This window comes from Pogona vitticeps, chromosome 2 (genome assembly GCF_051106095.1).
Source record: "Pogona vitticeps strain Pit_001003342236 chromosome 2, PviZW2.1, whole genome shotgun sequence".
In the NCBI taxonomy this organism is placed as follows: Eukaryota; Metazoa; Chordata; class Lepidosauria; order Squamata; family Agamidae; genus Pogona; species Pogona vitticeps.
This window is the reverse complement of record NC_135784.1, coordinates 150057127-150629399: the sequence shown is the minus strand read 5'-3', so window position 1 is coordinate 150629399 and position 572273 is coordinate 150057127. Positions and strand designations below refer to the sequence as shown.

Below are 572273 nucleotides of genomic sequence, written 5' to 3'. Positions count from 1 at the left end.
CCCCCCCTGTCTGTTCCTGGCCTAGGGCTGATTGCTGGGAAGCGTCTTAGCTTTTGGCCCATATCTTCCTTACTCCCAAACTTAAAAGTCCCACTTTCCTTTCTCTGCCCTCTTGTAGGACTCTGGGCCACGACCTCCTAGGGCCAAAGGCACCTGCTGACCCTGGGCTTGCACCCAATACCGTGTGCCTGACCCTCCCTTGGCTGAGCCGGCGCCAGCTTGGACTCTGCAAGCGCAGCCCAGAGGCCATGGCTTCGGCTCTGCAGGGCATCCACCTGGCCCTCCAGGAATGCCAGCATCAGCTGCAAGAGCGGCGTTGGGACTGCTCCGACTTGGGTGGGGGCGGCAGCTCCACACTGCTCAACAGCCCCATCCTGAAGAGAGGTGAGGAGATGCTGGGAGAGGAGGAGGAGGCAAGCAGCGGGAGTGTGGCTCTTGGGAGTGTTGCTGGCTTTGAACCACATTTCCCAGGGTCTCCTAACCAGACAGTCCTGGTTGGAGAATTCTGGGAGTTGTAGTCTTTAAAGATATATATCGGATTTTTAAAAATGCACAAGAGCTTGGAAAGGATATATATTCAAGCTCTTGTGCATTATATACAGTATATCCTTTCCAAGCTCTTGTGCATTTTTTTAAAATCAGAATTTGATTGATCTGATACTAACCTGATGATTGAGTGTTTGATTGATCTGTTTACATACTGTACTTCATTTATACGCTGCCCTTTCCCCCAGAACTGGGACCAAAGGAAGCTTACAGAACAGTTTAAAGCAATAGCACATTAAAATACAATAACGTGAGAGTCATTAAAAGAGGATAAAATTCAATTATAGAATTGAAATGCAAATTAAAATTTAAATCGCCTAACTAAAAATCATAATACTGTATTTTTTTACTGATCTTTCCTTCCTTGCCCTTTTTTAAAACTTCTGCTAGTAAGCAGCTCAGTCTCCCCTCACTCTCAAAGAATGAAACCTAAAAGGGCTACAGAGAAGCAAGGAGAGAAGTACATGTACTACAGTATATATGAACCAGGCTCATGTTGACCTTGAGGTTTGTACAAGTGCAAAAGATCTAAAGATAAAAAGCAAACAGGGATAAGCACACACATTATACACACACACACACACACACACACACAGCCCAACAGCTCAATGAGGTCTGAACATGTTTAACAGACACCAGGAGTCCTGGAGCTTTGAGTGTCAGGTGAGCAAGAAAAATGAGAAATCAAGAGAGGAAAGAAAGAGTGGGCCTCTTTCAGCTCCTGAGCTCATGGGTGTGTACATCTATACACACACACTGCCCCATAGTGCTAAAGGACTCTCGGGCAGCTTAGAACATAATTATGCAAACCACACTTTGTACCCCAATGAACTGGGTATTCAGTTTGCCCTCCTTCAGAAGGAGGGAAGGCTGAGTGAACCTTGAGCTGGCTACCTAACCCTGTTAGGATGGATCTGAGGTCATGGGCTTATGCTTGACTGCAGCACTGCAGTTTAACTACTGCAGATTACCTAGGGACCCAGAAAAGGGCCGAGCAGGGCTGGCTAGAAAGAGACTAGGATGGCATGCGTCAAGGTATCCTCTTTGCTGAAGACTACAAATGGCAGTGTGAGTGTGCTTTCCTTAGCCTGCCTTGCCTCGTAAGCATCTGCCTGTGAGGAATAGTGGTGGAAAATATTTTGTGAAGAGATGCCCACGTAAATTCCCCTCCCTTGCTTCAAACATGTGAATATAACTTTTCCTCACCTGAGGTCATCCCCCCCCCACAAAAAATCCCATTTCTAGATGCGGTTGCAATCATGATTTGGAGGAATGTCACTGCATAATTGTTTCCCACTGGGATGTCCTATGGAGATGGTTGATCTGCAGCTATCATAATTCGTAAGTCTGGGTTGGTGGTGGAAATGGTAGTCAAGCACCTCTGGAGAGTGCCTCTGAAGGCAGTGAAGTGATGCATTTCCTTGGATTCTAAGTCAGAGGCCAAGCTATTCCAAATAGGGTTCCCCAGATGTTGTCGTTGGACCAGTTTTCAGGATCCCTGACTAAGAAGGCTTTTATTGTGTTTACCTTGTATAACGTGGAACACTTGGATGTAATAGGGAAGTGTGCCTTTAGAGTCAGGCGTTGGCTACTATGCGGAAAAGCATGCTGGGTCTCTGAGGCTTGGAGAACCACAAGGGGTCAAATGAAACAAAATGTTTAGCATGCTTTTTTTTTAAAGAGAAACTGCCGCTCATCTAAATGACACCTATTTGTGGAAGACATCAATTTACGGGAACACATGATTTCACTCACCTGTTTATCTTGCACATAGTGTGCTTTGGTCAATGGCAGGTAAATAGGGCTTAATTTGCAAGTCTGGCAGCTGAGGCATCTATCAGTGATGAAATCTCCCGGGTAGAGAGGAATCATTCTTAGTTGCAGGGAACGTGCTTTTCCTTTAACGTCTAGTTTGACCTCAGTCAACAAAAATGACAAGAAGGATGAGGGTGTGGGATCTTTATTATGTACCAGGCCTGCCACAAAACTGAAGGATAGCAGTGAAAGGATTCTAGGAGTTTAGCTTTCATTTGTTTTTCATTCTCACAACCAAATATAGGAAGCAGAGAGATCTGATTCTCTAGCAGCAGCAGCACATAAGTAGTATATATACTACTCACATCCTTTTCCAGGAGTTAGTTTTGGCTAAACAGCCTGCTGTGGATTCTCCCCTCCCTACCTGTACGTGTACTTCCAAGATCAGGATTAGCACTGAGCACGTCTCGGAGGAAGAGCAGAAAGCCATGGTGGGGACTCAACCAGATTCACCAAGGCCTCTCTCATGCTGCCGAAGGGTGCCAGATTTACACACAAACTGCCCCAAATTCCAGCTCTATGTAACCGTTAGCATAATACACTGAGGGGTGGGACAGTGACAGGTGGCCTTTTAAACCTGCCATAGCTTAAGGTCCTAGCATGTCTGAGTCCTGTCAAGGCATCCAGGCCAAGATGTCTTCTGGCTGACTCCTGAACCTCCTGCAAGGGTCAGAAGGAGAAGCAGCTGCAGTCACCCTTCCTGCCCTGCTGGGCTCTCTTGCATCATGGATGGCCCAAGACCTCCAGGAAGGTTCGGCCTGATTCTGTAGGCCCACTCGCCTCGGCACTTGTGCTGTCACCTCTCGGGGTGGAGCTTTCCCACTCCACCGCTTGGCGGAGGTAGCGTGTGTGTTAGCTCCTGCCCATTATGGAAGCTGCATTCCAACTCTGGCTAATAAGGAGCCTCATGGGCCAGTGGTTACACTGCAGTGTTGGAGTGAAGACTCTACTCATGACGTGAGTTCAATCCTGACAGACTAAGGTCGCCGGCTGGAGGTTGACTCAACCTTCCATTCTTCTGAGGCCGGTGAACTAAGGAGTCAGCTCATGGGGGTGGGAGGGGGGGCAATGTGTAGCCTATATCATTGAATTTTAAACCACCCAGAGAGTGCTTTAAGCAGCACAGTTTCCTTTGCTTTGGTTGGAGAAGGCCAAAGGGAGGGTCTGGCATTGCCCTCTGCCTTTTGTTCGGTCATCCACTGCTGGAGTGGGTGGGCAGCTGGGCACAGTAAACACCAGGCGGGGCTGATCCCCAGCCTCGTTGCGTATATTCAGGAGGTAGAAAAGAAAGCCGTCTCCAGTTCAGTGGGGGAATCTGAGGACATCTTACTAAGCATCCCCCTTCCCCAGGACTTGGATGTTGCCCTGACCTTCCTGTCTTCCTTTGTACAGGCCAAGCTCTCCCTCTCTTTCCCCCCCCGCCCCCCCCGCCCTCACCTCCCAGTCCCTCCCAGTATCCTTCCCGCCTAGCCAACGCCTGACCCTAAAGGCAAGTTGGCAGAGAGCTCCTTTCTTTTGTTGTTCGGAACCCTTGTATTAATAAACTTTGGAGGAGTCAGGGCTAAATTTAAACCCCAGATCAAAGGTAGCCCCCCCAGGCGGGCAGGAGCAAGAGCAAGCCACAAGCCGCAAGGCCAGCACCTGGGTGCAGCCATTCCTTGATCTTCATTTCTTGATCTTGAGTATGGTGGGGTTTCCCTCAGCTCAAAGGGCAGCAGCAGAGGGAAGAGTCCAGTGGGATGATGGTATGATACTTAATTAATAACAAATTTAAAAGCAACACGGCAGTAACACATGACTCATAAAGCAAGAAGTAATAACTAACATGTTTCGATCCCTCCCTCTGTGTCTGCCTTAGTAGATTCTTTTTCTTTTTTAAAGATAATATTGGAAACTCTTTGTTAAAAACTCCTAACAGCTAAAATCATACTCCCCACAACCCATTTAATGTCGGCCCAGCCCAGTGAGCAACCCATGAATGATGGCCTGAAACTGTTCAAGGACTTTGGCACCGTACCCAGGGAAGGGCACTCCTTCGTTATGGGGTGACCGATGATGATCTAACTTGGCACAGGGGCGATCTGACTGCAGTGATTTTAAGCATGACCACATATACCCTATGTCATCATTGCACAGGCAGCAGGATTTGTTTCTGGGAGGGAAATCCTCTGTTGCTATTGTTTCTATCTCTCTTTAAAAAATAAAATAAAATCAGTATTAAACCTTCCAAAATGTGCAGGCTAAACCTGATGGAATGGTATAAACTGGGGGATGAGGGTGGGAGGCAGGGAGTTCTCATGGCTAAAGGAGGAGTAGAAGTGCCATGAGGAGTCTTTGCGGTGTGTTCTTTCCCATGATTGGCAGTCACTGAAGCAACATGCAAAAGCAAAGTATGCTGCTGATATACCGCCCCATGGCACTTATTCTCTGGGAAGTTTACAATTTACTTATACAGGCTATACATCAGCCCCACCCAGCAAGCTGGGTACTCAATTTACCAGCCTCAGAAGGATGGAAGGCTGAGTGAACCTTGAGCCGGCTACCTGGGATTGAACCTGGGTCATGAGCAGAATTTTGGCTGCAGTACTGCAATTTAACCACTGGGTTATAAAGAAGAAAATGTGAGAGGTCAGCAACTACATACATGAATATCTGATTTCATTTTTACCAGCAGCTACAGAAATCATATTTTTAAAAATAAAATAAAAAATCTGGATCGCCCCAACCCTAAATTGGGGGGTGGTGGTGATCAAAGCTTGCCAGTGTTACCTGGAGAATTGCCCCACCCTTTTTAAAAAGTGGTTTACTGGTGTTTGCTTTTTCATTACAGTGTTACTTTTTAATTGTTAAAAAAAATTGAAACAAAAAAGGCAAAAAGATTCCAAAATGACCTCCCCAGAAGTAATTCTCTGAAGAAATGGCTAAATGTTATGCATTGTATGCAGACATTTATCTTGTTATTGTTAATGCTTAAAAGTAATGAGTTTGGGCCTAGTTTTTTTTTTTAAGTAACAAGTAACGCTGTTACTTCTAACGTGTTATTTCCAAGCTCTGGGGTGGTGGTGATGGTTAGTTTAAAGGAGACACAGCTCTGATTTCAGGAATTGGAAGAGATCACAATGGATCAGATGAGATAAATCGGTCCATTGCACCAAGAATCCCAGGTTAGACACAATCTTGGACTGTTGTTTCCCTTTGCAAAGGTGACCTTGATTGGCTTGCAGGAGCCACTTTCAACTGTGCCTCCGACTCATCTGCTCTTTCTTTCCATATGTCTTCATAGGCTTCCGGGAAAGTGCTTTCGCACTCTCGTTGCTGGCAGCTGGTGTGACTCACGCTGTGGCCACCGCTTGTAGCCTTGGGGAGCTGCAGAGCTGCGGCTGTGCCAGGCAGGGCTCCAAGAATCAAAGGATGAAGCTCAGCCAGCTACAGAATCTAAGCCGGGGCAAGGGCCTGCCTCCTGTGCCATCATCACTATGGGGGGAACCTGGCCCCCAGGACACCTGGGAGTGGGGAGGCTGCAGCGCAGACTTTGACTATGCCCAGAGATTTGCTCGCCATTTCTTAGACCCTCGAGGAAAACCACGCGATGCTCATGCACGGATGCAACTGCACAGCCACCGTATAGGGAGGAAGGTAGGTGTTTCTGTGGAAGGGGTTTTTTTGGGGGTGGGGTAAGTGGCATCTTATAGTATCTGGCATAACAAACTGAAGGACTGAGGGCACGGTTACACTGGCAGTAAGAAACCAATGTTGAATCGAGTTTCGTGTTATCAAAAGTGATTTTAAAAATCCCGACTACATGATGTATGCCTAAACCCGCTGTTTTTTGGCTGCAAAGCAGGTTTTTGGGAAGTGGAGAGCGGAGACGTTTAAAAATACCACCCTTGTTAGTTCAATTCTTTTCAAATCGCTTTGGCCAATCTGGATGATGCTTACAGATTATTTTGTGCTTTTGTGGGCTTTAGATGGCAAAGGCACTTCCCTTCACTGTTTTTTTTTAATTATTATAAACTTTAGCACAGCATCAGTTCATCTATATGGAGATTATGTTAGATAACTGCAGCCATCAATGCAGCGATATGCCACTTAGTGGTTTTTTTTTTAAAAAAGATTAAACAGTCAAAAATTAGAGGAACAATGTGGTCTTCAAACCAAAACATAAATGAAGCAATTTCATACAGTGTAGTTTCCCAAATGGTGTAGAAATCCAAAATTATATTGAGTTAATTTACTTTAAAGTGAACATACATAACAATTTAAATCCCCCATGAATTTACATCGATATAGAATATGTCAGAACTGAATTAGATACAAATCAAAAGTGTGACCAAGCCCTAAGTTGTATCAAGGATAGGATTCTGGTTGGGTCACTATGCACACTCTTTATTAGCAGCAGTTAATATGGACAATCTCACATCTGTTGCAATATTTTATATTATCAGAATTCTTTATTCCAATTTGTAGCTCACACGATGGTAAAGAAAAGTTTGAACTCATGTCAGGTGAAAACAGGCTGAAATTCAGTACTTTGATCTAGCATTTCCAGATGGTGTTTCTGGACACTGTAGTACCTGAACAGATAGAAGATGGATGAAGATCTGGTGGCAGAAGTTTGATTGATTATCAGTAAATAAGCAACTGTTTTAACTCCCAGTTTTTCCGCATTAGCAGTACAGTGATGCCTCGATTTACAACCATAATCCGTTCCAGAAGATGGACGTAACTCAAATGGTTGTAAGTCAAAGCACCATTTCCCATTGGAATGCATTGGAACATGATTAATCTATTCCAGAAAAAAATACCCCCCCCCAAAAAATAAAATAAAAATAAAACACTGCAAGCCCCATAGGAACATGCTGGGGCTGCAAAAAACCAACCAACCAAACAAAAAAGCCCACCAAAAATAAACAGAGCAAGCCCTGAAGGCACTGGGACTTAAAAACAAAACAAAACCAAAAATAAACAACAGAGCAAGCCCAATCGGAAGGCACTAAGGCTGCAAAAATAAAATCACAAAAAACCCAACAACACAGCAGAGAAACATAACCCTCCTCTGTGACGAGTGAAAAAACACTGCTTGAGGAGCCACAGCTCCCTCCTTGCCTCCTTACCCTCAGTCCCCCCCCTCTGATCCTGCAGTCCTCCCCTCCCCCTTACCTTGCAAAAGGAAAACAGCCCTCTTCTTGCGAGAAGAGAGTTCGAGTGACACGTAGATATATAGCTCTGCAGGAGAATGTAGAGTAGTCCCATGCTGGAGAATATGGTGATTCCCTGCTCCCAATTTCAGCCGAACAACCTGGCTCCTTAAGAGGCCAGGCGCTTTTGCATTAAGTTTTATTTTTGCTGGAGACATTCAGAAGATTGACAGACTGTCCCCTCTGCTTAACTCCTGTACAAGGGCATCCAGCATGACCAAGAGGGGAATGCTCTGAAGATTCAGTGTGGAAGACTGCTTCTGTGTGGGTGGGTGGGTGTCACTAGGGTGGAGCAACTGGGGCTTTTCTCCAAGGCACCAAAACTTGGAGGACACCAAAATCTAGTGAAGACTGGGGGTTAGGAAGATAAATGGCAACATTGCCTTGACCCTACTCACTTTCCTTTCCTTTAATGCGGAAACGTCTTTCTTTTGGGGAGAACATGACCGTCTCTTCTTCCTTTTTCATGGGGGAAATCCTCCCTGTCCCTCATGTCAGAGGGAGCGGGACAATTCATCCCAGATTTCAACATTACTAGTTAGGGCTCTGAGGTGCAATTTTAAAGCCAAGGTGGGTTGGAAGAATTTGCTTTCACTGTTCTTCTGACAGGCACTTTGTAGACACTAGGGGGCTGTAGCGAGCAGGATCGTGACATAGATGTAAAATACAGTAAAGGTTAGGCTTTAACACACAGGGTGGGCTGCTTGTGATGTTACATTGAAAAATGCCACGGACGGTGGCTCATTATAGATGCAATTACATAATTCGTGATGTGGTGATTGTGCACCCCTTAACAAGTTGGGAGCTACCATTCCCATAATTCCTGAGTGCCCGGGGTTTCTGCCTATCTGTTTGAAAGCCATATATGTCAGGGATTTTTAATTAGAGTAACAACTATAAGGACTGGAATCCAAGAGTGTCTGCAGGCTTTTTTTTTCCAGTGGGGGCGGGGGTTGTATAATGGTATGTCAGCAGAGCCCCTTTGTGTTGTGGCCATCTGCATCACAAGGGGCATCTCGGTCTGCCTAGATTACCAATAATAAATATTTTGGAGACGTCCTGGTGGACGCTTGCCCTGGGATCCCTTGAATCTTGTTGACACTCATGGTGTGGCCAGCCGATGCCCAAGCAGCCATAGGGATGCTCTCTGCATTGTCTGCGATAGACTGCTTTGCTGTAAGGAAGCTTGTCTTTTCGATAGGTGATAAGAGTTGTACTCCTGGCTGGAGACTTCAGATGGATAGTCCCTTCACTTAGAGGAGCTAAAGAAACAGTATGTTTTTTTAATTCAATAGAATAGGCATGACAGTCCTGACTCTCCAGCACAGAATCTAAATATAGCACAAGGAAGAATGGAGGAGGAGGGAGGAGGAAAGAAGCAAGCAAGGAATAAAACCTCTGAACAAGAACCCATTGGCTTCTGCTCTACACTTTAGTCTTGACTGGGGCTGCTGGGGCTGGCACCTGAAAGAAGCAGTGGCCAAATCTGTGTTTCTGCCTCCAGAGCAGTCATCTGTTTGCATTTATGATGAAGCTGCAGAGTTCACTGGATCACCACATTAGAAAAACAAAACTTTTAAGAGTAAGAGAAATGGCTGAATGGCATGCTGTTTTGAAACACACACCTGATTTTCTACCTAAAAGCAGAGTGCTGACATGTTTTAAAACCTCGCCCATTTTGTTTATAGGCTCCTAAGAGGTTATCCTTGGAAGGTGAATTTAGCTTTCAAAAACATATCAGAGGAATACTATCTTAGAGTTCTGTGGGGAAAGATGGAGATTTCCACTCAACCCACCTCACAGTGGTTCTCGCCAGGTATTTCACCTATGAGAGTTTACTCCTGTGGGGGCTCTCTCAGCAAAAAAGAACAGGCAAGCTGTGGAAAGCCAGTTCCCTGTAGCAGGCAGTTCCAAAGTTTCCCCGTAGCTAACTAACCCTTTCCCCTCTTGGCAGGTTGTGTCAGAGCTGAGTCAGCGAAGGTGTAAATGCCACGGCCCCTCCGGGAGCTGCCAGTTTCGGACATGTTGGTTGGCGCCGCCTGACTTCCGTCACATGGGCTCTGACTTGAAGGAGCGCATGGACCACGCCATACTCCTGCGGCCGCACAACAGCAACTCCGGAGCCTTCCGGCCACGACTCCACAGAAACCGTCTGGCCAAAAACCTTATCTTCTACGAACCCTCGCCGGATTTTTGCGAGCCTGACCTGAGCCTGGGTTCATCGGGCACCCGCGGGCGCACTTGTGCCAAAGGCAGCGCAGGGCCGGACGGCTGTGGCAGCCTGTGCTGCGGCCGTGGCCACAACATGCTGCAGGAGAGGCGAGCCCAGCGGTGCCATTGCCGTTTCCACTGGTGCTGCCACGTGCAGTGTGAGGAGTGCCCTGCCACAGAGTGGATTAGCGTCTGCAAGTGAAGAGGGGCCAGCCATGGCTCCCCACAAACTGTGCTACAATGGGTTGAGTCTCGTAAGGGCTCCTACCTGTGGCTCTGTGGAGCGGGGCAGCTGCTACATCGGTCAGCATGTGCTGGGTGAAGCCATATCTCAGAGGGCACCTTGCCTGGACACTGCTCTCCGCCTGTGAACCACACTTCCTGGTTGTGCCACGGGTACGCCTGGCAACTCGGCCTCTCTCTGTGTCTGGTGCTCAGACTGGCTGGCTGTCATGTTTTAGGTGTCTGGTGCTACAAATGAGCAGCCACTGAATGAATGGGTATCCACGGAACGTCTTTTCCATGGTGGAATTGCCCTGCACAGGCGGTCACTTCTTGCTGTTGTTCTGTTTTCCAACAGGAACACACCTTGTCATAGACAGAGTAAAGGCTGGCGAGACGACAGTGGCCCTCTATATGTTTTTGACCTCCAGCACCCATCAGTCTTAGATGTCACAGAAAAATACTGCAAGATTATAGGAGATGTAGTTCATCAAAGTCCTCGATGTTCTGTTTGGTTTTACAGCGCCCAACAATCTGAGGACTGGGGTGGGAAGGCATTAAACTGGGGGTGGAAAACATACTGCCTGCAGGCTCTGTTGTGCATCCTACGTTTGAGTGGTGGTGGCTGTCCAAGATCTAGGGATTTCGCTCCAGATTTTGCTCACCCCTGCATTCAACATTAGAAGGGCTATGCATTCTTCTTCTTGGTCTTCGTGAATCACACATGTGTTTCATTGCTTTGCTCTTCCAATGTTTGTTGCAGGATGAATCACGGGAGAGGGAGAGCCCAGTGAAGAAAACTGGTGGCAAATATACTGGCTTAGGCTGGATTCCCCAAGACTCACTCTCTCTCTCTCTCTCTCTCTCTCTCTCTCTCTCTCTCTCTCTCTCTCTCTCTCTCTCTCTCTCTCTCTGTGTGTGTGTGTGTGTGTGAGAGAGAGAGAGAGCGAGCCCAATACATTCAGGAAAGAAGGACTTGGGGCCACCATTCCTTTAGGTGGAGAGCTTGTGGGTGGGTGGACATGTGTGCATGCACATGCATATCTGCAGCCCATCCCTCATCATGCATCCGGCAAAGCATTTAAGGCACCCCCTTTCTCGTGCATGCACATGTGCAAAAGAGTGTGTGAGCACATGTACAGCAATCAGGAGAAGCTCTGAGGAGGCAAAATGGAGGGGAGAGTTTGACAAGTGTTGCCACTGTTTGGAACAGCAAACAACCACATACAGTATCAGCGCACCAGCAAAGTGGCACTGGCAGTGTTCTACTCTAGAGTTAATTTATTGTTTTTATCCATCATTGATCTGTGTTTGTCATACCGGTTAATATTGCTAATGGAATAAAGATGTTATTTCTGCTCCTTAGATTCATTCAGGATGGCTGGATCTATTCAGTGGCTGGTGGCCATTTTTATCATAGGTTGGGCTATACGAGGCAGAAGGTGATGTTTGTACAGTATTTGGAAATGTCAACAATGGCTAGTTGAAGCTCTCATTTGCTTCCTTCAGGGGAAACTGATTTTGACTCTTCCAAAACTTTCCTGCATGTGGTTAAGTGCATGTAAGCGCTGATTCCAAAATAGGGTTTTGGGATGGAGGGTTTGCTTTCTGTTTTTTTTTAACCAGTCTCTTAACTTTGCACTCTCTTCAGCTGATTCCCTAGTAAAATGGAAAACACCCTTTTTTCAAAGAATGACCACCAGAGGCAGGACACACGGCAGCTCAAACAGAACAAAGCAAAGCAGGTGTCATGTGCATCATTCTGAGGATCACTGCTGGGCAACAGAACTGCTTGGTATTTAAATGGAGAATCCACGGGTGGCTTTCTCTTGAAAGAACTATTAAGAGCCATTAACTTTACAAACGACCTCCACCTCATTTGTTGATATGGTCCAGTCCAACTGCCTGCATTTTTTTCCCCTGTAGGAGGGATGGCTATGAAAATGGTCATGATGAGCTCCTGCACTTTCTAATTAACAGCACTTCACTGATAGAGAGTTCAGCAGGTCCACCAAGAATAGTATGAAAAAGTGGCAAAAAATTCCCTATACTAATGATTCACTAAGTTCATAAGGTGGAGGGGCGCCCATGTGCACATGCTCATTTAGGTATCTAATAAGAAGTGTGTGTCTTTCCATTCTTCCATTCAGATGCATGGGAACAGAGATGCAGGTGCGTTTTTCTCAGGCCTGCTGATGCTGCTTCGGGTTGTGGCCTGATTGAGTTCTCACCTATGGCTTCGTGTTGGAAGGACAGTGGTATACCTCCTGTGAATGTCTTGAATTTTTCTATAAAATACATTTTTTAGTATGTTTGAACCTGGAAATCCCCAGACCTGCCCATAAGCAGCAGCTGGAGGCGATGCAATGATGCATAAATTGTCAAGCACTCGACATTTGTGCAAGTCAGACATGTCTTATGACCCAGAACCCTATTCCCAAGTGTCAAATATGTGAGAGCCCAAGGTAGCAAAGAGTGGCAAAGGAAAAATTACTCTGCCAAGGATGAGAAGGTCTCTCTCTCTCTGTATTGATCTTTCTCAAACCTGAGTCCTAGCATTAAAGCCAAAAAGGTCAGGAGTGATTGCTAAACCCCTGGTGGTTTTCCAGCTGCTCTGAGGAGCCTCAGGTCTCCTTTGGGAAGCTGATTCAAGTTGAGACCAGAAAGGTAGCTTGCCGAACCACCTACTGGTCTTTCACTGCAATCCCTCACTGGCCAGAGAGGGTGGAGGCTCTCCCTTGGGCATGCACTCCCTTTTTTGCAGGGGTCCAGCAGAGCTGCCCAAGGCACTGCCTGGACATGGAGTCCACCCAGCAGAGCCTCTTTGGCATTCTAGGCAAGGTGCATAAAATCTTCCTTGGCCATCATGCATGTGTTGGGGAAAGTCCTGCGAGGCTCCGTTTGACAAGAACAGGCTTAAAATTAAGCCCAGAGTGGAAGGGAGCCAAAGTGTGGGTTTGTCTGTGTGCATGGGAGGGAAGGAGCTCCCGTGCACGTGGAGAGTGGCAGCCTCTTTCTGATACAAGAGGAGGACAGGTGGGCAGTTAATGTTCCAGGTAAACACCACAAAAATGTCTGGGCAGGATCTGTAAGTGTGTCAATCCAGATGCTAACGTGAGCATGGGTGTGCATGGAAGTAGTGGATGTGTTTCAGTTTGGTTACATATCAGCACAATCAGAGGGGCCCTCTCTGAACTTACGGGCACATGGCAGTGAATGCTCAGTAAATGTAGTTAGTGCGTGTGATCGTAGTGTATGCAAACAGTGTGGTGCCTATGTGCATGCAATTAACTTGGCGCGTATGTAATATGTCTCTGTGCCAGAAGATCTCCTTCCAGTCCAAGCCACAACCTCGGTAAATTCCTGTTGACTTGTGTCAGGCCCTGGCTCTAGTCTCAGGGAAAGGCTCTCTCCAGCTCTCTGGGGTGATTTACTACGTGGCCACTGCCGGGTTGGAGCTTCTGTCACTCCCAGGGATGCGGCTTTTCCCCCCAGATGGAACGGGGGTGCTCAGAGATTCCTCTGAGAAAGCTCCCTTAAAACATGCCACTCGACAAAAAAAGAAAGGAGGGTTGGAATGAAAAGGGTGTGTGAGGGAGAGGAGCTGCGTCTTCAGTCAAGCGGCCCGTCATGCTGACAAGGGAGGAAACGGTTGCTGGCGAGAGGAATGGGCGATTTGGGCCAGGCAGCCACAACAGGGCAGGGCGTCCTACGGATCACCTCCATGTGAAGGCTAGGAAAGGAGCAGGTGGATAAGGCTGGGCTGAGAGAGTTCCTGAAGCCAGCATCCCCTAGCTATTTTGCACTGCAACTCCCAGCAGCCCCTGCCCATAGGGATGGGGTGGTCGCCACCTTGGGGAGAAAGAGAAGATAAAAATATTTTTTTAAATTAATAAATAAATAATTTCTGCTTCCATTAAGGGGGGAGACAAGAATAGAATAGCTGAGCGGGGGGGGGGATAGTCCAAGCCTGAAGTAGGGCAGCACCCCACCTGCCCTGCCTAATGGATGAGTCACCAGTGGGCCCCAGGCTTCCCCTGCATCACTGAGCACTACAAAAATGCCACTTTTTCAAAATGGGAAAATCCAGTGTCTTCGGGGGCTTTTTTTTCCTGTCTGGATGTATCCAGGGGATGTAGTGGCGCTGCAGGCTAAACCGCAGAAGCCTTTGGGTGCTGCAGGGTCAGAAGACCAAGCAGTCGTAAGATCGAATCCACGCGACAGAGTGAGCTCCCGTCGCTTGTCCCAGCTCCCACCAACCTAGCGGTTCGAAAGCATGCAAATGCAAGTAAATAAATAGGTACCACTTCGGTGGGAAGGTAACAGCATTCCGTGTCTAAGTCGCACTGGCCATGTGACCACGGAAGATTGTCTTCGGACAAAACGCTGGCTCTATGGCTTGGAAACGGGGATGGCTTTCTCTTGAAAGAACTATTAAGAGCCATTAACTTTACAAACGACCTCCACCTCATTTGTTGATATGGTCCAGTCCAACTGCCTGCATTTTTTTCCCTGTAGGAGAGATGGTCATCAAAGCTACCAACATGAATTTGACCCAACTCCAGGAGGCAGTGGAACACAGGAGGGCCTGGCATGCTCTGGTCCATAGGGTCACGAAGGGTCAGACATGACTTAATGACTAAACAGCAACAAACAAATGGGGATCTAAATAAATTAGTGGATTGAAGCAGCTGAGAAAATTTGCTTTTGATACACTCAGATATTGAGGAAGGACGACTGTGCCAATGCCCTGGAAATGAAATGGCATGCTTCTGTCGCTTACTGTACACTATTTTGATAAAGACCAATGTCTTTTGCATGTGGGGATACCAACAAGAAGGGAAAAGTAAAAAGTGGCAGATAATGGAATGTGGTATGTGCAGTTTTTTACATTGCCTCGCACACATAAATGTACAAGTTTGACCAGATCTTGAGAACCAGTTGAGACTTGTCTGCAGCACAATGTACTGTGTTTTCATTTTATTTTTTATTATTATATTAAACATAATGGTTAAAGTCTTTCCTGCTAGCCCTTTCAAAACTGTGTATGATAAAAAGATAAAACGTCCTTTAAGAATAGTCTTAACCTAGATGAAATCAATTATCTTTGGGTGCAAATATATGGAAATGGAAGCTGTCCTAATTTGAGCTCATCAGGAAAAGGCAAGATTCTCTGAAAAGAAAAGAAAACACAAGAATACTGGGAAACGTGGAAGGCATCAGGAAAAGAGGAAGACCAAATATGAGGTGGACTGACTCCCTAAAGGAACCCACAGTCTTGAGTTTGCAAGAGCTTAGCAGTGCTGTTGAGAGGACAGGAGCTTTTGGAGATGGCTCATTCCTAGGGCTGCCATAAGACAGAGGCAACTTGATGGTACATAACAACAACAACAACAACAACAAACAGCAGTCTACATGCCAGTTTAAAGGCCATTCAGAATATTATAGTTTTGCCATCTGCTGGAAACTCAGAAAAGAAAGCGGAGCTGGCCTTGCTTGCCACAGGAGGCGTCTATTTCAATGTACAGGGGGCAGTGCAGAACACATGTCTGAATAAGGCAGCAACTATACCAGCAAGCTGAACTGGAGCGATTTGGCTTCGCTGCAACTTGATTTGCAGCGTATGTTATGGGTTAGTTGATCAGATGGAGACTGTGGATTGTTTCAGGGCATTGTTGACCCCCTCAGTTTGATGCTGTTTGATCTGTGCCAGGGCACCCTCCCTTTGATCCTGGCCTCTGCTGATCCTTGGCTCTCCTTTTAAGATTCATTGTAAAGCTGGTGGGCTATGCTATTTAAAATGTTGCATGGTGCTAGGGAAAAGGCATAGTTTTCGAAAGTTCTCCACAATATACAAACACATACAAGCTTCCACAATGTACACATACAAGCTTGCCCACTCACCCACCCTGTCCTTTTATAGTACAAAACAACTGATCACTTGGGGGGAAAATCCATTTGAATAGTTCAGCTTGCAAAAAGGTAGAAGCTCCCGAGGCAGAGAGAAAAGGGTCCAAACTGATTTGAATTGGCCTTTGTGTCATGTGATGGGGGGGGGGGGAAGAAAGCAAATGCACCCATTTTACACCTGCAGCAAATCCTGCGGTATTTGACTGAGTGTGAGAGTTTATTCCTCCATCCGCTCATGCTGAATAAAGGTAACAAGTGCAAAATAAGTACAGTACAGTACTGAGATTTGTGTTGCAGATCATCATTGAGTAGCTGAAGCCCTTTGCCTTCCCATGGAGGAAAATAATTTGCAGACAAGAATTCTGTAGTATTGGGCGCCATGGTGTTTGGCAGCCTCCCAGGGCACCACAAGGACCCGAAAGAAACCAGAGGTGGCGTCCCTTTCACAAGCTGCAGGAGGGCTTTCTAGGTTCCAAAGGCAATTCGCCAATGTCCTCATTCTGGTCCCAGCCCAAGAGGGACCCGCAGAATGTGAGTCAGGCTGGCTCAGGCCTCCTCACTGAACTCAGCTTGGTCTCCACCCACAGCCATGACTTCCCCTCCATGAAATTCTCTGTGCAGCTTAGCAGGGAGTGGCTGTGTTTGGAAAACTCTGCAAAGTGTGTGTGTGTGTGTGTGTGAGAGAGAGAGAGATTGCAGGCGGGAGGGAGGGAAGAAGTTGTATTAATGTGTAAGATACTGAGGAGTGGCTCATCTGACAGTGATGTCACTCACTGACCACAGGGGTGGGGGAAGACTGCATCCAATTTCATCCCTGTCAGCCTGTGGCAGAGTGAGTGTGTGCTCCCAAGAGTATGTCCACAGCACAAGCAGTTTGGCAAATTATCCCATACCACCAGCACTTGGAAAACTCACTTTTGAGCTATCCCCTCCAGTCAAACATGTTTTGCATGTTTTTGTATTATCTCCAACGTTTGTATGATCTTTGTACCACAGATAAAAGCTGGATAAACAACATGAACACCAATTCCTCTTCCGAACTACTTTTTATATTTTGGAGAAGAGCAAACAATTGCCTGCTTCCTTTACAGCAGGTATAAACTGCTTCCATTTTGCTTGCCTACCAACTTTTTGGACCACTTCACACTGAACAGCCAAAGCAAATTCCAGCAGGGTTATGGCACAGTCCATTCTTTACTGCAGATTTAATTTGTGTGACAATTATTTCATCCTTCCAGGGACTCTGGGTGGGAGGAGTTAATATCCAATAATAAATCACAACTAGAACACGCCCACTGAATCAGTAGGGATTTGCTGAGTCAACACCTATGTACGTTCCATTGATTCAATGGACCTACTTACAACTTGCTATTGGATCTCAGCCATAATTTTGGGGAGGAAGGCAGAGATGAAGTAAGTGACAGAGGTTTTAGTACCCCTGCAAATTACAGTTCCAAGAATTCCTGGGTGATAACTTTACATGTTACAATGTGGAAAACCAATATAAACTGATAATGCATTTATTGATTTTTTATTTGAGTTGTATACTGTCTCATTAGTGCCACACGTTACTCTGGGCAGTTTACAGAATAAAACACAAAACCTCCCAATCCCAGCCCCCTATATCAACATAATTAATATGATGATGCACCAACTCAAATGCAATTAGTGAAAAAAGACCTACATTTAAAATTGAATATTAACAGTATTTGGGAATACTGTACATTCTCAAAGGTTGTTTTAACTTAATTAATCTTTCTTAATTAATTTCCTAAATACTGTATTAGGAAAGACAGAGCCTGGTGTACCTCAACTGGAAGCCTGTTCCGTAGAATAAGAGCCACCACCACCAAGGCCCAGTTCCTTGTTGTCACCTTTTTAGCCTCCCTCAATTTGGCCACTTTTAACTGTGGATTGGGAAAACCATGTGAAATGGAGCTTGTGACAAACCCAGACCTACTGGGATATGCCACAGTTTCACTAAGCTGCCACCAACCATTCCCTGTAAGGAGTCACACAGACCAGGAATGGATTTTTAACAAACAAAGGAATAAGGTTCATTTAAATAACACACAGGGAAAATAAAATGATCAAGTGAATAGGATACAGTAACGTGGCTTAGTCTCAATCACACCTACACCAGTTTGGTTCACACAGAACACCTTTAAATAAAGCACAGACCCTGAACCTATCAGTTCTGGCTACCCATAAAGACACCTGAACCTATCAGGTTGGTACTGACTGACACACAGTAGTACCCTGTCTGACACACAGACTCCCACACCAGCTTCTTCTTCCCAGCTTCTTCTTCAGCTCTCCTTAACTTCTCCACACAAACCCCACATATATATACAGTACAGCCCCTCCTCCTGATGTCCCGCCTTCCACTCCCCATAGGATGGAACTTTCCCTCCAAACCCATGACAGACAGGTAACATCAGTGCTGTATGTAACACCTCCCCTCTTTATAAGTTGTTTTGTAGGGGGAAAGCTAAGGTGCTTTTCTCCAAAAAACAACCTGGATCTAAAACATACAAAAACAGTTATACATTAACATACAATACCATACTTACTCTAGGATAAACATATCAATTAGGCATTTAAACATTTACCATTTACAATACATCAAGTTACCTTTATTCATACAAACCAAACATGTGTAATAAACAAGTACATTTAACCTTTGGTCACCAAAATATATACATAGTCCATGTTTCTTTCGCCGTCTTCATTCTTCGGGTCTTCTTGACAAGGCGTCAGCAACACAGTTCACTGACCCTCTGACCACCTTCACTTCAAAGTCATAGTCCTGCAGGTTTAAAGCCCACCTCATAAGTTTGCTATTGTGGGTTTTCATTGTCTTTAACCATTGCAGTGGTGAATGGTCAGTGCACAGAATAAAATGTCTTCCCCAGATGTAAGGCTTGGCCTTCTGGATCGCGTAGACTATGGCCAGGCACTCCTTTTCCACGGTTGCCAAATGTCTCTCACCTTTCTGGAGTTTCCTACTCAGGTAGGACACTGGATGCTGGTCACCATTCTCATCCTCCTGGCAAAGAACTGCTCCTACCCCGCTGTTAGACGCATCGGTGTAGATGATGAACTCCCGGTCGAAGTCTGGAGCACGCAGCACTGGATAGTTGATGAGGGCCTCCTTCAACCTCTGGAACGCCTCCTCACAGTCGCTGGTCCACGGGATGCGGTCATCAGTCTTCTTCCGCGTCAGATCGGTCAGCGGAGCCGCAATCTCGCTAAACCTCGGGATGAACTTTCTGTAGTAGCCCACCAACCCAAGAAATGATTTGACTTTTTTCTTGGTGTTGGGTCTGGGCCAATCACGAACTGCTTCTATTTTGGCCTCTAGGGGTTTTATCACTCCTCCCCCTACTATGTGACCCAAGTATTTTATTTCTGGGCTACCCAGCTGCAGTTTGTTTTCTTTGCAGGGCCTAGGCCAAAGCACTTCCTCCCCTGGGTTAAAGCGCCTCTCCCTGCCTTCCTGGTCATCCCAAGCTTTCTTTCTGACCTTTTGAGCTTGCAGGGTCTCTGCTGCTAGCTCTAGGTTTCTCTTTAGGTCATTCCTTAAAGAGTCTATATATGTCACAACATCTTGTGGGTCATCCTGGGTGATCTGCTCCCAATTTTGTTTGATTAAATCAAGGGGCCCTTTCACCCTTCTCCCAAACAAGAGTTCAAACGGACTGAACCCGGTACTGGCTTGTGGCACTGATCGATAAGCAAACAAAAGGGATTGCAGCTTCTGGTCCCAATTGTTTGGATTCTCTGCCAAGTAAGCCCTAATCATGCGCATTAGAGTCCCATTGAACTTCTCCGTTAACCCATTACTTTCGGGGTGATAGGCAGTGGTTTCCTTGTGTTTAATTCCACAGATTTGCCATAACCGTTTCATGAGCTTCGATGTAAACGATGCGCCCAAATCTGTGATTATTTCTGAGGCAAATCCCATCCTGGACATATACCCCACCAAGGCATCTGCCACTGTGTTAGTTTCAATGTTAGTCAAGGGAATGGCTTCGGGGTACCTCGTGGCATGGTCCACAATGGTGAGAATGAACCGGTTCCCCCTCTTTGTGGCCTTGGGCAAAGGTCCCACAATATCCACCCCTATACATTTGAACGGAGTGTCAATCACAGGCAAAGGGCACAACTTTGCTTTGGTCCTGTCACGGTTATTCCCCTGCCTCTGACACACATCACATTGTTTACAGAACTCCTTGATCTGCTTCCCTATTTCAGGCCAGTAAAAATTCTGTGTAATTCTCTGTTGTGTTTTGTTCACCCCTAAGTGCGCAGCAAACATGTCAGAGTGCCCCCTTTGTAAGATCATGGGGCGATACTTTTCAGGTACCACCAGCTGACTTCTGATCCCATCTCCCCCTTTTGAGATATTCCTCAGGGTCTCTCTATATAAAATTCCCTTTTTCTCTCGAAATCTCACTGGGGTTTCAGGTGTCAGCTGAGCGTCTGTCACCTGTTCAAAACACTTTTGGAGAGTGGCGTCTGCCTTCTGCTCCTGGCCAAATCGGCTGTCTGTGGTTAAGGTTTCCACCACAGCTTCGGAACTCCCCTCTGCTTCCGTCTCGGGCTCTCCAATACCCCCTTGAACTGTCCCTGTGTTAGCTTGTGAGCGTGTAATCACTAGCACCCGTTTCACATGTTCAGCCAGGTCATTTCCCACGAGCACGGCTGCTGGCAGAGTCGATGAAATCGCTAGCCGCCAAACTCCCCTCCAGCCTTGAAAGTTCACAGGTACCTCAGCTACTGGCAGCGAGATCACCTGTCCCTCAATCCCTGCCACCTTTATGCTCTCATTTGGGATTATATACTCCCTAGGAATAATATCTGGATGGCACAGGGTCACCTGGGAACAAGTATCCCTCAGCCCCCTATACTGATGGTCAAGTATTCCTACGTCCACCCCTGCGGTTTCAAACAACTGCGAATCTGTTCTCACTAGCAAGCAGCGCTTGACCTCCACAAGAGGACCATTTTCCCCAGCCTGATCAGCAGATGTAACTGTTCCAGATTGAGTAGCCATGGCAACAGGCTCCCTCAGTGGCAAGGAGCTTTGCTCTTTCTGGACACAGAACACAGCTTTTGGCTTGGTTCCACTCAAATCATGAGGCACATTTCCTTTTAGCTGCTTTAATTTCTCACACTCTGAGATTAGATGGCCCTTTCCTTGACAGAAATAACCTTTTCTGCTGTACTTGGAGTCTTTCTCATCTGGTTTTGGTTTTCCCTCCAAAATCTGGTTCCTGGACTGGCTCTGCCCAGAAGTTTTATCAACAAAATGGCCGCCCATTTTTGGCGGGCTCTGAACTAACCCTTTGGAGTACTTAGGGTCCCATGTTTCCCTCATGTTTTCTTCAGAATAATTCAGGTTTTGATGTTGTGCCTTAACCTGTGTGCCTTCTTTTGGTTTCTTTTCTAGCTGCAATTCCTTCTCTTTTATTCTCAAATCCAGCTCCTTTTGCTTAGCCTCAAACTCAGCCCTGATCTGTAAAAGTTCTTCCTCAGCCCTAGCTTTTATCTCTTTTACTTTTTCTTCAGTCTTATCTCTGATTTCTTTTAATTTAATGTCTTTTTGCTGATTATATTTTTCAAGATCTTGCTCACTTTGTCTGACCTGAGCCTCATACTTTTCTCTTTCCGAAATTTCTTCAACTGATAAATTGTTAATAAACTTATTTAGGAAATCCAATTCTAATTGTACCATTCTAATTTGGTGTTTCAGTTCCATCTCTTTCATCCTCATGGCCATTCCCCTTTTCTTGGCATCTGCCTCTGCCTGACTGATTTCAGCTCTTTCTCTTAAGTCTAATTCCCTCATCCTCAGTTCATGCTGTTGGGCTAGGACCATTTTTCTGAGTTCTGGGTTCTGTTCTCCCGTGCTGTCCTCCTGCACTGAGCCAAATTCATCCTCAGAACCTTGGTCCACCTGTGGGTCTTTCACTTCACCCATTTCCGCCATTTGGCTTCGAGTCAAGGGCATAATCCCCCCCCCCAGAACAGGCTGCTTTCAAAAGTCAAGCCTCAAAATAAAGCGACCACTTTTTTTTTCTTTTTCCTCAGAAACAGCCTTCTATAGATTGCTGCTGTTCTTCAGCACTAACTTGCAACTGTTGCCAGCCAGAGTCCACCCCCCTCTGCTAGGCCTCTCAGCAGACAGGCTAGATCACTGCTACTTCACTCAGCTTTGCCTCAGCCTTTTCCCGCCAAAACAGGTTGCCTCAGAGCTCCCTAATCTAGTCCCACCAATCTGAGGTGGCACGTTCTTCCACTAGCATACCTCCCCGTGAGGTAAGCCTAGAAGATTACCTACGCGCTCTCAGATTTTCCCTGACTAGACCCCCCTTGCTCTGGGCACACTTGCCAAGGCTTTGCTGGACCACTGGACAACTGGACCAGTCGTATCCCACACGCTGGACACCAATCAATGTGACAAACCCAGACCTACTGGGATATGCCACAGTTTCACTAAGCTGCCACCAACCATTCCCTGTAAGGAGTCACACAGACCAGGAATGGATTTTTAACAAACAAAGGAATAAGGTTTATTTAAATAACACACAGGGAAAATAAAATGATCAAGTGAATAGGATACAGTAACGTGGCTTAGTCTCAATCACACCTACACCAGTTTGGTTCACACAGAACACCTTTAAATAAAGCACAGACCCTGAACCTATCAGTTCTGGCTACCCATAAAGACATCTGAACCTATCAGGTTGGTACTGACTGACACACAGTAGTACCCTGTCTGACACACAGACTCCCACACCAGCTTCTTCTTCCCAGCTTCTTCTTCAGCTCTCCTTAACTTCTCCACACAAACCCCACATATATATACAGTACAGCCCCTCCTCCTGATGTCCCGCCTTCCACTCCCCATAGGATGGAACTTTCCCTCCAAACCCATGACAGACAGGTAACATCAGTGCTGTATGTAACAGAGCTGTTTTCGGGAGAGACGTTCTGAAAAGAGCTGAGGTCCTAAGCTGTTAATTGAGCGTGGAAACTGACAAGGAGCCGGTTTAAGTTGACTAGAACTGAGGATATATGATTAAATTTGCTAGTCTCACAAATCAGTCTGGCCGCCACATTTCAGATCTACTGAAGTGTCTGTACGATTTTCAAGGGCAGCCCTACATAGAGAGTGTTGTATTGGTCTATTTTTGAGATTACTGATCCATGAGCCACTGTTATTAGGCATTTCATATCCAGGTAGGGGCACAACTGGGCTATCAGCCAAAGTTGACAGAAGGCACTCCTGGCCACAGCAGATATCTGAGCCTCCACAGAGAGTGCTGGTTCCAGGAGTGCCCCCCCAATCTGTGGACCCAATCTTTCAGGAGGAATGTAACCCCACCCAGGCCAGGTAAATTGCCAGTCTGGCAAACCACCTAATAGTAAGATCTCCACCTTCTCTGAAATTAGTTTCAATTTACTGGCCCTCATCCAGTTCATTGTTGATGTTAGGCAGCATTCAAGAACCTGAACAGCATCCTCTGCAAATACAGTAAAGGAGAGAGCGAGCTGCATATTATCAGCATACTGGTCACGTTGTCGTCGTCGTCGTTTAGTTGTGTCCGACTCTTCGTGACCCCATGGACCAGAGCACGCCAGGCCCTCCTATCTTCCACTGCCTCCCGGAGTTGGGTCAAATTCATTCTGGTAGCTTCGATGGTCCGATGGGACCAATACTGGTCACAGTGAATTCCAAATCTCTGAATGACTTCTCCTAGTGGTTTCATATAGATGGTAAAAAGCATTGGGGGGATAATTGACCCATGTGGAACCCTATAATGAAGGTCTCGAGGAGATTGAGACAGCACCCCAAGCTGCACCATCTGGAATCGGTCTTCAAGGAGCGACCAGAACCAGCAAAAGACAGAGCCCCCAATCCCTAAATTTGAGTGTTCCGAGAAGGATACCTTGGTTGACAGTATCAAGGCCGCAAAAAAAAATCCAGGAGCACCAAAAGGGTTACACTCCCCCTGTCAACTTCCCTTAGGAGATCCTCTTACAGAGTGACCAGTACTGTCTCCATTCCTTGATGTGGCCTAAAACCCAAATAAAACTGGTCTAAACTGTCAGTAGGCTATCTGAAACAATGTATTACTCCCCACCCATTGAATTTAGGATTTACATCTGAGTAGCTATGTTAGTAAGTGTGTTGTTTATCATTAAGTTCCTGCTGAACTTATTGTTCATATTCAGAACATCACTGATCGAGTGAATCAGTTAAAGATGCTCCCTAATAATTGGATTTGAGAGTTACTATTTCTGCTTATCCCTAAAGTGTTCTCTCCACTGGCAAAGAACCACAGGTCAGGTTGTGCACAAGGACTGTGCAATCAGTCACTTGTACATTACTTGTGTGTCACAAGAGCTTATGGCAGGCAGTGTGAACATCAACATCTTTGCTTCCAGAGATAGTTCCGGCTTGATTTTCTCTTGGACCCACTTGTTTGTCTTTCTGGCAGTCCAGGGTGTCCTCAAAGCTCTCCTCCAGCACCACATTTTGAATAATTTTTTTCCTGGTCAGCTTTCTTAACTGACCAGCGTTCACACCCATACATAGCAATTGAAATGCAATAGCATGGATGATTGTGGTCTGACAGAGCATTAACATAGGTGGAAAAAAAATCTCCTTTTAGAACCCTATCCTGTGCAAAGGGTTTCATATAAAGTGAACATTAAATTAGCTTAGCATTGGCAGTCATCATGAGATGAATTTACGTAAGTGATCAAAACAGAAAGGAAGTAATTAAGATGCAACAATTTAATGAAAAGAATGGTCTTGCTGGAATCAGACCAAGAGCCCAGCTAGTGCAGCATTTTCAACACCTACCAAGAGTACATTTCTGTTGTGGAGTTCTGAATTTCTAGTAAAATTTCCTTTTGTTATGCAATACAAATACAGAGAATAGCTACAAATTTCCCAGTCTGCTCCTTTCTCATTAATTGGCATGTGAAGCCTCAATAACTCTGAGACATTTGTAGGAGAATTTTAAAAATTCTTTACTTACAGCTGAATGGAAAGTACAGACTTATGTTGCTTTCTTTTGTACACAACTTAGCCAGCAATCAAAGAGATCAACAGCAGACAAACAACTGCCTCCAACAGACAAAAAAGAACACTCAGGAGAGAGGAGAGGCTCTTTCAATTCAAAGGCTGGAAGGAACGATTGGTTAGTGGTGTCCCTCCCAGTCATAAAAACTACAGATAGCATGCTCACAAACAAAATGCTAAAATGTCCTGAAAGACCAATTTAGGTACAATAATGCACTCTGGCATTCTCTTCAATGGGTGACTCTGGATGAATTATTGCAACAGAACTGTTCTCAGTCCTTACCTTAAACTAGGGGAAGTGTGGTACATCTGGTAGCCTTCCAGATGTGCATAACACATACTATGTGTTATTTATTTATTAGATTTATACCTTGCACCATCTGGCAGCCACGTCACTCTCAGTTAGGCTGGCTAAAGCTGATGGGAGTTGCAGTTTGAAATTTGGAGCATCCCATGTTCCCTGGTCCAGGTTTAAACTTTGCTATCATGGGGTCACCAAGAGTTGGACATGACTAAGCAACAGCAATCAACACAAAGCAGGTACACATACTGTACAAATGTGTGGGTGGGAGTGTTTAAAGTGTCCTTAAACTAGTGCTCTTTTAAATGTTTTTAAAATACTATGGTTTAAACAGTATCTGTTTTCTAGTCATTTATGGGCAGATTATATCCCTGGAGCAGAAAAAACAAAGTGGCACAGAAATGAAAATAAATGCCTACACTGACGCTGATACGATGACAAATCATTTATGAATCTCCCTTATTGTTCTTTTTATTGTTTAGTCATTAAGTCGTGTCGCATGGAACAGAGCACGCCAGGCCCTCCTGTCTTCCACTGCCTCCTGGGGTTGGGTCAAATTCATGTTGGTTGCTTTGATGACACTGTCCAATCATCTCATCCTCTGTCGTCCCCTTTTCCTCTTGCCTTCACACTTTCCCAACTTCAGGGTCTTTTCCAGGGAGTCTTCTCTTCTCAAAAGATGGCCAAAGTATTGGAGCCTGAGCTTCAGGATCTGTCCTTCCATGGTTGAGTTCCTTCAAAATGGATAGGTTTGTTCTCTTTGCAGTCCAGGGGACTCTCAAGAGCCTCCTCCAGCACCACAATTCAAAAGGATCAATTCTTCAGCGGTCAGCCTTCTTTATGACCCAGCTCTCACGTCCATACATCACTACAGGAAAAACCATAGCTTTGACTATGCGGACCTTTGTTGGCAAGGGGATGTCTCTGCTTTTTAAGATGCTGTCAGTAGTAATACTACCGCTAGGTTTGTCATTGCTTTCATCCCAAGAAGCAGGCGTGATCATGGAGCCCAAGAAAGTAAAATCTGTCACTGCCTCCATATCTTCCCCTTCTATTTGCCAGGAGGTGATGGGACCCGTGGCCATGATCTTAGTTGTTTTTTTTATGTTGAGCTTGATACCATTTTTTGCACTGTCCCCTTTCACCCTCATTAAGAAGTTCCTCAATTCCTCCTCACTTTCTGGCATCATCTGCATATCGGAGGTTGTTGATATTTCTTCCGGCAATCTTAATTCTGGCTTGGGCTTCCTCCAGTCCAGCCTTCCGCATGATGTATTCTGCATATAAGTTAAATAAGCCGGGGGACAATATACAGCCTTGCCGTACTCCTTTCCCAATTTTGAACCAATCAGTTGTTCCATATCCAGTTCTAACTGTTGCTTCCTGTCCCACGTATAGGTTTCTCAGGAGATAGATAAGGTGGTCAGGCACTACCATTTCTTTAAGGACTTGCCATAGTTCACTGTGGTCCACACAGTCAAAGGCTTTTGCGTAGTCAATGAAGCAGACGTTTTTTCTGGCTTTCTCCGTAATCTCGGTGCATGTTAGCAATTTGGTCTCTAGTTCCTCTGCCCCTTCGAAATGGGGATCAATGGGGATCTGGTGGGTCAGCTCCCCGTGAGTTCATTTGATTCAAACGGGCCTACTCTGGTGCAATTTGTTACACCTAGCAACAGGATTTGGACCATTGGCGCTTGGGGGCAGTTCTTCCCAGGCATCCTCGCCATCGCTTATTGGATCCAGAACACAGCAAGAAGAATGCAGTAGCTCATCTCTTTCCCCCGCGTTTAACAGCAAAACAGCTTTCCCTCCAAACAGCCCACACAATGCCTCCCAAGGATTTCCCCCCACACATACACACACACAGACGCACAAACACACGACCCACGAGCCCGTCTCCCCCTCGCCCTACGCATTGCTGCAGCCGCTACCATGGAGACGACGGCCCGGGAAAAATCTCGCGATACTCCCGCCCCCGCCTTGCTTTGCGAGGGGGGAGGCGTAGCTCTCGCGAGAGCGTCGTGTCCACGGGCCTGCCTGATTGCTCCTGCGGCTTCTTCCGGCTGCAAGGGGGACTTCGGAGTGCCGAGTCAGCTGGGCGGCAGGAGGAGGCGGCGGGCGGCGGCGCGCGCGCGCAGAGGAGGAGCAGGTGGGTGCCCGGGCCGGGCTCGCCCCTGCGGGGGTGGCCTAAGCGGAGGCAGGAGCGAGCGAGCGAGCGGTCGGGAAGGAGAGGGGGAGGGGGGAGCGAGGGGGAGATGATGGAGCGGCAGGGCAGTGGAGGTAGGTTGCTGGGCTGGCGGCCGGCCGGGCTGGCAGCGGGAAGAGAAGCAGGCCGGCAGGTGCCGCCGCCGCCGTCAGTAGGCAATGAAAGGGCGAAGGGGGAGCATTGCGGCACTGCCGGGCTCAGCCGAGTTGGTGGCTGTTGTTGTTGTGGGGCGGGCGGGCGGAGGGACGCTGGTTATTTTTAAACATCACTGCCATTGCAATGCAATTGGGGGGGGGGGGGTCGGGTTGCGAAGAGTTACCAGGGCAAGGCGGAAACAGGAAAGGTTTCGGGCACTGTGCTTTGCGCAGGGTTGGGAGCTGTGGAGGTGGGTCTCGGGGTGCCTTTTTTTAAAAAAAAGAAGAAACGGAACGATCCTGGTTTGTTTCGTCGTGGGGGAAAAATGAGGGACCTGTGGGGTAACATCCAGCCCTCCCAACTCGAGGAACAACGAGAGAGCTCTAAAGGAGCCGGGGGAGGGAGGGAGGGAGCGCGCCCGTGCGCGCCCCCGTCCCCGCTGGCGGGCGATGTGGGGGTGGCTGGGCTGGCTGGCTGGCTGGTTGCGCTGCACCGGAGCTGGAACACAACCGGCGCCGGGGTGAGCCCGCCCTCGGTGACAGTTGGGAGCCCCCGAGCTTTGCCTGGGGGGAGCGGGGGCGGGAGAGCTCTTCGTGGGGTGCGCGGAGTGGGCAGTGTGCGTGCGTTGCGAAGCGCGCGTGGGTGGGTGGCCACGACGGGGAACAGGCGTCGTGGTTTTGTGGAAAGCGGGCGGGGGGGGGAGAGAGAGAGAGAGAGGAGTGATCCGGAGAAGGATTCGAATCGGGAGCTCTGGGCCTGCCGCCGGCCCTGGCGTGGGAAAGGAATTGCAAAGCAGAAGCGAGCCTACACCTTCTCCGGGCCTGGAGATCTAAAATAACTAATTAAATAAATAAGATACAAAAGGAAGAAGGGGATGCTACCTGGTGAAGGTTATGGTAGGAGCCTGGCCTGTGAGCGGCCTTGAAAGCCTGCAGGGGAATCTAGAGTAGAAGATGGTTTCTTTGGGGTGGGTGGGGGTGGGGCCACCAGTACGAGGGGGGGTTCTTTGCAGCCCAGTACTTTTTCCTACAGTTAAAAAAGTGTGGACAGCAGGTGGTGCCTCCCAAGAGTTCTGGAAGGGAAGTAGAACCTAATTTGTTGGATCAAGGCTCCATCAGCTTTCTGATTCTGTTCCGTCATCTAAGATCTTGGGCATTCGTGAGCAAGGTGGAGAGAACCAGAGAGAATCCACAAATTCTTCCCGGAGCTGCCTCATCAGTTTTTGTTTGTTTGTTTTCTTTTTTGGCCTTCTGGATCTGGCTGAGCTCTTCACCATAATAAAACAGCTTTTTCCCAATCTGGCATCCTCCATATATATGTTCAACTGTGACTCCCGTTGTTCCCAGCCAACTCTGGGAATGATGGGAATTGTAGGCTAGTCCATAGGGAGAATACCAGGTTTGGGGAAAGCTAGAATAATGAATGCTGCCATATGAGACTTGCCAGGCAGTGCCAGGCACATGTCTCACTCCCTCTCCACCCCCACCCCCTCCCCACATGCTGCCTTTCAGTGTTGTTAAGCAAGAGAAAGCATCCCTTAGAGGTCACATGTGTTGACTGTGTGGTGTGCAACCCTGCCCCCCTGGGCCTTTCACTGTGTCTGTGAGCTAGGACGTTACTTCCAGTTCAGGCATGGATCTTGTCTAGATTTCTTCTTTCCCAAATGTAACTTTCTTAGGTTATGCCTAAGTAAAAAATGGAACAAGCAACTTACCAGGGTATAGAAGTCCTGGCCCATGTTAGGTACTATGTATCCTTTATGGACAGCCACTTCATTTGAGGTTCAAACACTTTTTTTTTCCATTTAACCAAATTACATGCCTGAACTATATGTCTGTTAAGACCTGCTGAGAGCTTTAGTACCCTTTCACAAACTACATAATAACACTCTAGCCTAACAAAGCTGGATTAAATCAGTTGTCACTCCTCTTTCTGACCTTGACTGACCTCCCAGCTAGCAGAAGGTCAAGGTGGGCTTCCTTCAGTTTTATCCTTGACCTTTATTGGCACTACACAGACAGCCTTTGTCTTTACCAGCGGTTCGATCCCCACGACAACTTCTGCAATCACCCTAGGGCTTGAGGGGACCAAATTAGGGACACAGATGCCATTGTCTTCTTCGGTTGACCTCCTGACTGCTTCCTAGGAATAAAAGAAATAATGCAGTTTGTGGAGCAAGGCACAAGGTGACTTCACTCACAGCAAGTTAATGGATTTCCTGCTAGTGTTGCCTAAGGGGGAGGGCTCATTCAGAAAGCAGCAGTGGGAACAACCAGACCCCTCTGTGAGTTGGATTTTAGCCTCATGGGCCTGAGACTGCCCCCCCCCACCCAGTTATTTTTTGGGCCCAAACCCTTAGCATTCACAAACCAGGATGGCTGGTGCAGGGGGGCTTTGGGGGAGTTTTAGCCAAAAAAGTAACATTTCCAAGTTATGTCCAGTTTTTTTTTTTTTTTTTAAATGAAACTGCAATCTTGCCAGTATGCCACCAGGGAAAGAGGAATCTGGGCCTTCTGGGAGCATGTTGGTGGACCAGCCATTGCAAAATATATAAATAAATAAAGTTTCTGTTTCTCTGTTTGCACTCTAGTTTCCAGACCCCTGGTCAGCAACAGGTTCGGCCAGAGGGTGCTCACCATATCCTTTATGAAATGGCTGCTAAGGTCACTTTTTTTAAAATTCCAGCAACTCCTGTTATCGCAGCTCTTATTTCCTGTTACCATGGCCTACTTTAGCTTTTAGATGAACTAATTGGAGACTAATTGTGGCCCAAAGGCTCCAGTTTCATTGTGCCATCTTATTTGCACTTTCTCATCTCTAAGCTTTAAGGTCCTGGCCCTCTTTAAATATATTTGAGAAAGGTGGGAGAGCTGGGAGAATTAGATATGGTCAGATATATGTGCTTATCTAAACTTTAAAGAAACTGGGATGTCAGTGTGATGAGATCCTTCAGAGAGAATTGCTTTTGTTCGCCTTCTGTTTTGATGGATCGTGGCTTAATATTTGTCCATGGTCTTTATCATTACAAGGCTGTCTATCTTGTAGAAGTGCTTTTATTTAGACATTTTCTGGTCCTGTGTGTTAATTGGGATCACATTAGGCATGTTGTTGTTTATGTTTGATTTAAGCAACTGTCTCTTACTTCCAAGTAGCAGACCTTTACATGACACATTTTTTGTGTGTGTTAGTCACTTGGAGGAAAAATTGAAACTGCCTCTTTGGCTGTTACATTAGTATCCACTTAATGATTAGTGACTAATTGCTTTTATGAAGCATTACATTTTTAGAAATAGAAGACTTTCCACATGACAGTGCTGATGGAGTACATTCGTTGTGGCACTTAGGAAATTTCAGTTCTCTTAAGCTCTTTTAAGACAAGGATAGAGCTACCTTTGTGATGAAATTAGAATAGTTTATGATAAGTATTGGACAGAGGGGTATGCAGGTGAAAGAATCTATAGAGACTTTATATCCCTGGTTCATACATGGAGCAAAGAAATATAACAAAAATGGGAAAGTTACTTGCTGAATATCTTAAATGGCTGATAAGTACAGGTAATGCTTAAATTAGATTACATATTCTGACCACAGTTGTTTAGAAGGTATTGATGAAAAGCTAGAAACATGAAAATATTAAGTAACTTATGAACTATAGTTGGTCTATATAATTAAGAGTGGCTTGAATATAAGATCAATACAGGTTTAAGTTTATATATTGACAATTTATGTATGTTAATCTTTGGGGTTTATGTAGTCAGAATTATATATCAAACAGATATGGCCTAAAGATGTTTAGTAGGGCAATATGGTTTATGCAGTTAGTATTATATGTTAGATGGATATATGGAAAATATTCTCCCCGATTATGTGTTCTGTGTTTGTTTTGTATGTTTGTTTGTGTTATTAATTAATTTAAAAAAGAGAAAAAAAAGGAACCTGTTCCTCCATATGTTGGGGCACAGTTCCCATCTTCCAGGACCATTGGCTCTTTTGGCCAGGGCAGATGATGGTCCCTATCAAAGAGCTGGAGGAGGACATAGAAATGCCTTGGTGACAAATGTTAGGTGAGGATAGTTCTCTATGATCATTGTAGGGAAGGTGGAGAAATAATGATGCCTGAAAATAACCCTTTGTCTTCTTGCTGTGGCTGGTAAGCATTGCCTCTAGGTGACCAGCCAGGGAAAACTTGATGAACTGGAAAAGAGAGAGTGTGAGTGTGTATCCTTCAGTCTGTTTTACTACAACTAATGAAAAAAGAAAACTATGTGGGTGGGCATGACAGTGTGAAAATGTTGCAGGCTAGTAATTTCTGTGGCTTTTATTTTCAAGGCTGGCTTGATTTGCAGAAAGTGTGCCTTTCAATGTAGGAAAATGCCTTCTGCTTGAAAAAGATGGTTCCATTGGAAAAAGTTTCCATGGGCTCTTAAATTCACACATCAAATATGTATGTGTGGATGAGCCGTCGCAGAAGCAATACCGTGAAGAGAATTTTTATATCCCTGTACAGTACTGTATATCACTTCACAGTACTCAAGACCATTATGTGACTGCATGTATAAACCCAAGTTGAGTCATTAGAAAGTTTAAAATCAGGAGGTTGAGTTAGAGGGAGGCATAATTCGTCATCTTTTACATATTTAAAGAATGTATGTCCCAGCTTCCTTCTGTGAATGGCACACAGACCAGACTAGAAAAATAAGACATGTACTCATAACAAAATTAAAGCATACTTTTTAAGAACACATCAATAGAAGGGAAACATGAGCTGCTCAATTAAAGGTGTTCTCCTGCATGTACGATCAGTTGCTGTAGGACTGCCTCAGTAAGAAAGACTTCGTATGTAGACCTGTAGGTGTGGGTGGGTGTTTTCTGGATCCAGTGTAACCTCCCTAGGTAGGGTGTTCCAGAACTGGGCAGGAAACTGAAACACTTGGCCCTCTAGATTTCATTGGCATCCCAGCCAACACACCCGTAGTCAGGGATGCTGGAGATAACTCAGCAGTATCCAAGGGGCGATAGGTTCCTATGTCAGCATCAAAAGACTGTGACTAACAAGTCTCCATGCGGGGAGTGAGGGGTGTTTTAGACTCCTCGGACAGGCTAGGATAAAAGGACTCGTTTTCCCTCAGTTCATGATGCTTTCCACTTTCATAGGACTTGTCCTTTGACACCAGCTGGAGAGAAGAAACCAGGTCCTGCACTGTTGAACCTGCGGTCATGGGGAACATTTTTGGCAACTTGCTGAAGAGCCTGATTGGCAAGAAGGAGATGCGCATCCTTATGGTGGGGCTGGATGCAGCTGGGAAGACCACCATCCTCTACAAACTCAAGCTGGGAGAGATTGTCACCACCATTCCCACTATTGGTATGCTTGCCGGCGTTCAGCATGGGGGAAGTGTGTGCTTTCTCCCTGTCTTTTCAAAAGTGGGGAATTGGAGTCATGATGGTTGCATGGTTGAAATTGGTCACATGACTGTCGCTTCAAGTCAGCAATTTAAGCAGGTGCTTTGCTCCCTTGCAGAAGATTTTATGCCCTGCCTTCCTTTATTGCACTTGGCATTTGATTTCAGTTCTTGGAAAGTGAAGTAGTGGAGGGGTGACTTGTATGCTGGAGCAGTTTCCTTATTGTTTTTTCCTGTCCTGACAGGGGTGCACAGTGGGCTAAATTAGTCTAATTTACAGAACTGGGAGCAGCTCGATGGAAGTGAAACTGAAACACACACACAGTGGACATGCACACCCTATTCCACCCATGATGCCAGGGAACTTGTCTGTACTTGATTTATTATTGACATCCTAAGGTTCATCTCCTACTTTGGAAGGGGATTGTGTAGGAGGACAGGGTCTGCCCAATAGCCAAGGTTGTATCCCAGGTTAGAAGTGGAACTGAGTGCTTTGGAAAGTGCTCAGCTTTAGCAATCCGAGCACATTCTGCTGCTCTTAGAGGCCCATTTGGAAGAGCCCTGCCAGTTCACACCCAATGATCTCTCTGGACCAGCCACTTGCTCCCAGGCACGAGCAGGGGGCAGAGATAACAGTCTTTCCCTGTTGTTTGCCTCCCAGTGTCAACTGCTCAAGGATACACTGCTTCTCAACATGGAAGTTCCATTTCAGCCATTATGGCTGCTTAGCTTCCATCTGTCATTGTAATCTCTGGATTACTGTAAGACTGGTAGATTTTTTTTTCTCTTTATTCGATTTATTTTTATTTTTTCCATCTTATAGAATCATTTAATTAATTGTTATAAATTTTTTTAGAACTTGTTATCCTTATGTTGTAAGCTGCCTAGAGTGGTCGAAATGACTAGATAGGCAGGGTATAAATACAATCAATCAATCAATCAATCAATCAATAAAAATAGAATAGTTTTTACCTTTGAAAAATAAACACAAGTGAATTTTGCAGGTGCAGGGGAAAATGTGGGGACTTAGCATTCTCCTGAGCTAAAGGCTCAAATTCCATTAGAAGAAAATCAGGAGTCCAAAGATGTTTATGTGTGAGTTGGCTCTCTACCCTTTGCTGTGCAATCCCCATGTGTCAGGGGTGCTTGCACGGGAATCCTGTGGAATGGAGCTCTTCATGTTACAGTAGTGCTTTAAGGATTGCATTTCTGGGCTTCTGTCCAGTTGTCCTGAATGGAATGATTCATGAGAATCCTTGTTCCTCTGGGCTATCGAGCTGCTTTCGACTTACGGCAACTCTGCAAATTAGTGGCCTCCAAAAAGTCCTATTGTTAGGTCTTGCAAAGGCTTTGGTTTCCTTTATTGAGTAAGTCCATCTCATGTTAGCTCTTTCTCATTTCCTGTTGCCTTCCACTTTCTGGTGGTCCATGGTATCCGTAAACCTCTTCCTTCAACATTATACTTTGAATTAATTGATATTTTTCCGTGTCAGCATTTTTATTGTCTAGCTTTCATGTGCAAGTCATGGGACTTCCGTAGTATGGAAGGCATTGGTTTTTGTCTCCAGCAACACATCCTTACATCTGAAGATTTTTTTCCTAATGCTTCCTAGCTGCCCTTCCAAGCCCAAGTCTTCTTTTAGTGTTTTGGCATTTTGCTTGAGGATAGAGGTGAGGTAAAAAAAATCTTTATCAATTACAATGTTTCAATTGTCGTTAAATTTATGTAACACCTTTGTTCTTGTTTTCATTTTCAATTGTAATCCTGCTTTGTACCTTCCTCTATAGTGGTTTCAAGTCATTGGTGTTTTCTGCTAGAAATATAATGCCATCTGTACATGTTAAATTATTGATGCCTCTTCCACCAGTTCCCATATGAATCTCATTCAGCTTTTCATATGATACGTTCTATGTATTGATCAAACAGGCAGGTAAGTAAAATGTCTACTTGCGTGACATCGTTGTCATTTGGGAACCATTTTGGTTCTCCTTAATTTGTCCTAACAGTAGCTTTTTGAACAGATTATAGATTATGCATCAGGACAATCAAATGTTGTGGCACAACCTTTTTTTTTCAAACGATCTGTAGCATTTCATGATCCACACAGTCAAAGACTCTACTGGCTCTACTGTAATCTCTAAGCACAGGCTATCTTCTGAAAGTTTTGGTTTACTTCTGATAATAATTGTGTTCCATCAGGTGGATCCTGACTTAGAACAGCCCTTCCCAGGATTTTCTAGATATAAAGTACTCAGAAGTGGTTTACCATTCTCCTCTTCTTAGGGCACTCTGGGGATGTGTGGTTTGCCCAAAGCCACATAGACTTGCTGTTGTCCTAAGATAATTGAACTGAGCTCTAGTTTCACAGCCAAGTGCTTGACTCACTGTGCTGCCCAAGTACCATAAATTTGCAATATGATCTGTAGTATCTCCAACTTTTCTGAATCCAGCTTGAATATCCAGCATTTTTGTTCCATATGTGGTGATTGTCTTTGCTGCAAAATCTTGAGCATCACTTCGCTTGTATTAATAATTAATGTGATGCCTGTTTAGTAATTATATTCTTTGCGGTCTCTTTTGGGAATTTGCATAGATATTGAATGGCTTCAGTCTGTGTGCCATTGACTGAAATTGTGTTTCAAAGTTACACCAGTGACATAACTTTTGGAAGCCAATTGCTGTTAAGCAATCTCTTTAGGCATCATCTGTTGCATACTGAGTCATGCAACTTGTTCTGCAACTGATGCATATGGAGATTTCTTAGCTTAACAATACTTTGCCCCAAAAGGTATGCTGTCCGTATAACTGCAGCAAGATTTCAGATGTTGTTTTGTTTTCCATATTTATTCACATATTCTCATTAGGATTTTAACATAATCTGTCTCAGTAGGTTGAAATAGCTTTGTTGGTATCCTATTCCTGGTGATTTCTTTCTTTCAGTTGTTTCGAAGGCAGTTTTCACACACTTTCTAATGTTGCTTGTTCATCACAAAACTTTTCTTTGGACAAATACACTATCTTTGCTTTTCTGCTGTGTAGTTATTCAATGAGTGTGTCAGAACTTGATTGTCCTGATGTATAACTTGTATTGTGGACAAGACAATACCACTAGGACAAAATGTGGAGAGACAGAATGGTTTTCTGTAAACAACGGTGTCAGACAAAGGTACATTTTATCCCGTTGTCTTTTTAATATGTACATAGAACGTATACAGACAGGCAACCTATATTCAGATGACAGTGAAAATTGGTGGAAGAAACATTAGTAATTTAAGATAGGCAGATGACACCATTTTACTGTCAGAAAGCAGCGATCACTTGAAACGACTTTCAGGGAAAGTGAAAGAAAATGGCAGAGTAGGGCTGCAGTTGAATGTAAAAGTTGTGTAGAAGAACTACACTACTTTAGCATTGACAATGAAGAAATTGAAATAGTGAAAGATTTTTTATACCTTGGTTCAATCATCAATTCAAATGGAGACTGCACCTAATAAATCAGAAATCTGAGACTAGAATGTGTGGCAATGAAGGAATTAGAAAAGGTCATCTAGTGTAAGGATGTGTCACTGGCGACGAAGATCATCCACACTCTTGCGTTTCTAGTCATTGGTGTGAAAGCTGAACAGTTAAGAAAGCTGACACTGGAAAAAATTGATTTGTTTGAAATGTGTGCTGGAGGGGATACTGGAGTGCCAGAAAGATGAACAAGAGTGTTCCTGATCAAATCAACCCTGAACTATTTCTGGAGGAAAAAATGTTGAAGCTGGGGCCGTCCTACTTTGGATGCATCATGAGAAGGTAGGATTGTCTGGAAAAGACAATAAATGCTGGGAAAGGTGGAAGGCAGTAGGAAAAGAGGAAGACCAAATAGGGGATGGATTGACTCCCTAAAGGAAGCCACAGGGTTCGGTTTCCAGAACGTGAACAGGGCTGTTGAGGGCAGGATATTTTGGAGAATTGCTCATTCATAAGTCGGTGGCCACTTGATGGCAAACAACAACAACCACCACCAAGTTATTCAATATATTGTTTCCATCTTTTTATTATATCCTGGTCACCAAATGTAGTTGTCTGTTGATCTTTCATCATGCCTAATCTTGGATTTAAATTTCTCTTTGATTTCTTGCATCTTGTGGGGGAGGACTTGTTTTTCTGCTTTATCATTCTGTTCTGTTTCTTAATAATGATCATCATAGATATTTTTGTTGCCTTCCTCAGTTGACCTTAGTAATGCAAATTTGTTCTTTATGTAGTCTTTAAATTTTTCAAGAATGTTAGTTCCTAGTCTCCCCCTCCCCCCCAAAAAAGAAAATGGAGCTTTTTCATCTTCTGCCTCCAGTTATAAAATCTGTTTGATTTCTCTGTTGGCCATTTGATGACATCCATGTGCACAGGCATCTGTTAGGTTGCCTAAGGATGTATTTGAAATAATGAAATTCTGTGAATTATTCCCCTTAATTTCTGTTTTCCAAGCAAAATTTTACAACAGTGTTTAGTTTTGCTTTGATCCCAAGTTTTGCCTTGAAGTCACCTATGATTATCAGCACATCCTGTTTGGGTCTGTGATCCTCCTGGACACTTGCATAAATAGTTTTTGATTTCTTGTAATTGGATCATGAATAATGGTTATGCTGATAGGATTTTCAAGAAGTCTGATATTATTTAGTCTGATTTTTTTATTAGAGCAGCCAGTTGCTTCTACTATGCCTTACCTCACCATTAGAGCCACACTGTTATCTTCTAACTTCATTGTTTTCTGAATAAACACTTTGATATTATCTGTTCAGACATGTTTTGTTCCATGTCCATTTTAATTCACTTACACCAAGTATTAAAATGTTTGAATGTTCATTTCTGGTTTTACGTTTTCAAACTTACCCTGATTCATATTTTTCATAATCCATGTTCCCATTATATGTATTCTGGAATATTGAACTTGTGTTTTGCCTCTACAGATCAGCAACTAGTCCTTGTGGCTAATTGAGTTACTTCATCAGCAGTGGCACTATCCTTTGCTCTTCCCCCATAGCTGAGTACTGTACATTCTGACTTGAGAGTCTTGGAGTCTTCCAGCACTATCTCCCATTTTATTGTGGGTTGTCTCATATGGAGGTCTTTGAGATATAAAATATTTAGCAGTGGCTTATTTTTGCCTTTTTCTATACACAGGATGGTTTTGATTTTAATCAAATTGATTTAAATCATGATTTAAATCTGTGCTAACATGAATTAACTTCGGTGTCACTACGGTTTCCTATGAGAGGTTCTCTGCCCCATCATCCTTGGAATTGTCAGTTCTCTTTTGCTAATGCAACCATTATTTCCTGAAGATGACGGATAGATCCTAGTTGGTGTCTCAGCTCTCATTGTTCCACCTTGGGGTGACTCTGCTTCATGACTAGACTTATAACGAAGTCTAGCTTCCTGATGTTTTTTTTTAGTTGTCTTGACACACTCAAAATCCCCTCTCTGTTAAGGTGTGGATCTAAGAGAGAATGAAAAATACTTAAGAATTAATACTAAAATGCATGGCTGTCTGAAAAATACTTTTAATCTATAGGTAAGGTCCTACTTGGAAGGCAGTGATTTTGGTCAGCACAGACTTAAACTTGTCCTTGGTAACCCATTCTCCAGTGTTAACTTCCTGCTCTTGGACACAGAAGCTAAGGAATAAAGTCACAGTTGCTAGGAGCCTTTAAATTCGATGCTGGAAGCTACTCAGATAGCATCAGAAGGCAAAACAGGTTTGACAACAATGTCTTGGGCTACTGTGGTGGGAGTCATAGATGATAAGTCACTATACTGGATATGCTCTCCTTGAGTGGTGTAAACTGGCTATGACCTGTGAAATGTCTAGCGCTAGTTTCTGCCCTTCAGTGTCCCCTTTATAAGGTATGGTTCTTGACCGTCATTGGTCTCCAGGGAGAGATGCGATCAGGGCTGTGCAGAGCTAATTTCTGACCTTGTTCTTTTCTTTCAGGATTCAATGTGGAGACAGTTGAGTACAAGAACATTAGCTTCACTGTGTGGGACGTTGGTGGCCAGGATAAGATACGACCTCTGTGGCGGCATTATTTCCAAAACACCCAGGGTAGGAGGAGAGAGAGAGAGAGAGAGAGAGAGAGAGAGAGAGAGAGAGAGAGAGAGAGAGAGAGAGAGAGAGAGAGAGAGAGAGAGAGAGAGAGAGAGAGAGAGAGAGAGAGAGAGAGAGTGTGTGTGTGTGTGTGTGTGTGTGTGTGTGTGTGTGTGTGTGTGTGTGTGTGTGTGTGTGTGTGTGTGTGTGTGTGTGTGTGTGTGTGTGTGTGTGTGTCTTTCTTGTCTACTTCTTACATGCTCACTGATTTCAGGACTTAACATGCATTTTGCTTTACCTTGAAGCAATATCTCCGTTTGTATCATTGTTGTCACCTGTCATAGCCAGCAGGGACGGCTGAGGGGCCTTATGCTGAGAGAGGCCCGGAAAGAAAGAACAAGAAACCGGGCCTTCTTGGCAGTGGCCCCTCAGCTCTGGAACAGCCTCCCAACAGAAATCCATCTGGCACCCTCGCTGGGTTTTTTAAAAGCCATTTAAAAACTTGGCTCTTTAGGCAGGCTTTCCCTCCAGTCAATCAACTGATCTCTATTCTTTCTCTTCTAAATTATTTCATCTTGGCAATGATTTAAAATAAGTGTGAAAATTATGGTGTTTTAAATGATTTTTATGATATTTGTTATATTGTGATGTTTTTATTATGTGTGTAAACCGCCCTGAGTAGACTTTGTCTAGGGGTGCGGGGTAAAAAATCTAATAAAAGTAATGTAAAATCTAGAGAGTATAGGTATAATTTTTGATTTGTGCATTTCAGAAGAAGCAGTCATTTAAACAATTCCCTTTGGTGTATGGATCTCTTGGTTCTTAATAAAAGCATAGAATGACTCTTATCAATGGCTCCTCCTCAAACTGAGAGGAGTATTACAAGGCTCGGTCCGGGTCCCTGTGCTTGTCAACATTTTCATTAATGACTTGGATGAGGAGCACAGGGAGCACTTAATGAATTTACACTTGGCATAAAACGGAGTGAAATAACAAATACCCTGGAAGACAGAAACAGTTTCAAAAATTTCAAATTCAAAAAGATCTTGATAGGCTCAAGTACTGGCCTGAAAACGAGAGAGTGGAATTCAGTAGAGATAAGTGTAAAGTTCTGCACCTAGGAAAAAGAAACCAAATGCAGAGTTACAAGAAGAAGGATATATGTAGATCACAAACTGAATATGAGCCAATAGTGCAATGCAGCTGCAGAAATGGCAAAGACTATTTAGGCTGCATTAACAAAAGTGTGATCTCCACACTATATGAAGAACTAAGTTCCCCTCTATTTGGCACTGGTTAGACCTCATCTTAGTCCTGTGTTCAGAGTGATGCTTTGAGGGTGATCATGAGTGGAAACCAAGCCCTATGAGAAAAGACTGGAAGAACTGAGCTATTTATCTTTGATAAAAGAAGGCTGGGGGGGGGGGGGGAGAGAGATGCAATAGCATTCTTTAGACGCCTGACAGGTTTTCATATAGAAGAGGGGCAGGATTTGTTCTCAGTCATTCCAGAGTGTAAGATAGGTAATAATGGTTTCAGGTTACAGGAAGTCAGTTGAATATCAGGAAAAACATCCTAACTGTTAAAGCGGCACAACAATACAGTAGAACCAATCACCTCAGGAGGTGGTGAATACTCCAACCCTGGAGAGATTTAGACAACCCTCTGTCAGATCTGCTTTGACTTGCATTTCTCTCTTGAGCAGGGAATTGGACTCGATGGCCTTATAGGCCCTTTCCAACACCACTGCTCTATGATTCTGTGATTGTGAGGAGGAAACAGGGTCACAAGGATGTGACTAAGAAGTTTGGGGTTCGGACTGGAATTATCGGATAGAAATATAATATAAACATTGAAGAAGTAGAGTAAATAGGAAGTAGATGTGGATTTTAGAAGCAAGACAAGGAACTGCTTGTCTATGACGAGTTAAGAATTGCCTCCAGGTGATTAAAAAGAAAGACATTCCTCCTTTGTTCTACCCAAAATTTTCCTTGGAAGAATAGGTGTTTAGCAGAACCAGGCAGTTAAAAAATGTCAAAATCATCCACTTTTTCACTTGTATTCTCTGTCTTGCAAGACTGATGTAAGATGACATCCTTGTGGAGGAGCTCTACGCAGAGTCACTTCCAGGCCTGTGGTGTTAGTATTTCCGGCACTGCAGAGTCAGTACTTAGTAACAATCCATCGGCCTTCAGTTTCTTGGGCCCAGCATACTGGCCAGTACCTCTTGCTGGAAAACGGAGGCAAACTGGCTGATTTGAAAACCTTAGTTAAATCGTGTTATATTATTGACTTGTTTACAGTCAGCTAATGTTCTTGGACAGTGGAGAGGGTTTGACATTTGGGTGCATTTTTATTCATTGGCACCTGCAGTTTGAGAACCAGGTCAGTCCGACTGATTGACTTTTGCAAAATAAGGAAGCAAGGAAAACACACTTGTTACTATCAGCTGAAAATCCCTCAAAACTAGTAAAGGCTGCTAATAAGGCAGTCACTTTTGTAGGCTTCTTGTTCCATTACAGGCAAACACAACTTCCACACTTTGCTTAGAAGAAGTCTGTCTCTAAAACAACTGCCCATACAAGCTTCTTCTATCCTAGGCTTGTGTTGATGCTTTCTCTTTTTCAGGTCTGATCTTTGTGGTGGACAGCAATGATCGGGAGCGAGTCAATGAGGCACGCGAGGAGTTAATGAGGATGCTGGCAGAGGATGAACTGCGCGATGCTGTTCTCCTTGTCTTTGCTAACAAGCAGGTTAGTCCGGAGTGTGAGAAGGAGCCTCGGAGATGAAAGGTAGTAACAAAATTAGACTCTCGGGGGACAGAGGCGCTCTCCCCAGTTGGCCTGACAGGTGTCTTGCTCAAGCCAGCATCTTCTTGGGGAACGGTTTGATTAGGACAGTAACCTGGATGGGATTACCCCAGTTGTTTGGTTCAGCTGGGATGGGCCATCCAGATGTTGCTGGACTGCTGTGCTAATGGGAATTGTAACGTTCAGCCCTGCCCTCACCTGTCCGTCACAGCTGAGCAGTGGAAAAGGAGCCAATGAGGGAACGGAAGGAGGTGCAAAAGGGGGAGGGGCTGGGATATAAAGGAGTGTATGGCGTATGTGAGGGGGAGTTCTGTGAGTCTGAGAGACAGGGTGCCAGAAAGTCAGTGAGAGTTAGGAGCTGTGTGTTAGTGAGTTCAGTGAGTGAGAGAAATTGATTATCAACTGGTGATTTTCTTATTATAGTTTACTGATCAAATAAACAAGTTTTAGTTTTAAAGTAACACTGGTCTCTCTGAGTAATCGATATTGAAATAGAAATAGTGGTGGCAGCTACTAGAAAAGAGGAGTGAGCATTCCTGGAGGCCTAAGACAATAGAGGCTCAAGCGTGCTCGTTACAATAAAATCAGTCCATCAGCATCCATAGGGCTCCCTGTTTTCTACCTTTGTGATAAAGGCTTAGGATAGAGGTTCTAAATGTGAGCATAGAGAAAAGAATGATAATTTTCTTGTCCAGCCCTGAAAACACCCACCCTGACCCCTGCTTGTGATCACCATGTAACCACTGTGCCTGTGGTTAACTTAAACCAAATCTAAGTTGAGTTCCTCAGCTCACGTCGTCTTTTCCATGCATGCAATAATATGTAACATATTTTCAGCATGAGGTGCACTGTGTGTGCAACAGACGTGGTAGGCTGTAGAGCACAAGCGTGTGTGCCCTTGCTCTGCAGAGAGGCACCCTACAACATCCGTGCCACACACCATGCTTCCTGGAAGGAAAACCTAGTTTTTTCCAAGCTGTACTTCATATCGGCTTCGTTCCCATATGAATGTGTGGTGTGAAAGGCATTTATCATATATAATACAATAATTAGAACTACAAAACTGGAAGGGACCCTATGGATCATGGAGTCCAGCCTCTGTTAAGAAGTCACAGTTGGGAATCAAACTCCCAACCTGTGTCTCTGACATGGGGTTGAAGAGACCCAAGATAGTGCAATGGTTTGAGTGTTGAACTGGAGGTTGGGTAATTCAGCTGTTAGTCCCCCCCCCCACTCAGTCATAAAACCTATCAAGTGGATTTCTGTCGTCCCTTGTTGGGTGATGAACAAAGAGATGAGGAGAGCTGTGTAGGCCTCCTTCGGTCCATGGATTGGAGATAGGGTGGGATACATAAATGTAAGATTTGGTGGTTGTCTTTAAAAGGCTGTGTACTGCAGGGACATGAGGTGGCATTGCACAGGTAAGGCTCATGTGTCCAGGCTGTTCCCATAAATAGAAGGAGCAAGATAAATTATTCAAAGTAGACACCTAGCTATTGTAGGAAGACCTGTCGCAAGGGAGCCTAGGGGGAATGAGGCAGGAAGGGATGGTAAGCTCACCAGGAAGGCCACAGCACCAGGGGCAAGAAGAACTAGTTTCCCCTTATATAGGTGCTTTGCTTTGTGTGGTGAGGTTGCCACAGTGAGCATGCAGCTTGTATCCAGAAATGCTTCAGAGCGGCCTTGATGGAACTAGTTTGGTTGCCTCAAGGGAAAAATCATGGATGCCGAAGGGCAGATCTCAAGGACACCTTCTCTCCCCCCCCCTCTCCCCCTCCCTGCAGTTTTCTTTCCTTCAGTTTGGTGTATCTGAAGAAGTAGTGCTTCTGTCCATAGGAGCTGAGGCCAGATAAAACTGACTTGTTTTTAACAAAATTCTTCTCTTGTGTTTCCTGTATCAGACTAACTAAACTATTTCATTGGAAACGAAGAAAACTCACCAAAGGCAGGGATGGTACCCAGTGTGTGTGTGTGTGGGGGGGGGGAGTCAGAAGTGGTTCCTCTCTTCTGCTGCGTCTCACTTCTCCTCCTCCTTCTCTTCTTCCCTTTTTTTTGTTTTTGTTTTTGTTGTTGTCTCTCCCGACTTCTCCAGGATCTCCCCAATGCCATGAACGCAGCAGAAATCACTGACAAGCTGGGCCTCCACTCGCTGCGCCATCGCAACTGGTACATCCAAGCCACCTGCGCCACCAGCGGGGACGGCCTCTATGAGGGCTTGGATTGGCTGGCCAACCAGCTGAAGAACAAGAAATGAGTGCAGGAAGGGGGTGGGCTAAGCCCCTCACTGTTGGTTCCAGTTTGGGTTGAAACCCCCCCTCCCCAGCCCCCCCCTCCCCACCTTTCTTTCCCCTGTTGGATTTGCTTTTCCTCGCCGGCACCGGTTGCTGAGGGGGTGGGGTGGGGTGAACTTTTGGTTTCTTCTCTCTCTCTTTTTCTCTCTTTTTCTCATGTCCTTGCTCAGCCAGGATATATAATTTTTTTTGCACGGTCTCTGTGTGTGCGCGTGCGTGTGTGATAAATATATATATAGAGATAATAAAATATATGGGTGTGGTGGGAGGGTTGGGGCAAGTAGGGGTTGGACGCTGATTCTGTGGCCTTTTCTCTCTTCTCCCCCCCCCCTTTTCCCTCTCTCTTTTCCTGCCCTCAATTTCTATTTTTGTTGGTCGGTTTTGTATTTCTTGGTGGTCTGTGAAACTTGGCTCTCTTGGACCAGAGGTGACCAAATACTCAGTGGCAGCTGCTTCTTCGTGCTTTTGTGTACTCTTGGTATGTGGGGGGGGGCAAGGGGAGAGAAGGGTCCTGGGCAGTGGGGAAGCAGCAGTGTGGGCAGAGAGGTGCAGAAACTGATGAATGCAAGGTGGAGGCATCCTTGGGGAGAGGGCTGCCGATGAGCCAGTGGTCCTTTTACCCCCTTGAGGAGCATGGGGGGGGGGCAGGCGTACTTCATTCCATCCCTCAAAGTCAAATGTAGTCCCTGCTGTGCTGTGCTTGTCCTGGGCAGCACCCCCTGCTGGCAACAAAGAGATTGCAGCTCTACTGAACATTCTGCTATTTTTCTTGCCTCCTCCCATCCATTCCTCGCCCTGTTACACCCTCCTCGGTGTCTCATGCAGTTTGAGACTCTTATGCTGCTGATAAACTGAACTGTATGCATTCCGACCCAATGGTGCTTGTAAGAGCCCGTATGCCTGTCTTGAGCCCCATGAATTCCTTTTGATGCTTTCCGTTTTCCCCCAAAAGCAGATCAGTATTGATGGGCACTGGTATAGGGTGCTGTGGGAGATAAAGGACCAACGCTGTCAAAAACTACCTTCGCAGATGCCCCATTTTCATGCTTGCCCAGTCCAGATTGCACTTTCCATTCCGAAGGATGTGTGCCTGCACGTGCCAGGTGAGGGTGGGGATCCCAGCTGCTAAATGTCTACCAACCTGCTTTCCATTTCCTTTGGAAAAGCTTCTCAAGGATGGCTTTTTTCACTGCATCCTACAGCATGGGTTTTATCCCATTGGACAGGTCACACCCTCCTTCCTCTCCTACTCACAGACATGAAGTCTGGCTCTTGAAAAGGTCATTTTCCTTGCTGGGAGAAGTAGGGGAGTCCCTTTTTCCCCCTTCTTAATTTGAGGGTGGAGGGGTGTGTGTGTCATGATTGTATTAGGGTCAAACCCAGGTCACTGCATGTAAACTTTCTGGTCACTCCTTGCCTCTGGACAGTGTTGGTACTGTGTATTTCTTTCCCCTACCCCCTTCTGGCAAATACGTATTTACTCCTCTTTTTTCTCTCCTCCAGCTACCCTCTCCCCATCCTGCTCCCTTTGCTTGGTGTAAAGTGGTTTTCTCCCTCCCCTCCCTTCGCCCTTTCTAATTTGTTCATTCTCCGGGCCATGGCTCCCTATACGTGTTTTTTCTTGGGGACCCCCCCTGAACATTTGGATGCACCACAACCTCTGTGCACCCCCATTGGATATTAAACTTGTTTTATGTACTTGCTGGCTGTGGTCTGGTGTTTGCAGGGAGAGGCAAAACTCTATTGCGCATTACAGGTTGTTTTTTGCTTTTGGGCCCCACCGTTCAGGAGTTGCAAAGGCTGAGAACAACAAAATAACATCAGGATACAAAATAATTACCCTTTGAAATGGAGTCTGTACACCTGTTCCTTCTTCTTACCCCAGTGCATTTTAAAGGTTTTGCAGTACATTTGCTAGTGTGAACTATGGTGTTGAGTAACAGGACTAAGATTTTGTAACCTGCCCCACTTTAACCCCCCCCCCCAAAGAAAAGAAAAGAAGCCCCTTATAGTCCCTTGAGTAGACTCTCTGTGTTCGTTAGTTATTTCTTTTAATGGCCTTTTCAGACCGCTTCCCTGCCTGCCCCCTCCCATAGTACAAGGTGCTTCCTTTTGGCTGGGGTTGCTGTGGCTAGCTTAGAAGGGGGTGATGGACATGTAGCCACTGACTTTAATTAGAAACAGCTTAACTGAGCTGTGGTTCTTTATGGGGAGGGGGCCGTCTTTGATCCAGTGGCATTTAGCACCCTCCCTTTTTGTGCTGAAGGGGGGATATTGGATGAGCAGCTAAATCCCATTAGTGGCTAATCCAAGAAGGGCCCTGCTCACCCTCATGACATCGGATTGGGCTCTCCGTTCCGCTCACTGCTCTGAAATGAGAACAGAAGACACCAGGGTCTAAAAAAAATACTTCCCATACCCCTCCTCATTCTACATAAGTACCTTGTCTTACCTTTTTGATGGATGGGAGAGAAGGCAGCCATTGAAAATGCTTGAAAAGGGGAAGGGAGCTGCATGTTTAATCTGTTGCGCTTAAAAGGCTAGACTCTGGGGCAATAAATTTTCCAATAACAGTTGCAACACATACATGGGAAAACTAAGACCCCTGTTTATCATCACCAGCCCATTAGCAGAAACCCATTTTATAGTTGCCTTATGCCAGCTCATACTACCTGTCTGGTACTGATTACCAGTGGCTCTCCAGGATCTTGGAGAAAAAGAGAGACTTTTCACGTTGCTTACTATTCAGAGAGGCAGAAACATGCAGCCTGCCCCACACAAAGTGTGCGTCTTGTCACAGAGCTATGGCACCTTTTTTCTGCATGCATTTTGGGGAATCTAGTGCCGGTGTCTGTGCTCTGTCCATGTGGAATCTTAGCCAGACACTCATGAGAGTGAGAAGTGAGCACAGGTGGAAACATGCAACTTGGTTCCTTGTGCCTACATCTTGCGGAAAGACCTGGAGTGATAGGCAAGCTGTCTTGAAGGAGACTTGTCATTGCTAATCTCATTGAGAGGCACCAGCTTGACAACCATTGAAGTAAGACATGCTCTTTCTCCACACCCTTTTCAGGGTTGGAACAGCCAAAGTCTGGCAGTCCTAAATTGTGAACTCATAGGTTCAGGTCAAAGCCTGTGGAGAAGATGCCAGGGAACTAAGGAAGTCTCCAATCCTGGCCATTCTCAGGTCATCCCAAGATGCAGTTGATCACTTTTCTAGGCATGATGCTTGCATCTCAAGATGTTGGTCACAAGACATAGTATGCTTTACATTTTTTTTTTTTGCTTTAAGAGTCAAGAATTGTGAGGGCTTTTATTTTTGCTATCTTGTAGGATGGGCATTGTAGGAACACTGAGATTCTGGAAACGATGTTGGCGATTCTAAGAAACAAAACATCTGCCTTAGAGCCTCCATCATGCTAACATCTGCTGCTCATGTAGAGAAGAGAGGCCTTTGTAACAGGACTCTGCATTGTGGCCAAAGTAGCTTCTGAATTTGCATTACAGATCTGATTCAGCTTAATTTCTGAAGCTGCCTGCAATGGCTGGAGTGTTGCAGCTCAAACAGAGTTCTGTGGCAAGAAGAAGCATGTATTGGGGATGCTGTCATTGTTTTCCCATCAAGAGGGCAACCAATTTTAATGACATCCAATCTCAACTTTTCAAATGGCCCATATAGAGGGCCTTAAACTTTATCACATGAGTACATCTAGAAGGACAGGTGTCTTAAACTGGGATTAGAGAACCTTTGAGATGGTTTAGACTGTCCCAGCAACCATGGCCAGTGGTAAGGACTAATCTGGAAAATCTGGATGGTCAAAATTCCCCCACTCCTCTTGGAAAGAAGACATTACAGATGTTAACATTTGATCTTGGTCTCAATAGCAACCGCCAACCCAAGTATACAAAGGAAATCTCTGTCTTTTTTCCCCCTTTTGACCCCCTTTCACACCTTGCTTTGTAATATTTAATACTGTAAATAGAAATACAGGATGATATGAGATGGCTCTAATAAGAGAAGAAGCTGCTGCCTGGGGAGCTGTTGCCTAGTATTCCACAGAATAAACGGTAGGATATAGAGGTAGCCATGGGGATCAGATTTGAAATCATAATGATGTGAGGTCGTCGGCACCAGCCGAACCATTATGCTCTTTTCTGGGACACTCCAGCCCTGCTCCATCCTCCCCAAACAGCCATCATTCTTGGCCCACAGAACACACTTCGTCCACACAGAGTAGTCGTGTTTGGTTCTCTACACACACACACACGTGATCCTCTGCAATAACTTTGTGTACTTATACGAAGCTTAACATTTCCCCCAAGCCTACAAATTTTGTCGTGTTCTGTAGGGATAATGCCACTTCACCTAAACACAGGAAACTGGAGAACCAAAATTGCTAATCATACGTACTACAAGCCTATTTAAGATTCTCTTCAGATGTTAACACATTTTAACTAGGCTTGGTGATTATGGGTGTGGTGGGCCTAGTGGGGAGACCAACAAGAGGCCTGAAGAAGAGAAGTTCTTATACCACTTTCCACAGGTCTGCCCTGAGACGTTTTGTTCCCTAAACCAAAGAACAAAATGGCACAAAAGCTAGTGGAGCTGGCAGCTGAGTTTTTGTTCTAGCAAATGAGAGCACCTGAAGGGACGAGCCTTGCTTAGGGGGTGGAGGGCAAGCTGTAGGGCACACCGTTTGCTGTTTCCTCTCAGCCTCTGATACTCAGGCAACTGACTCACTCTGCCTCATAGCAGGGCCGGCCTTGTCTCCCGCTGTGGGTTGAAAAAAACAGGTTTGTTGAAGCCTACAAGAATGGAGATTCTATTAGGAAATCATAATAAGATGGCCATATATCCTACATTACAGAAGATAGGCCTCTATTTGAGGGTGTGTTCATCTAGGCTTGCCCAGAACCAGTTTTAAAGAAAAAAGAATCACAAGAACAAGAGGAGGGGCCTTGAAGTGCCCCAATTATAGTGGGTATCTGGACACCAAGTCAGTCTTCCCCTTTGTAGGGAGTTGTATTGTATTTTTATTTCACTAATAAACATTGTTTTTAAGTTTGCATCAATGAAGGAGAATAAGCACAAGGGACATGGTGGCGCTGCGAGTTAATCCACAGAAGTCTCTGTGCTGCAAGGTCAGAAGACCTGTAGTCATAAGATCGAATCTATGTGACGGAGTGAGCTCCCGTCGCTTGTCCCAGCTCCTGCCAACCTAGCAGTTCGAAAGCATGTAAAAATGCAAGTAGATAAATAGGTACTACCACGGTGGGAAGGTAATGGCTTTCAGTGTCTAGTTGCGCTGGCTACGTGACCACAGAAGATTGTCCTCGGACAAACGCTAGATCTGTGGGTTGGAAACGGAGATGAGCACCACCGCCTAGAGTCGGACACAACTGGACAAATTGTCAAGGGGAACATTTACATTTCATATACGTCATGTGCCCTGTTCTGTTCTCTCTGCTCTGGCGATGTACAGGCACCTGCTCTAGAGAAAACATTACTGAAAATTTAAAAGTTAGCCCCATTATTAGAGGGTCTTAATGGTTGCCTAATATTATGATAAGCCACTCTGAGAGCTTTTCTGTGCTGTAAAGCATTATATGGATGTTTGAAATAAGTGTGAAATGCCCAAGTAGGGAAAGGCGGAGATTTCTTTCCTTAGTGCTAGAAAAAATGGTCTTGTGGTTACTTGCTTCTGAAGTTTTGTGTCCTTGGCCCTTTGGATTTGGCACTCCATTGAAAAGTGGCTGTTCTCTAATTAAATAACTGCTGGTAGCTGGTTGAAATGCCCTTTAAAATTAGGCATTTCCTTAGGTACTTACAGTGACAGTAAGTTTTAAAAATGAATGGCTTTATCCTAATGGCACTCTTCCTAGTGTGACTTTGGAACGTGGCCTGAACTAAATAATGCATGTAAGAAGGAAAGAAAGTGATAAGCTGCATTTGGCACTTCCATCAGTTACAGCTTGTCACGTCTTGTGGTTCCCATCTGTGCACTAAACTCATGTTGGCGTTTGCCCCAGTGGTGACCTAGGAGGGGCAGGGGTGAGCTTGTGTTTTATATACTGCTGTGCCAGTCCACCCTTCTTCGGTTGCCATGTGGCACAAAAATTGGGCGTGAAGGAGGAAACTTTACGAAGATGGATCTCAGCTGGCATTGAGCTGGCAGCAACACGGGGCTTTCTTGCTTGTTCAAAGAATTCATGACTTGGAAAAGTTACTCTTTGCAACAGCAATTCCTAGAAATCCCCAGGCAGCATGGCTAGTGCTGTTTAGATCAGCTGGGGAATTCTGGGAATAATAGTTTTAAAAGGTGACAAGAGGAAAATGTGCTGGAAGCAGAATTCCTGATGGAGGAGGAAGAAACAAGGGAATCTATTTGGTGTGCAGGAGCTGACCAGGAATAATAATTAAAAAAAACCCCTGCTCTCATGAGAAATCATATTTGCTGTTGCACCAACATGGACGTGACTCTGTAAGAAAGGGAGAGCAAGGGTGGTACAGTTTGGGGCAAGGAGAATTGTGCTGGGGCACATGCACGGTGAGTCACACAGCCAAGCTGGCATTGTTCATCATCCGAAGGGATTCTTGTGGTTTAGAGTAGGTGTCTCCTTCAGCCAAGGCTGCATTATTTCTGGAGTATGCTGCCTCCTGCAGGGAAAGTTTAAGGAGCTGCTGCTGTGTGGGTTTTTTTAATCCTAAGGAAATAACACGAGAAGGTGCACGGAGTCCTTATATATATATAGAAGAGAATGATCAGGGCAAGAGGACATGGCCCATGTAAGTGGCAGAGGCATTTTGCCTGCCAAAGGCCCCTACATCAGTCTCTGGCATTTCCAGAGCTCTGAAGAGATTTGTGTCTGCGGCCCTGGGGTGCTTCTTCTGGGAGTGGGGGGGCAACCGTTTTGAACTACATGGCCTCGTGGTCTGATTCATATGTTCCTCTTGGAAAGTGTGGGATTATAAACAAATCTGAGGCAAGGGAGTGTAAATGTCAGCAGAATGAGTCTTTCTCACAGGCAGACACATACCCATGTGCATGTGTGCCCACGCAACATGGAAAGAGTCCTTTCATGGTGCCACAAGTGAGTTGCAGAAGCTGACTGGAGATTACAAATCTAAGAAATGGGTACAGACACTGTGCCCCACCCTTGCTGAAATCCCATTGATGTGCCACGACAATGAGTTGACAGCTAGGAAAGCTATTTCCAGGCACATTAGCTCTGAGTTGCATATGCTCCTCCCAGGTACACTGCCACTGCCACATCTCCATCCTATGGAACCCGGGGAGTGTACTTTGCTGAGGAGGAAGTCCTTAGAATGTTCAGCTGAAAATCCCAGAATTCCATATGGGGCTATGGCAGCTGAAGCCACATCTCACAACACTCTCTGGTCTCCCAGGGTCAAGGCTGTTGATTCTTTAAGATGGCACAAGCAATGAGCTGGAAGGGGATGGGCCTAAGTTTGACTTTGCCTCTGCCTCTCTTGTAAGGGAGTCAGATCTCATTTTCAGCATTGTGAAAGCTTCTGAAGAAGGCCCTCCAAGTGTGTGTTGGAGGACAGAAATGTTTCTCCTGTCTTCTACTTAGGTTTCTTCGAAACAGACCATTAGTCTATGCAGTGGTTCTTAACCTTTGTTACTCGGATGTTTTTGAACTGCAACTCCCAGAAACCCCAGCCAGCAGAGTTGGTGGTGAAGGCTTCTGGGAGTTGCAGTCCAAAACTCCTGAGTAACCCAAGGTTAAGAACCAGTGGTCTATTGTGTTTCTTTTAATGGCTCCCCTTTCCCTTTGTGAGTTCTCAACTGCACTTGTCTCTTTGTACCACGAACAGCGGCTAAAGTCCTTGTTTTGCTTTTCTAGCCATTGCTACTTACCAGACTCCCTGATATTCCTGGGCCAGGTTTGTGCAGTACTGTACCTTCTCTTCCCACAGTCAACCCAACACCTCTGGATTTCTCTGAGGTGAACCATCTGAATGTCGACCACACTGTTTGTTATGTGCTTTCAAGAGGAGACTCACTTATAGCATCCTAATATGTAGGGCTTTCAAGGAAAAAAAAACAAAAGAAAAATAAAAAAAAAAAGACAAAAATGTTGCAGCAGCTTAAAGAAGAACTGTTGCATTTTAATGTGAGCTTTCATGGACAAGTCCACTTCTTCAGATACTGTATTAGAATGGGACCACAGGGCAAATATTTATACAATATTTATACACATGGCTCCAAAACAAAAAGGCTTTTCCCTCCTGAGAGCAAGTTGTTTATAATACAGCATTTCACCCCTGGCAATGACCTTTAAGAACCCTGTTAATCCTCAATTCTCCTCCCAGGAAGGATTGTTCTGTAAACAATGACAATGATTAGTGGCTGAATTAATCCTAGATTATAGATAAGGAGCAGGAACAACATGGTAATGAGTGTCTCTAATCACTAATGGGCCTTGTGAAGTGGCACTGGTTAATTAGTAAGAAAATATAGCAGGGAATTATTGCAGATTAAATGCAATATTTCACATTTGATAATGGCTTAAGAAGCCTTGGCTTATATTGAATCTATTGAGATGGGTTTGAAACATATGTATATATTTTATATTAGCCATCTCTCTCTGGATTCATATCCTGTGATTTTTCTTCTCCAGAATGGCAACTTTCAGATTCTTTGCTGAATGTCCAGTTAAATTAAAATTATTTGAAAAAGGTTCCTGTGTACTGCCATTCCTGATGTCCAATTTGTGTTCATTAATTCTTTTGCAGAGAGACTGTTCTGTTTGTCTTTTTGGAAAAAGATGGCATAGATAACATTGGCAGATGAATAGGTAAAAGTACCCTTGATGTTGTCTGTGATATTGTTAGGTCCTGTAATAATGTTGCCAGGACAAATGTGGGGGCACAGCTAGCATCAGGGTTTGTCATAGGGTTTAGTCCCCATCTCTGTGTTAAGTGTTGTGTAGTCCATTGTGTGTTAGTAGTTGCTTGAGATTGAAAGGGGGTGGACTGTAAGCAGTATAGAGCTTGGAAGAGTGAAGTATTCTTGGCAAGGATGGGTTGCAGATCATTTATGATGTGTGTGAGTGATCTCAGTTGTGGGCTGAAAGTAACAATGAGTGGGGTTAAATCATTTTCTCTTCTGGGTTTGTCCTGTAGTAGGGCTTTCAAGGTAAGTGAGATATTTAAGGGGTGGTTTTTTTTAGCAGTTCTACACCCCCAGTGAATTTCCATGGCTGAACAGGGATTCAAACCCAAGCCTCCTGAGTCCAGTTCATCACTATGTCTAGCACACCACACTGGATTTCTAATAACTGCACTGCTGCCCTTCTCTCCTCCCAGGAAGTCCTCTTGCACAGTCCCTGTGGAAATGTCTGATTGCTGTGTAAGGATATAATGAGACTTCCAGAGAAGAGCTTCTGCCCGCACAACTTCAGATCTCTTCCTCTCAGGACAGATTTTAGAGCTTCCTGCCTACCCTTTTCTTCAGCTTGGCCCCTCTGGGTATGGGACTACAGTTCCCATGAGGGGCAGACCACTGGCTGGGGTGGATGGGGCAGGCATAATCCAAAACACCCAGAAAACATTAGGATTTGCAGGAGGTGCTCTTCGCTGGGTCAAATCTCTCTCTCTCCAATTACTTCTGAACATGTCTCTGCTTCCTCTAGCTATAAATTAGGCTGGTGCCTTATGTGAATTTTTGGTTAATGAAATAAGTCTGCATCTGAGGAGAAAGTAGGAACAATGAAAACATGATTACTTTTGAACACTCTTTATGTATATCAGAGCAGGGGAAACTCTGACCCTCTCGATGCAATCAAAGAAAGAGGTCTAGCCCTAGCCAACCTGGAATTAGTAATTTGTGTATACATTGGATTTTAGAAAAGTCAGTTTTAAACTCAGTACAATTAAACAATGGATCTCAGGGTTCTTAAGAAAAGCAAAGGATGGCTGTCAGGTGGATACACAGTTGTTTTACAGAATCGTGCTGAGAGAGTGCTTATCAATGGCTCCTTCTCAAACTGGGAGGAGGTAACAAGTGGGGTACTACACGGCTGGATCCCAAGCCTCGTGCTCTTCTACATTTTTATTAATTACTTGATGAAGAGTTGCAGGGAATGCTTATCAAATCTGCAGATCACACAACATTGGGTGGAATGGCTAATATTGAAACAAGATTCAGAAAGATTCTCAATAGGTGTGAACACTGGGCTGAAAACAATAGAATGCAATTTAGCAGGAGTAAGTGCAGAGAATTCTCCATCTAGGAAAAATAGCCAAATGCACAGTTACAAGACGGGGTGTACATGGCTCGGCAATACTACAAGAGAGAAGGATCTTGGAACGGCTGTTAATCACTAGTTGAATATGAGCCAATAGTGCGATGCAGCTGCAAAAAAGGGCAAAGGCTATTTTAGGCTACATTAGCAGAAGTGTAATCTCCACATTAGTTGAAGCACTATTTGTCACTGGTTAGGGCCTCACCAGTTCACTGCAGTTTAAGCAGGATGCGGACAAACTGGAACAGGTTCAGGGGAAGGCAGAAAGGATAAGTCCAAGCCCAATGAGCAAAGACTGAAAGAACTGGACTCATTTAGCCTTCAGAAAAGAAGATGAAGGGAGATAAGATGGCACTTGTCAAATACTGGACAGGTTGTCATACAGAGGTAAGGCAGGATATGTTCTCAGTTATTCCACAATGAGCTCACTTCTCAGGAAGCCAGATTTTGATGGAGTATCAGCAAATATTTCCTAACTGTTAGAGCAGTGTGACAATGGAACTAATTACCTTCGAAGGTGGCGAGCGCTCCCATGGTTGAGGCTTGCAACGGAAAGGACAGCCACCTATCAGGTATACTTTAACGTAGAGTCCTGCACTGAGCAGAGGGCTGGACTTGATGGCCTCATAGGTCCCTTCCAACGCCAGGGTTCTGTGAATATAGAGTAGCCGTGTCTAGGGGTTGCCCTAAATTTGGATACGATTTATTTTATGTATTTGTTTTAGACACATCACCACAGCTATGGGCTACAACAGCCCCCAAAGCAGCTTTTCCATAATAGGTGGTCGCTGGTTGCAGAGATGGGGACTCAAGTCACGGAATTCACTATCAAGTCAGACTGAAGTCGCGGAATTCACTATCAAGTCAGACTGAAGTCGCGGAATTCACTATCAAGTCAGACTGAAGTCGCACAGGTGACTCGACTTGGGTTTTGTTTTTTTCAATGAGTTGAATTTGACTTGTGACTCAGAGCCCGCCCGTCCCGTCCCTCCCTTTCTTTCTGGGGGGAAAAATTTTTGTTCTTAATTGGGACTCGAACTTGGGACCTGGTACCAAAGACTCGAACCCAAAGACTCGCCAACATCCCTGGGTGGTTGTCTGGTGGTTTGTGATCCAAGTCTGTCTGACGGATCAGTTTGGCCTAATTTGGGAAAACATACTCCTTCTACTACCCTTCAAAAACAGTGTTCCCCTCCATTTTTCTTCCCATGTCCCTCTGGGTGGCTTTGCTGACCTGGTAGCCTAACTTACCATGAAGCAAGGTGAGGGAACCAACTCAGGCAGCAAACATTTGGGGGGGGGGAGGGGCAGAGACGACAGAACTAGCAAATTCTGTGCCATTTTTCCCAAGTCCCTTTCTGTAAGAGGACATCGGTGTGACCGACACCTATTCCAAGCCCCTTAGACTAGCCTCCCACCTCAGTTGTGGTAGAAGTTGCTGCTGCCCTATGGTGGCCATGGTTCAGTGAAATTCAGCTGCGCCAGACTGGCTAGTTTCTGTGCATGAAATGGGGTTGCAGGAGAGAGAGGGAGGGAGATTTGCCGTCTTGTCCTTTGCCTCAAGCAGCAAAATGTCTGGAGGTGGCCCTGGACTTCTGCCCGGAAGGAGGAGGCCAATGGCCAAGCCGTTGTCCTTCTTGGGGATAGTGGCTTTAAGACTATCTCATCCACGGACCATCCCTCTAAAACCTGGAGCAATCCTGAGTGGATCAGCCCCACACCGCTATGTTACCCTGATGCTAGGCGACATTCTTTCTCAGAGACGACCTGCCCATGCAAAGGAACCCAGCACCACCACCACTGTTTTCTGGCTACCCGGTCCTGTCCATATAGCTACCATACGGAGCTCCCCACTGGAGACCCAATCCTGCCACACTTCAAGAGAAGACGCTGCTCTTCGGCATCAGAGAGGAGAAGGGAACCAAGCTGTAGCTGACAGTATTAACCAGAGAGACAGGCACAACCCTTCTCCTCTCCCCACTGCCCCCACCGCCCCCAAATTCCACACCCCACCTCAGCCTGGGCCAGAGACAGCCTCTTGTTTCTCACCAGTTCTGGGCTCATCCATCTTGCATTGTCTCTGGGCAAGAGAGGGGGGAAGCGCCCATAATCCCATTAAAAGCCGCCACTCCGTCTTCGTCTCCTCACAGCAACCGAGGCTGGTATGTCGATACGGAGGGGGCCAGCCCCAGCCCTGGAATGACAATGGGGGCAGCAACGCAGCAGGGGAAATAGCTGGCGTGCCTGTCCCATCACCGGGGGCACCCAGCCTGGCCTTGCCGCCGGGGTTGTTCCAGCATCCTCTTCCGCTCTTCCAGCTCAGCATCCTCCCAGCCTCGGCTTGCCTGTCTTGCCATGTAGGCAGCAGCTTTTAGACAGCACTCCTCAGATGCTGGAAACTGGGTCTGCAGCATGTGGAGAACCTACGCGGATCCAGTAGGTTTTCTCCATGTGTGTTTTTGTTCATAGGCATATAATAGACTAAGGCGGACAACTTCCCTTTGGGCACTGTGGATACAGTGTTGACAGAACCTTTACGAGATGAGGTGATCTTATTTATCCACGTGCAATTTACATCTTCCGAGACAGGTTTCTCTATATCGCATTAGAGGTCCAAGGGCCTTGGCCCAGGTGGCTGCTTCTCTATCTATTTGGCAGCCCAAGTCTGACTGGGAGGAGGATATGTTGGAATGAAGGACCCTGGGATGCTTGGCAGGGCTACTGGGTCAGTGGGACGGCCTGAAATGTCTGTTATCTTGAGTGCCCGGTTTCTAGAATTCGGGGAGAAGAAGAGAGTGTATCTGATTTACATGACTGAGGGATATCAGATGGATTCAACATCAGGTGCTGTGGATCCTTCTTGTGGAATCCTGGAAAATGGGAGTGAGAGGACGGGCTTAGGATTCTGTTCCGGAAAGTTATACAGCTCTCCACTGAACTACATCCCAGAATGCTAACAATCTTGCCAAATGGTCCTTAGCAGGTCTGAAAATTAGGTAAATACAACCTCAGATGAAAAGCAATACATGACATATTACACCATGTCATGATTTATTTTACAAAAAAGGAAAAGGCCAAAATGGAGAGATCATATGTGAAAAACTAAGTACACTCTTACCGCTTCCATAGGAATTCAGAGGCCAAGTAGCAGCCAGTGCTGCTAACCAAATGCTCTTGAGTAACTGTAAATCAGCAAGTGTGACCACGTCTATAAAAGTTTTAACAGTTCACAGGTCTGGAGCATTCAGCTGTGTGTTAATACAATGCCAAGGAGTAAACACATCACCAATGATCATAGAGAAGCATTCTGAGAAGTTTTATAAGGCCATTTCCAAAAAAATTGAAGTCCATCATTCTACAGTCAGGAAGGTTATTCACAAATGGAAAACATTCGAAATAGTTGCCAGTCTTCCCAGGAGTGGATGTCCAAGCAATTTCTCTCCAAGATCAGACTGTGCAATGCTTAGAGAAATTGCAACAAACCCAAGAGTTACATCTCATACTCTACAGGCCTCAGTTAGAATGTGAAATTCCAAAGTTAATGACAATACAATTAGGACAAAAAATGAACAAGTATGCTTTGTTTGGAAGGGTTGCCAGGTGAAAACCTCGTCTCTCTAAAAGAAAATGGTAGTATGGCTTAGGTTTACAAAGTTGCAGCTGAACAAACCACAAAACTTCTGGAACAATGTCCTTTGGACAGATGAGACCAAACTGGAGATGTTTGTCCATAATTCATAGCGCCGTGTTTGGCAAAAACCAAACAGAGCATATCAGCACAAACACCTCATTTGTTGTTGTTCAGTCGTTAAGTCAGGTCCGACTCTTCGTGACCCCATGGACCAGAGCACACCAAGCCCTCCTGTCTTTCACTGCCTCCGGGAGTTGGGTCAAATTCATGTTGGTAGCTTCAATGACACTGGCCAACCATCTCATCCTCTGCCGTCCCCTTTTCCTCTTGCCTTCACACTTTCCAAACATCAGGTTCTTTTCCAGGGAGTCTTCTCTTCTCATGAGATGGCCAAAAGTATTGGAGCCTCAGCTTCAGGATCTGTCCTTCCAGTGAACACTCAGGGTTGATTTCCTTCAAAATTGATAGGTATGTTCTCTTTGCAGTCCAGGGGACTCTCAAGAGTCTCCTCCAGCACCACATTTGAAAAGCATCAATTCTTTGGTGCTCAGCCTTCTTTATGGTCCAGCTCTCACTTCCATACATCACTACTGGAAAAGCCATAGCTTTGACAATGCGGACCTTTCTCACAAAGGTGATGTCTCTGCTTTTTAAGATGTTGCCTAGGTTTGTCATCGCTTTCCTCCCAAGAAGCAGGTGTCTTTTAATTTCGTGGCTGCTATCTCCATCTGCAGTGATCATGGAGCTAAAGAAAGTAAAATCTGTCACTGCCTCCATATCTTCCCCTTCTATTTGCCAGGAGGTGATGGGACCAGTGGCCATGATCTTAGTTTTTTTGATGTTGAGATTCAGACCATTTTTTGCACTCTCCTCTTTCACCCTCATTAAGAGGTTCTTTAATTCCTCCTCACTTTCTGCCATCAGAGTGGTATCATCTGCATATCGGAGGTTGTTGATATTTCTTCCAGCAATCTTAATTCCGGCTTGGGATTCATCCAGTCCAAGCACGTCATACCAACTGTCAAGCATGGTTATGGAGGAGTGATTATTTGGGTTTGTTTTGCAGCCCCAGGACCTGGGCACCTTGCAGTCATTGAGTTGGCCATGAACTCTTCTGTATACCAAAGTATTCTAGAGTCAAATATGAGGCCAACTGCCCGACAGCTAAAGCTCCACCAAAACGGAGTCATGCAACAGGACAATTATCCCAAACACACTAGCCATTCTGTTATAAATGGCTGAAAAAGAAAATAATCAAGATGTTGTAATGGCCCAGTCAATATCCAGACCTCAATCCAATTTGAATGCTGTAGCGGGACCTTAAGGGAGCTATGGATGAACAAATTCCTGCCAAATCTCAATGAACTGAAGCAACATTGTAAAGAACAGTGGGCCAAAATTCCTCCACAACAATGTGACAAACTGTTAAAGTCACACAGAAAATGATTACTTCAAGTTTTCGCTGCTAAAGGTGGTTCTACAAGCTATTGAAACATAAGGTATACTTAGTTTTTCACACACGGCTTCTCCATTTTGGCTTTATTTCTGTTAAATAAATCACGACACAGTGTAATATATCATGTGTTCATCTGAGATCATATTTACCTAATTTTCAGACCTGCTAAGAACCAGATGATTGTTATTTATGTCATGATACATAAAACCATAGAATTCAAAGAGGGTATACTTTCTTCTTCACGTGACTGTATAACTGTGTAGTGTAGATACACTTGTTGTGGCTTTGACCAAAAGCCGCCCAAAAGAGTAGGCTTGGGTATTCTAGGAAAGAAAGATCCCTTTATGGATTACAGAACAGGTCGGTTCTACCGTGAACAAAGTGGGTATTGTTGGCTCTTAAGGTTTTGCCTTAGAACAGGTTGAGCCCAAGGCTTTTATCATGCCCAGATCGTACACAGAGTTGGAATCATGCTAATTCCTTCCTAAATGTGGGACCCTGCTAAGCATGATTGGGGGATGTAAGGATGTACATCATAGGAGTCCCTGCACTCACACCATTGCTGAATGCATTTCACCTACATTGACAGTTGTTGGTGATTTCAGCCTGTGGATTACCCAACCTGGACGGCCTTCCTACATCTTCCTGGGGAGAAAAATAGGGGGGAAAAGAATTGTTGATATTTTGCTGCCACATAGTGGTAAGAGTGCTGTACTGCATGTTATGGCTTAAAAGTTTCAGTCACAGCCCTTAAAACTTTCTTATGCCAAATAAAGTTCCTTCCTTGCTTGTTTGTTTAATAAATAATATTTTACCTCACTTTTCTCCTTAAAAAGGACCCAAGATGGTTTACATCATTAAAAGACAATGTTTAAAGCTAAAACAGTAAGTATACAAATACTAAAAAGGATCAAACAAACACTACACTAAAAACCTGTAAAAAGGCACAACCATCCATTTAAAAAATGCACTCAGGCAACCATTCCCTGAGGGAAAGCCTGTCTGAAGAGAAAGGCCTTTGTCTGCTTTCAGAAGGACAGCTTATTTGTCTCTCAGATGCCCCCGCCTTGTTTGTTTTCATTGCAAAACTTGGCTAGTCTTTTTGCAATGGTTATTTATGAATTCATTCCAAAATGGCATGGTTAAGAATTGGTGCCGCTGCAAGCAGGACTGTACAGCATGGCCTGGCTTGCCAGTGGCCTCCCTCTGTCTCATCGCAACAGGACCAGGTGGGGCATCGCTTCCAGCACCCTCCCTATTTGCTTTGAGGTAAAAGAGAAATGACCCCTAGCTGCCCCTGAGGTGAGCGGGGTGGATACCTTGCTCTCATGCGCTGTGCACCCACAAACAATTGCTGAAGAGGTTGTTGGTCTATGTATAACTGCCGGTGGCCTTCAAGTGGTGCAAATGGGCAGCATTTGGGTTTATCTTTAATTCCAACCCTGCTTCTGAATTAAAATTAGCAAACTGGTTTACAAGGGTAGAGACTTTCACTGGAGAACACCACCCAAAAGGTCCTGTTATTTCTCATTGTAAGGAATTGTCACAGAAAATTTTTGTGGGCTGACCCTGCAAACTCCCAAAACCTTTCCTGAGGGCAAACTTCATCAAGCAGGGATGGGCGGCTGTGGCTTTTCAGTTGTCCTCCATGCACCCCAGTGACATTTGCAAGGCCCTGCTTTCTCCCTCATTGCCTCGAAGGGACACCAGGGAGTGCAAACCCTACATTTCTTCCCCTCTGAATGTACCCTTACAAGATCTAAAGTTATAAAACGGAGTGGAGGTGTAGGGAGCCCAAGGATCCAGTGCATTCCTTGGGCTCAACCACAAACTGAAGCAGGAGCTCCAAAACTGCTCTAAGCAAGGCTTCGGGCAAACTTCCAGGCATCACAGAATAATAAGGCATTGCTTGGCCACCATCTGCCCCAAGAGTTGGTTTTGCTTATATTTTGTTTTAGCTCCAAAGGGTTCGAGACAGCATTCATGGTTCTCCCAATTCTGACCTCACAGTGCAGTAGGTCAGACCCCTAAGGAAGGATCGGCCCAGGATCACCCACTGAGCTTCATGGCTCAGTGAGGGCTTGAGCCTGCCTCTCCCAAATCTAAATCCAGTGCTCTAACCCCATGCACTGAACTGATTCTCTATATGTTTCTCTTTAGGTAACAGTGATTCTTGGGGGTGGGAGCAGAGTGTGTGAAGAGTTGAGTGTGGCTTTATAACATTAAAATAAATTTCCTGTGATCGATAAAACTGGTTCAGGCAGAAACCTACAGTGCAGATTGAGCTACAAGTCTCCCTCAGTAGACCTCCTCTTATTTGTTAGTTTACTTCAACTGGCACTTACAGTCTTAATAAATTCATTCAGAGACTCTAGTACTGAGAAGGAACACAATTATTTCTGTTTACTTGCAGTTCTTCATACAGTAGATAAAAACAAACATCATATTGTGGGAGAAATTGTTAACTTGTTACATCACTGAGCTTAACTGGTTAACTAGCTTCATTACTAATTGACTGCTTACATAACTGACAGAACACTTCACTTTATCTAACTGTCCTGACAGGCTCCGTTGCTAACACTGAAAGAATCGTGACTGGAAAAAGGTCTGTGTGAGGGGAATCTGCAGTAGAGATGCAACCGAGGCTGCGGTCACACCAGCAAAATGTTTCTGACTTACTTCTCGTGAATTTTGACCTCTTTTTAAAGGTTCAGATGAAACAAGGCCAGTATTGATTCTCCATGCTATCTCTGCATCAAATCTATCTGCTTGGAAGCTACTACTCAGTCTGTTCCACATTTCATCACACAGCACAACTGACATCCCGTTGAGTGTGTACTCCAAAACCAATTCATTTCCTATGCATCTGGCTTGCAGTCCTCTCTCCCTCACCCACTGTCATTCAACTCCCTTAAATTTTTTTTGTATAGTATTAATTTTCAGATGGGAATGTTGGCACGTTGGTATACTTCTGTCAAATACGAAGCATCAGTTCCTCTACTGTCATTTGATTGCCAGTGCAGTGTGCTGTGGGTTCTCCTCCACAGAGGGTAACAAAGCACAGAAATAGGAAGAAATGGCCCAGATTAGTACGTGGCTAGCAAGGGCATTTTGCTGACACAGCGATGTACTCACACATTTTTTAAAAAAGGAAGGGCGAACAGAGAAAGGCCCAAGAAAAGAAAGGGGATATGTCTTGCTCAAGAGGTGTAGACAAATGTACCACATTCACTCCCCAAAAAGCGGAACAGTTTAAAAACATACTATGGACCACTATCACAGGATATATGCCACGTGACTACAATGTGCGATTATACAGGAAGCAGAAGATGCAAGAAAGCAGGGGGAGCATTTCTCTTGTGTGTCGGCAGCCTGAGTTGACTAATATTCAACCCCAGTCCAGAAAAGTCCCTCTTAAAGCCCTTATTTGTAGGTTGTAATACATCCAACAGTGACATCCTCCAACTACCTAATGGCCCCATGGGTTTGTTTTGCCAGTGATGCAGCATTTAGTTTATTATTTTTTACAAAAACCAAAGGCTACCTATAGCAAGGAAATAATTCAGGCACATTAAATCCTTAGTGTGCACATTGATCTAATACTTGTACTGTACTTTATTTCAAATCTATAAATATGGAAGAGGAATGCAGAAGCTTATACAGGTTTTCCATGGTCACTGGTATACCAGCTCCATGTGTCCTCTTTAGTCTTTATTGCTGGGTTTATTTATGTTATTGACTTATTTAAAACATTTGTACCCCATCTTCCTCCTTGAAAAGGACCCAAGGCTGCTTACAGCAGTGAAAGAAAAAAAAAAACCAAAGTTGAAAACAATGAATACACAACGGTGATTAACATCTTTTCACTTCATCCTTTTTCTGAAGGAACTCAAGATTGTATGATGATGAGAAAGGAGGCTATGCTGTATAATAAAACTGTACAACTGAAGAATCATCGGCATCATTTATTTGTTCTTGGATCTGCAATCCGATGTGTTCGTACCCGTGAGGATGCCCCACTAAACACACACTATACAACTCTATTCCCATTTTGCTCCAAACCTGAATGGGTAAATTCCACAAGTTCAGCTTTGGAACCAAGCACCGGGGGAATCCACAGCATCAGGTCCCCTTTAAATTCTCGCTGATGAGCATCTGCTGCAACAGAAGGGATGGAGAGACAGTGGCCAAGTCTGCTCCTTAGAAAGGTGAGAAAGAGGCAAAGTTCAGAAAGGGACCAGGGTGTGTGTGTGTGTTATTTGTGTGGCTATTTTATTTATAGACTACCTTTCTCATGTCTTTCTCCCTCCCAGCCCTATTATTCTATGATACTGATGGGCTTTCCAAAGAAAAATCAGTCTAACAATAGGTGCAGGAAGGAAATCAGAGCATTAAAAGGCAAGAGACAAGCCTTTCCTGACAGCTATTCTCCAAGCTTTGACTATGCACACCTTTGTTGGCAAGGTGATGTCTCTGCTTTTTAAGATGCTGTCGAGGTTTGTAATCGCTTTCCTCCCAAGAAGTACGCTTCTTTTAATTTCATGGCTGCTGTCACCATCTGCAGTGATCATGGAGCCCAGAAAGGTAAAATCTGACACTGCCTCTATATCTTCCCCTTCTATTTGCCAGGAGGTGATGGGACCAGTGGCCATGATCTTAGCTTTTTTTATGTTGAGCTTCAGACTATTTTTTGCACTCTCCTCTTTCACCCTCATTAAGAGGTTCTTTAATTCCTTCTCACTTTCTGCCATCAGAGTGGTATCATCTGCATCTCTGAGGCTGCTGATATTTCTTCTGGCAATCTTAATTCCGTTTTGGGATTCCTCCAGTCCTGCCTTTTGCATGATGTATTCTGCATATAAGTTAAATAAGGAGGGAGACAATATACAGCCTTGTCGTACTCCTTTCCCAATTTTGAACAAATCAGTTGATCCGTATCCAGTTCTAACTGTTGCTTCCTGTCCCACGTATGGGATTATCAGGAGAATGATAAGGTGGTCAGGCACTCCCATTTCTTTAAGAACTTGCCATAGTTTGCTGTGGTCCACACAGTCAAAGGCTTTTGCGTAGTCAATGAAGTAGAAGCAGATGTTTTTCTGGAACTCTGTGGCTTTCTCTACAATCCAGCGCATGTTGGCAATTTGGGCTCAAGTTCCTCTGCCCCTTCGAAATCCAGCTTGTACTTCTGGGAGTTCTCGGTCCACATACTGCTAAAGCCTACCTTGCAGGATTTTGAGCATAACCTTGCTAGTGTGTGAAATAAATGCAATTGTATGGTGGTTGGAGCAATCTTTGGCACTGCCCTTCTTTGGGACTGGGATGTAGACTGATCTTTTCCAGTCCTCTGGCCACTGCTGAGTTTTCCAAACTTGCTGGCATATTGAATGTAGCACCTTAACAGCATCATCTTTTAAGATTTTAAATAGTTCAACTGGAATGCCATCACCTCCACTGGCCTTGTTGTTAGACAAGCTTTCTAAGGCCCACTTGATTTCACTCTCCAGGATGTCTGGCTCAGGGTCAGCAACCACACTATCTGAGTTGTTCGGGACATCCAGATCTTTCTGGTATGATTCCTCTGTGTATTCTTCTTTATGTCTTCTGTTTCTGATAGGTCCCTATCATTTTTGCCCTTTATAAGTCCATCTTTGCAAGAAATTTTCCTTAAAAAGCAGAGACATCACCTTGCCAACAAAGGTCCACAGAGTGATGTATGGAAGTGGAAGGTGGACCATCCATTCTGAAGGAAATCAACCCTGAGCGCTCACTGGCAGGACAGATCCTGAAGCTGAGGCTCAAATACTTCGGTCATATCATGAGAAGAGAAGACTCGGAAAAGGCCCTGATGTTAGGAAAGTTTGAGGGCAAGAGGAGAAGGGGATGACAGCGGACGAGATGGTTGGACAGTGTCATCGAAGCTACCAACATGGATTTGACCTGACTCCAGGAGGCAGTGGAAGACAGGAGGGCATGCTCTGGTTTATGTGGCCATGAAAAACACAGCTTAATGACTAAATAACAACAATTCTCCAAGCCTTCCCTGGTCCAGCTGGAGAGGTGGTAGAGGAGATGCTTGGAGGAAGGCAGGCCAAAAGAAACAATCATCTCCTCTGTATCAGGGAGGGGCGGGGAGCAACTCTTTAGAGTAGAATGAAGCATCAGAGGCTGGATACTCAGATACTTAAAACTGTTGGCACCTCAGAAATCAGGGACATATACAGGGTTGTGGCCACTGAAAAACATAAGGCATTAACAAGTTATTGCAAAAGCCATTTCCACTACCCTGGGTGGTTTTGAAATCAAGACAATTTATTTATTTACAAACATCTTTCTACAACTCTTAGAACCAAATTCAAAGAAGTTTGCATACAGATTACAGAATAAAACCATTTACAAAAAAATTATAAAACAACAATGAAACAACACCATGAGAAACTATGCATTAAAAACCAGGATCAACTGAAAATGTTAATACTTAGGAAAATAATCACTAAAATTTCTCCAGCAAACAAATTGGTCATTAATCAGTGGCAGAAACATGCAACACTGGGGCATTATTAAACGTAGAACACTTTTTTCCTAGGAATGTAAAGATTCACACAAAGAAGATTGAACAAAATCTTTGTTATGTTTAGACCAGTGTTTCTCAATGTTGGGTCCCCAGTTGTTCTTGGACTACAACTCCCAGAAATCCTGGCCAGCACAGCTAGTGGTGAAGGCTTCTGGGAATTTTGGTTCAAGAATATCTGGGGATCCAGGGTTGGCACCCGCTGGTTTAGACCATCCAAATGACCATCAGGATCAACATTCATTTCTTCATCCCTTGCAGTAATTCTGTATTCCTGGGACACAGCCCTCAAGGTGACAGGCTGGCAAGAGTCCCAGCAAGTAAGAAATCAGAATGTTTGCTTTCTGTGACAGCTTTAATAGTAGGTCAAGTGAAACTATGTGCAAAAGCACATGCCTGAGTTTCCAAGCTCTTTTTGTTCCATATGGCTGGAGAATATTATTAGTTTGTTTATTTATTTAATAAAAGTACTTAGTTTTATTAATATGCCACATTTCTCCCAACAAAGGACCAAAGTGGCTATAATATTGTAGTTGAGCGTGTGTTGCATTTCTGCACTCCAGTCAATCACGTAAGTGAAAGAATCTGTAATGCCAGCTGAGATCGCTGTCTGTGCTCAGAGGGAGTATACTTATTGTAGCCATATGTCTCTGAGAAAGAGAGTCTGTATGCAAAAATGTTGTTCTAGACCCATTTTCATATATTGCCAGATTCAGTCCTACCTTTAAACAGAGTGAGGTAGCCATCTATTAGAGCAGATTTTGAGTGTTGTGCAGGGATTGCAAATTGTCAGCTATTTACTGTGTTGTTACTGCATGTACGTGGAAGGAATTGTCACTCTCGAATTGGCCGTCTCAGGCACACTAGATACTGTTCCAAGTCTTCTATTCAGAGTACGTTATCATAGTCTCTCAACTATGCAATCCATCTTTGCACAAAAAGTTCCTTTAATATCTCCGATTTTCTTGAACAGATGTTTTTCCCTTTCTATTATTTTCCTCTATATCTTTGTACTGTTCATTTAAGGCCCTCTTGTCTCTCCTTGCTACTCTTTGGAAGTCTGCATTCCATTTTCTGTAACTTTCCCTATCTCCCTGGCATTTTGTTTCCCTTCTCTTCTCTGCTATTTGTAAGGCCTTGGTGGACAGCCACATTGCTTTCTTGCATTTCTTTTTCTTTGGGATGGGTTTTTGTTGCTGTCTTAGGTACAATGTTACAATCCATTGTTCTTCGGGCACTCTGTCTACCAAATCTAGTTCCTTAAATCTGTTCTTCACTTTCATTGTGTATTCATAAGGAATTTGGTTTAGATTATACCTGAGTAGCCCAGTGGTTTTTCCTACTTTCTTCAGTTTAAGCTTGACTTTTGTTATAAGAAGCTGATGATCAGAGACACAATCAGCTCCAGGTCTTGTTTTTGCTGACTTTATAGAGCTTCTCCATGTTGGCTGCAGAGAACATAATCAATCTGATTCCGGTATTGCCTATCTGGTGATGTCCATGTATAGAGTCGCCTCTTGTGTTGTTGGAAAAGAGTGTTTGTGATGACCAGCTTGTTCTCTTGATAAAACTCTATTAGCCTTTGCTCTTGCCCTGCTAATGTGAAGCTAATTGCCCATCAGATTAATCTACCTCCAAATACTTTGCATTACAACAGCCATATTTGCCAAAAATTTAGTTCCTGGAAAAATACACTGTTCTCCCAGCAATTAAATTTAGAATAAATAGGGAAGTCTGAAGTGGTGGCAAGTGATGTCAGAAATCTTTGTGCTGCTTTTCAATTCACAATAATTTTTGTGTTTATCTTTTTTTTAAATCAAGGATTTAAAATTTGGAGATTGAAATTGTTGGCAAAGGAGAGATGGGGCATATGTGGGTTTCTCAAAAATCAAAAGGAGAGTACAATGCCAAAAGATCTGAGAACCAGTTTAATTGTTGTTAAGTGCCATCAGCCTCTCTGAATTACTGACTTTCAAAAAGTTATGTAAACAATAATCCTGCTCAGCTCCTGTAAGTCAATCCAACTCTTATTTGGGCTTCCTCTTGTTGCCTTCAACTTTTCCCAGAATTATTTTCTGTTCTAATCTTCTCAGGATGCGGCCAAAGTATGACAGCCCCAGTTCCAATATATATATATACAGTATATGCTTCTGGAAAGAGTTCAGGCTTCATTTGATCAAAAATCCACTTACTGTATTTTTCTTTCTAAAGCTGAGACAGAAAGACAAGATGGCACCCTATTCCAATCTGCATCTAGAGGCTCATAGGACGGACAGCTGCAACTCCTCCATGGTATGGCCTCTTCTACCACCCGTGAATAAGCAGACTACTAAGTTGGCAAGGAAAGAAAAATGAGTAGATCATAAACCAAAGGACATATGTGTTGCTTTTGAGAAGAAATATGGAAGGAGAGAGTCATGATGACACCACTTACATCCTTAGGCAGACAATTCCACATACAAGGAGCAGCAAAAGAGGATAAGATACTTGTTTTTGGGCACAGCAGAATTTTAATAGATTTATAGGAGTGGTTCCCTACCTTAGGTAACCCAGATCTTCTTGGATCGCATTCCCAGATGCCTCCATTACTGGCTGTGCTGGCCAGGATTTCTGGGAGTTGTAGTCCAAGAACATCTGGAGGACCCAAGGTTGTGAATTACTGATTTAGAGGAAGAGGTGATGCAAGCAGGGACCAGAGAGAGCAAGCAAAAAATATTTGGTGCTAGTCTGTAGAGACGTTTTTAAAAGAGGGATTTACTAGGGGGTTGGGTGGGGCAAAGGGGATGGGAAACCGAGGAGAATGTGCAATGTCTGTGCAGCTGGGGATAATGTGGACTGTAATCTCAACACATCTGAACAGCAGTAGATCAAGGGAGGCTGCTCTAAGAGAATTGAGACGACCAGAGAGATAAACAATTTGAGGGCATCAGAAGATTGGATGGAGGAGAGAGGACCTGAGAGGCAGAGACAACAACTGTAGTCAAAGCAGGAAAAGATCAAAGTAGTAGGAAGCAATGCTCAGCAAAGAACAGTCTAAGTGTCTGCAGCACTGTCCAGGAGAAGTAGCAGGGTTTAGGAACTAAGCATGAGGAGCCCAGAAGAGCCAAAGAAATAAAGATGAAGCTGACAGATTAAGTGTCTGATCAACAAAGTAAATGATGATGTTATCAGTGTGGTGCTTGGCCTGCGCAAACAAGGCCAGGCTCCAATTTGGCACAATAAAAACACAGGGGTAAACATGTTGGTACATTTATAATGTGGTGATAACTTATTTGCCGGCCAACTAAAAAGGCACACAAGTCTTCCAAAAGCTTTCGCAGGTGTTTGTGCCTTTTTGGTTGGTCTGATACAGGCAATAAACCCAGTAATTACCTTAAATAGGTTAATAATGCAGTGTGAATATCTGGATTTCTTCATGTGCGCTGGTGCTGACTGGACAGGACAGTTTTAAAATGACTAGGTGGCGAGATGAAGTCAGGCCACTTAATTATAAAATAACACCTCTCAAACTGCATGGTGGATCTCCCAACCAGAAGACAAAATGAAAATAAGCAGAGGAGGCCAGAAGTTAAGGCAGGCTTTCATTTGCCATCAGACTTAACCCAGGGCCAAAATCTCCCACCATGTAAACCTCAGAGGGGCCCCCAGGTCTCTTCCGGGCGGTTGCCCCACTGTCAGGCTGCTGCCTCTCTGGACGGGGAGCCCTTCCTAAGAAGCCTTAGCACGCCCTGGCCACGCTAGCGAACATCTGCTACGGTGAGGAGACTTTCTCCCCTTCCCTTGGGCAGCTCTCCAGGCCGCCTGGAAAGCCGCTGGGCAGCCCGTTTTGAGGGCAGAGGTAGAGAGGGGTGTGTGTGGGTGTGTGTGTTAGGATCGCTCCCCCTTCTTCCCGTCTCAGCTGAAGGAAGAGCAGCTTGGGGTCCACACCTGCCCCTGGACCGACGGCCCTCTCCTAACTGAATTGAGGCTGTCCCGCCCATTGGCCCTGTAGAGACGGCCGGATGACCCTGCCCAGACATGGTCGGATCGCAAACACGTAACGCAGCTCAGATTATGATGGTGGTGGTGATGATGTTTCGTCGTAGGCTGCTCCACCATAACAAGAGAGTGCGGCCACCGGACTCCCCTCCCCGCCTTTTTTGTTATCTCACACAAATACCACCTTCAGCTACATTTCCTTGAGCAGCAGCAGCAGCAGCACTTGGGTCTTCTCCCGAAAAGAGTCACGCGTGTCCCGGCTGGGAATGGCCCGCCGCGGGAGGAGGAGGAGGAGGAGGACCCCGTGGCGGCCGCGTCTGCTCTGAGGCGGGCCACGCTGGCTCGCCCGCCGGTCCCCTCCTCTGGGGCGGGGAAGAGGGCGCCAGGGGGCGGCGCCAGGGGGTCCCGTCCCCCCCCGTCCCCCGGGGGCCTTAGGTGTCCGCCTGGCAGTTGCCGCGCGTACTTTGGACGACGCCGCCGCTGCCAACTGGCCGGGCGACCCCCTTCTCCCCTCGCCATGCTGTCCCGGCGCCGCGCCCACCGCTCGCATGTCCCCCTCGGCCTCTTCCTCTTCCTCCTCTCGAGCTGTGGGGCTGGGAGCCGGGCGCAGGAGGCGGGCGACGAGCCGGAGAGCCGAAGCGAAACTCCGCTCCGGACGCTGCAGCTGGAAACCCTGGTGAGCGCGGCGTGGCGTGGAGCGGGGCCGGGAGGGAGGGAGCCTCCCACCGGCCGAGATGACAGCGGAGGATGGGGCCGGAGGAAGAGGAGGAGGAAGACCTGCCTGCTCCAAAGTGGGCGCGGGGGTCCTCCCCTCCGTCTGTGCAGGCTCGCCAGGTGGGGGAGGCAAACTCAGCCGCCGCGTCTCGCCGTGCATCGGGCGCGTGCCTGCTGGGGACCCGGGGCGGCCTCGGCAGCGCATCTACGGTGGGGGGGGGGGGGAAGAGGGACCTGCAAAAGATTCCCCCTGCAGAGAGCGCTTGACAGATGGGGGAAGGAGGTGAGCGTCCGTCCGTCCCGTCGCCTTCCTCGCCCTCAGCTCGGGCCGTTTTCCCTTTGCAGGTGGCGCCCCCCGACGGCTGCACGGAGCGCTCGGCGACGGGCGACACGATTCGAATCCACTACACGGTAAGGCGAAGGGAAGGGGACGGGGACGGAGCGGGGTGCGCGGCTGCCGCGAGGCAGGAGAAAGCCGCACGAACCACGTCAGCACAACCTCCTCCGGCTGGCTTTGCCGGCGGCGCCCGCCTCCTTTCGGGGCGTGGCTTCCTGGAGCCCGCCCTCCGTGTTAGGTCGCGGGCGGGGGGGGGGAACGGAAGGCTCCGTCCTCAAAGGGGGGGGGGACGCGGGAACCCACTTGAGGGAGCGGGCCCATCCGCCCGCGATAGGCCGAGGCGGCCAGCAAGGGAGAGGGTTTGGAGCCCACACTCTTGCCCAGAGCGCGCGTCTGTGGCCGAGCCATCTGCTTCTTTGAGTTTGAACTACAACTCCCATAATCCTTCACCACGGGCTGTGAGGAGCTGGAGTTGATAAGCATCGCAGGCTGGGGAAAAAAACCACATTGGGGGGTGAGGGGGGAGGGAGTCACAGTTGTCCGCCTCACGCACACGCTGTAATGCCGAAGCGAAGCCCACGAGGCCCCTCGAATCAGGACACGTTCTTGCCGAAACGGGGCAGCTGAGCTTGTCTTTGGACGTGTGAGACCTCCAGATCTGACGAGACCCGTGTGTTTTTACCCCCAGACGCTTGCAATAAAACCGGCGGAGGCCGGGAGATATTGGCCATCCTTATTCCTGATAACAGGCTTTCCTCAAAAAACATGGCTATTGATCTCTTTGCTCTGGTCACTTCCAGATGTTGGAAGCAGGACTATACTACTTGAAAGCTGCCTCAAAAGCTTGAGTTGCCTCTCTCCCTTCCCCCTTTTCCCCCCCATGAGGAAAAATGAGTTGGACTGAGACAGAGGGCCTTGTGCCACTAGCTGGCAGTCTGTTTTGGCGCCTGATTCAAGGAGGCTGGTTGTAACTCACAGCATCCTATATAGAGAGCTTTAGGTGCCTGGCATCTGAAAGTCAGCATGTAGGTATCTGGAGGCAGTCCACAGCTCAAAATGGTGGCATGAGGTTTTCTCTTTCCATTTGGCCCATAAACAACCAGTGCTGACATCATGTTCACTGCCCGGTCTGAGGACCTTCACCTTCTGAAGCGGGGCAAACAAAACCTTTTTCTTGGTGGCAGTCATCCACACTCCTCAAAGTCACACTCTGGATACCAGCTCTTTTTTTGATGTCAAAGTTGTATTTATTTATCCAGGCTTTAAAACCTCTTAGTACCTATTGTTATAAGATAGTGATTTCCCCCTCCTTTCACCCGCTTCTTTTTATTTTTGTTTTGTTTTACATTGTCTTTCAATTGACCTGTTCACTGTTTTATTTTTGTAAACTGCCCTGTGAGTTCTTACTGAATTAAAGGGTTGGATGTTAAATTATATTTGTAAACAATTAAAGCAAATGCCCTGCAACATAAAGCCCATCCCCTCATGTCTCTGAGTTAAGGAATGAGGGCTGCAGGTAAAAAGAACTGTGAGGATGGAACGCAGCTTCTCATGGACAGAGACCCATAAAGACACGTAGAGGCACCAGTGCATGCAAAAAGGTGTGTGCACACCTGTGTTTGTGCATGCATAAATGTGTATGTTATCTTTGCTTAAGGTGGCAGCATAAATGTAACCATTCTATTGCTGCTTGTGATTGAAAAACCCCCACTCTCCATTGCAGAGTGAGGTGTTTTCAAAGTTTAAGCTTGCAACCCTATGCTGTAAATAGCTTACACATTTGCCTGGGACTAAGTCCTATGGCATTCAGTAGCATTTTACTTTATCCTTGGTCATAGCATTGCCATGATGTTTTCTTACACATGGAAAACAAAAGGAGGCTTAACTGTGTATTGACACCTGAGAACACTTGACACTTTGTCAACTTGATCATTTCATAATTCTGTGTTGTCAGATCAGTTCTGACTTATGGTGATCCACATAGAGATTTCTAGTTATAAAGTCTGGAGATGGGGCTTACAAGTCCCTCCTTCTGGTGGCTCCCAGGGACCATGCGGCTTGCCTAAGGCTATACAGGTGGCAGGGAATGTCATCCCACCAGCTATACCTGCTCTTGATGATCTTGGCCAGTCCCTCTCCAAGAAAGCATAATGAGGAGCTGGATTCCCAGCCCTGATCCTGCAGCCATGTGCTCTGACCCACTGAGCTATATCAGCTCCTTCGTCCTATTAATCCTAGTCAACTGATCAAATGAGTTCTTGCTGATTAAGGAATTTGAACATTTTTAGCATAAACATTTTTGCATAAAGCTAAAATAAGCAACTGTTTTTAGGTGATACACATGTATGCCAGAGCAGCCGCTATGAGGCATTTCATTCAGTGGGAGAGAGGGAAATGTATGCCTTTCTTAAGGCAATTACTGTATTTATTTTTAAAATAGTGTGGAATTATCCTATTCTGTACAAAATTGCCACTAATCAATTTTGTTGATATGATTCTCCACTTCTCTTTAACATTTCTTTTAGGCTTTTTAAAAAAGCCATTTAGGAATTGGGCAAGCCTGAGCTCTCAGTCTGGTTAGCATCCACTGAATTGCTAATATGGGCACTCTGCATGCATGGTGTGTTGTTTCTTAATAATTTGTGAGACACCTTGGGTCCCTACACTGGAGGTAAGGCGGAAAGTAAATAAAATAAACAAATGCATTTCTTTGCAGGGTACCCTTGAGGATGGCCGCATTATTGATACCTCCCTTACCCGTGACCCATTGCTAGTGGAACTGGGCAAAAGACAAGTCATCCCAGGTAACATCCCAGGACATTTGGGTAATGAGATTAGTTAGGGAATGCACCAAGGAAAATAGACAGGCATGGAAGAAGAAATTTTGTTTCCCCTACTGAACACACAGGTAGAGGATAGAGGAATGTCCGTCTAGACAGCAATGTGGGTGAAATGTTTTTCCGAAGTGTAGTTGATCATAATCTGAACAGGAGTTAGTGTGATGCCATTGCCAGCTACCAAAACACACACAAAAAGAACCAAAAACTGCTTTTGGCACAAACCTTTATAAATGTGCCATTGAATTTAGTGAGAGTGATTGCTGATTAATGGAATTTTAGACTGGTTATTAGAACCATACCTGTTTAGTGTCGATGGGAATAATAGTTCCTTTTTATTCCTCATTCGTCTGATCTTACAGTTTCTACGTCCAGTTCTAGATGCCATGTTTTTAGAATGTTTTAGATGAAGGGAAGAAGTTTAAAGGAAAACAGTACTACGTTAATTTATCAGGACATATTTAGGTCTTCAGTAAGCAGTGAAGTCAATATCCCTCCCCCTGAAAGGATCTTGAGTACACAGAGAGCCACAAAAATCCATCTCCCCAGATATTCTTCTCCACGTGTTTCTTCTTTTTTTCCCCTTCTCATCAGGCTTGGAACAGGGTCTACTGGACATGTGTGTGGGGTAAGTAACTTACAACATTTGTTTGCCTGTGGCTGGGTCACTGCCTAGAATCTAGAGAATTTGCTAAATTTGAAAGAGATAATGCCTTAGCAGGCATGTAGAATATTTAATACATAATTTTACTTTAACAATGCATAGCTGTACGTATTTACTCAGAAATAAGTCCAAATGGAGTCAATGGAGCTTCTCCAATGGTAAACGAGTAAGCAATCACAGCTTAAATTTGGAGCAGAGCTGAAGAGAAACACGTTCTGCCCTTGTCTACTGGTCAGAAGAATTAAGAGCCACTACGAAGTTGCATCCTCTGCTTCCTAAGAAGACTTAGACTGGCTCCCTGTACCTGTCAAAGCCACAGGGTGCTTTGCCTTCCCATTTCCTTGCCTGAAAGCTCAGCCTGAACTGCTCATTTCCGCAGACGTGCAGAGCTCACAGGGAAACCTGCTGCATGGCTTCCTCTATCAGCTAAAGGGCTAAGGGTAGTAAAGATCTAAGGGGGGGGGGTTGCAGCTCTTTTGTTTCATACTAAAACAATCTCTTGTTAGGGGTTGTGGGGATCATGGCTGAAATTTTCCCAGTGACTAGTAAGTCTTCAGATGAACAGGGCCAGACTGTTTCACCCAGCTCTGTGGCACGGATATATTCTACAGACTGAGGCAGTAGTCTTGTATTCACTTAACTCTTGAATACATTTCATTTGATTCATTGGGAACTGCTTTCCGGTGTACATGCCTAGGATTGCACTCTTGGACTGTACATCAATGGCCTTTTCCTGGGAACTGCACCATCTTGTGCAGGCGGAGTAAGCAACTTATGGCCAGAATAGAGAGCCCCTCCCCACACCTACTGTTCAGTTCACAAGCTGGCAGTGGAAACTGAGATAAAGGTTTTTGACAGTAAATCTTTATATTAGCAATCTGAACAATTCATAGGATTCTGAAGGGAATGCTATTACATGCAGGTTTGGTATATCACTAAACTTAACACACAAGTTTGGTGTAAATATGTTCTATATTTATTAGGGCAATTTCTGATGTTGAAGGTAAATGGAGAAATTTTCCACTTGGTAATATGTTAAGTTATTGCCGTAATGCTTTTCCTTATTTGAGATATCTTCGCTCAAACTCTCTTGCAGACTTTAATGCATGTCACAATTCTTTTGTTCCACTGCTGTGTCTAATCTCATGTTAAACTCAGAAATCCTTCATTTCTTAATTTGAGAACATTCACTATGATAAAGCTTAAGAGCTTTGGGTCCAGCCATACAAACCTATGAAGTCAGGAAAAACTGGTCTGACGTGTCTATCCAGATTTTCCTCTGAATCTGGCTCCCCACCAAAGATGACGGCATAGCTTATTTCACCGAAAGCTCCAGTTGATATATGCCCAACAGATCCCTTTTACAAAACCCACTGAATTCAAGCGAAGTGTGTGCAGATGTCCTGTCCTGCCCTGAGATACTGACATTGTCTTTCTTCTTTCTGACAGAGAGAAGCGGAGAGTCATCATTCCCCCTCACCTGGCGTATGGCAAACGAGGTTCCCCACCAGCTGTCCCAGGTAGGCTGGCAGTCCCTGAGCACCTTCTCACTGAGCATTCTGCAGGACCTCTTGGCTGATGGGGATGTTCTTACATGCCTATCAGCCTATGTTTTTACAGATTTACTTGTCCACTTGTCTCCCCAAGAGATGTTCATATGGAATCTTTGCTGTGATTTGGGGTTGAGGGTCAGAGATGGAGAGACATTGCAGATGCTGTTGGTCTCATCACACCTTACTGTTGCCTGTTCAGTACAATATTAAGAGGGCCAGGCATTTCCTGGAGCACTATCAGCATTCTTATGATGTGAAACAATTCCATGTGAACTGTCACTGGAGAACCTCCTAAGAAGGGATTTCTCTACAATAGTTGGGGAGGGCAGAAAGGAGAATTGGGCTTGTGAGGGAAGTTGAAGCACCAGAGATTGCCAGAGTGTAAATGAGTACACATGACTCTTGTGGAGAGGCTGTGATTCCAGACACAGTTGGCTCAGAATACTGTATTAGGTTAGGAATTAAGGTATCTTGCCTGCTGGGTGGTACCAGGACTGGGTCACAAGTGGATGGCATCTCCTGAAGGAGTCCTAGGTTGATCACCTATCACTAAGACCATTGTTTTCTGTTCTGTGGCTATCCCATGCGTTCTGCATGTAACCACATCTATGCTTCAAACCCACTTATCAACTTAGTTAATAAGCATATCTTGGAATCAACCAAGGGTTAGACTATAATTTCAATTAGTTAAGAAACCTTTGCTTCACTTGCTTATGCCTTGGCTGGCAGCCCTCAGCCACAGTAGCCTGGTACACTGTGTGGACAATCCAGTCATCACTTGGGACAATTTTTAAATCGTATCAGCCAGAGTACAAATATAGAGTTATGGGGACTGCTGCACTGGCATCTCCTGGTCAACTGTGCCATACCATGATACCCACATGAAGAGGGTAAATGCAGCTCTTTCAGTCTCCTGTGTAGAGTCAGAGAGTGACCCTACACCAGGGCTACAGTATTTGTGTCCTTCTGGCCATTCTTGAACCTCAGCTTTCATCAAATCTGCCTATCCAGTGGGGAGAACTGGTAGAAGCTGTAATTCCACAACCTGCAAATAGGCACAGTTTCCACAATGGGCCCTATGGTAATCTTGGAGAGGGGGCTGGAAAGAGATTTTGCCTAGTAAAAGGAAGATAGCACTAGGCGACTCTTGTTTCCCTTGTCTGATAGAGACCTACTCCTGTAGCTGCAGAAGCACAAACCATGTTTTTTTTCCTCAGCTGCTGAGGATGAATTACACGGGTGTGCCAGATTTCCTGTGTAATGATTCGCCTACTCAATCTCTGTCTTGCCTATAGGGTAGTTTTCCTATTTCCAGCCCCAAACCCCACCCCCAGCCATATCTCACTGAACTCCTTCCTCTCTCCAGCTGATGCAGTCCTGCAGTTTGAGGTGGAGCTAGTCGAGCTCTCCAGAGCCAGCTACTGGCAGAAGACGCTGAATGATGTGCTACCTCTGCTCAGCATTGTGCTTGTCCCAGCACTGCTGGGGCTCATTGGCTACTATCTCTACCACAAGGCCCAGGCACCCCGGGTATCGAAGAAGAAACTCAAGGAGGAAAAAAGAAACAAAGCCAAGAAGAAATAAAGTCACCCCACCTTTTTTATATATACATAAAAAATACAGCTTTGTGGCTATTTCTGTCTTGAGATGGAAAGTGCGCGTGCAGGGGTGGATTAGGGAACATAAATGCAAGTGGAACACCCTCCAGCCAAACGCCCAGAGGTTAGAATGGGAAGAACTGACCTCTTCAGCTGGGAGTATGAATTTCCTTTAACCAGGAAAGGCTGTCTAGGAACCATTACTGTGAATGCTTTTGACATGAAACCAGGTACATGAAACGGTTACTAGTAAAACACTGAAGGCCATCTAGGAATATATTTTGTGAGCAGCAGTTACTGGTTTAAAACATTCTGAACTCCCATTAGCTGTGTACATTCAGTGATACAGATTGTGCTGAAACAGAGGTCTGCATTGAGGGAGCTTTTCAGATCCTTGAGGTGCATGTACACTATGAGCTTCAACTAGTTTTAACAGTTATTTCATCTCCCTGTTATAGCATTTAAGAAATACTAATGAAGATCTCAGCACCCACACCAAACAACTGAGGGCGTGTTAGAGATGCTGGGAGCATCTGTGCTGGTTGAAGAGGCACAAAGCATACATAAGGTAGTAAATATGAATATAGCCTGAGAGCACACGTTAAATCCTGCTGCTGGACACAGCAGATCATTATGTATATTCCTACTTATGAGGTTGTCCACAGGATTGGGGAGTTGCAGTATAAATTATACCCTCGGGGACTATGTGCCTGAGCCTCACCCCATAGGCTTTATTTTAGAAACAAAGCCAAACTACTTCCCACATGGCCAGCTGCAAAACAAGTGTAAGCAAATTTGCCAAATTTGAGGTAACATTGTACAGTTTTTTCTGCATTGCTTCAAAATACGGGATTGGTGTTGTCTAGTGGGGTTAATGAAGGAAGACTTAAATAAAAATGCAACAAATTGGAAAGAGGAAGGCAAACTAACCATATGCACAAACAGGCCAGAGTATCAGCATGTTTCAAAACACCCATTTTCTGTCTTTGCGTCACACCAGATATCCCACAACAGGTTTGCTTTTTCCATGTTTTTGTTTATGCACTTGCTTTGCTTTGAGCAAGAGGTAGAGTTTTTAAAAGCTTATGCATAGGTGTGGCGCTGAGATCTTTCTGGATATAACATAAAAAGCCTTGCCCACGATTCTACTTGCAGAGCACAAAGATTCCTAGACACATCAGCTCAACTCTGTTTAATTCTTTCAAGGCAACTTCTCTTGGGAACAGACTTCTCCAAAAAGTCCCAATACAGGTCTCTGGTTCAGCTGGGACCCATCAACAAGACAGATGCAAATCCTTGGAAATCCCCAGGTGCTGTCTTACAGGATTCGTGAGACCTCCTGCGCGGCCTCTATAACATTATAGATAGGCCGCTTGACCCGGGCCTCTCCCACAGGCACAGCCTGGGGCAGGGATGGAAGAATACTCTGTTGGTTAACAATCATTAACGGATTGATCTGGCTCAGAACCTCATCATTCACTGAGATGCCATCTAGATATTGCTTGAGCAGCTGCCTTAACTTGAGGTTGTCTTGGAGCAGGGCTTCTTTATTCTGCTCTAGAGAGAGCTGTTCAAGCCTCACCTTGTTGTATCTTTGCCAGAAGCGCTCCAGACCCACATAGTCCTGCATCATCTGTTTTAAAAAAAGGCAGAAGCTCTGGCTAGTTGCATGTCATTATACTGCTACTCCTATCTTACTGTGTGCAGCAGGCAGGGTGGTGGCCAGACAGGTATGCCTGCTTGGAATTGGTAGTGGTGTTGCATGAAATACTCAGCTCCTGGGCAGTCTTAGATCTAAATAGGCTTTTTTGGGAATGTAACTGCCTTGGGACTAGTTGAAAACATAATTTCTTGTGGCTGGATGGCAGCAGCAGCGAAACAGCACCCAATCAATCAATCAATCAACCAACCAATCAATAAATCAATCAAATCAGCACTTTAGGCAGGTCTGTTTGAATAAAGGGGGTGGGCAGAAATGATGCATTCTGGGAATAGAGCCACAGACAGAACAAACATTGGAAGATCAAACTACACATGAAGCTAATCATGCCACCTGCTTCCCCTTACCATTCATGGCCGGGACATGGACTGGAGAAAGGATCTGATCAAAATTAGGACTTCCACCTTCCTCTCCTGCCAAAGTCTCAGTGAAAATGTCTCCCCATAACTGCTGCTCATCTCAGGGTCAAAGCCTCCCCTTGCCCGTGGTAGTTTTGCCTCAACTCTCCCATCTGGTCTGAAACAGAAGAGCAGTGAATGCCAACCTGACAAAGCCCTAAGGAAACAGGATAATCCTGAACTTCCAAAAGCGATTAATCCAGGCACTGAACTAAGAGGATAATGCCTTCTTTGTCAGTGAAGCAGATAGAGGTGCACCCCACCCATATCTACCTTCAAGCTATTTACCTCAGCTAGTGGCTCTGCCGGTTTCTCCAGGACCACCTTATCTGCAGCCCTCTGTTCATCCCAGCTCAGGGAGCTAGCATAAAATGGCAGCACCTTCTCCTCTTCGGACTCCAACCTCCGACACATTTCAGCCAGGCGAAGGATCAGTTCTCCCTGAGGTGAAAGGAAGCAATAAGAATTGGACATTGTTCTCCATTAGGTTTGGTAGGGGCAATGATCCACATGACTACAGTACAGTCTGTAGTTCCATTGAGGGCAGAAGTTAGGGATATCTAGCAGCAAATTTACAACACCTTACCTAACTATCATTCCAAGGCTTCTTTTGGCCCTTTAACTTAGAAAGCACCCTCCTGCATGGGTAGAGAGGAGACCACCTCTTTCCAGCTGGACATGAAAGGCTGAGGGTCAGAAGGCTACATGAGACTTGGTTCCAGTCAGGGAGTAGAACCCCACCAGAAATATGTGGCCAAAGTTAGCACATCTACAACTATTTTCTCCTCTAGACTTTGTTTTGGAGTCTGGAATCCTTAAGGCCCCCAGAGATCACTTAAAGTTAATACACTCCTCGCTACCATCTTTATTTTCCCACTTTCATTTTCCTCCCTGTATCTTTTTTTTTCAAGAGGGGGAAGAAGGTCAAGCCAGGAGTGCCCTGCGGCATCCATGGGACATTTCACCTTCGCCACCACATGTTCCAGCACTTTGAGTGCCCCGCTGCTCTCCATAGTCAGCTTGGCCAAATGGCTGCGGGCCCTGGCTCTTGCCCGGTTCATCTGGCACTTCAGCTTCTGCAGCTGTTTCAGCACCACCTCTTTCTCCTCACGGACACGCCGGTTTTGCTCCTCACTTTCTCGTGCATGAAGTGCAATCTTGTTCTTCAGGCTGATGATCATGTCCTGGGAAAAATCAGACCACAATCAGGAAGAGAGATTCAGGCTGCAGGAGGTTCTCTGCAGTAGCTGTATAGAGGAGAGGGGAAAGGCGAAGAGAGCTGTCCCTGCCCATTTTTGCTATAGTCACGCCTGCCTGGGCACCCGTGGTGTCCATACAGACTCAGCCCTCGCCTACCACCAGCACATTGCCCTCAAGTCACTTTCCCCCAGGTTATACAGCTGTCAACTCAGAAAGGTCTTCCTTGCCTCAGCTACAAACTGAAAATTTAGCAACAGGAGGAGGTGTAATTAAGTGGCTACAGTATTTTGCTCTCAAAGAACCAGATGGACAAAGCACAGCCCTATAGAATTCAACTCTCAGCATATTTTGCCCTTGGCTAGGCTGGCTACGGCTGATGGGAGACACAGTGTAACAATCTCTGGAAGTCCACACTCTGCCAGTATCTGCCCTTGGAAGAATCTTGCAAGGATTCAGTGGCACCTGCCTAAGTGACCCCCAGGGGACAGATCCACACAGGAGGGGTTCCCTGAAATTAGAATGCTTGGAAACTGTTCATGGAGTTGACAAAGATGTGTGGGCAAAGTGGATGCAAATGGCAGAAACCTTTGTCATTTGCACATGTTATTACAGCATACCCCTACTGCCTTTTTGTCTGAATGCAACAGCACCAACTTCGCTGGAAAGCAACCATAAAGCACTGAATTTGCATGTAGAGGATGGATAAGGATGGAAGAACAGCCATAGGACATCGCCTTGAAAGATAATTGTGCTACTTTTGTAACTTTAAATTAAAAACGAACTTAGTCAAATAGGCACTCCTATGCAGAATATGAAAACAACAATATGAAAATGGGTAAAACATTTCAGGAGATCATTATGCATTTAAAAACAAAATGAAAAAACAAATATATTATGGTGCCGGACTAACAAATATATTTCAGAGTGAGCATCCATCAGTAACAATCCACTTGCAGTACATTTTTAAAGTGTTTATTTTCTTGGAATCTTTTTTTTTTTTAAGTGAAAAGATTGCCTCCATGCTGAAACTGCAGTGCTTCTAATCTAAACTTATCTTAAAAATAAAATCAATGTATTTCAAAAATAAGCAAGAAGAAACATTCACAAAACAGGCCAGTAGAATTATGTCACTGACTGGCAATCTCCAAGTGATGAAACCTCCACAATATCATTAACCCTGAAATGTTGATGGCTGAAAAGATAATAAGTCATCATCCTCAGTGCACTCTTCAAGAGAAGAACTACATTTTCCAGCTTCAATGTTGCTGCTGTGAGTTCTAGAAGAGGGCATTCCTGCCACACCAAGCTACTATTATGAAGGATCATGTCCTTAATCCTGTGCAGGACAAGAGTAAAACTGACCCTCTGCCAGACAAAATGGTATGATTGTGTGGATAAGACCATTGTGACTTGGCAACAGCTCCCTCCTGAAATCCTGGGATATTTTCTGGACTTAGAACCAATTTTTCCAAGTTTGGTGGTGAAGTGGAGTGAAAAAGAAAGTTGATTTTCTGAACAGAAACCTGGGTTACAGCAGGGGCTTGGTGTATTTTTTGTCACTCCTAACTCCCTGAATTCATCTATGAGACACTGGAGGACGTTATTGTTCTCCCTTCTGGACTTATTTCTAGAAGCCCATGTGGCAACTTCCAAGCTTTTAATCTGCCCAGGATCTACCCACTATCCACACACTTCATATAACCTTAAGCGTTTATCTGTGGCCACACCAGCTCCAGAAGGGACAAAAATACTTTTTCAAGAAATTGCAGTGGTAATGGCCGTGAATGTAGGACTAACGTAAAAGCACTGCTCCCAACAAAAAAAAGTGCTTCCATATGCAAGCCCAGCCAAGCAAAGGGTTAAACCGCAGTCCCGCTTGCTCTTGAGGGAGTCATTTGCTTGTGGTCTGCCAAATGTATGAAGCAGGCTACAGATCAGATGATTAAACAGAGAGGCTGACTACCCGGGCTATTCAGCCCGTTGTTTGGAGTGCTGCAGGGGCTGGTTGCTGTACTCTTAGAGATGGCAATCAGGTGACGTCTTTGCTAGAGTGCACCAACTGTCCCCAGAGCTTTCCTACCTACAACTTTCTGGCTCCTGTCATGGGGCTTCTACTTTTCTGGTGTGGATAGGATCCATGGTGGTGGCTTTCGTGGCAGGCAGTTTTTCCACCAGCCCTTTAAGAGAAAGCAAAGAAAATGTTGTGGGTTGTTGTTTTTTTATTTATAGCTGATGCAGTGCATCAGCAATAGTCTATATGCAGTCAAAACAATTTTCCCTTCCTCTGTCCTTTGTAGAACAGTGGAAGTGATTAATTTTCCAATATCCTGAAGTGGCTCACTGATTAAGGCACTTCACAATGTTGGCAGGAGCCATTTCTAGGCTTGATTAAACTGTTCTAATTAAGCCCAGCAGTTCCCAAGGGGCCCACACCGGCTTGCTCCCTGATCTTTGTGTAGCCATGCCCCAAGAGATAAAGATGGCTGAACAAGGTCCCAGGGGATGTTTTTCACACTGTGATTTTGGAGAAACCCAGCTATGTTTCAGGAAGAGCTCAACAGTAGAAGAAATGATGCCTGACTGTCAGCAGTCCTCTTGGCCCAAACACCTTCCTGGATACGTCAAAAAGGGACACAACCCACCTGCATTTTTTGCAGCTTCCTCATCTGCCTCTCAATCTCCTTGGTGCTCTTCTCATCCCTGAGTTTGAGGGCTTCAAAGGCTATCTTACGGTCCTCTGTTGCCTCCGTATAGTTACGTAAGGCCTGCTGGAAGCGTTTCCACAGTTCCTCCACTTTGCCCTCCAACTGCATGCGCAGGTAATGCTTTTCCTCCAGGTTCTGGGTAGAAAGGAACATGGATCAGTCCTCCACCAATCCCATTTGTGCTTGCTCAAGAGGCACCCAATTCACTGGCTCCTTCTGGTCAGGAGCTTAGGAAAAAAAATACTTTTTTGGGCTCTCACTTCCAGATTTATCAGCCAGAAGCTGGCTGAGGTTCCAAGAATGTAATTTTTCCAAGCACTGGATCAATTTGGCCAGAAACTCCTTTCTCAAGCAAAAACAAACTTTCCTTGCAGCCACACTACAGGGATGTATGTCTGTCCCCCCCTTTCCCCACCACGAAGTTCGAGCTCCACCTACAAGAAATCCTGTCGCTAAAGAACTGTTGCAAACACTGGAAATAAGGACAGCCTGCATGTGATTGCAACCATGATCCTGGTTTCCCAGCTGCCAGGATCTGCTGTGTAGCTGTACTTTGAATCTTATCATGGAACTAATTTTACAAGGAATACAGAGCCAGCTGCTATTACTCCATGTTTCCTTTCTTCTCTCTTCCAGGTGACAGGCAGCATAACACAATGTGACATTATCAACAGGTGCATTTGGCCAGCTGCCAGCCAATTATATGGGAGGAGATCTGGAAACACACAATGCTAAGAAATAAGGTCATGAGTTGTATCGCTGGGGAGAAGAGAGAGAAAAAAAGAAAAGAAAGAAAGAGTAAAGGTGGCTGAATGTTTCCTTCAGTATCTAGGTCTGTCTTTAAGTGGGCTGTGAACCAATTAAGCCACAAAATAAAACTGCATGTATGAGAAGAATAGCAGGAGAAAGGAATAGCTTCAGTGTATTTTGCTTACATAGAATTATGATCCAGAGCCCCATGTCTGAAGACTACACAAATCCCTGGAAGAAATCCTGTCAGAGCATATAGGGGAAGTATTAACAGACAAAAAGCCAAAGGAATACACACAGGCTTACTGGAGAAGTAGTGGTAACATCAGGCACATGGTACATATGGGAATTTTTCATTTCAGAATGAAGTTCCACTTCGATGATAGCTCTACCAAGTAAATCCATATAGCTCTTGCCTGCACTTCATCTGGTTAACAAAACCAAAAATCTACCAAAGCATCACGGTTATGCTAGTTTATGTGATATATTAAAAGTCACTTGAAAGAAACTAAGCCTTGCAATTCTAAGATGATGATGAGTGCAAAATTAATAAAATGAAGAACACTGCTGCACAGGCAGTTATCAAATGAGATGCCAACTTACAATTAAATACTTGAAAAATTTAAAAATTACGTATTCAAGAAGATTTAAGGAGCACACTATTGCTAATATGTACCCACAGATATTTTGCTAATAACATTCTCTTGGAACATAACATTCTCAACTTGAGAATAACATTCTCAACTTGGAATAGAGAATGTTACTCCACCTACCTCCCATTCATTAGCCAAAGTAAAGTTTGCCACAACATGTCATTTCTCTCCCACATCTTAACTCACACCTTATTCTTAACATCATCTCTTGTACTCTGAAAGTCGAGTCTGGCCTCATACTCGCTGTCAGCAAAGTTTTGTTCCATCGCCAGCAGCACATCCTGGAGGTAGCGATTCTCCTGTTCGTGATGTTCTATGATCATCTTCCTGGTGGAAACAGGAGCGGCCTGTATGAGTTCCAATAGTCCCAAACAGCTAGTTGAATTGTAATCCTTTCTTCTTCTTTCCTACCTCTCCGTGTCAAATTCCTTCTGCAATGCTGCTAGCTCAGTCTGGTAATCCTCCTCTAAGTAGTTCAGGCGGCAGCGCTGTAGTTGTAGCAGTTTATCAATGTTGTGTAAGTGGCTGCGCAGGGCATGGGCATACTGAGCTTCTGCTTCAGAAAGATCCTTAGCAAGAGACTGAAAGGACAGAGAGGAATCATGTGGACGAAACCAGCAGTTGTGAAGCAACAAAATACTAGTACGAGGTACCAGTAAACTTCCAGGATGAATCCAGTGTTGTGATGAAAACAGGAGTACTGAATGCTCCACGGACAGACCAAACGTGGACCTCTAAGGCACTCGTTCGAACCTATGGACTCTTTCCCTCACCAGCCCCTCTGCACATTGCTGGTATTATTTGCTTTGTCCTATTCTGTGGCCCACCCACAGGGAAACTGGCATAAAATGGAGAGAGAGAATGTCTCGATCTAAATCTCTCCCTGCTTTGTGCATCACATACTGAAGAAAAGTAAGAGTCATGCCCACAGATCTTCCAACTTTGCCTCTGAGCCTGCCAATTACTAGGATATGTGGCCTGAGCAGATTCAATAAAAATAATGAAGAGCTTGACAAGAAAAAAAAAGGCTCCCTGCATTTAAGGTCTAACTGGGATTTATGCTGCAAATTCTGCCTCAGGGTTCTTGAGTGCTGGACATTAAGATCCACTAGGCTGATGGGCCACGAGGGCAAGGCTTTTATTCAGGATGGCACCAAAATAGATCCTATGGACTATCTCCATGTTTCTCCAAGACAGGTGTTTAGGCAAGCCTTGAACACCTTCCTTTTTCAATGCAGTCTTTAACTGAAATAATTTACTAAGTATCAAAGCAATTTTCCAAATGTTCTGTATGCTTACTAATCTGACTATTACATATTTTTATCTTGACTTATATTTTATTTGTATATGGCTTTGTAGCCCTAAAAAGTGACTGGGAGCACTTTAAGCAACCACAGTATGTGAAAACAACATATTCTTGGAATGTAGGAATGTTGTTATTTGGGTAGTGTGGACCTTTGGGTAGTGTGGGCGGCATATAAATTAAATAAATAAATAAATTAAATAAATTTTCCTTTAGCCTATTCTAGGGGGCACAATTTCATATGTCAGCAATAAATCTCAGAAGATGCCTCTGTCTCTGGGAGAGCTACTCCCTGTCTCAGAGAGTCCCCTTCTACTGGGCTTTCGGGGCCAGGGCTCACCTTAATTACACTGTCTTTGCAGTCCACCACACGTTCAAAGGTCTGGCTCAGAATCTCAATGTCTTTGCGCAGCTCCCTGGCCTTGACTTCACGGAGCACCGTGCGCCACTGCAGGTTGATCTTGTGTAAATTCACAGTGCTGTTGTGCTCCTCTTTGGCCAGCTTTTCCTGCATTGTAGACCACAATCTTACATTACCCCAGACATCACAAGATTATCCTTCAGCCCAAGAACAAGAGCCATAAACACAACCAACAAGGGTGAGGAGATATAAACACCATCAACAGCAAAGCAGAACTGGGGCCCTCCTTCTTTGACAGCCAAACACTACTACACTGGTCCTACAATAACCCATGTGAACTGAATCACCAAGCACATTCTCTTGGGATGAAACAACATAGTTGGCTGTGATGTTTAAGGCTGATGGGAAATCCAAAAGCACCTAGAGTGCCATGGCTGTTTATCCCTGCCTTAAATAATAATAATCATGTGCCGTCCTGTCAATTCTGACTTACGGCACCTTTTCCTGGGCTTTTCCAGGTCCAGAGTATTCAGAAGTGGTTGAGCAGTCCCTACTTCTGGGGGCGCAGTGGGACTGTGCAGCTTGCCAAAGGTCACACAGACTGGCCGTACTCACAGGAGGCACAGTGGGGAATCCAACTCCCAACTTCAGGCCCTGCAGTCAGATACCTAAACCACTGAGCTGTCTTGCCTTAAATAAGTATGAGGAAATGCCTCCTAACAGTGAAACAAATTAGACTAGGTCAGTATTAAAAAACAGTCCTTTCGAATATAGGTAATATCTTAGGAGGTATTAGGAAAGACACCATATGACATTTTATTAGTGTTTTTTTAAATTTAGGGAATATCCACCACTAACTGGAGGCCATCTTTCCTAATCTGTACCCTACAGATGGGCTGGAAAATATATATGCAAGCAGGACAACCGAAACTGCAGGTGCCTTTGGAGGCCAGCTGGCAAAAGCAATTGTATGTCAGAGTGACATACCATCTGGGTCCCAGTACAATGCTGACTCTACAGAGTCACTGCTGCTTCTCCATGGCACAAGTCGTGTCTACATGGCATCAGTGCAAAGAGCGGCAATTGGTTCTATTTAATAGCTGAAGTGTCAGTGAGAACAGCACTGGAAACTTATTTTTGGTCAGAATGCTTCTGAGACAAGAAAATCAGGGGACCGTGGAACACATGCTACTTCACTATAAACTCTAAGGCACGGGTGGCGAATCTCTGTTCCTCCAGATATTTTGGCCCACAGTTCCCATAAATCCCATTCAATATGGCCAATTGTAAATAAATTCTAGGAACTGCAGTCTAAAAAGTCTGGAGAGACAAAGATTCCTCACTTCAGCTCAAAGGCCTATTACAATTCTCCTGAAATAGCCTGAGCTATTTCATGCTTCTTGAAGTGTTAACCACTACTCTACTATGTCAGTCAGGCCGTGGCCTTCCTCCTACCTGTTTACCTTCCATGTCTGCCCTTCACCAATGTTAGAGGCAGGACCAACAGAACCAGAACAGCAGAAGGAAATGGATGAATCTCACAATGATTCAAAACAGCATTTAGGCAAACCCTCATGTCTCAAGGTGTTTTTTGCCCAAAGCTCTTCAAAGATTTTTTTTTAAAAAAAAAACTAGAATTGATTTTGCTTTCAAACATGACTTTCCAAAAGAGGGAGTTCTGAGCTCAAAGTATACTGAGACAAAATACAGCAACTTGCAGTATGTTCTGTCCTAGCCTGCCTTGCTTTGTGCATCTTTTCCCTTGAGCCTCAGCCTAGTTCTGATCTTTTGCCTCCACCTGGAGGAGCAAACAACACAACACTTCCATTTCATAGGGTCAGAGCACACACAGTAAACAAGCTGCTCTCCTACTTTCTATTCTGCGTGAATGATGTTTGCAAGTCAGACAATCTAGCCAAAATGGCATTCTTAGCATCACTCTTCAAAACTCTCCCAGAGTATTTTTAGATTAGTCTTTTATGATGCAATCACCCTGCCTCGTTTACAGATTTTTACAGATTGACAATATAATGCTCAATATGCAACTGCTTCTGTCCTTCATGTTATTAGTTTTCTTTAGATTTTGTAATGTTTTGCTATGTTTATAATATTTTGTTATGTTTTTATGTTTGTTATTAATAAAAAAAAGATTTTAATTGAATGTGCTTAGATCATTTCATCCGGAATCACTCGAAGATTAAATGATTCTGCTATTCTCCCTTAAATGAAAACAGAAGAAAACTCCTGTTATAATTATTTTTTATTTTCAGTAAGCCTACATAACTAATGTTACTTCTTTCTTATATTTGAACATCACTATGCAAATCACTTATAATACAGTGCTTACTGTTGACATGTCGTTCCCTTTCCTGTGGAACATTAGTCCCCGACCCCTAATTTTCCTGCCTCAGAGTAGTTCTATCCTCCTGAAGTCCAGGTGAAGGGATAATACCTTTAGGAACTGGGCCAGCATGTCTTCTTTCTTTTTATTCATTTCCTCTTCAGCTAGCTGCTTCTGCTGCATCATAAGCAACCGTTCTTCTTCAGTCAGCGCTGCCCGTTTTCTTCCCTTCTTCTTTGGCATGGTTGTGCTTAGAAAAACAGGGAGGACTGTGACAAAGAGAGAGGACCCACATGAGCTAAGGAACATGCATTTGATTTAAGCCAATCTTCCAAAATCTGCTATCCCGCATGCTCACTGGGAAGTTGTAGCCCAACACGTTTGGAAGATTGGGGAAAGCCAATTTAATCTAAAAGGGGACAGACCTGACTGTTAAATCCCATTTCTGTTACTGTACACACACCTCTCTGCTTAGAGTGCAGGCTCCTCTAATCCATTCCCCACATCAGCTCTATATGTATTACCCAATTCTTCTTCAACCAAGATGGTATACGTGGCTCCCCTCTTTTCTCCTCCCAGGGACACTGTGATGTGAATTAGGCTCAGATATTAATGGCTGGTCCTAAATCATCACATTTTAGAGAGCTAGGATTTATCTCCTTCCACCTTCCTTTCCCTCACCTTAACTTTTTTTAAATTGTAGTTCTTAGATCTCACGTCTGCCCTGATGCCTTAAATCCAGGTCAGTCTATGAACGAGCATCAATGGCTTTCCCACCACACTACCCGAGCTCTGAAGATTTGCAATGGATACATCAGATGAGACAGGGACTGCTGGGAACACCTGCTGGATGAGAGAACAGAAGAAGCCAGAGGGACAAAGAATAAGAGACCAAAACGTACCATAGTTTTGAGAGTAAACACACACACACACACACACACACACACACACACACACACACACACACACACACACACACACACACACACACACACACACACACACACACACACACACACACACACACACACACTTTCTACAGCCATGCAGAGAGTAGAAATCTATAGAATTGGCAAGTCACTGGTCATGTGCTGACCAATCATACAGAGGCACAGAGCATTTCTCCATCAAAAAAATTGGTGGTGCGATCTCTTTCCTCTTTGCTGGACAAGCACTATGTCTTCCCCAAGAACGAATCTGTCCTTGGATTTTGTCCTCCATTTACCACATGCTCTTCAGACCATTTGCTCCCAGTTTCTTCAGTCTGCAAAAGCGTAAGAGCCTGGCCAGATGTCTCTAAAGGACTAACTCCAGCAACCAGCATTGGGGGGGGGGGACTTTAAATTTTTAAAGTAACACTTCCCACTTCTAGCCATGACAGAAATACTCTTGTACCATCAGGAATACATTCATCTTATGATTCAGGATCCCTGAGAACCAGAGAAGAGGCTGCTCACGGTGTCTTCTGTGCTGACCTCACCCTCTTTCCTTTCAGGCTTTTCTAGACTGGCGACACTTTTATTAGGGCTCGACCTTGTGGGACCTCTTAGGATTATTCAAGCACCCCAAAGGCATGGCTCGCAGGGAAATTCTCTCTCTTCTTTCGGAGGAGGCTGCCTGAGGCCTCTCGGCCTGACTCCCTGTTCTGGGTTCCCATCTTTCCAGTCCGGGGATGCGCATGCAAAGATCAGCAGCTTATCCAGAAGGAAAGGGGGCAGGTGACGTGTGGTCACCCGTCTACGATGAGGCGGACTCTGCTGAAAAGCAAGCTTTTGGCCATTGGGAAGCCTTGAGGCGCCAATTGAGAGACGCGCCGTACGGACGCGCCCCTGCCTCGGATTTCCCCTCCAGGCGAGCGGCGCCCGTGTTTGCTCTTAAACTTCACATACCGCGGGAGGGCTCCCTCCGTCCCTCCGCGTCTCCCCTTCAGCCCCGGCCGCAGCCCACCGAGGCCCCAAGTCTCCCGCCTCGCCGCCCTCGCTGTGGCGGGCCCGAGTGGCTCCGTCTCCCAGCAACGGCCTCTTCCGGGCAAGACCGCGAAGGCGACTCAAAGCCAGAGCGCCCTCTTGCCGGGCTCCTCGGCATAAATAGGGGTTCTTGGGGTGTGTGATTTTAAAAAAAATATCAGCGGTAGCCCAATGCGGGGGTGGGAAGATTAAATCGGGATTAAACCCCAGGTGAGGCGCTTCGAGAGGGAGCAGCGGGAGCCTGGCGGAAATCCAAAGTCTCCTCTCCCCGCACTTCTCTCTTGCCTTTTACCGACGACAGCCAAATTGAGGCTCCCTAAGAGCCTAAGCAGACATTTACTGGTTCTGAATTGGAGGCTTTTTTTTGGTTCGGATGTTAATATTTGACGCTGAGCTTCCTTCGGGAGCTCCTTTAAGCTTTGCACAGGCGGGGTCGGGACCCTTTTAAAGAAAGAAAGAAAGCGAATCAAACAGGAGTCCGTATCATGCAGGGGGTCCGTCCACCGCGCCCCCAAATCGAACCTGAACCGAACCATTTTGCTCAAGGGCAAAGCTCTGATCTCCAGTTTAGGGGGTTTCCCTCCGATTACTCTGTGGTAGGAAGGAGAAGGCACCTGAACCTTGGCTCTGGAGGAAAGATCTGGAAGCTGGCGACGTTATAAGACATTTCTACCCCACCTACCCACCCTCCGCTTAGACACCAACAGCAACGTCCTGCTTCAGAGGCTTTTTTGGAAATAAAGAGGGCCGCAGTTACCATGACAACAAAACCTGTCTGATACCCAGCATTTGATATCCAAACGCACATCACCCCTCCTGAGGGAGCAGAACTCTAAATATAGCCAGGTGCCCTCCTGTCACTATGAGGTCCTCTTTAACTTGTTTCAATATAGCAGCCATTTACTTTCAACCAAATACAGTACAGTATACAGAAAAGATCCACCGGTGCTGTTTGTTAAAATGGGGAAGGAAGGAATCAAGATTAAGACCTACTGAGGCAATCTATTATATGTAACGATGTTACAATAATCTTACATATCCTGGGACAATGAGTTCCAGAGGCTGCCTGTGATGTAAGACAGAGCATGCATTTGTTTCATATACTGTATAAACTAAATTCATCCCAGTATGCCAATGTGACCAATAACTGCTAATTATAGAAAATACATATTCTACATATTTATTCCTGCCTCCATTCCCTTTCTCTTCCCTGTTGTGTCTCTTTATAAACTCTCTTGGGCACAAATCTTCCCTGTATGTGGATAATGCTGTCATTTCCCCTACTACAAGTTAGAGCCAACTCTACCATTAAGAAGTAAATGAAGCGGATGCTGTTAGTAAGGTGTTGCCGTTGTATGCCATGCAGAATAACCTTCCTCTGGAGAGTTGTGTGGTCCCCACGCTGGACACCTTTAAGAGACAACTAAAAACATGGATGTACACTCAGGCCTTCCCTCCTGTCAATACTTAATTTTCCTTTATTCTTTCTTTATTATTTGTTTTTAGTACAGTATTTGTTATGGGTTTTTATGTAAAATCTCTGTGTTTTTATTGTATATATGTTCAGTGGAAGCCACCCAGAGTGGTCGAATAGACCAGATGGGCAGGATATATATAAATAAATAAATAAATAAATAAATAAATAAATAAATAAATAAATAAATAAATAAATAAATAAATAAACAAACAAACAAACAAACAAACAAACAAACAAACAAACAAACAAGACTGCCCTGCGCTCCCTAAGGTAGTCTGGCTGCTGCCTATAGCTGCTAGTCAAGATGATGTTCTCTCCTGTGTGCTGAAGAAAGATGTATATGTCAATCCTGTCAGTTTTTGTATCTAGAACAGAACTGACTGCCATCCTGTTCTTCACATCAGGCAACTGAATGTCTTGGGCCAGCTCTGCCATGCTTTGCAATCCCCTTCTGTACTGTATTGCAGCATACTTTTGTAAGCTCAGGAGTTCATTGTGATAGTCCCCATAGCCACACACCATCAAGAAATGAGAACCAAGTCTTTTGTAAAGTTAACAGTTCTTAGCTGTCCATACAAGAGCCACTACACTCAAATACCTAGCACTACAATAGGAAGAGCTTGTACTGCTCCAAGAATACTCCATTTCTCTCCCATCTACTGTGAGATCTGCAGCAAGGGAACAGAGAACTTTGGGGGCGGGCAGCTGATATCATAGTCCCTACTATTCAGAAAGTCTAAGGACTTTGACCATGTGAGCTGTGGCTACATTACATGACTGATCCTTTAGGAAGCAGCTTGCACCCTTCCCTATCACTTGATGTGCTTATTTTATATCACTGCTCACAATATTTGAATATTCTTTCATATAGATAGGGAGATAGAGAAAGATGTTAGTGGATTTTATCTTTGATACATTCTCCCCTCTCTCTATATAGAATCATATACAGTATATACATGATTCAAATTTATTCATAGACAGACAGATCATTTTGTCCAGTGAAAGGAAATGTCAAAACAAAATACTGCCACACGATGGCATCACTGCTTAAGAGTTACTTTTTACTTGGTGAATGAGAACATTATACAGTAGCTTCTTTCCTATGCCATCAAATTATCCAAGTTCTTCTTCAACTTTTCAGGCCATCATTTTTACCAATTAAATCTCAGGCATCTGACTAGAGCTGTCACCTTTCATTTTCCATGAAGCTTATGGCTGAAAAATATGATGGACATAAAAATCAGAAAATATGGAGAAAACATTAGGAAAGCAGAAAGGCTGCAAACCAAAGACTTGCCCTAGATCTCCTGTACAATGTCTTGAACGAGGCAGTGTAATTGTGCACCGAAAGCCTCCTTTAGAAGCATCCTAGGTCTGGATCCAACTCATTGTATTTTGTGGTGAGCTGCCTTGAACTATTATAAGGAAAGGTGGTGTATAAGCATATATCTGAATAATTATTTAAGTGACCCTGCTAAGTAGGGCAATATCACTCTCCTAAAACCTCAAATAGATCTGAGAAAGACTTGCTTCCTTAAGGGCATGTAACAAATTGATAGTTGGAGTTATGATTTGAAACAAGGACTTCCTGATTAGCGGCTGAGTTTGCAACGACAAGATCAAATACTGTGAAATTTGATGTAGATATGATATGGATGGATTTGAATAATTTGGCAAAAGCCAATTCAAATGAGTCTGGCCCTTTTTATTCTCAATACAAACGTTTTCCCCCTCTGTTGTTGGGGGCTTCTAGTTGTTGTTTTTTTTTTAGGCCAGAAGGAATTTGGATGGATTTCATGTGATCAGTTCTTAAAGAACTGGGGCTTGTCTCTGGTTGATTTTGTAGTGACACAGGCAGCTGGGACATGATGTTTAGAGGCCATGGGAACTTGCAACCTGTCTCTGGAGTGTTCCCAATCTTTTTTACTAAATGAGTTTTAGCATTGAGTCATTGCATTGATATACTAGTTTAGTGCTAGATCCCCTCTGCACAGAAAAAAACAAACAATTTACTACAAAATAGAAACAACCCCAATGAAATACAAAAAAATTTACTTACATTTCTGTGGTATGTGTGTATATTTCTATGTACATCATTAAGAACTTTAGAAAACTGCCATCTTTTCCCTAACACTGTGCAACCCTTTAAAAACCAAGTGGCTTGACAGCAAGAGATGAGAAGAGAGGAAGAAAGAAAGAAAGGAGGGAGGGAAGGGGGCTGGGGGCTGAAATACGGACCTCAGTATATCAGTGTGTGGCCACTGGCTCCAAATCAATCTGCGGTCCCTGTGTGATCACTGAACGCAAGTGGAAGCAGAATTCTGAATGTGAAAGCACCAGTGGGCAGCTTGGGGGTGCTGCTGGATTCCTCCCCAAGTCTGGATGCCCAGTTTTCGGAGTTGCCAGGAGCGCCTTTGCACAGTTAAAACTAGTGCACCGGCTGTGCCAGATCCTTGAGAAGTCTGATCTGGTCATGATGACACACACCATATTTACATCCTGGTTGGATTACTGTATTCTATGTGGGGTTGCCTAAGGAAAGTGTCATGAAACTTCAGCAGGTCCAAAATGCTGCAGCCAGATTGCTAGCTGGGGCTGGACACAGGGATCATATTACCCCCGCTCTCCTGAGGGCAGGTCTACTGGTTGCCAGCCATTTCCAGACTGAATTAAAGGTGTTGGTTGTAACTTATTAAGATCTAAATGGCTCAGGCCCAAGCTGTCTCAAGGACCACATCTCCCTTTATGAGCCTGCTCAAGTGTTAAGATCATCAGGAGAGGACTTCCTCTAAGTCCCGCCATCTTCGCAGGTGTGTTTGGTGGGTACATGGGATGCCGATTCCAGAATTTGGAACTCTCTCCCACAGCAGGCTTTGGTGTCCTTCCACAAGCAGGTGAAGACCTTTCTCTTCAGGCAAGCTTTCCCTCAGTAACTGGCTGCTTGAGTGGGTTTTTTTAATTGATTGTTGTACTTCACTGCTTTGAATATGCTTTAATAATAATAACCTTTGAACTGCAGAGCTGGAAGGGACCCTATGGATCATCAAATCCAGCCCCTCTCACAGAGTGACAGTGGAGAATTGGACTCCTAAGTTGCTTATGGTTTGTTTGGGTTTTTTTGTGTGGTATTTGTTTGATCCTTTTTTGTATTTGTATACTCACGTATAGTATTGTTGTTAGCTTTAATATTATCTTTTAATGATGTAAGCTGCCTTGGGTCCTTTTAAGTAAATAAAGTATTTAAAATTGTTAAAGAAAGAAAGAAAGAAAGAAAGAAAGAAAGAAAGAAAGAAAGAAAGAAAGAAAGAAAGAAAGAAAGAAAGAAAGAAAGAAAGAAAGAAAGAAAGATAGATAGATAGATAGATAGATAGATAGATAGATAGATAGATAGATAGATAGATAGATAGATAGATAGATAGATAGATAGATAGATAGATAGATAGATAGATAGATAGATAGATAGATAGATAGATAGATAGATAGATAGATAGATAGATAGATAGATAGATAGATAGATAGATAGATAGATAGATAGATAGATAGATAGGGCTGTGAATCCAGCTACAGCAAAGTGTAGTTGCAGCTTCAGTACTGGTGACCACTCAGCTAACTCATAACGCAATGAAAAGTTATGCGAGATGACTAAAGAAAATATTTCAGCTAGGATTTCCCCTCCTGTCCTGCTTAGGCTGCCTCTGATCCATGCATTCCTTCTTGTCCACGTCAGGGCAACCATGGTGTTTTCTCCTCTTGCACATTTATATAGAAATCAAAGGCCAGGAAAGCATTTTCAGAAGACAAGAACATGTTATCTAGGTTCTTTTCCTGTTGACCCCCCACAGGATTACAGGATTCCATTTCACAGCCTCATCCACTCCTACCAAGCATGGTGGGAAGGAGCTTCCTCCCTGTATAAACTATATTCTGAACGTTGACTTGATCTTAACTATATGAATGTTGTTTATGGATAGGTTTTTAAAATATAACTAGTACTCTCAGTGTCATGTCTATTTTGGCCCCACTACGTTCTATATACAGTACAGTGTACAGTACTTATATACTGTACTCAGAAGTGAGTTTTGCTGAATTTAGTAAAGCTTGCTCCTAGACAGGGGACTTGCTACCAATTTTTTAAGCATTTTAAAGTAGATATTAATCTCTTCAATGTAATTAATATGCACATTTTAAATAATAACCATGTGACCTGTCTACCTGGCCCCAGGTTCTCTATGTACAATACAATCTCATATATGTCTACTCAGACATAATAATAAATAATTGTGGGCTGTCAAGTCAGTTCTGATGGCACACAATTCAGGGTTTTCTGGGTAAGGAGAAGTGGTTTACTATTCCCTCCTTCTGGGGGAGTCCTGGGATTGTGCAACATGCCCAAGGCCACATAGGCTGGCTCTTCTCTCAGGTGGCACAGTGGGGAATTGAACTTCCAAACTCTGGTAAGATTTGCAGGATTATTTATCATTCTCTCTTTTCCCCCCTCCTCCTATCTTTGCATTTTTTTCTTCTACTTTTGCATTTCTGAGCATTTGTTAGCTGTTGTATTTATATCACCTTCAAATGTGCTTATATATTATTTACTTAAAGCATTAGTCTGTCTGGCGCCCTGCAGTTTGCCAAAACTTCTGGGGTGGCTCATAACAAAATAAAACAATCTCAGTAAAACCAGATATAAAACTGACACAGCAAAAACAATAAAAGCAGAGTAACAAAACCATTGACTAAAATAACACCGTAGGTGGCATGCCGCAAGCATGATTTTTCAAGCCTATTGAATCTGTGCATTCCATACTGAAAAGTATGATCTGTTGCATTTTATTTTGGACAAATATACATGCTATGCTATCTTTTCTATACTAAAAATATAATGTATTCATCTGATTGGTCAACGGGCTGGATCCAGTTTTAACAATACATAGAGTAGATTTATTGAAATATATGTACAGTATATGACTTTCGATAGCCTTGAGAAACTTGTGCTATTCATTTCAAAGGATCTCTCTAAGCATGGGTGAACCATGGATCCAACTCATTCTCTTTTTATTTTCTCTCCTGACAATGAACTGCTTTAACTCAAACTATATTGGGACTATATCACTGATTGCATGGATGTAGGGCCACCCTCCAGCTGGCCAGCATCCTCCCATGCTGCTTTCTCCTTTCCTGCAACTGATTGGTCTCTCCTTGCTTCAGCAGTGAGGTAGAGACAGCAGTTCCAGGGGACGCCTGTTATGCACAAATAACACTGTATGCAATCTTCCAAGAGTTTATTGCCTTGAGACTGCAACAGGCAACCTCAGCCAATCTCAGTTTTGGCACTCTCTTGGGAGGCTCTCTTTCCTTCCACACCCTTGCCATTGTTTCCACTGGTAGAATCCAGTGCGAGTTGTTGAGACTAGAGTTCAAAGGTGGCATATTTTGATATGGATTGAAACTCACCACTAAAGGCAGAGCATTCAACTCATATAAGTGTATCCTTTGCCATTTTCCCTTTCAAATGTTATGATGGAGTAGATAATAATTTGTTTTTATCTCAGTCTAATGTGATTGTCCTTTGTCACTAACCTAACTAGTATTTTTCCCTACCTCTGGCATTTGAGGCAAGCCCCCACCTCTTCTTCCTGTTTGTTTGCTTCCATTGTTTTGTTGTTGATAGCTCCCTTCCTCCTCTGACTTTCCTTCAAGCAGCAAGCATGGAGGGTCTCTTCCATATGGTGGACTCCATTTCCCCCTTTTCTATTTCTTCTGACTGTAACTACAAATGGAAACTGTAAGTAAATACACTTTTTTCTACCTTAAATGTTTCTACAGTGATATTATCATGCAAAGTGCTAGTTTGCGTGCCAAAGAAACTGGGCTACTGAGACTCCAAAGTCAACCAGAGTCTACATTTCTGTGTTGCTGTTTTTTCTACCTAATACCCTGCTAACTAAAGGGAATAATCAAAACTCCCCAATAGTTTTAGCCTTCTCCAACTTAGTTCTTCTAGACATGTGGGAAATAAACAGCTATCACCCCCAACTAGTTTGGTGACTGGAATGACAGGAGTTTGCCCTACACACCTGAAGACCACCACAACTCAGAGAAGATCTTAATGGTGAGAAGAGAAGATGAGCTTTGTTAAGGTTGCAGAAGGCAACACAGGTGTGACAAAGGAGCCTTCCCTGTTCAACTTTAACTTCCTTAGTCACAGGTGCAAAGAGACATGGTACACCTATGCTAAACCTTTGCTGTTAAAAATAAATCATGATCTATAGCTAGCCCCTGCCTGCCTCCATCTTCTTCAGTTGTGTACTACTATTACTTTGGCCATATTTCTGTTCCTTCCTATACTACAACTGTCATATGACCTGCCCTTTGGCAGCCAGGAGTTTAAGGAGGAGTGTTCTCTCTGAGGGAAGTTCCTAGTGACTGGCTAAAATTTAACCCGAAAACTGCAGTGTACACAACTTTCTGAAGAATCCAGGATTACACTCTTCAGTGAAAAAAAAAAACCATGTAAAAGCCTGCCTGGAAATTATGTCAGCTTTAGAAATCTGCCCACCTAATTCCGGGTGTGTCAAGGGTAGATGTGCTTTCCCAGCTGTGATTTATTTTTATTTAAAGCAAGTAATCCTGCTCTTGAGCTGATAAAACTCCCAGAAATGCTTGTATTAAGTCAATAAGAAAGATAATACAGTAGTTAAAACAGTAAAACTAGATTATTTAAAAAGAAAACTACAGTATGACATTAGTACATTATTTCTTCCCCTCTGTCTCACAAGGCAATTGATTTTAATGGCCTGTATGACAGAGACAGCCTGCACCAGAGCTTGGAAAATTTATTATTAACTTTTAGTTTCCATAATTCCCTATTTGACCCAAGCTTCTGGGAACTGTAGCCAAAAAATAACATTTCTGTGCTCTGGAAATAACTATGTATATAAAACACTGTTACTGTAATTAATTAAGATGCTTATTAACTCAGTGGGTTGGAATGTCTGGCAAAAGAAAGGTGTCTTGTCTCACACTCCAGGAGCTTGTAACTTTTAGATGTGGGTCATTTCTTCAAAGAAACTTTAAAAAGTAACAATTTTAGTTACTTTTAACAAAGAGAAGGTAAACCATTTCAAAAACACAACCACAATGCTGGCTAATTAACAGCAGTTAATTACTTCCAGACTTCAAGGCAGACAGAGCTGATGGCGGCAGTATGTTTCACTAGTTTCTTCCTCCCTTGCTCAGAAAGAGTAGCTGTCTTGAATGATCCTAGTGTCAGGAGGAAGTACTTAGCCCCAGCTGGTGAAGCAGTTGCAGGTAGACTACGCACAAACAGTAATTTGCCTCAAGTGATAGAGGAGATGCCTTGTAGACTTTGAGGAACTGCACCAGTTTCCTGAAAAACTGTCATCCAGCACTCATAAAGGGCCTGTTTAGCAGAGTCTGGAATGTTTTTTTTAAGGAACTGATTACATTATTTGTTACATTTAAGCAGCTAGGTGATCCTTACTATTGCTTCTATTTCACAAATATCTGCAAAATCTTACCAGCAGGTCAGCAAAATACAGGGAAAGACTCTCTGGTTCCCTCTAATGGCCAGTTTTAATAGCACAGCTTGCAAATACCTACAAAAATAATCTTCATTGTCATATGCCATCAAGTCAGTTCTAACTTATGACAACCCTTTTCAGGGTTTTCCAGACAGAGTGGACTCAGAAGTGGTTTACCATTCCATTCTACTGGGTCGTGTTGTGAGACTGTGCAGCTTGCCCAAGGCCACACAGGCTGGCTGCTCTGCTCCATGAGAGACACTAGAGATATAGCAAATAAGTTTCTTTATCACTGCTCTCACCTGATTGCTTGTAAAACGGTAAAAAGGATACCGTTTTACATTTTCGAACCCATTTTCCTGATTGCCTCATGAAATGCCGATTCTTCACAAGCTCAAGGGCCTGAACACTATTGAGCAGGCACTTTTCATCCTTAAACAGATTTGCAACCCAGCCTCTGTTGCCGTTCATGATGGGAAGGCTGTGAATCAGCACCTACAATGGAAAGAGGAAGATCTCCCGTTTCCTTGAGTGGGGCTGCATGTGAGGACTAAGCTACTTCAAGTGGTACTTTCAATTATGAGGAGCTATTTTTGGAACTGTGCTTCCCCAGTCAGGTAATAGGGAAGAACCATTGGGAATTTCCCAGAATGCTAGCTGGCCAGAATTCTTAACACGGTCTGCTGCAGAAAAGTTGGCTGGCATTCACGGCTTTCTCAGTGCCCCTTTGACCAGATTCCGTCCCTGGAGAAATCCACCTCACTGGCCCACAGCGTTTTGTTTTTTCTTTTTGTAAATTGCGAAAGCTTTTCTTCTTCCTGCAGACTTGCCCGGGAGGGGGGGGGTGTCAGGGCTTAAAACCAGTGTATTTGGTTGTTGGTTTTACACTACTCTTTCTCTTGATTGTTTTGTCATTTGTTTTGCATCCAATATTTGAATACTGCTTATATGTTTTATTATTCTGCTACTAAAGATGATTTGAGAAGTGAACAGCAGGGCACAGATTAAAACAAAATATAAATATACATGTAGCAGTTACCATCGTCCCTTCTGTCATGAAGAATATGTCTTTGATTTCAAAGCAGAGGTTGGCCAGTAGATTCATACTGGTTTCATGCAGCACTCCCAGATGCTTACCCATCCGTTTGTCTTTCCCATCCTGAGATGACGCTTTTTATCTATCTGTCTGACTGACTGTCTGTTTGTAGCGTTTTCTACCTTGCTTCTCAGAATGCCTTACAAACATTCTCCACTTGCAGACACACAACCTAAAAAGACATAACATTAAAGGAAAATAGGAATGAGGAGGAAAGAGGAAAAAGGTAGTAGTCATTAACTGGCGAAGACATCCACCAAGAGTCCAGTCTTACCATTGGTGACTCAGACGTAACTCCAAATGAATATAGAAAGCTGCCTTATACCAGGCTAAGCCATTTGTTTATCTAGCCTGATGCTGCCTTTCATATTGCTTGTTCCCTTATCTTTTTAAGAGTAGATGCCAGGGCTGAACCTTGTCACACAAAACAACTCTTCTCTGGACTGTTCTTTTGTCCCTCCCTTCTACGTAATTATGCTCAATGAGATTTAAACCTTAGGAAGGAGGCTGAGGATAGGACTTCTGCTCATTTCAGTTTCACACAACCAAAGAGTAAGTCTAAGGCCAGCAACCACTCTTTCTGAGTGAAAAGGGATGGTCCCTGTATTACCCTTAACCCTGGTGAAGGACATTTCACCATGAAACCTCACCCTCCAGGACAATCAGCAGAGCTGTTGTTGACTTCCTGCCTCAAGGGCACACAGTGACAAAAACATGCTCAAAGGGAGTTGCCTCTTTCAACACAGATGCAAGAATCAGTAATCAAATAGAAACCAAGGGGCTTAAATCTGGCAGTGCAGGGTCCTGGAGGTGAGTAGCAGAATCATCATTCATCAACAAAAAGTTCCTTATACTGTATCATCGCCAAGCATTTGTTTGCCCATGGGCCAAAGCTCAATTCTAGAAAAGTTCCCAGTTTATTTTTTGAACTTCAGTTCCCGGAATCCTCCAGCTTCACAACCATGCCTAATTAGTAGGTTGTGGGTATTGTAGTCCAAACAAGGAACTTTTCCCAACTGTGTCCCAAACCTCCAGGCATTTTGTCTGAATAACATCCATCTGTTATTCTTCATGAGAGGCTGACCTTGTGATCTGGCCTTTAAAAGCTAGACTTTGGCCAGATTCAATTCCCCCCTCATCAGCAGGTACAGGATGGCCAGATGGTGTATAATGGTTTGCTGAAGAAGGGTGCATTCACACACAGAAATCTGTGGCAGAGGGAAATTGCAGGCCTTGTGTATAGAGGCTCCCTGATAAGGTAATAATGGTGTTGCGTACAGTAGCACAGACCTTGGCTTGAAGCCTGAAATAAATTCACTTAAGGAAGTTCATGGAAGGAAAATTTCCCCTTAATTAATTTTAGCGTGTTCCACCTTCTTGTTCTGAGACAGCAAAGCAAGCAGGGTGTCACGCTGCAACCCATAATCTGGCTTAGTATATCCAGCATGCTTTCTTCATTGTTGCTTTCTTAAATTAATGAAGGTAGTTTCTCAAGTTCTCTCTCTTGGGAGTGGCTCCCCACCCACCCACCGTCTGTGTTTCCAGAAAGTAGACTAAGAGGAAACTCCACTAGGCATACAGCAGTGTAGCTTTTGTTAGAGGTTATAGTTCCTTTTAGTTTTCATTTTGTAGAAACAGGTACAAGTACCCACCTTTGCTTATTAAAAGCACAAGCGTTCTAAGAAACTTTCCCAAACTGTAGCCCTGTTGAGTGGTACTGTGTAGAATCCTAAGGAGGACAGCTTTAAACTAAGGGCAGGCAGATTCTGGTCCTGAAAGGAATGGGATGCAGGTGACCCAGCAACCTCATAGTTTGTGGTGCAGAATTCTGGGGGGTTGACGTCCAAAAACATCTAGGGCTGCATCTTTTCTCCAGGCTGTGGAATCTGGGGCCGTCCAGAACATTCATATGCTCCTCAGATTCGTGCCCTGTTCCTGGATGAAAAGCAGGCTGTTGGGTAACCATCTGGATGGTGGAGAGGCCTCTCTTTGCCGCTGGCCTGCCTCAGCCAGCATTGTTGCTCATGGCACAGTGTGGAACTGAGCCTTGTGTATGTTCTTCCCAATGGCCCTGCAGGTAGGATGATGGCCTTCATTGACACTTGTGACTCTTTGCTGCCTTTAGAGCAGGGCACAGCCTCCACCTTTTGCCGTGTGCACCCATTGCCCAGGGAGGATCACAGCCTTGGCAATTTCGTTGCGCCTTGGAGGCACTCTTTGTGCAAGTGGCTGAGACATTGCTGCCTGGCCATGTCACCTCTGAAGGAACTGATATCGGTGCCGCTTGCAGCTGCGCCACAGAGACAAGGCCACTTTTCTCCAAAGGATCAGCAAATCAGACACAAATCTTCTTCTTCTATATGATCACATTTTGTCTTGCAAGTGCTGTGGTAGCAGTTGCGACCCTCTGTATTATTGGATGGCTACTCCACCTCTAGCCAGCAGAGCCAACAGATTGAGATTTATGGGTACAGCTGTCCAGAAACATCTGCAGACCTGCTATTACCCATCTTTTCTTCTCATAGGGAGAAAGCAGATTGTTTTATTTGGGCCCAAAACATATTGGTTCAACTCCACCCAGCTACAAAGCTTGGACCAGCCGGCTACTCGGTCTCAGAAACACCCTTTCCCTTACAGGAGTATGGTGAGAGTAATGTCTCTGTTGCATTAAGCTCTGTGGTGCAAGGACAAGGTGAAAATTAACCAGAAGCTCATCAGCAGGGAGTATGTGGCCCTTGGCCAGTTATGAATAGTACAGTCCAATGACGCAACCTTAGATTCATGCATAGCAATTTCCAGACTCAAGAATGCAAAAAACAGTAAAACCTCATGCATGTGTAAAGTAATGTGAACTTGTGCAATCAATTGAATGTGAGATTTTATTTCTGCTCTTCCTAGTGATGAGGGCCTCTCACTCACTAAAAGAGTGCATGTTCCATACACACATTGAATTTCTGCTACCTTTCGTCTGTATAGAAAGCTCTCTGCCAGTCATCTTGAACAGGCACTGCCAACAGAATAAATGATAATGGATTGGAGACCTGACTAACAATACTACTAATTAGACTAATAATAGCACTCCTTGTTGTTGTTTTGTTGCTGCCGCCACAGTTGTTTGAAAGCATCCAAGATATTCTGTTGCATACAAAGACTCTAAGACAGTCCCTGACCACCACTACTGTAACCTCATCAACATCCAGTAAATACCAAAGGAAAAATGAATGAAGAACCAAGCGCTGGAGCTACTAGTCCTTGTCTGGCTGATAGAGAAGGCAGTGCTGCTGCTGCTTATGAGTCTCCCTCTGGCCATGGCGTTCTTCCTAGGCAGCAGGGGAAACGATTTATCAGTGGCCTCAATTGCCCTTGGCCAAGGCAGACAGTTCCCAAGGGAGTTCTCCCTTTGGGAGCAACAAGCTGGTAGAGCTGAGTATTTCAGGCAGGCAGGAAGCGTCATAGTCCCCCAGCCTTGGAACCTAACAGGGCACAGCAGCCAATTCTGAGGAGGCCAAGACTCAGATCATCTCCTTGAGGAAAGAGCCATCGGAATCTTCCTTGACACCACTCTGGCACCATCCTCACCACTAGCAGACCATTCCCCATCAGAACCCCCCCCCCGACTCACCTCCTGTCTCACAGGTGCATGTGCAGTGATTCCCAGGACACCTCCTGTTGGGGCTGCATGACATCAAGGGGCAGCTCCCTCCCCTATAGCTCACCTAGTGACTTCAACACAGCAAGCTTAACTAGCCATTTCGGTTCCTAGGGCTTCACTGCCCCAGTGGTTCACCTTGAGTCATGTGAAATCAGCAAATGGACACAGAAACGGGAACGAACACTTGTGCCTGAGCATGTGATGGCCAAATCGCTTCCATATTGAGCCTGCTTCTTTTGAACTGAATCCTCTTGTTTAGCGTAGTAAATTACATAAGAGTAGGCCCACTGAATCAATGGGGATTTGGTGAGTCAATTCCCCTGTAAGATCAGCTGAATAAAATGGGCCTACTCTTGTGTAGTTTACTACACTAAACAACAGGATGTTGGCCATTGTGTTTGCTTCTGTCCATGAAGAGCACCTGGAAGTAGGTCCTCACTCAGAGTGGGGGCCCTTCCATCAGGCACGCTGTTTGTGCAGCAGGAAATCTTGAAGGGTGACAGCAATTTTTATAGTTTTAGAAGGGGTAGCTGCGTTAGTCTGTGCAAGCATTATAGGTAAAAACAATATAAATATAAATAATACAAATAAAAGAACAAATAAAAAAGACTGAAGTGTGGTAGCAACTTAAAGACTGTTATATTTTAATGTGTGCTTTTGTGGACCAGTCCACTTCCTCAGACAAAATTTTTTAGACTCTCTAAATGTCTTTGCCCTGGGTCAAAGCCCTGGCCACCCCTCATGATCACACATCCCCTTATCCCCCCTGTGTAGGGAGACGGACAATGTCAGTGGTCTGTACCTCTCTCAACAGAGCAAAAGAACTCTGGGATTATTTGCTCTGCCTGCACATTCCCTGTTTGGGACAGTGCCAGTTGTGTGAAGGGAATAAGGCACCTACGGGTTGGGGGAGCAATGCTTAAGTGCTCACAGAATGGGACCAGGGAAGTACAGTGGCGGGGGGGGGGGATATCTCTCTACAGCAAATGCTGTTTGTCTGGATGGTTGATGGGAGACCAGCTAGAGGCCTCCTTTCCGGGTATAAAAGCAGCTTCATGTCAACATCTCCTGTCAAAATCCAGCTGAGAAGTAGGTTACATGTGATTATTATAAACCAAAGCCTATGTCAAACCACAGTCCTGCAAGAAGGCTTGGTGGGGTGTGTGTATTTGTCATCAGATGCTTCAAATTACTCTGTAAACAAATCAAACAATGAGCCATTTAGGGCAAACATGTATCGGAAGAACCCAGTGATCTTCTGAAATTCCTTTCTGCCAGGAGATGGAAATGAAAAAAAATAATTCACAAGAAAAAAAATATGATAACTCTCTGCTAAGAGTACTTAGTCCTTTCCCAAACATGAAGCAAAGTAGGAAATTGACTCAGGCAACGTCTAAAGAGGAGTGGAATTAGGACACAAAAACTGTGTCAAAGTGATGTCTCTGGATCTCAGAAATTCCCCAGGTTCTAGTCACAGCTTGTGGTCTGAATGAGTGTCACCGAGCTGTGAGAAGGTGGCAGCAATCTTTTAAGAAATGTGCCAGGAAGACGTTGGGTGTGACCTGCCTCTGTGAGGCAGAAGCATATTCTGGGCCCCAGTCACTTCCATTGTCTGAAGACTTTCGTTCCTTGCCTGCCAAATTGTTATAGCACAGGGGCCAGCAGTGCTATGCCAGTTTATATGCCCCTCGTTTCTCCGCCGATCCTCCATCCCTCCTCTTCCCTCCTGGTCCTGAATTGCTGCAACCGTAACAAAAGGACAAATGAGCACACACACCCCACGCCATTGTCCAGCCCAATATAAATTAAAGCAAACAAGGCATATGTCTTGATTTCAAGGTGGGCATGGGGGAACCTTCTTTCAAATGGAAACAAGGCTATAATATAGCAACACTCTTGCCAAGGAATGAGAAATTGCTTCCAGACAAGATAAAATTTCAAAAGGCATAAAATAAAATTAAAAAAAACATTATGGCACCTTGAAGACTAACTGTTATATTTTAATGTGAGTTTTTGTACATCAAATTCACTTCCTTAGATTTTATACTTAATATACAGAAGCTCACCTTAAAATATAACAGTCTTAAAAACCAAAGTGTTTTTATTTTATTTTGTATGCCATACTTGCACAGAATAACAAGACCGATTCTTTGAAAGGTACTTCTAGACATGGAGTTTATTGTAAAATCACCTTAGAATTTTGTATCACACAAGAGTACTGTATACTTAAAACTATGGAATTCACTGCCATGGGATGTAAGGAAGATTGTCAACTTGGATGATGTTAGAAGAAAATTACATACAGTACATTCATATACAGTATTGCCACGTTTCATTTCCAGCATGAGACAATGGGTTGAGGAACACAAGATGGAGAGTATGTTTGCCTTCCTGTCTTCCTTCTGGGCCTCACAGAGGCATCTGATGGAGCCAGAGGCTGGACTAAAGAGCCCTTCTCTACAATGGCTCTCCCTATGTTCATATACATGAACACAGATATCATCCTTTTCCATTTGCAATCCTTCCCTATTTTTCCACTGCCTTTGCCACCCTCTTTTTTTTTTACCACAGAAAATCTGTCAAGAAAGGGAAAATGGAATACCTGTGCACACAGAGTGTCTTCGGGTCGAAGCGCTAGCTAGGTAGATGTCCATCTGGAAGTTCTTAGACCAGTGGTTCCCAGCCTTGGGTCCCCAGAGATTCTTGGACTGAAACTCCCAGAAGCCTTCGCCGCTAGCTGTGCCGGCCAGGATTTCTGGGAGCAGTAGTCCAAGAACCTCTGGGGACCCCAGGCTGGGAACCACTGGCTTAGATAGACACAGAGAAGGCTCTGTTTCACTGGATCAGCTTGAGACCTGGCAGTTATAGACTAGCAAACTACACAAAGCTCTTCCTTAGGCAAAGATGTTCAAGGCAAAGTGTTTTCACTGGCCTTGCTGCCTCTTTCCATCTCATTCTGTAGTCTGTTACGCCGCCATTGTTTCAGCCCTAGTCCAGTGCAAGGCACTCAACTTCATGTGACATCACCTAGAAAGGCTACAAAACATGCCCCCTTGACAGTTAAGTCCCCCTGCTCACAACCTTCTTTCTCATATCTTCTTTGCTCCTCAATCTGCCACACCCATTTTGACACATAAAGATGGATATGGAGCTCTCTGCCAGGGAGAACTGCTAGTGGGGAACAGGTTAAACACTCTCCCCAACTTTGCCCTTTTTTGACAGTGAAACACACCCTTCCTGGAGACACCTTACCCCAGAACAGCTTCTGCAGAATTAAAATATTCATCACCCATAAAGTGTAGTAGTAAACGCTTAAGTGCAAGAACCTGTTGGGACAAAATGTACATCCAAACACACACACACGCAAAAGGTTCAGTAATATGTAATATACTGTAACACCCAATTTATTGGGAGCAGCATGCATTCAGTCCTGTGTATTATTACATAGCATAGAATATATAATGGATTTGGGAAGGGGGTCTATAAGGCCTTGGCATCCAACTCCCTGCTGAGAGCTGGAATTCAGTTTGCTCCCCGGGGAGTAAGCTCCCTGAACTCAGTGACACTGACTTCCGATTGCAAAATAGGCAAAAGATCTTTGGTCAGCTAAAATATAACCCTTGGCTTCTAATTAGAAATGCAAACAAGGAGGAATTCTGCTCAAGAAAGGGAGAGGGATATATATTCTCCCTGGCAGAGATCTGGAAGCTGAGGCTCCAATACTGTACTTTGGCCATCTCATGAGAAGAGAAGACTCCCTGGAAAAGACCCTGATGTTGGGAAAGAGTGAGGTCAAGAGGAGAAGGGGATGACAGAGGACGAGATGGTTGGACAGTGTCCAACATGAATTTGAAGCGACCAACATGAATTTGACCCAGCTCCGGGAGGCAGTGGAAGACAGAAGGGCCTGGCGTGCTCTGGTCCATGGGGTCATGAAGAGTCGGACTTAACGACTAAACAACAAAAATATATTTTCCGCTTAATGATGTTTCTTATTTTCTGATTTCCTGTACTTGAAAGCCTCCTTTTCACCTAATTCACTGGTCAGACCAAAGAGCATCAGGTGTTCCATAATCACCAGCAGATGAGTCTGGCTAGTATCCTGTTAGTGACAAATGGGCTGATTCCCCACCACCCTACATTTCCTCCTTCCCTGCCACTTGTGTAAAAGAGAATCTGGGAATCCCTTGCAACAGCAGAATGCACATTTAAAGCTGCAGGAAAATAACTGTAAGCTGGAGATCAGTAGGGTTTGGCTGGAGCGCTCCACCCCCAGAACTCTTATATTCCACTAGCTATAAATTCTCGTATTCTGGGGGTGGGGTGGGGGGAGGAGAGGAGAGGAGGGGAGGGAAACATGTTTTGAAACTGCTCTCTCGTCACTACCCTGTTTGTGTGCTCATACTCACCTGCTCTAGCCCCTCCTGGATAAGGGACACAGTTAGCATATTAGTCACTGTTTTCTCAGCCACTGGTTGAGAAAGTCAGCGGAGGACTTTGACCACTTTCAGCGCTGGCATGAGTCTTACGCAGAGTGAGGTGGCCACTTCAGGCAGTTGATCCGAGGTGTCATGAACAGGCAGTAACTTATTATTTAGGGGAAGGATTTCTATGACATTTCACATTTTCTTTGCAACCTACATTTGAACCCATAAGCAAGTTCAAACATGTTTATAAGTAATCTGGCCTTTCTCACCAGATTACTTATAAACATGTCCAAACCCACCCATACATAAGTTGCAGAAAAAAATATGACATGTCATAGAAATCCTCTCCCTGGTTATTACTAATGCCAGTTTTTTATGAAAAGGGAGGAGGTAACTATTTGCAACATTTCTGCCTCAGTCATCGATATAACTTGACCCAACCCTTTTAGACAGGATGCTAGGAATCTTTTTTGCTCGCAATGACCCAAGGATGGTCAGTTTTCAGACTCCTAACAGGAAAAAAGAGGTCAGCCAAAGCCCCAGAAAGCTACAGCCCTGAAGGTCAGCACTGCCCAGACATTAGTCAGACTTTGGTATTCAGATGCATCCTATATGCTGGTTTGTGCTCCTCATCACTTCTTGGCTGAGAGACCAGCCCCCATCACTGAAATTACCATTTTCAGTTATACTTTAAATAAACACTTTCACTGTCCCTTTTATTTTGAAGCCAATAATGAAAATGAGGCTGCACTCCAAACCACATTTCTAATCTGGATCCCACTCATCATGTTTTTAGCTGCAGCTTGTCTATATCTAACTGTAGGTTTTGTCTTTTTCTTCAGGATAAAAAAGCAGAGATAGAGAGCTGGGGGGACTGACTGCCCCCCCCAGAGGAAACTGCTTCAGGGGCCCAGTCTACATTGCAACTGGACCAGGAAGTCAGATTTTGTCCTTGTTTTTGCTTCAACAGAAAAGTGCAATATTAAGCATGCTTTTAAAAACATGAATAATGTCACCAAACAATTTATCTCAGACAGTGATGTGCCCCAACAAAGAGCTTCTCAAACTGCCTGAAGTGGCAGAACAGCAATATTTTCCCCCAGTTATGTTAGGGACGGGCACAGGGTTGGGGGAATATTTAGAAAACAACAAACCTGAATTGAAAAAATACACTGAAATATTAAAAGAAGATATTACATTCAGTTGAGGAAAAAAAGTAATCTTAATATGTATTTCATAAGCATGTTAAACTTAAAAACCTAATGTTTCCTAATGTGAACAATGAACCTGCTTCTTATTTGCCCCCTGGCTAAGGCATGATTCAACTGAGACTAGCACACTATGGGGAAAAGATATGCAGACTGTTGTGCCACTTTATGTACTGTATTTAACACGTCACCAGCTCAACTGATGGAAGCATCTGTATATGTTCCCATCACAGAGAAATCTTTCTTCTCAGAACCATTGGCTGCACATGTGCTCCAAGCTTCTGGCCCGCTGTTGCCTCAAGAAATACGGTACTATATTAATATGCATGATGCTTTCTCCACCTTGAATTATGTGATGTCAACACAGTGCTGGACCATTCTTCCTGCCTGCCTGCCGTTTTTCCTTCCTTCCTTCCTTCCTTCCTTCCTTCCTTCCTTCCTTCCCCACCCCCACCCCTTTCTTGGCAGCCCACTGCAGACCAGCAACTGGTGGCTCATAGACCAGCACCAATCCATGGACAACCACTGCCTTAAGAGACAAGCCAGGACTTGTTTTTAGACTTCCCGCCAGGTTGCTTCGTGACACTTTCCTATTTCTTCGTATTTTCTGAATAGGTGTTGTTTTCCAATGTGATTTATAAATGGGTAACATGAACATTTTGCATTTCTCCACATTTAGACTTAACAAAAGACGCTTAGAGAATAGCCACTTGTCAGAAGCAGAGTAGCCTTTGTTTTTCCCTCTTTGGTGAGAGCAGCTCAAAATGTCAGAAGAAATCTACTTGAGGAGAACAGCTGGTATTTAGAAGCAAGGGGGAAATCACAGATTGTTACAACTCTTCTATTTTTTCACAAAATCTGAAACTCTATCCCTAAAACTACATCATAGAGTAAATTAGATCACTATAGGGGTTCACCAAACAAGTAACGTTTAAGATCCCAAAAAAAGACACTTAGAACTTACAAATCAAAAACAGATTCTGCAACATCCAGAGGTCTGGACAGGCTTCCTGTAATTCCAAGTCGAGAATTTGAATCACACACAAGCTGGTTTTGTTTTTGAGGAACTATACCTACCTAACAAGATCCTTTTACGTAGAACATTGGGATAAAGACGCAGCTTAGTCATGGACATAAGAAACTTTTAGTTAATGATTAATTTTTTTAAATCCAAATAAAAAGAAGGTATTCTCGAAGATTCTCACGGCCGGGATCCGATGATTGTTGTAGGTTTTTCGGGCTGTTTGGCCGTCTGTGTTCTAACTCCTGACCTCTGAAGATGCCGGCCACAGAGACTGGCCAAACGTTTGGAAGATAAACCTCCAGAAGACGGCTAAACAGCCCGAAAAACCTACAATAACCAAAAAGAATGTAATTTCATAACCCTTTTCAGTTCTACACACCACGTGGAAAAACAAGCACAAGGCGGTCCCAAATTTAAATTTATGAGACTTGACAGTTTAATATCTTTTTCCCTTCCGCTTAAAAACAAGTAAAAAAAAACTATTAACCTTCTTCTCCTGAAAAGTGCAGCCGAACGCTTAAATTGCATCTTTCCGACGGGAAGGGAAGTCAAATATCTTGCTCTGTCACTGGTCATCGGGGCCGGCTCCTGAATCTTCTGATTGGTTGCGAGAAGTCCCGCCTCTGTTTCTCATTGGTTACCATGTCTTACTATAAAAGCAGTCACCCCCGGGCTCCTCGCTTTATTTCTCGCGCGGTGAGTCGTTCAGGTTTTCGGTGCGAGAAGCTGGTGGTGCATTGAATTGCCTTTACGTCGCCATGAGAGAAAGGAGGACTCCTCAGCCGGTGGTGGCTCGGTGCAAGCTGGTTCTGGTGGGAGACGTACATTCTGGCAAGACAGCCATGTTGCAAGTGCTGGCCAAAGACTGCTACCCGGAGGTAAGGGGAGGAGGAGGGGGGGGACTCGATCGGAAGGGATGCCTCGCTTGGGCCGGCTTGCTTTGTTGGGCAGCTTCTAGCCTTTCCGAACGAGACGGGCAGAGAAAGGGCTCTGGCTTGCCTTGCTTTGTGCTCGGCCTGGCCCCCTGCGCTTCTTTCCGGGACAGCTCGTGGGGGCTTTCGTGGGGGCCGCGTGGCGTCCAGGCACTAGAGCACCGAAGGAGGCCGGCTCGGGGCGGAAGAATGGAGCGGCATCTCGGGCCTCTCGCTCCAGGCCGTTCTTCGGACCCGCGCTTTCTGCATCCTCCATCCCAAGAGCTGGGAAGCCTTTAATTCCTATCTAGGAGAGCAAAAACGTAATGATCTTAGAACTGCAGATCTGGAAGGGACTCTTCTGAGTCATCGAGTCCCGTCCCTGTCCAGAAAGCAGAGTGAGGAATCGAACTCCCAACCTCCGGCTTTGTAGCCGTGGACCGTTCTTCTGCCCCTTGTCCTGTCCATAGTGTTTTGCAGGGAGGCGTTTGCCCCCTTTAATGGGTTCCCCTGTGTGTGTTTCATCCACCCTTTCCTGAGTGCCTGTTTTCCAAATCTGTTCCGGCACAACTTGCATCATCCCCAGATGGTGTGGTCCACAGTTTTTGAGGATACTAGTTAGGGGAACCTGGTATTGTTTTAGGTGATAAGGGTTGCAAGGCCTTTTCCTTCCAACTTGCATGCCTTTCTGTGGTTTGGTTGGGAGAGCTCCATTCCAGATTACAATCAGACTGTGATTTTTAGATTGCCTGCCAACTTTCTTCCAGGGCAGACCCACCTTGGCCTCTGCTGAGGGGTAGTACAGTAATCAGTAGGTGATCTGTTCCCTTGGATGCTGGCCCAACACTGATTACTTTTCCTCTCTTCTCACTCTGCCACCAATTTCTGCCCCAGTGACCTCTCTGTGTCTTCTCTCCACCCCAGACATATGTGCCCACCGTTTTTGAGAACTACACGGCATGCTTGGAGACAGAGGAACAACGAGTGGAGCTGAGTCTATGGGACACTTCTGGTGAGGCTTCTCTTCTCTCTCTCTCTCTCTCCTTCCCCCTTGCCCCACTTCTGGGCTTCATCCTACAAAAGGACCAGCTAGCCCACACCCAGTTCTACTGCAGTGGACACCAGAGTAGCATAATTGGTCACTTGCAAGTCTTGCTGTCTGGCAAACAAGCTGTGGCTGTACCAATGTTGTGTACGTTTATGATGACTTGAGGATTTCTCAGGGTGGGAGGATGTTGGGAGAACCTGAGGTCTTTAAAAATGGAAAGCGTTCATGGAGGCAGGAAGACTTCATGATCTGTTTAGGCTTAGAGTATGATATATTGCAGTACACAGTGTAGAGGATAAAGTAATGGACATAAAACTCAGGAGACCTGGGTTCGAGTCCTTGCTCATCCAGGGAAAATCATGGAGGGGGCGCCCTGGGAAAACCACACCTTATACATCTCGCATACAGTAACTCTAATAGGATTTTCAAGGTAAGTTAGATGCGACATGATGGCACATAACAAAAATGGTACATTGCAGATGGGTGCAGGTTAAGTACTCTTTATCCACCTGGGTCTCACAAGGATCAGGAAGGTGTGATAGATGGATTTGAAAGATTAAGGGGGGGGCGCAGTTTGTGTTTTGGAGCTTTGAAGAGAGGGAGGACTTCTGTGGTGCAGTCCTCAGTTGGAAAAAGGGGCCATTGGGATTTTGGACTGAGGGGTCCTCCTAGGGAAGCAGCAGCAGTGGTGATGGTGGGCAGGACCTCAGAGGAATGGAGAAGGTAGTCAAGTAAGAGCTATTCTGGCCAAAGGAAACCCAGACTCCACCCCTTTCCTAAGGGGAAGTAATTCTTAAAAGCAATGCATTTTTGTTTCAAGAATTAAATACCTCTACAGCAGTGTTCCTCCAGCAGACTTGAAAGCTGCCTTTCCTTGACTTTTGTTAGAATGAGAGTGGCTCTGATGTCTCTCAGGGTGGAAGTTAAACAGGCTGCAGCCGCCTTCTCCCTTGCACACCGCCTATTTCTTCTTGCATTTTCAATAAATTTGCACACACAAACACAACTGCCCCCCCCCACTGCAGGTGTTTCCTCCATGCCTTCATTTCTCTTGTGGAATGCAGAGGGGAAGAGGTTTGCTTATTGTGTGTGCATATGGAAGAGAAAGAGGGATCATCCCACGACAGGGGGCTTGGGGGACTTTGCTAGAGAAATCTGGATGTGCTGTGAGGAGCGGGGGGGGGGGGAGGCAGCAGTGGCTATTCACAATAAGGCTCTTAAATGTAATTGTGTGCTGAAGGGGTGTAGTGGAGTTACCCTAGCAACTGGGGGTAGGCAACCATTCAGCTCCTGTTGCTGCAGCATCCCCTCATTTAAAGGGGTTCCAAGGTGGGGGTCCCTGGCTACTTGGATTCCCCCTTGTTGCCATGGTGACTGTGCTGGTGCAGGGAGCCAGGGGCTGCTTGCTATTCTGGGCACGGAGCGTCTGGGCTGCAGAAGCATTTTGGATGCTGCTGTTTTGGAAAGAAGGGGGGGTGCGGTGTGATCCTATTCCTCCTCCTCCTGCCCCCCCTTTGCATCTATGCAGCAGTCCCCCCTCCCACCACCGTCCTGTGCAGTCCTTTCCCTTTCTTCTCGCATGCATAGTGGTCCCTAGCAGGTACGCAACCCATTTTTCTTTACCCTTGCTGGTGAGATAAATGTTGCTAAGCAACCCCTGTTCCTCCCTGTCTGTTGCATTTTCTCCTTTTCTAAATCCCATTTTTTTAAAAAAACGGAAGCCCTGCATCCTCTTCTATTGTCGATAGCACTTGTATGAGTGGGGGCGGGGAGATGGCCTTGGTTATATAAACCACACTGAAGCTCTTTCCCGAGGACAGTGAATATTAAAAGGGGTGTGTGAGTGCGCAGAGCCCTGCGGAAGGCAACTAAAGGAAGTGTCCTTCCACAGAAACTCTGCCAAAGCTTGGTTCCTTTTTATCTTCTCTATTCTTCTGGGAGCATTTGGGGGATGGGGGGGGGACACACACATGTATGCAACCTGAGCTGTCTAATCCAAAAATAGGACATCTTTTTTGTTAGGCCACAAGAGAGGGATGCTTTTAGTGTGTGCGTGTGAGGAGAGTCTCGAGCTGCTTAATGACCTCCCTGTCTCCTTCTCACAGGCTCTCCTTATTATGACAATGTCCGTCCCCTGTGCTACAGTGACTCGGATGCTGTCCTCCTCTGCTTCGACGTCAGCCGCCCAGAGACCATGGACAGTGCCCTGAAGAAGGTGAGGAAGGTTGACTTGCAGGTGCTTCTTGCCTCTTGGTCCTAAGAGCTGAGCTTCAGGTCGTGCTCACCTGTAGCTTGACAAAAGACTAGGCTCTGTCCTGAGCTCCCGCTCGGGAGACGGCTCCACTTCTCATCTCGTAGTATTGGAACTCCAGGGATCTAAATGGAAGGAGTGGCAATGATGACCCAAAAAAGCAAGGAGTCGCCTCAGACAAGATGGCCGACTCACCTCTCATGATCTAGAAACAGGGCTGGATTGAGACATACCAATGTGCTAAGCAGTGTCCAGTTAAAGAGACCACATATCCCCTAAAAAACATGTATTGTTAAACAAATGTGGGTGTTTTTCCCCTTTTTATTTTCTATGCAGAAACCCCTTGAAATCTTAGTGCAAAACTGCAGCACCCTCTATAGGCACTCCCCTGCTAGACTTTTGCCTGACCCATGATGACCCTAACCATTTTGCCAAGGTATGGCACCCAGGACGAACATGTTCTGACACTTTGGGAGTGGGGTTCCATCCTTTGATATTTCTCTTTTGAAATGTTGCAATTAAATGTAAATTGTTATGAGCACTGCTGTGCTTGGAGGTGCATGTATAATTAGATGTTCCGCATTTTAAAAGACTGCTATGATGGCGCCTTATGGAACCTGACCAATCACAAGGAGATTAGTTTGTGGAGTAAAATATGTTACTTCCCTCTGCCCCCCCCCGGTCCCTCCAAGAGATGACTTTCCTAGAGGGCTATGGTGTAAATGTTGGAAGGACACAGATTACAGGCAATGGCCTAGGAAGCCATTTTTTAAAAGCATGATCCCTATCTGATTTCTGTTTCTCTCAGAGCTAAAAGTGAACTGGAAGAGCTTGGAAGAGTTACTTTTTTTGGACCACAGTGCCCAGAATCTCTCAGCCATACCTAATAAGCCAGGCCTGCTGCAGGATTCTAGGAACTGTAATTAAAGAAGGGATATTTACAAGTTCTGTTATGTCACAGAGAGGCACATAAACAAATACTTGCCCTGCTCAAAATCTAATTATGGCATTTAATATTTCTTAATGCTGTACAAAAAAAATGTAAACATTGTGCTTTTCTTCAGATCTCCCTCTCCAGGTCTCTAATAAATCTTTTAAAAGCAAAGAATCTGTTGCACCTCTCAAATGCTGAAGTGCATCAAACTCCCCGATTATGTTAGTGGGATGCATTCCTGGAAGTTCCTCTGCTTTCCAGAATCTAGGAGGTCCTTGAGTAGATTTGGTGACTTAAGAGGCTGCAGTGGAAGGGAGGGAAAGTTTTGTTCTGCTCACACTGCATTGAATGGTGTGCAATAAATTTGGAAATGATTGCAACTTGGGGCACTACAGACGTTGCTGGACTGCAGTTCCCATCGGCCCTAGCAAGTATAAGGACCATGGAGGTTGTCATCTGGTGAGTTATACCCAGCCCTGCATCAAAACGTCATGGTCCCAACACTAATTCTTTGTCCTGTGGAGTGTTGCATTTAGAAAATTACCTGCAACTCTTGAGTATCTGTTTCAAAGTCTTCTGTGATCGCCTGCCTGCAGGGTTTTTCTTTTAAGATGGCAGTGCATGGGCAGTTCCCTTCTAGTCCCGTGGCACAAATCTATGGCTAGGGCCAAATGGATTTGTCAGCATGGGATGGAATAAACCTTTTTAGAAGCGATTTTTAAAATGCACAGATCTGGAGAAGAGGGTTGCTGAGAAGAGATGGTTGCATAGGATGGTCTCCTGGCAGGGGCTGATAATTGTGTTAGTTCTTTGCTATCAATTGTGTGTTAATGTTCACACCCAGACCCCCTCCCTATCCTGTTGAAGATGGGAGGGCCGGGCTTTAAAGCACTTTATATATAACATCAAGCAAATCAACCCATTAATGTAGTTGCCTTCAGATTTGCTTCTTGCTGCCTTTGAAATCTGTTTTTGGCTCTCTAGGCCCATGATCCCTTCAGGCCTCATGGCCACCTTCTCATTCTTAGTTTTATAAAGATGACTAATTCTTTTCATGAGCAATTTGGCGCAGGGTTAAAACTGCTGAATTTAACGGAAGATACAGAGGCTTGTTCCGTGTGCTCCCGGCATCTCTGGAATATGGAGAGCTTAATTTTTCACATAGTACACTTGACATGTTGCTTTAAAACTCTCGTACTTGCTATGTGTGGCAGAAAAGTCTTTTGCTATTTTGCAATGCAGCTTTTAAACCGAGCACAGAGGTGCAAGGAATATGGTGGTTCTGTAGCTATTTTTCTACTACCGGTATTTCGGATCCATGCTTTTGATACTTAGAATACTTGAAAGTTCAGGGTGCCTTTGTTCTCTTCTTTCTCCCATTCCAGTGGAAGACAGAAATCTTGGATTACTGTCCCAGCACCCGTGTGTTGCTGATTGGCTGCAAAATAGACTTGCGTACAGACCTCAGCACCCTGATGGAGTTGTCCCACCAAAAGCAGGCTCCTATTTCTTATGAACAGGTAAGCCCACCTGTGGGTGCTGTTGTGCACTGCTAATCTGTAGTGAGAATCTCTCATTCAATCTGAACCCCCTCCTATGAAGGCCAGGCTTCTTCATTTTTTGATGCGGTCAGTTAATTCTCAGTTGGTGATTTCTGACACTTGCTATTATTGCTAGCATGAGAAATTAAAATACAAAACTCTTAATTTCCAGATCAAATTGAGGCAGATATGGAGCACAAGCATGTAGACTCTCATAGGTGTGCTGTTAAAATTCCAAGCATATCTTAAAAGATTGAAACCAGTGTTGTATTAAAAGTATTATGAAGATCCTTTGGAACAATTTAGGCATACTGTTCCATATAGCTCAGTGAGTTGGGTATCTGGCTGCAGAACCAAAGGTTTGGAGTTCGATTTCTCACTGTGCCTTCAGGAAGGAAAGCCAGCCTGCGTAGCCTTGGGCAAGCTGCATAATCCCAGAGCACGACCAGAAGAAGGGAAGGGTAAACTGTTTCTGGAAAACCCTAGAAAGCGTCCCCATAAGTTGGAATCAACTTGATAGCTGTAATTATTATTTTTCTTCATTCATATTGATTGAATATCATTCTGTTTGAATAATATGTAAAGAAACAAAAACTGTCATAAATCTTGTGGCTTTGTACCAGACAAATGCCCGCCCACCTTTGTTTGGCAAAGGCTTACGATCATGAAGAGGCTTTGATGAAAGAAATCCTGTGTGGCTGAACTTTGTTTGAAATGTTGGATGAAATAGATGTGCATGTGTCTGTGTCCATTTGTCATGACCTACAGGCAGGTATTGTTCTATTAATGGGACTGTCCTGGGGGAATTGGGGTACCAAGGCAACACATCTGTAATGGGGATTTTGGGAGTTGTAGTCCAGATGCTCCAAGCATCACAGCTGTAGGCAGCTAAGTATGGCAGACTTCAGGGCGTGATGCATGAGCATATTGCGTAGTTGCAGCTGAAAATACAGCTCAGCTGTCTTCATTGAGTCTGGATGCTTTTAGCATTGAGCCAGAAGTTGAAAGCAAGATCCCAGTTGTATTAGTGAGGTGAACTACAAGGTAGTGCCAGGTGGAAAGGATGTTGCGTGGGGGGGGGGGCAGTAGAAGCTTGAACTAAAATACCTGGTATCTACTGTCTCGTCATAAATACCAGGTATTCTGCCCGGTAGTGCCCACTGGTCTGTCTTGATATCTGCTATACAAAGATGGTTTATATTAGTATGGGATGTACATTTTTGGACTACAGCACCCACAATTCCCTGCTGTTGGCTATCGTGAGTGCAGCAGAGAGGAGTAATAAGCCAAAATGTCCAGGGGACCCAAAGCTTCCCTCTCTTATGATCTATATGGCACCAGCACTTGGGGCTGCTACTCCACTTTCTGTAAAATTAACAGTCCTTTTCTGAGGTTTTGGGTTTTTTGGGGGTGTGTGAAAGGACTCGGATGCAAAAGCAGGAAGACTGATCTTTCACAAAAGTGGGTGTTGTAGCGCAGCAGTTCCCAAACATGTGGGGGGGGGCTGATATTTTTAGACTACAATTCCCAGAAACCCTGGCTGTTGCCTGCCTTGGTAGGGCTTCTGAGTTATAGTCAAAGAACATCCTGGAATCCCAAGTTTGAAAACTACTATTGAGTCACAGAAGTTGTGAAGAATTTGAATAACTGTTCAGTGCAGTTCAGCAAATGCCATGTGGACATCAATTTGAACTATTTGTTCCTCTACTATCACTCCTAACAAGCCATGCCATGAAGAACTGGTGAAAGAGCCCTTAGTGTCTTCCAGTTTCAAAGCCTCACCGGGAGGACTTCCTGACTGTTACTTAATTGTATTCCTAGAGTTTGAGGAAAACATAACGTTAAAAAAAAACTACAAGTCTTTGCATCTGGGCTTGGGGCAGTGTCTGGGAGTTGTCATCTGAAAAATAAATTCCTCACACTCTGCTTGTTGTGCTGGACAGGTGCCAGCAGGTTCGTTCTCAACATTTTCTCTTTCTTTCTCCCTCTTTTATTTGTTTGTTTGTTTATTTATTTATTTAAGGGCTGTGCTGCAGCCAAGCAGCTTGGTGCTGAGATATACTTGGAGTGCTCAGCCTTCACATCGGAGAAAAGCGTCCACAGCATCTTTCGGACGGCAGCTTCCATCTGCCTCAGCAAGCCTGGTCCCCAGGCCTCTAAGAGCCCAGCTCGGAGCTTCCCCAAGAGACTCCTCCGCTTGCCCAGCCGATCAGAGCTCATCTCCTCCACTTTCAAGAAGGAGAAAGCAAAAAGTTGTGCTGTCATGTGAAGGGCTCCCCCCTCCCTCGCCCACTTTTGGGAGCAGGGGGTGGTGGTGGAACCATTGCGGAGTTGGCGCCCTCCGGCCGGCCCTTCTGGGCTTGGTATGGAGGGCTGCTTAGTTCTTGTGGGCCAGGCCTAGAGAGGGTCCGTAAGGGTCCCGTTCCCCACTCTCCCTGGCTTGATCAGGCCTGCCTTCCCTTCCGCATCGCAATGCTTCCCACCATGCAGCCAACAGCGTGTGCTTCCAGATAGAGACACAAGGGGGAATCGGAGCTTGGCTGGACAGTAAGCGTGAAGGCTTGCCCAGGGCCCGCCTTGCTCCGGGAAGGCCTCTGGGGCTGGGCTTAAGCGACATCTTGGACAGGAGTGGCTCCTCCACATACTTGAAGGGTTCAAAAGAAATTGTTCCCCCTTCCAATGCACAACTAATATCTTCATCTGGCCCTGGTCATATTCTCCATCTGCTGCTTGTCTCGTTGCCTGTCTCAAGCAGGATGATTGCAGACACCTCTCCCTTCTCTCTCAGGCCCTCCCCTTCTCCCTCCCTGTTTGGGCTAGGGCAGAGGTGTTCTGGGCATCCTCTCCTCCTTTCTCCCTCTAGAGAAGGAGTGAGTGGGTAGGAAGAGGAGGAGGAAGGGAGTGACTGTTTTATAAACATTGTCTCTTTGTGTGTGGGAAGGAAAAGAAATATGTTTTGGGGGGGGCGATCTGTGAAATGTTCAGTGTTATTAAAAGAAAACTTATTTATTAATGAAAATATAATGCAGATTAACAACCTTGTTTCAAAGACATTCTTATTTATTGAGATCTCTTCTGAGTTTTCCCAGCAAAAACGCTTTTTTTCCCCTACCAACCCTACCCCACAAAAAATACATACAGACAGCCCTGAAGCTCAATAGGACTAGAAGCATTTCAAACTGTATCTTATGTGGAAAGCCCTGTGTTCCAGCTTTCCCATCTCACGCTGAATGTAGCAGCAGGATAGGGGAAAAATCCCTTTCTAAAACCTTGTGGATTTGCTGCTTTCAGGTTAAACATGCACTAGGAAAAGGCTTCCCAAACTTGGGTGCCCAAGTGATCTTGGACTAAAACTCCCAGAGTCCCTGACCTCTGAGTTGGCTGGGACTTTTATAAATTTTAATTAAGTAACATCTGGATGCTGAAAGCTGGGAATCACAGGGAGGAACTTAGGGCTTGACCCTTGTGTTCTATATGCAAGGATTGTACTATGTTGAACTGAAATTCCTGAACTTTCAGCTATTCTGAATCTCCTTAAGCTGAGTGGAAATTGCCAGCTTCATAAGGAACCTGTTTTGTCCTGCTGCTGTGGCCAGCTTGGCCTCTGCCTGCTTTGGTTTTAATTGACCATGTCTCGCATTTGCCCAACTGTGGGCAATTCCTTGGGCATCAGAACTATAGTGCAAGTTGTGTTTCTGCTTTGTGTGCTTTGGCTACTGGCCAGTGTCTGGGATTGGTTAGGAGCCTTGAGATCCTAGACTTGTGCATTGAAAGTCTGTTCCATTTATAGAGCAAAGTGTGTTTTAGCTAGAGCACTGCTGTCTTCTGAAGTTTCCTCTGCCTTTTTAAGTACATCAGAATGGGAGCAGCACATGATGAAAACATTGGCTTACAATGGGAGACTCTCTGTCCCCTCTGCTTCTACAGGGCAGCCCTTTTTACAGTGGATGGATGATGATATGTCACAAGGGCTGTGGATCGATGTGCAATTTCTGTATCCCCTTTCATGGCAGCTAGTTTGGCTGGCTGAATGGCTATCTAGCTATTAAATGGCTAGCTGCCAATGATGACATTCCATTTTTAAAAGAACCAATTTCAACAAAAGATGCAAATTATAAAGCAAGAATGGGTAAATTCCCACCTTTCACCTATTGTTGGACTTTGGCTTCCAGAATCCCCAGCATGTAAAGCTAGTGGTAAAGGATTATGGAAGATGTAGTCCCAGAAATAACAATACTGTATAAGTATTGATGGGTCTGAGAACATGCTGAGAGACCCAATGTTTTCCTAGGCTTGCTAATGTTTTACCACATGCAAAGGTCAAGCTTTGAATACTGGAGTTTGCTTTCCACATTGATGTGTCTGCTGTAGAAGGTGGGACAGGAAGGTAGACTTCAACTGCAATATTTGTCAACTTTGTGTAGAGAGATTCCATTTAATGCCTCCCTTCTGCTGGAGATAGGGAATGTGTGGCCCTCCAGCTATTGTTAGGCTTCAGCTTTCACTATCCCTCCCAACTACCCATGCTGGTTAGAATTCAAGGATGGTTCAGTTCAGTGAAACCTGGAGGGCTGCATATGTTCTATGCCCTTGTTGTACCGTAAGTCACCCCTGTTCTTTAGAGAAACCCTGGAACTTACAAATGCCTGTTGTAATCATCTCCTGTCTTTGATCTGTAGTTCCCTAAACTGCAGGAAACATTATTCATCATGAGCTATGTACGGATTTTCCTTGTCATATTCAGATGCTGTTAGCAAAATACGCTGTGGAAGTTTAAGGATCCCATAGTTTCTTATGGGATGGCAAGCTTTAGGCAAGAAAAGCTTGTCTTTGGGTGATAGTGCAATATTACAGCCCAAAACCTAACAGCGCCTGCTCCAAAAGCATTTAGTGTGATCCAGCAACTTGGCGCTCTTAATTCAAGATAAAACCCATTTCAAGTACTTTGCAGGGTGAAGATGATATTCTGCATATGGGGTGCAGCTCTACCTACAGTATCTTTATGACTTTATGCACTGGTGTGTAGCTCTGTCTGTGTTCCAGCAGTGGCACAATTGTGTGAGCCCTGCCAGATTCTTCTGAATTCTGGTTTTCCTGACAAAAACATAGAAATATCCCAGTCTTCAAGATTATGTGAGGAAAGGTAAAGGTAAAGGTTCCCCTTGACAATTTTTTGTCCAGTCATGTTCGATTCTAGGGGGCAGTGCGCATCCCCGTTTCCAAGCCATAGAGTCAGCGTTTGTCCGAAGACAATCTTCCGTGGTCACATGGCCAGTGCGACTTAGACACAGAACGCTGTTTCCTTCCCACCGAAGTGGTCCCTATTTATCTACTTGCATTTGCATGCTTTCGAACCGCTAGGTTGGCGGGAGCTGGGACAAGCGATGGGCACTCACTCCGTCGCGTGGATTCGATTTTACGACTGCTTGGTCTTCTGACCCTGCAGCACAGGCTTCTGCGGTTTAGCCCGCAGTGCCACCACGTCCCTATGTGAGGAAAACCTCTGGCTAATTTTAACTTTAAAATTTTGGGGAAGTATGGTACAATTTCACCAAGCTTCCAGCTTATTTTCACTTTCTTCCTAGCTTGGATGGGAGCAACTGTAGCCATCCAGATTTTTTTGGACTACAGCCTCCATCATTCAATATCTGTGGCTATGCTAGCTTGGCTCCTGAAACCCAAAAAGACTTAAAGACAGCTAAATCACTCTATTCCCTACCTGTCTCCATTTCTTCTTTTATTTCTGTTGTCACACTGGCAGCACAAGCCTGTCCATTCTTACTCAAAAGTAAGCCCTGCTAAGTTTGACATGAAGTCCATGGTAAGCATGTACAGAACTGCAGCCTTAATTTGCCACTAAGAGTACCCTGGCCAACAAAGGCTCGTTTGAATCAATGTTCTTTGCTTTTGTGAAGACAGACTTGTGCTTCTTTTGATAAAATCATTAATATTGCCACATGATGCTCTCCATTCAGAAGATTTCAGAACATGGTGTCTAAGGGGCAAAATCCTATTCCCTTATATGATCAAATATATTTTCTGTCCCTCCTCCTACCTTCCAGGTAAGGGACTTTAAGGAAAAAAGTAAGAAAGGGTGGCAAGAGAAGGAAGTGAGATACATAAATTATACTACCTCTGTTGACTCATAGCTATGGTCTTCCACATTTCCTAGCACCTGAGCCAGCAATATGTGGTAGCCAGAGACTAATGCCTGCTCTGCTGGACTTTATCCCCTGAGCAAATGAGCACCTGCTCTATAACATCCTGTGTACTAATTCCCACATGTGGTTATTCTGTGGGAGTGGACATATGTCATGAACAGAGGACTCACAGTAACTGCACATACGGCATGCCCTTTTCAAGGGTGAGGGTGGGTTCCACTGTGATTACCAATGTACACACTGATTAGCAAGGCCAGACATACTTATTAGACATTCATTACAAGGCACTATATATGTAGCTCTCTCAGCAATCTTGTAAGGTGCCTCAATGTGGGAGAGAGGAACTAGCCCAAGGATATACTGTGAATTTCATGGCTTAATTTTAAAAGAAACTGAGTTTCCTAAGTCCCACTCAAATACTCTAACCACTGCGCCACATTGTCCCTGCCAGTAGACAATGTAATGAAAGCTGCTTCAGCTGGAAATGCTGACAGCTGAAATGCAACTTTTGAGTTTTTAAAGAAAAAGTCATGTTGCAAGAGAGCCCTGTCTACAAACTGATGGAGGAACAAAGGCACTGCTTTGTACCACACAGACTGTTCTGCATCCCTCCTTGATTTTGGCTTGAACGAGCAGTGGGAGACCTTTTCCAGTCCAATGTACGCTTTGGCTGCAGGCAAGCCTGAGGGGAGCACCTCCAAGTCCTTTATCCCAGACAAGAAAATGTGTGAGGCCTGTCACAAAAACATTGAATAGGAAAGCTGCAGACATGTCCAAGGGATTGTCAGCATGGATAATGAAAATTAGTCAAGTTTTAGAAGAGGTAGCCATGTTAGTCTGTGCAAGTGTAATAGACAAAAACAAGAAAAATAAAAATTAAAGACAAAAGCATTGTGGCACCTTAAGACAAACTGCAAGTCAACATCTTGAAACAAAAGGAAGTGGGCTTGTCCACAAAAGCTCACATTAAAATATAGCAGTTCATCTTTAAGGTGCCACAACACTTTTGTCTTTTTTTAAAAAATGTTTCTGTTATTGACTGAAAAAAGTCAAGAGCTATAAAAGGGATGAAAGATTCCTTCTGTAAATAGTATTCATGGCTTAAATAAGCCACGTTTAGAACTGGGAACACAAAGGAAAGTATCCTACTTTTCTAAGCATCTCTACACAAATGCCTTTTGTAACCCCTTCCCCATGCCTGCATACCAGAATTTCGTTAACCCACAAGTAACTATAACCTTGATTTCCAATAAAGGTATAACCTAGCCGCCTAGAGTGGTCCTGAGTTGACTAGATAGATGGGATATAAATAAAATAATAAATAATAATCATAATTTGTTTAAATAAAACACAACGCCTATTTGAACAATTTCTTGAGGCCAGAGGCCATTCCTGCCAGGCAGAAATTCACCATCTTGGTCAGCTGCTAAAATTGGAGGCTACAGAAGGGAGGTGGGTAAGAGAGATGGGAGTTGGCTGGATAAATCAGTGCTTTAGTGTAGGAATAGGTGATACCTTTATTGGACCATAAGAAAATAAAACAAAAACCAGAGCGAGCTTTTGACAATTCACCTTCCTCAGGCTCTGCACCAAGTTCTTGCGGGGGAACTCCAAAATAATACGTTTATATTAAAGTCCCGGAAGTTTCATGGCCCTTGTTGGGGGCCAGCCACAACTTCTAAGATGGAGACAGTTGTAGTTTGAAGCCTGCAAGCGCCAGTAATTTGGAATGTATGACCTTATTTAATTTTTGGGATTTTAATTTAAACATATTACTTTGGAGCTGCCTGTGAACTTGATGGACAGCCTGAGAAAAATGAATTATCAAAAGTTCGCTCTAGCTTTTGTTTTTTATTTTCTTAATAGTCCAATAAAGGGATCACCAATTCCTGCATTTATATTGTTTTTAAGGACCATATCCTGATTTTTTCGGTGGGTTTAGGCATCTGGCTGCAGAGTCAGAGGTTAGGAGTCGGTCTGTCTAATACAGGTATCGCCCCAATATGGAATTAGGACTCTCGTTTATTCGTCAGCAGGGGGCCCTAGGTGGCTCGTACACTACATGTTAATAATCTTTTTTTTAAAATTATGACATACAAACTCAAAAACATTAGCAATCTATCATATAACCAACAAGAGAAAAAGACCAAAAGAAAAACTACTAGCTAAACATGTTCGTACTCTTTGAAGATGCCTTTAGATTTTTCTCTCTTCTCTTCCGCCAATTTTGTTAAAGTTTATCCGGTTCACGCTTTCGAGCACGGCAGCCCCTTTTTATCAGTGCTTTATTGCATGTCATGGGACGCCTTGCAAGCAAGCAAGCCTTGCCTTGCCTGCCCGCCTGGGTTCCAAACAATGCTCTGCTTTTAGAAGGACAAAAACTCCCCGCGCGAGAAAAGTGAGCCTCAGCGCCACCCACAGAACTTTTCCGCACCTACCAGAAGGGGCGCTATTCTCCAGTTTTTCAAGCGAAAGCTCCGTCGGGAATTGTAGTTCGGCCGGAGAGTTTTTCCGACACATCGAAACGTCCATCGCAAAGGCTAATCCGTAGGGTTAAAAATACGTATGGCGTGGTGTATGCTGGGGCCCCCTTTTTTTTTTGCACCCGCCTCGCTTTGCCTCTTGGGATTCGTAGTCATTGGCTTGAACCTTGAGGTGAACGCAAATAGCCGAACGGACTTGCTTTCCCATGATGCTGTGCGACAAGGAGCAGCTTGGAGCAGGCTACGTTTGATTAAGATGGCGGCGGCTCCGGTGCACCAGTGAGTGGTTTCGGACGTCGAGGAACGTTACAGGTGAGGCGAATCCCTTTTTTCATTTGGCCTCGTTTGGTCTTTTCAGCGACCACAAAGAGGTCGAGGAGTTTTGGCTTGAAGCAGTTGGCTAGGGGCATGGCAGGAGACCCCCCTCCCTTTATATGGGATTAATTTATTTTTGAAGCAAAGCTCAGTGTTGGGAGTATGTGAGGAGGGAAGTCTCTGAGAGCGTGCAGAGTTGTATCTTCGCCGGGTAGCTGTCTTGGGTCTCACACATCGGGCATCGGAGAGGAAGAAGCTTCTGGATCAGAGTTGAGCCTCTCCAGGCTGGCTGGCTGGTTGGCGCTTTACTGTCTCGTTTTACAAAAAAACAAAGCAAAGCCTAAGCGTCCTCCTCTTCTTTCCAGATTTAGAAAGCGAGGGGTGGACGTGGGGGCCGTGGGGTGCTGAAGGGAGGCGATGTTTCCTCCCATTTCGTGCTGATTAGGAGAGATAGAGGCCTTGATGGTTCACTTGATCTTAAGAGGGTTTGATGTGATTCTCTGGCCCATGAGCGGCCTGGGAAGCAATCTTTCCTCTTTCTCACAAATGACATTTTCTTTATATGGAAATCAGAAATAATTTATTGTTTCTTTTCTTTTTTTTAAAAAAAAAAAGAATGCATATCTATATCCCACTCTTCTTCCAAGAAGTTCAGTGGGGCATACCTGTCTTGATCACCCACCTCTATTTTCGCTCCACAACCATTGTGTAAGATGTTAGACTGAGAGAGTTGTGACTGTCCCAAAGTGACCAAGTGGACTTCCTGGCAGAACGTACGTGTTCTCTAACCACCCCAACACAGTGATCTTCATGGAACCCACTTGCAGATCCAGCACAACTATGAGAATGATACATCCATGCATGTGCCCTTAGCAAAAGATACATTTAACACATGCATATGATGCTAAAATTGCTGAAAGTCATGTCATTTCAACCTGCCTACATGCTAGTGAAACTGTCTGATCTGTCTGTCATTGCATATCTGTGTTGTACTTTTAAAAAATTCCATGCAATGAAAGGAGCAAGATTATACATAAAGCAGCTTTTTGTGAACGTGACACAACCACTTTTTAAAAAGGCTAATAAATTTGGATAGACGTGCTTTTTTTCTTTTTCTAGCTTTTTGTGTATGTGTGGTTTTCTAGTATAGACCAGCTGGATTAAAATAGGGTTAGGTAGCCAGCCTACGAAAAGATCCTTTGAGTCAGTACATTAGTTTCTCTAGGGCACCCATTCTCAACCTTTTTTTGGCCAAGCCATAAACACAATATGAAATAAATATAGGCTGAATTGGGGTGGTATAAATCACACAACGAACCTTAGAAGTTGGTGTGTGAAGAATTGTTTCCATTTTGTGGCCCCACCAAATGTTCCAGGACCTTCCAGGGGACCATATGACTCCTGTTGAGAATGGGTGCTTTAAGGGACCAATGGAGAAGGTGGCAACCCAAACCCAGTGACCTTGCAAAATAGCTTGCCAGAAAGTCCCTTCCTAAGGATGCTCACCTTTCCATGCTTCTCTTTCTTATTTCAACTGGAGGGGACAGCTGGGGGCCTAGGGCTCAAAGTAGGCCTTGTAGTTTCTGATTGTTGAGCCACAGCTTGCTCCAACACTCTGAAAATGAGCTCAGGAACTGATGCTGTGTAGTATAGCCCTTGTTGTGCATCCAGAAAAGCCCCAGGTTCCATTCCTTAGGATGTGCAGATATGGCTGGAAAGAGCCCCTGCTTGAAACCCTGGAGAGCAGCTGCTAGTGGCTGGCAGTACTGAGATGGATGGCTCAACTCATGGATTGACTCATTGTGAAGCATTTTTTAATGCTTTCTGCCATTTAGAAGAGGGAAAAAAACTTTGTGTTCTTTATTAGGTTATATCTATAGCCTGTCACATGCTAATCTCATATTCCATATGCAGATGGCTGGGGAAACTGTTGAAAAGAGAGATCGAGATTCTTCACCTGTCAAAGAAGAACGGAGACGCTCCCGTTCAGCAGACCGGGAACGCGATAGAGAGCGTGAGAGGAAGTCCTCTCCCAGTGCCAAAGACAGAAAACGACATCGTTCCCGTGAGCGGAGACGAGGCAGCCGTTCAAGGTCTCGATCTAGATCCAAGTCACCTGAGAGGTAAGGTAATGGCAGACTGTGGGCCCATGGATCAGTGTATGGACCACTCTTGGTATGGTTTGAAGCAAATGAGGGTGTCCATACATGTTTTTACTTGAATCAATCCACCTTTCTCCTTTCAAAACTGTTGCACACCTTTCTGATGCAGTGCTAGGGCATGTATTCTTTTTGGTACAAATTAGTGCCATCCTGATTAGCTTGTGGATGGTTAGCTTGTACCCAAATGAAACATTGGAGAGCATTATCTGAGGTGACAACCCTGAGGTGGGTTGTGACATTAAAAGGGAGGATGGAGAAACCCTCTCCTCTAGTTTCCATATCCCCAACCTTCACCTCTCCTGCCAGTAGCACTGCTGTCTTCTTACAGTAAATGTATGTGTAAGCCAGTGATCCAAAGACCTGTGTGGACCCTTCTCACATCTCCCATGTGAAGGGAAGGATTGCTCAAGTGAGAGATAAAATAGATCACATTGACAATAACTTTTAAAGTGAGAATCAGACCATACGACGTTTTCCTGTCTAAACAGGCCCTGTGTGCCTTCTCAGTCTTCAGGGGGAATTGATCCTGATGGTTTGCCACAGAGAAGGTTTCGCCTATTCAGCTTTAATTGGCTTAATGGCAGAGAAAAAGTAGATTTCACTTATGGTAAGATTAAGTGCAACCTGAGTACTGAGTCACATTTTGTTAATTTTGTTCTAGCTTTTCCATAGCAACTCAAATTATTTGAGTTGAACTGAGACATCATGATACAGTCTATTTATCCGAGGTACTTCCCGAACTTTAAGGGCACCTTGTGTACTTCTGTCCCTTTTTTTCTGGGCTTTTGTGTGTAGAATTTTAGAATTTAAAATTACAAAATAATTTCAGTCTTCACTGAGAAAACTTGGATTCTGACAGAATTGCATAAACCAAGCAGATTTCAATGTTTTCCTTTATTTGACAAAATTATTTCACTTTTGTTTGCATTGGGATGGGCTAGAAAATTATCAAATTACCAGTTCCCGGAAGTTTAAGCCTCACTTCTAAAAATGCTAATCTCTTGGATCTGCATCTTAACTTTGACTAGGCAGAAGCTACACATTTATCAGACAATTTTTGTTGCTTTTAACAGGAGGAAACATGTTACAGTGGTGCCTCGCATAGCGATTGCTTCGGATAACGATGAAATCGCTTTGCGATGAAGATTTTACAATCCCTTTTGTGATTGCTTTCCGATGTTCCCTATGGGGGAATTTTGCTTTGCGATGATCGGTTCCCCTGCTTGGGGAACCGATCATGGCAAAGCAATGCTTTTAAAACAGCTGATCGGCGCCGCAAGTAAGGCTTTTTAAACAGCTGATAGGTGCCGCACTACCCCCCCAGAGCTCCTGCATAAATAGGGGACAGCGGGAGGGGGAGCGGGGGCGCTCCAGATTGGCGCCTCAGGAAGAGGGAGGGAAGGAGGGGCGAAGGGCCTGGCCCCGATCCCCGCACGCACCCCTGGGGCGCCGAGCCAGAGAGCAGTCGCAGCGGGAAACGCTGCAAAGGAGGAGGCGCCCGCCGGGGATCGGGATCAGGGCGGCAGTGTCTGGGGGGGCAGTGCGCCAGAGACCCCCTCCTTGCCCCATCTGTGCCCCACCAAGGAGACCGGGCGTCCGGGGTTGGATGGCTGGCGGTGGGTGGCGCGCCCCTTCCCGCCCCGGATGGCTGTCTGCAAGCTCTCGCGCGCCCGCCGCCCAAGGAGGCCCGGTGTCTCCCGGGCTGGCTGGCGAGCTCCGGGTTGATGGTGGGCCCCTTCCCGCTCCAGCGGCGGCCTCCGAGCCCTCACTCGCCCGCCGCCCAAGGAGGCCCAGTGTCTCCCGGGCTGGCTGGCTGGCTGGCTGGCGAGCGCCGGGTTGATGGTGCACCCCTTCCCGCCCTGGCGGCGGCCTCCGAGCTCTCGCTCGCCGGAGAAAGACCCTCCGACCTGCCCGTCTGCGCCCCGGGACAGCCCTGCCAAGGAGGCTGGGCGTCGTCTGGGGCTGGCTGGCGGTGCTTTGCCATGATCGGTTCCCTGCTTGGGAACCAATCATGGCAAAGCAATGTTTTTTATCAGCTGATTGCCGGCTTCAAAATGGCCGCCTGCTGTTTTCTGGGACGGATTCCTCGCTTAACAGGCAGCGAAAATGGCCGCCCTATGGAGGATCTTCGCTGAACGGTGAGTTTCCCCCCCATAGGAATGCATTAAACGTGTTTTAATGCATTCCTATGGGCTTTTTTGCCCCGCATAGCGAGGAATCCGGATAGCGACGATTTTCCCGGAATGGATTATCGTCACTATGCGGGGCACCACTGTATTATGATGCTGATTTCTGTACCCAGTGCCAAATCCAGCATTTCCATGTCATTACCCCAGACTTTCATGTCCACTTAGTGTTGATCATCTTCATTAACTGTTTCTGTGTGTTTCTAGTTCTTCTTTAGCAATAGACCACAGCCCTGCCCTTTGCATAAAAACTTGGTTGGCGAGCATGGGCAGACCATAGGAGGAGATGCGCTTTTTAACAATAATTGAAACCTGCTGAATTTACTGGCAAAGTGGGTGCTTGCCTGTTTCTGCTGTCCAGTGGGAGGAGGAGGGTTTGCTTGTCTTTATTTGTCTACATTTAAATTATCTATTCATAGAGAACGGCGGTATAAAGACAGGGAGCGAGACAAAGAGCGGGATCGCAGCAAAAAGGACCGGGATCGTGAGAAAGATGGACACCGGAGGGACAAGGACCGTAAACGATCCAGGTAAAGCACTGTTCTCCTCCAGGATGTGCTATGAATGAAGCTACTTCCTGGATGTCATTTTTCTTGTAGAACAGCATCCTTGCAGGATGATGATGCCTTTCTCCTGATAAGGAGGCACAAGGTGTCTCACACTATTAAAAAGAATAGAATTAAAAACAGGTTAACAATAAAAAACTGTGCTAATTAAAATACAAATGCATAATTAAAAGCAAGTAAACATTAAAAGCTATCTTAACTTTAAAAAGGCATTTAAAGTTTTGATCATAATTGTTAAAAATCTGCCTGAAGAGATGGTTCTTTAGCTGTTGGTGGAAGGATAGAAGGGAGGGGGGGCCAGCCTGACCTCCTGAGGGAGAGCATTCCATAACTTGGGAGCTGCCACAGAGAAGGCCCTCTCTGGTGTCCTCATCAGCCATGCCTGCGCTGGCAGTGGAGAGCAGGATCTCTGACAACCTTAAACGTTGAGAAGGCTCACATGGGGAGAGACGTTCCCTCAGGAATATTTAAGATTACACATTGAGTTTGCAGTCTCTTCGTCAGGACCTGTATCTTGGGTTCAAGAATCTCTTATTTTAGATGAGTTTTTAAAAGGATTTGTATGAAATGTGAGCATCAGTGGTCATTAAAAGGCCTGATGCTTCATTGAAGTGCACTAGGACCATCAATGACTATGAGTCAAGGCAGCTTATAATTTGGTGAATTAATGGTCTTGTTGGACATTGTTGGTTAGGGTGCAACTGTTTTCTTTGCAAAAATTTTCTCTTTCATTGACTGGTAGGTGGTTGTCCAGTAACATTGTTTTGTATGTTCATTTCTGGCCACCTATGCTATTCATGGAGTCAGGTTTTCCCAGGCATGTAAATAACCCCATGTTGTAATGGAAACATGGGCCAAAGCAGCAGGCAGCTTCTCTTGAGAACCCCTGTAGTGACAGAGATTCAGGATTCTGCTTGTAATGAAGAGTGTTGAACCATCCTCTGGTTAGCATGATGAGTTCTGGACCTGTTTCCAGTCTTTGGAGTAGGAAGTGAGGATCAGCCTCACATTCTGCAATGCTTCAGAAGTACTTTCAACACTCCCAGAATGCAATGCAGTGCAAGGGACCTTTCAGCCTACCCCCCTTCCCCATTCATCTCTGTGTTGGTGCTGGATTTACAAGAGTCTTGAGCATCTCAGATCACTTTGTTGCTGCAGAGACATCCAGCTTCCAGGACTGAGAGGGGCTCTGGGTTTTTGGTTTTTTTTATGTTTGGTAGACTACTAAGCACCCACAACACAGAGACCAGCTCTGAGCTGTGAGTTGTTCTGCAACTCCACAATAATTCTGGGAATAGTGACTCCCAATCCAGAACCCCCAGAGTTCGAGCTGAAGAGAAAAGCAGGAGATTTTCCTGGCCTTGTGCTGCATTTTGGATCAGCGATGTGAGATCAAACACCTCATCCTCCCTGCAGACACTTGCAGATTTCCAGCTGGCCAGCAAAATTTGTGATGCCATAAGTGAGAGAAAGCAGGGTTGCTTTTCTTCTGACTCTTGCCTCCGTCCCAAGCAGGAGCAGCTCTCCAAGTCGGAACAAATCGAGGAAAGAAAGAGATTCTCGTAAAGATGAAGAGGATGAGGCCTTGGCCAAGAAAGAAAAGGTATTGTTTATGTCTTTCTGATCTTAAGGAGACACCTACTTCCCTGTAGCATGAATTAGGGTGCTGGCAGATATGTTTGATTCTCTACACTAGAGGTCCCCAACCTCTGGTCCACGGCCCGGTGCCGGTATGTGGCCTGAGCTGAACCGGGCCGCAGAGACAGAACTCCCCCCACCCCCTCACACACTTACCCCCACAGCCTGTTTGCGCCTCCGTGCGAGTGAGCACATGCCCGCATGAGCACTGTGCCGCCCTTCACGCATGCGCATGAGCACAGGGGAGTGCCCCGCCTTCCCCGGCTGGTCCGCAGGGCTAAAGAGTTTGGGGACCGCTGCTCTACACCATCCCAAGCTTTGTTAATTGGGACTGTTTTTTCATAAAAGTATAGAAATGACTTTTAGAAGTATTTTCCTGGGATCTTATAAGTAAAAATCTTGGTTGTTCTTCATTAGATATTTCTATGTCATCTTTATACTGATTTTTCTGTTCTCTGTACCCAGGCAGTTAGGGAAGTTCTTCCTATGTGATCCACACCAATTAAAAATGATTGCTGGGATTGTTTTCCAGACTTGGTTTCTTGAATACTTTATGAATGCCATTGCTTTAATTGTAGTGTTTTGTGTTCTTTGACATCCCTTCTTGAACATTTATTGACAACTGTTTCTTCACAGGCTCAACCGCTTTCGCTGGAGGAGCTCCTAGCCAAAAAGAAAGCCGAAGAAGAGGCTGAAGCTAAGGTGAGAGCATGAATTGCATCTCCATTTTTCTCCCTCTTGCCAGTGTGAGATCATGTAGTGCACGCGGTGGGTGATAGAAAGCTGTGCATGTGTTTTTTGCAGCTACTATAGAAGAACGGTGAAGTATCCCTGCTCCTTCATGGTCTATCAGAATTTGTCCTAAAGGAGGGACACTAGATTTCCTTGCATGCTCATCACCATGCTCTGATTTATTTTATTTTAATTTTTTTTTGGCAGCCCAAATTTCTTTCCAAGGCAGAACGAGAGGCTGAGGCCTTGAAGCGCCGGCAGCAGGAAGTGGAGGAGCGACAGCGGCTGCTGGAGGATGAGAGGAAGAAAAGGAAGCAGTTCCAAGAGATGGGGAGGAAGATGCTGGGTAAGTAAGTCTTCCTCTCTTGCTGGATGGCCTACAACATGTAGTTGGACCACTGAATAGTGTGCCCTAAATCTGGTGCCATCCTTCCTTGACAACCCTGTGACAAACCCAGACCTACTGGGATCTGCCACACGTTATACTAAGCTGCCACCAACCATTCCCTGTAAGAAGTCACACAGACCAGGGATGGATTTTTAACCAATAAAAGAATAAGGTTTATTTAAAACAACACACGGGGAAAATAAAATGATTATGTGAATAAGATATAGTAACGTGGCTTAGTCTCATTCATACATGCATACAGTTTGGTTCACACAGAACCCTTAACTTGAAGCACAGACCCTGAACCTATCAGTTCTGGCTAACCAACAGACACCTGAACCTATCAGGTTGGTACTCTGACACACAGTAGTACCCTGTCTGACACACAGACTCCCACACCAGCTTCTTCTTCCCAGCTGCTGCTTTGTCTCCCTAGCTCTCCACACACGCTCCACATATATATACAGTACAGCCCCTCCTCCTGATGTCCCGCCTTCCACTCCCCATAGGATGGAACTTTCCCTCCAAACCCATGACAGACAGGTAACATCAGTGCTGTATGTAACACCTCCCCTCTTTATAAGTTGTTTTGTAGGGGGAAAGCTAACGTGCTTTTTCCCAAAAAACAACCTGGATAAAACACACAAAACAGTTATACATACAATATCATACTTACTTATACTTACATTCTAAGTTAACCATATCAATTAGGCATTTAAACATTTACCATATACATTACATCAATTTACCTTTATTCATACAAACCAAGTTCAAAAAAACAGGTACATTTAACCTTTGTCATCAATATATATACATAGTCCATGTTCTTTCGCCGTCTTCATTCTTCAGGTCTTCTTGACAAGGCGTCAGCAGCACAGTTCACTGACCCTCTGACCACCTTCACTTCAAAGTCATAGTCCTGCAAGTTTAAAGCCCACCTCATAAGTTTGCTATTGTGGGTTTTCATTGTCTTTAACCATTGCAGTGGTGAATGGTCAGTGCACAGAACAAAATGTCTTCCCCAGATGTAAGGCTTGGCCTTCTGGATCGCGTAGACTATGGCCAAACACTCCTTCTCCACGGTTGCCAAATGTCTCTCACCTTTTTGAAGTTTCCTACTCAGGTAGGACACTGGATGCTGGTCACCATTCTCATCCTCCTGGCACAGAACTGCTCCTACCCCGCTGTTAGACGCATCGGTGTAGATGATGAACTCCCGGTCGAAGTCTGGAGCCCGCAGCACTGGATAGTTGATGAGCGCCTGCTTCAACCTCTGGAACGCCTCCTCACAGTCGCTGGTCCACGGGATGCGGTCATCAGCCTTCTTCCTCATCAGATCGGTCAGCGGAGCCGCAATCTCGCTAAACCTCGGGATGAACTTTCTGTAGTAGCCCACCAACCCAAGAAATGATTTGACTTTTTTCTTGGTGTTGGGTCTGGGCCAATCACGAACAGCTTCTATTTTGGCCTCTAGGGGTTTTATCACTCCTCCCCCTACCATGTGACCCAAGTACTTTACTTCTGGGCTACCCAGCTGAAGTTTGCTCTCTTTGCAGGGCCTGGGCCAAAGCACTCCCTCCCCTGGGTTAAAGTGCCTCTCCCCGGCTTCCTGGTCATCCCCAGCTTTCTTTCTGACCTTTTGAGCTTGCAGGGTCTCTGCTGCTAGCTCTAGGTTTCTCTTTAGGTCATTCCTCAAGGTGTCTATGTATGTCACAACACCTTGTGGGTCACCCTGGGTGATCTGCTCCCAATTTTGTTTGATCAAATCAAGGGGCCCTTTCACCCTTCTCCCAAATAAAAGTTCAAATGGACTGAACCCGGTACTGGCTTGTGGCACTGATCGATAAGCAAACAAAAGGGATTGCAGCTTCTGGTCCCAATTGTTTGGATTCTCTGCCAAGTAAGCCCTAATCATGCGCATTAGAGTCCCATTGAACTTCTCAGTTAACCCATTACTTTCAGGATGATAGGCAGTAGTTTCCTTGTGCTTAATTCCACAGATTTGCCATAAGCGTTTCATGAGCTTTGATGTGAACGATGCGCCCAAATCTGTGATTATTTCTGAGGCAAATCCCATCCTGGACATATACCCCACCAAGGCATCTGCCACTGTGTTAGTTTCAATGTTAGTCAAGGGTATGGCTTCAGGGTACCTCGTGGCATGGTCCACAATGGTGAGAATGAATCTGTTCCCCCTCTTTGTGGCCTTGGGCAAAGGTCCCACAATATCCACCCCTATGCATTTGAACGGAGTGTCAATCACAGGCAAAGGGCACAACTTTGCTTTGGTCCTGTCGCGGCTATTCCCCTGCCTTTGACACACATCACATTGTTTACAGAACTCCCTGATCTGCTTCCCTATGTCAGGCCAGTAAAAATTCTGTGTGATTCTCTGCTGTGTTTTGTTCACCCCTAAGTGCGCAGCAAACATGTCAGAGTGCCCCCTTTGTAAGATCATGGGGCGATACTTTTCAGGTACCACCAGCTGACTTCTGATCCCATCTCCCCCTTTTGAGATATTCCTCAGGGTCTCTCTATATAAAATCTCCTTTTTCTCCAGAAATCTCACTGGGGTTTCAGGTGTTAGCTGGGCGTCAGTCACCTGTTCAAAACACTTTTGGAGAGTGGCGTCTGCCTTTTGCTCCTGTCCAAATCTGCTGTCTGTGGTTAAGGTTTCCACCACAGCTTCTGAACTCCCCTCTGCTTCCGTCTCTGGCTCATCATTACCCCCCTGAACTGTCCCCGTGGTGGCTTGTGAATGTGTAATCACTAGCACCCGTTTCACATGTTCAGCCAGGTCATTTCCCACGAGCACGGCTGCTGGCAGAGTCGATGAAATTGCTAGCCGCCAAACTCCCCTCCAGCCTTGAAAATTCACAGGTACCTCCGCTACTGGCAGTGAGATTATCTGCCCCTCAATCCCTGCCACCTTCATGCTCTCATTTGGGATTAGATATTCCCTAGGAATAATATCTGGATGGCACAGGGTCACCTGAGAACAAGTGTCCCGCAGCCCCCGATACTGACGGTCAAGTATTCCTACGTCCACCCCTGCTGTCTCAAACAACTGAGAATCTGTTCTCACGAGCAAGCATCGCTTGACCTCCACAAGAGGACCATTTTCCTCAGCCTGATCAGCAGATGTAGCTGTTTCAGATTGAGTAGCCATGGCAACAGGCTCCCTCAGTGACAATGAGCCTTGCTCTTTCTGGACACAGAACACAGCTTTTGGCTTGGTTCCACTCGAATCCTGAGGCACAATTCCTTTTATCTGCTTCCATTTCTCACACCCTGAGATTAGATGGCCCTTTCCCTGACAGAAATAACATTTTCTGCTGTACTTGGAGTCTTTCTCCTCTGATTTTGGTTTTCCCTCCAAAATCTGGTTCCTGGACTGGCTCTGCCCAGAAGTTTTATCAACAGAATGGCCACCCATTTTTGGCGGGCCCTGAACTAACCCTTTGGAGTACTTAGGGTCCCATGTTTCTCTCATGTTTTCTTCAGAATAATTCAGGTTTTGACGTTGTGCCTTAACCTGTGTGCCTCCTTTTGGTTTCAGAATAGTTTGTGGCTTTATCTTTCTTTCACACTCATAAACCATATTCACTGCCACTTTGGATTGTAAATCTTTTCCCTCAGAAAACTCATCTATGCCGTATGCATCCTTAAAAACTTGCCTTAATAGAGTAAACCCAGACCTCTGTTTCTCTTTCAGTTGTTCAATATGTCTATTTTCCATTTGCTTAAATATATTGTCAATATTTTTCATCTCTTCCATATACCTATCCCAGTCATCATCCCTCTTGGATTTTTCCTCACTATTTATTTTCATTTGGCAAGTGGTGCAGCTTTGACAAAATTCTTTTATTTCTTTTCCCATTTTTGGCCAGTAGTACTTCTGGGATATTTTCTGCTTAGTCTTTGCCATCCCTAAATGTCCCGATAGGGTGTCTGTGTGACATTTTTCCATTACTTTCTTTCTATATTTAGAAGGAACTACAAGCAATTTTTCCTTCTTGGAGTTCATTAAGATCTCCCTACATAAAAGGCCTTCTTCACAATAATATCTCTCACGGTTCTCAGGGGTTACTGGACAATTGCTAACCATCTTAAAGCACTGCTGCAAGGTTGGATCTAGTTGTTGATCCCATTTGCTAAACTCAATAGAGTCCTCCCCCTTTGAGTTCTCCATTTCTATTTCTAACTGCCTCATTTGAACTTCATGCTGTTGGGCTATGAGCATTTTCCTGAGTTCTGGGTTCTGCTCTCCTGTGCTGTCACCCTGCACTGAGCCAAATTCATCCTCAGAACCTTGGTCAACCTGGGGGTCTTTCACTTCACCCATTTCTGCCACTTGGCTTCGAGTCAAGGGCATAATTCCCCCTCAGAACAAGCTGCTTTAAAAAGTCAAGCCTCAAAATAAAACGACCACTTTTTTTTTTCTCTTTTGCCTCAGAACCAGCTTTCTATAGATTACTGCTGTTCTTCAGCACTACTGTAACTTGCAACAGTTGCGAGCTAGGGTCTACCCCCCTCTGCTAGGCCTCTCAGCAGACAAACTAGCTCACTGCTATTTCACAGTTTTGCCTCAGCTTTTTTCCCGCCAAAAACAGGCTGCCTCAGAGCACCCTAATCTAGTCTCCCCAGTTGGCACGTTCTTCCACTAGCGCACCTCCCCCTGAAGTACACCTAGAAGATTACCTACGCGCCTCAGATTGTCCCTGACTAGACCCCCCTTGCTCTGGGCACACGTGCCAAGGCTTTGCTGGACCACTGGACAACTGGACCAGTCGTATCCCACACGCTGGACACCAATCAATGTGACAAACCCAGACCTACTGGGATCTGCCACACGTTATACTAAGCTGCCACCAACCATTCCCTGTAAGAAGTCACACAGACCAGGGATGGATTTTTAACCAATAAAAGAATAAGGTTTATTTAAAACAACACACGGGGAAAATAAAATGATTATGTGAATAAGATATAGTAACGTGGCTTAGTCTCATTCATACATGCATACAGTTTGGTTCACACAGAACCCTTAACTTGAAGCACAGACCCTGAACCTATCAGTTCTGGCTAACCAACAGACACCTGAACCTATCAGGTTGGTACTCTGACACACAGTAGTACCCTGTCTGACACACAGACTCCCACACCAGCTTCTTCTTCCCAGCTGCTGCTTTGTCTCCCTAGCTCTCCACACACGCTCCACATATATATACAGTACAGCCCCTCCTCCTGATGTCCCGCCTTCCACTCCCCATAGGATGGAACTTTCCCTCCAAACCCATGACAGACAGGTAACATCAGTGCTGTATGTAACAAACCCATCCTTTGCCCTCTTTGTAGAAGACCCCCAAGAGAGGGAGCGGCGTGAGCGGAGAGAGCGCATGGAACGAGAGACCAACGGCAATGAGGATGAGGAGGGGCGTCAGAAAATTCGTGAAGAGAAGGACAAGAGCAAGGAGTTGCATGCTATCAAGGTGATGATTTCTGAGCTGGGTGCTGTCCAAGGCTTACCCCCGTCTTACCCCAGTCTCCATATGAGACTGAGATGAAGTCTCATGGACGAGAGTGGAAGGGTAGTCACAGGACAGGAAGGTTGATTTATCTAAAATAGTAGGTTTTGCATACCTAGAGTTCAAATCAGCACACATTGACTTCATCAGCATGTGTAACATGTTTGGCATGGATCAGCAAACAATTTTTCTGCCTTTATTTGTTCTAATGTATGTGAGTTGATTGTCACAATATGGGCATATTTTTTTGACCATCCACAAGAGATCAGCTTGGCATGTTTCAGTCTTCTGTCCATGCCTAGATGTTGATTCTATCCTTACTAAAATGCAGTTTGGGGGATTTTTATTTATTTATTTAAAATATTTCTGTCCCGTCTTTCTCCTCAAAAAGCACCCAGTGCTGCTTACATCATTAAAAAGACAATATTTAAAAGCTAAAACAGTAAGGATACAGATATTTAAAAGTTTAATAAAGAATTAAGCAAGTGTTATTTTAAAAACGGTAAGTAAAATCAATACTAAAACACATTTAAAACAACAGAGCACAACGGTCCTTTGAAAAAGCCTCCAATTGAATGGGTCCGTTATGTGTGGCATTTGGTCGCTCTCTTCTGTCATCTGCTGCTTGTTGGGTTATGACTTTAAGCTTAAAGCCAGGCTGCTCTGAAGAATTCTTTGTGGGTCTTCCCGAATATTTGGAGCATGAAGCTGGAGAGAAAAATAGCAACCCATCTCTGAGCAGGATTACCATCTCTGAGCACATCTTCAAGCATAGCTATATGGAAACTGAAATGTTCTTTTTACAAAGCTGGGTTGAGAATTCAGTCACTGGTATGCTAACAAATGCAGACCATTAGGTCCTGGATCTGAGTTTTCAAAATCCAGGTTTTGGTGTGCTTGTGAAACAGCGGTAAAGGACAGAGACAAATAGGTAACAAATGAGCCCAAGAGGAGAAAAGCTGACTAAGAGCCACTGTAATCTATTTGTGAAATTTCTGAACTGTGAGCCAGGAGGTCCCCAGTTGAAACTTCACTTCTCTCATCAAGAAGCCTTAGTCAAATCCAATTTTTTTCTCAGCCTAAATCATCTGTAAACAATAAAAAGAATGATACTTGTCAAGTATCTTCCAAGGTTTTTAATGTGCAACATATTGGCAAAGTTCTAAAAATGCCTTAGAAATGCATAGTGTAACTGAATTGTTGCATTTGTGTTGGAAAAGAGTGGCAGTGTATAAAAGCATAGTGTAAAATGGATAAATGTTATATCCCCAGGAGCGGTACTTGGGCGGAGTCAAGAAGAGGAGGCGCACTCGACACCTGAATGATCGCAAATTTGTCTTTGAATGGGATGCTTCGGAGGACACTTCTATTGACTATAACCCTCTGTGAGTACCACTTTGGAAGGTACATCATCTGTGAGGTTTGTTGTCATACAAGGACTGGTGTCTGATGAGCAGCAGCACAAGACTGTGCATATGTTACTTGGGTTGGAAAATGAAAAGTATTGTGCTAGCTACTTTGTTAATGACCCTGAGTGTGGGTTGTAGTTCAGTAGAAGAAGGCATGCTTTTGTAAAGAAGATTCCCAATTTAATCTCTGGCATCTTCAGCAAAAGACAAGTGCAGAGATAGGGCTTGGTTATAGGAACTGAGTTTAAAAAGGACATCTAAAACCTGGGACAGCTGCTACCTCTTTTTATAGGCAGTAGAGAACTTGGCAGCTTGCATATAAATCAGCTTCGTATATTCATCTGAACAGAAAGTTGGCAATTATACAGTATTTGTATGGAAACATTAGCATCAAGATCTGTTAATTGAAGGCTGTCTGTGAGCATTCTTTATTTTTATATGTAAGGCTTGAGAGTTAGAAAGCTGCTCCTGCCTTTTAAACAAAACAAAAAAAGGGATACCTACGCTTGAGGAGTCTGGAATCTTCTAATTGGCTCCTTTAAGGGAATGCTCTACACAGTTTTGATTGCAATCCTGACCATTGACATTTTGTTCAACAGCTACAAGGAGCGACATCAGGTTCAGCTGCTGGGGCGTGGCTTCATTGCCGGCATTGACTTGAAACAGCAGAAGCGGGAGCAGTCCCGTTTTTATGGGGACCTGATGGAGAAGCGGCGCACACTGGAAGAAAAGGAGCAAGAAGAGTAAGTCATGTGAGGATAAAAGAGAGTGGCTGGGGTTAAAGAATTTAAGTTGAATTTAAGCTCCAACTTAGGAGAGTTGATAGATGCACACTTGAATTGCATGGGTTTCTCTGGAAGTTGGTGTTCATGGGAAATTATAAGATCCACTTCCTTCTCATGTACAAGGACTTTTATTTGCTACAAGTCAGCAGATGAGACTAGCCAGGAAAACTGAATTCTGCAACTTTGTTGTGAGAAGATTGAATTACCCAAACTGATTAAATTGTGTACTTGTTTACTTGGTTCAGTTATTGAATTGATTACCTATACAGGCTGCTTATCATTTATGGAGGTCATGCTAGCTTGCTTTCTTGAGCAGGTTGGTCATTTTCACATTTCTTCTGTTCCTGAGATCTTGTGCCTTTAAAAACTGCATAACAGGAAGGCCTTCAGCAAGCAGAGTTGTGTGATGTAAGGGAAAGGAAGCAGTTGGAAAATACTTTGTGGAACTTAAAAATAAGGGAACCATGTCTGCCAGTTAAAACAGTGCTTTCAGAATACTGCCCTAGAAATAAGGGAGAGAGAAATTGGATATTGCAAAATAACAGAGTTCAGGCTAAAAGATGGACAGTGATTGTCAAACCAGTCCTTTGCCTGACTACTGGGATACTGGCAGCCCAGCCCACTTGAATCCCAGTTTTGAGGAATTGTATTCTCAAAAAATAGAGAGCTAAACTCTTACTGGGACACTATAAAATGAAAAATAGAAGTCTGAGCCATCCAGAAGCCTGTTAGAGGCACTGAATATCATTCCAGAAGCTGAAGTCCAGTAAATGTTAACATAATCTTAGTTTTACAGAACCATTCCTGTGTATGTGTTTTTTGTGGGTCAGTGCAAGTGATCTTCTGTTGGTTTGCTTCTCCCCCCCAAGCTGTTGTGGTCGGTCCTATTTGTCTTGCCTCTTGAGATCTCCCTTTCCTGCTTGACAGGGCACGTCTGCGCAAGCTGCGCAAAAAGGAAGCCAAGCAACGCTGGGATGACAGGCATTGGTCCCAAAAGAAATTGGACGAGATGACAGACAGAGACTGGCGTATCTTCCGGGAGGATTATAGCATCACCACCAAGGGTGGCAAGATCCCCAACCCCATCCGCTCCTGGAAGGACTCTTCCTTGCCCCCTCATATCTTGGAGGTTATCGACAAGTGTGGCTACAAGGTAAGAGAGATGGCATACCTGAGAGTCAGTTTGTTGCTAGAGCACGCCTGTAGCTTCTCCGGGTATGGAGAGGAAAAGAGTCTCATGGAGGCATCTGCTGGTGATCTACCCTGTTCTTTGAACGGTGTGTTGTTAACAGGGAAGTTGTACAGGAAAGACGGAGCATGAGAGGCTTCCGGGAGTCTTTCCTTGTTCCCTTCCAGTCTCTTGGATGATTCCTTTTAGGAGGTTCAGCTCTATCTTAACAAGTTTTGTTCCTTGTTCTTCCCAGGAACCGACTCCTATCCAGCGTCAAGCTATCCCTATTGGTCTACAGAACCGTGACATCATTGGCGTGGCCGAGACTGGCAGTGGTAAAACAGCTGCCTTCCTTATCCCACTGCTGGTGTGGATCACCACCTTGCCCAAGATTGACAGGTGAGAGGACAGCTCGCAATGTATTCTCACAAGTTAATTCTTCAAAATATTTTTAGGTAATTTTTTTAGAATGCAAAACTTTCTCAAGCTGGCTCACAGGATAAAAATGAGGCAACAACACATGTCAGAATTAATAAAAACTAATGGTGATTACAAAACACATATGTCCCCTCCCTCAAAATAGTTGTTAAAAAATCAAACTGAGGCAGAGTAATTAAAAAAAAAACAATCTCAGGTCAGGGAAAATAAATGATCCTTGAGATCTTTCTTGAAGGCTTTAGTGAGGGGCCTTGAAAAGGTTGTATTCCAGAGATATGAGGTCAGTGCAGAAAAGGCCTCTTCCTGGTACCTGCCAAATTTGACAGATCTCTTGGATGAGAAAGGCGAGGAGTTTTTCCCTTAATAGATTAAATATTTGCAAGCAGGTAGTGCTCTGGGAGTGACAGTCTGATGCAGGCCTGTGAATTGCAACACTGGAATAGGTGACAGAGTCAGCCAATCCACCATTACTGTTTCCAGCAGTTGCCAAGTGTGATGCTTCTGGGCAGCTAATAAGTAGCATGCGAATTGATTGATGATTTAATTTATATACCACCCTTTTAGTGGAAACCCCATTCTGGACTGTTTACAAATTAAAACTCAGAACCCCACACAACCTTGTAGAACAATAAAATCAATATCTGGAGTTTATCAAACTAGATCTAAAATTAAGACAAAAAGAAAAAGGTGCAAGGGAGAAAAAACACCTTAACAGCATCTGGGGGATAAATTATTGAAGACAGCTTTGTAAAATTTTGTCTTCACTAATTTCCTGAATATCAGGAGGGAAGGAGCCTGGCACATCAAAACTGGAAGATAACACTATACCATGATGGGTAGCTTTTCCCCCAAATGATGTTATTTGAGGTCCTTGCCTTGTTGAGGCTATAAAAGCCTCTGGTCCAGTCAGCTTTTACTTTATTTCATTTTGGTGCTATCTAGCTGAACCAAGGTCACAAAGATGCAAAAGTGCCTAAGCATTAAAAAAATCCTGCGTTTTTCACAGTCCCTTCTAGCAACACAGAAGACTACTTTGCAGTGGTGAGTCCTCTCTTCTTTGAAGTCATCCTGACCAGAGAGACTTTCACCCTGTTGGCTAGAACTCAACATACCGTTTTCCTTCCTCGCAGGATTGAGGAGTCTGATCAAGGACCATATGCCATCATTCTTGCCCCCACCCGTGAGCTGGCCCAGCAGATTGAGGAAGAGACCATTAAGTTTGGGAAACCACTGGGCATTCGTACAGTGGCTGTTATTGGTGGCATCTCACGTGAAGACCAAGGCTTTCGCCTGCGCATGGGCTGTGAGGTGAGAGCTGCTTCCATGCTGGAAGTGTTTGGTGGAGTTTCCACCTTAACCATAGATGCATTGTCCACGTGCACTTTCAAGAAAGATACATGATGATAACCCTGCAGAGCTTCCTCTTCTCTGATTTCATAGCTTAGCCTTCACTTTCCCGTCTGGACAGAACACCGGGAAAGAGCACATTGCTCGCAGTGTTACCCTGTAATTGTGTTTCATTGTTTCTTGCTGCGCCAGGTTCATTTGGTTCCTTCTCAAAGCATCCTCTGTCCTCCTGCAGATTGTGATTGCAACCCCTGGCCGTTTAATTGATGTATTGGAGAACCGTTACCTGGTGCTTAGCCGCTGCACCTATGTGGTGCTGGATGAGGCTGACCGCATGATTGACATGGGCTTCGAGCCTGATGTGCAGAAGATTCTGGAGCACATGCCTGTCACTAACCAGAAACCAGATACCGATGAGGCGGAGGATCCTGATAAGATGATGGCCAACTTTGAGTCGGGCAAGCACAAGTATCGCCAGGTTAGTGGGCTTGGATGCCTCGCCATCTATCAGGTCTGATGTGTGGAAAACAAAGCAGCACCACGCGCCCACCCGTGAGTCCCCTCCTTTCACACAGAAACCAGTCCCTTAATCAAACGTTTCTCAACATGCACATTTTCACATTTACATGTGAACTCAACATGCTTTATGTGCACATTTTCACATTTACATTTTTACATTTAAATCAAGCTAGCACTTGATTTAAAAAGATTTCTGTCATTGCTGCTAGCAGTGAGGCAGCTAAATCTTGAAAGCTCTGATTCTTAAAAAGCCACATTCATGTCAGCGATTGGGTTCACATTCATACACACAAAATCAGCGTTTGGGGAAACCTTGATATAAGTGTTTCTGTCCTTATTAGTGGAAAATGAAGTCCTTCACAATGTACCTTAAATGAGGGAAGACAAAGCTGATCAAATTAAAGTTGGTCATACTCAGAATAGGAAAAGAAAGGTTCAGTGCTTACAAAGCAGAAAAGTCAAGTGGTAGAATTGGCAGAAGAGTTCAGCAGATAATAAGCTGCATTCCTATATGAGTGGTTAACTGAAAGCTCTGTGATGACTCAGAGAGCTTCGAGGGGAACTTGTATTTCTTGCGGCCTGGGATGGTGAGCCTGCATTCCCTTTCTTTACATCCAGGAGAGTGTTGGGCAGGCTCTGCTGCTGGCTGAGATGCACCTCTGCCTTGTGCTCACAATGCTCTCCCTTTTCTCTTTTGCCTTTCCCCACTGTTTCCGGCAGACGGTGATGTTCACAGCCACCATGCCACCTGCTGTGGAGCGCCTGGCCCGCAGTTACTTGCGCCGACCAGCTGTAGTTTACATTGGCTCGGCTGGCAAGCCCCATGAGCGAGTGGAACAGAAGGTCTTCCTCATGTCTGAGTCAGAGAAGAGGTAATCATTGGTATGGGAGGCGGAGGGCAGGACCTCAGTTTCTTTAGCTCTGAGGAGGCCTTGGGGAGACCCATAGATCGGGCCCTCGGCACAACATGGTCAGGTTAGAGCTTGATGTAACCTAAGTGTGTGTATATATATATATGTACAGCAATGTACATTTCAATGATACCTTCAGGTCCCAGGATCCTGCCTCAATTGTGCACTTATTCCTCATCTCTTTTTCCCATCACAGGAAGAAACTGTTGAATATTTTGGAGCAGGGCTTTGATCCACCCATCATCATCTTTGTCAACCAAAAGAAGGGCTGTGATGTGCTGGCCAAATCCCTGGAGAAGATGGGGGTAAGAAGTAATCTCATGAGGTGCTGGGGAATTGCAGGTCCCAATTAAAAAATAACCAAGACCTATGTGGGTGGTGTATGCCAACCCATTGATTGAGGGTACCCAGTGTCACAGAATGGAGTTCCTGTGGGCCTTTCTCACACTTCAGGAAGATAGAAAATTTTGTCCCCTTGTAAATGATAATGGAGGATAGCTGTCAAATCACTAGCAGCTGGTAAGATGCTTTCTGCTTCCTGTGCAGACCCTTGCCTGTACAAACTTGAATCTGAGAACTTCTAAAGAGGTAGCTCCACACTGATCCTTGGTCTGGCAGTTGCCACATCCTGTCCCTGCACCCTAAAACTTTGTAAGGATCACCATCTCTTGAGTACACGAAGCACTACTGTCAGTGTATAGGAATGACAAAGCACTCTGTCTAGCTGTGTGCTGTTCAGACACCTGACTTCCTTTGTCTTTGGAGGAATTCTAGTTCATGCCTCCCTGCCAACCATCCCACAAAAAAACACCTGTCTTAACCAAAGCCAATTATCTCCTCTCTCTCTCTTTCTAGTATAATGCATGCACCCTTCATGGTGGCAAAGGTCAGGAGCAGCGAGAGTTTGCTCTCTCCAACTTGAAGGCTGGTGCCAAGGACATTCTGGTTGCCACTGACGTGGCTGGGCGTGGTATCGACATCCAAGACGTGTCCATGGTGGTCAACTATGACATGGCTAAGAATATAGAAGGTGAGTTATCCAGTGTATCTTCTCTCTCTTTACAACAATTCTGAGTGCACACACACCCTCCCAATTCTTTCAATGTAATCATCCATGAGGTTAGCCAATGGCTTTGTCACTTCCTGCCACAGATCATGACCAGGCTGAAGTGATGCTGGACTGGCAGGGTGGGGGTTGTGTGCTTGTCAGAGTGGTACGCAGAATAAGCCTCTGCAACTGCAGTTGTCCACCTTAAGTGCCATGGAGATCTGTTTCTGTAGCTTTCTATGACTGAGAGTTAAGTGATCTGCAGTGGCAAAGCACATGATTGAGAACGTGATAGGTGCTGTTGAGCTAGCCATTATCTTTCAGCTCAGTGTAATTGTGGAAGTAACAATTACTTTATTGGATTGTGCAAATGTTTTGTTAATTGCATCCCCTCTTTCTCTGTAAGCATTGGCCAGATCCTGCCCTTCATTTGGCTGCTGTATCCCACTTCAGAAGTAGCTGTGCCTTCACCACTTCCTTCCTTCTTGTTGTAGATTATATCCACCGCATTGGTCGAACGGGACGAGCTGGCAAGAGCGGTGTGGCCATTTCCTTTGTCACCAAGGAGGACTCTGCCGTCTTCTATGACCTTAAGCAAGCTATCCTCGAGAGTCCGGTGTCTTCATGCCCCCCAGAACTGGCGAACCATCCAGATGCCCAGCACAAGCCAGGAACCATCCTTACGAAGAAGCGGCGAGAGGAGACTATCTTTGCTTGAGCTCCACTAGAGGAGCAATTCATCAAAGAGCTGTGAGACAGCCTCCTTGCTGCCTGGAACCTGGGCAAGACTGAAAAAGCAAGGATCCCACGTTGTGAAACCGCTCTGCCAGTCCCTGGCACTTCGTCCTTAACAAGGCATTGGCTTTTCTTTTTTTTCAAACGTAGGTGACACCCCTACATGTTGCTGATGTGACACTTCACAAATTTAGGACCAAACAAGGTGAATGTCATTCCAAAGAGGCTAGAATGTCACCTTGGGAATCCTGATCTAGACTGATTAGCTTCATTCTTGTTGGAGCCAGTGTTTATCTGCCATCTGGGAAAACTTTGTCTGCTTGGCTTAACTGAGCTATGGCCAGGAGTCTATCGCACTCGGAGGGGTGTGTGTGTTAAGTCCCAGGGCCTAAACGTCGCTTGTAACACGTTCCCTCATTCACTGCTCCATGATCAGGCAAAACTCTAGGGCTTGGTCCTGTGAAAGAAGAAATGCAAGTTGGGGGCACAGCAGCTGGAATGCGGTAATTCTTTTGTCCTCCTCCAGGAAGGACCTCACATCATTTTGAAGCTCAGACTATTGTTTCAGCGTGATAATTTCATGAGAAAGGGTGGGGTGATCACTAAAGAATACTTGTTTTATCCAGAGGAGGGCACTGCTCCTTACAGTCTTCAGAAAGGGGCAGGTGATGTACAGAAAAACTGCTATTTTTTCAGTGATTTTTTGGTGTCCTATTATAAATCTGTGTGAAATATTGCTGGTATCTGCCTGTTTTTCTTGACTCATGGTTTCTCATGAGCAAAAGTAGTCCTTGAGTTGAGAGAGCATTCTTTGTATAGAATTGATATTCATCTACCATGATGTGTAACTGCTGGTGTGTCTTTTCAGTGAAGTAGAAGTCTTGAAATGGGACATTTATGGGAGCACCAGCTAGAAGCAAGATTATATTTTGGAGCTTTTAACATTTGAATCCTCCCTGCTTCTGGTGTCTGGATCTGCTTGTTTCTGTCTTTCCTATCTCTTTCCTTCTTTTTTTCTTTTAAAGGCTTACTTTCCTGATGCTAGGACAGGAGCTATGTGACCAAAGATGGGGAAAAATGAGGAATCAGCAGAGAGGGAGGCGCAAGTTTTAAGATTGCTCTGCTCTGGCTGTCCAGCTGTTCAGGAGGCACTGTTAGAGCATGGAATAGCTTTAAATGCAACAGCTACAAAGCCCTCCACATCCACTCAAATGATTGCACCATTTAACTGATATAAATGCAGCCGATTCCAAAAAAGTAGAATCCCAGTGGTGGACGAAGGAAGCATGGATTAGAGAGGGCAACTCTTGAGCTGATTTGCATGTCATTTAGTCAATGGAAAATTATCCAAATTGGACTGCCAGTCCCCAAGCATTTCTTCTGCTATTTGTCAATGTAGCCATGCCCATTCTTAAACAATTATTTCCTCTGTGTCAGTTTCACCCTTGCAAAAGCTGCTATATAGCCTCTTCTTTAGTTGAGAATATGGTTCAGTTCTGGCCTTGGAAAAATTGCTGCCTTTCTCAAGAGTGCTCCCTGGAGCATAAGTAGCCCAAGGACAAAACAGTGGTATCTGACATCAGTTTTCAGGGCCACAGCAAAACCATTGACGTAAGAGCTGGAGAAGGAGGGCCTTTCTTGTATTAGAAAAATGGCAATTCTCATGCATGTGCAAGCACACACATCCTGTGTGTGTACTCATATTGTGTTCATGAGTAGCTACATCCCAATACAGTATAGATTGTCCAAGTGGAGTATAGTCCACTGTTGTCATTGCAACCTGGTGTGAGATTGTTTTGGAAGGAGTGCCATTGGTTTAATTCAGTATCTTACTCCCACTCTGTGCTTGCAGCATTTTGCCTTTGGGTTGCTGGCCCCTTCAGTTGTGTAGGATCAATCCTGAACTGCTTAGTAGAAAACCGCTGCAACTAGAATGTAAATATAAATGCCCAAGGCTAAGAATATGGATTTTCTTACAGTGAATTTAGAGTTTCATTAGAAAGTGGTACACTGCAGAGGTAAGAACATTTACTGTCGTAAGCTGCCAGTAAGCCATAATTCAAAGCTTCTCTCCCATTGACTTCAGCAGAATTGCACCCAATATATTTGAGTGAACAGACTGTTTCCTGAGCTGACCTTATGGTTTGGACTCCAACAACTGTACTTCTGCAACATCCCTTAACTGTACAGATTAGATTCCTAGAATATGTTGCCCTAAAGCTGAAATATTGAAAGAGGCTCTCCCATTGAGTACTGGGAAGGGTTTTAGTCAAAAGTATCTTAGTGGACCACAGAGGTCCCTTCATTCTAGGGGAACCAGGAAAGAACATTAAATGTACTGTTGAGTAAGCATGTGTTCAATGTAGCATCCAACTTACAAGCTATGGCAGAACTGTGTGATGAACGAGATCACAGTCACATGTTAGCCATTAATCACTTCCCTTACTTATCCATGAGATTGCTTGTGTAATGTGGTAGGGAAGCTGCCTTACGTCCAGCTACAACACTTTAAGACGTTTGGGGCCTTTTCATAAAATGAAGCTGAAAACTCATGAAAGACTTCTTGGAAAAGTGGTTTGGTGTGATGCAAGAGCCAACGCTAGGCCTCAGAGAATGTCTATTCCAAGGCAGAGGAAATGCTGTGAAGCTTGTTAAAGGCTGCCTTAGTGTGTGTACACAATGCTTTCCAGTGTCAAACAGAATACACACCATGTTGGCTGTCAGCCTTACCGTCCCTGGCCACGAACCCTTCTCCAAGCCATGGCTGGCCTTACATCTGGAGTGTGGAACTACTATTTCTTGGGATGTGGAACTGCAAGAAATCTCCCAGTTACCATCATTTTCCATGTATAAGACGCCCTCCAATTTTCTAACTCAAAGTGTCTTTCTTTGCAAAAAGCTGCTTTCCCCCTCGCAAAAAGTGGAGGCGGAAAACAGCTTTTTACAAAGATATTGGGTGGGGAAAGCACTTTCAAGAAAATGGAGGGGGAAAGAAGGAATCACTTTCCCCCTCCACTTTCTTGCGAAGAAAGTGCTTTCCCCATCCACTTCCTTTGCAAAAAGCTGCTTTCCCAAACCACTTTCTTTGCAAAAAGTGGAGGGAGAAAGCAGGGATCGAAGCCTCCCCCCCTTACTTCTGTGTATAAAACAACCCTAAATTTTTCCTCTTAACTATTTTAGGAAAAAGTGTTGGTTCATACACGGAAAAATATGGTAGCTTGTGGGTGGTGTTGTCTGAGAAAGATTTCCCCAGCTCTGTCTTATAAGCACACTGCCTTTGTGGTGACATGGGGGTATGTGTATAAGCCCCCCAAAACTGTTGATTTCTGTCCAGGTGATTCTCAAAGCTTCAGCCAGAGCTCCCTCCCACTCCCAGCCGTCCTCCTCCCAATAAAGACAAGACCAGACATGTTCTACAAACAGCAAACGCTTGTTCTTTCAAACCGCTTACAAGTTGTTGGGGGGGGGGAAGAAGTGCTCTCTACAAAAGAACAGTAACAAAGCTATTGCCACGGCAGCCCACAGGATGGGGACCGCAGGGGCAGAACCCAGGTTTCCCTGCCCTTGAAATGATCTAAGCCAGGAAAAATAAACTTCCTTCCTAGCTCTGAGTAGTCCAGGGCGTAGGACTTAATGCTCAAACAACTCGTGATGGTATTGCGCGATATGTACAGGCTGATTTCTGATAGGCGTACGTGCTTTTTAAGGGCGGGGGGGCTGCCATCCACTTGCCCAGTGAAATATTCAAGGTGCCTGGGGGAGGCATGGAAGAGCAAACTGGCCATCTAGGGGCGGAAGGGGTTGTGCATTTGACGGTAAGCAAGAGGGGAGGACATAGCCCCGCGCTTCCTCACTCCTGAAGACAGAATCTACAGGTAACACAGGTAGAAAGCATTGCCCAGTAGCAAAACTGGCATGCATCCAACATCTCCCGTACACTCGCCCCAATAAGGAAGATCAAGGCCCCATGCAATTTGCAGAAAAGTCCAAGGACGATGGTGAATCAAAAAGAAAAGTTCACATATTGTGGCTTTACGAATATCAGGTTCCTAACAAGAGGTGGGTCTGTGCAGAGAAAGAGAAGAGTCCGTATGAGGAAGGGAAGGGTCATATCCAGGCTAAGCATCAGACTGTAGCCCTCAGGAGGTGACAACTGGTTAGGAGGAAAGTAGGGACTTACCCTCCCCTGCTTCAGGGTTCTGAGACACTGAGAGCAGGAACAGCATGAGAGGCTTCTGAATCCTTTTCCCACCAGCAATTCTGGTACTCAAATTAAAAAAAAATCACTCTTGCCCCACCTACGATGTTCCTGTGGATCTGGAATTCACTGGGCAAATGAGTGCTGCAAGGATTTATTTCGAATAGATGCAGTTTGGAAATGATCTGTTCAAAATAATAGCTGCTTCTTATCCCAAATCAACTTCCAAATCAGTGTTTGATTAAAAGAATGTTTTTAAAGGCTAAAGGCATTGTTTTGTGTGTAGCAGGTCATTTGCCTCTCAGCGTCCTAAGAATTGGTCGTGCCTTCCAGTTCATGGAAGACAAACAAGAGACGATGGGGCGGGAGGAGAAAGTTACGGTGGGACCTGATGTTCCATCAGAGCATAGCTTTGCACAAGGTAGCATCATCGCCTTCACAGGCTCTGAAGCTTCCCAATACAGGCTGAATCTGTGTGAGCCGTTATATGCAAAATATACGTACCTCTTCAAGTAGAAAAACCTCTGTAGGGTGATCTCTTTAGGGCAGGTAACTGTTAGGGGCAGTTGCACTAACACTCCACAGGGGGGAAAAAAGGATGAGCTGCAGCTGTCTTGCTACTCATTGCTTGGCTCATGCTTTGTATGTTCATTAACAAACAGCAGCAAAAGGTGATGGACTGGCCTGTTTCTGGGTTGTAGCCGTTCAGGTTACAGGTAGGAAAGTGTTCCTTCAAATAGACAGAGAATTTCCCCTGCAAACAGACAACCAAATGTCTGTTTACTGTAGCCCTTCTCCCTCATACATGGTTCTTCTGCGTGCAGGGTAATCAACTCAGCACCCGCTCCTTCAGACCTGAACTAGTACAGCTCAAGGATGGTTCAACGTCATCGGCTGCTTGCGATCTTTAAAATAAAACTGTTTGAAAGCAAGCACTTGCACAAAAAAACATCAAGCACATGCACAAAAATGGTGGCCAGTGCCCCCACGGTTCACCTGCAATGACTACAACCTGCCTTAGGAGTACCTGTGAATGGACTCACAGAGCACAGCCCTTCTCACGCACTGACGAGCAAGTCTTGGTGGTTGTTGTTTTTTCCCACCAACCACGGAACGTCTGGCCTGGCCTGGCGGCAAAGCAATGGGCTGGAACCAAGTCCCGTGGCAAAGGCAAAGGAACAACGTCCTGGCTTAAAACTTCCTGCTTGGAGAACCAGACCAACCCTTTCCCAAGCGGGCATCCCTCCAAATGTGCTGGACTGTGGACGGGGGGTGGATGGGAGTTGCAGTTCAACACACCTGGAGGATGCTGGGCTCAGGAAGGCTGCACGAAGAGAACAGAGGCAGAGGCGTTCCTGGTTTTGTCCTCCTAACGCCGACCTTTTCTCTTGGAATCAGAGAAAGAACTGCCGCTCCCCTTGTAAGAGAAGCTGCATCCCTTCCACAGATGGAGAAGCTTGACTCCTCTTCCCCACCACCAGCAACAGGATGGGGATGCTAGGCTGCCAATGGAATTTACCCTGCCAAAAAAACAAAACCCATCCTCAATGCCTTCAAAGCAAAGAATAGGTACAAGAACCCACCCTTCCTGTACAAAGGAATCAGGCAGCTGTGGCTGTGGCTGGGGTTCCATAGAGATAGCACCTGTATACCAGGGCAGGGCCTGTCTACTCTGGGGCTCCACTAGGTAAGGGACGAGAGGAAGGCTAGAGAGCAGGCAATCGACTCGGTCCGAGGGCGGTGGCGGTGGCAGCGGCGGCAGCGGGAGCAGCAGCTTTGTGTCCCCGGCAGCGTGGCGGCCCAGGAGTGAGGAGGGGGTAGAGGCCAGGCCAGGGAGAGGGTCTCAATAGCTGTCTTTGGCCCAGGGCCGGTTGCGCTGCCAGTTCCTCTCATTGTGGTTGTGCTCAGATTCTCGCTCAAGGAGGCGGTCCTGGGAGTCGTGGCCATTGGTGCTGTGGAGGCCGCTGTTGTGGTTGCGGTGAGGCTGGTACAGGTCAGTGTAGGCATCGGAATACTCGTCCTCCAGGTGCCGAGAGCTGCGCTGAGAGGATGCCGTCCATGTCTTGCGGGAGGCGTCGCTCGTTTCATCCGACTGCATCAAGCTGTCATGCTCCACTGGGGAGCGCTTGGTGCCCTGCTCGCCCGACGGGGCCTGGTTCTGCAGAGGAAAAACAAGGAGGCGGTCTGAAAAAGGCCTCAGGGTATATACAGCATCCTCTAGTGGGCGTAGCATATCCTAGCAGAAACCTGTCTGCAGAGTTATAAGCAGAGCCGATGACCCACTTACAGGCTGTTTAAGCACATAAGTTCTATTGAAATGGCAAGCCGTAGCTATGGCTGCATTCCTGTTCACATGGATCAATATGGATATAAACTCCCAGCATATAGGAGGATGACTTGTGAGTAACCATGTTCTTCCTCATAGAACTGATTTGAACAGTCCTTAAGAAATATTGGCACTGCAGGTTAAACCGCAGAAGCCTCTGTGCTGCAAGGTCAGAAGACCAAGCAGTCGTAAGATCGAATCCACGCGACAGAGTGAGCTCCCGTCGCTTGTCCCAGCTCCTGCCAACCTAGCAGTTCGAAAGCATGTAAAAATGTGAGTAGATAAATGGGTAACACCTCGGTGGGAAGGTAACGGTGTTTCGTGTCTAGTCGTGCTGGCTACGTGACCACAGAAACTATCTACGGACAAATGCTGGCTCTATGGCTTGGAGACGGGGATGAGCACCGCGCCCTAGAGTCGGACACAGACTCGCAGAACACCCTTAGCCTTGCTGGCCAGGGTTCCTGACAGTTGGAGCCCATGAACATCTGGGGACTCAAGGTTGGGAACCACTGTATCTGGGGGGGGTCATACATTCCCCTTTTGTGCCATCATATAGTAAGAAAGGTTTGGTATATGTCAGAAAGGTTTTCTGGCAATGTACACTCATGTCCTAAATGCTAGAATCAGGGGATATTTGCTACAGCCTCCTCCATGAAGCACTTGTGAGCTTTTCAGAAATATCTGGTGGTCTTAGGGGCAGGGGTAGGGGCAGGATCCTGAGCTGGGTGGCCTTTCTGCCTCATACAACAGAACCGTTCTTATGTTCTTCAACGTACCTGCAGGCCTGGAATGGCAGTGGAAGGTGTCATGAGGTTCTGGCCACTGGGAGTGTGTGAAGGATGATGAGTTGCTCGCCAGTATACTTCCAGATACTCAGCCAGGTGTTCACAGGCATCCTCCAGCTGGTTCTCATCCAGGATCACATCAAAGAGTTCCTTGCAGAGATGGTGCAGGGCAGCAAAGTCACAGTGTTGAGAGGGAAGAGGGGAGGGAAAAAAACACCCCAGTGATTTCATGACACAATAGTCCCGCCTTCCCCAAGCTGGGGCCTTCCCAATCAGTTGCACTATTGACTGGGAACTGTGGCAGTAGAGGGGTCAGAGATTTGTGTTTCTGGACTATGACTATGCTGCCTGGGGCATTCTGGGAGTTGTAGTCCAAGAACACAGTTTTGCACACCTTTAGATGAGAGCTGTAGCCTAACTCTTAGAACAGTGACATTAATAGACAGAACCATGGGACACAACATAATAGAAAGGTTAGGATGTTAAGTGGTTAATCTTTTCAGATGAAAGACAGTGGTGTAATTTTAGCAAAAAGCTAGCACCATAGGCTAAAACATTTTAAAGCCTTTTTTTAAATGCAGGAACATTTTTATGCATTCTTGGAACATTTAATAAATGAGTAAGAACGGTACTTAATTTCTATGAGAAAATGCTAGAATACAGCCTTACATATGAATCTCCTCCATTTATTCTCGCAAAATTGCTCCTTCATTCTGAGTCAGCAGGCCCTGTTTGCTTTTTGCTTTTAGATATGTGGGGATGTCATTCTTTACATCCTCAAACACACATTTATTGTATAATAGCACTGCCCTACTGACGCTAATGCTAACGCTTTCGGCTCCTCAGGCAACCCCCAGGTGGTACAAGAAGGATGCTAGAACTAGTCATTCTGAAGGAAAAGGAGGCGAGGTCAGGCCAGTGAAGAACAGATGGGAGCAAGGCTCAAGAAACTAGGATACAGGTGGGATGATCTGGAATGGGGCGGGGGTGGCACAGAAGAGAGCAGGAGCCCTCTCAGAAACTCACCGGAGGACACTGCACAAGCTTGTCAGCTGCCATCATCTGGACATTGAGATGCTTCACCTGCGACTTCCCTCTGGACTTGATAAGCCGCTGCAGCACCTTCCACCAAGAAAGGAAGACACAGAATTGGAAGATGCCCAAGTGAACCTCGAGACTAGTAATTCCTGAATGTCGGCTCCTTTGGTGTTGTCAGGCTTCAGTCTCCAGAAGCCCCAACTGGCCTGGGCAGCAATCTGGGATTCTGGCAGTTGTAGTCCAAACACATCTGGCAACCTAGACTTAGGAACCAGTGCATTAGAATCGGAAATGGTAAGAGAGGGGCTGGTAGACCAGCAAGTCTGACACCTGCTTGCTAGAAGGTTGTTAGGTGGCCTCAGGCAAGTCACTTCTCTGAGTCTCATCCCTTAGAATTTCTTCTTTACAATTTATCCCTTACAATTTCTAATACCCATGAAGCCCCATTGATCCCCATGGCTGTAAAAAAAAAAGACACTGGCTTCAAAGACAGCAGGAAGAGAGGAAGCTGTCAGAGCAACCTTGGGTTGGCAAAGGCTGAAGCCGGTATCTCTTACTATATTGTTGAAGATTGAGTTATTATTTCCTTTCATATGCCATTCTGCTGTCTGAGAAAACCCAGAACAGTATACATCAGTATTAAACAAAACACTGAAATGCATTAACATAAGAATCTAAAACTGAAAAAAAGCGAAACACCACAACACCTTCCTGTATGTGTTGAAAACACAGATTTAAAAAATATAATACAATTTTTTGAAAAACACTTGGAAAAGTTTCACCTTATCTCTCTTCCTATATCCCCACACATGGACTCGGGGAGAGAGTTTCAGCACATAGGGGCAGCCACATGATCATCTTCTCATACATTTCAGCCAAACAGCTGCTGGCACCTTTAAAAAGGTAACCCTAGACAACCTGCCTCATGTTTTCTTTTCTGATGAGAGGAAACCCCTGCCACTGCCACCCATCTGCAGCATTTTGTCAGAAGAGAAAGCAGCAAGAAATCCAGTTAGAGGTCTCCCACACAACGCATACTTCAACCCCATTGACAGCAGTTGAAATCCTTTTCATCTTTGTTACATCAGCATAAACATGCCAAATTTTATAACTATGTAGTCCAGATTCCACACGTCCGCAGTCAACTATATGGTTCCCGTTTCACTCTTTGCGCTGTATGCCTGCAGAGGCAATTTCTCAATAGCAGTTACGCCTTGCCACACTTTCCTCTAACATTGCCATAATTTCATGTTGTGCATATGGCAATGCACAGTAGGATTTCTGTCACTAAGTTTGGCCTAGAGATGGATTCTTGGTCAAGAGCAACCCCTATATTGGAGGGGGAAATGAGAGCATGCACTGGTGAAAGAAGTAAGCCATTTCCCCCTTTGTTATCTTTAATTTCATCACTGAGGGTGCAATCAGATGAGAGCATAAAGGTCAGTCACACTTGATGGTGCCAGGAAGGGTCACTTCCAGGATGTAATCTCAAAAGGAACCCTTTGCGACAATGATTCTGTCTTACAATCATGGAATAACTGAGTCAGAAGGGGCCATCAAATCTGGCCCCAATTGCACCAGACAGCTCCAAAAGGGTCCAGACAGAACACTGAGCATGGGGTCAGGCTGGTCCACCGTCTGTAATATGACATCTGGGCACCAGAAAACAGAGCAAATCAGATCCTGCGCTCTCAAAGTTTCAAAACGTGATTTGAAACACACTCTGTTTTAGATCAACAGCAAATTGCTGTTGCAATTTCCCTCCTCCCTTTTCACCTGCTGGTTTGCTCACCGTTGTATCCTGCACAAAACAGTTATTCACTACACAGCACATTGAAGCAGAAAGAAAACAGGAGGTGCAGATAAAATCCAAACTCAGCTGTGTGCATTTAAAGAAAAAGGAGGAAACTAGTGATTTGGGAAGAGAAAGAGATCTAGAACAAACACTGAGTTGAGATTGCAAACTTTGTGGCTTAGTAGTTTCTTATGTTTTTAATAACCTTTTTGTTATTTAGCTTTTCTCTTTAAATGTTATTTAGCATTTCTCTTCAGGGGGAAAAAGTGAAATGGGATTATAAAATCTAAGCAAAAGCCAGCACAGCTAACATCATGAGGGGCAGCCTGGTTGGAAGAAACCAGTCCCCCAGTACAACACCTGAGGCAGTGGGAAACACCTCAGGGGAAGCAGGCATCGAGAAATGGCTATGCTTTAAATGACAGGATAGGCATGTACATGCACCCCAAAAACAACTCTTCCAGGTGCTGGAAATGCCTCTACCTGGACATGGGAGAAGGCCTTCTCTGTTGTTGCTCCCAGACTTTGGAACTCCCTCCCACAAGAGGCCAGGCTGGCCCCATCTTTGCTGTCCTTTCACAAGCAGGCAAAGGCCTCTCTCTTCAGCGACTGGATGCCTGAGCAGGATCTTTAAACAGATGGTTGTGCCTTGCTGCTTTATATGTGTTTTTAGTATTGATTTTGTTTACCATTTCTGAGGGTGGTACTGTATTTGTTTGATCCTTTTTAGTATTTGCATAAATAGTTTCTCACTTTAAATATTGTATTTGAATTACGAAAGGCACCTTGGATCCTTTTTAAGGGGTAAAAATGTTTTACATTGATAAAATAAGTAAGTCACTCCTTTCCTCCCTACTCACCTTTGGGGAGGATACCTTGACGTAGACAATAATGGGAGCCAGGGAAGTTTTGGCCAGCTGGGCCGGGTGGTTGATGGTGTCCGCATCCAGCACCACCAACTGCAGTGACTTGGCAAGTTCGAAGATCCGCTCAATCTCACTCTGGACTTCGGCTGCAAAAGGAAGAGGGAGCTCCGTCAGTTGGACAACCCTCAGCCATTCACATCCCATACACTTGCCTCTCACCCCAACTGCTCCTCGCTGTGTTTCATCAAAGCACAATTTTTCTTGCAGGCTGGAGAAGTGTTCCTGCCTATCTTCACAGTCACAATCAGCACGGTTAACATTTCAAGAGGGAAGCAGAAAGGACAAGGATTCTGCCGGGGTGGCGGCTCCATGAGGCTTCTCTTTTCCCTCCACAGTCACCCGGTAGCTGCCCTTCCACATAAAATGGCGGCCAAGGGAGTGAAAGGGAGCAAGGTTCCTCCTCTATTAGCTCAAGTGAGGAACTAGTGGGTTTTTGGCTCTTCTTTGCCCTGAATTTGCCCACCAGTTTATTCACAGAAATTTGTATCTAAAATAATGCCCCCGTCTGAGATTATATACAGTACTGTATAATAATAAAATAGTCTTTGGCTTCAAACACACAGTCTAAAACAGACTGACATCAGACAACCAAAAAGGACTGGAGGACCATATATATATATTTGGTCCTCCAGTCCTTTTCTGTTGTCTGACGTTAGTCTGTTTTAGATTGTGCGTCTGAAGCCAAAGACTATTTTATTATTATTAAGGTGCCTAAGCCACTCTCAAAGACGTTTCAGCTCACAAGCAAGGCAGAAATGCTTCAGATATGAAATAAGTTACCGTAAATGAAATTGGGCAAAAAGGGATAATAATGATAATAAGGGAAGTGAAGATGAGTCTGGAGAGAAGCAGAAAATTTGCTAAAGATGGGTAATAGCCAGGAACTGAGCAAAGGGAAACTTTTGAGGCCATCAGCCAGAATTAAGTGTACCGGAAAAAGCATAAGGTATTTTTCCAGCTGATTACTTTGTTTCTCATCTCTCTAAAATGAGAGAAAAGCAAATTTTAAAGAGGTGTTTGAGAGAGACATTGTTCCCTGTAGTATAACATAGGTTTGTTTTGTTTCACTGTCACAGTCAGACGAACAGGTTTTGCATTTAAACAAATGTTGCCAAACCTATTTAGAAGTTGAAGCTTTCTTCTTCTTTTTGTATAACTCACTACAAAGCACAAAAATATAATTATTAAACTGATCTTCCCTTTTTTTGGGTAATGTTAATGGTTTCATTTGTCATTCTGCTTGTTAATTCATATTTTCCTGTGACGGTACAAATTCATTAGAGAATGACATACCACTTGAAAACTCTGCTCAAAATGCCTTTAGAAATACCCTTAGATAAAGGTTCCCCTTGACAATTTTTGTCCAGTCGTGTTCGAATCTAGGGGCCGGTGCTCATCCCCGTTTCCAAGCCATAGAGCCAGCGTTTTGTCCGAAGACAATCTTCCGTGGTCACATGGCCAGTGCGACTTAGACACGGAACGCTGTTACCTTCCCACCGAGGTGATCCCTATTTATCTACTCGCATTTGCATGCTTTCGAACCGCTAGGTTGGCGGGAGCTGGGACAAGCGACGGGCGCTCACTCCGTCGCATGGATTCGATCTTATGACTACTTGGTTTTCTGACCCTGCAACACAGGCTTCTGCTGTTTAGCCCGCAACGCCACCACGTTCCCCAGAAATACCCTTAAAAATAAATAACCAGGAAAACTGTGGCTAAAGTCTTACTGCATAGTTATGATGGCAAAAGGGCCATGTTATTAACATGCACCAGCAAATTGCCGCTAATAAATGAGTTCTTGGTTGAATTGCTGGATTCCAGCTAAAGGAGGAAGGTCCCCATATTTAAACCAGTGGTTTCAGTTGGAGCACTTCAAGCAGAGAGAAATCACTTAGTGGTGGTGTTGATTTTGTTCCTATTCTCTTCTTCTAAACATGCCTGCTTAGCTTTTCCCCCTGCATTAGTCATCCTTGGCCATGTTCTTGTTGTTACATGCTGTCAAATCACTTCCAATATATGGCATCCCCAATAGAGGTTTCAAGGTTCATGAGATGTTTAAGGAGTGGTTTACTAATTACCAGTCCACAGTGAGCTTCCACGGCTGAACAGGGATTTGAACTTGGGTTTCTTGGGTCCTAATCTGACATGCTGAGATGCTGGCTCTCATCCTTATCAATGCCACTTCTTTAAAGGAACAATCTCACTCCAACATAATCAATTATTTTCTGATTCCACACCAAAGACAAAACCTTCCTTTTATGCCTTTTTCTCATTAAAACAGAATACTGTATGGTATTTATTACTCCAAAGAAATAGGGAACACTGGTGTCAAAATAGAAAAAGGCCATGTGGGAGCAGCAGATCACCTGTAAGATTGGTGCCCAAAAGGGAGCACATAAAATCTTTGCCCAAGATATTTTAGCACGGTGGTGACACTGGCACAGCAATCCCCAAAAGAGAGTTCAGTGCTGCTGTTGAGTTTCCACAGACTGCTTTTGGGGCCTCTAAATCGGAATCTGTATGTTTTTAGAGATCACATGCTCAGGACCCTCATAAAGATTCAAAGCAAGGCACTGTAAACCACTGAAAAGGGAACAGTGCCTAGTTGTAAAGGAATATTACTAATTCTGCTTGGGGGTGAAAACAGGGTCAGTCTATTAAGGAATATCTAGGGAGACAAAACACTGAATCCAAACACATTTTGTTCATATTTCTGCTTCAAATGTGTTTGCTTGTGTGTGTCTCTCTCTCACTCTCTGCGTGCATATGAGAAGAAGAGACACACACAAAGGACTATAATAAACATGGTCAAAAGAATGGACAAGAGTAAAGTAACCAGAAAAAAAATACAATGCAAGTGTTTTTGTGTTTTCCATTTGACAGGATCTGAGTAGCAGTTACTAAGAGCTTGTGATGATGATCACTGGCTTCTATTATCCAGCTCCACATTGAACAAGTGAAATAAAATAATGTTACCAGATAATAATGCAACCCATAATCAAAGTACTCTGTCCCAATAAGCAGCCTCTTTTCACGTCTTTCTCATTTTATGGCACTGCAAAGTGAGTGGTCGGACGGTCTGCCATTTGCTCTGGAGTCCCCTTGCCAGAGGACCTGGACTTTCATGCTGGCAAGGCCAACAGAGAAATGAGAGGGCAAACGCCACACCATCTGTTGGTCTGCCAGCTCCCATCCCTCTTCAGGCGCTTGACTCACCAATGTTAATCCGGGTCGTGGATCGCTCGATGATGGCACGTTTGCCTGGGTTGTTGAGCACGGAGCGCTTGGCCAGTGACAGGTCAGCTGTGACACGGGTGATGGAGATTCTGAAAAACAGGAGGGCAGGCCCCAAGCGCATGACCCACAGCCCCTTGAACCTGGGAAGGGGGAGGGGGAAAGGCCCTCTTCATTTCAGAAGGAGAGCATCTCACCTGCCATCAAATCTGTGCTTCAGGAAATCAAAGAGAGCTTTCTGCATCATGTCTGTCACCTGGAGGGAAGGAAAAGAAGGTAGAAGTGCAGGGTTCATTGCCTGCTAGGGACAACACTAGCATATGCGGGAGCGTGGGGTTGACCACAGAATTTCATCCAGTCCACATCTCCCTACCTCATATCCTTTGAGTGAAGGACCCACCAGCACCACTGGCCGCATGGAGGGCACGACATCATATGGGGGAATGTGCTCTGTCTGACAAAAACAAAAAACAACAACAGGAGGGGTGTTGCTCAAAATGGCTCTTGCTCTACTATGCATCCCCCCCCCCAAAAAAAAAGGTAGATGCAAAGGGATGAAACAGTGACAAAGCAGGGGCAAAGCATGAAGCCTCAGCCATGACCACCACCCCCTTCCACACAACTGCACAGGTACAAACATCAAGATTCTGGCCTTGCCCCACCAAATCTCTCTCACTTTGCTAGTGATGCGGAACTAGGCTTCCATCCCTCTGTAAGATGAGTATCTCTCTGTTCCCCTGCACCTTTCTAAGGTCCTGGCTAAAAGAAACCTACCCACCCATGACAGCAGCTGTTCTGACCCAAGGCAACTTCATTTGAGATAAATCTCCACAACAAAGCCATTTTGTTCAAAATTAAAGACTCTTCCCCTGAGAAACTGGCTCCACAGAAAAAACAACAACAGAAAAACCCCAGGGCCGCAGGGCAGGAGAATTTAATCCCAGCATTAAGCCCTTACCTGCTTTTGCTTCTGTTTCGCTTGTTGAAAAAGAAAGAAAACATGAGGTGGTCAACAGTCAAGAATCAGTAAATGACAAGATCCTGAAAGAACTAAGATGCTGTAAAATGCGAGTGGTGACCCCTTGGAACTGCAAAAGGACCAAGAGTTTAGAGGATTCTGATTCTAGCCTCTTCTCAAGCTTCGTCAATCCTTGTGTCTGCCGCATTTGCCAGATGTGACAGGATTTGGGATTAAATCTCATCTGGGTTCTCTTGCAGCATCAAAGCCGAAATCACAGCTCGTAGCAGACAAGGAGCCATTGCTCACGATTCCATATATGCCGGGCTAAAAGTTCTATTCCCCCATCCCAAAGTCTGAATGTTATGTCAAGAAAATCATAGTCATGTGATAAAACGTGAACAATTTCTCTTACTGTGCATAGCATATTTCTAAAACAGTGACTGTCTTCAATAGCTTTCTAGGCAAGTAGCCATGTTAGGCATGCTGCACTTAGAATAATGGTCTTGTGGCCCCTTTAAAGACTCATAATGTCCATAGACCGCCACTGACTTTGAGACTCCCAAGTGAAACTTGTTAGTCTTCAAGATGCCGTAAGATTTTTTTTTCTTATTTGCACATTTATTATTCTGATTGGGCTACTTCTAGGGAAAAGCAGCAAGCTCCCTATGCAGGAAAGTAAAAGCAGCAGTTCCAGGCCTACTTGCGATCTTATTCAGCTGCTCCTCTGCCTTTTAAGGGTGATTCTGTCATGACCTTTTCTTGCCATTACTGAAACAATGTGTGAACTTGTGTCTTAATACGAATTCTATTTTAACCTCAAAATGCTGTTATCTGCATGTTTCCCCCTAATCAACAATATCAGGAAACACAGAGAGAAAACATTGTTGTGAGTGATTCTTTCTCTCCCTCTCTCTCTTTTTTCACCTTCCTATGTAATGTAGCACAGTCCCTCCTGGCACATACTGACCAGACTGCTCTTATTGTATTAGGTCTGGAAGAACACACAGTGGTGCCTTGACCTACGAACATTTTGACTTACAAACAGCTCCATTCGCAAAATTTTGCTTTGGCTTGCAAATGGACTTATGAACGGAAAGGGGCGGGAAATTCAAATACTGTATACTAACCGTTGGTGGCAAAGAGGCTGCTTCTTTGTAGCTCTTTCGCCCCAATGGTTCGGGAAAGGGATGCGGCAGCAGCGGGGACGAACCCAGAGCTGGGAGGCAGGAGCCCAGGAAATTCAAATGGCCTCCCAGCCGGTTTCTGCCTCCTGGCACCGGGTCCGTCTCCACTGCTTGCTTCCCAGCCAGACTCTGGGAGGCAGAGCTTGGCTGGGAAGCGAGCAGTGAGGACAGACCCAGTGTTGGGAAGTAGAGCCTGGCCAGGAGGCCATTTGAATTTCCTGCCATCGGCCCATGGAGGGTGGCGAGGAGCGCCGAGGACCAACGCGGCTGCCCCAGCAAGCAGCCAATGGTGCTGGTTCCGGAGGCCTCCCGGCAGTGGCGGTGGAAGTCCGGAAGGCCTCCCAGAGGCCTCATGGCAGCAGCGGTGGAAGCCCGGGAGGCTGAGAAGGCTTTGGACTGGTAAGATGCTACTTTTTCCTTTTTTAAAAACTGTTCTGGGTGGGCTTTGGAGGGTGGGCTTGGACTGGTGGTGTTATGTTTCTGTTTTGTTTTGTTTTGTTTTTGGATTTGTGGGGTTTTTTTGCAGTCCTAGCGTGGGACTTCCTCTGTTTATTTTTATTTATTTTTGGTATTTTTTTTTGTAAATGCTGGAACGGATTAATCCCGTTCCCATGCATTTCAATGGGAAATGGTGCTTTGACTTACGAATGTTTTGATTTACAAACACCATTCCGTTACGGATTAAGTTGGTAAGTCAAGGCACCACTGTACCTACAAAATAAGAATAGCTGGTACCTATGCATGTAGCTCTGCCTTTCAGCATAACATATTCAATTGCCCCCTATCCTGAAATATATTTTAGTCCTCCCATCTTTAATGACAACTGGCAATTTGAAGTCTTGTCAATTTCATCACTGCAAAATTCAAATTCAATATTGTCAATTCCCACATAATTTTAAAACTAAAATAGGACCCCATATCTGAGGGATCTGTATCTGCTGATTCATTTATCCATAGTCTAAAAATAATAAAAGAAAAATCCTAGAAATATATATTTCTAAATATAGAGGTACCAGAACTGACCATGAGAGGTAGCCAGAGGCCATGCTAGGTGTAACATTCAGTATTAAAATAACATTCGCCGTCATCCACGTTTTCAGCATCTGCAGGGGGTTTGGAATGAATCCCCCACTGATATGGGGGTCCTACTGTAATAATATATTCTCCAAGCCAGCAATAGTATTTCAAGCACATTCTGTTTCTGAAATTGGGGGTGGGGGGTGGGGAAGGTAACATAACAGCAGCTGTTTACTACTGGTTTGTATCTAGACATTTCCCTTTTTATTCCAGGATTGACAAAAAGTAGCTCTGAGTGTCTGCAGATGGATTTTCTCTTGCCAAAGAGTAAGCAAAAGACAGCTTCCACCTATGTAGAAATTACTGCAAGATGAAGCCTAGATGTCAGGTGAGAATCAGGCCCCAGTGCCTCTCGTTTGTAGCCTTCTCCCTACCCCAACCCCAGTGGACACACACACACACACAAACTCTGAATCTGGATAAATAGCTTGCAGTGCAAGTGGCATCTTGTGAAGAACACATAGAGTGGGAGAAAATAATGGGAGAGGAGCTGATTGAGGAACAGCAGTTCTAGAGCCACATCGTTTAATTTCTCAGAGGCTACAGCTGCCATAGACATAGGTAAAAGGCAGCACTTTCCCTCCTAAACATACATTCATTATTTTAACACACGTGGACGGGTACAGTGAAATGAAATCCTGTTGCTTAATGTAGTAATTTGCACTAGAGTAGGCCCACTGAATCAGTGGCGATTTGGTGAGTCAAGCCATCTTTAAGTTCTGTTGAGTCAAATGGACCTTTCTCTAGTTGCCACACACTTCAGTGTAGTAAGCTAGAACTGGAGTAGGCCCATTTGAATCAGTGGAACCTATTGATTCACTGGGGATTTGTTCCATTTGAACCCATGGAACAAATCCCCATGGGTGCAATGGGTCTACTCTAGTGTGACTTTCTGTGCTAAGCAACATGATTTCAAATCTTGGATTACACTGTAAAATACTAAAATCCAAGAACAAAACAATCCTATGTTATGGAGGGCTAGTATTAGCAAGATATTTTTACAGAATATACAGTATATCCTATGTAAGTCTGATGTATTTGGCTTTTCTGTCTCTGACACTCCTCAACACCCTTTCTTAGTAGGAGACAATAGAACATGCTGCTAGCTAGGGTGAACTGATCTTTGTTTCACCGCAGCTGATGTCCTAGTGTTACGTTATGTTCTCATGTCAATTTTGTAGGCAAATTCCAATTAACGCTAGCTAGATTTTGAGTTTTTAAAGTCTTCAGCTGCAATTAGCAAGCGGTCTTTCTCCCCGGATTCTGTTTTGCATGATTTGCCAGGAGAAAGAAGAAATTTAGGTTTCTAACTCAACTCTCCTGCACGTTGCTATGGATTTTTTGGTGTTATGGAAAATATTACTTATCTTCCTATTTTAACAACTGAACCTGTTTATTTCTTTCTCAACAGTTATAATACTTTGCAGTTGTTGGTAAATCCAACTTTCTCACTATCTTAAGCCTTTTTTTTCCAATTAGGGGTGCAGAGGTTGGGGAGGGACGACGTAACTTTATCTCACGCCGCACTGGTATCAGAAAGCAAAACAACACCATATGTGAAATACTCTGAAATGAGTTGCAGGCAGATAAACCTCTTTTATTTATTTCTTGTATTTAAAAATAAGCTTCTGAATTTCTCCTCCACTCCCCAATTCAGTAGCAGGACCACAATGCATCCTTTAATATGTGGGTAAAGGATATTTCACACACATCCTCTTTTTTTCTGTTTTTGTCAACACTACCTGCATAGGGGCTAAGAAGGAGTAAGGCAAGGAGCTTACAGCAGTACAAGTGGAGGCTTCTCTTCTTTTGTTAGTCCCCACATGAGGGGTGGAGTGAATTTAGAAAAACAAGAGACAGGGAGCAGCCACCATGTGCTGAGTTACCTACAAAGTGGAAAGGAAAACTCAACTGTCATGTTTCATATTTAATGTAACCTGTCGTTTAGCCCTTAATGCTTTCAGACAAGCTGCTGAGATTGTACCAATCCTTTACAAGAACCAGATGTCCAAACATCTTCAGTTGAGGCATCTCTTCCTTCCCTCCCCAAAATATTGCTCTTTAACTCAGTATGAAGTGACAGCTGTTGTTTGTTTGGATATTTCTGATGTGCCTGACACTCATGGGGAACACAGAGCATCACTCTAGCTTGGCTTAATGTCGATACCAGTTCTGGTGGGGGTGGGCAGAGTTAAGGGGATGAGCACAAGGAATCTCCTGGGGATCCCAAAGGACATTACCAGCTAATTGCTCTCAACTCTTGTACATTATTAGTTTAACAATGCTTCTCTCACTTTTTCCCTCCAAAAAAGGTGTAGCTTGGCATGTCTTACAAAACATTTAAACACACAACAGGTAATAGTTAAAATACATCAACAAGCTGAAAACAGCATATCTCCTCAACCAATTTTCCTCTTAATATTTCCATTTTGGTAGAGTAGTTCCAGCAAAGTACATGTTTGTTTGTGTGTGTGTGTTGTTTTGCTGGCTGGAATCATGCTAACCTATCAATAGGCATTATCCACACAAATTCTAGCACACTCGTGCAGCTTCTCCTTGTTTTAATAAAGGCTGTGATTCTCGGGAAGCTGTATTCTGCATCCAGCAGCACACCCGACACACCCACAGAAACGTGGCAAGCACCCACCCCTGTGAATCCAATTACCTAGAGATGGGGGAGGCGATCGCCGGTTGCTGATGGCAGGATTGCCAGATTGCCTAGTTGAGGCAGAAGAGAGACAGTCAGTGTAATGATATGGGAGGAAGGTAAAGTTCAAGGGCATGAACGGGGTACACATCCAACAGAAAAACAAAGCCCATTATGATTCAGGTGCCATTTGGACCAAGTATCCCCTCCCCAGGTCCAGTTAGAGCTAAAGAATAAGAGTCCGGACTGCACAGTACAAACATCAATTCCATATTACTTGCAACGAGAGTGATTTGAACATGCACATAAGAACATGTGCCCTTCTGCAATGGAGATTAGTTAGCAGAAAACGTTGATGGGGGACACATATTATCAACTCCACAAATGTTGGGTGCCTCCCACTACAGACAACTAGCACTCCTTCGAGAATACAACTAGCACTCCCTTTTCTCTTGACAATCAGTGCAGCCGACGATGTTAGAATCATGGACCTCCCCACCCTTGCCTCTCTTTACCTGGCTTTCTGCTCCTGCTTCAGCCGTATGGCCTCCAGCCGCTGTGGGCTGGGGATGAAGGCGATGTCTCCCCCCTCCTTCACTAGCCGCCCGATCCACCAGTCATTGCTGTACTTCTGGAGGGACATCATAACAGAAAGCCATAAGCTGGGGGTGGGGCATCTTCCCAACTTGCTTTTACACATACATATACAAGGGAGGATGAGGCCCTTTGAATAACCTTCTGGCCTTTGAGTAACCAGCCTTTCTCAATCCCTCTCATCAGCTGGTTACTCAGGTTAGTAAACATCTCCTCTCCCGTGTATTTTAAAGTATAAATCCTCAGAGGGAGTAACAGAATGTTCATTTTCAATGCTATAAAATCTCATGAATTGCCATTAGCTAAGCATTTTACTCCCCTTCATGGATTGCTGCCTTGTCGTGGCGAAGGGGTTTGAGTAACTCAGAGAAGCTATGGGCTATGCCGTGCAGGGACACCCAAGACAGACAGGTCATAGTGGAGAGTTCCGACTAAATGCAATCCACCTGGAGTAGGAACTGGCAATGCCACTCCAGTATCTTTGCCAAGAACGCCCCATGATCAGAAACAAAAGGTTAAAAGATATGACACTGGAAGATGGGCCTCTCAGGTCAAAAGGCATCCAACATGCTACTGAGGAAGAGCGGAGGACAAGTACAAGTAGCTACAGAGCTAATGAAGTGGTTGTGCCAAAGCCGAAAGGATGCTCAGCTGTGGACGTGCCTGGAAGTGAAAGGAAAGTCCGATGCTGCAAAGAAAAATACTGCATAGGAACCTGGAATGTAAGATCAATGAACCTTGGGAAGCTGTAGGTAGTCAAACAGGAGATGGCAAGAATAAACATCAACATCCTGCGCATCAGTGAACTAAAATGGACAGGAATGGGCGAATTCAGCTCAGATGATTATCATATCTACTATTGTGCACAAGAATCCCATGGAAGGAATGGAGTAGCCCTCATAGTCAACAAAAGAGTGGGAAAAGCTGTAATGGGATACAACCTCAAAAATGATAGAATGATGTCAATACGAATCCAAGTCTCCTGCTGAGGAGACTGAAATTGAACAATTTTATGAAGATTTACAACACCTTGTAGAACTGACACCAAAGAAAGATGTTCTTCTCATTCTAGGGGACTGGAATGCTAGTCGGGAGTCAAGAGATAAAAGGAACAACAGGGAAGTTTGGCCTTGGAGTTCAGAACGAAGCAGGGCAAAGGCTAATAGAGTTTTGTCAAGAGATAGTCATAACAAACACTCTTTTCCAACAACACAAGAGGCGACTCTATACATGGAAATCACCAGATGGGCATTATCGAAATCAGATTGATTATATTCTCTGCAGCCAAAGATGGAGAAGCTCTATACAGTCAGCAAAAACAAGACCTGGAGCTGACTGCGGCTCTGATCATCAGCTTCTCATAACAAAATTCAAGCTGAAACTGAAGAGAGTAGGAAAAACCACTGGGCTACTCAGGAATAATCTAAACCAAATCCCTTATGAATACACAGTGGAAGTAAAGAACAGATTTAAGGAACTAGATTTGGCGGACAGAGTGCCTGAAGAACTTTGAATAGAGGCTCGTAACACTGTACAGGAGCCAGCAACAAAAACCATCCCAAAGAAAAGAAAATGCAAGAAAGCAAACTGGCTGTCCAATGAGGCCTTAGAAATAGCAGAGAGGAGAAGGGAAACAAAATGCAAGGGAGATAGGGAAAGTTACAGAAAATTGAATGCAGACTTCCAAAGAATAACAAGGAGAGACAAGAGGGCCTTCTTAAATGAACAATGCAAAGAAATAGAGGAAAATAACATAAAAGGAAAAACCAGAGATCTGTTCAGGAAAACTGGAGATATTAGAGGAACATTTTGTGCAAAGATGGACATGATAAAGGACAAAAATGGGAGGGACATAACAGAAGCAGAAGACGTCAAGAAGAAGTGGCAAGAATACACAGAGGAATTATATCAGAAAGATTTGGATATCCCGGACAACCCAAACAATGTAGTTGCTGACCTTGAGTCAGACATCCTGGAGAGTGAAGTCAAGTAGGCCTTAGAAAGCCTGGCTAACAACAAGGCCAGTGGAGGTGATGGCATTCCAGTTGAACTATTTAAAATCTTAAAAGATGATGCTGTTAAGGTGCTACATTCAATATGCCAGCAAGTGGCCAGAGGATTGGAAAAGATCAGTCTACATCCCAATCCCAAAGAAAGGCAGTGCCAAAGAATGCTCCAACTACCGTACAATTGCACTCATTTCACACAAAATCCTGCAAGGTAGGCTTCAGCAGTATGCGGACCGAGAACTCCCAGAAGTACAAGCTGGATTCCAAAGGGGCAGAGGAACTAGAGACCAAACTGCTAACATGCGCTGGATTATGGAGAAACCCAGAGAGTTCCAGGAAAATATCTACTTCTGCTTCATTGACTATGCAAAAGCCTTTGACTGTGTGGACCACAGCAAACTATGGCAAGTCTTTAAAGAAATGGGAGTGCCTGACCACCTTATCTATCTCCTGAGAAACCTATTTGTGGGACAGGAAGCAACAGTTAGAACTGGATATGGAACAACTGATTGGTTCAAAATTGGGAAAGGAGTATGACAAGGCTGTATATTGTCCCCCAGCTCATTTAACTTATATGCAGAATACATCATGCGGAAGGCTGGACTGGAGGAATCCCAAACCGGAATTAAGACTGCCGGAAGAAATATCAACAACCTCTGATATGCAGATGATACCACTCTGATGGCAGAAAGTGAGGAGGAATTAAAGAACCTTGTAATGAGGGTGAAAGAGGAGAGTGCAAAAAACGGTCTGAAACTCAACATCAAAAAAACTAAGATCATGGCCACTGGTCCCATCACCTCCTGGCAAATAGAAGGGGAAGATATGGAGGCAGTGACAGATTTTATTTTCTTGGGCTCCATGATCACTGCAGATGGAGACAGCAGCCACGAAATTAAAAGATGCCTGCTTCTTGGGAGGAAAGCAATGACAAACCTTGACAGCATCTTAAAAAGCAGAGACATCACCTTGCCAACAAAAGTCCGAATAGTCAAAGCTATAGTTTTTCCTGTCGTGATGTATGGAAGTGAGAGCTGGACCATAAAGAAAGCAGACCGACAAAGAATTGATGCCTTTGAATTGTGGTGCTGGAGGAGGCTCTTGAGAGTCCCCTGGACTGCAAGGAGAACAAACCTATCAATTCTAAAGGAAATCAGCCCTGAGTGTTCACTGGAAGGACAGATCCTAAAGCTGAGGCTCCAATACTTTGGCCATCTCATGAGAAGAGAAGACTCCTTGGAAAAGACCTTGATGCTAGGAAAGAGTGATGGCAAGAGGAGAAGGGAACGACAGAGAATGAGATGGCTGCACAGTGTCTGCGAAGCAACCAATATGAATTTGACACAGCTACGGGAGGCAGTTGAAGATAGGAGGGCCTGGCATGCTTTGGTCCATGGGGTCACGAATAGTCGGACACGACTAAACGACGACGAATGAATGAATGAAGTGTTTTATTTTCCAGCACTGGAAAGCTACAACCCCAGTGCCCGACCACTCAAAGTCCAGTATTAGCCAGTGGAACTTACTGAGGTGACAACTGCATCATTTTTTTAAATAGGTGGGAGTCTTGCACAAAATTCAACAGTATAAAATCCATTTTAAAATCCATTTATGGGCTTGTCCCATCTTCTTCTACCACTCTCCCCCCCCCCCACAGCTGCCCTGCCTCCATTTTGAGACTGTGGTTTGGATCAAGGGTGGCTGGAGTGACAGGATGGGTACTAGTTTGTGTGAGTTTATTTTGCATTCAAACATAAACAAACTAATTTTTCAACAAACTGTTTGAAAAAACAAGTTAATGATGTACCTTCTTGCCTTAATTCACGGGTGGAAAATTATAAATGGGGGGGGCAGATACCTCTCTGTCACAGCTCTCTACTGATGAATGACAAGAGTAGAGCAGAGCAGGAGGGAAAGGAGTGGAGTGCACTCAGCTGGCTTGCAGGAGACACTTGAGTCCTACCAACCACAGCACTCAGAGAGCTCCCTCAAGCACTGGCAAAGTGTGTGTCTGGCTTCAGTTCTCCTCCCCTTTCCCCACACAGGAAAAGGAAAATAGAAAAGAGGCATTTTCAGCCACGGCAGGCAGAATTTCATAGTGAGTAGTGCATGAAGGGTCTACTGACTGTCTTCCAATCAAAGGGAACAGCGAGGAACTCCAAGTGTCTTGAAGAAGGCAATTTCGTATAAAACAAAAATGACTTCCTCTTCCCCCGCAACCACAAAGTGACATCTTCAGTCTTCTTTCTAACACTGGAAACCGAAGTACTGTACTAGAAATACAGCCTGTTTCCACCCATCCCCAGCTATACTTGTCCCTCACCTCTTTGATGTGCAAGAAATCTTTGGCTTCAAAGTTGATGGCCGACCCCTGCACGGGACATTCCTCATCCAATGCACCACAGTAGCTGACATTAGTACGAACGGCGAATGCGACCGGCTTGTGCTGTAGGGGGAAGCCAGATCAGAAGTGGGGTATGAGCTCCAGGTAATTGGGTGCTCTGGCAGATTCCACTGCCCTAGATGATAAAAGAGGCTTGAAACTATCATCCACCATCATCATTGTGGCTGACTCTAGTAAAGGCAAATGATGGAGTCTGAGGGACAAATGTGGAATCTCAGGAAACTGGAGAGAACTTCTCAAGAAGAGCACCTTAGAGTTAATGAGGTCTGCTATTTCCTGAGGCAGCTCGCGAGAAGTTTTAATGGGTTCCGACTGCATATGGGAGGTGCCTGAGCAGAGGACTCTGCAACGGAGATAATAACAATAATTGCATGCTGTCAAGTGAATTCCAACTTATAGCAGATCTTTCCAGGCTTTTCTAGGTAGGCAGTACTCAGAAGTGGGGTTACCTTACCCTTCCTCTGAGGGCACCAAGGGACTGTGCAGCTTGATCCAAGCTACGAAGGTGGACTCTCCGTGTGGGAGGCAAGGTGGGGAATTGAACGACTCATCTCTGGCCCTACAGCCAGACACCTAGCTCATAGAGTTATTCAGCCAGCACGACAGAGGAGGCAGGAGTTACTTCAAGGAATGTAAGTCCTGGAATGCCCCAGGAAGCCTAGCCAACAGGATTCTGGTTCTTTTCTATGTTCCTTGGCTGCCTTTGTTGGATTAAAGGAGCCCACTGATCAACTTTTCTCCAGGGAATCTTTGAGATCTGGAGGATCTCTGTAAAAGCCCACTGTAATGTAGCAGAGTTAGAATACGTGACTTGGGGCATCTGGGCTCAAACCTCAGCTTAGTTCCTAAATTCTCAGAATGCTTTTGGACCAGTCTCAGCCTAATGTATCTCGTATCCGTAACACCTCACCTTTTAAGATGAGATGAATTAAGAACACTACAATGCAGGAGGTTTAGAGGAAGAAACCTGATGGAGAAAATATGGGGATGAAGACTCAAAGGCTCAAACGTCCCCTCAGCCCCTGACAATGTGGCCACAAACTGCTAGAGCGCAAGGGAGGCCGAGGCAGTTCTTCAAACCCCAAAGGTATTGCTGAATATGGCTGCCATGGCGATAATGCTAAACACACTCCCACCTCCCACCAGCAAAGTTCCCTAGGACAGTGGGGAGAAAAACCCTCTGATAAAAAGGGGGGGGGGAGGAGACAGAAAACCAAAATTTGCCTAACCACCTCAAAACTATCCTGTAACCTAAGCAGGAATATCCCAGCAATAGGCAGGTAAGTAAATAGAGGTTTTTATAGTTCTTACAACAGCCTTGTAAACTAGGACAATGTGACTCTCCACACATAGAGGAGACGAGAGAGATAAGGCAAGGGCTCCAGTCTTTAACACCTAGTAAGTTCACAGCTCTAGCAAAATTTGAACCAAAGAGACAATCTAATTCTTCACCAGATCTCTTCTGCTGTAATCAAAGACACACACTTATGTGGGAGTAAGTCCCACTGATACACCGGGCCTTGCTTCTGAATAGGCATGTCTAAGATTGTCCTGTTGTCCATGTTTTTTAATGTAAAATTTAGTTTGGTTCCCAGTCTAGTCTGTACTTGTTACCACAGAACATGCACTAGTTACCCCCCACCCCCATGGGCTTCCTCACACATATGACTATACACCAGGTGTAGGCAGCTTCCAGAAGGCTGAGGGCCACTAAAACTTCTTTGCCCTACCCATCTCCAAAAGAGTTTTCTTTTCAAAAGGTGTTTTATCCTCAGATATTTTTGCCTCGTGGCAAAAATAATAATAATACGTAATATGGTTGTTGTAGAGTTTTTGGGCTGTTTGGCCGTGTTCTGAAGGTTTTTGGGCCAAACAGCCCGAAAAACCTACGACAACCATTGGATCCCAGCCATAAAGGCCTTCGAGAATACAGTATGTAATAATAATAATTTACAGAAAATTGTGGGCGTGCTGGGGGAGGCAGAAGGCTCTCAGTCCTATCAAGTAAATACTGTACATTGTAAACGACTGCATCTTCTCCTCTGCATGACGTATTTCTCTGGTAGGAAAAAAAAGATGGAAGAAGGGATAGGAAGACATGAAGGAAGACAAGGGGAGGTGTGATCATCTGTGGAATCCCTGTGACTGCAGTGAGGCAACTGCATGACAAATGTCGTCTAGAATTACTCCAGTCCAGTTGTTTCAAGGGCAAATCTCCTGACTGGACTCAGGAGTCCTCTTTCCACCAATCCCAAGCCAAGGCCATTCACTTTCCCATCCCATCAATACCTTGGCCTTCTCAAGCTGCTGCTGAGCCTGGTTCTCCACTTCACGCTTCGCACCCTCGCGTTCCTCCTCTAGTGACACGTCGGAGTCCAACGATGGGCGGCTGGTGTAGGAATCAGCTGAGCCCTGATGGGAAGAAGGCCAAAACTCCCATGAGGTGATGCTAAGATTCTTCCTGACTGGAGATCAAGAGATACTCACTTATGGGGGGGGGCACTCAGGCTGCTTTCCAAATGCATAGAAAGGGACTTTCCACTCCAACATAACAAGTGAAGGAAGAGGCAAAGGGACTTCGGCCACAGAGAGGGTTGTCCCTTCGAGTGTTAAAAACTTGCAAATGTAAACACCAGCGTGGATAAAACTCAATGATTTTTTAAAAAATAAAATTGAAATAAATCATGATTAAATGATATATTTTTTAACGTAAATCAATCTACTCTGGTGGGCACCTCCTGTGCTTTTGGACTCAGGGTTATGCAAGGACCACTCCTACAGGGGTGAATGGTTGGTTCAGTGCCGCTAATCTGACTCAGCCTGACTGGGAACATAATGGTGTTTAAAGTCTTTTCTATTTAGTACTTGAAAACAGGTTCTGCCCCATATCTTTTGTTAGAACCCGACAGCCTATAAAGTAATTGAGGGTTGTAACTGTGCAAACTGAATTTGCTTCAGCACGCGAGCCATGGAAATATTGTCTGAATTCTTTCAGCCTGTTCCTAACCTAACATTTACTCAGAAGTATATAACCCATGGTCTTAGATTGCAGCCTTAAAATTCAAATTACATGCTTTCTAACATTTCCCAGGTGAAAATAGGATATTCCACCATACGGAGAACACTCCAACCTTCACACAAAAAATTAAGGTCGGAAAGGAACCCAACACTCCACACCTATTATTACTATGCATTGCTCAAGGCTCTTTACGCTCTATTTATTTGCTATATAATAACCTATGCTGGATTCAATAAAACAACCACTGAAGAAGCTAAACAATGTGAAACAGAATATTATATTTTTCACTAGGGATATCATTGCATTTATAGAATAGCTACATGCAGAACACATTTAGAGCAACATTCACTGAGGTAGAAAGTTAACTACAGTAGTATATACCATATAAGAATGTTAGCATTTTTAAAGCATACACAAGCATCCCAAAATCTCCTCAAAGGCAGACAGAGAAAGAAAGTGACAGAGAAGATGAACAGCTGGAGTACACAAGGTTCTGTCATGGGGCAGTCCAGTGACTACTCAGACAAAAAGAAAAACACAATAAATGAAAATGCTGTGCCATCTCAAAGACTAACTGCTGTACTTTAATATAAGCTTTCATGGATCAAGTCAACATCCTCAGATACTAGAGTGAAAAATGTATCTGGCAAAAACAAAAATAAAAAAATTAAGAAGACAAAAATGTTGTGGCACCTGAAAAACTAACAATGAGCTTTCGTGGATCAAGTCCACTTCCTCAGATATCTGGGAAAAGATATGACCAACAGAAGCTAAGTATCAAAGCAAAAACAGTGCAACATTATTTCTCCCAACAAAGCAAACTGCAGATGTATTTGAACATAATAATTCACACAACGCCCCCCTGTCAGTAGACCTATTCCATGATGGTTGGGGATGATGGGACCTGTAACACATATAACACATCTAGAAGATGCCCTGTCAGAGATATTAGCTATAGCATCTGTAGAGGTGACCCTTTATTGCTGTTGTTACCGGCTCTGTGCATATATATTTAGCTGGAGCAACCCAACATGCTAAAAATTAGCAGTTGAAACTTCTCCTGGGTTTGCTAGGCTTCATCTTTTGCATTACTGCATGTTGGGCTGTTGCTAAAAATGGAGCTGTGGAGCTAGAAACACCAGAAAGTGGGGAAGGTCCTAGATGTCATATTTCCTTAAAGCCACAGACTTTCTACATGGCATTAACTTTCCCTCCCCTCCTTCTAACAGCCTCTGTCTGCAACATGAAGATAATAATAATAATTATCATGATGATAAGCGTTTTGCCTACAGGCCTGTTGTGGCAAGGATTAGTCAGATAATCTGTGAGAAGCACTTTGAACACTCAAAGCATGCTATATAGACACTAAATTACTGTACACTGTTGTTGTTGTCATTTGTTAACTTGCCTATAATCATCTTCCTGTGGGCAAGGAAGCTGCCATTTTTCTCTCCATGGCCATCACCCGGCTGCATTTCATACAAAATAGTTTGAGCCTTAAGCAGCATGCCAAAGAAGGTGCCTCTCTCCCGTTCATGCTTTAATCAAAATCTCCTCCAGGCCTTGGGCAGAAACTCCAATGCCATTTTTCCCCCTAACGGTAATCAATTTAAGCATGTTTAAGTGCATTTGCTTGCGTTTCCCCAATTGCTGCTCTTTTATCTCCCATCTCTCCATGTGTTTCCTTCTCATTTGTCTCCTTCACAGAAAGAGAGATGTCAATATTATGAAATGTGGAAATGTGCCATGGACAGGGAATGACATGGTGGGTTTAAAGCAAACAATAAAATAAAACAGTTGGAAGGAACTCCAATCTGTAAACAAATCAGGAAAGGGAGGTGGAGGTGGCATAGGAGGGATGGGGCCGATTAAAGAAGGGGCAGGAATGTGATCCAGCACATCTTATTTAACCCAAATGTTGCCAATCTATTGCTAATCTCTAACCAGACTTCCCCAACCTGGTGGTACTTGTAGATTAACGCATCTGGAAAATTCCTGATCAGGGATGTTAGCTATAGTAACTTTCGTTACTGTTGCTACTGGCTCTGCTCTTACACGTTTAACTACAACAACCCCATATGCTAAAAATCTACAGTTGAAAATTTTCTCAGGTAAGCCAGGTTTCATTTTTTTTTTTACACTTCTATACGCTGGGCTAAAGCTGGCTGGATAGCTCAGTGGTTTAGGTATCTGGCTTCAGAGCCAGAGGTTGGAACTTTGATTCCTCACTGTGCCTCGTGCAATAAAAGCCAGCCTGTGTAGCTTTGGGCAAGCTGCACAGTCCCAGGGCACTCTCAGAAGAAGGAATGGGTAAACCACTTCTGAGTATCCTCTATCCAGAAAACGCTGAAAAGGTCTGACTTAGTCAGAATTGATTTCATAGCACATGACTATTATGTTGGGCTAAAAGTGAAGGAGCGGGGTTAGCAAAGAACTGGCCACACAAGAGCGTGGCAGAGGCCCCAGCTATAAAATTTCTCTAAAGCCACTCCATATTTTGAACTACAACTCCCATCATGGTGGCTAACGACTGTGCTAGCTGGGGGTTTAACAGAAGTTCCGAACCAATTTCCAACACTTCTAGAGGGTGTCTGGTTAAGGGAGATTTCCCTAAACCATGCAATAGCATTTATTTAACTGATGATGCAGAACAGGGTGGATAAAAATTAGTGTTTTTTAAAATTTGAATTCATTTAAATCACAATTTAAATAATGGTTTAAATTTTGAAAATCTACTTTTTAATTTAAGTCATCAAAGCCATCTGATTTTTAAAAAATTTAAACTGTGATTTAAATTAAATCTACTCTGATGCAGAGACTAGCTGGCATCAGTTGTGGTGTCACAAGAAAAGCATTTAAGATGGTTATCCTAAAACATAGGTCGGAAAACAGGGGTAAATTACCCCAAATGGGTTAAAAGTGAAAATCCTGGGGGTAATGAGCAGTTCTTTAAGAACTTGCTATAGTTTGCTATGGTCCACCTAGAGCAGGAACTGGCAAACTACTCCAGTATCTTTGCCAAGAAAACCCCAATAGATTGAAACAACAATTTATACATCATATTTAATTTTTTTTAAAAAAAAAAAACATACTTGCTGAAATCCTGTTGTTTAGTGTAGAGCAGTGGTTCCCAACCTTGGGTCCCCATATGTTCTTGGACTAAAATTCCCAGAAAACGTCAGTGTGGCCAGCTGTGCTGGCCAGGATTTCAGGGAGTTGTAGTCCAAAAACACCTGGGTTACCCAAGGGTGGGTACCACAGGTTTAGAGAATCACAGCCAGAGTAGGTCCATTGAATCAATGGCACTTATGGAGGAATTAACTCACCAGATACTGTACCACGGATTCAGTGAACCTCACTCAATGTACTACACCAAGCAACAGGATTTCATCTACTGGGTACAATACCCAAGCAGTCTTCCCTACTGCCTTGCAAGGTGGGATATAAGCCCATTTTTGGAACCACCTTATGACCTAGGAGAACTATGAGTGGCGACCAGCCAGATGTTGTCAGACAACTCCACTTCCCATCAGTCCCAGCCAGGGAGGGAGGCTGATGGTCAAGCACAGATATCCAACTGCCCCTGGAGAGTGTGGCTTCTCCATCACTGAAAACGAGGAAGACCCAAAGGGATGCTTAGGAAGAAGATGCATTAATGTAAATCAAAAGGATTACACTAACTAAACCCTTTTTAAGCTTCCCAGGGAGCCCTTGGCTACTTTATACAGGGCAAGTTCCTGTCTTTCTTCAGCAGATTGCACAGAAAGATGAGTTGTGACAAGCATGAAGCAGCTTATCTCTGCTGTGATGAGCAAAAATCTCCAAGACCACAAGGCAAAGGCAGAGAGGAACATCTCCCCTCCCAAGAAGCAAAAGTGTGTGTGTGTGTGTGGGTGTTTTAAACTAATGAGTCTCATTACTCCAAAGAGAGCAGACTAGTTCTTAAGGAGCCTTGCCTTTCTGTCAGTTTACATCTTCTCTGACTAAGATCCAGGGAACCCTCTCAGTCAGCCCTTCTTTTGGGCGCTGACTGCCAAGCTGCTTCCAGAAAGCTACCTCATATGACTTCTCCCGCACCTCCTCCTCCCTCCGCCACAAATGTCTGTTGCTTTTACGTGACAGCGAACGGAGTGCACCTTTCAGACACGTGAGCTTCTTGGAAAAGGCAGCAGTGGAGCGAAAACATTCAGGGGTTGTAAGAAGGGAGGGAGGAGAGGGGAGGGAATGGTTTCTCTCTGCGCCTCTCCCCTACCCCTAACCTCCAACGCCTCGTGGAGGCACCCTCTCCCCCCCCCTTCCTCCTCCCTCTAAACCCCTGGCACACAAAAAATAAAAAACGCGGTGCCGAAGCCAGCCGAGAGAGGCGGCGTGGAAAGAGCCGGCCTTTGAGCCGCCGCCGCCCTTCCCTCCAGCGGTGGGGTCGGCGGTGGCGCTCCCTAGGGACGAAAGAGCCACAGCTACTGGGAAAGGGGAGCGAGGGAGTCCTCGAGGGTGCCAGCGGTAAGGGCTGGAAGAGCGCAGCGCACCCCGGGGGGGGGGGGACGACGACTCCTGGCCGCCTGAGTTGGAGAAATCCGTGCTCGGAGTTGTGAGGTGGTGGGGGAAAGGTGGGGGGGACAGGCGCCCTTGACTCGAGCGTCTCTTAGAAGAATCCTCACGACCTCCCCGCCACCCCTGCAAGCACACGCGCCTAAATGTCTGTACACACTAAGCCAGGATGCGGACCCCAAGCCTGCGCGCCCCCCCGCCGCCGCTCAGCGCCCCACACGTCAGCCGAAGAGATGCAAAGGAAGCCGGGCACGGGGTTCACACCACTTTCCTGGGACCGGCGGGATTACAGTCTCGTGTGAAACCTAGCGGCCCTAATCCTGCCGGAGCTGTGTAAAGGGTAGAGCCACACCTCTGCTGCTCTAGACGCCGCCAAAGCAGCTCCCCCCTTGACCGCTGGGATTCAGAAAACCTGCCTGCCATGCCCCGCCTTGAGGAGCGGGTTTGGAGAAGCTGAAGTTCAGGCAGCGGACCCCCGGCATTGCCCCACAAAATGGGGGAACGTGAGGGAAGCTTGTCTCTTAACCTGGAGGAGCCTCTGCAAGACGAGGCAGCAAGGCTAGCCCTGCCATGAGCTGGAGCGGAGTGCTTGCATTTAAATAGCCACGGATGGGGGGGGGGAGTGGTGCTTCGGGCATGCTCTGCCTCAGACAAAACAAGTTGTCGGGTTACTGGGCTGCACAGGTGGGAGAGGCCCCGCTTGCAGGATCAGGCAACAAAATGCCCTGGGTTCATGTCGACACTAGCCTTCCGGCTGTGTTGTATTACACCACCATCCCAGACCATCGCCCATGTTGGCTGGGGATGCTGGGAGCTGGGAGTCCCAGCTGAAGAAGGCACCTGGGTGAGATGGCCTGCCACACCCATATATCTGCAATGGCAAAGCAGCTCCTGGCACACAGCGCTTCTCCCCTTGTCCTCCTAAATGCTGCCACAGAACAAAATGCAAATACAGATAAACTGGGAGGGAAAGGAATCAGACCCATAAGCCAAAACGCAATTGCAGAGTCGTTTGAAAGCAATGAAAAATATATTTCCCCTACTGCCAGATTCCCTGGTTTAATTGTTATAGAGATGCTTCCCTTGAAGACTTTCCACATAATTCCTAATGAGTGTGGGATTTGCTGATGACCTGATATAAAGGAAAGGCACTTTGTGTATGCTTATAGGAGTTTCTTCTGCCCCACCCATCTGCAGCTACATATTGTCAGCAATTTTATTCCATTATACTTTTTATTGGAGATGGCTTGATGCAGTGACTAAAAGACCTCAGGATGCCCCTAGTTCAAATCTAGCCTCTGCTTTGAACTCGCCTTTGATTTTGCATTAGATATCCTTTGATTTGCAAATCACTTCCCCATAGCTTTGGTAGTCTTGGACTACCTTACAATGCTGATGTAAGGATTAAACCAGACAATGCAGATAACTGAACTCTCAAAAGTGTGATAACAGATGACAAATGTCCCTATCGACAAATTTAGTGCAGCTGTCAAATACGTATCATACTGATATGTTGTTAAGTATCAATACAATATAATAACTGCAGTTCTAATTTGTCAACACAGTCCAAATTCAAATATGACATTTGAATTAGCCTTCAGCTGGAGGTTATTATTTCAAAAACAGATTCCCATTTATCCGAAAAAGACTATTAAGCCATTTTTATAGGATAGGCTAAACAACACTGGATTATGAACACACAGGCTGAAGCTGAGAGGAAGTAGCTTGCCCAAGGCCACTTCACTCCAGTAGTCCAATATCTAAATGGGGTAACTTGTCCTTCCAGTGGCAGAAGGAGTCCCCCTTCCAATCCATATCTCTCCACTGTCATGTAGGACTTCCCTCTCTGTGCGTCTGGCAAATGATACTGTATTCTAAAAGAAGTTCTACGCATAAATCCAACCTTAGATGAAACCTTTCTGTACCCCTTTCCCACAGAAAGGGGGGGCATTTTTCAGAGCTAGCATTATCACTGAACGAGTACTGCTAGGAACATTTCCACAGGTGAACCTGTTTTTTCCCCCTCTGTAATGCCCAGCCATTCATATTCAGTCGGCTCACTGACTGGAGGAGGAGGTACAGAGAATCTTTTTGGGGGGGGGGGGTTAAATAAAAATAAAAGAATAAAATAGACAAAAATGTGATGGCATCTTAAAGACTACCTGTTATATTTTAATGCGCACTTTTGTGGACAAGTCCATTTCCTCAGACATCTCTACTCTTATTTGGCTAAATCCAGTGCCTTTCATCATTGTACTGTAGTTGTAGCAGAGGTACAAGCATGATAGGTCAAAAACAAAATAAAAATAAAACAACAAACAAAAAAAAAAGACAAAAACGGGGTGGACTTGTCCACAAAAGCTCACATTAAAATATAACAGTCTTTAAGGTGCCACCATGATTTTGTCTCTTTTATTTGTTCTTTTATTTTTATTTTGTTTTTACCTATAATGTTATAAGGAAGAAAGGAAGGATTGGAAAAAGATCCCAGCCCACAATCTAAAAACGTACTGTGTGGTGTACTATGCTGACAGAGCAACAACTGCACTGCTCTTGGTTTGGATGCTGGAGTCCACATAGGCCATCTTGAGTTCCATGATGAAAGAAAAATAGGGAATCAGTGTTACAAGTGGGACCTGCCATAACACATTGCAGTGATTTTGTTCCATATTCCAGACACCCCGTTGTAGCTGAACTCCAGTTTTGCAGTTTCTGCTACAAGAGCCAGCTTGCATTTTACAGCTAGCAAACATGCCCAGCTCTTATTGAACTATCTTGGAGATGCTGGTGGTCCATGATCTAGGGGCAGGGATCCTCATCCTACCACAGCAAGTGTGGTCTAACACTCCCATCCCCCCACGGCCACTTGAATCACTGGCTGCCCTTGCCACCCAAAATGTGGATACTTCCTGCTTATGCCCAAATAATGCCATCTGGAGAAAGCAAGTGATGATGCTCAAAGTCTGAACATGAGAGACACAGCAAATGATATACAAATTGCAATAGCAATAGACTGAGATAGATTTGTGATCAAATGGGAGCATGGGAAGCAAGAGATCCAGAGAAGGGAGACAGGTAAGAGTTGGCCAAAGGCATGGAGGGGATGCAACCTGTTCCTAGATAAGCTGGCTAGTGGAACGAGGTTGGAGATGAAGCTCTCTGGAAGCTTGATATACTGTACTCTTAGGATATATATGCTGTTGAAAATGTGTTCCAGAATCTAATGTGGGAATGGAGTACATTGCAAATTTTCGTTGCCTGGGTTAATAAAAGCTGTCCACCACTGCAGTAACAAAAGCTGTAAAGGCATTCTTTCAGAATTAACAAAAGACAGCAGAATGTCCAGAGGGAATAGATGCTACCACGAGCAAAAAGGGAATGTTATGACCTGCTTGCATTCCTCCTCTTCTTATACGACCCTGATATAATTGATTTTTGGGAAAGAGGCTGGAAGTTGTACATTACAAGCAACAATATTACTGGTCACACAATCCTTTTTGGGATTAACAAAGGATAATATGTTTTTTTAAATGATGGTAAAAATTATTGCATTTACTTGTTGCTGCTAAAACCCTGGAAGTAGCATGGTACCAATGCTTTACTAATACATTATGTTAACCAATAGTGAGTAACAGTAACATTTTCTTTGTAAAAATAATAGGCAGTGAGTACCAAATTACTTTTTCCAAAAAAAGGTTAAAATTTTAAAAAATCCAAGTTCTAATTTTGTATTTATATTTGGAGATTCCAAAAATGTGATCTATATATCCTCTTCCCAAGCCTGCAAGAGATGACTGTGAGCTAAACTGTCCTCTGATTCAAAGCCCTGTTTTGAGTTGGTTGGCTTCCAAATCCTTAGAGGAAGAAGAACAGATACTGTAATTGCTGTTCCAAACAATCCACCATGTGAATGGCACCAGCCTCCAGGTCAGGGTTCAAACCAGTTCTTTCTGAGTGGCAAGCCATACTTTACATGCTAATGCATATCAGAAAACCCTGGCAGATTTTGTTCCTCTTTACAATTAAAAGCAATTTGGGGAGGCTGTAATTCTGAATGCAAGAAGAACGATGGGGGGAGGTAGCTTAATCCACTTTCCACTGTCTCCTTTCCTTTCAGATGAGATGATTTTGAAAAGAGAGAGGGAGAAATAGTTGGTGATGAAAGAGAAGGTAAGCAGTTTCTTGCACCATCACTCCTCCACTTGAAAGCACAGCCTTCTCATGCTACATTCATTTATTTATTTTAAAGGTGTCACCAGTTTGGTGCACACACATGAAAGGAAGCTCTGGCAGGACAGCTGAATAACACAGGGCTGATTGTGTCATTAGTGATAGATAATTTAAGGGAGGATTTCTATGACATGCCATTCCCCCCCCCCCAAGCTATGTTTATGGGTGGGTGTGAACATGCTTAGGAGTAATCTGGTGAGAAAGGCCAGATTACTCATAAACATGTTTGAACTTGTTTATATGCTCAAACATAGGTTGCAGGGAAAATGTGGAATGTCAGAGAAATCCCCCCTCCTGCTATACACTATTCAGCTTATTTCATTTCTACTGTCATGGATAGGAAGAGGCCCTTATGGTGTTTTCTCTCCCAGGTGTCAAAGTACAGTAACTTCACTGATTTTGGGTACTGAGCACCTTTAGTTGCAGGGGTACAGCTTGTTTTTCTCCCCAGACTTCAGGTGCTTTGGGAGGTAAATTCCAAACAACTGCTGCCTGGGCAGGAGCCTGAAACCACACTTGATCTCCCTCCTCCACACACACACAAGCCCTTTGCAGATTGCCTCTGAACTCATCTTAAGAACTGCCTTGAAACTTTAGGGCTCTTATATATAATTCTTTCTAAACTGTTCACAAGATCTTGGTGCCTAGGCTGAGGAAGAGAGATTACCGTGGAAAGCTAGCTGTTTGGTTGGTTGTTGTTATTATTAAGTGGTCTAGTTAAGGTATTGTCTGCTCCTGAATTTGTATTGCTTGGGGGGACTACATGACCTTTTTTCTAATTTTTTAAAATGAAAATGTTTCTTTAAGCACTTTTCCTTTGTGAATGTTCATGTGTTATAAATACAGGATATTGATGATGACAATGACAATTGTCACAATTAAAACTCCAATGCTGTTTCCTCCAAAAAAAAAAAATACAGACTGGGCTCTGGATTTTCTCATGCTGGGGGAAAGGAAGAGGAATGGAGAATGTGCAATAAAACACAATACATACAGCAAAGATCATTTGATCTCTAGTCACATTTTTAAAATGGGGAAAAATGGGGAAGAGGATAGGAAGGCAAGAAGAGGAGACTTTGTCCTTCCTTTTTTAATAAATGAAGAAGCAAAGGGCCAAAGTTGTGCAGTTGCAACTGGAATCCACATCTTTTGCCCCCAAAATACCACTGCTTTTGGGAGGCAGTCACATCCCCTGGGAATGCCTGGGCCTACTTGGCAGAAGTGAGAGAAAGGCACTTCCTCTCTTTCCTGCTTCTGGAAACAGGTTCCAGGGCAGCCCTGTTGGTTGCCTGAAAGGAAAGCGAGCCCTGTCCTTACCTTCTCACTGGACTTAGGGTGGACAGGGAAGGCAGAAGACAAGCTTTGCCCATACCAGGATGGCTGGCTTTGTATGGACAGCCCGAAGAGAACCGGACTTGGAAGACACTAATGGAAAATCTTTTAAAATGCCCCCTCCCCCATGGCGAAAGAGTATGTGGCCTGAGCTGTGTTGTCACAGCTGCAGCTATAGGCTCTCCCCCACCCCCACCCCAAAAATGAATCTCAGCCAAAGCACTTAAGACCCAAGCTGTCAATGAGGAGCAAACTGCTATCCCTCTTCTTCCCAACAAAAAGCTTTGCCACTGGCCCTATGCTTCCTTCCAACCTCAGCTGTCTCACTGGCCACTATCTGTCATCCTCAGCAAGGCTTCTCTTCTTCTCTTTCCCTCTTTGAAGGAGAGGAACGTGCCCACACAAAAGCATGCTCCTCACTTCCTAGGAGACTGCCAGAAGGAAGGGACATAGTGTGAACCAGATGCCTAACCCTCCCCTCCCCTCCGGAATGCTATAGGGGAAGGAAGAGGGGCCTTGTGGCTTAAGAGATGGATTGGTAAAGCCAAGATGCCCCTTCTGCCTGTCCTGATTTGGGGTGGGGGGGAAGAGATGGATAGAGGGGGAGGGAGAAAGGCGAACACCGGACAAATGTGCATTTCTGCATGGGGATTTTCTGAGCACCTCCCTGGGAGGGAGATTAACTGGGGACATAAGGCCATGCATTTGGAAAACAGAAAGAAGGTCCTCAGGGGCAGAAAACATACTGTAAGCACAATATGACCATACCATGGCCATAATGGCTGGGGATAATGGGAACTGTAGTTTATGGTAAGCTGATCCATTTGCCTTCTTATCATCAACATGAAGAGATAAGAAACTGAAACCTCTTCTCCATGTGTTTTGACTTACTAATTTCAGTGGGTGAATTCAGAATCTCTTGAAGACCAAGGATGGCCTTCATTCTAATCTTTGTTCTAACCTTCTCTTTCTCCCCTACACCCCACTTTAGATTTCAGTTCATATTGCTATTTGTCAGGTTTCGGATCCATCATCCCTCTCACCCCCCCAATAAAACCTGTTGTGGTTGTGGGACCTCCTAGCATTCTTTACCTTTATATTTGCTGGCTGAGGCTGATGGGCCTTGCCATCCATTTATTTCCGACGCGCTTCATGTTTCCCACCTAGTAAGAGGTGAGGCCCAGCTCAACTCCCAATGTAGCCTACTGGGCACACTGGGAGACTCAGGAGCAATAATCCTTACTTAACCTAACATCCCTCCCTCCCAGGCTTAGATTCTTGGAGAGACAGAATGGGTGGGAAAGAGAGCTAGTGTATACACCTGCGCCTTGAGCTTCTTAGGAGGAAAAGGCAGATCAAAAATAGAATTATACATAAGCAAACAAACCTAAATACCAAGAACCAGGACTGGAAATAAAGTAAACCAGGTTGCCACGATACCCGAAACCAACGCTTGCACATCTGAGATATCTTTCTGCATCATGGGAAAGAAGGCAGACTTGCATCCCTTCAGAACTGTTGAACTGCAACCCCTATCATCCTCAACCAGCACTGGGGACACTGGGGCTTGTTGCGCAACACCTCTGGATGAGCACAGATTATTTTAAAAAAGTCCTTCCCTTTTTCTCCCATCTGCATATGGGACATCATCAACAGACACTGAGAAAAGAGGTGGCAATGGATGAGAAGGGATGGTAATGGAAAGTGTACCCTGTTATAGACTTTAAGAAGTGTTATGGCTTAGGTAAGAGGTGCTAGAAACAGAGAGTAGAAGAATGGATGAAGCAACACATTTACAGCATGCAGGGGGCCTCTGTTTCTTTCTCCCTCCCTCCCCATCTCAATCTGCCATCCCCCCCCTCCAGTTCAGGCAGATGTTCTGAGAAATGCCAGGGCACCCCACAGCCCAGTTCCATCATGTCATCTGATCTCCCTCTGTCTCCTCCTGCTGGGCACCTGCCTATTCATTTCAAAGCATAGCAGCTGTGTCTGCTGGGGATGCCTGACCCCAGCCAGGTGAGCAGGAAGTCCCAAGTCTGGGCATGAAAAGAACTGATCTGGCATCACAACAGGAGACCCACATCCAACTTATTATGGATGGGCTCCTACCGAGATTGACAAAGAAGTTCAGCCCAGAGCTGATGAAGTGACTTCTTGGTTTCCACAGCCATATGCCCTCTCTTCCTCTCCACTGACCCCCCCCCCCCACACACACACACCTCTGACCACCAATCACACCTTGGTGTCTAGTTTCATAACCCTGTAAACTTTCCACCCAGAATTTATGCAGCTCCTCTCTGGAGCTCAAACGCCTGTATAAAAAAGACAGCACCTCCTCTTTCAGTATGGAAACTATTTTTGGGATCCCACTTCAAGGGAGACTGACACATTCTCCACCCCTTCTTTCCCAAACAGCGTAGGAGGCTATCATCTAGCCCAGAATCTGCCTCCAAGCCCTTCTCACAACTGGGCTGCCCAAATATCATGGGTTGCATTCGCCCTCTCTCCTTTGCTCCTGCTCTACACAGGAGAAGTAACTACCGCACGGGAGCTTGGCAAGGGTCTGCTCTGTGCCCTCGGCCCTTCTTAGCTGATGGCCCCACATGCACTGCACTCCCCAGCCAGCAGGGGGAGCTACTGGATGAAAGTGCCTGATTTCCCCAGAAGGCCAGGAAACACTTTCCACCCAGTCCAAATCAAGAAACCAGTCTACCCAGAGGTATTCTCTTTCCCTGTACCTGGAAGGGTTTTAAGTCCCTAACTATTCAAAGCCACACAATCAAAACAGAATCCCAATACAGCAGCCTCTTGACCACTACCACAGGTGCCCCAGTAGGAGGACTTATTGCTCCTACAGCAATGACGCTTTGGACCGGCTCAGAATGGGCCGTGAAGAATTGTTCAGTCCTCACTCAAAACCACCCCACCCCTCCCCTCCCCTGTCACCCCCCCAAGGATCCTCTGCCCCCCAACTTTCCAACACTCTCCGAATAACCCCGGGGCTCCCCTACCCTTAACCCGCCCTTAGATCAGTGAACGAGGAAGGTGCCAGGTTCTTTGAAGGTGGGCATTTCCCAGGCTTAAAATAGCCCCTTCTTTTCTTTGCCAGCCTGTCGACTCACCACCTCCTCGGAGTCTTCGAATCCATGGAGATAGGAGTCGTCATACATGGGGGAAAAAAAGAAAGAAGCGTTCAGGAACCAGGGCCAGAAGGGGAAGACGGGAGGGAGGTGGCTTCTCCTCCAATGGGATAGGGGTCCAAATTCACACCCAGCCAGTAGCCCAAGCTGGGTCCAGGGGCAGCAGACGGGCAGACAAAGCGGGAGAGCGCGCTGCTCCTTAGAGATCTGCTCCTTATCAGATTCCCCACCCTGGTAGATGCTCTGGCTCTTCTTCCCTTCGGCAGCAACTGGGAGGGGGGGGGAAACAATAGCGCCCACCCACCAGCCCTCCTCCCCTGGGGGCAGGCACAAAGATATAAGCAGGAAGGGAAGGAGGGAGGGAGAGAGGAAGGGAAGGAGGGAGGGACAGAGGGAGGAAGCCAACAGCAGCTCCTGGACTATATGACACATCCCTCTGGGGCAATCCCTGCTACCTGGAGCAACAGGAAAAGGATTTGGGGGGGGGCAGCTAAGGGGGCGTGGTGCAAACAGCAGAAAGGAAATAAAAGGATGGTGGCAACGCGAGAGAGATGGAGGAGCAAATACCCACAGGAAGAGGACATTCAGGACTCTGGGGCAATCCCACTGGAGAAGGACAGGAGGAGGGTGCAAGTTGAACAACTTTTGCCCCCCCCCCGCCCAGCAGATCTCAAGAGGCAATAAAGACAATCCACTCCAGGAAGGCAGGAAAGACTTGACTCTTAGGGACACCCACAGGGGAGCTGTGGGGCGGAGGGGGTGAGATGCCAATCAAAGCGGAAGAAAGTGAGAACTCCTGAGCTGCTCCACTTTACCAGTTCAGGTTGGCAGCAGCTTTGATCCTAGCCTGAAGGGCCTACTCTCACCATCAGTTAACTAGTCCACAGTGACCCCTGAGTGGCATTCTGTAATCCCTGGTAATCCTGAGCAACATTCTCCCACAGACCTCCTTCTTTCCGTCTCTTTCCCCCAAAACATTCTTCCTAGCTACACACACCCCTTTCCACAACTTATTCGCTCTGCCAGTGGCCCTCCTGATGCTTTATATCCCAGGACCCTCTCCACCTCCACCGCTGGGACCGGGTGCTTCCCGCTGATTTGGACCTTCCTCCTAAATATATAGTATATATATTGCCGGGTACGCGGGATGGTGGCAAGGCTGAGCAGGAAATGGGGCCAGATGGGGATTTCCCCCACCCCCCCCACCCCGCGCAGTCCCTCCCCTCCCCTCCCCCACCCCAGCTCCGTCTCCATATGCCTCCCTTCGCTGGGTGCCAGAGCTGCTGGCCCTGGCCAACCTCCGCCCAACCCTCGCTCCCCTGGCTGCCTTGCCCCCCCCCCCCGGTTTGCTAGCTGAAGTGGGGGAAGATGCCCATCTTATTCTTTACACCTGGGCTAGTTGGTTTTCTATAACATCGGACTTTGCAAGCTAGGGTGGTACCTAACATGACCCCCCGACCCCACAAAATGAGGACTAAAAAATGCATCTACACAACCGGGGAATACGGGTGGGCGGGGGTGTTATCGGAGGGCTGAAAAGATGCACCGCTGTCTGTCTCTGACTCGCCTCGCCTCTCCCTCTCTCGCCCCATGGCTTCTTCTCCCCACCCTCTCGCTTGCCCAGGATGACTAGTATCTCTGCCCGAACTGCAAGGGAGGCGGGCGGACGGGCGGGCGAGGTCTAGAGGGGACCGGTAGGACAAGAGACCGAGGATCGGCCCGCGTGTTGGGTCGGTGGGTGGGTGAGATACGTGGAAGAGAGAGAGAGAAGAAGACAGACGGGAAGGAAGGAATGGGGCGGGGAAGGCAAGTGGGGGGGCGAGATCGGCGTGGTGGGAGGCGGCGGCGGCGGCGGCGGCGGCTGCGCGGTGCCTGTTAAGTTACCTCGTTGAGCAGGAAGGTTGCGCTGGAGTCAGAAAAAGACATAGACGGACGGGGAGGGAGCCGACCGGCCGGCGGGGCCCGGAATGCGGTGCCAGCTGGGAAGGAGGGAGGCAGGGAGGGAGGCGCCCCCCGCCCCCGCTGCTGCCCCCACCGCGCCGCTTCTTAGCGCCTTCCTCGATCTGGCTCCCAATCTCTCTCCTGCCTTCTCTCTCTCCTGCCTTCTCTCTCTATCTCCCTTTCCCCCCCCCCCACTCTGCTCTCTCTCTCTCTCTCTCTCTCTCTCTCTCTCCTCTTCCTCCCGATCTCTCTCTGTGCGCGCCGCCGCGCGTCCCTTTCGCCTCCCCTCCTCCCACTACGCGCTGTTCAGATAATGGACTTCGGGACGTGCCAGGCGCTATATAATCACATTAGAGGGAGGGGGATGCGCCCAGCAAAAGCAGCCAGCAAGACAGCGAGCTTCCGACGGTGGAGGCCGTGCTGGCCCTCCTCCTCCTCCTCCTCCTCCTCCTCCTTTTTTCCCGCCCACCCCCACCCCCACCCCAGCTTTCCCCAGCCTCCGACTCCTGCTCCCAACCCTCTCGACCTCCCCACTTCTCATCTCTGATCCTCTCGCAGGGCGGAGGATTTCTGGATTGGGGATGGAGGGAGAGCAGCTGCAGCAAACGATCCAGTTCGCTCCCCGCTCGTTTTCGATTGCAAATCTCCCAGATGCTCATCCCGGAGAAATGCGAAATGGGAGGGATGTGAGAGGCACATGAGAGATCCAGGAGACTGGAGATGGTCTGGAATGGAAAGCTGTTCATCTCATCGCCAGCTCCCCCCCCCCCCGCCGCCGCCGCCCCCGTGGCCGCCTTTCTGCTTTGAGCGCTTCTTTCAGCAAGCCCCGGAATCTGTGGTCTAGGCCGGGGCTCGGCGCGGGAGCAGATAAAGTCAGACTACAGAAATGGATTCCAGAGCGTGTACAGAGTATATTTCCACTGACAGAGAGCTTCCACTCTTCACACAGTCGGAATCAAGTAAGAAGACTTCCCCGCTCAGACCGGAGAATTATATTTACAAATGTAGGATCCCCGATATCTTTTTTTTATAGGGAATTAGGAAGATCTTCATATATCTATTACTCCGTTCCCCCCATCTCCACCTTTTCTCTCTCTCCCCCCTCCCCACTATCCTTCCCACTTCTGGCTGCAATTTGCCTGGCTGGCTGTTCCCCACCCACACACCCACCTCCACCCTTGGAAGATCATGTTCCCTCGGCTGAGAGACCAAAATTATTGGGGTTTGGTCTCCATTGTTGGGAATTATTCTAAGACTTGACCTTGGGTTGGTTTGCTTAATCACTGAATAGATGATTATTCAGATGTCCCATAGTTTCAGGCCCTAGCTAGTTCTAGGCCCACCCAGATGGGGATTTTTGGCATCAATGAATACCAACTTCATGCTTATTACAGCATGAAAGAGCAGCTGGATTTGAAAGGGCGAATGAGGTAGATGAGCCCCCCCCCAGCTGGGGAGAAGCCCCCTGTGTGGACTGTTAAGGCTGCCCTTATTTGTGGAGGAGCCACACATTAGCCCCAGCCCTGCAGGGGGCGCTACGAGCAAGGGGGCTATCTTAGCTTGGGGTGAGGGTGAGGGAACCGAAAGGCATAAAGCACTGAAGAGCACTCAGCCAGCCAGAGAGCAGTGGTCCTCAGAGGAAGAATTTAGAAAGACGGACTAGAGGCGGTGCAGCCAAAAGAGTTGCCCTGTGGGGAACTCCTCCTGCCTTGAGCTTTTTGACCCTAGCCAATGGGAAGTTTAGGGCATAATCCTTGGACGTCGGTCAGAAATGGAAAGAGGCAACTAGTGGAAAAGGCAACGCTCTCAAGGTTGGCCCTACTGTTAGGAAAAGTGACCACACCATGCAGCTGCTGCTGGCGGACACCAGCACCCAACCCACTATTCTTCCTGGGCCGCCGACTGTCTCCTCCTCCTCCTCCTCCTCCTCCTCCACTGTGCCTGAGCAGCAGATTAGTTTAGGAGGTCCTGTCTGCTGCCTTAGGCAGAGAGGAGGAGGAGGAGGAGGAAGAGGAGGAGATAGTCCTGTTCCAGTGCTAAAGTAAAAACAATGTGCCAGTCGAGCTAGCTTCTGCACGTGGGGTGGGCAGCAGGGTGCCATTTGGTGCTTTGCTTCAGGCAGCAAAATGGCTTAGGCCAGCCCCACGATGCGCGGTAGACCCATCTACTTTGTGTCTTTCATGCCCTGAGTCATGATGTCTGACACACTCGTCAGTCTCCTGGCAAATCTGGTCTTAACTCCTCTTGACAGCTCTGGCTAGCTGGAGAGCCCAACCCAGGACCTTCCTGCCTTGCCCTCACTTTTCCATGCCGCTGCCGTTTGCCATTCTGCCACCTGGGCCCACTCTCTGGATTATAACATCCCCGCCACCAGCATTCCTCTTCGCTTCCCCACCCTACCCCATGAGACAAGGATGATGCCACATTACCTCGTTGAGGAGGAAGACACTGGAGTTGGAGAGAGACATGCAGAGTGTCTGCTTTGCTGGAGGAGAGCGGACACCGACTGGCTACCTCCCACCCCCTCCCTCCCTCCCTCCCTCCCTCCTTTCCTTGCTTCCTCATGAACCCAGCCCAGCTCACAGGGCAGACGGGAAGCCCAGCCCACACGGACTCTCACGGGATGGGGGTGAGCAAGCAGCCCGCAGGCTCAGGGGCACAAGCAAATGGTGCAGTGGTGCATGAGCATGAAAAGTTCCCTCGTACATGAGTCTCTTGTGGCACCGGGCACAAGCACTCCATTGGCGTGTGGGCCCTCATGGGACAGTGTGTGCCTCACAAGAGGCTGGCTGCGGGACCCATCCTCTTTCAGCCTTGGGCACAGAAGGCCAGCGAGCTCACAGGCCCATGTAGGATAGCAGTGCACCAGCGGTTTGCACATCACACCAGCTTATGCACAGCTTCATGGCAGAGAATGTGCAGGCCACCAGGCAGTGCTGTACTGCAGTTCCCACAAGCCCCCCTATTGTTGTTGACAAAGGCTAGTAGGAGGTGCAATGGGGCAATCCAGTACCATCGGAAGGAGCAGAATTTCTCCGTCCACAGCTTATGCTAAGATGGGCTTTTGTGAGAATAATTCTTACATCCTGGTGATAGAACCCACAGGGGTTTTGCACATGGGTCCTGATCTATGGAATAACATGTTTTAGTAAAGTGTAGCTCACTTCCGCTCCAGTGATTGAGATAGAAAGTAAACCCACTAAAACCTCAACACGTCTTGGGGATCCCACTGGTTCTGATAGCCTTCACTTTTATGAGACAGCAACCAACCAACCAGCCACCCAACAGATGGCCCAAGTCTTCTTGGTTTCTGCCATTCCACAAACAATTTCTGTCGCCTTGCTAGTATATGTAATCTACCCATCACACCTTGCCAGGGTTTGTTTTCTAGGCCTGGATGGGCACCACTGAGTCATCCCCAATAGGACCAGAATGTGGAAGAGCACACCCATCAAGAATCATGCCCATTGAGGGGACACCAATCAGATTATAAAGATGGGAGTAGCTTTCTTCCTGTCCCAGTTATTAATCTTTCTAGGCTAGCATTGCTTTTGATTTGCATTGTAACACTGTCCAATTCTTACATCCTAGAAGTTCAGTGTGCTCAGAGGATAGAAGCTCCAAGCATCCTTGTATGTAAAACAACTTTTGAAATATCTGACATGGAAAGGAAGGCTGGGTATCAACCCTCCTACTCTACACTTTTTTTTTTCATTCCACCTCTTCTGTGAGTTATTCCGGGCTTCCCAGATACTAGGCAAAGAAACAGTGTGTTGTTCTAAATCTAAATGAACCCCTACTCATATCTGATCCTCCTGGGCTTTCCTTATAGTTTTATCCCTTTTCTTTATCAGGAAAAATTTCTTAACTATTAGAGCAGTACAACAATGGAACCAATTGCCTCTGGAGGTGGCAAGTGTTCCAACACTGAAGGCCTTCGAGAGAAAATTGGCCAACTATCTGCCAGATCTGCTTTGATTTGGATTCCTGCCTTGAGCAGGGGGTTGGACTCAATGGCCTTATAGCCCCCTCCTCACTGAAAATATTCCCATGGCTTTTCTGTCACCTGCTCCTCATTCCATGCCTCTCTAATATCCTGTTTACTTAACATTGGAGTAGGCCAAGGGAGTCCTCCAGAAATTGCTAGACAGCAACTGCCATCATCCCCTCACCCTTGCCTAGAGCTGATGGCAGTTGCAGTCCAGCCACATCTGGAGGGCCAGTCCATGCTTGTCTTAAGAAGACCCCTGCTGGCTAGACCATCAGAGCAAATGTCTCTCTGAAGGAAGCAGCATGGGCTGGCCAAATACATCTTGAAACTTCACAAGCAAGACATAAAGTTCCCCAAGCTCTTCATGCCGCAACCCTTTTGTAACCTTGCTTCTTCCCCTGTTGCATAAGCACTGGTTCCTTTCACCATCAATTCTTGCTTCCTCTGCCTTCACCATTCCTTTTGCTGGCAACATTTCCTCTCAGGCTATCCTTGTAGTTCACCATCACCATCTTTAAACTGCAGAGCTGGAAGGGGCTTTATGGATCCTCAAGTCTAGCCACTGTCAAGGAGGCACACTGGAAAACTGAACTCCCAACCTCTGGCTCTACAACCAGATACTGTACCTAAATCACTGAGCTATCCAGCAAGTTCCTTTTCTCCCAAGTGCAGTGCTTTCCTTCAAGGAATAGCAGGCATTCACTTTTGCTAGGGAAACTGTAAGTAAACGGATATATGCAGAGAATGGTGAAGGCTCAGGCTATTGCTTGCCCCAAGTAATCTCAGTCACTATAAATCAGGTCACATCCTATGACAAAATTATCACTTCCTTGTGCCCCGTTTCTTGGCCACTGTAAAATGAGACAAATGCTGGAAACTGCCTTTTCTACATACACAGATGCCTCCATGCTGCTTCAGAACAAGAAAAAAAACTTGATTATCTGGAGGAAATCAGGGCAGGATGCAACATTCAGAATCTGGGGGATTCAAGATGCAGGAACTGCTTTCCGTAGCTGTCTCCCACTTTTTCATATGGCACATGGATATTGAGAGTAATCTCCCTTAACCTTGTTTTGCCAGACGTATTGCACTGCAACTGCCATCATAGCAGAATAGCATGTTGGGAAGGATGGGCCTCGTAGTCCAACACATCCAGAAAGCACTAGTTTCAGGGAAATGGGATTAGAGGAGGCCTTCCTAGCCTGGTGTTGCCAAATATTTTGAACTGCAATATTTATTTATTTATTTATTTATTTATTTATTTATTTATTTATTTATTTATTTATTTGCTCACTCCGTTCGTTCGTTTGTTCGTTTGTTTGTTCGTTTGTTTGTTTGTTTGTTTGTTTGTTTAACTTATATGCCACCCACACTACCCAAAGGTTTCTGGGCAGCTTACAACAATTTGAATACAACAAAAAGATAAAAAGATAAAACAATTAAAATATAATTAAAAATACAGCGCTCTAATAATTGCCATCAGGACCCACAATTGATATTATTTAAATTAAAAACCTTCTGGAACAGGAAGGTTTTTGACGTGGCACCAAAAACGTCATCAACCCTAACCCTAACCTTCAGTTAATGTGGCCCATTATATGGAAACATTGGGAGTTGAAATCCTAAACCTGTACAAGGCACCCAATTGGGGAGAGATTGGAACATCAGAATAATATCTCATCTGCACAGTGTTGTTGCTACGAGAGGTGAGCTCCGGCATGCGCCTGGTTTTTTGTTCCAGATTTGAAACATTTGTAAACAATCATCCCAGTGTATTCTTGAAGGCTTTCACAGCCGGGATCCGATGGTTGTTGTGGGTTTTTCGGGCTCTTTGGCCGTGTTCTGAAGGTTGTTCTTCCTGATGTTTCGCCAGTCTCTGCGGCCGGCATCCTCAGAGGATTGTCGTAGAAACTCTGTCCATGCTCTGTGCTGTCTTCTGAAGATGCCGGCCACAGAGACTGGTGAAATGTCAGGAAGAACAACCTTCAGAACACGGCCAAAGAGCTCGAAAAACCCACAACAACCAACACTGGTTTTTATGTCTAGATGAATGAGGGTAATTGTTGCTGGATGTAATAGGTACTGATGGTACAGCCTGTCTATACAAGACCTGACATTTGGCTCCCAACCCTTATGGCCTTCCCATCTGCCTATCTTCTGTGCTCTAACTCTGCCTTGTTTCACCTGCCAACTCTCTTTATATTCACAGCACACTCTCATTATCATACTATCCAGAAGCCTTCCAATTTTGACCTATTATTAATTAATTAATTTCTTCATTTCATTTCAATTTTATGCTGTCTTCCTCCCAGAGGCGAGACCCTAGGCAGCTGACAAATTATTTTTTAAATGTTTGGACTAAAAACAAGATAAATTATTACATTAAAAACAATTAAACATAGAATAGTGTTAAAACAATTTGTTAAAACAGTTAGAAATGATGCACAGCAGCCCAAATAAAAACTGTTCATGGCACATTTGATTGTTGAAAGTCTATATGCTGCCTAGAGTGGTCGTTTGACCAGATAGGCGGGATATAAATACAATAAATACAAAAGATAGGTAGGTAGGTAGGTAGGTAGGTAGGTAGGTAGGTAGGTAGGTAGGTAGGTAGGTAGGTAGGTAGGTAGGTAGGTAGGTAGGTAGATAGATAGATAGATAGATAGATAGATAGATAGATAGATAGATAGATAGATATGAAAAGGAGTCTTGTCCTGTTATTGAAAGGACTCGAAAGAGGTGTTATATACAGTACCACTCCATAGTGCTTCAAGCACTCTTTGGGTGGTTCACAAGTTAATTACGCAGGCTACACATTGCTCTCCCCCCAGCAGGCTGGGTACCAACCTCAGAAGGATGAAAGACTGAGACAACCTTGAGCCGGCTACCTGGGATTGAACCCTGTGTCGTGAGCACAGTTTTGGATACAGCACAGCGGGTTAACCACTGCACCACAAGCTAACCTCACTTCCCAAGGAAGGGTATTCCACAACGTGGGAGCAGCTGCAGATGAAGCCCTCTCTCGTTTTCCCACCAGATGTGCCTATAAAGGCAGTGGAACGGAGAGGAGGGCCTCTGCTGCAATCTTTGCAACTGACAAGGCTCATCTGGAGAGATATGTTCCTTTAGCCACCTTTTGGAGAGAAAGGGAGGATAGAAATGTTTTAAACAAACAAACACATAATCAAATAAAAAAATGAATGAATGAATGAATGAATGAATGAATGAATGAATGAATGAATGAATGAATGAATGAATGAATGAATGAATGAATAATTCACATAGCCTGGACCTAAGCTGTACAGGCCTTTACTGGTCATAACCAGCACTTTGAATCGAGTCCTGACTGGCAGCCAGTGAAAATGTTGAAAGGGGGGGGGATTTGTGTGCTCCCGATAACTGGCCCCAGTCAGCAGTCTGGCTGCAGCATTTTGAACCAGTTGAAGTTTCTGTGCCGTCTTCAGAGATAAGTCCACATAAAACACATTTCAGGAGTCCAAGCGGTATGTAAGGAAGGCATGTATCTGGTTGTCGCCCGGTCAGACATCTCAAGGAATGGATGCAGCTGGAGCACCAGGTTTAATGGTGTGCATGCACGCTTGGCTCCCGCCAAGACCTGCGGCTCAGAGATGAATCCAGGAGTGCACCCACGTTGCAAGCCTGAGTTGCTGGGGGTGGGTGGGGTGTAGTCCAACCAGGGCTACTCATCCTGGATGGTTGGTGTTTTTCTCTTCACCAGTCTTGGATTCACCAGCAGCACTTTCAACTCAGGGGGATGGCCACCTATGTACCTCTGTCACTGCATCACAACGCTCCCTTTTTGTTTTCTTTTTCTTTTTTGTTGCTTATATAGCAGTTGTTTGGTGTGTGAGACTTTGCTTGGAATCAACATTGTTGCTAGTGCCACCCACTCTTCCTCAAATAAAACTGATTCTGCACATGTGTCAGCATGACACATGGAATGCTTTGCACTGTACTGAGCATGCAACTGTTAATGTCTGTTCATTTCATTTACGTCCATGGAGGAAATTGGATGACATGTTCCTCAGGGGTGGCACACTGCATTTGATTCCTTCTGATAATACAAAGGGGGATGTTCTTGGCTTGCGCTGCTGACCTGGTGTTCCCACAAAACAAACAGGAGACAATTACAAAGTATACACTCTGATATCAGAATTGAGAAATGAACATGAGATATTTTGATATTCTGCAACATTATAAGGTGCCCGTGTACCTGAGCACAAAGGATATTCAAAAATAAAGCACAAAGCAAAATGAAGCAACAGCTGATATCTGCAGTGCTGTTACAAACAGGGAAGGGCTCAAGCTTCTAACGAATTTAAAATTAACATGTGGAAGCATAAGAAGGAATCAGAGGAAAGATTGTTGTGCAGAAACCAAACAGTGGGGAGTAGCAGTGAACCACGGAGGAACGGAAAGGTCACCAGCAGAACTATAACCACAATGAAAAGTCATCTAATGAGAAACACACACATACCCCATAAACAGCATAAGATCAGCTGGAGTTAATACAATACTAGAATTGATATAAGCAGATCATGTAATGGAGCAAATGTGGAAATACAGCAGTGCAAAATAACTCGGAAAGTCTGTTCATCTTTGATTCAGTTGATACTGATTTCAACCTTGCATTATGTGGTCACCACTAGGAAAAGTTGCCAGTACCATGGGTGCATAAAAACGTTGAATAAATGCTTAGTGCAGAAACCATCCATCTAGTCATGAAGCTCACTGGGTCACCCCTTTCCCTCTCAACCTGCCAACCTCACAGGTTTGTTGTGAGGATGAAATAACGTATGGGAGAGAACCCTTTCTGCTCCGCTTACTGCTTGGAGGAAAGCTGGAATTTAATCAACACAAAGGGAAGAAAGCTTGCTGGAAAGAGAACAGGCCTCCGGCCCCTAGTAAATAGTGGTGAGCAAAGTGTGATCCTCCAAGTGTCACTAGTTACCACTCTTCCATACCCAGGAGGGTTGAATGGGAGTGTGTCTAGCAACAACATCTGGAAGAAAACACTCTGTCCAAAAAAGATGAAGGCAAAATACTTACCTTGCCTGCCCCCCAGCCCCATGCCCCATTTATCAACACCTATCTCCTTGTGCCTCACTTTGTAAGACAAAGCCCAGAAGGATACTGCCTGGCCCATTCAACAATTTCCCCAGCAAAACCTTTGCATCATCTTTCAGTGGGCAAGGTGTGTTGCCTTCTTCTCAGCTGATCAGAGGACAGCAGAAGATGGCTTAAGGGACTCCTTAAGGGACGGAGTAGAACCGAAGGGAAATCAACAGAGCCATCTGTTCTGTACAGCAGGAGCAGGAAATAAAGTAGATTGAAATCTCTCGTTGATTATTAGTCTTTTTGAAGAGTTTGTGCCTGGCAATATTTTACTGATGTTAAATAAAATAGCAGAAGGGGGGGGGAACCTCTCTGGCATGTCTAGCTTTGTGTTTTTTCAGCTTCAGTATTCCTCCTCTGCAAAACTGGAATACTGACTGGTTGCTTTAAAGACCAGGTTTTCCTTCAGTGATGCTGGCTAGTTTTAGAGAGTTTTGCTAGTAATTCAGAGATAGATTGTTATATATTTTAGTGTATGACTCACAGGATGCAATAAATAATTGACTGTACTGGGGGGGGCAAATCTGAAAGCCAGTGTGGTGTAGGGGTGGAATAGGCAGGGGGCCTGGTTCAAATCCCAGCTCAGCCATCAAAACTCACTGGGGCCGACACCGATGAGCCTTTCTTTAAAGAATTCATAGATCTGGATAACTCTGTTTATTCTAAGTCAGAAGTAAGTGGACAGCACAGGACAGCAACAATACTCCGCCCTGCTGCCATTTTGTTTCTAAATCTCACTGAACCTCTTCAGTCTTCTAGTGGAAAATAAAATGGGCTCCCCAAATCTGAAACCTGTCACCCAGTTAGGGAAAGCAGACAAAAGGACGTACCACTGTTGGAACCCCAAGAATGAAGGATCCCAGTCCCCACCCCACTGGACAACTCAAGAATTACCCCCAACCAGAAAGAACCTTCCATCTCCCAATTTTCCTTCCCTCCGTTGGCGTCCCTTCCCAGTGCCTATGGGAGGATGGGTGGATGGGAGCTCCATCCTACCCTCAAGGTATAAACCGTTGAGGAGCCTCTCTCAAAGGTCTTTTCTTCATCCACAACTCCTCTCTTCCCCTCCCACCTGCTCCCCCACCCCACATTGTGAGTCACTCTTGGAAGAGTGGGAGATGCGGTGTTGGAGGTATGTGTATGTAGGGAATCCTTCCTTCCATTTGGCTGCCTCAGAGTGGCTTCATAAATAAGAAAACACAAAGCCTGGAAAGGGGGGGGGGGGAGGTTCGGAGCGGCTGCTAATGGATGCTCTCAGACGCCAGCCAAAGCCCTGGGGATACCAGAAGCCTCTCCACTTTCCGAAAGAACATGGAGGTGGGAGGGAGGGATTTAAGGGGGGGGGGCTCAGAGCCTTTCCCCTCTCTTAACATTTGGCAGAGGGTGGATCCTAAGCAGTTCTAAGCTTGCTTCTGATGGGAATAAGCATCAAATAAGGTGAGCAACCAATCACCATGGCTCCTTCCTCAGAAATAACTATACATTAGCAACCCCATTAGGGCTTGGGGTACTCCGCAAAAGGGCCTTTGCTAAAAATAGCCGCTCAGTCAAGAAACACACTCCTGTTGTTATTATTATTTCAAATGGCAAACTGCTTCCAGTCTTTGTGCCCTCTGAGCCTGTGGAAAAGCCATTAAGGGAGAAAAACCCTTTCCCTCCCTTTTTTTTTGTTCCGGACTATAGTATGGGACTGCTCCTCAGAAGGAGGACAGCATCCATAATCTCAATTGATTATTATATACATGTACTTTTTTTAAAAAAAAGAAAATGCCTTGCTGTTTGGCAGTTTCCTAAATGCATCCACGGGTACACTTTTGAGAGCTTGTTGTGAATTCAAGTTGCTAAAGGACTGATGTTGGAGAAGGATGCACAGGATGCCCTGGATTTCCTTTGCATTCAGATTAAGGCAGGGATGGGAAACGGTGGCCCTGCAGAGGTCGCCAGGCTGCAGCTCCCACGAATCCTGGCCAGCATAACCCATGGTGAGGACGACTGGAAGCCGCAGCCCAGCAACCTCTGGAGGGCCACAAGTTGCCCACCATTGAGTTTAATGCCCAGGATAACTGGCAGATGATCTATCTCATTCTTGCAGATAGGTAAATCGTTGGCAAAGATGTGAACAATTATATTACTAAGAAGAAGACCCATTCCGGAATCCAATATGAGGAAGGACAATAAAACTGATATTGGTTCTGGCTTGTGAGATGTATTGTGCTAGATCCCAAGTTCATTTTCTTTTCTTTTCCCTCCCCTCCCCTCTCCTTTCCTTTCCTTTCCTTTCCACTTTTGATAGCCAGAGAAGGCAAGAAGCAAGCAGCACAACCTTCCACTTGCTTAGTTGGTTCTATTCAATTTTTTATATAAAGGTATTTGCATACTAAGGGACGTGGTGGCGCTGCGGGCTAAACCGCAGAAGCCTGTGCTGCAGGGTCAGAAGACCAAGCAGTCGTAAGATCAAATCCACGCGACGAAGTGAGCTCCCGTCGCTTGTCCCAGCTCCCGCCAACCTAGCTGTTCGAAAGCATGCAAATGCAAGTAGATTAATAGGGACCACCTCAGTGGAAAAGTAACAGCGTTCCGTGTCTAAGTCGCACTGGCCATGTGACCACGGAAGATTGTCTTCGGACAAAACGCTGGCTCTATGGCTTGGAAACGGGGATGAGCACTGCCCCCTAGAGTCTGGGGCAAAAATTGTCAAGGGGAACCTTTACCTTTACCTTTTTACAGTATTTGCATACTAGGTTTGGGCCTTAACAAGAGCTCCTGGATGGGTTCACTGAACAAACACCACAAAGACAAAAAGTAGCAAGATTAAAACAGAGCCTTAAAACCAAGCAGAATTAAAACCCTAAAACCCAGGTGGATTTTTTTTAAAAAATCATTTTACTCCTCACTTAAAAGTTATTAGGGCTTATTCCTAGGTTGGAAGTTATAGGGTTGCAGCCTAAACTGATCCACAACCTGACTTGATGGATGGAAGATTTGTATGTGTGATGCAGGGGAGAAAAAAGAAGAGTCATTTTAATAGTTCACTGAATATGGCAAAACAAGAACTCCGCTGGCGCTCAGCAGACGCACTGTGACTAAACGTTCTAACACAGTTCCCCCAAAGGGTGGCATTTGGATGGCAGCTCAAAGGTCCGGCATGGGTTCTGTTCTTCACACACGCCCCCTCCTTTGTCTCCAGCTGGGCGGAGAGCAACTGCCCACTTTGTCACCCTGCCAGCTGGTATTTCAGAAGGCTCAGCATCTCCGGATACTGTCCTCTGACACAGCATTTGCTAGATATAAAAATAGCGAGACAGATCCAGGCAGCACTATCTGGTCAGCACGCTTCCTGCTGACTCTCACAAGCTTTGACAGATGCCACAAAGTCCCTCTTAGCTCCACCAAGGCACTTAGCAAAGTCAACCCTTGCACCTTCCAGGCTGACCCTCTGAAAAAGCCTCAGAACAACCCCTTTAATTTTCAGTGTTCAGTTGTGCACCATTTCCATGAAGGTTGCCTTGGTAGTTTGTTGTCTGTTGTAACAAAAATGGCATACAGCTTTTTGGCACCTTAAAGGCTAAAAAGCTTTATTTGGCCTAAGTTTCCCTGGACTGTCCTTCAGATGCATGAAGCATAGCCCCAGTAGAAATTTTCTCTGCTTTTCATGGATCAATCTGCTCATCTGTGCTTGGATGTACCTGTTATTCCTCAATGCCCTTTGAATGACTTTTAATTATCACCATTAAAATATACACCTGCCACCTCCTAAGGACTTTTAAAGGTCCCTTAACCACCACCACCAACCTGGACCATTTGCATTTCATTCCCTTCCTCCATTTGTCTGTATAAGCATCTGCCTACTGTCCTCTGTGCATCTGGAGAAGTGGATCACAGACCAATAAAGCTGATGCAAAATACAATGTGTTGGGCTTTTAAGCAGTCTCAGGACCCTCTGATGATTTTGCTACGTCATCACAAACTCTTCTTGGGAGCACTGTATCTTCTTGCCATTCAACAGTGTTAGTGATTAAAAGCAAGGATGTGGGAATGAGAATGCTCCTGCCCATTTAATAGTTGCGTAGAAGACATGTCTTCTATGAGAAATTCCTCCAGATGAAATTCCCTCTACCGTACCAGGGACAGGCAGCATATTTACTGGGATCGATAAATAGATATTTGAGAAGTTTGCAGCAAATCTTCAAGAGTTTCTGCATTTAACTGGCATAAATAGACTTTGGGCTTTGTTTTTTGGGTGTTTTTTTTTTTAACAATATCTCTTATATTGACTACCCTTGTACTAGTTGCTTATCGTTCTGCCTTAACGTATCTCCTTTGTAAAATAGGCATACCAACAGACTGCTATTGACCACATCTTTGTGTCAGTGATTTATCCCTGACTTATGGTTATCCACATGCTAGCAAATTATGTATGTAGGCACATGGGTATTTATATTAATGGGGTAGAGTAAGTAATTTCCTCTGTGTGCAAAGCAAAAGCAAAGAGATCTTGTAAGCCTGAGATGTGTCTACTCTTGTACTATACAAATATTAAAAATACACTATAGAAATTAGGGAGAGTTACTTTCTTGGACTACAACTTCTAAACTCTTACAATCAGCAGAGGGAGTTGTGCTTGGTGGAAGGTTCTAGGAATTGTTGTCCAAAAACAACTTATCCAAACCTGGTCAGAAACTCTGTCGTTTGTTGTATATGACCCACCTACTGGTTTTTAGAAGAGTTAGGAGAAATCTATTGCTGGCAAGCTAATTAGAGAGTGGGAACTGTATGGGGCAGCCTCCCAACCAGAGGTACATATATCTCTACTAGAAAACAGATGTAATAATCTATGGAGGATACAGAGTTTTCAAGAAAAATGGTGATGCATTTACTCTCCTTCAGTCCCCATGTTCTACAGCAAGGAGGCATGCAATCTCTACCACAGATTATCCATTTGCAGCATTTCAAGGTAATAGCAGTAGTATCTAGACACTTTGTGTTTCTTCTTCTTTTTCTCATTTCTCCTATCCATCAGCTTATTGTAAATGGTAGATTTAGTAACAGAATGCCCGTAAACATTTCATCATCATCATCATCATCTTAGAACTGCAGAGCTGGAAAGGACCCCATGGATCATCAAGTCAAGGAGGCCCAGTGGGGGAATTGAACTCCCAACCAGCCAGAGATCTAAACCACTGACCTAGCCAGCAATTTCATGTCCATCTTAGAAGAGTGGGTTTATTGTTTCTGTCATGGTGGAATTCAAGTTATTTGAAAGAGTCAAGACCAGGCCAGCCATTCGCCAAACTGCGGTGGTCACCTCAGGCAACTGAGTAGTGGGGAAAGCGGCAGATGTACCCCCTCCTCTTTGCCACCTGAGCTGGCTGCCAGGGCAGTTGCTGTCTTTGTCACCAGCCTGTTTCCCCTTGCTGGCCACTTGCATACCCTAGGCAAGGAGTGGCACCCCAGTGGACAATACCCACCAAGATGGGAGAGCAGGAAAAGGAGGAGGACAACAATGGTGGAGGCCCCCAAATAACCATCGGCCAAGGAGCATCTTCCCAGCCCCATAACTCTCAGCAGAGCCTCGTGGCGCAGTGGTTAAAACGCTGTACTGCAGCTAAAACTGTGCTCACGACCTGGGGTTCAAATCCCAGGTAGCCGGCTCAAGGTTGACTCAGCCTTCCATCCTTCCGAGGTCGGTAAAATGAGTACCCAGCTTGCTGGGGGGGGCAATGTGTAGCCTTTATAATTAAAATTGTAAACCGCCCGGAGAGTGCTTGTAGCGCTATGGGGTGGTATATAAGTCCAATAAATAAATAAATAAATATACTGAGGCATTGGGGGAGGAATAGGGGGAAAATCCAGCTACCACCCTTCTCTTCCTCCTCCCAAGGAGTATTGCAGGGTAGAGGGCAGCACACTCTACATGCTTTTCTTTCTACTTGAAGCAGTGTGACGATTTCTACTGGTATTGGAGGGAATTACTGGTAGGATGCAAGATGCAAAAGGCTGAGAATCATGGGTATAGAGCAGGGGGGTGTAAAGACCTTCTAGAAACTTCAGCAAATTCTCCTGATGTTTTTTCATCTACCTTCAGACCAGCAAAGGTAGGTATTAAGAGATGAAGGAAGGCATTCCTCACCTGGCAGCTCAATCATGGCTCATTGTGCATTTTGATCCAGCAAGCTAGAAATGCTACAAACGAATACTTTCATCTATGGGGAGAGGGGAGAGCAAAGCAGTGCAGCCAAGTAGGCTGAAACATCTAGGTCTGGAGTGTGATACATTTGGCCTTCCAGATGTTCTCAGTTTCAACTCCCAGAAGCCACATCATGCCAGCCAATATAAGAACTCATCAGAATGGTAGTCCAAGGCGTTTAGAGAAGAGGTTGTCAACCCCCAGTTCACGGCCTGGTGCCGGTCCGTGGCCTGAGCCAGACTGGGCCGCGAAGACAGACCTCCTGCCCCCCACCCCGCACGCATTCCCTTCCCCACAGCTGCCTTGTGCATGTGCACACGTGCCGGCACTGGTGTGAGCACTCCCCAACCCCTTCACACATGTCCCCAAGTGAAACCCTGTCCTCCAACATTGTGCAGCTACCAGAAGAAGTTGACATGAGTGTATTTGAATAAATGTAGATTGTTGTACAGGAAAAGAAATAAAACATCCCCTGAAAATAAGCCCTAATGCATTTTTTGGAGCAAAAATTAATATAAGACCCTGTCTTATTTTTGGGATATACTGGAATCAGAAATGTACAGTGCAATCCTCTACATGTCTACTCTGATGTAAGTCATATTTTTATTGTTTATTGTTTTTAATGTTTATTCCTATGAAAATGGACAGGCTTCAGTACTATACTACATCCTTGGGAGTAACACACCCTAAGCTCAATGAGACTTTCTTCCAAGTATTCATGTATAGTATTACACGATATGATTTTTCATTTAATTTTTTTAAAATAATTCACATCTGAGTTTAGTGGCAATTCCATCTCACCCCGGGAAGGGGTAGCCTGTGAGAGGGACTAATGAATCTAGAACATAATTTCCAGCATTTTTACTCACCAAATGAAAATTTCCAGCATCCTTTTGAGACCATTTAAGAAATCTGCAAATTATTTCTATTTATTGTATTTATGCTACTGGCTGGATGGCTCAGTTAGTTAAAGATCAGGGTGCAAAGAAAGAGGTCATAAGTTCAGTTCTGCACTGTGCATTGCAGGTGAAGAATCAGCCTGAGTAGCATTGCAGAAGTTGCACAGTCCCAGAGCGCGCACACACCCCCCCAGAAAGAAGGGATAGTAAACCACTTTGGAATACTCTATAGCTAGAAAACCTTGGCAAAGGTCTCCATTAGTCAGAAGCAACTCAATTGCTTGTTGTTGTTGTTCTTGACAACTAGTATTATATAACAGATACAAGTTTTAACTAAAAACCTACATATCTGTTAAATATCGGCACAGTATGTATGCTGTTCTTAGTATTGCCACTCTGTGTTATTTCTGAGATCTACAACTGTTTATAATACTGTGTGAAATTTCTTGATATTGTTCTCAAAGCCTCAAAGACTATGGGGACCACCAAAGTGCGGTTCATACACAAGCGGAATGTTTCAATTACCAGATCTCTGTATTTTGTTAGTTTTTCCAATTCTTTATTTTCAACTCTGGCATCCCCTGGAACTGCAATATCAATGATCCAGACATTTCTTTGTCCCATTACTACTACATCTGTTGTGTTATGCTCAAAGTGTCTACCACCACCACCACCATTATATTTATGCTCTGGAGGCATTCAAGAGAAAATTGGACCACCCTCTGTCAGATCTGCTTTGATTTAGATTCCTGTCTTGAGCAGGGAGCTGGACTCAATGGCCTTACAGAGACCCCTTCCAATTCAGTTATTCAACTACTCTATGATTCTATATTTATATTTATAATATTTGTATATTGCTTTTCTTTTTAAAAATATCAGAGCACTTTACATCAAATGCAATAAAACAAAAAGCTAGAAATAACAAAACAATAAAAGCAAGAAATACTGCCAAAAACAGTTAAGCTCCGTGGGTCACTGGTATGTTGCATTATGATGTGGAAGTGGCTTCCACTGCTCAATGGGTAGAACAGCCACACTCTCATATAGGCATCCAAAGTCCAGCCACAGCCGTGGTTCAATACAAAGGCACTAAAAAAATAAATAAAAAGGAGGAAATAGTTTTCAACCACAGAATAAAATGTTTTGGGCAGAATCCCATTGGGAATAGTGAAGCTGTCACACCTCTGCTAGCAGAGAACTCCATGCTTTCTCCAGCTTGCAGTTGCACAAGCCAGAGACTGCTCTGTTCAAATCAACAGGGCATTGTCTTCTGCAAGAGTGTAGTTACCTCCCCTGCCACACAAATTGTCAGAAAAGATCATGTGTAACAAACCGTGTGTGCTATAAACAAAAAAGGACGTGGGCCTTAGCAAACAAACTTTTTCTGTTAGCTCAGTGGCAGTGCAATGAGAGAGCTTAGAAATATCACTTCTGGCATCATAATGCCCAGAATCCCCAGCCAGCATGGGAGTTGTAATTCACATATAGCCAAGCAGATTGGCTTCTGTGGGTTGAACATTTTATGTAAAGGAACATAACTCAGAGCCTCCTTTCCCCAAAGGCTTATTCAGTATCAAAAAATCTTTGTAATTTCTGTGTAGGATTTATTGGGTGCTCTGCCTCCTGTAGATCAGAACTAGAGATGGGGTGATTCGTATTTGTATATGAATACGAATATCCCCCACACAGGTGGAAATAATGAGAGTCTGGCCCCATGGGGGCAGAGTGCCCACTCACAATTTTGCCGCTGCCACCGGCTCTGCGGTGCCCTCCTATCGCACCTTTGTCCGCAATTGATTACCCAGTCCTGGCAGGAGGCAGCATGACACTCCTCTCTGCTAGGTCGGAGAGTGGCTAATCCATTGTGGAAGCCTCCATGGAGCCGGCGGCAGCGGCGAAATCATGAGTAGACCAGCCCCATGGGGCCAGACCCTCATTATTTCCACCTGTGTGGGGATATTAGTATACAAATACAAATACCCCCATCTCTAATCAGAACATGTGTGAGTTGTATTTATGTCAAATTCCCTGAGTCTATATATGTTATTGGGAGCTGACTGGATAGCTCAGTGTTTTAGGTATCTAGGTGCGGAACGAGAGGTATGGGAGTTCGATTCCCCACTGGGCCTCCTGAGACAAGAGCCAGCCTGGGTAGCCTTGGGCAAGCTGCATAGTCCCAAGGTGCCCCCAGAAGAAAGGACTGGTAAACCTAATTCTGAATATTCTCTACCTGGAAAACCTTGAAAAGAGTGGCCATAAGTCAGAATTGACTTGACAGCATATGATTATTATTATTATATATACACTGTCACTGAGAAGCTGTGATTAAATGAGCAGGCTTTGTAATTTCATGGATCTTTAACTTAATATCTGGCAAGCTGCCAAAATGCTATTATTATGACTAACATTTTTGCAGAGCTTAGAGTTATAATGTTCTGTACTATTAAGTATTTTATGCACTTTCTTTCTTTCTTTCTTTCTTTCTTTCTTTCTTTCTTTCTTTCTTTCTTTCTTTCTTTCTTTCTTTCTTTCTTTATTTATTTATTTATTTATTTATTTATTTATTTATTTATTTATTTATTTATTTATTTATTTATTTATTTATTTATATACCACCCCATTAGTGCAAAGCACTATTCTTGGCAATTTACGACATCAAAGTAAAATAAAATACAATCAAAACAACAAAGTCATCAGTAAAAACAACCAATTAAAGACAGCATACCACAAGAGGCAAAAAGGTAACTAGAATACTGTCATCCTAAAACCCTGAAACGCTACATCATTGTGCACTGAAAATATCATAATCACCAAAAGAGTGCACTCTCAGCCTCACAAATGGCACTTCATGTTTAAATGTTGTAACATACACAAGTGCATTATAAAATAAACATGTTCAGCTGTCAAGAATGTTATTGTTCAATAACCTAGCTGGCTGGTTAGTTTTTTTGGAACAACTGTAGTAAACTATTATGCAAGCCTCAATTTCAAAAGCACTTTCATTTTCAGAGCTTTTTTATATACCTCCTTAATTATTTTAACATTATATTGTGAAGGAGTATTGGCAGAGAGTGTGCTGTCCCCTGGTGAAGAAAGGACCTCAGAGGGAGGGAGTATGGAGAACACCAAAGAGAGAGAGAAAGCACAGGAGTAGAGGAGAAAATACAAGAGGGCGGGAAATTTAAAGTGAGTTTGGTGGAGGAGGGAGAGAACGCGATAGGCGCAGAACAAGAACTGTCAGTTTGACATGAAGATATAAATACTGGCGGCAAACGCCGCTTTGAGGTAGAGATAGAGTTGTGAAAAAGGAAGAGAGAGCTGGAGAGGTTACGCGAATATGAGAGAGTCAAGACACAAGAGTTGTTAAGGGATTTCCCCCACTTGAAAGTGGGAGGATTGCTCCCTGATCCCTTCACAAGGGGGAAAGAAGAGGTGAATATTGAACCTCTAGAGGGGTCAGTAGGGGTGTTTCCCAGGAATCAGGGCAGAGGATGACGCGTGATTCGGCCGGATGCAAGACATAACACTCTGCCGCTAGAAGGTGACCGGGCAAGGTATCCATGCTGCGGCACCATCTGCGTGGTGCGGAATGCCCCTCTGTGGAAGCCGACCAACGCGGAGAAGTTTGGTCCTGTTCCCCTTTGAGTTCTGCAGGCGAGAGAACCGATCCAGCAATGGACAGTTTCGGCTTGTTGCCTGAGTTAAGCTTTCTAGACCCGTTTTCCGCTAATGTTGATCCCTTGACTGTTAATAAACCCGAAGTTGTTAAAGTTAAAAAGACGACTCCTCTGCTCCTTCCCGCCTTAGACGAGGAACCGCCTCCCTTAGAGAGTGAACCTATTCACATATATACATACAGAATATCAAACCTTGACAAGTGGTTTATTAATCTTTCTGATCTCCAGTGGCTGAATCTACTACTGTAGTTAATTGAGCTACTAAATTTTAAATTTTCAAATTTTCCTGTCTTTGTCCCTGCTGAATAAGATTTCTCCATGATAGGAAACATGTCATGTTTCTCAAAGAGAGAAGGAAAAGTGGCTTAAAGCAAATAGTTATAATCAAAGCTATAATCCTCAAAATAAGGCAATGTAGGGCCCAGGTCACTGAAGTTTCTTTCCTGTACCTTGACTTCTACCCTAAGTAAATACAAAAAGTGAATGTTACTTTTTAATTCCCTGAAGACGGTGGAAAGATTTTCTCACTGAGGAATAAGCTTGTCAGACAAAATATGAATTCATGCCCTGAAATATGTATCGATTGAACTGGACTAGTAGATTATGTAATGATGGATAGTGCTGGACTGCCAATATGCTGTTTGTAGATCTTGTCTATTAAAGCCTGTATATTATTTCAGCTCTTCCACATCACTAGTGATGCAGTATGTAGGTGCTGGCTGAATAGCTCAGCGAATTAAGGTATCTGATTGCAGAGCCAGAAGTTGGGAGTTCAGTTCCTTATTGTGTATCCCAGAAGATCCAGCCTATGCGGTCATTCCTGAAAACCCTGAAAAGGGTTGCTGTGAGTCAGAATTGACTTGATAGCAAACAATGATGATGATGATGACAACCCTTTTCAGTACAACTTCAGCCATAATGTATTGCTTTAAACTAAAGATTGGAAAATTACCTTGTTTTTTTTAAAACACAAGAACACATAGACATTAAGGTTGGGAAAATAAAGCCTGTCTTTATGGAATATGTTTTTTTTAAGTCCCCATATAAAGACAGATAGTGAACAATCAACAGCAGCAAAACACAGTGGATGTGCCAGCTGCTCACAGATAGTTGGATCTGTGAGAAAATAATACCCAAGTGTAAAGGATAAGTGGTAGCCATCCCCTTTTAAAAAATGAGTCCTGCCAGTTACAAAATGTAACTCACAGAGCTGTGAGTTATGCTGCTCAAAGTCTTTCCTCCCAAAATACATTCCAGAGTCAGACATGTGCCACAAAAAAACTGGGCCAGGGCAGGGGAGGCTACAAAAAAAACACAAAATTTTCATAATTTCCACTGTACATTGTCCACCTGGATAAAGAGAGAAGCAAAGACCTCAAGCTTTCAGAAGATGGCAGGACTGAGACGTACAAATTTAGTATCACTGAATTAGAACCATCGTTTTTAAAAGGTCCCAGAAAGAATGGAAGGGAAAAAAAGTTTTGCATTATCAGTTTCCTCCACAAGGAAGAGAAACCGGAAACCTCTCCTCAACTATGGATGCATGGTGGCTAGAACCACAATATAACACAACGCGCCAAAATAAAAGTCAATCAAGGACAAGTCTCTCTGCAAGAGAGAAGCATAACTGAGGAGGAAGGACAAAGGAGTCCATGCCCTATAACAACACAGCAGCAGCAATTCCCCTCACTTAACGTGGGAGGGGGACACATTTTCTTGGGTGTGCACAGATAAAATCTTTCTCATCCCCAGGTGATAACCAACAAGATTGCTGTTTCTCCGCCACTACCAGCAGAGGGAACACAGCCATCTTCAAAGCCATTCTTTGGCAAAGAGTGCTTTGCTGGTTGGGTGACTCTGACTCCAGGAGCCAGCGAAGGTGTGTGTGGAAATGTGCAGTCCAGAAATGGACAGATGTGCATCTGGAGAAACAGAGAAAAAAATTAGACAGGTTATGCATATTTGTTATTAGAAACTGAAGCAACAGGCACAGTCCTGTAATACAGTTAATCAAAGAGCGAGGAAGTGCTTCATCTCAATAACTTAAATGAAACTGCCTAAACTATAAAGCAATGGCAAAAGCCTTTTCTTCTTCGGCTTTATCAATATTGAAAATCTGCAGTGTAAGAGATGCTAAAGCAACCATTCAGCCTGAAGATTTATGTCTGGCATTTGGGGAGTGGGGGGAGTCTGACGGAGCATTTGTGAAGCAGGAAAATCTGCTTTTTAACAAATCCTGCAGGCTGCAGACCCCGGGTTGTGCATATCTGTTTTGATTATTTATGCGGAAGAAATAATTTCTTTAAGAATAGCTTTTCTTCCCACAGCAACACTTATTTTTTTCTACATTGTTTTAAATGTTGTTTGTTGCTGTTTAGTCGTTAAGTCGTGTTCGACTCTTCGTGACCCCATGGATCAGAGCATGCCAGGCCCTCCTGTCTTCTACTGCCTCCCAGAGTTTGGTCAAATTCTTGCTGGTAGCTTCTATGACACTGTCCATCCATCTCGTCCTGTGTCATCTCCTTCTCCTCTTGCCTTCACACTTTCCCTTCCCTTCCCTTTATTGTTTTAAATAAAGGCATCCAAATGATTTCATGGGAAGAGCTTAAGCCTTCCACCAGAACCTTCACTCTGCAAGGTTTCAGTGGCACTCTTTCCCTTCTTATTTCTTTGGCCCTCCCAGGGCTGTGGGTTGATACCGTCAACAGGCTTCAGTGCCATATTTTAGGATGACCACCCAGTAAGGAAAGCAATTAAAAAAAAACGGCTTGATTTTGTGGCTGGAACAGTAGATAGATCTGTTGAAATCAACTGGTAAGGCTGTTCAAGGCATTCTCACCTGCCAAGATCTGCACATAGAAACACACGAAGTGCTGTGCAGATGATTCCTCCATCTAACCCAGTACTGCCATCTTTGACTGGCAGCAACTCAGGCTAGAGAGCTTCAGGCAGGATCTTTTCCAACACTACCTGGAGATCCCTGGTGGTCTCCAAACTACTAACCAGTTTCAGCTCTGATTAGCTTCTGAAATCGGACAAAATCGGTCTGTTCTGGGTAGCATCAACCTGCTCTCAAAGGCCCAGTTACTGTACTCAGTAATTAAAAATGTAGTTGGCAAATTTAAGGTTACCCTCCCTCCACTTAGCTCAGCTTCAATGATGATCACATCTGCAGGCCTAAAACAGGACTTCCCCTGGGTTTCCCCATATCCCAGAATTAATTCTTCTCTTCCTTTGCTCGCTTGCTTTCCCTCTGCTTTTAGGAGCTTCTTTGCCTGTTTCATCTTACATTGGATTCTGCCCCATCTCTCCTCTCATAAGACTCGGGTATCTTGGATTCAAGATGACACAACAAACACAGGATTGAGCCCATGACATGTCTACGCATCTAACACCCACCCAAATGCAGCAATGCCAGTAAAAGGAATGACAGGGACACATAAGTGTGTGTGTGTGTGTGTGTGTGTGTGTGTGTGTGTGTGAGAGAGAGAGAGAGAGAGAGAGAGAGAGAGAGAGAGAGAAATCTATTCCTTTACTTTTTGTATCTCCTTGTGTTCCATTGAGTCTCCTGTATCCTCCCTGCAGCATGTGGGGGTGTTGAAGGAGAAAGCATGGGGAGGGCTGCCTTCCCAAACTATGATCATCTCCAAAATTAGGACATCTTGGCAAAACAGTTTCAGCAGCATATGAATTATTGAGGAGCATGGAGAAGACTGCTGCTGGGTGGTTTGGGAAAGGATGCTGGGGTGGGGAGAGAGGAAGGGGAAGGAAGGAGGCTGAGGTTATGTAGACTAGAAGTGGGACCAAGAAGGATTGAGGGAAAGGGGATGCTAGCGACTGACAGAGCGAAGCGGCAACCCAGCAACTTCATTCCCCAGACCACATCACAAGGTTAGCCAATTGTCTAAATGGGTAAGATCCCATGGCCCCCCAGGAAATGTGAAAAATGTCATTCTTTCTCTCTCTTTTTACTGTTTTTTTTTTTCACCACATGAAGCAGGGGCTTTTTAAAACAATTTTTGTTTTTGAGGTACTTAAAACTTCTTAATTTGGTTCTCTTTTAGTACTGTATTATAATATGGGTTTTTTGTGCTTTAATATTATTTCTTACTGTGCTTTTATTTTTCTCTGTTTTTGTCTCTCTGTGACCATCGTAAACCTATGTTTTGGGAGAAAGTTAAATAAATAAGTACAGTAAACACAATCTAGATGGAATGTAAACAGCTCTCCATCCCAACAAACAATTGGCCTGCCGGTTGGGAGATTCTTGAAACTATCGTTTGTTTTTAAGTGACATTTGCCCAAGCTGTGCCAGAGGGCTCCCCAGAACTATAGCTGAGGATCTTAGATACTGTACTTCATCAAACAACAAACCCTAGGATTCCTTGGACATTTTTTCCTCTCTCTCTCTCTCTCTCTCTCCCTCCCAGTCGGGGTGCCACCCACTCCAGTAATAGACAGCTAGAGTTGTCATTAAAAACCTTTCTAAGGCATCAGGTTGGCGATCCCATTTGGCTTGGTGTAGAAAGATCAGGGTTTGAATCTCTGCTAATGGGTGTAGCCACGTGAGTGACCTTGGATCAATCAACCTCTCTCTGTTCACCACCCCTTTCTTTCTTCCAAACTAATCTGCCCCCTCAAAATGGCAGAACAGTTTGGCACAAAATATTCCGCAGCCCCAAGGCAAAGAATAAGTTGGAGCACCCTGTCCCTCCCTCCTCCAGACACACTTCAATCCCTTGTAGAAAAGCTGACTGGGCTGCTTCCGCCGTTGAATCTTTCTTACATAACCAAACCGTTTTCCTTCCCCCATCCTGCGGGCAGCAGGTCAGTTTAACAGCCCAAGCCTTGTGGCTTACGCAGCCGAGTCCTCGAGGAGATGGCCCATGGCCAGGGGACTCAGGAGGAAGGGCCGATGGCAAGGGCAGGGGGGGAGGCTGCCCTTGCTGCCCCCTCAGCATCTGACCCATGAGGCCATTTCCTTGCTCTTCCCAATGGCAAGGCTGACCCTGGAGGGGGACAGAAGGGTGGGGGAAAGAACCTTAAGTCCTCCTCTGGTTATCAGCCCCCCCCCTCAGTAGGCCAAGTATCCCACCTAGTCCATAGCCTAACTAGTCTTGCAGGAGAAGGGCCTTACGCTCTCCTCCTGGTCCTGTGTTTTCTATGTTTATACTCTTCTTTCCAAGCAAAAATGGGCTCCCAAAGGAACTAAAATACGACAAAAAATAAATGCTGCCCACGAAGGAAAATTTCTCGACAAGAGCTGAATGGAGAGGCACCAGCATCTGCTCCACCCCTCTTTCTTATATCATTTGTTTGGGGGGGGGGAGGAACCTTGGCCCAGATATTCTCCCCCCTTGTTCCCACCTCCTTCCTGCTTTTGTCACTGTCACAGTATTTCACCTTATGCAGGAACCGCCTTATGCACAAGCCTTTTTCCTCTGGAAGTCTTCACTGTGTTGCCTTTTGAAAATACTGTAAAATCTTTGCTAGCTGACCTGATAGGGTGGCAGCATGAAAAAGAGAGAGCAGGGGTCCTGGGCCTTTAGTAGCGGTGGGGAAGCGGGGGTGGGGATTTCAGCAGCTGGAGGTTTTTAAGTTAACAGGTTACCATCTCCTGAAATTCCCTCTTGGGCTGCAGGCAGTTTCCTGACCAGTCCTTTCAGACACAGAAATGGGAGGGGGGGTTAATTTCTTCTTCAGTGATGCAGGGTATATCAGAGTCTAAATATTTATTTAATTTTCTTCCCTCCCCGCCCCTCCGCAGAGGAAGTGTTCAATTCGCTGATATCCTGAAGTGGCTCGCTTATTAAGCCACTTGTTGGAAACTCAGAATGGATGGAGGCAGACCAAACAGTCAATTGAGCTCCGATATGCCATTTGGATGCAAGAACTGCACTCAAATGGCATATCACAAAAGCTCCACCTCACAGCATGCGACCCTATTTTGCTTGCACCGGGGCCACTCCAAAACGAGCAGTCTAGATGAGCCCTTACCCTAACATCACATTCAAGTTTCTTTGCTCCATCGTGGCTACTTTTAAGATCAGCAGCACCTAAGAAGCTGAAGTCTTCTCCCACCGTTTTCACAACTTCTCTCAGACTTAAATCCAAACTACAATATTAGTTTGGATTTAAGTCTGAGAGAAGTGGTGAAAACGGTATGGCCCACGGGCTGCCTGTGGCCTGTCAGACTTTCCCTGTATTCCCTGGGATTTCCCTCCATCCTGGAAAAAAACTGAGTAAAAATAACTAATCATGCCCCAAGAATTCCTGGGAGCATGACTGGCCACTTAGATTCATTTCTTAAAAACATTTTATTTGCCTTGTGTATAGTGACAATTGAGAAATTGCCCACAGCCACGATTTCAATCAGCACTTCATACAAAGCAATTTAAAAAAATATATATATATACTCTCGGTGCTAGTCTAGCTGAGGCAAAGAATGTTGGTTTGTTTTTTCACTTCCCCTGCTCCTCCACAGAATAAGGTACTGTAGGTTCTCTGGTGGGATGTGTCCAGTCATTACACAGGATCAAAGAGTACCTCCAACCTGGTGCCTCCAGATTCATGTGACAAGAACTCTTATTGATCATAAACAAATGGGAGTTGTGGGTTTTATTATCCAGCACATCTGAGGGGTACCAATTTAAGGGAGGCTGGTGTAGAGCATGGGAACCTTAATCCAGAACAGAGTTTGATATCACCATGACTCAAGATAATATGGTGGCCAAGGCAGAAAACCCAGACGTTGTTTTCCTGTCCTCCTCCATCAGCACGATGCACCTGGAAATTTTCCTGTGTCATCATCACAATGAAATTTTCTTGCACAGCATCAGTTTATTTCAGCAGGGCTCGTGCAGATGAAATTTCTTGTGGCTCTTTTAAAAACATGACACCTCCATCTTTAATTATAGCCCAGTGTTGTTATCCCTCATAACTTTCAACAGTACTCTCAGTATTTATTGCTTCTGAAGAATAATGCTTAGCCATTCCTCTCAACAGTCAGAGCAATAAGCATGGCTTACTGATACATTCACAGCGCGAGTGGTAAACTAGCACATACTGTATGATTTATTGTATGAAATAAGAACATGAAGGATAGTATGCGCTGATGCTTAGAGTACCTGAAGGAATGCATGCTTCAGTGGCCCCTAATCTACAAAACTCATTGGGGCATCCTGAGGTACTCATGCTCTCTCCTGGTCAGCCTGACCTATCTTACAAGGTATTGTTGGGAGGATGAAAAAGATGAGGAACTATTTCAGTGTGATGTACCCTCAGCTCCTTGGCAGAAAAATAGGATAGTTAACAATACAGTAGCAGGGATCCCCACATGCCACAGTGAAATTCTGTGGTGTCCTCATCCTCTCCAAGAGCCACCTCCACTCCAGAGTTTCTATCTCACCATCCAGCACTTGCTTCAGATCTGAGGATGCCCGGCAGGGCCCTTTCTATACCAGCAAACCTTGTCAGGTCAGCTGGCACCAATGCCCTGAGTACTTGCTCCAAGCAATGCTGGACAGTCAAATCTTGCTGCCATTTGTTTATTTATTTAAATCTAGATCACATTCTTCGGTCCACACAGACATCTAGAATGCCACTCAGCATAAGCAACTAGCGCACATAGCAGCAACAACAACAAAAATGAGAGTCTTGCAGAAATGTCACACTTTGTAGTGTCCTCAGAAGAGAGTGCCAGAGGCACAGGGACAGCAACTTGAACATACAGTATATGCATTTTCCTTATACAGTATACCCAAGGCAAACCATTTTTATCAGTTGGCACACGTAAGAGGACACACACACCAACACCATCCTTCTGCACCATTTGTGGGAAATTGTAAAAGTGGCAAGGCTCTAGAAAGAAAATAAAAAGGGGCCTCCAGCTGCATCAGGGAGTTTGCGCGGGGATACCAGGTACAGACGCAGCCGGTCTGAGTCCTAAACCTCCCTCCGAGGGTCATCTCATGACACTCAAGGATCTTTGTCAACACGCCATAAAGTATCTGGAATGTTCTGAAGAAGACTCTCCAATTCGGCGTTATCATTTTGCAAAGGGAGTTGAAGGGCGCTCCCATGTGGTAGAAACGTGCAAGATGCAGGCACACCTCAACAATCTCTTGCACTCAGTTGTGGGCAGACAGGCGAGAAAGGGAACAGTGCCAAAGCCTGCCTGCCTTCTACACCAGTGTTTCCAAACCTGTGGGCGGGAAAGTGTGTTTTGGGGTGTGTGTGTCAGGGGGTCTTCTAATATGTGTTGCAGCCTTTGTTAAATAATTTATTCCTTAACCTTTCAGAGTGGGATGTTAAAATCAGCATAGATGTGTATGTATGAGAAACATGTATGTGGGAGGAAGACGCCTCTAGTTTCTGAGAATGGATGCCTTTACTCTATTAAAAATGCCTTTTTATGTAAACGTGGTGGGGTTGCAGGTTACCTGGCCATTTTAAAGTGGGGGGGAGGTCACAACTCAAAAAAGGCTGGGAACCACAATTCTATGTACGATTATCTAAAATGCAAGAATCCTTGTCTTCTTTTGCACCTAATTTGGACCCATACACATACTTTTAGCAGCTTATCAGTATGTACCCAAACATTCATTCGTGCACAGGCATGTGTGCTTTTTTTTAACTGTGTAAGAAAAAAAAGGGGGAGCCATTTCCTTCTTCACCATCACTGGCCGATAGTGACCACTCCCTAGAGCATGCTCCCTTCCTTCCCTTGTGCATTTGTGCAGGGCTGCATTTAGTCAATGCAAACACATGCCAGTAGAGGGCGCTCCTGTCTCAGAAGTGTGAAAGAAGCCTTTCGGCTGTAGCCCCAACCTTGGATGCTCGCAGACCCCATTGCAAATATTCCTTTTCAAGAAGCTTCTTTGGCATTACTGGCCTTTTCACTGAGGAATACCTAATAAGCTTTTCAGGAATCTCAGAGTCTCCCTAGATTAGAATATAAGTAAAATGCCACTGCAGTAGAGATAGTGTTCCTTTCTTTAATCCAAGGGTAGAAAAACGTTAGCCCTTGTGGACTCCCGCTTGCGCCATCCCTTCTCATTGGCCCTGCCGAGTGGGGCAGATGGAAGCTGTAGGCCAAAAACTTCAGGGAGTGCGAAACGAAGTACTCCCCATCCTTACTTCCATCATTGCATAGAAGGCAACATTTTATCAAGCACTACTTGTCCTGCCGCAGTAATGAAAGGACAAGGAAAGTCTGCACCTGTTGAACTTCCCCGTTTCTGTGCAGCAACTAGAAGTCCACACATTTCATCACCTTATCTGAAGGGCTGGTGGAGAGAAACTGCCTGCAGCCAAATCTGTGGACTCAGCTGCAGGCAGTTTTTCAGCCACTCTTTTAAGACACAGCAAAGAAAAGAATGTGTGGTTTTTTAAAAAAATTTCTTTGTAAGTGATGCATTGCATCAGCGATGGTATACCAGAGTCTGAAGAAAAAACATCATTTCCCCTGCCCCTTTGCCAAGGAGCAGAGAAAAGTGTTCAATTTGCTGATATCCTGAAGTAGCTCACATATGAAGCCACTTCACAATACAGTATCAGAAATTTAAAAAAGAAAGTGTCAGTGTAAATAAGGTAGATGGAGCTCCGATATGCCATTTGGATGCAAGGATCACACCCAATGGCATATGTATGGCACCTTCACTTGACCCCCATGCGGCCCGATTTAGCCTGCTCTAGCCTGCTCCAAGATGAGCAGTACAGATGAACCCTTAGACGATTTTTTCCAACAAACAGCTAGACTTTGGGAATGTTACTTTTTGTACTCTGTCTACTAAAATTCTTACTCATCTTGACTGTGGGCTATCCTGGCTAAAAAAAAACTTGGAGAGTTGTAGCAGAAAAAAGTCACTTTCTGAAATTCTGGGTACAACCACAAAAATTCATGATTCTGAACTCTTAAGTACTGTATTCAAATGCTGGTAGACTACAACCCCTATCATTCTCAGCTACCACTGCTAATGTTGTTCTGTTTGGGAATAATGGGGGCTGTAGTCTAGCAACATAGGAGGGTTGCCAAGTTAGAGAAGTCTGGATAATATGGGACTCAGTGCTTGCATTTTCACATGTTCCTGCTTGCAACACAAGTACTCCGCCATGCGTGTCTTACAACTACTGGTTGCTCCTTGATTCAGTGGCTGATGTCACTGATTTGCAAAGCCAAACTGTGCCCTTCATCCTAACATTTATGTCTAGGAGGATGGAACAATTGGCTTGGAATGCTGTCCAGTTTTAATTATGATTGCTGAGTAGCAGCATTCAAGTGTTTTGTTCATTAATATATCTGAATAACTAACTTGTGAGAATGTTTTTTTTTCTGGAAATCCTTGTGAGCTAACTGGTGACACATTAATACATTTCTAAATCCATCGTTCAACATAGATCTATCATTTTGTCAAGCACAGCTAAGTAGAGTTTCCGCATCCAATGGTAGGGATTCAGTATTCCTGTTAAGGACCACATCCTGGAGACAAGAGGGCTGGCAGGAAGCACTCCTTCCAGAGGAAGCTGGTCTGTTCTTGTGATCAGGGATACATACAGGCAAGATCTATACAGTTTACATGGTTTACACAGAAGCAAGGCTGCCTGTAGCCTTGCATGGTCTTAAAGAGGGCATTGATGTAGTACATATATGTGCAAGCAATAATCCATTTAAGCCAGGAGCAGAAGCAGAGCAAAAAGTGCTGCTTATACACACCACCCCATGGTGCTTAAAAGAACTCTCTAGGTTGTTTACAATTTAATCATGCAGGCTACACTCCCCCACCCACCGCCGCTGCAGTGAGCTGGGTACTCATTTTGCCAACCTTGGATAGAGAGAAGGCTGAGTCAACCTTGAGCTGGCTACCGGAGCCTGATGAGATTGAACTCGGGTTGTGAGCAGAGTCTTGACTAGATATGGGAACTTAATATTTGTATCCCGGGGGATATGGATATGAAGCTTGCACCACAGGTGCCACAGCAGTCCATTCCTGCCCCCCTCCAGAACCAATCCGGTCCACTCACTGGGCCCCTTGCAGTGCATTGCATCCAGCTGTGGCAACATCATGCCAATCATGGACATAGCCCCCACCCCTCAGCCGACTGCTCAGAGCGGACAGCTGTGGCGAGAGGCAGGGCAGCGCCTTGTGAGTACGCATCGGAGGTACACATATGCCTTGTGAGGAACCCAGTGAGTGGACAGGGCTGGTTTGGGGGGGAATGGACAGCCGTGGCACCTGTGGTGCTGAACTTTGTGTTCGTACCCCCCCCCCCGGGAAATGAATACGAAGCTCCCATGTCTTGTCTTGACTGCTAAAACTTAACAGTACAGTCCCTAGTACAGTACAGCAGAAGATGGATCGGAATCTCTAGTAGATCTCCAGCTGATTTTCAGTAGATCAGGAACTCCACATGGTTCTCCCTGCTCCTTAAAAAAAATCAGGTAAAGGCCATTTGGTCTCTGAAAATAATACAAATGCAGGAGCAGGTGATACCTTTATTAGACCACTAAAAATACTAAAAAATTTGCTTGATTTTTTTTTAGTGGTTTAATAAAGGTATCACCTGCTCCTGCTCCCTAAGTCAGAACGCTCAAATCAAGCATGGTAGAAGAATTGTGTGTGAATGGATTTGTGTACAAACATCTATACTGGTACTGCAAGCCAATTCCTGCACCGAGCATAAGCACACAGGGACCTTGTGCCACCAATCCACGTGGGTCCTCATAACTCCCTATTTTGCACCTGGCTGCAGTTGGTAGAACTTGATGTTCAGGTGAAAAACAAAGTAGAGTCGTAGTTCTAGGTTGAACAATGCCTTTAGTCAATCACTAAAAAGTTACAGATAAAGTGAGATTTTGAATACTCCAGGTCCTCCCAGGCATTGCTGCTCTGAGTAGCCACTCCAAAGGAGGCCAGGAAATCATGGTTGTTGTAGTTTACGGGCTGTTGGCCGTATTCTGGAGGTTTTTCTTCCTAACTTTTCACAAGTCTCTGTGGCTGACATCTTCAGAGGACAGGAGACAGAATACAACTCTTTCTGTGTTCTGGTGTAGTATGTGGAATAGTTGAGTACTTGTAGCTGAGGGATCAGGTTTTTGTTCTTTTCAGGAGATTGATTACTGTGATCAGGGTGTTTTTTCTTATGGGTGTATTGTTGTGATAAGGTGGGAGATGTGCTGTCACTTTGATTGATGGGTGTTGTTAGCTAGTCTTTTGTGTGCAATGATTACCGGTCCTTGTGGCTGGGTAGTGTTCATTGACCTTTTTGTAGGCTGCATTTTTCAGTGCTGAGAACCAAACTTTGTTGAGTTTTAGACTTTCTTCAATTTTGTTGAAGCTGTGCTGGTGTTTGTGGATTATAATGGCTTCCCTGTGTAGTCTAACATAATAATTGCTGGTATTGTCAAGTACTTCTGTGTTTTGAAATAGGATTTCATGTCCAGCTTGTTTCAGGGCATGTTGAGCTACTGGCAATTTTTCCAGTTGTTTTAGTCTGCAGTGTTGAAAGACAAAACCTACAACAACCAAACAAACAAACTCTTCATCAAGCAAAGATGGTATAAAACCTGGCATAAACCTTGACTTGTTTCTACAGTAATTTGTTAATGATCCAATAAAGGTACTACCGCCCTACCCAGAATTTTGTCATATTTTCATATTTGTTGCTGGAAATGTCATTATTAACTGCCTGGGAGAAATCCTACTGCCATGACAAGAGATATTTCATGAGACTCAACTTCAGCCAGGAGTTCATTTCCCCAAGTCACCAGTGATGTGACTACCAATTGGACAATCTAGAAGTCATGTAATAAACTTTGAAGTGAAGTAGGAAGAACAAAGAATAACTATTAAAAATGGGGCTACTTGGATAAATTTCCCATGACTGTGTGGCACTTCAGTCAATGCAGCCCCTATGTGCTTGCAATTCATGCCTTACCACATGTACTAAAAAGGTGTAGCAAATGGCTGAGATAACACTATTGAAATAGCCTGCTTCTGGTCAAAAGCAGTCTAATCTTAACATTTTAATTTGTTTTTAATTTTGCCTCTATTTAATCTGTGTCCATATTTTTAAATTGTGCAACACTCTGGTACAAATAAAGAAAGAAAGACTACCAATTTGCGGGTAATGGACTTTTAAATGCATTGTGGTGCCAGCATTTCTTCTTCTACTTTGCTGAGACCTTACTTCATTATTTTTGTGCCCCAAGTCCAGCAAGAGGACAGCAGCCTCACCCAAAGCAACTGGCATTTCTACAGGCATTTCTACAGGAGCAACTGGCATTTCTTCCAGGGGAGACAGGTTTTAGCTTGCAAAGAAGGGACAACCAATACAAATATACCTTTGTGGCTAACAGTTGGAACCTAAAACTTCATTTAACTTTGTTGGCAGTCTCAGTTTGTGAGCCATAGGCATCATCACCCCAGGACCAATTTTTATAAGACTTTTTTCTGATGAAAAGTTCTGGAAAACTCAAAGGTTTGCCTTTTAAGTAATTTTTTAATGAACCTATATATATATAAAATTCATTCATTGAACAAAGTTCATATATATATATATGAACTTTGTTCAGTGAATGAATTTTACAGCTACTGTTTGCACTTGCTGTTAAAAGTAGTACTTGCGGTCTAAATATCTGCTAGAATTGCTGGAGGCTAACATTCTCAGATGCCTAGTGTAGTGTAGAGCAGTGGTCCCCAACCTTGGGCCTCCAGATGTTCTTGGACTTCAAGTCCCAGAAATCCTGGCCAGCAGAGGTGCTGGTGAAGGCTTCTGGGAATTGTAATCCAAGAACATCTGGAGGCCCAAGGTTGGCGACCACTGGTGTAGAGGATAGAGTGATGGACGAGGACTCAGGAGGCCTGAATCTGAAATCCCTGCTTCCTCGTGGAAACTCACTGGGGGTGTGAAACTGGCAAGCCCACTTCTTAAACACCTTCCTTACTTTGAAAATCCTATCAGGGTCACTGTAAGTTGGCTCCAACTTGATAGCACATAACAACACACAACAAAACTCCTGTCCAAGCAGTAGAGGAAAGGGAAGCTATACCTCAGTCTTAAATTATATTTGTGCTAAATCTCATCAATTGGTGGTGTTTCCCCAGGGAATTCTCCCTTCTGAAATCCTGGAGATATCCAGTTTCTCAGGAACAGAAATTGCATTGCGGCAACCAGAGTGAGCCCAATGAATCAATGGAACTTTCACAGGAGTTGACTCACCAAACCTCCACTGATTCAAAGGGCCTGCTCTAATTGCAATGAATTACTGTACTGGATTTCACCCAGTGTCAGATGGAGTGATGACAGAAGTAGTCATGTAGAATATATAAGTATAATTAGTTTTTATATTTCATAAAGATAGCACAATAGTTGAGGCATCTGGCTGCGGAGCCAGAGTTTGGGAATTCAGTCCACCCGTGGGCCTTCTTGACAGGGGCCGGACATGATGATCCATAAGGTCCCTTCCAGCTCTGTAATTATAAGATTATTATTATTTTAATCTTTCATGTGTCCAAGCACAGTTCTTTAGTTGAAGGTATGATCTCATTCAGTATAAGGCACCTTCATACATTCTATATCTATCTATCTATCTATCTATCTATCTATCTATCTATCTATCTATCTATCTATCTATCTATCTATCTGTCTGTCTGTCTGTCTGTCTGTCTGTCTGTCTGTCTGTCTGTCTGTCTGTCTGTCTCTGTCTCTGTCTCTGTCTCTGTCTCTGTCTCTGTCTCTGTCTCTATATATATATCTAGATAGATAGATAGATAGATAGATAGACAGACAGACAGACAGACAGACAGACAGACAGACAGACAGACAGACAGACAGATAGATAGATAGATAGATAGATAGATAGATAGATAGATAGATAGATAGATAGATAGATAGATAGATAGATAGATAGATAGATAGATAGATATCTCTATACAGTATATATATCACAGATGGATAACAACCAGGGATTAGGGGAGTTGGGAGTCATAAACATCTGGAGAGCCAAAGGCTCTCCAATATTTTTTATCCTCAGCCTCACTTTTACTCATAAGCTCATCATGAATCACATTAGCAGCGGAGCCCTAGATTACAGTGCTCACCTGCTTAATGCGTTGCTGCTAGGTAGGCGTTTTACCAAGAGTAACACCAAGGTCGCCTGGCAACAGTTCCTGAGCACTTTTCATACCATAATATATTTTCATAACTTTGATCTCATCTCCACATGATTTGAGATGAATATTGACAACAGTGTTTTGCCAAGGAGTTCTGTTTTAACTCTAGCGTCAGAGCTGCACGTACCTTTGGGATTTTCAGTAGAAAAGTTCTTTCACATTTCAAGTTTGCTCCCTTCCTCTTCTTACCCTGTTTCCCCGAAAATAAGGCCTAACCTGAAAATAAGCCCTAGTATGATTTTTCAGGGTGCTCCTAATATAAGCCCTAGCCCAAAAACGAGCCCCAGTTAAGTGAAACCCCATCCTCCATCATTGTGCAGCAATCAGAAGAAGATGACATGACTGTATTTGAATAAATGTAGATTGCTGTACATGAAAAAAATAAAACATCCCCTGAAAATAAGCCCTAATGCGTTTTTGGAGCAAAAATTAATATAAGACGCTGTCTTATTTTTGGGGAAACACGATAGATGGATGTTTGGATGGCTAAAGGCATTGCCTTTAACATATCAACCATTCCCATAGAAACTTCAAAATCAACAGGGGGAATCAACTGAATTCCACAGGAATCCACTATGCAATGTTAATTGCTTGGAAAGGTGAAATCCAAGATGTGGTCTTTTAATGTCATAAGGTATGGATCTTACAAAGTCATATTGAATTTTCCTGCAGAATTCTATCTATCAAGCTGTAGTTCAAGCCAAAGAAACAAGCTAGGAGGCATCTTCTCTGCCTTCCATGGGCATCCAGCAACACTGCATTCCTGTATAACCTATTGGGCTTCAGACTGACTATACCATGAATGGAAGCGTCCTCAGCCAGCGTTTCCAGCACCAGTGCCTCACAAGATCAGGACTGTGAACACATACCCTGATTTCATCTGGCTGTGAGTAGCTGAAAGGTTGTTGGTCTGGCCTGGCACTGCAAAGCCAATTTCCACCTCCAGTACCTGTCAGTGTGTGTGGTTCATGGGGCAAAGTTGACAATTCACTCTGCCCTCCTCAAGATACCATTTTGTGGACAAGTTTGGTAGCTTAATACAAAATAGATCCCCCAAGCCTGACATCTGCCCACCTCTGGGTAAGGCTGAGATACACTGACTGGCTCAATGTCATTCAATGAGTTTCATGGCTAAGTAAACATTTCCACCGAGAATCTTTCAGGCTGAGGCCAGTGTTCGAACCACATATGCCATACCATGCTGGTTCCTCTCTGAGCTCAGATATTTGAAGAAACAAGCCTGCCCCGTAGCTTCTGAGAACTGCAGCAGAAACTGTCCCATTGGAGGATGCATGGCGTGACCTTATTGCTAGAAACCTACTGTCTGACCCTGAACCCATGATACAAGTCACTCAGTCTGACTCTATGGCTCGCAGCTTATTTAAAAGATGACACTTTTTCAACTTGAACTGTAGAATTGAGCCTGTGTGTCCTAAGTTTAATTCTGACAGAGTGATTGCCAATGATTCATTGTGTTCATTCTAACAATCAACCACACTTTGGAACTGCTGCCCATTCTCTCCTCTCTGCCTCCTCTTCCTCATGTAACGGCAACACACAGTGGCACCCTTGAACTTTAGGGCCAAATATTTATAAGAATAGGGGACGTGGTGGTGCTACGGGCTAAACCGCAGAAGCCTGTGCTGCAGGGTCAGAAGACCAGCAGTCATAAGATTGAATCCACGTGACGGAGTGAGCGCCCGTCACTTGTCCCAGCTCCCGCCAACCTAGCGGTTTGAAAGCATGCAAATGCGGGTAGATAAATAGGGACCATCTCAGTGGGAAGGTAACAGCGTTCCGTGTTTAAATCGCACTGGCCATGTGACCACGGAAGATTGTCTTCGGACAAAACGCTGGCTCTATGGCTTGGAAACGGGGATGAGCACCGCCCCCTAGAGTCGAACACGACTGGACAAAAATTGTCAAGGGGAACCTTTACCTTTACCTTATTTATGAGAAGCTTCTGAGAAACTGGAATGTTCATAGACATTCTGTTGCACCTCATCAGTTGAGCTAGTTGCTGAAAACTGCATTGCAGCCCAAGGCTATTGCAGCCAAGAGCCACCACTGAGGTTTTTAAAACAGCAGCCTATATTTACTTCAAGTGTTTTCTTGTTGTAGAGCACATCTGACTAAAATTGGAAAAAACGACACATCAGAGAAACTTCTCAGAAAGAGCTGGAAGCCACTTTGAAAATGTGTTTAAGAATGCAGAAGCCAGATTACACAGGTAAAGGGATTGTTTTCCAATCTAATGTAAACATCTAAGTCCTTGTGTACTGGTTGTACACAATAGTTATACAATGTGAGGAAGTCTCCTTGTGACTCCAATAAGCTCAGCAATGGGGAGGTACGCGTAACCCTACTTGTCATTTACCAAAATATTTCTGCAATCCTAGAAAAAGAGAGATTGAGAGTGTGTGTGCATATATAAATCCTTAGCTTTATTTGTTTTATGACATCCGGTAATATGATGACAGTGACTGTTCGTTTTGGGATCCAGCTTTGTTGTATATGATTATTCCCAGAGTACATGGGTCTCAGCTCAGTGGAAAGAATTTCACTTGGCAACGACAATACCTCCATTTTACAGGCAGCAACTTAACAGAATGAATTGGGGATGAAATTACTGACTCAACACAATTGTTCAGACAAAGGTTCCCTGCCAATCAAGTTCCCAGCTGACCAAAGAAATAACCAAGCAACGTTTGCTCTTGTGACTTAAAACAAAGCAAAGCAAAGCAAAGCAAAACCTCAGTGTGTAGAAAACAGCAAGTGAAGTATGATCACCCAGCAATGTTCAAATATTATGCTTATGTTATAGGAACAGGAATGGTGACCAGTTAAAACACTGACATCTCTATCTGGCAAAGGGCAATTAAAGCAGTATAGGGATTTTAAAAAAAAAATGTATATATATATTCCACATTTCCTCTAAGCTGCAGAATTGAAGGAGCACAACATAGCATACGTGTTGAACTCATGTCATCCTCACAACCACTTTATGAAGTAGAAACCCAAGCTTTCCCATTACAGAGGAGAGGAACGCACATTTTTTTTAAAACAAAGGGACGAAGTCAGCAACACCAGAACACGTTTGCTGCTGCAGTGGTGGCACCAGTGTGTAGCCAACAGAATGCGAGAGCGGTCTAATGTGTCTGGTGGAATTATCACCCCTGGATTAAAGTGTTCACCTCAAGGTCATGTGACTTCATGGCTCAGTGGGGGTTTCAATCTGAATCTCCCCCATCCTAGTCCAGCATTCTGGTCGCTAGACCACATGGGACAAGAGCAAAGACTCTCTGTGCTAAAAATGTGACAAAGAATTCCATGTACAGACAAGTACACCTATGAGCCCTCTTTTCACATTGTTTGCTTACCTAAAGGTATGAGCAGGGACAGGGCTTTGCATGTAGTGCAGGGTTTCAACTTGTGTGTACAAATTTACATGCAATACTCCACTCTTTACCAATGTCCCAGCTATGCAGATGGACATCAGGAACAGGGACCATGTGAGATCAGGCAAGAGATTCTCCATACTGTCCCCATCACCTAAAACAAAGTGATATTCACAGAAATGCCTGCAGTGACTTACAAACCAACCTCTGGTGTTGGTCACTGTCCAAAAGACAAGGTAGGTGGGTTGTGCTGAGCACTACCTTGATCAGGCCACTGATGTCATCTGCTTTGGTATTTGATGTGCAAATCAAATGCACAAATCCACTTGTATACATTTAGGCACACCCACACATCTAAACATTGGCCAACACATATTTGCAAATGCTCACAGCAGGATTCAGTCATGTCACACGCATTAAGGGTTTTTGTCCTGGAAGTAGTAACATGAGGAGGGCCATGCATTGAACAAAATCTCCAAGGTAATGGTGTATGTTAACAATTACTAAAATGCACATTAAGTGAGTTTCATTCTCTTGCTCAGAGGCTTTCAGTGAGGGCACCAGACCAGACAGAGCAGCAACAGTGCATCGTTGCAGTGGTCTTCTGCTTGGAGCGACTGAAGACTGTTGAAGTGGAGCAAGGACAGGAACATCAAAGATGCTGAACAGCAGCAACTAGACATGGGCAATTCGTATTTGAATATAGGAATATTCAAATTCCCACACACACCCAGAACCAGCTGGCCCACTCATCAGGCTCCACACAGTTGTGGGGTCCTCCTTCAGCGGAGGCACACCAATCCCGGCAGGAGCCCAGCCAGCCCTTCCCTGCCTCCCCACGCAGCTGACCACTCATTGGCTGAGTAGGGAGACTCCCCAGCCTCCTTCCATGCTGAAGTGGCTGGAATGGTATGCTGCCGCTGAAGCAGCAGCAACTTTTCCTCATAACAGCTTTGGAGCAGCAGTAGCCTATCTGAGCAGTAGGGATAATCATAAACTCTATAGCTGCTCTTCCAGGTTCCTAAACTGTTCACCCTGACTGGTTCAGCTATCCTGAGGTAGATGTGGAAACTTGACTAGAAATAACATGGCAGGAGGAAGAAAGAGTGGGAAGATAACATCCCCCTGCCTTGCACTACTCAGATTTTGGTGGAGAGTTCTTCCAGCACCTGGATTAGAGCCAAAAAGAAAAGTTGTCCCGAGCAGAAGGACGTGGCCATGATGCTCTTCCTCCAATCAGCCAAAGTGATCTGCAAGACTTTGTGAGGGTGCCTTTTGTGACTTTGGTGGCATTTTGGGGCACTTGCTAAGGCCCATGGCTGATCCCTGGAAACATCCTGGACCTGCTCCTCCCCTCTTGCCATTGCTGCCTATTGGCTGCACTTTTCAAGCAAGCAGGCCACGACACAAATGTGTAAAGAGATGCGAGCATCATTCTCCACTTGTCTTAAGAGCACAGGCTACCTCAGACAAAAAGCCTGTCAGATCCAGGATTCTCTTCTCAGGATTCTTAGCAGGAAGCCCTCCAGCAGGACATGCACCCAATACCACCCTCCTGTCCACATTTTCCAGCAATCAGTACACAGGGGGACACTGCTCCCCACACTTTATAGCCACCTCGATTAATAACAACCACAGATAGCTTTACCCTTCACTTGGCTTGTCCACTGCCCTCTAGCTCTGGGCAATTATGCTGATTGGATTTCAGGAGAAGCAAAGGGGATGGTGGCAGTGAGCGTTGGGGTGGGAGTTGAACACACTCTTAAGCAGGTGTCTTGCCTAGGGATCCCCTGAAGCTGGCCTTGGTGTTGGTCTTAGCACTTACACATTGTGCTAGGATCCCTGGTAGGACCCATATATATGCCTCCATCTTGCCACTTACTATACCCCCTCTAGATTTTTTCGGTTAACACAACAGGGTGTCTTAAAAAAGTATCTCACCTATAGTGTAAAACAAGGTGTGGGATGTGTGGTTTTCCACATGCTGTTGGACTCCGATTCCCACTTCCAATCAGCATAGCCAACGATCCAGGATGATGGGAATTCTGGTTCATTAGCACCTGAACATCTCAGAGCGGGGGGGGGGGATGGCGAAGGTTCTGTCAAGCTCTGATGAGATCAGTTATCTGAGACCAGACATGAATCCAAAGGGGATGTCAGAAACGTTCAGGAGTTCTGTGCAGACTTAAGCCTGGGAGAGACCGGTCAGGCGGTTCCTTCAGCATGCACCCCACTCCTGTCTTCCCCTGCATTCACCACATCACTATTTGCCTTTGGGCTGTTTTGCAGCAGGGTAATAAATCTCCTCAGCATGGTAAGCTGCTGAGTTATAAGATATATGAATTACAGCAATGTACATTAGACTCTGGGAGGGTCTGCTCACTCCCCATTGTTGACATAGTATGTTTGTGGCATGATCTAAGTGACTGGGGAGAACTTTTCCTGAAATGTCCAGGGTAAAGCACATGCCACACTTGCCACCAGCTGCTTAGGGTATGTCATGAATTTGCTCTGCGCCACTGGATCTTGTAGGGGAGAGAAGATGGCTTGTGCCCAGGTAACAACCATAGTTGCCCGAAAGGTATACGAGAAGAAATGTAATACAAGAGAATTTTAAATTTAGGGCTGAGAAGAGAGTCATCATATGTTGTTCACATCCCTGACCATCAGTTATACTAGCAGGGAGTTGATGGGAACTGGAGTAGGGCCGCAAATGTCCCACTTTGGTGTGTTATTTGCAACCTGAAGATGAATGCTGGAGGCCCTCTTCCACTCATGCGTCTTCAGTGGTGAAGATCAACAGGCCCAGAGGGTGGGAGTGTCCTGCATAAAAGGAGAGCACATCCCAATAGGTTCCATGCAACAAGGCAGGGCTCTGGTGACACAGGTTCAGGAGGAGTGACTCAGTAACTGCATCAAAGTGGAAAGGGATTCCTCATGAGAGGTTTGAAAATCAGTGTGCCAGGTGGTCATTCCCTTAAAAGGTTGGATACTGAAAACTGCCAGCTATTCTTTCAGGGTGTTCTCCAGATGTTTCCAGCTGCAGCTTTCATCTACCCTAACAATTGTCCATGGTAGCTGGGACTGATGACAGCTGCACTCCAAAAGATTTGTTGTCTAGTCATTAAGTCATGTCCAACTCTTTGTGACCCCATAGTCCAGAGCATGCCAGGCCCTCCTGTCTTCCACTGCCTCCCGGATTTGGCAATGGTGCAGCTAAAAAATATTGTAAATAAAATAAATTCATGTTGGTGGCTTCGGTGACACTGTCCAATCATCTTGCCCTCTGACATCCCCTTCTCCTCTTTCCTTCACATTTTCCCAACATCAGGGTCTTTGGCAGGGAGTCTTCTCTTCTCATGAGATGGCCAAAGTATTGGAGCCTCAGCTTTAGGATCTGTCCTTCCAGTGATTTCCTTCAGAATGGATAGAGTTGATCTCCTTGAAGTTCAGGGGACTCTCAAGAGTCTCCTCCAGCACCACAATTCAAAAGCATTAATTCTTCAGCAGTCAGCTTTCTTTATGGATCAAAAAAAAAAACAACACAGCACAATTACTCTGTGCACTCTTCTCTCTCTCTCTCTCTCTCTCTCTCACACACACACACACACACACAGATATCAACTACTCTCCCCCCACATACACAGTAATCTACTGAACAGACACTATTTCCAGAGCTATGAGTTAGAAGCAGCATGGTGGCTGCAGGTGTTGCAGGAGGGCTACAGAGGGTCAGGTTTAGGTCATAAGCCTGACTCTCTTTACAAAACTCTGCCAAAAAACTCACACTGGGGGCTTGTCTCCATCACCAGGCCTCTCTCGACCTTACCTGTCTACCTCACAGGGGTGTTAGGAGGATAAAACAGGGTGGGAGAGAGTCCTGCCTGATGCTTTGAGCTTCATGTAGGGAAGTCCGGTTACAAATGTAATGGAAGTTGTTCTCATCATCATCATCTTCGTTATGAGCCCACAGAGGCCTTCAGTCGATAGAACTGCAAGTATAAAACCGCTCAGCTCGTGGTGGGACAAGTGTGCGTGTGTGTGTATGTGCGCGTGTGCATCTCTGTCTGTAAAACCCTGCCCCCGATCCGTTGTTTCCAGGGCCTGTGCTGGGTTCCCCAGGGCTCTGCCACAGTCCTCCGCTCCCGCCGCCCCAGCCGGGTCGCCTCTTCCATCCCCTCCTCAAACGTTGCCTTCTCCAACAACTTTCATCCCTTCTCCATCGGTTGCCACGGCAACTTTGTTTACAGCGTAATTTGGATCAATGGAAACCCAGCAGAGCCGGAGAGGGGGCTGGTTGCTAAGCGATGGGAAGCCCGGACGGCAGCAACAGTCACCTTTTTTCCTTTTTCTTCCCTCTTCCCCCAAATTTGCCTCCCCCTTTTTTCGAGCAAAAACGTCGCTTTGGGGCAGCTAGGTTTGTTTTGAGGCTTCTTCAAGGGCGATGCATTTGAAAGGTAGCCCATAAAAGAGCTGGCGGCAAACGGAAGAGGAGATGGTGATTATAATGATCATCATCATCGGGCATAGTTGTGTTTCTGCTTCATCCATTTTCCCAGGAAGTGGCGTGGGAAATGCACGTCGGAGTGGGATCCACGCGTGCTGTTATATTTTTCAGCCCCAATAGGGGGCGCTGTGGTAATCAAGCGGCTCTTGCTCTTTATAAGTGTGTTTTAACTGTTTTTGTTTTAATAATCAAGGACGGGGACGGGCTTTTCTTTTGATCTGAGAAGCCTGGTTCTCCAGATGTTTTGGCCTCCAACTCCCAGAAGCTCTAGCCAGCATGCTCCATTATAAAGGACTGTGAGAGTTTGATACCAAACATCTGGACAGACCAAAGCTATCCCCAATACACAAATATAGTTCTCATGCCTCTTTCTTGTTCCTCATCCTCAGTAGCCCTGTTTTGGTTCCACCTGTAGCTTTGCATTCATCACCCGTGTTTAGATTCAGCTGGAACCAACTTTTAGCAACCCTAACAAGGCTTTCAAGGTAAGTGAGATATTTAAGGAGTGGTTTTCCCAGTGCTACCTTTCCCCTAATGCAGTGATTCCCAACCTTGGGTAACCAAGGTGTTCTTGGACTGCAGCTTCCAGAAACCCCAGCCAGCACAGCTGGTAGTGAAGGTTTCTGGGAATTGCAGTCCCAGAATACCTGGTTACCCAAGGTTGGGACCCACTGCCCAAGTGAGTTTCCATAGCTGATTCAACCCCAGGTATCCCGAGTTTCCCCCTTCATGGATCGCTGCCTTGTCGTGGCAAAGGGGCTTGAGTAATTCAGAGAAGTTTTTGGGCTATGCCGTGCAGGGACACCCAAGACGGACAGGTCATAGTGGAGAGTTCAGACTAAACACGATCCACCTGGAGCAGGAACTGGCAATCCATTCCAGTATCTTTGCCAAGAAAACTCCATGGACAGAAACAAAAGACTAAAAGATATGACGCCGGAAGATGAGCCCCTCAGGTCAGAAGGCACCCAACATGCTACTGAGGAAGAGTGGAGGACAAATGCAAGTAGCTCCAGAGCTAATGAAGTGGATGGGCCAAAGCCGAAAGGACGCTCAGCCATGGACGTGCCTGGAAGTGAAAGGAAAGTCCGATGGTGCAAAGAAAAATACTGCATAGGAACCTGGATTGTAAGATCTATGAACCTCGGGAAGCTGGAGGTGGTCAAACAGGAGATGGCAAGAATAAACATTGACATCCAGGGCATCAGTGAACTAAAATGGACAGGAATTGGTGAATTCACTTCAGACGATTACCATACCTACTATTGTGGGCAAGAATCCCGTAGAAGAAACGGAGTAGCCCTCATCATCAACAAAAGAGTGGGAAAAGCTGTACTGGGATACAATCTCAAAAATGACAGAATGATTTCAATACGAATCCAAGGCAGACCTTTCAACATCACAGTAATCCAAGTTTATGCACCAACCACCGATGCTGAAGAGGCTGAAACTGACCAATTCTATGAAGACTTACAACACTTTCTAGAACTGACACCAAAGAAAGAGGTTCTTCTCATTATAGGGGACTAGAATGCTAAAATAGGGAGTCAAGTCATAAAAGGAACAACAGGGAAGTTTGGCCTTGGAGTTCAGAACGAAGCAGGGCAAAGGGTAATAGAGTTTTGCCAAGCTGGTCATCACAAACACTCTTTTCCAAGAACACAAGAGGCGACTCTACACAATGACGTCATCAGATGGGCAATAATGAAATCAGATTGATCATGTTCTCTGCAGCTGAAGATGGAGAAGCTCTATACCAGTGGTGGCGAACCTTTTTGAGCTCACATGCCTAAAATGGGGGGGGGGGACAGTGGGTGACATGTTGTCGCCGCTATTGAGGCGGCGATGGACCCAGAACCAGAAGACCGAAATTAGAAGTGGTGGTTTAAGGGAGAATCATGCTGACGGACCTGGAGGACTCAGAAGTGGCGGTGGAAGGGGAAATCCTGGCTGCACCTCATGAGGTTTGACTGTGCCGGAGGTTGGGAGGGGGAGTAGTGACCTATGGCTCGTGTGCCAGAAGAAAGGGCTCCGCATGCCAGCTGTGGCACGTGTGCCATAGGTTCACCATCACTGCTCTATACAGTCAGCAAAAACAAAAGCTGGAGCTGATTGTGCCTCTGATCATCAGCTTCTTATAGCAAAATTCAAGCTTAAACTGAAGAAAGTAGGAAAAGCCACTGGGCTAGTCAGGTATAATCTAAACCAAATCCTTTATGAATACATAGTGGAAGTGAAGAACAGATTTAAGGAACTCGATTTGGTGGACAGAGTGCCTGAAGAACTTTGGATAGAGGCTCGTAACATTGTACAGGAGTCAGCAACAAAAAACACCCCAAAGAAATGGAAATGCAAGAAAGCAAAGTGGCTGTCCAATGAGGCCTTACAAATAGCAGAGAACAGAAGGGAAACAAAATGGAAGGGAGATAGGGAAAGTTACAGAAAACTGAATGCAGACTTCCAAAGAATAGCAAGGAGAGACAAGAGGGCCTTCTTAAATGAATAGTGCAAAGAAATAGAGAAAAATAATAAAAAGGGGAAAACCAGAGATCTGTTCAAGAAAACTGGAGATATTAAAGGAACATTTTGTGCAAAGATGGACATGATAAAGGACAAAAATGGTAGAGACCTCACAGAAACAGAAGACATCAAGAAGAGGTGGCAAGAATACACAGAGGAATTATACCAGAAAGATCTGGATGTCCTGGACAACCCAGATAGTGTGGTTGCTGACCCTGAGCCAAACATTCTGGTCACCTTGCCGACAAAGGTCCGCATAATCAAAGCTATGGCTTTTCCAGTAGTGATGTATGGAAGTGAGAGCTGAACCATAAAGAGGGCTGACCACAGAAGAATTGTTGCTTTTGAACTGTGGTGCTGAAGGAGTTCCCTGGACTGCAAAGGGATCAAACCTATCCATTCTGAAGGAAGTCAGAGTGCTCACTGGAAGGACAGATCCTGAAGCTGAGTCTCCAATACTTTGGCCTTCTCATGAGAAGAGAAGACTCCCTGCAAAAGACCCTGATGTTGGGAATGTGTGAGGGCAAGAGGAGAAGGGCATGACAGAGGATGAGATGTTTGGACAGTGTCATAGAAGCTACCGACATGAATTTGACCAAACTCTTGGAGGCAGTGGAAGACAGGAGGGCCGGCATGCTCTGGTCCATGGGGTCACGAAGAGTCGGACACGACTTAATGACTAAACAACAACACCCTGAGTTTCCACTACAGCACTTCTACAGCATACCTGAGTATAGTATTATATTGCATGACATAGAATTGTGTGTCTTAACACAGGCAGAAATGCTTCAAGTATGGATTTACTGCAGAGTGCAAAGGTTTCTCGGATTGAGATGGTGACTGTTAGAGAAATACTAACGTGAATAACTTAAGACCTAGAAATCATAAAATGCGAATATATTCGTTATGATAATTCAGAAATAGGGGGGAAAGCACAGGAAAGAAAACATATTATTGGCCGGAAAATGTTGGTTTGGATGGTGCCTTATCTGAGCCCAGAATTGTCATGATGTTGTCCAGCCTCTCCAGGAAGAGAGGAACAACAAGAAAAAAAGGACTGTTGCGGCAAAGCAACAAGTGTTGTGGTAGGGTAGTTACATCCTAACAAATACATTGCAAAATGCAGCTCACTTCATTTGATGCATATAAAGCAGAATTCCAGGTTTATAAGCAGTATATATGGGGACTATGAACTCTAGCCCTCCTCTCTGGAATTTATGTGACAGAACGTGGGGGGGGGGGGGGCGGGAAGGAATAACTTCTATTGGGATTAGATTTTCCCTCCCTCTTCCCCACCCACATCCCCTGGAGTCTAGGCCAATTCAGGCCTGGAGAGTTCCGGGTTGGCTCCCTTTCTAGCTGAAACCCTTGGGGAAACGGATTTGCAAAAGGTCTATTGTTTAAGGGGGCCATTTCCTGCTTCTGCTGCTGTTTTAAGCTTGGCAGAACGCAGAGCCAATGGAACTGGAAGAAGGAACCCAGGACCTCTGCTCCTTTATAACCAAGCCATTCAGGCCAGTCCACTTGACTGGATGGTTCCCAGAGGATTGGTGCAGACCAGGGTCAGAGCATCATTCTGGTACTTCTGTCCAGACCATGTGCTTCATTCTATTAGAGTGAGGGTCTCTGAGAGATTTTATTTTGCACAAAATAGGAGACACCCCAGCTCTTGCTCACAGAAAACAATGTGTCTTTCAGGGCAGAAAAGGAAGGTCCAGCATCGTGGGTTTGTACCATAGTCATCCCCACTTTCTGCCATCTGTTACTTGTGTTTAGGTGTGAATTTCCTGCCAAACAGATCTTCTAGCTGCAACCATCCCAGTCAACAATTAGGTCTCTCAGTCCTCCTTTTATGTATGATAAGGCTCAGAGATACTGTACCAGAGCAGGAAACTGTAGGGATTGTGCTAAAATTCTCACCTTTCAGTGTTCACAAAAGAAGAGGTCAAACTACATTTGACCTCTCTAGGTATTTCTACAGTTCTTAGGCCACATAACCGGTTTGGTTACCTTCAAACCCCCAGGTATACACATCTCCCAACAGCCACTGCTAATGGATACAGTGATATGAATTCCAATATGCTTTCTTACATTAAATACGGGGCCCCTCTGGGGCTGAGGCTGTCTTAATTTAACATGAATCCAACCACCGGTACTTTGAAACCAAGTGCTGAGGAAAAAGCACTGCAGCTATTGCAGTCTTTATTATCCCAAAATAATATGGGCCATGAATACCAGGTGATGTTTAGTGGATACAGTGACAGAGTAGGACTCATTGAGATCAGGGTTTGAATCTCTGCTCCTCCATGGAGATTCATGAAGGGGGCCACTGGGAAAGCCACGCCTTACATATCTTGCCTTAAAAGCCCAATCAGGGTCAATAGGTCAGTTCCAGTGGTGGCGCTGCAGGCTAAATCGCAGAAGCCTTTGGGTGCTGCAGGGTCAGAAGACCAAGCAGTCGTAAGATCAAATCCACCCGGCGGAGTGAGCTCCAGTCGCTTTGTCCCAGCTCCTCATCAACCTAGCAGTTCGAAAGCATGTAAATGCGAGTAGATAAACAGGTACCACCATGGTGGGAAGGTAAAACGGCCTTCCCTAGTCACGCTGGCCACGTGACCACGGAAAACTGTCTTCGGACAAGCGTTGGCTCTATGGCTTGAAAAATGGGATGAGCACCGCCCCCTAGATTTGCACACAACTGGACTAAAAATGTCAAGGGGAACCTTTACCTTTAAGATGAACAATCCGTAAGGGTACATTGGAGCACAGGGAGATCTGGAGGTGAACAAAGGTGACAATCACTGCAGTAGCCATTTTGCACAGCACAGCACTGGTGTACACTCAGTCCAGCACCTTTCCCCATCTCCCCTTAGGAGGTGAGAGGGGACCTGCAGGTGGTGGTGCTCTTTTTGTGTGTGTGTGTGTGTGTGTGTGTGTGTGTGTGTGTGTGTGTGTGTGTGTGTGTGTGTGTGTGTGTGTGTGTGTGTGTGTGTGTGTGTTTAACAGAGAACTAAATGATGAAGCAGCTAAAGCTGCCACCACCGCTTTCTTCATATGCCGAGGTGGTTCCCACTAGGCTGCTGTTGCAGAGAAGGACTCCCAGAGGACAACATGCACCCTCAGAAAGCCACAGAAATGTAGCATGCCATAAAGAAGTTAGAGCTGAGTAAATACAGTATAAAACATTTAACTCCCTAACATGAAACAAACAGACAGATTTATAATATGGATCTAATAAAAGTCCTATCAAGTCTGGTATCTTGCTTCCCATAGCAGTCAGCCAGATTTGTCCTGGGGAGCCAACAAGCAGGACACAAGAACAACAATACCCATCCATTGCTTGTCTCTCTCCTGTTCCAAATGAGCAGGGCCAGTCTGTATCATCTGATAGCTATCCTAAGTAAATTAAATGCCTTTAGGTGAAGTTCTTTTTTAAAAAAATCCAAAATATTTTAAGCATGTTCACATCTGTATTAGCTTCCTTTTCTTCTCCACTGTTAGTGCTACTTACAAGTTGCTGAATGACAGAGTTGTAGACGTTCCACAATAAATAAAAACATATGATTCTTGAAGGCTTTCATGGCCAGGATCTGATGGTTGTGGGTTTTTCAGGTTCTTTGGCCATGTTCTGAAGGTTGTTCTTCCTGACATTTTGCCAGTCTCTGTGGCCGGCATCTTCAGAGCAATAGAGCATGGACTGAGTTCCTACTCCAGTCCTCTGAAGATGCCGGCCACAGAGAAGAACAACCTTCAGAATACGGCCAAAGAGCCTGAAAAACCCTCAACAACCAACAAAAACGTATGAATTAAAAACTTTTAAAAGAAGTGTTCTTGAAACAAAATATATTGTCATGGTGATCCTATTTGTATGTCTGCTTTGAAAACTGCTGTGGGTAGGGTTCAGGAATCTTTGGCCATCCAGATATTTTGGCCTGCAGTTCTGATGAACCCACATGAATTTACAAGGTATAGTATATAAGTACAACGTATAAGAGGCACCCTTTTCAAAGCTGGAGGAGATCATGCCTTCTGTTAGTTTGTGAGGATGTTGTTGTTGTTGTTGTCAGCAACAGTGCAGAGGCGGATTTAAATGTTCAGGAGCTTGTCATCAACAATAATATGCACAATGGAACAGAATATAACATTTATTTATTAGGATTGCCATTACTGTACTTCAGTCCTGTGCTTTGTTCATATAGGCTATAGAATCTTGGATGCTGGAATTTTAAAAAGTAACTTCTCCCATCTCTTTGCATAGTTAAAGGTAAAGGTAAAGGCTCCCCTTGACCATTTTTGTCCAGTCGTGTTCGACTCTAGGGAGCGGTGCTCATCCCCGTTTCCAAGCCATAGAGCCAGCGTTTTGTCCGAAGACAATCTTCTGTGGTCACATGGCCAGTGCGACTTAGACATGGAACGCTGTTATCTTCCCACGGAGGTGGTCCCTATTGATCTACTTGCATTTGCATGCTTTCAAACCGCTAGGTTGGCGGGAGCTGGGACAAAGCAACAGGAGCTCACTCCGTCGCGTGGATTCGATCTTACGACTGCTGGTCTTCTGACCCTGCAGCACAGAGTCCTCTGTGGTTTAGCCCACAGCGCCATCACGTCCCTTTGCATAGTAACCTGGAAGTAACTCATTGGTCCTTACTTCTGATTGTTCAGATGCAACTTGTAAAAGACTCTGAGCTTGGACAATAGAATATCGGCCGACCTTTAGCTTTTAACTGGAAATGCAAACAATTCCAAATAATGATACCCTTTAAACTGCCAAAAATGAAGCAGGAAACTGGTTGGTTCCAGAGACAGCGCTCCTTGCATTGCTAGCCAAAAGGCATTCTACAATTATGCCATGTCTGCCTCATTTTGGATTTATTTTCTCCTACTGAGAAAAAGGTATGAAAGAAGCAGAGGGAGAAACACAGGAGGGTTAGACTGTGAAGAGGATGATTGGATTTCCTGTAAAATTCCATTAATATAGCAAAGTGATTGCAAAACAAAAGCCTTGTCTAGCAACATACCTGGTTTAAAGAAAGGGGGGGTAGAGTAACCATTCTCTGCTTAATTACATTCCTCTTTCTGTGACTTCCTCTATGCTAAATCAATAACAAACAGCAAAGTCTCTTAGCCTCATTACTGCCTCATTCACTTGCCAAAAGCATGGGGTCTCAATTATATGCCATCAAGCTGACTCCATCATAAGGAGGTCTGAATGTTTTCTAGGTATAAAAGAATCAGATGTGGTGTACAAGTCCGTCCTTCAGCTGGTGGTCTAAGGCTATGCAGCTTGTTCAAGGCTGCGCTGATATAACCCCATCAACCAAATGCACTCCAAATGACCTGTTGGTCCCTCGTGCCAGAAACACAATGAGGATTTGAACACCCAGCCCTGGCTCTTTAACCAGGTACTTCAACCTCCTGTGTTTTGATAGTAAATTCTGACCTGTAGGTGCCTATCCTGATAGTTCTCACAGCCACACCCCACAAAGAACATTAAAAAAAAACATGGATCCATATCAACCTAATTCTAACAGGTTTTTTAGGTCTTTTGCCAATGGGTCTTAATAGTCTACACAAGATCAAGCTACTCTCCCCTCCAAAGGGGAAAAACATGGTTATTCAGACAGGCCTTCCCCCCAGTCACCTAAGTTCTTTTCCCCCTTTTTTCTGGTTCTTAATGTTGCCATCTTGGATAATATTAATTATAATAATTGCATTATGTTAGTTATTGTTCTACATTGTTTTAATGTGTTTTAATTTTTGTAAGCCGCCCCGAGTAGACGTTGTCTAGGGGGGCGGGGTAAAAAATAAATAAATAAATAAATAAATAAATAAATAAATAAATAAATAAATAAATAAATAAATAAATAAATAAATAAATAAATAAATAAATAAATAAAGCTTAGAATATGAATGGGGATCACAAGAATGCATCCCTAATGGAAAAACCCATCTGCCTCCAGCTGCTGTGAGGATTATAGCTCAATTCAGAGAGCCTGGGGAAGACTGGGGCCAGTAGATGGTGTGATTGCCCCTACTAAACAAGCTGTCCCAGGGGTCATGGTGTGTGACTATGGGCTCCACAGCAATGCATTTTGATAGATGCTGCAGCTATTCCTGGTCCACCTACTGTGAAAAAATAAATCCATGCTGCTATGTCCACCTACCACCCCCCAAGTTCCCAATCTCTTATACTGGTGGCATACAAATGTCCTGTTTTTCATTTTAAAAATGTTGGAGAGCACATGTTTGGAGACAGCACAGTGGTTTAGATCTCTGGCTGCAGAGCCAGAGGATGGGAGTTCAATTCCCCCACTGGGCCTCCTTGACAGGCACTGGACTCAATTATCTACAGGGCCCATTCCAGCTCTGCAGTTCCATGGATGATGATGATGGTGATGAGATACACCTATGCCAAACATGGGAAATCCATTTTGTTATTGTGGGTTAATAATGACAGTTCATAGGGCTGTCCTTAAAAAAAAAAAAGATTGGGGGCATCAGGCCATGCTGCATAGTTATGAATTTTGTCCTTGAATGAGTCATTCTTCATCCAGGGAATTCCATGGGTCCCAAGGGGACTTCTTTTTTTTAATTCTCACAACAACTTTGTGAGGTAAGTTATGCTTAGAGAGTAAGCAATAGTTTAAGGCCACCAGATGCTTCATGGCTAAGCTCTTAGTGCTCCAATCAGCACCTCTAAGATGATGATGATAATGCTGGTGGTGTCATTTTAATTTCCCACAATGCTATGTCACTACTGCCAGGAGAGCCGCTAGCACCCACTGCAGTGTACCCCTGTCACCAGGTGGGCCTCCTGGCAACAAAGAGGAGCTGCCTAAGGGCACTGTGCTTGTTGCCCTCTTAAGTCTAGAACTGGCCTTTCCCATGCATGTACACATTCCCCTATATGCATTCCAGGAACTATATTTATTGTACATGATACAGAGGGAGATGAGTTCTGTTTTCTAAAGATCATGTTGCTTCTCATCTCAGAATATGTGTTTTCCCCCAACCTTTTTATCTATCTTGTACAGTCTGTGGTACAGTACAGCTATATGCCCACTGGCTGTAGCATCTTACCCCACATTATCAAATTGCGGCTGGGAATATTTTGGGCATTGTGGCCCCCAAAAGTAACTTTCCTGTTTCTACTCCTAACTCCAGATGGTAGGACTTCAGGGCTGGGCCTTGGAATTCTGTTGTCTGAGGCAAAGGAACAACATTCCCCATCCCAAATACAGAAGCTGACCAAGATGCAGTTTTACTTCCATGCTAGCCACAGGATGTTATACCCTCCATCATACCTGGGTAGTTAAGGGGGAAGTCAGAAAAGGTCATGTGCCACACAGCTCTTACTTACAGTTTATTAAAGAACTTAATCCTGTAGCTATGTTTCCTACAAATCAGAAGGGTTATAGGAGAGGTAGGTTAATACTGTATGTTAACAAGCTGCAAACAAGGCTGTTTGTCCATTTCCTCCTCACTCCCTGGGTGGCTAGTTAACACAAATTTACCCAGGGAAACCTGACTTCCCAAGTGTGACTTCACAGAGGGTCAATTCAGATTTTTCTCACAGTGTAATTGCACCTGCTGTCTAACAGTCCATGGCTGAGGTCAAGCTGGCCATGGAGAGTTCTGTGGCAGAAGAGCCTAAATTACAAGGGAGAACTATGAACAGTTGGAGGCCAGGAGGACCTATGGATTGCTCAGTGGTGGAGGATGAACAGTAAAAACATGAACTGTACAATTTGCTCTGGGACTCTGACATTCTGAAATGTTAAGTTTTGACATTCCAGGACAGTGGTGAAAGGTACAGTCCTTTTAAAATATGGCTCTTCTGGCAAACTTGTTCTGTTCCTGTCTTGCGTGATGAATTGCTCTGTGACCTTGGGCAAGTCTCCCACCGTTTTCCCAGCCTCAGTCTCCCTTCCTCAACACAATAGGGCTGGTTCAGCTTACCTCATCAAGGCAATAGCATGGCATTGAGTTAATAAACGTAAAGTCCTCTGAGATCTGTCTGCTTGCTCTTATCTCTGTTCTGGAATCTCCCAGCAAAAAAACCCAACAACAACAAAAAGCCATTGTAATAATTAACTTTGCAGAGCTTTTGCAAATGAAGAATGGGCAAGCTGTGTGTGGCAGTGATTCCCTTGCCTGCCAACATAGAGATGCAAGCCGCTGTCAAGAGGGGAAGCAGTAAAGGGGTGTAAGAGGGCAAACCCCTTGTTGGGAACTAGAGACAACATAAGCTGATGAACATGGGTTGTGTGCAGTAAAGAAAGGGTCACAAAAAAGAGGGTCCCTCACAGAATGAAGGGATGGGGAATGTGCAACACTCTTGATGTTACTGGATCACACTACCCATCATCCCTCCCCAGGCGATGCTGATGGAAATCAAAAGCCAATAACCTATAGAAAGTTACCTTCCTTGATGTAATAGCAGCCTGTGATGCCCTGTGCTCTGTGGGCTGGAATTGCCATGAACTAACCCTCAACTCCCCTAAATACTGTACACTAATTGCTAATGCCAAACTGCATGGAATGGTGCCCCTAGCTTGATTACTTCGGGGTCAAGCTATTTATTGCTAATAAATCAGTACCGGGACTGAACTCACATTAGTGTTCTAGAGATATATTTTGCACAGACTATGATGCTTGAGAACTTAGATTGCAAACAAGGCCTTTGTTTACCTCCTGGGAACCAACCACAGAAGAAAGCAATCTGCTTTGTGACCCCACCCACTCCTGGTTCTGCAGGCTCATTCAGGGGTAGAAGAATTCCCCTTCCTGTTAAGGGGTTTTGGCCTGAAATGTTAAGGGATGGGATGGTGCAACCTGGGCAGAACTTGGAAAAGTTATGTTGGGCACCTCATTCAAGCTGGGGAAATTTGGGGAACTATTGCTCTAGAAAGCACTGTTCCATGCTCTGCTCTGCTGTTCCTTTCCAGAGTCCAGCCTGCCCATCCATATGTACCCTGCCATTCTAAAAAGCATCTGATCTATTTGGAGTTGCCATTGGAGGTGGAATGGTTAACAAACAGACTGTAGCAGAAGCTGATCTGGTGCTGACACGGCAGTTAACACTGTGCGGACCTCAGCGCACACAATAAATGTGCTGCTCTGGTGGTGCCCTGGTAGCAGCACACAGCCAATGCCTGGCAGACTCCTGGCTCTATGTTACGGGTTGAGCAGATTGGCTGCACATGACTCTATGAGAAGCCAAGTATAAAGTCACAGGGTGGATGTGTGCCTCTGGTCATTTATCCTTATTCTCAAAAGGCTCACAAACATACCTGCATTCAGGCCTATAAGCCCAAGCACTGACCAAAATATGTGCTTGGAGACCTAGGGCAGCCCTGATTAACTACAAAAACATGACACACACACACACACAAACATACCCACCCCAAAAAATGTAGGGTTGGGCCAAATGCGGTCACTTAACATGAGAGTTAGAAAAATCCTCTGTCAGCTCGGATTAAATCTACTTTAGGTTCAGAATGGTCTTAAACAATCTGGACTCTACAAAGCTAGAGGCATAAAAGTCTAGAACAGAAGGAGGAAAATGTGGCAGGATCCGCACGTCAAGTTGGAAATTGGGAGGAATTGGGAGGGGGGAGAGAGAAAAGGTCCACCCATTTTGGGAGTTCAGGTATTTATGCAAAATACTGTTGTCTGAGTCAAAGTAGTAAAGGTTGTGTCCCCCCCACAAGTCAAAGTGCATTGAACCCCAAACCAGTCAAATTATTCAGGCACGGAAGACAGGAAATCCCATATACATTTCTCCCAATCCATGGCAGTAATGCCACAATAATCACAGATTAAACAAAGTGTGTGCTGCTTATATAATGTCCCATAGTACTTAAAGTACTCTTGAGTGGTTTACAATTTAATGATGCAGGCTACACTTCAAACCACCAAATATCTAAACAAATCCTGCCCTTTCATAATGCCTAAAATATTTTCACTGTGCCAGGACCATACTGCCTAATGGTAGGGCAGGCACCTCTCTTGATCACTCCCAGGCCTTCTGTTCAGAATGGTGCCTCCTGTTCATTAGACCTCCTAATAACTATAGTTCTGGAATTTCATCATTTAGGACTCATTCAGTCCCAATCTTATCTCTGTTGAGCGTGGAATCCTTCAGACTCCCTGCACACTGATAAACAATCACTTTTTTAAAAAAAGCTTTTTCTGCTGCTGTTCTTGAAGTGCTTCAAAACAAGTGGGAAAATCTCATTATCCTTATTTTCCCTGCAAAAGAAAACTCTGTTACAAGAACATTTGTCCAAGGTCATTGTGACAGTACAGCAAATGGGAACAGAATCTAATACTGTATGTCTATTCCTCAGCTTTTTTGCATCCTCTACCCACCTCATTTTTGTGGAACAGTGATTTCCAAACTTTCCACCTTCAATCTTTGTTGTTGTTGTTGTTGTTGTTGTTGTTGTTGTTGTTGTTGTTGTTGTTGTTGTTGTTGTTGTTGTTGTTGTTGTTGTTGTTGTTGTTCCAAACCCCATGACTTGGCTAGGCCTCAAGCACTGCCACCCTGCATGAACAGAGTGTGCATCCTAAAACAAGCACTTGAAAAAACTACTTTTCATAATTTTAAAAAAGTTCATTTTTCTGAACTCTGGCATATAGAATCTACTTTGGTGCTGCTGTTTTTCTTGGAATCCAGAGCTCCAGCCCCCAGAGGCAGGCAGATCTCTTCTGAATTATGCCAACCTGAAAAGAATTCTTGAGGTATGTCAGATGTTCAGAGTGGAGCATCACGACCCCCAAGTGAGTTTCCTTAGCTAAGTGGAGATTTAAATCCAGGCCTTCTAAGTGGTAGTTTGACATTCTATTCACTAACCCACATTGGTTCTCATAATCCAAAAGACTGGATCATGAATCAGTGTCTCAGCTCAGGATGAGGCACATTTTAGAATTCAAGAACTATGAACCTAAACATATGTTCAAAGTACCAGAACTGAATGAAACCTATGGTTCTTCTACACAATTATTCAATGCTAGTAATCCGAAGCTCTCTTAATTTCACTTGTACAGTTTAGGTTGGCAGCAAACTCCTTGCTGATCAACTTCAAAACAACAAGTGAGCTTACCAATAGACCTAGATATGTCTCCCACCCAGAAACACATTTAACACTCTCCTGGAGGTCTGTTTTGCAGGAGACTGTTGATAAAAATGGACAGGTTGCCTTTCAGGAACATTTTCCTTCACACAATGGATATTTTGTTTTAGGAACCTCTGATAAAATTCCAAGCAACACTATTAATATCGTTTGGTCTCTGATGTACAATTTTTCTCTCTTCTGAGATCTAGGGATATAGCCCAAGCTATCTGATTTACAATTCTACAGAAAACACCCCCTCTCATATAATGTCACATTGAATCCCATGGCCTTCATCTTCTACAAGAAATGCGTGTCTCTGTATATGTATCAGGAATAGCATTTGTACATTGATTAAATGGACTTGTTCATTAAAGCTCATGTTAAAGAATATAAAAGTAAGTCTTTAAAGTGTTACCATGATTCTCTTTTTTATTCTTTATTTTTATTTTGTTTTCACCTATAATAGTATTTTAAACATTATTGCACTGACTCCTCCCCCCTTTCACTGTTGGTCATTTTGAGTTTCCTTTATAAAAGAGAGGTGTAATAAGCATAAAACATTAACATGATCCCTTTCCTCTTATTTATTTATTTCACTATATATACCACCCCATACTGTACTGCTACTGTACTGTACTGTTAGGGACGTGGTGGCGCTGCGAGCTAAGCCACAGAAGCCTGTGCTTGCAGGATCAGAAGACCAAGCAGTCGTAAGATCGAATCCACGTGACGGAGTGAGCGCCCGTCGCTTGTCCCAGCTCCCGCCAACCTAGCGGTTTGAAAGCATGCAAATGCAAGTACTGTAGATAAATAGGGACCACCTCGGTGGGAAGGTAACAGCGTTCCGTGTCTAAGTTGCACTGGCCATGTGACCACGGAAGATTGTCTTCGGACAAAACGCTGGCTCTATGGCTTGGAAACGGGGATGAGCACCGCCCCCTAGAGTCGAACACGACTGGACAAAAATTGTCAAGGGGAACCTTTACCTTTATACTGTACTGCAAAGCACTTCCTGGGTGGTTCACAGCAGAAGCATTCCTTTATCTTTTTAATCTACTGAAATGTAAGTAGGGACCTACTTATATATCAGTTTATAAAGTTCCTTGATGTACATTAAGGGGGCTATATTATCTATAGCCAGGCTGAGACTCTGGAACTCCCTGCTTAAGGAGGTTTGCCTCACTCCTTACTACAATGAGTAAGCCATGAGAACCACAGTGAGAAGAGGTTTTTCTCTCTCAGGGAGGCTTCTGGTCTCCAGCAACTTTATTCAAGCATGCCTGTTGTTTTTCTGGGCTCTTGGGAATGATACCAAACTTTCTATATTAGGAAACTGACTGGATCTATTTCACCTGTTTCAGACATCTAGCTATGCTAGTCTGTTTCAGCAAAAACAAAAGTATTTGGGGGTCATCTTTAAGACTAATGTAATTCAGTGGGAACTTTCATGGATGTGTCTGAAGATGTGGATAGTAAACCTTGAAAGCCAATTTTGACATAAATCTGTTAGTCCTAAAGATGTCACAGTATTTGTGCTTTTGTTGTTGAATTTGGGTGTTTTTACAGTTTAATCCAGTGGCTGAAATCTTGTTGTGCAGTAAGTTGCACCAAAATAGGCCCATTAAATTAGGTGTTTTTTGGTGAATCAACCCTTCCATAAATTCCATTGATTCAACATGCCTACTTAGCTATGTCAAAGTAAGTCACAACTAGAGTAGGCCCATTTGAATCAACAGAACTTACAGCGGAGTTGACTCACCCTACTGAATCAATGGGCCTACTTTGGTCCCACCTACTAAGCTAAACAGTAGGTTTTCAGCTGTTACGCATCTACTTGGAAGTAAGCTCTCATGCCTTCAATAGAGTTTAGGATCACAGCCTTTATGTTATGTTGCTAATGCTCTTAATTGCCATTTTTGTTTGGTTTTGTCTGCTGCTGCATCCCTAATAACTTCGTTAAAAAATGTACAGTAAATGTGTATCCACTATATTTTGTTGTTGTCTTAAACTTTGAGGAGATGTAGAATATGAAACTTTAAAATAAGAAGTGATATAAAAAGATCACACAGGAAAAGGCTGTAGTTTCCTCCAAACCAGGCAACAAGGAAACTTGCCCTTTGGAAAGAAAACCCAAGTGTTAAATATATAATCAAGGATATTTTCCTCTGTGCAGTTTGTTTGTTTATTGAATGATTCATCAATTGAATTACTAGTTAATTTGCATCCAACTTCTCCCCTAGTAGACTTAAAAGAGCACATGTTCTCACTTTCTCCACTTTATTCTCACAACACTCCTGTGAGGTAGGACAGGCTGATTTAAAAAAAGCAAACACCCCCAGTATCACACAATGAATTTCATGACTCAGTGAGGCTTTGAACTGAGTTTCCCACCTGCATGAGAAACAGTGTGTTTTATATGACACACCAACTATTAAATATTGCAAGAAAAGAGGAGTCATATAGATGTCTACCAGCAAGCATGCCAAAACAACAACAGTAAAAAAAAGGTCATAATTATATTAGCAATTTTGATTGTAGCAATGGCTTTACTGCTCCATCTGTTTCCTGTTTGTCTTTACTGGTATTTGTTGACCACCTTGGGTGCTAGTTTTCAGGGGGAAAGTGAGATATAAACACAATAAAAAGTAGGGTAAGTGATGTCTGAGACATGGCCTGTCACCAGTTTTGAACACACCTGCAGGCTCTTGGTTTCTGTGAATTCAACAGCTCAGAAAGGAAGGGTTAAGGCCTTCAGGTGGCACCCAGTGATAATCCCCAGTCCACTAAACCAGATGCAATTGAACATTCAAGAGAAAAGTACAGTATTAGATTAATTCATTAGCAACCCCTTCCCCAGCTTCCTTGCCTGGGGAAAAGCCAATCCACCAGACCCAGGGGGAAGCCCAGGCCGCTTGTGCCTGAGATAATCACTCCCCAAATGCCACTATAATAAGAAGTCACTCTCTTAAGTAGATTTGATGGCATTATTTCACAGCCAAGCCACTCTGCAAGTGTAAAGTGAGGAGGAGCACAGGACAGAGATGGAGATGCAGGAAAAGGAAAAGAACCGCACAAATATATTGTTCAAAAGATACACTATCCCTGCATGCAATTCCGAAGGCCCCTTGCACGGCTAACTTCTAATTAATAATTAAGCTCTGTTCTTCAGAGGATGGTGCTCTAGAGAGGCCTGGCTTAACAATTTTTTTCCTTTACTGGTACAAATGAAAGAAGTGGTACAAACAAGAGGATTTAGGGTTCATCGGCTACTTTCCTTGTGCCATGTCCAGGATAAGTGGTCCCTTCCTTTCTCATGGTTTGTTAATAAGCAAGCCTGCAGAAAATAAGGGACAAACATGGGCAGGAAAATACTTCTTGGGACTGGGCACCAAGGAGAAGCCCATCTTATGGATGGCTCATGCTGGTTTGGTGCCTACTTGTGAATGGGTGGGGTTTGACGACTGACAAGTATGACCGAGACAGCAAATACTGAGGGGCAGCCTCCAAACCCCTTGGCCAGCTGCTTCTTTTGGAGGACAGGGTCGTGTGTATCACCCAGGGCCTGAACTTATGCATGCATGCATTTTATTTATCCCATGCTTTCCTCCCCTTAAAGGGACCCAAACTGGCCCTCAGGTTGTCCACCTGCAAGTGTGTGCACATGACCACCCCCATGTGGGCAGGGGACGCTTACTATCTGGTTGCCGGTGTTGAAAGCCTAAATTTGGACACAGAAGGGAAAACTGCTACCGACTTGTCCTTTGCCTCAGACAAGAAAATATTTGGGACCTACAGGCCTGCCTCACAGCGGGATGCCAGCAGCTAGCTGGTTTTACAAAAGAATCATCTCTGATCTGGTGGGTTGGTTGTCGTCTTCCGGGAGGTGTGTTGTGGAGAAGGGAACAAACACAGAAGGAGAAAGCTTTCCGGTTTGGGAAGTGGGATCAACAGGTGGCCGCTCAGCAAAGCCCAAAGTACACTGGATAGATCCTTCCTTCCTCCCTTGGGCGGGAGATGCTGGTCAGAGACACAAGTCAGAGTGAGGGGAAGGGCAAGCTTCCCCTTTGGGTCTGTTAAGTGAAAGGCACCCAGGTCACACACATCCCCACGGGCGGGGAATGGGCTGCACTTGCACCGCTGGGCCAAAGTACTACTACTACTACTGCTACTACTATCATCACTCCCCGTCTTCTTCAATCCGCCTGCAGCAGGTGCCCGTGTTTCGGGCCAGCCCCCTCCCGCTCGGTTGCCAAGCGCACTGGCTGCCCGTGGAATCACAGCTCCTCTTTTCCTCGCCTTTCTTCCCGTCTCGGCGCCGCCGCCGGCTCCCCGCAGCCCCCCCCCCCCGCGCGCCGAAGGGAAGCGGCAGACAAAAAAGGGGACCTTGTGCCTTTAAGGCCGCCCGCTCGGCGATCCCTGGTCGGGAGCGCACGGAACGGGGCGAGCCTGTGTGGATCCGGACTAGAGGGCGTTTACCCTGGACAGCGCGGGGGGGGGGAGGAGGAGGAGGAGGAGGAGGGGACGGGCCCAGAGCGAAGGAGCGAGCAGGAATGGAAAAGAGGCGAAGGCGGAGAGGGGGGCACCGCCGCCGCCGCCTCCTCCGCCTCCAGCGCTCCGTCAACATATAGGAAGAAAAGAGGGGGGGGCGCCGCGGAGGTGCCGCCGGGGGCAGGGAGCCCTGCTGGCTTCCGTCCCCTCCGACCGGCGAGGAGGGCCCTGCCGTGCCCAGAGACGGCCCGAGCGCCGGGAGGTGAGCGGACGAGAACCGGGTGGGTGGGGAGGGAAAAGCAAGCTCGGCGCGAGCCAGGTGGGCGAGGGGAGCGCGCGCGGCACCTCCGAGAGGGGGGGGAACCTTGCCCGGCGCGCCGGGGGTGGGGGTGGGGGTGGGGGGGACGCCGGGAGGCAGCAGAGGTTGGCGGGAGGCTGGGGACATCCGAGAGGGTCCGCCGCCGGGCCTTTGAGGAGAGAGGAGGGACGGGAGCCCGGCGGCGGGAAGGGAAGGAAGAAAGGAAGGGGTCGAGGAATTAGGCCGTCCCCACCTCCGCAAGGAGGCTGGCGGGGCGAGCGGGGGCGTCCTTCGCCCAGGCCTACCCGGCGGGGCGGGGGGAGCGACCAGGACGCGGCAGGGGACTGAGGGGGGTAGCCCCGAAGAGGGGACGCCGGAGGGGGTAGCCCTGGTTTTCGGACCAGGCCCCTGGCGACGCACCTGTGCGGGGAACCTTGAGGTGCCTCTGCCGAGTGCCAGCCAAGTTCTCTGGGGGCCGTTTATTCGGAGGCTCCCCAGGGAAGGGCATTGCGCGGGCGCCCCGCCGCCCCCCTTCCCGAAATGCATATGACCCTCCCCTCCCCATTCCCTTTGCATGCAGAAATGAAAGGCGAAAAGGCCTTGGCCGCTAAACAGCTGTGTGTGTGTGTATGTGAGAGAAATGCAGCTCATAGAGTATGGACATTTGGGTGGGGGGGTGTTAAACCTGTCTTCTGTTTGCAAAGACCAGCATGTATGACTTCTCATTACCCTTTCTGGTACTCTCCCTTCCCCTGCCACTGGTTTTATGCGGCCCCTCTGCAAGGATTGGTTGATTCTAGAAGTTGGTTTGGACTTTATTATCTGAGCTTCTCAGCTTGGTCAGGTCACATCCCTCAAAGAGGAGCAGGTGGGCTTCGCCACCTTTATCTGTCTCAGTGTCTTGGCTGTTTTGTAGGTGTCTCTGTTTTGTAGGTGTCACCTGACTTGTAGGGTGATACTGAGAACCTACAGATCTTCCTGTGTAACATCACAAGCACCCAGGCAATGTAAGGTGTGGAGCAGTAAGGATGTCCCCCGCCCCCCAATACACATGAGGTGGGAAACTGCAGCCCTCAAGTTGTTGCTGCACTGTAACTCCCAGAATTCCTCCCCATGGACTGTGCTGGCTAGGGCTGATGGGAGTTGCAGTCAGACTGTATCTGAAAGGGCTGTACTTTGCCCATACTTGTCACCTCCCAACAACTGTCTGTTCAGAATCTACTGCTCAGGTAATCTCCAGGGTCTGTACCCCTTGCATTTCCATTTTTCTCATGTCAAGCATGTTCCTAAACTGATGCCAGCACAGGTAACATGGTGTTCATTTGAGCTGCAGTCCATGAAAGCGTCTGACAAATACTGTTTTGTTAATTGCTGAAACGCTGCTAGACTTCTGTTGCTTTTGCTCTAACTCTGTGTAACCCATAGTGTGCGGTGGTATTCAGAATAGGCTTTAATGAGAGGTTCTGGACCCCAGGCAGAAGAGGTGTTGGGGGGGGAGAGGGGAAGTGCTTTCATTTTAAACCATGGGGGCTGGAGTAAAGAGGAGCAAAAGGCACACATTCTTGCTGAGATACAGGCTGACCCCAGTGAGATACTGTGGCTGTTTTATCAGACTGTTATTGTTTTGTATTGTGCCATTTAGGAATGCTTTTTAAATTTAAATTCAGCACTGATAGCTGTGTGCTGCAAGAAGTGCTTCTATTTAGTCGTTTCCCTTCCCCTCCCCTCCCCATCCCCTTGAATATTTTACCCATTCCAGCAGGGTTTCTGTTTGATGGGCTATGTCCTGAACCTCTTGACCTCCCAGCTTACCACAAAGCTGTCCTCATGTGCCAGTAGTCGGCTGAGCCGGCTGCCCCATCCCACGTCAGATGTGCCAGCGCCAGAATCCTGCTGTCTGCCTGCCCTATTCTTTACTGGGCGGGGAGGCTGCAGTCTATGGGGATGAGGGGTAAAGAGGGGTCCAGCTTCTGAAGTGGGCCTGTGTTCCTCACTATAAAGGGCAGTGATGTCATTACGTTGACGCCATCTCCTGGGATGGATACAGATAAGAACTGTGTGGGAGGGCACTGGAATCACTCTCTGAAGAGGTTGGAGCTAAAACAAGCCCTGGTTTTGGCTGGCACTCAAGACAAATAAGAGTTTGAAAGGAGAAAACTATTCCAGTTTGGTTTCATGCTGAATTGCAAACTAAGCGGGAGGAGGGGACTCTGTTGCCAGAACTGCTTCTCTCTCTCCCGCCCCCCCCCCCCCCCCGCTTTCAAAATACATTCTGTCACACACTGGGCAAAACGTCTCAAGAGTTCATGGAAGGGGGTGCATGCCTGGGAGAAGAGAGGAAGCTGACCTCCAGCTTCTAGTAAATGGAGTCTCAGCAGGGCTGTGTTTGTGTGTTGAGGGGCTTTTTCACCCTTGGTGCGTGATCAGGGTATTGTGGATCAGATGAGCTGGCAAAGAAAAAGCTTAGGAAAAGGCTGATCTTCCTTCTGAATCCCACAGAGAAGGCTATGTATGATATCAGCTTTGTTGATTTGTGTTTTTTAAACTCCATTAAATAATGCTACTAAAATGCTCTTTATTGTGGCAGATGATACATGAATGGAAAGAGGATGTTTGTATCAAGTTGAGGGTACATTCTGCATGTCTCCGAATTCCTCTAAGGACTGTTGGTGAGACAAGGGCACCTGTATTTTTAGAAGGGTTGTTCTGGCCCTCACAACAAAAGTAACCCCTATCCATTGCTCAGTAAAGTGTTAGCAATTCATGTGCATGGGAGTAAGCAAAAGGGTGCATTTTTAAATGTCTTCTGCAGTAAAATCTCTTCCTATAGGGACACTGAGTATTTACCTGTCATCTTGAGTCTTTCTTCATTTGCATAACCCCACCATTGTTTCTGTTTCTTGGTCACTCTAGAGGAGTGTTTCCCAACCTGGGGGTTGCAACCCCCAAGAGGGTCACATAGTGTTTTCTGGAGGTCACAGGAAACCTTATGTATATGCTGTAGCCCATGTTAAATACTGTAATTGATTCCTCAACCTTTTGGAGCGGAATGTTTAGGTTAGTGTGTTTGTGGTCTGTAAGAAAAACAGGCCCTTTAGGGGAGAAAGAAGCCTCGACTTTCTGAGAAGGAATGATTTTACTCTATTAAAAATTATTTTTATGCAAATGTGGTGGGTGTTGTGGGTTACTTGGCTATTATAAAAAGGGTCCTGACTTTAAAAAGATTGGGAACCACTGGTCTAGAGTATGCACAGATATGCAGTTTGATAGATAATAGATTGGTAGAGAGATGCAAAATCTCTAGAGACCTATCAAGTTCAAGAAATAAGAAAGGAGTTGGGAATTGAGACTTTAGTCCTTCTAGGGCAGGGAGATTTTCTTGACTTAAAACTCCTAGAAGTCCTGGCCGGTACAGCTAGTGATGAAAGCTTCTGGGAGTTTTAGTCGAGGAATATCTGGGGACCCAAGGTTGGGAACCACTGTTCTAGGGACTCAACTTCCTACCGCAATTGTACAAATAATCTCATTGTGCTACTTAAGCAGAGAGACTGACCTAACTCATTTATTTAGGGCAGAGTTCATTAAGCTTATTGAATAAATGCTAGCCAAGTACTTGTCATTATGATGGCAGGATGTGTGTTTGAATGAGAAAGCCCATCTGTATGCAGCTGCTTAGGTATGTATGATGGCAAAAAGCAAGGCTCAGTCAATGGCACTGGGCAGTTCCTATTTGAATGGCTACTTGCTTTTTGAACAGTAGCACTTTTTAACCCACTGTCTCTGTGTAACAATAGCCATATACAGTGGTGCCTTGCTTAGCGATTGCCTTGTTTAATGATGTATTCGCTTAGCAATGAGGTTTTTGGAGCGATCTTGTGCTCCGTTTAGCGATGTTTCCAATGGGGGAATTTCGCATAGCGATGTTCGGGACCTTGCTTCGCTTAGCGATGACAGTTTAGGTCCCCTGTTTCGCTTAGCGATGTTTTTGACAGCTCCGTTTTCGCTATTTTTAAAAGGTGTTAAATTGTTTAAAAAGGGTTTAGAGTGCTTGAAATCGTTAGTGCACTTAATAAACCCTTTGTTAACCAAATTTGGCTTCGTTCTGACTCTTTTTTAAATTTTTGGTGATTTTTTTCCTCCCCCATTGAAATGCATTGAAAAGATTTCAATGCATTCCAACGGGGGAACCGCGTTTTGCTTAGCGATATTTCCTATGGCAATTTTTGCTTAAGGACGGCAATCCGTTCCCATTGGAACAGATTATCCGGTTTTCAAAGCATCTCTATGGGAAAACGCGTTTTGCTTAGCGATGTTTTCCCATAGCAATGAATTTTTGGAACCAATTAAAATCGTTAAGCGAGGCACCACTGTATGTAGATTCAAGCAGGAAGACATGTAGGAGGTAGGGCAAACCCTGTTCCCTGGTCCTGAGGACTCTAGATTTCAAGCCTTTTTCCTTTCTCTATAGCTCATCCCTTCCATTTGCGTAAATCCATTTTTTTTGGTCCTCCTGAAGCTGGTTGGAATGTTGGGAAATGTCTGTTGCTCTTCTCAGAGGTAATATTTGCATATATATTAATCACTGTTTTGTTGTGGCAGCAATTGCCAAAAATGCATCCCATTTCTATCTTTTTAAACACTTCTTGCCACCCCTAATAGTTTGAGGTTAAATTGAAGTTAGCTGTTGTGATCATCCTACATGTTCATTTTGGGCCAGAGCCGGGAACCCTTACAGATTTCTAGCATTGGCACCAGTTTGATTCCCCTTTATTCTATGGCTGCAAAATCCTAGCTTTGAGTGAGAGATCTTTGTCCCTCCTTATATTTCGGTCTATGACTTTTGGAGTGTTGACAGAGAAAAAATTGAGGAGAGGGAGGACCCAGGAAGGGAATGAGTTGGGATGTAAACGTAATTAACTCTCAGTAGAGTTTTCTGTTTGGAGTCTGCAAAAGCAACTCAATAATTCTAAAATGCCTGGAATAGAACTGGGAGTGGAAGATAACGTAATTTGTGGTGATGCCCCATGGATTGACCAAGAGAGAGAAACCCAGCTATGATTTCCTGGGAATGGCAGAATGGAGTACTCTGGGTGCTTCTGCAACTCTGGAATGGGATCAGACACGTAGGACCAGCCTAACCACCTCCTTTTCTCCCTGCAGGTTGTAGCCCTGGCTCCATGCTGAAGAGGAAGTGAGGAAGAGGAGGAGGACCCTCTCACAGTTGCTGCTTGACATCTTTCTTAGGGGATCCATGTTGCCTCATTGCACCCACTTCCCAGTGGACTCTCAGGTACTGGGGTTTTGTCTGAAGTAGAGACCAAGGGGCTCTTGAGCTTGGCAAGAGCGCATTGCTATTCCAGAGGCTTTTGCCATGTCATGCACTGCTCTCTAACACTTCATAAATGTGCCTCTGAAATAAGTGCTCTTTGCCTGCAGCTTGAATTGGCTTAACCTCTTATTCTAGCATTCTTACCTTGCTTTCTCAGATACCTCTGAATGTGGTGTGGAAAAGTTACCTTCTTGGACTACTTCTCCCCAAGCCGTCATTGACTCTGAGAGTTGTAGTACAAACAAGTTGACTTTCCCAAGATCTCCTGTGTCCTGCCACTCAACTTTGTCTTGATATCCAGTACTGTCTCTAACCTAGCCTGTCTCCTTAAAGAATACCATGCATAGTGGTTGCAGCCACCTGTGCCCTGTGTGCACTGGTAAATTAAAAAGTGCAGCAAGAAGTTTAACACAACAGCATGGAGAAGCCAAAATTAAAGGCAGCTGGATTGGCCCATGTCAAAAAGTGAAGGGCAGACCTTTGTAAAGCGAATGGCTCTTAATTGCCTGTTTACAACCAAAGCACCCTCATATAGTTACATGGCAGCAGGAGTAGCTTGCAGTAATATGCCAATCATGGGAAAATCTCAACAACTCTGAACCTAAGCTCAGAGGGAACAAGAAGGCCTGCGGTGAGTGGCAGGTGGTGTTATAGTCCTGCTAATCAGTGAATCCTGGGGCTTCAGCCCTACAAGTCCTGGCTCCATTACACCATTGGCTGTATGTTGGGAAACTCTCCTGGTACCCTGTCCTCTGCCCCTGTTGCCCAGCTCTTCAGCTTGCCCCAGGGACTGATGAGACACAGCTTCAGCATGTTCCTAATTCCCAGGATTTCATAAAGGACTCTCCTCTCTTGCTTTGCAGGGAAGGGCAAGCCTGAGGAGCTAAGGAAAACTGGGCTGTATTACGCCTTTAGGGCTGAATCTCTGAAGCAGGAACTGCTCCCCCTGTTGGATTGCCTGGTGAGGGGCCTGAAGTGTCACCTCTTTGAGAAGTGAATCTGTGTAAATGAGGGGTCAGGAGATGTGCGGCTCTGTAGATATTAGTAGACAACACCTCCCATAATATTGGCCATACTGCCTAGGAGTGGAGGCAATCTCTGGACTGCTGCAAGAGGTCCACTCTGATGTGAAACTTCTCTGTGTCTCCATTTCCCACAGCATGTCCTGGTTTAGTGGCATCCTGGTGCCCAAGGTGGATGAGCGGAAAACTGCTTGGGGGGAACGCAATGGACCCAAGCGCCATCGCCCCACACTTTGCGGCCCACGCTACATGAGCTGCCTACAAGACCCGGAACTGGAGCGAGGAGGCAGTGGAGGACTGGGGCTGAACTGTTCATGGCAAGAGGACCATTATGGCAAGAAGCAGGCACAGCCACTCCCTCTTCCATCTAGTACTGGGACAGGAGATTTGGGACTCAAAGCGGTGGACCTGGGCTTTGAGGAAGGTGGTGGAGCGGGTGAGGCCAAGGGATTCTCGACCGGCGATTGTGGCCGGCGCCTCCTGCAGGTGTTCCGCTCCAAGCGTTTCCGCTCAGCCAAGCTGGAGCGCCTCTATCAGCGCTACTTCTTCCAGATGAACCAGAGTTCATTGACAGTGCTCATGGGAGTCTTGGTGCTGGCTTGTGGCATCATGTTGTTGTTCCACTGTGCGCCTGGCAGGCCCCGCGTGCCCTATGCTGCTGCCCTGGCCGTGGCAGCTGCCCTCTTCCTCTCCCTCATGGTCCTCTGCAATCGGACTGGCTTCCACCAGGACTGCATGTGGGCGGTGAGTTACCTGGTCATTGGAGCGCTGTGTGGGGTGCAGGCACTGGGCACCCTCTTGGCTTCTCCACGCAGCGCCTCCGAAGGGGTCTGGTGGAGCATCTTCTTCATCTACATCATCTACACTCTCTTGCCCGTGCGGATGCGAGCAGCGGTGCTGGCAGGAGCCGTGCTCTCTGTGCTTCACCTGGTAATCTCTTGGCATCAAAACAAGGCGGATTCCTTCCTTTGGAAGCAGGTAAGCAGGGAAGGATAAGGAGGGCCTTGGGAACAAAGGGAAGGGTGCTGGGAAAGGCAGGCGAGAAACCTGACACAAATGGAACGGTGGCTGTGCTTTGCTGAAGGCAGAGCAGTGTGGCCTTGTGGGGTTAAAAGAGAGGCACTGTTTTACCAAAAAAAAAAAAAAAAACCCAAAAAACACATCATGGTAGTAGTAATGAGTTCTGGTTACTCAGGCCTTATTCTAAAACAAAGAGCATGTAGCCTATCACAAACTTTGGCAGAGTTGCTTTCTTTGGACGGCGACTCCTAGTAACCTTGTCAATCGGGGAATCTATTCCTGGAGATATGTAGTTCACAGAAACATCCTTTTCCTAACTCTGGCCTAACAATCAGTCTAAAGCAGGGGTCTCAAACATGTGGCTTGGGGGCCATTTGTGGCCCCCCAAATGATAGTTTGTGGCCCTCGCCTTGCCTGGCCCCCCAAAGCGCCCACACATCCTCTGCTGTCAAGAGTAAAATAAAAGCCTTGCCTCGCTCACCGGCTCTCTCCCAAGACAGCACCTCTTGCACCCTCCATCCAGAACTGCAGCCTGCCTGCCAGCCCACCTGTCTGTCAGCTAAGGAAACTCCTGGGCGGCTTCCTCGGGCTCTGGCTCTGCTTGGCGGAAAATTGATGCGGCCCAGCCTCACCCAGACTCTGCCTCTAGCAGCCCCCAGGAAAATTGAGTTTAAAACCCCTGGTCTAAAGTTTCTGGTTCAGCAGCATGGGGAGTGGCCGCCCAATGATATATGGTGTCATAACATGAGAAACTGGGTCTTATGGGAAGATCTTGTAAGGTCCTTGTGTTTTGCTGCCCCTCCCTTTTCCCCCTATGCCACCGTTGCCACACTCCTGTTTCAGTGCATGTGTGGTGAGCAGAACGTTGTAGTTCTAGAACTCATTAGATTCTGTAAATGTCACATATATACACTAGGAAAATAAGGGATTAAACGTTTTCAAAAGAGACAAAATGATTCTCTAAGGATTAAGCAAGATAAATCACAGGGGAGTTGTGTTGATTAAAATCAATACGTTTATTCATAAAAGCTTATTGAGGATGTAGGATGTGTATATTATTTTCTAAACATGTCCTTGTGTTTTGCTGCCCCCTTCCTTTTCACCCTGGGTGCTCAATGATGGTGGAGATCCGCCTGGAAATTTGTGTGGCTGGAGCTGCTGCCAGGTGTGTTTGCCTCGCACAGAATCTGACTGGCCTCTCTGCAGGATTTCCCCTGAACGTTCTTAACATGGGGACAGTCTCTGTGGTGGTGGTGGTGGTTCATTGGTACCAAGTGTTTGGGGCAATTCTAAGGTGAGGAACAGAGGAAGTTGGGGTGGAAATTTTAGATTTTTGAGGGGAAGCATTTGGTGCTCTACTTTCTGTCCTCCTCTAGTTGTTCTAGGTCTCTATAACCCATGTCCCAAGGTTCCATGAATCTGTGTGCATGTGTGTTTACACCAGTTCTGTCCCAGTGGCCCTAATAGTTATGCCTCTGATCTTATTTCAGTCCTGTATGGATTAGGAGTTGAAATTTATAATGATTTGTATGGGGAAAGAGTTCTGTGGTGGTCCAAAGATGAATAGAAAAAAAATTCTGTAAAGGAGCATAATGCCTTATCTGTTTTGTGTCTCAGAGGGCACTGTGGCAATAACAACAAGCTTGTGGACCCTACAGAAAACCATTATGTACACCCAAGTCCTGAGGATTTGACTTGTGTCATCACAATACTATTGTCGTTACAAAGTCAGCACTATAAACCTCCTACTTTATCTCTATCCTTACTTTTTACATACTTATGATGTAACTCTTGGATTGGGTTCTCTGTTAAATTGTTTGATTGGTGAAGTGAAAACAAGAAGTGTAATTTAAATGTGCAGATTCATTGAACCGATTAATGGAAAAATTCAGCTTCTCTGTGTTAATTGACACTTGCGTCACCTTTGTACTCATGTTCCTTGTCCTCTGTAAAGCAAAGTAACAAAACAATTTTCCCTTTCTTATATTTTCATCCTTCTAAAATTCATTGAATTCAGTACAGTATGCTGAAAAGTTATGTAATTGTGCTGCAATTATGATGTTCTTAAGCTACTACATTATTTACTCCTTAAACGCAAATCATGGGAATAGTGAAAGTCTGTGCTACAGTGGGATTAATGCTGGACCTCAAATGTGTACTGTATAGTGAACGTGTGAACAAGGAGGAGAGGCAGAGAAGCCTCAAAAGGATGTCTAAATAGAATGGTCTGAGATATTCCAGGTCCTCTTGATGATGTATGTGTAAGCCTTTGAAATATATTTAGAAATGCGTTTTTAAAACTTCAGATCCCTGAAAATTTGCAGGATGTTTTTTTCTTTAAAGTAAAGGAAGTGTTTCTTTGCTGGCTGCTGGGATTTGCAAACTGAAAGATGATTGTTTTCTTGTAGAAAAAAATGGAGTTTGGCATCTCTAAAGTCATCTGTCTGCTGGATGACTGTTTCAGTGGTTGCAAGGAATCAGATTTTTCTCCCTCTCACCTTGCTATGCTTGCATCTGCTGCGTCTTCGCCTTGGTTTCATTCACTTGCAGTAATGCTGCCCGTTTGTTTCCTCTTTCTCGCCCCTTTTGTCCTGGTCACACTTAATATTAAACAATTTTTCCTGAAGGTGATTAAAAATACAGTTTCTCTTGTCAGCCTTTCAAGGATATATAAATTGTTTTGTTCTAAGACCTGACATTACTGTACAAAAGGAAAAAAAAATCCATGAAATAAAACTAGTTCCCATATGATGCTTGGAATTCTTGCAGCCTGTTTAAATAGGAAAGGAAAATTACCTTGACTCAGCACCGTCCAGAACTTGAGAGTCTACGGAGTGAAAGTATTTACTAAGAGTCCAGTTGCACGTGGGTAATGGAAAGAGAATTCTTTCTTTTGTGTACCTGGGAAAATGTTTTTTTTTTCCAAATGAGTGATTTATGCCCTTCTCCATAACTATGGATAGAACCGGCTATATCTTGGTAAGATCAGAAGCAGCAGCTATAGTCAGTCGCATTATGGGAAAGAATGGATCCTTAACATGACTTGTGGGCTCCATAGTACTGAAAGCAATCCTGGAGCAGAGCAGTAATAATAATGTTTTGTGGAGAATTTGCACATTTGTAGCAGAGGATCGGTGGCCATCCATATGTTCTTTGCTTCTGTCTCCCATCAGCTACAGCCAGAATGGCCAGTGGTTAGGGATAAGAGGAGGCGTGTAGTCACAACATTGGGTGGTTCAGTTGGAGTATGAATACTCTCGTTTATGGCTAGAATGCTCTCCGAGCAGCTTCACTATCCCACTGATTTTGGACAAAGAACACCAGCCTTTTCTTCCAATGTACCTGGCCAACCAATGTAGTTGAAGGAGCCCAACTCAGGTTGTGAATACCTGAGAGTGAAAATGAATCGCGGGGAGACCTTAAAGTGACCAGAAGAAATCAGTCTCAACAACAGAGGACTTCGAATTTGCCAAACTGGTATTCTGCTTCTGAGTTTCACGGCTAAGCAGATATGAAAATCTAGGCTTTCTGCACTGAAGCTCATGTATTCCATGCGGCAGAAAATTTATTGCACCAACCAGGCACTCCACCCCATAAGCATGTGAGAGATCTTTTCCTTAAGGTCCATCGCTGCTCTCTCCTTGCAGCCTCAACAGCTAGTGCCTCTGTCAGGCTGATCTGAGGTGACAGACTTACTACCTACTGTGGATTAGCTGGACATGGTGTGTTTTCCAGCCCTGTAGCAATTACTTAAGGAAATACCTCTACATTATTTCTGGTCTAATAACTGCATTGTGTAATGGAAGACCTCTGTGCTGCTAACCTATGCTGGTAAGGGAATGTGTGTTTTTTCCTCCCCTCTCTCTCAGTGTCTGGAACCTAATGGAGCTGCTTTGCTACCAGACTGCAGAATCTTTATCCGTGCGGAGCCCTGCGTTGTTTGGTTTAGCTTCTTGCCCTTTTAACTCTCTTAATCTGCCTTAGAGAGCTTTGGGGAACAGCACAAAGCTTGCCTGCTGGAGGCCAAGAAACCTTCTAGAGTGACCTGGTGTTCTGCAAATGTTCTTTCTGTCCTTGTTGTGGTTGTGGGTTGAAGGCAGAGCTAGGGAAAAGTAAAAAAATTTTTGAGAGCAGCTCTGAAAATCTTCTAGATTGGCCATTTTGGGGAGCTGTATCCTGACAGAGTGAGTTTTCCAAGCTCAACCCATATATTTACCGAAGCAAAAGTAGCCCTGCAGTGTAGGACTCTGTTATTACTAGGGATGTGCAGAAGCCTCCTAATTGACTCTGTACCCAAATAAAGGGCGTAGAGAACAGGGCAACCCAACCTGTACCCTTTCACATTCCAACCCACTTCATCTCGGTCTGTGATGTTATATGTATAGTTTTAGATCTTAGGTTGTTTTTGGTTTTTTTTAAAAAGGCCAAAATATGCCAGAAAATGGAGCTGAATGCAAATCCCTATGACTGGGGGAGGGAACTATACAGTGCCCTAATTGTGTGGCCTATCCACTTAAAGCCCTGTGCCACAATCATGATTCCACAGTTGTGTACACTCTCAATCCTAATAGTATAATAATATTTCAATAAAGTTTATTAACTAAGTTGAGTGAGAGGGGAAATTAAAAGATGAAAGTTCCAGGACTCAAAAAGCTTGGTGCAAGTTTTTGACTTTGTCTGAGCGCTCTGCAAAGCGGTCAATGGAAAAGCTGCAAGAAGATACACATGCCTACACACCTTGCAGGGTGACCTCAGTCTGAGCTTTCTCTACCACCTTAGTCTTTATTAGCAGTCACTCACCATCTCCTTTGGTGCCAGCAATTTAGTCTTTTTCTTTTAGTTTCCTTTTTTTTTTTAATTCACATTGTTGGCCCTCTTTTACACTTTGCCAACACTGAATGGGATCTGTTGTGGTTTTGCTGTGCCCTGAGGGTAAACAGTATCTTCTTTCTCCACCACATCATTCCACAATTACACAAATCATCTTGATTTAGTCCGGTTTGCACATTTTCCTGAAAACAATGCATATGCCTAATTCTTACCTTTGGATTTGCAGATAAGGCTGAGAAAACACTGCTTATAGGCTAGAGCTGTGCGACTGCCTGCAACAGAGGGAGACGAGAAATGGCAGGATCTGCTCCCGTCAACTGAACTGGGAGACTTTATTGTTTTCTTAAAGTTTATGCAGTGCCTCAAAATATTGGCACCTTAAATTAAATATGGGTTCAAGTGATGTATCAGTTGATGACCTTACGGCCTATGTCTCATTCTGTTGGCCACTATTCCACAGCCAAGGTCTGTCTAGGTCTTCGGCCCATGGGTAGCTAGTTCATGGAGTTCGGGTGCTGAAGTCTTCAATATATGGGCGTGCTACATACGGTGTTGTGGATAAAGTGATAGACTAGGACTCAGGAGGCCTGGGTTTGAACCCCTTTTCAGTCATGGAAACTCACCCAGGGGTGTACAACTGGAAAAATCACTTCTTAAATATCTCACTTGACTTGAAAACTCTATTAGGGTTTCTATAAGTCAGTTCTGACTTGAAGGCACGTAAAAACAACAACAAATACAAGGTGATACTTTAATCCAAATCAGGCAATGTTTTTACGTATGTTGCTCGATATTGCCTGTTGTGACTTGCAACTGCTTTTTGCCATCTCAAGCAGGGAAGAGTCTTCCATGTCACTTGCCACTGTTAGCTGAACCTGTCCAAGGTTACATGTGAGGCGTTTTACAGGCTTAGCATGTGCTTTGAGCTGTAGGTCCTGCCCCATTATTCCTGTGTACCTCCCTATGGGTTAGTTCTTTGGGAAAATACTTATGGTCTGATTTGGCCACAGTGACACATGCCTTAGTTTGGACTAATGTAGCCCACTGTACATCAGGCTGCCTTTGAAAAATGTTCAGAAACTTCAAAGGTAAAGGTAAAGGTTCCCCTTGACAATTTTTGTCCAGTCGTGTTCGACTCTAGGGGGCGGTGCTCATCCCCGTTTCCAAGCCATAGAGCCAGCGTTTTGTCCGAAGACAATCTCCCGTGGTCACATGGCCAGTGCAACTTAGACATGGAACGCTGTTACCTTCCCACCAAGGTGGTCCCTATTTATCTACTTGCATTTGCATGCTTTCGAACCGCTAGGTTGGCGGGAGCTGGGACAAAGCAACGGGCGCTCACTCCGCCGCATGGATTCGATCTTACAACTGCTTGGTCTTCTGACCCTGCAGCACAGGCTTCTGCAGTTTAGCCCGCAGCGCCACCACATCCCAGAAACTTCAGCTGGCTCAAAATCCTGCAGTCAGACTGTTGACTGGTGCTGGCTATAGGGAGCATGTAACTTCCTTATTACAACAGCTTCACTAGCTTCCAGTCTGTTTCAGGGCCCAGTTCAAAGTGCTGGTTGTTACCTATAAGGCTTGGATCCAGACTATTTGAAGGATTGTATCACCCCATATGAGTCTTCTCAGCTTTTAAGATCTTCTGGGGCGACCCTTCTCTTGGTTCCACCACTTTCCCAAGCTTTTAAGATCTTCTGCAGAGGGCCTTCTTAGTGGCTGCTCCCAGGCTTTGGATGGCAGTGCCCTGAGAAGCCACGTTGATTCCCCTCCCTCTTGACCTTCAGTCATTAGGCAAACAACCAGGCAGGTCTTTAAGCAGGAAGTTGTCTCAGTAATGCTGGGTTTTAATTTATAAGTTTTAAATGCATTTTAATTGTTTTTATACTTGATTATTTTAATCTTAATGTATGTTTAATTGTATTTTGTGATATTTATATAGTGTTTTAAAATTCCTTATTTTACCTGTTGTGAGCCAACTTGGGTCCCCTATAGGCAGCCTATAAATAATTTAAACAAATAAATTATGTAGGGAGGTGATATATTTTTTAAAAAATACTTGACCATACTTTGTCTTTCTTCTTTGCCTGCTCCAAATGTGGATTTCAGTGAAATGTTTTCATCTTGCTCCCACTCTCTGTCTCCGAAGCCACAATACTGGGATCCTCCAGCCACCCACTCACCCGTTTGGTATCCTGAGCAGCCATGGAAAGGGAGGGGAAGTACAAAGACCCCTTTATAGGCCAGAACGATGTTTTCAGACAAAGCTTCTAATTCATTCTTTAGGGAGGGGACCTGCCTTTGGGGCGGGGGGGGGTTGGTCCTTCGTTGTTTATACGTATATCTGAAAGTGGTGTTGAAAGCTGAACTTGCCTCCTGGTGATCTAGGTTTTGTGTTGAAAGATAGATAAGGAGAAACACTGCTTGAGTTAGGAAACCTTTGTTTCTCCTGTACCCATTTAACTTGGTTTCCTGTTCTGCTTGCAGCTTGGTGCCAACATTTTGATCTTCCTCTGTACCAATATCATTGGCATCTGCACCCACTATCCTGCTGAGGTGTCGCAGCGTCAGGCCTTCCAGGAGACCCGAGGCTACATTCAGGCGCGGCTGCACCTGCAGCGTGAAAACCGTCAACAGGTGGGAGTCACCATTGTGGCCAGGTTTGGGTTGCCGCATTTATGGGGAACTGAGGTTTGGCAAAACTTGGTCCTCAATCTGTGAGGACCCTTAAAATTCTAGCTTTGGCCTCAAGTTTCTGCTGTTACTAGGTTGATACCGGGGTGAATTCACTCCTCATGGAGAAGAGCACAATAGAGACTTGAGACCTTGTCGAGTGGGCCCTGAGTTTTTAACACACACAACCACCTATGTCACTTTTTTTCAAGAAAAAGTCTGATAAATAACTTCTCATTACTTCAGAAGCTATTGATTCTTTTGATCCATATTTGTTAGTTTTAAAGTGAAGTAAGAAAATAAATTCAAGATGTAACCAAAAAGTAGCATGTAAGCAATATTTATTTATTTTATTTATTTATTTTTATTTATTTATTCTATTTATACCCCGCCTATCTGGTCGAAACGACCACTCTGTTTCAAAAATGGTACACGTTCATATGCACGTGCAATATGTTTATGTATGTACTGCACATGTAGTTATATCTGGGGTCTATAAATCTGGCTCCCACTATCTGAATCTCCAGTTTCTCAGACTGCAAGCTGTAATTTAATGGCACAGAACAGACTGTCTCTACTCCAGAGAAGGACCTGGGCCAGGAACTCCCTGTTCAGAATGTTTCTTGTAGAGTTCTTAGCTCTGCTTCTGTCTCATTCCAACAGATCTCAAAAGATCTGGACTGTAGATAACAGAGAAATAAGTTCCTATAAATTATCCTCAAACATGGTCAGTAATTTAGACTCAGGCTCTTCCCCACAGAGTAAGGGGAAATATCTTGGACTAAAGTCCCCAGTGCTACAGGCTCCAGTAAAGTGCCCATGCTGCTTGGACATGGCTGGCCAGTTTGGGGCAGCTGTGAATGGAAGCAAGTGGAATGAGAGACTCGAGATGACAGGAGGCATGAGAGGAATGGCATTGCTTTAATAAGACTAGAAAAAGGATCTGGGGCTTTCCTGGTCATTATCATTTTGTGGTGAATTTCTTGGCTTGAGGAAAACTGTAGTGGGCCTTTCTCCCTGCATGCAGGAGCGACTCCTGCTGTCTGTACTGCCTCAGCATGTTGCCATGGAGATGAAGGAGGACATCAACACCAAGAAGGAGGATATGATGTTCCACAAGATCTACATCCAGAAACATGACAACGTCAGGTACTAAGCTATTGAGGGTTGTGGTGTTCACACCTGCACCTGGGAGTGGTCATTAAATGAGTTAATTGAAGGGCACCCTGCTATGAGTACGAGGACACTTTTTACTGTAGAATGCTTCATTTTAGGGTAAAAGGTGGGGTCAGGCTGGCCTTACTAAGCCAGGTAAGAGATGGACTTAGAAGCTTTTGGCAACAGGATGATTTGTAAATTCACTTCCCTCCTTTTTCCTTCTCCCTCCAATAGCATCCTGTTTGCTGACATAGAGGGTTTCACTAGCTTGGCCTCCCAATGTACAGCGCAGGAACTGGTCATGACCTTGAATGAGCTCTTTGCCCGTTTTGACAAGTTGGCCGCGGTAAGTGAGGAAAGAGAAGTGGGGTGAGTAGACTAGACCTGGAGGAGAGGAGGTGTAGTGTCTCATGCGAAGGGCCTGTGGAGGGAAGTCTGGAAATGAAGTGTTTCGCTGCTGTCTCTCACACCCCTGAAGACCCAGAGAAGCCACCTCTTCACTTCTGCTCTGTTCTTGTCCAGGAGGCCCACCGGATAACTTCACTTTGCCAAAGAACCCCATATCAAGCCTGGACTCTGTCTGTTCCCTGCTTTTGCTCCAGCTGCCTTCATGGTCCTATATTTCTCCTCCTTGTTATTTCCCCTCCCCCAACATTTATACTAATGCTGGACAGAGCACAGTGACAGTTGTTGCCGGAAGAAGTTGCAAGAAGTAAATACTTAGGGACATCTTTTTCTTACTTCTAGATAATCCATTCAGAAATAAGTCAGAAGAAGGAAAATACTAACTTATCTTTCGAGAAGACTGGCTTTTGTGGGTACAAGTTGGCTTGTAGCCATTATAGAGACATGCAGCACCTACTTCTAAGGAAAGAGTAATGTTAACTTCTCCCCCAAAGTTAACATATATACAGTTACGTATATAGCAAGGCATACCCCTAGTCATCATAGATGTTCAACCTCCCATAGTCCCATCCTCCCCAGTTTCCTGTTCAGAAAATATTGGACTGAGAAAAGAACTTCATAGAGGGGGAAAGGGATCATGTCAGGGATGGTGGCATTTTTAAATCTCACCCCTCCTTTTTTTTCCAGGAGAATCATTGCTTGCGCATCAAGATCCTTGGGGATTGCTACTACTGTGTCTCGGGGCTCCCAGAACCACGGGCGGACCATGCCCATTGCTGCGTTGAGATGGGTGTTGACATGATTGAGGCCATTTCGTGAGTGTGGGATGGGGAGAGGCTTGGCTTGCAAGGGTTGCACATGCTCTTGGGGTGGCCAGTGACCATTGCTCTTTGTGACAAGTCCCCAGAGAGGTAGCTGTATTAGTCTGTCCTAATAAAAGCCATTCAGTATCCTGAAGCACCCTAAAGATGAACTGATTTAGCTTTACAAATGTGCAAGCTCTTTTGATTGGACCGCAGTTCATCAGCTGCATGGACCAATCTTATCCTTAGCTGGCATGTGTGTGTGCGTGTGTGGGTGTAGGTGTGTAAGAGAGAGAGAGAGAGAGAGAGTTTCCATAGCAGCTTCATGGGCAGCCCCAGATAAAGAGCATTACAATAGTCTGATCTTGAGACTACCAGAGCATGGACCATGCATGGTGAAGAGCCCAGTGTCAGGGTATGGATTCAGATGGGTAATCTGCCTCAAGTGGGAAAAGATGAAATGGACCACAGACGCTACCTGGAACTCCACTGATAGCACTGAGTCGCAAAGTATGTCCAGACTATGAATCTCATTCTTATTGGAGAGAGTAGCCACTCGTAAAAGAAAAGGAGGCCCCCAAACCACAGACGGAGGCACCCACCCACAAAACCTCTGTCTTGTCCAGGTTCAGCCTCAGCCTGTTATCCCTCATCCTCCTCAGGAGCACTCAAGGGATTGGCGTCCACTGCAGAAGGGTGGAAGGAGAGATAGAGCTGGATGCCATCTACAAACAGTGGACCCTTGACTTACAGACGGCTTGACTTACAGACTTTTTGAGTTACAGACTTCTCTGGCCGCAAAATTTAGGTTTGACTTGCAGAGTGAGATTTGACTTACAGACCAGAAAAAAACCAAAATGGAACAAAAACGGCCTGTTATGGGATTAATCGGTTTTCAATGCACTGTAGGTCAATGGAGACTTGACTTACTGACTTTTTGACTTGAGAAACGCCTTCCAATACGGATTAAGTTCTCAAGTCAAGACCCCACTGTATTGGTGACACAAAGCTCCAAAACACCTGATGACCTCCCCCAGCGGCCACATATAGCTATTAAACAGTAATGGGAAGATGATCAACCCCTGTGGGACTCCACAACTGAGAGTTCAAGGGGTGGGCATCATCTCCCCAATCTGCACTCTCTGAGGGCATTCCTCTAGAAAGGACCGGAGCCAGGACAAAGTCAGGTCACCAATCCCCAACCCAGAGAGCCTACCTAGGAAGATACAGTGGTTGATGGTATTGAAGGCCACTGAGAGGTTAGGGAGGACCAGCAGGGACATTTTGCCCTGTCGGTCTCCTTCAAAAGGTCATCTTGCAAGGTGACCAATGCAGTTTCCATGCCTGAACCCAGACTGGAAAGGGTCGAGGGAGTTGGTCTCGTCCAGGAGTGCCTGTAGCTGATCGGCCACCACTGTCCACTAGCTTGCTTAAGAAAGGAACATTGGTGATGGGTCTATACTTAGTTGGTAATGTCATCCATTGCCAAGCCTGTTTTTTTTTTTACAGATGGGCCTAATGAGTGTCTCCTTGAGGGCACGGGGTACCCTGTCCTCAAGGAAAGACTCATTAATGATGGCCATGGCCCATTCCATTGTTCCAGACCTGGCAGCTTTTATGAGCAAGGCTAGGCAAGGATCTAGGGAGTCTGTGGTAACCCTACAGCAGTCAAGCACCCTATCAACCTCAGCTGACATTACAGGCTGAAATTGTGTTAAAGTCATTGGACTAGGCAGCACAGTGGCTCAATCTGAGGGAAGATGGTGGTCAAGGTCCTGGTTGATGGCCTCTCCTTTATGTTTAAAAAACCTGCAGCACATTATGGGTAATATTTTTACTTGAGATGCATTACTTCCATACTTGGTTCCAAAACTGCCTTCTGTACTGCAGAAAATCAAATTTGTTAGTTGGCTGTAGAGAAACTTAGTTTATATCAATTGCCAAATGCTTTGATAAGTTGATAGTGTCCGCAGCTGTTGTTCAGTAGATCCTGGAGCAATGATAGTTTACATGAGATACCATGACTGGTGCTATGCTTGCTCTGAAACAGAGCAGTTTAAGCCAAATTGTGAAACTGAAGAAATTGTGAAAGCATCCATTTCCTCCCCATAATTCCTGAAGTAATATTTGGGCTGGTAGGGCAGAGGAGGGTGTTGCCTTGTGTTGTCCTGTCTTCCCTTCAAAGCCCTGGAAAGTCCTGCTGAATGCCAGTCTTTCTACCCGCTCCTCTCATTCATCCTGTACCTCCTGAAATTTTGCCCAGTAATGCCCAAACATTGTTGAGATAATCTTTACAGCCATATGGTCTAGAAATTTCCTTTTCCCCCCAAAGATGTGAAAGCCAATGTCCTCAAAGACTGTCAGTTCTGGAGTCATTGTCAACTCTCAACATGTGTAGTATAGCTGTGGGGTCTACCCAATGTGTCTGTGTTAGATTGACTCTGTTCTGTTTAGATAGTAGTAGGGAAGAAAGAGAAATGCAGCTCAAGGGACAGATAAACATGAAGCTGGAACTTGCACCAAAAACCAAGAGTGGTTTTATCTGAGACTGATAGACTGAGGAAAGGGGTAGCCTTTTCCCCTCTGGGACATTTTAGGCATTTGCCGCTCCCACATTGCACATTGCCTTGCCCTTAGCCACTCTAAATGGGGTGGGTGTGAGGGGTGAACCCAGCAAAATTTATGGCAGACCCGTAAATTATAAGCCGCTTCTTGATGGAAGAACAATACTGTGTCATAAGTGCCCGGACTTCCCACAGCATCTCTCTCTCTCTCTCTCTCTCTCTCTCTCTCTCTCTCCAGTTTGGATTAGGAAAAATTATGTAGGAGAAGGCTGTTGGTAGTTCCTAGTTGCAGTAGCTATATATTGGCCCAAATTGTCTTACCTAGTTACACCGGCATAGCACAAATGGCATAACTTTTGGAGGCTAAGAAATCACTGTAGACATCATCAGTTGCATACTGAGTTGCATGACTCAGCATGCAGCTGATAATGTGTACAGTGATTTCTTAATGTGGAGCACTTTACCTCCACAATGCATGCCATTTACCTAGCTAGGCAATAGGATTCCGGCCATTATCTTTGGTATTAGAGCAGTAGGCTTGTCATTCCCAGGTCCACTCATGTCTTGCTTGTGGACTTCCCGAGGCATCTGGTTCACTTCTGAGGAAACACCATGATCCAGCGCTGCTTTTCTTAAAAACTGAGGTGGCTTCCTCGATTCATTGCAAGAAAAACTTAGTTTGTTTGAAACAGGGTGCATCTCTTTGCTGACATCCTCGTGGATGAATGTGCTTCAAGAGACTGCCCCAGACATTTTTGTCCTCCTGTCTGTTGAATGTGCTCACTCTTTAGTTATTGCCAGATTAACCTTCTTAACCTTCTTGGTCCAAGTTCTAGAATGTGCATCCTGGTTCTCCTCCACACTGTGCGGGTTCCCAGACTCTTTGCTGCAGCTGGGTCTCGTCTCCTGAGGCTCTGCTCTTTTTCCTGCCAAGTTGCTTTCCCCAGTTCCAGCTTTCTTCTCGTTTTGTTTCCACTTCTAAGGCCTTTAATCACTGGATGCTCACTCACATGCTTCTCTATAGTGGTTGAGGTCATAAAGGAGGAAGGGAGGAGAGCCGTTTTTTTCCATATGAAGTGGCAAGTCTGTGCAGAAGTCTTGCAAATTTCCAGAGGTATCCCTTGAAACTTCGCTTGTAACATTCACACCGTTGGCTTCTGTGGAGCCAGCTAGAAACCATTTCAGGAGTTCCTTTTATTAGAATCATGTTAGTGATAATTATAATAAGCTACTCTCTGTGATGATATTGTTTTCCTTAACTCTGCATAGCAGCGAGCAAAATAATTCCTTTTCCAGAAGTCAACCTACTATGTGTAAACATCCAAAAATAGAGCCTGGTAGTGGGTTGGGAAAAACCTCTCTGGTGAGCTATTATGCAGTTGATGATAACAACAGCATGTAGAAGATCTTTCTCCTGTGTGGTGTACTCCAGATGTTTTGGATTACAACCCCCTTCATCCCTAATTAGGATGGTCAATGATAAGAGATGATGGCTGTCTTAAAGATTTGAGGTCAGAGCAGATGGAAATAGTGTTTCCGTATCCTCCTGGTTCTCTGCGGAGCCAGTAGAGAACTGTTGGGTCGCTCAGTGTTTTAGGTTTCTGGCTGCAAAGCCAGAGGTTGGGAGTTCAGTTCCCCACTGTGCCTCCTCAACAGGGGCTGGAATTGATGGTCCATACGGTCCCTTCCAGCTCTGCAGTTCTAAGGCTATTATTATATCAGTGCACCAGCAGAAGCCTCTGTTTTTGGTAAGATAAAGACTTTCTTTTTTCAGAAACCAACCTAAAAACAGCCTTTCTTGGGGGTGGAGTGTAACACAAAGTCTTCTGGGGGCACAATTAGCCATTCTGGGGCCAAACACATTTTTTTAAAAATTGGCGAGGTTGGGAGCAGGATGTGCTGGAAGCCCACATCTGCACTTTTCCCACCCTCATGTAGCTGTACAAATGGGGTAATATTTACCAGAATACAGTGATGTCACTTTGTTGAGATGATCATCCATTCATACATTGGTCTTGTTCTTCTTGACCTTGTATCATCTATTGAATTGAACTTTATTAGAAAAAGAAGTTTATTGGTCTTGAGTTCTTTTTCCTTCTAGCACTGTTCCATGTACCCAAACAAGCTTATTTCCCATTCTGGCGTGCAGGTTTTAAACCATTCTCCTCCCCACCACTGCCACCACCCTGGTGCCCTCTTTATTTCAAACTGCAGGCTTCTTGTGGGAACCTGTCCCCATACTTTGTATGGCATCATACGCACTGTATGGTTATTTATACAGATGAAACAAGCTTTTCTTTGTCAGCCTGATAATTCCACGTGCCTTTCTGCGTTTTGTTAGCTCTGTGTGCGCCACATGTGTCTGAGAGACTTGAGAGTAAGAGTGAGATTGATGCTCATTCCATTATCCTACTTCCAGGCTGGTGAGAGAGGTGACAGGCGTGAATGTGAACATGCGCGTTGGGATCCACAGCGGCCGTGTACACTGCGGCGTCCTTGGGCTGCGCAAGTGGCAGTTTGATGTCTGGTCCAATGACGTCACCCTGGCCAACCACATGGAGGCTGGTGGCAAAGCTGGGTAAGTTGGGGCCTCCCAAGTTTAGTTCAGTGAAGAGGAAGGTTTGGCCCTGGGGAGTGGGGGTGGGTTTTTTTTTCTGTCAGCTCAAGAACTCCTTCGCTATGTTCAGCATTCCCTGTGGGATGACTGGAAGGGGAGAGTGTGCCAACCGCGTGGCTGGTGAAGTGGCAGAAGTGGGGAGTTGAGACAGAGCCCTGCAACCTCTTTCTCATGCATCCTCATGTCCTTCCGTTCTACTCTACTCTTTCTCCCCCGGACAGTGTGGCAATTAAACCTTGAACAAAGCTTCCATTTTGTCTAGTATAGTTCATCACTTTAATGCAAATAAGCAGGCTTGGTGTAATGGAGACGTCAGTGTGCATAAGCACTGAGGTTCTTTACACTTGAGAGTCATTGCCTTAATGGGTGGTTCCCAACCTGGAGTCCCCAAATGTTCCTGGATTGCAACTCCCAGTAGCCTTCACCACTAACTGTACCGGCTAGGATTTCTGGGAGTTGCAGTTCAAGGACATTTGGAGACCCAAGTTTGGGAACCACTGCCTTAACCCAATATAGTGAATTTCTGTTTTGATCCTTCCAGCTGCTGGCTGCTTTCTGACTTCCAGTGCTGCCCTGGACAGTTTTGGCCCTGGCGCTGGTCTCCCCTTCTGCTCCAGTTCACCTCTCTCGGAGCTTAGAATTATTTGGGTTTTTTATTGTAATGTGTTAGCAGTTCTGACCTTTGGGGGATTAAAAGGATACCTTACTCAATACTTTATGCATGAATTTTGATCTTTAATTGTTACAGATTTCATTCAGGGTTTTTTTAAATGGAAGATGCTAAGGTAAAAATGCCCTCTGATGATCCTCAAAACAGACAGTTTTAAAGCTACAAGTAAACATTAGCCATCACCAACCAAAGTTATGGAAAACTAATTGTCACGTTACTTTTTTACAAAATGCTTAAAATGTTAGAGCCATCGTGATGTAGTACATAGAGTGTTGGACTAGGTCTTAGGAAGCCTGAGTTCAGACCACACTCCGCCAAATCCTTCTTGGCCGAACTAAAGGATGGCCATGGTAAACCACCAGTTTAACATCCTACACAGGTTGAAACCCCTTTTTAGGGTTACCATAAATCAGAAATAGTTTGATGGCACATAATTTTTTTAAGGCTGCTACAAACATGAAAAAACACATGATAAGTAACATGGCTACTTGTGTTCTTGTAAGCTCTGCCTCACCTCTCCCCGTCTTGTGTTTTCTGATCCACAGAAGGTTATCTATTCTGCTCTCCCTTTGGCTCTACGCTGCTTTAGTTCTATTCTTTCTTTTGTGCTGCTGGAAAAGCTTTTCTGTCTCATGTACTCAAACTATTCCTTCAAGATTTTTCTCCCTCATCAGGTGCGACCTCACCTTCCCTAAGCTTCTACTACGATCTCCTCCTTGCTGCTTACCTGCCCCATCCTGACCTGTTTGCCCAGGCCATCCCTTAAGCAGGAATCAAATCACTTTTTCCTTGTGCCGTATCTTCCGCTTGAGTGTAGGAGGAACAAAAAAAAAAAAAGGCTTCATCATAGTATTTGAAGTTGCTTAGAGGGAAGGGAGGATGGGCTCCCCTAAGTGACTTACCTGAATAACAGAGTTCTGTGACAGGCGGATCCACATTACACGGGCTACGTTACTGTACCTGAACGAGGACTATGAAGTAGAGCCAGGCCATGGGGGCGAGCGCAACGCTTACCTTAAGGAGCACAACATCGAGACCTTCTTCATTGTAGGCTGCAGCCAAAAACGAGTGAGTCTGATGGATTGGGGAGGAAGCATAGGAGCATAATTTACTCTGCTATATGTTTTTCTGGGCATTCATTCCCCCACGGCTCTCCTGCTTATTGTTTTTTTCCCCAACAGAAAGAGGAGAAAGCTATCTTGGCCAAGCTGCAAAGGGCCCAGGCAAATTCTACAGAGGGGCTGGTGCCTCGATGGGTGCCCGAGCGCTCGTTCCCTCGGACAAAGGACTCCAAGGCCTTCCGACAGATGGTGAGTGCCAGGAAGGGGCAGAAGAGGTGACGACTGGGCAAGGAGTTGTGATACGAGCAGAAGACAATTAGTGGCTGCCTTTTCTTTGGACCACTTTGTAGGTCCTTCGTGCTACCTGGTGGGCAATTCTCTGTAAGGTGCATTTTCTTGTATTTTATTCTTAGAACATCATTTAGAAGAGCCACCTATTCTGCATCCCTGATTATGTACAGAACTCTTGATAAAAGTCCTTTCTTTTAGCTACTTCAGTACATAAGTATCTTTATGAAAGCTTTGTTCTGTATTTGTTTTTGGTTGCTCTGCCCAGGGTACATTGGTCGCTTACATACAGCTTGTGTAGGATTTGCTTTCTGGTACTCTTATGACTGGAACAAGTGTTTCTGCCTCATAATGATTCAGATTGGCATTTGCCTATTGATTGGCAAGGTTGCCAGGTAGGTGGTTCTTTGCAAGTCCCACCAATTGCAATTCTTTAACAAGAGAGGCTCAGGATGAAACGCAGGACCCCGAAGATGCAAAACGTGGCCGTGATACTGGGCTGCCTAATCCTGGCTCTTAAAGGAGCTGCCCAGATGGGAAAGGTGATCTGTCTCACATCTGGTTGTTATTGTTGTTGCTGTTATGTGCTGCCAAGTTGCCTCTGACATATGGTGACTATGAATGAAGGATCTCCAAAATGTCCTCTCCACGGCCGACCTGCTCTGCAATTGTAGATTCAATCCTGTGGCTTCCTTAAGGGAGTCAACCCATCTCCTATTTGGTCATCCTCTTTCCCTGCTGCCTTCCATCTTTCCCAGCATTATTTCCTTTTCCAGAGAATCCTGTCTTCTCATGGTGTGCCCAAAGTAGGACAGCCTCAGTTTCAACATTTTTCCTTCCAAAGATATTTCCCCTTGTTCCACTAGAGGAAGGGAACTCCAAAGCTTCAGGAGGCCATCAGGAACGCCTCTCTGCATGTTTGTGGTGCATGTACAAAACAGTGAAAGAAGTACTCCAGCTTCATTTTGAAACTTGTTAGGGCCAACCCAAGAAGCTTTGCTGCCTGAGTTGCAGCAGAAAATTACACACTTATCTGTTCAAATAAGGGCAATAATGAGTGAATGCCTAACAATCTGATGCTTTTTCTTCAGTCTGAGGCAGCTGGTAAGATAGGACAAGTCCTGAAACTTATAATGAAATAAAGGTGAATAAGTATGGAATTAAGGAGAAAATATCTTCAAGATCTATGTGCCCCAAGCCATTAAGGCTGAATCTGGGTTGTAGCAGCATCTTGAATTGTATCCGGAAGACCACAGTGAACCATGCACTAAAGGAAATGGCCTTGAAATTGAGGGGCAGTGGGGGTATGATGGGGACAGTTGCTTAGAGCAGTAAGCCATAACTATAAAAATTACAATATGGTTGGATTACTGGCAATAAAACAGCGCACACAACATGCCAGTTATATTTTATCCAATTTGCAGCATATCATGATTGTGCAAGCCAGATCTTGATCTTAACAGCTGAGAAAGCAAATAATGCCACCACCCTTTTTGTTATCCACAGAACCTTGCCACTCAACAGCAATGTGTGTGTTGCCTTTTTGAGGAATAGCCCAATTAGAGACTGCAGATTGAATCTCCTCAACTTCTAATAAAATTGAGAAGGCATGAGAATATACAATGTGAATGTCTAATAAAATTTGGAAGGCATGAGAATATACAATGTGAATGTCAAGCGTTATCCTAAACCCAAAGCTCAGAAAGGTTATTTATTTGGAATACAACTCTGAAAATCCCCCAGCTGGCAGGGGCGGAGGAATTGTGGAAGCTGTAGTCCACTTGACTAAAGTTCTCTAGCTCTGTGTGAGGTGGCCTGCCTTTTAAAGGAGGCTCTACTCAGGATTCACCCATCATTCGAAGTACTAGGAACAGGGACAGAATTACTTGGACAGGGTTGGGCTTTGGAGCTCCTTTACAAGTGATCTTTTACAAGCGGCTGGTCAATCCTCCCATCCCAAGTTGGGTTTTGGTCTTTTTATTCGTTTCTTTTGTGTTTTGTTGTGCTTCTTGTTTTGTTGTTGTTTTGTTATCCTGGCTGTGTCATTCCAGATAGTTATTTGGGACCCTTTCAGTTTGAAGAGTATTTGTACTTCCCTCTTCCTTTTAACTTGGGTTTCCTCCATTTCATGCATTGTTTATTATCACTCATTATCACTTAACCCAATGAGTTCTTTCCTGCATTTTTGTTTTTAAGTTACGCATTGGTCTTACATGTGTGTGATTTTTTTTAAGCTTCTTTGTGAATATTTGGGCTCTGAAAGACAGGATATAGATGCTCTAATAATAAATAGACAATCTAAATTAGCATTCACCCATCTTACTTTCCCACAGATGGTTTACACTGTAACTCTCATAACCCTTGTAACATTGGTCACGCTGGCTCAGACTGATCGGAAAGGTATTCCATTTGAACATTTGGAAAGCACCAGGTTGGGGTAGCTTGTCCAGATGCATAGAGCAATTTAGTAGAGTGCTTTAAAAAAAATGAGGGAGCGTTCTTTCTTGAAACAAGGTGATGACATTCCAGATGTCCAACCATCTGCTTGAGAACTATATCCAACAAATAGAAACACAAGGGGTAGAAGCCCAACTTTCCATCTCTGGAAACATCCTGTATGCTGGATGCAAAAAGTCAGCTTTGTTTGATGCCAGCACCCACCAGTGTCTGATGGTGATGTGATATATCATATAAACACATCTGAACCCCACCAAAAAACTTTATGGGAAAAAGGAAGTGTCAGATATCCTACAAACAATATTATGAATTCACTTAGTTCCTAATTATGTTGTAGTGGGTCAGTGTTAGCACAGCACTATATCCAAAATAGAGTCCCTGAATTCTCAGGTTGAACTGGGAATGTGAAAAGTGCAGCCCACCAGATGTTGTACTCCAGTTCCTGGCATTCCTCACACCGTCGGCCATGCTGACTAGGGCTGTCAGGAGCTGCAGTCCAGTAGCATTCAAAGGGCTGTATGTTTGCCTACTGACAAACCGCATAGATAGTGGAAGCCACCCACTTTCCATCATAAAGCAGCCTTCTCAAACCTAGGTGCCCTATGGACAAGCTTGACCTGAAAATAGAGCCTCTTGCCTGCTTAAAGGCAATAAACCATTGACTGTGTGCTTCCTTAGACAGCACAACAGACTGGCTAGGTAGGACCTCTCAGTTATAGTCGCCATTAGTGACCTTTCCAATCTCCACTGGATTTAGGTGCAGTCCTGCTATTCAAGAGACAAGCCCTTTGTTGAAGAATAATTGTTTTAATAAGAAAACAAAGTAGTTCCATTAAAATACAGTTGTAGCTTAAAAAGCCTAAAGCATGATCATATCCAAACAGTTACTATGATTCAAATAAGCTTACTGTTCCTAGATTAAAATAATAACTACTAAAACTATTCTAAGTAATCATCTTGGCAAACATTCTACATTTTAGCATTCTAGGGAAGCTGGGCAAATCTCTCCCCCCTCTCTTCAAAAAGACAAACCCCTCTCTCCAACATTCACCATGTGACATACATGAAACAACAATTTTTCTACACATTTCTGGACCACCTTCTTTCTGACACTTCTAAGATGTCAAGCAATTAGGATTACGAGGGCGTAACACAGTTCACTGCCAATATTTCACATGAGATCCTGCAGGTGGCTTATCTCTTCCCAATTAGGAGGAATGTGGGGTTTGGTCTTCCTCTTGATCTTCTCAAACCTTGCTCCTTATCTTGGTGCCAGGCAGAGCAAACTTGGAACAGCAATCCCATGAGACTTTCAATGGCTTAAATCCAAACTACACAGAAAGCTTAACAGACTCCATCTTCCTATGACTACGATTCCCATTTGCCTTCTAATTCCTTACAGCCCTCGCCTGTTTTCTGGAATCACTTTGAAGCTCTTTGGGTGTCCTAGCCATTCTATTCTTTGTCAAAAGGCTAGCCATAGGAGGACAAGTCAGAAAGAGATCCTTTTGAAGTATGAAAGCTGTAAGCTTGGGGAGCATTATCAGTGTATTATAAAACCCTATGGAACAGTCCATTGAGCATTGTACCGTTGCAGAATGCGTGGAGAGAGCTGTATAATATTTAGCTAAACTTTGTAACAGTTCTTTAGGAAGTTAAGCATGTCATAGGGAAGTGTTCTCTTCTACAGCTCTTTTTGGCACACTATTATTCCTTATGTTAGAAGATTTTGTAAAGTGTGTGTGCCTCTCTGTGTGTGAGTGAGAGAGAGTATATTCAGGTAATGATTTCCTGTTTGTTTTCTGTCAGTCTGGACATGTTAATAGCTCCTTAGAAGTGGTGGATTTTGCTGGCAGTAGTTTAAAGGAAGTTTGGTTCAAATCAAAGGCACACCTGACTAAGAGATGAAGTTTGACTAAAGGAAAAGTAGTAACTTTCATGCCTGGATTACTTTTGGCTATTTTACTTGGGTGTGGACAGTGAGAGTTCCTTGTGTGCATATACTGGGTAAGAAGGGAGAACCTGTGAAGTCTCCTGAGCGTGACATTAATATTTGATTCAGTTCTTCCTTTAATTCAGTATTTCCAAAGCTACGTTTTAATAGCTTAAGCCCACCTTTTTTTCTTTCCACTTGATTTCTGAAATAAAGTTGAGAGATAATCTTTCCAACTAAAAATGGACGAGAAGGACGGCAAAGAGGAGCTACTTCTAGATGACTGGACTCCTTAGATTTCTGTGGGGGATGCTGTTGTGGGTGTGCCCGATGATTGGGAGGGGAGGCAAGCTGTGACTCACACTGAGACGCAGTAGTTGGATTCCTGTGAGCGCAACTAATTGGGCTGTGTCCATGGACGTGGAATAACTACATTTTCAGTTGCTCACGGTGCACAGTTTGCTGTTCCTTCTAGAGAGTGATAGAAGGGGCAAGGAACCATGGGGAAATATAGCCACCTCTTTCATGAATGAGTGTATTAATGCTCTTGGGGTTTTTTTCCATTTTTTCACAGTAAACGACATCCAATTATTAGAATAAGTGTCATCTCCCAGCCCACCTGCGTATGTGTGTGTATTGCTCCCAGTGGGAGATACTACAAAATGGGGCAGGAATACAGTGCTTTTTTTCAAGGGTGCAGCTAATCTGTCAGGCCCTCCTCCATAATCTTCCGTTCCAGGACACTTTCCATGAGGTCCCCCTCCCCAAAAATATGTTTGTAATTTTGCAGAGCTTGGGTGTTTCCCATGACTGTTACACTTTTCTCTTTTGCGTGGATTGTACTGTAACTCTTTGAAATCACTTTACAGTATATGTAAGCGATAGCAAAGTAGCAAACCAGGACCACTGTCTAGAGGAAGATGTAATACTGGTTCTAAATGTTTTCCCAAGGAAGAAAGTAGTACAATCAAGAGAAATCAGATGTAATTCTACCTTTCATCTTCTATGGTGATTTTTCTGTGAGCTTGACAAAGCATTTAAAATGTATTGTGCTTTCTGCCTCCTCTTCACCCAGACAGTGAGTTTTAGGACTCTCATTTTGCTTTAGGCATAGACTGGATCTAAGGAGAACTACCGTGTGGAAAAACTACCTTTCCATTTCCCTCTTGTGTTTTTCATTGCCACAGCTCCTGCTGTTTTTCCCACCCTTCTTTCTGTTCCAGTATTCTTAGATCCCCTTCAGGATTTAGTACTTCTTCCCTTAAGACTTTTTCCTTTTGCTTAAGAAAAGGAATGGGGCGTAGTTTCAGTGATAGTAGCTGCAACATGCTGCAGCTCCTGGTGTCTCTGTGTGCACGCATGCATGACAAAATAATAAAAGAAATGTTTTGGGGTTATTTAAGGAGAGAGGGTATATGTTTAGGAATTTCCATAGCTCTGATAACATGAAAGAAAGCTCTACCAGCTTCTATGGAATTCAGATTCCTGGTGTTTACTTTAGAAGAGCACATTTACGTGATCCACACAGATGCTTTGCAGCAGAGCTATGACTAATTACTTTTTTGGACAGTTATTTTATTGTTTTATTTACATGCTGCCTTTTCCCCCATAGGGGACCCAAAGCAGCTCCCAACAATTAAAACTGTACAATCATAACAGGTTTAAAATATTATACAGAAAAAGCAATTTCTTACTCTTTCTTCCTCCAACTTATATTTGATTCAAGCTAACCTCTTAGCCTCCCATTATATTGGCTGAGTAATTCTGTGTATTATAATCCAAAAAGTAACTTTTCCTAACTGTCTAGGGAGAGGGGACCATGAAACCTTTTTTTTTTTTGCTAGTGATATGGAATATGAATGGCTTAATGAGAGCTTCTGGAAGCGTCCCACTGCAACAGCCATTTATGTGGCCACCAGAAGCCCTATTGAGTCTCTATCCGGGTGGGTGAGAACTGAAATGGAGGATTGTGTATAGTGCTCCAGCTGTGCCCTTGTGTACAAACAGAGCTTAGCCCATTCTGAAAGGATTGATTTAGACCAGAATATATATGTGCAAGCTGGCAACCTCTGTCTAGATCAATGGTTCCCAACCTTGACTCCCCAAATGTTCTTGGACTAAAACTCCCAGAAGCCTTCGCTGCCAGTTGTGCTGATAAGGATTTCTGAGAATTGTAGTGTTAAGAACACCTGGGGACCCAAGGTTGGGAACCAATGGTCTAGACTCTAGAGACAATAACAGGGAGTTCTAAGGATGCTAAAGTGAATCATCCTTGGGTTTATAACCTGGAGAGACTTGGCAGGTTTTCAGGTTGTTGCAGTTCATTCTCAGGGTTGCAGAAGTCCAGTTCCTCACATCATTCAGCTTTTTGTTCCTCACATCAATTTAACACAGAGTTTTAAAGCAACTGTTGGCACTGGATGAGGTTGGTTCCTTGAAATATCTCTCCAGACTTCCATTGCACCTTCCCATTCTAATGAGGACCCTATTTCAGCCTTCCTCAACCTGGTTGTTTTCAACATGTGTAGGACTACAGCTTCTATTGTCCTATCTCAAGGTCACCTGTTGAGGAAGGCCTTCCTATTGCTGGCTATATTTTTAAAAATATATGTTTTGAGAACCCTCCATCCTGTAGTTTTGCAGTACAGTCTTCATGACAAGAAAGTGCAGATTCAGCCTGCTATGCAATTTCTACATCTTTAGCCAATTAGCATAATTAGGAGGTATTAAGAATTCTAACCTTGCTACCACCACCCCACCTAATGCACTCTTTATTCTCCTAGCACAGTTGGTTGGTTGCTAAGTAACAGCCTCTGGTTCCATATCATTCATTGCTATGGCTTGCAGTTAATTGGTTGGCTGCTAGGTTGTAGGTCGTTGCTATGGCACTGGTTCCTTTAGTAGATTGAGGTGGCATAGCTTTGGTTGTCATGGTTTTACTGGCATTTTGACGATGGGTTTTGTCAGTAGCAAGGCTGTCAGTTGCAGTAGATCAGTGGTTCCCAATCTTGGGTAACCCAGGTGTTCTTGGACTGCAACTCCCAGAAACCCCTGGCCAGCACAGGTGGTGGTGATGGCTTCTGGGAATCACAGTTCAAGAACAGAGCTACCTAAGGCTGGGCATCGCTTCAGTAGAGCATTGACTGACATAATTTTGTGGTAGCTGATGCTTTTTGCCATAGTACTGTTTCTGCAGCACTACCTGACAGTGCCATTTGGCCCTAACTTTGGTTGCTGTGGCTTATCAAATCCATCACAGTATTTTTATTTGTTTGTTTGTTTGTTTGTTTGTTTGTTTGTTTGATTGATTGATTGATTGATTTTTACCCCGCCCCTCTAGACAACATCTACTCGGGGCGGCTTACATAGATAAAAACACATCAAAAACATACATAAAAATACTATTATAACAATTAATTCAAAACAACATATTTCCAAGATGGCATGACTCAAGAAGAGGAAGGAAAAAATCACTTAATTGACTGGAGGGAAGGCCTGTTTAAATAACCAAGTCTTTAACTGGCTTTTGATAACACCCAGCGAGGATGCCAACCGAATTTCGGTTGGAAGAGTATTCCACAGCCGAGGGGCCACAGCCGAGAAGGCCTGGTTTCTTGTTTTTAACTTCCGAGCCTCCCTCAGCATCAGTCCCCTCAGCCGTCCCTGCTGGCTATGACAGGTGATCCGGGTAGATCTGGGTGGGAGAAGACAATCTGCCAAATATTGAGGTCCCAAACCGTTTAGGGCTTTATATGTAATCATTAACACTTTGAAGTCAACGTGGAAATGGATGGGCAACCAGTGCAAGGCAGCCAGAGTGGGGGAGATATGCTGATATTTTCTTACCCCACTGAGAAGCCTGGCTGCTGCATTCTGGACAATCTGAAGTTTCCACATCAATCTCAAAGGCAGCCCCACGTAGAGTGCATTACAATGGTCTAATCTCGCGATTACGAGCGCATGGACTAGAGTAGTGAGGGCCCCCCATCAAGATACGGCTGCAGCTGGGCAATCCACCATAGGTGATAATAGGCGGAGCGGACCACGGACACCACTTGGGTTTCCATGGTAAGCACCGGGTCCAGATGTATCCCCGAGCTGCGAACCTCACTCTTTGCGGCAAGGGTCATCCGCCCAAAAGAAAGGGAGTTACCTATACCACTAATGGAAGGACCACCCACCCTCAAGACCTCCATCTTGTCTGGGTTCAGCCTCAATCCATTTGACTGCATCCATTCCAGTACAGTCTTCAGGCAGTGCTGGAGGGACAGGACGGCATCCACTGAGGTAGGTGAAAAGGAGATGTAGAGCTGTGTGTCATCAGCGTACTGATGGCACGATGCCCCACACCCCCTGATGACCCCACCCAGCGGCCTCATGTAGATGTTAAACAGCATTGGGGAGATGATCAACCCCTGCAGAACCCCACAGTTGAGATTCCACGGCGCCGAAACACTCTCCCCAAGCTGTACTCTCTGGGGACAGTCCTCCAGGAAGGAACAGAGCCAGGCAAGTGCCAGGCCACGGATTCCCAACTCAGAGAGCCTCCTCAGGAGGATACCATGGTCAACAGTATCAAAGACGGCTGAGATATCAAGGAGGACCAACAAGGACATATTGCCCCCATTGGCCTCCCTCAACAGTGCAACCAGTGCCGTCTCTGTACCATAGAACGGCCTGAAGCCCGACTGAAATGGGTCCAGAGCGTTGGTTTCGTCCAAGCCACAGTACAGTGGCTTCTTATTTATTTATTTATTTATTTATTTATTTATTTATTTATTTATTTATTTATTTATTTATTTATTTATTTTATATATATATATATATATATATATATATATATATATATATATATATATATATATATATATATATATATATATATATATATATATATATATATATATATATATATATATATATATATATATATATATATATAAAATATATATATAAAATATTATTTGTAAAATCCTTGTGTTTTTATTGTATATACTTTTATTGGAAGCTGCCCAGAGTGGTCAACCAGACCAGATGGGTGGGAGATATATATATATATATCCCACCCATCTGGTCTGGTTGACCACTCTGGGCAGCTTCCAATAAAAGTATATACAATAAAAACACAAGGATTTTACAAATAATCCGTAACACAGAGTAATAAAACAAATAATAAATTAAGAAAGAATTAAGAAAGAATTAAGTATTGACAGGAGGGAAGGCCTGAATGTACATCCATGTTTTTAGTTGACACTTAAAAGTGCCTAGCATAGGGGCCGCACGAATCGCCAGAGGAAGGTTATTCCAGAGGCGAGGAGCCACCGCCGAGAAGGCCCAATTTCGTGTCCTTTTCTTCCAGGCCTCCCTTGGCATTAGGCTCTTCAGCCTCACCTCCTGACTCGTGCTGGTGATCCGGGTAGATCTTGGTGGGAGCAGGCGTTCTGCCAAGTATCGAGGTCCTAAACCGTTTAGGGCCTTATAAGTAAGCATTAACACTTTGAAGTCAACGCGAAAACGGATGGGCAGCCAGTGCAGCATGACCAGGGTAAGAGAAATATGTTGGTATTTTCTCACTCCAGTAAGAAGTCTGGCCGCTGCATTCTGCACCACCTGAAGTTTCCGCGTCAGCTTCAAAGGGAGCCCCACGTAGAGCGCGTTACAGTGGTCTAATCTTGAGATTACGAGCGCATGTACTAAGGTAGTGAGCGTCCCCGTGTTGAGGTAAGGATGCAGCCGGGCAATCCGCCAAAGGTGCAAAAAGGCGGTACGGACTACCAGCACCACCTGTGTTTCCATGGTAAGCGTCAGGTCCAGATGTACCCCAGGTTGCGGACCCCACTCCGTGGCCAGGGTCATCCCCCCAAATGTGAGGGAGTCACCCAAGCCACCAGCCACGGGGCCACCCACCCTCAGAACTTCCGTCTTGTCTGGATTCAGCCTCAGCCCATTTTCCTGCATCCATTGCAGTACAGCTCCCAGGCAGCGCTGGAGGGACAGGACAGCATCACCTGCGGTTGGTGAAAAGGAGATTTAGAGCTGGGTGTCATCAGCATATTGATGACACGATGCTCCACACCCCCTGATGACCCCACCCAGCGACCTCATATAGATGTTAAACAGCATTGGAGAGATAATCGACCCCTGTGGAACCCCACAGTTGAGGCTCCACGGGGCCGAGACACTCTCTCCAAGCTATACTCTCTGGGGGCGGTCCCCCAAGAAGGAACGGAGCCAGGCAAGTGCCGAGCCACCAATTCCCAACTCAGAGAGCCTCCCCAGGAGGATACCATGGTCGACGGTATCAAAGGCCGCTGAGATGTCGAGGAGGACCAACAGAGACATTTTGCCGCTGTCGGCCTCCCTCAACAGGTCATCGTACAGGGCGACCAATGCTGTCTCTGTACCGTGGCACGGCCTGAAGCCCGACTGAAACGGATCCAGGACATCTGTTTCCTCCAAGTGGGCCTGAAGCTGATCGGCCTCCACCCTCTCAACCACTTTGCTCATGAACGAAACATTGGCGACGGGCCTATAATTGCCAGTTTTGTTCGCTGCCAAACTAAGTTTCTTTCTTATGGGCCTAATGAGTGTCTCCTTGAGGGCAGTGGGAAGCCTGCCCTCAAGGAAAGACCCATTTATTATTGCTGTGGCCCATTCTGTTGTCATCGGCCTGGCTGCTTTGATTAGCCAGGCTGGGCAAGGGTCCAGGGAGGAGGTGGTGGCTCGACAGCGGTCAAGCACCTTGTCCACAGAGTCAGGCGTCACAGGCTGAAAGGAGTCAAGGGTTACCGGAGAAGACAGAGTGCTGGACATCTCAGCTGGACCCAGTGTGTTCAAAAAAGGAGAGAGCTCCCAGCGGATGGCCTCCACTTTAGATTTCAAAAAGAGCCTTGCTTTTTTAAATTTGGAATCACTCTAGCCTGCAGGAACTTACTTCCAAGTTTCCTTTTTCTACAATTCCTATTTTCACAGTCAGGTTTCTTTATAGTGAGATACAGACTTTCCACCATCCTGTTGGTTAGGGATGTGTTAGAATGATCTGGTTCCGGAGGCCAAAGGATCCAGATGGATTCCTGAGAGCTCCCAGTAAAAAATTTCTGATTGGTATGTCTGGTGCTCTTGATGATACTCTATTTTGGTCGTTCCATACACAAGGAGATAACTTAGATGGTTGAAATGAATGCACCTAGGTGTCCACGCCTGTGTCTTTACTTGCTAAATGCCTTTTGCTTCTTGGTCTATTGAGCTGAGTGGAATGCTGGTCATGGAATTCTTGTCAAGGCTCCATCCAAGCCTGAGAAAGAACTCAAGTCAACTCCCTGGCAATGATGGCAGCAAAAGAAGCAAAGGGTCTCTGCCACCATGGCATCCCGGTCATGCCATCCCATAGCTAGATAGTATAGTTTTCTGTTCTGTAATCAGATGTTAAGGAAGCGCTGGGAGGCCTTCTGTGATTCTTTTGCCAAGCAGATCAAAGAGAAATTTGCTCTGACACACAGTAATCTTAATGTACGGCACCTGTGAATGTTTTGCAAATTTGAATGAACTTTGGGTGCAGAAGGTCCGTGGAGGGGCACCTCTTACCTGTCTGCTCAGTTTTTCCTCTGGCTTCTGCTATGTGGTACAGTACCTTGTTGGCACTCTTCTGAAATGCCTGTTGGGTTTTGTTCTGCTGTTTGACTGTTTCATTAGCATGATGGTGTTTGTGGGTTTTGCACATGCACACATGTTTGTGTTTTGTTAGGATATCTGAGAATCATTTGGGATGGAAGAGTTGGAAATAAATATTATTATAAATATCATAATTTTATCGTAAATAATACACTTGTGCCTGAACTGGGATGGACAGTAGTGATAATCAGATATCTGCTTAAGATAGAAAGCAGCTTAACAATGTAACTACCGTTGTCTCCAGTGGTTGTCTCTCCCAGTTTTCCTTATGCCACTTTCTCACCTCTTTACCACACCCCTGAAGTTGAGCATTAACCAGCCAGCAGATCTCCCTTGTTGGCAGCTGTAAATCTTAGCCATACTGGCATGCAGAGGGCCATGAGCAGCACACCTTGTCTGGCCAAAGGCCAGGCAAGACAGATTTATTGCATTTCCCTGTGTGTTCAGAGATGGAACAGTGAGGCTGGGGAAGGGCTCTGCAGCTCCTTGTAGTCAAATAAATAAATAACCTATCCTGGAAGGTAGACATCTCATTTCTCCTCACAGCTCTGAGCAGGGAAAGGGATTTGATGAAGCACAAAACCCTTGTGCTTGTATGATAGGAGAAGGAACAGATAAGGTATCCTTTAACAAAAGCATACAAATGTTGGCCACCTGCTTTAATAAGTTTCCACCTGTCTGTATTCTCCTGTGAATGTTTGATGTATAGTGACTCCTGGCACACATGTTTAGGGTATTAACCACCCCAAGTGTGTAGCTTGAACTTCTGGAGCAGTGGGAAAGAGGAACCAGTCAGTGTGAACAACAGACTTAATGGTTGATCATGATGTTCATTAGTATAACCGCATAATCTTAGAATCTCCATCAGGAGCATGTAGGATTACTAGTACTACTGCACACTAAACAGGCCATCTGCATTTTGGATAAGCATAGTAAATGTGCACAGCTGAGTGAAATATGCTATACAGAGTGTACATACTTTTTAAAAATATTTGTTTATTTTCTGAAAAAGAGATGGGGATATAGAAGGAAAAAAAAGTAAAGGAAAAAGTACAATTTTGAAAAAAAATGCAGGTATCGATCATTGCATACAAAGGCAACCAAAAATATATAATCATGTACATATTTTGTTCAGCATATCAAGGGTGTATATGTAAAGTTTTTTTTAATCTCCTCTAAACACTTGCAAACCATCTCTTCTCTCCCTTTTTTCTTCTTTAGGGCATTGATGATTCCAGCAAGGACAAGTAAGTATCTGTCCTTTATCTCACCCTTGGGAGGTAAGAAACTTTGAAAAGTCATTTCATGGCTCTCAGCTCCTGGAAACCCCCACCCTGTGACCATGCTGAGCGCTGAAGTCTAGAAACATGACTTTTCCCAACTCATTGGAAGGGCCCGTGTTAGGGCTGCTCAGTGCTTCCTTCTACAGTAACTGTAAAACAAGGACTTCTCTCTCCTGCAGCCGAAGCACACAGGAATCTTTGAACCCTGAAGATGAGGTAGATGAGTTTCTGGCCCGAGCGATTGATGCGCGAAGCATTGACCAGTTGCGCAAGGATCATGTCAAGCGCTTCCTGCTCACTTTCCAGAAGCCAGAATTGGAGAAGAAGGTGCCTTCCCTTTACTTCTCAAGTTTTGCTTTAAAGTAGGACCTGTAGTCCTGCTCTTCGCCTCTATAGTAACTTCCTTCTCATCCCACCCACCCCCTCATCATCCTGCAGTATTCCAAGAAAGTGGACACCCGCTTTGGAGGCTATGTGGCTTGCACCGTGCTTGTCTTCTGCTTCATTTGCTGCATCCAGGTTGTCATCTTCCCACAGTGAGTGACACGTATGCAAGAGTATGGTGACCAGGTACTCCCTATGAAAATATGCATGTGCACATGCACAAGTGCTCACACTCATGCGTGGTGCAGATATACACCACAGGACCCTAGGTCGTGTTGTGGGGGATATGTTTGTGACACTCGACCATCATGTTGCACATTGATGCACCCCCACTGGTATCTACAGATGAGTAGTCCCAAGAGCATTCTTTGAGAGGTCCTATACCGTGTACAATGATGTCACATTTCCCAGGGCACTGACTCCCAATTAAGCCTGCCTTGGAGCTGCGGGGCAAATTTTCCCAGCCTGGTGTGCTGTAGGTTTTGTGGGACCCCATTTCACATCAAGCAGAGTGAGAGTACTAGGAAAAGAGATCCAGGATGATCTGGAAGGCACCAGGCTGAGGAAGGCCGCTCCACAGTAAGCAGTGGGAAAACTTTAAAAAGTCATATTCATATTGCTTGAGCTTATTGGACCACTGATCAGTTATTTGAATGGAAACTGAACGATGCCCGTGGTGTTTTTAGGGCTCTGTGGATTAACTCAGTGCAGCCGTTTCCCCTATGAATGTTCTAGGCAAAGTTCTACAGGATTTTTGTTGAGGCAATGAGAGAGAGTATGCACATGCAGCCTTTCTGCTAATAGATGCACTCTCTAACTCCAAGAAATGCTGACCATCAACTCATGCATCAGATTTGGAAGATGCAAGATGAAGTATTTAGAATATTAACTGCATAAAATATGAGATATTTTGGCATGAGACATGAGTGGCTGTCAAGGCTTGTTAACCGAGCCTTAGGAGGAAAGGCTGAAAGAATTGGCCATGTTTAGCCTTGAGAAAAGAAGGCTGAGGGGTGATATGAGAGCATTTTTCAAATATTTGAAAGGCTGTCATACAGAGGAGGGGAAGATCTGTTCTCAGTCACCCCAGAGTGCATGACACGCAACAATGGGCTCAAGTTAAAGTAAGCCAGATTTCCGTTGAATATCAGGAAAAACTTCCTAACTGTTAGAGCAGTACAACAGTGGAACCAGTTACCTCGGGAGCTGGTGAGTGTTCCAACACTGGAGGCATTCAAGAAAAACTTAGATAATCACCTGCCAGATATGCTTTGATTGCATTCCTGCATTGAGCAGGAGGTTGGACTTGATGGCCTTGTAGGCCCCTTCCAAGTTCACTTTTCTATGATTCTATGAAGCACAGGTAAGAATCTGCTGAAGTTAGTTATACTTGTGACCAAAGCTGGTGCTTCATGCTGAAAACATTTTCTATTTTAGAGGCAGAGTCCTGCTGCTGTCATGAAACTCTTAAGGGCAATCACACAAGCAGTGTGTGCTGTTTTATGCACTGTCCATTGCATGGTCTGGTTGTGCAATAAATTGTGCAACAGACAGCACAAAAAACACCAAAAGCCATTTGTGCATTTGTCCTTTTGTGCAAAAGCCATTTGTGCCAGTGTCATCTGGCAATTTCTAGGATATATTTTATATAAAATATTTTAAATCTGGTGCATCAATTGATTGTCATCCCTTGTTGCTTGAAGTACTGTAAATTTATGGACAGTTTTATCCACCTGATGTAGAAAAGAAGGGAAAATGCCATAAACCCATGCAGACTATCTCTAGAAGTTCACAGGCTGCATCTACCCATCGCTGAACTGCAAACCCCATGCCCTAAAATGGGTGCCCCATAGTGGCCTATAATGTTACTTAAAAAAAAAAAGAGGGAATGCGGACCCTTAGGGTTGTGGGATCCCCTCAAAACATGGAAAAATTGCCCTCCAAGCTATATAGAAGACACTAAAGGACTTTTTGAGTCATTCTTTTAAAAACTCAAAGACATGGGGGGAAAGTATTTAGCACAATAGTCTGAATTGTTAGAGGTTTCAGTTCTGAGCTTGCAAAAAAGGAGCATGAAAGGTTATTTTTCAGCAAAAACTAAGCTGATCCCAGAACTAAGGGATAGCCATAGGTGGAAAGCCAAGTAGTCCACGATATAGGAGGAAAACATTGATAAATTAAACACTTCCACCTCCTATATAGCACCATAAGACAAAACAGAAGGTCCTAGAAATGGTCATAATATAGTCAACACAATATCAGTTATACAGGGAACAGATGTCTGGTAAAAAAAACAACAACTTTACAGTGGTGTCCTGAGTGCCAGCTGATTCTGTGCTATCTCCCCACAGCTCTCCTCTGATGCTTGGTGCCTACATCAGCATTTTCATCATCCTGGCCACCATCCTTTTTGTCTGCGCTATCTATTCCTGCCTTGGCGTGAGTGCCTCTGTCTCTTTCTTGGGACCTCATGGACAGGTGACCCCTGATTTCTCCCAAGCACCCAGCTGTGGCCTTGCTTCCACCACCCCTCAGACCTCAGCTGGAGAACGGTCCTGTCACTCAGACCAAAGAGCAAGCCTGGTCTGGATATGGGGACCTGAGAGTGTCTTTTGGCCTTTTGTAATTTAAGGTATTTGGGGGGTGGGGGCTGGTCTGTCAGGATCTGCCTGTAGTTTCCCCCTTTAGGGTAGATTTGGAAACAGAACACAGAACACAGTTTCATCAATCCAGCCCAGTATCTATAGCCCAATACCAGCTGTTCTGGCAGTGGCCTTGGGCAGATAGAAGCCTTTCCTGTCCTTTGCAACCTGGTCTTCCTGGCTGGAAAGATCAAGGATCGAAGAGGGAGCTTCTGCAAGCCAAGTGTAGGTCCAGTCACTGAGTATAGGTAGTCGAGAGTCCCTTTTAGGTTCAGGATCTGCTGTGAGTTTGGGTCCTGGCATACGATCCAGGAGTAATAGGGTTTGGTAGAGGTGGCTGGGAGTTTTGCTCTGGAGGTGTTTTGTTCTAGCCTCTAGAATCTTAACAGGTGGAGACTGGGGTGGTGGAGGTGGTTTCTGAATTCTTCCATCTCATCTGCCACCATCTGTGACTCCCTACAGCCCTTTCCAGCTGCTTTGCAGCGTCTCTCTCGCAAGATCATCCAGTCCCGAATCAACAGCACCATCACCGGCGTTGCTGCCATCCTGCTTGTCTTTATCTCTGCCTTTATCAACATGGTATGAAGGAGGGCTTGGGAGGGAAAGGGGAGAGGGATGTTGTGGCTGCTGATGGTTTGGCATGAAAGAGCTTGCCTTCAGACCTGGAATGGCAGGGATAGAAGAACCAAGTCTGGTGAGAGCTAGGGAAAAAAGAGTACAAAGCTTCCTGTAAGCTGGAGGCAACAACATGAGGTTGGACAACCATCTGTCAGGCCTGCTTTGGTGTGGATTCCTGCATTGAGCAGGCAGGTTGGACCCAATGTCCTTATAGGCTTCAACTCCATGATTCTATGATTCTATGTTTGCTTTTAAAGAGAGGTGGAAGGTGTTGGAGAGAGGCACTATGACATCCTCACAAACTGAATTAACTTGTTGTGCTATCTCTTCTGGCTAACCAAGTGCTACAGTATTGGGCAAAAACAAAATAAAAATGTTACAGGTTTTGAATTGAGGCAAAATCCTGTTAACCATAGAGAGGCAAAGAGGAACAGGGTGCATCCACTATTTATTTGACGTATTTATTTGGACAGAGTTTTGAGAAGTTACATTTTTAAAAGTATTTTAGACTCACAATTTGGTATGTATTTGAGGAGTAATAGATTGTCCTTGTTGCAAAACAGAAAGAGTAACTTGTGGCATTACTTCTGGTATTGTTCCTTAATTCTGCAGTAACTTCTTGTTGCTTTTTAAACATACAAAGTCCACCTGGCCTACATCTGTTGCCTTGCCGTTAACAGCTTGATAGTCCCTTGATAGTCCCATTAATGAACCAGGGTCACTTTGTCTATTATCTGTATCCTTACTTGGTGTGTGTGGGGGGGGATACATGGGTCTTGTGTTTGCACATCAGTTTCTCAGGAGGTGGACTTTGATTTATGAAAGGGCACACCAAAATAAAACTCTTACACCTTTAAAGTGCTACAGTATTTATCCCCCCCCCCCCCCGCCGCCGCCTTTTCTTTTGCCAACATGGCATAATACTCAAAAAACTCCTCGTGAGGTCAGGCAGAAACAAAAGGGGAAAAAAATAAAGAAGACAAAAACGTTGTGGCTTCTTAAAGACTAGCTTCTACATTTTAATGTGAGCTTTCATGGACAAGTCCATTTCCTGAGACATAAGATGCTTCTACAACTGCCCTTAAATTTTAACAGATAACTAGGAAAAGTTACTTTTACTGTTGCATCTTCAAAGTGTCTCTGTCCTCACTCATTAGTGTGCTTTTGATATGTAACTTTCATTACTCCCTGATTTTTAAAAAGTCACTTTTCCTTGTGAAAATGTGCTACTTCTTGCTTCCAAGCACTGACTATGAGCCAGTTTCAGCTTTCTGAAAATCCTCCTGTCTGTCTCCAATCTTAGAGGGGCTCTGGACCCTGGCTCTCCATAGTTCCCACTGTCATGGGGCTAAGAGATTGGATGGCTCCAGAACAGTAGAGGAACCTTAAATTCCGTATCAGTCCTACATGGTTGGCCATTTTATCCCCCCTCAACCTAGTTTGCTTGCAGCCGGCTCTGGCTCCGAGACTGCGTTGCCGGATTTCTCAACGTTACTCCAGCCGCCGTGGGGTCCTGCGAGCTTCATACCCTCAACTACTCGTTGGCGTCAGATACTCAGCCTTGCCAGGGAAATGGAATTTCTAGTTGCGACTTCCCTGAGGTAGGTGTTTCCTACAAAGTGAGTCAGAGGTAGAGGAAAAGCAGGGATGGGGGTCTGATTAAAGCATGGGGGTAGTGTTTTTTTTTAATTTATTTTATTTCGGTTTTGGTGAGGTGAATAGGTGAGTGGCACTTTGTGGACCACAATGATCATAATTTAATTATAACTCAGAGGATAACCTCTTTTCTCCCCATGAGCATCCCAGAAGTATCTTGAGAGCAAGAGCATCGGTAGGTACATTTGTGCCATTGAAGCTGTTTGAGCAGTGTTATTGGAAGATATCCCTGCAGACGAGGAGGGGAAATAAAACACAGGCGGCTTTCTGAATCAGAGCGAAAGTCTGTCTAGCTGAGAGGAAAAGATGGGTTGCCAGGGCATATATTTGGTTATGAGAAGGAGGTCTTGACATGTTCTCTTTTTCTCCTTGCTTGCAGTACTTCACCTATTCGGTGCTGCTGAGTCTTCTGGCCTCCTCCGTCTTCCTCCACATCAGCAGCCTTGGGAAGCTGGCCTTGTTGGTGGTGATGGAGGCCGTGTACCTGGCGCTGGCAGAGGGCACCCACGGGATGTTGTTTGACAACTATGACTTGCTTGTGGTTGCTAATATCTTGTAAGAGCTCCCTCCACACTTCTCCTTGGGGTGGTAGGAATCTCATCTTATAGCTATGGGTCCTAAACTGCTCTCAAGGAATGAAAGACCAGGATGCCCTTGGATCTGTTCACATGGCCTTTTTTTCCTTCAGTGCCGTCTGCAGACCTCACTCCCCCCTCCCCCCCCACAGCCATCACTAGGTAAATTTGGCCACAGAGGAGAGAAACCATGACAGAGCACACAGAATAAGCTCTGTGAATCTTTGGCTTATTCCCAGCCCAAACCTTTGTCTTTGTGGCCTCCCAGGCCTTTTCCTCGCTTCTGACCCAAACTGAACTTCTGGTGCCATGGCAGGTATTGAAATCCTCAGCCAGTGGAGGCTGGGTGAGGTGGGGATGGGATGGGATGGGATGGGATGGGGGGTGAGCAAGGGGAGAAGCGGCCAAAGGGGGGCAAGTGGAAGGTGTCGTCCAGTGACTTTGTTCTCCTTTTGGAAACTCTTCTTCTCTTCCCTTCCCCACTGCAGGCCCACCTTAAATGAGACCTACAGCAGTCAAGACTGGTGAGTTGAAATCAGATATGGACTGAAAGGAAGACCGGATGGTGGGAAGAGGGTGTGTGGAGGGTATCTAGAAACTGATGGGTATCTAGAAACTGATGGCCTTCTCGGCAGTTGCCCCTCGGCTGTGGAACACACTTCCCACTGAAATTCAGCTGGCACCCTCTCTGGGTGTGTTCAAAAACCAACTAAAAACATGGTTATTCAGACAGGCCTTCCCCCCAGTCACCAAAGTTCTTTTCCCCCTTTTTTCTGGTTCTTAATGTTGCCATCTTGGATAATATTAATTATAATAATTGCATTATGTTAGTTATTGTTCTACATTGTTTTAATGTGTTTTAATTTTTGTAAGCCGCCCCGAGTAGACGTTGTCTAGGGGGGCGGGGTAAAAATTGAATAAATAAATAAATAAATAAGATGTTGAATCTGTGGAAAGGATAGATCTGTGATTCTATGTATTTCTAGGTTGTTGGGTTTTTTGTTTGCTTGTTATTGTTGTTTGTCCCTTGGAATAGAGGTAGTATTTATGAAAACAGGAATGGAGGAAGGTTTTACTTATTCTCCTTACCCATGGGTGGACAACTTGTGGCCCTGCAGATACAGACTACAACTCCCAGAATTCTCTACTTTTAGCTGTGGCGACTAGGACTGATGGGAGTTGTAGTTATTCAAAATCTGGATGGCCACATGCTTTCCACTCCTGATCAAAATCTTGATTTTTCTGAGTCCCTGGCTTTGGAGAAATGTTGGGTTTTAGGTTCAGAAGACTTCTGGATTTTCAGATATGTCATCTCTCTCATAGCACTGATATAGGGTCACCAGCACCAAAGTACATATATGATGGGTAGCAGACCCTGTGGGGCTACAGTCCCATGTTTAGAGTAGGTCTAAAATATGAGAAGGGAGTGGGAAGCAAAGGGGATCAATGCTGTATACGTAAATTCAGCTACACACACTTGGATTTTATCTCAATTAGGAATGATGACTAATGGGTTTTTCCAAAGGCTTCATATGAGGAAGAGCTAGAAACGAAGAATGGATATGAGCTCACTTTATATTTATTCTTCCCATGTATGCAACCACCTTCCTACATATCCCTCAGTAAAAATGGTGAGCGATGGTTGCCACCTTGTGGAAAGGCATTCCAGCCTTAAGAGCACAGCTCCTGTTCTTTTTAGAAAGCAGGAAGCTCTTGGGCCCTGTTGGAGCTGGTAGAGTTTGAGGAATGAGGATCCTCATGAGACAAAGCTGCATGGGGGGCACAAACATAGATACCCTATTTCTTTCCCTTCTTCTCCTTGTTTCTTTCCTGCCTCCCACCCCTGTTTCGGATTATAGCCATGAAGAGGAAAAAATGGCCCTGCGTTACATGACGCCCATCATCCTGCTGCTTTTTGCTTTGGCCCTCTATCTGCATGCCCAGCAGGTGGAGTCTACAGCCCGTCTAGACTTCCTCTGGAAGCAGCAGGTAATGGGAATTGTGATGAGGGGGGAGTAACAGACCCTGTAGACAGACTTGGTTTGGACTGAGTTAAGGGTTTTGTAGTGGTGGTAAGTGGTGAAATGTTGTTCCTTGCTCTTTGCCGGGCATGTTATCCTGTCTTCTTTAGTTTGTCAAGCTGATTAAGGAGATTCCCCAGTGACTTTAAAGTGGGGGTGGGCAGAATGTGACCCTCCAGATGTTTTTTAGGCTGCAGTTCCCAGCCTTCCTCATCATAGACTATGTTGGCTATGGTTGATGGTTGTTGCATTCTTGCAATATCTGGAAGGGTGCCTTTTGCCCACCTTTCCTTTATAGACTAAAATGAACAAAGGAAGTAAAGCAAGTTTTCTGAAATCCTGCCCTCTGTCCACGCAGACTCTTAATGGCACAGGCGTATTCATGGCAGAGGTGACAGGCATTAGTCATCTTACATGTAGGGACCGTGGAAAATTCCAGCTTCATTTGACAACCAGACCTAAACTGTTTCTCCTCTCATTGAGAAATTGTCTAAGAGGGAGAAACGCAAAGATGACTATCTCAGCATCTTGTTGGGGTGGGTAGAGTTTTCTGCCAGGTGGGGTTTTCTCCTCTCCACACTCACACCAGGTGATATAGGTGGTGACTCCTCTGATGTTGCAAGATCTCTCCCTAAAAGGCCAAGTGGAGCTTCTCCCACCCAGCACACTTCAAGGGGGAAAGTGTGACGTCACTCCTCCAACCCCTTCTTCAGACAAGAAAAGGGAGGTGCCTGAAGTAGCCAGCTGAAAGGCTGGTTTTGAGAGATGGATGGGAGGAGGAGTGACTGCAGGGACACCCCACCCCCCACCCTGCTGCTGCTAATTCTGACAACTGGTTGAGAAATAACAGCAGGGGCTCCTCTCTTGCCCTGCCCCCAACAGCCTGTAGGGCGAGGACTTACAGGAATAGGGCTTGAGAGACCTGGAAGGCTCTATGGGTTCCCTTCCTCTTTGTACGGCAAGATAAATTGTACTTTGGTGTTGTAGGTTTTTCGGGCTGTTTGGCCGTGTTCTGGAGCCCGAAAAGCCTACAACAACCATCAGATTCTGGCCATACATAAAACTATTCCTTCAATTTCTCATGTCCCTTGAAAGCTCCATTAGGGGGCTTATACGTTGGTTTCAGCTTGACCACACAGAATAATGTATAACAAAGCTTTAAATGCATATCGTGTAACACATACTGCAAAAGATATTTAAATTGTAATCCTGTATGCAACTTTAACCACTTAAACATCCTTGGGTATAGCTAGACCTCGGTAAGAAGGAATTACTTGATTTGAGAGGAGCCACGAAGAACATTGGCTTTGTAGAAGCTTTGTAGGGCCTTGAATAAATTTTTGGGTCAGCAGAAAGGTGTGGCTTCATTATTTTTGGTTGCCAAAGTAGTGGAATTGGGCAGGATATTTAGTGGTTGGGAAAGTAAGCTTCAGTTTTCTGGGTTACCCTTTACCTTGTTCCATTACTTCCAGGAAACAGTAAATTATGTAGATATAATCAACTTGCTAAATAAATATAATGGCCGAAATCTTGTTGCTTATTGTAGTAACTCACACTAGAGTAACCCACTGAATTAGTAGGGATTTGAACTCTATGAATTCTGTTGATTCAAATGGTCCTACTCAAGGTGCAATTTACTTCAGTGTAGTAAATCACAACTAGAGAAGGCCTATTTGAAAGCAGAACTTACGAAGGAGTTGACTTAATGATTCAGTGAGCCTACTTTAGTGTGATCTAAGCAACAGAATTCAAAGCTTTACCACCTTTGAAAGCACATGTTAATATATTAAACAATAAAATGAGGTGTCCCAAAGGCATTAAAAGGATAGTATAGCTTAGAGGTGAGCAGACTTCAGCTTTTTAATATATATTGTACTTCTGCTCCATATGCAGTCTGTTGCAAAAGATGTATAATTAAAATATTCTGAGCTTAGGGATTTCTTTGGAGTACTGTTGCTCACAGTCCTCCTGCTGTACAACAATCCATCTGTGGGTACTGCAGCTTTTTTCATTTCAGCCATATAAAGTAGGGCTGGGATGGGGAATCCATTTCTGTTGCTCTAAAAACTGGGACTATTGGGTTAAATCCATGGGAATCAAACTGTAACTCAGAGTTCACATGCGTACAAAACTACAAACCCACGAAGATGTGCAAGCTTTTGAATTCTGCCTAACTCTTCATCACACTAGATCAGGGGTCAGGAAACTTTTTTACCTTTTACCTCCCCCCCCCCAAAAAAATTATATACGTCAACATTACCCCCTTGATTTGAAAGGAAGGAAATAATACATTATTTGAATTCAAAATCTTATTGAAACTATTCAAAATTACTTTGAAAGCTTCAACTTGCTTGAAAACTTCAGGTTTTGGAGAAATGATGTTGCTTCATCTTGGATATGAGAACATCAATATTGGGGCTCTGCTCATCCTCATTACCCCCAGGATTTTCATCTTTACCCCATTTGGGGTAATTTACCCCTGTTCCCTGAGCACTGCACTAGATGGTAAAAATTCAGGAAGGGTGACACGAAGCATGGAAGACCAAAAGGTAGGCAATATAATGTTAAGCCCCTGAGGACTATGATTTAACTGAGTCACAGGATGGAGTGCACAGAGGGTGGGTGTCCTTACTTTCTCCTCCTTCCTCACAACTTCTCCCAGGCTACAGGCGAGAAGGAGGAAATGGAAGAGCTGCAGGCCTATAATCGGCGGCTGCTGCATAATATCTTGCCTAAAGATGTGGCTGCGCATTTCCTTGCCCGTGAGCGGCTCAACGATGAGTTATACCACCAGTCCTGCGAATGCGTCGCTGTCATGTTTGCTTCAATTAGCAACTTCTCTGAGTTCTACGTGGAGCTAGAAGCCAACAATGAGGGTGTCGAATGTCTGCGGCTGCTCAATGAGATCATTGCTGACTTTGATGAGGTAACTGTGTGTCTTCACCATACATTTGGAAAGCAGGAGGCACCAGAAGACTCATGGGGGCAAGAGAGACCATGCTTTTCTTCCAGGAGTAACACTGAGATTCAGACAACAAGATTGCACCACCCTTCCCCCACAAAAAAAGTCTTCTGTTATTTATTTATTTAAAATATTTTACCCTTCATTTCTCCTGAAAAAGGGCACATGGTGGCATACATCATTTAAAAAGACAGTATATGAAAGCTAAAAATAATAGGTTATTCAAATATTTTAAAAGAATTAAATAAAAATTATATTTAAAATGTTAGATAAAAACATTACTATAAAAATAGATTCCATAGCAATAAAAGTACTAACCTTCCCCTTTAGAAACCCTTCCTAGACAGCTAGTCATTGAGGGAAATCATGCCTGAATAGAAGGATCTTTGCCTGCTTGTGGAAGGACAGCAAAGATGGGGCCAGCCTGGCCTCCTGTGGGAGGGAGCTCCAAAATCTGGGAGGTATTTTAATCACCCAGCAGCTCAAAATGAGATTGTCTGAGGTCAGAAATGGATACCCATATGTAGAGTTAAAAGCACATTAATGTTGGTGAGAGACAGTTTTTCATTTCATAGAAATCTTGTTCTTAAAACCTGAAGACCAATCACAAAACAAAGCACATTCCTGGAGTTGAGAGAAGCTACTGCTGTGACACTCAGAGGCTTCTGTTAGTATGGAATTCTCCTTTTCTAAGCACAATGTGTCTATAACATGTGGTGTTCTCCTGAGGGTCAAATGAGACAATACGTTCTGCACTTACTTACAAGACTTGCTCTCTCAAGTGGCGAAAGATACCCATTTATCATAGAGTCCTCTTTTCCTCACCTTTGTGGGTCTGCTAAAGGCTAGGACAGTGATGGTGAGCCTTTTTAAGCCCGAGTGCCCAAACTGCAACAGAAAATCAACTTACTGATTTCAAAGTGCCAACACTGCAATTAAAACCCAAATGCTGAGGTTTTAGTTTAGAAAAAGCAACTGCCCCTGCACTGCAAGGGTTAAATGCTTGTTGTTGTTGTTGTTGTTGTTTTTGTTTTTCCTATGGGCGGTATTAACAAAGAAATACTTACTGGTCCTCCAATCCCCCATTGGGCTACACCAGTAATGGTCGCCATTGCACCCCTCTGCTGGACCACTGCGCCAGCAGAGGAGCGTGCCAAAATCCGGGATCGGAGGACAGCTAAGTATTTCTTGATGGCAACTTATAGCTCGCATGCCCACAGAGAGGGCTCGGTGTGCCAGCTGTGACACGTGTGCCATAGCTTTGCCATTGCTGGGCTAGGAAGTGTGGGAGACCACTGGACAACAGTCTCCTAGGATGGGGTTGGCCTTCTGCATAGATAACAATTAGCTGGCTGGATAGCTCAATGAGCTGAGTAACTAGCTGCAGAACCGGAGGAGAGTTTGTTTCCCTTTTGTGCCTCCAGGGAGAAGGGCCAGTCCCAGGGTGCCCCCAGAAGAAGGGAAGGGTAAACCATTTAGGAGTACTTTTTACCTAGGAAGTTCCAGAATGGGGTCACTAGAAATTGGAAATGACTAGACAGGGGAGCTTCGTATTTGTATCTTGGGGGATACAAATATGAAGCTTGGCACCACAAGGCCACAGCGGTCCATTCTGCCCCTCCCTCCACAAACCAGCCTGGTCCACTCACTGGGCTGCTTACAGTGCTTGTGTCCAATGGTGGCAACATGGCACTGATTGTGGGTCTCTTCCTGCTGGCGCTGACCCACCTCTCCCCTCAACCAACTGCTCAGCAGCTGAGCCGGGAGACTCCTCTTCTTACCTCCTCACCAGAGCAGTCGGCTGTGGGGGAGAGGCAGGGCAGTGCCCACAATCATTGCACTGTTGGTACATTCAGACTCGCGCATGCTGTGAGGAGCCCAGTGAGTGGACCAGGCTGGTTCTGGGAATGGACCATTGTGGCATCTGTGGCACTGAGCTTTGTATTCGTATCTCCCAGGATACGAATACAAAGCTCCCATGTCTAGAAATGACAGCATCTAAGTATTATTACAGATAACTATTGCTTGTTGAACTTTGGAAGCAGAACAGAATCTGTTATTCAGGAATCTTCTGAAACAGTGATGTAAAGTGACCTCTTACAGCATTTACCAAAGCAGGTCTTCTTTTTGTCTTTAGATCATCAGCGATGAACCCTTCAGACAGTTGGAGAAGATCAAGACTATTGGCAGTACTTACATGGCAGCATCAGGACTGAATGACAGCACCTATGACCGCGAAGGTCGCTCCCACATTACTGCACTCGCAGACTATGCTATGCGACTCATGGAACAGATGAAATACATCAATGAACATTCTTTCAACAACTTCCAAATGAAGATTGGTCAGTGGAGTTTGGAAGCAGGGGTGGGGGGATCATTTGCATAGTAGGGAGAGGGCAGATGATCTTATGATCAGAGTTGGGGTGGGGTGGGAAATTAACCTTTTTTGGACTCCCGGAATCCCCCCAGCCAACAACGTCAGTCGCTGTGCTAGCTCTAAGCTCTGCTTAAGATAAACATGTTGGCTGCTCAATCTTGACTAGTTTGGTTCATTCCCTCTTTCCCCGTCTCCCATATTAACGGTATTTTCCTTCCCCTATAGGGCTAAATATTGGGCCAGTGGTGGCTGGAGTAATTGGAGCTCGAAAACCACAGTATGACATCTGGGGCAACACTGTGAATGTCTCAAGCCGAATGGACAGTACCGGTGTCCCGGACCGCATTCAGGTAGAGCAGTTGTGATGTGATCGGTTTTGACCATGATTAAAGCTGCCAGTATCTAGTCTTGACTCCCTGAAGGAAGCCACAGTCATTTGTTTTGCAAGAGCTGAACAGGGCTGTTGAGAGGACAGGACGTTTTTGGAGAATTGCTCATTCATAGGGTCGCCCTAAGACAGAGGGAACTTGACGACACATAACAGCATCTAGCCTTGAAGCAGGTTGGCTTGTGGACTGCAACATTTAGGGTGCTTTCCTTATTCTGTCACAAGCTGCCTGTGCCTCTAAATAATTTTTCCCTGAAAAGTTTAAGGTCCAGGAGAAAATAATTAAACCACAAAGACAGCGGTCAGACCTAACTGAACTCCAAATGTCTGGGGGAAAGAAGTATGTCTTTCCCTGGGATGGAAAAGATGGCAAGGTTAAAGGCAGGTAGGATTCTGTGGGGCAAGCATTCTTGAAGTAAGTGTGGGGCTACCACAGGAAAGGCCATTCCCCAATTTGCCACCTTCCCTACCTTGGGTTCTTTCTAAGGAGAAGGGTGGGATAAAAATATTTTAAATAGATAAATAAAATAAATGTTTTGTTTGAAGAGGAAGGCAGAAAACAGCTTTACGACTACTGTACTTGGCGGGAAGATTTTGTTGTATCCTCTATGCATCCCTTGTTTTTTCCTGTAGGAGGGGCCCCATGCTTAAGTGTACAGTCAGGGAAATAGGCCCTGTCTCCCCATATTGGCTTCTTCTGGCTATAATTGTTAACTGCTGCCAGATTTTCCTGGCAGTTTTCAGGTGGATGGCACTGCTGTGGGAATTGGTATCTCTGTTTGGAGGAGCCTCCAGTAAGAGGGAAGAGTGGCTGTTTCTGCTCTTTCTTTATTTGTTTTGAACTGCCTTAATGACCATATGGCCATTTGCACCCATTTCAAATAAATACATGTGTATATGGGGAGGCTGCACCCCTAATGCTTGCTGCACTGTCTGATTTTAAACAATCAGGATACATCAGGAGTATAAAGGCTCTCTTGTTAGGTCAGAACAGAAATCCATCCTGAGTAGCCCCTTCTTTCTTAGGGTGGCCTACAAGAATCTTCCAAGAAATAGCCTGTGAAGTCAGGAGCCCTTCTTGCCTGCCTATGGTGTCTAGGGGTAGACTGCCTCTAAATATAGAGGTTCTACTTAGTTGTTACAGCTGATTGCCATGCACAAGACTTGAGCTCCATAAATCTGTCCTTCTTTAAAAACACACACAGCTGTCCAAGGTAATGACTGTCATATCTTCACATATTTAATTCATAAGTGAATTTCATGTGTTAGATACCACCAGAGCAACCTCCTGCAATTCAGCATTCTCCATGGTTGGACAACAACTCCCATCTCCACCAATTAGAATGAGGACACTAGACTAATAAAAATATCTAGAGATAATAAGATAGTGTGATGCCAAAGTGACTGGGAATTTGGAATCAGATTCTAATCCCCACTCAAATAGGAGGTCGCTGGATGACCGTAAGCCAGTCTTACAGGACAAGGTTCTTGTGGGGATGAAGAGAACTAGAGAAGAGACATATATACTCTCGTGAGCTCATTGGAAGAAAAAAGGCCAATAAAAGCAGTGAATGAATAATCTAGGGCGTGAATGAAAAATAGAGAGCATTTGTTTGAGGCTGCACACTCACTTCTGCTCTACCTCTTTGTGTCTCCCTGTTTCTTCCTAGGTGACAACCGACCTCTACCAAGTATTGGCAGCCAAAGGTTATCAACTGGAATGTCGCGGGGTTATCAAGGTCAAAGGCAAAGGCGAGATGACCACCTATTTCCTGAACGGCGGCCCCTCCAGTTAGCGAGAGCCTTCTGCCACCAAAGGACCTCTGAAGCTGGGCTTAGGCACCATGGGGTTGATTGGTTCTCTCTCTCTGTCTCTTTCTCTCTCTCTCTCTCTCTCTCTCTCTCTCTCTCCCCTCTGGATTTCATTCACACCCTGCTAAAAGGGAATACCCTCTCGTTGAAACCTCCTGAAATGAGATCCTCAGTCATGTTGAAAAAAAGAGGAGGGCCATTTTACCCCATCAGAGACTTTATTTTTAATTTATTGGGAGCAAAGCCTAATCTTGGAGTGTCCTCTTTTGGGCCCATATGGGTGCTACTCTGGAATAAGGGAAGCAAATTCTTCACTGCAAACCTTCTGCCTCTTTGAGGATTGGCCAGAGAACCTGGCAAGGGGGAAATGGCAGCCAGGCTGAAAGGCCCACCTGTTTTATGTTTTTGGTTCCACAAATCTGGCATGTGCTTTCATCAGGTGTGTGTGTATTGGTGGGGGAGGCTATTCCCCATCTCCAGCACTGTCTGTTTTGGAGAGGGACCCTTTGCCAGGACATTCAGAAAGTGCAGCCGCCGCACTGTTCTTAGTACGGAAATGACTCGTTCCCTGAAGCATTTTTTATTCTTTTCATCCCTCAGCGACAGCCACTCTTGTCGATCTGTCCTTCTCTTACCCACAACTCACTGTGAAGTTTGAGAATGCGTCTTTCCTTTGCGGCAAAGGGGTTGTCTTTTGGGATACAGTTCTCATTTGCCAAATTGCTGCGCTGGTCAAGAACTCAGGGGCATTGGGACAAGCACGGACTGTCTGCTCCCAAGAAAAGGGCCTTGGGTTATGTGGGTTTGATGCCAAAGAGAAGGCAGGGAATGGCCCTTGTTCCTGCCACCTCCTCTGCCACTGCCTCTTTCGTATAAACTAGGGAGAGAGGTGTCCTCCCTACCGAGATCTACTGGACTTTGTTGCCTGTTGTTAGGGGACAGTGGGTTTTTGCGCACACCTTGTTTGCAGCCTTCTTGCAGAAGGGAGATTCTGAAGAAGAAGATATTTTAAGAGGGGCTCTTGCCTGGAATAGGAAGAAAGAACAAAGTTCTTCCTTCCAGTACATCCTTGTGGGCCTTTCGCTACTAAGTGCCAAGTCTCCCCCTACTGCTCCTAATTTCCTCATGGATCCCTCTGTCTCCAGATTCAAATGGGTGGTCCTTCTGCATCCCCCCCTTTTAATTTATTATTATTATTATTATTTTGACTGGGTGGCCAAAAGGGAAGGGAATCTACCATTTTTTCAAATTGCATATGAAGAGCCACCTTAACTCTCTCACTGTCCCCCCTGCCCATTCTTAGCTGGGATAGTTATGCTAGGTAAGAGTGTTGAACAATCTAGGCCAGAGCCTGACTTCCTGGTGTGTCTGAGGAAGAAGGTGGATGGAGAAAGCGGACAAATCAGCAAAGCCAGAGCATAGTTTATGAATGACTAAGTGCAAGTTGGAGAAAATTTAGCCTTGGGTGACAGAGAAAAAAACTGGTGTTCTCTTAGTAAATATTATTTTTTTTTGCAAATGTGATGAGTGGGGATGCAGTCTATCTTAGCAGGTACTCTGGTCCTCCTGAGGTTTTGCCTTTGCATTGGAGGTGGGCAGATTTGTGTTTCCAGATAGCCCAGGGAATTCTGGGAGTTGTAGTCCAGAAAGAACCTTCCCCCCCACACACACACATACATTTGCACGTCTCTGCTTTGGTTTTTTATTAAAAGAATTATTGATCCTATAGTGGGAAAAGAGTGTGTGGTAATAGTGCGCTGGAAGACGTTCTGTTTGAAAATGACAGGTTCCGGTTGTGTCTTTGGATGTGGGAACAGCTCCCAGACAGACGGGAGAGGGCAGGTTCCCCACTGAGTGCCACCAGCCTCCCTGATGTTGCAGGGATTAGTCCAGCTGTGGCAGCCATTTTGGAAATGCTGCATCCATGTTTTGACCACCTTTTATCTTCAAGAGCACCTCTTGGCCAGATAGGACTCCAAGCACATCTGCAGGGGTGTCCTCCTGCCGGAGTTTGCCACACTGACTCCACCACTGGCCAAGGACTGTCCCTGCCCTGCCCCCACCCAAGTGGGATTCCATCGCTAGAACAAAGATTCCTGGAGGACAGAGTTCCTTTTGTTCCGCTCTAATGCTCTCTGCGGCATCTAATGGTGAACATCTAGGCCAGGGGAAGACAAGAGAAGTGTTGTTCAGTCTCTGTTTCTTTATAGGCAGATAAATGAAGGGAAAACAAAAGTGTTTTAATGCAGAAAAGAAATAAATCTATATGAAGTTACTTTTTTACAAAAAGAAGAAAACAGGAAGTTGGGAAAATGTTGGGGTTTTTTTAAATTTTGTGGATGGTTAAAAAACACTTTTATTGCTTTAAATGTTTTAAATGAAACGTTTGTTTTTAATGGGCAGCAGCTGCCCCTGTGCTTAACCTGTGCATTATTGGTACCTACCTTGAGTAGGCTGTGTGGGAAGAGAAAAGTGATTTTGCAGGGGGAGGGGGAACAAACCACGCAGCCCAGCTCTCCCCAGCCTCTCTATGGTTACTGCTACAGTGGCTCAGTTGTATTCTTTGGGGGAGGTGTGTGAGTGGAGTGGGTGATATGGCACTTATTTGGTACTCTTTTTTTTTTCTTTTGTGTGTATATATATATATAAATATATATATATATATATAAATTATATATTAAAGATCACTTTCTACTACATTGTGGAATATTTTTCTTCTGTGCTCTGCACTTTACCATTTAGTTTCTCTCCCTCCACTTCCTGGCCTCCCATTGCATATGTGGAATGTGGAATTATTTCTGAGAATTGTATGACTGATTAGGGCTGTTGCTCAAATAAGAAATTCTGGGCTGCAACCCTATGCACATTGATTTAAAAATAAGCCCCACTGAACGCAATGGGACTTATTCCTGGCTCAAGCATGTGTAGAATGATAGTGTTGTATGATTCATGTACAGGTTTGATTGCTATTTAACCTGCATCCATGTGAATATGAACACTTTTGAGCAGGTGAAAAACATACCAGGTTTTTAGATATTGCTTATATGTGATACAACAGGATTTCCTTCCTTAGAAGAGGGCTGCTTCCTGGGGAAGTGACGTGGGAGCAAGAGGGATACAGGAGAGGAGACAAGAACATCTAAGATAGTATCTGCTACCCACAATTAAATGGCCTTGTCCGCTGGAGGTTTCTAGGATTTGTACCTCCAAAAAGTAACGTTTTCTACGCTGTGATGGGAAACAGTGGCTTTTATGCCATCCAAATAGGAAAATGAGGCAGAAAGTCTGTTCACAAGTTCAGCTTTGATACCCATAAACATGTCTTCTAGTTGAGAACAAATTTTGTCTAGTGGCTACCTAAATATTTATCGGCATTACTCTATTAAATCAGGCTATATTTCTGTGGATCTGTTGAAAACAAGCACACATGCCTGACTACAGGCATAGGTGTGCCTTTGCACAGCTTTTTGTTCACATCCTAGTTGGCCTTGTCACAGAAATGTTATGAACATAAGAGCCCTGCTGGATCAGGCCAAGGGCCCATCTAGTCCAGCTTCCTGTATCCCACAGTGGCCCCACCAGATGCCTCTGGGAGCACACGAGACTAGAGACCTGTCTCCTGATACCCCTTCCCCTCCATCTGGCATTTTGAGGTACCTTCCTTTTAAGCCTGGAGATTATACGTCCCCATCATGGCTTGTAACCTGCGATGGACTTTTCCTCCAGGAATCTGTCCAATTCCCTTTTAGGCCAGATGCCATCACCACGTCCTGTGGCAAGGAGTTCCACAGACTAACAACACACTGGGTGAAGAAATTTTCTTTTGTCTGTTTTCGCTCTTCCAACATTCAATTTGAGCGGATGTCCCCTGGTTCTGGTATTGTGTGAAATGGAAAAGAGCTTCCCTTTATCCACTTTATCCATCCCCTGCGTCTCAAGCATATCCCCCTTCAGGCACCTTTTCTCTAAAGAGCCCCAAATGCTGTAGCCTTTCCTCACAAGGGAGGTGCCCCAGCCCAGTCATCACTTTAGTCACTTCTGCACCTTTTCCAGTTCCACAATGTCTTTTATGAGGTGCGGCAATCAGAACTGTATACATCCTTGTTACAGTGCAAAATGTAGAAGGGGAGTGCATAAATACAGGACAACGTAAGAGATCTATGAGCAGCGGTTAGCTAATTTATCTCTTATTGTGTCTCCTAACATGCATTATGTTCAGCTATAACACCTCGGAGGAAAATGCACAACCAGTGTGAGCCTTGTCCATTGAAACAATGCAAATTCTAGCTTGATGGCAGTTTATTTTTGTGTTACATGGTGTATACAGGGCCACATAGCTGTAAATAGACACAAAATGTAGTATTATTGTATTTTAGCTGCTGCTCAGCTGAAAAGGCCATTTCAATAGTAGTGGTAGTAGCCTTCCATGCCATTAAGTTTATTCTGATTTACTGTGGTTCTTTCTGTGGTTTTCTGATTGAGTGTACTCAGAAGTGCCTTCTTCCAGGGGACCCTGGGTCCCTGCAGCTTGCTCAAGGCTACAGAGCCTGGCTCTGCTCCTAGGAGGCACAGTGAGGAATCAAACTTCTCACCATACCCAACTCCTTGAGCTTTCCAGCTGGACTATATAGAATCAGTTTAAAAAGAAAAAAAGCTAGTCCCTGTCCACAGGCTTACAGTCTGAAAGGATGGAAAAGGGGATGCACATAAAAGAAGAAAATAGCTATTTATCCTTCAGGAGCACATTTGGTGGCGTTGCCCTACTTCCTGCCTCTTTTCACTGGCTAGAATGACAGTTCAAATAAATAGTTAAAATAACAAGGCAAGCTAAGAACAGGCCGTTGCTAACGAACTCAGCCCTTGGGATGTGCATGTAATCTCTGTATCTCACACTCACTCACTCACACACTCACACACACACACACACACACACACACACACTCACACACACACAGAGTCTGCCCACAGCAGTGCAAATGTCCAGACAGAGGAGAGTTTGAACATGTGGAGTTTTTTATTGCTAAGGGATCCATGCGGTTGACAAACCAGATAGCACAAGAGTGCCTTTATAGGTCACGCCTCCCACCACCTTACAGTGGAAACAGACGATGGTTGCATCAAGACCCAGTTTATTGTTACAAGATAAATGTTGGCCCTTAATGCACAACAGCTTGCAGCGCCTAATATCTGCCACCACAAGAATGCTGTGGCAGTTCTGGATCTGGCTTCCCAAGAAGGCACTCAGAACAGGCTGAAGAGAGGGTTGCTAACAGCCATGCTGTCTGCAAATCTGCACACAAATAAAAAGAAGGGAGAGAAATATATCAGTTCCTCTGTTCCTCCTTCCTGTTCAATGCTCTAGCAAGGGCTCCATTATAGCAGGAGATGGTTGCCTAGCTGTTGGACTGAAACGCCTCTAAGTCAGCATAGCTGATGGCAAGGAATTATGGGAGTTACAACACAGGGCTGGGATGGTTACAAAGATGCATTAAAAGTGCAACCATACAGATAGGTGAAAAACTGTTTCAAGATATCCTTTTTTAAAAAAGAAAAAAAGATGGGATTGTTTCTTATAGGAACAACTGTAATGGAAGTTACTTGGAAGTAAGTCCTATGAAAACTGACAGCTTACTAAGTCAAATAACTTAAAACACACACCATCAATTGACTATATATTACAATTTCTTTTATACCACTGATAACTGACTGATAGTCCTCCCAGCTTGTGGGGAAGAATTTTAAAGACTCCTTGGGTGTTGTGTGACGTCTTCCCTCCCGAGTGCCAGGCCCTGTGTCTGCCTACACTGAGCTCCTTCTGACCTGACAAGTGGTTAAGGGAGGAGGAGAGGTCTCCCGGGTTCCATCCTTTGGAGCCTTGGCTTGAAAGATGCAATGGGTCTGCTGGGATGAGGATCATTGCCTATAGTCTCCTCAAGAGATGAGAAGCATTGCTCCTTTTTTGTTTGTTTGTTTGTTTATCACAGTTTCCAGCTTCTCTCATGGAATTCAAAGCCATGGAGAGGAAGGCCCTCAAGCTCCCGAGTCTCCTAAATGGAAGGGATAGAACGGCAGAAGAGACAGGAAGCAGATGTGCAGTCAGAGAAAGAGCACCAGCCCTGCCACTTTTAAATCTACTGAACGGCCCCTCAAAGTGATAGTATTTGTGTATCTGCTACAATGACATGGCCTCTCTGGTGTATGTACAGGAATAGGAATGTGATTATGAAAACATTTATATGGAGATAGATACCTGTAGGAAACAAAGAAATACACCCTAAGACTTTCTGTTCTCTCTTGGTGCTTCTGTGTAGGTACACCCAAAGTCAGCACACCCAAAAGTATATTCAGAACTTCATGACTCAGAATTTGGAAATGCTATTGCTAATGCTAATTGATGCCAGTAACGTTTGAGGAGATAAGACTTTCATCCTGTTAGTCGTTAATAATGTATTAGTCCAATTCCACTGTTGTGGGGCATTTTTGGTATGGTTACATAACTCTTGAAAAAATTAATATAATACTGGAAGTATTATATAATATCTTATATAATATCTTTACTTAATTTCATTTTCTAAGCTCTGATGATTTTGTAAAAGATTTTACTCAGCATAAAATGGTGAGAAAATGCTGGACATTTCTCCTGCAACAAACAGGGCCCTTGATGGTTTGACAGCAGCTTCCTCGAGTCAAAACGGCCAGGGAATTCCCAGATTTCCATGTACACTTTTTCTCCTGATAGGTACTGTATTCTTGCAATCAGTAGTCATAGTCTGAATCCCGTTTTACAAATTATGGCAGTTCCAATCAGGGGAGGGAAATATTTGGGCCTTCAAATGTTGTTGGGGAGGAAACAGGGAAGAAAGTATTCTATCTGCAAAAACTAAAGTCACACAGTCCAGACAAAGGCTTATCACCTCATCTGCTATGTGAGAGAAAGACATCTTAGAAAAATACAATACTCCAGTAATAGCTGAGAGCAGGTTGGTTCTGCCTTGTGGAATGGATCAAACTAGTTCTGTTATACTTTTCTTTGCAGTGTATTGCCATTTAGTTTAAACATTCAGAGGTTATTGTCATCCAATACCACACAGTGATGATGATGATAAACCATCAAGTCAATTCTGACTTATGGCTATCCTTTCCAGGGTTTTCCAGGTAGAGAGTACTCAGAGGTGATTTACCCTTCCCTTCTGGGGGCGCCCTGGGAGTATGCAGCTTGAACCTCAAGGCCACACAGGCTTATACTGACATATTTGCACTTCGGAATACCTGGGGGGCAAACCTAGACATTGCAAAGGATACATGAATTCAGTGAAAGCTACATTGCCTCTCCCCAATGAGAGCTAAGAGGAGAGGGATTCAGAATGTGATGTAACTGAAGGCAAAAGTACTGCCGCAGAATTCATGGCATGATTCCTCTTGAAAGGCCCAGTGGCTTACTGATAGTGTCCATCATAGTGCACTAACAGAACACAGCCATGAAAATCACTTCTCAAGAAATAAATTCTTATAAATTCCTTCCTCCCAGCAGCTTTCCTTCTGGAATCCCCCTCTCCATTTTAATGCTCGTGAAGATCAAAAGCCTTGCAGGCTGAAAATCTCTCACGAAGAAATGAACTTTGCATAGGAAGCAGTGAGGACTAACTACCCCACCCACTGAAGCAAATCAGGGTTCAAAATAAGCAAGCCTCCCACAATCAAAACAAGGAATGCAGAGGAAAAGGACCAGATCTGGTTAAATTGAGACTAGCATCATCCAGTCAGCAGGAAAAATGTGAAGTGCTGAACCAAGTTTTTTTGTTGTTGTTGTTTTTTTTTTTTTTTGGTATGGATAAGCCCAGAGTTCCCATCTTGCCCTTTACAAGCAGCTGCCAATGCAGTGAGGTTGGTGGTATGGAAACTAGAGCACAATGACTCTCCCCCACCCCCTGCCAGGTTTTGCTGGGGAGAACCAAGCTGGTTGCACTTGTAAATGTATGCTTTCAGAACATCCAGTCTCGCTCCAACTGAAGGATGTGGAGGCTCAAAGGCCTTCATTCTGGATTACATGGGGAGACTGATTCTCGGCTTCCTTCTGTATGCTCACTTGGTCATTGGGCTCCGCAACAGGGGATGCCTTTGCACCCTTATCCAAGGTAAAGCATCTTCCAGCTTGGCTGACTGATCCTTTGGCAGCCACCAGCCAATATCTTGGCCACAGGTCAATGGTACTCTGTACTCCTGATTGGGATCTAGGAAAGCAGGCAAAGAAATTGGGTCGTTAGGTAGGGGAAATGCAAGGATATGTGGAAGACTGGAGAAAAAGGTTAGGCCCTCCAAAACCTGCTGGAATCCATTGACTGAAGCACAAACTCAGTGGAGGCATCAACGCATAACAAAGCAAACTTTGCTGTTCACTTGAGTTTTGCTTTAGCAGTGTCCCTTTGCAATGGATGGTGAAAGTGTGGCCATCTAGATATCTGACTACAAATCTCATCAACCTTAACTGCCACACCTAGTGATGAGGGATGATGGGAGGCAGTGCAAGGACATCTGGAGGGCCACATCTTCCTTATCTTGGCCAAACTTCTCTTGAACAAATGTGTCCTTTCCACCTGAGCTATACAGCCTTTCCTGCTTTCAGCCATTTCCTTTCTGTCAATCAATGTCTCCTCTTTCTGGGCCTGCCTGAACTGAGTGCCCTTCAGGTGTTTTTGGAGTACAGCTTCCATTATTCCTGAACATAGCCTAAGATGGAGACATCTGATGTGATCTGTAGTCCAAAACCTCTGGAAGAGCCTGGGATGGGGAAGTTTGCTCTACTTGTTTCCAAAAAGAACTAAGGAATACTATGTCCAAGCTTGATAACTCTTAGCTGTTGGTGCTCTGCTTTCAGCCAGGAAGGTAAAACAATCCATTTAAAAAAACCCACTCAGCAGCTATTCAGTCAGGGAAAGCTTGCCTAAATAAAAAGGCTTTTGCCTGCTCGCGGAAGGACAGCAAAGATGGGGCCAGCCTGGCCTCCTGTGGGAGGGAGTTCCAAAGTCTGGGAGCAGCAACAGAGAAGGCCTTCTCCTTTGTCCCCACCAAACGCACCTGTGAATGTCGTGGGACTGAGAGAAAGGCCTCCTCTGATGATATTTACACCATAGCTGGCTCACAATGGGAGACGTGACGTTTGAGACAGCTTGGACCCAAGCCATTTAGAAATACTCTTGAACATCACATTCCAACATGATTTTCATGAAGGACTGCATTTTGTTCATACATTCAGAATTTAACTACAAATGAGCAACACACGTTGATTTCGTGCCATGGAATGTTTCTTCTTCTCTGCTGTCCTGAAGGGTTGGGTACCGTCAGTGAAATGGGGAAGGGACTCTAGGTTGCCTCTCTCTGGCACACAACAACAGTTTCCACTTCAGAGAACTCAGGCAACTTTAGCCCTCTTCCTTTTACCAATCCTCCTTCCCAACATGCTCTTGGGTTGCCCATTTTCTCTGTACACAATTGCCATCCTGCAACAGCTCCTTGTCCCCAATCTATACACACGATTCATAATTATTAATTTCTTTCTAAGCATGGCTGGGAAATGTGTGGCGCTTCAGTCCCACCAGCCCCAAGTAGCATGGCACATGATTGGGTTCTGCAATCCAGACTAACTGGAGAACTACATAATTCCCTAGCCTTAGCTGTTCCTGGATAGTAACTTCCTGGACAGTCAAAAGATCATAAGATGGGCTGCAATTTGCCCTCACCAGCTCAAAGAAATCCCAAAGTGTCCCTGTGTTTTTGTCCAAATCCCATCATTAACCCGGCTGCTGAAGTCCTTCACCTACATTTCTTGAGCTTCTTCCGTTTGACAGCCTCTTGATACCTCTCATAGCTGCCTTGGTGTACAGTGCCGTCATATCCAGCTGGTCCTATGGGTGGCAGCTTTGGATAGAAAAGATCCAGTTTGGGAGATGGTGTTCCCACTGAGGATGAATAAAGAAAAGGAATGGGGGAAACCCATCAAGTCATACAGCAAGATATCAAGTCACCTGGCAAAGTGCAGTGGAAATGAGGAAAGCATCTTTTAATAGCACCATAGAAGAAGACTGAAGGAGAATGATGCAGTTCAGTTTCTGAAGTGTAGAAGGCTGGCAGGGATGCAACAGCCTTTAGCCGTATAGCAAAATGAAACACGCAGACACCCTTACACACGGGGGTGGGGGGGGAACCGAGTCTTTTTTGGGCATGGTCCTTGAGGCCTGGGCAAGCTAGCATCTTTACAGACCAATCTCCCTAGGGCTTGATCACATGTGCCAGATTTACCGTATTTTTCCATTTATAAAATACCCCCCATAAACTTTTTAAACCTAAAAATTAAGAAAACTTAGCTTTGAGTATTCAGCCTCTGGGCTCAGAACGCTCGGACATTAGGAGTCCCTGTTGCATCTGAGCCTACAGGCTCCACCTCCAATGAGGTGTGTTCCAATTGGTTTGTTCAGTATCTGCTGATGTCAGTTCCATAAGGCTCGTGATTGGAGGAAGCCTGTTTGCAGAGGCAAGGTACCGGCCGGTTTGTTCTCTCCTCAGCTTAGTTTACTTCCATATAAAAGACACCTCAATTTTTAGTGTAATGGTTTTAGGAAAAAGCAGCATCTTATACACAGAAAAATACAGTATATTGATTCTGCTTTTTAAAAAATTATTTTATAAATTTATGTTCACAAGATGTACGGGTAATATTCATTTGGCCAGCCAATCAGTTCCTTCCCCCCCCCCCCCCGTTGCTGGGATGATTGCTTTAAAATGTTCCAACCATGCATTGCTGCTTCATTCCCTATCATTTCAGCATGTGTGAACTTTGCTGTCAATTTATTTACTTAGTTGGGTTGGGTTTTTGGACACTGTAGCCAAATCATAGCTACTGTGTCTATGAAAATTCTCTGTCATCCAGGTGAGGTTACCTGGAAGTTGTCATGGCAACTAGACTTCTTTCTTGTTTGGTTGACTAAAGAAGCAGCTTCTTCAGTCTGAGGAGAGTTGGTGGGAGATCTCTCATATATCCTCCACATTGGTTTCATTTCCCCCTCAATAGGCTTGTTAGAGGGACAAAGGACTTGGGGTGAGTGAAATCCTACTTCTGCAGTCCTTCTCCACCCGTGGTCATGGGTCATAACAGTCATTAACAGTGGTATTTCTGGTGAGTGTGGTCTTGATCTTTCTGGGGGAAAGGGCAGCATGATAAATAGGAGATAGACTGTATTTAAGGCCTCCACCCAACAGCCACTAAACAGGAGAACGGCCCAGCACAGGAGTGACAATGGTTCAGGACCACAATCAGCCATGTTCCTTCATTTGAAAGACAAAGGACATGCATTTGATAACCAAGGTGGTATTCATTTTGGACTGAGAAGAGGGCTGGTCTCAGAGAGGGGTCAGAGAGGCCCTATATGTGCACAGAGAAAATCCCTCACTCAACAGGGGTGGAGGCATTAGATACAATCTGTCTCCTATTTATCATGCTGCCTTTTCATCCACCCCCAGAAATATCAACACCACACCCACCAGAAAGACCACTGTTAACGACTGTTAACGACCCATGACAATGGGTGGAGAAGGACTGCAGAAGTGGGATTATCCCTCACCTCCAGTCCTTTGTCCATCTAAGGAGCCCATTCAGCCCAGGGGGAAGTGAAACCAACTTGGAGATTATATCAGGGGCCTCCTACTAACTCTCCTCAAACTGAAGAAACTACAGTACTTGGATGAGTAGTGAAACATTTCAACCTAATAAGAAAGAAGACCAGTTGCTATGACTCAATTTCCAGACATGGCTACTGTGCTTGTACCTTTACAAATATTTTAAAGGGATACTGATAGCAACTGCCACAGCTGCAGCAAAAACAACATGAATACATTGCTCAGAAGATAGCCTTCCTCCCTCCCTTTCAGGTATAAAGAATTTAAGTGGAAAGAGGGCTTGAGCAGAGAAAGGGGCATTTCCTGCTTTGAACAGTAAAGAAAGGAGAATTGCTTTCACATCTCATCTCTTTTTAAAAACCCTGCTCTTCAGAATACTGTGCAAGTGTTTAAAAACCTGATTCCTCCTTCTCTCAATGTTGTTCAAAAGGAGAAACAAAAATGAAAACGGAGAGCTGAGAAGGAGAGATACACAGGGAAATAAGGAAAGGGGAATGAGTGAGTAAAGGAGTGAACGGAAAGGGGGAGGAGGAGAGAAGGAAAAGAGGGGGAATTAAAGCAAAGTGAGAATGGAGGCGGGAAGTGAAAATTAAAAAGGGAAGGAAGGGCTGCAGGTAACATATATCACCAGGATGCACATTGACTAACAGTTGGAAGGGACAGGAAAAGAGCAATATATTACTTATGAATTATTTTTTAAAAAATAAAAAAATATTGGGGCAACAAAGAACCCCAGAAACAGGATGGCAAACAAATCAATTCAAACTGATTGAGCTGACAGCCATGTGAATGGGCCCAGCCATGTATATATGCCATGTGACCACATGTAGATTCAATAAAAGGATAAAAATAATGAGTATAACTAGGGCTCTTTTGGCACCTGTGATTGAGCTGTAAGTTAGAACCTATAGGGAGTAATGTAAGATACAGTAGTAGCAACCACTGTTTCAAGGATGGGTGGGTGTGGGCAGTGTTACATACTGAGTGACACAATCCCTGCTTCAACTAACAATGTTATCACCCCCTTGATAAAACAAGCTACTCTTAGAACAAAAGTTTGCCACATTCCAGATGCAAAGTCTGGTTTCTTTCTGTGTTCAGTGGATTTACCACATATAGCCTTGCTGAGGAATTTATGGGATTATGGTTTGAAAAACTAACTTTTTAAAGCTCTGATTCCAGCATTTTATTAGTCCTGCTGCTGCTGACTTGTTTTTACACTAGCCAAGAAGCTGGATACAGTTCTTGCTTTTCCCCCCTGGCCCAGGTGTGAGCCAGTGCATTGCTTCAAACACTGGTGGACAGCCACTGGCCCTTCATTTTCAGAACCTGAATACACAGGGCAAGGGGTCTGATTCACCCTGGGTTTATTCCATTTTAAGTAACAGCTTCTGCCCAGAAAGAATCTTGGGAACTGTAATGGCTGGGTTGCAGTACTAGGAATTTCATTGAAGACTAGTAGCCTCCTTCAGAAAAATAAAAAAAGGAGTTTCAAATTTCTCTGGGGTGGAGGAATGACTATTAAATTTGTTGAAGTACTTTGTGTGTAGATATACCTGCAGAGTGGCTCCGATTGGTGAAAGCCTGGGGGTCGGTGGGGAGACTTTAACGTTTTGTTAAATAAAATATCTCATCCCTGATGACTTCCTTACCTGGTGCTTCATATTTAGGTAATGTTAGCTTTTTGTCCTGAAAGGGCTCCTGATAGCCAAGAAATGTTAATCCAAAAAAAGCCATGATCCAGCTCTTATTTTCCCTTTAGGTCCCAGTAGCTCTGTAGGCTTCCAGCTTCACCTTTCTTCTTCCTGGCTTCCAAAGCATCTGTTTGCTGTGTTACCACGGAGATCTCAGCTTTGTTCCTACTACTTTGACCAATCAAAAAATGAGTGTGTGAGATGACAAGCGTGATGCATTAAGAGAGAAATACTTTGATGCAACTGAAAACCAATTTGAAGAAGAATACAGAAAAAAAGTTCTTCCCAACCTAGGATGCCAGTTCTTTTTCAATGCCACAATTTAATTAATAGATGGCTGCAGCACTTACTGGCCAACACTGAAGCATATCTGCATCTGACAGGTGCATTAGGCACTGTGGGTAATGTACTGTAAATACATGCTTCTATTCCAGGAAGGTACAACATTTTGAATAGTTTTTTAGAACCCAAACACTACTGTAGATTTAATTTGCTCAATGCCAACCACACAGAGTAGATTTCCACCCTATATGCTTTGTAGAGTTTACTGCTGAATAAATACACCCAAAATACAAGGCTTCTCTCCTCTTCCTAAGGCACTAAGAACCCTTACAAGAGAATCCAGACTGCATTTGTGAGTTTCCTAGGGCTGCAATGTTCAGCTGACAGACCAAGAAGTTAAGTCCTATTAGACACTGTAGGGCTTATGCATGAGCAAACATGCATAGGCTGGGCTGTAAATGGGGCTGTACTGATGCATTCAAAATGTTAAATTTTCATAATTGTTTATTTCATTAGACTGTATGTGTACAAAATATTACTTCTTTTGGTTTGATAGGGTGGATTGGTTTGATTTCTAATGGGTAGCAGTTACAAATAGTTACTATCTTTTATCTCAAAATCTACCCACTACTTCTCATGGTTATCCTGTGTTGGGAAAACAAGAAAGTGCCTTGTGCAGGACACTGATATGTAGAAATTGTTGAAAAAGAGCCTCTACTGAATTTACTTTCAGCACGGTAGATATCTGTTTACCCATTTCCCAGACAAGGCATTGAAGCACAGAGCCAAGGTAACTGCAGGATGTGGCAAATATACATAACCTTTCAGGGAACTGTCTCTTTTTGATGCAGCTTCCGTTCTTGACCATGACCCACTCACCCACCTTATGTTATGTGAACACCCCCAATGGGTCCCTTCTTCCTCAAATTTCACAGCAATGCAATGTCAGCTTAGACAGTTGAAACCAATATTATGAAAAAATAAGGCCAGCATAAAGCTGTGATTGCAGCAATGTGTTAACTAACACCCCATCACTGGGATCACAAATTAAATGTTAGTTTATTTATACCATGCAGATTCAACTTAAAGACTCATAACTTTTACAGTATGACCTAATTAATCAGATGGCTTCCACTCCAGTACTAAACAGTTCACATGCAATCACAATGCAAATAGTGAAAGAAGAAAGTGCTGGGAACACATAATACAAGATGTTCTGATAAAGTCATACAGCCAATTATTTCTGGCTTCTAAATTAGTTAAGTATAATGTGGTTTTGAAGACAGATAGTGCAACCAGAAAGCCTCCACTTAAACACACCTCAAATTATTATATATGAACAAAATTTAGTTAAACTGCCATTTCCGTAACAAACCCTGCTGCAAACCAATGCTCATCTGTGCAAAGTTACCTTTGGACTTCATATAAAAGCAAGAATACCTTTATAGGAGACAATATACAGCCTTGTCCTACTCCTTTCCCAATTTTGAACCAATCAGTTGTTCCATATCCAGTTCTAACTGTTGCTTCCTGTCCCACATATAGATTTCTCAGGAGAGAGATAAGGTGGTCAGGCACTCCCATTTCTTAGTAAACTCACTAGGCTTAACCAATTGGGGTCAGATGAAAGCCAAGGGAATATTGCCTAGTGGTTGCAAACCAGCTCCGCTGATGTTGAGAGTCGTAATTTCTACAACCCGGCGGCAGTCATGTTTCGTGTTGTGTTTTTATCTAACCCAAAACCAAATCAAGGAGATCAGTCTAAACCCCATAAAATATAAGTATTCTCTCGCGTTCTCCATAAACAGGGACTAGAGAAAAAAGGGCGAGGGGACACTCTGGCATGACGCTTCCAGGGCGTGCGCATTTATTCCTCTTACCGCTCTACCTACCCAATACACTCTTGCACCTCTATGGTTACTGCCATAGAGACGCGAAGGACAAGGTAGCGGAACAGGCACCTTCCTTTATTGACTTCTGGCCAGAAAGGAAGAGGAAGTACGCAGGCCCAGACGCCGGGCGAAGCCTGAACGAACTTTCGCGAGAGTCCCCCGGCGCGTGCTGCGTGCGTGCAGACACGCATGCGTGGTTGTCGACGGTGACGGCGGCCATCATGGCGGTGTGTGGCGCGGCGGCCGGAGCGGGAGGAGGAAAGCGCTGGTACTTCACCCGGGACCAGCTGGCGCGGAGCCCTTCCCGGCGGGCGGGGGTCGACCCAGACAAGGAGTTGTCGTACCGGCAGCAGGCGGCTAACCTCCTTCAGGACATGGGCCAGCGCCTCAATGTGTATCCCTTCGAGAACTAGGCCGTGGTTCAAGCTAGGGCTGGGGCCGGGCGAACTGAGTGCGCGTTTGGGGGTGGGGGGGAAATCAGGCTTGGTTGGCGAGCTAGGCCTGGCCGAGGGTTTGAGGGAAACAATTCCGCCGGGTTTTAGACTTAAGGGTTACATGTTCTGCTTAAGGCTGAGCGGATACGCGTGTGGACAAAAGCGCGGGGCGGGGAGAGAACGCCTTGGTAGGCCGCGGTTTGCGAAGTCTGTGGTTCGGCTCCGGAAGGGTGTTGGAGAGCGAATGTGAGCGTACGCGGTAACGGATGGTTAAACTTTTACTGTGGAGATGTTTTGAGGTGAAGCTGCGATGTGAGTGAGAAAGAGCAGAGGCCCCAAAGCTTCGGAAGCTTGAGCCAAGTCTATAAGAGCCGCTGGGTCAACATCTTAAGAGTGGCGCAAGAGGCTATTCATTGAGTAACTCAAGGCCGGTTCATGTCTTGATAGGCCTACTCAGTTCTTAGTGAAACTCTTGGTCATTTGGGATGTTTTAGTTCTAGTGTTAATTCATTTCATACTTTTTTAAAACCTCAACTATATCAGAAATCAGTAGGGGAACTGCTATTTGTAATTATGTTTGTGTAATTGTAAGTGAGCTGCAGTAATATTGAAGGTTGGTCCTAAATGCGAGTTGAAATAGCTTACATACTTTAGTATATTCAATTTCTTATTAGTATATTTAGTATATTCAAATTCTTATTAAATAGAGGAGGGTTGTCCTCTGTATTTTCACATGGCTGTGTGTCTTAACATAATTGGACACATTTCCTCTACAGTATACCTCGCTAAATTCAACATTGTTTCCTTGTAATTAGGGGTGCATAGGATTGCAGCTTACGGCTGAGGTATATCATGAGTTTTATGGAAACTCATGATTCCTATTGTGTGTGGGAAGAACATGTATAGCAACCTTATATTATTTGCAACTCAATTGAATATTTTTATACAAAATTAGCCTGCTTTTTCCTTTACTGTAAGCAATTAGATCTCAACTGACTATCAACACTGCTATTGTCTATATGCATCGGTTTTACATGGTTCAGTCCTTTACCCAGTTTCATCGGAATGTAAGTATCACTTAAACTGTTTCAGTTTTGCTGAATATTATTCTGCATTTATTATAATCTTATCAGGAGTCTAAGTAAATGAAAGCACTATAAAGTACTGTTGTGAGAGACCATTGAAAAACGTAGGATAGAATAAAATCCTTATAGACATTGTTTTAACTTGTAAAGCAGCTACGGGTAGGGATAATGTACTCTATTAAAATGCTTCTTCTGACTTAAAGGAATTCATAAGGCATCCAAAAAGCATGGATACATCTAATAAAACAAGTAGATGGATGTCTCACTAGGCCCATGTTGGTAATAAATTAGAATCGGCAAGGCAGCAGTAATTGGTGAAAATCTGTGGACAAACTTCAAAGCATTACCTACAATCATGGCCAAAAATATCAATACCCTTGCAATTCTGTCACAAAATGCAACCCTTCTCTCAGAAAATTCTTGCAGTTGCAAATGTTGTGGTACTCACGTGTTCATTTCTGTGGTCTGCATTGGAACAACACAAAAACAAGAAAAGTCAAATCTGATATAATCCCACACAGAAACCCCAAAATGCACTGGCCAAAATTATTGGCACCCTGTCTAAATTGTAAGAAATAATTGCTTTTCAGGCATGTGATGCTCCTTTAATTTGTATTTAGACACACCTGTTGCAAGTAAAAGGTGTGGACAATATAGTAATCACACTTACAGCCAGTTAAGATGGAGAAAAGTTGACACAATCTTTGTGTTGTATGTGACACTGAGCATGGAGAAAAGAATGAAGTGTAAAGAGTTATCTGTGGATTTGAGAGAAAAAAAATGTGGAAAAACATCAACAATCTCAAGGTTACATCTCCAGAGATCTTAGTGTTCCTGTGTCCACTGTGTGCAGTATCTTCAGAGGTTTACAGCCCATAGCTAACCTCTCTGGATGTGGACGGAAGAGCAAAATTACTGAAAAATTACAACGAAGTTTTGTTCAAATAGTGGCTAGAGAACCCAGATTAACTTCCCAACAAATTCAAGCTGATGTGCAGACAGGGTACAACAGGGTATTATCACAACAATACACCCACAACAAAAACATCCTGATCACCCTAATTACCCATCTCCTGAAAAGGACAAAAGCTGATCCCACAACTATAAATATTCAACTCCCAAACAGACTGCACCAGAGCACAGAGTGCTACTCCTGTCTTCTGAAAATGCTGGCCACAGAGACTGGCGAAACGTTAGGAAGAACAACCTTCAGAAAATGGCCAAAGAGACCAAAAAACCCACAACAGCCATTAGATCCTGGCCATGAAAGCCTTCACGAATACACAGTCCCTACAGTCAAACATGGTGGAGGTTCAAAGATGTTTTGGGGTTGCTTTGCTGCTTCTGGCATTGAATGTCTTGACTGTGTGAATGGTATCATGAAATCTGATGATTACCAAAGAATGTTGGGGCACAACATAGTGGCCAGTGTCAGAAAGCTGCGTCTCCACCAGAGGTCATGGTTCTTCCAGCAGGACAATGACTCAAAACACACTTCAAAAAGCACTCAGAAATGGTTATAAACAAAGCGCTGGAGAGTTCTGAAATGGCCAGCAACGAGTCCATATCTGAATCCCATAGAACACCTGTGGAGAGATCTCAGAACAGCAGTTGGGAGAAGGCATCCTTCAAATCTGAAGGCCCTGGAGCAGTTTGCAAAAGAAGAGTGGTCCAAAATTCCAGTAGAGAGGTGTAAGGAACTCCTTCATGGTTACAGGAAGTGATTGATTTCAATTATTTTTTCCAAAGGGGGTGCTACCAAATATTACATTAAAGGTGCCAATAATTTTGGCCAGTGCATTTTTGGGTTTCTGTGTGGGATTGTATCAGATTTGACTTTTGTTCCCTGTTTCTTTGTGTTGTTCCAATGCAAACCAAAGAAATGAGCATGTGAATAACACAGTATTTGCAACTGCAACAATTTTCTGAGAAAAGGGTTGCATTTTCTGACAGAATTACAAGGGTGCCAATATTTTTGACCATGACTGTAGATCAGATGCTTGCAGAAAAAAATGCCATATAGGTTTGAGGTCCTGAGACTGATTAAAAAGGACCAGGAAGGATTTCTAAAGAAAGAGATTTTGAAGCCAGAGCAGCATGGTTGAGAAGATCTTCCCAAATAAACTGTTTACTTAATGTGGGTGATCTAGAAAGGTTTGATCTGGTTTCTACTTCTATAAAACAGAGGATGGGCAACCTTGGGGGTGGGTTGGGGAAAACTTTTTACCTTCCCCAACTCCAGCTACACGATGGCCCCAGAAGTGGTTGCTTTCAGCCATTTCTTTAAAAAAGATAAACAAAAACAGCCTGGATGGGCACTTGTGGATTGATGTGTTATTCTGGGGGAGTGGAGTTTGGGGCTTAGGGGACCATCCCAGGTTCCTTATGCAAAAATCCCCCTCCCAAAAGCCTCATATATTGGAAAACATGTTGTGGCTTTTGCAGAAAAATGTCCTGGGAGGGCTGTATGTTGCCCATTCATGATGTAGACCTGTACTAAGTGGAGGTCAGAATAGCTCCTGAATTGACCATAAACCCAGCCCCGTGGTCTTCACCTGAAAATTAGTAGTAGAGTGCCTCAGAAAAACTCCAAAATGTGTTCTTTGAATTCTTGATAGAACTTGTGCATCTGATTAAACTATTGCCCTTTTTCGCACACATAATCTTGTAAATTACAAAGAGATGATGATATATTTCCAGATGCTTTTTTGTTTTGTTAGATGTGCTTTATAAGTACATTTATTTGGCACAACAGGTATTGAAATATGGATTGATTCTTTGTCTTCATTGTATTGGTAATATGTTTTGCGAACATTTGGACAATAAGTATGTTTGCTAGTTCTAAGGTGGTACAATTATGATAACCTCTCTGGGCATTTGAGGCCAATGAGATTTGCTGTCATTTGGAAGAGTGTATATTTATATATGTCTTTTTTGTGAAGTCTGTAGCACCAGCTGCCCTTTTCCTGGCTGCCAAGGTGGAGGAACAACCTCGAAAGTTGGAGCATGTCATCAAGGTTGCCCATGCCTGTCTACATCCTCAAGAGCCCCTTCCCGATACACGGAGTGATGTAAGTAGCTAAACATTTATGGAACATGCATAGTGCTCATCAAGTTAGGGAGAAAGAGAAAAAGAATACATCCTGGCAGTGCAACTCCCTTGTGCTTCATTGGATTTAGAGCGATTCAGCTTTTCAGAAAGTTAGTAACTAATACAGTACTTAAATTTTACTGGTGCATAGTGCAGAAAGCACATGGTTTTTGTAATCAAAATGGCTTCTCAGTCCTGTATGTTCCTGCTAGAGAATTGTGATTAAAAGCTAGAAATGTATTGTTTGCATTAAGGAGTGAGCGTTGCCTGCCAGGATCATCCTCTTATTTTTGACAGACACAGAAAAAATATTTTTGAAATACCATCCATTCCCTGCCCTTAAAAAAGGACGATTGTTAAGCACATTTTTTTAAAAATTGCCTTACAGCCCTTTCCGACAGGACCAGCACATCTAACCTTACCAACAAGGGGGAAACTTTATTCTGAAACTGCATTGGAGGAAAGGGCTGATTTTTAGCATGCAGTGGTAACTTCATGAGAATGAAGCAATTTTGGATTTTCTTGCAAGAAATGTCTCATAGTTCACTTTTTTCCCCTGGGAATGGGATGCTAATCCCAATACCTTTCACCATTTAATATGATAAAGGTTCCCCCTTGCTTTTTCCCCCTGCCTCCTCAAGAGAGTGTTAAAAATATGCAGGCTTGATACAGAGTGCCTCATCACAAGTAACCTGCCTGTCCTCTCAACCTCAGGCTTACCTGCAACAAGCCCAAGACCTGGTCATTCTAGAGAGCATAATACTGCAGACCCTGGGTAAGTTTTTCCAAGCGGACGGGCTGCTTCATGAATCTCAGACCCAGGAACGTTCCACCGAGTGGACAGTTTAACCCCAGTCTTCTTCACAGCTGCAGAGTTAAGGCACAGCTGGCCATTGTGGGAGAGCAACAGTCCAGGCAGCAAACCATGTCACAACTAATGATATGTTTGATATGTTTTGTTAAAGATGAATATATCAATATGTGCGTTTCTGTGCAAATATGAATATGCAAAAATTGGCATGGATTTTTTTCTCAACAGGATTCGTATTGATCAGGTTCCAGGCATTGATTTCTGAACTGAAGTCTTAGCAATTGTAGCATCAGCTTGGCAACCCAGGCTGGGAAATGGGTACTCAGGCAAACTAAAGATGAATGGTTGATGATGATGGATCTTGGTTGTAATTTTAAATTTAGAGGGTTTTAGCAGCTTAAACAGTATTGTTTTTTCAACTTTGGTATACATTGAGCACTAAATAAGTGAACTGTTCTATGTTCCTGATTTTTCTTGGTTATATGTATGAAATATCAACAACATTTTAATCAACAGCGTGCAAGGAAGTTAATCCTAACTGGTAATGCTTTTTTCAAATAACAAAGTAGTTTGTCAGACTGACTTGTTTCTTAACAGCAGGTATACTTACAACAGATACTGTTTTGCTCCGGGACATGGCCTAATTCAGTGGTTCTTAACCTTTGTTACTCGGATGTTTTTGAACTGCAACTCCCAGAAACCCCAGCCAGCACAGTTGGTGGTGAAGGCTTCTGGGAGTTGCGTCCAAAACTCCTGAGTAACCCAAGGTTAAGAATCAGTGGCCTAATCCAGTATTTTTTCTCTTCTGAGCCATTACCCCTTATGGTTATTCATACCGTACACACAAAAGTTAAGTTGATTTGCAGAAGTACAAAATTACTCCCCTTAAAGTTTACAGAAATAAAAGGCATATAAGAAGTAAGTTCAGGCTTAGGTTATCTTTTCCCTTCAGAGAAATATGTTTGCTTGTATTATTTCTGATGATAAACTTTAAATAAATGTTGGGGTGTTACATGTACATTAGATACTATTCAGGTTCACTACTTTTGGGGTGGGTTTCAGCATATTTTTGGTTGGGAATATGGTTGCTTTAAACGTTAGTGCCTTGTAATTGTTTTTGTAATAGATAAACCCATTTGAACCTAGGAAGAAGTCCGGGTTCCTTTCTGATTGCATCTGAGTGCAGATTGTGATTTTCAATGGGAAAAAGAAAAATGAACCATCTCCTTTGCCTCTCAGGAACCAGAGGCATGTCTGGTATGTAGAACTGGAAGCATGTCCCATTCACAATCTAACCATTCTCTGTTTTTCTTTTAAACAGGGTTTGAGATCACAATAGATCATCCTCACACACACGTGGTGAAGTGCACACAACTAGTTAGAGGTAAGCAGCAATCCAACTACTGTAGTGATTCCACTATAGTTGTTGTTGTTCGGTTGTGTCCGACTCTTCGTGACCGCATGGACCAGAGCACGCCAGGCTCTCCTGTCTTCCACTGCCTCCCGGAGTTGGGTCAAATTCATGTTGGTAGCTTCAGTGACACTATAGTAGTTGTTTACAAAGATGGCTAGGATTCCTAAATGATAAGTTATTCCTAGGAAAAAGTTGATTTAATGAAGTAGTGCAGCAGGCAGGAAATAACATTCTTTACTAACAAAGTTCCATCTTCTCTGCTGCCTAGCCTAATATGGTGGCAAATTAAAAAAATTCAAAATGAAAAAAGCTAGTTATTTATGACAAATATGTACAGTGGTGCCTCGCTTGACGACGTTAATTCATTCCAGCGAAATCGCTGTAGAGCGAAAACGTCAAGCAAAATAAAAAAGCCCATTGAAATGCATTGAAAACCGTTCAATGCATTCCAATGGGCTGAATACCTGCTCCTCCAGTGAAGATCCTCCATACGGCCGCCATTTTCGGGTGCCTGTTATGCGAAAAATGCCTCCTAAAAATAGCAGGGAGCCATTTTGAGCAGCCGGTGGCCATTTTGAAAACCTGACAATCAGCTGTTTTGATCGTAGTAATGCGAAGAATCGGTTCCTGAAGCAGGGAACCGATTGTTGCAAAGCAAAAAAACCCTATTAAAACATCGTTTTGGGATCGCGAAAACATTGTCGTGAAGTGGATTTGTCATTATATGGGGTAAATGTTAACCGGGGCATGACTGTATATGAAATTGAAGGACATCCATAATCAGTACACTGCTAATTGATTCAGTTGTTGTTCCAGCAAAAATGTACTGCATGTGCTAATGTGAATTTCCTTTTGTTTTTCAGCCAGTAAGGATTTGGCACAGACCTCTTACTTCATGGCTACCAACAGGTAAATTTTAAACTTGTTTCTTGTATTTTATATGGGAATGGAATTTGTAATCATTGCAAAAACTCTTTTTCAACTCTTTATAGAAGAGAAAAACAAATTCAGCAGATGCATTTGGAAATTGGGCTAACATATCACTTTGGATTTGATTGATGGTTTTTTTATAATAGTGGCTGAAATTTTGGTGCTTAGTATAGTAAGTTGCTCTAGAGTAGGCACATTAAATCAGTAGGGATCAGGTTAGTCAACTCCTAATTTTCATTGATTCAACGGGCCCTACTCTAGTTGTGATTCACTTTAGCTTATATAATAATCTTAGAACTGTAGAGCTGGATGGCACCCCTTTGACCAAGATTTTCTCTAAGGTGCATGTGACTCTGCCTCCTTCTGGGTAGCTTTCCTCTGCTTTCTCCACCCAACAATCATTTTCAGCCCCTTTGGTGCATGAGAGAAGCAGAGCTCCACCCAGTGGGGATGAGAGTTATGCCCTGGATCATCAAGTCCAGCCCCTTTCAATGAGACACAGTGGGGAATCAGACCCCCAGCCTCCCAGATGCCTAAACCACTAAGCTATCCAGCTTAGTAGGTCAACACAAAGTAGGCCTGTTTGAATCAGTGGAACTTGTGGAGGAATCGGCTCAGTAAATTCTCGTTGATTGCAGTGGACCTGGTCTAGGGCAACCTGCTGTAACAGGATTTTATTTAGCATGTTCAAAATGCTACTTATTCAGCCATATTTATTTGTTTTTGTGAACAGATTGGAGGGCACGGGGAGAAAGAGCTTTTGTAAATATTTTCCTGCCCTGTCATTTAAGAGCAGTTGTTTCTTGTAACAGGTGATTGCTTTTTATAAGTTTGAGCTAAAATTACTTTGCTACTAAAGAAGACTGCATATTTTAGCTTAGATACCACCTTTAATGCTTAATTTGAAAAAAAGAATATGTGGTTGCTCTTAAAACATGCCAGAATCTTAAACCAGGAATTGCTTTGGCTTGAGTGGTCTTTTTCTGATCATATATTCTCCACAAGTGAAAAGCCTTGTGTACTTCAATTTAGTATTATTGCAGAGTTCTTATTTTTTGTTTTCCTATGTTACAGATGTGATAATTCACATCTAGGCTTTCTTCTCATTGATAAGATACATATTCTTTTCAGTTGTATTCCAGAAACAATACTACAACCTAGCTTTGATTTGAAGGTGGCTTTGTTCAGTGTATTCAGTTCTTTTACTAATTTTTGCTGCATTTTGAGTAGGTCTCAAAAGAATGTTGTGATTGGTGCAGCATTCAGCATCCAGAGGATTTTACTATTTATTAAAATAGTATAGAGAGGTTTGCTAAGATGGGTAATGTCTGCTAAAATTTTAGAAGCCAAAGAGGAGATGTGTAGGCTTCTTAACTTGAAGTGTAAAACAGAATTTAAAATGCAGAATATAATACATGTAACCTTGGTTATTTAAGTCAACTTGTAACTATGGATCTAATTAATGTGTGGGAGACAAAGTATGCATTTGTTCACCAAGATAATTTTGGAAAAGGATGTGATGAGACAGAAGAAAATAACCGAGGCTTTGTCCTCTGAAACAAGTCGCCTGCAAATCCCATTACCATACCAGTTGCTTGTCTGGCTGAACCTCTTTTTCACCTCTGGCAACTAGACTGAGGAAAGGGTAGAACAGCTACTGTGTATTATTTTCTGTCCATCTAGCACCATTTGCAAATCTGTACCATTCACTATAACTGTCGTACATCTTCAGACAAGAATTTATTGGAATATAAATGCAATTTAAGTGAGACCATATCTTCTCCTTGCCAGAATCTCATGTCATGTTAGGTTTCTGCACACATTTCTTTTGGCTGTTGTAGAGCTGATAATAAGTTCTGCAACTAGTTAGTTCTGAAGATGTATAATTGTCTCCATCTTGTTAATCTTAACATAATTGCTGGATGGCTGGCTGTGATGCAAAGTTTATGGCAGTTGATTAGCTGTAACATAACAGGAGATTCTTGGCACCTTTCAGACGGGTGGAACAAAGTCTTTTGAAGGACCAAGATTACCAAATCTTTTATTGAAATTACATCCATATCTTGATACTCTATGTGGAATTAATTTGAAACATAGCATTTTATCCTTCCCTTTCTGTAGGCCATATGGGGGTCCTGGAGCTCCAGGCTGACAGGAGCTCCTGGAAAACCTCACAGGAAAAATCCGATCTGGAATTGAAGTTGGTCAGGAATTGTTTGAGTCAGGCAGGCTCAAACATGCAGGATAACAAACGTTTTTCAAGCTGAGGGATGCCCACTTTCTGCAGTGTGTCCAGCGGGCGGTTGTGTGTGCTGCTGCCGTTCAGGCTTGGGAGCTTACAGCTTTCTGTTTCTCTCTCCCTGCTGGTGATGTCAGCCTTCACCTAACCACCTTCAGCCTGCAGTACACCCCTCCCGTTGTGGCCTGCGTCTGCATCCACTTGGCCTGTAAGTGGTCCAACTGGGAGATCCCAGTATCCACGGACGGGAAGCACTGGTGGGAGTACGTTGATGGCACTGTAACTCTGGAACTCTTGGATGGTAAGTTTGGAGCAAGGCCAAGTATGTTCTCCTGCACAGTAAGAGGTATTCCATTAACTTGATATCTTATCTCTAAGGGATGTTCTCGCCAAGGTTTATAGTGTCACAGTAGAAAGTAAAAAAGCTTTAAGTGGGATGAATTCTTTAACTTAAGCCAGTGCTGTCAGTCATGGGACAGTTCCATTGTTTGCAAGCAAGGGCAGAAGTTAAAACCATCTCAGACGCTACCTTGAAATATTCTGTTTCTCACTTCCTGGTGTTTTTGTGTTTCTTTTACAGAGTTAACACATGAATTCCTGCAGATCCTTGAGAAGACACCTAACCGATTGAAACGAATAAGGAACTGGCGGGTAAGGTCCTCTGTGCATTCTGAGCATGAATTGGTACAGCTAGGTAAGGCCTGTAGTGCATTAGGATTATGCATGAAAAAGGACACTGCTTAATCGGTAAGGCCCCCTTAATAAAGATCCAAATCTAGTATAAAAGAATGAAACAGATCCTAGTTCAGTAAAAATCGGTTGCATAAATGGACTAGCACATACTAAAGAATCCACTAGCTATCTATACTGAAATAATGATGTTTGAAAGACCAGGAAGAATAAAAGTGTTTTAGTTTGGCACCAAAAAGATAAGTGGCAAAAAACCTGCTATTTCAGTAGTGCAGATGTTTATAGAAACAGTGGGGCTTCAGTTAAAGGCTGAAAAACATGTCTAGGGGCTCATTGCTGCTTCAGGTAATACAGTCTGAAGCCTTTTAATATTCATTTGTCAAAAGCCAATATTTTGAAATGGTCCCAGAAATGGTCCCAGAAATAAATTGGGAGTTACTGCAGGCAAGAGAGAATGCTTTCTGCTTGGGACTTTCTTGGGGAGAACATTGGCTGTTGCATGCCTTTGAAATTAATTGAATCCTCTTTGCTGTGAGCCAGAATTTGTGAATGAAATGTATTTGGGATGTAAATAGCTCTTCAGCAGAACAGATAAGCTGCAGGCTTACGTTATCCGATCTGGAACTGAAATTGATCAGCAGTTATTTTAATCAGTTAAGCTCAAACATGCGGGATAACAGCGGTTTTTCAAGCTGAGGGATTCCCTCTTTTTACAGTATGTTCAGCGTGTGATTGTGTGTGTTGTTGTGGGGTAGCACAGTTTGGGATCTGTCATGCCACAAGTTTTGTGTGTATTTATTTAGGCCTGCCAAGCAGCCAAGAAATCGAAGACGGATGACCAAGGTGATGATGACTGCCTCTCTGAACAGACCATCCTCAGCATGATCTCCAGAAGTGCATCTGACACAACCATTGCAGGCCTGATGAGCATGTCGACTTCCTCCACTGCAGGAGCCATGGCATCTCTTCCAGCGACAGCAGGGGATTCTCCAGGGGATTTCGGCAGCACAGATATGATGTCAGCAGACAACTGGATGGCTCAGCATCCTCCACATAAACTGGATGTCAGCCACCGAGCAAGTGAAATATCTGCCAGCTCTGAACTCTCACACCATGAAAGCAGCAGTGGCTCCTTCTCTAAGCAGAGCATTAAGAGTGCACCAATAGCAAAAGTGTCATTGAAGGAGTACCGCGCCAAACATGCTGAGGAGCTGGCTGCACAGAAGCGCCAGCTGGAGAACATGGAGGCAAATGTGCGTTCTCAGTATGCCTACGCTGCCCAAAACCTACTGGTGCAGCAGCAGCGGGAACGAGATGTTCAGCAAGAGAATAACCCATCTCCCATCATCTTAAAAATCCCTTTGGGCAGCAGTTCTGATGGGTCTGAGCGCCCCCCTGCTGAAAAGGCTGACAAACCTTCTTCTGCTCTGAAAATGCGGCTGCCAGCACCAGGGGATAAACCTGCACTTTCTTCCTCCAAGCCAGAGGAAATAAAAATGCGCATCAAGGTCCCCACGACTCCCTTGGATCGGCACGGTGCATCTGAGGAAAGTAGTAACAAGGGCCGGGGAGACCATAAAGACAAACATAAGGTCCACTCTTCTAACCATCACCATCACCATAACCACCATTCCCATAAACATTCACATGCCCAGCCTGTCACCAGCGCCAAGCGTCCAGGGGACTCCAAGCATACTAGTCAGAGTGGTATTGCCTCCCACAAAGTTGGCTGTGTCCCAACCACTTCCTCCCGTAAGAGACCACTTTCTGAGGAGGCCTCAACTGTGGCCCATGAACATCAGCCCAAAGTCAGTAAGAGTTCAAAAGGGCCAGCAATGCCATTTCCCTTCCCGCAGCATCCTGGACACAGCTTGGATGCAGCTGGGCTGCCTTTTGCACAAGGCAACAAAGGCAGAGGGGCTCATGGAAAACTGGACAAGAGCACTTCTGGGGCCAATGGGCATAACATGAACCAAACCATTGATTACCAGGATACAGTGAACATGCTGCACTCCCTGCTCAGTGCACAGGGTATGCAGCCCACTCAGCCACCCACCTTTGACTTTGTACACTCATATGGGGAATACTTGAATCCCAGGGCTGCTGCGAGTGTGGATAAGCCACGACCTCCTCCTTTGCCCTCAGAACCTCCCCCTCCCCTGCCGCCTCTTCCCAAGTGATTGCCCCTTTTAACTACTGAGGTTAGGCTGTCGTCTCCTGAAGGCAGGTTGCTCATAGTGATATCCACTGCCTTGTGTGAATGCCCTCCCTTTTAAAAAATGTTTTTATTATTGTTACCAGAATGTGGAGCCCTCTGAAGCTGTGAAGAGGCATGCCCATCTTTCTCTGTGTGCTTCCCCCACAACCCCTTCTTGTCCAGCTGGAAAGAGATGAGTATCTTTCCTGTCAAACTGATCTGTAGTTGAGGGGAATATATTTGAAGGTCTTGAACAACTGGAGATGGCACAGGGCTATTTAAATTGCCGCAGTCTTTCTTCTAAAAGACATTTTAAAATAATTTAAAATAAGTTATATGTTCTTAGTATTGATTTTATTTTTCTATGATGGACAAAGGAAAGGGTCACAGCGAAATTGAAATGGAGGCGGGGCTCTGTTCTTACTGTCTTCTTCCGGTGGAATTTGCTTCCTTCTAAATGGAGGCAATGAAGGTATGGAAGGAGGAAAGTGTATGGATACTGACGATAAGCATAAGGTCAGGTGAGTGGTAGTAGTTTCTCCCTGCTTTGGGTTTGGTTGCTCACCACTAGTGCGAGTAGTGACAGATACAGACGTATTTCCAAAAAGAATGTTGGAAACTGTGTGTTAAGTGCTACCCTTGTTCAGTCCTTTTTTATTGAGCAGGGACTACATGGAACAGTGACTCCAAATCTTGGCCAACCCAGGTGTTCTGGGACTGTAATTCCCAGAAGACTACACTACCAGTTGTGCTGGCCAGGATTTCTGGGAGTTGCAGTTCAAGAACACTTGGGTTATCCAAGGCTGGGAACAGCTGGCGTGGAGCATAGCTCTCTTTTTCCTCCTTGAGTACACTGCTTCCATTAGAATTCCCCTTTGTTATGCTTACCATCTCAATGAAGTCATTTGAGTATGACTAGCTTAGGCATTAAAGTTCAGATGGAACTTTGTGATCAATGTGGACAGGACTGTATGCTCCTGCAGAAACTCCTGCAAGTGCCTTCAAAAGAAAAGGCAGCTGCAGCAGCCAGTCAGGAAAAGTGGAATACTGGTTTAGGAGGAAGAGGCATTGAAAGGGAAGCAAAAAGCCTATGTGAATGTTAGAAGAGTAATCGTGACTCTGGGATGCTTTAAATTGTATTTAAACTACATTATGAGATATGAAAATTTCACACTGTGTAAGAATGGGAAACATTTTTCAAAGTTTGTGTCAAGACCACAATAACGAAATCAGGCACATTTGGATTAGAGGAGTGAAAATCTGGATGAATTTATGACAAATTGTTTGTCTTCTCATTTAAACATGTTTACCAACAGTACAAAATGGCCTGCTTTGCATATGATCTGTTTTAGCTTGATTCCTCGACAGGTGGGGAGATTGGTCTGGCAAAAGTCCACTTCAGAAATATATTCTGGTTTTTAAACTTCAGTACAACAGAAGATGTATGACTCAGACCTGTTCTCCATGCAGTTAAAAATGAAATGGGCTAGTCTTTTAAAAGTGGTGACATATTATGTTTTTGAAGATCATATGGGAGCACTTTTCATTCCAGAACATTCAGCCTTGATTTGAATCATAACAATTGAACAGAACACTTGGAGATGGCACTCTTAAATTTTTTTATTATTATTTTTTTTGGGGAGTATACATTCCCTGGTTCAGCAAAGTGTTTCAGGATATTCTTGCTGCTCTGAAGGAACTTCCAAATTGACATCTCAGTAAGTGTTGAGTGTAGAATGTGGTTATTTTCTTCTCAGTTGGAATGGAGTAACTTAATACATATCAGTAGAGGTCTGCTCCAGTGTGTTCAATAGCTACTAAAGGTTGTGAACAAACAAGGCTAGTTAAGGTCTGCAGTTTCTTTTCAGAATATTTAATTGCTGCAGGTTTTAGAGGGTGCATCATGTTTAAAACAAAACAAAAACACACTTGTCTGTGGGTATCGGTTTGGTTTCTACTGAAGTGTTTTCTTTGAATTTGGAACAGTGATTATTTCCCACCACATCTGGATTTCAACACAATGGTATTTTGTCTATTGATGGTTGCAAACTTTGGGCCTAGTTTTACATAATCATTCATAAACTTTCTAATTCCCAGCTCATATTATTACTATTCTAAGTTTCAATAAATGTACTGTCTCCATATTTTGTCTTGTCTTCAGTATTTTAGCTGTTAAGTACACACACTTATTTGAATACAGCAGGGAGCTTTTCTCTTTAAAAATTATTAGTGAAAGTCATAGCATCCAGTAATTCTTGATTCAGAGGCTCTTTACTTTCCCCCTTTCCTTGGATAGCTCCTTTGCATATTGGGATTTTATCTTTGTTTACATTGCCTTGTGATGCACCAAATTGTCTCTGCATAGCACAGCAAGGAGAGAAACAAGTAGCCATGTTGGTCCCCTTGATTTTCTTCTTAATGGTAAAACACAGTAGCCAGTAAGTTGTCAAAGACATATATGGAATAGCACCATTTTGTTCATATTCCCAAGCTACTGAGACAAAACTCTTGACTCTGCAATTTGCAATAGATTTTTTAAGATTTCAATATTTCAGGTAAATGTTGTCGGATTACAGTTTCATTTGTTTACTATTATTGCTACATAATCTGTGTTACATGTCACTGAGGCTTGCTAGAGATTTCTATCAGAGGTCACTAAAATGAAGAACAATTGATAAGACCTGCATTCTGTCTGTTATCTTTTTGTCCTACTCAGGATTTACCATTTTCTAGAAAGTTAGGGAAATGAAAATGGATCAGGGAAATTGTGATTAATAGTACATATGGGGGTATTCATATTTGTATACAAATATTCCCATGCAGATGGAGTTAAACAAGGGTCCACCCCTTGGGGCTGGACCGTCCACTCATGTATCTAGTGGCGGTGGTGGCAGTCTTGCTCATCCTTCCAATCCTGGAGCGCTGCTCTCTTCCTGCTCAGCTAGCCACTCCAGGGAAGGGGAGGGAGGACAAGTCTCCCTGCACAGCTGGCGAGCGGCTAGCCGAGCAGGAAGAGAGCAGCACTCCAGGAGTGATTGGAAGGATGACCAAGGCTGCGGGTTGTCTGTTTCTCCTAGATAGCAGAAATGATCTGTGAGCTTTTAAGCTCCACCTATTTCTCTGTTGCATATCTGTTCATTAGTTTCTGGAACTCTGAAAGGTAGGCCCAGCTTTGGAAAGTACCCGTTTGTCAGACAGACAAAGCCGCTATATTATGGTGTCAGACAAGTGCTTTGTAGCACTGCTTCTAAGACAGCATTTTGAATATAGCGTTTATGAGGATAGTTTTTAATATCCCATGCCTGAACATCAAACTCCATGCTGATGTTGTTCCTCAACTATCACCAGTTGCTAGACACAAGTGCAAAAATTACTGTCAAGTGTGCTACAAAACCTTTGAACTAAGTAATATGGGAATGAGACCTGTGGAGTCTCGTATATCAGAAAAACTTGCAGATTAAATGAAGTCTACAGTCCATTGCAATATGTTTAGGTTCAAACCCAAGTAAAAGTTCAGATACTAAAAATGGGATGAAAAGACAGACTACAAAAACTAGAAAATACGTTGAGTGTTGAAAACAGCAAAGAATTACATGCCACACAAACTAGCATGGCTGCCTATATAATCAAGGATTATTAGGGCGGTAGAACGCATGTGGCTGACAAAGATTATGTTATTTAAAACTCATCACGATGCTCTCAGTAAATTATCCCAACAGTTTCATCTTGGGGGGGGGAAGCAATGTACAGTATGTTGCTTTTGGCTTGACACCTATCTTCTTGAAACAGTGTAAAACGTGTGTTGATAAATGTTTTAACAAAGTACACAGTTGTCCACTCTAGCTGCAAAAGATTGAGGGGAAGCCATAGGATGGAATCCTGTAGTTGTGATTCACAACCAACGCTGGAAGAAGTCCTGTTGAAGGGACAGTTGTTGAACTTTATCCTCCAGGGATAAAACCTTTCCCCAGTTGTGATTCTGTGTAGTTCCCTTCTCTCCCTTCTCTGGATCTCGATGTAAGATGACTCGGCACCATGAGTTTCTTGCAAAACATCTTTATTTGGAAACAACTTGTTAATTTCAACGTTGATAACAGATTCCATCTCCTGCTTCAGGGACATGTCGTTTTCTCCTTTTCCATCAAACCATAACAAATCCCCTTTTAACGGCAGTAGGGAGGAACTTAAATCTCTATAACACCATTTCTGTGGAATGCCTGATCTATTGGGTACACCTATTAACCTTATTGGGGAGGGTGGAAAACCCACCCCACCTGTGGTTGCCAAACTTTCTTGCCCGGATTTTGCCTCAACCTCATTCGAAATGGACTCGCCCCACAGGGTTTCCCAGGAGGATCTGTACATGGCTTGTCTTGCCTCTGGGCCTCCTTCTGCTGCCACTCTCTAAACCTTTTCCTTCTTTCTCTTTTCCTTCTTGCCCCAATAAGATGTCTTTCTGTAGACTTTTTCTTCCATTCCTTTTCGGCATACTGCCTAGGGACCCTAAACTCTGTCCACTCCCCTGTCTGGGGGTCGTCTTGTACTATTTACACCCAGTCCTTCTTCCTTTCATCCTCCTCCTCCTGTACCCAACAAGCTTTGCCTTCTTCAATTTCCAACTGCCCCTCTCCCCCACTTCTCCTTTCCTTTGATCCCTTCTCCCTTTCTTGCTGAAATAACACCCTCTAGTGAATCCTTCTCTTCTTTTTCCTCCTGCCCCTGCTCTTCCAAACATAGTCCCTTTAGGTTTTCTCCCAGGGTAGATATTCGTCTTTTGTTGTCTTCGATCAAGGAGGCGGACAGCACGCTCTGAGTGGTGCCTCTTGGGGTACTCCCAGTATCACACCAGTACACTGCAAAAACGGCAATTCCATGAAAATAACAGCCAAAAGTTAACATTGTGGAGAAAGAGTATCTGTGACATTCCCCATCTCTTCATATCCTTGAGAGGAAACCTTTTAATAGCCCCTTCCCATTGACTAGGGTGTAATTCAGGGCGCCAACATCACAAGAAGAAACCAATGAAACATGTGGCAAAGTGTGCAGGATAGAGCTACAGGTCTGTAACCTTTACCATTTCCTACACATTTCTTTCCATCTAGGGTCATCTGGCCTTAAACATATTTCATAGAGGACAGGCAGGGTACTTGGTGTGTTCAAGGCGATGGCCTCTCCTTATTCTCTCCAGTGCCTTGGACTGTGAAGAATGAGGGCTCCCAAAGTGGTGCAGAATTGGGTCAATGGTGGTGACTGGCAAAACATGTGCCATCAAGTCCCTTCTGACTTACAGCGAGGCTATGGATTAGGGACATTTAGAAGGCCCTGTCATTAACAGCTCTGCTCTGGTCTTGCGCCAAAGCATGCAATTTAGCAAGCTGGAGGGTTAGTAAGATCTTAACAGCTAGGATGGATACCAGCCTGTCTATTCAAAAGACTGTGAAGCCACCGCATGCCCAGCAAACGTTCAGGGCCCCAGGAAAAGAGGGTGGCAGTCGGAAAAAAAACTTCACGGAGGACATACCACTTGCCTGTACTGTACAGTACTTCACACAATCAAAATGGCACCGCCAACACAAGCCTGACACCAGGCTTTAAAAGACCTCCAAGGGTTTGAGGGAGCATCGAAGAAGATGGGGAGCAGCATTCTTTGTTGTTGCGGTTCCCCGGTAGAGCTTATTTCTAAACCACTCAAAATATTCTAAGCGCAATTTTAAAAAGGTGACAGCTCCATGCAAGCCTTTAACTCTCTTGCTCACCTTAATAACTGTACCCTTGCTTAAAAAGTCTCTTATTCATGTAAACGTTATCCCCAGCGCCCAGCCTGTGGCTGCCGAGAGTAATCTGTTTGCACCTCCGATCGAAGTTGGGGAATCTGGAAGAAGGATAAACAGTTGGTTAAAAAAGATCGCAGAGGCTTCCTGGCGTCAGACCAAAATGTATGCAGCTGGAAACCGCCTAAGATACGCAGAAGCACAGACAAAATTAGGCAAATTGTGACTATCTCTTTATTAAGCATTTAAACGACCAAGACGTATCATGTAAAACAACTTCCGACCCCCCACCTTCTGTGTCGTCCGACTGCATGCTAAACAAGGCGGAAAAAACCTAAACACCGTGGCAAAGAGAAGAAAATCGCCCACCGCAGGCCAACCGTACCCTCCGGCCCGCACTGGGTGCAACAACCTTAACAACTCCCTCGTCTCACATCCGAAATGGCCGCGAGCAAAGACTGACTCATCTTCAAGCACCGCCCTCGTGCGTGAGTGGGATACAGGACTCTGAGTGGCAGCTCCTGCAGCAAATAGATTAACGGCGCTGTTCTGCTCGGCTTACGTTCGCTTTAGGCGTACCTCGGCGGGGAGACGGATGGAACGCCACCCACGTTTTCTTTTCCAACTGTCCCCGCCCCCGCGAGTCTTTCCCCGCTCACACGACACAGCGCTTAGCCAATCCCTTCATCGCTTTCGGCGCCTCCCGATTGGCTGGCGACGGCGAGTCCGAGGCTTCGCTGAGAACTTGGGCGCGAGGGAGAAGGTAAGATGGCGGTTGCGGCGGTGACGAAGGGGCGCGTAAGTCTCGGGTTTTTAACCGCCCTTTCTCCTAGAGCTTTTCTCTGGCCTTGTTTGTGGAAGAATGGCTCTGCGCAGGAGGCGGTAGGGGAGAGGAGGAGCGGGCCGGCGGCGAAATGTGGGCCGGCGAGGAAACTTGGGTGGTGCGGAGAAGAGACAGCCAGTCAGTCAGTCAGTCTGGGAAGGGTTATGCCTAAAAGAATTACTAACTTTCAAGACAAGGGCGCGTATTTTTAAATGAGTTGTTTTGTATACACTTGCTGATTTTCCAATTGGTGGTCTTATGAGGACTCGCGCTTTCTCCTCGTCTAAAGTGCGCCGTGTTCCTGAATGAGCCACGGGTGTAATAATAATAATAGTAATTTTAAAAGGTGGTCGAGTCTGGCCCAATACCTTTTTTTATAAAGGAGAAGGAAAATGGCCCGGTCGGGGGAAGAGAAGGAAAGCGAAGGGCGGCCACACGGCAGGGACTCCCTTGCCTTTCATGCTGTTCCTAGGGCCAGAGGCGGGTGCAGCGTGGCGCTGGTGTCGCATCGGTGTGAAGGCTGGAAGAAGAAAAAGGGTGGTGATTTTTAGTGGGTAGAGGAAACCCAGGCATAGGCAGAGATGGCTGTGGGGTAGGCCAAAGTTAAAAGCCTGTTATGGTAGAACGGGGCTTTTTGAATGAACATAGCATGGAAACAAGACCCTCTCCTCCTTTTCCCTGTAGTTGTAGACTATTGTGAGGAATAGGACCTCTGATTTTCATTTATTTTAATCTGTAAATTGTCATGCATGTTAATAGAGCTGTATGTGTGTTAATAAAATGCTCCTTGTAGACCTTGGCATGAACAGAATTCGCATCCATGTTTTGCCTTCAAGTCGGGGGCGACTCACCCCCGTACCAAGGCAGCAAGAAGCCTTGTCCTGTGCCTTTGCTCACCGGCCATGCTCCCAGCCCCGTTTGGAGGGACATGACTTCTGCATTAAACACATCCTTGAAGACAGGAATGCACCCTTCAAGCAGTGTAGCTACATTTCCACGAAGAATGGGAAGCGATGCCCTAATGCAGCTCCAAAGCCTGAGAAGAAGGATGGGTATGTGCTGTGCTAGCTCATATTACCTCTTGCCTCTAATAGATTGTTGAGTGGATAGTAACTTACAAATATGTCTGGATGATGGTGATAAAAATTACACTGACTCTTTAAAGTATTTCCTAGGTACAGAATACTCAAAAGTAATTGACCATTCCCTTCTTCTGGGGGTGCTTTGGAACTGTGTAGCTTTTCAAAGGCTACACATTATGTCTGTTACAGTAGGAATTCAAACTCGCAGTGTCTGCTCTGAACTCGCTGAGCTATCCAGGCACTTAACGCAAACAATGAATTCTTATGTGCGCACGTGCGTGTGTGTAAAAAAGAAAAAACATTTACATATGTGGTGGCCATGTGATAAATAGGAAAGAATGGATGTGAATCTTCAAAAAAATTACAGAAATAACTGAATTAGATATTCAAATGTCACCATTGACAGTTATATTGAATATGATTAATTATAGTCAACTGAAGGGGAAAAAATGAGGATCTAATTATTATAATGATTACAGCAGCAAGGCTACTGTATTGGCAAAGTGATAACCAAATTAATATTTAGGAATAATACAGAGAAATATGGGACATGTCAATTAATGATAAACTGACTTGTGAAATGAAATTAAGAGGCTTATCAAAAAGTAATGATTTAAAAATATATGGAGTTTATTTCTGGAATATGTATTTTGGAAGGGGACATACCAGGAGAAGAATCAGTGTGTTTCTGGAGAGAAATTGGGTAGAATGAAAAATCAAAATATTGAAAGAAGAACCTAACCCTGAGAGTGAAGGTGGCATGGGTGAAGTAATACAGTGGTGCCTCGCTTGGCGATTGAGGTTTTTGGAGCAATTTTGTGCTCCGTTTAGTGATGTTCCCTATGGGGAAATTTCGCATAGCGATGTTCGGGACCTTGCCTCGCCTAGCGATGACAGTTTAGGTCCCCCTGTTTCGCTTAACGATGTCCATTTTCACTATTTTTAAAGTGATAAAATGTTCAAAAACTGTTTTAAATGCTTGGGATCGTTAGTGCACCTTATAAAACCTTTGCAAACTTAATTTGGCTTTGTTCTGAGTCTTCGTTAATTTTTGTTGAATTTTTTTCTCCCCCATTGGAATGCATTGAACTACAACCTACAGTTCAATGCATTCCAATGGGGGAGAAAAAAATTCACCAAAAATTAACGAAGACTCAGAACAAAGCCAAATTAAGTTTGCAAAGGTTTTACAAGGTGCACTAACCATCCCAAGCATTTAAAACAGTTTTTGAACATTTTAAGACACTTCAAAAATGGCGAAAACAGACATCGCAAAACCATTGGAATGCATCGAATAGGCTTCAGTGCATTCCAATGGGGGAAACATTGTTTCGCTTAGCGATGTTTCCTATGGCGATTTTCGCTTAAGGACGGTAATCCGTTCCCATTGGAACGGATTAACCGGTTTTCAATGCATTCCTATGGGAAATGGTGTTTCGCTTAGCGATGTTTTCCCATAGCAATGTTTTTTGGAACCAATTAACATCGTTAAGCGAGGCACCACTGTATGTTTAAGAGAAATGAATTAATGTAATGATACGATATAGATGTGTTTTTAGTTTCTGTTTTTCTAATATTTTTTAAAAGTTTCAAAGTAATTTTCTTTCTAATATTTCAAATCATTCTTTACTCTTCATATCCTTTAGTAAACAAATAAAAAGAATTAAAAGGGCACAGTATTTTTCACACAAAGAATTAAGATTACAGCCATGGAAGGTTTAGATTCCATAAGTAAGAAGCACAATGAGAGTACACAAACAAAATGAAGATGTTGTTGGTCAACAGAAAATCTAGGAATTAGCCTGTTTTGGAGCAGGCTGGATAGCTCACAGGCTTGGGCACCTTCCTGTGGAGCCAGAGGTTGGGAGTTAAATTCCCCATTGCCTTCACTGAGTAGAGCCAGTCTGTGTAGTCATGGGCAAGCTGTGCAGTCCCAGGACACCCCCTAGATGAATGGAATAATAAACCACTCCTGAGTATCCTCTACTTGGAAAACCCGTACTCTGTTCAAGTGGATTCTGTTTGTTATTTTTTTTCTTTAAAATATTTTACCATGCCTTTCTCCTTGAAAAGGAGCCAAGGCAGCTTACAACATTGAAAGACAATACTTAAAGTTGAAAACAATGAGTATACAATGGTAGTTAACATCATTAAAAGACATTATTTAAGCTAAGAACAGTGAGTATAAAGAGCTTGCATAATTAAAAGGCAAAATTAAAGCTAAGAACAAAAGTATAGAAATACTAAAAAAAAGGAAATGTCACTTAGAGAAATTAAAAACACAAGTAGTACTAAAAATCCAGTCAAAGCAGTAATGCATAACAGTCCATCTAAAAATCTCACACAGATGGCTAGTTACTGAGGAAAGGCTTTCCTGGAAAAAGTCTTTGCTTGCTTGTGGAATAGATGCATTCGCACTAAAGGTGTGAGGGGGAAAACACGGTCCTCCAAATATTGTTGGATTTCACCCCTCAGCTCATATTGCCCGTGATAAGGGGTGATTGCTGTTGCAGCTCTAGTGTGCCACACTGTAGCCACACTGGGACTGTCTGAGCTAAGGTACTGCTTAGTGTCATTTGCACACTCTTCATAGGCATCCTTCAGTCTTGAGAGACTATGGTAATGTGCTCTGTATGGAGGACTTGGAACAGAGTCTAGTATTTTGACGCTGTATGCAAAGCTAGAGTGTCCTCTAGGGCACGAAGCCTGGTTAAAATAATATGGAGGATAGGCTGTTACCCAACCAGCAAATTCCCCCTCTCCACATCACTGAAATAGTCCAGTGGAAAGGCAAGAGCCAATACAACTGGTTCCAGTGACGTCGCAGGAGTTGACAGAATGTCACGAACTGCCTCCGGGACTTCGGCTCTGGATTTTGCCTCGGGGTTAACTCCTGAAGCCTTTTCCATCAGTGGATATAGTCACAAGACAGTGGAGGTTTGAAGTCAGAGTTTTCCTTCTCCTGGATGGGCTGCCTTCCAGGGCTGAACGAGTCCCACTACCCGGCCTGTTCCCTCATGGCATGGGGGGCGATGGCCTTAATATTAATCATAACATCAGTCACTTTTTTAAGAAGTACAGTCTTGGAATGGGGAGGCCACACTTTAGATTCAAAGTACGCACTGTTTTTAAATTACAGGTAATGTATTTATTTGTAACATTTATATCTTGTCTTTCCTTTAGTTTGTAAGTCATTAGGAATTGCATTTAGTTTAAAACTGGACCTGACTACTTGTGACCTCTTTCTTTTCACGGATTGGAGGGGGAGGTTTGTGAATCCAGAGTTTGCTGTGGCTCACACATACACTGAAAAATGATAGTTCCTTATTACTTTGTTATTTCCGAACTATGTAAAGTTACCATATATTTTCCGATATGTGGCATGAGTAACTTTATAGTACCTTGGTGAAGAGAAATCTTTGCTATATATTTTCAAGGTGGTATCCATGCAGCTCTGTAGTAGCAAATAAGACAAAAGGTTCTTGTGACACCTTAAAGATTGGCATGTTTTATTTGGCATAAGCTTTTATGGACAGTAACTTGCTTCATCAGATATATCTGCTCATGCTGTGAAGTTTTGTTATGTAATCTTGAATTATGTACTGACTGCATCCCTAGGAAACTGATTTTTTATTCCTCGAAATCCCTGCTTAACGTTTGTGATTAAACGTGCTGATAGTAAGGTGCTCTGTATTAGCTTAAAGTAATGAGAAAGTTGGGAAAGGTTTATTATAATGTTCAAAGTAGGACCTTTGGCCTGTTATTTCTCTGTCAAACCAAAGTTTGAAGCCAGAATTTGATGTTCAGGATAGAGATACAGTGGTGCCCCGCTTGACGATTACCCTGTTTGACGATGAAATCGCTTGTTTTACGACGATCGGTTCCCTACTTCAGCAACCGGTTTTTCGCATTACGTTGATTAAAAACACCTGATAGTCGGGTTTTCAAAATGGCTCCCTGCTGTTTTCTGGACCTATTTCCGGAAGACAGCGATGAAAAATGGCTTCCCCTATGGAGGATCTTCGCTGGACGAGCAGGTATTTCCCCCATTGGAATGCATTGACCTGTTTTCAATGCATTTCAATGGGTTTTTTTCCCCTTGACGATGATTTTGCTTAACAGCAATTTGCTTGGAACGCATTATCGTTGTCAAGTGGGGCACCACTGTATTAGGGTCTGTGTTCAGATGTAATGCTGTGCTTTTCTTCCCTGTCAGTGTTCCTAGTCGTTTTGCCAGTCCTGCTTGTAGGAGGCAGTAGCTAGGAGCAGTTGGGCCATATGCATGAACACCCTTGCTTGTGTAAGATAAGCCAGGTTTCTGAAGAATTCTGACTTAACATTTTATGAAAATTCAGCCATTCTTGAATTCTCATTTTCTTTGTAAAAGTCTTGTCTCTTCATGTTAAAAAGTAAGAAAAATGAAGACTGTACATGAAGACAATTGATCACAGGTTTGAAAATATGCTGTTTAATTTTACAGCCAGTTTTTCCTTTTCGGGGGAAAAAAGTGCACACGACAGTAATCATGAAAGCAGTCTCAGCTGGTGGCATGATAGGCACCTGGACAAGTGAGAGAAACCACTTGTCTGATTACTGCTATACACACAATATTTTTCCAACAGCATTCTGATTCCTTCAAAACAGAACTTGCAGATACAATGTCAAGACTAAATTACTTAATGCCCAAAGAGATAGTTTGCCTCTTGGTTCATACAAGGTAGATCAATATATACTGTAAAAGCAGCACCCCATCTTTTCTAAATGGCAGTATCTTGAATTTTTAAACGGCAGTATCTCCCTTTCAGAAGTGGCTGCATTGTAACTTGGTGCTCATTACTATGGCCAGAATACTCTTTGTGTTTATGTAACTTGATATGGCTAATAACAGCTAATAGACGAGTTGCCAGTTTACAACTCAGTTCTGCATTCTGGCATCTGACCAGGTATGTGGCTTAGCTGATACCTCATCAGTTAGCCCTGTTGAGTAATGAAACCTTACATGAACATCAGAATTCTAGTCAATACATGATCTGTATGCTCTTCAAATGGTTTGCCTACTTTTTAAAATGTAGGTTGCCATCAGGGAGGATGTTTATGTTCATTTCTGTTCCCCAACTTCAGCAAATTGAAGTGGAAATTTATTTCTGAGGTCATAGAAGACTGATTTCCGTTTTTCCTCCCCATCTAGTATTTCTTTCTGTGCTGAACATGCCCGCAGAAATGCTCTGGCGCTGCAGGCACAGATGAAGAAATCCAATCCTAGTCCTGTACGAGAGTCTCTCCTCTGTCAGTTGAGCTCCTATGCCAAGACTGATTTAGGCTCCCAGACTGCTGAAGCTAGCCGTAGTGAAGCTAGCAGGATTTTGGGTGAGTAGACGAAGCAATAATGGCACTGTTCTTTTTGTCATTAGAATAAGTTGTGCAGCTAGAATCTGTCATGTCCTAATGAAAAACTTTAGTTTTGTAGTTCAAGGATGGAAAACCTTGGTTCTTTAGATGTTGGTGCATCCCAGTGCTCATCGTCCCTGGCTGTTGGCCCTACAGGTTAGGGTTGATGGGAGTCCAACTACATCTAGACTGCCACAGATAGCTTGTCCCTCTTGTAGTTGAGAAGCAAAAGCCAGCTAAAGAAGAAAACTGGAAGCAGTATTCATATGGGCACTGGTGTGTGTGTGTGTGCATGTGCATGTTTAGATATTTTTTAAATGTATACTCAGATAATAATTGGTACATTGGCAGCACTTGATATTTTCTGAATGTGGCTGGTCATCTGGCAACATTTAACATCTTCACTGTCATTAGTGATAATTTATATATACACTTTGTACATGTAGAGAGAAGTTAGTGATTTTTTTAAATAAATTAAGATTAATGGATTGTCCATATAAAAATCAGAATTGTCTGGCAGAATGTTATTAGAGAATCCTAAAAACAGTTTCTTGTATAAATGACATCAGTGCATAATACTGAGTATTTTACATTCACTAATACATCTTCTTCCAAGCCCAGATCTTTTCCCACAGAGATACAAATGTATTTTCCCATTTACAGCTTAGGTGGTGTTTGTCTGGATACGTAGAAAAGGATGAATTTGAGAAACCAGAGGGATGTATTTGGTAGGTAGGCATTAGCAAAAGAGAACAGCCTTACTGGATTCTCTGCTTGATTTTTGTTCTTTAATCTGTGCTTATAAATTCTTCTTATGGAAAACGTAAGAGCATCAACAGATTCTCCTCCCAGTAACAAATGTAATGGGTTTCTGTTCCTCTAGATGAGGACAGCTGGAGTGATGGAGAGCAGGAGCCTCTTACTGTGGATCAAACATGGAGAGGAGATCCCGACAGTGAAGCTGATAGCATTGACAGTGACCAGGAGGACCCCCTAAAGTGAGTCATATGAATGGTGTTCCTCCTTGCTTGAATTGCTGCTTTTGGACAATATAAATTAAGACTGCTCTTCCAGGAGGCACTGAACCTTTCTGTGAACAGTTTACTTGAAGCTTATAATTTAGAATATTATTTCACTGTAAACAACCTCTTAGAAGAAAAGCAGTGGTTTGTGTGACATACAGTACCTGTTTAATAAGGACTGTGGCTTCCTTTATTGATGCAGCCAGTCTCATATTTACAGATGATTGTACAAGAAAACTAAAATCCTATTGCACACTTGCACATTTGCATTAGTGACTATGTCAATCACTATCAGGAAATTAAAGCATTGTTTGATGATTTTGGGATGCTCACAGCTTTTCTGTAATGTAGACAAGTCATATGTCCCTGAAATCACTAATCAGTGGCTATTTGCTGCTGTTGATGAAATAATCAGTACTGTGCATGCAGAGTTACACGACAAGATATTATCTGATGTTGCTGATTAGTTGTTGTTTAGTCGTTAAGTTGTGTCTGACTGACTCTTCGTGACCCCATGGACCAGAGCATGCCAGGCCCTCCTGTCTTCCACTGCCTCCCAGAATTTGGGTCAAATTCATGTTGATAGCTACAGTGACACTGTCCAACCATCTTGTCCTCTGTCATCCCCTTCTCCTCTTGCCTTCACATTTTCCCAACATCAGGGTCTTTTCCAGGGAGTCTTCTCATGAGATGCTGATTAGTAGAGGTAGTTATTTTGCTGAGAGCCTGACTTTCCCATTCTAAATGTTTTCTTAATGCTTATTAATGACAGACCTATGTAAAGAACAATAATGATGTCATATTCGTAAGTTGTTTTGCCCTTTATAGCTTATGAACATATACGTGATAAGTGACAATGGCTCTAGGAGCATCTCAAATATGTTGAGACTGAATTATAGCCTCCTGGGCCTTTTTGGAAAATCCCTGTGTTCTTTGAAGTTTGCCATGTTAGCATCTTCTATTTGATCATGCAGAAGGAAACGCTGCACTAAACACTCTGTCTATTGAAGGTTACAGGTCTTTCTGATTGATTGTATAGCTCTTAAATACTTCCTTCTGCTACCAAGCACTACTTTACCTAGCTCTTCCATGATAATGATTAGAGAGGTTTAAGCTGTGAATTAGACTCTCTACTTATGCAGTTGGGTCCTGCTTGTGCAGACATGCTGGTGTGTACACTGCTGAGGAAGTGGCGCTGATCATGCGAGAGAAACTGATCCGGTTGCAGTCTCTGTATATTGATCAGTTCAAACGCCTTCAACACCTCCTGAAAGAGAAGAAACGCCGGTACTTGCACAGTCGCAAAGTGGAACATGAAACTATAGGTACATGGACATAATTTTATATAGGGGCAGGGAGGGCCAAGGTTTTGCTAAAGCTGATCATTAGGGTAGCCATCTGAAAGCAGTTACTGAAGAACCCAATTGTTTTGTGCCTCTTTCTGAAGGTCTGTTCTGAGTTATTGCTTGATACTATTTATGGAACTGCTGCTTAAACGATCTTTAAAATAGGAATTTGTTAGGTCTTATTTTAAAAAATTGAGTACCAGTTGTCCCTAAGAGTAGGAGAGATGCAGTATAGCTACAATCTTAGGATGCTATTTATAGAACATACGTATCTGGAAATCTGATGTAAACATCAAGGGAGAGGTGAGCTCCTGCTGTTACAATCAATGTACCATTTTCTGAATTTTATAAGAGAACGTGTTTTTCTCTAAATACAGCTGTACAGTGGTGCCCCGCTTGACGATGACCCCGCTTCATGACAAAATCGCTTAACGATGAGGGTTTTTTGCTATCACTATAGCGATTACAAAACGATGATTCCTATGGGGTTTTTCGCTTAACAATAAATAGTTCCCTGCTTCGGGAACCGCTTTTTCGCTTCACAACGATTAGAAACAGGTGATCCTCGGGTTTTCAAAATGGCTCCCCGCTGTTTTCTGGACCTATTTTCGAAAGACAACTATCAAAAATGGCTTCCCTTATGGAGGATCTTCGCAAAACAAGCAGGTATTTCCCCCATTGGAACTCATTAACCGGTGTTCAGTGCATTCGAATGGGTTTTTTACTTTCGCATGATGACAATTTTGCTTTATAGCGATTTTAACGGAACGGATTATCGTCGTCATGCAGGACACCACTGTAGTTAATTGCCCCGTAGGCTCAGCTGAGTAACTTTTTTCCATTCTAAATTTAATTTCCTCTCAGTACTAACAACCATACAGCTTCACATGGCTGTAGATCAGCATAGGGTCATATTCATGTGCTCTTTGTGTTTTACGTAATACGTGTTTATCTGGGTTAATAACTGAAAGGTGGAAATAATGAAGGGATTGAGCTCAGTGAGATTCCGGAAGATGATAGAAGCCCTGTGTTTTTTGCTCTGCTGAGTTTGGCAAAAAGCAGGGCAGTACTTTGAGTCTGCCTTGAGGATGCTTCCTTGGTGTCTTCCAGGTAGCAGCCTCCTGACAGGCCCAGAGGGACTTCTGGCTAAAGAGCGTGAAAACCTGAAGCGGCTGAAATATTTGAGACGATACCGACAGCGCTATGGTGTTGAGGCTCTTCTGCACCGGCAGCTGAAGGAACGCAGAATGCTGGCCACTGAGGGCGCTGCCCAGCAGGTACTTGAGCCAGACTGCGTGCGCTTCTGTAACTTCATGGCTCAGTAGTAGAGATAGAAGTTGTTGATTTTCCTTTGTGTAGCCAAGACAGGGGCATAAAACAAGCTAGCTGTGAAATGTCACAATGTTCAGATAAGTACATAATTTGTGCTCCTGTTCAAAATTCAGAAAAATAATTTGTCACCTCTTGAAATCTGCTTGAGAATATAAATGCGTTCATGGCTGAGCCCAGTTTCTTCTAGCTTGAGTTTTTTTTTTCCGGCAGTTCTATTGGTTTTCCAAGCCAGCCTCTTTCATGGATATGAAAGACGTCCAGGAGTTGATGTTGCAGTGACTGTTCCTTTTTGGAAGAAGGGATACTTTCTGAACATGAGAGCCTATGTGTGATGGCATCTTCTCTGCCAGCAGACTAGAATATACTTTTCTGTCCTGATTTATTCTCTTCAGGCACACACAACCCGTTCCAGTCAGAGGTGTTTAGCTTTTGTGGATGATGTCCGATGTTCCAACCAGTCCCTACCCATGACAAGACACTGCCTTACTCGTATCCTTTTGCTTTCTCAGGTGTTTATATTAGTACGTACTTCTGGCAAGTTGATCGAATAGCTTATTTCTATGCTTCCTGGCCCTGAATCAAGGCTGGTGGCTTGCCGTAGCCCCTGGTTTCAAGCAGGAGCCCAGAGAAGTGTCTTCCTATGGTCTGTTGGCTGTTCCATATCTGCTTACTGGAATGGTCAATTCAGTTGGAAGCAACACTAAAACTCAAGAGCTGAAGTAAATTCAGAGCCTGAAATAGGGCCAAATAATGTAGATCCTGTGACAACCCCAGACCTACTGGAATATGCCACACTTTAATTATGCTGCCACCAACCATTCCCTATAAGAAGTCACACAGACCAGGAATGGATTTTTAACAAACAAAAGAACAAGGTTTATTTAAATAACAAACAGGGAAAATAAAATGATCAGGTAAAGAAGATACTATAACGTGGCTTAGTCTCAATCATACATACAACAGTTTGGTTCACACAGAAGTGCTTTTCTCCAAAAAAACAACCAGGATCAAAACATATAACAGTTATACATTATAACACAATACCATACTTACTCATACTTACACTCTAGGTTAAACATATCATTTATGCATTTAAACATTAATATTTACAATACATTAAGTTACCTTTATTAATACAAACCAAGACTGATAAAAAAAAAACAGGTACATTTAACTTTTGGTCACCAAATATACATAGTCCATGTTTCTTCGCCGTCTTCACTCTTCGGGTCTTCTTGACAATGCGTCAGCAACACAGTTCATTGACCCTCTGACCACCTTCACTTCGAAGTCATAATCTTGCAGGTTTAAAGCCCACCTCATAAGTTTACTATTGTGGGTTTTCATTGTCTTTAACCACTGCAGTGGTGAGTGGTCAGTGCACAGAATAAAATGTCTTCCCCAGATGTAAGGTTTGGCCTTCTGAATCGCGTATACTATGGCCAGGCACTCCTTTTCCACGGTTGCCAAATGTCTCTCACCTTTCTGGAGTTTCCTACTCAGGTAGGACACTGGATGCTGGTCACCATTTTCATCCTGGCAAAGAACTGCTCCTACCCCGCTGTTAGACGCATCGGTGTAGATGATGAACTCCCGGTCGAAGTCGGGAGCACGCAGCACTGGATAATTGATGAGCGCCTCCTTCAACCTCCGGAACGCCTCCTCACAGTTGCTGGTCCACGGGATGCGGTCATCAGTCTTCTTCCGCGTCAGATCGGTCAGCGGAGTCGCCATCTCGCTAAACCTCGGAATGAACTTTCTGTAGTAGCCCACCAACCCAAGAAATGATTTGACTTTTTTCTTGGTGTTGGGTCTGGGCCAATCAGGAACGGCTTCTATTTTGGCCTCCAGGGGTTTGATCACTCCTCCCCCTACTATGTGACCCAAGTATTTTATTTCTGGGCTACCCAGCTGACACTTGCTTGCCTTTACCGTTAGCCCTGCTGCACTTAACCTCTGCAGCACTATCTCCAGGTGTTTCAGGTGATCTTCCCAGGTATTACTGAAGATCCCTATATCGTCAATGTAGGCCACAGTAAAGTCACTGAGCCCTGCTAAGGTCTGGTCCATCAGCCTTTGGAATGTGGCTGGTGCATTTCTGAGACCAAAACTCAGGACTCTAAACTCATAGAGACCGAAAGGGCTGCAAAATGCGGTCTTTTCTTGATCCCTGGGATCAATCCTTAATTGCCAGTATCCCTTTACTAGGTCCAATGATGAAATGAACCGACAACCCCCTATGGTTTCAATCAGGTTGTCTAGCCTGGGCATTGGGTAGGCATCAGGAGTGGTTACGCGGTTTAATTTCCTGTAATCTACACAAAACCTAATGCTCCCATCAGGCTTGTCCACCAGGACTATCGGAGAGGACCAAGGACTAGAAGAGGGGACGATTATGTTCTCCCTAAGCATCTCGTCCAGCTCCTTCCGCACCTTGTCCCTATAGGGTCCCGTCACTCGGTATGGGGATACTGCTTGTGGGGTTGCATCCCCTGTATGGATCCGATGCATCACTCCCTTCACTATCCCCGGCTTATTCGAAAACACCTTTTGATATTTGGTGAGCAGCACTTTTAAGTCTTGCTGCTGGTCTTGGGTGAGTGCAGGACTGATCTTTACCTCATCTGGGTTGTATTTTACTTCCCCTCTACCCTCCCAGAAGGGTAATTCAGCTTCCTCACTCTCAGCTGCTTTTATTGCAAATAAAACCCTCTGTTCCCCTCTGTAGTAGGGTTTCAGGGCATTCACATGTACTACCCTTCGTGCTTGGTGTTCCTCCTGCTCTATAAGGTCGTTCAGATCCGACATCTTGGAAATGACCCTATATGGTCCTGCCCATTTGAGCTGCAGTTTGTTCTCTTTGCAGGGCCTAAGCCAAAGCACTTCCTCCCCTGGGTTAAAGTGCCTCTCCCTGGCTTTCTGGTCATACCAAGTTTTCTGTCTAACCTTCTGAGCTTGCAGGTTCTCTGCTGCTAGCTCTAAGTTTCTCTTTAGGTCATTCATTAAAGAGTCTATATATGTCACAACATCTTGTGGGTCTTCCTGGGTGATCTGCTCCCAATTTTGCTTGATTAAATCGAGTGGACCTTTCACCCTTCTCCCAAACAAAAGTTCAAACGGACTGAACCCGGTACTGGCTTGTGGCACTGATCGATAAGCAAACAAAAGGGATTGCAGCTTCTGGTCCCAATTGTTTGGATTCTCTGCCAAGTAAGCCCTAATCATGCGCATCAGAGTCCCATTGAACTTCTCCGTTAACCCATTACTTTCGGGGTGATAGGCAGTGGTTTCCTTGTGTTTAATTCCACAGATTTGCCATAACCGTTTCATGAGCTTCGATGTAAACGATGCGCCCAAATCTGTGATTATTTCTGAGGCAAATCCCATCCTGGACATATACCCCATCAAGGCATCTGCCACTGTGTTAGTTTCAATGTTAGTCAAGGGAATGGCTTCGGGGTACCTCGTGGCATGGTCCACAATGGTGAGGATGAACCGGTTCCCCCTCTTTGTGGCCTTGGGCAAAGGTCCCACAATATCCACTCCTATACATTTGAACGGGGTGTCAATCACAGGCAAAGGGCACAACTTCGCTTTGGTCCTGTCACGGTTATTCCCCTGCCTCTGACACACATCACATTGTTTACAGAACTCCTTGATCTGCTTCCCTATTTCAGGCCAGTAAAAATTTTGTGTGATTCTCTGCTGGGTTTTGTTCACCCCTAAGTGCGCAGCAAACATGTCAGAGTGCCCCCTTTGTAAGATCATGGGGCGATACTTTTCAGGTACCACTAGCTGACTTCTGATCCCATCTCCCCCTTTTGAGATATTCCTCAGGGTCTCTCTATATAAAATTCCCTTTTTCTCACGAAATCTCGCTGGGGTTTCAGGTGTTAACTGGGTGTCTGTCACCTTTTCAAAACACTTTCGGAGAGTGGCGTCTGCCTTTTGCTCTTGGCCAAATTTGCTGTCTGTGGTTAAGGTTTCTACCACAGCTTCGGGACTATCCTCATTTGCTCCAGCCTCGGGCTCTCCAGTACCCCCCTGAACTGTCCCCATGGTAGCTTGTGAGCGTGTAATCACTAGCACCCGTTTCACATGTTCAGCCAGGTCATTTCCCACGAGCACGGCTGCTGGCAGAGTCGATGAAATCGCTAGCCGCCAAACTCCCCTCCAGCCTTGAAAGCTCACAGGTACCTCAGCTACTGGCAGTGAGATCACCTGCCCCTCAATCCCTGCCACCTTCAGGCTCTCATTTGGGATTATATACTCCCTAGGGATAATATCTGGATGGCACAGGGTCACCTGGGAACAAGTATCCCTTAGCCCCCGATACTGATGGTCAAGTATTCCTACGTCCACCCCTGCGGTCTCAAACAACTGCGAATCTGTCCTCACTAGTAAGCAGCGCTTGACCTCCACAAGAGGACCATTTTCCCCAGCCTGATCAGCAGATGTATCTGTTCCAGATTGAGTAGCCATGGCAACAGGCTCCCTCAGTGGCAAGGAGCTTTGCTCTTTCTGGACACAGAACACAGCTTTTGGCTTGGTTCCACTCAAATCATGAGGCAAATTTCCCTTTAGCTGCTTTAATTTCTCACACTCTGAGATTAGATGGCCCTTTCCTTGACAGAAATAACATTTTCTGCTGTACTTGGAGTCTTTCTCATCTGATTTTGGTTTTCCCTCCAAAATCTGAGGTCTTTGTGGTTTCATGTCTGAGGGCTTCCCTTCAACATGGGCCCCTCCCCCTTGCTGGTTTTTCCCTGGTCCCTGAGAGTACTTGCTGTAGGTTTCTTTGGGTTTACCTACAGATTTCCCCTCAGCACCTAAGGGCTTTCTTATTTGGTAAATAAAATCTGCGATCTCTGCCGCCTCTGTCACAGATTTCGGTTTCCTCTCCCTCACCTGGAACTTCAGTTCCCCATGCAGGACTGAATAAAACTGTTCCAGCGCTATCAGGTCTTTGAGCTGCTGGAAGGTCTCTGTCCCCTCCTGAGACAGCCATTTCTCTAGCAACCTCACCAGTTGGGCCCCCACTTGGGTAAAAGTCTGCTCTGGTTTTTTTGTGAGTGACCTGAATCTTTGCCTCAGCTGTTCCGCATTTATCCCATGTCTGGCAAACACCAGTTTTTTAAACTCAGCGAAATCTTTCAGCAGGTCCACTGGCATCTCTGCATAGACTTCTGCCAGGCTGCCACTGATTAAAGATCGCATAATGGTCATCTTCTCAGTTTCCCTTACTGAGAAGTCCACAAACGCTCTTTCCACGAGGGAAAAGAACACCTCAGGGCAATCTCCCTTGTGGTACACAGGGAATTTCTTCAGGTCAGTTTTAGACAATTGGCCCACCTCAGAATCTCTATTGTTATTATTGTTCTGGTTCATCATTTCCAATTTTCTTAACTCAAATGCCATTTTCTCTCTCTCCAATTCCATTTCAAATCGTCTTTGTTTCTCCCTTTCCCTTTCCTGTTTCTCTTCCTTTTCCCTTTCAAATTGTCTCTGTTTCTCCCTTTCCTCCATTCTTTCTCTCTCTAATCTTTCCTCCATTTCCCTCACTCTCAGTTCATGCTGTTGGGCTAGGAGCATTTTTCTGAGTTCTGGGTTCTGTTCTCCCGTGCTCTCATCCTGCACTGAGCCAAATTCCTCCTCAGAACCTTGGTCTACCTGTGGATCTCTCACTTCACCCATTTCTGCCATTTGGCTTCGAGTCAAGGGCATAATCCCCCCAGAACAGGCTGCCTTCAAAAGTCAAGCCTCAAAATAAAGCGACGACTTTTTTCCTTTTGCCTCAGGAACAGCCTTCTATAGATTGCTGCTGTTCCTTCAGCACTAACTTGCTACTGTTGCCAGGCAGAATCCACCCCCTCTGCTAGGCCTCTCAGCAGACAGGCTAGATCACTGTTACTTCACACAGCTTTGCCTCAGCCCTTTCCCGCCAAAACAGGTTGCCTCAGAGCTCCCTAATCTAGTCCCCAATCTGAGGTGGCACGTTCTTCCACTAGCGTACCTCCCCGTGAGGTAAGCCTAGAAGATTACCTACGCGCTCTCAGATTTTCCCTGACTAGACCCCCCTTGCTCTGGGCACACTTGCCAAGGCTTTGCTGGACCACTGGACAACTGGACCAGTCGAATCCCACACGCTGGACACCAATCAATGTGACAACCCCAGACCTACTGGAATATGCCACACTTTAATTATGCTGCCACCAACCATTCCCTATAAGACGTCACACAGACCAGGAATGGATTTTTAACAAACAAAAGAACAAGGTTTATTTAAATAACAAACAGGGAAAATAAAATGATCAGGTAAAGAAGATACTGTAACGTGGCTTAGTCTCAATCATACATACAACAGTTTGGTTCACACAGAACACTTTAAAGTAAAGCACAGACCCTGAACCTATCAGTTCTGGCTACCTATAAAGAAACCTGAACCTATCAGGTATGTACTAACTGACACACAGTTGTACTCAGTCTGACACACAGACTCCCACTCCTACTTCTAAACTTCTCCACACAAGCTCCACATATATATACAGTACGGCTCCTCCCCCTGATGTCCCGCCTTCCACTCCCCATAGGATGGAACTTTCCCTCCAAACCCATGACAGACAGGTACCATCAGTGCTGTATGTAACAGATCCTTTCAGGTGCAAACACATACGAATAGAGGGCTCGCCTAGAAGGTTTAGAGACAGTGTTCAGTAAGCCAGTAGAGTCTTCTGTGATTTGTAGCTTTACTATGATGTGCACTGATCAAATCCTTGCGCGTCACTAAGTGCAAAGATGGTACTTTAAGCTCCTGCTCTGAATTTAGATGTCCTGTAATGCAAAGCCAGTGGCAAATTGTCGTAATTGCCTGTTCCTGCAGATATTTTTCTGCTTTAGTTTTCTGACAACTGACTGCTAGTGATCTGCACAGGAAAATCTTTCCACTACAAGTACAAACCCTATATAGATTTGTTGAGATTGAAACAGGACTGTTCTCATATGGAACATTTTGTCACACAATGTAATCTGGCGTGAATTATTTTTGTACAAATTAAGCTATTGGGAGTTCAGATTTATATATTGATATTTTCTTCTGGAAAGAATTTTTGATAAAAATTAAAATAATTAGAAAAGTTCTCTATCATGTTATATTTCTCAGGTATGACTCCTTAGAAAAACAGCTTCTAACTGTAACAGTGCCTTCATAAAATCCCAAATTTGCTAAACAGTTTAACACTTTGTCTTTGAATTATGGGAGGGCTGATTTGCCCTTTTGAAATATTGTCTGTTATCTTGAACTGCATCTTCAGATATTTGCCAGGACAACAATCAGCTTCTCTTTAAGCTGTGCCAAGGGTCAGAAGAAGCCTCCTGCAGCAAGCCAGTGCCTGTAAGCCTCTCTGAAGATCCCTGCTGCCCACTCCATCTCCAGCTACCCCCTCAGATGTATGTTCCTGAACAGGTACTATCTGTTCCTGAGGAGCTGGAAGCTACTTCTACGGACTTGTACTTGAGTGCAGCTGAACTCCGGCCCACAGAGTCCTTGCCACTGGAGTTTAGTGATGTAAGTGGATTATAATGTGGCATTTTCCCATGGCACTTCAGAAGGCACCGTAATCTGTAAACTGGCATGGAATCTACATGTGAGAGAGTAATGGAAGAATACTGAAAAATCCAAAACACTGATATGGGAAATACTGAGAAGCAGGTGGCATGGGTTTCATGAACACTGGTGGCATGAGATTAAGGAATTAAATATTCAAAAACATGTAAAACATTGTCACTTGAAAACACAACATAACTAAAGAAATGCCTGAATGAGTAATATTTCTTAAATAAACTAGGTGCATTTCATAGTGCTCTCCAGATGTGTTGGAGTATTAATTTCCACAACCCCTAGCCAGTAACTGGGGAATGTGCAAATGGTTGTCTAAAATGTCTGGAGTGAGCTGAAAATGCAACGATGATGATGGGCCAGGGAGGTAGTGAAGAGTTGGAGTATTGTCAGCTGTTTTAGTAATACCAATGGGAGGGAGTCCATTGTGTACAGAGAGTTTTCTAGTGATAGGAAGTAGCACCTAGAAGGTATCTACCATGCATTGCTCTTGGATTTATAGATCACTTTCAAGGGATTTCCTTTAGGAACAGAGCTCTGGAGGCCTCATTGTTGTTAATTTGTAGCAAATAATCCTTGTTGCTGTACACTCACTGAAGAGATAATCTAAAATCCATGTCCTCTGATCCTGTTCACTTCATCAGTGAAATAATTTAGACTTCTAGAAGTTTCTCATTATGGAAGGCTAGATCTCACATGGTTAGGTCTAGTTCTTTTTGTAATGGTATCCCCCAAAAGATTGGATCATTAAAATCTCAATTTAAAAGCCTTTTCTAAAAAGCAGCTTTCCCTCTTGTGTCTCGCAGAGTGTGTTTGAGGGTTGTAATCCGTAGATTAATAGAAAAGCCTTCATGTGGGCTGTCTTTGTACTTGAAAATCATTTTTTTAAATAACAAAAACAGTGCAAACAATGGCTGAAATGCCTCAAAACAAAGATGTCTTAATGATGTGAAAGTTTCATTGTAGATTCAGCTCTGAAACAGTTTTGAAAGTGGTTGAGGAGACCAAACTTGCTGGCTGTCAGGGCATCTTTGGAGACTGTAAGGCAGAGGATTTGGAGTAAAGCCAGTATGTGCTTTCCTCCCCACCTCCACACATATGTTCTGATGTACATGCTTTTGTAGAAAGGTAGCATTAAAGATGTTTATTTTAGTAGCATTAAAGATGTTTATTTTAGTTCTATAAGGACTGCCTAGTATAACAAGGATTGATAGATTTGTTCCCCAAACATAATTTGTTCTATGCTAGGGACATTTTTTGGTTAGTGAAATTTATTAGTGAGCTTCTGCATTTAATCACTTTTCTAATAGGAAATCAGAAACCTAATCCCTGCTGCTTTCTGAATTATACTGCATTTTAATTGCAGAGCTCAGGAAGCTTTATGTCAATCCTTGGTGTTTCAATTAAAAAGAATCCTCCCCAAAAAAAGAAGAATCACATAGCCTGTTTACCTGAAAATAAGACGTAACCTGAAAATAACCCTTGTATGATTTTTCAAGATGCTCACAATATAAGCCTACCCCCCCCCCAAAAAATAAGCCCCAGTTAAGTGAAACCCCATCCTCCTCCATTGTGCAGCAACCAGAAGGTGACATGACTGTAAAATAAAAAATCCCCTGAAAAAAAGCCCTAATGTGTTTTTGGGAGCAAAAATTAATATAAGACCCTGTCTTATTTTCGGGGAAACACGGTACTTCCAACTCACATCTTGGAGGCAAAGCTATCCTTGCTTGCAGGTAGAATACTGTCAGCAGATGGATCTTGTGTCTATATTCTTCTATGGTCCCATCTTATGAAGCTTAATTAGTATTTCTTTTCTGCCCAGCCCAGCATTGTATTTAGAAGGAAAGCAGAGGTTCACTGCAGGCAGTACCAGATCTGGTACTCCTCATCATAGTATTGTGCTTGTTGAAGATGAATGGCTAAGGGACACATAAAAGGGACTTTGGCAATCAAGGTACTGTTTTGCCCAGTATTTTAGTTAGCCTCTGATTTTTCTGTCCAGCATCCTCTTTCCTTGCAAAGGAAGATGCCTAACTATTATTTGACTGTTCCAGCCAAGGCCCAGCTAGCTTTGTTGTCAGCCCTGGCTGTGGGTGGATCAACATCTTGGTGTTTCATTTAAAAGAAAGGAGGTTTGTCTGGTTGGTAAATGGCAAATAACATACTATTTTTCAGTGCAAAGAAAGAACAGTCTAGCTTTTGAAGAAGTGTCTGTTGATTTTGTTTGGTTGCTTAGAAAAAGTTGGCATATTATTAGGTTTGCTGGGAGGAAGAAAATGAGCACAGCTTTCCCTGGCAGATTCCAAGTAGGCTTCTTTCTTTGTTTTATTTCTTGACTAGGATTTGGATGTTGTTGGGGATGGGATGCAGTGTCCCCCTTCTCCACTGCTTTCTGATCCTTCTACAGCCCTCGAGAACCAGTTGAACAAAAATGCGGAAGTTCCTGTAAATCTACCTTCAGGTGAAGAGTCTGTTCAGCGTGGATTTCTGAACCAGGCAGAACAGTCAGGCAGGGGAGACTTTTCTGGACAAACTGCATCTCCCATTACGGAGTCACAACAAGAGCTTCTATTACAGGTACTGAATTGGGTTTGAAAACCCCTCTAGAGTCAGATGGCATGCATCTTTTTTGTGAATAGATTGAGGCATAGATAGTGGACCAAAGGCTGTCACTGTTGAAGCCTAGTAAGGCTGCCTGTTCCATAACAGTTTCTTTGAAGCCTGCCTGCCTGCCTTTGGGCACAGGTGGACCATAAAGGAAAAGCTCACCAGTGCTTTCTTCGTCAAGGGATTAGCCATCTGCTCCCTGTATATGTTGGGGGAAGGGGTTGGGAAGATCACCCCCTCCATGCAGCACTGTACAGCTGGTCTGGAGCATTAATGTGGGGAATGGGGGAGGGCTTGGAACTTGCAAGTGTTTGGGAGCCTATTAATAAGAGTTTTGTAGAATTGTGACCATGAAGCATTTGTGTTTTTCTGTAAACATTTCCTCTGCCACTTGATTCCTTGGCTTACACCCTTGTGATTGGACATACACACATTTGCCATGCGTCTCATTGTTTTCCTTGTACTTGTTTCCTCTTCTGTTTTCTGAAGAATCATGTTCTGTTTGCCTGCCTTTGACCTTTGTCAGTGCTGTTCCAAGTCTTTCACGTAGAAACTCAAATTAATCCACTTCCAGTTCATTTTATAGGCCCTGAATGAAGGCTAATGGCTTGCTGTAGCCATTGGTTTCAAGGAGGTGCCAACAGGAAAGATTTCCCATGGCATGTTGGCTGTCTTGTATTTCAGAATAGAATAGCCCGTTCATTGGGGAGTAACATCCAACCAATGGAGAGGGAAAGCCCTCTTGTGTGGGTCTGACTCAAACATGAAATTTTGGAGTTACAGTGTCATATGTCCTCTATGTCAGTGGTCCCCAACTTCTGAACCGTGGATCAGTTGGGGAACGGGGCCCATGCTCAGGGGGCACCCACTGCACTTGCGATGGGTCAGAGTGTGTGGAAGGGTGGGGCAGGGGCACTTATGCACATATGGGGGGCACCCATGTGGGTGGGCAGACCGTGGGGGGATCTGTCTCTGTGGCCCGGTCCTGCCAAGATGCCAGACTGGCACTGGGCCCCAGATCAGGGGGTTGGGGACCCCTGCTCTATGTGACTGTACTGTTGTTCCTTTATGAAAAACTAGAATAGTTTCACTCCCCTCTTCTCTGTTTCTCCTAGAATATTCAGTATCTAGTGACAAGTGTGACTGAACTGGAGGAGGGTAAAAAAGAAGAACCTGCAACCAATGGAAATTCAGACCCAGTCTCCATCAGCTGATAGAATTCTCAGATGGGTGGAAACCTACCTAGATGATGGAAGTATCTGCTTCTCTGGAACTTGTCCTAGTTCTTTGTTTTTAAAGGTCCCTATTATATCTCACCAGATCAGGAAGATGTCTGTCTGGGAGACAAGTGTGGCAAGCAGGTTTTGGATGGTTTTCCATTGGTCAACTTCAGCTGTTCTTTTGTAACTGCCGTTTATGTTAGAGAGCTTATCTGATGTAAATGCAGAGAGCACGAGAAAGTGTTTCATGAGTACATGCACTGGGAGGCTATATCTAGTTTATATTCATCGTAGCAATGATAGTCTCTGAAGAGGAAATTGCTTGGAGTAATTTCTATAGTTGCATTTATTGAGAGTATGTTTAAAGTCATGAAGTTGTTCTAGGTAAAAGAGGAGCTTATTAGCCATATTATACATTAGCCTGCTAATGTGCACCTGTGCAAAGCCTGCTTGGCTGTATTTTCTCTGGCACTGAAGTCTACAGATTCCTACTTTTAGCTTTAACTTGTGTATAAATCTCATGTAGTATAAAAATAAAAATGCACTGGATAAAAGTTTATGATGTGTTTTTCTCTGACTTCATTTTATTTCTTTTCCTCAACAAAAAACTACGACTATTTTTAAAAAGTATTTTAGCTAGCTACCTCAGAAGAGAAATGGTAGGAAGAAGGGAGGAAATACAACTTGCCATAGGCTGGAAATACTTTGAAGTAGCAGAGAATATGTTGAGTTATTCATGCTTAGAGCTCTGTTGAACCATTGCTTCAAGATTTGATGGAAGTTTAATTCGTTTCCACTGATATCATCTTACCTCCATCAGGACAAGGTATTTTGTGACGGTCAGGTGCAACTACTCTGCTTAGGATCTTTGTTTAATAGTCTGCACAAGAAGTATAACTTGAGAAGGTTGTTAGAGAAGCCAATCTGTATTAAGGAATTTAGTATGATAGAAGATTCTGTTCATTCTGATAAAATGACTGGTATATATAAATGTCTAGCTCGCCAAAACAGCAGTTAGCAATTTTTGTCAAGTGTGTTTGTTGCAAATCAATATGATACTAGACTACCAGACTTACAAAACACATTGTCTAAACATCAAACAAAGTTGCTGCCCAAAATAACATGCTTGGGAAACTGGCTGGGTCAGACTGGGGAGCACATCCACAAACAATAAGTAGCTTTATTCCTATGCTACACCATAGCAGAATAAGCTAGTGCCATATAGTATAAATCAGCACATGCCAAACAAATGGATGTAGCTCTTAATAAATCATGCTGGATTCTTACTGGCTGCCTGAAACCTACCCTCTTTGAGAAAGTGTTTGGTCAGTGTTTTGTCTCTCCAGTAGTATGTCAAGAGCTGCTAGCAATTACTGAACAAAATAAGGTAATACAGCACCAAACCCCATTCACTTCATGGAGATCAACCCCCTAGACCAGTTGTTCCCAACGTTGAGTCCCAGGGCATTCTTTTTAGAGTGCAATTCCCAGAAGCCATCACCACTAGCTCTGCTGGAAACAGTTCCTGGGAGCTGCAGTCCAAGAATGTCTGGGAATCCTAGGTTGGGAACCACTGTGCTAAATGACAGCTAAAAACAAGAACAGGTTTTCTGCACACATCTCAAGCTCTAAAGATCAAACTAGAACAGACTAGGCTAAACCTGTGGATAACAAGAACAACACACTTTGCCGAATAGATAAATGCTGAAGAATGTCTCCCATCAGGACAAGACTAGCTGGACCATCTGGAAGTCACTTAATAGACTGCCTATGAAATGAAGTAGGAAGATCAAAGAATAATCAAGTAAAACGGGGCTACTCTAATACAGGACAAATTTTCTGTGACTGGAGAAATTAAATCAATGCAGCATTTATGTGTATGCAATTTATGCCCCACCATGTGAAAGGAAAGTCCAATGCTGCAAAGAAAAATACTGCATAGGAACCTGGAATGTAAGATCAATGAACCTTGGGAAGCTGGAGGTGGTCAAACAGGAGATGGCAAGAATAAACATCAACATCCTGGGCAGTAAACTAAAATGGACAGGAATGGGCAAATTCAGCTCAGATGATTATCATATTGACTATTGTGGGCAAGAATCCCATAGAAGGAATGGAGTGGCCCTCACAGTCAACAAAAGAGTGGGAAAAGCTGTACAGTAATGGGATACAATCTCAAAAATGATACAATGATGTCAATACGAATCCAAGGCAGACCTTTCAACTCTAGCCGCCTAGAGTGGTCCTATGTGATTCAGATAGGCGGGATATAAATTAAATAAACAAACAAACAAACATCACAATAATCCCAGTTTATGCACCAACCAGCATTGCTGAGGAGACTGAAATTTAACAATTTTATGAAGATTTACAACACCTTCTAGAACTGACACCAAAGAAAGATGTTCTTCTCATTCTAGGGGACTGGAATGCTAAAGTAGGGAGCCAAGAGATAAAAGGAACAACGGAAGTTTGGCCTTGGAGTTCAGAACGAAGCAAGACAAAGGCTAATAGAGTTTTGTCAAGAGGATAAGCTGGTGATCACAAACACTTTTCCAACAACACAAGAGGCGACTCTATACATGGAAATCACCAGATGGGCAATATCGAAATCAGATTGATTATATTCTCTGCAGCCAAAGATGGAGAAGCTCTATACAGTCAGCAAAAACAAGACCTGGAGCTGACTGTGGCTCTGATCATCAGCTTCTCATAGCAAAATTCAAGCTTAGACCGAAGAGAGTAGGAAAAACCACTGGGCCACTCAGGTATAATCTAAACCAAATCCCTTACGAATACACAGTAGAAGTGAAGAACAGATTTAAGGAACTAGATTTGGTGGACAGAGTGCCTGAAGAACTTTGGACAGAGGCTCGTAACATTGTCCAGGAGGCAGCAACGAAAACCATCCCAAAGAAAAGGAAATGCAAGAAAGCAAAGTGGCTGTCCAACAAGGCCTTAGAAATAGCAGAGAGGAGAAGGGAAGCAAAATGCATGGGAGATAGGGAAAGGTTCCGGAAAATTGAATGCAGACATCCAAAGAATAGCAAGGAGAGACAAGAGGGCCTTCTTAAATGAACAATGCAAAGAAATAGAGGAAAATAACATAAAAGGAAAAACCAGAGATCTGTTCAGGAAAATTGGAGATATTAGAGGTGTCAGCAAACACGAGTCCAAAAACATGTGTAAGCCTGGACAGAGAGCAATCAGGAGTTTGCACATGCTAAAATGGGCTGAATGAGTCCAAATTCAGCTAGCCATGATACAACACTCCTTCTCACAGGTCTGCCCACATAAGAACACCCTAGTACTCTCAGATATTATTTTGAAAAGGTCAAGTGGGCTTTGTAGTCCTTAGACTTAACTTGCACCACTGACAGGACTCTAAGTAAGCTAGGCCGAGGCAGCACTCTCAGATGACCCTATGACAAGTGTACTCTTCAGAAAACCAATTGAGTTTTATAATCTTTATTTTATTAAAGAATAAGCATGTTACTAAGTATCAAAGCCAAATTAAACCAAAACAAATAAACTAGCATTGTGCTGTTTAGTTATAAAGATGTAGTGAGGCAAAGAAAACATGAAAAATAGAAGAGTGTTCAAAAACCTTACAAAAACACAAAAAGCCATTAAAAAGAATAAAAACAGTTCCAGTCCAGGAAATCATTAGTAAAAACAAAATAATCCAAGTAGGTTATAAAAAGGCTATAGTCCTCAGTGATCCTGTAGAACAAGAATCCTGTACTAAAAAGAAAAATTCAGTAAAAGTCCCATTATCCTTAGAAAAGTCAAATCCAGTAAATGTACCATAGTCCTTACAAAATTACAAGAGCATAGTCCATATGGAGTATTCCAAGAAAAGAAGTCCATAAAGAATATTCCATAGAACAGTCCATAGAAAATAGTCCATGCATAGTCCTTAGGAAAAAACCCATAAGTCCATAGGTAATCCAGTATAGTAAAGGTTAGTCCCATGTGTCACGAATGACTGAAGGATCGGTCTTGAAAGACAATGTCCATAGGCAAAAAGTTCCTTTTTCAAGAGTAACTGGCAAGGGCTCATCGCACCTTCCCACGATGTCATCCAATCAGAGTTCGTTACTAGGCAAACAGTCCTGTTGCACCACATGACTTCTTTCCCATACACAGCAGATGTTATTTGGGTTACTGTAGTTTATCAAAGAGTCACAACAATTCCCATCTATCTAATCACACCGAGTCCTTTCTCAGGCTCTCAGAATAACATTCTCTCTGCTCGCCTAGAAAACAACTTGTCAGCATAGCAAAGTTACTGTATACAAGATGGAACCTCTCTGGCTCATTTCTTAATTACAAAACCCATATGGCTTAAAAGATTTTAACTCAAAATCCCATCTCATCACAAGAGGAACATTTTGCGCAAAGATGGACATGATAAAGGACAAAAATGGGAGGGACCTAACAGAAGCAGAAGACATCAAGAAGAGGTGGCAAGAATACACAGAGGAATTAGAAAGATTTGGATATCCCGGACAACCCAGACAATGTAGTTGCTGACCTTGAGCCAGACATCCTGAAGACAAGTCAAGTGGGCCTTAGAAAGCCTGGCTAACAACAAGGCCAGTGGAGGTGATGACATTCCAGTTGAACTATTTAAAATCTTGAAAGATGATGCTGTTAAGGTGCTATATTCAATATGCCAGCAAGTTTGGAAAACCCAACAGTGGCCAGAGGATTGGAAAAGATCAGTCTACATCCCAATCCCAAAGAAAGGCAGTGCCAAAGAATGCTCCAACTACCGTACAATTGCACTCATTTCACATGCTAGCAAGGTTATGCTCAAAATCCTCCAAGGTAGGCTTCAGCGGTATGTGGACCGAGAACTCCCAGACGTACAAGCTGGATTCCGAAGAGGCAGAGGAACTAGAGACCAAATTGCTAACCTGCGCTGGATTATGGAAAAAGCCAGAGAGTACCAGAAAAATATCTACTTCTGCTTCATTGACTATGCAAAAGCCTTTGACTGTTTCGACCACAGCAAAATATGGCAAGTTCTTAAAGAAATGGGAGTGCCTGACCACCTTATCTATCTCCTGAGAAACCTATATGTGGGACAGGAAGCAACAGTTAGAACTGGATATGGAACAACTGATTGGTTCAAAATAGGGAAAGGAGTACGATAAGGCTGTATATTGTCTCCCTGCTTATTTAACTTATATGCAGAATACATCATGCGGAAGGCTGGACTGGAGGAATCCCAAACCGGAATTAAGATTGCCGGAAGAAATATCAACAACCTCCAATATGCAGATGATACCACTCTGATGGCAGAAAGTGAGGAGGAACTAAAGAACCTTGTAATGAGGGTGAAAGAGGATAGTGCAAAAAACGGTCTGAAACTCAACATCAAAAAAACTAAGATCATGGCCACTGGTCCCATCACCTCCTGGGAAAAAGAAGGGGAAGATATGGAGGCAGTGTCAGATTTTATCTTCCTGGGCTCCATGATCACTGCAGATGGAGACAGCAGCCACGAAATTAAAAGACGCCTGCTTCTTGGGAGGAAAGCGATGACAAATCTTGACAGCATCTTAAAAAGCAGAGACATCACCTTGCCAACGAAAGTCTGAATAGTCAAAGCTATGGTTTTTCTTGTTGGGATGTATGAAAGCGAGAGCTGGACCATAAAGAAAGCAGACCGCCGAAGAACTGATGCCTTTGAATTGTGGTGCTGGAGGAGGCTCTTGAGAATCCCCTGGTCTGCAAGGAGAACAAACCTATCAATTCTAAAGGAAATCAACCCTGAGTGCTCACTGGAAGGACAGATCCTGAAGCTGAGGCTCCAGTACTTTGGCCATCTCATGAGAAGACTCCCTGGAAAAGACCTTGATGTTGGGAAAGTGTGACGGCAAGAGGAGAAGGGGACGACCAAGGATGAGATGGCTGGACAGTGTCTGCGAAGCAACCAACATGAATTTGACAGAACTCCGGGAGGCAGTGGAAGATAGGAGGGCCTGGCGTGCTCTAGTCCATGGGGTCACGAAGAGTCGGACACGACTAAACGACGACGATGTGTACTAAAGATCTAGTAAATGGCCAGGAGTGTTGAAGTAGCCTGCTTCTGGTCAGAAATAGTCTAATCATCCTAACATTTTAATCTTTTTAACTGTTTCATATATGACCATAGTTTTAAATTGTGCAGTGCTCTGCTAAGAATAAAGAATATTAGAATTATGTACAGCCAAATCTGCGGTACCATAAATATGGTCTGAGAAGATGGTGTCCATAGTTTTACAGATTTCTGTAAAGAGTGGGCAGCAGCACCACATAGGAAAGGCACTTGGGGGAGGAGGTTGGCCTGTGGCATAGCCAAATTTTCAGATATTCATGTATAGAAATATCCATATTTCATATGGCAGCCAGGCTCCATTTTGTTTGACTCACCATTTTCATGAGATGAGAAGTTTGAGGAGATTGAAACTGGAGGACACACACACCACTGATATTTTTTAAAATGCCAAGGGAAGAAAGGCCTTGGTGTACTTGGATATCCCCTTCCGTGACGTTAGCTTTATTTTTGTCCCCATCTTTCATCTCTTGATTTGGATCCAAGAAATTACCTTTCATAGAGAGAAGGGAAGGTCTTAACACACAAATTTACTATTTGAAAAATTCAGTAGAGCTACTTCCCATGTTTTTGCAGCATGCTTTTCCTGCAAATACATCTGCTGTTGTGTTGATGTTCATTGGAGGAAAGCAAGCAGGCAGAACCATAGTAATATGCTGGATAATCTCATAAATGAGACAATTTATCTTGAGCTACAATGACAAGCATCTCTGCTAGAGTTCAAGAACTGGCACTTCTTTCCTTTCTTTTCTTGGAAAATGCTGTTTTTTTCTACTAAGGAAATGACCTATGTGAAGCTAGGGTATTTACAGGCATCATGTCCTTGTACTGATTCTTCTGCAGCTCTTTTCTTTTAATTTTCTTGCTATAATCATTTGACAAGTTATGCATGTAGCCATTCTGTGGATGATTAGAGCTGTTTTAAAAATCACATGATAAAAGATTTGCAAAGAAGGAAGACAAATTATATCAATTCACTTAACCTTGCCCTGCTCACATAACAGAGAGGACTTAGGAAGTGCAAATCTGCTGCTTCAGTCCCTTTTTTTACTTGCAGACCTGCATGAATTTAAGGTTCACAAAACTGAAATCAAGAGGCTCGTTATCTAGATTTTGCCTCCAGTAACTCCTAAACTTTTATTCCGTTCTCCCAGCGTTCAGGTTAATACTTTGTAGGAGATACTAGACTGAGCAGGTTTCCTATTGAGGCCTAATAATGCACCACTAATAACAGTTTCCTGATGAGTTTGTGCATATCTTGCTAATTATCAAGTCCTTTTACATTCATAGCCCCTTGATTGCAGCATGCTGTAGTTATAGTCAGGTGCAGCTGTATGATTTTTCCCAAGGATTCAGAAGTTTCGGAAGTCTTATTTGGGGAAAACAGCATAATTTCAAGAGGAGTAAGAAAAGCGCCATAGTAATTCATGAACGGATGAAGAATTAGAGTTTCTGGCTGATAATTACAAAACCTTGGTCACCTTGGTTTATTTTTAGTACTGCAAAAGCAGGCTTATCATAGGTGAGGTCTGTAAAGCTGGACAGCCATGGTGAACTTTCCCTAAACCAATAGGCTTTTACAATTGATGTTATTTCATGGGAAGAGAGGGAAGGGGATGACCTACGTTCTCTCCTGTCCTGGCCAGCAAGGCTTTTTGGGTAAAGTTTTTTAACAGCTTTGTAAGCCAGTTCTGGGGAAAGGGTGGTACAAAAACACAATTAAACAAACCTGTATCCGACAGAAGGGCACACAGTAGAGAGGCACAAAAGACATGTTGTTTAATAGGAAGGTTAGCAGAGGGTATAAAGCTACATTCTCTTTACAAAGTAAAAATTTAGTAGATATATCAGCATTACACACACACACACACACACACACACACACACACACACACACACACACACACACACACACACACACACACACACACACACACACTCTGTTAGAGAGTGGAGATGGAGGGAAGTTACGGGGTTCTTTGCAAGCTAAGACTTGTTATTTTATTGTAATTTTATTCCACTGCTCTGATGGGCTGGAGCTGGAGCAAGAGGGAGGTCCATAAAATCAACAAAAGGTCTTACTATACCTTGAATATGAACGTTGCAGTCAGCTTTCACAGCCAACTTTATCAGATACCCAAGAGGTCCAATATCAAGCTCCAGCTCTGTCAGATGCCATCACCCCAAAAGCAGATGAGCAGATGCTTCCATTGTTTTTATAGGCGCTACTGTGCCCACCAGCTGTTGAAGGCCTCATTAAAAGAAACCAACATATTGTGAGAATCACAGGGAGATGCAGCAAGAATGATGGAAAGCCTTAGGAATTTAATGTTGAGATTCCCAAATAATGACAGAAGGTTAGAGCAGGTTACTTAAAGAGCTCATTGCCCTTGGGCCAGGGAGCACTGGATGGTTTGTTAAGAACTGACTGTTGTTTGTTTTGCGATGTGCTATATTCAAAATGAATAATGGACTCAAAATTAATAATGAGCGATCCCCTGAATGTCCTGTCCTCAGCAGCCCAGCTCAGCTCTTGTAAACCCAAGCCTGTGGCTTCCTTTAGGGAGTCAGTCCATCTCATATTTGGCCTTCCTCTTTTCCTTCTGCCTTCCACCTTTTCCAGCATTCCTGTCTTTTCCAGAGAAATGCCTTCAGCATTTTTGCCTCTAAAGATAGTTCAGGCTTGATTCAATCTAGGGCCCACTTGTTTGTCTTTCTGACACTACAGAGTATCTGCAAAATTCTCTTCCAGCACCACATTTCAAACAAATTGTTTTTCCCTCCTGTCAGCTTTCTTTGCTATCCAACTTTCACACCCATACATCTTGGGTCCGACTAGCAGTGTTCTTCAATATGGGAGGTGTGGAAGAATATGAAGGAGAGGTTTGCATTCCACCCTTTCCTGGATCTTAATAACTTAATAATAATAATTTAAAATCTGCCAAACTAGAAGGGAGCCACTGTCAGGGAAGCACAGTGCGGAGTCAAACTCCCAACCACACCTAAACCACTGAGCTATCGAGCAATTCACCCTACCCACTGGTCAGCAGGCACAAGAAAGCATTAGGAGTGGTGAGGAGCCATTGGGCCCCTTCCATTTTCCTTGTTACAAAGTACCTGGTATGTATGGACAAAACAGAGCTGGCCATTGTGTCAGTGTAAATCTGAAATTCAGAATTGTGGCCTGCACTAGGTGGCATCACTCTAAGCACTGCAATTACATTCTGCCTATGGCCTCAAAAGAGCCCTCATAGTAATTAAGTATAGAAATACTCACATAGTTAAAAACAACAAGAACACTAAAGCAAGCAAGATCCAAGGTGTGCAAAGAAAGCAATACCGGTAAGTCTGAATAACTCTAACCATCCCTTCAGGTAATGAGCTGCTGGAACAAAGTAAGTTTTTACTAGTCTTCCCAAGAGTGAATGCAATAACAGATGTGTTGCATCTCCTGGAAGATGGACTTCTATGGGGAAGATGTTACCACTGCCCTAGCCAATGGCACCATGAGGAGCAAGTCCCCATTGATGCCTTTAAAGGAGTTCAGACGTTGTCAGACTTTGCCTGCCAGCATTTCTCACTTGTGGCTGGCCTGGCCTAGGGGAGATCAGAATTGCAGCGTCTGAATATCTGGAAAACCACCTTTTACCCTCAAACCCTTGTTTAAAGTTTTGGATCAAGACTCAAGAATGGCTAGAGTAAATCTACTGAAATCAGTGCAATTTAAGTCAGGCAGGGGTCTGAATAAGTAATTTCTATGAGTTTACTTATTCATTTAAAATATTTTTACCCCACCTTTGTCCTAAAAAAGGGCCCAAGCTGGCTTACATGATCAAAAGCAAAATATTACAAGTGAAAAACCATAATTTATTCAAATACTAAAGAATTAGTAACATTATATTAAATATATTAAGTAAAAGTATTATGAAAACATTACTCTAATTATTCCCAAACATGGAAGCTCTTCAACAGCTTCTAGCTTTCTTCAAAAGAAAGCAAGACAGCCATCTGCCAGAGATCTTTTAACTTGGACTTCAGCATTGAGCTGGGAGCTGGACTCAATGGCCTTACAGGCCCTTTCCAACTCCATTGTTCTATGATCATCAATTTCCTTGAACAACAGCCCTCAGAAGCCCTAACCTCACAGCTAATGGTCAGGGCTTCTGAGAACCGTTGTCAAGAAACATCTGGGAACCACTCCTCTCATCCAAAAAAGTTTGCCGAGCTTTTTCTGGCAGAGAAAAGAGACCCTTAAGCTATATGCAGAATCCAGCCAAAAAAATGAATTGCCTCAAACTGGAGGGAGGGAGAGGGCAGAAGTCCCGCTTCCCACTGGCCACCAGACCTATTCTTGTCCTACTTGTCATTAAAGTTCAAACCATTTATGTGAGGGCTATGGACACAAAAGGAGTTCCACAGGAGCTGTTTTCCAGGAGAGGTTACTCTCTTGGACCGGGGGGGGGGGGGAGTGTTAGAATTCCACTCCAAAGGCTACTTTGAGGGGCGCAAAAGCTGGCGGGATAGCTCAGCGCTTTAGATATCTGGCTGCGGTGGCAGAGGTTGGGAGTTCGATTCCCCCCACTGTGCTTCCCGCCGTAACAGCCAGCCGGTGTGGCCTTGGGGGGGGGCAAGGTACACAGTGCCAGGACAGCCCCCAGAAGAAGGGAAGGGGGATCCACCTCTGAGTACTCTCTACCTGTGAAACCCTGGAAGGGGTCGCCCCCAGTGAAGATTTAAGGGCGTGCTCCAAATATGGTCAGAAATGGCCTGGGGAAAGGCAGAGAGGAAGAACGGGCAGCTTCTTCCTGTTTTTTTTTTTTTTTTTTTTTTTTGGTCCCACCACGGCGGCCTGGCGCGAGCGGGAGCCCGGCGGGAAAGGCGGCGGCTCCCGCTCCGCGAGGCGAGCCCTCTGGCGCCGAGAGGCCTTGGACCCGGAGCCCATTGGATGCCGCCGGTCGGGAGGGAAGGAGGGAGGGAGGAGTCCTGCCGTTTCACAGCCCGTGACATCACTTCTCTTCTTAAGTGGCCTCGCTGCAGCCCCAGGAAAGGGTGCTGGCGCCGCCGTCATCCTCCTCCTTATCCCTATCTGCGGGGCGACGGTGGTTGGGATGAGGCATCTTCCAGGCGTGTGACATCTGGGTGAGTCTGGAGCGAGCCGTCCCTTGCTCGTCCCGGCGCTGTTGGACTGTCCGGTGCTTCCCCTGCTGGAGCCACGTTAACTCCTCTAGGCCGAATTGGGGATGGGGTGGGATGGGGGGGGTTCGAGAGTGGCGCGTGGGGGGGGGGGAAGGAGGCTGCACAGAGAAAAGGTGCAGGTCGCGATGCGGCTTCTTTGCCTGGCGCTGTGCAGAGCGGCTGGGTTTCCCTTGAGGTACCCAAGGCCTGTGCCTTTAAAATCCCCCCCCCCCCCCGGCTCCGCCGCAGCGCGCTGACTTTCCCCCTTTCGTCTTACAAGAACTTCTGCTGGAAAAAGGAGCGAACACGACCCGAGGTTAAAGCGATCGGCCCGTCTAGGACCGGTATGGGGTGTATGTGTGTATGATTCCAATTGAGGGAGGGAAAAGTTTAGCTGGGGCCTGAAGAGTGCTTTCCAACGCAGGTCCCTGCAATCTTTGCTCAGTAGGAGAGGTCGGTCCAGCAAGGGGTTACTTAGTCCTAAGCAAGCCTGTAGTAAAATATTGTTGCCTACAGCAAGCTTGAGTTGCGTTGATGGCACAAGGAGCCCATTACTGGATGCTTCATGATTGCATACCAACGATGTGCGGGAGACGCTAGGGACAAAGGTAGATCAAAACAAAACAAAACGGGCTTCACATCTGAAATGCCCCTTGTTTCAGGAATGGGCAGAAAGTAGATCTGGATCTACTGATCATTTGCAGTAGTTCTTTTTAAAGTACTGCCCGCCCTGTTCCTAAATTTCTAGTCCCCAACAAAGGAAAGCTGAGGTTAACCAGAAGAGGATATTTGTGTGGAAAAAGTTCTGTACAGTACTGCTTCTCACAACAAACAGCTTGGAGAAGAATGTTACATTTTTTGCATCAGGCCCTGGCTGATGTATTCACGTTCCAGTGGTAAACAAAATAAACCCTGAAAGCCTTAACTATGCTCTGATTTTTATCTTACTCCCTGGCCCCACTCTGCCCAGTGTCTGCAAAGGCATATTTGCCATATGCCTTCCATTGGAAATCCCCTAGGTCAACATGTCTTTGGACTTGGTAGGGTTCTTTCCATCTCTCCCAACCCCCACATATGGAAGAGTAGGTGTTTAAAGTAAGTAAAATCCCCAACACTCTCCAGTCTCGTCTCTTCAGCCCTGAAGGCTGATTTTGACCACTAGAACATAACTAAATCTTGCCTCCTTTGCTGTAGTCTTGGGATCTACATACTGTAATTTTAAAGTGCCATTTCTTCTGTGGAGAAGGTCCTGGCAAAGGGCTGAAAACCTGTATATGCACTGATTTGGGGAAAATGCCTTGTTGAACTTGGACAGTTTTTGAGTAAACAAACATAGAACCAATCTTCTCCAGATCCCACTCCACTTTCATGGATTATTTGTCCTGCTGCCTTCCTTCAGGACATAAACTCTGCGAATCATGCATGTGTGGATTGGTCTTCTAATCTGCCTTCCATAGTATACTCCAGTCTTTTCAAGAAGGGTTTCTGAACTGCCCTACACGACCGAAGATACTTAGCTAGCAGGATTGTTAGAATGGAGCAGACCTGTGTTTTAGCTTCTTAAATGATGTTTTATAAGAGTCAGGAGCACGAGCTGTTTTACTGTTACTCCACAGGCCTGCCTAAAATCATTATCTGGCAGCCTCAAACAGAGATAGCATCCCAAGTCTTTTTTGGTCACCTTGGGCAGACATTTCACAGAGGAAGAAAATAAATACATGCAGTCCTTGCTCTGCCTCTGTGAAGTGGCCTTCGTGTGAGAGGGAGATCATGATGGGATATTCTTATCACCTGGCTCTGCGAAAATGAATTGTTCTTGACTGGGGTTGTCATCTCATCGTAGATATGCATTGACGGGAGAGTCATTGTTTGTTGAATCTCTGAGTATTGTCTGGTTGTTCAAAGCAAAAGGGCCAGCCTTCAAAGAGGTGTGAGTCCCACTGGGGCCACAGAGCGACTGGATTTGGGAGAAGTAATTTAGCTGACTTCAAACTGTCAAATCTGCCCACACCTCCATAGTGGTGTCATCTAAGAGACGTGCAAAAGGTCACCGTTAAAAATCTAAACAACTTCAGCCTCCTGGAGGATGCTGAAAGGGAAGCCCACCTTGAGTAAGCAGAAGCATGCACGCACGACCAGGTCAAAACAGTTTTGCTACGTGAGGTGGTGGACAAGATCTCACTGAGTGATAGTTCAGTGGTTTGAGGTCTCTGGCTGTGGAGCCTGGGGCTGGGAGTTCAGTTCCCCATTGGACCTTCTTGGCAATGGTTGGAATCGATGATCCAGAGGGTCCCTTCTAGCTCTGCAGTTCTAAGGTTATTATTACTGTATATCCCTACACACACAAAAAGAGAACCTACCTAGGCTGGAACCTACTTCAGTATTGGTGATGATGGAAATGTATCCTCTGGCTCTCCTTAGGGCAGCCAAGGAGCTCGACCAGGGGCAGCGGGTGGGAGGACAAAGTGAGTGGCCCAGAAGGCTTTGGCTTCACTTCTGTGCCTCACGGCGTTTGCTGCTTGAGCTGACTGCCTCACCCTCATGAACTCTCTCTCTCTCTCTCTCTCTCTCTCTCTCTGTGTGTCTCTGTCTTGTCTGTCTGTCTGTCTGTCTGTCTGTCTGTCTGTCTGTCTGTCTGTCTGTCTGTCTGTCTGTCTGTCTGTCAGAGAGACAGAGGAAGAGATGGAATAGAGTCCTGACCAAGGAAGAATTTGGGTGGTGGCAATAGGGTTTCTAGCAGAATAAACATTTCAGAATGTGAAAAGGGATTAGAGTTATTCCCCCCCATCACTAAATGTGAATTAAAAGTTCAGCATTTGCCTCCCCATGGGAGAAATTGCCCCTCTTACAGCTTTTTCCTTTTCTGTCGTAGAAATGTCAGGGTAAGAAACTGCTAACATAGTGCCAAATCTTGCCGATTATGCTGTGCAACAGAATGCATTATGTCTTCGGGGAGGCTAGCTTTGTTGTTTGTATTGGCTTGCTTTGCTTGAGAAAAAGGCCCAAGACCCTATTAGTGGCAGTTGGTATGGAGGCCTCTCCCCCCACACATCCCACCCCACCCCAACCCACATTCTGCTTTCTTTCTTGAGCTGGGGAGAGCTCTGGGGGGATTCACCCCCAGTCGGCTGAATCCGGTGCCTTAAGCCATGACCTCCTTTTGTCTCCGACATCTGTCAGAGGCTGAAGTCGCTTCCATCAGTTCCTCACCCTGAGTGGGGGCAGGGGGTAATGTGGCAGGGAGGAGAGATTGGTAGCCTCCATCAACTATGAATGTCAGCCTCCTACCCTGCCCCCACCCTTTACATGTAGTTCTGGCAGTGGATGATGGAGAGTGTAGATAAAAATGGCCCCACACTGGAGAAGGCTGAGGGAAAGCAGGGATGGCAGCAAACTAACTTATAACCCCCTTCTGCCCCATCCCCACCCCTTAGCCATTTTTTTCCATGATAGCGAGAGGAGACATTTGTGTCCCACACCGTTCCCCACAACAGCCCAGGGCAGTTAAGAAACACCCTTCTAAAAGATACATACATAGCTTTAAAACCACCATGTGGATAGCCGTGCTAGCTTCCTGCAGCAAAACCAAGCAAGTCATGTGGTACCTTAAAAACAAGCATGTTTTATTTCACATAGCGTTTCATGGACCCCCACTCACTTCTTCAGATAGATCTGAAAGCTTATGCCAGATAAAAACCTGTTAATTTTGAAGGTGCTCCTAGGTTCTTTGGCCAGTATCCCATTGCCCAAATAGCCGTAGGTCTCCCAAACTCACCCCAAGCAGCAGGCTTCCTGTGGAACTAGGAATTGTGCCTAACAGCCCCTAAGCAGAACCTGATAATTTAATTCCCCCTTCATAAGTACAGAGAGAACAAAATTCAGGTGTGCATAGATGAGCTTGTCTGAAATTTCGTTATTCTGCTTCTAAGAAAAGAACTCAGGCATGCCAGATCCTGGGTTCAACACCCTAGTCACATCTCATCACTGACATTTGCTTGAGTATAGTTAAGTTCTGAAAACAGGAACTATAAAATATGGCACAGATTTGGACAGTAACCAGACCTGTTTCCCTTTACGCACTGGGTCTAATGGGAATAAGCCTCATTGATCTTAGTGAGACCAATTTGTTAGTTTCTGCCCAGCTAGAATACTTGATAACTCTGGAAGGATAAAAAAAAATCCATAATTAGAGAAACCTCCTTCTTACTTTTCTTCATAAGCCGCTGATCTTTGCATTATACCTAAACTGAAAAGAGATGAGCCAAAAACAGTGACTCACGCGACAATGCAACAGGCATCAGCCTGTGTGGCTGAGTTGTTCTGCTGTGTTTGGAATATTTCAATTAGTCAATCATATCTACAGGAGAATGATCAAATAAAAAAGAGGCCACCTGCAAGGAGCCAAAATCTAGAGCATGCATAAGGTAAAGGTAAAGGTTGCCCTTGACATTTTTTAGTCCAGTCGTGTCCGACTCTAGGGCGTGGTACTCATTCCTGTTTCCAAGCCGTAGAGCCAGCGTTTGTCTGAAGACAGTTTCCGTGGTCACGTGGCCAGCGCGACTAGACACAGAATGCCCTTACCTTCCCACTGTGGTGGTACCTATTTATCTATTCGCATTTTTACGTGCTTTCAAACGGCTAGGCTGGTGGGAGCTGGAACAAGCGACGGGAGCTCATTCCGTTGCGTGGATTCGATCTTATGACTGCTGGTCTTCTGACCTTGCAGCACAGAGGTTTCTGCGGTTTAGCCCACAGCGCCACCATGTCTCGCAGAGCATGCATAGTCATACAGAAATGCAGTAGACCGTTTCCCCTATGGAATGTGTAGACCCTCAGTCTATATAGTTGTGGTCACAGAAGGTTTGAATGTATATAATTCAAGGCTTTGGGCACATAGCTTGAGAGCTGCTGGTCTTGGTGACAGAACTGATTCCTCCCTGCAGGTAGAAGTTTTAAGTTAGCATATGTGTGATTCTGAGGCCCCCGAGACTGGTCTATGCAGCCCTTGCGCTGTTTGCAGGATGGTTAACGCACCCTGCAAATTATTTCTGTCTTGCAGCCATGCCACGTCACCACAGCTGGTTGGGCTGAGTTTGCACATTGACGCTCCTCTGACAGAAGACAGAAGCCAAGATGGAAAAGGGAGGGAGGACTTCTGCGTCCCCTCTGATTAGGTCACTGGGATTTGTGCACCCCGCTTCCTCCCCAGCTCCCTAGTTTTGATCCCCTCTGAAGTTATTGGTCGTGGAGGAGGGGGGGGAAGGGGGGCACTCTTCTTTCATGCCATTGTTCACTGCACAATTGCTGGCTTTCCTTTTCCTTGCAGACAGCATCTCACTTCCCCAGGTCTCTGGCTGATGTGGCGCCATTTCCTGCCATTGCTGTAGGGTGGGGTGGGGAAAAGCAGGGAGAAACGGTTAGAACAACAAGGGAAGAAGAGATGAAAACTCTGGGGCTAATGTTGAGTGATGCCAGTAGAGGGGTGAGCTGGAATGATGGCCAGGACTGCAAGATGATGAGTTCCATCCAATGTATGCAGCAGGAAAAAAAAAGTAATGCTCAGTTCATATTTTTCTAATGGGAGCTGTGCCATGGAACAGTGCAGGACAGCAAAGGATTTATCTAATCTCTCAATCTAGTAATTAAAATCACAACTCATTCCAAAGGCTCCACTTAAAACAAAAATCTAAAATTGGAGGCATTGTTCACTTCTCTCTCTCTCTCTCTCTCTCTCTCTCTCTCTCTCCAGCACTTGACTGCTGCATCTACTGTTTATTGTTCATCATCACGATGACTTGCTTTTGGGTGTCATGTGTTTCTCTTGAATGCATGTGCTAGATAGTGTCAAAGTTGTTGAGGCTGAGCAGCCAGCTAGGGTAGACATGCTTTCAGTTTAGGGGATGATGTCTGGAGGCAAGTCCTCCTTCACCCCAAGAGTACAGAGTTTCAGTCACTGGCTGCATTAGCTAGAGATGCCTGGAACAGCAAGCCCAAAACAGTAACTTTTCCGATTTTTAAATTAAGAATTTCCATTTTACAGAGAATTCTGATACATTTTCCCCCTTCAGATTGGAAGGAAATTGTCACTACTTTGTTTGCAGATTGGATGCAGTTCTATGCAGTCATCTTGGATTCTGGACACAAGAAGGAGAGAGGAGGAGACAGATTGTGGGATGGGATTTGGAAAGCAGAGAAAGAATGTCCGTGGTCCCTTAGTTGTTGTTATGTTCTGTCAAATTTGAACTGATTTACAGTGACTTGAATAGGACTTTCAGGGTAAGTTGAAATATTTAAGGAGCCATAAGTTCCATGGCTGAGCGGGGCTTTGAACACTGTTCTCCAGAGACCTACTCCATCACTCTGTCCACTCCTCCACATTGAGTATCACTGATTCCTTAGTACAAAGCAGCTTGTTCTTGGCCTGTTTGCGTGACACACTGTGGGTTATATGAGTTGATGTGTGTATGTTGAAAGATCCTGCCTTCAGTTGGGATTTTATGACCTCAGGTTCCTTCTCAGGAAGGAACATGGAGGAGCCTTGAGGATGCGCTCAGGCAATTTTGTTTCGGTTTTGTAAGGGGCAGCTTAGGGACAAAGCTTTGAGATGCTTGCTGTGTAATAGGAGAGGAATCTAGGCTGGCTGTTAAATCTTGGCAAAATCTCAGTGTTTGGGTGGGACAAAGTAAGGAGAGGGAAGGAAGCAAGGACAAGCCATGAGAAAGGCACAGTCCACAAGGTGCAGCTGGCCTGGGCATGTTGACACTGGAGAGAGGAATGTTGCAAATAGCAAGGCCAGGGTTCCAGCTGTGTGGGTAGGTTGGAGGACTTTTTCCAGCTGTTGACAGCATCTGTGGTGCAATTGTGCGTGGTCTCCTATAGAAGCATTAATGGCTAAACATCCCCCTTGGAGGCCTTGGCTGTCACTCTCTTCCCACCAGTTCACAAAAAGCACTTGCTCAAGTGTAGAGGTGGGCAAAGCATACCCTGTAGATTGCATGTCTCCCCACCATTGCTTTTGTAATCCTCAGGCCTTTCCCATCTTCCACGTTTGGAGAAAAAAGCTTGATTACTGCTCCTGGAAACCCTTGGAAGTGCTGATTTACTCAATCATTTTTAAAATTTTAAGTAGTGCACAACCCGCCCATATCCCGTATTTGAAACCACAGAGAACTGATGCCAGTCAATGTAAACTAAAGGATGCAACGATGACTCTGTTTGTTTGTTTGTTTGTTTGTTTGTTTGTTTGTTTGTTTGTTTGTTTGGCCTGCAACTTCTAGAATTCCTCACCCATGGCAATTTGTAGGAATTGAAGGCAAACAAACAAACAAGAAAAGAAGCAAATCAAAGCAGCAGCAACAAAACATCTGGAGGACTGCAGTTATCCACCCTGATATAGATGGAGCTGGGTGACCTGTTTACTGTGTTCCTCCCTAATCCCATTTAATGATGCATCCCTTAATTTTCTTGCACAGAAATGAGTGCATAACCTCCCCTTCCATATGAATTAATGGCAAAGCTGGCACACAGGAATAGTTTTGTGATGAGGATCCAATGTGTCTTCAGAGAATGGGTAACTGGGCTCCTTCTCCACCCCCAGGGGTTGATTGTGTCTATGGAATCCTCACTCCCCTCCCAATGACAGCAGTGTGGCTAGTTATTCATAATTGCTTTCCCAGAATCTTTTAGGGCAAGAGTTCCCAACCTTTGGTCCCCAGTTGTTGCTACACCTTCTCATCATGCCCACCTAACAGGTCCAATTTATCTGAGTGTGACAGGGTTCTTGTTTCAAGTTAGGCAGTGCTTCTTCTTTAATGAAAGTCATCACAGGAGATGGATTAACATTAGTCAACAGTTTAATATCTTTTAACGGTGCTGTATGTACAACAGCTTCAATAGGTTCAACAGGACCAGCAATCATAGACGTTTCAGGCAACATCTCGTGCAACCCTGGCATAGCTAACAAGCCTTTTAACCTGGGGACATTCCAAACCTCTTGCGGTTGATAGGTTTCCACAGTGGCTGACTCCTCACCGCCTCAATTGTCCCGCAACAAGGGTGCCAAGCCCAGTTGCCCTGGGGGTGGTGGTTTGAACCAGTAGGGATTGGATCAGGACGCACCATCTTCTTCCAGGGACCTTTCCCTCTTGGGTAAACGTATACGGTCCATTCCAAAGGTTCCAGGTCCCCCAACGGCACCTCCATTCCTGCACTTTCTTTTCCTCTCAGGCTTCTTTCCCCTCCATCACCTTTTGACTCCCTTTTGGGGAAAGCAGAACACATAGCGTCCTTCAGCACCTTTTGACAGCGACCCTTCTTCCTCTTCATCTCCTATCTTGGGACTCTCCCACTCCTCTGAACCCCAACTCTTCTTCTCCCCTTTATACCTTCTTTCTCCCCCTTACATCTTTTTCCTCCTCTGTCATCAGGAAGCCCTCTACTATTGGCTGCTCTTTTCCCACCACTATCTTCCCACTTCCATCTTCTCCTAACTTCCCACCTTCTCCTACAGCCGTGTTTTGAAGTGTCAAAGGTAATAAAGATGGCGCTGAATCCTTCAGCCTTTGAAAAGTGAGCAGACAGCTTACTTCTAGATTCAGCCACTCTTGTTGGTTCCTCTTCACACTGAAGTTTTGGGAATGAAAGTCCAACACAGTTAGAAACAACTGTTCTAAGGTGTAAAGCATTATTCTTGTTCATCCAGGCATATTGGTCATGGCTAAATTTATTTTCTTCTTCTTCATGGATTGCTGCCTTGTCGTGGCGAAGGGGCCTGAGTAACTCAGAGAAACTATGGGCTATGCCGTGCAGGGACACCCAAGACGGACAGGACATAGTGGAGAGTTCCGACTAAACGCAATCCACCTGGAGTAGGAAATGGCAAGCCACTCCAGTATCTTTGCCAAGAACGCCCCATGATCAGAAACAAAAGGCTAAAAGATATGACGCTGGAAGATGGGCCCCTCAGGTCGGAAGGCGTCCAACATGCTACTGAGGAAGAGCGGAGGACAAGCACAAGTAGCTCCAGAGCTAATGAAGTGGTTGGGCCAAAGCCGAAAGGACGCTCAGCTGTGGACGTGCCTGGAAGTGAAAGGAAAATCCAATGCTGCAAAGAAAAATACTGCATAGGAACCTGGAATGTAAGATCTATGAACATTGGGAAGCTGGAGGTGGTCAAACAGGAGATGGCAAGAATAAACATCGACATCCTGGGCATCAGTGAACTAAAATGGACAGGAATGGACGAATTCAGCTCAGATGATTATCATATCTACTATTGTGGACAAGAATCCCGTAGAAGGAATGGAGTAGCCCTCATAGTCAACAAAAGAGTGGGAAAAGCTGTAATGGGATACAGTCTCAAAAATGATAGAATGATGTCAATACGAATCCAAGGCAGACCATTCAACATCACAATAATCCAAGTTTATGCACCAACCAGCATTGCTGAGGAGACTGAAATTGAACAATTCTATGAAGATTTACAACACCTTCTAGAACTGACACCAAAGAAAGATGTTCTTCTCATTCTAGGGGACTGGAATGCTAAAGTAGGGAGCCAAGAGATAAAAGGAACAACAGGGAAGTTTGGCCTTGGAGTTCAGAACGAAGCAGGACAAAGGCTAATAGAGTTTTGTCAAGAGAATAAGCTGGTCATCACAAACACTCTTTTCCAACAACACAAGAGGCGACTCTATACATGGAAATCACCAGATGGGCAATATCGAAATCAGATTGATTATATTCTCTGCAGCCAAAGATGGAGAAGCTCTATACAGTCAGCAAAAACAAGACCTGGAGCTGACTGCGGTTCTGATCATCAGCTTCTCATAGCAAAATTCAAGCTTAGACTGAAGAGATTAGGAAAAACCACTGCGCCACTCAGGTATAATCTAAACCAAATCCCTTATGAATACACAGTGGAAGTAAAGAACAGATTTAAGGAACTAGATTTGGTGGACAGAGTGCCTGAAGAACTTTGGATAGAGGCTCGTAACATTGTCCAGGAGGCAGCAACAAAAACCATCCCAAAGAAAAGGAAATGCAAGAAAGCAAAGTGGCTGTCCAACGAGGCCTTAGAAATAGCAGAGAGGAGAAGGGAAGCAAAATGCAAGGGAGATAGGGAAAGTTACAGAAACTTGAATTCAGACTTCCAAAGAATAGCAAGGAGAGACAAGAGGGCCTTCTTAAATGAACAATGCAAAGAAATAGAGGAAGATAACAGAAAAGGAAAGACCAGAGATCTGTTCAGGAAAATTGGACATACTAGAGGAACATTTTGCGCAAAGATGAACATGATAAAAGACAAAAATGGGAGGGACCTAACAGAAGCAGAAGACGTCAAGAAGAGGTGGCAAGAATACACAGAGGAATTATATCAGAAAGATTTGGATATCCCGGACAACCCAGACAATGTAGTTGCTGACCTTGAGCAAGACATCCTGGAGAGCGAAGTCAAGTGGGCCTTAGAAAGCCTGGCTAACAACAAGGCCAGTGGAGGTGATGGCATTCCAGTTGAACTATTTAAAATCTTGAAAGATGATGCTGTTAAGGTGCTACATTCAATATGCCAGCAAGTTTGGAAAACTCAACAGTGGCCAGAGGATTGGAAAAGATCAGTCTACATCCCAATCCCAAAGAAAGGCAGTGCCAAAGAATGCTCCAACTACCGTACAATTGCACTCATTTCGCACGCTAGCAAGGTTATGCTCAAAATCCTCCAAGGTAGGCTTCAGCAGTACGTGGACCGAGAACTCCCAGAAGTACAAGCTGGATTCCGAAGAGGCAGAGGAACTCGAGACCAAATTGCTAACTTGCGCTGGATTATGGAGAAAGCCAGAGAGTTCCAGAAAAATATCTACTTCTGTTTCATTGACTATGCGAAAGCCTTTGACTGTGTGGACCACAGCAAACTATGGCAAGTTCTTAAAGAAATGGGAGTGCCTGACCACTTTATCTGTCTCCTGAGAAACCTATATGTGGGACAGGAAGCAACAGTTAGAACTGGTCATGGAACAACTGAGTGGTTCAAAATTGGGAAAGGAGTACGGCAAGGCTGTATATTGTCCCCCAGCTTATTTAACTTATATGCAGAATACATCATGCGGAAGGCTGGACTGGAAGAAACCCAAGCCGGAATTAAGATTGCCGGAAGAAATATCAACAACCTCCGATATGCAGATGATACCACTCTGATGGCAGAAAGTGAGGAGGAATTAAAGAACCTTGTAATGAGAGTGAAAGAGGAGAGTGCAAAAAACGGTCTGAAACTCAACATCAAAAAAACTAAGATCATGGCCACTGGTCCCATCACCTCCTGGGAAATAGAAGGGGAAGATATGGAGGCAGTGTCAAATTTTATCTTCCTGGGCTCCATGATCACTGCAGATGGAGACAGCAGCCCTGAAATTAAAAGGCGCCTTCTTCTTGGGAGGAAAGCGATGACAAATCTGGACAGCATCTTGAAAAGCAGAGACATCACCTTGCCAACAAAAGTCCGAATAGTCAAAGCTATGGTTTTTCCTGTCGTGATGTATGGAAGTGAGAGCTGGACCATAAAGAAAGCAGACCGCCGAAGAATTGATGCCTTTGAATTGTGGTGCTGGAGGAGGCTCTTGAGAATCCCCTGGACTGCAAGGAGAACAAACCTATCAGTTCTAAAGGAAATCAACCCTGAGTGCTCACTGGAAGGACAGATCCTGAAGCTGAGGCTCCAGTACTTTGGCCATCTCATGAGAAGAAAAGACTCCCTGGAAAAGACCCTGATGTTGGGAAAGTGTGATGGCAAGAGGAGAAGGGGACGACCGAGGATGAGATGGCTGGACAGTGTCTGCGAAGCAACCAACATGAACCTGACACAACTCCGGGAGGCAGTAGAAGACAGGAGGGCCTGGCGTGCTCTGGTCCATGGGGTCACGAAGAGTCGGACACGACTAAACGACTAAACACACAAACACAAATTTATTTTACATATCTGGAACTTTATCTGAGAGGGGGGCTGCAATTTGGTGTGTATATCTGCATTAGCTGGGCCATAAAGAAGGCTGACCGCCAAAGAATTGATTCTTTTGAACTGTGGTGCTGGAGGAGACTCTTGAAAGTCCCCTGGACTGCAAGGAGAACAAACATATCCATTTTGAAGGAAATCAACCCTGAGTGGTCACTGGAAGGACAGATCCTGGAGCTGAGGCTCCAGTACTATGGCCATCGGATGAGAAGAGAAGACTCCCTGTAAAAGACCCTGATGTTGGGAAAGTATGAAGGCAAGAGGAGAAGGGGACGACCGAGGATGAGATGGTTGGACAGTGTCATCGAAGCAACCAATGAATATGACCCGTCTCCAGGAGGCAGTGGAAGACAGGAGGGCCTGGAGTGCTCTGGTCCATGGGGTCACGAAGAGTCGGACACGACTAAACGACTAAGCAACAACAAAAATCTGCATTATCCATACTTGACTCAATTGGTTTCGGGCACACTTATGTACTTCTCTGGGATGAAGACCAAGAGATTCCAACATCTGGTGCACCAGTTACAGAGATGGATTCACAGCAGCAGCCTGAGTTCAGAACCTGGTTAGGAACGGAAAGCATTGCCTGGAACAGCATGTTAGTGGACAGAATATTGGCCACAAGCCAGGGATGTCTGAGTTCCATTCCCTGCTGATCTGCAAAGCACCCTCTGTGACTCAGGGTCAGTCTGTAATCCTGCAGTCTAACCAACAGGCATGATCATAAGGTCAAACTGGGGGAGGGAGTTTTCAACCCTGAATTCCTTGGAGGAAGGAGAGGAAGATAAAGATATGATTTAAAAGCAAGCAAGGAGTAGCAAAGCTGGCGATAAATAACAATGTTAACCTGAATTGCTTATCCCTTACCTTGCATCATCATCATCTTAGAACTGCAGAGCTAGAAGGGACCCAATGGGTTATTGACTCCATCCCCTTTCAAGGAAGCACAGTGGGGAATGGAAATGAAGATATCTAAACCACTGAGCTATCTGGCTGTAACACTTTCTGAATGGTGGAAGTATTGGTGTTGAGAATTAACATATGCAGCCAAGATGGTTTCAGGTTTTGCCTTTGCAGCTAACTACAAAGCCACTGTTTTCTCAGAATTTTTTTCCTAACTTCTCCGCTGTATTGCAGTAATACAGGCCTGTAATACAGAACTGACATAAAGATTGCTGCAAGTATCTCTCTAGGGCTTTTCGGCCATTTGAAAGTGCTTTGCAGATGCCGAACATTATGGTCGGAGAAGGGAACACATGGCCATCCAGATACTGCTGGGCTACGGCTCCCATCAGCCCAAGTCAGGAGTGAAAGATGATGAAAACTGCAGGGTGACAACATTGGGCGGGAGGCAGGTTCCCCACTCCTGCAGGAAGGTTTCTCACTTGCTCGTTTCCATGCACGCTTAGGAAGTGGGAATATCCAAAGAGATGAAAACTCCGGGGCTCGTCTGCTGCGTCCCCCTTCTTGCTGGGCTTGGTGACCAGTTCCCGTGATAAATAAACAGCTGCATCCATGCCTCCAGACTCTGCTGCTATTTTTGCTGCTGCTTCTGTTGCATCTGGGCATTCCAAGGCTGGCAACAGATTATTATTATTATTTTGAGTTTTCATCCTGACCCGATTGTTACAGTTTGGGTTCAGCACGAAGCGTCTTGTTCCAAGTACATTGGGGCTGAGATCCTTCTCTTAGGCTTATGTATTTGGGACTCCTACTAGGAAATAAATAAAGCGGTCCATTTTGGAAATACACTTCCTGCTGTGGAACTTTCCAGAAGATGTAATGCTGACATCCTGGTTGGATTTCTTTAAAGCGTTCTCTCTCTCTGCAGCTCCCTGAAAGTTGAATGGTTCCCTTGTGTCTTTAGGCAAATTTGGTTTTGGCTCCTTAGGCTGTCGTCTTACATTTCCAGATTTTGCGACACAGTCCTTTCTCTTAAAACGGCCTGCCATGTTCTTTTTAATAGTACCCAGTGTAGCGTAGTGGATAAACGGACGGACTAGGACTCAGGACTTGGGTTTGAATTCCAGTTTGCCCATGGAAACTTAAGGGGAGGTAGAGGTGGCACTGGCAAAACCACTGCTTAAATATTTCATTTATCTTAAAAGCCCTGCTAGGGTTGCTCTAAGTTAGATGTGACATAATACACAAAGATGTTCTTTGAAATAAGTATTTGTCATTATTCTGAAGGGGCTGCCTTAGGCTGTTAGATGATGTTTTTCACCACAGTGTAGTCTGGTATTTATGAGCTGCGAGAAGAGAGATTGTTTCATGCATTGGCTTGTCTACCTGTGGGAATTCATTGCTGGAGGATGTGTAGTGGTGGCGGCAAGGTAGCAAAAAACATTGCTAAGTGGAACAGATGACTATCCAGAAGACAGGGACGATCAGAAAGAGTGTACATCTGACTAACCACAGCTGAAGATTAGCCACCCTCCCCACCCCACCCCACCCCAAAAAAGAGTACTTGAGCCAATCCCTGTGATGCTGGACTGGCTGCTGCCTTCCTGCAGAAAAACAAAGCTGCTGAGCTTGGGTCTGACTCAGCACGGCAATTCTTATCTTGTTGGAACTGTCTTGAGTAACGGATTTTTCACTGCAGGAGACAAGCAAGGTTTAAGCAGAAGGCTTCTGTATACACCAGGAAAGCGGAGCTCTATGTGTATAGAAAACATATTTGTGATCCATGCCGTGATGCAGGATGACATGAGAACATTCTCTGTGTCCTCGGGGACTTCGCTGGGTGCTGCCTGGCACTTGCGCGTCCACCCTTCTCATGCAAAAGCAGAGGTTCTTTGTGGCAGGAGAAAGGAGGCTAGCAGCTCTTTTTACCTTCCTTGTGCTGGGCCCTTGGCAAGAGGGGATCAGAGGGCAGATGGTTGTGACTGTAGTGTGGATTGGTACCCAGCATCTGGTGGCACAGGGGCAGGTCAGCCACTAGGTTTTCTTTACTTTAAAGAAGCAGGTCCACTGAATATGCCATGGAGGAAAAGTTAACTTTAAAGCATTTATTTATCCATTTATTTGATTGGTTGGTTGGTTATATTTATACTTCATCTTTCCTCCACTGAGCTGAACAACCCTGTAATATAAATAATGCTCTGTGTTTGGGTGAGTGATTGAGCGCAAGTGACTAGTAAGGCATGGATGACCACCTGAATCTCCCAGTCCAGTCCTAAACCACACAACAACAGTGGCTAGAATCCTACTGGCGTCTGCTTAACGTTTGCACTTGTTGCTTTGATGAACTGAGGAGGTTCCTGGGGCACGTTGCACAGTCAAGACACACCACCAGGCATGCAATAGAGATGATGTCCGGCCACTTCATCAATTTGCCATAATTAGCCACAGCAAGTTACATAAACTTCACCACAAACACCAATAGGGTTTTGGCTGCACGATGGTGCCCACTTAAATCCTTTGCTGTTGTTTAGTCACTAAGTTGTGTCCGACTCTTCGTGACCCCATGGACCAGAGCACACCAGGCCCTCCTGTCTTCTACTGCCTCCCAGAGTTGGGTCAAATTCATGTTGGTAGCTTCGATGACACTGTCCAACCATCTCATCCTCTTATCGTTCCTTTCTCCTCTTGCCTTCACATTAGCAATTTGGTCTCAGGTTCCTCTGCCCCTTTGAAATCCAGCTTGTACTTCTGGGAGTTCTTGGTTCACATCCTGGTCAAGCCTACCTTGGAGGATTATGGCATAACCTTGCTAGCGTGTGAAATGAGTGCAGTTGTACGGTAGCTGGAGCATTCTTTGGCACTGCTCTACTTTGGGATTGGGATGTAGACTGATCTTTTCCAATCCTCTGGCCACTGCTGAGTTTTCCAAACTTGCTGGCATATTGAGTGTAGCACCTTAACAGCATCATCTTTTAAGATTTTAAATAGTTCAGTTGGAATGCCATCACCTCCACTGGCCTTGTTGTTAGCCATGCTTTCTAAGGCCCACTTGACTTCACTCTCCAGGATGTCTGGCTCAAGGTCAGCAACCACACTATCTGAGTTGTCCGGGACATCCACATCTTTCTGGTATAATTCCTCTGTGTATTCTTGCCACCTCTTCTTGATGTCTTCTGCTTCTGTGTGGCCCCTACTATTTATTTATTTATTTATTTATTTTATTTCTATCCCGCCTATCTGGTCTTATTCGACCACTCTAGGCGGCTTACCTTGCTATTTTTGTCCTTTATCATGTCCATCTTTGCACAAAATGTTCATTTCATATTTCCAATTTTCTTGAACAGATCTCTGGTTTTTCCCTTTCTATTATTTTCCTCTATATTTTTGCACTGTTCATTTAAGAAGGCTGTCTTGTCTCTCCTTGCTATTCTCTGGAAGACTGCATTTAATTTTCTGTAACTTTCCCTATCTCCCTTGCATTTTGTTTCCCTTCTCTTCTCTGCTATTTGTCTCTGCTATTTGTAAGGCCTCGCTGGACAGCCACTTTGCTTTCTTACATTTTCTTTTCTTTGGGATGGTTTTTGTTGCTGCCTCCTGTACAATATTATGATCCTCCGTCCATAGTTCTTCAGGCACTCCGTCCACCAAATCTAGTTCCTTAAATCTGTTCTTCATTTCCACTATGTATTCATAAGGGATTTGGTTTAGATTATACCTGACTAGCCCAGTGGCTTTTCCTACTTTCTTCAGTTTAAGCTTGAATTTTGCTATAAGAAGCTGATGATCAGAGCCACAATCAGTTCCAGGTCTTGTTTTTGCTGACTGTATAGAGCTTCTCCATCTTTGGCTGCAGAGAACATAATCAATCTGATATCAGTATTGCCCATCTGGTGATGTCCATGTGTAGAGTTTCCTCTTGTGTTGTTGGAAAAGAGTGTTTGTGATGACCAGCTTGTTCTCTTGAAAAAACTCTATTAGCTTTTGCCCTGCTTCGTTTTGAACTCCAAGATCAAACTTCCCTGTTGTTCCTTTTATCTCTTGACTCCCTACTTTAGCATTCCAATCCCCTATAATGAGAAGAACATCTTTCTTTGGTGTCAGTTCTAGAAAGTGTTGTAAGTCTTCATAGAATTTTCAGTTTCATCCTCTTCAGCACTGGTGGTTGGTGCATCAACTTGGATTATTGTAATGTTGAAAGTTCTGCCTTGGATTCGTATTGAAATCATTCCATCATTTTTGAGATTGTATCCCAGTACAGCTTTCCCCACTCTTTTGTTGACTATTTCTTCTACAGGATTCTTGCCCACAATAGTAGATATGGTAATCGTCTGAACTGAATTCGTCCATTCCCGTCTACAGTATTTTAGTTCACTGACACCCAGGATGTCATTGTTTATTCTTGCCATCTCCTGTTTGACCACATCCAATTTACCAAGGTTCATAGATCTTACATTCCAGGTTCCTATGCAGTATTTTTCTTTGCAGCATCGGACTTTCCTTTCCGTTCCAGGCACATCCACAACTGAGCGTCCGTTCGGCTTTGGCTGAACCACTTCATTAGCTCTGGAGCTACTTGCCCTTGTCCTCCACTCTTCCTCAGTAGCATGTTGGACGCCTTCCAACCTGAGAGTCCCATCTTCCAGCGTCGTATCTTTTAGCCTTTTGTTTCTGTTCATGGGGTTTTCTTGGCAAAGATACTGGAGTAGCTTGCCAATTCCTACTCCAAGTGGATTGCGTTTAGTCAGAACTCTCCACTATGACCTGTCCGTCTTGGGTGTCCCTGCACAGCATAGCCCATAGCTTCTCTGAATTACTCAAGCCCCTTCGCTATGACAAGGCAGCAGTCCATGAAGGGGACTGAAATCCTTACAAGTGGTCCAATATGTCATTTTTAGAAAAGGGACAAAGGTGATTCCCAGTCACGTGTGTGAAGGTGTTGCAAGGCTGTACAGGCTAATCCGGTCCCTCTCCCTGATGTGTCAGTGTCCACAGTCTCTGATGAGCATTTGATGCATGTTGTGAGAAAAAACCCAACAGATGTACCAGTGTATTTGTGTACACATTGATACCATGGGAAGGGAGATTCTGGGCCAATCAAAATCTCCCTCTGTGCAGACCTCTTGCATGCATATGCTGATATGTGCAGAAGACCTTGAAACAAAGAATATTATGGCTGCCTGGTATCTTGTCCTGCAATATACAAGAACACTGCTTCCTCTCCAGACAAGGCAATGCGTGAGTCTTTCCGGGAAGACCTACCTCAGCCTTTCCCGTAATGCACATCTCACCCTTTCTTTTTTGTCATCCTGGTCTCGCTTTCCTCAGTCTAACTGGGTGCTTCTATTGGGAGTAACCTGGATTAGTGGCTTAATTCTGCATGTACTAATTATTCCAAAGGTTCACGTGGTGTTAGCTTTTCTTCTGTAAAACTTGTGAAGGGGAAACCTCTGACTGCTGGCCCCCCAGAGAGCATTAATGCACAGGGTAAAGCTGTTATTCCCAGTTTTGATAACTGACTCTCCCAAGAGGTCATTTTTAGAAAGTCTCTTAATACTAAAGTCTCTTAATACTTCTCTCTGTGTCCCTCTGTCCTCCCTTTCCTCTCATCCTGCTTGCCTCCCAGAAGTATAACAAATGTCCTTTCTCACCCCCAGTCTGAGCTTTTGGTCCAAGATGTGTGGAGAGCTGCTCTGAATCATGCTCAAAGCAGCAAACACATCTGGTTCTAGTTATCCAGCCTTTCCTCCCTGGTTGCCAATTCTGCATGGTTTTTCCTTAGCCCTCCGATTGGTGGGACACACCCAGTGGATTGAATGCCAGCAGCACCTTGTGAACCAAAACTTTGCGGGGCAGAAAAGAAAGAAAACACAGGAGCAGAGGATGGTGGGCTTTTTTTTTCTTAACAGCTGGCAGCAGGCACAGTGGAGTGCTTCTGCTTGTAGGGGCATTGTAGAGAGGAGCCAAAGACCATCTCTCGCACATGCTTGGGACCATGGTGATGGACTACGTACTTTGATTGCTGTCTATTGCTGTAGACAGTGAGCGGGCCAGATGTGGCTCTGGGGGGGTATAAACACCCCCCGCCATATGGTTTCTTTAGGAGGGGGGGGAAGTAAATTTCCACCTCCAGAAGTCACCAGGAACTATGTTTTAATAGGTTGAGACTCAAAATACCCATTTTTAAAAACCAGATATGGACTTCCAGAAACTTCCGCTTTTTGTTTCTTTAGGATTCTTCGGGGGGCATTGGGGAGGGCTGGAAAATTGGGTATTGGACCCACTGTTACCTTTGAGTCACGCATATGACCTTTGCACCTTTTATACAGGTTCCAGTATACTCTCGGTTATAGCCACAGAAAGAGAGGTAGCAGCCACCACTACAAAACGTCTGGATCATCCAAATGGTACTTCCCTTATTGCAGGAACTGCAGGGGAAGGAGAGGCTCTGTCTTGCCCTCTGACCGGGCTCCACGGTGTAGGAGGGCTTCTCTTGCAACGGCTGTACCTGAGGAAGCTGCTGTACTTGTCACCAAATTTTGTTATTGACTGTGACAGCAGAAGGAAGGTCACAGTGGCTGAATGTTGGTGGGTGCTACAGGGTGCATTGTGGGCTTCTTGAACCCATGAAGTTGATCCCTCTTGGCAAGCACCTTCATGTTGCACAAGCAAGGCAAAACATAGCTACGCGCCTCATGGTCTGTGGTCCTCTTCTTGATTGTCTCACTGAAGTCCTTCCAGGCAAGGGTTTTATAGTGCAATTGCTGTCTTCTCTTTCATGAAATTGTACAGGAGGAATCCAGGAATCATTGTCTTCCATTCTAAACTCTTCTATGTTTCCCCAACACTTACTCCATTTTACCTGGGGGGTGGGGTGGACAAAAAACCTGAACAGCTGTCCAGTGCTTTTTGACTGGAAATGCTGGAGTCCTCTATCTGGAAACACCTTGGGCCATTCCAGCTTAATTCACAAGCTTTACAGGTTACTAGCAACTGCAGTATTAATGGCCTGTCCAAAGCTGCATGAGCATTTAGTTACAAGCAGAGCATAAACATGTCCCCCTCTGAAGACAAAGATGGTAACACATTTTCAAAGATTTAACGTCCCCATTTCCCAGAGCTTAGAAAAGTTCTGGCTTTGGACTATGAATCCCAAAATCCCCCAGCCAGTACAGTCTCTGAGTGTGGATTCTGGGAACCAAAAACCCCTCCCATTCCCTTTGTGGCATTAGCCCGCAGGCTGCAAGGAAAGTATGTACAGCTCTCTGTGGCCAAATTGGCCCAAGTCCCAGGCAACTGCTGATGAGACATCGGTCTTAAATCATGCTCCACTGGCCTGTGCTGCTGCCAAGGTTTTCTGTCATGTTGTGGGTCGCAGAGGTTCCTGCTTCAGTTTCAATGTCTTTTGTGTTTGTGCACATCTACACCTAGTTTCTCTGTAGTCTGCCCAAGGACTTAGCTGTAAAATCAAAACAAAAAGAAACCCAGCCTGATTCTGAATCAGCACAACTAACCTCAACATGACATTGGGGGAATGAATGTGACTGCAGCGGTGGAAAAATCAATGTGTCTTCCAAGAGGTCTCCATAGTTCTGCTCATCAAGCTATTGGGGAATTAATATGGCTTGTTTCTTACTTGTGCTGGTCCCCAAAACGCCTTGTCCAGGCACCATTCGGCGTGCTTTCTGTTTCACTCTGGTGAAAAGGAATCTGCAAGAAGGCATCATGATACCCCCGTGTCTGCTGGGTTCCTACTATGTTCAAGGAACCTAGGGACTGCTCAACGTGATCTGTCATGACAGCCAGATTTCTCTGAAAACTTGATTACTGTGCTAATTGTCCAGTGCAACCTGAAGTCACAAAAGGTGTATTGGGGCATTGTAGGGGATATGCTAGTATGGGATAGTCCAAAAGATGGAACCTGGGAGTTGGGCTGTCTGTCACAGCTGAGATCATGTGGCCTGTCCCCGTCCCCCCCCCCCCCGCAGAATGTGGACCTTTTAAGACATTCCTCTGGAATGCCTTGCAGTGTACAGGGCTTCCGTGGCTGGCAAATGGATATAAAGAATAGTTTCCTGAAAGTAGAAGGTTTGGAAACAACTGTTTGGGTTTCCATAGCTATAAGTAGAGGTTGGAAATCCGGCTGTTCTGGTGTCCCATCCTCAACACATTGGACCACAGGGGGTCCACACCAGACACAGCCTTAAACCATCTACCGGAAGTCTAGTCTGTGGGTTTGGGTAAATATTGTTCGAAGGCCAGAGTGCAAAATATAATAGCAAGTGAGGCAACAAGAAGTCAGATAGGCATGATCTGATTGTAACCTCATTTCTACAGCAACCCCACCCTTCCAGCTTTGCTGTGTATTGGTTTTTGAAGGGATCTCATGCATTTCTTTATTAAAATGGACAACCTCTTCTTATTGAATGGTAAGGTTCCTGCGGGGGGGGGGGGAGATTAATGCTCCAGGGTCTGATGTTGAAGCTAATCGATCTAATGCCATGCTTAACTGTTTGTGTGTTCCTCTCTGGGTTGAAATATCTAAATGGGAGAGTTAGGATGACATCCTTGACCGCCGTGGTGTCGTTGCACTGAATCAGCTTATTACTGAGCTTTGGTCATTCACCTCTGTGTGTGTGTGTGTGTGTGTGTGTGTGTGTGTGTGTAATGTGCATCCTTTTCTAAGTAATGTGCTTCTTTCTTCAGACAGTGCCAGGTGTGATCAGAATTTGGAAAAGTTACCCTTTTAAACTAAAATTCCTGGAATGCCTCAGTCAGCAGACCCACCGGCATACCAGAGCAACAAGATTGGTGCATTTTCAGTCTGTTCTGATTAGGAGCAACTTTTGTGATGGTTAAAAATCAGTTTTAGTTATCTTACAAGGTAATAGATTTATATGCCATTTGTTCGCACTAGACTGCATCCAAAACAGCTCATAATAACGCAACTGCTTGTTAAAATATATCTCAAAAGTCAGAGATCATGGGCATGGGGAGTAGCTATTATCCAGGAATAGAAACAAAATTCAGAAATTTTAACAAAATTGATTAATACATTTCTTGGATCACTGATACCACAAACATGACAAGTGTTTTTGTGTTTTTTGGCAGGGGGGCCGTGCGTTGAGTTCTCCAGAATTTATTTTTGGGCTTAGATGGTAAAGGTTTGAGTGACTGGGGAAGAAACAAAAAGAAGCTTGCTGGGTGGGGGATTCTGGGGGCCCAAAATGCAATGTTTTCAAACTCTTGGTGTGATAGGTCAGTCTTCGGGTTTTTAATTTTTTCCCCGCTGATTGGGATGAAACAATCTGTATGGAAAGTTCAAGAGAAGGGTTCTTTAAAAGTTTATGTAGGGAGTGCATATCTGCCACCACTTTCTTCATTTGTACGCAACAATCCTTCTTCAAAATGCAAAGAATCCTGCACCTGCTACTTCAGGTCTGCGTAATCACAAAGTGCACCAAATCGGCTCATTGCTCGCAAAGCTTCAGTAGGCAGAAACTGAAAATCCCTGGGAATGCAGGTACTTCTTACCAACAATCGCATGGTATTTTCTGTGGCTGAATCGTTACTCAAGTATGTCTGCCATATTTTCTTTTTTATCTTTGCAACTATAACATAACTAAAAATTTATATTTAACCAAAGAAAAGGTGAAGTTATTTCTTACTAATCTGTAGTCTTAATGTATGCTTGTCCATGCATTTGTTAAGATCTTGCTCTTTCTAGTTCACTATCCTTTTGCTTGCTTTTTCTGCTGGAAAACAATTTGGACATGTGTGCTATTTGGCTGTGAGAATAGCCAAAACATGTTAGGGTGCTATCCTCTGGGAAGGTATTTCAGGAGCTGAAAGATGCTATGTAGTTGTACATTGGTAAACTAAAATGAAGGTCCAGCAGTGAAGTCCTTCCTGAATGCCAATGGGGATTCCTGTTGCTTTGGTTAGCCAAAGATGGAGTAGTCGTGAGGGCCTGTATCTATCCACAAGATCCCAAGCCCTGCTTCTTTAAACATTATCCGGAAGGTTGCATTTCCACTCACTGTAGGCAATGAGGGGAGAAAGAATAGTTGCATTCTTTTTCACTTTATCAGGTACAAGCTGTTAAAGTTTTGGAAGTGGATCTTTCTCGACCATAAAGGTAAAGGTTCCCCTTGACATTTAGTCCAGTCGTGTCCGACTCTTAGGGTGTGGTGCTCATCCCCGTTTCCAAGCCGTAAAGCCAGTGTTTGTCCGTAGACAGTTTCTGTTGTCACATGGCCAGCATGACTAGACGTGGAACACTGTTACCTTCCCACTGTAGCGGTACCCATTTACTCGCATTTTACGTGCTTTCAAACTGCTAGGTTGGCAGGAGGCGGGATAAGTGATGGGAGCTCACTCCCTCAACCATAGATCTCCCTTATTACTTCAAATCTTCTTTTTTTTCAGGGTGCTGGAAGGGAGAGTTTGTATACTTTTTATTCTTATTTTTGCAATGTATGGAATTCTGATCATTTTAAAATCCATAGTCTGGCTACAGTTTTATTGATGTTGTTGAGGTGGAGGTGAGTGAATAAGCCTGAAGTAGATATATGTAGTTTCTCTTATGATACTGTGTGGGTGGTATAGCAGATGTACCTGGATTAGGCTCAAGGAGAATGCAGGTTTCAGGTTCTATCTAGGACTCCTAGCGCACATAGGAGATGACGTCGCCTTCCACCCATTTTTGAAAATGTAAGACCCAGCGTTAGAAGGCTTGTAATAGGATCACTCAAAAGACATTGCCCCATTATTCTCTGGGTGGTACAGAGGAATAATCTATGCAATATGAGGGAATATTGTAAGGGGGTAAAAACAGAAAGCTATCTAGACCTCCCCCCCCCAAGTAAAATTTTATGTTTGAGCTAGGGCAGTTGCAGAAGAAGATTTGTCAAATATTTTTACTTATAAGTCCCACTGCGTCTATGGGGCTTATTCCATCACAAACGTGCTTAGAATAGTAGTCTTCAAAATATAATAATTTTTCACTTATTTAAAGGTTTTCACAAAGGTGGAAATGGTCCTGAATATATATATAAATCCTCCAAATTGACTAAATACCTTGCAACACCTTCAAGTGATTTTGAAGGTATGAAAGAAAGACAGGTCTCATAGAAGAAAATTGACTGAGATACAGGAATCTAAGGTTTTCAGTCTTCTCACCAGCAACTATGAGCTCAGATAGTTCCAGAAGTTCAGGAGCAGGCTGTGCAAGGCTGAAATTGATTTGTACTGTCCTTCCTTTTTTGGGGTGGGGGTTATTTTGGAGCTACAAGTGCAACTGATTGATTAAGGAAAGTGAGGGTATTTTGCTTTTGATTATTTTTTGTTTAGTTTTATGGTTTGTTTTGTATCATGTACACTGCTTTAAAAACAAACAATACAAAAGTCTGAATATAAAATATAACCAGAGTAGGAAACCTGATGTATTACATAGATCCCATATAATGACTAGAGTACCCCATTGAATGCAGTGTCAGATACCCAGATATGTGTGGCCTGAAATATAATTTTAGCACAAGTGACAATGAAAGATGCTTGTTATTTGTCATATAATGACCTGGAGGAGCTCTGTTCCCCTGAAAACTGACCAGCTGAGGGATTTTTTTCTTCTCTCCAAGTGTCTTAAAGATGGCAAGTTCATGTGCCCAAGTCATTTTGGGTGGCAGGGGATTTGAGATAGTCATCCCTTTATCTCATAATCTGATTTGTGTGGAATGTTGTTATTGTTGATACATATAGCCCGCCCTTCACCTTATATTGTAGCAGGTCAGAGAATACCTATATCCATGTCAACACCACAATTTAAAGCTACACAAAACCACGATTGAATTCGATTTGTATCTTCCATGAATGACTGTAGCCCTTTCCCATTACAGTAGTGGGCATATTTTGAGGACGATGGGGGAAGCTGGCTTTGTTGTCTTTGGTGCTGTTGGAGTTTCCCTTTCCTCTCTGTGGCGAGACGGAGGAGCGTTTTGGATGGAACTGTAGACCTCTGCAGACAGATGGGCTGAGGGAAAGGAGGGTGGGGTAGGGGTGGGGGGGTCGGGGCCCGCCGAGCCGCCTTGAGGAGGGGGACGGAGGGAGGCGGAGCTCGGCGCCGGGAGTCGCCTCCTTCCTCCGCCTCCGCCACCCAACAATAGCAGGCCCCGAGTCGGGCCGTGGCGGGAGGGAGAGGATGCGCAAACGGTGCCGGGGCCTCCGCCGCCGCCGCAGAGCCGGGCTCGGGCTCGATCGCCACCTGACCCTCGTCCGCGGCCAGGCGGTGGGGCGGAGAGGGTAAGGGGGGAAGGAGGCCGAGGGGATGGATCGGGCGGGGGCGGGGGGGGAGCTTGGGATTTCTGAGGGCTGGGAGACTGGGATTGTCGCCGAGCAAGGAATGGGTCGCTTAGAGAGGATGACGGGACTTGAAGGAGAATGCCTGGAGGGGAGGGGAGGGGGGGAAAGCAAGGGGGATAGAAGGGCTCTGGGAAAATATGCGGGCTTTTGGAGGCGTTACATGGAGCCGGGGGGGGGGGGAGGCGTTTTGCCGAAAGTGGAAGCCATTGGTGGCGATCTGGGGAGCAAGATGGGGTTTTTGGTAGGGGGCGCGGGCAGGAAGTGGGGGCTCGGCCTCTCTGTGTTGGAGGGCGACACTCTTGAGGTGTGCAGCCCTTGGACATGAAAGGCACCCCTGCTTGCAGCTTTCTTGCCTAAGGAGACGGTGCGAGGTTTTGGGGGACTGAGGAGAAAAGTAGCTGGCGAAGGCTTGTGTGGAAGAGGTCTGTGTGTGTGTGTGTGGTGTGTGAACGAGCGAGCGAGTGAGAATGAGCTGGGGCGGGAAGAAGGGGGTGGATGATTTGAGATGAGCTACTACGTGTGTGTGAATGTTTGGAAGAGATTGTGAGAGAATTATTGCCCCCAGACAGCACTGCTTAAGATGTTTTTGCTTTCTATGCGTGCAAGTAAGAAGGTATCTGGTTCAACAAGACCTCGTTTCTCGTGTTATCTTGCCCCCCTCCCCCCCACATAGTGACTTTCTGATGTTCCCAAAGAGTGAAAGGTGGCTACTGGGAATGAGGTGGCCGAGAAAGAAGGATTAAGAAAGGTCTAAGATACCCTGCTTTGGGGGTGAGGTGCCTTCTCTCAGGGCAGCTGCTTTATTTACTTGAGGGATATTTAAGCCTCAGTGGCTTTCTGGATGTCTCTGAATTCCCTGCACCTTGGGAGCTCTGGTTAGTCTCTCTTGTGGCTCAGCATGTAGACGTTGGCACGACCCGGCAGCCCCCCCCCCAAAAAAAACCAGGAATGTATCCAAGAAAACGCAGTCCTCTCAGCATGCCGGTTTGAATCGGCTGAGCACCCTTGGCTGCAAACTAGCGTGCTAGGACCTTGGCACGACTGGCATGTAGGCAGGAATGTTTTGCTGGCATGCAGCATGCTTGGTGATGCTCAAGAGGGGTTAAGAAAGGATGCACAGGACCGACTGGCAGATGGAAACGGGCTTCTCATCTGTGAGGGATTTGGGGAGCTCAGGGGCCGAGCTGTGCCTTTGCTTGGCAAAGAGAAATAATGGGGAGCACCTTTGCTTTGGAAGAGCAGAGCCAGCCTTTCCACTGGAGAATCCTTTGTGCTGCTTATTGGAGCATCTCAAAGCAACCGTTGACCCAAACATCCCAACTGCCAGGTTTAATTAGGCCCTCCGTGTGTGTGTGTGTGTGTGTGTGTGTGTGTGTGTGTGTGTGTGTGTGTGTGTGTGTGTGTGTGTGTTGCTGAGGAAGCCAGGGAGGCGAGGGGAGTGGGTGTCGCAAGGCTGCGAGGGGAAGGCCACGGGAAGAGGGCTCTGCCTGCTGTGTCACCTTCATTCTTTCTGCTCCAGCCCGGGCGTTCCAGTTCTTTTCCCAGAAATAGAAATTCTTCTCCTCATGTTCCAGTTACAGCTCCATTGTAGTCGCTGAGATGCTTGTATCTGCCATCCTCTAATCCCTCTTTTCCTGCAAAAAACCCTGAAAGAACAAACGAAAAGAAAATAGAAAGGTGAACTGCCATTCATTAAAAAAACCCTCCAGGAATAGTGATTCACTTATTAAGTAGGCCGCAGGGTCTGGAAAAAAACCCGTTTTTTCAAAACCGCAAGTAACTTCCAGTGATCCATCTTTTCATTTTCTCTTTTCTTTTGATCTTGTGGGGGTTCCCGGACAATAAATTGAGCCCCAGATCTATCAAGGTTATCCACCCTTGGTGGTAATAGGGTTCTTTTTAAGGAGAAAGACAGGATAAAAATATTTAAATAAATAAATAAATAATAGACAATAAAAAGCTTACTTTCTGCCATTTTTCTTTTATAAAGAGGAAGAAGATGCTGGGTCAGCTCCTGGTTTTCATAGTGCTGTCTTGTCATCCCACTTCCTTCCCAGAAGTGTAGTTAAAACCAACAGTACTGTGTAGCCTTTTTTCTCCAACCTTTTGGGTTTTGTTCCTTCAGAAAAAATATAACTCAGAGGTCCACAGATCTTTTTTAAAGAACAGCCAAAATGGTGCACTTTATTCATATACAGATTTTAAAATCACATTTTTGTTGCATATACAAAAATGGGGATGTGGAAGAGAAAGCATTTAAGGAGTATGTGCAGTGTAATAATGGATTCAGCAAAGGCATTAATATAAATTGATGATTTGTCCAATGAGACATCTGTTTGTTGCTTGTAGGTTATACATTTAAGTGTAGAACATACTGTATGTATTTTGAGAGATAAATATCAAACTGCCAGCTGAGGAAAAGTTCTAAGTAACATGCTTCCCCCCTCCGTGTCTATCCAAATAAGTTAACCTCAACAACAGCCAGAAATATTTGGGACTCTAATACTGTAAAAGTACAGTATACGATTTTCTGAACTACTCACAAGAACTTGGGGCATAGCCTGAGGAAGATGAATTATCATTGAAAGCTCACTGTTGTTTACTTGATTTTTTGATGGTCTAATAAAGGTATCACCTGTTCCTGTATTTGTATTGTTTTGGAGACCACACAGCCCTTTTTTGTTTTTTTTAAATAACATGATGTATACGTATATGTTTTATTGATCAATGTGTAATTTATTATGAAATATTATATAACTTAAGCCTATATATTCTGTGGATTTTTGTAAAAGTGATCATTTCTCCCTCCCCTTATTTCTAGATTCTGGGAAGGGTGCTAGACTCTATGTATATATTTACATACATCCTGATTGAGTAGACAAGTTAGATTCTTACATTGTAATCTTTGGGGCTGGATGTCCTAGTAATGAAGTACTCAAGAAGACTAATATTACCGAAACTTAGAACAAGCAGAATGGTAAAACCAATGAGTACAAGAAGCATTGTTGAATTTTTAAAAAAAGTTTCTTAACAAGAATTAAGACTGATATCATGACTGCATGTTTGGGTGTCCTGGAGTGAGCTCTGAAAATGTTCTAATTTCCAGCATACTTAGGAAGGATAGAATAGGAAGAGTGCTTATTTGACTAAGAATTGTGACATCCCCTTTTTTCCCATTATCTTCAAGGCAGTTTTCCAGCTGTTTTCACTTTGCCCGTGAACTTTTCAGAGGAATTCTAAAATAAAGGTTGAACATATATTTCCGTAAATACCCATGTGCATCTTTAAAATACAGTTTTCCTGAAGCACACTATGGGAAGTGTAGGACTGATTCAGTGTTCAAATTGCATGTACTGTATATACAGTACATTTGTAAAACCAAACTGCAAAGCTGTTTTTTTCTGCAGAGGCAGAATCTGCTGTGGTAGCTAAGAATACTATGTCTGCCCTTTTCCTTATGTTCTTCTGGACATTAGTCACTGATCTGAAAATATGAAGATAATACTGTAATCTAATGTGATCTCTCATCTGACTGCACAGTAGACCTATTCAGGAATTTTACAATTTTAAGGAAGTTGCCCATTTGAAACTTATGGTAACTAGGATACATTAAATCACAAGGTATTCATGGTTGCTATTCTTGAGAAAGAACATGGGTTTAAAATGTGTTGGGAATCAGTGTAATAAACTTAGCATCTTGGCAGTGAGGCTTTCTGCACTCACTGGTTCTACCTTTTGCCATCCCTGGACAGTGGGGTGAAACACTTCTACTTGCTGGATCACAGAGTAAACTGGGGATGTACAGTAATTGAGCAACTTCTTTACTCTGCTGGACAGTTCAGTTCTGTGTGCTTATTTTGATATATAAAGCCCTGAATTGACGGGGCCATAAGGCTGTCTTTGATTGAAACCAAGTTGATTTAAGAAAGACAAGACTGAGACTTGATTTAATAATGTGATTCTCTCACCAAGTTCTGTCTTGCTTTCTATATAGCTTTAATACATATTTTGCACAAACTGTTTGCCCAGATTGCTTCATCTTCCAATAATCCTTTATTCATGGACTCCCTCCTATGTCCAAAAGTTTGCACTTCCAGGGGCTTGACCTGTGTGCACAAAGCTACAGAAAGAAGCTAAGGTTACCCTCATAAAAGAAGCGGCATTGCTCAAGGAAACTAGTGAAAGCAACCCTAGAGATTTTAATAGGGTTTCCAAGAATTCCCAGCATTGTGGCTAGAATCCTGTTGATCATTGTATAACTTGCTCCACCTAACAATGGCTACTTGACAAGGCAGTGGGGTGCATCTCCGTTGTACCTTTGTGACCATGCGTGTGACTGAGACGTGCCTTAGCATTTCATCAGTTTGCTGCAATTCACTCTGGCAAGTTACACAACCCTTACACAGCCACTTCTCTGTGGAGAATCCCAGTAAGATTCTGGCCTTCTCTTGAAGCAACCTCAGCCAGAGTTGGAAAACAGGGCTGATGAGGTTTGTTATTTCACATCACCATGTATTGGAGAACTCTGCATTTTTCTGATCATATCTACTGTATTAGTCAGTACTAGGAGAGAGAGAATAACCTAAATGATTTGTATAGAAGCCGGTGAAATTGAGGCACCCAAAACAAGAACAGTTTGACCCTGTTTGCAGAACTTTCTAGAACAGATTCAGCAGGGGGTTGAACTCAGTGGTCTTATAGGCCACTTCCAACTTAGGTATTCTATGATTCTGTGACTACCTTGTCCTATAATATTGACGTGGAATATATAATCTTTATTCAGTAATGGAGTCTTTGAGCTGTACTAGATCTTCAATTAAAATTATTCTCACATTGAGCTTTAAAAAAATCAAAAAGCGTTTAACAATAAAAATTGTTGTTTATATATTTAAAAATCTGATACATAAAAGATACATTTTATTATTATTTTTTAAAATCATTCACTGACATTTACTCACAAGCCTGTGTCTAAGGAGAGTTTGAGTTCCTTGAGAGAAACTATGGTATATTACACATCCTGTTGCTTTGGTGGGTACACAAGGGAAGGCTTTTTGAGCAGGAGCAGCCCACTTGTGGAACTCCTTTTCGGTGACCCCACACCTTTTTAGTGACATACATACATACATACATACATACATACATACATACATACATACATACATACATACATACATACATACATACATACATACATACATACATACGGAAGGAAGGAAGGAAGGAAGGAAGGAAGGAAGGAAGGAAGGAAGGAAGGAAGGAAGGAAGGAAGGAAGGAAGGAAGGAAGGAAGGAAGGAAGGAAGATCGATCTCATATGATGCTGTTTGTGGGCTCTGCAGTTTGTCATCTGAGTGGGAATGTTATCCCTGAACCAGGGGAAAAGGGGGAGGAAGGAGGAGATGGAAAATGATTCCGTGTCAGGAGGGTTTGTATGTTCCAGTGTTCCTGAATTCCAGACTTAGTATGTTATGCTCACAACCCTTCACTTTACCCTTCATACAGTATGTAGTCATCTCAGTTTCCAGCTTTTGTCATGGTGAAGCAAAGCCGCAAGCTTACCGAATGAACAAGTTGTCATCTCCAATTCAGAAGTTTCTGGCCTCCGTTTCTCAGTTTGTGGCAATTTTCACAGACTTCCTGTGGAGAGAGTTTTGAGCTCTTAAGAGGAGTCACTAGAAAAATTCAGCAGCGATGCCTGAAAATGTAAAACGCTTGCAGACCTTTGCTGAAAGATTTAATACTATGCTGAGTATCTCTCGGGTGTAATTGGTCACAAGGGATGTGACATAATCTGCCTTCAAGAGTGTGGAGTAGTGGCTGGATGTGGGACTTGAAATTAGGAGACTCAGATTAAAACCCTAACTCAGCCATACATTTGGGGTAGAGTAAGCTTGATGCCAAATTCAGACATGGAAGTAAGCAAGATATGTTAGCAGTGCTCAGTGGCCTCTAATCCCTATTCAGCCCTTACCTGGTTCTTGCTAACAAGCTTAGAGGGGAGCATGTGTTCAAGCAGCAACTTCTCTGCTTTCGACATGGAGAAAAGCAATGATGGTGGGTTTCTGAGGCCCTCCCTTCTAAGCTCATTGGAGAGTACCAGGTAAATAACAACTGCATAGGGTGTCTCCAGTATTTAGTGACCGGGGACATGGTTTCTGGGTATACTTATTTTACGTTTTATTTTATTTTCTGTATTTGTTTATTTAATTTATAGATCATCCCATTCGTGAAAACTAGAGATGGATATCAAGTGCCCCAGCCCTGTCTCTTCAGGCAGGTGCCCTCGGAGGCAATGCCCGGCTTCTGTGCCCTGCCTCCTCTGGGCACTGTCTCTGAGTGGGCGCCCACCAGAGGAGGCAGGGCTGGGAACCGCTGGACATCAGCAGTTCATGCCCTTCTGTGGTGCAAACACTACGCTCAGCGGTTTGGAGGCTAAAATTTAAGGCCCGCAAAATACAGTCAACAACAGGCTGAATCAGTAGTTTAGGCCTAAGAGTCATATACTGTACAAATAAATAAATCCTGCCATATCAAGTTAAATGTCTTCTGGCAGAGTTTGGTAAAGTTATTTTTGGACTGGAAATCCCAGCATCCACTGGGAAGCATAACTTTGCTGATGGGACATTGTGGGCATTTAGTGGAAAAAGAACATCTCCAAGCTTTCTCCCTGTGTCTGAAGAGTTGCTGCCGGGGAAACTTGACTGTATTGGATGAGAGTGGGAAACAGTCTGAATCCATCTTGGTTCTTTTGTAGTAGTGAATGTTGGAGAGGCTCATGGACATCCCCACCCCATGGCACAGTCTGTAAAGATAATATTGCAGCTGCAAATAATTTTGTCATAAATATTTCTTTTCTTAGTTACTCCATTGATCCATGTGCTCCAGGAGTCTCCCTTGTTAACCGTGGCCAGACAAGCTTGAAGGGAGATGGAAAGTACTTTTTGTGTTGCAATTTGCATGAATGTTTAGTGGTTCAGTAAAGGTATCATCTTACTCTGGCATTTGTGTAATCCTGAACCACATGATCTTTTCCTAAATCTTTCTGGATTTTTTTTTCTTTTCATCATTTTGCAGACATGGGCATGCTTTCTCCGAATGTGGAGGACCTGCTCTTAGACCCACACGATTGTTACCTGTTTCCCAATGGATGCTCCATGAATCTGCCCCTTTTAAAATGAATGGGAAAAAAAATACAAATGTGGCCGTATCATGTGGTGCTGTGGCAGTGGTTGCTGGCGGTGGAGATCCACCACCAGCAGGACTGGGGTTTGTATCCTTCTGTCCCAGCACCTTGGACATAAACGGAACTTCCTGCCAAAGGAGGCGAGGATGACCCCTTGCCCGTTCTTTGGCTGGTCGCAGGCAAGCAGCTTTCTTGTGAGGCAGGTTTTGGCAAATGACTAGTGGCTGAGGAAGGAGCTTTTAAAGGTTCCATGTGTTATTAAATTGCTTTTTAATTCAGTACTATTTCAGTGTTATTACAGTATTTGTGTTAACTGTGCCTTTACATAACATGTAGTTTTATCTGCTCCTTTTTTAAAAATATTGTTGCAGTCTTTTGAGACCCGTTTTGAAGGGTTAGGTAGGATATAAATTAAATCAGTCAATGAAAAGATAGCCTGGTCTGTCCACAAGTACGTAAAACTTGAGAATCTGCCGTTTGGCAACAGTTGGAGCCAAGTATAAAAATGTGCCTTAGCAAAAGGGATGGCTGGACGTGCAAACATTAAAGACCACAGCATGTCTGAGTGTGTCTCAGCCCAGCAATTTGAATGTAGTGCTTTCATACAAAAGGACACATTTGCTTCTGCAAGAATTTGTGTTTAGTGCTTTGATTTAACTGTTTTCCTTTGCATGTTGTAAACAGTGAGACTTCAGTTTACAAAGAGTGGCAGGAGAAGGGCCAAGGGGAAGTTCTTGGAGGAAGAGGCCCATGCTAGAGAGGCCCTTTCACTAAAAATATCCTTCTTTAGCTTTATGTGCCTTCCACTTCCCCCTCCCAAGTTTCCGTTGGGTTTCTCTTGGGCGACAGAGTCCCTGGCTGGGTGTTGTGACTCTTAAGTCCAGCCTTCCATCTGAGCCAAGGAGATCACCCAATGTTTTTCTAAACTGCTTGACGTTTCTTTTCTTTCAGGTGAGAGCGACCAAGAGATTTGGCCAGCTATAGTATCTACCACTAAGTCATTTCCAAAAGGTAAGAGGAAGGTTGGGGCATTTTGGTTTTGGAGGCGGAATATCTAGGGAGTTCCCCACCTCTCGCTGAATTAACATGGCATGACATCAACCCAGAAATTTTCCCAGCCACCTTCCTTGATTGGGATGGGGTAGGAAAGTTCTACTGGGCTGTTAGGGGGGAACCTGAGTTTGCCATCAGCTCTCCTGCCATGCTGATTTCTGCTGCCTGAGGCTGCTGCTTCTCTTTCCCCTCCGGTGTTACCCTGGCCCATGGAGCTAATTGTTCCATGGTTTCTGTGGGTGGAGCACTGAGACACAATTTGGGCACTCAGCAGGCTTTTAATACAGAATCCTGGAATCCAGATACCTGGGAGATACAGTGGTGCCTCGCTTAACGGTGGTAATCCGTTCCAGGAGAATCGCTGTTAAGCGAAAACGTCGTAAAGCAAAAATAAAAAGCCCATTGAAATGCATTGAAAACCACCGTCCAGCGAAGATCCTCCATACGGTGGCCATTTTCAGTGCCTGTATAGCGAGGAATCCGTCCCTAAACACAGTAGGGAGCCTTTTTAATTACCCGGCGACCATTTTGAAACCGCTGGTCAGCTGTTAAAAAAACATCGTTTTGCAAAGAATCGCAAAGTGAAAAAACCCTATTTAGACCATCATTTTGTGATCGCAAAAGTGATCGCAAAAACGTCATCATGAAGCGGATTCGTCGTAACGCGGGGTAATCGTAAAGCAGGGCACGGCTGTAGATGATGATCTCCTCCTGTATTTCTGCCTGATACAACGTAGCTCACCAAGGATTCCTCATTTCCATTTTGTAGAACAGTCACAGCTCCTCTGCAATGAAATTTGTGTTGCAGAAACTCAGAACACAAGGATAGGGAGGGAGCCAGGAAGGGGTTTTTGTTTGAAAGCACTGTCAAAGAAGTCACACCTGAGTTGTGCTTAGATGGGCCTTGTTTAAAATGGACACCCACCTTTATGTCTAAGAGATTTGATTGCAACTGTTCCCAAAACAGACCAACTTGATTTGGATTTTTCATCAGGGGTACTTGAAATGGGAAAGTCTCTCTTGAAACCGTTTGACCCCCTCTCAATGCCCTTTGAGCCACTGACGTATCGTATTCCCAGCAGAACAAAGAGGGTCAAACTGTCAGTTCCCTGGGATGGGTGTCTTTCCATATTTCCTGCCCTGAGGTCATGAGGAGGGAGAAGGTGATACAGTTTGTATCACAAGAAAGGCACTGAATCAGGAGAGGAGACCGGGTGATTTTTCAGCAGTAACAACACCATCTGTTAAAAAGTCTGAGCTCTTTTAGAAAGTCTGAGCTCTTTAGAGAACAAGCAGGGTAAAAGGGTGACAAAGGCAAGTAAATAATCTTACATTGGTTTGCCTTAGGTTCCCTATATCTAATAGAGAAACAATGAAGTTTCACATGTTTTTACTTTTCTGTATGATGATAGTCAGAATGTCAACTGTAATCACTTTCCCATGTGGGAGATACAGAACTGTGCTTGTCGATTTTTTGGCCATCATTGATCCCTGAAAGAGACATCAAGTTTCTGTCAGGAAAACAAAAACCCTTCTCCTGTAATTCCAGAGCACCTTTTAAATAAGAAGCAGCATTGTAGAAGCGATTTTGTCCAGTAGTCCACATTTCTGGCACTCTGTTCATCTCAAGGAATATGATACTTAGCACTTTCATAGCATGGAGAGTTGCTTGTTCTTTTTTCCAAAGGAAATGATGTCTGAAACCAAACTGCAGAGCGAGATGAAGGCCGAAGGAGGCAGTTGTGGGGAACCAGTGACAACCCAAGAGCTTCTTCAGAGACTCCGGGAGCTGGAAGTACGTGGCCGTGTCTGTCTTACTTTAGTGGCTCAATGCTCTGCTCAGGAAGGTGGGGATGAGCACACAGAGATCAACAGACTGGCGGAAGGGTTGACCAAGACCCTTCTCCAGCCCCTGACATCCTGCTGCCTTGTGGCATCTGCTGCTGTGCTACTGAAGTTTGGCGTTGGTGTGTCAACACCAGCATCCCCCAGTAGTTTACCTATTAAAGGAGGTGTGCAAAGGGCTTGCAGTTCAGCTTGGAAACAAGGTGCATGTTCCTTGTACACCTTATTTTAAAGACACATTGCTAGTAGTTCAATTCCGACTGCAGGGCATGACCTGTGGCAGGCTGAAAAGGCCTCAGTGGACTCCCACAGCCTTAGCAGTTGCCAACCACTGCTTTAGATTAAGGTATGACAGTGACACACAGCTGCAACAAGGGAAAGGGAGCAACAAGGGAAAGGGAAAGGCTTGGAAATCTTCCAAAGGAGACAAACTGCTCTGCTTACCACTGTATCAGATGGCCTCCTGATGAGATGCAGTCTCCCGGGCATTATGCACAGAGTGCGCTGGTCCTGTGGACATGCGCTTGCAGGGAGCAGAGGCCTGGACGGCTTGTGCAAGCGAATCACACCACGAGATTCTTCAGTGTCTTCTCAGTGAGGCATGTGTAGGAGTCACAAGAACGGGTAACTTCTACCCTGGACATGTGTTCTGGGCCGACGTATATTAGAGCTGGAATCATGGTGGGAGGGCGGCAGCAAGCCGATAAGAGTGAATGAATTTGCAGCTTTTGTGTTCTGAATTCTCTTTGTTCCCTGAAATGGTGGCCTTGGCCCTGCGCTGCCTTTCACGTGACTTGAGCCTTGTCGTTATAGTAGCTGCTCTACGAAAACTTTCCTGAAGGGTTATCCCTCCCTTTTCCCATCTGTCTCTGGGAAAGGAGACCTAGGGTTCTAACTCCTAGCCCTCTCTCATGTTGTCTTGACTCCTCTCCTTTCCCTCAGGCGGAGAATTCCGCCCTGGCCCAAGCCAACGAGAACCAGCGAGAGACCTACGAACGCTGCCTGGACGAGGTACTCCTTCTCCATGTTGACTTCCTACTTCCCCTGAGGCCCCCGACGGCCTGGGCCCAGGAACCATGTTTTGCTAACACCGGCTCCTTACTTTCTACAGGTAGCCAATCATGTGGTGCAGGCTTTGCTCAACCAAAAGGTGAATCTCTGTCTTGTGGAGGAGGGAAGGAGGCTGGTGTGTGTGTGTGTGCGTGTACGTGCGTGCGTGCATGCGTGCGTGCGTGTGTGCCACTGCCCCCATCTGCCATCTTGCAGCCATACAGGGGTCAGCTCTTCCCTTCTCTTTAGGATCTCCGGGAAGAATGCATCAAGCTGAAAAAGCGGGTCTTTGACCTTGAGCGACAAAACCAGGCCCTCAGTGACCTCTTCCACCAGAAGTTGACCTCTGGCCCTCTCTCCCAGGTTAGTCTCTCTGGCACTCTGTTTTCCTCTTTGCCCAAGTGCCCATATGGGGTATGCTCACCAATTTGTTGGTCTTTTATTGACCTTAGTGAAATTCTTGGAATTAAAAGAACTGGAAAGGATTCAGTATTTAGTTCAAGGGCCATGAATGTGTGTGACCTTCCAGGTGCTCTTAAGCTGCAGCTCCCACCAGCCCTAGCCAGCATAGCCAGTGGGGAGGAATGATGGGACTCATAGTCCAACAGCATCTGGAGGTTTCTTATTCCCCATCCCTGACGTTGTACAAAACTATTGACCACAGAGAGAGAGAGAGAGGGAGGGAGAGGGAGAGAGAGATTATACCTTCAGCTGGGTAAGCCATTTAGCTGATTCGTTGTCTTTATGAAACTTCTGTGCATTTGATATGCCATTTTGCCCTCCGTAATGGTTCATTCTGCACCTTGTGTACTAATTCAGTGCATCTGGAACTGATCAATAATCAACCTCCCACTTACGCTGATAAGAATTCTTGATTATATGTTGGGTAGAAAGCTTGATGGTGTATCACGAGGGGGTCTCACGGATCTCTGTTCCCGTCAGTCATTCTGAAAACGGACCTTTGCTGTGTCCCCTTTCCGGCTTTGCTCAGCCTCCCTTCACCCAGGAGCTCCTCTGCTTTCTTTCCTGTGCCATTTTTCATCCGTGAGCTTGGGGCTTCTTCTTTGGGCCATACAGGTCTTTCTTTCTCTCCAGTGTTGTTTTCTTCACCTGCCCTCAAGTAGTTTCCTGTCATTGGGCAAAAGGAATCACGGTGTCATTTTATTGTGGTTGTGGAGTGGGTGAGGCCTCAATGATATGGGGGCTCAGATCAGCCCCCTTTTGTAGAAGAACAGCAGGGATAGGCACGGATAGGTGCATGAGCCACTTTCCTGTCGCACAGTCTCACCCTGTTGGGGAATCTGTGTTGGACGTGCCACAGATTCTTCTCCATGGGTTAGGTGACTGACATCCTTGGCAGATATGAAAGGGATGATGCGAAGCCATCATCAGTGTGTAGTGGCTTCATTTACCCATCGTACCCCTTGTGTCTGGCAGGGTGGGGGTGGATGGGTTCCCATCTACAGCCTGAATGTGGTTTCATGGAGGTCCTCTGTGGTGTGCATTTTCTCCCCAGTTTCCAGCCCACCCTGCTTCCTCGCTCTTGGACCTGTCCTCCAATTCCCAGACAGGCACAGTAGAGAAACTCCCAGCTTCCTTTCCCTCGGGGTGCTGCATCCCACCGAGAGAGGTAGGTCTACAAGCCTTCCTTTGTCCACCACTCTTCGACTCTTGGAAAGGACAGAACGGTGAGAGCTGCCTCAGCGACACCCAGCCACCCGGGCGTCCCCCCCTCCCACTGCTTTATGCACTGTGGCAACTGAAGAGATGGCAGGTGTGCCTTTCTTGGAACAGTGCCCAGAGTATTAATGGCGACATTGCTGCACAGCTCAGCATTGTCTATACCTGAGATGCAGTTGATGTCTCCAGCTGCCGGATGCCCTCTCTCACAGATGCCTAGAATTTGAGGGACACGGCTTAGGTTCTTGTTTTTAAGGGGAATGGATGTGAGGTGGATCCAGGTCACTACTGATGTATTCCATCTCCCCACCCCACCCCGAAGTGGAGGTACTTTTTTTTAGAAGAGGGGCTTGAACAGGTAAGAAGACGTTCCAGCAAGCAGGTAGTTGCACGGAGTGAGAAAGATCTAGGACTCTTCATTCCTAACTGATAGGAGGCCATCAGATGGCTGAGACATGGCCTTTGAATAGTCTGCGTGATGGAAGAGTGCGCTTGGGACAGGAGGCCAGAGGTTCAGAAATGTTGCCGAAAAGCCACTTGGGTCCAGGCCCCTGCCATTTCACCCTGGTAGAGTTCCTGGCCTTTAAACTCTTTCATCAGGAGCTTCCAAAGATTGTGTTCTGGAACTAGAATTTCCCAAATCCCCAGCTAGTGCCCACACTGGCTGGAGGATTCTGGGAGTTGTAGTAAAAAAAAATTGAAAAAGGGAAGGTTTCAAGCTCCGTTTCATCCAGTTTGCTTCCCAATTTGTGTTACAAAGGTAGCAGTCAAGACCATGCTTTGCATGGTAAGGGACCGTAGTTCAATGGCAGAGATGTTATTTTTCTGTGTAGAAAATTTCCAGTTTAACCCTTGGCAATACCAGTTTGGGTTGCAGACCTTGCAGAAGACTCTTCTCTGCCTGGCACTCTTACTGTTTTGTGCTTTCAAGTTGCTTCCAGCTTACAACAACTTTGATAAGGTTTGCAAGGCATATGAGATATTCAAGGGGAAGTTTACCATGACTCGCCCATGCTTCAGTTTTCAAGAGCAGTCGGGGATTTGATCCCAGGTCTCCTGCGTCCTAGTCCAGCATTCTGTTCAGGACACCGCGCTGGCTCTCACACGGGCCTGAGAGCTGAGAGAATTACTAGTGTCTTCCTCTCTCTTTGGCTTTTCTCAGATCATCTCCGAGGAGCCTTGTGTTGGCACCCCTGGGCCCAACCCCCAGGCTCTGGAGGCGCTGTCCCCGTTCCTGCGGAAGAAGGCCCAAATCCTGGAGGTCCTTCGCTCCCTGGAAGAGATGGACCCCCTGCTGGCTTTCCCCGCTCCTTGGAGAGACCCCGGGCAAGCTGGTTCCCCAGAAGGTGTGACGGCTGAAGCCTGGCCCTGCCTGCTGCTGACCCAAGGAGAAAGGGTGGCCAGGCAGCCTCCTATCAAAGGGGAGGGCAGCTCCTCCTCCTCGTCCGATGAGGCTGGCGAATCCGATCCCCCTGAGAAAGGACACCCCGGGCAGGTGCTGCTGAGTGCCCTGGCCGAGCATAAGTTAGATTTGGGGGATGTGGAGACTTACCTGCAGCAGGTCCTGAGGGAAGCAGGCGACACTGCTCTGCTCAATGGGGAGCCCAATGGACCTTGCCTGCTGGAGGCCTCGGAAGGCCAGCTCCGTAGCTACAAGCGACTCCAGGCCGTCCGTTGTCTGGAGGGCCTGGGGCCTCCCTCTGCCTCCCGTGAACCTGCCTACCTAGCCCCAAGCGAGGGGAAGGATGAATCTCCGCAAGGCCCGCCCGTGCCTTCTCCTTCTAAGGTGCTAAAGCTATTGAAAATGCCACCGCCGCTGCCGCCGCCCAACCCTGCTGCCCTTCGGCTCAGCCCCCAGCTTACCCGCAGCTCCAAAATCCCCTGCCGCAGCAACACCTACGAGGTGTACCACTCTCCGACCCCCAGCCACAAGGGTTCCCCGGACAGCCCCTTCCCCAGTGACCCCAGTGTTGCTGGGGGGCATCCCTCACCCAAGGCTGCCCGGCACCTTATTCCTGGGCCCCCCAAGGTCACACCGACCTCCCCAGAGCCTTTTGGCTACCACAGGCCCCCCCATGACTATGAGAACATCTTGGAGCTCTCCCTCAGCAGTGCCCTCGGCTCTCCCTCTCCTTCGCCCCGAGATGGCAGGCTGGAGGGGCCCGAAGGCCTCCCACCTCCCTGCCGCTCGGCACCCCTTCTGGCAGGGCCCGCTGGTGACATTTGCCTGGAGCCCTGCCACTTTGTGGGCGGCCCAGAGAAGCCGGTCCCCGAGGCCCGGCACTCGCCCCCTCTAGCGCGCCGAAACCCTGATGGCTCTAAGAAGGTCCTTAATGGCCCCAGCAAGCGGGCAGCGCCTGAGACGGCCAACATGCCCTTCAGGGAGCGGCTGTCAGTGCTTGGGAGACTGAAAGGAGGTGAGGGGAAAGAGCTGGCAAGCGTGGAGAAGGGGAAGGGCCCGGTCCGGCCCTGTGAGCGTGTGGAGGGCCTGGCCGAGACCCATCCCCGGCTGGGCACAGGGAGCAGCAGCCTCAAGTACCACGAGCCTTGCCACGGTGGTGAGCCAGCCCCTCGGTGCTACGCTTCTCACTCCGTCGGCTCCCGCGGGAGTGACCCTGAGCACCACGTCTCCAAGAGCCGTCTGTTGGGGGTGCCAGCCACGAGAAATCCCACCAAGCCCCCGCCACCAGGGAAGAATGCAAAGAGCCCTCACGGGAGTCCGACCAAGCTGCCGTCCAAGTCGCCAACGAAGCCTCCCCCCTTGGAACCCAAGCCTTGCCCGCCACCAGCCAAACCACCCGCCAGCATGGGGCGGAGGAACCTGCCCTGCCCAGACCCGGCCAAGGGCAAACCCGGGGCCCCAGCCACCATCGAAGAGAAGGTGATGAAAGGCATTGAGGAGAACGTCCTGCGCAGGCACAAAGGAGGGCCAGCGGCCGGCGAAGCGAAGCAGAAGAACTCCAGCGGCCTAGCCAGCTGGTTCGGGCTGCGCAAGAGCAAACTGCCCGCTCTCAGCCGCAGGCCAGAGGCCCCCAAGGTGAAGGAGGGCAAGCTGGCCTCTCGGAGACTGGAAGCCGAGAGCCTAAACATTTCCAAACTGATGGAGAAGGCAGAGGACCTACGCAAAGCCCTGGAAGAGGAAAAAGCCTACATCAATGGGTTGGCGCTGGACAAGCCCCGGCCCCATGCCTGCGATACTGGCCACAGCCAGCTCACCCTCATGTACCAGGAGGTGACTGCGGAGAACTTCATGCAGCAGCTGCTCAACAGGTAGGTGAGAGAGGAAGGCCGGAGCCTCAAGGGGACCTGATGGAGAGAGGTGTTTGTTTTTCTTCAAAGCGCTCCACGGTAAAGCTGCTTTCCCCTTAACAGGAACAGGTACCATGACGAAACAGGGGGCAGCGTTTCATTCACCGGCAGCCCCGCATCCCACGTTTGCATGGAGATGTGGAAATATTTTTGGCAAACCTGGGAGGAGGGAAGAAGAGTGAGGCCAGGCCGTCTGTGGAGAGGAGCAAATAGCTCCCTGCAGGATTCTGGGGCCTTCCTACTTGAGAGTGAGAAGCCTGGCTCTCTCCTCAACGGATATCCATTGCCTTCACCACTTGCTCCCATTGTTTCACCTCTTTGATGGTTGGAAGTTGCCACACCCCAACGGCGGACATCTTAAAGAACATAAGTGGTGCTTCAGGCCACCAAATTCTGTCCTAGTTTCCATGCTTGTGCTGAGATGCAAAGTGGAGAACAAAGCTGAGGAGAGCAATAGTTACAGGGAGAGAACTGGGCCTTCTGGCTTTTACCATGCCAGGGTATGCGGGTGACCAGGGAGTGGGCGGAAGCAAGGCGGCCATGGCGATGTCTTGAGTTGGGGCAGTCCTTGTGCTGCCTAGAGGTGGGTGGGTGCCGCTTCTGCTTTTCCCCCCTCAGAGGGGGTAGTCTTTCTGATCTGCTGGCACCAGAGAAGCAAGGCTGAGCTCCACGGAAAGGAGGAAAAGCACTCCAGAAGAGGGGGAGGGGGAGGCTGGCTGGTCCTCACGTCTTCTGTGCTGCAGGGTGGATGGGAAAGAGGCTCCCTTTGAGACTCACCTGGAGCAGAAGAACGAGCTGCAGGGCCTGCAGAGAGGTCTGCGTGATGCCAAAGATCCCCGCCTTGTCCGATCTCCGCGCAATGGCATTGTTGGGCACCTCCACGCTTGCCCGGAGGCCCCGACTAAGGTGAGCCGAGTCTGGAGCAGCAACACCACCACCACTCTCCTTTCCTGGTGTCCTTCGTGGAGGAGCGGGTGGGCAGGCGGGCAGGCGGGCGTGCCCCCGCCCCCCCACAGTCCTAACAGCTCCCCAAGGTCCTTTGCTTCCCCATCTCCCTGTTTCCACCCAGCTTCGGGAAGCAGCTTTGAGAGAGGAGGTCCCATCCGATGACAACCTGGCCGAGTCGGTGACCTCTCAGCACTTTGCAGGTGAGCTTTATGGGAGGTTGTCAGTGAAAGGGACGTGGGAGAGAAGGGGGGGGAACCAGCCGCTGTATAGTCAGCAGAGCCAGGCTCGATGGGGATGGTTTTTGTGCAGAAATTTGCTGAGTGCTACTGTTTACTGCAAAGCTAACTGGGAGGGAGGGAGGGAAGACCAGCCCAGGCAGCCAGTATTGTTATTTATGTAAGAAGGCACTACTGTACGAGTCATGAGAGACCGCATTTTATTTGTAAAAGTTAGTTTGTTAACTTGTTCCTCTTTATTTACTGAGGTTTTTGAAAAATGACTTGATGTTACTCATTATTCAAGAAGCACTGTGCTACCGACACGTTAACTTTGAGGAGTAACATTATACGCACCCTAAACATTACTGAGTGCAAGATAAGTTTTTAAAAATAACTTCACGGTGTCCTTGTTACCCACCCGAAACAACACCCTGCTTGCTCCTGTGCAGTTCACACAACTCTCTGCTAGGCAAACCCCCATCATCCCTTGTCAGTTTCCATGAGTTGTACTCTGTCTGCACACAGGACGTAACTGCCACAGGGAATTGTTTCCCAGAGAGGAAAGGCTGTTGGAGAGAAAACTCCAGGGGCATTGTGGGCCCTTCTCCAACAACTGTCTCATGGGGGAAAGACGCTATTTTGGTGTAGAGTATTTTTAGACAGTATTATCTGCTTACAGTTAGACTGTAAGCTGTGGTTTCACTTTTTCTGATAACTATGATAATTCTAATTTGCGGGTGTGTTGGACTTCAGATTTATGAGACGAGGTGGTTTAAAATAAACGTTAAAATAAATGTGAATGAGTGAGCATCCCTGCTCAGAGCTTAGAAGAGTTTCCTTTTCTGGAGGCTGTGGTCCTGTCCCTGGCTCCAGAAGGAACTTTTCTAAGCTCTCTTTCTGCATGCTTCTTATTCTTGTTGGGGGGGGGGGGAGATAGGCACTGAAGCAAATTAAGGTTTTGTGGAACAAATGTGAATTATTTGCAAGAAGGAAAGAGAGAGAGAGAGAGATGTGTGGCATGGGAAGAAGGAGAAGCTGAAGAAGTGGTTTGACTAGGTTCCCAGTTCAAGGCAGTTTAAACGGAGGATAGGAAAGAGTAATGAAGGGAAGAGTAATGGGGCCTCTTGTCTTCTGCCTTCCTTTGTGGGAGCCAGAGTGGAGCCCACTGGAATTCATTCAGTTCTAACAGTGGGACGCATCACCTGTTTTCCATGCCCATTGCCTTTGCTGAGTGGAGCTGAAGTACAGTACCTGGAGAACCAGAGGCTTTCCCATTCCTGATTTGTCCCCTTGAGAAGGCCAAGGAAACAAGTAGTCCTTAGGGTCCAGCAGATTCCAACCCTCCCTCCCTTTCTCTCACTGTGGCTTCTTCTCGCCTTGGCAGCATGTGGCTCTCTGACGCGAACTCTGGACAGTGGCATTGGCACCTTTCCTCCACCCGACTACTGCAGTGGGATGCCCTGTAAGAGTGTGCCTAAGCTGAAACCTCGACTTGACCCTCCTCCCGTCGGCCCTTTCCCAGTCCGGGGGCCCCCACCTGTCACCCGAGTGCCCCGCAAAGCCCGGACTCTGGAGAGGGAGGTGCCCAGCGCAGAGGATCTGCTGGGGCCGAGCAAGCATCAAAGCATGCCTGCTTTCCATGGGGTCTTAACTGGTGCTGAGCCACCCCTTGGGCATCGTGATCGCAGGGGCTGCCCAGAAGGTTGGTATCTTTACCAGGAAGGTCTTGTGACACCTTAAAAGGTGAAAACCTATACTAAATAAAACTTGATTAGTATTTAAGGTGCCATAAGACAGTGACTCTTGCTGCGCCGGGCCACGTCTGGTTCTGCCCTTCGGAGGAAGTGCGAGGCAGGGTGGTGATGGTTTCCGTCCCCCTATAAATTGCTGACTGGCCACCTGTCTTTTCCTCCTCTTGCAGATCTCTGCCGTGAGCCCAGCAAGCCACGGCACACCCAGCAGAGCAAGCACTGGACTTTCCCTAACGCCAAAGGGTCCGTGGGCACAGACCCTTTTTTCTCTTCCCCTCATAGGCTGGAAGGTCTTCATGGTTCAGCAATGGTAAGAAGGGGAGGGGGGGCAGTGTGGCAACTGAGTAAGGGGGAGGTGGAGAAAGGAGGTCAGGGTGAGATGGGCCAGGTTAGGCTTGGACAGGGTCACCCCAGCTAGGCTTCTGACGAGCCTCAGTCCACTTGGGACTTGTGAGTCCGAGGCTTCACCTGTGATGGCTTCTGGTGTTTTAGCCACGGTGGAGCATGGTGCTGAGGAATTCAGATTTAGGAATTAACTCATATGCTTGTGAGACTTTCTTGGAAATGTGTTAACTTTGCTGGCCTTACAAAACAGTGCAAGGAAGGGAGGGAAGAGAATTAGGGTCCTTTAGGAGTGATTGGAAAAGATCAGTCTACATCCCAATCCCAAAGAAGGGCAGTGCCAAAGAATGCTCCAACTACCGTACAATTGCACTCATTTCACATGCTAGCAAGGTTATGCTTAAAATCCTCCAAGGTAGGCTTCAGCAGTATGTGGACCAAGAACTCCCAGAAGTACAAGCTGGATTTCAAAGGGGCAGAGGAACTTGAGACCAAATTGCCAACATGCGCTGGATTGTAGAGAAAGCCACAGAGTTCCAGAAAAACATCTACTTCTCCTTCATTGACTATGCAAAAGCCTTTGACTGCGTGGACCACAACAAATGATGGCAAATCCTTAAAGAAATGGGAGTGCTTGACCACCTTATCTATTTCCTGAGAAACATACATGGGACAGGAAGCAACAGTTAGAACTGGATATGGAACAACTGAGTGGTTCAAAATTGGGAAAGGAGTACGACAAGGCTGTATATTGTCTCCCTGTTTATTTAACACAGAATACATCATGCGAAAGGCTGAACTGGATGAATCCCTATCCGGAATTAGGATTGCCGGAAGAAATATTGACAATCTCCGATATGCAGATGATACCACTCTGATGGCAGAGAGTAAGGAGGAATTAAGGAACCTTGTAATGAGGGTGAAAGAGGAGAGCACAAAAAATGGTCTGAAGCTCTACATCAAAAAAACTAAGATCATGGCCACTGGTCCCATCACCTCCTGGCAAATAGAAGGGGAAGATATGGAGGCAGTGACAGATTTCACTTTTCTGGACTCCATGATCACTGTGGATGGTGACAGCAGCCACAAAATTAAAAGACGCCTGCTTCTTGGGAGGAAAGCGATGACAAACCTAGACAGCATCTTAAAAAGCTGAGACATCACCTTGCCGACAAAGGTCCGCATAGCCAAAGCTACGGTTTTTTTCAGTAGCCAGGTTTAAACAGCAGGAATGAGGAACATGGGCTCCCCCAGATGCGTAAGGATGGCAGCTCCCCCTCCTCTCTTGCCAGTGTCGGTGCTAGTTGGCGGGATGGCGATGGCAGTCCAAGACAAGCCAGAGGGGCTGCTCACCCACTGGTGGTTAAAAGGCTTTGCGCTCATCCTTCTGTTCAGCATAGCCCCAGCTGCTTTATTTGTGAAGTGCAGAGCATTGTTCAGGTTGTTTGTGTATGTTGTGTAAGAAGGAAGGGCATGGGGTGCTGTTGTGGACAGGGGGGCAGGTCCAGGGGAGCAGGGAGATTGGTAAATGGGAACAGAGCGGGCCAGTGGCAAGAATGACACAAATGTCACCTCGCCATGGGAGGAAAGGCAGGCCACCGTTTTCACTGGCAAATGCTAACAAGCAGCAAGGGAGGACCTCTGAGGGCAATGGCCCTGTTTTTGACACCCTGTGTATTGACCAAAGTTGGGCCAGCCTCCATTTTACTGCCTTTCAGTCTTGCTGTCACCCAAATCTCTGTTGTCCATGCAGAGGTGGTCAGATTTCACTCCCGTAGGCCCTCGCCTGCATAGCTGGTGGTGAAGAATCCTTGGTTGCCTCCTTGGTGAGCTGCACTTTGCCTACCCTGACGGATTTGAACCCATATCTCTAAAATCACACTAAAGGTGGCAGTGAGTTCAGGCTGCTCTCTGCCGTGGGGAGTGCATTGTGCGAAAGGCCTTTGCTTGCTTCCCTCTGGAAAGGTGGGGACTGTGAAGGTGACGTCACCCCTAAGGCCTACCGAGTGCTGATGGAGGGGTGCCTGGCATGCAAAGTTTCTGTAGTCGATGCTGCCGCCTCTTGTGGCTCTGATGTCCTTGTCCCTCAGCAGTCCTGTCTCCCCGCCCTCTGTATCTGCAGGGCTCGGCTTGCAGCGTCGTGGAGAGAAGACGGGCCTCATCAGAAGGGCCTCAGGCCTCACCCGCCTTCAGCACCAGCAGCAGCCGGACTCCCAGCGCTTCCGACGTGGGCGAAGAAGGCAGCACAGAGGCCCGTTCCAGAGATATGGGGCCCGAAGGGCAACCGGGCCTAGAGAACTCCGAGTCCCTCAGTGACTCTCTTTATGACAGCTTGTCCTCCTGTGGCAGCCAGGGCTGAGCTTAGCCACGGTGGCAGGGGCCACAGGAGAGCATTGGCTTCCTTGGCAGATCTCACCCTATGCTTCTTCTTCTCTGGTGCTTTAAAGGGCCTAGCGCTTGCCTGCTGGCTCCTACGTGATCCTCCCAAACCAAATTTTGGCCCTGAACCAGAACACAATAGGTCTTCCACACTCAGCTCTCCTCCCCATATCTCTGGGCAGGGGACACTTTGCTACCTGGAGGCTGTCAAGAAATGAGACGGGATCAGAGAAAGAAGGGGTGGGTGGGTGGGTGGGTGGTATTGGGCAAGACAGGAGACAGCCCACAGGCTCCTGAGGAGTGGCATTCAGCCTGTTGGGCTGTGGAGGTGCCCCTTCTGCGCCTCTCAAAAGGTGTCCTTCGGTGGAGGCGTGGGCTCAGCCGTGCTCGCTAGTCCCCTGGTCCATCTCTTGGGATTGCAAGCTCCTTAACGGCTGACGTTGATTCCCAGGCACTCTGCCAGACCTGGTCTGTGGCATTTTTGAAGTGTTCTGAGGAAATGGTCTCTCCCTTAAAGGTTAGGTTAACAACCTTGGAGAAGTTACTTTTTTGGACTGCAACTCCCAGAATCCCCTAGCCAGCACGTAGTCCAGAAAGTATATTTGCCAGGCTCCAGTGAGCTGCTCCTCTCACAAACCTCTGAATTTCCACCAGCTGAAATCTTCTCACTCTGACCTCCATTTTTCAGACTGGCAGGTGCCAGTTGCTGCATGGAAGTGCCCAAGGCCTCAGAGGCATCTCTCAGTGTGGAAAAACATCCCATCTTTGAAAGTTCCCCCCCCCTTTTTTTTACCTCACAGTCTGTACAGTCTTGCTTTAGTATTATCACCTCAGTTGTTCCACCACTTGACACTTGGAGCGTAGATGAACCCTTGCCAGATCTGGGCCTCTGTAGTCCACTGAGGAAGAGGAGTGGAGTGGGGGCCTTCAATCCATTTCTTCCGTTCAAGATTGGAGGTGCAGAAGAGTGTCCCAAACAAAAGATTGGGAGGAAGGAGGGTTTGGCAGCGACAGTGCCCTCACGTCCCTCTTTAATGAGAGTCAGTGCTTTTTCGGTGCACTCTCCCCCCGCCCAGCTTGGTTTCTGGGAATTATTTCTTCCTCTTTGCCCCCATCATCCACAAACCCACGCGAGTGAACCTGCTGAGATGTTTTTCAATGCGAACCGGGTCTTCTTAGGCCTTGGAGCTACTGTGGGTTCAGGAAAGGATAGCTGGGTTCCTCATTCCTTTTTGTGTACATTTTTTGAAAATTTTAAGTTATTGATGTTGCTGTTCTAATTTTCAGTCAAGCTATCCTTTCTGTTTCTATGGGAGCCACAGAGTTCCTCAGATGGTGCTATTTTGCTGTGTACAGACTCCTTTCCCTATGAGTCTTCCTTTTTGTTGTCCTTTTTAAAATTTGATTTTTAAAAAAATGTCTTTTGCTTCTCTTTTTATTTATATAAGTTATTGTGAAATGAGAATGTTTATTGTCTTGCCTCTCCCAGAAAATAAAGGGGGATTTAAAAAAGTGTATGAATTCTTTTGGCTGGGTATTAGAGAGGAGTTTAACCTGCACAGCATTTGTGCTAAATAAAGCCTACAATTTTTTTTTTTTTTTTTTGTTAAATGGTGATTTTTCCAGTTAGATCAAGGTGGTATGTTTCTGTAATTTTTAATAGTCGGACTGCAGTTTCTCCCTGCGTCTAGCTTAAAAGCAAAGCATGCTGCTTATATACCGCCCCATAGTGCTTAAAGCTCTCTCTGGGCAGTTTACAGTTTAATTAGGCACTCCCGCTCCCCTACGAGCTGGGTAGAATGGAAGGCTGAGTCAACCTTGAGCTGGCTAGCTGATCTTGTCCAGATCAAATTCAGGTCATGAGCACAGTCTTCACTGCAGTACTGCCATTTAACCACAAGGCTTCTGTAAAATCTGTTTCCTCCTCAAATGTGGAAAGATGCACAATTCCCCAGGCTGCTCCTGGCAGCATGAAGAGGCATTCTCTTTCAGCCACTTACTCAGGTTAGATTTTCTCCCAGTGTTCCAGAGGTGGGATAGGAGCATTGTTCTTTCTGGTCCCTGGCAGTACTGCTTGCCAGCTATATATATGGTGGGTTGCAGGTGGGATCTGAGTGAGACCTTAGTCCTCTTCAGTATGATACTGGTGCCCATTGGTAGGAGGTTGGTTAGTTCACTGGGAAGACATCAGTGACACCCTCTTCCACCAAACAGCAAAGATATATACATACTGTATCTTGCGACATGACAGGACTTTTCACTCCCCCAGGCACCGGCACAGTTATGGGAACCCCACACTTCCGGTGAGGATGCTGGCATCCATGTCAGTGCTCATCCTAGAGGGAAGGGCACTCCACTATTTTCCTGCAATGTCATGGCACCCCCTAGGGGTGAGAAATGGAAGTAGCAGCAATACCATCTGATAGGAAGGAGAAGAGTCTGCAACATGGTGTTACACAGCCCATGCACCCCACTCAGCAAATTTGTAGTGGATGGCAAAGGCAGGAGGCTGCTTCGGTCTCTGCAGAAAATGGGCCGGGCTAGGCAGGAGAAGCTGTAGCCCTCCAAAGTACATGACAGTGTCCATCAACCTGTGTCAGCGGGGCCAGTGCCAAGAGGAGTTGCAATCCCAGGAAGAGGAGGAGTAAGCTGCCTTTCAAGGATGATGGCCACGATTTCCCCCTCTCTAAGCAGCACGTTCCCAGGGTCCAGGGAGCCTCAAACCCTCTGGAAAAGAGTTTCGCACCAGGAGCTCAACTTCAGGTTGGAAAGGCACCCTGAAACTCTTGAGACAGTTTTGGAAGATAATTCTCACAGTACCTTGTTCCGTGAGAAGCACTGGCATGAGAGCTGCCTATAGGTAACTGGGGGACCATGAAGAGACGTTCTAATAGCACAGTGGTTCCCAACATTGGGTAACCCAGATGTTTTTGGATTGCAGTTCCCAGAAGCCTTCACCATCAGCTGTGCTGGCCAGGGTTTCTGGGAGTTGCAGTCCAAGAACACCCGGGCTACCCAGGGCTCGAAACCCCTGTGATACCAAATCGTTCGAATCAATTCAAGCATGTGATCACTTGAATCAAGGCAGAAAGCAAGGTGGTGGTGTACATGTGCACACTCAGAAGCACCTTTCCCCTTGCCTCTTCCCTCGCGGGCGCACACACACATGCACTCTGCTTAGCAGTCTCCTGCCTAAGACTCCTCTTTTAGAAAAAGCTCCTCTTTCCTTCTGGGCAACTCTCTCCTGTGTTTTTTTTAACCGCTTAACAAAGCTAAACTGTGTGGGAGGCAAGCACTGGAGACAGGGAAACTCATGGCCTCTTCATGGCGTTCTTTGAACAGGGCCGCCGGCAGGACTGGAGACAGAACCACAGTTGGGTTCAACGGTGGCTATTTAAATGTGTAGCCTACATAATTCAAGTAAAAGAGCCAATCAACCAATCACAAATTGGAATAAATAATGCTTCCGCTTACTAAGGCAAGAGATTGGTTGGTAATTAAGAGGTTGAATGGGATTTTTGAAAATGTTGCCCCATTGTATATTGGGACATTTAGGTAGTGGCATCTAGTTCATTGCCACTGTTTATTAGCTGTTGCATTGGCTTTTAGCCGGGTAGGTGGGGCTCGTCAGCCATGGAAGGCAGCCCATCTAGGAGAAGGAAAACTCCAATTTCAAACCTCTACTGCCTTGTGGCTGTATCCACTCATGGAAGAGGCTTCAGGAGTTAACCTAAAGGCAAAATCCGGAGATGGAGTCCCGAAGGCAGCTCGTGTCATTCTGCCAACTCCTGCGACATTGCTGGAACCAGTTGTATTGGCTCTTGCCTTTCCATTGGACCATTTCAGCAATGTGGAGAGGGGGGATCTGCTGGTTGGGTAACAGCCTATCCTCCATATTACCTTACCCGGGCTTCATGCTCTGGAGAGGACACTCCTCAGTTCAGAGCATGTCACCATAGTCTCTCGAGACTGAAGGATGCCTATGAGAGACATAATTCAAAACAAAAACCTGTAAACTGCCAGAGAGTGCTTTAAGCACTTTTGGGCAGTATATAAGGTGCACACTTTGCTTTAAATAACATACCCAAATTCCTCAGTGCAACTTCATAGCAAGTGGGTGTGCATTTCCCTCACTCTGCAGTCACACCCTTAGCTCTCCTGGTAAAGCAACGCTCTGCCCCAGAATAGACCCCACAACTGTTGATGAGTTACCCGTTACGTTTAATCAACCTAACTGATGGCACACTGGTCAGTCCAGCTAAGGATGATGAGGAATTCAATGGCTGCCAGAAGGGGCACTTCCTCAGCCCTGCCCAAGATCAGCCCCCCCACCAAGTAAGAAAATTAGAGAGCAATTCTATGGGCAGGTAAGGTGGTGTCACAAAACACCGACGGGACCCTCTCAACTGCAGGTGGTGCGGAAACCCTGGCTGTACACCAAAATCCATTAGAAACCAAGTTAAGAGCACAGCCTCGGAGAAAGCCAAACAGGAAATAGAAGGTAAAGGTTAAAGTTTGAGGATTTTTATTTTAATATTTTCTTTCCCCGTACAAAGCAAGACAATGTAAATTTCATATTTGAATCAAAACACCTTTTTGTTGTTTAAAAACCCTGTCTCTTCACGGTAGGAGTCCAACGAATGCAGCTAAAGCTGGACATCCAATGAGCGACAGAGTTTAAGTCATTACTGTATTAAAACCTGTTAGACAAGGTCTCTATAAAGTAGATCTCTCAAAGTTTAATTCTTGGCACTGGTTCCAAAGGAGGGAGAAGAGAGGAAGAAGAAGAGGGGGGGGGGAGAAGAATATATATATTTTATTCTCTCAAAGCAAGCAAAACTGAAGTCTGGCTTCGGGTGTCAAGAAGGGAAAGAGAAACATTACCTGGCTTGCTGCTGTGGAAGCTTTTAAAGTTTCTTAACACACTTGTACACAGAACTCTTTTCATGCACAAATTCCACCTTAGGCAAGAGTTGCTCTTCTTCCTGCCTCACAGGCAGCTGGTACCTCCAACAAATTCCCCTGCAGACATTAACAGAAGGGATGGCACAGACACCCTTGATCAGAGCTGCCCTGCTCAACTAGAGTCCCTGCTCCTGGCAAGCCTCATGAATCTAGACTGGGCATAATAATGCCCTCAACTCCGAACCAATGGGTTCACTGCCACTCAGCAAAACCAAAGCCAAAGCTACACAGGCATAAAACCGCACAGATCCTTTTCCCAGACTGACCACTGACTCCAAAGACTACTTGCCTTAGTTGCTGAAAGTCAAGATGCGTGCCAGAAGAAACCGCTTCTTTTTCACCAGAGGTAGGTTTCTTTACTCAGTAGCAGAACTAAGGCTCAGATGGGGCATGTGCATAGGGGTGCGTCTTAGTTCATTTCGGCCACTTCCCAGACAAAACGGCCTCTAGCAAGGATCTGCACTCACCATCTGCCTGGCAAGGGCACATCTCATAACCATTATCTCTTCACCGGCAGCAGAAACTGCTGGGGTGAGCTTGCCTCTGCCACTCTGCTCTCAGTGTGCTGGGGAGGAGGGCAGAAAAGAGGTGAGGAAGGCTGGCCAGCAAAAGCTGTAGGGCCACTCCCAATAGGATGGATCTGAGCAACGAGAGTTACACAGGGTTTATTGGTGTACATACAGAAAGTGGACCAAAGCCAGACTCCAGCATTAGGATCAGCCAGTTAGCTTTTCAAAAAGGCTCAAAAACTGAGAAAATAAATTCCACCAAGTATGAAAGTGTCACAGATGCTTCTCATTCACACAGAATAACGGGTGGGATGGGGGACACCTTTAATACAGGTCAGGTTGGATAGAAGCGAGGAGGAGGCAAAAAAGAGGGATAAGAAAACGGGAGATTCCACACAAGCATCCAGCGGTCCTTCACTTCTCCTTCTTCTTCTTGTTCTGAAAGGGAAAGGGAAACACCTCATTATGGCTCTGGTGTCTGGGCAAAATAAAAGACCTAACAGTTGCCTGGAGACAAGAACACCTTCCCTCCTCCTCCTCCTCCACTCTTATGGGTGTAAGCCCTGCAGCTGTCAGCCCCACCCAACAGCATGACTGACCAATGTAATAACAGGAGTCTGGACAATATTTCCGGACCACAGGAGGCAGCATTATCACTGCGCGGTGAAGACGTAAAGAGAAGATCTTGGCAAAACTGGTTCAGGACATCTATCTAGAACTGCCATCACTTGAGCCCTCTATTTGCTTGGACTCTCTCCTTTTGCTTCTCCGCCACTCTGGCACATGGAAAGAGGAAAGCCTCCTGACGGAAGTGTCTCGGGCAACCTCAGTGTGCTTTCCAGCCTTGCGTTTGTCTTGGGGCAAAGAGGGACTCAGCTTTAGTAGGGACATCCTCAAGAGTACAGACTGACCTCGTTCATGCCCAGGATGACCATGAGCTCCCGGAAGATGTTGACAAAATCCAGGAAGAGATCCACGCAGTGCCTGGCAGGAAGAGAAAGGAGGTTGAAGATGAAACTCAAAGCCACACCAAGTATCCCTGAAATGGCCTTCCTTGGATCTAGCACTGGTTTTATAAAGCATGAACTAAGGAGACTTCTAGTAAAGCAAGACACCCATTTCCACAAATCCCTCTGCTTCCGTACTGAATTTTGGATCACTGGGTCAGGAAATATTTTAGCTCCTCTTCCTGAAATTCCACATCTTTCCTTTCTGGTTGAAACTGGTAGCCAGAGACAGCAAAGGTGCCTTTCTGAACAGAAGCAGCTACAGTGGTGCCTCGCTTACCGATGTTAATTGGTTCCCAAAAAAACATCGCTATGGGAAAACATCGCTAAGCGAAACACGTTTTTCCATAGAGATGCATTGAAAACCAGTTAATCCGTTCCAATGGGAACGGACTGCCGTCCTTAAGTGAAAATCCCCATAGGAAACATCGCTAAGCGAAACAATGTATCCCCCATTGGAATGCATTGAAGCCTATTCAATTCATTTCAATTGTTTTTGCGATGTCCGTTTTTGCAATTTTAAGTGTGTCTTTAAAGATTCAAAAACAGTTTTAAATGCTTGGATTCGTTAGAGCACCTTCTAAAACGTGTGCAAACTTAATTTGGCTTTGTTCTGACTCTTCGTTAATTTTTGGCGAATTTCCCCCCCCCCCCATTGGAAAGCACTGAACTACAGGTTTGACAGCTGTCAAAATCGGGTTCAATGCTTTCCAATGGGGGGAAAATTCGCCAAAAATTAACGAAGACTCAGAACAAAGCCAAATTAAGTTTGCACATGTTTTAGAAGGTGCTCTAACGATTCCAAGCATTTAAAACCGTTTTTGAACCTTTTAAGACACTTTAAAAATAGCGAAAACGGAACATCGCTAAGCGAAACAGGGGACCTAAAACTGTCATCGCTAAGCGAGGCAAGGTCCCGAACATCGCTATGCGAATTTTCCCCATAGGGAACATCGTTAAACGGAGCGCAAAATAGCTCCAGAAACCTCATCGCTAAGCGAATACATCGTTAAATGGGGCACCACTGTAATGGTATGTCTTCCCTTAATGTCCGTTTTGCACCTTGTGTCTTATCTATTGCTTATTACTACTCTCCCTGCAGGACCTCTCTCCTTCACGTCTAGGTACATGAGGCTTGAATGTGACACTTGATCACAATTTTTTCCATGTACTCACCAAATGTAGTCCTTGTCTCCATTCTCAGCTTTTTCAATTATGAGCTGAGTGTCAAACAGCACAAAACCACACATCACCATAAGTCCAATGTAGAGGTTAGCCTGGGGGAAGAAGACAGTCCCAGAGTCAAGGGGCAGTCAAACTGTACTGCTCGAACTGGCCCTGCCACATGCTAAGGACATTCCTGGGGTTGTACCACTCTTGTTCTCAGCTGTGAGATGCTTTGTGAAAATCACGGCAGAACCTGTATCCGGGTAAAAAAATATCAGCCTCCCAAGAATCTCTGCATTCCTTTCAAGTTTGGGAAGCCCATCTCCCAGGTCCTTGCAGCTGCAAAGGTACAGTTGGATATATGCTGCCAAAACCTGTGAATGCCATTTCCACCAGTCAGGAAAAGAGGCTTCAGCAGCCCCTGGAGCCCCTTTGCTCTCTGCCCGCTCCTCCCACCCACAGGACTATCAGGAAGGGAATTATGCAAGAAAAGGAGGCTTGCAGGTTCACCTTACATGGACATCACAGGATTCTGGATGAGGAACTCTGGTGTCCTTTACTTCCTTGGTAAACTACAGACCTGATGAAGTCCTACCTTTTAAAATAATAAAACAAAAGGAGAACCCAGGCAGCTTTTATGACCCTTATTAGCAGACTATTCTTGGGCAAGCCCTCATACCGAAAAGGGCCTTTTTGTCTGGCATGTGACAAACTTAAATTGTGATATAAATCCTGATTTAAATTTTAAAAATCAGATTAAATAATCCATTTTTAATTTAACTCATGATTCAAAATAATCTGATTTTTTTAAATGTGATTTTTATCCTTCCTGTCAAGAACACAGAGCCACTCACTGTGAAGAGCCAAGTTGAGCCCATGAAAATGTTGATCAGAGAGAAGAAGAGCATCAGGGACAGGCCAGAGAACAGGACACCTGCAAGAAGGGAACAGACCCATGATGTACAAAGACAGGACATAGGAAGCATTACTGCCTCGGGTCTGGGAGGGGAAGAAAAATAAAGAGGATGTGCTGATCTTTACCTCCTAGGTACAGATAGGCACGGCGCTTGGCATAGAGAGCGCTCAAGGAGAAGCAGCTGAAGATCACTGCTGTGCCCATGAAAGCAGTTGGAATTATGCTGGAGTGAGAGAAAAAGACAAGGTAAAAGGTGGGAGCTTTATCCCAGGGGTGCTGAATCTAATGCCTGAAGAGGGGTTTTTTGGGGGGGGCAGGGTACGGGGGCAGAAGCTGGTGAAACTCTCAGCAGTCATTTGCACTTCATGGAAGTTACACAACCATACTCAGGATTTGGAAACAGACACTGTTAGTTCAAGATGTTATCTGGCTATCAGGAGGAGGGCCTTGTAACTAGTGGCGTGATACAGAACAACCTGGATGGAGCAGGTTGGCATTCTGAATCACATCTCACATTCCAGACTAAAGCACGCTGTGTAGGGGAAATTGTATTTTAGGATGATGTGGTGAAGGATGGCTTGATTTTAAATTTCAACAAAACTGGCCATTTTTCTGTAGAAAACCTAGGGTGTTGCTGTAGCCAGGCAAAGAGGCTGGCCACACTGGAGGGGCACACATCCTGGGCACAGAGTGACTGACCAAGGGCAGCAGGGCGTTGCACTCTTACCTGGGGTTGATAGCAATGCACATCTCTAGCAGGGGTCCTAGGTTGACTCCTGAGAAGGGAAAGAGATGCAGCGTCAGAGCCAGGCTCTCGACAGATGACCGCACACATACCCGTGCTCTCTCTCTCTCTCCCCCCCCCATCTGCTCCATCTTCTCTTTACCAAGGTAAGTGTACCTATCTGCTTCCTCACAGGCATTCACTTCTAGTTCTTTCACGGTTCATTCAGCATCACTTACCAGTGAGGAAGGCAAAGCCTGCCAGCATGCCCAGCCGTTTCTCTTCTGTCTCCCGGCTGTGGGGTGTGGCCATCAGCCAGATCATGAGACCCAAGGCTCCCAGGCCAGTCAGCAGTCCAAACTGCCAGAGAAAGACAAAGGTGGACGAGATTATTGGCAGCTGCGTCCAGCACAAGGTTTGGGCAATATATTACAGGGGGAGGATGATATGTCTGAATCTAACCCAACTGTTCTGTGGTAACAAGACTTCTCCCACCTCCCACTGCTTGAAACAACACGTGTCTAGGCCAGTGGTTCCTCCCCTTGGGTAACCCTGAAATTCTTGGACTAAAACTCCCAGAAGCCTTCACCACTAGTTGTGTTGGCCACGACTCATCTGGGGACTCAAGGTTGGGAACCACTGGTCTAGACCCTGGGATGATGAGCAATATTCAAAATGCAAACACTGTTAGAATACTGTACCTAGAGCAGTGACATCGAACGTTTTAAAGCCCAAGCGCCCAAACTGCAACACAAAACCAACCACAACTGTCCCGAAGAGTCCCACTCCTCCAGCCACACAACTTCCAGTGCCTACCGGGGACACTCCCTGCTCCGCCTCCAGCTGCAGTCCTTAAAGACGCAGGCAGCGGGAGCAAGGTATTTCCATGCCTGGCGTCCAGGTGGGTGTGCGGATCTATGTGTGTGTTTGTGATGACAGTGACCGTTGCCATCTTGGCTCTCCCTCCCTTCCCAAGAGTTCTTTCTGAAATCCGGGATCAGTGGACGGATAAGTATTTCTTGATGGCAACTTATGACTCGTGGGCCCACAGAGAAGGCTCTGTGTGCAGCCTTGGCACACGTGCCATAGGTTCACCATCACTGACCTAGAGGTTCACTTGCCTTTCTCAGTGGCCCACAAGGGCTCCATCATCACCATGTTGGGGTTCATCACAAAAAACAAGCCTTCTGCTTTGGAAGTCACATATAAGACCCAAGTAGTTACCATACTAGTCCCTAACTACACTCACTGGAGAGAAAATCCTACTGAACTTTGCAGTACTTACTTCCGAGTAGTCAGGCATAAGAGTGCTCTGCCAGTGAGAAGGACCTCTAATCAAGACAGGGCTTAGAAGACAACACTCAATGGCAGCGGGTGGGGTGCGGACACCAGTGGGTCCCGTGGTCCATCTTCACCTTCCCACACACTATGCAGCTCATTTTGGGAAGGCTGGTTCCCACACTCACGGCAAACCCTAACCCTGCAACTGGGCTCCTGGAGAACAGGGGCGTGCTCTTACCTGCACCAGCTGAGTCACCACATTGACATAGGCTCCAGCGGCTGCGAGGAACATGCACAATGCAAAGCTCACATAGACCTTCTTCAGGTGCTGCTGGGTTGATGTGGAGCTGCAGAGGACAAGGGAAGAAACAGTGCTTGGAAGCAGAGCAGCGCCCGACTTGGCCACCTGCCAGCACCCAGAAACTCAGCAAACTGTGCAAGGCAAACTGGACTTCTGCCACAAGCTACCTAAGTGAAAGTGCAAGCACTTTCCATCGCCTCAGCAACCTCTGGAGCTGGGACACCACCCTCTGTAGAGAGGATATCAGATGGGCCCAGAAACAAAGCCGAAAGTGAAAGAGAAGCTGGAGATCTTTGGAAGGCTAGAAAAATTCTAGATGCCTGGTCACGGCTGAGTGCGAGGCCAAAACGCAAGGATTCATTCAGCACTGCACACAGCTGAGAGCTGGCATGCTACCACCATTTAACTCAGGTGTATATGTGGGGGGGTACCTGCCCACTCCACAAACTGTCCTAAAGAACAGAAACCATTGTATGTATTACGTGGAGCAACTCTGACATCAGCAGGAAAATGCTGCCACCTCAGCCTCTGCTGAAACTTTAAAAAGCAAAGGCAAGCAGCAAGTTTGGAAAAGTTACTTTTGAACTATCCTGGGCTGGCCTGGCCGCGCTGGTTGAAAAGTGTTGCCGCCACAATTAAAAAAAAAAAAAAAAACTTTGCCAAGCTCTGGCCACAGCATTCTGGAACTAAATCGCAAACCCCAAAGTCCAACACAGTGAGAATCTCAGCTTGCAGCTTTAAAAACAAGGACCTCTCTTTGCAACTTACACACATATAAAGATTATGGAATTCAGTTTTTTATCGAAGCACAAACTATTTCTAGATTATTTTGATTTTTAGCTCAACCTACAGACACAGTCATGGCTAGAAGGCTGTTCCCCTCTCCCACTGTCTAGTGGAACAGCCTGGAGAGGTCTGCCTTTTGCAGCCCGCAACCTCCAGTCCTCAACACTGAAGCACAGATCCCAGGCTTGCCTCCCAGTTCTCATGCATCCCAAGAAACAGCAGACCGCTTCAGGACAAAAACTGCACCCAGAGCTATTAAGCAGGTAAAGAGTATACTCACATGTGGGAGAATTTGAAGAGGGCATCAAAATTTATGTTTCTGTTGAAAACGTCCATTGCGCCAGCTGGTTGATGGAGTCAAACTACACAATCTGTAGGAAAGGAGGAGAAGGCCATGTCAGCAGTGGCTTGCAGGAGGAGAAGACACAACCATTCTCCAGCAATGAATTTATCTACTCCATGAAGCCTCTCAAAGCACAAACCAAGTACGCCTCTAGTCTGGATGGCTAAATCTCACTCAAAGGACATCTCCTGCCCACAGAGCATGTCCAGAATGACCCAAGCCCCTTTCACTAGAAATGTTTCAGGAACACCAACATCTTCCTCTGAGTTTCCATTCTCTTTCCTTCAAGCAGGACTTCAAACCATCTGCTGGATCCCAGCCTTTCTATGAGTTATCCGGGGGTGGGGACAGGGTTACCTCTTCCAAGGGAAGGCATTGTGACACCCTTTGATTAACTGTCAGAGGCCAGAGGAAAAAAATGACAATTTTGCTACAGAAGATTAAATAACAAACCTCTAATGGATCAGGTGGAGTTGGGATACTTCAATCCCTTCTGTCCACTCCAAGCAAAGATACATCTACTTTGCCCTACATGTAGCAGAACTCCACAATTACTCTATCTCCTGCTCAATCCAGCCTCCTTCAGAAAATGTTTTACCCCAACTCCAACCAATCAGTTCATCCACATACAGAAAGATGAGAAACAGAAAGAGGTGTCATCTAGTGCCGAAATCTGAGACCAACCAAAAATGAGTGCTCATCAAACTTGTCCTGGAGACTCCCAAGAAAGAACAAAGGAAACGTTCCTCTACTTCAGACTCACTACCTAGAGTCCTACACAGTCAACCTTCATCCTCATATGAAAGATCCAGAGGCTGTTGTTTGCTCAACAGGTGCCCGTCAGCTTTGTACACCTGGTGCAATGATTGCAAACGGTTGCAAGGCTAACAACAGGTGCCTGGAGGGAATTGGGATGTGCAAGGGAACCCTGGTTTGCAATGGCAGCTGGAAAGGAGTCCCATGGGAGCCCCTAATGACCTCCCCTGGCGAGGCTGGGGTGGAGAGAAAGATCCCAGCAGCCTCCACAGTCCAAGAACAGGCAGGAGCTCCCTGATCCTCAAGGTGGGATTTCCCACTCTCTCTGAGGTTATGTACCAGCATCCACAGGTATTTACCCCAACAAGGGTCTCAAAATGTAAAATGATTCCACCTCCTCTCCACAAACACAGATACAACAAGAAGTTATTCTTGTCATACTGGCTCTAGAGATTGCTCCAACTTCTTAGCCTGAAACTGGTTTTGCAACCAGCTTCTTATCCTTTACACAGGCAGAGGAGGAAGCTGCTTATAGGGCAGACCTGGATTGGCTGGCAAGGAAAAGCGAACTTGTGAGTATGGTATATCCCCTGTCTGGTCTGGACAAGTTGACAACTGCATTTTCTCCTCTGGCTAACGTGGCAGGTGGTGCCAGATGGTAATCTGTCCCCAGAAAGCAGGTTTTGACTGCTCTCTGAAGTTCATTCCGTTTCATAATGGTTCAAAGGAGAGGTCAATATTATTAGATTCCCATGAGGCAGGAAGGTTTGCCACTTCTAACGCAGACTTAGATTAGTGTCAAAACTCGGAACACATAAACAACAGGGTTTGATGTAGCTCAGCCTTTAATTCCGAGACCTGGGAGCATAGAGCTCAGTTCATACCCTTAGGAGAGAAGAAGGGAAGAACCCACCACCAGAGTTCCCATCATTTCAAGATGCAGCTGAGCAAGGATATTTACCTTGGCTTGGATTAGAGAGCCGAATCCCACCAACAGAAAACAACAGACTCACTGTTTGGAGAAAACAAGGTCATCACAGTGCCTTAAGAGATTCCACACTATCTTAAGGTATGCTCTGCACTCAAAAACTGTTACAACTCTATGCAGGGCCATGGGTAAAATCATGCATTTAGGATCAGGGGAAAAAGAGGCACCTTGAAAGGTGTCAGCAGCCAATGCCTTTACAGGCACTTAACTTGGGAAATAAAGTGTGAGCCACTACATGCAGATTCAGTACTTGTACCAGCCAATGTTACTCAGTATTAGGGAACCAAAATAGGTCACATTGGCAAGCAGAGGGAAGGAGGGCATCTCACACTACACACCCACTCCTCCCACCTACCAAACACTATACAAGGCAGAAGCCAGACTGGGTCAGCAAGGCTGAGAAGTCACATATAACATGCAGTCTGCCTTCTTGGCAGGAAAGGGATGGGAACAATAAGTGCTTCTGGAAATCCAGGATGTCTTACTGCAGGCACCTGATGTGGGAGGTTTTGTAGCTTCCACCAGTAATCAGGAAAGCAAAAGAGAGAAAAAAATTATTCTCTAGCTTCTTGCTAAAGGCACAACCACTGACAAGCTAAGGGATAGCTACAAACAGGAAATAAACCCTTCCGAATAAACTCCACTAAATTTTTGAGAAGCAGACGTATGTAGCGTTGGCCACTTTGGATCACTTTGGTAATCCATAGGCCATACCAGCTTCTGGAGTCCCAGCAGGAACAGATTACACCATCTGTTACAACTCTCTGTCCTCAAGTATACCAAGTCAAGCCATTTGTTCATCTAGACCAGTGGTTCTTAACCTTGGGTTACTCAGGTGTTTTTGAACTGCAACTCCCAGAAACCCCAGCCAGCACAACTGGTGGTGAAGGCTTCTGGGAGTAGCAGTCCAAAACTCCTGAGTAACCCAAGGTTAAGAACCGCTGATATAGATGAGTCCTATTTACTCACCAAGAAAATAGCTCTTGAGGAGTCCAGGTAGAGGCCCTTCCTTGCTACCACTAATCTTTTATTTTAAGAAACACTAAGGTTATATCTGGGGCCTCTGTTCTCAGTGTGGTTCTTCTATTACAGGCTGACCTGTCACCAAACTGGGCCTAAAATTCTGCCAGAATTGAGCATTTCAGCAGGTATGAAACACTAGTTGTTCCAAGAAAGATGAACAAATAGAACATATTATTTAAGTTGCTACCAAAAAGCAAAACATGAACTACAATGAAGTCTAACATTAAGACTTTTCAGGACACTGTTATAACCTTGATCCACAAGTCAAAGAAATCCTTCAAATGCACTGCCATTTTTTCTTTTTGTGAAAAGTGTCTTGATTCTAGTGGTAAAAGGTGAAAATTTCTGCCCATTTAGTAAATGGAAATTTTTGCTTGCTAATTATTATCTGATTTAAAAGGGCAAAAGATACAGCAAAATTAAGAGTTATAAGATTTGATTTTCTGTACTGATGAACATAGCCAATAAAGGCCCTTCTAACTGGTATAATGAAAAAGGAAATAAGTGGATCATACCAATGGCTCAACATGAAAATTCCTGCACCAGGCCAGAATCTTGTTGACACATTGGAAAATCCAGTCATGCTCAGAAGATTGCATTCTTTTAAACCATTTTGTTACAAAAATTAGAACAGGAATCATTTTTTTTATAAATTGAATTATGTTGTCTGTTAGTCACGTGCTATTTTCTAGTAGAAAAATAATAATGTTATTATTATTATCACTAACAGAAAAGGGAACCCAAACGTAGAACTGACAACAGATATTCTCCAATTTTCCATTATCTTTCCATGAATCATCTGTAATGGAACTCCCAAACCACATGTCACCTGCAGACCATCGCTTAAGAACCACAGTGGGCTACACAGGTCAGTGATCAAAATCTGATTAGGTATTTACACACAGTGTATGAGGAAGTGCAAATGTTGCTGCAGCTAAGTGACAAAATGCTGGTCCATGCTGGTTGCATGCCTGGCCACACACCTGGCACTTTATTAGTCCCAAGCAGCTGCAGCACCTTCCATGACTCCTCATGTGAACACCAATGATTCAAGTCCTTAATTGAGTGATGTCCAGCCTTACATTTCACCTCAAGGTTCATGGAGGCATGGAAAATTTGTTTAAGGCTTGTTCACTACAATCTTATTACTTCAACCTTTAACTAAAGAAACAATCTGGAACAGAAGGCCACTGGCAAGCTGCAGGATGCATACATAACAGGGATCTCTCTTTTCAAGATGTTGTTAAACAAAGGATTGGCCAGCAGCTGAAAGTGCAGGCAGAGAAAAATGATAAAATTGGATCAAGTGACACTTGAGGTACCTATAATCCTTCAAAGATAGTAGCAGTGTGCTGCTGTCTTACAATGCAGTGCTTAGAAAGAGTTATCTCTTCAAATGGCTGTGGTCTTTAATACACTGGCCCAAGTACAAAGTCTCTTTTATAAAACTAAAGCTTCCCCAATCTCAGTGGTAAGCAGAAGCACAGGAGTACCTGATGAGAACCTAATGTGTTTTAGAGGTAATTCCGGGGTGCATGAAACTCATACACAATGTGGTAAAGTTGGACATATCTTGAAATCTCCACAAGATGTGCGGATTTCAGCGATTGTTTCAGCTACAAAGTTAATGGACACACTGTTCAACCTAACTTGTCTCTCATGCTACTCATGAATGTATGCAAAACAATGATTGACCTCAATATCTGGCAAGTAAAATGTGACATCATATTTTACCTGCCAAAACACCCAAGTTCAGTCCCTGAATTCCCCTGATAAAAGCATGAGAGAGAGAGAGCAAATAAGAAGGAAAATTCTGGTGAGATCCTGAACAGTTGTTACACAGAGTATACTGTATAGAGGTACAGTGTCAATGTTGTAGTGTCGACCAACAAGAGAGCCAAAAGTGGATCCATGACCTTTGTAGGTGAAATGGCAGCTGAATTCTTGGAGATTTCAGAGGGCACATCAGTTTGCCAGATGGCATAAAAGTTGCACCCACCCCAAAATCACTTTTAATCAGCAATGAATTGCCCTTAATCAGCATCAATTTGCCACTGCTAACATCACCATTGTGTACAGAGCAACACAACATGATTTATGCACTAAGTCATCTCTCCTGTCAAAAATCTAGCTCTGTCCAGTGTAATGTTTGCATATAATATTCTCATACGTGTACGAACTTTGGGATCCTTAATTACGAACTAACCCCAAATCCTATTCTTGTTGTCACTGGATTCTCTGTTTAGCACAACCAAAACAGAATTTTAAAAATTGAGAAACGAAACTGATCAGAGAGCACAAATCATGACTTGGCAGCACTTGTGTAACCCATGTTAAAGAACAGACCTGCTTCTAAGGCAGAGGAGAACCTGTGCTCTCTTATCAATAAATAACCAGATAACACTGAGTCATACTTACAACCTTTACCCACTGAGGGCTAGACTCTGATGACAGTCTCTTTGGCACTATCCATATACTATTCATCCCTATCCTCACATGGAAACCTACTACCTATCAAGAAAGGTAGAGGAAGAGAGTTGGTGGAACAAACCCTCTTCAGAAGTGTAGGTTAAGCCACACACAGCAGGATGGCAAAACAGAGAAACTACCCAATGACCTATAACATCATAAAGGCATGAGGCCGTGTCACATCATAAAGCCAGTCAATCTGGTCAGATGGGTGGCATCTTGCTATTAGATGAGGTTGTTAGGCTAACCAGGAGACATCTTTCGCAAACCAAGTCTGAGAGTCAACTGCAAAACTTGTGAAAGAGTACACTTCCCCCCCTCCACCACTTGTTTTAAAATTTCTTTTAAAAGTGTGACGACTCTTTCAATTTTCTAAGCCTATTTCGCCCAGTATCCTGCTTCTGAATACTACAGTTCAAGTCCAATGCTCCAGGGCAAAGTTCTCTCCTGGCATCCCAACTCCCTCCCCTCAAATACATTCTGGAACAATATTTAAGCTATAAAGTTGTATCTCAACCTCAGCTGAGAGAGTAGGAGCCAAATCCTCCTTTGAAAACCTGAGATGCAAGACTGACTTTCAATACCAAAAACTACTCTACAAAATAATTCTGTGCCCAGTCATGCCCGACTCATGCAAAGCTGAGCTCTTCAGACTTTCCACTCTCAGCTCAGCTCTCTGTTTAAGCATTCAGCACCTTTACCCCAATGCTCTCACACTCAGGAAGCAACCCCTGATGCTCTGATTTTTGCTCTGGGCATTCTCAGATCTCTCCCCAATTGGATAAAGGCAAATGGAGTGCAGGAGATGACTGCCCCAGAGAGAGATTATACCTTGTGTCAATATGAGTGATCTAATGTGCTCTTCTCTCAGATTCATGGTCAATGAAAATGATTACAGCCACAAAATACAAGCTACTAATGAGCTTGTCCAACACATTAAGCCACTGGAATTCAGGAACGTCACTGACATGTTCTAGAATGCGTAGCTATTTGCAAACAAAGCAATTGCCCTACCCAGCTTCTCTAGACAATATACCTAAAATGTCAACGGGTGTGGATATTTTTGACCCGTAACAAGTTACAATAGCAACAGGGTTCATCAGTAATCCAAACAAGGGCTGAAGGAAATAAAGGGCAAGCTATCATTGGCTACAGGGTCTAATTTTTTGATCAAATGTGTTATGGTTCAGGCTTGCTTAGGACACTTATCGTCTTCCTCAGACACCCTGCTCCTAAATCTTATGCAGCAGAAATGAGCTGTGACTGTTAACAAGGGAAGGAAAGCTGACTTGTACATGCATTTGATTTCCCATTCTAAATAAGGATTTCACAACTGAAACCCAGGCAAGCCTTCAAAAATCTTGTATGTTCTAAACTGAATCCCTATCAGTCCAGACAACATGGTCAGCCCTCTGGGATGAATGGGTTTGTGGGTGTTTTGTTTGTTAGTTTTTAAGAACAGCTGGTTGCGAATAAAAAAAGAAAATCTAATTAAATGCTTTCTGGGAAAACACAAAACTGATCAGTTGAAAAGGGACTTTAATCCATTAGGAGTTACTCTGTTCCTTGTTGCTGTTTCGTTGCTTTTTTTTTAAAGGCACGGAGGTCATGCCTGACCCAAAGATGCAAATGAAGATCTACATGACTAGAAACAGAAACATATCATGATATGTTTCTGTTTCTAGTCATGGGAGTATTCCACTGGCTGCCACCAAGGTCTTCCCCTTTCAATAAACTCTTTCCACCAAAGCAAGATGCCCCACCTCCCCCAGGACACTGAGCAGAAACAGAAAGACAGAGGCCATCTCTCAATCCAAACCCCAATTCATGGCAGGTGTTTCATCCAGTATTTCATTTTTTCCATATGTCTGATGAAGTAGACTTGTCACTTGTTAAGGTGCCACACGTTCTTTCTTTTGTTTCTCTAGATTTTGCCCGATATGCTTGCACAGACTAACATGGCAAACAATTCTAAAAAGGACATCTGAGCATTGTGTGCCCTGAGCTTTTACCTAAGCAACTTTTGCCAGGCCAGGAAGTGGAAGATGGGCTATTTCCTCACCTATTTTGTTTACAGTACGTCCTTCAAAGAGGATAAAAGACTGGGGGCTAGGAAGAGACAGGCATACTCAAGATTATAAAGCATCCGCAAACTATACAAATGGATCTGAAAAGCGGGGGGGGGGGCAACCACACTTAATTTAGAACCTGTTTTCCTGCACAGCTGTGAAAAAAAACCTTCCTTTCTTGTTCACCCATCAAAGTGGCAGAGAAACATTTACGCTTCCTATTTCTATACCACAAAAAGCGGACTAGAGACCTAAAGGACGAAGTCGAGCACAGATCAAGGCCCCACCACCACCACCACCACCATGTCATTTTTGACACATACGCGCGCCCCTCCGGTTGGAACACGGAGCAGAAGAACGTGTGAATCGCCGAGGGTTCTGTCACTCCGCAGGTCCCCGGAGGGGGGTGTCTCGTTTTAAAAGCAGCCCCTCCCCACAATATGACTGCCCAGCGTGACAAACGGAGAGATCCGACCCCCCCACACACACCACCATATGGGAAGAGGAGCGACACCAAAGGGGGGGAGGAGGTTGGGGGAATCTCCTCTCTATGACGTTCGCTCTCGCGCACACGCCAGAAAAGGCCGACCAATCCGGGCAGACCGAGCCTGGCGCCGAGGGTCCGGGCCCCGTCCCTCCCTCCCTCCCTCCCCTCCCTCCTTTCCCTTTTTCCTCTTCCTCCCTGCCCCCCCCCGGGGGGCGCTTTCTCCTGAGGGGGCCTGGCGCCAAGATGGGGGGAGGAGGGCTCCCTCCCGAAGGGGGGAGAAGGAACAGGTCCAGGAATAGGGACCACCGAGCCCTCGAAGGGACACCCCCCCCCCGTGAGAGCCAACGGGGACTCCAGAGACAGGGCAGCCCGAGGCTTCCGACCGAGACGGAATGAGAAGTGTAGGCCTCAAAGCAAAGGGCGGCGCGGTTTCCAACCTGCTGCCAAAAAGGTCTTCCGTCGCAACTACGACACGAGCCTTCCCTTCCTTGCCGAGCCGTACGTGTCTCTGGCCTCGACTGCCTCCACCCCTCCCTTTATCTCCTCCTCCGTGCCCTATTGGCTTTCGCGACCCAAAGTCCCGCCCCCCAGCTTCTGCTCGGCTTTTCGCGACGCATTGTACCTACCTCAACTCTATTTGGCTGAGTGACGGCCACTTTTCTTTTCTTTTTTATTGGCGATGAGGCCGCACCCAGGCAGCTCCCATTGGCCAGGTCGGAGGAATCTAAAAGAGACGACAGGCTGGGCTGCACGGCCATTGGTCCTCCACGACGGGCCAATAAGCAACGTCCTAGGTGTATTGCTGCCCGATTGCTACATTCGCCGTTCTTCCCCGTGAGCGCGCGGGGCCACCTCGTGGCTAGAGCGCGAGCTGCACGAAGTGCAAACCCGAGGGCGAGGGCGGATCAGCGGCGAGATGCCAGGAATGGGGCGGCCGGCGGGTTTTGCTTTCGATGCATCCAAGCTTTGGGTGCCTCCTCCTGGTCTATGGCTCTCATTGCAAGCAGTCGAATAGCGTCGTCTTCTAGCGTTCCCGGCGAAGCGATGCGAGATCAACATCTTAAAATCTCTTCCTTCAGAGTAACCTGTGCCATTTCCAAAGATCACGTGATTCCACGCCGCACCATAGGTTCGCCCATAGTTATTGAAAGGTGATGTTAGGAGCAATAAATCCAACAGTACCATAATAATTCTAAATTATCATAATTACGTAAAGCCATAATATTGTGAGATGCAGCGGACAACTTTCCATGCAAAACAGATATGCAAAAAAAATTTCAAATAGCTTTCAACTTGCTTCTAATCTAAACCAAACCGGCGCCAAATAAACATTCTACGCAGGGTGTGTGACTGAGTCAACATAATGCTGGCTAGTCTTTGGGCACATTACTGTTGCTGAAGTCTTCTGTGTTCACTTCTGGACACAGTGATTTAAGAAGGATATTGAAAAACTGGTATGTTTCCAGTAGCATCAATGCTTAATGCCAAAATGCCACAGATTTATTTCAAAGAGGGCAATGAACATACCCTGAAGATCTAGTCCTGCGAGGAAATGCTGAAAGATCTGGGCTTGTCTAGCCCTTAGAAGTGACAATTGCAAGATGAAACAATTGCCTACTTCAACTATACTTGAAAGGTTGTCAGTGGTGCAAATTTCTTTGCTCTTGTTCAAAGTATTTGGATCCAAAACACTGGGCTCTGATATGAAAAATGAGGAGGGAGGGATTTTGGCAAACCATTAAGGAGAAGTTCCTTACAGTATGACTTGTTGGCCAACTTTTGATTAGGAGGAATTTTTAAGGCAAAGTAGGTGGCCTCCTATCAAGGATGCTGTAGGAGTGGCTTTCTTGTGTTGCCTGGAGCTGCAGCCAGAGGCATTTGAGGTGTCTTCGAGCTCTTATGATTGTATAATCATCACTGCTGAAGCAAAGATAAATGAGAGAAATACGGTAGAACATTTTGTAACATGAAAAGTTGCATTTAAATGGTTAATTATTTATCTTCAGAGATTGAGGGGCTTGCAACAAAAATATTGGTATGTACTGTCAAGTCAAAATTAAGATATGACCCTCATGGAGTTTTCAAGATAAGAGACCTTTAAGGAGTTACTGTGTCTCACTAGTTCCACTTTCCAATTGAGTTTTCATAACCAAGTAGGGTTTTGAACCCAGGCCTTCTGAATCCTAGTCCATCACTCTGTCTACTACACCACATGGGGTAATCAATCAACAATGCTGCTCGTTCACTAATACACATGTTCTTAAATGGTAAACACGGGGAGAAATTGTCCATAGGGACTGTCATAGAACCAAAGCTATCTTTCCTTGATGCCATGCATTTTCTTCGGGGCAATTTAACAGCTCAAGATATTTACTCAGAAGCATGTTTCCCTGTGTTCACTAGGACTTGATTCTAATAGGATTATTGTCTAAGGCTAAACTAAACAATCTTGCTCAAAATACGACTCCCCCAATACAGAGCTAAGAAGACTGATATGATGGAATGTCCTGTTGAGCTCAGTAATACTGTCTTTCAGGCAAATATGGCTTGCTTCCAAGTAAATATACTCCAAAAATATTCTAAGTCATTATACGTGCAGTTTGCCTGGTGTATAGATCAAACTGTGTCTTGCCTATCCGTAGGCATGCCTAGTGACAATCTCTGAATATGCACCAATATGCCTTTTGAAAGTTACTTTATGGGCCTGATTAGTTCCAGAATGGCAGGTTACTCCTTTCATCAAATCTGAAACATATAAGAGTCAACATTTACCCTTCACCCAGGTCACTAGACTTGAACTATATACAGCAAGTGTGTTTGCCCCCATACGCTCTGGCATTTGCAGTGGCAAGCAGAGATCTGTTTGCAAACACACAATGAACTTGCAGTGCTGAGCCCCACAGAAGGGATGCAAGGCTCACATATCAAATTTGCAGATGACACAAAACTGAGTAGAATAGCTCATCCTCTGGAAAACTGAAACAAAATTCAAAATGATCTGGATAGGCTAAAGCACTGGGCTGGAAACAACAGGATGAAATTTAACAGGGACAAATGCAAAGTACTACACCTAGGGGAAAAAGAAACAAAACACTCAGGTACAAGGCGGGGGATACTTGGCTCAGTAATACTATATATGTGAGAAGGATCTTAGAATTGTTGTAGATCACCAGCTGAATATGAGCCAACAATGTGATGCAGCTGCAAAAAAAAAAAAAAAAAAAAAAAAAAAGGCAAAGGCCATTTTAGTCTTTGTTAACAGATGTATAGTCTCCAAACTAGGTGAACTACTTGTTTCCCTCTATTTCGGACTGGTTTAAGTCTCATGTTGAGTACTGTCTCCAATTCTGGACACCACTCTTTAAGAAGGATTCAAACAAACTGGAGCAAGTTCAGAGCAGGTCAGTGGTTCTCAACCTTGGGTCCCCAGATGTTCTTGGACTACAATTCCAAGAAATCCTGTCCAGGGTAGCTAATGGTGAAGGCTTCTTAGAGTTTTATTCCAAGAACATCTAGGGACCCAATATTGAGAACCACTGAAGTAGAGCAGTAAAGGTGATCAGGATTGGAAACCAAGCCCTGTGGAGAAAGGCTGAAAGAACTGGGCACATTTAGCCTTCAGAAATGAAGGCTGAGGGGAGATACAATAGCATTTTTCAAATATTTGAAAGGTAATCTTATAGAGGAGGGTCAGGACCTTTTCTCGATTATCCCAGACAGCAAGACACATAATAATGGGCTCAAGTTACAGGATGCCAAATATAAGCTAAATATCGGGGGGGGGGGATCCTAACTATTAAAGCAATTTGACAATGGAACCAATTACTGTACCTCAGGAGGTGGTGAGTGCTCCAGTGCTGGAGCCATTCTAGAGAAAATTAGACAACCATCTTTCAGAAATACTTTGATGTGGATTCCTGCATTAAGCAGGAGTTGGACTCGATTACCTTATAGGCCCCTTCCAACTCATTTATTCTGTGATTCTATGAATCTCACCATCTCTTGCTTTCAGAGAGGAGTCAAGGGGAGAGGGGAAGAAATCACTCTTTTTCTCCTCACAGCAAGATTGCTCTGTGTGAGATTTTATTCCCCCAACAGATCTTGCAGGAAATCTTGCAGACTTCTTAGAATGGTTTAATTGTCTTTTTATTTCCCTGGAAGAAATGATAAACTGTACTGGATTATTACAATTCCTGCACAGCGTAGCTTTTTTTCTTGCACAGGATTTACAAAAATGGGCATTAAGCTGCACAGAATTTGGCAGTTTTCTGTGCAGGACAACAGACAACAAACAGACAAATAAAATAAGACCAGGATGTTGTTTTCTTGTGATGTTGGGAAATCTCACTGTGTAAGATAGTTCTTCCCTAGCCGGGGGGGGGGGCGCTATTAGTGAAGGCGGGAAAGAGACACGGAGGCTCATCGTATAACCCAACATTAACAGTTTTATTATTATGGGAACTCAACTCCTGTGGATCAAACGGATCCTGCAAACACTGGTCAGACAATAAATGGTACCTCTTAGAATGTACAACTTGTGGTGCTTCTTGTTCTCCTAGTAAGGAGCCGGTCCGAACCTCTCAAGATCGGTCATAGGACGAAGGGGGGCACTCCGGACGGCACATACCGTTCCGCAACAAGGGTGCCTCGCCCAGTCGCCTTCCAAGGGTTTCTTCTGGAATTCCGGTCCAGGGCGTATCACCCTCCTCCCACCAGGGTGATTTCGTGGATAAACCGTTACAGTCCATTCTAGCGGGTCCAAAGTCTTTCCTCTGCCTCCTGAGAATATTGGGTCAGGAAGCAAACCTCCTCCCATAGCCAGATTAGGGAAACCGGCAGCAGCACCCACTGGGGTCTCGAATCTGAGCATGGGTTCCATTTGAACCCCTCGGCTTCTGCTCCTCTCCGGGTTCAGGTCAGTACAAAGTCTAAAAGCCCGCGCATTTTTCTCCTCTTTTATGTCCTCCCCGATTATTAAATCTAAATCCTCCCCTCCCTCCTCCACAAGACACACCTCTGATGGACTCTCTCCTATTACGTCTGTTTGATCTATTTCTATCAACACCCCCTCGGCACATCCACTCTCTTCTACCGCGTCTTTTTCCTCAGAGGACGGCGCACTCCTTGTCACTCCTTCACACACTGACATAAGGGTAAAGTCTCAGATGGTAGTGTCAGCACAGTGAACTCAGAAATTTGCCAGACAAATTATAAATTCTTTGAGTACCCAGCACATTTTTACTGTGTAGAGAGTACAGTGGTGCCTCACTAGACAGTTACCCCGCATGACAGTTTTTTTTTGCTAGACATTGACTTTTTGCGATTGCTATAGCGATTTGCAAAACAGTGATTCCTATGGGGGAATTTTGCTGGACAATGTTTGGTCCCTGCTTCACAAACCGATTTTCACTAGACGACGATTTTGACAGCTCTCTCTACGCTCACAAAACAAGTGTTTTTGGGACCTAAGATTCGCAAGACAGCATTTTAAACAGCTGATCGGTGGTTCGCAAAGCGGCTTTCCTATGGCCAATCTTCGCTAGACAACGACGATTCTTCCCCATTGGAACGCATTAAACAGGTTTCAATGCATTCCAACGGGGAAATGCTTTTTGCTAGACAATGATTTCGCCAAACAGCGATTTCAGTGGAACGGATTATCATCATCTAAGCGAGGCACCACTGTACCTGCTAAATTTGGAGGGGTGGTTTCTGTTTTGTGGTAAGAGACATGGCTGATTGGGGCATCGTAATGGAGGACAAAGAAATGACCAATGTGGGTATAATCCACAACCGTCATCTTCTGCCCCAGCAGGTGAAGCATTAGGTGAAGTGAAGCACCTGTCTCAGGTAATACAGATGCTGGCAGAGCATCTCTTCCACTCCCTGATTCCTCTTCTCAACCTCTAGCTATTTCCAGCTCATGGAAAACAAGAGTTGTGCATGCCACCAAGTCTGTACTGTACCCTTTAAATCAACTCGCTGCCCACAAGTTATGCAAGAGGATCCCGTCCCATTGATCATGTTGAGTGTAATCATCAATTTGTGGAGTGGAGGGGGAATATTGTATTTTTCTCAGGCAGCAAAATGTCTTGGGTCAGCCCAGATTTCCTTGCATAGCCCTCCTTCATGAAGTGAAGGAGGACTATGTTCATAAGTGGACCTGATCATAAGAGTTTGGAGAGAAGTGGGTGGATATCAGTGCTAAAAACAGGGTTTGGAAAAGTTATTTTTTGGATTGTATCTCCCTAGAATATCCTAGCCAACATACCCAGCTCGGGGAGTCTGGGTAAGCAAGCTTTTCTGGCTCAATGTATGGGAGGAAAAGGTGTGAACACTTGTATTTCTCAACCATAGCTAACTGGGGAATTTTGACAGTTGTAGTTTTAAAAACCCACAACTCTAATGGGAAGAACAGTCACAGAGCCTTAATGACATCTGCCTGCTCCAACCTTGTCCTGACTTTATCTAATTGCTGTCAGAATCACACACTCCTCCTGGCAGCTTCAGCAACAATAGGTAAGATGGGTCATCCTAAAAATGAGTAGAAACCCATTAATTGCCCTGCCTTTTGACCATAGCAGAGAACCATTTGAATGTTCTATCACAGGCTAGTCATGCCCACATATCTGCATGTTTTGGCTAGGCAGCACATATATCTGCAAGCTAATGCACATTTTTCACACACTATGGTTCCCTACTAAGATCAGCAATAGCATGTAAGAAGCCACAGCATTTGATATACATATAGGGTAGAATCCGCTCCTGGAACATTCATCATCTGATGGAGCATCAACTGCCTGCTCTGTGAAGTTTGGGAAGTGTGAGTATGAGAGGTTGAGGAGGACTTGGAAAAGTTAATAAAGGAAAACTGAATAAAGAAAAGTGAGGGAGGAAGGTCCCAGCTCCTGCCAACCTAGCAGTTCGAAAGCATGTAAATGCAAGTAGATAAATAGGTACCACCTTGGTGGGAAGGTAATGGCGTTTTGTGTCTAGTCACGCTAGCCAGGTGACCACAGAAACTGTCTACGGACAAACAATGGCTCTACAGCTTGGAGACGGGGATGAGCACCACCCCCTGGAGTCCGACACAACTGGACTAAATGCCAAGGGGAACCTTTACCTTATTCATGGTTTACCCTTCTCTTCCTCTGGGGTCTCCCTGGGACTGCGCACCTTGCCGAAGGCCAGACAGGCTGGCTGTTATTGTAGGAGGCGCAGTGGGAGAATCAAATTCCTAACCTGTGTTCGCAGCCATTAGCAGGTGATAGTGAGGTGACAGATGCCAGCTCTGCCACTGGCCCCAATTCTGTCACCTGAGGCGACTGCCTTGTTCTGGCTAATGATGAGGCCAGCCCTGGACAAGAAAGAGGGTTACTGTATTAGCACGGTCATTTGGCCCTGGGCCTCAATGGGCCAGGAGGGTGGGTTCACCTTAACCAAGGGTGCATCACTGCCAGCCATTCTACAGATTTAAAAAGTAAACAGATCACACACCATTCTTTACATTTAAATATGTTTTATCCCTCTTCCCAAAGAACTAGTGGGCTTCATCTGAAATGCGAACTGGCCCAGGCTCTTCTGAGCTCTCAGCTACTCTGACCCTGCATTGTTTGCAAGAAGAAGGATCTACATGTGCTCTTCTAAAAATGGGGGAATAATGATGAATCATAGAGAAATGAAGTTGGAAGGGGCCTATATAAGGCCACGGAGTCCAACTCCCTGCTCAGTGTTGTTTGCCATCCACTATAACAAATGGGCGCTCCTTTCCCGCTGCTCCTTTGAAACCAATGGGCAGGGAAAAGAAATGGCTGACCGACGGCCGCTCTCTGAGAGTCGGGACTCCACCGGCAGGGGGCAGCCTTTCGTCTCCTTGCGGCTAACGCCGGATGCTTGCTATTAAGTGGGCTGGGTGGGGAAACGGCTCCCTTTGTGTCTTTCTCGACTTCAGTTTACTGCCAACTTCCAAACTTTGGCGGGGCGGAGGGTTTTTTTTTCCCCCGAAGCGGGAGGGGGGGAAATGGGAAGCGATTCTGGTTTGAATTGTTTGTTTTCCGCTTTCAGTCCCCTGCTGACTGTCTTTCTGATTTTTTTTTTTGCCTCGATTCTAAACCTGATCGGAGTAAGTGCCCAATGATGGCTTTTCTATGTTCGGACTTAACTCCTATGTAAACGTGCATAGGAAAGCGGCCGCCTTGATTTATGGCCAGATGCTAACCGAATTTGCTCAGAATGCCCCCAGATTTTAGAGGTCTGCCGCCGAATGCAAGAGATGAAACCCGGACCCAGTGCTTCTCGATCACGCAGAATTCGGGGGTGGGGGGTTAGAGGCACTGAGATCTGTACGATTTATACGAAACAAACATAGCTAGGATCCCACCGTTTTACTATACAATTCGCAAAGTCACTTTCTTTTCCTATAAATCGAAGCAGGCAGAAGAAGTGTTTTAAAGAGATGATGATCTTCCTTCCTCCCCCCCATAGATGTAGCAGTTTTTAGTGCGTTGCAGCAAATACACCGACAGAACCCTGCTGCATCCTCAAGACGACTGCGTTTATGATAGGAACCGCTTCTACGGCTGCCAAGCCTATCTACGCACACTTGCTTGGACTCCATGGGCCTTTCTTCTGGCTGCCTCCAGAACACACCGGTGCTGAAGCAACCTGTCCTTGGATTCGGTCTTGAATCCTGAAGGCCATTTAATCTAGATTGGCGACGGTAACTGTTCAGCGATCCCAAGGCATCCTTTATGCATTTTAGTAGATTGGTAGACCGGGCAATCCAGGTTGATGTCGCTGCCCCCCCCGCCCCCAGCGCAGTCCCTCGCCGGCGACTTTGTTCAGCAGTTAGACCTCAACTTCGTTTCTTCGGAAGTTATGCCCCGATAAAATCAAGGGTTTTTGTTTTTGTTGTTCCCACGTAAGCGTGTCTACTCGGGCGGGCCTTAACAAGGGAGAGGAGCCGCCTTCACGCCGGGACAGCGTGGCGGGAACAGCGCGATCCCCGGTGGGCGTTTGTTCGGAAGCCGTTGTCCATGGCTTGCCCGCGCTTTAGCCTGGAGGGGGTCAGGCAGGTCCTGAGGACGCGCCCGCGTTGAGCCCAGACGCGCATCTAACGCGGGCCGAAAGGGAGGGAGGGAGGGACGGGGGGGCTGACCGGGTGGGAGGGGAGACGCCACATGTGGGCAGAAGATTTGAGGAGGGGCGGAGGCGCCTCTCGGGAGGGAGGGAGGAAAGGAGGGAGGGAAGGAGCCGCTCTTCGTTTTCCGTCGGCTGGGCGGGAGATGGCTCCGGGCGGGCGGTGCTGGGGGCGGGCTCGGCAGCCCCGTCCTGTCCCAGGCTGGGCGACGGAGGGAACGAGGGAGGGACTGCGAGGCAGCCGCCGCCGCCGCCGCCTCCTGGCCACGGCGGCTCCGTTTCGCGCGGGGACACCCAAGGAGGGTTGAGCCGCCCCCGCCTCCCCGGGAGCCGCCTGGGCCGGGGATGGGAAATACGGAGAGCGGGGAACCGGGCGGGGGGTCCGGGCTCTTGCCGCCCCCGCCGGGGAAAGTGCCCATGCCGGATCAAGGGGAGCTGGAAGAGAGATTCGCGATGGTGCTGGTGAGAGACCCTCCCCTTCTCTCTCTCTCTCTTTCTCTCTCTCTCCCCCCCCCGACCCCTCATCTAGTTCCCTCGCTCACACCCCCGAGTCAGCCCCCGCCGTGAGTCGATTCGCTGCGAGGCTCTCCGGGGGGGGGGGCATCGTCCCGATTCCGCTCCGTTTCCCGACCGACCCGCTCTCCTGCAGGAAGGGCTGGAGACCGCCAACCACACGGCGCTTTCCTCCCCCGCCCCCAACTTCCCCAGACATGATTCCTGGCCCCGTCAGAGATGGGACCCTCTGCTCGGAATCCTTTTTTTCCCTACTCTTTTTCTTCCATGGGTTTCTTAAAAAGATCTGCTGGCTGCCTGCATCGCCTCCGGTTGTTCTGCAGCTCACCCGCTTCTCGCCTGGTCGGTTGCCGTTCTCTCTAGCCTGTTTCTTTTGCCACCCCACAACCCACCCATCTCGAATACTCGCTGCTGATGTGATCCAGTCCAATGTCCTTCCAATCCGCCGTTTTTCCCCCCAACCCCGTAGATCCATAAGTATTTAGAGTCCTTGATCCTCCCTCCTCAAAGATAGTTGGAGGAACTCTTTCCAGCTAGATAGATCCCTGATTGGATTTCAGATGTATTATTCCACCCCTGCCCCCTCACGAAACACATTTCTCAAGTTGTCCACCAATAGATCCTAGGTAGTTTCCTTTTTTAAAAAAAATTATCTCAGATCTTCCTGACTTTTGATTCAGACAGATTCCAAGTCCTTCTGGTAGAAACCTGGCAGATGCTTTATACCAGGCAGAGGGTTGGATGGGTCAGGTATCTGGATTCCTCCAACGGACCCATGCCAGTACCTGTGATCCCCGGTGAGGGGCACAGAGGTAGCTCCTTCCCTCCTCCTCCTCCTCCTCCTTTTGTCCTGTCTTCCTCAGCCGGGCAGCCTCCACACTGCCACAGCGGCCACCCTCCCGAGCCAGCATGGCCCACAGCCATTTTAGTAGGAGATGGTGGGAATGGGACGTTCAGCTTGCCTTTACCCACTTGGCGCGGGGAAGTCAGAATTTAAGTGAAAACAAACGTGTGGATTAGCCTTGCCCCTTTCCTTCTCAGCTCGATGTTAGACAACTGTAGTCCTAAATTATCAGCTCTGGAGGGTTCAGTTCTTGTTCTCACTTCTTCTTAGAACTCATGTGATGGAACCCTTAGCACTTTTGCTGTCCTCGATTCTTCCTATATAACACAGCCTGGAGAAAATCTGTTTTGCCTACAGTTTCCAAGAACCCCCCCACTAGACATGCTGATAGTGGGGTTTATGGGATTTGTAGTCTTTCCTCAGCACTACTAGTATATAGAGGTAAATAGAACTGCATGCCTGCTTACCCATACAGTAGTACTTGACTTCTGCTGGATCCACGCTGTTCTTTGGAATCGTAACCATCTTTATTTCATGGGTTGGTCTCTCTCTACCCTCTGGTATCCATGGGCCTCAACGCCATTCAAGACTTTGGCTTGCCCTCTCCTTCCCCTGCTGTGAACCATTTGGGTGAGGACTGGCATTGGCAGGGCTGTGGAATGCCCACGTCTCCCTTTATCACTTTCATTGTTTGGTATGTGCAACCACATGGGTTGTTCATCTCTAATACAGCAGAGGAGGGCAGGGGGCATTGTTTGCAAATGACAAGATTCATCACCTTTACACATACTTCTAACCTATGAATGAAAGGAAGGCAATTCTGCCTGGTCAGCTGCTGTTGACACCGTTGCCTGACAAGGGATCAGAGGTCCGTGCAGAAGCAGAGTCCATGATCACCGGAAGCCAGGACTGGCTGGTACTGTCTCTCCTTTAGCGCATATTGAGCGGGGAAATGTTCCATTTGTGTGTGGCAGGCATGTGCACGGGGGTGGATGCCTGGCCCTATATTTGTGGCATGACTTTACATGATCACTTTAATGGGATTTGCTTGATCTTTTTTGGTGTAATCCTGGTCAGAAATGCAAGCCCCACTGAAAATGAAGCTAGAGACTACAGAAATTAGACTTAACCTACTTTAGAGACACTTTTTCTAACATAGGTCTTGCTTTCTAGAAGCCTTTTTTAGGGATAGCTTAACAGTGGTTGGAGTCTTCCGTCGGGATCTTGATTAGAGGCTACCAGATGTTTTAAAATTAGATCAATGCATCATCATGACACTGTTCCAATCGGTCTGTAGGATGTGTTTCTGGGAATGTACCCAAGGCGTGGTCATAGCCTTAACCTGTATTAAGGATTTCAATAGGGCAGCTCTACCATTAGGGAGAGTGAGGCAGCTGATTCAGCTAGCAGATGACGTTGGCAGCACATTTAGCTTCTCAGTTTCCCTCCACTCCTGAGCTCCTGTGCCCTTCTCCTTTCTGCTACGGCAGAGCTATGCCTGTGCCACTTGCCCTGCCCTCGAGGCCTGGTGCCCTCAAGGAGGATCTTTCTCCCTTGCCAGCATTGAAGTAAAGTTTATCTGCCACTCCATTCTGGAAGTCCAACAGGGATGTAAGCATCACGTCTTTGGCATCAAGACATGAAATGTCTTGGACTGGATCCAGGAGGCTGGTGACAGCAGCAAAGTAGAACAGTCCATTCCATAAAAAACAAAATCCCAAGGGATAGAGAGGGACCTTGTATTTTCTTCTTATAGAAAGGAAGAGATGGATCATTTCTAGGGACACTTATGGGAAGTAGAATGATGTTTGAGAACTGAATGACACCTCCTTTTAAAAAGTGTTTTTCCCCCTGTGATGTTTAGATCCTACTCTTCCTTCAAGGAGTGTGTGGTTCTGACCCATTATGTTTTTCCTCAAAGAAACCCCATGAAGAAGGTCCGCTTGAAAGATCCAGGTCCCATACAGGCATTTGCAAACAATTTATTGGAGAGTCAGAGAAGAGAAATGACCCCTATTTCCAGACCTCTCATGCTTGGAGAGCTTTCTAAGGGAGAACCTTCGCCAGTTCACCTGAAGACACTTAGAAACTTCTGTGCAGCTGGCGGTGTGAAGTCCTTGATGGCGTGGGAGTTTCTAAATGCCTTCAACTCCACAGGTGATGCTCTCTCCTTCTGATCCCTCTGCTCACTGCACGAAGTCTGAGACTGTCGGGGTGGAGGGTGAGGGAGTTGAGGCGGCGTGACCCAACCTTTCCCTCCATACTTTCTGAGGACATGGGGAGATACCCACCTGAAGTGACTGCCCCAGAGATGTCGAGCGATTACAATGGCTGAGGGAGCATTTGCACTTGGGTGTCCCCCATTCCTCATCCACCGTTCTAACTCAGGGGTGAGCGACTTTGTGGACTTCTAGGTGCTCCCATTATCCCTCCCCATTGGCCCTGTTTCTTGAGGCTAATGGGGACTGCAAGCAAACAATGTCTGGAGGGCAATATGTTTCCCTGGCATGGCTGTGACCACTATGCTATGTTGACTCTTACTGTGTGGAATGAAGGAGGCAGAATTTTGGGCTGAACCACTTCAGATAGTGTATGGATGGGTGAGGGGTATATTTCTGAGGCTGGCTTCACAGAAAAAAAATCCCTCGCTTAGCATGTAGCATGCTGGCAGATCAGGATAATACAAAGCTGTATTCTCGGATGCATTTGCTTACATGCTAAGTTTTTTGTGTGTGTATTTCCCCCTCCCAGCACCCTGTCCATAGTCTGACATGGTGCACTCCAATGTTTTACCTGATTATTCTTCATAATGACCAGCCAAAGCAGAGGGTGCTGCTTATACACTGCCCCATAGCACTTAAAGCACTCTTGGTGCAGTTTACAATTTAATTATGCAGGCTACACATACCCCCCCCGCCCCAGGTACTCAATTTGATGACCTCAGAAGGATGGAACACTGAGTCAGTCTTGAGCCAGTCAGGATTTAACTCGGGTATTGAGCAGAGTCATCACTGCAGTATGGCAGTTTAACCACTGTGCCGCAAAGCTCTTTCATTCTTCCTAATGACAAGTCAGCTTGCCAGCCTTCCAGGAGCTGGCGCCCTCCAGCTATTCTGGATGACAGCTGCCATCAGCTGCAGACAGCATGGCCAATTATGAGGCATGATGGGAGTTGTGGTCCAGCACCTCTGCAGGACACCAAGTCAAGGGAACACTAGCCAAGAATGAGGACTAGGCTTGGACTGTGAAGATCAAGCTTCAGAGTTCTACTCAGACGGGCTCCTGAGAATGAAAGGAAACTGGCCATATTGTGAGCCAGTGTCCAAAGCGTTCATATAGACACATTTCAAATATCCCTCTGGGCAGCACCGAGTGAACGTTGACCTCAGAGGTGCCATCCTGGAGCCCTCTTTCTCTTTGCAACATATGTGGATAGGCATACATTCTGAACAGGCCTGTGTTAATTGATTTTAAGGGCAAAATCTAAGAATTCTTGTTTTTCTGTTTTCCAGAGGGGGTTTTCTTTCAGTCTCATGAACCTTTGTAACAGAATTCTGGCATACAAGATGTAATTATTTGTGCGAAGCTTTCAAGGCTGCTGACAAGCCATTCAGTGTACTTGTTTTCTTGGGGGAAGGGGGGAATTTCCAGGGGACTTTTCCCCCTTCAACTCTGGAAAGTATGTTTGTGACAGGAAGCTGACAGCATGAGGCGCGTACATAGTTCCCAACTGTTTCTCCCCTGCCAGTGATGGGCACGAGGACTGTTTGAATAGTTCCATTTGTGCCCAGATATGGAGGAACGACTGCAATGTCTCAAAAACCACACAAGATGACACAGGGAACATAAGAAGTTTCCCTCATGCTGAGTCAGAGCATTGGTTGATATAGTCCCTTATGCATCACTGCAGCCTCCTCCAATTTGGCACCTTCTAGGGTTTTGTACTACATTCCCCTTCAATCCTAGGGATGCTGGGAAATGTAGTACTTCACACATAGAAGAAGCCAATTTAGAGAGAATTGGCTTGGTTGATACTATTCTGGCTTGCTTGTGGCCCCCTGGATCTGATTTGGATGCCAATTTGGTACATTGGATTGTATCAGCATTGGGTCTAGACCAAATTTGCCTCGTATATTTAATTTGTGCCCTGGATATGAATTGATGTATAACCCTTTCATTGACTTGTCTTGAGAAACCAAAACAAGCATGTTTTTTCTTTCTTTTTGTATTGATGCATAAAAAGTCTGGAAATAAGGTAGACCCTCGAGAGATGAGTAAGCCTTCTATATTTCAGATAGCTAGTTTCAAGGATTTACATAGAGGGAACCTGAAAGTTTGATTTTTTTCAAAGAAGGAAGGAAGGAAGGAAGGAAGGAAGGAAGGAAGGAAGGAAGGAAGGAAGGAAGGAAGGAAGGAAGGAAGGAAGGAAGGAAGGAAGGAAGGAAGGAAGGAAGGAAGGAAGGAAGGAAGGAAGGACGTTCAAGCAATTTGTGTTGTGTTCTATTCAGTTTGTGAATGCATTTATTCAAATCTGTCCACTTAGCTTTGATCTGGACCTCATACATTTGGTTCGAATCAGGCTGATTCAGTTAGTATTTCAGTATTTTTCCGAATCCAAGACACAATCCAAATATTCCAGTTACCCCTTTTAAATGGAAATGTCGGAGATGGAACATGACATCTTTCGTAAAACATGTACTGTTTTATTGACCAACAGTCCATAATAACCAGCACCCATGGTTTAATAACAGAGGTCCTTGTGGACTGGCAGGTAAAGGAAGATTAGCATTATGCTATGTTTGTCTTTGTGTCTTTCATCAGTGCTCATGTGCTTGAAGAAACAAGTCGGTGGAACTGTATTCTGATGTGAGTTAGAGTTGATAGAGAAAAAGCATAGACTGTGGACATAGATTTCAGCACCTTCAGATTCTTAGTATTTTTTTTCTTTATTATAAAAAGAGCAGGTTTTTAATCCTTATAGCTGTGAAAGCAGACGGGCACTGCCTCTGGAATCTCAGAGTAAGAACAGTCTGCCAGTAATGAGCCTGGACAGAGTAAGCTTCCATTGATTTCAAAGTTGGCCCTTATGCAGTGGTACAACCTTTTCTCTATATTTTGAATAGCAAAATTAGAATAAGTTATGAAACATAATAAACACTGCAGAATTTTTCAAAACAAAGTGTAAGCAGATTTGTTCAGTTTGTTTGACTTGCACAGGGGCACATGATTTCATTTTCCTGCTGCAGAATTTGAATTCTTTCGGTGCAGAATTCTGGGAGTCAGGCTGGCATGCATGCATGCGCAAGTAAACGCATGCTTCTACATCCAACCATCCATTTGGCAGGGAGATGGAAACTACACAATCAAGGCGCAGTCTGCTTTCATTAAAGTCTTCATTAAAGCCTGGGTTCAAATCCCCACTTGACCCTGGAATCTGACTGGGGATGTGGGACTGGTAAAACCACTCCTTAAATATCTCACTTATCTTGAAAGCTCTATGAAGATTGCTATAAGTTGGTTCTGACTTGACGGTACATAACAACAACAGCAGCAGCAGCAACAAAGACAAAAACAGCAATGAAATCCTCAAAGCTTCGCCTAGTAAAACCTTAGAGCTCTATGCAACTTGAAAAACACTAGCTAAAGAGACATTACTAAAGGTAGGGAGGCAGCTCTAGCCCAGATAGTTTGGGCATTGCTAGTAACATAAACGGCAGAGCCAGCTGAACCTGTCCTTTTGAGTATCTCTGCATTAAATGATATTTTTACGAGCAAACAGTGTTTTAACAGTGTTAATTTCATCTTGTCTTTTCTAAGTCTGATGTTGAGTGAAAAAGTAACTCAGTACCCATAGTCTTAATTTAATTCCTGGTTTTGAGTTCTTCAGCAGAGAGAAACCTTTTCTTTCTTTCTCCCCAGATGTTTTTGACTCTAGCACTCACATTTTTTTTCCATTGGCCATGCAATCTGAGGCTTCTGGAAGTTAAAGTCCAAAACATCTGGAGAGCCATACATTCCCCATTCCTGCTCTAATAATTCTACACTCCCTTGATCTATCTGTTTTCTAAACGAAAAAGTTTTCTAAACGAAAAAGTTACATCTCTTTAGCTTTGTCTTGTTTCATGTTGTCTACTCTTAACTTTGCTAGATCAATAGCCTAGCTTACAAGCATTTGTTTTTCACAAATGTTCCATTGACCTAGAAATGTGGAAATGCGCACGCGTCCACCTGCAGCAACCAAAGTTGACCCAACAAAGAATACGATTTTATTGAATTTCTGGCTTTTCTCCTTTCTTGTTAAGGGATGTGGAATCTAATAATTCTCTATTTGGCCATCTTCTGTTGTTATATTTGATGGGAAAAGAGATCCCAATTGTGTGTCTTTATAACATTATGAAAATTGAACGCAACTGCATAATTTACCTTGTTTTGCCTAATTTGACTGAATTTTGCAGACATTATTCTTTGACCAATGGGAATCTTACTGTAAGGGATCACAGTAATAATACTACTCCTTGGAATACTTTATAGTGCTATGTAAACTGAATGAGAAACCATTTCTCAGTCAATATAGATGCAGCAACCTCTTAAGTTTCTGAGGTTTCCTTATACATTGCTTACACACTTCCAAATGCTCTGTCTCATTCCAAAAAGGTTTATTTATATGTTACTGCTTGATTTAATGATTCTTTGCATGTTTACAAAGGCAATAAGAGTCATAGACAGCACACTGAGTTAGACAGGGGCGGGAACTTGATTCTCCACTGGATCTCTTTGAAGAAAAGCCAGCCTGTGTAACCCCGTACAAGCTGCATCACCCCAAAGTTGCTTCCAGGAGAAAGGAGTGATAGTGTACTTCTGAGTACGCTATGCATGTTTCTAAGTACAGCTTAAGATGCTGGAACTGACTTTTCAAGCCTTAAATGGCTTGGGCTCACCTTTCCCTGGGGAGATGATCTTCTTCCAGCCAAGCTCTCCTGGCCTTCGAAATGGACTAAAGGGGGGGGGGGGAAGGAGTCAAAACATCTCTCTACAAGCAGTGGCATTTGCTGTGGAGCTGTCCTGGCTTAGATCTTTGAAATTACCTTTCCAGGAAGGCCTGTCAGTGCTTTAGAAAATACTTTCCAATATATTTATTCCACAAAACTTTCAACACTTCTCTAAAAAAAAAATCCAGATTTTTAAAATACAGAAGAGGGGAGAGGTAGCAACCAATGGCAGCATTCTGTTGGCAGAAGGGCAAGCTGTACCAAAACTTGGGTGGGTAGGTGATCCCTTCTACCAAATACAGTCACCTCCCCATGTGTACCCCCAAAAGCAGGCCACAAGAGCTGAGGAGACCTGTGGATCTCTTTTAAGTGGTTCATAGGGCTGAAGAAAGGATGGGGATTAAATTTTCTTGTGACTGTCACTGGAACATTGAAGTTAACTCTGTGTCCACAATTGAGATCTCGTTCTCATAGTGATGGCAAATGGGGTGGGTGGAGGATGCTGATTTACAGCCGGCATAGGTTTACATCATTTCATTAATATATCCATTCTGTACTGAGTATCTGTGTCTGTGTTTCTCTGTATATAATTTTAAACAATGTGGCCTAACAGCTGGCGTGTGTGTGTGTGTGTGTGTGTGTGTGAATTACATTCTTTAATATATATATATACAGTCAAACTATATATATATATATATATATAATTCAATGTGTATATCTATTAATTACATTGTTTAATATATATATATATATATTCAGTCAAACTACATAAATACATTTGACTGAAGGGTCGAATAGCGCTCCCAAGATTCCTTGTTCGGCATGCTCACTGCCTGTGGCACCTGGAGGAATGATTGACCAAAAACATATATTTTTTTCCTGAGCTCTGGCTTGGGGAGGATTCACAAGTTTTTCACATTCCAGCTTGGCTCTTAAGGTAGGATTGCTCTTTTGGGTGGCTAGAAACCAGGATCCTTAATTATTGGAAACAACCATTGGTAGCAACATTTAATACATATTAGTGAGTGTTGACTGTATTGTTCTAGCCAGCAGATTCAGAGCATTGGCTGGTTTATCAACCTGTAGGATTGGCTGATAGTGAGATTTATATTTCACCCTTCAGTCAAATTATTTGGTTACTGTTTCATTATTCAGGTAGCAATGAATCTGTCGAGAAATGAGTTCAAGTAGAAGACAGACAGATCTTACTTGCAAGCCCCACAGTGATGCTTTTCTAGCCAGTCCTCACAGAACATTTCCCTCTGGGTTGTGTTCTGTATTAATTGATAAAAGGCGACATTAACCCTTAAGGGGAGGCAGTGGAAGACAGGAGGGCCTGGAGTGCTTTGGTCCATGGGGTCACGAAGAGTTGGACACGACTTAACAACTAAACAACAAAAACCCTTAAGGTGCTAAAAATGTGGGAAAGTGCTGGATCTGATCTGTACAGAGTGGAAACCCACAAAGGCTTGGATGAGAGTGGAACAAGCTGAATTTGGCAGGCATTGTTTCAGCTCAGAGTTGTAAGTGTAAGCCTAGATCTTGAGTCTGAAAAATTCATTTTTTAGACTGCAACTCCCAGAATCCTTGGCTGTTTGAGGCACTCGGGAAGTTGTAGTTCAATAAATATTGCTTTTCAGGCTCTGGCTACAACCATGAAAGAGCAAGAAAGTGCCAAAACAGAGACAGCAAGCCACTGTTTTATTTGTTAAAAAGCCTTTTTTAAAATCTTCTTTCTATCAGGCGTGTGTACATTTTCATATTACAGTACACTCAAAACTACATTTTAAGAATGTAAGATCTGGTTCTTTCTTGCTCCTTCCTTCCATGCCTCCCTTTCTCTCTCTCTCTCTCTCTCTCTCTCTCTCTCTCTCTTTTAGGAGGAAAAGAGCCCAGGAACAAACCTTATTCAATGGAATCCAGCTGCCTGGCTGGGTTGTGTTTCAGAATTTGGACTTCCGGTTTGAGATTTCAAAGGGAGCTGTTTCTGGCAAGGGACTAAATTTCCCACACAGCCATAGACACAATTACTAACAGGATGACGTTATAGAAGCATATGGCATCCCTCCCCACACAGTTAATTCTGTACAACGTAGGGTAGAGAAGGGTGGAAATAGCTATCGGTTTCCTCTCGGCTTCTTTCCAGTGGAAGAGAGAGCGAGAGAGAGCAGAGAGGGAGGGAGAGCGAATAAAACTCCTCTTTCTCTGCAATGTCCCATCTGGAAGAAACACCCAAGGCTTTCTTCTGGCAGGGGGACTTGAATTCTTTCCTAGTCAGAGGGGGAACGGGAACTGGTGTTGCAGGGGAAATAACAGGCCGCGCCACAGCCCAGGCAAGCAACGTTAGCTGAAACGTTGTCATGAAGATACCCTCTGAAACAGGGGAGCCATTTTGAAAGTTTTGCCCAGTAGGATGGCTTGCCAAGTCTTGATAGTGAGCTAAATGTATGAGCCACAGTATGATGCTGCTGCTGAAATTGCAGTCACATTGCATCACTTCCCTGGAAACGGCATATCACTAAGGAGAAAGGCTTAATTTCAAGAAACTATTTCAACGAAGATGGAAATGCTTGAATTTGTGTGGGGGGCCTCAGGCGAAAAAGAGGAACCTTGTAGGTTAGGCTAAAGTGCATGAGTTTCCTTTATGCCCCTTCTGCTTTGGTCATGGGGATACAGTGCCTAGAGCAGTGGTTCCCAACCTTGGGTCCCCAGATGTTCTTGGACTACAACTCCCAGAAATCCTGGCCAGCACAGCTAGCAGTGAAGGATTCATGGAGTTTTTGTCCAGCAACATCTGGAGACCCAAAGTTGGGAACCACTGGCCTAAAGCATGTTGGAGAATATGTAATTTTCTGTTGCTTAGCAACTGTGAGCTGTCTCCTTCTTGTCTTGGTGCTGGTAAAATGGCCGCTGTGTGCTTAGGCTGAAGGTGTTTAAGGCAAGAAATGAAGCAAAATCTGAAGCACAAAGCAAAATCTGGGAGGGAAGAATAGGCTGTAATGCTTCTTGGTAGGAGGATGGGAGCTACAAAGTCTGGCCATGACTTTTTACAAGTGTACTCCCCCTTGGGCATCCTGTCATTAAGTGCAGCAAATCTGCCACCAACCTGTCATGAGGGTGTAATAAACCAGTGAAAATAGCAATTGAAAAATAATTAGACAGCAGCTGCAACGAGTTGCAGTACTTCAGCTTCTTTGCTGTTAAGGTTGCAGCTACATAGTCAAATACTGCTGGATTTCCTCCACTTATCAAATGGATGAATTCAAAGTATGTTTTTAAATGACTGCCTGATGCAAAGGCTGGTTCGAATTGACCCAGCCCCTTTTTTGCTGACAAAGTGGCTTTTCCCCCCTATGCTGCTGCTGGAGGTGGGGTTCTACTTTTTCAGTCTGGAACAATTTGAACAGGTCCCCCTCCCCCCCCGGTGTGATTAGTTATAATACATTCTTGTAAGGTGGGGCGGGCATATTTCATAGGTGGTGTTTCAGTGACATAGGCAGTTGTGGGTGTGATGTTCAGGAATGGGAAACATCCCTCCCCACATTCTTTCCTCTCCCCCAATTATCCTCTGCATGAGCACTAATTGCAATTTCGGATATAATACAAGCTGCAAATCAAATTCAGTGTAGGCGCACACTGAGGTTGGATCTTTGGTGAAGTTTCGAGCCCATGTAGGGACAAGTGGAGAAAAAAAATCTTCATATTTGAAAGTCAGTACAGCTGTACTGTCAGTAATTGTTGCATGTCCGTTCCTAAATGTAACCTTGTTAAGAAATCTGTAGATCCTGAAGTGCAATCATCTTGAAGCATTTACGATATTTTATAGGTAGTTGCCCTGGAAATACTTGTATTGAAGGGTGGAGTATAGATTTGTGAAATACAAAATACAAAGGAAACCATCGAGCAGTGTAATTAATAGCCAGACTGTTCTTGCTCCTCTCAATGATAAAGATTTAAAACCGGGGGCCTTAAGAACAGAACCCGCCCTTGATCAATTTGCTTTCCCTGCCTTCTAAAGCTATTTCTGACTCTGGTGCCTTCAGAAAATGTGCAAGAAGCAGAAATTCACTGGGTGCAGCATTTCTGCAATGTGGAGATATCATGATGAGTACAAGTAATTTATAAGTCACGTGTCTACTAATTGTGAGGCTGTTTAACAGTCTAAAGCCACACCAGAAAGAGTGATAGCAACCCTTAACAACCGTTGTTGTAGATTAAAAGCTACATCAATTGTAAATCCCATGTAGAGTAGACCAACTGAATCAATTGTATTTACATTGATGTAGATTAAACAAACCCTGCTAATGCAGTGGATCTACTCTAGCTGACACAAATGACTTGACTTAGCCCATTTTTTAAAAAAGGGGGTCTCTGTGGACCTTCAGCTGCTCCTTCCTTTTCTTAATCCACATAACATTTGGATCCATACAGATGGGTGCTCTTCCTTAGTTCTCTAAATGTAGGGACGAGCAATTTGTGGCCCTCCTGATGTTGGATTAAAGCTCCCATCAACCCCATCTAGGGCTGAGGTGAGTTGTACTCTAATACCATCTGAAGGGCTGCAAGTTGCCCATGCCTGTTGTGATCTGACGCCTTAGTTTAAATTGGTATCCATTTTTATTTAGCATTTGGTATCCATTTTTGCCAGAAGTGGCAAGAATACACAGAGGAATTATACCAGAAAGATCTGGATGGCCCAGACAACCCAGATAGTGTGGTTGCTGAACTTGAGCCAGAAATCCTGGAGAGGGAAGTCAAGTGGGCCTTAGAAAGCCTGGCTAACAACAAGGCCAGTGGAGGTGAGGGAATTCTAGTTGAACTATTTAAAATCTTAAAAGATGACACTGTTAAGGTGCTACATTCAATATGCCAGCAAGTTTAGAAAACTCAACAGTGGCCAGAAGAATGGAAAAGATTAGTCTACATCCCAATCCCAAAGAAGGGGAGTGCCAAAGAATGCTCCAACTTGCACTCATTTCACATGCTAGCAAGGTTATGCTCAAAATTCTTCAAAGCAGGCTTCAGCAGTATGTGGAGCAAGAACCCCCAGAACTACAAGCTGGATTTCGAAGGGGCCGAGGAACTAGAGACCAAATTGCTAACATGCGCTGGATTATAGAGAAAGCCAGAGAGTTCCAGAAAAGCATCTACTTCTGCTTCATTGACTACACAAAAGCCTTTGACTGTGTTAACCACAGCAAAGTGTGGCAAGTTCTTAAAGAAACAGGAGTGTCTGACCACCTTATCATTCTCCTGATAATCCCATACGTGGGACAGGAAGCAACAGTTAGAACTGGATACGGGTCAACTGATTTGTTCAAAATTGGGAAAGGAGTACGGCAAGGCTGTATATTGTCTCCCTGCTTATTTAACTTATATGCAGAGTACATCATGCGAAAGGCTGGACTGGATGAATCCAAAGCCAGAATCAAGATTGTTGTAAGAAATATCAACAACCTCCGATATGTGGATGATACCACTCTGATGGCAGAAAGTGAGGAAGAATTAAAGAACTCCTTAATGAAGGTGGAAGAGGAGAGCACAAAAATGGTCTGAAGCTCAGCATCAAAAAAACTAAGATCTTGGCACTGGTCCCATCATCTCCTGGCAAATGGAAGGGGAAGATATTGACGTAGTGACAAATTTTACTTTCCTGGGCTCCATGATCACTGCAAATGGTGACAGCAGCCACGAAATTAAAAGACGCCTGCTTCTTGGGAGGAAAGTGATGACAAACCTAGACAGCATCTTAAAAATCAGAGACATCACCTTGCCAACAATGGTCTGCATAGTCAAAGCTATGGTTTTTCCAGTAGTGATGTATGGAAGTGAGAGCTGGACCAGAAAGAAGGCTGACCACCGAAGAATTGATGATTTTGAATTGTGGTGCTGGAGGAGACTCTTGAGAGTCCCCTGGACTGCAAAAAGAACAAACCTATCTATTCTGAAGGAAATCAACCCTGAGTGCTCACTGGAAGGACAGATCCTGAAGCTGAGGCTCCAATACTTTGGCCATCTCATGATAAGAGAAGACTCCCTGGAAAAGACCCTGATGTTGGGAAAGTGTGAAGGCAAGAGGAGAAGGGGACGACAGAGGATGAGATGGTTGGACAGGGTCATTGAAGCTACTAATGTGAATTTGACCAAACTCTGGGAGGCAGTGGAAGACAGGAGGGCCTGGCGTGCTCTGGTCCATGGGGTCACAAAGAGTCAGACACAACTAAACGACTAAACAACAATCCATTTTTATGGGTTGTGGAGATGATTTTATTTGGCAATTACTGTAAAAAGAAAGGGAGAGAATTATAGAGATCTAGCACAGGAAGATGGGCATAGGCATTGGTTAATAAATAGCAAACATTAGTGGGGTTGAGAAGACTCTGACCTGTCCCCTAAGTTATAAATACTGACTGCAGAACTTGTATAGATTGTGGAACTTTATTTGTATTTGCTTATTTTGAACTGTTTGCTTGCTTTTGCAAGCCACAGGAAAGAACCAGGAATTAAGTGTGTCACTGAAGCCACATCTCCTGGCTGTGAAAAATGATATCTAGCTTCCTCTATGGCTTCTTAAGCTTCCTCAGGCAATTCACATATCTATTTGAGCTTGTATTTCCTTTCCTAAAGGATAGAAACATGGTTTCCCCCCCAAATCATTCAAATCAATTAACTAAAAAACAAACATTAAAATGAAAGCTTAGATTTTCAGACCCCTCTGTGTGTGTTTGTGTGTTTTGTGCCATTAGTTCGGAACCAACTTACAGCAACCTTAATAGGGCTTTCGAGGTAAGTGAGGTATTTAAAGAGTCATTTTACCAATTCCACTGCCCCAGTCAATTTCCATGGCTGAGCGGGGATTTGAACCCTGTTCTTAAGTGTCCTAGTCCGTCACTCTATCCACTATACCACACTCAGATGACTATACCTAATTCCAAATCCTCTGCACATGCTATGCAGCTGTGAAGTAGTCCTAGGCTAGGGCTGGAGGTAGAGAAGAAGACTGTGTGCTAAAAGCAATGCCAACAGTGTTCCTTGGCCTTGGCATATTGTCAGAGATTGGCTACATGTATATTAAAACTCATTTTAGCCATAAGGACTAGAAACTCTTTCACAAAGGGAGATCACATTCTTCTATCTCCAAGAGGGGTAATATTCATAGATGTGCACCCATTCGTCGATGCCATGGCATTTTCACAGCCACAGCATTATGTATAACGGATAGTCAACACTTGGTCTGATGAATATTGCTGGACTGACAGTATAGGCAGCATAGCCAAGGATGCAGGATAATGGGAGCTGCAGTCCAAAAATATCTGGAAGGCTGCAGGTTGCCTGTGTGTTATACAGTAAGTAGGGAAGAACAGGGTTGCCAATTAGCTGTAAAGATGTATATCTGGAATTGCAGTTCCCAGTACACCCCTTCTTTAGCCAGTGTAGCCAGGATTCACAAACTCAATGGCCAGAATCCTATCAGTGTTTGTGTAAGGATTGTGTAACTTGCCGTGGCTAATTGCAGCTAATTGATGAGGTGGCAGGGTCCTGCACCCAGTTGTACCATGAAGATGCTCCCACAGCTGCAGTTAGCCACAGCAAGTTATGCATGCCTTATGTGACCAATAATAAGATTCTGGCCATAAAATTACTCTGTCATATTTTCCACCCCTCTGCCAGTGCAGAATTCGACACCCAAAATATTTCTGGTAGATGCCCATCCAGCCGCTCCTGAGAAATCTGTAACAAAGGAGAGTCCACCACCTTTCAAAGCTGTCCATTCCACTGTTGAACATCTCTTACCGTAAGGAAACTCTTCCTTTGGGGATCTGGAACTCATGTTTCCAAACTCTTGAGGCTGTTCTTCTTACTTTAATAGTTTTTATCTCGGCAGATGAAGATTTTCAAGGCATGAAAGTAACTTCATAACCAGTTAACCCCCTTATGACACTATATATGGCCCCAGACCATATAGAGTGCCATATAAGGGTCCTTGCTTTTGTTAAGTTGCTTCATAAAAAGGATAATATAGGCATGAGAGACGTCAAAGGTTGGGAGTGGTGGTGTAGATGCCATGACTGTGCAAGCCACAGGAACTGGGGGAATCTGAAGCAGAATCATTATCTGAGATAGTATCTGAGTGGTGGATATAAATCTCAGTGGTGGATTAAGTCTGAAGGTGCACGATGCAGTACGATTGCTAAAGTTAGGTAGGTTTACATTTGCTTAATGCTTTGCTGGGAGACCACCTGTACATCCCAGGGTGCTGCTTTTTGCTCCATTGTGGAATTGGCAGAGAAGAGCCAGAGAGACACATTTCTATGCTCTGTGTACTCCCTTCCTGTTGCAGCCTGCTTGGCTTTTGGGTTGGGGTGCAGAGGAAGACTAGGGCATCCCTTTTCCACCAGGGTTTTTACTTGCAAGCCTGTGGTTCCCAATCATCTGTGGCAGCCAGGCTAGTATTCCAAGTGCAAAGCTGATCTGTCATGTCCTGTAGGATTACAGTAGAAGGGTGAAGGACAACTTCTGATCCAGAAGCCAACTTCCAGTTCGGAGAAAGTCTTGCGGCTCCACATTCCAGTGGAAGGTGTGGCCAAAATCAAAAAAGTGAGGCCAAAAATAGTAGCACATTTTAACTTCCATGTTACTGCAAGTAGCTGAGCCTTAGATGGCATGGGAGAAGAGACATGGCCTCTGGAGCCAGATTGGCCCCTGAAAGCCAGAATCAGATCAAGACCTAAGCTTGCACCACTGTAAAAACAGAATGGATAAGGGTTTTATAGTTAGCCAGTTGACATAAGACATATGGAGGGGAGGTGATGGCAGACAGTTTCAGCTGGTAGGCAACACAGATGTCATTAATTTGAAGGGCAAGAACAAGAATGGATGAATTCAATAATATGGGTGGGGAGACTGAGGAGTGGAGGGGGGATAGTGAGAGAGCTTGAGAATGATCCTGCATTTGTTGTAGCCCCCTCGGATGTTTCTGGCTTTTGACGTCTATTAGCCCTGGGCAATATAGCTGATGATGTAGGATTCTGGGAGTGGCAACCTGACAACATCTTGGAGAGCCACAAGTTTTTCCCCCTTGATCCACCTGATAGGAATACCATGGCTGAGATAATCAGTGATGGTCAATTTTGGAGAAGAGATTTACAAAGGAGGTCCCACAAGATTTCCTGCTCCTTAGAGATTATGGGTGTGTGTGCATCCAGATGCTTGAAAGGCAAAATGTAAGCCATGCCCTCAAGCATTTGGCTATGAGGTCCACTTCTTTTTAGTGGGGTTAGTATTTGCTGTAGAGAAGTAAGGGTCATGCCTCCTTTTGTTTTCCAGAAATCTGCCCACCATACATTGTTCGAACACGAAAACAGTTACTCCAGGAGGAGGTTTTGGGGAATCTTGAAGACCAACAGAAAGGAGCAGATTTGTTCTAATATTATCTATGAGGCACTGAGAACCTCTTGGTGCAAGCCCAGTTTTTATCACTTGGCCCTGCCGTTTTTTTTTTTCCAGGTTTCTGTAGAAGAACTTCCAAATGGATTATGCCTTATTAAATTAGTGTGTGGGTGCCATTTGGATTTTGTCAGTTTTTATCACCAAAGTGCCACACCTTATGATCAGAGGTATTTGAGATCACATTCTCACTAAGTTAGTGCTCCTTCTTTTGAATAAAACCATTTGGTGTGGGAAAGAGAGCAATGATAAAGTGTGTAGGAGGAAGTTTTGGAGGCCTCAGTTCACAACCTGACATCTGCACTGGACCAAATTTTTCTTCTTTGTGTTTCCCTGAAAATCCCAAAGGCCCATCTTTGCTCACTTCTGATTTACAGAAGACAGCGCTTCGTTGCTATAAGGAAACAGAGATAGAATCTGGACAGAGCTGTTTTCTGAGAGGCTAACTTCATGATATGTGCAGAGGTGCGTAATGGAGCCCTGACAACATTTGCTGTTTTTCAAATAAAAATCAGTTTTGATGAGGGAGACTGAAAGGAAATGTAGTATGTATATAACCCTAATCCTAACCCTCACCTACCACTTCACTCTGCTTTCTTCCAAAGCTGTTTTGCTTTAAAAGGAACTGCCCACATTATACTTGCATGCCAGGAGACAGAACAAGGCAGCTTCTGGAGGGAAGAGGTATCTACCTACCTCCTGGTTGCTCTTTCTGACCTTCCTACCAGTTCCTCTCTGTTGGAAGGCAGAGCCCGGGGTGTTGGATGATACTGTGCTATCATCAGTGCTTGAATACAACTCAACAATCTCTTTAGTCCACTTTTGTACTTGAAATGAAGAGCAGCCCCCAGTATAGTGCCCTTCACTACACCAGAAGAAGCTGGCCCTCACTCCCACCCCAACCACTAGGAGCCAACAAGGACGTAACCAGCTTCTGAGGATGGTAAAATGAGTGGGCGCAAAGTGTTCCTTGCTCAATTATGTTGTGAACTGCCCAGAGAATGCTCTAAGCACTATAGGGCAGTACGTTAAGTTGAAATAACAAAAGCAGCAGCAACAACAACAATAATCTTTCCCCATAGGCACCAAAATGACTTGGTTAGCCCTGCGTGCATGAGTCTTGTGATTAATACCTGACAAAATCAAGATGCATCCTTTGACTTTGGGGCACCTGTACTTGCCTCCTGTCTTTGAATGGAAGGAAAGAGGACATAGGTTGAGGTGGAACATTTACATCACATGCATTAGACCCAGCCTCTGTCCCTGGTACCTCTGGCGGATTAGCCTATACTGTATCTTCCTGCACAATACTTTGCAAAGCCATTATCATCCACAGTAGATAATATAGTGCTACAAAAAAACAATGAAAGTCAGTGAAATTCATTAGAAGATTTTTTTTGTTTATTTGTAAAGTTATATTTAAATCCTGCCTTTACTCTGATGAGATCAAGGCAGCATAAATGGACCTCTTCCTGCTTTATGTTTGCCATAGCTCTGTGAGTCAGGTTAAGCTGCGAGAGAGAATAACCGGTCCAATATTACCTCATGAACTTCTTGGCACACTGGGGACTAGAACCTTGATCATCCATGTCCCAGTTGAACACTTAAACCTTTATATCACACTGTCTCTTTCATATATTCTCTACATCCCAATCTGCTCAGTTATGTGTCATTTCACATATGCGTACAGAAGCCCCTCCCCCCGCATCAGGCAAAAACATACACACACACAAATAAAGAATACAAAAACGTTGTGGCACCTTAAAGACTTAACTGCTACATTTTAATGTGAGCTTTCATGGACTATCCCACTGTGAGCAGAGCCACATGTTACAAATCACAAAAGGCAGTAGCACATGATGTACGCTTGCTTACCTGTTCCTAACTGCAGAAGCCAGTGATGTAGGCGAGAAGTGCACAATATGATGCCACAATATGAGATAAACAAGGATACATATTATGCAGATGAAGGGAGACGTCACCATGGGACATCTATATTCTGATGTTGATGCTGATCGGCAGGGGCCTGCAACTGTATATATTTCGAACATCCAACTGTCACGTTCCCTTATTGAGTTTTTGAAATCATTACATGCAGTAAAATGTGAGAAGTAAAATGTCAGAATGAAGTTTCATTCTTCACGACTTACTCTGAAAGCCATCACCTCCTTTCCACCCATTGACACAAAATCAGTATTAATGCCAGTGCCATAAATACTCATGCCTTAAATATAAAGACGCTTAGGCAGAGTTGTGCTTGAAATGAAAGGTGCTGAGGGCTGGAGTATTCTGGAACCGGAGATTACCTTTTGAAATTAGGAATATTTGTCAAAGAAGGTCAAGGTCATTTTTGGAGAACACAATTAAAACCTGCAACTCCCTGAACCCCTGGAGTTTAAGTGGTACCAGAGCTGATGCTACCATTAGACTGAGTGGAATGATATCCCCATACATAGGTACTGTATTGTGATAAGGCAACTCATTGTTAGGTGTTTTGTTTTGTTGTTATTACATTTTGTTGCCAGAGATGAGAAGATAGTGGGATTTTCTGCCAAGTATTGAAATGACTGGTTTGCCCTTTAAGAGCTGTGTACCTAGGCCATGTTGTGCTCCACCTGAGGCAACAATATGTCTTGGCCTTGCCCTGCATGGTAGAAACCTTACTCACCACCTTCCTTCTGTTCTGATTTCAGATGAACACAAAGAGAGCTTTTGTTTTGTTTCTTGAAAGCAAAGGAAATGCCGATATATGTGGCGTGAGCGGAACTGGGCCACAAAGACAGGAAACTCAGACATATGGGCTCATACTTGAGGCCTTACTGACAATCTCAGCTGTAAGGATAATGAGGCAAAGATCTTAGTTAGACATATCAGAAGGCTTGTCCTATTGCATTGGCTGGGACTATTCTCCACATCACCATATTTTAGAAGGGCTTGCTAATGGGTGAGCTCTGTGCCCATGGGTGGTGTTTCTGCATGGTTTTAAAACTCACATCTCAAACAAAAGAAAAAAGAAGAAGAAAAAGAGAGAATTTTTGGAGATAGGAGGGATAAGGATCATGTCCCAGAGGACATTTGGCAGTTTTAAGAGCACAAGAGTAACCATTCTGGAATCCGGTTGCTTGTCTATCATTAGGTGGACACTGTGTGGCACGACAAATGTTGTTGGACTACAGCTCCCATTGTTCCTCACTATTGGCTGTGTTGGCTAGGGCTGATGGAAGCTGCAGTTCAAAACAACATCTCACCTACTAATATTCTGGCTAGGACCACTATTAGCACTCTGCCTTTCAGTGATCAGATGTCAAAGAGAGCACTTGAAACATTAACAGTTGAGCAAAGAGGGGTGTGTGACAGATGCAAAAATAAAAATGGTCTCTTTGGAAAGTCCCTATTCTGCACTACAGTTGAAAGAATGTGGCCACCCTGTTCTCCCCATGCATCTGCTTGGGTTGTAGCTCAGGGTCCCAGCCTTTCATCTTTTTGTCTGCTGATGGATTTTGAGACTTGTGATAATGAACAGATCTAAACACACAGCGAGCAAAGGAGGAACATAGATATGTGGATGAAACTCTCCAGAAAGAACACGTGGGGAAAGCCCGGGCTACCTTTTCGTATGACACCTTTTCGTATGCCGTGCACTGGCTCCTCCCCCTTGTTTTTGCAATCCTAGGCAGGTAGCATGTTGGGGAGACCACTGTGGGCCACTACAGATGGGTGGGTTGCTCAGAGTTGCTCAGAGTTGCATTTGGTGCATCATAGATCCTTCTCCATCAGGTAGAATGCCCGGCAGACTACATATCCAGGACCACTTAATGTAAATAAAGGTGTGACTAGACAATTATGTTATTCGAACTGGATTGGGCTAAAAATGGTCGCTTGAAAACAGCATGCCATGTAGAGCGATTCTTGCATTCACACACAAGCACTGGTTGATTTCAGAACAAGAAATTACACTGCATCTCAAAGCAACCCTATTTAGCTCATCCTTCCCTCTCCGCCTTCCAAGACCCTGCATTTTCTCCGTTTCCCTCTTCCCAAGGAATTGGGGAAAGCTGGATTTTAAAAAGAAATTATTGGTAAGTGGCATACCTCCTGGCTTGCAATTATCAGTATGTCATTTAATCAGTGGTAATTGGACTGAACCAGACTGTCCCAAGAGGGGGACAAAATGTGTAATAAATTGTAATGTAGCCGCCCCCTTAGTCTTACAGCTCTACAAACGATTTATCTAGTCTGTATGTTTCCAGTTTTTATTGTTGCTGCCATGTGCTGTCAGGTTGCTTCTGACTTACGAGTGGATCCTATGAATGAGTGACCTCTGAAAGGTTCCATCTTTAACAGCCCTTGCTGAGGTCCCCGTCTTTGCATTTGTTCTATACCCATCTCCCCTTTCGTTTGCATAAGTACGGAGTTTGCAGAAACATTCATACACATCTAGTATCTGATGCTGTCAAAATAAGGCATCTTGAGAAATGACAAAGGATGCAACCTTAAGAGGCTCGTTTTACACTTTTTCTCCCTTTCACAGAACGAAGAGAGCTCTGCCTGTTCTGTAGTGGCACCCACAGTTTTGAATGCATTTTCGGGAGTGGTGGTGGAAGTGGTATTCTCCTGATAACAATGTTTTAAAAGTTTTACTTAAGCATGTATTTTCTACTTAAAATATCATTTACCCACCTACTTACTGCTCATTTTAGAATGTGATTAACTTAGTTTTCAGCAGCAATAAATTAATTTTGTTAGGTTTTTAACCTTGTAGTCTGAGACACTTAAAGCAGACGAAAGGGCTAATAAGTCCTTACATAAACAAATCCAGGACTCTAATCCGTCCCTCTTCTCCCTAACCAGAAGGAATTACAGTTAAACCATTCCAGGCAGAAGCTGATGTGACTGTTTTCCAGAGCTTCCCATCACAGGGAGTCCACGAGTCCCCTTGGTAATTTGTTCCACTGCTTAACTATTATTATGGTTGGAAAATTTCTGCTGACATTTTTAAGCTACAACTTTCCTCCTGCCATTTTAAGTTCACTTTGCCACACAGGAAAGGGGGTGTGAAGGCAGCCCCCTTCGCTGCTGCTGTTGCTGCAGCCGCACTCCGTGCCACATGGCTCTCCTACCACCTCTGCCTTCTTTTTCTTCATCTTCTTTGTCTACTTGGCTTCCTGCAGCTCAGCTGAGCCTGTGGAGGTGGCTGTGGAGCTGCCCCGTAGTTGTTTCACATGCAGCCGTCTATAAAATAGCAGTGCTACTGAGCTCAGTATCACAGAGAGGTCCCTATTGCAAACACAGGGGCTGTACACTTCTCCGTTAGCGTTATAAATTCAAGATCCTGGTCCTCAAGAATTCAGAGATAGGCTTTGCGATGTAGGGGCAATGCCTTTTGAAATAAAAGGTAGGGAGGAAAGAGGATTTCTATAGGCGTATACAATAAACACAATTCGCCTCTTTCCTTCAACCAATAAAACGAAATGAATGAATTATGCAGACTACACAAACTGGCCAGTAATAATTCTACAAATGCGACACAAAAGCTTGCAAGCTGCAAAATTTAGCTATTCTTGGTGCAGAATCTGGGCTACAGAATGGTACAGAATGTATATATTCTAATCACACAGTCCCACTCGATACCGTTATGTTACCTGCTGTCGACAAACACAAGGAGCAACATAACAATGGCTAAGTAACATTTCTATAGTGTATAAACAATTGGTCAACTAGACCAAGGGGCTGTGGGATGCCGAAACAAAAATATCTGGTCTCATGGGGTGAGTTCTTACCATATAACCCTTTAATTACTAAGTAGAAGCCGATCTGTCAGTTTTTGCTCCCCGTGTATAAATGTTGCAGTTGTGACTGTAGTTTCTGATGAATAGTAAATAGAGATGGGCACTTTGTATTTGTATCTTGGGGATACAGATACGAACTGTGGCACCACAGGTGCTGTGGGGAATCAGACGGTGTGGCGTGGCAGTCCTCCTCCAGAAGTGGCAGGCCATTCCCAGCAGGGGCCCAGCTGGCCCTTCCTTGCACCGTTATGCAGCCAGCCACTCACTGGCTGAGCGGGGAGACTCCCCATCCCACCTCTGTGCTGAAGGTGGTCACCTGTGCAGAGGGGTGGAGGGAAGGGCCAGCTGGGCTCCTGCTGAGATTGGCTTGCCACTGCTGAAGGAGGACTGTTGCGCCACACAGAGGCCAATGAGTGGGCCGTCTGGTTCTGAGGGAGGGGATTGGGGCCCTTGTGGTGCTGCAGTTCGTATTCCTGAAACACGAATACGAGGTGCCCATCTCTTAATAGTAAATATATGGTCCTCAAGATGCTATTGAACTGGATCAGCTCTCAATCTTTACCATTGGCTAGGGCTGATGTGAGCTATAGTCCAATAACACCTGGAGGGCCACCCCATGATATTTCTTCTCTAAGCACTAAGAAGACTGTGCTTTGACCTGGAAAACAAGATCCCGCTTTAGCGTTTCAGAAGTTGCCATTGCCTTTTGCCTGGTCCACTTCAGTGTCTTGTGACCTGGATAGGGAGCTGAAAGATCTGAGGAGATCTTAGTTCTTTCACAGTCTCATGTCTTCACAAGAAGATGGACTGCATCAAACGTGTAAATCAGTTTATTCTCGAAGGCTTTCATGGCCGGGATCCAATGGTTGTTGTAGGTTTTTTGGCCGTGTTCTGGAGGTTTTTCTTCTTAATGTTTCACTAGTCTCTGTGGCGGCATCTTCAGAGGACAGGAGTTAGAACTCTGTCTATGTTTTGGTGTAGTGTGTGGGATACACCAGAACACAGACAGCCACCCACAAATAAAGTATTTCTGCCATACATCAAAGGGGTCACGGACTGCATGGGGAAACTTTTGAAAAAAAGACAACCTAAAAACAGTATTCAGGCCCGCCACAAAAATACAACAAATGTTACGGTCTGCAAAGGACAAAATGAATTTTTACAGAATATGGAGCATTGGGGAGAAGGAATCAATATAGTGGGTTGATATTCCCTGAAATTTAACCTGGCCCCTTTGCACTACATAGTAACAGCTTGTGAAATGTACATACATACTATAATTACCAGTAACTATTTACTTTCCTGGACAGCATAGATGTAACTAATCTGCATTTGAAAAGCAATGTAGCAGGTAGTTACAAAGTAAACTTTGAAATTGTGTTCACATTACTTTCAAAATTACTTTTAAATGGTCTTTTTAGCAGAATTTTATCAAGATTTTTCCAAAGTTTATGGCACTCTATTTTTATGTATTTTATTTGTTCGATTTATATCCCGCCCATCTGGTATATTCTACCACTCTGGGCGGCTTATCGCTCTCTTATCACTCCTGACTGGCAAGGGAAATCTTTTGTATTTTTGCCAAGTATTTGCAAGGTTCAGTATCAGGATTGGCCACTATAGAGAAATGGAGAGTATCTCTCAACATTTTTTCTGACCTGTCCAGAATGGCAACACAGTACATTAATAACAACAGCAACTGGCTGACTAACTTAGGGTGGTGGGTACACATGGCAATAAATTACTCTTGTGAACAAAGCAAAGAAAACGGTCAGCCTGTCTGCCTCAAAGTAATGACTATTGGAAAAAGTTCCTTCTAAAAAAATAACATTTAGAGCTCCACATGGCATCACTGGGGGCTGCTGAAGCTCTAGACCTGAGCACCTTTGTTTCCGTGTGCAGCTGCCCCATGTAGTGAACTATCAGAAAGGCACATTGGAACATATTTCTGGCAGGGACATTTTTGCAGGATCTGGGGTAGCCCCACCTACCCATGCTATCCATTGGGCCCTGATGGTCAGAAAGGGCTATAAAAGGCTTCCTGTTGGGTTTGGGTCCTTGCCTGAGTAGTGTGGTCTTTTGGGTTGGTCTTTTGGCATTGATTTTCTGGCTCAGTTCCTAGCATACCTCAGATCTGACAACTGCTCCCTAAAAGTTCCATTGAAATAAAAGAGAATCAAAGGCAGGCATGGGCAATACCTTTATAGACCATTAAAAAAAAACTCATACAATCTGCTAGCTTTCATGGCTTGCACCAGTATCTTGTTAGTGCAAATAATTTAAAAGTCCCCAAAGTTCATGGCAGACGTATTTTGCCACACATGCTTCTGAGATGTAAGTTATCCAATCAACAGCTTCCTCAGCTGTAACTTTAAAACCAAAGTTCCCGTGCAGCTTGCATCTTTCCTGACTTACATCTAAGAAACGTGCCTGGCAAAATCCATCTGCCATGAATTTTTGAGACCCTACGTTCTTTGCACTAACAGCAGGACACGAATGCAAGCGTGATGAAGTGAGCCCTTGATCATTGAAGCTAGCAAATTGTAAGATTTCTTGGAAAGCATTGCCTATTCCTGCGTTTGTATCCCAAAATGTTATTGGTTAGTGTCATGTAGACTAGAGGATTTTTATAAACCATCTGAAGACGTAGAAAGACTGGAAGAAGGAAGAATTTCACAAAGAGCTGACTGTTTATGGAGGGTCAGAGTAATGGTGAGAAAGATGATTGATTGATTGATTGATTCAAAGTAAAATGTGTAACACTTCCTATGAGATACTGAGTTTTTGTCCATCAGATATCAACAGTGTTGGCTCCAGTAAACTCTGTGTTTTCTCTCCTTTCTTAATCCCAAACTTCCTATTAATGTCTTGCTTGCTGGAGGGAAGGGCCAGGAGACCTGGCCTAGCATAAGTTTTACAGTTCTTCTCAACATGGTAATTTGTGGCTTGACTTGTTATGAAAATAAAAAGGCTTGTTCTATAACTAGGGCTGAAACTAGCCATTGTGCAAGGCAGGGCTTTCAATTAAGAGGGACCTATACTTAGCTCCGTGTGGCCCTGCCTGCTGGAGTTAAAACAAAAACTGGCTGCAAGTTATGGAAATGGATAGAATGTACATGTTTTTTTCAGAGTGTGGAAAGGTTTCATTTTTTAAACTATAATTCCCAGAATTATCCAGCCAGCATGTCCATCAGCCGTTTTGGTAGTCTGAGGAGGTAACTTCAAATTCAGGGTTGAGTGCTATTGAAAGAGGTATCCTCCTCTCTTTTGGCTTTTCTCATCCAGGGAACATTAGACTCCTGTTAGAATTGCTTTAGAATTGCTAGGGGCAAACTAGTCCCTACCCACTCAACCAGGCTGCTGTCCATGAAAGCTTATGTCAAAACTTGTTAAAGTTGAAGGTGACACAAGATTGTTGGTTGTGGTGCAGCTACCTCCTGGAATGAGTTCCAGAATCTTCTGCATTATGCAGGAATTCATGACAGACAAGATGACATGGGGAAGATTTCCCTGAAGGAAAAATGTGTGCATGAACACAACAAGCCTAACAGTGTGATCTGATGCTTGGTGCTGTGGTAACAAAAGCCAAAGCTGAGGGAGTTCGTTTTCTCCACTATACTCTCTTTGACATTTAAATGACACAAGTAGCAGAAGCTTAAAGGTCAGAGGAGAGACGGTAGCGCTGTACTTCAGGAGCTGGCAGGTCTCAGGCTGTAAGGACCTATTTTGAATTTTCTACAAGAATCTTAAAGTGTACCAGAAGCAGGTCAAAATAGTAGGGGTCCACAGAATTTATGATCTGGGTGCCCATAATTAGGGGTGTAAATCTTTCTTTTGTTGAAAACCCCCCTTTTATAAAAAATCAAGGATAAGAAAATTTGTGAGCATAGTGCAGAAATGTGTCGTCACATGGACAACTCACCGGACTTCCATACTAGGTTTTTCTCTCTCCTTCCTTTCCTACCTTTATTTAATCAGCTTAATTTAGAACTGGAGTGCAGATGTTTTGGACTACAGTTCCCATGATCCCTTGCCCTTGGCCATATTTCATGGAGATGATAGGCATAACAAGTTAAAATACCTGGAGCACCGAAGGTTCCTCATGCCTGATTTAGAGAAACACAGTGTTGTTAAATCTTTAACAGTTAGAGGCTCACTCTCCGGTTTCAGTTGTGGCAGCAGGAATGCCAGTTTGCCGTGCAACCAGTAGCAAAGTTTACCAATGCAGATCGTGTATGAATACCAGTAGTGGAATCAGCCTTTTGAGAATGCTCATCCACACATCTTATTCACTCCCATTAAAGAGGAAGTTCCATTGTTCATTGATTCAGATTCATTTAAGGGATCTACATGATGTTTCTGAAGACTCAAATTTATCTCTTCCCATTTCTGTCCTACTTCAGGATCATTTTCCTTCATTGGGAATTTCTTTTCTTCCTCTTCAGCACATTTGTTTGTTTGTTTGTTTGTTTGTTTGTTTGTTTGTTTGTTTGTTTGTTTGTTTGTTTGTTTGTTTGTTTGTTTGTTTGTTTGTTTGTTTGTTTGTTTGTTTGTTTGTTAGACTTTTATCCCACCCTTCTAGACGATGTCTACTCAGGGTGGGTCACAATAAAATCATTCATAAAACAGTTAAAAAGAATAAATTAAATTGACATATTAGTGTTGATCAAGATGGGAAAATAGACAAAAAAATTAGGTAAAAGTCAAAGTCAAGTATTGACAGGAGGGAAGGCCTGCCTAAAGAGCCAAGAACATTCTTCATTCTAGAACAGAGGTTCCCTAGCTTGGGTACCCCAATATGTTTTGGACTAAAACTCCCAGAAGCACTTCACGACTAGCTGTGCTGGCCAGCATTTCTGGGAGTTGTAGTCCAAGAACATACAGGGATCCCAGGTTAGGAACCTCTGATCTAGATGCATCTGCCCTTTCTGTTTATATGTCCTGAACAACACCCGTTCCTATTGGGTGCACACAATTCAAACTCCCCTGATGTGGTGTGATGTCATCTATGGGCATGCCTTTCCTCTGCTTCCTCCTATGGGAGATAAGAGGTGGAGATAGGGCAGAGAATGGATGGGGCATGAGATGGAAGGACGGGCAGAAATGGGAGGAGGAAGAGAGGAGATGTTTGCTGGTGTAGAAATTCCATTTGGAAGAATCTGGATGGCAATCATGGAAAAATTAAAACAGATAGATTGGAAGACTGGAACAAGTGATTCCAGATCTGTTGCAAAAAGGCAATGGTTTTCCAATTTGCCTTATTCTGAGCCATACACCTGGTATGGAGGAGACCACATTGGCTGTCCTTTCATGGCCAATGTGGCGCCAGTCACCTGAAGAGGGATGACAGGTGTGTACACTTGGGCGTATGGAGCCGTTTGCAGCAACACAGAGACAGACACGATAACACTAGGCCAGAGAACATTGGTCCCAGGTGGGGACCAGGTTTTCTCCTGTTGTGCCTTGCCCTGAGATTTGTAAGCCTATGCAAAGGCTTGAAGATGCACAGCCGTTCCCTAAGACTTCAGCCAGGAGGACCATGAGATCTGGTGACCCTGAAGACCGGTTACAGTCTGTGAACATTCCATCTCCTCCATGCAGTTTTGCATAGACTGCAAAGTGAATGTCAAGAAGAATGAATCAAATTACACTATCTATAACCTAGCTGTGGTAAGTTGCCATTCTTGGGCCCAGGATCTTACCTTTGCTCAGTTATGGATGGTGTCAGATATTACTATGTTAAGTCTTTTCTTAGGTCTCACACTTTGATATGACTTGCTGCTGAGTTACACTTGTGGGTTATGGTGCCACCTCTCATGGCTGGCTACCAGACACATGCCTAGATTTGCCAGCCAGCTGGTTTGGATGTAGCCTGAGCACACTGCTAGAATCGAAGAGAGATTCAGAGGCAGGTGATTTCAATGAATTGTTTGGTAAAAGAGTCCCCAGAGAGCCTGACATGTTTACTTTTACAGCTCCTCTGATGAAGACTTTAATCAAAGTGTGTTCAGCTGAGTAAATTCTAATTTTGCACTATTTTTTGAGGTTTGCTGTTGACTTCTTACACTGATGTCAATTCTCCTTTTCTGTTTAGTTTCCTGGAACATGGTTGTCCTCTAAATACACTTACCCTTTTCCTTTTTCTTCTTTTCCTCCAGTGTTTGGCAGTACTGTATGTTATTTTCTACACAAATTAATGTGCAAATGAGCTGCCTTCCCTCCAGCTTCTTAAGAGGTGGCAACTAAGTACATTGTCTTCAAGGCCGGTGGTGGTTTTGCTTGAGCTTTTTGTGGTAACTGGTATCCAGGAAGAAGCAACAGAGAAAAACCTCTTGATTTGGAAAGAACCCAAAGGACATGTATGGCATGTGGTGTTTCCATTTGAGTCTCCTCCCAGCTGTATCCTGGTATCAATGGAAGGGTGTTACCGTACAAGGTGGTTCCTGATAGGAGCCCACAGGCCTGGCTCAGCAGGATGGAAGAGCTCCTTAAGGAGTGTGCTTAGATCAAAAATCTAAGGGGCACAAAGAAGGCATGTCTGTGGAGAGGCTCTATATGTGTGGAACAGCCACAGTGTCATGGCTACATGCTCCATAGCATCCAAATACTCCATGCTCATCCAAGCTGGGGGAGGGGATGAAATTGTAGGGAAAATTCCTAGTCCAACCTGGCTTGCCTGACATGAATGATCAAATAGAAGTACTCTTTATGTCGTGTTGTTAGCAGTTATGAAGTGGTAAATTGGGAAGTGTAAGCAGGAGAATTCCTGTAGCCAACAGCCCTCCCATGCAAACGGTGTATTTTTATTTATTTATTTATTTATTTATTTATTTATTTATTTATTTATTTATTTATTTATTTATTTATTTATTTATTTATTTATTTATTTATTTATTTATTTATACCCCGCCCCTCTAGACCATGTCTACTTGTATAAAACGACACTTTTCCTAAAATAATTAGAGGGAAAATTGAGGGTTATTTTCTACACAGTAGTAAGAAGGGGGAGGGATCAAAGCGCTTTGATCCCTGCTTTCCCTCTCCACTTTTTGCAAAGAAAGTGGATGGGGAAAGCACCTCCTCCACTTTCTTTGCAAAAAGTTGAGGGGGAAAGCAGATTTTTACAAATAAAGTAGAAGAGGAAAGCACTTTCCTCACAAGAAAGTGGAGGGGAAAAGTGATTCCTTCTTTCCCCCTCCATTTTCTTGCGTGGAAAGGGCTTTCTCTCTCACCTTTCTTTGCAAAAAGCTGCTTTCACCTTCACTTTCCTTGCAAAAAGCTGCTTTCCCCCTCACAAAAAGTGAAGGGGGAAAGCAGCTTTTTGCAAAGGAAGTGGAGGGGGAAAGCAGGAATCAAAGCGCTTTGATCCCTGCCTTCCCCCTCCACTTTATTGTAAAGAAACAAATTTTGGGTTAGAGAAGTGGGGGGTTTTATACATGTTGGTGTCTTATACACAGAAAAATACTGTATGTATGTAACTATGCATGTGTATATATATAGCATATATTAACATGTCAGGCAAAAACAAAACAAAAAATAAAAAATAAAGAAGACAAAAATGTGGCAGCTTAAAGACTAACTGCTGTATTTTAATGTGAACTTTCGTGGACAAGTCCACTTCAGTCATTAAAATACAGCAGTAGTTTTGGAAGTGGTAGTCGTGTTAGTTTGCAAGCGTATCTGGTCAACAGTGACAAATCTGACATCAGAAACCACAATACACAGAAACCTGTCTCCAACCATTTCAGTCTACCTGGATACTCTGTGGAAGATCTGAAAGTCACTATTTTAGAACAGAAGCATTACAAGGATACAGAGGGAGACAGATGAGATAAAATTTATAAGCATGATGGACAACCATACAAATTGACTGAATAAAAGCCTGTGTTTATTGAGTCATTACCAAATGTAGTACTTCTGCTGTTACTGCCACTGTTATTTTCTTCACAACTACCAAGCCTATCTCTCATCACCAGGCTCAAAGGTAAAAACTGTCAATATTCCCTGCATTAACACATGTGATTCCTCTGCCGTCTTCTTTCAGTTTTATATTTATTATTCTCTTTTTTGTCTCCCCCTCTTGAGTTTTACGTGAATCCCCAATCTTCAACACTCCCCCACACACTTCTCTCTCTTTTCTCCCCACCCCACCCCCATCTTTGCCCAGGCCTGGTGTCTATTTTCTGTCTCCTGAGGATTTTTTACAACAAAGCCCTTAAACAACATAAGCTATAAATTACTTCATGTAAATGTAAGATACATCCAAGAGCCAATGAATATTTAGTATGAACCTGTTGTTCCATTCAATGTTTCATTCTGTTTGCATATGTCTGACAAAGTGGATGTGTCCACAAAAGCTCACATCAAAATATAATAGTCTTTAAGGTGCCACATACCTTTATTTTGTTTTGTTTCTTTGGATTTTGCCTAAAATATAGCAGTTAGTCTTTAAGGAGTCATAATGTTTTTATCTTCTTCTTTTTTTTATTTTTGCCTGACATGCTAAGACAGATGAACACCAGCTACCTCTTCTAAAACTACAGCCCATATTAGAGGTCAGTAGAAGGAATGATTAGGGCATAGCAATGTTAAATGGGAGATTCCATATTGGGGCTCCTAGTTTAGTTTTCAGGGCTTAGAAAGGCTAATTGTTGCTTTGGGTTTGTTTATGGGTTTTATTGTTGTTGTTTGGCCCACAGTTTTTGGAGTTCCCTACCTAGCATGGCTAGTGGCCATTTTCTACTTTTAGAAGTAACCACAGAAATTCTCCCATGCCCCTTCCCCTCTTCTCCCTCCAGCTCCAGAGGGGAAACAAAGGCATAGATATTCATACCTGTATAGTTTCCTCTTCTGATGCAATAGTAGCTATAGGGATAGATACCTTTGGATCAGAGCACAGAGTTAGGCCCACACACTCCTACCTCCCATGGCTGGCGGGGGTGGGGGTGGGGAGGAATCCTGTGGCTGTGAAAGCCTTAAAAATAACCAGCCAGTTCAAAGCAACCAATTCCTTTTCAGTAGCTACAGAATTTTAGTTAAGCAAATGTTATCCCTCCTTGTGTTTATACCCTGACATAGAGGCAATTGCTCTCTGGATTAAAGCCTTGAGAAGGATTGAAGAGGTTCCTGAAACTGGGAATGGTCGCTAGATGTGCTGCTCATGGGGATGCAAAGCTGTGATTTCCCTTCCTGCAGGCCATTTTCCTGCCTGATTTGAGTGAGGGATAGAGGGAAGAAATGCCAAGACTGTACAGTACCTTGTTCAAGTGTGTGTGTTTGTGTGTGTCTGTGTGTGTAAAAACATACATGGAGGTGGGAGAGAAGTAGAAAGAAAGAAGGAAGGAAGGAAGAGAAAGGTTGTAATTTTAGCCTCTTGAAAGTTGATCCGACTCAGGAAAGGCTAAACTGAGGGAAACTGGATGTAAACAAACGAGGTTGTGTGTGGCAGGCAGATAGTGGGGCACCCTAAATCCAGCTGGCTTGAGTTAAATGTGCTTTTTCATTGTCTGGGCCTTTTGGAGGTGAATTTACAGATCATGAGGTGCAGCCAAGCAGCATGTAGAAGGTGCTGGGGGAGGGTTTGAACTTCAGATGTAATTTATGTGATTGCCCTGAGCAACATGTACAAAAGAAGGTGTGAAAATAGGTTCCCTCTCATGCCCAGATTCTTGTTCTGTTTGCAGAAAATTGGACAAAAGCCCAGGGTTGTGGATACTTTGCATAAAATCTAGTTATTAGCCCTGAATTTAGCACCCACGGAACATTAGATTCTCCTTTCTGGTCTCTGTGGGTCACGCTAATGTGTTTCTGTGCCTGCAACAATCTCTTTCTGGAAACTAAGAAAGAAACAAAGTTTCTAGTTGTTATTGTTGGAGAAATAATCTTGAATAGAGTACGTGAAGGGCCTTGGAGGCCAGAAAAGGAGACGGCACATATCCTGATGGTTCTGAAGCCCTGAGATTTTCTCATTATTTTCATGTAAGAAAAATAAATATACGAAAATTTGGAATTTATTATATGTATTTTACATGCAGAACATACTCAGCCCTAGTAAGAGAGACAGAGGGCTTGTACACTTCTTCCAATGAGCTGCACATACACACAGATTCACCACAGGGAGAAGTTGTAGGTCATTCTGTGATCACAGAAAGCTGATCTTTACCACTTTTGTTCTCACCAGGAGTGAATAAGCTCTGCTAAAAAAATTAATTCAAAATATTGTCTAAATTTTATGGCAAATTCTGAATTGGCAAATTCTGAAAATAGTGCACATTTTCATAGAGCTTCTTCTTGTTTGGAAAGTACAGAAGGAGTGTCCCCAGGGGGCTTTGAAGACATGCTTCCATGACCACTGGAATGCTTGTTTGTTCTCCTTCTCTCTTCCAGCAATAACTTGAGTCTCCTGCAGCCACAGATCTTGATACTTTAGAAGGACATTTCAACCTAGGCAGCTGATGGTCAAGAACATCTTTGATAATCATTTGGCGCTGTGCAAGTGAAAGAGCGGGAAGTGTTGCTGTCAGACACCAATTCATTGTTTGCCCTTGGACACAACTGTACCCGCAGTAAGGGAAAGCTGGTTTTGCAGAGAGCACAACCTGCTTGTCTCCCAAGCTGCTCATGGAAGATGGGTGTGTGCGTGTGTGTGTCTATGTATTCACAGGATAGGCAGAGGAGGCTAAAAATTTAAAGGTATGCCAACTTCAGATGAGGGTGTTTCTTTTGTGATATACGTGTGTATCATGTTACCACTGGCAGAGGCAGTGGCACACAGCTCCAACAGCAGAAGTTGCTTTAACAAGGTGCTAACAAGTGCACCTGGAAATTGTTGCTGTGCAGGATTGTTGTTAGGATGGGAAGCTACTTGAATACGTGGTGCCTAGCAAGATGATTGCCTCGTGGGACGAAAAACCCGCAAGACGTTTGTTTTTTGTGATCGCTGTGGCAGAGGAACTAGAGACCAAATTGCTAACATGCGCTGGATTATGCAGAAAGCCAGAGACTTCCAGAAAAATATCTACTTCTGCCTCATTGACTATGCAAAAGCCTTTGACTGTATGGACCACAGCAAACTATGGCAAGTCCTTAAAGAAATGGGAGTGCCTGACCACCTTATCTATCTCCTGAGAAACCTATATGTGGGACAGGAAGCAACAGTTAGAACTGGATATGGAACAACTGATTGGTTCAAAATTGGGAAAGGAGTACGACAAGGCTGTATATTGTCTCCCTGCTTATTTAACTTATATGTAGAATACATCATGCGAAAGGCTGGACTGGATGAAACCAAAGCCAGAATCAAGATTGCTGGAAGAAATATCAACAACCTCCGATATGTGGATGATACCACTCTGAAGGCAGAAAGTGAGGAGGAATTAAGGAACCTTGTAATGAGAGTGGAAGAGGAGAGTGCAAAAAATGATCTGAAACAACATAAAAAAAACACTAAGATCATGGCCACTGGTCCTATCACCTCCTGAGAAATAGAAGGGGAAGATATGGAGGCAGTGACAGATTTTACTTTCTTGGGCTCCATGATCACTGCAGATGGAGACAGCAGTGGGAGGAAAGTGATGACAAACCTTGACAGCATCTTAAAAAGCAGAGACATCACCTTGCCAACAAAAGTCCAAATAGTGAAAGCTATGGTTTTTCCTGTAGTCATGTATGGAAGTGAGAGCTGGACCATAAAGAAAGCTGACCGCTGAAGATGAATTTGACACTACTACGGGAGGCAGTAGAAGATAGGAGGGTCTGGCGTGCTCTGGTCCATGGGGTCACGAAGAGTCGGACATGACTAAACAACGATGGTGCTTCGCAAGATGGTTTCTTCTATGACCATGCTTCACAAGACTTTTTTTTCAAGACCAATGCCTTGGAAGATGAATAAATTTCATTCGTCTTGCGAGGTTCTCATAGGGAACCTCACAAGACGATTTTTTCGCAAGGCAGCAATTCTCGCGGAATGAATTAAAATTGTCTTATGAGGCACCACTGTGTTCAGAATTCTCTACTGCTCCATTAGTGTTACCATTCTCTGGGCGGTTCAGGAGGACCACACAGTCCTTCAGATATTGTTGGATGATCTTGGTTCATGTTAAAAGCACCACCATACAATTTATAAATACAGTATATTGGATAATTTTTGTCCAGTAACAGGCAACATTAAGAGCATTTTGGGCTTCAAATGGTTCATAGTATATGTTGAGGGGCACAGAGTACACTGACTTAAGTGTGAAGCATCCTGGTCTACTCAGCACTCGTAAATGATGATGTTGGAATAAAAATCCCATTTTCTTAGGTTCATTTTGGTTCTACCAGCTCTGTTAAGTAGCCTGTTAAGTCTCTCTGTGACTTGGGGTTGGGTAGTGGTGGAGCTAGACTTTCCTGGTGTTCCATCCAATTTAAGAAGCGTATATTTCTTTCTTTCCACATTACTGTATAGCCCTGGCATTTTCTGCTGTTTCTTCAGGATTCACAGATATTCTGATCCCCCCCCCCTCGATTTTAATGTCAGAGTGGTGAGATGGTACTGTAGCTGATTAATGGATACACCTTTGATGTTGATGCTTTGAGTCTTTCATTCTTAGCCATTACATTGCCTGCTAGATGACTGGTTTTATCAATAGGGGTTGGTTTCAGACACCCGGTAATGATTCTACAGCTTCCACTGAGTGCTGTGTCTACGTGCTTTGCATGGCTGAACCACACCAGACTGGCCTGTCTGCCTGCAGAGTTGCATAGAGCCAAGGATGTAGATCTCAGTGTTTGTGGTTGTGTGCCCCAACTGATTTCTGATAGCTTTCATAGAATATTGTTCTTTGTGTAGACCTTTTGTTTTACATTTTGGTATCGCTTTTCATGGGTCCATGTACAATCCAAAAGATCATATAGGTATTTGGGGGAAAACAACCTCAGGTTTCAGAGATAACTGCTTATTTCTCAGTTGAAAGACACATATCTGAATCTTATCAGGATTGAATTTAAGCTGGTTCCTATCATAATATGTGGGATATTCTCATCTTTTAAGTGATGTTCTAAACTGTTGAATTAAGCAGTGTGTGAGAGATTTATCATTATAAATAAAACTGTTGGTGCCTTGAGGGGAGGACACAGTGGGCGTGGTTGGGGACATGTAAGGAGCACCCCTGAGGAATGTGAACACATTAGGTCATGTGAACACTCCTGGGCAGCAACCGCACCCTGTCAGCTGCTCTTCCACTCTGGAAGTGTCATTAGGTGAGTGAAGGATGATGGGGAAAGTAGTTCACCAACATCTGGAGGGCCACAGGTTTCCCATACCTAAAGTTAAATATTTCTGCCAAAGCCAAGCACATCTGGCTGTAACTCTGTCTTAGAGATGGGCCCAAAGCACTGATTTGGCAGTTGGTGTGGGTTTGTCCTTTGGACAAACAGGCGGTCAGCTGTTGCTAACCTCACCCCCTCTGGTGAGTGCCCGCTCAGAGGCAGTGACCCGGCTTCCCTGCCTCACCTCGCCCGGTTGCTGCTTCTGAGGTGGCAGGGCTGGGAAGCACTGAACACCTGTCTATCCAAAGGAGGAATTGCCCACAAACTGGCAAATTTGGCAGTTTGTGCCCATCTCTACTCTGTCTTGATGTGGGTGTCCCAGCTCCTATTCAGCTTCTGTGTCTGAGACCTGATTACCTACAAATAACATACTGGATCTGTTTCTGGACTGCATTACTTGGACACATGAGAAGCTGCCTTATCCCACATCAGGTGATTGGTACAGCTAGCCTAGTATCGCTGCTTCTGGCTGGCAGCAACTCTACCCTTTCAGACACAAAATCCCTTTCTGGCCCTTCCTGGAGGTCCCTTGGTGTTTTGTGTTGGTTTCCCATTCAAATATTGAGCAGGCTGAGCCTTGTTTCGTGTCTGGATCAGGCTGAACCAGAACGGTCCTGCCAGCCTCTCTTTTTCTGTGTGCAGTGATTTCTTGGGTGACGGTTCTTTTCAGGTCTCATCTCCTCCCAGCGTGAAGAATCAAATAGGTATGGTTTTATCAAATACCCAGTAGATAGTAATGTGATGGGTTTGAATCCTCGCTCAGCCATGGAAGCTCACGGGAGGAGTGGAACTGGGAAAAACCCTCCTTAAATATCTCACTTACCTTAAAAACTCTTATTAAGGTCACTATAAGTCGGTTCTGACTTGACAGCACATAACTGGCTAACTAGCAGTTTTACCACCTCATCTTCTGTGGTGGGTGCAGTTTTGGGCAAAGATGACAGCAGCATCTATGGGCCCAGCAGCTTGTGTGTTTTTTGTGAGGTCCTCCAGGAAGCTGGTCCTCTCTGCCCCAGCTTCCCAGCATGCTCCACTCCACTTGCCTACTGCTTACAAACAAATGCAGGGTGTGCCTCTCTGTCCTTTAGGAAAGGCTCCAAATAGGATCTGTTCCAGTTTGTTAAGGGTTGGACACATGTGCGTGTTTGGGCCACGCCAAGATCCCTTTTCGTCTGCCCTTATGTAGCTCTTCCTTCAGCAGGGCTCAGTAATTTATGCCTGAGAATATCATAGCCTTTTGTTGTTTTAGTGCTGATGCTTTTTGTGAGAGTTTTTTGCGTGTTTTTTTGGCAGCAGGCAGGCATCGGGCATCTGTGTCAAATGCAGGTTCACGGTTTGGAAATAGCTGATTTTATGCAACTAAAAATACACAGACCTTTTCCATCACTTCTTCTTTTAAAAAAAACCAGCCCCCCTTTCCCAGAAAGTCAGCTGATCCACAAATGTCTCCTTACCTCTTAGGCAGCAAAGTTTTGTAACAATGTAGTTTCTGTCCCTAGTTAATGGGAGTATTTTTTTTTCTTTACTCCCCTCCCCACATTTCAAAAACATGCTGGAAAAAAAACACACCATCCTTTGCAGTTCTGTTTTTGTTTTTCCTCTCACCCACACTTTTTTTTTCTTCTTCAATGGAGCTTTTAAAAAAATACAACCATCTCTTGCTGGAAAACCGCTGTGTGTGTTTTTTTTTAAATTGTTATTTATTTATTTTTTGCTGTTTCTGAAAACAATAGTTGAACTCAAGAGCTCAGATTCTTGTTAGGAGGAAGTGGGAAGGAACTTGGTGTGACGTCCATTTCCCGTTCACGCCACAGTGACATTCATGGCTGGATTTCAACTTTGTTTGAGAGAAAACTCAATGCACGATCCTAATCAGCAGCCCAGGCTTCTGCAGAAAGCCTGACTTCGGATGCTTGTAGGGGCTGCTGTGAAGAATGTCACCCACACGGCTGCGGGGCTGATTCACACGACCTCAGAGGCATGCAGGGCGATGGTCTGTGGGCTGCATGGCTTGGGCACGTGTTACAGTGGCCCTCTGTGACCGAAAGGAATAGGTACTTGGTGGGCCAGAGCCTCTGCCCGGACATGGACCGTTTGACTCCCTGCCTCTTTAGGCACCTCAAGCAGTTTCGCTGGCAAAGCTTTTTTTTTTAACACTTTCTTAAAAAGAACACTAGGGTGGACATCTGTCCTCCTTTAGGGAGGATAGTGCTTTCTGTAGGAAGAGCTGTCCTCTATTTCGGTGACATGGAAGTGGCCACCCTACACCCCCGATCCCTGTCAGTTTTCCTGGCCACACAGAGAGAGCAGAGACTTTGGTTGATAAATGTATCTAATCAACCCTTTCTCTTTTTTAAAGTAAAATGGCATGTGTTTGTATTGGGGGGTGGTGATGTCATTTTGTAAGAAATTACGTAAACCACACAGGCTGATATAACTACGGATGAACAGCAAGAAGGATATGGCGTGGCATGTCCATTTTGTATTAACTTTGGTTCCAGGAGTGGACGTACTGAAAACACTATTCAGATCATTCCTCTAGAATAATTGATTGTTGTCTAGCTAGATATTCCAACACTACAGTGACAGAGCATTTGAGAGAGTTACTAAACACAATGTTGTATTTATTTATTTCATTTGTATCCCATCTCTCTCAGTCATGTTTCCCAACATTATCTAGTCACAGTCTTTTGCAAAACAATGGGCAGTACAGTGGTGCCTCGCTTAACGAGCACCTCATTTAACGACAAATCCGCATACCGATGAAGATTTTGCGATCGCTTTTGCGATTTTTCCCCATACAGTACCTTCCCCCAGCTGACCGGCAGGGGAAGGTGTTCCCGGCCCTCTTCCGGCATCGGCGGTGGTGACTGGGGTGGGGGGAAGCCGGGAGGAAAGGCAAGCCCCGGCTGTGCTCTCCTCCCAGCATCGGCGACTGGGGTGGGTGGGAGCCGGGAGGAAAAGCAAGCCCCGGCTGCACTGCTGGCGGGGACTGGGGTGGAGGGAAGCCAGCTGATTGGCGGTTTCAAAATGGCCACCGCTGTTTTCTGGACAGATTCCTCGCTTAAGAGGCACCGAAAATGGCCGCCCCTATGGAGGATCTTCGCTCAACAGTGAGTTTTAAGCCCATAGGAACGCATTAATCATGTTTTAATGCGTTTCTATGGGCTTTTTTGTTCCATTTAGCAATGTTTCCGTATAGCGACGTTAATCCTGGAACGGATTAACGTCGCTATGTGGGGCACCACTGTAGTTTATTTCCACTTAAAATATAGTAGTAATGGGTTGGAACATAGGCCTTTACCTTATATGGAGTGAGAAGTGCCTGATGTTCAAGCTGGATTTTGGAAAGCAAGAGGTCACCTTGCAAATATCCACTGACTACTGGAGTACACCAAAGAGTTTCAGAATAAGGTTAATATTTGTTTTATAGATTACAGCAAAGCCTTTGACTGTGTAGATCATGAGAAACTTATGAGTTCTGAAAGAAATGGGTGTATCAGAGCACTTTACTGTCCTGATACATAACCTATATTGTTGACAAGAAGCTGTAATTAGGACAGAATATGGAGAGATAGAATTGTTTCCTAGACAAGGATGCATCTTGTTCCCTTATCTGTTCAGTATATATGCAGAACATATACAGAAAGCCAGTCTAGATTCAGACAAAGGAGGAGTGAAAAATGGTGGAAAGAACATAATTAATTTAGGATACTCAGATCTTACTGGCAGAAAGCAGCAATGACTGGAAACAACTTTTAGTGATAGTAAAAGAAGAAAGTGGTAAAGCAGGACTGCAGTTGAATATTAAGAAGGCCAAAATCATGGCTACAGAAGAACTACACAACATTCACATTAAAAATGCAGAAATTGAAATAGAGATTTTCTATATCTTGGTTCAATTATCAATCCAAACAGAGACTGCAGCCAAGAAATCAGAAGAATATTGAGACTAGGAAAGGCAGCAATAAAGCAATTAGGAAAGATTATCAAGTATAAGGATGTGTCACTAGAGACCAACACTATGATCACCACATTCTTGTATTTCTTATCACCATGTATAGGTGTGAAAATTGGACAGTAAAATAATATCAATATCAATATTAATATTAATAATATTAATAATATTAATAAAAAGCTTTCAGGAAAAAAAAGATTCCTGGGAAATGTGGTGCTGGAGCAAAGCTTTGCAGATACCCTGGACTGCCAGAGAGAGGAATAAATGGGTTGTAGAGCAAATCAAGCCTGAACTATCTCTGGAAGCAACAGTGGGGAAACTGAGGTTGTCCTTCTTTGGGCAAGAAAGAATTATCTGGAAAAGAACATTTTCTAGAGTGGAGAAGTAAAAAATACCAACACATTTTAACTTAAAGCTTTTGCTGACAATACTTAGGGTTTAGGACTGGCATTGCTATCTTGCAGAATGGAGAAAGCCCCATACAAAGCTTTCAAATGGTGATACGTGGCAAAGATGGCTTTGCCCTCTGGGATTCCAGGGAGTGGGATTCGGATCCCAAGAGAGTTGGGTTTTGTCCCAGGGCTTGATACACCTCAGTTCTTTACTAGGTGGTGCCTTTGCTTTTCATAGAGCATGGACTAATAAGAGGATCTTGGAATCCTAGAGTAATGGAGTTGTAAGGGGCCTGTAGGGCTATTGAGTCCAACCCCCTGCTCATTGCAGGAGCTCTAAAGTGCAGTGTGGGAAGAAACAACAGCAGTATTGCTGGCAAGAAGTTGGCCTTGAATGGACTTCTTTGAGGAGTAATGGGTAAAATCAAAAGGGAATTAAGAATTACCAAGATCTTTTCAGAATTTGCTGTTGTTGGTATGTGTCATCAAATAGCTTAAGAGTTATGGCAACCCAACAGGGTTTTAGAGGAATGTGAGGTGTTCAAGGAGTGGGTTTACCATTGGCACTTCCCAATGACTTTCCATGAATGAGCAGGGATTTGAACCCAGGTCTCTTGAGTCCTAGGCTGAGATTCTATGCACTACGCTGCACTGGCTCTCCATGTCTAAAAATGTGTGTAGGCATCCTTCAGTCTCGAGAGACTATGGTATCGTGCTCTGTATGGAGGACTTGGAACAGTGTCTCGTGTGGCTGAGAAGGCCAATTCGAGAGTGACAATCTCTTCCACATTGAAGACAAATACAATCTGTCCCCTGTCCAGCTCCCTGGTTTTGTTTGTTTCGGGACTGCCTCTTTGCCTCGGTCTGCTGTACAAGTGTCTCTTCAGATTGGGAGAGGCCATGATGCACCGCCTGCCTCCAGGCTGAACGCTCAGACGTCAAGGTTTCCCATCTGTTCAGGTCCCTTCCTAAGGCCTTCAGATCCCGTTTGCAGATGTCCTTGTAACGCAGCTGTGGTCTCCCTCGGGGGCGGCTTCCCTGCACTAATTCTCCATACAGGAGATCTTTTGGAATTCGACCATCAGCCATTCTCACGACGTGCCCAAGCCAACGTAGACGCCGCTGTTTCAATATTGAATACATGCTGAAAATTCCAGCTCGTTCTAGGACTACTCTATTTGGAACTCTGTCCTGCCAGGTGATACCAAAAATGCGTTGGAGACAACGCATATGGAAGGTGTTCAGCTTCCTCTCCTGCCGTGCACAAAGGGTCCAGGACTCGCTGCAGTATAGGAGTGTGCTCAGGACACAGGCTCTATAGACCTGGATTTTGGTGTATGCCGTCAACTTCTTATTAAGCCATACTCTCTTTGTGAGTCTAGAGAACATGGTAGCTGCTTTCCCAATGCGTTTATCCAGCTCGACATCTAGGGAGAGTGTGTCAGAGATTGTTGAGCCAAGGTACACAAATTCATGAACAACCTCCAGTTCTTGCATGGAGATAGTAATAGAGGGAGGTGAGTCTACGCCCTGGCACATGACTTGTCTTTTCTTCAGGCTGATAGTTAGTCCAAAGTCTTGGCAGGCCTTGCTAAAGAGATTTATGAGTTGTTGGAGGTCTTCAGCAGAGTGGGCAACAATGGCTGCATCATCAGCAAAGAGGAAGTCCCGCATGCATTTCAGTTGGACTTTGGTCTTCGCTCTCAATCTAGTGAGATTAAAGAGCTTTCCATCTGATCTAGTCCGGAGATAGACACCTTCTGTTGCAGTTCCAAAGGCCTGCTTTAGCATGACAGCAAAGAAGATCCCAAACAGGGTCAGCGCAAGGACACAGCCTTGCTTTACTCCGCTTCGGATGTCAAAGGGATCTGATGTTGAGCCATCAAAAACTACAGTGCCCTTCATTTCCTCATGAAAGGACCTGATGATATTAAGGAGTTGAGGTGGACATCCAATCTTGGGAAGTATTTTAAAGAGTCCATCCCTGCTAACCAAGTCAAAGGCCTTTGTGAGATCTATGAAGGCCACAAAGAGTGGCTGTTGTTGTTCCCTGCATTTCTCCTGCAACTGTCTGAGGGAAAATACCATGTCGGTGGTGGATCTATTAGCTCGGAATCCGCACTGTGATTCTGGATAGACTCTGTCTGCAAGCACCTGGAGTCTCTTCAGCACAACATGGGCCAGCAGCTTCCCTACAACACTGAGAAGAGAGATACCACGGTAGTTATTGCAGTCGCCCCTGTCGCCTTTGTTCTTATACAATGTGACGATGTTTGCATCCTTCATGTCCTGTGGTACTCCACCTTCTCTCCAGCAAAGACAAAAGACTTCATACAGCTCAGTGATGATGATCTCTTTACAACACTTCAAGACCTCAACGGGGATGTTGTCCTTTCCAGGTGCCTTGCCAGAGGCAAGGGAATCCAGGGCCGCTTTTATTTCTGCTAAAGTTGGTTCACTGTCCAGCTCTTCCAAGACAGGCAGGCACTCAATGTTATTTAATGCCTCTTCCGTTACTACATTCTCTCTAGAATATAGCTTAGAGTAGTGCTGCACCCAGTGTTCCATCTGCTGTGCTCGGTCCTGGATGATCACGCCTGTAGTAGACTTCAAGGGAGCAGATTTCTTCTGTATTGGACCTAAAGCCTGCTTGATACCGTCATACATTCCCTTGATGTTACCTGTGTCTGCTGCTATCTGTATCTGAGAGCAGAGTTGGAGCCAATAATCGTTGGAACATCTCCTGGCAGTCTGTTGGACTTGGCTACGAGCAGCTCGAAGAGCCTGCAAGTTGTACTCACTAGGACAGGCTTTGTATGCTGCTAGAGCTCTCTTCTTATCCTCGATGGCTGGAATCAGCTCCTCCGAATGGGCTTCGAATAAAAATATTGCACTGAAATTCTAAGTTCTCATTGATCAGCTGAATTATCTTACTCAAATACATAGATCTACTAGCTACTCGTTGGCCATTAAGGCCTCAGTTTGCTACAGTCACATGTCTTTAATTTTCTCCTTCCTTCCCAGCAGTATTCCATAGCTCAATGTCCTTAAGTGGCCAAAATCCTGTTTGCCTTCATGTAACATACAGTTACACTTGTGTACATTTGCCAGATGTTATGCGCAGGCAGTGAGGATTGTCCCATTTGACTCCGCAATTGGTCACATGATTCCCATCACAACCAGTTGTACAGTGCACCCACAGAAGTGCTTTGTGAGTAGCCCTTCTACCTTAGCCCAACTGGGGCTACCCCTTGCATATTGACTATGCATGTGTAGATGCTTAATAGGATTTCAGCCAGTGTTTAAGGCTGAGGTTGGAGAGTTGCACCTGTACTTTTTTGCCTAGCATGCTGCTCCTGGAAAACCTATAAACTAGCCAATGACTGGCTTTTTGTTCACACTGTAGAGAACATCAAATTACTCCACATGAAAAGATCTTAAGTAATTATTTTCCTTACTTGTCCAGAGCTTTGCTTGTTGAGGAGTGCTCAGATTCCACCTAAGGCATGCACAGTATCTCTGTTTTTCTGCTATAGTTATTTTATTGGAACTGAAACAACAATTTCTGTGAGCCACTTTTGAGTCCTTTTATTTTTTTAAAAAAAGTGTACTGCTTATATACCACCCCATAGTATTTAAAACTCTCTCTTTTGACAGTTTAAAATTCAATTATGCAGGCTACACATTGCACCATCCCCCATGAGCTGGGTACTCAATTTTCTGACCTTGGAAGGATGGAAGGCTGAGTCAATTTCAGGCTGGCTACCTGAGTCTGGGGTCAAACTCAGGTTGTGAGCAAAGTCTTCACTACAGTACTGCAGTTTAACTACGGTGCCATGAGTCTTCATGGGAGAAAGCCAACATAGAAATGAAAAAAAATAAGCAAACCTCATGGATGAAATTGGCTCTGTGTTTCTTGTTTCTACTGCCCATAAATAACTAGGAAGCACATAACCATCTGGGACTTTGTTACAGTGTTGCAAACAGATCTTGTGGATTAACTGTAGCATCATAGTTATCATTCCAATGTACAAGAAAAAATAATTCCGTTTTAAAACAAAACAAAATTGCTGCCTCACTTCATGGACTCTAACCAAAAAGTAAAGTTTGATTGTTGGGAATGTTAGCATCCATGCTAATCTGTTAATGTCAAAGAGATCATTATTTTGTGGCTGTTAAATCATTACTGAAAGTTTTTAAAAATAATTTATTACTTCGTTCAGTTAGTTAGGCGTCCTTCAGTCTCGAAAGACTATGGTGTCGTGCTCTGTATGGAGGACTTGGAACAGCGTTTAGTGTGGCTGAAGAGGCCAATTCGAGAGTGGCAATCTCTTCCACACTGAAGACACATCCAATCTGTCCCCTGTCCAGCTCCCTGGTTTTGCTGCTTTTGTGACTTCCTCTTTGCATCGGCCTGCTGGACAAGGGTCTGTTCAAATTGGGATAGGCCGTGAAGCACTGCCTGCCTCCAGGCTGAACGGTCAGATGTCAGGGTTTCCCATCTGTTGAGGTCTATTCCTAAGGCCTTCAGATCCCGCTTGCAGATATCCTTGTATCACAGCTGTGGTCTCCCTCTGGGGCGATTTCCCTGCACTAATTCTCCATGCAGGAGATCCTTTGGAATCCGACCATCAGCCATTCTCCCGACATGCCCAAGCCAACGTAGACATCGCTGTTTCAGTAATGTATACATGCTGAATATTCCAGCTCGTTCTAGGACTACTCTGTTTGGAACTATTAACATGATAATAACACATCAGTTGCAACCAGGCGTGTTTAATCAGTTGAAGCAGTTACAAGGGAGTTGACTCACCAAATCCCCACTGATTCAATGGGCCTACTTGAGTTGTGACACAACAGGATTTCAGTCATTGTTTTAAAGCTTAAACAATTAATTTATATAGCTAAAAATAGTCAAAATGGCAAACCTTCAATTATCCCCCCAAAGTAAGAAACTGAATTAATGTAAAATTTAATTATTACTTGAAACAATGAGAATACTTGGATTACAAACAATTAGAATGTGGTTGGTATTTAAAAACTAACAAGATTGTCCAAGTTTTTTATGAAATGGGAGGTAACACATTAATTCTTAATTATTTGTTTCCAACTCTGATCTATTTAGATACAAAAGTTTATGACTATCTGCTGTGACAGCCATTTTAAGATAGTTGGGGGGTGTTCTCCTTTCAGTTAATGCACAATTTTGATATGATCAAGAAGCTCAGAAGCAATCTCACTATTTAATTACCATTTGGATAAGCTTGGTGATATTACTTTCACATCAAAAGGAATAAAATAAAATATTCAGTAATCTCTCCCATTAATCTTATACACTATTTCCAAAACATATCCATTATTCAACATTACCCAACATAAAATATAGTGTCTATATCATGCTACCACCAACACTCAGTCATTAGATTGTAAACATATTATTGCCCATGGCAAATTAAGCAGTGAGACTGAAATTTTTTTGGGAGGGGGAGACCACTTCCTTTTGAGATTGAAAGCAATTGTGTTTATCTAGCCATTATCCCATTTATGCTCAAGGATTTAGTTCTGATATTTTTCCCACATAGTTATTTGTCTAGTCTCAGTAAGGAGTAGATTTTCAACTTTATCCCTCTGTATTTTTAACATCTTAGGGTTCCACATTTCAATCTTTTTTCTTAATATTATATATTGTGCAACCTTCTGCTGATTTTTACCCCACCTTTCACAGAAGAGCGATGTCACCCCATCCCTTTAGCCCAACACGTTCACAGAATGTGGTTCCCAAATTAAATTCAGCCACAACAGCACTGGGGAAAAGTTCCATGCCACTATCCTACTGTCTTTATCTCATTTTTCTCCAAGTTGGTTTTGTGAGGCTATTTCCCCCCCCCCCAAATCAATGGAACTCTGACATGAATCGCAGAAGGCTGATCTATGGTCAGATTCAAACCTAACTTGCAAAGCCATGCCAGTAATGCTGTAACATAAGGCTGTCACATTGTGGATGTTTAGCTTTTTGTGCTCCTGATCTGGGAGATAAACCTGGGCTGGGAACACTGCTTCAGATCACATTGTCACCTCAGTCTGAATTACCTTCACACAAGGATTTTGTGTGTGTGCGCGCATGTGTGTGGGCGCATGCAATCCGTGCAGGTTTTTTTCTGGTTGCAAGTGCTGTTATGGGGGGAAGGGGAAGGCTGTAACAATCACATCACATGCGGGACTTTTCCAAAGGACGATCTGTGGCAACTCGAGCTCCCTTTGAAAAGAGACAAGAGGCTGATTAAGGGTGTGACTCTATGAATACTGTACATTGTGAACCATGGGACTTCATGGAAGTTCATTTGTTTTAAGGTTTTGTTTTTCACCCGGAGGTGACAAGATTTCCCCCCCTTAAGGATAGATGTGTGGGAATGTTAGCATTCAATGAATTTTTGTTATGTGAAACGGTAGAGGAGGAATCTGGCCAAGGCCTAATTAATATAGGCTGTCAGTTCCTGGCATCATATTCCAAGACCAACCCCAGAGTTGCACACTTGATGCAAGAGTTGCTGGCTGATTATAATTCCTGAACCAAAGCCAAGAAACACAAGTCAGTTTGCCCATCTTATCTCTATGAGCCGAGATGACAAATTGATATGTGATTCTTTTTTAGGGATGGGGGAAAGGGTGCCCATGTGCTCTTCAGGTGCTGCCTTTGACATCCATCTCAGGAGAAAGGCTCCTAAAGTGAAAAAAAGGGGGGATGTTTACCCAGCATGCCTTGTTCTCCTTCTCAGCTCCGAATACTGTAGTGGCTTAGCCTGTGAATCCAGGAAATAGATGACTGGTCCTTTCCTCGTCTGCGGCTGATGAACCACAGGAAGTTGGTTTAGACAGGAAATAGAGGTCTCTGTGGTGCAAAGAGATTTTGTGGAGATGTGAGTACACTGAAGTGCAACAATGAGGAGGTGCCCACGTCTCTGGATGGGTAGCCGAATCGGCTCATTCCCTAACAGTGATCAAAATGCTTGCCTCCTTAAAGGTAGGTTTCACATGTAGAATCAATCACCTTAAAATAGATCTCATTCTTGACAGATGCAGAATAGTTGGTTGTCTTTCAGTAGAACAGCTATTATAAGCAAAAGCTCCCCTCTGCTTTCCTTTTTACAGAAACAGTATGTTTTCAACAAGGTACAGCGAAATAAACACATGAATGAGCAAGATATAGACCTAACACGTGCAAGGGCTAAAATCCTGTTGTTTAGCATAGTAAGTTGTACTAGAGCAGGACCATCTGAATCAATGAGGATTTGGTAATTCAACTCCTCCATAAGTTCCGTTGACTCAAATGGGCCTACTCTAGTCATGACTTCTCTAGCAGAGCTGGAAGGGACCCTATGAATCACTTCCAGCCCCTGTCAAGGAGGCCCACTGGGGGAATTCCCAGCCTCTGGCTTTTGAATACTGTTTCTTCATAGCCAGAGACCTAGTCCATTGAGCTTTCCAGCAGTTTCACGTAGTCAGGGCTTGTTTACATGGGCTCATTGGAGCAGGCTTTATTGGACTAAATAGGGTCACTAGAGGTCATGGAGACACTTGGTATGCCATTCAGTGCAGTCCTCACATCCAAATGGCATATGCACCTTAAGCAACCCTATTTGGTATGACTCCTTCCACTGTCAATTTGCCATATTGTGAAGTGGCTTAGGAAGACAACCACTTCAGGATATTGGCAAACTAAACACTTTCTCTGCTCCATGGGGGGTAGAGGATTTTTTTTTTTTTAAATTATACTCAGGAGCCTCATGGCATAGTGGTTAAATTGCTGTACTGCAGCCTAAACTGTGCTCACGACCTGGGGTTCAAATCCCAGGTTGTTGGCTCAAGGTTGACTCCGCCTACTATCCTTCCAAGGTTGGTAAAATGAGTACCCAGCTTGGGAGGGGGGGAATGTGTAGCCTGCGTAATTAACTTGTAAACTTCCCAGAGGGTGCTATGGGGCAATATATAAGCAGCACACTTTGCTTCCCCCCCCTTTTTTGCTGCATAATTTATAATTTTTTTAAAATGGAAAACTTCTTCCTAGAAGCAGGAGGAGCAACAAGGAGCCTTTTTCCCTTTACTTTGTAACGTCTTAAAAGGTCAGGTCAAGAACCTGCCCAAAGTCTGATCACCAAATCCCCATTGATTCAGTGAGCCTGTTCTAGTGCAATTTACGACACTAAGCAACAGGATTCTTGGCCATTAGTATTATAACCCATACATATAGGTTTATTACTGGGTAATCCAACTATATTGACTCAGAAGAAAATTCCACTGATTTCCGTAGCATAATAAATTTGCAGGAAATTTGCCTTTCTCTTGGCCCCAGCAGCCCCTTGGCCGGCCAGCAGCAATACCAACTCCAGATGTAACCCCAAATTGTAAAATCAGTCCATCAAATGAAGTATAACCTTATCTGGAAGACACTGTATTCCACCCACCCACGTCTTAGGTTAACTTATCTACTCTGGCAAGCAGAAACCCCATCTTCTCTAAACAAAGAAGCTGCTTGGCCAAGCTGCCTAGCCCGTATCCAATCCATCACTGCATTTGGACAGGAAGCCCACAGTATCCTTAAGTATATCAGGCAAAATATAAAGAAATAAAACAATTTTTTTAAAAAAGACAAAAATATGTCTTGTTTTGTTTCTTTGGATTTTGCCTGATATGCTGGCACAGTCTTCTTAAAGTCAGATTACTGGGTCTCCTCACCATAAAGAGGAGACCCAGCCCCAGAACTTTGGATGATCTGTCCCAAGCTGCTTTATCTAGGTGTCAAAAGGCTTAAGGGAAAAAAAAACACACCAGAGCCCTGAAGCACCCCATAGGATTCAAAGAATATTCCTCAGAGGAATGACTGGCCGAAGAAGATCAAAACCCCTATCAAAGACTGCCCTTAACTCCCATATAGGCAACATAGCCTAGAAGGATACCCTGGGCAATGATACAAAGTACTGCTGTGGAGGCCAGTGTTGCCAAGAGATGTGGAGAAAATTCAGGTGTTTTGGGGTTACAACTTCCTAAATTCCACAGATTCTGGAAATTGTAGTCCAAACCTGAAATGTTTCCCATCCTTGCCAACGGTGTGCAACTTCAGAGCAACTCTGTCAGCTTCTTGGATCATTTGTGCATCTGACAGATCAACCCAACCATTGCTTCAACAGGATTGCTGTCGCTCATTCCTGGAAAATCCCTCAGAGCCCCCAACAGCACTGCATTTTAATATTGCCCCCCCACCACCACCACATGCCTGCAAATCATCACATTCCCTGTCAATCAAAACCCCAAAGTGTGCAGAGGGTGAAACTGTTAAGAATGCCTCCAAGGATGGGATGGGGCCAAGGAGGTCACAAAGAAGATAGCACTCCTAGGAGAAAGGCTACTGTTCTGTGCATTTTTACTGTGCTTTGGCAAAGCCAGCAAGAGGCAAATACAATGGCCACAGTTGCTTTCCTCAGAGTGCCAGAAAACTTTCAGTCCTATACCTGTGACTGCTGACTCCTACCATGTTTCATGGGATCTACTCCCAGGTAAAAAAAAGGCACAGTCCACTAGTCAAGAAGGCTGAAGGATGGCTCAGTTGACGCTAAGCCAAATGAGGCCACCCTCAATCCAGACCTCTCCCAGTTTTAGGGATGTTGCAAATTACTTGGGGCTGCTCTGATCCTGGCCTAACTTTATGCTGACATACCAGCTGCAAGTCTGGACTAAAAAGGAAAGTGGATCTGGCAGAAACTCAGCTTCCTCCTCCATTGGCAGATCCAGTTGCATCAGACAGAATTGAAATCTGCCAGCACGAGGGCATCTGTCTTGGCAGAAGATGCTCCTACTCATTCCACATCAATTGCAGCCAGGGTATCTTTCCACTACCTGTGTATTTAGGATTGCTTTCCCGTGAACAAGTCCCACTGAAATCAGCAAGGCTTACTTCTGAGCAGATATGCATAGGGGATATATGTTAATTGCTTTATTTTTTTCTCTCTGTCCCTCTGGGCTGTTTTATTTAGAGTTGTAATGCACATTTGAGATTTTTCTGCAGATTTTCAGATAACGTCAACATGCTTTGTGGATATGCTGTACTTAACAGAATTGTAATCACACCATTATCATCACCGACATTCCAAGTGTGTCAACAGCATTGCTGCCACTGGGCTCCTCCTCTTGAGGACTGAATCTCAGAGCGCTGGGAGCCAGCCAGTAGCCCTTCTCTGCTGAGAGGTGCTAAGAATGCACTGGAGGGGGTGAAAGGGAAGGCATTCAAAGTTAATGGGAAACAGCAAAAACCAAAAGGCAAATATTCTAATATGTCTAAACCATAGCTCATTAATTAAATATTGGTGTTAAAATAAATTTTGAATTTGAACAACATAACAAGCACCCAAATGATCATCTGTCATTCCAGCAGCTTTCTGTGCATTTTCCAGAACCATAGACATCGGTGCTTTCAGAGAAGACTTTATTTAATATGCAACTGCCATGGTCCTTCACAAAATTTTGCAGGAGTTCTAGGTAACCTCACACGTTGTTTGTAATCCTCCTTTGTCTCCCACATTTGCTTACAGCTTATTACTTGCAGAAGAAAACCCATTAAAAATGAAAGAGAACAGCAGAGCTCAGGAAGTTTTATTTTGGGGGGGGGACTATGGCTCCTGGGGGTGGAATCCACCCCACCATCCAAAAAAGTAACATTTTAAAACTCTGTCTAGTGCAATCTTTTTGCAGGTGGGGAATAGGAGAATGCATGCAGTGGAAAGAGAGGTCCCTGAGGGAAGGTAAATTATATGTGTGTGGCGGGTGGGGGGGTGCCCTCCTTCTTCTTCTCTGTTGCTTGTCATGCACTTAGAATTTCAGAAGCATTTATCTCCTGAACATCTGAAGTCCAAGTTATAGCCATGTGTGGCTCAACTCACAAAAGAAGAAGAAAAAGGAAGGAAGGAAGGAAGGAAGGAAGGAAGGAAGGAAGGAAGGAAGGAAGGAAGGAAGGAAGGAAGGAAGGAAGGAAGGAAGGAAGGAAGGAAGGAAGGAAGGAAGGAAGGAAGGAAATGAATAGTGATTTCAATAGTCAGTGTCTAATTTGTGACATGAAACTAACTAGATCCAGTGGGCTGTTTACATGTCCCTAAGAGACTGACCAGACTAAAGATGGTGCTATTGCCGGTTTGGTCAAATATAGCTCTAGTCCCTGGGCATTTTCTGTTTGCGGCGCGTGTGGCCTTTGACCCTTTGGCTGTTTAACTCTGAAACCCCTGCATCAGATTGAGCCGCCTGCTCTTCTATCAATCCGGGAAGAGGTCAGGAAGGAGGGTTGATCTTGCTGGCAGCGGCAAACCTAGCTGGGGAGTACTTGGGAGGAATGCAGTTGGTGGGCCCTTTACTTTCTCATGGCTGTTCTCCTCGGTTCCAATGCTTTCCTCGCTAGAACAAAAGTGACTTTGTTGTGACTCTCATCCTCCTTACATTTCCAAGGAGTCAGAGAGCAACTGAGTCAGAGTCTGCAGGCTTCTTAATCTGGCAGGTAGCCGGGCTTTTGTAAGTGAAGCTGGCCTTCTATGAATCAGTTCTGGGCATGTGGGAGCGTCTACAGATGGGATCATGGAATGTGTGGATATTGGAACAGAGGAAAGGAATAAATAAATGTGTGTGCACAAATGGAGCGAAGTAGTGGCTGTGCACGGTGGAAAGGAAGCAAATAGCATTGTGAATCCAGTGGGCCTAGATAATATTTGAAGAGCATCCAGGAATGTGAGTAGATGGTGCAAAAAGAAGTGCGTGTGTTGGTGTGTTCTTGAATGGAAGAAGAAACCGTATTTGTGGAAGTATGTGTGTGTGTGTCCACATAAATGTACACATGTATGTTGAATTTGTATATTTCTGTGTATGCATCAGTGTTTAAAGCAAAGGGTGCTGAAACTGGAACTTCCATGGAAAATATGTTCATAAACTTCTTACCCTGCATCCCACTTGTAAGGTGATTGAAAAGAACTTTGTGTGTGCTCAGAGTTCATCACTTTTACGTTGACTGCACATATCTCACTGTTGGGCTCTGGCATTGGAAGCAGGTCCCGAGGATGAAGCTCTTGAGGACCCTAGCTCAGACTGTCCCCACGTTTGTATGAATGACGGGGGCCAAGTCATATTCTCATGGGAGAAGACAGCATGAGGACAAATGTGACTCGTGTATGATGGCATGTTTGTATGCACAGGCTTTCTTTCCCAGGGAAAAAAAATCTACTGTCTGTTAGAAAAGCAGAGCTTGGAGAATTTTTAATAGAGCCTATCCCCTTTTTTTAGATGTGCAGGCTTTGATGGGCCATGTTTGTTAAGCCCATTATAACCGTGACGTAACTTCTTTCATTTGATTTTGCTGTGTAATTGGAGACCTTTCTTTACCCACCCTCCGTCTTGGCAGCCACATTGCAACACTGTGTTGGAGAGATCAGCCTTGGCAACTGGCTGGGACAGTTTCTTGGTGCAGACTTATAGCTGGCCTTCTACCCTTAGAGTCCCTTGGTAAAACTATTTTTTCAAACTACAACTACTCCCAAAACCAATGCCCCAACACATTCAAATCATGAATTTTTAGTAATTTTTAAAATTTGTCTGTTTGTTTGACCCTCCTTGTGAGCACGTAACTCAGACATACTTCATCAAACTTGCAGTGTTTATAGAGGAAAGTCAGGGGGAGAAGATGCCCTGTGAATTTGATGTCTCTAGGAGCTTTATGGGGTTTTAAAATCAAAACTGAATTTACAAATTGATTCATTGGGGGGGGGAGAATCATGAATTTGTAATTTGTGATTCGTTGACCTTGACAAATCACAAATAAAAAAAGAATCACCATTATTTTGATTCAGGCCCATCTGTATAGGAGACCCTGTGGGAAATCAAGCTCCTGGCCTCAGCCGCCAAGTACCCAGCTCGATGAGCCCATTCAGCATTAAGTGCTCCAGATAATTAAACTTCAACTCCCAATTCCTTTATCTTCCTTCATGGTGGGGGGGGCTGATGAAAGTTGTGGGCCAACACCTCTGCACGGCCAAAGATACGTACCCCATCCTTGAAACAGATTCTGTTAGGAGTTCATTTGTGATGCACAGGAGTGGACTTCCATTCCTCAGACAACCAGTTTCTGTGAGAGCTCAGCGACCTATGCACCGGAAGCCATGCTTCCTGGTGGTTGTTGTTGTTTCTTGTCCCTTCCTGCTACAGGAATAGAGTTGCAACTGTGCAGAGATGGAAGGAATGGGAAAAGTTTGCCTCCTATGGCTGCACATAGGAGGAGGCAAGCTGGAAAATGGAGGCAAGCTGAAAAAGTCTTCTATTCTGGCCCTGAGCAGTGCTTGACTCTTATCTCTCCTTCCCAAAGCGGGAATGAAATAGAAATCCCTGCTATGCAGCCAGCCTCAGGGAAGAGGGCACTTAAGGTTTAATTCTTTGTGACTTTTATTAGGACTACACAGAAGCTGCTCCTTGTATTAGTTTTCAGCCTGAAGCTCTGGAACAGTACTGTTCTGGTGGCTGGGAGCCTACGCTGATCACCACATGTTCACGACAGTATGGCAGTGAGTCATGTTTGGTTTTATTTTTAGATATATTTATTTCTTTAAAAAAAAAAATCCTGCCAGTGAAGGTTTTCTTGGCTAAGAAAGGGGCGGCTGCAAGAATGTTGTGATGCTTTTCTGGTTTTTAATGAAGTGACACACAATGTCTTTTTTTAAAACAACAACAACAATAAATAAATAGATCCACCCCATTGAAAAACAGACAAAATAGTGGCTTTTGATCACAGGTGCACACGTTGCCTTTTTGTTTCTCTCGTCTGTCTTTGAATCTCTCGTTGCCAGTCAACTTTTCATTACTGGGCATGTCTGAACCTTTTAACATAAAGTGGAACACATAAAATCTTAGGTTGGCTGAGGTTTGCATTCTTGACCCAGGATGCTTGTAGTGTTGCAAGAGGCAAAGATCTGGATATGGCCACTGTGCCTTGGCCTTCGGTACTAATGGACCAATTCTGCACTCTCTAACTTGAGGCACTTGGCTGGGAAGCTTCCCCTAGATCAGTGGTTCCCAACCTTGGGTAACTCATGTGTTCTTATACTGCAACTCCCAGAAAACTCAGCCAGCACAGATGATGGTAAAGGCTTTTGGGAATTAGAGTCCAAGAATACCTGGGTTATCCAGGGTTGGGAACTGCTGCCCTAGACCGCCAACCCTTCCTGTGGCATAGGGAGTGAGGGAGACATGTGTTGCCTAGCAGCTTTTAAGTTGGGAAGAAGAGAGTAAGGGCCTATAGAGATATGAAAAGTCTATCTTTTCTTCAGCACACCCATGTTGTCTCTGCCACCCTCATTCTCATCATGCTTTCCCCTGCTACCTGCTAAGGAACGGCCTTTTGGGGTCAGGCTGCTTCCACCTCAGGAGAGAATGGTACCAAGAGGCACTGGAGGCGACAGCAGACATCTGGGCTGGCTCTAGCAAAAGGTCCCCTGTTACCCTCACACCTACGTTGGCGGGTCCTGCTATGTATGCTCCAGACTGGACTTGCTTAAGGGAGAATTCAGAATGCCCCAACATAGTGGGTCCCTGGGGTTTTGTTGGCAACTGGAAGGGCAGCACCTATGGGGTTTTCAGCTGAGAGACCTGTGATGGGCATCTGTTATTGGCCTTATCCAAGTGCCTCAGGATACAAATAAGCTAACCCTGTATATGGCAGTCGACAGGAGAGAATGAGACCATAGATCCCTTTTTTTAGTCTCTCTATTGCTGGGGAACTTACTGGCTTGCTGCTTAGCTGCCATCTTTGCTACTCCTTTTTCTCCCCACCTGCTTCCAATAAAGTCCCCAAGATGGATAGAGTCGGCCTCAGGGGACCAGCTGCACAATACATTGTTTCATGAATATGGATTAGTCGGAGGAAGATGAAGAGGTAGTTAATGGAGTAGCTTTGGCTTATATCAGCTTCTACTTCAGCGCTCTTCCTTTTTTAAATATCTCCAGCACTTAGACAGGAGAACTTGTAACCACTGAAAAATGGTACCTTTTCCTGGATCTCTGAAGAGTATGGGCACCCTGTTTCTAACCGGTCTGAATCGTGGTCTAAAATTGCATTTTGCCACATGATGCTTTTTAGCTGTTACATCTGACACACATGCAGCTGAAAGAGAATTATGAAAGTCAATCTTCATGTGGTATATGAAGGTCCACGTCAGTTTTTGCATGAAGACATAGAAGGCCACTGCCTTAGTACAGAATTTTATTCCTGGACATTATGTTTTTGATTAAAATTCTGGGCATTAGTCAAGTCAGTAAAATTCTCGTGGTGTCCAGACCAGTCTTGAAAGCTTGCCACTTCTATAATCCCATCCCCTCGTCAGCACATTACAGCCTGTGAACTGCAACCAATCTGCTTGTTGACCATCCTGTTTCCTGCTCTTTCCTTCAAGGAGGAAAGCATTTCTAAATTGCTTTTTTAGATGGCAGCTCCTGGAATCTCCTGCTTGCCCAGCTGGTGGGGGGATTTTCACAGTCCAAGAAAACAACTTCTTCTGGCCTCTGCCCAAGAGTTATTATGCAGAAGTCTTTGGGGAGAGGGACGTGGTGGCGCTGCAGGCTAAACCGCAGAAGCCTTTGTGTGCTGCAGGGTCAGAAGACCAAGCAGTCGTGAGATCGAATCCACGCGACGGAGTGAGCTCCTGTCGCTTGTCCCAGCTCCCGCCAACCTAGCGGTTCGAAAGCATGCAAATGCAAGTAGATAAATAGGGACCACTGCGGTGGGAAGGTAACAGCGTTCCGTGTCTAAGTCGCACTGGCCATGTGACCACGGAAGATTGTCTTCGGACAAATGCTGGCTCTATGGCTTGGAAATGGGGATGAGCACCACCCCCTAGAGTCGAACACGACTGGACAAAAATTGTCAAGGGGAACCTTTACTTTTACCTTTACCTTTGGGGATATTCCAACCTCACCTAACTCTTCCACTGGTTTTCTCCTCAGAGCTCCATGAACCTCCCTCCTGACAAGGCCCGTCTCCTGCGGCAGTATGACAATGAGAAGAAATGGGACCTCATTTGTGACCAGGTGAGGTGGGAATAGTGAAAAGACAAACTTTTCTCCGGCATAAATGCCACCTAGCATATCATGGCCTATGAGGGAGGAAAGGCTGCTTCCAGAAACAACACCATGTCCTTGACTTATTTTTAAAAAGCAGGCCACATCCCCTTATCATGATGCATTGTTTATACTTGGCTGCTGAATTCTTAGGCATTTTGGAAAAGCTAGCTCTGTTAGCCACATGACAGACGGGAAAAGCATCAGTACCTGACTCATGTGTGGGTCTGTTACAGGCCATCTGTGGAGAAAGCTCTTTCACTTGAATGGAGATTACACAGCTATTAAAAAGTAAGAAACCTCTGAAGGATTCTGGTTTCCCCATCAAGACTGTGGTCTGCACAGCAGTCAGAACTTTCCAGAAGGCGTCAATATATGGGTGCCTCAGAGCGGGTATGATTCCAAGTAGACATTTGGAAACAGATCTGGCATTGCTGTGCAGATATTCACACCTTTAGGCAGCATGGATGGATGTTTGATCCTCACAATATTTTGGATTACTGTCCCCACAATTTCTTACCAGTGACTGTCCAACCTGAGGTTGATGAGGGGTGTTATAGGTCAAAATATTTCAAGTCTTAGTGGTTTCTAAACATGACTCTGTTAGAAGGCTTACTCCCATAGGCGAAGAATCAATGTATTAAAGCAGTAGTGGCTTCCCATACCACAGTTTGGGAAAGTTATTCTTTTAGATTACAATTCCTATTGGGGGATGATGGGAGTTGCAGTCCACATTCCCCCCCTCCCAATAAATGTCACTGGAGTAAGTACCCATTGTTTCCCACAGTTGCTTACATTTGCCCCTCAGTTAATGGCAACTGTAGTCCAACAACATCTAGAAAGGCTACAGTAACCTTTTTTCGATATAATTGTCAGTCTGAACCTTTGTGTCTTTGCTGATATAAGTCCCTCAGAGTTTGGCAGGTCTTACTTCCATGTTAGATGTGCTTGAAATGGCAATCTTATATTGAAAGGCACAGGCTTTTGTAGCATTTGAGCAGGAGAAAGGGCCATGGAGCAAGCAGCTAAGAGTGTATCTGGGTGTAACAGAGGCTTTCCTTCCAAGCTTCTTAGAGGCACAGGACATAAAAAGAGCATCTGGTGTTCAGATTACAAGGAAGGGCAAAACCAGCAGGAAGAAATACAGTGCAAGAGTTCACAGAGAGAGGGAGAGGCTTGCCATGTTAATAAATCAACGGTGGGGTCCTTTAAACTGTCGTGACCCAGGCCAGATTTGGCTCACGGTGGTTTCAAAGCCTTCTTGGTTTCAAAAGCATTCTCTCCCCTGACTCCCCTCCCTTCCTTCTCTTTTCTTCCCAATATGAAACAGGAAAGATTTCAGGTGAAGAACCCACCCCACACATACATCCAGAAACTGAAGAGCTTCCTTGACCCTGGAGTCACCCGCAAGGTAAGGCCCTCAGAGGGATATAATTCTGTTTATAGAAAATGTCAAGCTGATTGTGGAGTTGCAAAGCAGCACTTTCCATGGTACGTTGATGCAGGGTCGGTCCCTCTGAGTGAACTGACTGACTGACTGCCCAGTCAAGCGGCAGAGTCCAGATTCAGGCCTGGGGTCAGGACTGTTCGTGTATCACATACATAATTCTGCTTTCCCACAGAGAGGGAAAGCCAAGGGGCTCAGGAAGAATAGGTAGGGAACTTTTGTGAAAGATCCTCCCAGTATCTGCCACCTGAGGCAGTTCCTTTGCTCTGGCCACAAATAGGGCCGGTAGCTCTGAGTAGTGGTATTCCTATAAAGAACGGGGGGAATGGTAGAAGAAAAATGGATGATAAGACATGAATCAGAAAGTTCTGATGTATTTAAGCTGAGAGTCAACCCAACCTTTGTGTATCCAGAGTTGGTTGTGGAGGAGAATGGTGCCTGGATTGTACCCCTGTCAGTAATGTGGGGTCTCTATGCTTACAGAAGTTCCGTCGGAGGGTGCAGGAATCCACCAAAGTGTTGAGGGAGCTGGAGATCTCTCTGAGGACCAACCACATAGGGTAAGTCATGGGTGGCAACCCTTTCTGACTCCTGTGCTATATGCTGCGCCTGATGCTGCTCTAAGATGTGGCACATATTGGTCGCTCCTCAAGACTTGGGTTCCTTCATGCCTGGTGAGCTGAGGAGGAGACAACACCGAAGAGGCAGGTGGGTTTATAGGCCTTTTGCCAGAACCCAACCCACTGGCCTTCCTGCTTGTGATCTACACATGTGGAGCCCATGGGTGTCCCATTTTTCCAAGACAAAAGAAAGTCTACCAGGGCCATTACTTGGGCATACCTTTTTCTGCTTTCTGAATTGGCCCAAAACATTTTGGTGCCTGAGGTGAGGGATAAGACAATGCTTATCCCAGACTAGTAGAGGAATCTTGCATCTTCCTTCTTCCCTCCCTCCCTCATTATATTTTTGTATCTCGCCTTCTTCCAGGGAGTTCAAAGCAGTTTTACATGACTGCCTTCCTCCTCATTTTTATCCTCACAAAAACCTTGAGAGAGAGGTCAGGTCAGGTCAGGTTGAGATAATGCAGCTGCCTGGGCATCTCAGAGCTTCTGCTCACAAATCTGAAATGGAAGAATCCTCTGGTCTCCAAATTTGCCACAAGCACAGTGGTGAATTCTCCCCCCCCCCCCCCCGTTGTAGCCAAAGAGCTGATAATGCGGACCAACAGCCAGCTGCTCTGTTTCTGGGAACGTGAATGTGGGGCCCAATGCAGGATGCCGTTCAAACTGTTTGGAATGGAAAGTAACTAATTTCCGTAGTACAATGCAAGTAACTGTCAAGAGAAAAAGCAGGGGAATTAAGGAAAGGAAACAAGGGAGTTGATAAATGGATAAAACAGATAAAAATGCTTTACTGTGAAAGGTTATGGCTGGACTAGGATAACATGGAAGTCTATGGGTGCCCTGAGCTCTTAGTTTGACTACAAGAAGGCAAAACCTCTTGAGTTTCAATCCTACCAGCCTTATGGGTCACACGGCTTATTTTTACTTGGCGGGAGGAACCATCTTAGTCCCAGATGACCCACAAAATGTCTGTAGCTCTGATCTTGGTGGCATCTATATCAGGGTGGGCAACTTTGACATCTCTGTGGGCCAGTGTGTGTTTTAAGTGACATCAAGTTTTGTGTGTTTTAAATGACATAAAGGAACTAATTGTTAGCAATTCTAATAGGCATTTCAATGTAAGTGAGATATTTAAGGAGAGATTTTACCAGTTCTACACCTCCAGTATGTTTTCATGGCTGAGCAGAGATTTGAACCCAGGACTTCACTCTGTCCGCTAACTCAGCATCTCTTTCTTCTTATGGTTCATTAAATAACCGGAGACAATGTGAGCGTACCATTGCAGTTACCCTGTGAGTATGTAATGTAAGAATGTAATCTGTCTGGCAGGAGGAACAGTAAACACTTTATATTCCTATTAGGCTTCATTTCCCTAGAGCTTAGAAAAGTTACTTTTTTGTACTACAACTTCCAGGATTTGTCACAATCATAACTAATGAATAAGCCGGTCAGCCAAAGATGAAGGGATAAAAATGCCTCACTGTAGAAAGATTAAAAGAATGGAGAATCTTTATACAACTTCTGTATTTGTGGCCTGATAATTCAGAAGGCAGTGCAGTTCTTAGCAGCAATTTTGCTTCCCCACTCAAAGGATTTCCATCAGATGTTAGGACCATCACTTAATCGTGTAGTCCCTCCTGGGTTCTTGAGACATTTTGCCAGAAATTGCATGCTCCTAATGAAGTGTTTTGTTTGAAATGGGTTAATGATTAAGAGACTGGCCTCCTATTGAACTTCTCAAGGGATGCAGGCGATGATTATAGTTTGCTTTCTATCCCATCGGTTCATGCACGCATGTGCCAGCATCTTTAGGCTGTTTTCTTTTTCTTGAGTGCCCAAGGGGTGGGGGAAGGAACTGTGGAGTAAAGAAGGGTGACAGGGAGTGAGTGGTGCCCACCCAGTACCCCTTTCATTCTGAAGCCAAAGGGCGCCTCAGCTGCTGATTCATTTATTTGCCTCCTGAGCCAGGAGCCTGAGGTACCGCCTTCTTCCTTCTTGGTTCTCATTAACATGTACTCATGCAAACTGGGCCTGGAGGGGAGCATGGGATTCCTTTTTCGCCCTCGTACTGTCACCAGCTTCCACTGCAATTATATAGATTTGCATCAGTGGCAAGTCTGGGGGCCCAGAGGTGAACCTTGTAGTCAAAATGCAATCATTTTACTTTTACTTCTTTACTTATTAGCCACATATAGGGGGCTTTTCTCCAGAAAGCTCAGGGGCAACATGCATAGCTCTCCTCCTTCCTTTTTATCCTTGCAACAGTCCTGTGAAATAGGTTAAGGTGGGAAAGGATCACAGGCTCAAAGCCACCCAGGAACTGTCATAGATATCCCAAAGCCCAGTTGAATATTCTTCATTCTGAGGTTCCCAATCCTGGGTCCCCAGATGTTCTTGGACTAAAACTCCCAGAAGCCTTCACCACTAGCTGTGCTGGTCAGGATTTCTGGGAGTTGTAGTCCAAGAACACCTAGGTTACCCAAGGTTGGGAACCACTGCTCAAATCATTGCACATACTGTCTCTCCATGTTGGACCTAAGACTGCCACATAGTGAGAAAAAGTCATATCCAGAAGCTGCAGATGGGCAAATTGCAAATGGGCAAAATTTTCATAGGGAAGCTAAGTGCATGCTTTTCTATCTCTCATTTTAAATTAACAGGACTTTCAAATGCTCAGTTTTGAATTAACCATCTGCTGTGTCTTGTGCTGTGTGGATTAGGGCAGAGGGTTTGAGCAAAGAATTGAGCTGGTGCAGTTCAGAGAGGGGGAAAATGGTTTCCTTGCTTGACTTGGTTGACCCACTTTTGTTCTTGTTTTTCCCTTCTTGGTTGCAAATGTTATTTGCGAATAAGCTGTTTCTGCACAAATCTGGTGACATCGTCATGATGATAGCAACCTAGAACTGGTTGTCTATATTAAAGGGTTAGCATAAACAGAAGGAACATAAATTAATCATTAATAATACCGCCCAGAATAGACTATCTGTCTAGATGGGCAGGGCATAAATAAATAGATAGATAGATAGATAGATAGATAGATAGATAGATAGATAGATAGATAGATAGATAGATAGATAGATAGATAGATAGATAGATAGATAGATAGATAGATAGATAGATAGATAGATAGATAGATAGATAGATAAATAAATAAATAAATAAATAAATAAATAAATAAATAAATAAATGTGGATTTAAAGGCAAAACTAAATGGTGGGAGGAGCGGACTTGCTCTCCCCTAGGAGTTTTCAGGCATTACGTATTTTCTGGACTTTGCTGTGCAAGACCTGAAGATGATAAAATGGCTTCAAAAGGGAGTTAGAGAGCTTCATGGAGGACACATATCCATGTGGCTGGCTGGTAGATTTTGGGAAAGGTGGCCCTAAAAAATAACTTTTCTAAACTCTGGCCACTAGTCATGATGTATACTGTATATGGGATAACCATATAGAGAGAGGCCGTCTGCTCCTCAGTGGCCACCAGGTTTCCTAGGTGGAGTAAAAGATATAAGAGAGGTACTGCCTTAAATTCTTGACTGTAGGCTTCCAATGGGCATCTAGTTGGCCATTTTGGGCAGCAAGATTAGGTGGATGATGAGCCAAACGGGATATTTGATCCAACCCATCAGGACTCCTCTTATATTCAGTCTGTCCTCTGAACCCATAGAAATAAGGTTACAATTGGGGCTGGCCTTGACATTTCATTCCTGGAACAGAAGCAAAGCAGCAATTGGTGCACTCCCCCATGGCAAGCCGTGGATGACCCAAAACTGATTAGTTTGGTGCACGCACGCACACACACACACACACAATCTCATAAACACCTCTCTCCTTCTCTGGCTATAAAATACCATGTCAAGTTCAATGACCATGTGTTGTTCTTTCATGAGACCCAGAATCTGCCACCGAGGGAAACTTCACAGCCTGACCCATGACAGGGCCCTTCAGGAAGTGGTCGATTGAAAGAAAGCATTGAAATAAGTCACACCAGGAAATATATCAGAGGGGAGAAAGGCCAGCATGTGTTTGCCTGTACTAGCTTGAAGTCTGCAATTCCCAGTCTTAGGCCTCCAGAAGTTATTAAAACACTGTATAGCTCTCAGAATACTAATCTGGAGATCCTTCACACTTGTCAGTAGACTGAGAAGATGAACTGTGACCTTTTGGTCTTCTGTACTCAGACACTGCCCTTTGAGCAAGGATGAAACTCTTATTTGCTTCTTTGCCTCAAAGTGCAGATAGGGCTGTAGAAGGCAGAGAGGTCCTTTTCCTCTGAAAAGCGGCTGTTGTAAACTGGGAAGCATGTCCCTCTCACCACCATCACCATCACCTGTCTGGGCTCCAGCTGGAAGGGAAACACAGGCAAGAGCAGGAAATCAAACTGTTCCTGTCCTTAGATTCTGATCGCATCTGGGTGGGAGTTCCTCAGGATGGCGGAGGCTGACAAACAGAGTGGTGCTTAGTCAGCAGTACCGTTTGGGCTAGGCCTGAGCAATGAATGAATAGCAGTCTGGATTCAAGAAGAAAGAAGCAGAGGCATGATGCTAGATGCTGAGGTGGAACTCACACACCTACTCGCACAAGAAGGGGAATACACTATAAAATTATTCAGAGAATGGATAAAGAGGGTAGAGGAAAGCTCTTTTCACAGAACCAGGGGACATCCACTCCAGTTGAGTGTTGGGAGAGTGAAAACAGACAAAAGAAAATATTTCTTGACCCAACATGTTGTTAGTCTGTGGAACTCCTTGCCACAGGATGTAGTGATGGCATCTGGCCTAGATGCCTTTAAAAGGGGATTGGACAGATTTCTGGAGGAAAAGTCCATCACAGGTTACAAGCCATGATGGGGATGTATAATCTCCAAGCTTAAAAGGAAGCTACTCCCAAATGCTAGATGCAGGGGAAGGGGATCAGGAGACAGGGATCTAGTTGCCTCTTGGGCTCCCAGAGACATCTGGTGGGGCCACTGTGAGAGACAGGAAGCTGGACTAGATGGGCCCTTGGCCTGATCCAGCAGGTGCCTTCTGTATGTTGTGAGGGGGTGCCTTGAGGTGGGAAGTCATAGAGTTGTGCTTCCAGAAGAGACCTTTATTAAAGTTCTGTATTCGAAAGCTCTACACGAAGGCCACACTGGCTACTTCCAAATATTCCGGAAATACATCCCTGTTTAGCACAAAGGAACAGACACCAGACCAGACGGCAGCCTGAAAATGGAAGGGACAAAGGTTTCCTGAACCTGAAGGACAAAGGGTAGCTGGGCTGGCCCACAAAATTTTGCTGCCTGAGACATAGCTGTAACTGACCCCACCTACATCACCCTACTGCAAACAGATCCAGATGCGGGCGCCTCCCTCAGTGATTTTCCTCCTTGACTGTCTCTGAAAGTCAAAGTGGTGTTCCGCCGATTCTTCCGGATAGAGGATCAAACACCCCACCACACTATTCGAGGTGCCCAGGGACTTAGTAGGACTGGTTCTGACAATGCATCCAGTAAACAAACCCCAGAGTGTAGCTGATCAGGTCACAGGTTACACGAACAGGCAAGCCCAATTCCATTGAAGGCACCACTTCCTAATTTTAACAGGCTCCTCTATATAGCCCCCCCACTACCAAAGATTATTAAAATGTTGAGGCACCACTGTCGTAACAATTCTGTTAAAATAGGTGGAGGGCCAAAACTTACTAGTAATGGTTTGTTTCCATGGGAATGTATTTCAGGAGAGCATCATGGAAAGAAATGGAATAAGTGTGGTTTAGGAGTATGTGTGACACAGGGGTTAAAAGGCAAGAGCATCTTGTTCATATCTCAGGAATTTCCCTCAGTGAATGGTTTTAGACATGCAATTGCCTTAACCTCCCTTGCATGTTAGGGTGGGATAGTAAGGATTAGGGCCTCTTCGCATTGACTGTTCCATCTATGGGACACTTCTCTAGCTTTTAGGGCTGTTGTAAGGATTAATGTGGCAATGTATGTACATTGCTTAAATTAGTTAGGAAACCACTACAAAGACTTTAAGTATTGCTACTGTTACCAGTTTTATTGACAAGAGAGACTCTTGTGAGGACCAAACATTGCAACAGACAAAGAGCACTATATTATTATTAATAGGAATAATGCCTTTTCTTTTAGAAAAACAGGAATTGCTCCTGCAGTTCAATAAGAAAGGGTTCCATCTGCAGATGTTGCTGAAAGTAGTAAATTCTTTCTGCTTTATAAAAGTATTAAAACATCTGGGAGTCATGCACAGAAGTAGTCCGGCTACTTAATCATTTAGAATTCTGATTCAAAGAACAGAATCGTCATAGCAGAGTCTATTCCATGGGCGTTTGCAAAGATATTACAGATAACTGTGTTTGTTGCGCTGTCCAGAAATTTAAGAATCCAAGCTTTACTTTTAAAGCAAACAAGCAAATAGTAGTCTGGTTCTTAAGATGGGAGACTCGCGCCTGGGACCATGTGCTTGATCTCTAGTCAAATTGTGGAGGTAGGACAGGTGGATGTGATGGCTGGTTGGCTGGGGAGTGGCTATAGAGCAGAATAGTTATTCGAAGCTGGTGCTCTCCAGATAGGTAGAACTACAATTCCTTATCTTTATTATGTTAGCGTGGGCAGTGAATTGTGTATGCTATAATCACTTGAAAATAAATGTTGTTGTTGGCTGTCTTCAAGCTGCTTCCAAATTAAAATAACCTTAGTGAATCATTAACCTCCAAAAGCTTCTGTCTTTAACATCTCTGTTCAGGTCTTTCAAACTAAAGGCTGTGGTTTTCTTTCTTGAGTCAGTCTACTTGGTTTTCCTCTTTTCCTGCTACCTTCAACTTTTCTCAGCATTTAGTCTTCTTCTCTTCTCAGAGTACGATAGCCTTCAGTTAGTCATTTTTCCTTCTAAAGAGAGTTCAGGATTCATTTAATATAGAACCCCATTATTTGTTTTCCAAGTATCTGTAAACCCCTCCTCCGATGCCATATTTTGAATGAATCCATTCTTTTTCCTTGGCAGCTTTCTTTATTGTCCAACTTTCGCATCTGCACACAGTGACTGGAAATGGATGATCTTGGCCTTAGTCGCCAGTGACACATCCTTAAACTTAATGATCCTTCCTAATTCCTTCATAGTTGCCTTTCTGAGTCTCAGTCTGCTTCTGACTTCCTGGCTGCAGTGTCCTGAAAAGACATTAATAGTGTATAATTAATAGCATGTAATTGGGATTTGGAGTTGGGCCGGAGCAGAGCAGGCGCTCATACCGTGATCCTGGGAATGCGAGTGGCAGTGTTGTCCGAACACAAGGGAGTCCCTGTATTCCTCAGAGGACTGGCGAAGGGTAGCGTGCTTGCATCCCAACATCCCTAATCTCCCAGTCTGCTACAAACAGTCCACGTGCCCTTGAGAAAAGTCTTTCTGAATCTTTTTTCCCCCCCTCCCTCTTTTCTGTAAACAACTGCCTTGCTCATTAAACAGACAGAAGGAGATCCTGGAACTGCAAGCCAGTGTGGGGCATACCCAGAGAGGTTCAGAGTTGTCCGTTCCTCTACTTCTGTACAGGGCAGCATGCAAATATCGGAGAGGGACGAGTCGCTTGCTTGAGTCCTCCTGGAACTCTGTTTTCAAGGTCTATTTATATCCCACTTTTTCTCTGATCGGTTTGAGGCCGCACACTTGGTTTACCTCCTCCCCAACTTTAATTTCATTAAATAATAATCCTGAGAGATAAGAGCTTGAAAACACACTGTTGAAGAAGAACAAATATAATCACATGCTGAAAGTGTCTATAACGTAGCAGCTGTAGAGCCCAAGAACGTAAACATCTCAAGCCATGGTTTGACACTCCAATGACAATACTGCATTGGCGCTTTATAATCATCTGTGTCACATGCATAGATGAACAGATAGGCTGAGGCACCCATACTCACATCTTCATTCTTTTATGCATTTGAGGATATTTTCTGTGCCTGTTATTACAGTGTCTCATTTTATCAGAAGGCAAACCTGTTTCCAGTGGTGTAATGAATCCAGAGCTTGTAGAATCAAAACTCCCGGACTTTCTGCATAACAGGACTATGATGTCATCTGCCATAGCCTTTAGGCTGCCATGTTCACTTTGATTTGAACTGTAATCTTCACAGTAGCTGGAATAGAAGTGGTTCTTCCTAAAAACAGTGTATTAGTGCAAGCCATTACTGCTGTAATGTAAAGTATTTGAGGACAATTCGGTCTTTAATGGGTAATTAAAAACATTAACTTTACAAAAGACCCTCTCCTCATTTGCCTGCATTTTTGGACTCCTTTTGGGAGAGTGGGCTATATAGATTGCCATGGTGAGCGTCTGATGTCCAAATGTACCACGGTTTGCTTTGCATATTTTTAGCCATCTTGTTTGGCAAAGGTTTTCCAGACCTCAGGGTAAAAAATATTTTTCCCAAGAGCCGTTTAGCTTTGGGACTGTCTGTATGTGAAACATGTGCTTTGACACTGAGCAATGGTCAGAGAATACAGGCAAGCCAGGATGGCAGGCGTTCTCTTTGCATAAAAGTACATATCAGTGTGTGTGTGGCATCATGTTTGCAGGGAAATAGGCACACACCCACAAAGCTGCTTCCGCCATTCAGCCACGGCTAGGGTTGGACTTGCCTTGGGCCGCTTCTGGTCCCACCTTTGTGTCCTTTGACTTTCAGTAAATGTGTTCAGGGCCCTAAAATAGCAGCCACTGGAGTCAGACAGGAAACACACTGGAGATGGAGGCTGGAGTGCAGACAGGCAGGAAATGGGTGGGCTTATTTCTTCCCTGCTCCAGAGAGAGAGAGAGAGAGAGAGAGAGAGAGATGACTGGGCAGGTGGGGGAACATACAGTATCTTTAGCTCCAGGATGGGAATAATCAATGGATGAAATCATCTTCAGCCGTAACTGATTCTGGGAACAACCCATACTGAACAATTCACTTCTCAATTGATAAGGCTCCGTCTTTCCCATGATCTCCTTGTTCCAGAAGGGGCTCTCCCACCCACCCCATACACAGCCACATGTTCAGAGCCGCCCACTCTTTTATTTGAGCTTGTTCTAATAGAGTAGGCCATGTTCTCTCTTCACACAGATTGGGATCTTAGTGGGATATGTGAAAGTCAACACACACACACACACACACACACACACACACACACACACACACACACACACACACAAATGTCCCTTCCCAGTTTTCAGAGAGACAGAACAATGGGGAGCCATTGCCAGCAGATGCTTAGGGAGCTGTGAGGCCCTCCCTCCCCTGCCGTTTAAAGATAAAGCCCTACCAGGGGCTTTATTTACAAGCGCCGAGGAATGGCGCAATCTCCCCACCACAGACATTGGGTGGGCCTGGGCTGGCTTCCCTCTGAATTTATCGTGTTATTTTTCTCTCCTCTGAACTCTGTCCAGTTTGTCCGCCTCACTCCTGAAAGCACAGGGGCTCTGGGCTGAAATCCTGTCAATGAGCTGCGCATGATTTGTGCTGTGCAAAGCAAGTGTTTGTTGCTCTCTTGTGTCTCATCCTGTGTTCCTCAAAGCAGGAGTGGGTTCATCATTGGAAATTGATCTAAGAGAACCCTTGTTCACCTTCCATGGTGTCCATGCAACCTGTTATCATACCTCATCCAACAGGTTTTGAAAGTTTTAGTAACAGCGAAAAGCACAGCAGACCCTGCTTATCAGACACAAAAATGAAAAGAGTGTAACCACCCCAAAGCTATGGTCCTTCTCTCACACCATCTTTAACTTTCTGAGGGCGTGTGTATTGTATCTGTCTAACCTTCCTGAGTAGGATGGAAGTCCCATATGTGTCTTCTTTAAATATCACTTCACTCCATAAGTGCTTGCTAAATGGAGCAGTCATGAAGATATATATGGTAATACAATAAAGAAATTCTCAGCCCAGGAATGTGTGATTAACACCAGAACGAGGCTCCCAAGATCTTTGACAGAGAAAATGCCACTTGTGTCCCACACACCCCTTGTTTCTTTTTCAGCAACTTGATTTTGTTACGGTGGGGAAGCTTTTCAATTATTGCTCTTCTTAGACAATGGGAAGTCAGAACTCCCTGTGAATGGACCAGTAGATCATAATCCCTACTGCCCAGGCCTACCTTGAACGGCGACACTGGTTCCTAGTCTCTTTTGGTTTTGCGGTATCTCTGAAAGGGTTTGGGAGTATCTAGAGAACAGCGTCCTACCCTCGTGTAAAATATCATGTACGTATATACTAACAGCCTGTGGTCTGTGCAGAGAGGTTTTGTGCCACTCACTGCTTGCTTCATAGTGTATAACTGAGGTATAATTGGCTTTGTATGCATAATATCATCATCATCATTACTGCCCAAGATCTGAATTCACCATGTAAGGCTGTCCTCTGGAAACCCCCTGCTTAATTTATAAAAATAAATAAATTAGGTAATAGCCCCAGCAACAGTGCAGTGCAGAATCTATCCTGAGGGTTTAAGAGCATGTATGGATGACAATGCTTTTACTTAGCTCTCAGTAAGTGAGTAAAGGTGTTGCATTTAACAGGTCACTCACTCACTCACTCACTCACACACACACACACACACACACACACACACACAAAATCTGAAAACATGTCCTGGTGACTAGAGAACAAGACTTTTTCTTGATGGCTTGTGCCTCAGGGAATGCTCTCCGTTCTGCCACAAGACTAAGATGTTTATATTCGCCCAAGTACTCCTATACATAATGGCAGAAATCCTGCTTGTGCAAGGTCCACTGCATAACGAAATTTAAGAGTTCGCTGTCCTGTCCTGCAGCTCTGACAGGGTTCTAATTTCCCCGAAAATACCATCAGCCTGAATGCTGCAGAACGTATACAAACAAAACTTAAGCCAATGGCCAAAATCCTGTTGCTTAGTATAGTATATTGCCCTAGAGCAGGCTTTCTAATTCAGTGGGAATTTGGTGAATCAGCTTCTCCACAGAATCAAGTTCTATTGATTCAAATAGGCCTACTCTGTTTATATCAATGGAACCTATGGAGGATTTGACTCACCAAATCCTTGCTGATTCAATGGGCCACTCTAGTGTGATTTACTACACTAAGCAACAGGATTTTAGCCACTGTATAGGAAGTCTACTATTATGTTCTTCCATTCTGAAACAGATGTTTTGATTGTGGCTTTGTACACTGCCCTAATAATCTTTATCAAAAAACAGGCTTGAAATCTTTTAAATACATACAGGTATAAATTGACTACACTTAAGTGTGGGGTTTCTCCATTAACATAAGAACATAAGAAGAGCCCTGCTCGATCAGGCCAAGGACCCATCTAGTCCAGCTTCCTGTATCTGACAGTGGCCCCACCAGATGCCTTTGGGAACACAAGAGACAACTAGATACCTGTCTCCTGATACCCCTCCCCTGCATCTGGCATTTTGAAGTATCTTCCTTTTAAACCTGGAGATTTGAGTGGATGTCCCCTGGTTCATCTCAACCAAGAGGAATTAGACACAACTACGGGAGGCAGTGGAAAATAGAGGAGGGCCTGGCGTGCTCTGGTCCATGGGGTCATGAAGAGTCGGACAGGACTAAACGACTAGATGACGACCCCTGGTTCTGGATGCAATCAAATGGTGACATAGTTCATGTTTTGGAATGTTTGCAACAGAGTTCCAGCTACTTTCCAGCAACTACACAACATATCGAAGATCAAAATCTGGCTTGTTGCTGCTCTGTGTCAAATCTAGACATTTTTTGTCCAGCAGCAGGACTAGTCTTTGTTTGGAGGTGGGCAAAGTAGAGCCAAACTGGCCTCCTGATTCACCAGGGAGCTGATGGAGATGAAACAAGTGGGCCATAGATCTGAGCGATGATGGTGGAAAACCCGGAGTGAATCTGATCAAAAAAGAGCTAAGGCCCATTGGAAAGCTTATTCAATGGCTGTGGGAGCAGCAAAGAAGTCATTCTTCTCTGCCACTATTGCATGGAATCATCCAGCAGAGCTTTTTCGAATGGTCAGGAGCCTGCTATATGCTAGTCCCCAGGTAAATAATGCAGACCACACTGTAGCTCCCTGTGAAAGATTTACACAACACTTTGCAGGCTGACTTGGATGCTGCAGCTGTTTCAGGCCCTATGGATGAAACTGTGCCCCTGCTTCCCCTGTGTTAATGGATGAGTTTCAGTTGCCACAGCCTGGTGAGGTGGTCAGCAGCTCCATGGCTGCCAATCAGTTACCGGGCACAACTTAAAGTTCTGGTTTTAACCTATAAAGCCCTCAATGGCCTGGGTCCAAGCTATCTTAAAGATTTTATCTCCCATTATGAGTAGGGTTGGGTGTTAAGCCCATCAGGAGAGGCCTTTATCTTGGTCCTGTCACCGTCACAGATGGATTTGGTGGGGACACAGGTAAGAGCCTTCTCTGTTGCTGCTCCTAGACTTGGGAACTCCCTCCGATGGGAGGCCACACTGTCCCCATCTTTACTGTCTTTCTGTAAGCAGGCAAAGACCTTTCTCTTCAGGCAAGCTTTCCCTCAGTAAACCAGCTACCTGTGTGTGATTTTTAGATAGATGCCGGCCACAGAGACTGGCAAAACGTTAGGAAGAACAACCTTCAGAACATGGCCAAAGAGCCTGAAAAACCCAGAACAACCTTTAGATAGATTGTTATACATTACCTCCCCAACCCCCCTCCGGATTTTTAGTACATATTTGGGTTTTTATTTCTTGGAGTGACTTTTTTTTGTATATTTATTGATCTTCGCCTTAATATTGCCCGTTAATGTTCTAAGTTGCCTCTTTATTCATTGTTCGTAGTTTTAAATATTGTCTTCTAATGATGTGAACCACCCTTGTATACTCATTGTTTTCAACTTTAAATATTGTCTTTCATTGTTGGATGCTGCCTTGGGTCCTTTTCAAGGAGAAAGGCTGGGTAAAAATATTTTGAATAAATAAATAAATAAAAACCACATTGTTTTAAATAGTTGGGTAGCTTTTTTTCCATGGGTTTGCGTGGAATTAATCTTTATGGGTCTCTTTAAATATGCAACTCTAGCGGAAAGGATATAGTCCAAGTTTCCATTTGATTATTACTGTAAATGTTGGTTCAAAGAACAGCAAGACATTGTGGATGTCTGGGTAAATTTCATCTATTTAGATGAAGACTCCGAACATCCTGGAGACAAGGTCAGTGTGCTTTGAAGAATGCCCTCTTTGACCAAGGGTCCTGGATTCTTACCATTGCTTCTTTCATCTTGATACAATCCTTTTTTTTAAATTTTCTAGGCTAGTCATGAAAGAGAATTTGTGGTGTTAAGAAGATAATAACACAAAGATAAAATATAACTTTGTTTATAAATAAGATTATAAACTATAAACCAATAACAGTCACAACAGCAGGAACAGAATAGGGGAAAAAAGGAGGAATTAGCTTTTTTAAAAAACTCCACTGAAGCAGTACAATGACTTAAAAGTTAGTTGTGTCACTCTGTGCCTTCTGCTTTGTTGTTGCTCTGTGCTGTCAAGTGAGAAACAACGTCTAGTGACCCTAATAGGGCTTTCAAGGTGAGTGAGACATTTAAAGTGTGGTTTTAAAACTTCAGCACCCCAAGTGAGTTTTCCATGGCCAAGTGGGGATTTGAACCCTACTCTCCAGAGTCCTAGTCCATCACTTTATCCACTGCACCACACCAGGGTCCTGCCTTCTGCTTTAAACAAAATTGTATCAGTCACCACCGCTGACTGATTAAGCATCACTGCTGGAGGATGAGGCCAAAGACAGCAAAGGTGAAAGAGATTGGAGGAAGAGGAGGAGGGAAAATGGAGGAGGACAAGGTGAAGCTGGAAGAAGCACTGAGTAGCAAAGCAGCTGCTGAGTAAACAAACACTGTCAAAACAGTATGAATGTCGGGTAGGGTGAGTATTAGCCTGTATTGAATGTGCTAATTTTGAAGAAAATATTGAAAATGGGGAAGATTCCATTTAATCCCAAATTTTAATCCTCAAGTAATTCAGTGCATCATGCTAGGCGTACCTGCTTTAGTGTACGGTGAAGAAAGAATTGAAAGATGGGAATAAGTCTCAGAAAGCTACACCACCATCCCATAAGTTGGTGCCATTTTTCAGATTTATTGGACCCCAGTCTCCATCAGCCTGGCCAGCACAACCATTGGCTTTTGAGGCTGGGAGTAAAGAGCTAGTTGGTTGGGGGGTGATGGAAGTTGTAGTCAAATACTGTATACCCTACATGGAAATGCAAAGATTCACCAAGGTGAAAATACAGCATTTTTAAATGTAATCTCAAGGATGCAAGCTATACCCAATATGGTGTAGTGGATAGAGTGACAGACTACAACTCAGTCAGGAGACCCGAGTTCAAATCCCTATTTATCTATGGAAACTCCCATCATCAGTGGTACTGCTAAAACCACACCTTAATATCGCTCGTATCTTGAAAGCCCTATTAGAGTTGCTGTAAGTCTGTTTCAACGTGTAAACTTCTACAAACGATTGTGTATCCGCTGTGGATAATAAAGTTCTGCTTTGACTTTTTCTTTTTCAGGTGGGTGCGTGAATTTCTCAATGATGAAAACAAAGGCCTAGATGTACTGGTGGATTATCTCTCCTTCGCTCAGTGTGCAGTGATGTAAGTGCTTGTATTTTCTTCAGGGTGCTCTGGATAGTCTTACTCCTTCAACAACACATCAGGCTTGTGCAGAAATTAAGACGTGTGTAGTTGCTGTGTAAATGTTAAAAAGAAGTGAAGGCAGGTGTAGGAAGTCACTGTAATGTGAATCTGTGTCAGGTTGATCAAGGGGGATGACTCAGTACATAGTTTTATTCACCTTACTCAGATTCTTGGGCAGGCAGAAGAACCTAGATGTTGTTTTCAATATTTTCCCTTACTCCTTGTAGAGGAGTCTATCAAGGGACGTGGTGGCGCTGTGGGCTAAACCGCAGAAGCCTGTGCTGCAGGGTCAGAAGACCAAGCAGTCGTAAGATCGAATCCACGCGACGGAGTGAGCACCCGTCGCTTGTCCCAGCTCCCGCCAACCTAGCGGTTCGAAAGCATGCAAATGTGAGTAGATAAATAGGGACCACCTCGATGGGAAGGTAACAGCGTTCTGTGTCTAAGTCGCACAGGCCATGTGACCACGGAAGATTGTCTTCAGACAAAAACGCTGGCTCTATGGCTTGGAAACGGGGATGAGCACCGGCCCCTAGAGTCGAACATGACTGGACAAAAATTGTCAAGGGGAACCTTTACCTTTACCTTTACCTTTTACCTTGTAGAAGCTTCTTTAGTTTCTGATGCTCTGGAGTAGCAGGCCTCCTCCTTGACTTTTTAAACTTTCATAATAGTCATAAACTTAATTGTCTGGGGCAGTGGTGGGGTGGAAATCAGTTTTCAGAATCCTGGATGCACTGGTGGATGATTCTGGGGGCAGAGAGGCAACAGAAGCCTGGTGGATGCACTCTGTTCCCCCAGACTCCACCAACCAGAGCCAAGTATGGAAGGGATACACTTGGCATTATAGAACAAGCTGCCTCATAGCATACAATGAGCCTAGGAAGTTGTCATTAATGCCAGAACTAATTACCCAATGTTCTTTCACTCAGAGTCCCCACTAGAAGAAGAGAATGTATTTTTGTTATTTTAAAACAAGAGTCGGAAATGTTTGACTAGAAGCCCACAACAGGTTAACCAATACGAAAAAGATCTATTTTCTACCCACTCTTGGATTAACAAGCAAAGCTGAAACTATAGCTGTAGGCCATGCAGAGATTTTTCATTTGTCAGCAATCTGACTTTTTGTCACTTCTTTGATTATATTAAAATGAATTTCCAGTTTGCTTCAAAAACAACCAGATCGGTGCCGTGTCAAAGACAATCAGATTTTATTTGTCTTAACCTTTCACAAGCTGTAGCTCACATCTCCAGATGTCTGGAAAAGTGGACTACCATCCGTGAAAGCTTATTCCAAATAAAACTTGTTAATCTTTCAAGCCTCATGGGACTCTTGGTTCCTTTTGCTGAAAATAAAAAAAATATTATGTGCGTATCATTAAAACCTCAGACTAGGCATCTTTCTCAGGATATTAAAGGCAAGATGAAATTATGTACAGTTTGATATATGAAAGAATATCCTCTTCTTCTAAGTGCCAGGGGTTGTGAGGAACTGCACCCAAATCTCTACACCGAAATTTGGAAACCAAGGCCAGCCATACAGAAATGCAGAAGGAAAAAACCACAGCTATGCTGCTTTCTCCAGGCAACTACAGAAGGCCAAAATCCTCCCAGCATTTATATCAAGGCATAGCCAATTCAGACGCTTTTAACTGCCCCCCAACAGCATTTGTTTGTTCATTCATTTTATTTTATCCCACTTTTCTTCTAATAAAGCAACTCAAGAAAGCGTACAGAATATATGAAAGACAAATGCAGCTAAGGATACAATAAACTAGAGTATTTAAAAAGCTATTGCATGCATATTACAAATTAAAGCATTGAAACAAAAACTCTTTAAAACAAACAGCAGCTGTGGATATTGTTAACCCTTGTCCATTTTCGGCTTGAAAAGGTTATGAATCGATGTTCCTTGCACCACCTCAGTCTCTTCCTCTAGGAACAGACAGAGATATCATTGATATTTCCTCCTTTCTTGGTCCCTTATTTTAGTAGCAAACCAGGTCCAAAACTATCCTTCTGAAAGCATGCCCTCACCGGTGTGTTTTTCTTCCTTCTTGATTAATCAGCTGCTATGTTGATTTAGGTAAACAAGCCAATTTTGAATGTGAATTTCCCACTTAACTGGAAGGAAGTCTCATGGAACTCAACAGGACTAGCTTCTGGGCAGACAGCTCCAACAGAAGGAACTTGACAGAAAAAGATAACCAAAGATAACAAAAAGAGCCTGTGTCTATTTTTAGCAATTTCTTTGGAGTGAAAAAGTCCTTAATGAACCTTGAAACACACCAGTGAGTCAACTGCCTTTGTTCTTTGCTCATTTCTTGCATCTGTTGGTCAGAGGCTGTGTGATATAGCTCTTGACATCTTACGTATGTACTAGTTAAATCCCAGGGTCCCAACAAATGAGGATGGCTCATAATGGATGCTACATATCTTTTCTACCAGTGGGGAGTAAGGTGGTCCATAGTTTATGGCATGTTTTTTGTTTTGTATTTTTGTTTTCTTTGCCATGGCACAAGTTCTTAGTGGAAATGTTGAACTTCCTAGAGGCTGCTTCCTTAGCCTGGTGAACCCTATCCTGTCTAGGCAGTTTTTTGTTTTTTTTTTTTACATTTTATTTTATTTGTAGTTTAGAATCTTCTGTTAGAAAGCAAGCCTTTTGGAGTGGCTCATAACAAAATAGACAAACATAGATAGAATAAAGTGAGACCGCAACCTAAACTATAATAAAATTGCACGCACAACAGCAAAACAACTATAAGAAACAAATGACATGAATGAATTAAAGGTTCTTTGCCTAGTTCTGAAAGAAATTAAGTTTGGCACCGATAGAGCTTGGAAGAAAGAAATTAAGTTTGGCACCGATAGAGCTTGGAAGAAAGAAATTAAGTTTGGCACCGTAAGTTGGAAGTGACTTGATGGCCGACACAATTGTAGTCTCAATCGTATGTGCCATCAAGTCCCTTCCAACTTATGGTGCCCCTTAGAATTAATGACTTCCAGAAGGTGTGGTCAAGAACGGTCCTACTCAACTGTTACACATTCAAGGCTCTGGCTGCCTTTATTGAGTAAATCCATCTCATGTTGGGTCTTCCCTGTCTCCTATTTTCTTCCACATTTTCCAGCATTACTCTCCTGTCTGGAGAATCTGGTCTTTTCAAGATATGTCAAAGATATCATAGCCTCAGTTTAGCCATTGTGATTTTTGTGAGAGTTTATGTCTGATGTGATCTAGAATCTACTTACTTCTCTTGCAGGAGACCCACAGTGTCTATAAAGCTCTCCTCCAACATCACATCTTGAATTAATCTATTTTTTTCCTGTCAGCTTTTTTTTCCATTTCTGGCTTTTATATTATAATTAGCACTGATGACTTCAGCTTTCATTTCCAGTGACATATCCTTACACTTAAGGATCTTTTCTAGTTCCTACATAGCTTCCTTTCTATGTCTTCTCAGTCATCATCTGATTTCTTGGCTGCAGTTTTTGTTTTGATTGATAGATACTGCAGTTGTTATTTCTGTCTTCTTAATGTTCATCTGTAATCCTGCTTTTTCATGCTCTTTCACTGTCATCTGTAGCTGTTTCAAACCATGTGCCAGTGGGAAACCATTCTATTTTAAATGGTCACTTGTCTGGAGTACAAATTATGCATCAGGACAATCAAATGTATTTATTTACTCATTTATTTAAAATATTTATACAGTACCTTGCTTTTCTCCTTGAGGAGAGAACTCAGAAGGTGGTGCTGAGGGAATTTGCAAAATTCTAAGTGTCACTCATCTGCTTCATTTTTTATTCCTAGGAAAAATTTACGAACATTTGTTTCTGTTTTATTTCCTGTTTTTGCATTCTAGTCACCCATTATTATCAGCTCATTTTGCTTTGTTGTGTGATGAGTTTCCACTCAGATACTTCCATAAATCCTTTCAGTTTCTTCTTCTGCAGCATCTGGAATTGGACTAAGACTTGGGTGGTATATGGATTGATACACTTTCCCTGAAGCTTGCTTGATACTATTCTATCAAACCTTTTATTATCAACCCTAAGTGTTTGTGCTACATTTCACCTCACTATTATGGTCACATTGTTTCTCATAAGTTTGCTGTTTTCAGAGTAAAATGCATTGTAATTATCTGACTGAAAATGTTATTTTAGTCCACTTTAGTTTACTCACTGCAGGTGTTAGAACATTTAAATATTCCATTTCTTATTTTAAGTGTACTTTGATTCATACTTTTGACATTTCTTGTTGCAGTTACTTGTGTCATACAGCATTTGACTTTCCATTTGCCACTGTGCATATCAGCAAGTAGACATTCTTTTAGCTTTAGCCCAGTTGCTTCGTTAGCAACAGGATTACTCACATTTATCCTTTTCCAAAGAATCTCATCTTCCAGCACTATCACTTGTTTCATTTTGGATTGTTTTATCATAGGGTTTTTGTAGTTTATTGTTGCTTTGTTCTGACCAGTACTAACAACAATACTTTGTTCTGACCAGTACTAACAACTACAACTCACTTTGCTTTGTTCTGAACAGTACCAACAAGAGAGAACTTGATTATTCCCACTGTTGTCTGTGAAAGAGCTTATGGCAGCTCTGCTTCCATTACTGCTGCTGACCATTAGCTGTCCCTAAAGAATTTTTCTGCCCCTGTCACTGGTGGAACCACTAATTTTCTTCTACTGATGCAACTGTTAATTCTGGACGACAGTCCATGTATATCAGTCTGATGTCTCAGTTTTGACTATTCTACATTGGCTGATTCTGATGGATCAGGAGCAGATTATGTCCCACAGAACTCAGGAGGAGTTACTTCTGAGTAGAATTTTACAGACATTTACAGTGACAGTGACTTCAGGGCATCACTATTAAAAATGCTGTTTGCCATGTTTCTGCAGGACATATTGTTGAATGTGGGGGAATCCTAAGTGCAACATATTGTAGAAATAAAAGTTCCTTCCTACAGGGCAATTGACCACATGCCAGAGTGAATGCATTCACTCTTCTTTCCGATTCAGTAATCGGGAGCCAAATCCACCCTTGCAGAGGGCCAGTTGCTCCTGAAGACAGAATTTGCATTTTCATAACATTCTGAGTCTTGATTAGTTTTGGAACTTCTGGGAACTGTTTCACTCTGCTTGTTTACTGGCACTTGGTGTGTTTCCCTTTTGGCTCTTCTTTGGCTCTGTGAAGAGCCTCCAAAGAAGATCCCAACAGCCTGGCGTAGACCCATGTGAGATGAGGCAGACCTTATAGTACTTGGGTTCTGAGTTGATTAGAGATTGAAAGATGAGATCAACACTTTAAAATGGACTTTTAAATAGACTGGGCATTGCTTCAAAACTGTCCACAGATGCAAACAGCAGCCTCAGAACGACTTGCGAGCGCTCCACTTTGGCCGCAGCCCCATTCAGGCACTTCTCACAAACTGCAGTTTCAAAGTATGTGGCATCATATGGCTTCCAGGATATATTTGAGGATATATCATCTGGTCTGTGGATATAGCTTAATGCAGATGTGCCATGCGTAGAAAGACACTCTAGCTGCGCACCAAATGGCACAGGTGGCTGATACACAGAATCATGTCTAATGAAGAGCTAGCCTGTGGCATGATGCCAACACTACTGGCGGTTCGTTCTAACCCCAGAGATGCACGGTGCTACTTTGTCCCTGAATTGCCTTATACCCAGACCCTGCTTACATGGGGAAGGTTGAAATGGAATCGCTGAGCGAGCCCTTTGTCGTGTGTGCCCTGCTGCTGGCTTTCAGCTTGCCGGAGCTCCCCCTGCCCCCCCTTGTTCCCGCCATCAGCCCCATGAATTGGAGCCCGATCCCCTCTGTACAGCTTTCTGCTCTAAAGCTTCTCTCTCTGTGTGTGTGGTGTGTCTGCCCTTTAGGTTTGATTTTGAGGGTCTGGAAAGTGGCGAGGATGGAGCGCTAGAGAAGTTGAAATCTTGGAGCAGGTCCATAGAGGATCTGCAGCACCCCAGCACCCTGTCTGCTCCCTACGCCAACAGCCTTGCTCGCTCTGCGCGTCAGTCTGCTCTCCGGTATGTACCTCTGCCTCGCCAGTGCTCTGGCATCAACCCTTTTTTAGCTGTGCCTTTCATTGTAATAATAATCCTCTCCCACCACCTTTCCTGCTTTCTGCCCTCCAGGGGATGCCGTGGGCTGATCTCTTCTTCCCACTCTCATCTACTTCCATTGATGCTTCTCTGGCGGCCGCTGGCCGTGGCTCCTCTCTGCTGTAGGGGCCTTGTCTTTCCCCGTGCTCTATTTGCCTGTCTTTGCTGGGCCTCCTCTTCCCTCTCTTTCTCTGTCCTTGTCAGCTAGGTAAGTATCTCTCCACAGGGCACTGTGCGGCCACACCTGTGGACTGCCGGCCTGGAGTTGTGGCCTGTGGGCCTGGCAAGATGTGGGTATGGGAGTACAGAGAAGGGACATTGTGCCTGCCTTATGACTAGTAGCAGAGCCCTAACTAGCAATTTTTCGCACCCAAGACAAACTACACCGTCTCCTACCCATGAAGCAAGGGCTGAACCTGGAGCTTGATCGCCCAGAAAAAAAAAGGAAGAGTGGAATGTAGTGTCCTCCCAAAAGAAAGAGAACATTTATCCTTTTAAAAAAGCAGTCCCCAGTGGATTCTTCTCTAGATTTCAGAGTGCTCTCAATTTTGGTGCCCTGAGGCAGAGCCCCAGTTGCTGCACCTGAGCTACAGCCCTAGCTGGTGTCCTGGAGGTGGTCATCAGAATTCAGTGAGTCACCTTTTTGGGCTATATCTCTGGAATCCTGCAACTAGCATGGCTGCAAGCTATCCCAAATTTGGGGTGTGTGTGTGTGTTCCCTAGGAGTTGTTGTTGTTGGGAAAAAAAGATGTTTCCAAGTCCTGGGGAGCAAATAGGGATGGTTGGCCCAAGAACAGTTCAGCTGGTGCTTGAATAACCAACTGCTTGGACTGAAGAGACAGCCAGAGTGAGCACCTTTAATGGGAATCAAACAGAACTCCATTGGCTCCTTGTATCACCTGACTCTCTGCTCATTGGGTAGCTCTAGCACTACACTTTGTGGGGTTGTGGTGCAGCAACAAGAAGACCAGCAGTGGTTCAGAGGTGAAAGGAGCATGGGTCCCACTGCTGGATACCTGGGTTCTAGTAACGTGAGACCTGACAGTTTGAAGTTCAAGGTCTTTAAGACTCTGAAATGGTCTGGGAGGCTTTGCCCCTGCTTGCTTTGACCACAAGCCATCCATGCTGACAGAGCTGTTGGAAGGATCAATGTTCATCCCAGCTTGTGCAGCTTACTTGGTGAGTCTGGGGAACTAGTAATTTATTCCTTCCTGCTTTGAGATAGCTACATTCCTCTGTAGACAAGGGAGGTTTGAAAGAGGAATTACTACTCATGGTATATACATTCATCCTGTTATTGTTTCTTCTCAGAAAGGTTTAGCAGGCTTTTCTAAAAACCTGCAACCTTTGAATGACCAGAAACAGGAAAATCAGTTTGCTAAAACCATGCTACTTTCATGCAGTTTTCTATTATTTGAGGAATAATTGTCTGCAGTTAAAACAAGAGAAAGTGGGGCTCTAGGCAATAAAAAGGATGGTTAAATTGTACCCCTTGTCAGTGTGGATTTCCTTCTTTCCTTTCCATGACTACTCAGTTACATTGGAAACACATGAGGTCAAGAATTGTTAGCACACACTGAATCTCCATGTTAGATGACGGTAGCTCAAAGGTGGGGGAAATGGCTATGCTGGGTGGAATATTCTTTGTAGTAGCCCCCATCAAATAATGTGTCCTATCTCTGAGGTAGTGGCACTGGAGGGTAGTTGATGGTCAAGTATGCAGCAACATTATTTTAAAAAGGTGTGATCTCTATGAGTCTGTACTCCTTTTACCAAAAATAGCTTTCCCTGATCCCATGTATTGGATTATCACTTCCATTATCCCCAGCCATCATGGTCATGACTAGGGGTGATGTAGTATGTGGTCTAACACACCTTGGATTTTGCTGGGTCGAGTAAAACTGGCTCAAAGGGTAGTTAATAATTTTATTTTGATTGACAGTGAAATAGATCTGTGAAGTCAACTGGACCATTGATATTTTTGTGCATTCTCTCTGGGAGTTGATCTTTTAGCCTTTCATCTTTTGGGTTCTCTCACAAACCTCAGAAATGTTCAAAAAATTTTTTTATAACAAACGTTTTGTTCCTCATTTGAAATAATGCCATAGTTTGGATGAGTTTCCACTTATCAAGATCTCTTTTCCTCCAAAAAATAAAAATTAAAAAAAGTTTTGCTTTTGTTTTCTCTAATGTCCGAGGATTAAAACTGAAATTGCTTTGTCTTCAGGTTGAAGCAGCATGTCTGGTGTGTATGTATATATCATTGGTCAGCTAAAATCCAGACAAGAACTATAGCTCCTGGAAATTTTTTTTTAAAATGCTCCGAGTGCCCTGCATGAAGTTAAGGATGCTTCCAAATGAGGTTTTGAATCTGCAACTGCCCTCTCTTTTTCTCTGGATTTTATGGGAAATTCAGAAGACATCAGTCCATTTGTAACCTTCTTGCGCTTTCCCTTCACTGCCTCCATCTTTTTGCTTACCAAAAAAAAATGAAAACAAACAAACAAAAATGTTCATAAAGGAGGAAATTTCACACCAGTATTTTCATGGGTTGTAGTAAGAATTCTCTGCCTGGCAGTACCCTTGGGACCCAAATGACGAAGAGTAAGCATTTGTCAGCATTTTGCCAAGGAGCAGCTCACATCTGAGGCAAATCTTCTGACAGAAGTTGGTGGTTTGAATTACAGCCCTCCTTTCCTGCTCTTAGCCGTGGCTGTGACCTCATCGTTGGCAAGGGACAACATTCTTTTGACGCTTTGGCTGCCTCTTGCTGAATGTCGGGCTCTCTCTCTCTTTTTCGGCTAGATACACCACCCTTCCCAGCAGAAAAGCCCTGAAAAACTCGCGGCTGGTGAGCCAGAAGGATGATGTCCACGTGTGCATCCTGTGCTTGCGGGCCATCATGAACTACCAGGTCAGGCATATGTACACACTGATGAATGAACTGCCTCTGCCTAATCTGTGGGGTGCGCCAGGTGGCTGTAGGTCAAAACCAGAACTTGGAAAATGTACTTTTAAAAATTACAGCTCTCAGAATCTGGATGTCCAAGAAAGGAACATTTCTAAACTCTGCTCAAAAGCAAACATTTCAAGAGTGAGAAAACTCATTCTGTCCTAATGGACCATGGAGAGGTTCCTTTTCTGGACGACAGCGGCCAGAAATCTCAGCAAGCTTGGCTACAAGTGGGACTTTTTCAAGCTCCATTGCTTAGTTAGGTTGGTAGCCTGACCCAAAGAGCTGCTGCAGGATAGGGAACAGAATGTTGGACGAGGACTCAAGAATCCTGGGTTCAAATCCACCCTCAGCTATGGAAACTTACTTGGGAGTAGTGGCAGCCATGGTAAGCCACTCCTTGAACATCTCACAAGCCTCAAAAACCCTATCAAGGTTCCTTAAGTCAGATGTCTCTGAAGAGCCTGGCCTTATTTGAGGGAATAATTTAAAACCAAGATGGACAGGGGTATATGGGGTAAAGAGGGAGGGAGAGGGAGAGCATGCAAGCACACTTTTGTAGAACAACGTTGAATGAAGAGGTCTCTGTACTTTGGGTTTCATTTTTGGGGGCAAGGGAGAATCAGTGGAAGGGAAGACTGGGCACCTGGCAATTTTGGATAGTGTTTGGGGAGAAGAGATCTTGGGGTTGTGCTCTCCCATCCCCCAGCCTGAAGGCTATGGTGTGTGATGGCCTAGCATTGCTTGTGGGGAGGATAGTGGCAGCTCCAGCAGCAGCATGAGTGAGTTTTGCTTTCCCATAACCCCCAAATGTCAATCTCACCTTAAAAGACTCTAGAGATGCTTCCTACTCCACGTGTCATTGATTGTAGATGGTGTGGCGGGGTGGGATGAGTGATATTTCACCTGGACTCTGTTGCATAATCTGAAACAATGACAAAGTAAAATCTAAAAGTACTGCCGGCAGCCACTGGCTGAAATCCTGTTGCTTAGTGTGGTAAGTGACACTAGTAACGGCCCATTGAATCAGTGGGGATTTGGCGAGTCCATTCTTCTGTAAGTGCCATTGATTCTGCTGTAAATATGACTAACTACCCTAAGTGACCAGATTCCAGGCACAGTCTAATATGTCTTCCAGCTTGGTTGGCCAATGGCCTGGGTCTGACTCTGCAGTACTTTGGAAGCCTGCGAGTATCAAAAGCCACCCACTCAGAACCAGTGCAATTTTCTGCAGTGTGACTATTTGTGAGCCAAGCAATAAAGACTTGAACAGAGTAGCGATAACCACGTGTCACTTAAATCCAGCCTAAGAGCCTTTAGCAGACCTTGCTATTCCTTTTTAAAACTTCTATTTTCAAAGCTGGATAGCTCAGTGGGTTAGGTCTCTGGCTGCAGGAGCCAGAGGTTGGGAGTTTGATTTCCCCCCCACACACACACACATACACACACGGTGCCTCCTGGACAGGAGCTGGACTCAGTGATTCATAGCATTGGTTCTTAACCTTTGTTACTCAGGTGTTTTTGAACTGCAACTCCCAGAAACCTCAGGCAGCAGAGCTGATGGTGAAGGCTTCTGGGAGTTGCAGTCCAAAAACATCTGAGTGACAAAGGTTAAGAACCAGTGATCCATAGGGTCCCTTCTAGCTCTCCAGTCCTGGGATCCTCCTCCTCCTCCTCCTCCTCCTCCTCCTCCTCCTCCTCATCTATTATTATTATTATTATTATTATTATTATTATTATTATTATTATTATTATTATTATTATTATTATTATTATTATTATTATTATTATTATTATTATTATTATTATTATTATTATAAACATGCTCTGTTCTTTTACCTGGTTTTTTTTTTGGGGGGGGTTGTGGAAGCCTTGTAAGGTGACACAGAAAAGGCAAAATGGGTACGTTTTCATCAATATAGTCACCATGCTTAATTATAGATGATAAGACATTATTGCATAGAATTTAAAAGTGTTTTCCTGGGAAGTAGCTCTTTCAATCTCCTGCAGCAATACCAACAATATGGTTTGTTATTTAGACTCATGTGTCTCTGCCGTGTTTGTAATGATAGTTCTTGCTTGCTCCCGTGATCCTAATTTCCACTGTACTTTTGTATTACAGTTTACGTAGCCTTTCTTTTGTTTATGCATAAATATCCTGAGTTGTTTGTGAGATTTGCTTAATAAGTGGTTTTATTTAAACAAAATGCCAGCTTCCTCGGTGTGCTGCGCAATTGTTATCAATGACCCTTCCCTGAGCTGCTAAATCAGTGGGATGAGAGGTTTCATGGCTTCTTTTTCACTTTCACCCTTGTTGTGGATTTTCTTCTTCTCCGTTTCAGTATGGATTCAATCTGGTGATGTCACATCCTCATGCTGTCAATGAGATTGCCCTGAGCTTGAACAATAAGAACCCCAGGTAAGTCAGATTTGCTCCCATGGAAATGTGGCTTTCGTGATCTCTTTAGGTGGATAAAAGGGGGATGGAAGTCAGAGAGGAAAATAAATTTTTGGCTGATGAGCCTTGGAGGCTGAGTTGGAAGCAACAAAGCCATGTTGTTTAGTCTGAAAAGCCGTGATGATTTCCAACTTCTGGCAAGAGAGGAGCACCAAGAATACAACCAATGGATGGATGGAGCTTCTTCTGCATGGTGGTTGAGATACTACTGATATAGGTCGAGCAAAATCTGAACAAGTGTTAAGACTCTTAAGACTATTATTCTGCTTCTGGTATTGAAAAAAACCATGGGAATTTTAGTTTTGTGACATGCCTAGGAATTTCTTCTAAAAAGTTTCTCAACAGCTTTCTAGAACTACAGTCTTCAAAAATGCCTGTCTGATTATAAAAGAGGCATGTGCAGGAAAACAGCAGTTCTGTTTTGCTTTTTATTTTTGAAACTATTTGGGAGAAGCGTCACATCCCCTGGTGTACAGGCACATTCCTTTTCTCTCACCACAGCCTCTGGTTGAACAGGTTTGACAGGTTTTTGAAACATTTGAAGAACACTTTACACCTGTTTAGCAGAAGTGAAAGTGGGATGATTTCACACTTCATTCACAGCAATCCCTCTTCCCAACTTCTTTCAACTCTGAAAAACAAAGCAAAATTATGGCTCGTCTCCAACTGGTGAAGCTGATTTCAAGCTGGTTTTAATTTGTAGAACAGATGTGCCTTTGGACCACTTCCTCTTGTTTCCTCATATTGTTTGGCCTAGATGGAGTCACTGTGTGAGGACCTATTGCCTGGGCTGTGTGGATGATATAAAATGCACTGATCCTTGGTTACTTCCAAACCTTTCATTGCAAAGTTAAATGTTGTACGTCATGTGCTGGCTTTTCACCTATCCTGCCATTGGGTGCTGATGCTGGCACATTGAAGGTGACTGTGTATATATATGTGAGGAGAGGGAACAAAAGAGAGAGAGAAAGTAAACAGAACAAGCAGATGGGTGTCCCTGGGGTCTTTTGCTTTCTTCTGCAAAATATTGTTTCTAAAGTTAGCCAAAAATGTAATTTTCTTTTTAATAGCCCAGGAAATGGGTCCTCATTTTTGCACAGCTGTCTTTGGACCCTAATACTGCCCTGTGATCACAATACAAATCTTGTGTTTGAAAACCTGGTCTCACGTTAGCAATGGGAAGGCTGCCTTGTGAGACCAGGCAAGGGGGCCCATTTGACCTTGCCTTCCATACTCCGCAGCAGCAGCCAGCTAGCCAGGGGCATCTGAGAAATACTCATAGGCAGAGCTAGAAAACCGTGTCCTCCCTGGGCTGTTCCTTTTCAGTCTCTGGTATCAGAGATGTGGTGTCTCTGTACATGTAAGGTCTGTTTAGTCATCATGGGTCTTCCATGTGGCATGAAGGCAGGCCTATGTCCTGGTCTGCAGATGCAGGATGGAAACCTGGTTCTTGCCCAGATTATATAAACTAATTGCACAGAGGACCAGGTCTAATGGAAAGCAGACCTGTGGCACAGTATAGGTGGTACTTTAATTCTGCATATGGATGTATATCTTATATAACACTGGGCTAATGATTCATTCTAGCACCAAAAAATGTCTCTAGGTACTTCGTTCCTGACTTGCTATGCACTCAGATCCTTTCTTGGCTATGTTGGTGGGAATTCTGGAAATAATATCCCCCCAAAAAGACAAATGTTCACCATGATGTGCTGTTTATATACCATTCCAAAGTGCTTAAAGGTGTCTTGGGGGGGGGTTTACAATTATTATTCAGGACACACATTGCCCCCCACAACCAGCAAGCTGGGTACTCAGTTTACAGACTTCAGAAGGATGGAAGTTTCAATCAATCAACCTTCAGCCCATTGGGATTAAACTAAGGTCAAGAGCAGAGTCTTCACTACAGTACTCCAGTTGAACCATCGCACCACTAGGCTCCTTTATTTGTTCACTTGAATTTTGCAGTTCACTTCTAAAGCCCTGGTCACATCAGGGAAATTTTCCCTAGATATCAACCAGTTATATCATTGTTTTTTCTGGTCACGTGGTGCACAGTCAAGACTGAGACCTTTTCCCTGCCTATAGTGTAACTGCAGTTTGTTTTCCATCCCCTGAGAAGCTTGTGTTATTTTGTACTTCTGTTGTACACCGGTACAATTCCTTACCCGGTTTGCTTGCGTGCTCCACCAGCCCTGCTTCTTTTCTGAGGTGAACACTGTAAAGTCGCCACCATTTCTGAGGCTTGCATATTTTCTCCCCATCCAGTCTGGTACATCGATATATTGCTAAAAGTACATTACAGCTGGGATTTTTTTAAAAAAATCTGTATTAATGATACATTGAGCCGAGGGTGGTCATCATTATTGGCCATGCAGAAAGAAAACATATTTTGCAGTCGTCCCTTCCTAACTGCCTGCGTGTTCATATGTGTGGGTGGAGTTGACCCCCCTTGCTGCTGACAGTGTGCCCTTTTTTGTATTCATAGCCCTGTAAATTGATAATTGGGTGAACGTACGCCTAAATTTTTATATAGATGATACCTGCGTGGCTTGACTTCCATGTTCCAGTGTCCAGTGGATGTCCAGTGACATATGGTAGTCCAGTGTCCATTATGGGCAATGCATTTTACAGGATTAACCAGTGCAATGTAAGACACTTCTTAAAACAGAAAACCCCTTATACCTATATTGCTATATAGATAAAATGATTTTTTTAAAAAAAAAACCTGTGGGCATAAATGGACCATTGAGGACAGAGATAAAATAAACTGGCAATACTGTGTAGCTGATCATATTGATTCAAATAGGAAGAAATGGACCGCTGCTGCTAGAAGTGCTTGGGACATTCATACCGGTATATATAGTTCTTCCAATACTTTCCATACCTCTGTTGTATTGGATTGCAATCACATTATATATATATAATGTGTTTGCAATTCAATACAACAGAGGTATGGAAAGTATTGGAAGAACTGCAGAACATTTCCCTCATGTGACCAGGGCCTTAATCTCACAAGTCGTATAAAGATGTGTATGTAGGGGAAAATAGCATTCAAAAAATGTAAGTATTGTTAGGGTAGGGAAAGTTGTGTACAAAAATGCATACATAAGGGAAACAATATAACATGTCTATATTTATATTAGGGGAAATACATATAAATGTTTGTAACCTGCAGACATTACAGAAGTTGTAGCAGATAGTGGACAAGTGCTGGAATTTGGATTTATGACTTGAATGTGTATGAGACTGACACAGACTGAAATGGGTGGTGTAAAGTAACCAAGCCATAGGAAGAATGACTAGAAAGATTCACTTCCTCTTCTCAATTGACTGCCACTATTCAAGTAATCAGGGCATGACAGTGGAGTAAAGTACCTGCTATGCTAAATACATAACTTGCCACTGAACGTTGCTTTCTGTTTTACTTCCAAGTAGGGCTACACACTGGATTTGAACAAGTTCCAAATCACAAGTTCCAAATCACTCTTGGTCTGATTCAGATAATTTACTGTGCAGTTGAGATCCAAGTGAATTCCATGCCAAAGCTATGAGAGTTTACAAATTGGTTTGACTTATGTCTAGAGCATAAATCAAGCAGGATGGATCACATACTGTATCCGTTTAGAGTTTTGCCTTCTTTCATTTTTTTAAAAGCAGAGTGTAAAGGTGCCTTGTACACAAGCCCTTGAAGCCAATGGTCTGACATTTGGCAGGTTCACCCTCTTTTTTAGAATCTTTTATACATTCATATTTCATATACAAGAACATGTGCAAGAACAAAAAAAAATCTATTGCCGTCTTGGTTTTCCAGTGCAAGTCAACGGAGGCTTCCCAGCTGATTGAGATCCAAGGCACAGATAGTTCCAGACCAACTGAGATCTATTTGGGTGCTCAGAACTGGCCTCCAGAGCAGACTGGGGGATCTGTGCACAGCCTTGCTTCCAAGTAAATGCAAGGGGGCCTGCCTGACATGGATCAGAAATACTATACACTAGTAGGCAAGAATGAAACCTCCACTCCATTTCAGATTTTCCTTACTTCTGTACAGCAGTCATAGTTGGGATTCAGCCTTTCAGATAGTTATTTAGGAGTGGGCGGGGAGGGACACCAGGAAGCGAGGCTCTCTGCTGTATGCTTCTTATTAGTGTGTTGCATTGTCCAGCCCACATAGACTGGGAAGTCGCTCTACCCTGGTTCTCTAAGGAATAGCCCTCTTTGCCTAGCACTGAATGCTCCTCAAATGTCTGGCTTCAGTTGGACACAGGAAGTGTTACACTGCATTGGGAGCGGGACATTTGGGCCAAAGCTCATGTGTCACAGAGGGCCACTGAGCTGAGAAGCTCATTCCCTGGGAGAGAGAAAAGTGAAATTTTGTGTTGGAGGTAGATTCAAGTACAACCTTATATCTGCCTTTCATGATGTGTTCCCCTAGCAGCTTCGCCTGACAGACAGCTTCTTACATTTTCCCACAGCGTGGGAAGTAACCTTTTAAAAAGTAATTCGTTGCAGTCACAGTTTGAAGGGTTAAAAAAAGTAGTTAGTAATCATTATGAAGATATTTTCTTTGCAATTAATGTTTTACTTTCCTTGTTCTTATAATTAACAACAAGGAAAAGGGTTTTAGCTCCTTGAAACTAAAGAAAATACCTGAATGCTACAAGCTGCTAGATTGCAGTCCAGAACCTTGTCCTCTCATTCATCTCTCTGCCACCTCAACACCAACAACAGAGCATGAGGCAGCCCTTGAACCATGGCGATTTTCCTGCCTCGTCACTGGTGGAGGTCACTGATATAGCTTTACAAATAACTAAAAAGATAGAAGAACACTGCAAATAGAGATAAAGGATCTGTGCATTGGGCGTTGAAAAGTTATATTCAACGACAGGTAACGACTTAGTTCAACTTAGTTCTACATTTTTGAACAGCCCTATCATTGTGGACGAAAATAACTGTCTTGCAACTTCTCTCTCTCTCTCTCTCTCTCTCTCTCATCTGCCCCTTAGGACAAAAGCCCTGGTGCTGGAACTGCTGGCGGCTGTCTGTTTGGTGCGTGGTGGCCATGAAATCATTTTGGCTGCCTTTGAGAACTTCAAGGAGGTGAGGCCTGTCATGTCACGTCATCCTGTCTTTAGTGGGATATGCAATATATAAAGTGTGGAGGAAAGAGGTCAGTGTAATTGCATGAAAGAACATCAGAAAGACTAATTAGATAGGTTATCTGTGTGGATGGTTAGTGGGTAAGTAGTGGGTGGTTGCTGTGTGGCACAGGGCTGGGAGTTTGATTCCCTCACTGTGCCTTGTAGGAGACTATCCAGCTTCTGAAGCTAGATGAGTGGCTACCACACTAGGGATCTTCTCTGTGATGCCTTAAATGGCAGAACTTTCTCCCTTGATCTACGAGCTTAATATCTTTCTTGTTACCACCCTATAGATCCCTGCCCAAGTCAATCCTGTTCTCCCCTTCTAAATGGCATCCCATCTCCCCTTCTAAATGGCATCTTGACACACACACATTCCTTTTGTGTTCTTTTTCAAAAAGAGCTGTTAATCTGTTACATCAAATTATCATGCACATCAGCAATGCTTTTTTTTACTGACACTAGCCACTCTGACATGTTCCTTGACAAAGGATGGAATAAAGAGGAAGAAGTGGGCTGCAGGTACACAACTCAGAAAAGAGAGGGAGCAGGGAGGGAGGGCCAGAGCTGTTGGTGATGGGTGAGTTAAGCATAGATGGAGATAGAGCAGAAACATAGATATGCAAAGGAACGCTTAGGGAGATATCTGTAAAGACAGCATGCCAGGAAGAGTTAGTAACTGACTGGCATGCCAATACTGAAGCACTCTTTAAAAACCTGGCATGGTCTCTGGTTCTCAGGTTTGCAAAGAGCGACACCGCTTTGAGAAACTAATGGAGTATTTCCGCAACGAAGACAGTAATATCGACTTCATGGTAAGGAGCACGTCCTGGTATCTGTAGTACATAAAAGCAAGGGTCTGCACTTTGTTTTGTTTATGATAGAAGCCCCCACAGGGTGATTCAGGGAGGAAACAAAATGACTGATGTGGCACATTTGACACCTCTTAAACCTGACATGATGCCTGTGCACTAGGAGAACTTAGCTGTGGTGCTGAATCTGACCATGTTGTAGTCATCACACTGCACTTACAGCCACACAGGTTCACAGGTTAATGGCTGAGCCCATACTTGTCACACATAAGGCCCCAGATTCAATCTAAAGCATCTTCAAAAAGTACTGGAAAGGTCTCCTGTCCAGAACTCTAGAGGTTCACTTCCTGTCACTGTAGGTGATAAGAAGCTTGATAGACCAATGGTCTGAATCCATATAGTTACAGTGAGTACAGAAAAAAACAACAACCCTCCAAGCAGCTCCCTGTGAAGCTCCACATAACTGGGATATGGTTGTGCATTTGTCCCATCAATGACATGTAAAACATTTCTCCCCCACAACTTGCATAGATGGACATGGCACTCTGCTATTTTTTTTTCCACCTTGGCAGTAAATGAAGGCAAAAAGGGACCAATGTTGTTGTTGTTCTTTATACAGTATAGGCCAAACTCCCAGGGCCCTGGATCACCTTGTGCAGATCTATTGATCCTGTGTTCAGTGTAGAATCCCAAAGCCACCTGTTGGGATGCCAGGTGTAAACTAATGCAAAAGCAGCTGGACAAGAGTGCCAGTAGGAGTGATCATCGAGATGTTTCTGGGGTTTCAGTTCCCATAAGCCCTAGCCAAAGGTGAGAGATTATGGGAGCTGCAGTTTACAACCACATCTGGAAGATCACGTTCTCCATTTCTGATGAGGGAAGATTATTTTTGTTCTCTCCAGTCAGAAGAAGTTAGATCCTCTCCCTCTCACACACACTACTGTACAAAGAAAACGGGGGGGGGGGGGCAGAGAAGCTCAAAAAACATTAGTCTCATTTCTTACCTGAAATCAGGTAAGGTTTTTAAGGGGGATTTTAATTCTCCTAGCTACCAGGAATTACACACACACACACAACAGGCCAAAGTGAGCATTTGTCTATTTGTTTGATAATAACAGGAGGGAAGACTGAATGTTTCAACACGGTACTGGGCAAGCCCTTGTATTATTGGACTTGTCTGGTGATGATGCAACATGTGTGGAGGGTACCAGGTTGGGGGGGATTCTGGCCTAAACAAAACCACAGGGGAACAACAAATCTTATCTGTTCCTCTTTCTTCGTTTCTCTCTCTTTTTCAGGTGGCTTGTATGCAGTTCATCAACATCGTGGTGCACTCAGTTGAGGACATGAACTTCCGAGTGCACCTGCAGTACGAGTTCACCAAGCTGGGTCTAGAAGAATTCTTACAGGTAACAGGTTACCTTTTTCTAAACTACTCTAGAAGAGCTGGTAGAATTTAGCCACATCCACACAGATTGCTGTTGTGAAGGTTTTGAACTGATCGCTTACAAATGGGTTTCAAATTTGGGCTGAAGGCTGTGTGAGATCGTTCCAAAAAGCCTCAGGTCACTCCCCTTGCTCAAGATACTTCAATGTGGATATTAGGATATATTTCATGTGCTAACATGCAATCTAGGCTAAAGAACAACCAACACAACCCTTGCTAAGGATAAGTAAGAAAGCTAATACTTTTAGCAGAAATGAATTTGATTTTTTATTTTGATGTTATTTTATTGTCCTTTATTTGTTATACAGTATTGAGATTATATTTTGTTCATCTTGTTATGATTTACTGTATTATGATTTAGTTGGAGTTGTTTTATGTCAGGCATCAGCTGAGGGTTGCCCTTTTTTTTGCTAATGTTGATTTATTAACAATACTGAGAGTATTTTCTTTTGATTATTTTTGGTTTGGATATATGGTTGTTTTATATTATGTAAACTACCTTGAATAGTGATTTCACTAAATTGGATGATTTATAAGCTACATGGATTGCTCAATCAATCAATCTCAATGTGAAGTGATTGGCCAAGCTTGTGTGTGTGTGTGTGTGTGTGAGAGAGAGAGAGAGAGAAAGAGAGAGAGAGAGAGAGAACAGCTGAAGAGCAGTTGTAAAAAATTAGAATACCCTTTGGAACCTTTGGGAAGACAGAATGTTATCCTTTTGCGCCAGGTGTGCCCATTCCTAGAGAAGTCTAATCTGGTCACAGTGACACATGCCTTACTTACATCCTGGTCAGGTTACTATAATGCACTCCACTTGGGGATGCCTCTGGAAAGTATCCAGAAACATCAGCAGGTCCAAAATGCAGCAGCCAGATTGTTGACTGGAGCTGATCACAGGGATCATATAACCACCCTGTTACAGCAGCCTCACAGGCTGCCAGTCTGTTTCCAGGCTCAATTCAAGGTATTGATTTGAACTTATAAAGCCCTTAATGGCTTGAGTCCAAGCTATCTCAAGGACCACATCTCTCTTTACGATTCTGCTTGGGTGTTAAGATCGTCAGGAGAGGCCTTTCTTTCAGTCCTGCCACCTTCACAGGTGCATTTGGTGGGGCCGCAGGAGAGGGCCTACTCTGTTGCTACTCCCAGACTTTGAAACTCCCTCCCACAAGAGGCCAGCCTGGTCCCATCTTTGCTGTCCTTCTGCAAGCAGGTGAAGACCTTTCTCTTCAGGCAAGTGTTTCCTTGATGACTGGCTGCCTGAGTGGGATTGTTAAATGGATGGTTGTGCCTTACTGCTTTGAATGTGTTTTTGTTGTTACCGTACTTTTGTTTATCATGTTATAGTGCTGTATTTGACCCTTTCTATCATTTGTATGCTTACTGTTTTTAACTTTAAATACTATATTTTAATGATGTAAAATGATGTGTCTTTTTAAAGGAGAAAAGCAGAGTAAAAATATTATACATACGTACGTACGTACATACATACATACATACATACAGTGCATGCATGCATGCATGCATGCATGCATGCATGCATACATACATACATACATACATACATACATACATACATACATACATACATACATACATACATACATACATACATACATACATACATACATACATACATACAGTGAAAGCTAAAAAATATGACATAAATATGGATGGAGCAGAGCCTATTTATCAGAGGTGATTGAAGTTTTGGGAAGTAGATACCAAAATGCTCGCTAGTCATTCTGTGTGAAATTTCTCTTTTCAAAAAACCCCACAAAAATTCCCTCATCTTCTGTTAAGAAAATTTCCCCTCCCTGAGTAAAACGTCCCCTATCTACAGCGATGAGTTTCATGCATCTTCATGCCCGTGAGTTCAGCTGCAAAAAGGAGATAGAGAGTTAAAAATGGAAACAAAAGAATAAGTATAGAATATGAGTTATGAGCACACAAGAATAATGGCAACTCTGGACATTTTTTAAAGGCTGAAACAAATTCCTGTTAGAAATGAAATTGTATATTATATATTATAGCTGTTATTGTGCCCATGGATATTAATTAAATTAGTAGGCATGATAGAAGACTGGTTGCAAGTTCTGAGTCAGAACTGGTTAGATGCCAGCCAGCTTTTGTCTCAGTTTCAGCTTAAACCAAATGTAGCCCAAGGCAGAAATTGGGAGGTCAAGAGTGTTGTCCTCAGAGCTGAGGTCACTGACTGTCAAGGCGAACCAGTCACTAAAGCAATGCAGGGATAAAACGGTGATATGGGCAAGTTGAGAAGTCAGAACACTTCAGTATGATGGTAAGGAAAATTACAATGGAAGAATCAACCAGAGCAAAAAGAGATGAAAACACCTTTCTAAGGAGGGTGTTGTTCTTGGGTGATGGTGAGGAAGGTGTTATCAGTTATAAGAGGGGTGCTAGTTCAAGATATTGCAAAGGACATTGCTACATTGCAAAGTTAATCCAGTTTAATTTTCTCTTAATCTTATAGGGATCTCTGTGAACTGTAGTTCTGTGAAGAGAGGCTAAGGGTCTCTAACAGAATATGCAGCACATCCCCAAACTACAATTCCCAGGTTACTGTATGGTAGCAAGGAAGCCATACTATTTAAACTACAGTAGTATAAAATAAAAAATGCATCTGTACTTAAAATACACCTAACTGCTGTCTTGTTCATAAAGGTCCTAGGGGACTCATCCTGCAGGGTGAGACGGTGGCCCCTGAACACATCACAGGTTGTAGGTAATGAAGGACATTATTCTTGATATTTGGTCACATGACAAAGGCCTGCTGCCTTTCAAGCTCCCAGTCATTTCTTCCTTGGTTCTGTGCAATTCTTTCTCTCACGCCAGACTTTATTTTCTCTCTGCAGAAGTCGAGACACACAGAAAGTGAAAAGCTGCAAGTCCAGATCCAGGCTTATCTGGACAACGTGTTTGATGTAGGTGGGCTGCTGGAGGATGCTGAGACCAAGAATGTGGCTTTGGAGAAGGTGGAAGAGTTGGAAGAGCACTTATCCCATGTACGTGTATCACCAAGTCATCCTAAGAGCGCACGCATGAAGGGTCCTTTTCCTCAAAGGGCTGCCAGTCAAAGATGCCTGAAACAGAGCTTGGATGGAAAAATTCTGTTCTGCTTTGGCATTTGGGGATCCTCAGAGATCTACATCCAAAGGGGAGCCTTTCCAAGCTCTGAGCTAGGACTGGCCTTTTGCGGAATTGACCAATCCTCTTTTTAAAGCCCTCTAAGCCAGTAAGTTGTTATCATCACCACTATGTTGTGGCAGATAAATTCAGTTATTTGAGGATGCCCTGTGCAAAGAACGAACCTTCTGGCTGAGTACCAAATAAAAAGATACCGCATCCATACACAGCTTGCATGTTTTCAAATATCTCTGTCACCACGAACACCAGTGACTTGTTTAAGAAAATAAATAAATAAATGTTCAGACAAACACAGCTCTTGAGAAATTCTTAGGAAGTACATCCCAATTTGTGACCTTTTGGACAAACAGTTATCGGTTTCTGTTCTATTTTACCTTACACTATCCAGTTGACTGAGAAACTGCTGGATCTGGAAAATGAGAATATTATGCGGGTGGCAGAGCTGGAGAAGCAACTCTTACAACGGGAGAAGGAATTGGAAATTGTCAAGGTATGTTGACAAGAGAAGGGGAGAGGCTTTTCCAAGAAGACAAGGGCAGGGCCATATTTTTTTATTTAAAGTAAACTTTTTTGTAGGGATGGATATCCTAACCACAGTGTTTTTTTGCCCTGGTAAATTCCTAGCTGGGTTACTGCAATGTTGGGTTACTGTTACACATGGGGCTGCCCTTGAAGATATCCCAGAAGCTTCGGGTAGTGCAGAATGACTCTTGCTAGACTCTTGACAGGTGTGGCCAGGTGGAATCATATGACCCTGTAAGGGAGCAGCACTGGTTATCTGTTTGCTTATCTGGCCAGTTCTGGCTGTTAATGTTTACCATTAGAATATTAAAGGCCTTAGATCCCAAATACCTGCAGGAATGTTTCTCTCTGTACCAGGCTGCTCATTTCATAAGAACTGCATGGAAGTCTCTTTCCATGTTGCCCTTTACTCTCTGTATGACTGCTAGAGAAAGAGGGTGATCGAGAACCCTATAGGTGATCTTGGGTCCCCTTATTGGGAGAAAAGCCACCTATAAAACAAACAAACAAACAAACAAATAGAGGTAACCCACTGTAAGATTTTGGATTTGAGCCCCTGTTCTATCACTAGAGGGTCCCTTTTGAGGAATGTCCTCCTCTTGGAGGTCCTAGTGACATGAACTTTGCTATCATACTGGATGCCTAATGTGGCCCTTTGTTTGTTGACGTGGAGATCCGCTCAGAAACAAGCAACGAATGGTTGAGGCTGAATGGACTTAAGAAAAGGCCTGACCTGGTCTCTCTGTTTTTTTTTTTTTTGTGACAGGAGACCTATGAAAGTGCCAGCAACCAAGTCCACACCCTCCGCAGAATCATCAAGGAGAAGGAGGAGGCTTTCCGGCGTCACTATAACTCTCACCCTCCAGGGGGTGACCACCTCCCACTGCCACCCCCTCCAGAAGCAGAGATAAACTTCAGCGACATCCCCGAGGATGACCTCCGCCTCCCAGCGCTGCCTCCTGTGGAGGCTGCCCCTCCACCCCCGCCCCCTCCACCTCCTCTTCCCCCGCCCCCTCCACCACTGCCAGGTAAAGGTGTGCTCCAGAGCTGAGGAGGAAACTGGCCTCTGAGCAGGGAAGATGAAGCCTGATTCCTGTGTTTTGTTTTGTTTTGTTTTGTTTTGTTTTGCCTCTCACAGATAAGTGCCCACCAGCCCCACCACTCCCTGGGACATCCCCCTCTGTGATACTCAGTATGGGCTTGTCAGGTACATATTTTTGCTTGTTGTGATGTGGTTGTTGTTTCAACTTGTATACCACCCCATAGAGCTAAAGCACTCTCTGGGCAGTTTACAACATAATTATGTAAACAACAACTTGCTCCCCAGAAGGCTGGGTGCTCGTTTTATTAACCTTGGAAGGATGGAAGGTTGAGTCAACCTTGTGCTGGCAACCTGAACTCATTGGGTCATGAGCAGAGGCTTGACCCTCCTACCCCTATAAAGAAAACAGTGCAACTGAGAAAGGTCTAAAAGATGGGATATAGAGATGTTGTTCTTCCATAAAGAATCCTGGGCTCAGAATTCAGCTCCTGAGAATCTCAGATTTGCTTTTTCTTTTTTAAAAAAATTGATATCTCAGGGTTGCACATATAGATTTGGCAGTCTGTGAACATTGCCTAGAGAACTGTCAGGCACAGCTTGGGGAATACAGTGGACCCTCTACTTACAGAATTAATCCGTATTGGAACGGTGGCCGCAGGTCAAAAAGTCTGTAGGTCGAGTCTCCATTGACCTACAATGCATTGAAAACTGATTAATCCGTAACCGTCTGTTTTTGTTCCATTTTTGTTCCATTTTGGTTTTTTTCCTGGTCTGTAGGTCGATTCTCTGGCTGCAAGTCGAACCTACATTTTGCAGCCAGAGAAGTCTGTAACTCGAAAAGTCTGTAAGTCGAGCTGTCTGTAAGTCGAGGGTCCACTGTAAAAAAATTATTACAGTGCCCCAAATCCCCCAGCCCACATGGTGAGTGTATAAAAGTGCTTGGCTACAGGCACAGGAGTTTCTAAAGTGTCTCATTTGAGAAACCATGGCTAAGAAGGACCCAACAATACTGAACCAAAAACTAAAGCAATAACAAATCACTTTCTTCCCGGTTACCAGTTCGAAATGACCTGACAATGTGGTCCAGTGGTTTCTAGATGTATAGTGGTCACATAAGATTGTGTTTTCTCTCCTCTGTGTCTGAAGCAATCCGAATCAAGAAGCCCATCAAGACCAAATTCCGCTTGCCAGTTTTTAATTGGACAGCACTGAAGCCCAACCAGATCAGTGGCACAGTCTTCAGTGAACTAGATGATGAAAAGATCCTGGAGGTGAGGAAAAGAGGGGAGTCAATGAGGTTTAGAGAAAGCAGTGTTTCCAGCCACTGTTTTCCCGTTTCTAATCTGTTGATTTGGTTCTCTATTGTGCTTGTGGTGGCAAAGCCAAGTCATCAACAAGGGGCCAGTTTAATGTGCTGGTGCAGAATGATTCAGTGGCTCAACAGTTTGGGAAGATCAAACATTTTAAAATAGATTTACTGAGAGACAAAGGTGTTTTTTTCACTGCCCCAATTCTGTGGGTGATAAAATTTGCGATAATATTCATCCTTACTGTTTATTCCCTCTGATTTGAACCATCACAGATAGGCAGTGGCATTATGATTATCTGGATGTAATTGGAGTTGGTTTTTATGTATTATTATCTAATACAATTGAAAAGTTAATGGAATGAAACAGTTTGCAGTTTAGCTTCTGTGAGAGAAAGGATATCAGGAAGGTTTTCATATCAGTTTGGATGATAATAGAACTTTACATGGGTGTAAAAAGAGACTCCAGGATGTAGGGAAGGTAGGGGACATTTTTCCCAAATGAAAGGAAGCTGAAGCAATGGCTTGTAATATTATTACTATTACAGTATTATTGTTTCACTTTATATCGGCCCCATGGTACTAAAGCACTTTCTGGGTGTTTTACAGTATAATTTTGCAAGGAACATGTCTCCCGCACCCCACATGAGCTGGGTACTTATTTTACTGATCTTCAAAGGATGGATGACAGAGTCAACCTTGAGCTGGCTACCTGAACTCATCCTGATCAAACTCAGATCGTGAGCAGAGTCTTGACTGCAGTATTGTAGTTTAACCACTATGCCATAGGGCTCCATAAACACTAGATGAAAAATCAAGAACCTGAAAGCATGGTAGATGGAGAAAACAGACAGAAGAGTCAGGGAACTGGGGCAAGAATGAACTTGTCAGAGAGTAAACTCAGAGGAAGCATTACTGTGCTTGGAATCAGCAGAGATTGAATACAGTGGGAGGAAAGAGGAGTTCCACGCTAGAGAGACGGATTAAAACGTGAAATGGAACAAAGGCACTTGACTGAAAGTAGGAATCTGAAAGAACAGATGGGTGGGAAACAGTTTAGAATGGAGAATGAAGGAGCCAAGAGGAAAATTGGCAAAGGTAAATGTAGAATCATAGCGAGGTATGGGCTCTTGCCCGGTAGGATGGTGACACCGTGGGAGAGAGCACATAGAATTACTGGGCCTGAACTCTACACCCAGCCAGAGGAATTCAATGATGAGCAGTACCAAGTAAGCAGCAACCTTTAAGAAGCAGCAGAATATGGTGGCGGGAGGAGCCTGAATTTCACATTGAGATGCAGGATTCTGGTCTGATTTTTGTTTCTTACATTCCTTGGTATCCCACAGTTTCTCCAAACTCAGGATGATATGCACAGGATTCTCCTGTTTAGGCTCATGGAAACCGTTGAGTATAGATTTGAAGCCAGTTCTCCTTAATCTAGGGCCATTGATATATTTCCTATGCTGGGCAGGCTCCCAAAACATAAATGCTTGCGACCACAAGTTTTTTAATGCTGTAGTCTAATGCAGTGGTTCTTAACGTGGGCAATAATGCCCCCCAGGGGGCAATTTCATTTTTCAGGGGGGCGGTAGAACGAAAAGGGGCGGTGTGGGGGCGAAAGAACAGAAGGGGGGCGGTAGGGGGCACTGGAGCGAGCCAAACCTGTGAAGGCTACTGCAGCTGCAGTGCTGGCAGTAGATCCGGTGCTGCTGCTGCCGCCAGATGATCCAGCTCTTTCTACCTGCCACGTCTCGCCTTTCTCCTTTAGGGGAGCACTGAGTGTGGATTGGGTGGAAGGAAAGGGTCTCTTGGGTCCTCATCCTTGCCCCGTGAAGCGCTGCCTCGCACCCCGGTGGGGAGGGAGACTAGGTAGGTAGGTAGGTAGGTAGGTAGGTAGGTAGGTAGGTAGGTAGGTAGGTAGGTAGGTAGGTAGGTAGGTAGGTAAGATATCATCACCTCAGGGAGGGGGGGCAATGATAACTCCCCTCAATGGCTCAAGGGGGCGTTTCTTTCAAAAAGGTTAAGAACCACTGGTCTAATGGAAAGGCCAGTGGCAAGCTATTATAGACTATTTTGGGTAGGATTGTCTCCGGCGGCTGCATGGGTGACTCTCTTCTGTCTCTACCAGGACCTTGACCTCGACAAATTTGAGGAGCTCTTTAAGACCAAAGCCCAGGGCCCAGCCATTGATCTCCTCTGCTCTAAGAACAAGGCATCGCATAAAGCTGCCAACAAAGTCACCCTCCTGGAGGCCAATCGGGCCAAGAACCTTGCCATCACATTGCGCAAGGCAGGCAGGACCACGGAGGAGATCTGCAAAGCAATCTACACGTGGGTACCTTTCCTTGTGGTTTTATCTTTTAGGATACCTCTGGAAATCAAAGGAGTTTGGCCAAATTTTATTGAAAAGTAATGTGGCAGATGCCACACCTGCACCGGACTATTCAAGGTGCAGACTATCCAAAGCCAGCCCAGTTAGTCTGACAAACAATGCAGAAAATATTAGATCCTTCTCTCCCCTTTCCTTGCAGTAGAGATATAAAAGCAACAAATTATAGAGCTAACAAACTGCTACTTTTTCTTGATACCAGAAATCTTCTGCCTGATGCAGCTGCCCCACTCTGTCTAATAGTAGGGTCAGCCCTCCCATTAAGCAACCAGTTCTCCCATCTTCTGAACACATATCTCTTATTTGTATGGTTCTTGTGTTTTGTTTTGACCTGTTTTGTTCTGTGTTTTTACCCCTGGAAGTCGGTATAATCCAAATAAATTGTGTGTTGGAACAGTTTCCATCAGTTGTAAAAATAAAAGGGAAGCAATTTCCTCTGCCCCCCCCCCGCAATTCCCCCCCCCCATCCATACTCTCAGAATCTGCTCTTGAGGTTTGAGGGACACAGACAGACAGACAGACAGACAGACACACAGACACAGACACAGACACACACACACACACAGACACACAGACACACAGACACACACACACACACACACACACACACACACACACACACACACACACACACACACCGGTGCAGATTTTCATGGTAGTGATGGAAGGGGCATCAGGGGCTAAGAAGGGAAGTCCTATTCTCTGTGCAGCAGTCTACTTTCGTGACACTGAGTTCGGTGGGCTGTGTTTCAGATTTGACCTGAAGACTCTACCAGTAGACTTTGTGGAGTGCCTGATGCGCTTCCTGCCAACAGAGAATGAGGTCAAGCTACTGCGCCAGTATGAGAAGGAGCGGAAGCCGCTGGAGGATCTGTCAGATGAGGACCGCTTCATGCTGCACTTCAGCAAGGTGGAACGCCTTACCCAACGCATGGCCATTATGGCCTTCCTGGGCAACTTCAATGAAAACATTCAGATGCTGATGCCGGTAAGAGGCTTGCCATTGCTGGCTGAAAGCCACACTCTTAGGTTCGGGCCTCAGCCCTAGACAAGAGGGGGACTTATTGTGCCATAAGGGTGCAATGGGGAGAGAGGACTCCTATCCTGCCACTAATTCTCTCAGTGCTCTTCTGTATTCTTCCGTATTTACTTACCTGCCTACCTATCTGCTTGTCTACTTTTTTAGATCTACGGGGTGGGGGGGTTGTTGTTGCAGTTCAGCATTTGGAAGATCATACATTGCTAACCTCTGAATGTAAAGAATAGTATATTGTACTTTTAAAAATGTGAGAAAACATTATTTGGAATACAAACAGAATTAAATCATGTGCATATAGGCTCGTCTTAGAACAGTGGAAAATGGCTCAGTTATGCTCATAGTGCTAAGTATACATTTAGATGATATGGCAAGAATTCTGAATGATTTTAAGCAACCACTTGACCTAGAGTAGAATATGGCCATTGGTCGAATTTCAAAAAGCCTTTTAATTCAGACTCCTGGCCCAGAGTAATAATTCTCTCTAGGGGAGGGAAGAGTTGCTCGTGTGTGTGTGTGAAAGAGAGGGGGGAGAGGGAGGAGGCAGTTGCGTGTGTACATGCACATGTGTGTGTCCGTGTGTGCGCGTGCATCCGTGTCTGTGTATGTGTGTGTGTGTGTGAGAGAGAGAGAGGAAGAGATCCACCTACTTTTGTCTCTAGCCCCTCCTGCTGCCCATTGTGGTCCTGCCCCCCAACAGATTTTTCCTAAGAGAAGGCAGTTCTCAATGAAATACTGTAACGTGTTCCCCTTTTTTACACCAACTAGGATGTGTTTTCGTACCAAACAAATACCAATGCTTGTTACGGTGTTCTGGTTTTTATCCTTTATAGCAACTCAGTGCCATCATTGCTGCCTCCGCATCTGTCAAGTCTTCACAGAAGCTCAAGCGTATGCTGGAGGTGGGTTGCTCTGTTGGGATGGAAGCGCTTACAAAGAGAGAAGCTTGGGGTGGGGCAGCCTCCATTTAGCCTAGAATCTGTTTCCGAATGCTAGGGTTTAACCCTGGTGAAGTGCTACTGACCATCTGCAAAGGATATTTGCCTTCACTACTGAGGGGACAAGAGCTTCTGGGTCAAATGTCATGGTCTCTGTGGAGGTAGTGAAATTATTCTGGCCCTGCGTTTATCAGCCGTTTTCTCTCCTTAGATTATTCTGGCTCTTGGCAACTACATGAACAGCAGCAAACGTGGCTCTGTTTATGGTTTCAAGCTTCAGAGCCTTGATCTGGTAAGGAGAAGGGGGGGTAGCATAACACGAATGTGCATCTACATACATTTGTATAGCGGAATCTCTCCACACACTGGTGGTTACACATGTACCTAGGTAGAAGAGTGTCCTATCCTGTCTTGCCGGTGAATGGAGATGAGTTCCCCAGACAATCCACTTGTCATTCCATCTGGAATGTGGATCAGGGGGAGGGGGGGGAATCTTCCCCTACTTTAGAGGAAAGGGATTTGAGGAGGGCAAGGTCTTCAGGAAGTGGAATCTTTGTCAACCTGGGTCTAGACCCAAGGTGGGCAAGAAGCCATATCCTCTTTCTTGTATTAGAGTGATTGCTTGTGTGCCCTCATCCTGCATGTCCAGGCTTAGTTCATCTATTTCAAAGTTCCTGTCTTGCATTCAAAACAGCAATTTTCCTTATCCTTTGCACGGTTGTATACTTGAGGGCCCACCCATGCTTGTGCATCTTCACTTCCCTGTGCGGACGGTTGTCTGGCTTCCCATGTGAACACGCACGTTCTGCTTTTGCACATCTTGGTTTGGGCCCATGTCCTTGTGCCTTGACGTTCTCTTCTTCCCCACCTCTGCCTCACAAGCTGCTGGACACCAAGTCGACAGACCGGAAGCTGACCCTTCTGCACTTCATTGCCATGATAGTGAAGGAGAAATATCTGGAGCTGAGCAACTTCTGGCAAGAACTTCACTTTGTAGAGAAGGCAGCTGCAGGTGGGACCTTCACCACATGAGTTGATTTTGCGGGGTAGGATTCTAGACGTCACATAAATTAAGGGCAGAGAACATCAGACCTTCTAGGTGTAGCACCAGCCGTCCCTTACCATCGGTTACACTGGCTAGGGCTGATGTGTTATGCAGGCCAACAACATCTTAAGAGGACCAGAAGTTCCTACTTCTACACCATAGGGACAAATCTGGATTGGCCCCTGAAGTCACCTGAAAATTGCTATACAGTATCTGGTTAAAATCCATTGCTAGTCCTGACTAGCATTGACCTGTTGAATCAATTATGGAGTGGTAAGTCAGCATGTATGCAAAAACCCATTGATTAAAAAGGTCTGCTCTGGTTGGGAGCAGTGGAATTCAGGGCATTGTCGGCTGTGGTTGAAGCACCTTCTCCTCATTTGCATTATTTATGCCTGGTGGAGTGGAAAACAGGCCAACACTGCCCTCTCCCGGAGATGCTGTGGAAGCCTGCAGAGAAAGCTGTCTTGAGTTCCCTAGTGGAGAAAGAACTCTGCAGCTTTGAACTGGGTTTGTTATAGGGAACATACAGTAAAGAACAATGATGCTTCTTTTCACACAGTGGATTAAAAAAATCTAGTCCTTTCTTACTCCTTATCTCTGGGCTGGGGAAAGTGAATGTGCTGAGAGGCCGTGTAGGCTAGAATCACACATGATCTTCCACCTCTTGCCATCAAAATGAGATCAAACAAAGGTAAACACATCTGGGGTTTAGTTCAGCGGGAGAGATGGATTAAGACGGTAGCTTCATTTGGCGTTGTACCCCTTTTTGATTTTTGAGAATCCCTCCATTTCTCCTCCTTTCCGTTACTGTCATCCAAGCCCCTATTAAGAAAAACAAATATTTTTTAAAAATCAATTTTAAAAATTACATAAAATAAAAACAAAAACCAACACTTAATAAAATAATATTTTAAATATTTAAAATGATATTATTTTGAATAAAATTGCTTTGGATAAATATTTAAATGAGCACACATCATTTTTCAAAACCTTAAGTTGGAGTAACATTATTATCACAGAAATTTGCCTGAACGAATAAAAGCATGTTTTTTAAAAAATGAGAATCTCACAGTTTTGCACTTTCTTGGAGTTTCTTTGCCCCTTTCAGTTGAGCAAAGGCTTAATTGAAATCCAGAGGGAGAGAAAGGAGCTCTAAGATGAAGGGTTCGTTTTTTGTGTGTGTCTGTAGCTCATTCATGCATGTGTGAAGGCAAGTTTAGTGGGAGGCATTTCTGCGCACAGCCATTTTAAGTCCATGATGAGCATACTAGTGCAGTTCTGTATAGCACGTTGGCATGCTCCAGGCAGGAACAGGCAGACCTAAGGCAGATCAGTCCTGGTTTATTTTTTAATTAAACCCCAAGATGCACCAATTGGAGACCGGTGCAAAAGGCGAATAAATGGCATTAAAGAACAGGGTAGCTGTGAACGAAGTCTGAGCCCAACATTTTGTTTTCAAATCTGGACACAAAAGTCTTCTCCTCATTACTCAAAGCTTTTCTTCCTTTCTGAGACTAAATCAGATAGTAATAGACATTTTATTGCTACTATTATTACACCCAGGGGAGTTTGGGCCCCTGAGTGATTTACTGGAAAGCACCCCCAGATCTCTAAGGAAATCTAGATCTACTTGCTGCCTTCCCCTCACCTAGAGGATGCCTGTGGGACACTCTCTGTGAGCCTTGAAACTTGTTTCCTGCCCACTGGCCCAAGGCTTCGTCGAGACCAACCCCGTGCCCTCCATTCCTCCATAGTATCCCTGGAAAACGTGCTGTTAGATGTCAAGGAGCTGGGGCGTGGGATGGAGCTGATCCGACGGGAGTGCAGCTTGCATGAGCACAGCATCCTGCGCAACTTCTTGAATGCCAATGAGGGGAAGCTGGACCGGCTACAAAAAGATGCAAAGACAGCGGAGGTAAGCGAAGAGGGGCCGTACAACTAGGGGACTGGCAGAGGAAATTCCTGGAGATTTCCATGTACATCGTGCATGCATTTTTCAATGTATTTAGTTGATACAGTATATACTTTTAAATTGCCTGTGTCTTACAAAAAGCTGCATGTTAGATTCACTTATGGAAATCCTGCCAGCTGATCAGCTGCATGCAACTTTGGAGATGCACCCACTTTCAGATTTGACTAATACATGCTTACTTGATGGCACTTGTGTGTAATGGAACCGGGGTTGCATTTCAGCACTTGGGTTTTGCGAGCAGTCCATCCATGTTCCATGACTTTAATGTACCAGTCCGATATGCAAAGTACAGTAGCCCCCGTACCCATGGGGGGATCACTTCCACAATCTACCATGGCTGCCTGAAACTGGATATAATGGAACCCTAGATGCAACTTACAAGGGTGGAATGAAGACCACAGGGGGGGCACCCTTGTATGTTGTATATAAGGATGCAGGAAACTGCAGATAAGAGAAACTGCAGGTACCAATCCCACAAATAGAGAGCCCCTACTGTAGATTATAAACACCAGGTTTGTATGTGCAGGACATGCATGTCAGAAGTCCTCTTGGTTCCAGGATTGCCTTTTCCCCACTATGTCATAGCCCTGCCAACTGGCTCAGCAGCATCCTTGTCTCGCACCCGAACTGCATGTAGGACAAAGTCTACTGTCAGGTTCCACTCATGTTGCTTTCCTTTTGGCAGGAGGCCTACAACACTGTTGTGCGCTACTTTGGTGAGAGTCCCAAGACAACACCGCCCTCTGTTTTCTTCCCAGTTTTCGCACGCTTCATCAGATCCTACAAGGTGAGCAGGGGAGTCAGAGGTCCCTGGCCTTAGAAGGTGTACAGCTTACCATGTGTGAACTTGGGAGCTTGGTTCCCAGCACCCCACCATCCAGTTCTTCCTGCTATTGTTCCAAACAGGAAGTAGCTCTGCCTGTGCCTAGGTGCGGCCAATGGGTGACAGAATTACAGTTTCCTTTCTGCCTGTCCTCTCCAGTCTCTTTGTTACTAATGGGGATCTCTAGATATTCCCACCTCCAAAGCTGTTGTGTCCCTATCAAAGTCAAACTATATTCATAAACGACTGTAGTCGGCGTTTGCCATTCCATCCCTCTAAATTCTGTTCCTGTTGATGGAGGAGTCTGTCAGATGCCTGGATTTGATCAGTGAGAAAGTACAGCTCTTAGTGACAGAAGAGTGACACCCAAGCAGGCAGATAGGCAGAAAAAACATTTTGTCAGTGCTTGGTGATCTGGTGTGGTTTCCTTCAGTGGCAGGATTCTCAGACTGAGGGAGTGTGGTATATCTTGGAGCTTTACGGCAGATAGGAGCATGAGATTGGGTCTCTGGGATCACCTGATCCCAAGGACCATAACAATGGTAGTCTGTGGTCAATCAGCATCTCGGCTTCAGTTGATCACAGTTCCCTCCCCTGCTGAATAATCCCAGCAGGGTTGGTATAAAAAAAATCACACCCTGACTCACCAAATGGACATAGATATTAATGTGCATCATCATCATTATCATCTCTAATCCCTAAGGCCTGTATTTTAACACACAAATGCCTGTTTTCCATCTGGTGAGTCAGGATATGATACCTTCCCTTCAGACAATCAGACACAGGGTTGACAAAGACCAGTCTGGAGAGCCCCACTGCCCGTTCAAGAACAAGGTGCACTGAAGGTCAGACTTGGCATTAGAGACATTCATGCCTAGCTGTGAATGTCTAACTATGGCCTGGGCTGTTTCCCCCATCACACTCTGCCTTTTATTCCAGGATGCTGAGCTGGAGAATGAGTTGCGGAAGAAGCAGGAGCAAGCCCAAAGGGAGCAGGCACTGGCCCAAGAAGCCAAGAGGCTGGAGAAGGTAGGAGTCAGGGCAAAGTGTCCAGCAGTCAATGCTGCCTTCCCAACCTGATGCCCTCAAGGATGTGCTGGTGGAGATTATGGGACTCTCACAGTGGACCACATTTGGAAGCCCCTGGGATAGACCAGCATGTGAGAGACAGAGTGGTGGTTTCCAGGAAGTGTTGACCAATCGTAAGACTTGTTACAGCTTCTTTTCAACAAACTCACAGTACTGTTCAGTCTCCCACTTTCCTAGCTGCTCTGGGGATATATTTATAGGGCCTGTTTGTCCTTGGCTGCACCTCTGGAGCAAATGGGGGAAAAAAACTATGGTGAGGTACTAGGTCCTTCATATATAAATAAATGGGAAGAACAGCAACAATGAGCCTTCATCTCCATGGGACTTCTGCTTAGTCTTTCTTTTCGGCTTGGTGACATTTAAGTGAATTCCTATCCCATAGTATTCCTTCTGCTATTGGGAAATACCTCCAAACAGAGGCTGGAAAAGCTACTTGTGCCATGCTGGCAAATAAGACCACCAGCTGTGCTTGCTGAGGGATTCTAGGAGCAGTAGTCCAATAAATTAACTTATCCAAGCTCTGGTTTTCTTTTTCCTTTCTTTCCTCTGTTTTCTGCCGCTTCTTTTTTTTTTATGTTGGAGTGCTTTTGTGTGCATACATTTATGTGCTCCCAAGGAAGTGGCTTCTTCTGCTGTGTCCAGGAGCCGAACACAAGCTTTTGGATAGCAGCAGCACTTTCTTGTGAAGGTGGCCCTGGAAGGGCTCCTCTGGCTCCCTTCTCCCTTTTTACAGTAGTGCCTCGCACAACGATTGCTTCATACAACGATGAATTCACACAGCAATGGGTTTCTTTCAGGAATTTCCCCCATCGTTTAACGATGTTCTCTATGGGGGAATTTCACTTAACGATGTCCCTTTTTCGCTCCTGTAAAAGTGTCTTAAACTGTTTGAAGCCTGTTTTAAATGCTTGCAATCGTTAGCCCACCTCCTGAAACCTAAGCAAACTTAATTTGGTGTTGTTCTGAGTCGTTGTTAATTTTTGGTGATTTTTTGTTTTTCCCTCATTGAACTCTATTGAACTGTCCGTCCAATGCATTTCAATGAGAGAGAAAACAAAAAATCACCAAAAATTAACGACGACTCAGAACAACACCAAATTAAGTTTGCTTAGGTTTCAGGAGGTGGGCTAATGATTGCAAGCATTAATCTGTTCCAATTGGAATGGATTAACCGGTTTTCAATGCATTCCTATGGGAAATGGTGTTTCACTTAACGATGTTTTCACATAACGATTTTTTTTATGGAACCAATCAACATCGTTAAGCGAGGCACCACTGTATTTCTTTTCTGATGCTTGAATGTGTGTACTGCTGGAAAAGATGGTACTGGTCCACACAGGACAAGTATCCTGGCTCAGCACAAGGCAGTTTCTCAATAGTGCACTTTACAAATGTATAACAATGTTCCAAGGAAATGCTGTGGATACATCCAGTCGAGAGTGCCTCACCATTTTGAGGTCTGGACGGTGGCGCCTGACTGAGGGAGGAACAGGAGGGGGGGGCTGATTTCAGTGCTTTGGCTCTTCTTCTTCCTGGCCAACTTCTTATTACCTTTGCAGCGCAACAAGTGGCAGCAGCAAGAGTTGATTGCTGAGTTGAGGCGGCGGCAAGCCAAGGACCACCGGCCTGTTTACGAGGGCAAAGATGGAACCATTGAGGACATTATCACTGGTAAGCCCATCCCATAAAAAGGGAACGTATTCATCTTTTAGGGGTTCACATCTGCTTCTTGCTCACATCATTTCCTTGCCCAGTCTGTCCCCTTAAAAACAAATAAGAAGCAGCTATAGTGGGGAGAAAAAAAAGAAGACCAATCTTAAGTGGATCTTAAGCGTTGGATCTTAAGTCACTTTTTGTCTGTGATGGCACATATGTGAGGCTTCACGGTCTTATTCTGGTTTTAAGCAGTTTTTTAACCAGTAAAAGTGACAAGCCCCCACCCCACCCCTTTCCTTTCCCCATTTCTTGTTCAGGACCATATTTGGTGTTTCATCAGCCAGTGTGTGGAATGGCTGGGAGTTATAAATAACTCCACAAGACAACATATACCATTGGTCATATAAATCAGATACTGATTTATAAAAAGACAGAATTTTGTGGTGCTCTAACAATAACAGATACATGTCAGCATGGGCCTGCGTGGACCACAGTCCTCTGCTTCAAGTCTCTGTGGGTCTGAAAAAGTGGATTGTAATCCACATATAGCCATACTGGAATAAAACTGTCAACGGTCCCACAAGATTTTGCTTTTCGGTGAAGGAAAAGTTGCAGAACCCCATAATTACAATTCCTAGAACCTCATCTCGGGTCAGCAGAAAACTTTGGTCTAAAAAATTACTCTGTACATTCATCACATGTCCCTACTGATTGAAATGTCCAGTGTTGCAAGACAAAGATGGCCAGCTTCTCCAGTCTCATTGCCATTGGAAGGAAAGCAGGGAAGGGAGCCAACCACATCACCTGAGTGAGGAAGTTCCATAATTTGGGAGTAGTCATATAAAAAGCCTACTCTTGAGTCCTCACTAGGTGTGCTCAAAAAGTTGGTGGGTCTAAGAGAAGGCACCCTGTTGAGGATCATAATATATGTGGGGAGATACAGGCTTTCAGAGAGCCTGGAGCTAAGCTGCAAAGGGTTTTAAGTCATGACCAGCACTTTGAATAAGGCTCAGAAACCAAGTGGCAGCCAGTGAAGCTGTTGTAATGAGAAAGCCATTGCCACCCCTGCATCCCTTTTTCATTGCTGCTTCCACATCCATTAAATGTCCAGGAACCATGCCCCAGGTAGGTTCTGGCCCGCTCATTTCTTTGAATCCTTAAGATACCCTACTTCAGACATCTTAGTAACAACACTACTAGCATTGCTATTCCTTAATGTTTAAAAAGCAGGATGAAACAAAATACTATATCTGTGAGGGCAGAAAGAGAAGGACAGGGAATAAGTGAGAAGTGGAGGGAAAGAACTGTTTTAACTCTTTCTTCATTGAAGAAAGAAATGTAATGGAGCCCATGGTTTTAATCTCATGAAGGGTCTCTTTGGAGGCAATGGTTATAGGATGGAATTCACCACTCTGACTGTCCCTGGTTTTTAGCACTGGATATAAGCCATTTTTACTGGATGATCAGTAGGCATATAAATACACGACAGCTTTCCTAACCTGGTACCCTCAAATAATGTTGGACTTCAACTGCCATCACCCCTAATCAGCAGGGCCATCGGCACTGGCGATTGGCGTTGTAAATCAAACACTACCTGGGGAGGGGGCACCAGGTTCGGCATCAATGTCAGAGTACGACTGCAGACACACTCTTACGGAGCCATTCACTGTGTTCAAGCAACCTGACCTGTTTTGTGTGTCTTTGTCCCTTCCACCGAACCCCACCCCACCCCACAGTGTTGAAGAGTGTTCCCTTCACTGCCCGCACAGCGAAGCGGGGGTCTCGCTTTTTCTGCGAGCCGTCCCACCATGACGAGCCTAATTGTTAGCTCGACTCTCCCTCCCCACCAAAGGTACCTGTGGAACGTTGCTTCCTTTTCTGCATGCGGCTCCAGGCCCAGCCTTCTCTCCCGCCTTCCCTGCATGCCTGCCTGCCTGCCTGTCTCCTCCCCCGTGAGCCCAGGGCTTCTCAACCTCTTCCCGGAGACCTGTGCCTCTTGATCCCAGAGAGCTGCCCTCTTGGATGGGCTCAGAGTTCCTTTGCCCAACCGGCAGCGTTCCTCAGAAAACGTGAAGGCAGTTAATGCTTCTGTGAACTGCCTTTTCCAGGCTGCCTGCCATCCACCTAGCAGGGTGACCAGATATGTCAGGCGAACCTCAAGGGCATTTAATTCAATTATATATGAAAAAGTAGGAATTTCAGGCCCCCTGCACCTACCCTGTTTTGCATTTCAAGAAGTTTTTGGAGTGCTGTGTTCCCCTCAGTGCCCGGTCAGCCCTGGAGCACTGAGTTTCTTCAGTACACATTTTCAAAGACCTTTGTTCCAACATGAGAGCTGGAAACCTTTTGGTTTTTTCAAAAGGGAAGCAGAAACAATATTCAAGGGCGGGGGGAAAGTGTGGGAGCCATTGAGTCATCCCAAATCCTATTCACGGTTCTTTCTTCATCACTGTTGAGAATCCCTGCATGGATCCAGAGGAACGGCCCCATGTTCATTGTTCCTTGCATGGTTGGCATGATGAGGTTGCATCAAGGGGCATCCTGCCTTGATCTGCATGCATTTTTGATTCTGTAATCTGTTCCTAGGTTCGCCTTCTCACACTAATGCAGTAGAGTAGCTTACTAAATCCTCTCTTGTTTTAAAGTTGGTGGGGTGGTTTGCTGCTACCTGAATTCTTGGTACAGGAACAACAGCGTCTTCTGACTGTGGGGAAAAGAAGAACATAGACAACCTTTTTCAGGAAACTCGAGTCCATTTTAAAACCCAAGACTAATGGAGAAGTTGCCCCTAACTCTATAGGGTCATGTTCCCCTTAGACTGTGCAACATGAGGGGACAGGTGATGAGGCTGCATGTATGAGTACTTAACTATGAAGCCCATTGAGCTGAATCACATTTCCCACTATTGCTTTAGCAACAAAACAACTACAGTATACTGTATCTGGAATAGGTTGAATGTTCTTCAGCTGGCCTGTGCCCAAGGTGTTATAAGGGCATATCCACACCCTGGCTTCCTGCACTGCCAGCCTCCTTCAACAGCAGACAATGAAGAGTGCAGGAGGTAGCCCAGAGGCACTCTTCTCTCTGGAGATAATCCCAGTGGAAAAAGCAGGAAGACAGCTGTGCATGGCTAGCACCTGTCTCTGGGAGGTGCTCGGAGGCCATGGGAGATCAGGGCAAAGTCCTGGCGCATGCAAATTTGCAGGGGGGGGGAAGGAGAACTCAAACATACTCATTCAAAGCTTCTCACCAACACCAGTTAACAGTGCGCAAAAATGCAGAGTGTCTCGTGGAGGCCAAAAATTGGAGAGTTTGGTGGCAAGAGTGCACGCACACACACACACACACAAACACACATGCCACACTATCTGTGGCATGCAAACAAACTAGTCTGATTTTTCCAGATTTTGCCACTTTTCCAGAGGCTTCTAAGGTTTCCAGACCCCTGGGGAGAACAGCTTCCCCTCCCCCTTTCAATGATTTGGCCTAATTTTTGTTTTTATCCCCTTCATAGCAGCAAGAACCACCCGCCTCTAGCTCCCTCTCAATTCATCTGCAGCAGAGGGTAAGGAATGGCTCCCTGAAGCCCTGGAGACTTTAACCTCTGCTTTGCTGCTTCTGCCTAAAGTGGGAGATACTGATCAAAAGTTTGCAGTTGCTGCACAGCCTTGCTGGCCACAACTGTTGACCATCCCCTTGTGGGCGTATCAAATATGAGCGCTGGTGGGGAAAGGTGATAGTTCTTTTTTCTGACCTCCAAAGTAGAATATAAATAAAAGAAAAAGTATGTCTTATATGTGCTTTAAATAAATCATACGCAGGCTTGCCTGAAAAAAAAAGGGGGGTGCAGAGAGAGGTAGGCTGAATATATTGCTAGGTTTCACTACAGAGGAAGAGCAGGGATGGAGCTTCCATCTGTTTCCCTCGCACCCCAAATGGCAAATGATGAACTAATAATCATGCAGAGCCTTAAATGCTACCAGTAGCAACTGCTTCCGCATTTGATTCTCTGATGACATTATGGTCTCCTTCTTACTAGCTGTTTCTTCTTCTCCATAGAGTCCTGCGTGCCCTGCCTTTCAAGCTGGCTAATGCTGCATCCCAACGGCCAGACTGGCCTAGTTCTCTTCTGCCAAAGAAACCACTTCCATCTTTTCCAAGATATTTCAGTGGAAGAACCAAAGGGACCTTTAGGAAGTGCCTTAATGCGACAGTATTATTGTTATTCTCTTATATTTAAGGTGTATTTTTTTAATCTGTACATATCTGATGATTCCCATCCACCCTCACCCTCTGGTCCCTTTCTGAGTCAGTTCTGAAAGGCAAAAACTGTTCTGTGTTTTGTCATTGTTGTTTTTAAAATGGCTTCTCAAAAGTGCCTTTGGCCTGCAGGAGGTTGACTCCCCCCCCCCCTCGCCGCTTCCAGAGCCTTCGTCTTTTGAACAGCTGGACCAAGAACTGCACTTTGATCTTTCTATCTGGAGATGACATGGACACAGTCATCCTTGTGAGGTTCTGATGCATGGCAGTGGGAAAGCCACTTCCAGTTACAGATCTTTGGGTCCGGCACTAGCCTTGTGGACCAACTTTGTGGTTTTTTTCTTGAGAAGCAGTTTACGGCGGATCCTGTGGTCCTCTCTCAGAGCAGGCTGTGAGCTGGTCCTGAGGAGTTTAAAAGCTAGGCCAGGGTGGCCTTTGAAGAAACCACTGGAACTTTTTTTCCCAAAAATGGGGGGAAACCCTGCTTCTGGCCCAGAATCCCATGTCTCAACTGCACAACCTAACCCAGGATTGTGGGCACAGCAAGGTAACAACAGAGAGGAGCTGACATGTGACACTTACAAGGAAGGTCTGGGCCAGGTCACTGGCTGCTTCTGGCATTGCCTCAGAGATATAGATATTTTATTACTATTAATGGTGATATTAATTTCCAAAGGACCAAATTCTGCTTCCCATTTGTGTGGCATTTTATATGTAAGCTTTTTATAATCTGATGGGCCAAATGCTACAGACCAAATCTAGTGTGGTGGTTATGTGTATTCCCTTGAAGCCCTTAAAAGATGTACGGTTTTTTAAAAGTTAAATAATATGAATGTCACCCTTGTTCGAGGGGAGGAGCAGCCATTTTGGCTTCTGAAACGGCAAATTGAAATAAATAGGGAAATTTATCCCCATGAAATCGGATACTCCTAAGCAAGCAAGAAGTTAGAAATAACAAGTAAGACATTGACACAATAGCAGCCATTTTGAATCCATTAATGGCATATAGAGAAGATAAACAGAGCAAAAAAATGGCGCCTGTTCCTACTGGAACCAGTACCAACTGCTAAGTAGCAATTTTCTGATTCAAGCTCCATTAAAATGAATGGAATGAAGCTGGCTGTTTTTTAGCTCCTTGAATCCTGGGCTGTAAAACGTTCCAGGAGATTTTACCTCATGATTCAGATATGGTTTGCAACAATTTCTTAATTGACATCAGAAGCTAGTCCTGCACTTTTGGACTATGACATTTCTTGAGACAATCAGAACAAGAGGAATTTCTCTACCTCCTCTTAACCTGCTTGGAATTCTCTTCCCACAACCAAAGATTTTTTCCTCCCCATTGGGTATTAGAACTGTAAATAGCATTAGGATAAAGCCATTCTGACAGTGAAAGCAAGACCACCTCTTCATTTAGGTTTAATCCAGCAAATTGCGTCCGCCGTGCTGGAATTTTAACTACCTTTCTGAACCAGTTGAGCTTGTCATGGCAGTCTTTCCCAAATCAGTATCCTGTGGACATTTGGGACTATAGCGCTAGGGGCTGCGGTGAACAACTGGGACGGCACCAGGTTAGGGAAAAGCTGCTTTGGTTGCTGAACTACAGTGTCATTAAAGCAGTTTAAATCTAGATCTTAATCTGCCAAAGAGATCTTCAGGTGGAATCTTTGCTCCTGTTAAAAGTTAAAATGCATAGCCCCATTTCTCTGCAAATCCAGCCCAGATGGGGGCATTTTCCTTTTTCCAAAAAAATGTTAAAACTTTTATTTTGTTTTATTACCAGACTACGAACCATAGTTTCAACTACCTGAAAAAGTATTTTCAAAGCAAAATGTTCTTCTGCTACTTTTGATCTCATAAGCCTGGGGAAAGCAAATTGGGGTTGCCAGAGCCCTGGTCACCTGGATGTTGCAGAAATCAGCTCCTCAGCTTCCTGATCAGGGCGAGCGACTTTGAGAAGTCCTTCTGCTAAGCCATGCCTGTGGAAAAGTAGTGATGCTCAGAGTCACACATCTAGCTTCCCTGGTGTTGACCTTCTGTATATAAACCATACCAAAGAAGCAGTGATTCTTAAAGGAAACCTAGAACCTCATGGTTAAGCCAGGGTGCCTTAGGAAAATGTGGTTCTGTGGTTTAGGCCTGCCAGCAGGAACTTGAATCCTAACTGACTTGCATGTTTTGCACCCTAAGCTCCCAAGGTTCAGTCCCCAGATTCTTTATTTGAATAAATCTCCGGTGGACGGACTGGGAAAGACTTCTCCGCCTGAGATCTTGAAATGAGTTTGCCAATGAACAGCTCTTAGCAGAACTAGATGGATCAAGGGTGTGACTCATGAAAACATAGCTTTATCTGTTCCTTTTGTGCACAATTACTTAAAAGTAAAGCCCACTGAGGACAGTGGTCATTACTCCTGAGGAAGTGTACATAGGGCTACAACTGTTGAATGCGACCCAACGTTTTCAGGGATTAGGACAGCCTTTGGCCTTCCAGATGTCTTGGCTGATAACTCCCATCAGCCCCACTTGCCATGACCAGTGATAAAGCACTAGAAAAGTTATAGGCCAGAACATCAGGAGGGCCAGAAGCTTCCTATCCCTGTTTTAGAGCATGATGCAGCAGAATTGAATGGGTCGTACACATTCTTGGGGCTCTGTGAAATAGAAAGGGTTTAACCAAAGAACACCTTAGAATTATTTTCCTTTCTTTGTTGACATTGTATGCTAGATATATTTTGCTTTTTATTTCTGGCATGTAAATATGAATGTTTGATTTATAACTTTATATCAACTATATTTCAAACTTTTTTTAAAATTCAGAGAACTTTCCAAAGTCATTTTTGGGGGTGGATTGAGGAAGGAACAGTGACCAAGTTTTGGAATATGAATATTCAGACACTCTTCCCTCCCATCTATCAGTGAATTAATATTGCTATTTCTATCAGAGGTGGCTGGAAGAACTGAGGGCGCCAGTCTTTGTGGGTTACTTGCAAATGACCTTTTCCTCTTCGTGTGTTTTGTTAAGAGGACTGCTGTACTGGAAATAATCACATCTTTGTGTCTAAAGAAGGAATGAGGGTCTGATTGAGCCCCTAGTGATGGGTCTATCTTCTTGCCTTTTTAAAAAAAGGACCACCCTTTTCCCACCAACTTCCCACCCCAACATATGTGTTTTCCTAATCATGGAACAACTGCTTCAGCTGGGAACCAGATTTAGTGCCACTATCTGTTCCTGCCCTGAGGTTTTACTGTATCTGCTGTGTGCCTTGGTGCAAAACATGAAGCTAGGCATGCTGAGAATAGTGGTTAGTTACCATCTCTACTTCTCTTCAGTGATGTAAACCCAGACATTGTGGGGTCTCAATTTCCTTCCTACTTCTTCCTGATACTGTTCTGACATTTTAGTGCTATTTGTGAACAAGGGAATAGTAGCACTGAGCTGCTGAGAAAACAAATTCAGAGCTGCCTCAGGGATCAGGCTGCGGGCTGATATTCTGTTTCCTTATGGCCAGCCAGCTGCTTTCTTGAAGTTCTCTGTGGATGCATGTTCACTGCCATGTAACCAAGGGCTAAGCTGTATACAGCTAACCCATCAGTAGAAAAAGGAATTCCTCAAGAGCTGAAACACATGTGATTGTCACAGCAGGGACTTAATCCCACCTGCAGTTTGTAGATCAGTTTGTTTTGTTTAGTGGCTGATGCTTGGCAACTAAACATAGGCTTTCTTTACAGGTATGATTGCTCAGTCACAAAGGTCCCTCAGTCTAAACCACATGACTTGATTAATAGCAGGTTTCAGCATCTGTCTGTAACATAGAATTTGACCTTATGCCTTACCTTTGCTTATTGCCCTTCAATTAGTTTTGTAAATAGCTCCTGCAGTATTGTCTCCAGAGGTGCAGACAGTTTAGGACCCAAAGGACTTAACTCAAATATGTGTCAGTTTTAATTAGTTAGGCATCCTTCAGTCTCGAAAGACGTGCTCTGTATGGAGGACTTGGAACAGCGTCTAGTGTGGCTGAGGAGGCCAATTCGAGAGTGACAATCTCTTCCACACTGAAGACAAATCCAATCTGACCCCTGTCCAGCTCCCTGCTTTTGCTGCTTTTGTGACTTCCTCTTCACCTCGGCCTGCTGGATAAGGGTCTCTTCAAATTGGGAGAGGCCGTGATGCAATGCCTGCCTCCAGGCTGAATACTCAGATGTCAGGGCTTCCCATCTGTTGAGGTCTATTCCTAAGGTCTTCAGATCTCGCTTGCATATATCCTTGTATCGCAGCCGTGGTCTCCCTCTGGGGCGATTTCCCTGCACTAATTCTCCATACAGGAGATCCTTTGGAATCCGACCATCAGCCATTCTCACGACGTGCCCAAGCCAGCACATTAATAGTTCCTGTGGTAGCTTTTCTAGATTTTACATTTAGCCACCCTAAATGTAATGTATCCACAGTCAAGGGCATGAAAGCGACAGATTTCCCTGCTGTTTCACCTTTGTCCGAACAGATAGTTTGAACATTCTAAGCCATCTTGATAGTTGTACGTAAGGAACTGTAGCTATTGTGTAAAAAGTTATTTAACATGGTGAATAATGAAGATTCACAGGAGCAATGGACTAAGAAACCTCTCTGTGCATGAGAAAGCACGAAAGCCCAAGCAATGGAAAATGTTGGGTCGGAATCAGATTTCTTCTGAGAAGTCCACTGTTATCACTGGAGCTTGTTAGTTGTGCCAAACAACTCCTACTGATCGTAATGGGCCTACTTGACTAAATCTGGATGCAACCACAGGAGTGGAACCCAAGCACGTTTACTTTGATATATTGCAAGTCATATTGTAAGGATGGGGGAGGTGAATGATGTGCCCACAGGGAGCTATCTCAATATTTTATATGGGGGGGGGAGCAAAACAAAGTTGTCCTTGCTGAATAGGCTCTTGGGGTTCCCTTCAGACAGTGCTACGGAAGACTTTCGGTCAGCACTAGCCATTCACAGGACGTGAGGTCCCTTCAGGCCTGCTGCCTCAAATGGCCAGTTGTGCTGGCGGATGAGTTCACTTTTAAGTAAGGGTTTCAACCACTTGTAGATGACTTTGCAGGTCAAAAGCCCAGCTTGTGTCGAACTATACAGAATGAGGGCTCCTTTTTTCCACATGCATGCTCATCGCTTGGTTGCATGTAGTAGGAAGGAAAGGTTTGAAGCTGTAAACCATATTTGCTTACCTAGCAGTAAGACTGACTGAAAGCATCAAGGACTTCCGAGTAGACGTACGAATGAGAGCACAATGAATGAGTCATCATAGACTTATTTGATGGAATGCATGTAGATTTTCTCTGCTGATGTGCTGCCACTCATTGAGCCTTGAGTAACCAGTGTGTATTAGATGTAGACGCAGCATAGAGCTATTCCTTGTACATGGGCAGCAGCGGGATTATACTGTTTTAGCCATTGAGCCAAAGGCCTGCCAATTTTACTCTCATAGCAACTCTATAATGTAAGTTGAGCTGGGAGTCCTTTTCTGAAAGGGTTTTTTTTTCAGCAGAGAGCAAAAGATAAGACAATTTGGGCAGCCATTTATCAGGGAAGTTTCAGTTGTGGATTCCTGCATAGGCAGGAGGCAGGACCAGAGATGACCTTGGGCGAGATCCCTGTCAGGTCTACAATTCCATAATTCTATGACTGGCCCAAAGACACTCAATGAGCTTCATGGCTAAGTGGGGATTTCAATGCTCCTATTTGGAGATTTCAACCAATGCATCACACGGATTCTCAGTACCGCTCTGAATTCCAACAGACCAAACCTTGAGCCACTCTCACAGGTTTCCTGAAAGTAACTGGCTAGGTCTACAGTACTTGGAAATGTAGATCTAGGTATCTCAATTCTACACGAGTATTCGATGTGCACATGTGAATCTGCCCTCTTAAGAGAACAGTGCCCCTTTGGGAAAACAAACCAAAACACACATATCTTTGTTAAATGCATGCAGTGACTCTTGCAGACATGAGGACATCTGATTCTTGAGGGCTGGGTCACATTTCATTTTTCTTAGTAAAAGGTCGTCCATCTTGGTTTCCTGATTTGCATATCCAAGGCACAAAAGATAATCAGGCAGGGAGCATACAGTATTTGTTTTTTTCTACAACAGAAATGTACGCATGAAAAAAGCCAATCGGTGTGAAACTGTCCTTCGACTGAACAATGAGCACTATTTTAATGCAAGGCCACAGAGAACTGCACCAAACGTCAGCCCTTGTGTTTCCATACTGAAAGGGACCAACCACCTTCTCGCCAAAGGCCTTGGCCCCATCCCATCAGGACGAGTCTTCCTGGCCTTGCTTCCTGTTTACAGTGTATCCATTCCAGTGTAGCCCTTTTGTGTAGTTAGATGTAACTTTTTTGTACATGTGAAATATTATTGATTATATTGTAAGCCAGTGCCTCCCTGCACCATCCACCATGAACTGTACAGAATTTCTACTAATGGGAATGGGGGGAAATAAACCAAACCAAAAAAACCTTACTCCATCTGAGTATCTGACTTACTCCTTCCTGTTCATTTTTGTAAAGGAGAAAAAGCCACTCTGGCTTCCACTTGCTTTTTATGTCCTTGGTCAAATGCTACAGATTTGGCGGGTATGGGATGAAGTGCAGTTGTAAGGGGAAATTTAAGTCAGGGGTTCCAAAGAGAGGACTGGGGAGGATGAATGTCTCCCAATTGCACACCACCAATCAGGGAGCACCCCTTCACACTGCTGGCAGAGAGGCCTCTGCTGAATGAACCGCACAGGTTTTTCAGAGGACATGGCAGGAGTTGAATTGCAACCCAATGATGGAGCAGCTGTATTTTGCCCTGCCTGCTGCAGTTTTAATACACATACAGCCAAACAAAAAGGGCAGAATCCAGCATCCAGACACACAAATCACCTCCACTACCATTTCTATGCAGTGAAAGGTTGACAGACTCCTTGAATCTACTCTGTTTTTTTTTTAACCAAAAGTCCACGAGCTATTTAGCCGAGCCAGGTGCATAATGCACACAGAACTAAAGAACTGTCTGCCTCCAACCTTGATATGTATCGAAGACCTGACTGAGTTCACAGTCTTTTCATATAAAATTTGGAGGGGAAAATCTTTTAATCTTTAAACAATTGGGAGTTTTTTAAAAAAATCCTAACAATTTACTGCAAGCCGCCCAGAGACCTTTGGGTAGTGTGGGCGGCATATAAATTAAATAAATAAATAA

General features: G+C 44.7%; 14 protein-coding genes, 6 long non-coding RNA genes and 2 other non-coding genes across 46 annotated transcripts in view; 14 read left to right on the top strand and 8 right to left on the bottom strand.

Annotated features, from left to right (window-relative positions):
- WNT10B (Wnt family member 10B) overlaps positions 1–11363 on the top strand; it is an 18749-nt gene extending 7386 nt beyond the window's left edge. Inside the window, exons 3-5 of the mRNA XM_020786383.3 lie at positions 119–384; positions 5645–5997; positions 9514–11363. Of these exons, the coding sequence (XP_020642042.3) occupies positions 119–384; positions 5645–5997; positions 9514–9972 (1078 nt within the window). The 3' untranslated portion in view covers positions 9973–11363. The remainder of the gene's footprint in view (positions 1–118; positions 385–5644; positions 5998–9513) is intronic.
- A 15958-nt stretch (positions 11364–27321) lies between these two features.
- On the top strand, positions 27322–45919 carry ARF3 (ARF GTPase 3). Of its 4 annotated transcripts, none has more exons than XM_078384369.1 (6): positions 30365–31199; positions 31800–31854; positions 32799–33009; positions 39028–39138; positions 41749–41873; positions 44023–45919. In XM_078384369.1, the coding sequence occupies exons 2-6, from the start codon at positions 31834–31836 to the stop codon at positions 44182–44184; spliced, it is 630 nt and encodes a 209-aa protein (XP_078240495.1). In that variant the 5' UTR covers positions 30365–31199; positions 31800–31833; the 3' UTR covers positions 44185–45919. The 4 variants fall into 4 exon arrangements, with proteins under 4 accessions (XP_072846949.1, XP_072846950.1, XP_078240495.1 ...); XM_078384368.1 differs by lacking the exon at positions 30365–31199 and adding an exon at positions 31566–31708; XM_072990848.2 differs by lacking the exons at positions 30365–31199; positions 31800–31854 and adding an exon at positions 27322–27452.
- A 24303-nt stretch (positions 45920–70222) lies between these two features.
- FKBP11 (FKBP prolyl isomerase 11) lies at positions 70223–86253 on the top strand. The gene is made up of 6 exons (XM_020785652.3): positions 70223–70802; positions 71186–71251; positions 73894–73981; positions 74609–74642; positions 76128–76198; positions 77598–86253. Exons 1-6 carry the CDS (start codon positions 70644–70646, stop codon positions 77813–77815), a joined length of 636 nt encoding a protein of 211 aa, XP_020641311.3. The 5' UTR covers positions 70223–70643; the 3' UTR covers positions 77816–86253.
- On the bottom strand, positions 77813–91304 carry DRC2 (dynein regulatory complex subunit 2). Of its 4 annotated transcripts, none has more exons than XM_020785605.3 (10): positions 91150–91304; positions 89942–90103; positions 89372–89529; positions 86899–87066; positions 85667–85836; positions 85444–85582; positions 83790–83987; positions 80913–81131; positions 80236–80388; positions 77813–79462 (listed from the first exon to the last, which is right to left on the bottom strand). In XM_020785605.3, exons 3-10 carry the CDS (start codon positions 89501–89503, stop codon positions 79148–79150), a joined length of 1494 nt encoding a protein of 497 aa, XP_020641264.3. In that variant the 5' UTR covers positions 89504–89529; positions 89942–90103; positions 91150–91304; the 3' UTR covers positions 77813–79147. The 4 variants fall into 4 exon arrangements, with proteins under 4 accessions (XP_020641264.3, XP_020641255.3, XP_078240493.1 ...); XM_020785596.3 differs by having other exon boundaries at positions 89942–90106; positions 91150–91301; XM_078384367.1 differs by lacking the exon at positions 91150–91304 and adding an exon at positions 90736–91121.
- A 2444-nt stretch (positions 91305–93748) lies between these two features.
- LOC144586324 (uncharacterized) lies at positions 93749–112340 on the bottom strand. 2 transcript variants are annotated; one of them, XR_013541099.1, is made up of 3 exons: positions 111596–112340; positions 101386–101516; positions 93749–93919 (listed from the first exon to the last, which is right to left on the bottom strand). It is a non-coding gene; the product is annotated as an uncharacterized LOC144586324 (long non-coding RNA). The 2 variants fall into 2 exon arrangements; XR_013541098.1 differs by lacking the exon at positions 93749–93919 and adding an exon at positions 98312–98474.
- RND1 (Rho family GTPase 1) lies at positions 112332–121377 on the top strand. The gene is made up of 5 exons (XM_020785677.3): positions 112332–112533; positions 113491–113578; positions 115720–115829; positions 118185–118319; positions 120364–121377. Exons 1-5 carry the CDS (start codon positions 112414–112416, stop codon positions 120607–120609), a joined length of 699 nt encoding a protein of 232 aa, XP_020641336.2. The 5' UTR covers positions 112332–112413; the 3' UTR covers positions 120610–121377.
- On the bottom strand, positions 117868–127050 carry LOC140704605 (uncharacterized). The gene is made up of 2 exons (XR_012083912.2): positions 126940–127050; positions 117868–118904 (listed from the first exon to the last, which is right to left on the bottom strand). It is a non-coding gene; the product is annotated as an uncharacterized LOC140704605 (long non-coding RNA).
- A 92-nt stretch (positions 127051–127142) lies between these two features.
- On the top strand, positions 127143–149595 carry DDX23 (DEAD-box helicase 23). 2 transcript variants are annotated; one of them, XM_020785666.3, is made up of 17 exons: positions 127143–127296; positions 129214–129422; positions 132067–132177; positions 133729–133816; positions 134488–134553; positions 134791–134929; positions 140327–140460; positions 141769–141881; positions 142505–142648; positions 143618–143843; positions 144115–144260; positions 145430–145607; positions 145882–146124; positions 146886–147037; positions 147273–147381; positions 147932–148106; positions 148619–149595. In XM_020785666.3, the coding sequence occupies exons 2-17, from the start codon at positions 129214–129216 to the stop codon at positions 148840–148842; spliced, it is 2457 nt and encodes an 818-aa protein (XP_020641325.2). In that variant the 5' UTR covers positions 127143–127296; the 3' UTR covers positions 148843–149595. The 2 variants fall into 2 exon arrangements, with proteins under 2 accessions (XP_020641325.2, XP_072846946.1); XM_072990845.2 differs by having other exon boundaries at positions 133726–133816.
- A 2675-nt stretch (positions 149596–152270) lies between these two features.
- CACNB3 (calcium voltage-gated channel auxiliary subunit beta 3) lies at positions 152271–194753 on the bottom strand. Of its 2 annotated transcripts, none has more exons than XM_020785698.3 (13): positions 194680–194753; positions 176330–176452; positions 173960–174082; positions 169549–169664; positions 169052–169104; positions 164123–164142; positions 163538–163618; positions 163362–163420; positions 163147–163256; positions 159865–160016; positions 157198–157293; positions 156163–156321; positions 152271–155215 (listed from the first exon to the last, which is right to left on the bottom strand). In XM_020785698.3, the coding sequence occupies exons 1-13, from the start codon at positions 194716–194718 to the stop codon at positions 154901–154903; spliced, it is 1446 nt and encodes a 481-aa protein (XP_020641357.2). In that variant the 5' UTR covers positions 194719–194753; the 3' UTR covers positions 152271–154900. The 2 variants fall into 2 exon arrangements, with proteins under 2 accessions (XP_020641357.2, XP_072846947.2); XM_072990846.2 differs by lacking the exon at positions 194680–194753 and adding an exon at positions 192194–192690.
- On the top strand, positions 181429–229531 carry LOC140704604 (uncharacterized). Its single transcript, XR_012083911.2, has 3 exons — positions 181429–181559; positions 185725–185777; positions 229435–229531. It is a non-coding gene; the product is annotated as an uncharacterized LOC140704604 (long non-coding RNA).
- Positions 208939–217649, bottom strand: LOC144586323 (uncharacterized). Its single transcript, XR_013541097.1, has 2 exons — positions 217544–217649; positions 208939–214062 (listed from the first exon to the last, which is right to left on the bottom strand). It is a non-coding gene; the product is annotated as an uncharacterized LOC144586323 (long non-coding RNA).
- A 23575-nt stretch (positions 229532–253106) lies between the features above and the next one.
- Positions 253107–309160, top strand: ADCY6 (adenylate cyclase 6). Its single transcript, XM_072990836.2, has 24 exons — positions 253107–253608; positions 258113–258201; positions 258805–258934; positions 260133–260973; positions 268333–268482; positions 269546–269667; positions 269911–270022; positions 270769–270896; positions 275868–276026; positions 277662–277803; positions 277917–278045; positions 291367–291392; positions 291608–291755; positions 291867–291964; positions 294164–294251; positions 294917–295033; positions 296512–296673; positions 297108–297283; positions 297792–297827; positions 299163–299292; positions 301987–302250; positions 304424–304628; positions 304889–305013; positions 306722–309160. The coding sequence occupies exons 4-24, from the start codon at positions 260134–260136 to the stop codon at positions 306845–306847; spliced, it is 3483 nt and encodes a 1160-aa protein (XP_072846937.2). The 5' UTR covers positions 253107–253608; positions 258113–258201; positions 258805–258934; position 260133; the 3' UTR covers positions 306848–309160.
- Positions 309161–311854: 2694 nt separating this feature from the next.
- SPMIP11 (sperm microtubule inner protein 11) lies at positions 311855–322520 on the bottom strand. 4 transcript variants are annotated; one of them, XM_072990843.2, is made up of 5 exons: positions 322402–322520; positions 320186–320395; positions 316682–316819; positions 314950–315094; positions 311855–312153 (listed from the first exon to the last, which is right to left on the bottom strand). In XM_072990843.2, the coding sequence occupies exons 2-5, from the start codon at positions 320268–320270 to the stop codon at positions 312105–312107; spliced, it is 417 nt and encodes a 138-aa protein (XP_072846944.1). In that variant the 5' UTR covers positions 320271–320395; positions 322402–322520; the 3' UTR covers positions 311855–312104. The 4 variants fall into 4 exon arrangements, with proteins under 4 accessions (XP_072846944.1, XP_072846943.1, XP_072846945.1 ...); XM_072990842.2 differs by having other exon boundaries at positions 320186–320398; positions 322402–322488; XM_072990844.2 differs by having other exon boundaries at positions 321950–322436.
- CCNT1 (cyclin T1) lies at positions 322408–337434 on the top strand. Of its 4 annotated transcripts, XM_020785721.3 has the most exons (9): positions 322408–322795; positions 323821–323902; positions 326863–326991; positions 327726–327786; positions 329144–329206; positions 330100–330145; positions 332543–332706; positions 332986–333056; positions 333899–337434. In XM_020785721.3, exons 1-9 carry the CDS (start codon positions 322623–322625, stop codon positions 335273–335275), a joined length of 2166 nt encoding a protein of 721 aa, XP_020641380.3. In that variant the 5' UTR covers positions 322408–322622; the 3' UTR covers positions 335276–337434. The 4 variants fall into 4 exon arrangements, 3 of the variants coding, with proteins under 3 accessions (XP_020641380.3, XP_078240491.1, XP_078240492.1); XR_002299874.3 differs by lacking the exon at positions 332543–332706 and having other exon boundaries at positions 322571–322795; positions 333899–335668; XM_078384365.1 differs by lacking the exon at positions 327726–327786 and having other exon boundaries at positions 322591–322795.
- Positions 337435–339332: 1898 nt separating this feature from the next.
- Positions 339333–341552, bottom strand: LOC110074988 (uncharacterized). 2 transcript variants are annotated; one of them, XR_013541095.1, is made up of 3 exons: positions 341449–341552; positions 341049–341164; positions 339333–340145 (listed from the first exon to the last, which is right to left on the bottom strand). It is a non-coding gene; the product is annotated as an uncharacterized LOC110074988 (long non-coding RNA). The 2 variants fall into 2 exon arrangements; XR_012083910.2 differs by having other exon boundaries at positions 341355–341507.
- Positions 341553–341700: 148 nt separating this feature from the next.
- KANSL2 (KAT8 regulatory NSL complex subunit 2) lies at positions 341701–364058 on the top strand. Of its 3 annotated transcripts, none has more exons than XM_020785785.3 (10): positions 341701–341826; positions 342680–342938; positions 348157–348335; positions 349240–349354; positions 350540–350703; positions 351835–352001; positions 352449–352545; positions 359367–359620; positions 362015–362251; positions 363397–364058. In XM_020785785.3, exons 2-10 carry the CDS (start codon positions 342688–342690, stop codon positions 363493–363495), a joined length of 1563 nt encoding a protein of 520 aa, XP_020641444.2. In that variant the 5' UTR covers positions 341701–341826; positions 342680–342687; the 3' UTR covers positions 363496–364058. The 3 variants fall into 3 exon arrangements, with proteins under 3 accessions (XP_020641444.2, XP_020641435.2, XP_072846941.1); XM_020785776.3 differs by having other exon boundaries at positions 341805–341861; XM_072990840.2 differs by lacking the exon at positions 341701–341826 and having other exon boundaries at positions 342399–342938.
- LOC140705286 (small nucleolar RNA SNORA2/SNORA34 family) lies at positions 352624–352759 on the top strand. The gene has a single exon (XR_012084714.1). It is a non-coding gene; the product is annotated as a small nucleolar RNA SNORA2/SNORA34 family (small nucleolar RNA).
- LOC140705287 (small nucleolar RNA SNORA2/SNORA34 family) lies at positions 362865–362999 on the top strand. The gene has a single exon (XR_012084715.2). It is a non-coding gene; the product is annotated as a small nucleolar RNA SNORA2/SNORA34 family (small nucleolar RNA).
- A 1145-nt stretch (positions 364059–365203) lies between the features above and the next one.
- Positions 365204–369726, top strand: LOC144586322 (uncharacterized). The gene is made up of 2 exons (XR_013541096.1): positions 365204–366656; positions 367889–369726. It is a non-coding gene; the product is annotated as an uncharacterized LOC144586322 (long non-coding RNA).
- A 4869-nt stretch (positions 369727–374595) lies between these two features.
- NCKAP5L (NCK associated protein 5 like) lies at positions 374596–422028 on the top strand. Of its 3 annotated transcripts, none has more exons than XM_020785801.3 (13): positions 374596–374746; positions 408179–408238; positions 409968–410075; positions 411068–411136; positions 411237–411275; positions 411425–411538; positions 412692–412805; positions 414018–416125; positions 416908–417070; positions 417234–417312; positions 418715–419032; positions 419252–419391; positions 421546–422028. In XM_020785801.3, exons 3-13 carry the CDS (start codon positions 409971–409973, stop codon positions 421780–421782), a joined length of 3486 nt encoding a protein of 1161 aa, XP_020641460.2. In that variant the 5' UTR covers positions 374596–374746; positions 408179–408238; positions 409968–409970; the 3' UTR covers positions 421783–422028. The 3 variants fall into 3 exon arrangements, with proteins under 3 accessions (XP_020641460.2, XP_078240490.1, XP_072846936.2); XM_078384364.1 differs by lacking the exon at positions 421546–422028 and adding an exon at positions 420200–420448; XM_072990835.2 differs by lacking the exon at positions 374596–374746 and adding an exon at positions 399845–399986.
- A 4276-nt stretch (positions 422029–426304) lies between these two features.
- TMBIM6 (transmembrane BAX inhibitor motif containing 6) lies at positions 426305–442182 on the bottom strand. Its single transcript, XM_020785812.3, has 10 exons — positions 442031–442182; positions 433739–433829; positions 432610–432718; positions 431330–431450; positions 431094–431142; positions 430492–430589; positions 430305–430384; positions 429460–429560; positions 428188–428260; positions 426305–427714 (listed from the first exon to the last, which is right to left on the bottom strand). Exons 2-10 carry the CDS (start codon positions 433792–433794, stop codon positions 427691–427693), a joined length of 711 nt encoding a protein of 236 aa, XP_020641471.1. The 5' UTR covers positions 433795–433829; positions 442031–442182; the 3' UTR covers positions 426305–427690.
- Positions 442183–450828: 8646 nt separating this feature from the next.
- On the top strand, positions 450829–571550 carry FMNL3 (formin like 3). 5 transcript variants are annotated; one of them, XR_012083908.2, is made up of 28 exons: positions 450939–451193; positions 507989–508072; positions 509433–509513; positions 510033–510109; positions 524718–524801; positions 530750–530902; positions 533783–533891; positions 536273–536349; positions 541395–541488; positions 542270–542344; positions 543640–543750; positions 546665–546814; positions 547345–547446; positions 548245–548506; positions 548617–548685; positions 549667–549791; positions 551955–552157; positions 552969–553203; positions 554085–554153; positions 554401–554481; positions 555072–555201; positions 556992–557152; positions 557895–557996; positions 558972–559061; positions 560681–560792; positions 562514–562629; positions 564292–564342; positions 564837–567858. XR_012083908.2 is itself a non-coding variant. In XM_072990834.2 (27 exons), exons 1-26 carry the CDS (start codon positions 451077–451079, stop codon positions 564312–564314), a joined length of 2976 nt encoding a protein of 991 aa, XP_072846935.1. In that variant the 5' UTR covers positions 450939–451076; the 3' UTR covers positions 564315–564342; positions 564837–565155. The 5 variants fall into 5 exon arrangements, 4 of the variants coding, with proteins under 4 accessions (XP_072846932.1, XP_072846935.1, XP_072846934.1 ...); XM_072990834.2 differs by lacking the exon at positions 562514–562629 and having other exon boundaries at positions 564837–565155; XM_072990833.2 differs by lacking the exon at positions 564292–564342 and having other exon boundaries at positions 564837–565155.
- The last annotated feature ends 723 nt before the right edge of the window (positions 571551–572273 follow it).

Coding starts and splice junctions, on each gene's coding strand:
- ARF3 (XM_078384369.1), top strand. CDS start 31,834: ATGAACTGGAAAAGAGAGAGT. Junction 31,855..32,798: donor TGAACTGGAAAAGAGAGAGT/GTGAGTGTGTAT, acceptor CCACTTTCATAG/GACTTGTCCTTTGACACCAG. Junction 33,010..39,027: donor CACCACCATTCCCACTATTG/GTATGCTTGCCG, acceptor CTTTTCTTTCAG/GATTCAATGTGGAGACAGTT.
- FKBP11 (XM_020785652.3), top strand. CDS start 70,644: ATGCTGTCCCGGCGCCGCGCCCACCGCTCGCATGTCCCCCTCGGCCTC. Junction 74,643..76,127: donor CTACTGGACATGTGTGTGGG/GTAAGTAACTTA, acceptor TCTTTCTGACAG/AGAGAAGCGGAGAGTCATCA. Junction 76,199..77,597: donor TTCCCCACCAGCTGTCCCAG/GTAGGCTGGCAG, acceptor TCCTCTCTCCAG/CTGATGCAGTCCTGCAGTTT.
- DRC2 (XM_020785605.3), bottom strand. CDS start 89,503: ATGCCAAAGAAGAAGGGAAGAAAACGGGCAGCGCTGACTGAAGAAGAA. Junction 81,132..83,789: donor GGAAGCTGCAAAAAATGCAG/GTGGGTTGTGTC, acceptor GATTTTTCCCAG/GACATGATCATCAGCCTGAA. Junction 79,463..80,235: donor CGGCAGAGCCACTAGCTGAG/GTAAATAGCTTG, acceptor TTTTTAAAACAG/ATGATGCAGGACTATGTGGG.
- RND1 (XM_020785677.3), top strand. CDS start 112,414: ATGAGAGAAAGGAGGACTCCTCAGCCGGTGGTGGCTCGGTGCAAGCTG. Junction 113,579..115,719: donor GAGTCTATGGGACACTTCTG/GTGAGGCTTCTC, acceptor TCCTTCTCACAG/GCTCTCCTTATTATGACAAT. Junction 115,830..118,184: donor TGGACAGTGCCCTGAAGAAG/GTGAGGAAGGTT, acceptor CTCCCATTCCAG/TGGAAGACAGAAATCTTGGA.
- DDX23 (XM_072990845.2), top strand. CDS start 129,214: ATGGCTGGGGAAACTGTTGAAAAGAGAGATCGAGATTCTTCACCTGTC. Junction 144,261..145,429: donor ACCTTGCCCAAGATTGACAG/GTGAGAGGACAG, acceptor CCTTCCTCGCAG/GATTGAGGAGTCTGATCAAG. Junction 145,608..145,881: donor GCCTGCGCATGGGCTGTGAG/GTGAGAGCTGCT, acceptor GTCCTCCTGCAG/ATTGTGATTGCAACCCCTGG.
- CACNB3 (XM_072990846.2), bottom strand. CDS start 192,235: ATGTCTTTTTCTGACTCCAGCGCAACCTTCCTGCTCAACGAG. Junction 169,665..173,959: donor ATTTCTTGCACATCAAAGAG/GTGAGGGACAAG, acceptor ATGTCCCTCCAG/AAGTACAGCAATGACTGGTG. Junction 155,216..156,162: donor CTGCCATTCCAGGCCTGCAG/GTACGTTGAAGA, acceptor TTTCCTCTGCAG/AACCAGGCCCCGTCGGGCGA.
- ADCY6 (XM_072990836.2), top strand. CDS start 260,134: ATGTCCTGGTTTAGTGGCATCCTGGTGCCCAAGGTGGATGAGCGGAAA. Junction 260,974..268,332: donor ATTCCTTCCTTTGGAAGCAG/GTAAGCAGGGAA, acceptor TTCTGCTTGCAG/CTTGGTGCCAACATTTTGAT. Junction 297,828..299,162: donor ACCTACAGCAGTCAAGACTG/GTGAGTTGAAAT, acceptor TTCGGATTATAG/CCATGAAGAGGAAAAAATGG.
- SPMIP11 (XM_072990843.2), bottom strand. CDS start 320,270: ATGGCTTTTTTTGGATTAACATTTCTTGGCTATCAGGAGCCCTTTCAG. Junction 316,820..320,185: donor ACCTAAATATGAAGCACCAG/GTAAGGAAGTCA, acceptor ATTCATCCTCAG/TGGGAACACCATCTCCCAAA. Junction 315,095..316,681: donor ACGGAAGAAGCTCAAGAAAT/GTAGGTGAAGGA, acceptor CTGCTTTCCTAG/ATCCCAATCAGGAGTACAGA.
- CCNT1 (XM_020785721.3), top strand. CDS start 322,623: ATGGCGGTGTGTGGCGCGGCGGCCGGAGCGGGAGGAGGAAAGCGCTGG. Junction 329,207..330,099: donor GTGCACACAACTAGTTAGAG/GTAAGCAGCAAT, acceptor TTTGTTTTTCAG/CCAGTAAGGATTTGGCACAG. Junction 332,707..332,985: donor AACTCTGGAACTCTTGGATG/GTAAGTTTGGAG, acceptor TTTCTTTTACAG/AGTTAACACATGAATTCCTG.
- KANSL2 (XM_072990840.2), top strand. CDS start 342,652: ATGTGTGTTAATAAAATGCTCCTTGTAGACCTTGGCATGAACAGAATT. Junction 359,621..362,014: donor TGCCACTGGAGTTTAGTGAT/GTAAGTGGATTA, acceptor TTTCTTGACTAG/GATTTGGATGTTGTTGGGGA. Junction 362,252..363,396: donor AACAAGAGCTTCTATTACAG/GTACTGAATTGG, acceptor TGTTTCTCCTAG/AATATTCAGTATCTAGTGAC.
- NCKAP5L (XM_020785801.3), top strand. CDS start 409,971: ATGATGTCTGAAACCAAACTGCAGAGCGAGATGAAGGCCGAAGGAGGC. Junction 411,539..412,691: donor CCTCTGGCCCTCTCTCCCAG/GTTAGTCTCTCT, acceptor TTTTCTCCCCAG/TTTCCAGCCCACCCTGCTTC. Junction 419,392..421,545: donor GTCTTCATGGTTCAGCAATG/GTAAGAAGGGGA, acceptor CTGTATCTGCAG/GGCTCGGCTTGCAGCGTCGT.
- TMBIM6 (XM_020785812.3), bottom strand. CDS start 433,794: ATGGACGTTTTCAACAGAAACATAAATTTTGATGCCCTCTTCAAATTC. Junction 431,451..432,609: donor TGGTGACTCAGCTGGTGCAG/GTAAGAGCACGC, acceptor TTTCTCTGGCAG/TTTGGACTGCTGACTGGCCT. Junction 431,143..431,329: donor AGGCTTTGCCTTCCTCACTG/GTAAGTGATGCT, acceptor TTCCCTTCTCAG/GAGTCAACCTAGGACCCCTG.
- FMNL3 (XM_072990831.2), top strand. CDS start 451,077: ATGGGAAATACGGAGAGCGGGGAACCGGGCGGGGGGTCCGGGCTCTTG. Junction 509,514..510,032: donor ACCCTGGAGTCACCCGCAAG/GTAAGGCCCTCA, acceptor CTATGCTTACAG/AAGTTCCGTCGGAGGGTGCA. Junction 560,793..564,836: donor CATTGAGGACATTATCACTG/GTAAGCCCATCC, acceptor TCTTCTCCATAG/AGTCCTGCGTGCCCTGCCTT.